The sequence below is a fragment of the Streptopelia decaocto genome, assembly GCF_964273445.1.
Source record: "Streptopelia decaocto genome assembly, chromosome: 10".
In the NCBI taxonomy this organism is placed as follows: Eukaryota; Metazoa; Chordata; class Aves; order Columbiformes; family Columbidae; genus Streptopelia; species Streptopelia decaocto.
In genome coordinates this window covers 8,468,737-9,045,452 of record NC_138665.1, presented here as the reverse complement: position 1 = coordinate 9,045,452, position 576,716 = coordinate 8,468,737, and the positions used below count along the sequence as shown (strand labels likewise).

The window sequence follows — 576,716 nt, the reverse complement described above, 5'->3', positions numbered from 1 at the left end:
TCTCTTGTTCTGTCTACAGTAAAGGAAGAACAGTTTAGCTAAGTCCGAGTCCATATGGATTTACTTGTCATATAGCCCTGGAAAGGACAGACTCCAAAGGATAATACCTTTTTCCAATGTGTTTTAGCAAATGGAGAACATGAGACAACCTTGTGCAGTAGTCCTTGTATGTTGATACTCAGGAAGGAGCTGAGAGAGGGAAAATGTAGCACCTATAATCTGCCCACAACCTGAGGGCCCAAAGAAAACCAGATCTTTGGATTACAGTGCAGCAAACACATGATGGAATATAGAAGAGGAATCTTTATTATATTAATACTAATATGGTAACTGAAAACTCTCTATTGTATTAAGACAACAGCCACACATTCACCACCACTTCCTAAAGTGATAAGAGGAATGTTGTTTGGTTAATCCCTTCACGAAACTAAAGTCAAAGAATATCACCAACATAACTCTGAAAATATATTCCAGCTACAAATATTCAAACACTGATCTTCTCCAGCTACAAAGGTATAGTTCCAAATTCAACAGTCCAAAGTGACATGCTGTCAAATATTTGTAAAGTACTTTTCTAACAAATGGATGCTGGGTCATGTAGAAGCCCCACTTTTCTGCTTCAATACCGCTAAGGTCTGAAGGTTAATTTTGCAGTATACACAACACTGAGTGTTGAGTATACTTGAGTGTACTCATAATAGCCTGTCCTTTCATTTTGCGCAACCAATTCCATGATAATTTTGTGTCTTAAAAAACAAAAACACATATAATTTCATAATGTCCTCCAAATATAAAGCCTGCAAGTTAATTAAAAAATAATCACCGTATAAATGCATAGTAAATATAAATATATAAAAAGTATATAACAAGAGTTTGATACAGATAAACCTAGACTTATTCAATTCAATGATCATTTACTATATCAGAAATGGAGTATTCCTAAAATTTTGAGTACGACCATCATAGGATGTTAATCATTCAAATGTCAAACATTTATATCAACTTTTACGTCAAAAGGTATTTGTTAACAATTCTGATAAACTTTTTCAATTTTGTCGATGGTAGCCTTAACAGCTGCATTCTAGGTATCTTACAACAGTCCTTTGATTCACATTATTGTCAGTACAAATTTTTATATGAACTTGCTTTGTTTTAGAAAAGAAAATGCACTCTGTCATCCATAAATGTCCTCTATCAATGTTAGGCATATGTTAAAATAATTCTTATCTTATGTTTGAAACTTTTGTGTTAATCACACTTCACTGCACTTCTTTCACCCTGTTTAATTTCAGTTCTATTTTCCAATGACTTTGCAGTAGATATTTTCTTTAGTATGTTTTTAAGTGTAGCTAAGACAAAAAACAAATCAACATTTTGTACTATATTTTTCACTTTCTATTTTCTATATAATTTATGTATTTACAGTGACTTAATTTTTGTGACAAAAGAGTTATTGATAAATTGGCTATGTATGATTGAAGACCAAGTCAAGATATTAATTTCTATTGTTTTAACATAAACACAGTTTAAGATCCTTCTTTTCTTGATATAAACTGCTGACAATCCTTATTAGATGGATATTAAGATCAATATAAATGTAGAAAACACAAATCTAATAACCACATTGATCTCACTGGTAACAATCTTTAGAATTGGTTCCGAGTTATTAGGGCTCAACCAAGCATCTTGCTTTCTTTCACAAAAGACATTACCTTCAATGCTGAAATTAGGAAATGGTCAGGAATAAACCTGTAGTTAGAAGAAAGTTTCACCTCATACACAAAACCCCAGGCACTTCTGCCTGTATTTTTTCCACAGTGAGTTCCTTTCCCTCTACCCACTCTGCAATGACCTTTTCTGTAAAGTCCTTTCCTAGAACAGAGAGCAGTCTCAAGCTGCACCCCCTATGGTTTCGCTACTTATCCAGCCCTTTCTTTTTTTAAAATACTATCTTTTTTGGAAGTCAATATGTCTTCCAGCCAAAAAACTAAAATTAAAAATATATATTTTCTGAGTGCCTTGACTTCTCGAGCGACCGCTGATTTTAGTTTGCTCAGAATTAAGACAATGGCAGCAATTCGGCTGTTCTCCATAGAGCTCATGGTAGGAGTGTTTCATTGACAAGTTTGTAGGTGAATGAAGCAAACCACATAAAGCAAAGCAACTTTGGTTTACACTTGTGTCTAGATCTGCTGCTCAGTCGTGACTGCCACGTGCTTTCCTACAGTGTGTTTGTGAAAGATTTCCTGATGAAAAATTTGCTAAAATCTCACTGAAAGACTAATGTGCATATAAGTTACTAGACAATATAGGCATATGGTAGTAACAGCTAATTAGCTGAAGGATGAAGACAACATGTAAATAAGAAATATATAACAAGATTAGAAAAGCAATTTTTTGGTATGTATCTTGAGTAACTTGTACATCATTAGAAACACAGAGAACTACAGTAAAACAAAGACTTACAATAGTGCTTCTCCCCTCCTCCCCTAAATTGATACTTCATTTTATTAGGGCACAGATGAAATATATAATAATTGCTTGTCATATCACTGCTAAAATGTTTTTACCTAAAATAGCTTTCTGGCCCAAAATTAACAATTTTACAATATAGAACAACATTCATTATTATTAGAGGTGGATGACAGGAAAAAAAATACAGTAATAAAATTCTATTTACTATTACTTTTACAGATTTATGTGAACAGGGCTATCAGTTTTAGATATTTATTTAACAGGCCATACAGAGAGAAAGTCAATTTTTAGCCATTTTCAAATCCCCATATTATTGTCTGGTGTAAAATTAATCAAGAGAGGCCTAAACCAGACAGTAATTGTTGGTAGTGTCGAACAGAGAGAAAAATGTAAGGAAATACTGGGATTTCAGTGCAACATTTTACTTACCTGACTATCTGTTGGTTTGAGCATCTGTTTTTACCGGCCTGTAAATAACTACCCATAAATCTTAATATATAAAATAATACCATTTAACATTAATGAATTTTAACACTGCATAGTCAACACTTACTACATTGCAATTGGCAACTAAGACAGAACTGCAGCTTCAGAGAGTTTCTTTAACCAACATTTACTATTCTTGCTCAGTAACTCACACTGATCCAGCTCCTTTGTTTCACTTTGGGGCTCTGCACTTACTTCACTGAAGTCAATACAGACTCATCCTCCAGCCAAAGGAAAAGCGAAAAAAAATTAAGAAAACCAGTATCAAAACCAGCTGGACTTACACAATACTGTATTTGCAGATAAAATAAAAGCCTTCTAAACCTATACTTCAAAGTGACGTGGCCTTAACTGTGTTGGCATCAAGCAGTGTGCATTAGTTAATAGTGAACTATGCTGCAAGAAATGGCATTAACCTTAGAATTTGAGAGGAACTTAAAAAATGTGCTAGACTTTCAAAAGACCCTTCCAGTCACTCCATAAGGCAGCAAGGCAAGCACTTTTTTCTACTTAAAGCAGAAATAAAAACCATAAGACTTGATTTTTTTTTTTAAGTCACTTGTATAGAACTCCTGCACAAAGACATTTTTCCCTCAGATTTCTTTCCCCATGGCCACATACATGTTCAGACTGCAACCAGCTGTCTGACATCCTTCTTTCTGATTGCTCCTTGTCAGGCATCCCTCTAAGTCTAACTCTCCCACTGTTACAAGTAGTCTTTAAATCCCTCTCTTCGGTTATACAGATCTTGTGTACTATAGACATTAGCCAAGGAACAAGAGCCTCCTGGAATGAAGCACAATTCCATAAGGCTTATTTATGTAAGAATGTTGAATTGGAATAACTCCAAGCCATTACAGCAAAGCTAGCACAAAAAGATCAAGATATTTTCATATTTCATCAGGAAGGGCCCACAAAAAATATTTACCTACATGAAAATCTGTAAGTCTCATGCAAAAAACAGTGTGTCCCTCATGTAAAAATCAGTGTGTCCACCTATAGGTGTTGGTTCAAATCACTCGCTGCAATACATCAGTCCTCAACTGCTGAGTGGTAAATGGCAGGCAAAGGTTATTCAGATGGATTTGAACAGGCTGGAGAAACAGGCTAGTGAGGAGCTCATGAAGTTCAGCACAGAGGAGTACAAAGCCTTGCACATGGGATGGAACAGCGCCATGCACTGATGGGAAACCTGGAGAACGACAAGTTCTTCGTTCTCTCTCTGTTGGTCTGCAGTTTCACATAACATCTGATTTTTCTCTGCTGGATTCTTTTTCTGTTCAGTTTGTTACCTCTGAAGCAGGTTATACCCTGGCTCTCCAATTTGCTTTGATTTAACAACCAGTCATTGACTATAAACCTGAGCCATTTATAGCCCTGGGGCCTCTGGTATCATCCTGTGCTTGATAATGGTCAACCCAGAGGGTACTGTATTAAATGTCAAGGTACATGCAGCACTCATGCCCTCAGATAACCATACAGCACAAATACATCTACCAACATGTAATTTCACCTAATTTCACCAACTTGAAATGAAGGGTTATTCTGGAGCTCCTCTAAACTCAGCCTTAAGCTACAAAAATATATTCAGCCACCAAAGAAAGTTTCCCAGCCCAGGAAATGAGCTTTCTCTGGCATCATATGTGATGTGACACTATAATCGTTCTCTTCCTTGCACAATGCATGCCTGATTACGAAGTCCTGATCACAAGGGCACTGCCTATCCTCATCCACCACAGCCAAAAAGATCGCTTCTGCCCAGGAGAATCTATCAGCACTAATGATGTACAGGGAATACATGAGTCTGGCTACATTAGATCATGAGAAAGACAAAATTTATCTCTATATATTTTACTGAAGCTATTTACAAGAACAAAACACTGTTTAGAAAAGTAACGGAAAGAGAATGTGGGAAAGTTGCAAAGGCAGAATTTCAAACGCTAATGCCAAGCATGAAAATTGTGAGGCTTTTTTTGTTTGTTTTACCCAGAACTGAGAATCTAAACACAGTATTTTGTTGCAGGTGATGCCATCTGTAAGATTTTCTCTCATCTACCTTGGAAGTGAAATTTCTGTCAAGAAGAGATTTGTGTAGTGATTTGGGTTCTTAATTAGATACAGTGTATTCTGGCAGCATTAATGATTGGGCTGGGTTCTCCATATGCCAGAATAAATTTCATACTAGCTTTAAAATAGCTAAAATAAAAGGTCATGTTGGAAGTATAACAAAGTTATTTTTAGTCCTCCTCTAACATAATATAGCTGGCACATTCAGTGTCATGACTAGAAAAATGCATACATGGACATATGTGTATATCCGTACATGCAAAGTACATGTAAAACTCCAAACTTTTATCACTTACAAAGGTTAACTTGCATGTGAGGAAGAACCAGCTAGTTCTGTCCTGGCACTTCTTGTCCAAAAGTCGTTCATCACAATGAAAAATCATATATAAAACAGCAAATAATTTACCTTCTAAGGCTTAAAACTATTATAAACAAGAACTTTATTTCAACAAGAAATAAAATCCATGATTTTCCCTGAAACTGTAAACCAGAATATTATGTTAAAGGATCTGTTATTCAGAAAGATTTTTTAAAAACATGAAAAATCATTACTTTTTCCTTTGTTTTACATGGCAACAGGACAGTGGGACCTACTGCATAAAGGGATAGGCAGAAAAATCTGCTCCCATTGAAACAGTTACTGTTTCTTTTTAAAGCAGGGGAGTCTTTTTTAAATAGATGGAATCCAGAGCAAAGTATACTGTAAAGCTTTTGTCAGTGCTTATTTCAAAAGACCAGAACAGCTCATAACAGAACAGCTTAGTCAGTACTAAGCAGCACACCTGTTCCAAGAGTTTGTTAAAACCCTCTATGTTGTAGAGCACTATCGTGCATTTTGTATAGACCATCTCTTCTGTAAGGCCAGTTAGTGGATAATAACTACAGCTTGGTAAAGGCAACAATACCTTCTTCCTCTCATATGTCTATGAAGATAACAATCACACTGGGCCAAATTCCACAGGAACTATGCCATAAATAGCCTATAAATCTCCCTATTTCAGCACTTCAGTCTACTGTGTTTCTTTAATAAATTCAGAAGTTACCCACCATTTGTGTCAAATGCAATATTTCAAAGAAGCCCTGCACTACAGAACAAAGCTCCAAAAGTAAAGTACTTCCTTGTGCAGAGAGGAAAGCAAGGCTGCCTCATACAGACTGAGCTGTACTTTGATGTAGGTTTATGCACTCCTCACTCTCTCATTTACCCGAAGTTAACCAACTGATAAACAGAAAAAATGTATCCAGGAAACCAAAGATTATTCACTGGGGAGAACAAATTACAAAACTTCTTCATGCCCAGTAATCACTTAAATCAAATCATTAGTAGCAATCACATTGATCACATAAAAACAACCAACTTACAGCCCCAAGAAGCAGCTATGCGTAATCCTTTAGAATATAGACTACTAGCAAGTGTATGATTAAGTATTGCTAATAGATAATGATTTTAAGTGGCTATTAAAAAATAATATCAATAGCCACTTTACTATGAAGCTTTGACCTGTGACTACTGAACAAAGCACTATTTTAACTGAACTGTTTCTGAAAGGGTCTTTTCTTAGATAATGACTGTTAAGAATTTAGTGTATACATACTGCAGGGACTTTGAAGAAAATCTATCAAGTGATGAAAACATCCAGCTACAATTTGCAAATGAAATGTTCCACCTGAATATCACAAAATACTGGTGATCAAATCACTACTTAATTAACTATCAAAATACACACATGTATACACATGAAATTGCATATTAGTTTCAGAACCTCAAAAAGCCTGCAGATACATCTATTGACATTCATTTCAATGTTATAAAGAAGTTTCATACAATTTTCGTAAGTATACAATGAGATCCTCCCCAGACATCCTTGAGAAATTCTGAGTTTCATTGCATTACTGTCTTTTTTGTGGACTTTAATTGCTAGAATAAGGAATATATGAAGTGTCCAAAAAGCTTACTAGATTTTTTTAACATGACAGCAGAGAGTGTTGTCTATTCTCTGCCTCATCCCCCTGTTCTGGGTGCTGATAGTGCCCATCTCTGCAGCAGGTATCTGTGCAAGTCCTCTAAAGTAACAGCAACACACTTCATCAGAAAGGAAAGCAAGAAAATGGGCCTCAGGATAAACCAACATAAATACATGCAACTCTAAGTGAAAAATGAGGAAAAGAGAAAAGGTCAGAAGAGAAAAATAGCAATGACTGTTAAGCAACACAGTATCTGGAATCAGCTCATACAACTACGCAAAACATAGCAACTTCCTTTGTATTTCTTTGAACACTGAAGTACTTTAAATTAAGGTCTGGCTATTCTGCAACCCAACAGATGCAACAGATATAGATGATCTGACATCATTTATCAATATGGTATTCCAATGTTACATTAAGACACATAGATATTGAAAGTAAAAGATAGGACAAATGAATTAGGAAACCATAAAATAATGTGTCATAGTAAAAAAGTGGAAACAAGATGTTAGATGTAGAAAATCCTACAAATCCATAAACATTAATCATTAGAATCAAAGTTTAATTTAGTATCTTTGAAGTTTCTGTCATATGATTCTGGTCCTAGGCTTCTCTACACACAAACAGAATTGAATATTAAAAATAAAACAAATAGCATCCTATAACTGCATTAAGTCAAATTAAATTGATGTTTCTGTACTTCCTGGTCTATAGCCATTTATTACAGTAAGCAACTATAAACGTACACGGCTGAATACATTGCATTCCATGGCCTCTGCAACACCAGGAAACATGCTGATGACAGAAACAGATACCCAGTCGCTTCACTGGAATCTCACCAGCACGTGTGGCCTGGGCTGCAGGCTGGGGAGAGAACCTGCCACACAAGTGCTCTACAGGTGAATTATGGGCATTTCTGGCTAACTCAAAGAGCAAGAGGTGCCAGAGGAGAAGTCAAATCCTTTTTAATTACTGCATTTAAGGTTGGAGAAGGTAAATAAATGCAGGCATCTGCATTTGCTGAGAGCAACTTCAGGTTTTTGCATTGGGTAAGTAAACCCTCACAACTTCACTCCCTACCTTTTTTCTCCTCTCTGTGATTTGGTTATCAAAGTTCTGATTTTGTTTTTTGCCTGTTTGTTGGGAGTTTTTTGAGAAGGACACAAGTTTATTGTTCACATCTGAGTCGTTTCAATACTTAGCACTTCAAACTTTTTCACTGTCTTCATTCAGGGAAGGAAGAGGAGCATTACAGTGATCTTTGCTCGAGGGACACGCTCACTTGTCATCAGTAGTTCATGTCGCAACCCAGCCCAAATGCAACAACTCAAAATTGAATTCAGTCCCCTTCACAGAAGGGACTCAACTCCCTGGATCCATAAGTGCCTCTACTCTCGTGATCACTGCAGATTTGGGAATATAGTCCTGTTTCCCTTGGGCTACTTGTAAACAAGCACACAGTGAATGACACAACAGGCACCCAGATAACAATAACTATTAATATATGTTCTGCCAAGAGCAGCAACAACTAATTTAAAAAAAAAAAATGGTGATCAAAGTTCAATTATAATACTAGGTGACTTTTAACTTACTTATATTAAATCTTGATGAATAAATGTAGTACAGCACACATCTCTTAAGAGAACATATGCATATCCTGCATATCTTCGTTTTTCAAATTGACAACAAAGCTTTACCTCATCACAGGAAGGTAGCAAGGAGACTTGTGCACCTGGAACAACTCTCGATGAGATACAAAGCATCAATCCTCTTTAACATTACAGCATAACACATCTTCTCAGAAGGTTATTTTTCATCTTTTGGACGCTGTAAGACTCTCCTGTGCACAGCAAAAAGCCCTAAAGCCCTCAGACTTGAGCAGTGATTCATTCATGTGGCACAGCTTTGTTGTCTGTGACTGCAGAATCAACCAGTGATCATTACTGCAGACAGGATTTCTTACTGTTATTATTTTTTACAAGGAATGAGGCTTATCTGCTGCTGAAAAAAAAGGAGCATCTCAAGCTACCTATACAAGAGATTACATTTTATGTTAGCACTCTGTGCTACTTTTTTAATAGGAGGTAATCATCTTTCATTTCAGTAATCTAGCTGGGTAACTACTAATAAAGAAAATTAAGCACAAGCATGCATACATTAAAATAAAGGTAACAGCTTTACATCAAAACAATGCAGTCACAATACTATATATATTTCTGTGGTTTAGCAGCTTTTTCTTTCCATTGATAATGGACAGCTGCTTCTAGGAAGCAGACAATAAAAGTTACATTTCTTCATACTCGATTAGTTTCATATAATGTTATATTTCTATTCTAGACTCACAATACTGTTTTATGCCGTGATGCAGTATTACTGCAGTGAACAAGCAACACCAGCAGAGCAGCTCTCAGCAGCGGGAGCAAGGACAGGAGATGGTTCCTCCCAAATTCCACTACAGAATGGTGCGCCAAGACATAACAAATCTTACCAAAGTCATTATGATTACCTCTCTACCCAAGTATTGGTCTGAAAAGCTGCCTAAATCAGCTGCCTAAACCAGTATCAGTTTTGAAGTTGTTACAGGAAATGGCCATGGATCTCACTTGCCCTGCCCACTGTGGAAATGGCAGTGTGTTTGATGTAAACTTCAGTAATGAAATAAAGTTCACTACAAAACCCTTCCCTCTGTGACCGCTGTCTTCTGGAATGCCTCTAAGTACCACTAAGTACAAATAGCTGAATTAATCATTGCTCAAACTATACTAAAACCATTGAAAAATGCAAAAACCAAAACAACGGCTTAAAAAAACCCTAAAATATTACATATCCATTGTCATCTATTATTCTCTGCAAATGATACCAGAATCATATGCAGAGGCACTAATGCTGTGCAAAATAAACCCCACAGAAGTTCAGAATCAAGACAATTCTATGATTTAAAAACTGGTCTTTACTAATTCTACCTTGAAGTGCTTTTTTGAAAATTCTATATAAAGACCTTTAATTTTTAAACAGAAGTTCTAGAAGTGCAGAAGATTGATCATTTAAATCCCACCTTACTGCAAACTAGTCTCTGAGACTCTCTACTGATGAGGAAAAAAAAAACAACCAACCAAACATGGTCTGTTGCAAAGACTTCAGTGCATGTCCACCAGAACATTTCTAACTATAGCTGGGACAAATGGCAGAGAATTACAGTCAAGATCCCTGCAGACAACCTGAAGTCAGCCTTGTATTTATAGCCATCCCTCAACTACTGCTCATGGAATGGCACCTTAAACAACCGTAGAGAGACGTCATTGCTAGAAACAATCCCCTGAAGGTTCCTCTATACCCAGCCAGCTCTCCTGCTACACTGCTGGGAAGAAGGGAGGGAGGAACCCACCTTTGCCACAGACAATTCAAATTGTTAATGCTGGTTTAACTGCAAGACTTGGATATTTGCTACATCAGATCTTTTTATAGCCTCTGCTTCCAATTTAATGTTCTATGTAGTGCTGAAGGCGTTTCTTACACCCAGATCATACGTGCTCCATGGAAGGGAGCAATGCCCTTGGAGCTTCTTTTAAAGGGCACGGCACAAGGCTTCCTGTGGTCCTGCACACTACTGCAAGCACAACTTCACATTAGAAATTGGGGCGGGGAGGGGGAAAGTAGCTATTAGTCATTATCTAATTTTGTTCTAGTGTGTATATTAGAAAAGTAACTTCTTAAACTCATTTTGGCCACCACTACAAATGGGCAGTTGCAATAATACATACACTAACGTCTCCCAGGTAACATTATGCAGCTCATAGTGCAAAAGCATTACGACTGAAGCAAGTTACAGTTCAAATCTAAGCAGGCTCCCACTGACTTCAACATGAACTGGATAAGACAGTATTTTTCAGATCACTTTTATGCGTACTTTCATCTCATTGCAGAGATGAAATGCCAGGCAAAGAATATGAAGGATACTGCTGCAGAACAAGAAGAAAAATTCCCAAACTGCTTTAGAGAAAAGACCCTTTAGGTACTGAAAAAAAAATAGAGCTTAGTGTCAAGCTTTTGTTTTGGATAGATTGCAATGGATTTTTTCATTGGGCAAACCTTAAGGCCTGATCAGCACCAAAAAAATGATGAGCAAAACAGAACTTAGAGTACTAAGCCTCCAGAACATCATTACATGTTCTTCCCCTTCCCCTTGTAGATTTTAAATTAGACATTAAACTACACCAGGATCTCTTTTGATCTTTTTCACTTTTGTTTTCCTTGAGTGTAACTTCACATTCATGACAGGAGTACATGATATAAATTAAAGAAGTTAACAATGATGAAAACAAAGCAAGAAAATATAATGTATAAAGCTATAAAGTTCCATATAAACCCTTCAGATCTTACTATGGAAGGTGAAATTTCATCTTTAAGAAGTGTTCACTGTATCAAACATTGATTGCTTCACGGATAGGATTTTATGGTCAGCTTTATTAGAAGCTTAAATGAGTTGCAGTGATGCACTGGCTGACTTTGGAGAAAAAAATATTTCCTTGAAACAAGTGCAAGTAAAATAACTCAAAGAGAGCAACTATTCATTTGGTGATCTCTAAAAATGAAAGTACATTAAAATGTTCTATTTGTATTGAAATGAATATTATATCTTCAACAGCAGATTTTAACATAGGCAGGGAACCCAACATCAAGCCTGGCAAGCCATGCAGCACAAGGCAGCGCCCAGGAGAATCAGCAGGTTCTGCGTGAGGGCCCCACAGCCACCTGCCGGGGTCTGATGGCTCCTCGCTGCCATTCAACCCTCCCAAAGGAGCTGGGCAGCACCTTGCTGCGTCCTGCACCCCAGCAGAGGGGAACTGGTTTGAATGGCAAGAATTTAAAAAGCAGAAGCAAACATTTAACTTTGGAAAATACATTCAAAGTTTGATGCACATTATGTGGGCTGGTGCATATGTGTGTTTCTCAAATTGACATTTCTTGTGAAAAATGGGTTATATCTATACTTCAGGAGTGTTTAATATTGTTTACAGGGTTTTTTTTTCATAAACATTAGTGTTGGTAGAGTATGGCTTGTGGGCCATGGATCAGGAAAGTCATACATGGAGTCCATACCCTGGGATCAAAGCTGGTCTAATAACAGCCTATCATTGTGCAGGAGTCAGAGTACCACCAGCAACACGGACGAGACAGCCATGAGATAATTAATTAGGTCTAGATAGCTATCCAGACCTAATTTAGAAGCTATTTGAAGACAGAAGAGGCATGCTTAATGTCCATCTTTGTTACCACAAATTTTGCATTCCTATTAAATCTCATTATTAAAATCAGGCAAGAGACAGAAAAAGGATGACTGCAGAAAACCCAATCAGTGGAAGAAAAAAAAAACCACATTTCCTTTGTAAAGCACATATTCATTCCAGCTGCCTTCCCTTCTGCAGTGCTATAGTGTGACAGCACAAGAGTCCACATATTTAGGGAAAAAAAAATCAAAGTGAAGGGCTTTCTTCAAAAGATTATAACTGTACTTGGGAACAAAATATGCAAGGAGGGTATGGACAAGACTTCATAATATTATTCAGAGGCTAATTTAATCCCTTCAGAGTCAATGCACAAAAGAATCTCTTGATCATGAAAACAGAAATAAGAGTGTAATAAAGTTAGTTTTGATTAATGTTTTGCCTCCTCAAGAGGAAAACAATCTTACCTGAAATTAAGAATTAGACTATTAACAACAACAACAAAAATCTAAATATTGCTAGAATTTTACCACAAAATATAGGAAGAGCTATTTTATGTGTTGCAAAGCAGAGGCTAAGAAAATTCTCTTCTAACCTTGACTTGAAAGTTAATGATATAATACTGAAGTTATTCTTCAAACGTTAAAAAAAAAAAAAAAAAAAAAAAGAAGATACAGCCCCTGCATGGATCACTCGTGTCACTCTTGCTTCCCATGCTGGGACCAAATGCTGTAAAGCATTACTTTTACAGCACTGTAATTCATAAGCCAGACAGTCCAACTGTGATCTCTCTCTTGTGCAGTGATTATTTCAAAAGTCAAAGTAACTCTGCTGTGACGTAACATCAGAAACTGATCTCTACTAAATCCATTCTAAAATTCTAAGTGAAGCAGAAACAAGCATTAGTATTGTTGTTTGGTAATTATTCTTATTTTTTAATTTGTGAGGCATAAAATAATTGGAGTTTGTACTGACTCCTGTGAGCCACTCATAATGATCAAGCAATGAAAATAAAACCGCACAGCTTCAGTGGGCTTTATAAATGTACACTCCTCGTCCCCTCCCTGGGAACTGTTTAATGTGCAACTGGATTATAATGTTTCTTGTTAGGCAGACACCTTAAAATTAGAATTGTGGGAGAAGTGATTGATGATCCGAGTCCCTACAGCCCTTTCATTTAAACATATCCCATTTCCTTTCAAAATATGTTTGCTATGAACTATTGGTTTGTCACTGGACCTGATGAAAGTAAATTTACATGAACAACTCAGGTCTCTGCAAGGGGAAACACTGTAACCAGGTAAGGTTTCCCTCATTCTCTTCCATACTTTACAGAAACACTCAATGTAGCTAGAATTCCATTCTTTGCATACAGACCCAGTTTATTTATTGAGCAAGGTTTCTTATTTTGGAAGCCACTTACTCAAAGTCAAAAAACATTGTGACCTCAACCCCTTATTCGCAGAATAAATCATTAACATCAGTGTCTCAGACAAAGCTTTATGCTATTTGTGCAAAATGATGAAAGAACATCTGAATACTGCATGAGAGAAGAAAGATCTTTTTAAGACATCCTCATAAGAAGAAAATTTTCAAGCAGAATGGTCCTTCAAGTACAAGCTGATAGCAAATTTTTGACAAAATCTGCCACAGCTTCCAGAACTTGGATATTCTAAGCAGCTACAGATTGCTGTTTACTAATCAAATCCAACACAAGAAATGAGGACATGTGAACTACATTATTCCACAACTTGCCACTGCTTAACCAACAGGTATTCCCTGGAGTACAAGGACTCTATCATTCGCAATACAGCTGTTACACTGTCTGCATTAAGGAAACTGTGACATAGTTGAACATGACTATTGCCATCACCTCTCAGTCACAAAAAGCCGCACGTTATCAATAAAAAAAATATTCTGGAAGTGTTTTTCCCTGCCTTATACAGCACTGGTTATGCACACAGTATCTTTTTTTAAAAGGAAAAATGGTTATCACTGGCCCTCTGCATAAGAAGCTGAATCCAAAAGACATTCAATGACAGGGTGGTAACATTCAATACACAAGAGCCTGCGAAGCCGTTGTCTTAACCCCCCTCAAACTTACTGGCATGGGCTGTGAAGTCAGCAGTTTTACTGACCATAGATCTCATTTAAAGCAGAAACCATTGCTTGCCAGATTGTGATGAAATGATTGCCAGGACTGTAGCAAAGGATAAATGAGATTGCAATTAACAGCATACAGGAATCAGTAAAATGCTCCCTGTGGAGAAATTAAAGGAGCTTCTAAAGTCTAAGGTCATTGCATAGTATTGGTTGAAGGTCCAAGTCAGCACAAACACTGACACATCCTCATATTCTTTATATTTTGATACAGGCTTCTGGAACCTTCCCATCCACTTTTGACCCTTACCAGAAAGAAAAATAGAATAAATAATGGAATTCCCAGGGCATTTTTGTAAAAGACAATATGCTGCCATGTTCATCATTTCACTAAACAGTTACCGTAGTACCTCGACTACAATGAAAACAACTTATATTTGGAAGATCAATGCTGGTGTTGCCACTAGTTACCACCCAAAAACAGCAGCAGAAATACCAGAATTGTGATACATTGCACAATATCTCTCACATATGGGGATAATATTTTCATCAGTATGTCAACATTCTCACTGCACATCATAGGTTAGAATTTAAACCCTACCGGCAGAGGACAAAACAGCAGGCCAGGATTAGATTTATTATGAACTTGACAAAAATCTCAGTACTACAATTAATATACCTGACTGCTATCTGCAGAGTCTCTTAGTCCATTCTACAAACATTCACCCAGTTTTATCAGCATAGTAATATCCAACAGCCCATTCAAACTGGTCTATGCCGTTTTTTCAATAAGACAGCTCTTCAGCAGCCACACTAATTTTCAAAACCAGACTCTCCCCTCACCCTACCAGTGAATTCGTTCTGACTTAAGTCACACTTCTGTTTATTTTTCTCTATTTAGCTATGCTGTACTGATGTTTTATTCAGTGATTCATGCAAACTGTGAGTTATATACATCAAATAGGGTCTTATGCTAAACTTCAGACCAGTAAAAAAGTGATGCCAACCAATTTGACTGTCCTGTTGATCAACATAAAATTGCCAATAACATGTAATAGCACTAAGAAAAAAATTAAAAACACACCATGTAAAAAACAGTTAAAATTAACATACATCAGGTATGAAACTAAGTTAAAGACCTTCAAGACCAAAACCATTCTTCTCTCTCATGGTGATTCCTATGCCCAGGGCAACTAAAAAAACTAAACCCATTGTTTTTTGAACCTGAAGAATTCCAGGTTTGAATCCAAATTCAGCCTGCAATCAGTTTTTCTTATACATAACTGAGACACCTTCCTGGTTTTGTGTCATATCCTGACAATCACAAACAAAAGCCAATTCTATTTTATTTCTTGGTAGTCTTCAAAGTCATTCTATCTACTTAATTCCTAGATGAGGGTGTCTACAGAAATTATTAAATATAACTAAATAAATATAATTCAAGTAGAAATGCACCAAATGTTCATTATCTTTGATAGGAAATATTCTAGAACACCACTGCTGGAAAGAATACACCTAGCATACAGGAAGAGCAGCAATACCTGAGCTCCTAGCAATAGAATTTTTTCCTAAAGAGTTAATGTCGACTTCTGTTGCATTAGGGCTGCATATTACCATTTCTGCTTAGAGTTGATTTGCTTGAGCATATACTAGAGGATAGCCAAGCCAAAGAGCAGTTGTGGGACAGGTACTGAACAGTTCAGTAATAGTTTGGATACTAGTAAAGTGGACATGATGCACAGTAAGCAGGCAAGCACGTATTCCACAAACACCATGACTTCAATTTTTAAAATCATTATTTCTGATATGAAAAGAGTATGTGTCTTTATTCATTGGAAAACAGCTGCTCTCAACTAGCTTAACAAGTATGTAGCATGAGTATTCCTCCCCTCCATTACAGCATAAACACATTTGCAGACTGATATTTCATGGAAAGTCTGCACCATTCCTAAAAGTACTGAACACTGCTTCCACTTCCCCGCTTTGTTTAAAGCAGAGTTCATAGTGACAAACTTTTTCCAGATGAAGCCACATTCACGTTCAGGTAGTTACAAGGGAAAAAGAAATGGAAAAAATTGGAGATGATAATCAGAAAGGTAGCCAAAATTTCCTTGTTCCTTTACTTATTCATCCAATTACATGTCAGTATATTTTTATTAAGTCTTCCCTCAATAGTACAGGCAATGTAGGGAATCTGAGATTCCATCTGGCTCCACATTTCTATGTACCACTTACATGTCTGATTTCAGCCATCTTCTCTCCTGGGTTTTTGGCCAGACAGTGCTTGTAATCTGATTTACTCTAGAGGGCGATTTGTAGACATCTAATCTTATTAATCTAAAAACTGCACAGTTTGTAATTTTATCTTCTACATTGTATGCCAGTAAATGTACAACTAACATGATATTCCATACCTGTATATAAGAGCTGAAATCTGTTAATACATTACATGTAAAGCTACCTGCTCATTAGAGAACAGAGTTCAAATGGTCTTGGTTCCAAGGTCTCTCTTCTCATCATTCATCCATTAGAGAAGCATGAAAATCAAACCTAAATTTAAATCATTAAAAAGTAATTCAGAAACATTAAGTAAAAAATAATGGTCAAGACAAACCCATCATCTGTTAGATAACTACACACATCTACAGATACGCTTATAGTTTAGCTCTATGACAATATTTTCCATTGCATAGCACTAATTTACTTTGCTAAATGCGATACAACTTAGTACACAAACCTCAACGCTCCAAATTAAATAAGCATTACCTCCTATTTTACAGTCAGTAGATGTGAAGAAGGCTGAGCTGCTCAGCTTCAGAGCCAAGCGAGAACCATGTGCATGTTACAGAATACCCACAGCGCTTAGGTGCTCAACTTGACAAGAGCCGCTCAAGTTTGATACTTTAAAATGAAAACCTATGACTTGCAGAAGGGAGATTATAAGACCTAGATTCCCCAATCTTTAAGAGAAAACTATTTTTGCTACGTTGTTGTTCTGCCTCTAATCAAGGGTAGTCCAAGGTAGAAATCAGACAGAAAGAGGTTCATGAGTTGGAAAAAGAAACACCGTATTTCACCCCTTAGCCTATGATCTTTAATTTCTCATGTCTGTGAGCATATATTCGTGGCTTCCAACATTACAAGATTCTGTGAGATCCATTAGATTTCAGTTTCAGGTGTCAGTCTCAGCAAACAGGTTATTTTCCATATACATAGAAGACTAGGTGAGCTACGGTGCTGTGTGGAACACAAGAGAGATTTCATATTCCTGAGAACACTATGAACAGAACAAAGAAAACACACTTTGCCTCCCTGTTTTGTGTTGTGCTTTTGTTTGTTTGTTTTTCCTCCCCTCTTGAGCACAGCAGAATAGCTATTAAACAGATTTATTGATGGTATGTATGATTATTTCAGCAGAACCGTGAGGGAGCAGTGGATTCACACCTCATTTCCCATCACATCCCACCAGAGCCGATGACCTCTCCTGCCACACGCTCAGCTCAGGGATAGTACCAGACAACGTGAGAGAATACATGTCCAAAACAAAGGTATTTTTCTTGCTTTTTCACAGGTAATAGCATAAATTTGTTTCTCATATGTATAGACATGTATGTCTGCTTTGAATGTGCAAAGCAGCATTGCCGCATTTTTACCATCTGTCATCTCACCAAGTGAGATACAGCTGTTGTTGTTTTTGCCTTTTGTTTTGGTTTGCAACCTTTTTTCATGGATTTCATGCAACATTAAGTAAAGTTACATAATATAAACTATTACTAGGTGGTTTTCCAAGTAACAGTGAGCAACACTTCCTTTAAAGGCAGCCTCACCCTTTCAGAGTAAAACTCAAGTCTTCACATAAACATGTCATTTCAAGTGCTCACATGTAAAAGTCACCAACAGTGGGCAGGACAGCTAAAAGACCAAGTCTAGAAATGATACTGCCTGGTGGTAGATACATTCAAAAGGCCAGGTACCCCCCAGCCCTGACAAAAAAATCACACACACAACGACTAGTGATGTGCATCATCCCTGAACAGAGGCCCTCAGTTACTATGCTGAGCAGCATTGATGTTTTCTACACCTGATAAAACACCCTTTCGTGACCAAATCAAGAGCACCTCGCAGGGGAAGTCTTGGAGCATAATGCACATAGAAGCTGGGTGACACTAGTTATGTTCTGTAACCTGTAGGGTTAATTAGAAGAGTTATGAAATTCATTGCCAGCACTGAGAGTGTATTCCAACTGTAGGGAAGAGCTTTTGGATTATAAACCAGGTATTGTTCAATGCTTGATAAGCAAGTTTTACTTCTTTTTAATTTAGACATATCTATTCAGTCATAAAGCATCATCAGCAGTTGCTATGATTTAGCTAATTAAAGCATGTTTGCAGTACGTTTTTAGTATGTCATATCTATGTATTCATACCCTATTTATACTTCTGCAGCATCATCAGTCAACAAGTATTGTTTTGTCTACTTAGTTCACTTCTTGTTCCTCTCCCCCTGGAACAGCCCTCTATGTTTTTAAGAACTGGTTAATTCTTTGCAATTATCTCCAGCCTCAGACCTGCACTCTGTTTTGTTTGGCTTTTGGGGGTTTTGTTTGGTTGTTTTTTTGTTTTGAATCAAGGGCAGGGGCACCTTTTAACATCCTCAACGCTCTTTGGGCAACAGACATTTAGAACAGCAATGTTGTGTATCAGCACAGTCTCATCAAGACAGTATTTTAATTATGCAGATATCAGCATCTCCAAAAGTCTTAAAGGTAACGTAAAAATCACACTGAATCCAATGCTCCGTCCATCTTCTGGAATTTGTCTTATTAGGGAAAACTAGAACTCAAGGTCTTTGAACAAACTGACTTTTCTAACAGGAACTCCAACAGTGCAGATAAATGATGTAAACCACGTTTGTAGAGATAGATCAAAAGTAACTTTATCATTGAAGCATCAGCCTAGGCATTGAAAACATAAGAAATCAAAGAACTAGTTATTCATGTTTCTTTCATATGTAATTGACATCAGTGAATTGAATTATTTCATTTAGATAAGCCTTCAGGAAGAGCTATCCCCAATCCAAATAGCAGCTGTCCGCAAAAGGTCCCCAAAGAAACAAATGGATGCTTTTAGATTAAAAAGTAGCATTTCTACAGAAGTTGTATCAGCTAAAGCACGAACTGTGCTCTATCTTTAAGCAATATACCTACCCACAAGTGAAAAGAATAACTGTGATATTCCAGAATACATTTTTCATCATCTCAGCCTTCTGCAGAAACAAAGCAAAAAAGTGCACCTTACCTAGACATACTATAACTTCATATTTCCACCCTCATCACGAAAAAGGTGAGAACAAAGTAATTTATTTTTTTAGTTGTTTCTACTCATAATAACTTTATTCTGACAACAAATTTCCTTAAAAATAATGCAGAATCTCTCAAGGGGAAAAAAAAAAAAAAAGACATCCACCACAGTACCAGCTTCATTTTTGCCCTCTTAATCTACATCCTTCAGATACCCCAATCCATTCATTTCCTTCCTATATCAACATTTATGTAGTGCGTCTCTCTCATAAATGAAATCCCAAAGCAATGATGAGCTTGTTAGAAGAATAACTTGACGCAGATTACTACTCAGCAAGGATACAGCCAGCAAAATAAAAACATCTTAAAACGAGCACTTGGCAGTGGCTATCAAATCCAGCTTGTTACACAGTATTGCCATCATTTATAACAGTGCACTCTAATTAAGGTAAACGAGATAGCAAGAACACAGTGACATTGTTAACTTAATGACCCATAGCCAAATTACTTAAAACATCTTTGAAGCTCAACTTAATTGTAATGGATATAATATTGAAGAATTTAAAGAAGCTCTGGATGCCTTGTAGAATAACCTTTCTCTCCTCTCCCTTGAATTTTGGTGTTTGTGTTTAGAATACTGCTTGTAATCCATCTCTTTAGTATGGAAGCTAATTCCAGTTTATAGCCAGTGCCATCCTCACAGTAAGATGTCATTCGTGGCCTCCACCATCATGTCGTATTTTAAACTAATAAGGTACAAGAACTTGGCAGCTATTAAGACAAAATTTAGTTTTGATCAGATTCTGAGTTCTGTCAAGTGAGGTTCTGTCAATGCAAAGAAAGATACCTTTGTAGATTCTAAAGGTGTTGTTTTTTAAAATAAATAAATAAATAAATACAAAGCATGCAAAAACCACTTTAAATTAATTACCAATATAACTGTATTTTGCCTTTTTGTAGAAAGCAATCTCAGAAGCACCACCGCATATTGTGGGCTTCCAACCAAAACAAAACACATTAAAAAAAATATGCAGTTTTACTGCAAATGGCAAGTTTAAGTTACTCTGGAGATTCTTAGAGAAATCCAACATAGTTATTTTTCTTACCTGAATTATGAGTGCATTGTTTTCATCTGCAGAGCGAGACTTGATGTCTAGCTTGAATTTGTTATAAAACAGAAATAGGAAGAACATTTTTTTCATTTTTTTCCAATTATTTGATTATGAGCTCCAGAAGGAGAGTTACTTCCCACATAATGCAGAACAATCAGATCTGTTTAAGACCATCGGTACAAATCATGAAAAAGATTTGGAGCATTCAGAAAAGACAAGCAAGTTATGATGCGTTTCCATACTAGTTATTAGAGAGTAAACAATCAAAAGCACATTTACAAGAAGAACAATACACACAGGGAGGAAAGAAAAATTAAAACACAAAACACAACAACACACACTTTAACCAGCTTAGATTGCAGTCTTTTGATGCTGAACTGCAATAGAACTATTACACACAGCAAGTCCATCCACTAATTAAGGGTACTGTTAGTTAGCATGTATTACTGTTAGAGACAGGGTTTGGATGCCTCTAATACCTTTAGAATGATCTCTGTTTCACCCAAGACAATAAAGAGATCTACTACTACTCACAAACTCCCTCTGTTAACATTATTCTCTGTCTTTGATTAGAAACACCAAAGAAATTAGTCTAAATGCTTTGGAAATTTACCCACCCACTACATGATGTGGGTGATGATTTCATAAGCCACATTTGCTGCATTATCTAATCACCCAGTGCTGCCAATCTCAGTGTAGCATGCCAAGCACAAGGAGTAGGGTAGTTCTGACTTTAATTCCGAGCACAGGCCTATTGCACAAAGCCGAGTTCAACAGAGCAAGATTCAGAAAGATCAATTATACTCCACACTTAACATTTCTTGAGTTACAACTTTAAGACTTATGTGATAGTGTAAGTTTTTCAAACTGGGTCTTGTTAATGCTAGGTCTTTTCCTACAAGCAACATGTGCTGTAAGGACACAGCAGTCCAAATTTCAGCATAGCCTGTACAACACATCAGGGACTCTGGATTTGGACATGGGTCACTGGAGTTCCCATTGCTCAGTTATCATGTATTTACTAACGCTAGCTGAAGTAGAATTAGTTTGGATTTGCTTACTTATGCTGTTAATCGTATTTTCTTTAGCAGCACAGACAGATTATTAAACTGAGCCTTTTAAAGTATATGGTTTATTATAAATACATACCAAATAGCTAGGGCAACTGGCATTTCGAGACAACCATTTGGAGATTTCAGTCTCTTGCCTCTGGTATGTGCTGTCGAGACAAAGAGTTAAATCACAAATGTCGTCTTAGCAGCAAAACGGGGCTCCAATCTGTGTGAAGCTCCCACCAAGCCTTCATTTCACACACACACACACACGAGGATCAACATTTCCATGGACCTGATGCAAATTTTCAGATGTAACCACATATACAAAATAAAGATAGTTAAAAAAAAAAAAATTACTTTGGCTGAAGTAACAATATGACCACATATATCTCAAACTCATATGCTGTTTTTCCTTGCAGAATACCTGGCCACAAGTAGCTATAATTCTAATATTACATTATAATTTTAGGTGTGTGCGTTGCTTTTCTCTCTTCGTAACAGCAGACTTTAGTTTTGGAATGGAGCTATATATTCCCTTACAACCATTATAATCCATCACATTGAAACTGCCTCCAGACTTTTACAGGCAATGGAAGAGAGGCAGGAACCAGCGTTGCAGTGAGCAGCTGTCAGTTGCTGCAGTTTTGCTGCCTTTATAAAGTAACAAATTTCAGGTCTTGTTGCTTTGGCAAATTTTTCCCAAAATTTAGATGAAACAAGTGGAATCTTCCTTTCGCTATGCGTTGTCTCACTTGATCAGTCTGTGACGATTTTAGCTCCAATTCTGACTATATTTCTCATGTTATTTGAAGATTAATATAAAATAGGTGTTTGTGTTGCATTTAAAAAAACAACCAACCAACCAACCAAACAACCCCACACAAACACGCACACACACCAAAACCAACCAAACAAAACCCTACCAGTTTTGTGTTTAGGTTTTTCAGTGTTTAACCACACAGTTTTCAATCTTTCTACAGTCAATTCGTCAACATAACATATTTACCAGCATTCTCACCAACATTTTTTCTGTTTATCAGACCAGGTAAATTCTCTAAAATGCCTCTGTTGGAGGAAAGATACTTTCTTGGAGCAGCTTCTGAATTTTTATAGATACTTTCTGTACAGAGAGCCTTATTGTTAGAGGTGAAAACATGACAGCTTAATATGTTGGGACTTCAGAGACAAAAATGAGCTCAAAAAACTACTGCAGATAACTTAGGGATTATTTTCCTTTTACATTTTCAACACAGATAGCAAGGTGCTGTCTTGCTAGATGGCCTCATTCTCTTTTTAGCTATTTCAGTGTTATTTAAGGAGTAAATACAGAAAGGAGGATTTGCCTTTTTAGAGAATCTCCAATGCAGTGCTGCCAGCCTCCTTCTTACTGTACTTTAATAGCATTCATAATTAAGTACTAAAAAGCCCTCTCTCATGTAACTCAAAGTTTTCTATTATCCTAATGAGTCTGAACTCTAAAGACTGGGTTTGTTTATGTAAGTAACCATATGCAAATAAATGGACTGGAAGCTCAAAGTATCTTCTCCATAGGACAGCAGCATTAGATAACACATCGATGACCAAATATTTGACAGGACTTCTCCCCAAGCGACCACCCAACTCCCTCATCCTAGAACTACATGTCTCAAAACTGCTACTCTGAAGTAGCAGTGAAAGCACATGCAGATATAACTTGCATTCTTAAAAGCCTCTCTGCCACCAAAGCCAAATCCCATGCATTCATGTCTAGGCATGGATGTGTAGGTAGTACTGCAACCAAATATGATGGCAGAAGAAAAGATGTCAGAAGGTTACAGGGCAAGAAGAGTTCCCATTCAACCTGCTCCTGGCCCTTCTCTTCTGTAAAGCAACAGCACACAGACAAGTAGAAGGGCTTCTGCACTACAACCCTCAGCCTGGAATGGAAGGACAAGCTGCAGCCTGATGGCTGAGCCAGCCATGGATCCAATAGTGTTATCCAGAAACACAGGTTAAAATTGTGTCAGTACCAGCACAGAAGTTCACTATAGGAGATTTGATCTTCTACTATCTGAGTACACTGAAGTATAAACTTATTATGCTGTTTATGCACTCTGGGGCATTCAGACAGAGAGCACTAACATTTTGTGTAACTTCTTAAGCTTACAGAATAATATCCCTCAAAACAAACCCATTTTGCCTTCCTTATCAAAAGGTCTTGACTCTTATAAGATTCTTATCCCAAATGTATTTCTATTATGCATTTACTTTATTTGCTGCTATGCATAGGAAGAAAGTTAAGACTGAAGAGCAGTTATTCATTTCCTTGGATTGTAAGAGCTGGGTCTGCTAAGCCACTCTAGTTACCTTTTTGTGTATGTTTTAATTCCAGCAGCATTGCTTCTACACAGATTTTAAAAACCTGCATATATTTTTAATAGAAAGTTGGATAGAGAGTTATATTTTAGTTTGGAGTGTACCTATGATGCACAATGCAATTAATTGCACAGATTCCCAGATCAGGCTGAAACACTTATGATATACTGTAATTTTCAATAATAACCACCAAAAAATAAAATAAAAACACACACCACACAAAAAAAAACAAGTTACTCTGCATGTATTTTCAGATCAAGCATGTACAACCTCTGAAAATTTAGCATGAAAACATTTCCATTCTTATATCAAATACTAAGTATTTCAAGTCTAAAATTCTTTCAAACCATTAGCTTGATGTTCAGTTCTAGGCATCATCAATCAATGAGTTGAGATAGTGACAAAAGCAGAAAAGGTTGTGTTTAGGAATTAATGGAAAAATAAGCTAATTGTAGAAGAATGATTGGCATTTATGGTCTATGCACCATGTACAGAATAACTCCAATTTTTCAGTAGATCCTCCTCCCAAATTGTCTTTCGATAAGTACGTCAAAATTCATCAATATTAATTTATAGCAAAAGTTGGAAAAGGATAAATTGTGGAAGATGGGAATATTATGACAAAAATGCATTGTATCGATGTATTCAGCACTGAAATTAAATTAAATTGAGGATTTGGGGCATTTAACTTCTACACATGCATTCCACAAGTCAGAACTTTCTGCAGTTACTATGCAGTAAAATTCACCACACTTCAGCTTTTGCTGTTCTATACATAGAGAATATTACAGTGCATCACATAGACACTGTGGCAGTGTTTTAGCAAATGTTAAAATGTTGACAGTTATTGTGGAATCACTTGTAGTGTACAGCACTTCTTTGAACCATTTATTTCAACTTAGGATAATTGTTACTAGGTAAGGCACATGAAAAGCGGCTACAAAAACATCTCCAAAAATTAATAGCTCAAGTTTTTGAAAGAGATATTTACACCATAGCTGCTTCTTCAATCTGTTTGTTCTGTCTTGAAATCCCACAGTGACCAAACAATAAAATCAAGGCAGAACTGCTGTGAACTTGAGTACTGACTTTACCATCTATTCCTCTTCCATTGCATCTGGCACTTCAATATCCTCACAGCAGAAGGGAGCAAAGGGCTCCTGATAACTGAATAAAATTCAGGGAGCATTAGTGGTAACACATACGCATTTGCACTCTGATTTCTAACACCACACTTCATCTATCCCTGCTTGAAAACTCTCACTTTGAAATACTCCAGACAGTTGTTCTCCTGTTTCCCTAAGCCGGTATGAATAACTAGTATTTGTTGTAAAATGCTCTCCGTTGTAAAACCTTTTTAATTAAAAATTTCAAACTGTACAACAATAATTATTTCATATTCCTTAATCTAGCCACTTATTCTGCCTGATTCATTTTGTTAAGCATGCCAGTTCACACTCTAATTGCTAGATTTTTTTATTATTTCCTTTAAAAATTGTAATATTCCTTCAAAGATGTGTCTTTGCAACCAACATGTTCCGTTCACTTAGACAGAAGATACATTTGGAGCACTGTTCCTTTTTAACTGAATGCCTAAGCTGTCTTCAGTCTCTTTCCACAGTAGGATACCAGCAAAAACATAAAAGAAATCAGAGTTCAGAGACAGAATTGCATATGGATAACTAAAATAGAAAAGGTAAAATGTAATCAATGCTTACTAACTTTCATGTAGGATCTAGAGACTTTTTACTTTAAATTTGTTTTACACTGACATAATAATTGGCTTCATTAGTCTTGAAAATTGTCGCTGCAAGTCAGACAGGCTGACTGCCTGGCTCCTGCAGAAAATAACATTAGTAAATGCTAATTGTTAAATGAAATTTCAAGCTAAAATATCCTACATGGAAACACATTGAATTTTAAACACACTGATACAGAGAATTTTAGAGCAGACAAGTAGAACAACACAAACTCAAATCATCACCAAAATGGGAAATGGGGTGCATTATAACTTTTAAGATTGCAGCTCATTTGAAGAAGCACACACAATATACGCAGGAAGCACTAAAGCTTCTAATGAAGTAATTCAAAGAAGAAACAAACTTTCCATGCTCTGCTAAACAGTTTATTTCACACTTGTCGCTTTTTCTAACATTTGCAAGGAACACCACATTGTACAAATTTCAAGGATTTTTTTTTCTTTCTTTTAAAGACAGACACTGTTAAAGAACAGAAACATGGAAAAAAGGTTTTTCTGTAAGTTTTACTTACCATGCATTTGCATTCTTAAGGTACTTATAAGTAACAAGTCCCACCAATGCTCTCATGCAAGGCAAGTCATTTATTGGCAGGAATGAGGGAGGAAGCTATTACAAGACCTAAGCTGAATAAAATGGGTTTGCTGAGGTCCTCCTTAAGCAGAAATTTGGATCTTCACAGATTTCCACTATTTTATTAAACACTTAGGTATCACAGTTCTCTAATTATCATCATCTTTCACCCAATACTTCATTAAAATATCAGCACAAATTGAAAATGTTCATTAAAAAACAGTGGTCTCTCTAAAATGGGCTCTTTCTCCTCATTACTCCATTGAGGCTTCTTCAGACTGTTGATACAAAATTCCTGTAAAGTAGCATAATAATAGTTCTCTCTCAACTTTGCAAGGCCTCTATCTCCACATGAAATCCAAAATGGATTTAAAAGAACTTTGAAAATGGTAATTTACTCAGTTCTTCAGTCACATATGACATAAGAGGGGGAGGAAAAGAGAAAAAAAAAAAAAGACTTGATGAGAGAGTCTCCTGATCTCTCACATGGGAAAAAAAGCATGTTAGCCAAGAAAAACTTCAAAGGTCTGCAAAGCAGGTTCATAAAACTTAGCAGCCTTTCCAAGCTCTGCTTCGAGTTCCAGATGCAAAGACCGTGACAATATTGGCTAGAAACTGATTTCAAAAATCTGCTCAGAGCAAGATGTTATTAAGAGTTGAAAGCAGGAAAGCAGGAGGAGAAATTAGTGAAAGAAACTATATTCCTTATTTCTTCATCAGAAAAGTCTGAGGAAACACTGATAAAGAGCATTCTAGTGAATCTACTAACTCATTGTCACCAACAATGGAATACTCAGAAAAAAAAAAAAGAGATGTAAAAAATAAAAGTTTTAAAGACAGTTTACTTGGAAAGTCAATCTAGAGACAATAAAATCAGTGCACACTAAAGAAGACACTTTCCCTGCTTTGCCCAAGTCCTCAGGTAGGTCCCAGATTCTGCTTTGTCCATCTGAACAGGATATGCAACCAGCAGAAATAAGTGCTAAGGGTTTCACTGGGGAGACAGCAATTCTCACGACACACTCACCATACACTAGAAGCAGCAAGAGCAGACAAGATGTGCTACTTACAGAATTGAGATAGAAGGGCAAAACAGATTTAGAAATCAGATTCTGGCAAATCCTGTAGCAGTTTATAATAGCTACAGTTTGCTATCCGCTCTAAGGAGTTAGCCTGTTACCTCCAATACAGGCAGGTATTACACCAAGAACCCCACTGAGAAGTGTGTCACAGCTGAAGCGCAGGAACATGTTCCCATTCCACCACCTAAAAGAGACGGGAAACTGCAGTCGCTGACAAGCAACAGCCCCCAAAGATACTGCCAGGGGAGGTGTCATCACCACCTCCAATCACTCCTCAAATTTTGTCACACTGCTACCATTCAGCTGCCACCACCTCTAAGATAACAGGGAAAGAGTGGGCTTGGGTTCAGAGATTTTTTTTTTCCCCAAATTTTCTTAGAATATGGAAAATTCGTGCACAAGTACCTGCACTGAACTATCAGTTACTGCTTAGGCTTAAATATAATCAGGATCCATTCATCTGCTGGCAAAAGCTATCAAGCCACAGCACCTTTGACACTTCTGTAATATTTTGTGTTCAAAACAAAGAAATTCATATTTATATATTATGTAACAATAACATAGCAAGAGGCATTTTTCTGTGTTTCTCCATGTGCTTTGTAAGAGATAACAAATACAAATATTTCCTCTTGTAAGGCTAATATAGTTTTAAAATAATGTTTATGTATTGCTACAAGATATGTGTTCCTGCAATTTCTCAGATAGCTAATGGAGACAAAAGGTAGCTTTTGCTCATTCCAAGATCCCAATTTAAAAAAAAACAAACAAACAAAACAAAACACAAACAAACAAACTCAGCAGCAGAGCATTATGGTGTTGCAAAGGAACCCTTCCTTTTTCTGCCTAGTCTTCAAGTAGCAACAGCTGTACTTGAACCTACATCCATTGTAGCACCACAGGGTGGGTAGCACTGTAGTCTCATTTTTTCCCCACTGTCGCATAAAGCAGATGCCTACAGAAGATTTTCAGGACAAGGCAAAGAATACAATAGTTTTTCTCCTCAGACTCTGTTTTTGTTCAGAGCCTGAGCCAAAAATGGTCTATATATTGGCTCTCACTACATTAACTTTTTCAGTCTCCTTCTGAACCCATCCAGACCTTTCACATCCACAACACTCTGCAGCAAGGAGTTCCACAGTCTGAGATTCTCAAAGTTTACAAGGATTCAAATCACGACCAAACTGAAAATCATTAAGCCATACTTCAAAAACAGAGTCTTAAAGGAAAAAAAAAAAAAAAAAAAAAGAAAAACGAAAAAAACAACCCACATGTTTCAGAGTTTCTGGAGTTTATTCTCTTAAATAGTGTTAACTGTATAAACTACAGGCCTTGAAAGAAGTGTCTCAGATTAAAAAAGACCGTTCTAAGACACAAATATGGTGGCTTAATATTTCTCCATTTGCTTGAGATAAGGACTTAGGCACTTGACATTTTTATGAGGGGAAGCTTGTTTATTTGCTTCTAGTCTTCACATATGGTTTGAATGTTAGTTACCAATGGACTTGCTGGATTGGAATAGGCATTCCTTTATATGAATATACAAAAATACAGATGAAGTTAAGCTCTGTTCTAACTGCTCATGCCAATTTAAGTCTAGGAAGTCTAAAAGACCTACCAAAAATTAAGCAGGATATGTCACCACATCACTTTCCTGTAACAAAATACATTTCTTTAATTAGTCACTGAATGACACCCAAACTTCTGTATGAATTATGATTAATGAAATTTCAAGTACCATGGTCCTTTTTTGTCATCAGTGCTTGAAGCAAGTACGCTTTTGCTCTCAACCATACAAAATATTGATCAGCTCTGAGAACAATAACAATGGTGATCCACACACCATTCTACAAATTCAAAAGTACTTTCCAATACAGAAGTAACTCTGGCATAACTACATTAAGCTGTTAACTGCACTGGTTGCAAGAGATTTGTGCTGAGGTATTGACTATGGCAAACCCCATTGTTTTTGCACAGCACACTGCTGAATTAGTTCAGGCAAGAATAAGTGATACGCATATTCTGACAAGATTTTGTAAAATTCAGTAGAAGCACCTCGGGTAGTTGAGGTATTTCGTAAAAATTGCTGTAACAAGCATTGGGGAAAAAAAAAGACTAATTCTGGCATGGAATTAACATCAGCAGGCAAGAAGATCTTGCAGGGACTGTAAAACATTAAGAGCCTGGTGAGTAAAGTGGTCTTAGTTTTAAAGAGTCTGACTAGAATAGTATAATAATTCTAAAACTAATAACTCAGACATAATAAAGATTACTAACAAGGATCACAATCTCTCCCGAATTAAGCCTAAATCTTCCTAGTTTTATTTATTGAACTCTAGCACTCAAACTCAAGGCAATTGCTCTGATGGTGCTTTCATGCTGATGTAACTCAAACAACAGTACATGTGAAGACAAAAGGTGTTGATATTAAGAGGAAAGTGTAAGAATTCAAGCAACAGATAACTATGCAGAAAAATGACTCATGCAGAAAAAAATCACAAATCCATCTTACAGGTAGTAATAAAGTTTGATGAAACCGCTACTTACTTGAAGTATAGCAACAAGTAAGCAGAGTGGACTGTGTGCTGGGCAACAGCTCACTGTTACATGGGATATTTGTGAGATTATGGCAGGCAGAGCACTGAGCAACTAGCCTGTAATAACAAAAACAGTGTTCCTTTGACACAGGGAAGGAGTGGAGTCTCCGTTGTTGGCTTATATTCCTCTCCAAATCCATCCTCAAAAGACAACATTGGGGCTACCACTTTAGTCATACACCAAACCAGCAAGTAGTTCAACTTGGTAAGATAGGAAATTCTACTATTCATATTCATGTCAAATAATACGTGCCTTCGAAGAGCTCGAAGTTGCATCATACAGAGAGCTCTGACTCTGGTTAAAAGTACTTGCTTCTGGAACCAAAATAAAGGAACAAATTTATTTTTCAATTAGTATAAAAATACCAAATATTAGACAGAAACCAATGCATTCAACTTAAAAAATTACTTCAGACTAGGTGAGCAGCTGGAATCAGTTTTGATAACATTTTTAAACTTTTCTCCACAACATAGATATTTCAATGGAACAAAACAAGTAAAGCAAGAGGGAATACATTAAGAATAAAATTGTGTTGGTAGATACAGTCAGCACAGTTCCGTCAACAGTTACAATCTCAGTATGCTTTCAGGGGCTATTATCCTCACTTCAGCATTCTGTTTATTGTTTTAGCCCATCTGCAAAGCATGAACACTTGGAAATATACTACTCTTTTCTCTCACAGATTTTGTTTGCACTTAAACGTTGTCACAATTGAATAGATATGCCCTCTCATATCTACTGTAGATCAAAAAGTTTGTCTCACAGATGGCTCTTCCCTGTGAAGGAAATGTAGTAATTATAATTCACATTTTCTGTTCTGGTTACATGGCCTTCTTCAGTTTACTAGCTGTGGGTTTTCACCACAGACACTGCCCATTTCCATGGTTATCTGCTGGATGCTTTGTACTCTGATTTCAGTTTTGAAAGACAAACGAGGGTATTTTAACACTTATCAGGACGTAGGGAAATAAATTTCCCACTGTTGCAAGCACAGTGCAATTCTCCTCTGCTTGAAAACAGCCCCTGACACTCAGCCTGTTGGGTTGCCAGCTCCTAAACCCCTCCCATGATCACCAGTGCTCAGTGTGGTACTTAAAAATAATCACTGCCCAGTGCTGTTAGTCACATCACTTAGTAGCACATCTGAGGTTTTTAGATAGAACAGCAATGAATCATGTATATGTACAGACTACGTACACACGTTATTTGATACAAAACTACGTGATCAGGAAAATTCAAAAAATTCAGAAGAGTCTGTATTTGTGCTGGGCTTGTCATTCTGTCACAGATCTTCCCAGTCAGACTGGTTATGATAAAAGGAGAATACCGAAGAGAATTCTGTTTTCTTTTAGTGTAGAACACTTAAGAATTAAGTACAGCAATTAGGAAAAACATCTTAATTTGTAACTGTCAGACCCCATCCACATCTTGAGCCAAATATTCTGAGAAGAAAGAAAGAGGTTCCAGTTTGGTTCAGACCAACCTGTACCACCACCACAGACAAATCAAGAAAGCTCAGTGACATTTTAAAGAAATTAATTTGATTTAAAATTTAGCTCTTTTGCCTAGTAAATATAAACCTGTTACTACTGCAACTTTCAGAACTGCTTCTCTGAGGTCATTGTTCTGTATTAGGGTGTATATTAAGAGTCACTAGACATCATAAACTAACTTGCCCATTTATTGTGATTATCTGCCCAGTTTTATAATTTCTTGACTGTATTAGAATTGGAGGCATAGTCTATCCATTTCCTGAAATTACATTGTGCAGAGAAAAAACAGTAAAGGAAGAAGAAAAAACAAAAGGGGGCGAATAAAAGGAAGACATCTACACACTTCTCGGTCCAACAAAAAGCCTTGGAGCAAAAATTCCTACCATTGCACTAGCCTTCCCTCAGGCCTTTCACATCTTCATGGAGATCAGTCCCACAAGTAAAGATTAAATTGAAATGGTATCCACTGGACTAAAAAGGCTGTTGTGGGTGGTTGAGGTTCTGGGGTGTGGTCAGGGTAGTGGTGGTGATGATTTAAAAAGCAAAACAAAACACACACCACACACGCTCCTCGGAGGTCTTCCACAAACTGTATCTTTTAAGTATAATTTGGAAGTAAAAATCAAAATAAATGTTAAAACTACAATCTGAACTACAGCTGAAAGTCTTCTCTGTAGTGTTCAACTACGCAGTCACCTTCCTATTTTAATTGCTTAACCTGAAGATAATCAATCCACAGTACAAGTACTATTCAGCAATCCTTCCTACTCCAGCAAGTGGAGTAGTGGTAGCACTCTTAACAGCAGAAATCATAACCTGCTACCCCAGCAACAACAGTGATGACACAAATCAAACACAAACATTAACTGACAAGGAACTGGAAATAAAGAAAAAAAAAAAAGATCTACTTTAGATACAACACAGTGAATAAGCACTAAACAGAATGCAGCACAGAGCAGAAAATAACGTATAAAAAGGCAGATCAAATCTGTTTTCCAAAGATTCTTCACACAATAATCCTGAAGCTACAAGTGTAAATTACAACCTGCTGGTTTGAATCATCTGCATATTTAATTTTATTCTTTTCTTTCTCCTCACTGAGAATGAACTGTGCTCTGCACTTTGCTCATATAAGCAAAGAATTATCTGACATGATCTGAATCCCCAGCTCCCTTGAGAAGACAGTATCTCTGCACTATATGCACAGAGTAGCAAGTATTCTGTGCTTTCTCTAACTTACCAGTGATGCAAGATAAATAATAAAGCTATGCAGGGCACTAAGGAATATCTCAGAGATTCTAATCTATGCTGGCATGTCATGACCCCCCCAGTCCCTCTGTATTTGGTGGCTGCTCTGCATGACAGACACTTCGGTGTAAAGGCATACACAGCACACTTAGTTGCAGACCCTTCAGATACTTTTTCCATCACTACAGCAAACACACAGTTAACATCCCCCTGTTCCCTGTGCAGCCTCTACCAGGGGCAAAAATTTCACCTGCACATTCACCACAAAGTTTACAGACATAATACAATAAACAGGATTTCAACCTTAAACACATAAGCAATACTTTAGTTTTATTTCAACTTCTGTTCTCCCTCAAGTATGTATCAAATTTAACTATGTTTGGGGGGGGGGGGGGTTGTTTGTTTGTTAAATCTTTGTAAGTCAGACCAAAAAAAAAAATTCACAAGAAATTCCTATTAATTATTACAGCAGGCCAAGAGTTAAAGAAATAGCTTTTTTTTCTTGATATAATAGCTTAACAGATCATATTCAAATTATAATTAGCTCTGCTGTGTGTAGTTTTAAGCATTTATATTACATATATTATATATACATATATTACATATTAATTACATATTTTGCATTGATTCTACACCTTTCATATTTGTACAAAATGGGAGCTACAGGGGTTACAGGAAGGCAAAACCGATGTTCTGAGGTTTAAGACACAGGACTAGTGCTGTAGAGCAAGACATTATCACTATAGCACATTAAGTTTAGTCCAGATCAGTTGTATCACCCAGTATAAGCAGTCTTCCAAGATAATGAGACAAAGTTACTGACGTATCTCATTTGGCAGAGGGAGACGCACTCTGGGATGATGTGCTACTCGCTGTCTGTGGTTCCAGCTCCCGTAGAAGCTATGCTTTTCAAACTTCATGTTCACCAGCAACCCTGACCCACAGTAACGCCAAAGTTACTTCTGAAAGACATGAATTGAGAAGCTGTAGATCATCTTTGCTCAGTCTTCCATTATAATCCTTTTCCCATGTGTGTTTTAACCTGAACAGATGACCAGCCCCCACTGAGTTGACTTACTACCTGACTGGTAATGTGGAAATTGGTCTAAGTGGAATACAAGAACTTCTGACACCATAAGTAACTTAATATTGCAAGAGAACAAGGTAATCTGATCAGCAATTTCAGATGCCCCTAGAAGCTGAAGCGAGTTATACAACAGAACGCAAAGCTGTAACAAAGTTGTGCCTACTACAAATGATGGACTGAAATTTAATATCTGGCACTGCTAACCAGCTTAGGAACTGCCTATTACTTTTCCATATTGCGTGCGAAACAGTGGAATACAATTCAGAAACCATCCTAGAGAAGGAAAATTAAACACCTTGCCTAGAATAATGTCTGATACTGGATTACTGGTCAGTGATGGGAGGACCTTCTAGCCACAGCTGCCTGAAGTTGGAATTCATCCTGCCAAAAAAGCCAGTGATTTCTGTGGGCAGGGAGTGCCCTGAAGCAGTGGACAACTCTTTCATATTCAAGTGAGGTCAGAACTCTGAGGCTAAGGAAATAAGCATCTAGAAAGGAACCAAAAAATAGCAAGTTCTCTACATTACTAGGACTATGATTTGAAATCATCTCTGAATTAGCAATGAAATAGAACAATATATTTTCAAAATGCAAATTTTCTAGATCCCGTTTTAGGTTCTTTAGAGTGGTTTGCAATTTCTTGCACTCACACCATTAGCGGCGGTAACAAGCAATTTAACAAGAACTTACAGTATTATATTCTATCACAGTGTTTGATGTTCATGTGAGATTTAAATTAAGTAGTACATAATCTCATTTGGAAAAGAGAAGAATCACTTCCACTTGAAAAACAAAACTGAATGAGTCAAAGAAATATTTACAGCTATATTATTCAAAAGCTAATATAAATAAAAAATGGTGCAAACATGTCTTTGACTTGAACGATATTAAAATTTGGTACTGAAAAATCACGATGTCCTGAATCAGCAGTTCAAAAACTTCGGCCAAGGCAACGTTCTGAAGGTTAAAAACAGATGGCTGTAAAAAAGTTCTCGTCAGCTATCAGAATTAATTGGGGTAGACAGAACTCTAATATATTTATTTCTTATTTTGGGACACAGTCACAGGTACACTGTTTTCTATTTTTATTCTTATAATTTGCCTCCTGAATTTAAAATATACATATTAAAACCAATTAACTTCCATATTCTAAGAGGATAACAATTGCATCAGATGTACCTGAAGTATCTATCACACCAATATATTTGCAACTGAAGAAATGTTCATAAATAGCAGACTCACAGTTTTCTTGTAGAAAGTATCAGTAGTAATAAGTGGATATTACAAACAACTTGAAAAAGGAAAAAAAAAAAGATACAGATAAACTCCCAGTCCTTCCAGTTCTGTACACTGGCTAGAAATTCCTGTGGAGAAGCAGCTGTAGCAAAACATGATTTCAGTGACTGCAGCCAAATGATTCTTCTCATTCTGCCTTTGAATTGCTACCACGTGGTTGTCCTTGGGTTCCAAGTCTGGGGGGATGTTTAAAGAGTTTACTATTATGTCTCCGGGCTTAATTAAGCAGAATGCAAAACATGGAGGATGAGAAACTCACAGGATATAGGCATCAATGACAAGCTAATTTAAGCTAAGGACCCAACTCCAAAAGCATGAATCATTGCTACTAAGCTTGAACAGAATTTCCTCCTGAGAACACCGAAAATAAACTGCAAGTTCGAGTCCTTTCACCCTCAAAGTCAATTAATTTAATTTTAAAAATACATCCTGCATGAGTAAAAATAAATAATTGCATTACATTAAACATTCCTGTTATTCCTCTGTGTTTCTAATTTAAAAAGTTTGTGCCTTACATTTGGTTTGGACCTTGAGATTTTTCTCAAGAGTGAAGGGAGGGAAGAGGCCTTTTTTCATATCTCTAAATTAAGTTTCAAGGAAATTTTTAAGAAAGGGGTGAGACTTGACACAGCACATCATGACTGTCCCACTCACTGTAACTATCTTCTTTGTTTTACAAATACTGAATTAACCACCAGGTGCTTCTTCCACCCACAATACACTTGTGGATGAAATAAGCCCCTATGTAACAACAACATAAATCTTTCTTTTTGAGAATTACTTGAAAGAATAAAAAAAAGTTTCTAAAAAAACATTATTTTTGTTTCCTTTCCAATAAAATGTAAAATTGATTCTAAATCTGAACAATAACAAAGACTTTTATTTGGCTCAAATCCCAGGTTGAGGCCCTGGACAAACCAATGTCTTGCACAAAAATCAGACCTCAGAGAAACTGGAAGCTTTGCATTCATTGTGCTTCAGAAAACCAACAACATAACTCAAAGTTTTGTGTTTTTTGTTAGTTTGAATTTTTCCCCAGAGATATTTCATGTTGATAGTTTTATGTAAATCAGTAAATGGTTTACTATTTTCATTTTATTACTAAGAGCTTCCTTAAAGCATTATGGGAGAACAGTAACAAAAATACTGCTCCTTGTAACGTGGAGTTGGCTCTTCCGTCATTTTGGAGACCACTAGACTGGCATACAAACTGAACAGAAAGTTGTCAAATCACTACACTGATAAAGATTCAGGAAATAAATTGAGAGAAAGCTAAGAAGCATGCCCTACAAATAAGATACTATGATGCATGCAAAAGGTAGTTATTTGAGACAGGTATATAGCACAGCTTGTAGAAAACACCTAAAAATGAGTGAAAACAGAGCAAGTTAGACATGAACTGACACCTAACTTTGGATACCTCTGTGTCCAAGGACACAAGAAACAGCAACTTCTCCAGTAGACTGACTTGATTTGTCCATTGTCTTCTAATGCCAGCTTCATAGTTACACTTTAGGTCCAGATACACTGTGCTCCTTATCAGATCTGAGAATGGACCTCCTGCATTACTAACAGGACAGTCACTTCTCAGTGTTGTTCTGACCCACAACACCTTATTCCGAGTCCTGATGATTTTGTCTATCCAGGTATTGCTGTAGCATTGCAGCACTGCTCTTGTCCGGCTTCTCTTGCTCATTACAGACAGTTCACAGCACAGACTGTGTGGTCTACTAAGGTCTCCCGACGCACCAAATTGTTCAACATCTACATTGTAGCATTACCTCGAGCCACCAGAATGTTGTAACAGAGCTGCACTGGAAAACTAACTGGTTTATGTCTTAAAATATACAGTAAGGCATTTAGTGGTCTTTAAATCTAAATCACATTATACATAGAACATGGCACTCTATTAATTCTTAATACAAAATGAGACTTCTTCCCTATTATGAGTCTGGGTGCTTTTTTAAAGGGAGAAGATATGATTAATAGAGCTATTGTGCTTTTCCCTTATGCCATAAATAAAATATACCCCCAAAGACTGACTTCAATGAAAACAAAACAACAGCAGCAAGCACCAGGAGTTTGGCATGTTCAGCCTGTCATGTGGGTTTCTTAGATCTCTGCCTGCAGCAACAGAAGGTCCCTTCCCTGTAGGACAGCAGGGCATGAACCCTCTGGAGCAGGAATCTCCAACAGCTGTGATGTGTCAGGCTGGAGTTGGTCCTGAGCTCCATTTAATATGTACATGGCGGTTTTGCTTCAGCTAATCAAATCTTACCATTAGACTTAAAGAGGAACTAATAGCATGGAAGTAAAATTGAAGCAGGGGAGTGTGCAGAGAAGACGCAAACATTGCCATGAGATCAAGTGTTTTATCAATGCTATGAGAAGCCAGTACTAAAGACAGACTATGAGGCAGAGACACGAGTCATAGTTTAGTTAAGTTTGTGCAAAGACATTCAGGTATGGTAGAAAAAATAATTATTTTAACATGACAGATTCTTGCGGGAGGAAAATCTATTGGCAGAGGAAGCCAGCTGAGACCAATACATACCTGCTGCTGTGCAAATGTGCATTTGAGATTCCCAATAAACAGATGGCAGGTAGATGAGAAGCGTGTCCAGAATGCTGTAGGCCAGCAACACACAAAGTAGACAAGGATTTGCAGCCATCTCCCATTGTCTTCCTGCTATTCTTATATTCAAGCCTCAAAATTAAAGGGTTTTTTTGTCTCTCTAATACAGATACAGTACTTCAGTGATAATGGTAGCAGCTTTTTTCCCTTTATGGACCTAAACTGGTAGACATCTGCATCTGACAAACAAGTCACACGAGGCTCCTCAACACCCTGCCAATGGCAAAGTGACTGCTCTGATCAGGCCTACATGGGAGGCAAAAGTTACTGCCAGATTCAATCAGACTTACCAATCAATACCAAATATGAGAAAAACACATTTATTTTACTGGTTTTGTTTCCTAGATAGCAGTATGAAAGATCTTCATTTGCATCCTGCATTAAGCAGCTAACTGTACCAACAGTGAGAGGTCTTAAACAGTAAGTTACAAGGAACCAGAATTCAAGAATGAAATCACGTTTTATGCCCTCAATATGAAGTTTCAAACACTGCCAAATATTCCTGCATTCCAAAATTAACTGAGAAGCTACAAATATAAATATTCAAGGTCAGTGTAGATTTTCTACAAGGAACATGTAGATATGATACTCCAGAACAGCAAAACATGCATTAACATGAGTTTGGAATTCACAGGTCAATGCTTCGCTATGACCCACAAAATAATCAGACAGCTCATCTGATGAATGGCATACTGGGTAGTCCTTACATAGAGATTGCTGTAGTTAATCAGTAAAAATGTCTGACAGAGTCTTACACAACAGTAGGCATTTTTATTTGTACACAGAAAAACCCACCCCAAAACTACAAGTTTCCCTTTAAACTTCAAAACAAAACTCAAATGTTATCAGTGTTTTTACCACCAACCATGATAGCATATGCAGTCCCTACCCTCTGGGCCATTCTTTCCTTATCTTCTCATTGCAGTTGATAACAAACAGTGTATAATTGGACTCTGATTTTGTGTAAACTCGTTAAGATGTAGCCAGTGGGTGAGTCGCAGTGCTTTTAACTCCTTGCACTGTTTCAAACCATGAAAAGCTTCTTCTCAACTATCAATGAAAATAATAGGCCATACTGGGGAAAATAAGCAAAACTCTTCAGGTACTGAAAAGGAAACACTAGTAACCAACTAGAATTTAAGGATGACCAAGAAAATAGTTAAAGTCTCATCACAAACAATTCCTCTTGTACATTAATCACTCCCAGTAAGATCGTAGAGAATAAATCCTTGTCTGCCCATGCAACCAGTGTGGATTAAGATGTTACAACTATTGTTTGCATATGGTATGCCAGCTAGAAAAAGTTTGTAAAAAGCCATGTCCTGGGTGACTTAAGGTCCCATTTTCTCCACATACACTCAGGTGACAAATGCAACAGAGACCTAATGAAAACTTTAATAAAAAAATCTCAGGCAGGGTGGGTTACGCATTTGGACTTACAAGCAGTAGAACGTATCTGCATGAAACCCTTCAAAATACCACAAGAACACAGGTCAAAAATAAAGAACTTCAGAATGAGTTTCAGAGCTAGGAAGGAAAAAACAGAAGGAGTTACATTTGAAAAACTGTGATCCTAACTCCCCAAATCCTTTTGGAAAATTACTGCAGGGAAGCACATGTATAGTTCATTATTCATGTACAGTGCTAGATGTATAAATATACACTGAAGAATACTGTCAATTCTGAAGAACAACGGTACGCAGAAAGCCTTGTCTTTTGCTGGTACAATGTATGTTTAGAGAAGACAAAAAATAAGCTACTTCCCTGGATACGTCATGGAAAATTCTTGAAAAAAATATCAAGAGACTTCATACTAACGTTAAGAACTATGCAACTATTCTGTGAACATTGCTTCTCAGGAGAGAACAAACAGGTTTCTACAACAAGTCTTCCCAGAAAACAAAAAGGAACAATAACTGAACTCCAGAGAGATTCCAAAGGCACTGAGTCCCTCCTCCCAAATTAATCTGGTATGTGCCATCTGAAAACATTTACTGAGGAAAAAAAAAATGCTTTTCAGCATTGTAAGGGTACAGTAGGATGACATTTCTTTTCTTCCCCCAGTCTCCTCAGTATATCTTAATTATTCTGTAACACAAAGACTTATGCCTACGGTTTGCCTGCTATAGCTGATATATTCTTGAGAGGGAAGAAATGGTCTCTCCTAGAGAAAAAAAACCACAAACAAGTACACCCACCTATGAAACTCCCCCGAAAGCAAAATACAGGGCAGGGAAAGAGCCATTACGCATTAAAGTTCTGATAGAGAGACCCAAGGATGGGGACCTTGAAGGCACAAGGAGTAAATCAGAAGTCTTAGTCATCACAGTGAGAAAATGAAGCAAAAAATGAAGAGATGAGACTATGTGTAGTTTATTTCACAAGAAGAAACCAGTGAAAGTTCCAGGTTAAAAAGTGATGATGTTTAAGACACTGGAAGACTTTGCTATCACCTGGCAAATTAGTATCAACCAAATAAAGCTTACAGTTTCCAACTTCAGTCTGGCAAGGTCCTGTTGCACTTTAAATGTGCTTTAATAAGCTTTCACACTTTGAGAATGTGAATTTGCATTGGTTTTCTAAGTATATTTAAAACTAGCTATAAAGTACATTTTTGTCAGATTGTCAGACAATGTAAAGATTCTGATGTTCCCAAAATATCAAGACAATCTTCAAATTAACAGCTACTGGAATTTGGCAAGTATAAGGTCTTGCTAATCGGCTTTACCTCCTTCCATTCAGGTCTAGCTGTAAGCCACGCAGACAAATATGCAAGAGTCAATTGGAAATTTTCCAGCTTTCACTATTATATTTACTGTAAAGTGAGTTTTTATATGGTTCTCTTCTGACTAGCAAGTATTTGTGCTACTTGTCCACTGTTAGCTGCTGCCATCTGGTAGCTATGTGAACTACATCACAGATTCTTACTCCTAAAATGACAGCTAACTTACAAGCTCTATTTTAGATTGATGCTGCAAGAATTAAGAGTTGATTCACTGTTGTTTTGCCCTTCTACAATATCTTGTCAATTTCATTGGAGAGTGCATTACATTTTTTGTGGGCTTTTTATTTTTTAATTGCTCTGTTTTGTTTCACTGGTTTTTATGGTGGTTTTGGTGTTTTTTAAAGAGAATTTGAAAATCTGTTCCTATTTTGAGATGTGATTCAGCAGCATTGCGTGAAGCTTTTCAACAAGTGAGTTCGAATTCTTACATCCCTTTTTAGCAAAAGAAAGAGGCTGTGTGGGCAGGCATGTGTAAAGTGTGGGAGTTCAGAGAACATCCATTATGTAACTCAATGGGGAACAGAAATCCAAGAAGCCAGGGAGAAGCCAGCAGAGCGAGCAGCCCAGCCAGCAGTATCTAAGAGTAAGCTACTGCATCTGCAGAGGCTTTAATTCTGTGTCCTTCTTCTCCTTCTTAACAAAGCTGTCCTTTCCTCAGATTCAAAGCCAAAATGGACTCATAAAAATCTTTAAGCCACCACTGAAAAGTTCATACTGGTCAAACACAAGAAGTACAAATTTAGCCTGCATATCTTGCACTAATCTTCACAAGTACTGTATGCTTCTCCACACTGTCTGCTCATCCTGAGCTCATTTTAGCTGCATATGCATTTGCTGTAATTCCAGGAAGTCAAAAAATCTGCAGACACTTTCAATACAGATACTAGTTTTATAATTGGAGCAAAGTACAGTAAAGCTGGAATGTGTAAGGAATCCTCATCAACTCAGAAGCTGTGCCAAGTAAAAACTGAAATGTTACTTAACTTCACATACAGTGGAAGAAACTTCATTTCTACAGGAACATTTACAGTTCCTGGATTAACAGACTGAAAAGCATTAGTGATTGATCTGGATGGATGCAATATTTTATGGCTGCCCAGCTATCAAGTATTCTACACTTGTGCACATCAAAGACTATAGTGATAAAAAGAATGAACCAAATGGAACAATTTTCTCTTGAACTATGATGTACAGTGAGAACACAATGCATTCTAGAGCTGGAGTAATATATTTTCTTAAAATTAAACACTCTTGATTGCCTACAGAAGAAATTAACTTCCAGAAAAACTGGCAGAATAGATCACAGAACAAGAAAATTTTTCAGTAATTATGGCTTTTAATCCTGGAGGTCTTTCACCCCCTAAAATACTCCAGTTATCACAGGGATGTGTGCATGTCACTTCTGTGACTTAATCCAAGGGGAAAAAAAAAATCTCCATATTGAAAATGGAAACCCACAAAGAAGCAGGCCAAAGTGTAAAAATAAAATATCAGTGCCTGCTTTTTGAAGCATCTGGTGCTAGAAATGCCCTTGACAAAGTTTTATTCCTTGCCAATGTTTCGCTCACACATAAGAAATCCCCACAGAAACATTACAAAGCTCTCCAGCCATTTTTATAATTAACTGTTTTCTATTAACTTAGGACATTCTTCCAGAAAAGCATCAGCACCTTTTGAATGCGCAGAAAATTCCTGAAGCCATGCTCATTCTGTATTTGGGTTGCTAGAATTGGACAGTTAAGATTAGATGTATCTCAAGTACTGCTAATATGTTAACAAAATTGCACGAAGGGGAAATCCGGATTGGCAGCACAAGCTCAAGTGTGACATTTCACATTCAGTGGGAACACAAGAAGTTTGGGGTTGTAAACTTCCTTCTTAGGATATCTTATTTTAGATAAAGTGGTAGAACCATCTTGTCTATGCATTTAAAACAGCAAAAATAGGCTTTCAGTAAATAACTACAATTTCTTAGGAGAGTTTATCCCAAAGTTTTTCCTTTTATTCTCTTCCATTTGTACCTCTTCACTTCTTGGATTAGTTATGACCTGCTATCTGTTCATTCACTTTCTGGCCCCCAATTATGCTCCCACATACCTTCCTCTCAGTTATTCTTTACATCTTTCTGTGGGCTCTCTTCCCTCTTAAACATTTATGCTCATTTTCTCACTTATCTTTGCCCAACACTCACACAAGGTTGCACACAACAAAAAGAGAGCTGCCTTTTCCTACATTTTTGAAGAGATGAACATGTTGCATCATTCATGTTTTTCTGACAGCTTCCAAAGAGTCACAAAACACACTACAGGAGTCATCATTTAGTATTTCAGCCACTGAGCTTCACAGTCACTACTGTTCTTACAGCTCCTAACAGCTGTACATTAGCACTAGGAGTGTTTATTTGCCCTCTGGCAAATTGTAAAGACTCAGCTGTAGCAAACCATGATTGATTTTGGTGCGATGCAGTGCTCTATGGCTGAAGATGTTGAAGTGTCAACTAAGTTCATCCCAACAGGGTTTCTGCCTTCTGTAGATCTTTATATAGAAAACATTCCATTAGCAGCGCAAATACAGTCTCAGTGGAGAAGGATTACAGCAAAGACCATAACAGTGACTGACACACAACTGCTAAGTAAATTGCACACAATTATTTTGTTAACTGTAGAAAAAGCTATAGGTGAAAATTTTTGTTCATATTTTGCTAGCTCTAAAGGTAAGTTTTACTCAACTCTGCAAACTGCATAGCAATACTATAAATCGTATAATAGTGTTTTCTAGAGAACTTGCCATTTTCAAAACAAATAAACAGAGAGGCAACCAACAAAACAACACAGCAAACCCCAAAATTTTTTATATCCAATGCTCACAGTATGCAAAAATAAAATCCTCCAATAATCTATCTGGCATTTTCCTTTCTCCCCCTCCCAGCACCACACAAAGCCAGAAATTGAAGGCAGCTCCTTTAGGCTGATAGCAAATTACATCCAACAACTGATTTCCTGCTGCAAACAGTGTATAAAAATCATAACATTTAACAGAAAACTTATTCTGACTCATTTGGCCAAAACAAACAATAGTTATGAAAATCAAATTACTCCATTCGAAATGGAATAACTCACTTTCAGGACTTAAAAGCAGAGAATGCAGATAAATGCTGGAACTGAGAATGGGTGGAATAGCTCTATTTCCTTCCAGGAGATCAAACTCCAGAGTTTGAACACTCTTAGCAACTATGAGCTAAATCTGGCTTTTCTTCTTTTGCATACATAATTGCAAAGATTTCAATCAACATTTCTCACACAAGCAATCAAGCTCTGAAATATGCTGAACTGACCTCAACATGTCAGGCTCTGAGGTGTGCTGATGGGGAACTCCCATCTGTAACAGAAAATCACTGCCCACTTTGTACTACAACAGGTACATATTGATGGAATAATAATTAAAAAAAAACACACCAAAAAACAGGTATGATTTTCTGATGATTTGGACACTTGCCTGGGAAGCAGGAGATTGTGATCGTCAGTAAGTGTTTGTTTATGCCAAGCAGAAAAGAATTAACAGGCAAGAATGAGACAGAACATCATCTAGCATGGAGGTCACAAAAGTGTGAGATTAACAGCTCAAAATGGTTCAGGAAGAAAAAGAAATGAAGCACACTGCTCTCACGTTTTAAAGGATTGCCCGAACCCATGAGCGATAAGAGAAGTAATCCCCACAGTCCAACACCAGTGATTGTAGTTATTTTCCTACAGAACGGGTGAATTTGCAAACTGCTGAGAGAAAAAAAACAACAGGAAGGCAGGGACTAAGTCCTCCACGCTGTGATTGAGCACCTCCACTAGAATGTTCCTGCTTTGGCACATCTATTGACTTCCCAGATACAGCTAAATAATTCAGAGGCACTTATCAAAAAAGTGAGAAAGAACTCAACTCTTTTGCCAATTATTCCAAAATTAGTGGAAGCCATTGTTCTTGAAGTAGAAAATACTACCTGGTTTTAATTTTTAGGTGAAGGCCACAACTTGCAAGTCTTCATTCATCATTAAGGAAGCCAAGTTTGTTTGAGTAAACATCTCTCTAGAAGAAATCAGACAGAATATGACAATGTATAGGGCATAGAGCAGGAAAATGCTCTCACTTGTATTCTAAATGTATTGAAGACTTTCCTAATAAAAATTACAAACATACAAATGTCCACATGAATCCAATAACTTAAGAATATTTTGTGGAGATAAACTCATCAGGTATGTAGTTGATGTAAACAAATTATCACTATATTTTTGTTTATAGATTTAATTTCTATCTATTCTTCAATGATGAAGTAAGTTTTTCCACATTTTATACACAACTACACAGAGGAGTTGCACAGTTTGACTATGTGCATATACAATGTACACACGACTATACATCCATGATACACTGTGCTCCTAGATGACTTTCTATATTCACGTTTTCAGAGCAGGCTCATTTTTAAAGTTCTGGAAATGAGCACAGAAGTATAACCAGAAATGGAAATGTACTCAGAAAATGAATTCCCCTCTTTTTTCCTCCAGTCTAGGATCTGACCTGCAAATCTAGTAAATGGCAAAGGAGTAACTTCTCCTAGAGCTAGAACAAATTCTGCTCCTCATAGAAGAACCATGCATTATAGTTTAGTTTGAGAATAAAGCCTGATTTTAACATCTATGTCATTATGGGAAACAGAGATGTGTAGATAAACAAAAAATATAAAGGCACGTGTGTCTAAGATGAGGGCAAAAAAGCTTGTCTTGACAGAGACTTTGTGTGTGATTCCTTTTGACAGAGTTAAATGTCTAAATGCTAGAGTACTATTAACTGTAACACTAAATCTCAAATACAGAGAAGAGTATACTGGTATTAAGCAAGTACATGCACAGAGTACATCGTAGCACACAATCTATTGGTTTAGGTTGTTTGGATAAAAATATGTTCTTAAAAAACCCAAACACTTCTGCTGCACCTTGGTATCAAACTGCTCTTCAGTGAACTGAGTCTTCACTTTCTCAAAAGAACAATACAGATAATTGCCTTCTGCTGTTAATTTCTAAGGATTTATTCTCAAGTATTTCAGTTTGTAGATACATTTTGTGGCTTGCCACTAACCTGCTGCAACCTAAGTGAAATCCCCAAAATCAGTGAATCAGCTGGTCTAGTCAAACACTGAGCAGAAATGGATTCCCAGCAAAATAATGACTGCCTCCACTCCTGCCTGCAACTGTTTATACTTCATGGTGTTTTTCTCAAAATACATTCTTATTCAATTGCATTCAGAGATATTCTGCTGCTAAGTTCAATAAAGAAATGTCTGCCCAGTGAAAGACTGTGCTCCTGAAGTGCTTGTACTGATGTACATAAAAATATTTCTACTGAAACAGAATTAGACTTAACCAGAAACAGGGTTCAGTCCATAAAGCAACTTGAGTACCGACAACTTACTTGTGGATGATCTATCAAAACAATGTATTTGGTGAAAGAAAAAAAAAATTATTTTCTTTCCTATTTCCAGACACCACCACCCCCTTCCATGCATTCTGCCTTCTAGAGTATTTTTCATTGAGAGATCTGGAAATTGTTAACCAGGACTGAATACATTTTTTTAATTTTATTTTTTTTCCTCTGTATGTTATGGGGTGCATGTGTTTGTGTTTTAAGAAAAAGCCTACACACCTGCCCAGAAAGGCATAGAAAACTGACACAAACAGCTTTGGGTCATGCAACAGACAAGTAGCTAAGGCAAGAACAGAAGCCAGGTTGTCTGACTCACCTTCGCAAGTATCAGAATAGCACTTTCCCAAAATTTGATACAGTAGTGTCCCAGGACCTGGCACAATTACTGTAATTTAGAAAAGTCACTTTATTCTTATTCTATAGGCAAAGAACTGAAGCACTTAGGAAATACTAAAACTTGGAACCACAGTGGCACACAGGCACCAGAAGCTATCATTAAGAACAGTTTCTAGGGAGTCTTGAAACCATTAATAGGGTAGCTCACAACACCTGATTTTAAGTCAACTAGGTATGGTGCCTCAAGATTACTTTCATCACTAAGTATCTGAAGTAGCTGTGTTAATCCGTTCACACACACTCAGAAGGAAGTGGTTCTTGTCAGTGTTTATAACACTGTTGACATGTGTCCCCTGCTGGGATCGATAAACAAGGTAATCCTCCTTCTTGATCTGTGACACACACACCTATCATAACAGGCTCAGCAGATAACATAGCAGCGACTGCTCCTACTGAAAATGAGCACTTATCCTTTTCCAGGTAACTTAGCCAAATTATCAAAGACTCTGATTACATCTTCAGATTAAGACAATTCATACTCTTACTTTTGATCCACATTAAGTCCTAATCACAACATGATTGTGATCAATAGCTGATCAAGTGACTGAGCAACACAATTCCTGATGATCGCCACAAGACAGTTCCTGCTTTTCGTGTTTTGCAGAAATAAGCAAAATGCTTGCAAACCTTGTTGTAAGAAAACCATCCTGCAGCCTTAAAGAAAAATGCTCATTACACAACAAACACATTGCAATTCAACAAGAATTCATCTGCTACTGTAGATTTCATCCTCTTTGTTCGGAGTTCTTCAATTATAGTTTTCCTTTACAAGTCAAAAAAATAAATATTGCAGAATAAGTATTACAGGATTTGCTCATCTATTTTTTAAAGTTAAACAGTGTACTAATTTCAGTGACACTTATTCATTGTATAAGTCATTTATCATATTAAGCATAAATTTAACAGACGTTTTGCCAGACAGGAAAGTAACTTTGCATAGACCTTCATAAAACAACGAATCATTGTACCAGAAAAGCACAACGTCCCTTCTCGAGCACTTAATATATTAGATGTTTGAACTGCTGAAAAAAGCACTTTGTATCTACTCTGTTTCCCTGAAAATAAGCCCTACTCCAAAAATAAACCCTAGTTACAGTTCATTAAAAAAGTCAATTTAAATAGTGTCCAGGCAGCTATACATGCAAAAGAGTAATAAGTTTTGGAGCAAAAATTAATATAAGACCCTGCCTTATTTTCAGGGAAACAGCATACTTGCTACTTGTTAGGTACTTATAAATGTCATTATCATCATCAGACTTGCAGTGCAAGATGAAACCTGCCAAGAATTGTTAAAACTCTCAAACCTCAGTTAATCTAAAGAATTTAGGACAAGTACAATCCTCCTTTTCTCAGGAATCAGCCACAAAAGCCTCTTTAATGAGTGATGCAACTGCTTAACAGTAAGCAACACTTTATTAGAATCATAAAACAGTTGTGCTCATAACAACAGCCTCCCACAAAAGGCACAAGAGCTTTCTTGTTACCTTCTCATTCCTCTGGTGACAAAGCTGGAAAATAGTGAATTGGGACCATTCACATATGACCCAGAAACAACAGAAACATGACTGCTTGGTGGCAGTAGAAGAAACCCATACCCATAAAGCTAAGGCTGATGTACATAACACATGAAGGATAAGAAAAGCATACAATTACACAGCAGGAAATTTAGCCTAACTCTGAGGTTCTCTTGACCAGAGGACATCTGAAAAGGCATTCACACACAGAATGCAGTAAAGTAGCAGGCAGTAAACAAGAAGAAAGTCAAAACTGTGGATAAGCTACTCACAGAAAGACATCTCAGTTTCTTTCACTAAAATAATTTTATAGAAGATTATTATATATTTGCTATTAGATAGCAAATGTTTATGCAACCAAAGATAAATCAGGAGTGTTTGATTCAAGCACAAAAGACCTTCCCACTCCAGCCGTCAGTCTGCAGGGGCACTCCTCAGTGAGCCTTTAACTATAGCTATTATTCATCTCTGAGCAGTTTCATGAGGTCACCAGCAAATAGGGGGTTTTAACATTTCTGCACAAATATTACAACACAAGCACAACATTTGTTTTGAAGATCTCAAACTGAGAAGCTTTTTCTGTGTTAAATTGTTGTCTAGCTAGTATTCCCCAACAGTTGGCACCAAACAATTAAAGTAAAATGTCAACACCTATAATTTCTTGCACTGTGTATCATGGCTTTAACTATGCTGCTGATTCTTCTCACTTTTTTTTTTTTTTTTGAGAAGATGAAGAGGAAAAAATATTCAAACAAAAAAACAAACAGCAAGTCATTTGAGACGAGGATTTCACAGTCGGCACAGATTCACAAAACTATAGCCACAATACTCGCAATTTAGTTCATTAAGCTGTTGCAGAGTTTCTTCTGTCTCTGGTCTACCTTCACAAATAACCAAGTATCTGTATTCTTTTAGGTACTAGGATATCCCATATCAATATATCTACTAATGTATCACAAAGTTAACAGGTCTTCTAAATGACAACAATTAGGAATGCAGAATAATGAGAAAAGTGAACAGAAAAAAATGATGTAATGACAATTATATGTCTCAAACAGCAATTTTTCATCAATATCTACTTTTCATGCAGCAATTATAATGTTAATCTGTTCTTCTGTGACAAAAAGGCACCTCTAAGTTATTAATGACAACTAATATGTGCAACATTAATTTCAAATAAATAATTCATGAAATAATTTATATACTAATAATGTAATTAGACCAAGGTTATGATCTCTGGATAGCAGATCAGCACTCAGTTCATGTCGGTATCTACCTTCTCTGATACTATGTTTCTGGGGGGTTAATTAAAGCCTACAGCATGTTTGAGCCTTTATTCATTATATAAATATTCTACTCCCTCTCTAGACTATTCTTCCTCCCTGCACAAAAGGACCGTATTTAACTTTACAGCTGCATGATCCATAAGTACAGTAGAAGGACTGGTGCATGTCAAACAGTTATGCAGAAAAAAAATACCTGCTGTGTCCTATGAACACTAAACGTTTTTCAAGAAGTCTTCGTCTTGTGTATTATGTCTGTTCTAGAAGACTTTTTCCCCTGACTCCATCAAGCCTACTGCAAAGTTATGCAAGGCAGACACAAGCTGTCTAAAAATCAGGTAAAAGTACCAAGAGATACTGTAGGAACAAGTAGCATGTTCACCTACAGTAACAGTGCTTTTGCAATGACCTCTCCCAGAACAGCAAGATCACCTGCACCAAGATGCCAGTTTACCATCTCTGCATTGGCAGGACAGTAAATGCAGTTTACAACACAGCAGAGCAACACTTTTCTTTAAACTCATGGTTGTTCCCAACAGTCACATATGTCTCTGTACAAACATCTATGTAGCTCCCAACTGGCCAAATGACCTCTCTTTGTAAAACAAGTTAGGGGAAAGAAAATCTTATTTTCTCCTTCTAAAATACCTCTTTCTTTCCAAAATACAGGGGTAGGAAGAAAGGACTTGAGTAAAAACTAGAACTGAGCCTCTACATTACTTTTACTTAAAAATGCAGCACTTGAGATATTTCTCTACTCAATATCATTACCTAATACTTGTCCCATGGACAAATGACATATTCGCTTAATTAATTCAGATTAAGTTTAAACATGAGCACAATTGTACTGAAATGTTTTTTCATAATGCTATTCCATTCCCAGACTAGTTTGTATATCATATAGCACTGATACTCATCAGGACTCTTCTACGCAACTCAGACTGCAATGAGTATAAACGAGAGGGGAAAACATGGCAGTGTTTTCCACCCTTATCTGCGTATCATCCATGTGCTTACTGGGTAACTCTTGGCTGATTACCCTCCTCCTGGTTCCCATCAACAGAAACCAGATAATGCATCTGCTTTTCACCCCACGGACTGATTGGGGAAAAAGGTATTCTTGATTGGCTGAGAGTATCCCTTTGCACTCTAATAATACAGTCATTTAGATTAATCTGAAAACATGCTTTCTATTACAGAGCTCCAATTTCCTAGGAGAAATGTATTAATTGTATTAGTAGTATGCTGTTCAAGACTGCTTGGCACAGATTTTGTCTTCTTTCTACAACTCTATTACAAGAATTTATCAGACATTTGGAAGATGTTTCATCTCTACAAACAGTGAAACCTAAATAGTAAAGCCAGAAAGATATTCACATTTGCTGCACTTCACCTAGTATTAAAGGACAATTTCACAGTAATAGCTCAACCGGGCCTTACAGGAAATTGTTTCAGGTGGGACCCCTGCTGTAAGCCCGCATATCTGAAAATGCCTACAAAAGAAAACCCCAGCAAGAAGTCCTAACCTTCACTTGCTTTACTACTCTATTTTATTAACCATGGTATTGTTATCCTCCTAAACAAGAATAAAGAAAGATTCTTAAGAGTCTATTAACAGGTATGTATTATTTATACAAAAACCCCTAAGCCGGGTAAGACTAAAGTTTTCCCAGTCCTACGTACAGAGAACACAATTGGTTAGTTCACATAACTGATCCGTTCTTACTATGAAATTATTCAGTGGATTCTTATCTATGAAAGCTGAATTCCAATAATTAGAGAAAACTATTACAATAATCATAGTCACAATCCGAGTCATCTTTCAGTACTAACTCTTCCTAAATACATTTCAACTTTACTTTTACTACACAGTCCAAGGATGCATTTCCTTTTTATTCCACAGGATAATTAAAATCTTTAAATGGTAATTATACTTTATTGAGTAATGTTGTATTTTACTCTTCAGATATTCTAAACTTCTGAAAGGAGATTAAAAGCAAGTAATTCTCAAACATGATAGAAACATGAGAGTTATGAGATATTTAAGACTCTATTACACAACCAGTCTCTGTATTTGTAACAGTGGGACAGCTGTTTGAAAACCAGTTTAGGACAATCCCTAGCTCATTCAATTTCTGCAGTTTTATTATTTTTTTTAGTAAAATATGTCTTACCTTAACCAAGTACATTAACGGGAAACCTATTATGGGTGATGTTAATAGAAAGAAAAATAGTTTCTCTCTTGGATTAACTGAATGGAGGGAGAGGAAAACACTCAATTTTACACACTACATCAAGAAACTATCCAGCAATTTAATTCCTAAAACTTCTTAGTTGAAACAATTGGCTTTCCTCAAAATAGTCTTATCTATTTCATGTAAGCACAAATTCCAAGGAGGTATCTAATAAAGTGCTGAGTCACTTTCAATAAATTTTTGATTTATATACTGAGGAAAAAACCCTTAATTCAAAGTCTATTATGAAGCTTCAATAGGGAAAATTGTAAATAATACTCAAAGATCACACAGGACAAAGCAAGGAAATCCTGGTTATAAAATTACTGTTAAATAATTATTAGTTTAGGAACATCTACTGTGATATTCCAACTGAAGATTACTTGCTTTTATAAAGTATAGAGTAGTTAAAGATTTAGAATAGTGGATTATGTTTTCTGATTAATTATAGATGAAACACACTTTCAAAAAGGTTGTAGAAGTCACTACTGAGTAGGCTTGCAAATATGGGTACATAGTACTTTGCCATATAAACAAAGCTTTCACTTACAAGAATAACAAGAAAAAAAAAGCCAGTTAGGCAACATGACTCCCAGCAATCTAGATGAAGTTACAGCATTACTTATTGACAGTGACAAGTGCCACATTAAGGGTAAAATATTACATATTTAAACAAAATGAGTAATTGCTGTACACATCTATTTAACACACATTCAAGAACAAGGTGAACAAGAGGTCTCTTTCTTCCAGCTAAAAAGTCTATTAGTCTAATTTACAATTACCCGCATACTAGAAACAAAGCTGTCAGGGCATAAAAATGTCACTGGTGACAGTTTACATTACACCAGTACTCAGATGGCAATAGAACTGTTAGCATAAAATTACAATCAACTCAAAGAAACACAGGCATACCATAGCCATAGCAGTGTTAATTAATCTTCCAGCAATTCAATTTTTTTCCAGATGTTTTAAAAGAGTATGAAAAGTCAAAAAAGTCACACCACACTAAACCATTTTCTTTTTAAAAAGCAGTCTGAGAAAACTTAAACATTCCCTTGGTTTTAGTGCTAGAGTAAACATATGTGGTACATTAGTAGTCTTGTACAGGAAATTACTTACAAAAGTAATTTTATAATTGAAATTTCCTAGGAGATATTTTAATAATTTTAACTTTTAAATTAGTTTTGTTGGCTTAACCTGCAAAATCTGTTCAATTCTGCCTTTACAGAACAGCCTAAACCTATCTATATTAAATAACTATTTATCTAAATGTAGCGTATTCAGACTTTCCTGTTCTTGGCCTTTCATAATTCTCTTGTTATGGTTAAAACTAATTATCACTGTTCCTTCTTGAAAGCAGTGACGCTTTCCAACTGCCTGTAGTGAGACAAGGTATTTCCTATACGACTTCACATTAGATTTTCTAGAGAATTAAAAAAAAAAAAAAAAATCCCAGCCTGCTCCCATTCCTATCAAAACTATGAAGGCGTCAGGTATAGGATCTCCTTGCAAAGCTCAAATTACATGAAAGCCAAAGCAGGCAGTCAATAAACAATATGTTCCATTACTACTTTGAGAAGATGGCTGTGTACCTGCCCTATCAAGAGATATTTAAAGAGTAAAGATTAGCTTACAAACTATGAATACTTACTAAGTTTGCTAATATATATATTAAGAGTTCCTGAAAGTACTGTGAAAGTCAACTGCCAGAGTTCACCTTCTAGTGGAAAATTGCCAATAAAACCTCCTTTTCCAAGTTATGTAAGCATCTTTTCTATGTTTTAGCTACTGAAATAGTACAGCTAACAATCACTATATATAATGTCAATCAAGACATTTTAAACCATAGGGGTCACTGTTCAAGAGATGATGCTATGTCAGTGAATACGAGTAATCAAAGAGAAGGTCTACTATGTGAAAAAAATGGGTTATGGTTTGGAGGTGGTATGGTTACTGTGTTTTATTCTCTTCAGATACGTATAATCACAGTTATAAAAGTAAAACTTTAACTATTTTGAGAATAATTAACCAAAAAAAAAAAAAAAAAAAAAAAAGAGGGAAGGGAAAAAGCAGGAAGAAAGTGACAGGTTTTATGAATTACCAGCAGTGGAAAGAAATGGTCACAGCAATGGTACCCATTTTAAACCACAAAAAAAAAAAAAAAAAAATAAAGCATGCCCCACACTATTTCTTCTTCCTCAATTTGTATTCTCTCTATGCCTTCTCTTTAATTGCTTCTTTTCCTCAACTCAGCTAAAGAAACTGTCCTTTCATCATTCTGAAATCAAACAAATGGTTAAAATAGCTGTTCTAATCTTTGCTAACTATGAATAAAGTCTCATCTCTGTGGCGATCTGCCACTCTCATAACCCTTAACAGCTTCACTGAACCTGAAAAACTTATCATTTTGGGAAGTCATTATCATAAAAAGATATTTATAAAACACCTGCTACCAACTTTGCAATTAACACTTAATTGTTGACTCAGCATTGTAGGAAGCAATACCATCTCAGCAACTATCTTAGCAGTGACCCAACCCAAACCCTTGCAAAGTCTGAGTGTCCTTTAATATGGTCTTGGCTTTAATATGGGTATTGTTTAATAAGAGGAACAATCTTTTACATACAAGGATTAACCCTATGACAAATCTAGTCAGGGGAGGTACATACAGAGTTATAAAAGCATCCAGCATTAAACCACCTCTGACCATTTTAATGTACACAAGTGACATTCAGGATTGTTTTGACACTGCCTCACTTGGATGTAGACACTAACACAGAAAATAACGTCCTTAAGTATCCCCTATTTTTCTCTTTCCCATACTCGTCAGTAACAGATGCTTTGTGAGACCTACCAAGAAGGAAAAACTACTCTTAAACCTGCCCCTATGGACAGCCTCTAATTTATACTGTGCCAGTGGCTGTAGCCAGAGAGCGTCTACGGTAAATTTGCGTCCCTGGCATGCAGCAATAGGGACAGTGGCTGAGGCTCTCAGAGTGCCACAAATTCTGGAAAAACAGCATTCACTGCGACATTCTGCAGTTCCAGGTTTATTAGGAGTGCAGTTGCAATACTTCTCTTCTAGTCCCTCTGGAAGCCTGGTCCTTTCGGACGGGACAAGAAAATGAAGTGTAAGTTTTTCCCCTCAGAAAGAGACAGCTATCCTCAAACTTATTAAGCATATTTCCTGTAATCATATTATATTCAGAAACAGCAAATCTATTTCTTTCCTGCAAAGAGGCACTCATGCTTAAAACACTTCATTTTTCTTTTTTGATCATCACCGAAATCAGTGCCTCTAAAACTCAACTTGAGAACGCACAGTATGAACGTATCTGCAGCCAAAAAGCATGTGACTTGCAGAGCACCAGAACATAACTTCAGGAATAAGTGTGACAATAAAGAGAATTAGGAAACTTGGGTTGTTTTTTTTTTTTTTTTAATAGAAAACTGCAATAAAAGCAAATGGACTGAAAGTCTAATGGTGGGATGAGAATTAAGTATTACAGCCCTGGGCATAAAAGTCAAGACAGTAACAGCCCACCAAGCTTTTTTATCTGGAAACAATCACTGCAAAAGCATATCTAAAGTGGGATATTTATAAGTCAGGCTATTCTCAAGTCCTCTATAACATTACCTTTCTCTTTCAGGCTGCTCTGACCTAACTACTGTTGACAAAGCATGCACAGCTATTTTCCCTTCAGCTACTTTCATCTATTTTCTTTATATTCCTAGTGCGCAGCTCCATTCAATAATTTGCAATTATCACCTGCTTGATGCTGTCTACAGAACATTGCTCCTCCATGCCTGCCCAGAGTTAAGCAGCACATGTTTGCCATGGCATCTGCTTTGCCTCGGCTTGCAACGGAAGGTCCCAGCTTCCAGTGAAGCACTGGCTGTGGGCATCAGGAAAGCTTCTGACCCTTCAGCACATTCAAGGAATCAAGAGCAGAACCGAGTGCCAAAATATTGGTCTGTTGCCTTCGGTCTAACTCAGAAGTATGGAAGTTGGGAAACTAATTCCTTTTGCCATTTAACTTTACATGGGAGTTAAGTGCATGCCATCCTCACCAATTTACCAGTGTTTTTAATCCAGTGTTTTGTAACTTTATATTTCCACAGTGAAATGAATTTATATAAATCAGATGTTAATAAACATAGGGTCAGGGGGTGCTTTTTAGTGTTGGTTTGGGTTTTCTTTTTTGCTTTTCAGGTTTGGTGGGTTTGTTTGGGGTTTTTTTTGGTGCGTGTATGTTTTTTTTAAGTAAGTTTTTGCTTACTGCTTTTCCAACCTTGGGAACTGAGTTCAGCACTAACTGCTGAGTCAGCTGCCCAGAGGCTTGCATGCCACTGGAATAACACTCATTTTGTTTAAGACAGATTCTTCCTCTCTGACTCACAACAATCACTTAAAGACAGGCAGGTGCTTGATAATTAAAATGGAAGTGCTTGCATTTACTGTGGTTGTGTGATTGTTTAGTCAAGGGGGAAAGATGTGCACTGTTCTTTTATTAAAGATGCAAGTGCTCTCATTTCTGCTTGTTTGGTCAACTGCTCAATAAAAGTCATCCTTGACTTGCTCCACAATTCCCCTCTGAGGAGAGGACAGTGGCATTTGGCACACTTGTGTCAAAAAACTAGTACAGGCTTTGGAACTGAACTCTGAACTACCACTAGGCAAAGGCTAGGAATGAATTCATGTTTAATTTGCCATCTTTTAACCACCTCCAGATGAACAAGATGAATTAACATGTATTTTGGCAACCTGAAAATCAGGTAACTTTCATAAAATTAAAGAACTAAGTGGCAAAACAACTCTGCCAAATAGGAGGAGTGGGGGAGTATGAGTTATTTATAACACTTCAACAGGCAACTTCTACTACATTTAGGGCTGCAGAAATATTTCCAGTCTAATTTAATTGCTTTCAGTTTATCATCACATTAAGCAGTCTTCACCTTTTGTACTGAAATCTTCCTAGCTTTGTTTCTGACTGAAGACTTGGAAAAATTAGCCTACTTGGAATTCAGAAACAAAGAAATATGTTTCATTGTGTGTGTAATTTCAAAAAAGCATTTCATTTTAAGATGATTTTAAATAACACTTTCAAAATAATACATTATTTTAAAACAAAATGCAATTGTCATCACTTTAGACAGGCAGAATTCTATATTCCCTAAATAAGCTTATTGAGAAGTGACTATTCACTGCTTTACTCTGTGGTGCTCTGCTGCAATCACACTACTTTGTTCCCCTTACGCTTTTGACAGTGGTGTCAATCAAGTAAATAAAATAATTGCACAGTTTTTCTTTTCTTCAAGAGATTTTGCATGAGATATAAAAACTTTACATATGAAAGTGTATATATATTGCTTTCCCTGTGTAATTAAAGGTTAAATTACTTCTATAGATATCAACAACTACTGCACTGAGGTTACTGGGAAAGGAAACAAATAAAAAGTATTCTTTCTCATCTCTTCAAGGGATACCAAGCTGCACTGAAAGAACTTGTTTAAAAAAAATATTATCATTGAATAAGAAAACATCCAGAAATCAGGACACAACTAGATATAAGTTGATATACAGTCAGACTATTTGCAACTATGCCTATCAGGACAGCCCAAGTAGTTCAACTTAGTGCTTTTCCATTTGATTTCTTCTAAAAACATCAATAAAACCTAGAAGGCATTCTAATACATCAAAGGCTTGTGAACATCACCAGCATGGTAAATACAGTCAAACATTTGTTCTCAAGACATTACCAATCTTGTGGTCCAGAACAACAGTGGAAGTTTGTACACATGTAATGCCTGAGGACACCCAACATAAAATTCCAGCTCTGTTAGCTTTCTCTATTTGCCTCATCCTACAAATTGCACCTGCAGGAAGCTGTGCTGTTGGCTGACAATAAAACTTCTAGCATGCAGCTGCCTAGAGAATTATTAAAATATGTGACTTAGAGAAACTGATAAAAAGCCTAAAGTCAATAGGAATATTCTGAACTATTCTGAACGCAAAAGCTGTGCAAGTACTCAACTCTCAGAAAAATATGCCACATGTTACAGAATTAGTAACATTAGCAGAGAATGATAAATAGTGGTTGATACAAGATGCAGCCATAGAAATGAGAAATTTTGTAAAACTTACAGTTCACACATACAGAAGGGCAAGAGCAAGGCCAGACCTTTACTTGGCTATTTTACTCCCCTTGTGCTGCACAATTAAGCTTTAATAGCCATGTGATATTTTTAGTAGTTTTGAATGGACTGCTGTTGCTATTTTTACAAGTACCACCAGCCTGCTAAAAGTGTTGGTACGTAAAATGCATTTTTACTTCTACTACTTAGGGTTGCGTCTTTAAATTACTTGAGGAATACAAAGCAATTAACATTAGAGACTAACTTCTACTGGTGTTTTGGGATTTCTTTCATTATATTTGATCACTTATGGATATAAAGCTAAACAAAAGCAACATAATAGCCACCAATGTTAAACTCCTCCTGGGAGGAAAAAGGCAACACAGAAGCTACTATTAAATCTGGGAAAAATTTGTTCTTTGCCTAAAGAACACATCACACCTCCAGATATCTGCAAGGAAGCCACAATTTCAACAAAAATTGATTAGTTCACAAATATTAACACAAAAACATCACCAGCTCAGAAGCAAAGATGATAAAATATCAAAGATGCAACACTTGGGAATGTTTTTTTGTTTGGTTGGGGTTTAATATTGTTTTTAGAATGTTTACCATGACATTATTTCTTTGTACTTCAGTTTGCAGTTTGGCCAGAATAAAAAAACCTGATCCTGTTTGTAGTCATGCTGCTAACAACAGTGGTATTAGTCACAGTCTTTTGCAAGCCACAATATACTATTAGACCAAAATATTTCTTATTGCCTGAGAACCTGCCTCTATGTTGGACTTCCTTCTACTTACTGTGGTTATTACAAATGAAAATTTCTATCTAATGTATATAGAATGATTCATCATGCATGGGATTATGCCCTTAATTTGTTGCTTCATGTAGCCACTCTACTTAAGGATGCTATTCACAGCCTACAATAATTATTTCCTCCTTTTCATGCATACTGACAGTGTTTGTAACTTTCTGTGACTTATTATGAATTCAAAATTACACCAGAAATCCCTGCTTGCATTTCTGCTGATGGCACTTGAAAACATGGAAGCTTTTTACTGTCAAAATTCATGAAGTTACTGGATTCCACACATTAAATAAAGCTTTGTCTTTTACTTGACATACAGTGAATATTTCCATGAAGTGAACACTGCTGGAAAAACATAACTTCCTTTTTGATTGACTCAAACTACACTTCAGGTGCTCATCTTTGTGTAGTTTAAATATGTACTTTTCAAAAGAATGATCAATAACATAACCCCAAAAGCAGAAATCTGTTCCTGCTGAGACACTACCCAGAATTTTGAGCTGATCACATCCAGTAGTGACTCTCCTTGAAACAATAATTGTTAGTCAGGGAGTCACAAGTCAGTGATAGTTTCATAACTAGTGTACAGAAATACCTAAGAACACATATACTTTTAGGAAAAATGTTTAAATGCTTTATGCTTGAGTGGCATGAGAAAACTGTTTACTATTCTGAAATACAGCCTGTGCTCTCACACATCAAAAAGATCTTTCACCGCTGTCTTCACTTCTGAAGAATATCTAATATTAGGACAAAACAATACAGAAACAGTGGACTACTGCTGAGTTTCCTAAGGTCATTTTCTACAGGCAAAGGATGTCAGGAATCCTCCAGAGCAAAGATGAGGTTTCAAACTTGAGTGAAACATCTAATAGATTTACTTTGGCAAAAATAGGTAATTTAAAAAAAAAAATATATATATATATGTATATATATACCATATTAGTCAAACTATTAGCAAAGAAAAACAAACCCTCAGGGTTTGTTGTGTTTTGTTTAAAAGCTGTTTTGTTATCAGGTTTTTCTGCTTCACAGACAGCAAATGCCTGCAGTGTTATGTAAGGGAAACTGTTCTGCAAAAAGGCACCAGGTTGTCAGCAATGCAACTGGCAGCAAAGTTTGACAGACTGAATTCCTTCCTTGAAGTTATATTAACCATACATACTCTATCACGCAATTGGGTTTTTCAGGACTTCAAGTGTGTTCACAGCATTACATACGCTTTGCTGACTTTCTAACACTTAGCTTATTGGCAAGAATGTTCAATGAAGTCTTGGATTACTAGCAAATGTTCCTGAAAAGAAAATTTATAATTCGCACCTGCACCAGCATCCTCATAGTAGGAGTCAAACTCACCCTCTGAAGGGATGTAAGCATAGCAGCCTGTGGTGGAAACTCTAATCAAAAGTTACTAACTAATGACAAGAGTAACAATCTAGGACTTTGAGAAAGGCAGAAGCAAGGACTGTTTAACATGTAACAACTGTTAATATGTTTTCACCAACAGTTTACAAATTAAGAGCCAAGCTAGCCAAAGTTAATAAAGTTTAGACCTGGTTTCAGTCATTCATTCAGCTATGACCAAGTCTAAGACTTTGTTAATTATCAGTTACACATTCAATATGTGCCACAGTTGTCATCCTCTACACGATCTTTCTGCTAAGAAAGCAACTGTTGGGTACACTAAGTCTGAATACAAATCTCATATTTTAGGCGTGCAATAATTACAGAAACAGAACTTTTAAACAACTGTTATTATTCTTTTACTGACATATATCTCAATATTCTATTAAAATCCCCTCCAATAAAAGAGCAGCAACTATAAGCATTTTTGCTTATGAAGAGAACACAGGCTAGAAGGGCACTTCTTGTGCGATGGAAGCATTATCCATTATTATAGTTTTATTACAGTTCTTGTTCAAAACTAGCTTGGATATGTCAACATGAGCTCCAGATTCTTTCTTTCCAAAGGTTTTCTATATATAAAACTCAATAGCTCTTCCTTGGACACTTCCATCTCCTAGAATAACTTTAAAACAAAATGCATTGCAGCTTAACAGAAGCTGGACATGAAAGGTTAAAGAAAAAAATAAAACACCTTAATTTAATATTCCAAAATCTACTGTAACACTCTTCCTCCAATCCCAAATAAAGCATCACAGCTGTACAAGTTAAGCAACTTATGCTGGACTGCACAAGATCCTGGAACAATCAGTGTAGACAGAGCACAGACCGTTCTTCCCACCATGCTCATGGACACGTCTTTTTGAAAAGGAAAGGTATAAATGCATGTTTTTCTGCACAGCTATAAAAGGATCAAGTTGGCTGTACCTATCATAAAAACAATTGTTTTTTCCAGAGTTTACTAGCTCTAGGAATTTTTTTTGAAAACTGCAGATGGATGATATTGTAATTAGTTATGACAGGCAGAGCATAAAGGTCAGACAGACCGCTCAGGGGAAGGTAGACTTCTGGAGAAAGAGATAAGAGATTAAAAAACAGGAGGAAGTAACAGCCCACCCAGTGAGATCTTCTAAAGCACCCAACTGATCTTGGAATGTGAATCCATTTTCTTTCCCACAAAAGTTGATGGAAACAACCCCCGTTCTTTAACTTCTACAACAATAAAACTGCCTCTTACAAAGATAAGCTCAAAGAACTTTCATTGCCTTAAAAAAAAAGGCCCATTGTAGATTATTTTCCCTCTTTAAAGTTCAATACAGAAAACTGGAAAAGGTAGTCAAAATGGAGAGAACAAGAGAAGATTTCTTTCACTGGAACACATCTGTGTTCGCTGAAGCTCATAAGATGGTGGTACAACCAAACACCCTGCTCCTGCTTTCCTTTATGCTGTTCCTTGTTACTGTTTTTTTCTGTGTTGAAGAATAGATACATTTTTAGGTGGGAAAAAAAACCACAAACCATGTATTTTTATATTCCTGCACAATAAAAAGCCACAAAAACACCACAAGAAAGGTAGAAAGTAAAAAGATGAATGTAATTAAAACACAAGATTAAAAAATTAACCGTTTTAAATTAAAATAATTAACATTTAATTTAGCAGTATTTTATTGTAAACTTTTACTACAGTTTTTCACACAAGAACCACTTAATTTAATCAATACATTTTTATGCCCTTAAAATGAATTTTTAAAGCCAGCAGTCACAATACACAGTTATGAAGTATGCATACTTTATAACTATATATATATATATATATATACTACTACTATTAAATCCCACCAAAGGATAAGCAAGATATAAAGGAAACTTGCTCATTCTCATTTTAATTCATCTCTCCACTGGTCAGGCATTTCCCAGCCATTGCAGGGACTGCTGTCTGTAGCGAGACTGGGCTGAGGAGCTCTAATCAATTCCTATAAATAAAAGGTTTCTCACGTACAAAATTATTTGCTTGTTAGCATAAGATGCACTATTTCTACTTCAGTGACCACGCATTTTCAAACTGGAACAATACTACCAGGTTGGGGAAGATAGGCTAGAGCATCTAAAACCAAGGGACTTCATATCACTACCCTGGAAGATTACAAAGCAGAGAATCCAATGGTTTCTCATATTTTTAGAAGAACACCATAAACATACAACTGTTGAACCACAGCCACTACATCAGAAGCAATTTTGTGAATCTAACTCTTCCTTTTTGATTTGTGCTCAGGATTGTTTTTTCTACTTTTCAATATTTTACTTTACTTCCAAGTTGTCTTATTTTCAAAGAAACATTTACAACACCACTGTTACCACACTAAGTTACTTTACTTGCAACATATACACAGAGTAGATAAGTGACAGACCTAGGCCTGATAGGAATCAGTGCATTTAATACCGAACTCCCACTTTTACTTTTGTATGGAAGCTGCCAAAAGATAACAAAAACCATACTGAAAGATCTTGCATCATTGTTACTGTAGAAATTAGACCTACTCTTAGTAGTACTCTTTTGCTATATAGCTATGTCATATTCAAAATAATATATATTTAATTAAATTTCACTGAATTGATACATCTTTTATCATGAATCCTACATACAGTCTCAGCTGCAAGGTACAAAACTTCTGTAGGTCTGCTGAAAATGAATTAATATCAAATTGAAAATCAATTGAAGTACTAAGGCCCTAAATTCCCCTCTTAGGCTCAAGGTATGAAGTACCTACCAAGGGGTTGAGGAAGAAAAACAAACAAAACCCCACAAAACAGACTCTTCACAGTTCCCCAGAAGTAAACATACAGAGAAAAAAAAATAACTTCAGAGCAAACATCCCTCCATGCCTTTATTATGTACTTTGTAATTACACATCCAACATAACTTTTTCATGACTTAAAGTCATAGAATGAAAGGAAAATACATATATATATATATATATATATATGAAAAAGGAAAAGTAATAGTTTAAGATTTTTAAAAAGGGGAAGAAATTCTCCTATAATATTTTATGCATCAGATCACAGAACACTTTTAGAAGTCAAAGCTTCCATTAAATTTTTCCGGAAATTCTTTGTTTTACCCCAGAAAAGTCTCGTTAAGTCTCTCCTATTGGAACTGTTGTGCTTTGTACAACAACAACAACAAAAAAGAAACAAACAAACACACCACTTTGATAATATAGAATAAATACCAGACAACCTTCTAGTTAAGGGTCTTCAAAGGCAGTCTGAGGTGCTGTTCCTATTTGATTACTTGTCTGTTACACAGTCTAAAGATTACCAGTCCATTCTACCGAATTAGTGTCAAAAATTAATTAACTGCGATCTGCTATCTTTCAAAGCAGACACCCAGCTTAAAGCTTTCTGAGGTAGGTTATCTTCAGTTCTTCTCAGAAGAACTCAGCTACTTGATACAAAATACATAAAGATTCATTGAGTCAGAGAGACTAGAAAATATATTTCAGAATGCTTGTTAAAATGCTTGTCTAGTCCCTTTCAATTCAAGTTAGGTCAACAAATGCCTAGTTTATTTCCGCTAATGAGTAACTAAACAATTATGCTCAAGTATATTAAAATGTGAAATAACAATCATAGTGAGGGCAAAATACCCCAGGCAGACAGTAGCATAAGTATACTGCATACACTACTGATAGCAGAAGACTGAAGTTTTGAGCCATTAGGGCAAAGTGACAGAAATCTTAAGGTATCTGAAACACATTTTCTGTACATCTGTTTGCCCCAAACTGTCTTTTGGGTGGTCTAATTTGTATTACCCTTATACACCTAGCTCCTACAGATGCCGCTGCAGACTGATTCTGAGGATCTTACAGAGTCATTCCCCGAGTAGCATGTCACTCTGGAAAAAAGTAGAGGTGAAATGCATCAGCTCTAAAACATACATAAGTAATATTAAATCTTCAAATATCAATTTCCCTTCTGCTCTCAAACTCTAAGATGGCTTCACTCTCAGAACTTTAGAGAAGCCAAATCACTTCCTCCCTCTCCCCCACTCCAGATCAGGAAAAAATAAGCAGTTTTACTTCAAAAAGCACTGACTAGATCTCCAAAAATGGAGGTTTCCATTTTCTTCATTACCCTAATTCCACTAGGAATAGCTTAGTATTTCTTTATGGATCCTTATAAGGGGGAGAAAAAAAAAAAAAAAAGTAGTAAAAACCCTCGAAATACTGATTCACTTGTAGAAATAGCCTCAAATGGCTCTCATGGGATCACAAGGAGACAGTATAGCTTAAATAAACAAACTCTATCAACACAGCTGAACCATTTGCTGACTGCTCTCTTTATACCACAAATATCTGCACATTTATTCAGTTTCTGTCAAGCTGACCCCAGATCTGACTATCTATACCACTATTTCCAGCCTTTTCTTCCACCATCCTTGCCTTACAGTCTTTTATCTTCCATGTGTTTATCTTCCTACATTCTTCTGTTGCTATGACAGTATGAAAATACCACCATTGCCATAAATTATTATCTGAAGATACAAACCCCAATGTTTGTTACTTCTTAATAACTGTGACCTCTCAGTTACTATTCCCAAGGGAGATGCAAACACACTACTGTTTTTTTTTTTTACTGACGCACATGCTTTAGGTGCAAATAATCTGAATCTACAGATTAGTGCGTTGTATGACAAAAGTTACCTAGGCTCTTCATCAGTACCCAAAGGAACATAAAAAACTCAGTATCAGATTGTGTCCCACAAAAAGATGTATTCCACTTCACGGGCAAGTCATCTGAGAGAAACTAACACTGACCCAGACTAGCTTTCCACTGGACCTCTAAAAAAAAAATAGTCTCTGTATTTAACATGAACCAATTAAAAAACAAACAAACAAACAAACAAACAAGCTTATTTAAAGATATCTTTGAAGTTGGCAACACAGGTGAGTAAGCAGACCAAGAATTTTAAGAACAAAATTCACCACCATAGCCATGATGAGAAGATTCACAAGGAACAAGTTTTCTCCCTGACAACTGAGAGTGTACTCTATAATTCAGCCTCTCTTGCTCCCAGGCTTGCTTTCTCTCATTTGTTTGCTTACAGATCTGCCAACTCATATTGGCTTATTTATTAATAAGCTGCACCCAGCATCAACACCCAGCATGTCTCTTCTGCTTTGTTTTTGATCACTTTTCCAACTAAATTAACTAATAAAGATACAAAACATCACCAAGTAAATAAACACCTGGAAACTGCAGTATTCTAGTCATCTGAAAATTTAACAAGGGACTGAATAGTAGTGGATAAGATTAAATTAATGAGACTATCAGTAGGGTGTATCCTGTATTGCCTCTGTATGTCTTTCTAAGGCTGAAGCCTGTGAATGCAAGTAGACACAAATCTGCAATGCCAGAAACACAGCAAATGGTATTATGTGCTTTACAGAAAACAGAGGTATTCTTGCCATTATCTCTAAAATACTGTAGTACCCACTGTTAATTATTTCATATGTGTACAAATCTGTCAGCCACTGGAAGGAAAAAAATACAGGAAATAATTGTCTGACTTCAGTTATAAGAGTTGTTTTCCAATTGGGTAGATAAAAGAAAACCAGATCAGAATTATACTGACTGGTTAGGCTGCTTTACTGTGTTGATAATATACCATAAGAGAACCTGAAATCAGGTGTTCATGAGGAGAATTACCAAAACTTTTATAAAATATTACAGAAGACAAAATCGCTCTTGAAAGTAATTAATTTCACTTTTCAGGTTTGCAGTGTTTAAGTAAAGCAAGGTTTTTTTATCATCTTAAGTTTTTACCAAAAAAAAAAAAAATACAATGTAATACAGGTAAGTAAGATTTTTTCAGAAGTTACATGATTGTTTTCTTCCTAAAATTTCTCCTTCTTTTCAGCTAGGTAAAACAGTCCAGCACTTCTAAGACTAAAAAACCAACCAACCAAAAAAAAAACAAACAAAAAACCCAACCAAACAAACAAACAAGGAACCAAAAAAACCCCACTATGGATATGCAAAGACAAAATGAAATAACAATGAGGTGTCCAAAATGGCTTAATGTAAATCTTGTTTTCAAAGGTGTTTTATACTTAAAGCAAACCAAGCGCTACTGAAAGCCATTAAGATTATGGTTCCTTATGTCTATTCTAAGAACACCTCATCAATACAACAACATCCTCTACTGCCCGAACTGTCACATACTGGTATAGGATGGTCAGCTCACTTCCTACTCAAAGATGAAGCACCTCACTGGAACTGCATTGCCAACACCAAAACTCCATTTATCAGAGCACCACAAGACCTGTTTTTTGAATACATGAGTTCTGTAATAAGCCTACAGAAAAAATATACAATAACATATGTGGCATATACTTATCTAAAAGATATTCTTCATTCTGCAGAAACAACTAGTTTATCAGTGCTGGGAAGGTAATAACAGAATCTGAAATGCTGAGGCTATGCTGGGAGAGGAGGGGCTCCTTACAACATCCTGCTGCCTGAAGCTCAATTAACTGCGGCTAAACTGCATCCCGAACTTACACTGTTTAGGTTGGAAGCTGTTGTACATTACCATATAAATTCATCAGCTTCTAAAAGGTAGTGTCACAGTCTGGATTTGAGAAGCTTGTAAATATACTTCAGAACTTACTAACATATCCTTGCCTTTACGTAGTTGTGTTCACTGACTTCCGGGTAGTCACAAGATTTTGATCAAAAACTCAAAGATCCTGCAGGTGACTTATCTTGACCCTGAGACCTCAACTCCTGCCAACAACAGTTTTGCTTTAGTTTGTCATTTAAAGATGTTCATACAAGTTTTTCACATGGAAATAAATAGGTCTGCACCCATTTCCAAAGCATGAACTATATATAAGTAAACCCCAAATGCAAATATTTTCCTATGAATTAAAACATGAGTGCCTCTTAGTATTGTACAACCAAATCTTTAAAGCGTTCTTCTGTTTAATTTCATCTTAATCCCTGCCCTACTGTCAGATAATGGTTCTATCATGTCCTTTTATTACTTGTGGAAAACAAAGATTCAGGAGGGGTTGGGGAGAAGTGTAAGTAGCTGCAGAGTCACTAATGGCTCAGCTTGTCAGTCTTCCATTGCCTCAGATACATAGTTGTAACTGTGCTGTACTATCAGAAAGTTAAATCAAAAATTAAAATTTCAGGGAGCCTGAATGTCTGGTTCTAGTGACACTACACTAGGTCAATATCTATCTTTCCAATTTGCCAGCAGAGCTTGCCTTTTACCTCAGCATTTAATAGCTACCGTGTTGAATTACCTCTCAAGTATAAAAGGCCAAAGCAGCCTTTGCACTTCTACAACCCTTGATCCATCCAGACCAATTAGACCATCAATAAATCAAATTAATTATGTGTTAATAATTCTTCATTAAAATACTTCTTAGTTGGGCAGAGCAGAAATTCAGATGGCATTAAAAAAGCCTATGGTACTATAAAACGGTCACCACAGATGTGCATATAAAAACAATACTTGATACAAAGTAAACTTTATCACAGTCACAGTTAAAAGTTACCAGCAGGTTTCAGTTACTGTTCTTCATGAAGTACTGAAAGCCAAGGCAAGGAGCTGCAGTGGCACTACCTGGGGGACACCTGCCCTGCCAGCCTCACACGTGACGCACAAGGTGACGGTGGCAGGGCAGGGAAACCCACCGCTTCCTCTGAACTTCACACACGGTGTGATAATTCTCAATACATATGCAAAGTAAACATGAATTGAAAAGACTATGTAAATAACATAAAACTGAAATTACTAAGTAAAGCTAATGTAAACAGTAATAACAGGTTATAATCAAAATTTTCCAGGAAAAGACAGACTGATTTTCTAATCCTCCTGTTTGTGTTATGTACATGGCAAAGCTACACTCAATAGTAAAGCCTTTTATATCAAAGCCAAGGGAAGTTGATTTGTTTTAAAAAGAACAAAAATATATTGTTACATTACGTGTTAAGTCACATGTTACGTGACTTAAAAATGAGGTCTGTGAAGTGCAATAAAGTGACCACATATACATTTAAATGTACATTTACAAATAGCGTGGATATTCTAAGGCTACGCTTAAGTATTACGTGAAAAAATAAAAATTCCTAATTAAGTTCATGCATGTAAGATGGGCATTTCCCATAGTTATGTGGAATTAATATCACTTGGCATTTATAGAGCAACAGACCTCAATGGACTTAGCAATCTTTGATTGTTTTATGGCTCTGACCTTTGGCAGCAGACAGGCACTTTCTGACAGGATTTCCTCATTAGCTTTCTCATTTGGGAGGGTTAGGATTTCAAGTCTATATTAAATGTGTTTTCTTCAAACCTTTTCCTCTAGTGTCCACATACACCTGTTTAACTTCAGATTACTCATGAATGTGGAAGTGATGGCTATGAATTATTTCTTTTGAAAACTACCATGCTTAGAACCACAGAGAAATTCAAAATAAATAGGAAGGTTATGTGCCCAGGGACAAACTATTAAATTGTTGAGCTTTCAGGACAGTATCAATTAGATGAAAAAAAATGAAGAGTAGAAGAGGAGAATAGGTATTAAAGGAAGATTATTTTTTGATAACAACGTTTCTTCTCTATTTCACCATTTACATATGGCCTATTGGTATTTGAAGCAGTATTTTTCAGTTTCATCTCAACTGTAAACATACACAAATTTGTCTACAATAGGATGTAATGAAAAATCACATCACTATGCACTAACACACTTTACACATACAAATGAGCATTTATTCAACACTGAAAGAGCCACATGTTTAATACATATTTCCACAGAATCTTTATCACAAGACCTTACTCAGTGTCCACCTGATTCCGCAGAAAGACTCCACATGGTTCAAAAGCACAAGATGAAACCCAGACAGCCTTTTTCATAGTGCTGTACCACTTCCATTCCTTGCATTAACCACTTAGTTGGGAAATAACAGAATTAGCATAATAAAACATAGTGTTTTCTGTAACTCTATATTGTGCAAGCACTTTGCACGTTTTAAGCACAGATTTTAGCTCTTCCATTCTGCTACTGTATCTTTGTGGAAAAACATTAAGCAACCACATTCTTTGCTGCTTACTCTTCATCACTTCGAAGAATACAGCACAATTGCTGATGCCATCTGAGAAAAGAATACAATCCTTTCACTTAGTTTCCTCAGATTAGATCATGTCTACTCTTGATAAAAACCTTATGACAAATTAAGACTACCTGGGTCACTTAACAGGTGTTTAAAAAAAAAAAAAAAAAAAAGAAGAAACAGGCTGGCTATATTCTTGGTCTCTTCTCCCAAGCACTGGAACAGGCTGCCCAGAGAAGTGGTGGAGTCACCATACCTGGAGGGGTTTTAAAGACACAGAGATGAGGTTCTTAGGGACATGGTTTACTGACAGTGTTAGGTTAACAGTTGGACTCAATCTTGAGTATCTCCTCCAACCTAACCATTTGTATGATTTCTGTGGAATGTCCTGGGCAGACCCTTGCCTTTGCATATTGTTCCTGGTGCTTCTTTCCATCAGGCCCTGGCATGCTTTGCACCTGCAGAGAGTACAGAAGGGAGAGAGGTTCCTTTGAGTCATCACTGACTTTGTCCAGAGCCCCAGTGAAGTTGCCTGCAACATCTCTGGATCCATGTCTGGATAAAGACATTACCCTTTTCAAAATGAAAGTCAGTGTCAATTACAGCCAAACATTTTCTTTTTCCATAACACATGAGCCTATAATCATCATCTGGATTACAGCAGAATCAGCCTAAAAACAAATCCAGCAATACTTTCCAGCAGTCAGCCAATTAATCTTTCAATCTGTGCAAAGTCTTTCTTGCACTTCATCTTAAATCTGCATTTCTTTATGTGACTTGGCACTATGCAACAACAGAATGCAGTTTTGCAAGATATATGCAATGGAGGTGGGAGCTGGGGGGATGAAAAAATACAGATATCCCATGTCTGATTGGAATTTGAGCTAGAAGTGGTGTGCAATATCCACCCCAAAGTTTGCAAAGAGGCTTGTGGCAATATCAACTTTAGGACCAATGAATTTCCTTAAAGTAATATTAAGACCACAGTTAGATACCTTCTCAGAATAGTTTCAACTTTTCAAGAGAGCCAGCCTGCTACTTGTATACTACTATACCTGAAATAATGATGGGATTTGTTCCGTCTTTTCTTGTTTTATTCCTACAATTCATAGATTTTAAATGTAGGTTCACAGGTAAAGTTTTTCCAAGTACAAACAAGCAGCTAACACTCCTGATCTATATCAAGGTTTCAAATGATCCAAAGACTATTCTACCTTGGATAAAATCCTTTTTTAAATGCAATAAAAATAAATAAATGCTGACTATACTGGGCAAGGTAGTCTTTTCAGTTTCCCTTTGCATAGCAAGACAAACCAGTTAAATTCCATGAAACAGGTTTGCTTGTATTTATGAAATAAAATGATTTGTACAGTATGAGTTAATCATGCCTATTTAAAAAAAAAAAAAAGATTACACAGAATGGCAAAAAAAATGTTAACCTATTAGAGATTTTATTTTCTCTTCAACTGTGAATAATAGGCAAGTTACTTATGAGTGCTTTTGCACCATACTGCAGTCTTTGGAAGGCATCAGATCAGGCAAACACTGCAATTCAATATTACTTCATTCCCTTTATGTAACACAGACAGTAGGCTGGGAAGGACAGGGGGCGGGGTCTGGGACAGGATGGGGATGAAAAAAACCACACATACCACCTAACAAAAGCTCAGTAGACAACCCCTGGAACTGAAGTTCTAGCAGCTCTTAACCAGCCCTAGGATCAGATGACTCATGAAAATGGAAACCTGCCATTTCCTCTTTTTCTTTCACTGGTCCTACGCTTAATGAACTTGATTCTTAAGAACCTGTCCTTGTGCCTAAATCAAAACAAGAGTATGATGAGAATCTACTTGAACAGTTAGAAGCAGATTCTGTTTATTTAAGTGTATATAGAGAGGATAAGTTTCAACTGGGTGGATTTGAGATGCTTTAGATAAAATATATACCATCACCACTAGGTACTGACTAACAAACAGGCCATAAACACTATTGAAGGGTGCCATTTTCAAAGACTTGGCAAATGCAGCAGAAGCTGCCTAGCATCAGCTCAGTAGCATCAGTTTGTAGCTGGAGTTTCTAAACTTACCCCTTGCTACATGGTATCATGCCAAACAGGAGACAGTAATTTATTTTGTTTTTGCTCTAATGGTAGTGCTATTTGATCATTGTATTTGGCAATACCTTACTCAGCAACAACTGTCACTGTAATCACCATGATGACATTCTCAGAGAGGCTAAGACAATGAGAGCAACAGCACCAGATTCTGGTTGCAAGTGAGGGCTGAAAAAGACTTTCAAGAAATTTGACGCTGAGGTGCAGTCTTTGTTGTCTGTCCCCCCACGGCGTCCTTAAGAGCGTGCCTGCCTCTCATTAGAGCATCTAGGAGTTATAAGGACCCACACTGAGATTAGAATATGCTTCGAAATCCACAAATTCTCTAAGTAATGAACTGTAAAGTAAAAGAGGACAACAAAAGGAAAAGGTAGAAACTATCAGCAACTGGAGAAAAGTTTGCCATAACAACCCCTGCTTAGCAAATTCTCTGCCAAGCAATTTATATCCACAAGAAGTGCATTTCATTCCCTCAGCCTCCAGTGTCTTTTCAAGTTAAAACTTCTTCCTTCCTGCAGTTTACGGCACATTTTTTACTATGTGTACTTAGGAAGAAAGTAAGGCTGACTAAACAGATTTCCTCCATGACCTTTACTACTGTCGGCTGAAAACAATTTAGTCCATTTTAAGTCATTTGAGAGCACTGTAAACATTATCCAAGGGGCTCAGGAATGACCGCCTAAACCATGACCTTTCAAGCTGACAGATGACAAAAAATACTCCACTTTAAACCATTTTAAAAGATATGATAAAGGTCTCTTATCCTACTGAAACAGAAAAGAATTTTCCTTTTGCCACTACAGCATAAAGATGCTTTTTGTTCCATTTAAGAAATGAAATCTTTTTTTGAGAAGGGCATGGAAAAATGAGAAATAACCTAAAGCACTCAGGTCCTTTCTCTCTTGATTAAAAGCTCAATCCATCCAATTAATATAAACTAAGAACTGAAAGAAAAAGGGTAAGCAACCAACTGAGAAAGTTAAGCCATGCAAAAATGAAAAACCTTATGCTGGAAATACTTCGGCTGGAAATTAAAAGAAGGAAACTTTATCCCAGCCAATTTTATTAAAACTTTGCATACGTACCTGTTTTAGGATTCCTTCATACTCAAGGGAAGCTTACCCTGTCCCACTGATGAACAAGGAACATTCTTGGCACATTTTCAGGACACTGACTACATTTTAAACCACTGTGAAAATGCAATAAATACACAAGATCTCACAATAACACTCCTTGGGCTTCACAAGTGCTTAAACATACTTTGTTCTAGAATTTCAACCACAGATACAGATGCTCTGAATCCAGTTTCTCTTTTCATTAGAAGATTAAAGGCCAGGTTAAAGGCCAAATTAAAGGCCATATACCTCAAATCTTGTCTTCAGTGCACTCCAGACACCTGGATCTTGCTCTAATCTCTCAATAGATCACTCTGCTTGGATAGAGTCACTAAAGCACCCAGCATCATTTTTCCTCACTGAGACCTTTCCTATGTTCCATGACTTCCCTGGAACTGACCTTCCCAGCTCCTGATCTCCCTAGACCTGACCTTCTTAGCTCCTGCACTGATGAAGCAGCACACAGCCGAGCTCTCTGTCTCGGATTTGGCCAACTGGTACTGCAAATTGTTTTCAGACAGACACGCAAATGACTCATCAAGGAATCCCATCTGCAATATCAGCCAGAGTTTACTTTAAATCATAATTAATTCAAAAAGGATGCAATACTGCCAAATGAAAACACCTTGTTACTTCTGTGAACTAGTACTGAAGCACATACTTCAAAGAATGTTAAAATATACTAAGAAATGCTTGAATTTACTGTTAAACATGACTGATACACTAGAATCCTTTGGACTCAGAAAGGGAATTCAAGAGGCTAAGACAGATTTAATACCTAAAAAAACCCAGAGGACATAAACCTGCAATGACCATGCATAAATCCTTCTCAAGTAAGATCTTGAGTGCAAAACAAACCAACAGGTGGCAGGAACAGACAAAAGGAGACTATGTTTTCCACAGGTGATTTTAAGCTATAGTATAATAGGTAGGCCAGTGAGACAATATTTAGAAGTAGATATGGCATTATGTGCAGTATCACAAACATAACAGATAATTTATATGGAAAATGTCCTGCACATCTGTGTAGAGCAGCAAGGTGAACAAAGCCAAGAGATCCTCTGGGGAAGTCAAACACAATATGACACTTTTCAAATGAACGTTCATTCCATGGATACACAACTTGCGCAACTAATACAGCTTCTGTCTGCTGCTTTGCTATAGGAACCCAGACATGCTCCTAATGACCAGAGTCATTTTTGTTCTGAGCTCAGTCTTGACTAAAAGTTTGTTGACAGTACAGAAGTGAGGGTAAATAAGTAGCAATGTCAAAACAAAAGCTGACCAAAGCTGGAGCATCAAACACTTCAGTCCTTCAAGTGTGTTGGAAATCAGTCTGCAAAGTTAAGTGTTTTCTTTCTTGACTTATATAATCAGAAATTTAATGTTGCTTTTTCTTTCATTCTTTACATGTTACTGATGCACAAAGTCTAACTGATGGTCTTTCACATCCAGCTAAAGCATGCTGCTCTCCAGGTAAGATCTTTGAATCAAATATATGTTGTGGAAAAATACTACATTTGGGTATTTTAGCTACTTCAGAGCACAGGAATATACTGCTCATGAACCCAACGCTATGCAGAAGATGGCCTGACTCAGGAGGAAAAAAAAACAAAAACAAAAAACAAAACAAACAAACAAACAAAAGTAAGTATCCAGAGAAAGAAAAGCAATATATTATTCTGCTTTATTACACATTCAACAGACTTGAAATGCAGGTGTCTGATGTTCTCAATACCTCATAAAAAAACCTCCAAAGGTCAGATTCAGCACCTAGTCAAGCTTGTAGTAGTTTTAACAGCAGTATCAGTAGAAATGGAAGCACAGCACTTCTCAAGCATATCCACCATACAAAAGAGAAGTTAATAAGTGACACACTTCTGCTTGAAGACATTAATAAGACAGTTAAAATACAGATGTTGAAAATCACAGAAGTTTCACTTAGAAATGATAAATGCCTCACTTTGAGAGAAAAAGGGGCAGATGATGCTGTGCTCTGAATCATCTTCTCATTGAATCAAGCAGAGTAATGACAAATAGACAAAAGGGATAAGTGCCCAAACAGCATTCAAGCACTTACAGGACAAACTGTCCCCCGAGATATATCTGAAGGATTTTTGCTTTTCCTTATGTTTTGGCAACACCAACATACTTGTGTCATTGGACTGAACTCTCTTCACCCATGCCCAGATAACACCGAAATTTCCTCATAGCATCCCTGTATAGGCATAACACTAATCTTCTGCCAAACAGAGTAGAACCACCAGTGCTGGACCAGTTTTGACACACAGATCCCTGCTCAGCATTACTTTCCCCCACACCAAAGGGCTGTTTCTCCTCCTCTGAAATTCAAAAAATGTAAAACTCTGGGTTCGGGCACCTGCAGTGCCAGAAATAATAAAAGACCTCCTGAAGTGGGCAATGAGACAGACAAATCTACATTCATCTCACCCAACAGAAAGCTGTTTAAATTACAGCAACAAGCTAAATACTACCATAGACACAAACTTCTTTCGTAGTATGGCATTAAGGAAAGTTCTGGAGAATGCTTCAACTGTTGCTGTCCCTTTACTTACTGAACTAATCCATTGTTTTCAGACAAAACTAGTTTAGTTATCTTTACCAGATGCCAAGTAGAAACAGTTCACATCAATGAAAAGGCCCTAACCAAAATATCATGCTCATCATTATACTACATATCCCAGTAACACATTGTTGAGTTAGAAAATTCAGCTACAAAAGCCATAACTTTAGATTTCTTTCAGGTTTCACTGTCATGATGGAAATATTATACAGCCACCACAGACAAAGGATGGAAACTTTTACTAATTAAGTCCAATCTGCAGCTGCCATGATATGCTATGCTGATACCTTTGGACACAAAAACTGGAGGATGTAGATTTATGCATCAGGGCAAGGTGGAAGAAAGAAGCTCAAGAAAATGATATTTAAGCTAACCAAAATATCAGACTGAGTTCTACCAGGTGTTGAAGACGTGAAGCTCTTATCTCTGATGTCACTAAATGACCCAGGCAATGGTCATTAAGCAAAAATGCACAACAGAGCATTAGGATAACTGAGTTATGAATGTATAATGTTTACAAGGACACACTCCAGCATTTCAGTGAGGTATTAGTTTCAAGCAACTTTTTCAGGTACTGATTTTAAGCAGAGTGACACTATCATTAATAAATTAATGCAACTAACTACAGCTTTTTATGTCATTATTATTAATAGTTCTTTAGTTATTTTTGCAGTTCCTGACTAGTTCCATTTGCCATTCTCTACATACAGACTTTTGGATAAAACCATGCATTCAATGTTAATTTTATTTTCTTCACAAGTGTATATATTAATTTATTTCATTTGAAAGAAAGCAGTATAAGCCAAGTAAAAGCTAAGTATGTTTACACCATCACTTCACTATATTACAAGAACAGATGGGTATAAATTTTTATCTAGAATGCAAGAGTAGTTTGTATTACTTGCCTCTGGTTCTTATCAATCTAGGATGATAGCCCAGAGAGATATGCTACTCACAATACAAATGCTACAAAACCCAAATGATCTATTGAATTACATAGTATAGCCATTTGATCTAGAAGGAATTAGTCTGCCAAAGTCTGACCTCCTTCTAGTTTGATATGTAATACCTAACACAGTTTATTTAGCACTTGAGCCACAATTTTCTGTATCCAACTCATTAAGAGTCAGAATTGTGCTGTGGATCTAATCACTGAAGAGATATTTTTGAAGTCAAAAGGTAAAAATTTCACAAGCTCTTCAGTCCAGAAGTGACAAAGTCATCTAGTCAGATTTTCAATGAGCCCTCTAAGTACACAAACTAATTTAAAGAAATCACAGTGACACATCCAATCTGCATTCCCATAAATATTTTTTTCATAATGTATCTTAAGTAATCAGCCAGTATTGAAGAAAACATTATTTTCAGCTCAACTTACTGAACTAGCTGAAAACTCTGCATAGAAAACTCCGCTCAAGTCAGACAGAAATCTACAACAAAATGACATATGCAATATAGACCTAGACATCAAAGAGTCAGATAACAAGGCACAGGATTTGTTAATGAGAAATTTGACTCTGTAAGAAAACACAGGAGGTCAGCAGGATCACTGATAAGAACACCATCGGTGTTACTACAAAGCTAGTGGTTCCAAGTATGATAAGTTTTATAATGATTCCCAAAAATCTTCAACATGACTCCAAAGGTGGTAAAGAGACCATCCTTTAATAATTTTTATGGTGTCACACAAGAAACAGGTACAGTAACAAGCCTTTGGAGGTAAGGAGGATCACTAAGCCTTGGCATGCAGAAGACTTAAAAAAAAAAAAAAAATCAGTACAACAGGTAAAGACGACAAACTCATTTCTATCTCTATCATTAGAGCTGCCTGCATACAAAGGAAATAACAGGATGGGCAGCAAGTGCTGCAGCCATATGAACTTGCAAGTTCTCAGAATAATCCAAACCAAACTCTATTCCTTTTTGCAAAAATCTGCCATTTTGTCTCACGGCAGCTTCACCCAGTACCAACTACAAAATGATATTTAAGACTACTATTCCACATGTCTTTAAGTGAAATTTCAACAGATGAATAGGAAGTAGCTGATAACTAGTACAAGTTCGGTCCAGGTGTTTTATTTGTCTGATGCTCTCTTAACAAAGAAAATGGATTGATTTTGAACCACATTGGAAGTTGTAAAGCAGAACACTTACAAAAATAAAATTCATCTGATTCAAAGCCTTAAAAACATACCAAGTCCTAAACTTAATCATTTTGGTAAACCAGTAGAAATTATCACCACAACAGTGGCCCCAAACCTATAACAGCTCCATGTTTATGTACACTAATCTAATGTTTTCTTGCCATCTTTCTTTTTAGATCCTGGGGTAAACTTGGTACTATAAATGAAATCAAATGGATTTCAGGCTACATAACACAATTAAAAGTATTTAGCACTTACTTGGTCTTCTCATCTCACAGGAATAACACAAAAAAATTCTTATGAGGACAATATTCTGTCATCAATTTTTAATAGTGTATAAACTTCATTACTGTCAGTTTATAACCAACTTGCCTGCCTTTAAAAAAAAAAAAAAAAGCAACACCACTATAAATAGGCTGGAAATGTACAATAAGATACTACTTTCTGCATAATTGCAAAAGAAGTTTGAAAAGGAAACAGCCAAAAATATCGTAAGATTCACTAGAAATTCTGCTATGCCAATTTACTTGATACTCTGAGGTACAACAGCCACACACTGTAAAAAAGCTTAGCGGAGAGCTAAAAAAAAAAAAAAAAAAAATCCCTATTCAAATAATGTCGTTCCTTTTAATGTTACTTAGTTTAATATTGTAACAATCTTTGTAGTAGCACCCTGTTGTGCGTACTGTCTAAAATATTCTACTGTAGCCTAATCAGCTAAACACCCTTTGTTTAAGTCCTAATCTTTTCCAACTTTTTCCTAACTGCTGAACACCTGCAGAGAGCTCCCATAGTTATCTTTGTGATACAGAAACATAAAAGATGAAACATGGTGTGCATCGCAGAAACTATGTATACATGACAAAAACCTCAAAGATTGCCAAGCTGCCCATTTACCATTGGATTCTTCCTGTCAAGCTCATCTGCTGTGCAAGTAAAGTCACAGTATAGCACTGAATTTTTGTTTTATTAAATGTTGAGTGAATAAGAATCATGTCTCCATTACTGACATTACGAACATCACTTTATTAGCAGCTGAAATATAGGCAAGAAAGCAAAACAATGCTAATTCACTCATTGCAAACTTAACTCCCATTGTATCACATTTTTTTCAGGTTTTAACTCTGTTATCTTTCTCATACTGGACACTGTTTCATCCTATGTAGAGACTCAACTAAAGGTATACCAGTATTCCACCATAAAAGCAGAAGGAAAACATATACTTTTATAGAAAAGCATTATCATCTTACACATCCTCCACATAACAGGAGAGTTTCACAAACCAGCTTACTGTTACAAAACATTCAGCCCCTTCAGGGCTTTCAAAAGCATGTGGTTTGTTTTCTCATGTCACACTATTTTGAGCTATTTTGTACCTCCTCAGAAACAGCACAAGAAACATCCCTTTCCCCCTGCCCCTCTTTTGACACATCAGCACTACCAGACTGATACCTCTGCTTCCCCCAGGCCCAGGGATGAGCATGTTGCACTGGACACAAATACAAGAGCACTAATACAAAAAAATGCTGCAGAATGCTTAAGATATCAAACAGTTCTGTGTGCCTCACTCTATGAAATGACTCATGTTTCTCAGACAACTTAAGACTGATTTAAATCCATGTCAAGGACTCAAAAAACAGTCAAATAATTATAGCTCCTTCACTAAAAATAAATTCAGATTTTACAGTTTAATCCTTATTTGTTTTTACTGAGTTTAAGAAGAAATATTCTCACTCATTGCACCCTTCTTACTTCAAAAAGAAATTCTGGATCCTAAATACAGTCCAAAAGGGGTATACAAAACATACTATACTGTTCCCATGATGCTACGGTCCACCAGGTCTTAGTAGTCTTGCATGCAGAAATGTCATTACGAATGTTGGGGTTTTTTTTTCTTTCCCCTTCTCTTTTTTTTTTTTTTTTTCCACCGAGGCATTTCACGTCTCTAAATATATTAAGTTATGTCAACCACAGAGATTTTTCTCTTTATACTAAATTCACAAGTCTTGAGAAATCAAATGAAATCTAGAGAAGTTCCAGACTACAGATGGCAACTGTCAATTTTGCTTATGCTTGTAATACTACCTTTAAAAGAAACATTCCTTAATCAAATCCCTATTGCTTTGACCACTAGGTCTCTGCAATACTGCTGATCTGGATGTCACCAGGGAACTCTGCTGGCAGAAGTCTCTCCTTCAAATTGAAAGTGCATTTCTTTTTACTCAAGATACCTCATGTAACCTGTACAATATGAGCTTTTTCTTGATGACAAATAATGCTATTTAACGACTTTGCAAGAGGTTGCAAACATGTTAGAAATAAATTGTCAGGAAAGAAGAAGAAGATGGGCTGCTCCTAGAGCAGAGATAAGCCAGGAACTGAGGGTGATCATAGCACAGGCAAGGGCAGCCTCACCAGACAGGGGACACAGTCGCACAGGATCAAACAGAGCCAGACTAGGAGAGGGACAGCTTTCACAAGGTCCAGGCTGTACCCAGGGAGGCTTGTCAGAAGCAGCAGAAGACAGGGCCAGAGACAGGATCGGAATGCAGGCTATGACACAAAATAAACCTTCCTCCTGGAGAAAGAGCCAGAGAGACTGGAGAGGAGTTACCCACAGTAACAGCTCCGAGGTCCATCCAGGACAAACATCTGCTAAGCCTTGACAGCCGGAGAGACCTGTAGGCTGGGCACAGGTACGTCTGTGATAATAGCACAGACAAGGGTGCTGGGCAGACTGTGCAGGGGATCTGAGTGAGAGAAGGCCACAAGTAAGCCTGCTCAGGGCAATTAGCACCCAGTAGTGCCTGACACACACCAGTCAACTATCTAGCCTCTGGGGCACTAATTTAATAAAAAGTGGACACGTAGCAAGGACTGCCGCCTGTTTCTCTGGCTCGCACGCTAACACCCATTTCAGTTTAAGTCTGTATCAGTTTCTATTATGAGGATTTTAACTTCAAGTCTTTTGATAGGGGCTCAAAAGTAGCATAAGGAAACTCTTAGCATACTTCTACGAACAGACATGATCAATCAGAAAATTAAAATAAATTACAGAACTAGACAGGAAAACAAAGAGAAAAAAAGCATGATTCACTCTCCACTGATAATATCTGGAGCTAGTGTTTAGCCCAAAGAATCACTGAGGATGCAGCATCAGTCTGAAATCTTAGACACGATATTTTAAAACAATAAAGTATAAACTGCAGTTGACTAGCCATTATATTGCTTGTGCATATCCAATCTTGGCTTTTCTACAGTATTTTCTGTTAAATAATTATATGTAACAAGGAATGAGATGAAGTAGCACAGGTGAATATCCTGTTAAAATATTCATTTGATACACAAATCAATTAATTTCTCCTCAGGCAGAAAAGGTACATGAATCTATGATAACTATTTTAAAACATAGTTATTGTACTAAGACAAGAACAGGGTGGTTGTAAAAGAAAGGGTGTCAAGAGCATATCTGGGTACAGATAACCAACACGGCTAATATAAGGCAAGCACACAGCATTCATTATGACTGTAGCTGACTTTTGTGTCTTCTCAGTAGAGGTGGCAGTGACTAACAGACCCCTGGTCACAGAACAAGTATCAAACAAGAAACAGAAGAGCACTTTAATTCAGTGATTCCCAACCAGACACTTGATGTTTAGTTAACAGGGTAATCTGTCTTCACGTGCACCAACCTCTGAGCTTGCTGAAGCAGAAGACGCTTCCTCGCTGAAGTCTAACTCCCTGACCAAAGCTCTTCCCCACACTGCCCTTGGTTTTCCTACCTTTACAGCACATTGGAAGGACATTAGAATACAAGAGCCTTTCTTCAAAAATCATTCAGTTGTTTCAGTCATTAATACTGGCTATTAACAAAGACATTCTGGAGACTTAAGGGAAAAATACACTTTCTTAAAAAAAAAAGATGCAAGAGAAGCACTATATTTTATCTACACTTTTGCAAAGCTTTAGAGGCAGCCCAATATGAAGATCAAATTTACAAAGTTACCTTAAAATATTTGAGTTACTGCAGTATGTTAATAAAAGCAGGTTTCAACTCAAAGGAGACTTGCAAGTGGGAATAGTTTTGAAGGACTGCAGCAAGTACAGGAGTGGCACAAGAATCGATATTAAGATGAATACGGTTCTTTACACTATCTCTTAAGATTTATACAATGCCACATGTACCGCAGCAACAATATTCACTTAAAGTACAAAGCAGGGCCAGTCAGTGTTAAGCAAGAAGGTTACACAATTCACATGCATAGAGGGTTCATGCTACTATGAAGGGGACAGTGATGAAAAACAAAAAGGAACATAACACTTTAATGAGTTATATCCTACAGAGATGTGCAAGGGAAAGCTCTATTGTCAGAAACAATTGTATTTTTCTTTCAACTTGGATATTTGGTACAATTATTACCAAAGGGAAAGAGCATTTTGTGATACATCTCTGAAGCTGAATTTATATAACTAGTTTCTTTGTTTAAAATAAATAGATAAGAAGTCAGAAGAGCATAATACAAGAATAACAGGAAGTAGATCAATTTTGTAAGAGAGTATGGAAGATCCCTAATGAAAAGTAGTAAATGACTATTCTTAATGAGAATGTGGCTTATTCGTTAATCATGTTGGGAAAATAGAACATATGGACAATACCACATGACCTGCCTGAATATTATACAGAGTTTAACAGGGTTTAACAGAGTTTGATATTCATCATCATCCTGGACAGAATTTTGGTTCATATCCACAGCTTCTGAAAACCATGAATTCATAGCCATGTTACCCTGTACAGTACAAAAAAAAAAAAAAAAAAAAAAAGATTTCTGAATGACTGTCTTAATTAGATATTTAACATACAATTTTTGATACATAGAGTGAATAAATGAAATCTTCACCTTTTGGAATGAGTACTGTTCTACAGTTACCCGAGCTCTCCCACCTCCTTTTCCACCATCACACATTTTCTTTCACCCTCACTAGTTATTGCTCTCAATGTTAAATAATCTCACTTGTTCAGCATAAGACAATGCTAATTACCAGCTCCATCAGAAAGACAGAGATCTGTAAAATTCACCAGTAAGCAGAAAAACCTCAACTTTTAAGCCCTATTTACTCATCAGTAAGCTCTTTTTAGCTTCTCTTTCTTCTGACTAGAACTTCAGTATCTATGATACTTGGCATTATCCTTCAGTTTCACTGAGCTGCTGGTCCTCATCTGGACAAGCCCAGCATGCACAATTACCTTCAGGGACCTGTTTTAAGTCCATTAAATTCAACAGTATTGAAACACGCAATAAATAAAACCACAAATATATAGGCATGCAAAAATAAAATTAAATTTCGCATATATTTAGAAATAGAATAGCATTTCAGTGACAACTTAAAAACTAAAGGAACCATTTAGGTGTTTGATACACAGCACAAATGGAAAAAGACATTAGTTTATACATTTTGATTGTGGGGAACATGTAAAGAAGAAAAAAAAAAAACCCAAAAACACACACACAACCACACCAAATTATTACGTAAGCAGTGTTCCAGAAAAGAATACAAATTCTAATTAAATATTACCAAATCTCATTACAACCAATCTAATCCCTCTATTTGTCAACCTTTCAAATGCTGCTATCTGCCACAAATGACACCTAAGTCTCAGAAAGCTGTAATTACAGTAGCGATTTTGTAAGGGAGCTACAAATTGCAAGTATTTCAGCTTTCAATTAGAAGTCAAGAAAAATGGCAAGAATTCCACAACACACTGGTGATCACAAAAACCACATCTTCAGTTTGTTTTTCTTGTCCCTCTTACAAAGTGTCACGTTTCCAATCAGTGTACTAGAGGTGATGAATTTCAGTGAGAGGCCCCACCCCCTCTACATCAGCTCCTGTTGGAACAAAGGTGCAATTTACCTGTAGCAGGGAAGTGATCCCACTAAATAAGAGATAAGTATCTCGTCATTCTGGACAGGGGATTATTAAAGTACGTGAGAACTACCTTACTGTCTTCTGAAATTAACATAAAAGCTTATTACCAGGACCTCCTACTCAAGACTCTTTACTGTTTCATTAAGCAAGAGGAGGCATCACCAAAAGTAAAGAGGATGCAGGTGGCCAGAAGCTGAACACAGCAACCCACACAGGTTTCACCTGTGAGCAGCTGGAGGAGCAATAGCATGTAGACATTGGCATGCTCATTAATAAGGAAAAAAAGCAGACTGGGTGGATGGTGAGGACATCCCTCACACAGACAGACACACCTAAGAGCACGGTCCTGGAAGGAGGGCAGCAAACGAGTCCCTGTAGGTGAAAAGCTGACTGAGACTTGGGTCAGACCCACAAAAAATTGCCGACTGAGCGAATACACCTCAAGTGACCTGAGGGACGAAGGCACAGACTGTACCACCGTCGCCAGGACAAAGCCAGCAGGAGCGGCCCCCCAGGAGCAGCCCCCACGACCACTCTTTGGTCTTGTCGTGCCGGGCTGATGCCACCGCGCCCCCCTTACCTTCACCCGCAGCGAGGAGCCACCGGAGATCCAGACACCACTCTGCGCGTTGAGAGTTCGCCTCGAAAGACAAGGGCAGCCGATGAGCGGGTCCCGTTTCCTTCAGCTCCCTCACCGTCCCGGGCAGCGCGCAGCAGGGAGCGCGGCCACAGCGCCTCAGCTGGAAGCGCGCCCCGGGGGCGGCCGCGAGCCGGGCGCACGCTCCACCCCCCGCTCAGGTGGTGGAAGGTTCTGGAAGGCGGCACGAGTCGGGGCGGCACCGGCCGCCTCACAGCGCTGAGGCGGCGGCTCCGCCCCACGGCAGCGTCCGCGGGCGCCACAGGGGCCTCCCCGGGCGGGAAAGACACAGCTATGGCCGCTCTGGGGCGCTGTTTTCAACAGCGCCCACACAAGAGTGGTGTGGGCTCTCTGAGGACTCTGCAACAGCATAGGTGAGGAGCGGCCTTAGACCAGTAAAACGCTTGGTCACACCTTTATATATCAATTCATTGAGCTTCCTTGTTCTCCTGACGCCCCACACAGCTGCTGTGTTCTTCCTTTTGAGCTGCTTTTAGTGATTACTCAGAAAAAACCTCTTCCCTTCATAGGATGACAGAGAATGATTAAATGTGTGTGTTAAGGATGGGTAAGTTTCCTGCCAATTATATGTGACCATTGTAAGCTTTTTCTAGTGGTATGCTTTACGTCTTTTAGTTATTTATCAAGTAGAGATGAGCTAGGTAACCCAGCTATTTAATGAGATTCAGGGCTTTTGAACTGCCAGGTTATGAATACAAACCACACTTTAATATATCCACGGAAAAGTGAAAGCGATGAACGCGTTTGGGTTTGTGCCGCGCTGACCCTGGCCTTGCCTGGCAGAACCTGTCTGGCTGCACCACGGAGCAGCCGCCTCCTCAGGGACTGACCGGGCCTGTGGGAGCTGGGGTTGCTGTCCCAGAGCCTGGCTCCTCTGGGGCTGCAGCTCCTGCTGAGGCCCGTCGGGCTGCCCCTCACCTGCGGCTGCCTCCCTGTACAGCGCAGCTCCCTGCATTGCCCAGACCTTGGTAACATGGAGGGTGTTGGTTTCTTCTCCCAAGTAGCAAGTTATAGGACAAGAGGAAATGGCCTCAGGTTGCTCCGGGGGAGGCTTAGATTGGATATTAGGAAAAAAATTTTCACAGAAAGGGTTGTCGGGCATTGGAACAGGCTGCCCAGGGAAGTGATGGAGTCACCATCCCTGGAGGTGTTTAAAAGGTGTTTAGATTAGGTTCTTAGCGACATGGTTTAGTGCTAGAGTTAGGTTATGGTTTGACGCAGTGAGCCCGAGGGTCTCTTCCAGCTGAAATGATTCTATGATTCTACCCCAGTGACAGGAAAGCTTCAGGGCAAAACTTCACCTTCCTCCATTGGCCAGCTCAAGTTCAGCCATCTACCCTGTTTCCCCAAAAACAAGACCTACCTGCTAGCACGATTTCTCAGGATTTTTGAGGATGCTCAAAACGTAAGCCCTATTCCAAAAATAAGCCCTAGTTACACTTAATAAAAGAAAGTCAATTTAGATAGTGTCCAGGCAGCTATACATGTAAAAAAGTAAGCATCTTTTGGAGCAAAAATTGTATAAGACGCTGTCTTATTTTCAGGGAAACAGGGTATCCACCATGATCCCAACAATCACATGTTTTATTTATCCAAACAAATGCTACCTTTAATTTTGGACCTAGATGTATGGGATTTATTTATCTGGCTGTACTGTAATACATGGTATTTGTCTGAATTCACCTCAGTGATCTGGATCAATGACCTGGCCTCTTCATTATCTGCCTTTATGTAATCCACAATAATTATCTTGGATGATTTGATGTTTTCTTCTAGCTCATTGATAAAATGTCAAGCAGTGAAGGACAAAGAACCAATTACATTAGGATACTATCAAAAAGACTTCAGCTGGATGACAACTTTCCTCTGACTTCTCAGTTATTAATCCCTTAAATGTATTGTTTTAATTTCTTAATACATCACCACCTAAAATATCAGGATTCCTTATTAGAATATTTTTCTCTTAATTAAAAAACCTTAACTTTTACACATGGACTGCTAGAAAAATAATTTGCTTTTAGGAATTTGGAAGGAAGTTGCAGTTTTACCTCCTGTGAAAGAGTCTACCAGTGTCTTCTATAGAAAAGGCTGTGATTAACCCAAGATGTTATAAAAAGAGCCAGAGATGCAGAAAAGAACACATAGGAAATCCCGAACAGGAAAAAGGGATGATCATGAGCCTACCAAATAGCTTTGTGTCAGAATAATGGGGAATTAAATAAGGTTTACAGCTGCTCATATAGCTTCTCGTGGATTTTGTAAAAATTGATTGTGTTTACTTACTGCTGTAGAAAGTGATATTGATATTCTACCTTGTATACAAATGTTGAGCACAGCATCTGCAAGTGCCCCACAGGCTATTTTCTCAACCATCTCCCTACAGAAATCACTTTGCAGATTTTCATTGGCATGAGTAGATTTTTTTTTTTTCAGGCCCAGAAAACCTGAAAGATCAGACCTGTTATCTGCTCAAAAATGCCATTTGGTTTTTCATTTACTGACACAAACTGTGACATGAAAATACGAGGAGACAAACACATACCTCTATGCAGTCCCTTCAGTTGTTCACTGCAGGCACAAAGGATGGAGCAAAGGTTGGGTAACTGCTGTCTTTTCCACATTTCTCAGGCAGAGAGATGTGAAGATTTTGTTTCCTACTCAAATGTGTCAGCCAACAGAGAATGAATACAAATTTAGTATGCTGCTGGTCAAAGTTCAGCACAGAATCTTGTTCTCTTCTGCTGACTAATATACACTGATCTTAGGGTATTCAGCTGTGTAAAATAGAAAAAAGAAGAAATTAATAGTAGAAAGTCTTACAGCTTTTTTTTTTCTTTGTCATGATACCTGCAATAGTTTAATTTAAATTTCAATTATTTTCAATGTCTTTCTCACAGCATCTTTTTTTTTCAGTTTGTTTCTGCACTTATCTTGAAATTAAGTGTAAACCAAGTTAAGTTTAAAGAAACAGTGAATTTTGGTGGAGTATTCCCTTTGATATCCATTGTAATTTCCAGTCTGTTCTTCACTGAAGACTGCATATTAGTATTTACTTCATTTTTTTGTAAACAAGGAGCAATGTTTTTAGTAATCATCATGTTTTTCTTTACATTTCAAAGTGCAACAATACACAATAACAGCTACAAAGTAACAATAACCTCATTCAAAGAGAGTGGTGATGATCCACCTTACATTTATTTCTTACTGTTACAAGCAATACAAATTGCAGGTGCTTGTACTGACATTTGCTTAATGTGAAAATACACTTCCAAGAAAATACGCACTATCAGGCATCTTTAGCAGTCATTCTCACCATTTTCTTTCAGATTGTAAACACGTGGTTACAGGCAAAGAAAACATGATTAAGGTCATATTAGTAATAATTTTTAAATGGTTTTAAAATATGATGGTGTTCTTTCACATTTTCTAAACCAGGTTGTTGAGTAAAAATCTCAGTGCTGCTCACAGCTGGCTTCTCTCCCTGGTTCTGTTTTCTTTGTTTTCCCGGTCCCTGCACACCTTTCACACAGCCCCACGGCAGTGCTTCTTCACACCAATGTAATGCGCCAAAATTCTCGCTTTGTTTTACAGCATACAACCTGTCATTCTGCTGCACAGCCTACTGCAGCTTTCTCATTTCCCACGTAGACTGAGATTCGGGCCTCAAATGGTACAAAAAAGTGAAGCATTCCTGTTCCAATTTCATACAAAGCACAGTATTTCAGACCTACTTTTGTGCAGAAAGCCAAAGAGGAAGTTAGCAGTTTACCACAAGATATTACTGTCATTTCAAAGTAGGAACAAGCTGTGAGTTCTTTACTGATTTTTACATTACGTATCATGCTTTAGATGCAGTAGTATTTAGTGTAGCAATGTTTTTTTTTAAAGTATTAGCACATGCAGCCTTACAGCAGAAACAAGACTGTGTGATCAGAACTGTAAGTATAATTCTTTGTTAGAATTGTACCTTGGCAGTGTGACCTTAGCTTTTTCTTTACTGGAAGATACTATGATCAAATTATTTTTTTTTTTTCTCCTGTCTGTATTTGTTTTGTCTTGCTCTTTGTATCAGCGTCTTTCCTGAAGTTCAACATCTGTCTTGTATCCTAGTTCCTACTCAATTCCATTTACTTACTTACTATCTATCTATCTATCTATCTATCTATCTATCTATCCATCCATCCATCCTACTGGTCCCATTTACCCTTACTCTGTATCTTCATTTTTGTCATGCTGTTTACACGCATTTTGCTTCAAGTCAGCACTACCTTCTCTTCTTAGCAAGAGAGTAAGACCTCAAGTGTGTTTAAATAATTCTTGAGCATCACTCTTTTTCCTCTGAAATGAGGCATGTTTATTTAGAAAAGTCCTTCTTTGCTGTCCTGCCATTTACTTTTTTTTTTTTTCATAATTATTTTTAATAAGTATCACATTGTAAGGAATCAAATAGAAATACAGCTTTGGATGTGATGGTGAGTCACCCACTGTTTTTTTTTAGTGTGTACCTACAGAGATACACACCAGTCAACCTCTCCTTCACAAAAGCAACTGGTAAAAACAAACAGCTCTCCTTAGCTCTATTTATCTTCTAAGATCCTTCCACATAGTCGAGGTGTAGCAGAATTTTTTTCACAGTGGGACAGAGACAGTAGCATTTTTGCTATAAAGAGATCTTTATTAGTTTGGGGGAAGGATAAAATTTGGCTGATACACTTGATTTGGAGATCTCAGTGCTCCTTTCACAAGAATGGAAGGTGCTAACTGATGAAGGGACCTTTGAGGGATTCCAGAACTATGCACACCTCTTATTTTATATTAGTCTAATAAAAGTGGAGCTGCTTCTACATTCAGCTGTCTAGTTCAGTTGGCAAGAACTACATTTTTCAATAAATCATTTTTAAACCCCTTGATGTCTATTCCCTTGTGTCAATGGTAGGTTTCTGAAAACACGAAAGCAAAAAACTCTCCTAGGCTGTTTTTCAGTGCTAGATACTAGACACAATGGATACCAAATGCTGTCATGCACTTATACGCACTCATAACCACGTAGTGTGCTTATAGTAACGAAACTCCCAGTGCTGTCTTAGCTAAGAAACATGATGTAGTATTTGAGGTACTTGCTAGAACATGGAGACTTGAGTTGTTTTTTGAGTTTTTGTTATTCTTCTCTCATGTGTGACCCAAGCAGGTCACTCTGTGCATCGTTCCTGTCCTGTTCTTCAGCTGCTTTTCTTGAAAGTTCTTCAGAACTTACCAAAGTAAGGCATCATTGTTATTGGAGAATTATGTGCTGCAGTGTTACTAAGTGGATAAAAATAGATAATTCCGTGCTTCATTTGCAACCTGGGTTTCTTACTTAGCAAATAGTACAAAATAAAACTTACAATTGGCCAGCCACCAACTTTTAATGTACAGTTCCCTGACTTCTTCGTTACAAAGTTTACCATCTGCCCAAAGGGTAGTAACTGTAGGGGCTTTTGTGACCTTTGTCACTAATGCAAACATTTCATCATCATATTCTATCCATGATCATAGAACTCAGGCATGATGGACATGTACCTGATGTGCTTCTGAATGTGATACAGTTTTTCTGACTACCTTTGGAGTGAGAAGGTTATAGTGACAGATTCTTTAATTTGTAATAGATTCGCTTTGTTTGTACAATTTTATCATGTCTGGTGTTGCATGTAGAAGTGTTACCCAAGAGTAAGGGTCATAGATAGAGCCCTTGATCGGGTTACTTCAACTTTCTTTATTATCTGTATGTAAAAAACCTATCATATTATGCCTCATCCAAGAGCATTGCAAGCCTTAGCATAACATAAACTTAAAATAAAAAATATCTACAGTTGTCATTATTGCTAATTACTTTACTTGGTCTCATAATGCCATTCATACAGTCCATTCTTGGAACTTCTGTTTAGCTTAAACATAATTGACCTGAACTCATGACTTAGTAAATTACATTACTTTCTTAAGAAGAGTATGTAATTAAAAGTATACAGCATTTTATATTTAGAATAACATAAATGTCCTGTCTTCTCACCAGTCAACTAGGCATAAAAACACTTTTAACACATAAGCTTTAATATGTTAGGCATTTTGCTGCCTCCCATGCTGACCAAGGAGTGCTTTTGCATGCATTACATTGCCCCATTCATTGCAAGCTAATGCATTATACAAAAATAGTTTTTAAAAATTAAATATTTACACTCCTTTGAAGGTTTAAGACTGGATATCCCTAATGGCTGCATTTTCTCAGTTCTACACTTTGCAGTAATTGCTTTCCTCACTATGTAGTCTTTGGTGATTTTCCAATTAATTGCCAACCCATCTGACCACCTTTGCTCAGTGTTTTGTTTCTGGCTTATAAAAAAAAAGATTAGCAGATGTAAAAACCATCATGGTAATGTTTTTGACTGCTTATGAATCTGAAAATGCTAAGCAGACATTAAGTCACATAGTGGTGTTTATCACATACTACTATGATTGATGCAATTACTTTGTATGTGTATAGGCAATCCAAAGCACAGTCTCATAGGGATTCCCAAGCCAGAGTTTCATTGGTAAAGACCACTTAGCAATTATTAGGAAATTTAACTCGTAACATCAACAATATGACACAGTACTGAGAAAATTGTGGCAGAAACTAAATGGCAGTCTGACAAATTTTAAATGATACCGAAAGTTCCTCATCTCGTTGAGTCTTCATACCCTTTGTATGCACATACTTCACTGTATAGAGAGTTTAAAACTACTTTTCTCTCCAGAAAACAGGAATTAGGATAAGAAAGAATGTCTTGTGCCTGCAATGCCTTGCTGAAGAAAATAATAACAAGAACCACTGAAAAGAAGATAAAATGTTACAAAACTTAGCTGTACTGGCACTAGTAGAGTTTCATTTTAGGCCGTAATCACAGGAACGAGATCTGTTCTAAATTGTTTGCATTTGCTTCTGAATATCTGGAAATTTGCTTGTTAAGTGTTCAGGTGGAGGAAAAAGCCTTCTCAGGTGCAGAAAGAAGTAATGCTGTGCAGTCAGTGGAAAGAAACATTCGAACAATTATACACCCTACTGCTTCAAGTCATATTAAAACAATCTATAAGCTAATTCAATGCTAACACAATGTCTTGTAGATGGTAAACGGGCCAGATGAACATCCTGGCTGAGCAGGCTGAATGAACAACCTTCCAAGTTAAGAAATACAGTATCATTGCATTGTTCAACAAGGTTTTAACTGCCAGATATGCTTTTATACCTGGTATATATAATCACTGTTTCCAGCACAGATTTGTTTCCAGAGTGTGTGTCAGACAGTTCAGAGAATATTGCATTTTCCAGCATTTCCTGTAATTTTTACAGTGGTCCTTTAATTTTTCCACTAAAATGTACGTTTGGACTACTTGTCCCTAGTTATAAACATAGTGTTTAGAAGAAACAGATCATGAAAGAAGGAAAACTAACATCTAGCAACTAAGATTCTGAAGTTTGACAGTCTTTTACCCAGTTTATTTGTTTCCCCTATTTTCTGGTACAAGGTAGTTAGTGGAAGATAATCAAATGGATTAAAATGGAGGTTTAGGAGAATTCTAGTACCAGCCTAACCCCCACTGTCTCCTCCCCACTTCCATCAGCTCCAACCACAATTTACAGCAAATTCCATGGTGGCAAACATACAGCTTGTGTACAAACACTGAATTTATACCAGAAATAGCTGGGTTATTTTAAAACTCCCCCGGTCCTGTTTAAAATCGCTTTCCTAGTTAGTTCTGGTTAACTAATTAATTTATACTAAAACTGCAAAACATCACCAGTATCATTAGGGGACAATTGTAAAAGTTATTGAAAAAATACTGTCACTGAGGTGATTTACCCAAAGTCCTCACTACAAATAAGCTCTTTAAACTGATCTTGAATAGTGAAAATTCTGATGAGCATGATGAGCAGTTGGCCCCAGTGGGGTCCACAACTGAGCCTCAGAAACACAATATGGTGCTGATCTCCATCACAGGGGCCTCCCTTTCTCCCTGTCTGATCCAATCACTGTGAGTGAACTTCATTTGGGAACAGAGCTGGGAGGGGATAAACTCAAATGTGATCTTTCTCTTGAGCTTCCATTTGGGGGGAAAAAAAAAAAGAAAGAGTTTAGCATGGTTCTACTTCCAATCAGTAAAATAAATAGTTGCTTGATTTTGAAAAGTCTGGTAAAATGGAAACCTTTTTTTCCTTTTTTTGGTATGCCTTGTGCTCTGTTGTCTCTAATACTAGCACAGCTGAGATGCCTTATGAAGCATAGTTAAAAATATTACTATAGTTACTATTTCCACATACCTCAAAATGAATATTCTGCTACTGCAACTCACCTAATTCTTCTGTTAACATACTGGTTAAATACAGTGTCTTCTCATGAGACTCTTGATTCTGCACAGTGAATAAGAATGAATAGGTTTTATCAACCTCATAACTTTTTTGTCATTTATTTTCTTTCTCCTGTGAGGCAAAATTGTTGGATCTAATCTTGTTCAGAACATTTTCCACTTTAGGAATAAACACAAGAATCTCACTGCAATTGTCTTAAAGAACTGATGGGAAACTCTAAAATTTGAAGGTGATGCTTGATGCCACCTTACAGGCTTAGTAATAAACACTTATGGTCTTTTCATTGTAAATTCAGCTGGCTGCCTAGTCCCTGAGATATCTTCAAATTAATAAAACTTCCAGATACTTTTTTTCATAATTTTTCATGATGTTTCTATTTAATGAAAAAGTAAAGCAAAACAAAGAAAACTGTGGAGATAAAGTTAAACCTGAGTATTGTGAATGCTGTAAAACCCAGGGAACATCAGCAAGAGATCTCCAGTTTGCAGATGAAATGACAACATCATCTTTCATATCCTGGAGTATCAGTAGGATCAGCTGTAAGATTCATTAGCTGAGATATTTGAACAGAAGTACATGGAATAATGCTCCTGGTGCTACTTGCATTAAATTTATAGCCTCAACTTTGTGAAAATGGAGTGGTATTCTAGATCTGGAAAACAACAGATCCAACAAATATTTTAAATATATTTAAATATAAATAACTGAAATTGTAAAAATGAAGCTGGAATAATGTTTAAATATCAGAAGAAACTTTCAGCTTTTTCACATTGCTGTCTGCAAGCCAAAGTAAGTTCATTTATCTCTCTCTCCTTTTTTTTTTTTTTTTTTTTCCTCCCGAAAAAATTATTTTAGTCCTGGGATATATCTGGAAAAGCCAAGACAGGAAAACGCTGCCCAAAAAGACAAGGTGGTACATACCATCTGTCAAGCATCCCCAAATGTTAATTACTTATGAGAAAGATTTAAGATCAAAATGGAAATGAAAATTATCTTCAAAGAGTAACTGAAGAGCCATGGCTGTAATTCAGCTCTCTGTATGTCTTGATCCTCTTTTTCTAACACTTCAATTGAAGCCTGATACTTCCAGTTTTACAGATTCTATATTTCAGCATACACTGCTCATCCGGTAAAAATTTCTGCAGCACTGAAGGGCAATATCTATTTGGAATGAATGTTACAGGAAGTTTTGTATTTATACAAAATTCAGATTGTAATTAGAGATCTTTAAACAGGCTTTTTTTTTCCTCTTTTTGTACAATGTGAAAAGAAACAACAGTTGATTTCTTCATATTTCATTGATATTAAAACTACAGAATTGTTAGGATAAAAGAAGGAAGACAAAGCTATTAATCTAATTTTGAACCTGTAGATCTGAATTGTTGGATCCAAAGCAGCTCAGTAATTCTAGTTCCAAGTTACATCCAAAACTGAACAAAGTGTATTATTTTACCCTTAAGATACAGAATAATTTTCTGTAATAACTTCTCTTCACTCAAGATTTTGCCCTGAGAGGAACAAAGACTGCACAAAAATATCTAATCTTCAGAGGTTTCTATACTTTACAAGGAAAAATTCCTGCACAGAGAATAATCACTTGAAAAGAACTTATTTACTTGGCCCTCAGGTAGAAGGGTTTAGGCACACACACAGAAAATCCAGATAGAGTCTTAAAGTCTTGTGTATCTCACATGAAACCTCCGTTTACTGGTCTAAAAATGAGTAACAGCTTCGAAACAGGTACATGCAAGCATCTCTGTGGAAGGAGTCGGAGCGAAGTGTATCTGTAAAATGTTTCCCAAAAAGCCTAATAACATTTTATAATATAAGAACGGAAGTCCTAATGTTCAGATTTTCTTGGCAGAACTGTTTCCTTGTATCCTTTGCTCCGAAAAGGCAAACGGGCTGCTCAGACTCCCTTATTTAGCCGGGCAGTGGCGTTGTTGCTGCCCCAGGGCGGCTCGCTGCGCTGTGCAGGCGCGGTTGGGCTCCTGCCCGAGCAGGCACTTCCAGAGGAGGGGAGGGTTGCCAGGGAATCTTTTCTTTTCGCTCCGGCTGCCTTGCTAATGATCTACAGTTACAGGCAAATACAGCTATAATCCAAGGCCACATTTTCTTTCACGTCCTTATTAAAGAGCCAATGTATTCCTCTTCTCAATGTATAGATTATATTTTCCACTTACAAATACTTCTTTAGATTGGATGAAATAGAAAGATTTAGTAGATAAATGGGAGACTGATTCAGAGAACAGGCATTTCATTGAGTCCTACTAGTGACAGTGAATCCCGCAGTATGCCATGAATGGTAAAAACCTCAATGAGTGTAACTACACATCCGTGTGTGGAAATACTCTTTTTCACACACTGTTCCTCTGTGCATACTTTTCTTTAATGTGACTTATTCTGAGAACAAAAATAAAACTACCTTACAATCTCCATAGATGTTGCTCTGCATTGTATATTTAAGACAGGCATTTAACAAACAGAAACTAATTTTTAGGTTAGTGGTTTGATTGTTTTGCTAATATTATGACTTGGCACAGCTAACACTTAGCACAATGAACCAGATTCTCCTGTACACTGTGGCTTTGGGCTGCTCTGCCAGCATCATCCGTCTCCCAAAGCAAAGAGGAGACGCCAGTCACACACATTCCCATACCAATGCCACTCTGTGCTGTGACTGTAGGCAGCAAAACAAAGGGTTAGCCTGGAATATTACAGTGCCAGTTTAACCCCCTGGCCCTCCTAGCAGTGAACATGATGCCTTAATTCCATGCAGAGACACTGGCCTTTGTGCACAGCAGCATCAGCATCGTGGTGGTATAAGAACAAGTATAAAATTACTTGTTTCAATTATTTTTCCTACCATTTCTTGCAGATTAGAGTTTAGATACACTTAGTTCTATAGCCAAGTACATGTTCAAATTGCAATCAGATTAAAATAGGGGAAAAAAGTACCCTGGAATTCACAGCGGCTTTCAGTCAGTGAAGCAGGGAGAATGTTACAAAATACTAAGTCACCCTTCATTCTGACCTTGATTTGCAATATACAATTTAGTGAATCTCACATCACATCACATGTTCATTGGGTTAAAAAGATCAGTGAGCTTACCTGCCAGTACATATGTAGCTTACCTCGTTGCTGTGAGTGCAGCTTGTCAGCGTACTAGTGACCTGTGCTCCACCTGTACATGGAAGCAGAAACGTTCCATTCTCATAATACAGAGGCTAGCACTGCACTGTAGTTCTCATTTCAGCTGAAGAATGTTCATGGGGATGAGCATACTTGTGCTGTCATCCTAATTTTTCTACATTCTTATTGTACAAGCACAAAGTTCTTGCAATGTGTTGTTTAAAATGCTGGCTGCTCAGCAAATGATCTGGTGCACACAGCATTGTAATAACACAGAAATCTGCATGTTGAATTTCAATTATGCTTTAAAGCTTTCTAAGTGGAGTGCTTACACTTTCTTTTCAACGTGCAATGAAATGTTAGTTGTTGTTTCCTTCTCTTTCTAGAAACATCAGTGTGGTAGAGCACTAGAGATTTTCCTTCTCTTTAAGTGATTGTTTACTTTAGATCCTGTGGCCTATGGAAAGCCTACCTAGTGAGTGACCATGCTATAAAAGAAGCTTACTCTGTTTTCAAATCAGTTAATGCATTATACCTCTCCCGTGAAAGAGAGGAAATTAATTATATTGAATACTTTTTACTTTTGCTGTGTTTAAATAGCCAGTGCAGTAATGCATTTTGTGATTGGTACAGAGTAAAGGGGGCCCTATGAAGAGATTTGCAGAAATGTGTCACTGTTGCATACAGTCAGTATATGATAGGGATTGACTGCTTAGGACATGAAATAAGAATCTTGCTACTTACTTGCTACTTCAAACCGAGGTTTGCAACTCACTAGCAATTATCCTTTTTAATTCTGTGAAATATTTGGATGCACTACTCCCTAGCAGGCTAGCTTTCATTGTCTTTCTCATAGTGCAAAAGAACACCTTTAGTAACTCTAATAAAACATAAAGGGGAAATACAGCAAGGCTGTATTCAGCCATGATGGCAGGGAGGGAGAACAGGAAATGATTTGTGCTGTAGCAGAGTATTCTCACTGCCCGTGTAAATTTAGCACTGCAATGTGGTAAAGGAGTTCTCCCAGCCTGGAAACATAAGACAATGCAGTGGTCACCAAGTAAGTAGGTAGGTCTACATGCCATAATGCAGCAGTGTGCAGCAGTGCAGGTATAAAGCCTAGAAGCAATATAATCATGTTAGTGTGGCTGAATATAATCGTATTAGCCTGGTATGAAAGGCAGAGCTAATCTGCCCAGCTGCAAATTGTTTTGATGAGGCCACACTGCTTCAGGGATCTCTGCACTCTACTGCACTGGTCTGTGTAGATAAGTCTATGATCTGCCAGATGAAGGTGAAGGTTAGGATAATGGCTTCTCCCTCATTAGTAGCAAAATTACAGGCTAAAACAGGAAAACAGGGCATTTTTAAAGTTGGAGATTATTAAAGGATAAACCAGAACAATTTGAGGTTTGAAAAAAGTGTAAAACAAGAAATACAAGAAGCTCATTTCCCTTCTGTGAGAGCCTAACGAATACTATATGGCTCTTTAAGATAATGGACAAAGAACAATGAGAACCAAAGTTCTCATTAGGAACATTCAAAGAGAAGAATGAAGTCGTAAACTCTGAATAACCACTTCAATACCCTCAGTTACAGAGGGATGTTGTTCAAACTCCCCTACCACTTTACAAAACAACATAGGCTCAAAATGAAGACAAAGCTTATACAAATCTTATTGCAAATAGTTTTATGGAAACAGAAAGAAATATCATGGATAGTTGGTCTCCAAGATGACAAAGCAGCAAGGGCTGGAGGAAAAAGTGAAGGGAAGAAGATTTTAACTTTCTTCTTGTGCAATATAAATTAAAAATGTGAGTACTGTACTATGAAAAAGATTGTAAGTACATTTCGGAGGCCCTGGTGACAGAACAAACCACTTTAGCTCCATTTTTTTTCTGTTTAATACAACATCACCAAAGTCCCTTGAAGTGAATAACTTTATAATCCACAAATGCATGCATTCTGCTTTTAGCAAACAAGAAAACGGAGTACAATTTGGGATTTTTCATAACTATTGAATCCAACAGTAGTCTTAAAACACTACAATAGGTTAAGATCTGCATTTGTTTTGCTTAAATAATTAATCCATTGATGATGATAAGGGGAAAGGAGCTGCTCCCCATTGGCACAAGACAGCGCCTCCAAAATTTGATGCTGAATCGTGATAAAGCATCTTCTTACAGCCAAGAAGACAAACACAAAGCAGAGATCATAACCACAATGGTTAGTATTATGATTATCTGATATTTTCAAGTAGAACTTGGCTTTCGCTACAAACATGGCTGCTAAAACAAATGTGACAGAAGGAACTCCTTTTTGGTAGCAGCCAGATTTTAAGTTACAGTGACAATGAAAGAACATCCTCTAAGCTCAGACTCCACACAAAAAGGGACTAGTCTGCCCCAGCAGCAGGCAGGGAAGAACAGAACTTGGTCTCCTGTGAATACGCTCTAACAACAGTGCTGCTTTCAGCCAAAGGGCAAGAGGACATCATCCCTTCTTTCTTGTATATGCCTTCTTGCTTCTCAAACTGTGTATTTCCAGAGAGGTTTCTGTGCTATAAGTGCCAAAACAAGGAAAAAACTCATGATGACAGTAAGCATCAAAGATGGACAGAAATTCAAGATACAGCATTATGTTCTGTGTTCTTTCACTTAGCATGTTAATTTTTGTTGATCACCTTCTGCAAGTATAACTGCCAGCAAAAGACTGTGTAAGAAGCCTAGGCTTAACTTTACCCTTTACCATTTTTTTTTCTCTTTTTCAGAGATAAAATTATTTTCAGTAGTAGTTTTTGGTGTCCTGTGCTAGTCTAACAACATAAAGCTGCTTGAAATTTGCTCACTGTTAAGCCAGACGTAGATCTGTTTGTATCAGCTGAACAACAGAAAGCAGCTAGAGCTGGCAAGGCTAATCCAAAGACTCTTCTGAGGCACAACTCTAGTTTTGCACATCTGTGTAATATGTGCCAACATCTTCAAATGTATTATGAGATTGCATTTTTATTTTGAAATAATTAAGGCTAAGGAAAATACCTGTAAGCACACGTTATTTGTATGACTAGCTCTTACATATTTCACCACTAAGAGACAGGTTAAAATGGATGGGAGCACCTGAAGAAGGCTAATTCTGGCTTATTTGTTATTGTCACTACTACATGTATGTGTGTCAGTGGTTAGTGATTTGCTATTGAGGAAATAACTGGTAAATACCAGTGCACATTACTGTAGGAAGTAGTGGATAGGCAGGAGAATGGCAATTTCTCATGTATTACAGCGTTATCGAAGGAAGTTAATGTTAGGGGGGTTTGAGTACTGGAACATACAGCATCACAAATGGGGTAAAACTTGTTTTCATCTTATTAGTAGGCAAATACTGAAAACATTTCAAAAATCTACTAAATAACTCTAGAGGAAACTTAACACTAGTCTAAAAACCACTCAGCTTTGCTTTCATTTCGTATTAGTCATTGTGAGAACTGTCTTCTGAGATATGGAAGGTATTATCATGGTTGACTACATTACACTTAAAACCCTCAGGGTAGCAGTACACTTACCTGTGCATAACCTGCAATCAAATATGAAAAATAAATATTAAGGTGCATTTTGGAATCCCTGAGGTCTTGTTTGAGTGGCTTATGCTGTCAACTTTAGTTTGTATCATGCTTTAAATTTGGCAGACAGATCAACAGCAACGGATACTTTATTTTCAGTTCAGATAAACCATTTTGTTTAACTATGGCTAGAATATGCCCTGAATTGCACAGCAGTACAGATTACAGGTTGAGGTTTTTTTCCTTCACAGTGCAATATGAGACATTTTTAGTTCGGGTCTAACACAGATCACAGCCTCTGCTCTTCATTTACAACTTGTTGCAGGTAAATTAATAGGAGCAGAAGTGGAGAAAGATGACAATACTTGGCCTTTGCCTTTTTATATGCTGAGCCATGGGAAAACAGTATTCTCTAAAGAGATCTACAGTCTCTTTCTCTGTTTCACATACCGAAACACCACAGAGGTCATTGGGAACTGTAAAACATGGTGATGTGTAGTTAAATGTATAGTTAGACAATGCCGCAATGTATATGCTCATCGGTCTGGCATTTATTGCAGCCATGCCTGTGTGGGTTTGGATTAGGACACAACTGCCCACAGTGTAGCTGGAAACTGAGATAGCTCTGGCTTGTGTTAAAGGATAACCCACAAGGACCTGAGGGAGGTTTTACTGAGATCAGCCACTGGTCTTACTCTCCTCTCACGTCTGGTAAGTCTGACATATAACTGACATTCCTGTTATCAGTGTAGGATAAGATTTAGGCTTGATCTCATTTAAATTTTATCAGCGTAGCTGTTGATCAGCTGTTGTTATTCACACATCTATCCTGATTCTAGAGTTATCTGTTTAACTGCTGTTGTACTGAAGCCAGGGTATGCCAGTAGAAACATTTTATACCTGTGTAATTGGAACTACACTAGAGCGATTGAAATAATGATAAAAGCAAAAGCCGGTCTTGTCTGTGCAGGGAATTTTATGAGCAGAAATATATTGCTATAAGCAGGGGTTCAGGCACACCAGTCACAGAAATGAATTAAAGCACAGGATCAGCTTATCTGTGGCAACTACTACCTGTGCGGTCGGGACCATTGTCGATGCAGGATGGGAGAGCGTTATAACATTTCAGGGAATGTAGTTTCCCAAGCCCTTGCCCTGGGCAGGGGGCACTGACTTGGTCAGCTGCTTAGGTCAGATGATGGATTACCTTGTTAAGCTTCAATAACTTGCGAGCCAGTCTGAGTTCCTTCTTTATATAGTTACAGCAGTTTAACTCACTCTGTGGTAATGTCATAAAGAAAGAGCAGCTTTTGTCTAGTTTGCCTTATCCTGCCTTTACATTTATTCAAGGCATACAAATAAAACTATCCAAACCATGACAGTGATTTCTTCTCTCAGTAGCTGTCTTCTCTACAAAATCAATGTAAAGAATACAAATATCAAAATGTATTCCTGCCAAGCATCCAAAATGTGTTCATGATAGCAAAAGTTAAGTAACTTAAATATGGGTACTCTGAATAACTACGGTAACACAAATCTCAGCTACCTGGAGCAGACAGAGGTTGTCCTGTTGAGTTCTACATTTGAAGTTATTGATAATGGTGATGATAATTATAACAATGAAGATGATAATAATTTGTTATGGATTATTTTAAAATTTTATTCATAAAGATAAACTTTGGAACTGAAGCAGAGGCAATTTTTCAAGGTTGTGTCCAAGATCTATTGTTGGGCTGAAAACAGCCCTGCTTATGCCTTTTCAGACAACTGAATTATTATTCTTCTCTAATTATGATCCATTATAGTATATGTATTATTGCATATATATTATCATACATTATTTGACAAAAATGATGTTCCATCATTAGTATATAGCCAATATTGTACAGAAACATAAATAAAATTGTAAATATTCTGGGGCACTTATATCAACCAAACTTCACAATATAGCACTAAGGCTTATTTTGGTTCTAGAGTTTATTTTGTAAAAGAAAAAATATATTCAGAAATGTTAATGAAATAATTTGTGATAATAACCTGAAAAATGTGGTCTTGAAAACTTATTTATTCCTAAATCCATTTCATCAACAATATTGAAAGATTTTAAAAGGTTTCCAAAGATCACAGCTAAGAATATTAGCAAAAACTTAGCAGCATGTAATGCACATTACAAGCGAAATGCTGCATAAAGATTTGATTTGTATCATATATGGGATTAATACTTTTTTGCCAGACACTTGATAGCTAAATTATTTGTCAAACAATTCTGAAGATAAGTGATGATTTATCCATATACTCTGTAGTCCTGTTATCATTGTTTAGTTAATTTTCAGAGAGAGTTCATATAATTTAGGGTGCTTCCATGCTCAAGTTTTGCATATATACTGATAACACTTCAAGTGACAAAAACTGAAATTCATTGATTAGTATCACTTTAAAAATAGTTACAAGAGTCCAGGAGGGTGAAATCTCTGCCTACATAAATCCTCTTTGCACCAGATCAACTGCTAGAGCTCTTATTGCCATAATTATACCTGTAAAAAAGAAATCACAGCCATAACTGCCATAGTGCTGCAGCTAATTACACCTATTTTTAAAGTGTATATCTAAGCCACTTAAGAAAATGTCACCTGTATATTTTTTTGTCTTACGTTCTTTTCCAATAATAGGCATAAGTAGCCATCTTTTGAAAGCAAGCTGTGCTTCATTGTTAAGTACTGTAAGTACAAAGTTGCTTTTTTCTTTAAATTGTATTTATTATGACACTCTGGAACAGAGTACACAGTACTTTCGATGGATAAATGGAAATTTAAGACCTTTAGGCTATATTGGTAAGGACTCATTATGAAAAGGAATAATCATGTGTTAAGAAAAACAATAGTTTGTTGTCAATTGTCTAACCATAAATCAAATGCATTATCTGCAAACTCTCACTGTATAATTCTGCATATTATTTCATTATATTTCACGATTGCTAGGAGTAAGGATAAGAACAATTTTCAATGTCTTGTTTCTCCTCCCTCTTCAGTTTTGAGAAATTATGTGAGCTAACAACTTGGTTTCAAGCTAGAAATGGTCTGGGACATCAAATACTCCATTTTTTTCCCCCAAAATGAGTTTTCTTCCTTGGGCAACAACAACAATGTTGTAGAAAACTTGAATAAGCCACTTTTTTTCCTACTGCACTGAAATCTGTATTTTAAACCCACAAGCATAGGAAGCCTAAGCTAAGCTGAACTAGACAAAGGTGTGTAAGATCAATATATTTTTAACTGATTTTTAGTTATATCTTATTTTTCTTTTACTGTTTGCTCTAAAATTCCTGTGAATACATTATCAGTATTGCATCTGTGCTTTTTAATAACTAATTGAGAAATACGTTAATTTAAAGCTTTATGTGGGATGTTTATCTTGCTGGTTTGTTGTGATTGTTAAGCGAGATCATGATTTGCGATAGGTGAGGTTGAACCAGTTTCATAAACAGCCAGTAACTAAGCAGTGAAATCAGCCTGTAATTTTTCCTGCTAAATATTATCAAAAAAACTTTTCTGATTTTTTTGGTTGCAAAGCTACTGGAGCTGGTGAAGGAGTAACGTTGCCTCTGACTCCCTCTAGTGATTCTGCTGTGGGAAATGCAGCCAGCTGTGGCTAGAGCCACATGAAATCACCTCCCATTCCTTGCTAGATAAATTCTTCACATGTAAAAAGAAGTTTTTCATAATGGTAATTGAATTCTCAATAAATTAATCAGGTTTTATAAGCAGTGGGATAAAGTACTGTAGAACATACATTCTGTTGGGAAACTGATGTTCTGTAGCAAATAAATATTTTCTGATGCCAGGGGCCTTTCTTCCTTCTATTTAATGGAGAACCCTGATAAGTGAATAGAAATAAAAGTTTATATGGTAAAATGCATAGTGCTTGTGCATTGTTAGCTTGATATTGATGAAGACACTTAAATTTCCAAAAATGCCAAGCACTTTTCTCGAGATAATTGGGAAAGTCCAACATGAAATGACTCTAAAGCACTTACTGCATCAGTTTGTGATGCAGTAAGACAGAACGTCACAAAATGATCAATGTACAACCACTTCATTGTGTAAAACTGTAATTTTCATTCTGACTAACATTAATACTTTAGAGTCTTCTCTTCGGTTCAGACACTCCCTAACCATTACCAGCAGTTGCTGGTGTCCTTACACTATCTCAAGACACTTTTACAAGCAGGTGTTCAATTTTCACAAGCATTTGAACAGTATGAGTTTGATTATCTGCAAATATTGGATTTGTTCCACATACAGATTACCTTTGCCACAAAGACATTTCTCCTTGCCATCATCGTATATCGTATTTGTGACCAGGTTTGAAAATGTCATCAGCCCGTTCTTTCTAAACAAGGGCCTACATCCAGTTTGCCACAAGCTCTCAAGGAGAGCTCAGAACATCTATCCATGGCATATGATACTCTGATTTGCTCTGTATTAAAAAAAAGAAATAATGCATTTGTTCATTGATCATAAAAATGCCCTAGAAATGAGAAGTGGTTACTTTTGAAAAGTGATTTGCTATAATTCAATAATCATTTGGGATTTGGATTGGTATTTTCGGCATGTGGGTATCTCATGGTTTAATGTTTGATGAAAATACCACCTAAATGCAATTCCAGATTTAGACTGGCAAAAATACTTTTTCAGCAAGTAGATGTAGAGTGCACAGCTAATCGCCAAAACTGAAAGGAGTGAATATGATGTCCTATGATGTCAGCCCCAAACCCAGGTAGGACCGCCACATTAGTCTGTCCTGAAGCCTCAGTTTGCTTCTCAATAAACCACATCATGTTCCTGTTGTGAAAGGAAAGTCTAGTGTGTTACATCATCTCATGAAAAACTTAATAATGGATATTTTGTTATATAAGTTGAAGGAAAGGAATCTGTACCCCAGTGGCATGCGTTCCTGCATAACTCTTCCAGAATAATCCCAAGCATTTTAAAATGAACAACTTCACTCACCGCTGAAATACAGCAATCTTTGGAATGGGAATTGCTGAGCACTTGGGAGTATTGCACAGCTAGAAGCATTCATACCCAGTCTCCAGTATTATTATTTTGACCCTGCAGCAGATGTTTATTCAGGAAGTCCTATCTCATTATTATGTATATTGAATGAATACAGTTTTTGATTGGGTCCAGGTTAGTGTTCTGTCTTGGCAACTCCATTTTGCAAAGCAATTTTTCTATTCTCTAGCACATCAGGGAGTAAATGCTTCAATGTTAGGTTCAAGGTATTTTGAGGATATGGACCAAACTTCCTCAGTTTCTTTCCCAGGTCCTATAATAAAAACTGATATTGATGAGTACTTTTGGTACTTAGATGACAGAGCATGAAATCCAGGGATCATAATTCCCTGCAAATTATGCATCAGAAATCAAAGCACCCTGGTTTGCATACCTCTCCTACTTGGAGAAATCGAACTTCGGGAATCTTTTTTCAATGAGGCTTCATCAAATCACTGTCTCATTAACAGACTTTTCCTAACTACTCAAACATTCTAAGCACATCTGCTTATGGGAAGTCTCATTTTCTTAGTTCCTCTGGATATTAATTTGAAAGTAGGCCAATTCTGTCATGATGATTTTACATTCCTGGTGTTACTGGACTTCTTTTATGATAAATATTGCCACATAATAACTTTGCTTAGGTATGGCCTGGACATGCCTTACTGGATCTACTGGGAACTGAGTCACCTAACATAGAATGTATCCTTTGCAACACAAGACAGCTGCTATGGTTTCCAATTCCCAAAAGAGCTGTGTACTTTGTTTCCCACTTTTACCCTTACTGGAAAATAGAACTAGTGAGTCCAGCACTAGTTGACTAGTTCACAGTCTATTGGGTAGAAAGAAATACTCTTGCAAAAACTCACCTAGAAACACACAGTAGTGTGAGGTTTACTGATATACTATTGTGTTGTAGCCATATTGCTTTCCCTTCCAGTTCACTCTCACAATACTGGGTATTCCATACATGCTGATTTCAGTCAGCAAATTAAAAAAACAAACCAACAATGACACAGGCCAATGCACTCTGAGCTTACTACAGATTCCAGTGTCATTTAGATGAGGTCCTGAGTCTCCTGAATACATACAATTCAAGGAAAATTTAGAAATCTAATTTTTTGAAAGGAACTCTCTTCAGTATTAGACGGCCACCAATACCATTAGTATTAAAGTCATACCAAAAAAGGTGCCTATAAATATCCTATTACTAAAGAGCAATGTTTTTTCCCCTTTTGCAAAATAACAATATACTTAATAGCTTAAGAAATCCTGGTCTGATAAAGATTTAAAAGCACTTTATTTTAACAAGTCTTTACTCTGTTAGCAAGACAATACAAATAAATCTAGGCATGTAAAACACTCATTAAATCAATTACAATTTTTAACATGAAGATTGTGAGCTATGTCTAACTATAGATGTATATCTGTTTCTTAATGATTGAGATTTTCAATTTATGACCATGAGTACAGAAATGAACTGTTTTATCTGGAGACCAGTGATGGAAGTGGTGACGCCAAGGTATTCTTTAACTGCACACACAGTTCAGCTGAAAGGAGAATAAAGAAAAACATGCTTATTTGTTTGAGACCAACTAATATTTTAAGCCCTATAATGAATATTAAGTAGTATTTAATAAGGAAGGAAGGAAGGAAGGAAGGAAGGAAGGAAGGAAGGAAGGAAGGAAGGAAGGAAGGAAGGAAGGAAGGAAGGAAGGAAGGAAGGAAGGAAGGAAGGAAGGAAGGAAGGAAGGAAGGAAGGAAGGACCGAAATATGTAACTTTTCACAATACTAAGTAAAATATCCTGAAGATTTGTGGAAATATAAGGGCGTAACAGAATAACCTTTTAGTATCTTTTGTTTTGAATATTTGATTAGATACGCAATCCTGTTAGTGCATATCATTCTGAAATTTATAGCTTTCCAGTACAAGCTAATTTAAAATAATGAAAAAAATATTGTTTATTCTAGCATTTTTGCATGTCTAGACTGCTTCTTAAACACAAGCTGTGCTGTAAAGTACAGCAAAAGACACAATGTATTTCAGCTTTCTTAGTTTGTTTCTATTTTGCAAGACACAAATCCCCAAACACTCTTAAAGATGCAGAGAACAGCACAGTGTAACACTTGTTAAGTTTACAAAGTTAATTTAAATGAACAGTTTCTGCAGATTTTTATTACTCAAATAATTTCCTGTTATCAAGGACAAATTACAAATATTTATTACACAAAAAGTATCTTGTAAATTCCTAGGTTAAAAACTCATCTTGATTTTTATGTTATATAAGTCGTACTAAGATCTCACCTTTACCTTCGGTTTCACAGCTCCTGACTCACACAGTCAGGTGGGGAACTGGTGCACAAACTCCTGCTTTTGCGCTAAGTCCCACTCGAGTCTTCCCAACGTCTCATCTCATGCACCTGTGCCAAAGCCAGGGCCTTTTGGTACGTGTGCATGAACAAACAAAATGTGCAGTATAAAATTTAATGTGTTTTATACATAATTCATGACATTTAAAAAGCATGGTCACTTGACAACTGAGATGATTATAAAATTAGTATGTTCTACCTCCCACTGTTAGGTATGGACTTCCAAGAGCCCATGTTGTAATCATTTTGGCAAGAGCCCTGCGAGACAATAAACACCACTGGTGCTTGGCTCGCCCTCAAAAATGTGTATTTAGACATTGTAACCCTTCCAAAGATAATACAATCTAAACTTTCCACTTGCTATCAATAGATGTTTAATGTCTCCAATCCTGGAATGAAAGGAATAGGTACCAGATAGTTATGTGACAATTGTTCATCTTGATTTGTAGCAATAGGGATTTTTTTTAATATATCCATCATTTCTTGTTAACACCATATTTGACCTAAAGTGTTTCGACCTGAAGTTATGTCAAGTTCTTGAAAAAAAAGATCAATCTACAAATGCTATAGCAAAACTGATCAGCCATTGTAAATTATGGCTCACCGCAAAAGGTGGGACTTGGAGAGATCTGCTGTGTGTTCATTGTGAAGTCCAGATACAGGATCAGTTGGCATTTATGAAACACAGTGCAACTAGATAAACATTGCTCCTAGAAAAGCTGAAACTTGGGAATTTCCATTATTGAGACATGGGACTAAAAAGAGTGCTGGAGCTCAAAGATCCCAAGTGGGATTTATTTTACGTTTCCAGCAAATGGGGATGAGGGAAAAAGAAGACAAAGAAACTGTTGTTCACATAAGTATATGGAGAATAAAAGTCTTACTTTTATGTGGTAAGTAAAAGATGTGGTACAGTGCAATTGCAATTTGTTTTTTGAGTTCTTCTGTTGCTCTGACAGGAAAAAAGAAAAGCGGAACTGTGCGAGGCCTTCAGCAGTGAAAGCCTCCAGCCTTCTGTCAGCCTGGGGAAAGGAGCTCCTTTTTGTTCCCTGCACCAGCCTCCATACATACCCCATTTCGAGCAGTGAGGGGAAGACTTGGGTCTCCTATTTTCTTGCACAGAGACATAAAAGTGAATTACAATCTTTCTCGGAGACTGTCATCTCCAGCGGCCTCTCCACGACTTCTCTGGGTGAGCACAGCAAGGCTACTCAAGCAGTATATTTTGTGTGACCTTTGCAAAAACACTGAGAACTTGTCCTACAGGCAGGGCATTTTTATTAACAGGCTGTTCCACAGCAACTGTAAAGCCAGGAGTTGTATAACATTGATGAGACTTTTCTCCTTATATTTGAGAGAAGTTTATTAAAAAATCAGCATCTGTGGGCAGAGGAACCACAATAACTGCAGTGGGGGAAAGGCAGGGAGAGCCCCGGTTCTGCAGGCAGCAGCCTGCCGGGCGGCCACAGCCCTCACAGGGACCTGCCAGGACACAAGCGGCTCTGGGTCAGCTGCAGTGCATAGAGCATCCCCAAGAATCAGCCGAAGGTGCTGTGTGGAAAGCAGAGTCCTGAGAGTTTTCCTGTTCAGTGCGAGTTTCAAGCTTGACCTTCACAGTATGCAAAACCTTGGCTCTGGTCCTGGCTCTTTTCACATGTGAATAGTTCCTGTGGGGCCTCCTCATGTGCTTGGAGTAACAAACAATTTCAGGATTTAGACCTTGATCTCGGTCAGGGGTAGCAGCAATACTGGCTGATACGCAGCAATATTTTGGTTCGTTGCAAAGTGATGCATTTGTTGCATGGACAGATTTAATCTTACCCTGTCTTTGACTCTTTGTGTTCATGATGTAACTACTTTGGTTTGTAAAGGGGTTTTTCCCTTTTCAAGTCTACCACTTCGCCTCCAATCTCAGTTAAATAAGCCATCGACTCCTTCTACCACTCTCCCCCCCCCCCTTTTTTTTTTTTAATTAAATAACAATATTCACTAAATTTGACTTCTGAGTGTGTATTTCAAACATAGTTGAGGCTGAACTGCTGGACCCATTGCAGTTTCTCCTTAGAGACCACATGGAAAAGCAGGATGGGTCACCCCCCAGACATGCTGGTGGCTTTTCTCTCTGGAATGGCTGATGCTGTCACAGTCAATCGCTCTTGCACAGGACAAACCACCATGTAGGTCATTTCATCTCCCAGTAATATTCCATCTTCTTTCAGTTTGTATTTTTTTTTCCCAAGTAATAATATTTATTTTCATTTAATCTGAAACCAGGAGGACAAGAACACATCCAGACAATACACAGAAATTCTTATATCAATTGCCTCTTCCTAGGTGTAAAATAGAGCTATTAGAGAATGCCTTTTATGAACTTGGCTATTTTAGAAATCCATTGTAATGACAGCTCAGTGAAACAGGTATTACAGGGATTGACAACCAGTCCTAATCTGTATGCCATCAATGTGATGGAAACCCAACACGCAGAGCTGCACACTGCTTTTCTTTTCTGTCCTTCTGTTGTTTTTATATGCTTTATTTCACATTTTATTATGAGATCTTCAGAACTGTTGGTAAATAAGTAGAACTGGCTGGTAGGCATTAGTCTCGGCATCATGCTGCACTGCAGTGGGGACACGAACTCTAATTTGTGGGTAATGTTCTGTTTATACATAACCAGGTACCTCTGCTGTCTGTATATGGGACAAAAATAATGAAGTCACAACTTCACTAAATTCATAGAATTTAGTACCCAGCAGAGTAAAATACAATGAGCTTTTGGTCAAAGTCAGGCAACTGAAATACGGTATGGAAATATAACCTGGAGAAAGCGGAATTACATCAGTTCTGTAGTATTTTAGCATGGTTAATGGCCATGCAATTGTTCACTCCAAGTCCATATTCAAAAAATCTCATTGAATATATGAGTTAACAGGTAAAATGGATACAATTCACTGAATGACTGGCGATTTTTAGAAGCTGTTTTTAGAACTCATGCTCTTTCTTACATACCTTTATTTCAGATAATTCCAGTGTTTAAGCTATATTTAACGATAAAAGTGAGACATCACCTACATCTTGCTACAGTGAAGAAGGTAAAACAAGGCTTTCACATACATTGTCATACTATTTTTAAAGAAGGACACGTGCAAAAATGTGTGATGTTATGGTAAGTGCAATTTCTTTTCTTGTTCATCAGAAAAGAGTTTAAAACTGTCTCCACATCCAAAAGCAAAGTACAGAAAAAAATGCTACATTATTTACTAATAAATATTGTCTTCACTGAGAAGTGCCTACTGCAGGCATCTGGAGAAATACTGCAAATAATTCAAGATACTCAGATTATTAAAATCAACACCACAAATTAACTGTATTTTCACGCAAGCATTCACCAGCAGCTGAACTCACCAGCACAAGCTCACTTTGCAGTCACTGACCCTGCACGTAAAATGAACTGACTCGGCACAGGCTGGGCTCCCTCCCCGTCACACGGCCGCCTCTCTCCCTGGGGATGCGCCTCCCGGGCGGCCCCAATCCGGCTCCCGCCGCCGTGTCCCCGGAGGGCGGTCCCCGCCGCCCGCCGGCCCTTGCTCGGTGCGCGGGGCCCGGCCGGCTCGGGCGGGACAGCCCGGCGGAGGCCGCCCGGGGGCGGTGCGCGGCCGGCGCTGCTCTCCCACTCGCGTCCCCCTCAGCAGCTGGTCCTCGCCTGAGGTTGCGGCGCGACACTGCGCCTCCGTCCCGGCGCCCCCGGCTGGGCTCTCCTGGCCTCCGTGAGACCCCGGCCACCCGGAGCGTCCGCCCGCTCGCCGCGGCTCCGCGCTGCCTCCCCTCGCCCTGGGCGTCCAACACTCGCCGCCCGCGAAGGCGCCGTTTGGCCGCCGGACCGGAGCCCTCGCCCCTTCCGCGGGCGCCCAGCCGGGGAAGCGCGTCTCTCCGCGGCGCCGCTACCCGGCGCCCCCTGCCCGGCCCCGCAGAGGCTCGGCGGGCGGCGCGGGGAGCCGGGGGCGGCGGCCGCCTCCGCGAGCGCTCTCGCAGCCGGGGCCGGCTCGAAGCGCCCGAGGAGGGTGCCTCATCTTTCCCCACCGCCGCCGCGGCGCTTGTGTAGGCGGTGAGCCCAGGCTGAGGGGCAGGGGCGACCCGCCGGAGCAGGGCTGCCCGACAGCCCCGGGCTGCGCCCCGCTCCGACCCCGTTGCCTGGGCCTGAGGCCGGTCCGCCCCGACCCCGAGCGGGGGAACGCGGGGAGCCGCCCGCCGGGCAGCACCGCGGGCCCCTCTGGGCCTGTGCCGCGGGGCGGGGGGCGCCGGCGGCGACTGGGGCCGCCCCCCGCCGAGGCGACGGAGCGACCACGCCGCCGCTTTCGGGGGATTCTCCGAGAGGAAAAGGCAGGGCGGCTCCGGGAGGGGGAACCCCCCTCGGCCCGGCCATTCGCATCCCCGCTGTCGCTCCTCCTCCTGGCGGTGATGTCAGCCGCGGGGAGGGCCGGCTGGCAGCGGCAGAGCGGGGCGCGGGCGGCCGCGGCAGAGCCGAGCCGGAGCCGCCGCCGGGACAGCGCTGGCTCCGGGGCGCCGCCGGCAGCGCAGCCCGCGCCCCCAGGGCCGCCGCAGCGGCCGCGCCGGGCCAGCAGCCGGGCCCGCAGGGAGGCGGGCGAGCGCCCAGCGGCGGCGGCTTCCCCGTGGTGGGGACCTGGCACCCGCGCCCCTCAGCCGCCCGGCGAGGGGAGGGCTGCGGGGCTGCGGAGCGGAGTTCAGAGTCCCCCCGCGCAACTTAGGTTACGCGGCAGGACTTCTGTGGACTGGTGCGGGGCTTCCAGGGCGCGATTGCCTTTCCATCCTTTTGCAGCTGCAAAGCAAATAATTAACTAAACCCAACAGAAATAAAACAAACTCAGGCTTACCTAAAAGTTAGGATACCTTTTTTTTTTTTTTTTCCCTTTCTTTTACGATTTTATTCCCTATGTGGAAGTCGCTTACGAATCGTGCTCGGCACACTGCATGGCAAGAAGCTGCTTGTGTTTTGGATCGAGGATTTGCTGTTGCAAAGCGGTCTAACTTCCATGCAGTGGGGCAGCCTTCGCTACTCTAAACGCCTTGATGATGTGCTGTGGAGCCCATGTAGATTGACATCCTGTGCAGAGAAGGCTCTGAAGGTAAGAAGGGGGGGCTTGGGGGAAAAAGGGGGCTTTATATCCTTTTATATGATATCTTTTGTCCAGCATCCCCCTTACAGCAGACCATCAGCAGTTCATCCAGAACAGTATTGATAGGTTGGAACTGATCAAGTAAAATGAAAGTCTGCTCCTGTGAAAAGTACTCAGAGCTCACAAGTGATTGCAAAAGAGGTATTTATTTTCAGTCTGATAGCAGAGCACGTTTGTGATCCGTGCTTGCAGCGCGGACGCAGAGCTAACTCACACCGCTCAGGGATGAGATCTACAGTCTCAATCTCTGATGGGCAGTTTGCATTGGCTGCTGCATTTTGTTGAATGTGTAACCCCCACTACCTCCCTAGAGCATTCTGTCAGCCCGTTGGATTTGGTGGTTTTTGCAGATATAGCGCCTGGTATTAATGAGAGAGGGAGAGGGATGGGGGGGGGGAAAAGCCCCAAACATATGGAACATTTTATTGATGTGATCATAATCCTGTAATGGAGATTGCATTAAATGAGGATTGCATCAAAATGCCTAGCTGCTGTGGAGAGACGAGACAGCAAAAATTATGCTGGATTGTAAATGAAGTTCTGTGATTGAAGGATTTTCTTCAACCATGAAGGGATGTCTGTAAGCTTGAAGTTGCTGTATATGTGGAGTACTGGAATGGGATAAAAACCAGATCAGGCTGAAATATATTTTAATTTACTCCAGCTCTGGAGGGAGTTGGAATTGGTTAGAGGCATTGCAGTGATGTCCAAGGAATTCTTGGTTTCAGCTATGGAGACCAGAGAAAGGCAAGGGGAAAATTTCATGGCTGGGAAAGAGGAGGATGGTTCAGTTGTGACTTTTGCCATAACAGCATGAAGCTTACAGCCTGCTGCTTACAAGCAGAAACCTTGTAGGCGATCTGAAAAGCAGAGCATTTCTCTCATTTTCCTTTTGCAACCTTGGTGTAGTTGCCTGTAAGAAGTAGCTGTGAGGTGTGTGCCAAGAGGCAAACAGGGACTTACGTGCCCCTCTCGGACACTGAAAGAAGCTGTGAGCTTGAAAGAGATGGAGTCGACTCATCTGATCCTGTCTTTTTAAGCTTGAGTTGCTAATACATCTTGAGTAATTGTTGCTGCTTATCTCATTTGGCAAAGGAGGGGAGAAGATGTTCAAGTTTATTGAACCAGAGCAGAGCTGAGGACAGTAGATATTATCAACTCACCCATGCATTCTTTTTGTGCTGAATTTTGTGCTGGCATAGAGAACTGAGCCACAAAGAGCATCTTCTTCAAGCCTTGCTGAAAGGAAACCTAAAGAGAACAAAAAGATTAAGCCACAGATAAATTTTAACTTTTTGCCTGTCAGCAGTGGAAGTAGCATTGATCTGTCAGATTACCCAGGTCAAAAGAGGTAAGATAGGAAAAAAGTTAGTTATTTATCTGTTTACTAACCTTATCCACCCCCGCAAAGTTGGCACACAAATAAACACCACCGAGTGGGAGAGCACCGTTGCTTAGAGCCACCCAAGTTGTAACTGATGTGAGCAGCAGAGAAATTCCTGCAAGAACGCTCAATAGGATTTACCTATAACTGCAAAAGAGCTGGTTAAATACAAAATAGTATACAGAATATAGCAAAACAAAATAGTGGATGTTCTCAGAAGTGATTTGTTTTCCCATTTGAGTTGTGTACAAAACCTGAGGCAACTGCTCCACAGTCCTGTCTGTCTCTTGCTGGATATTTGGCATGAAGTTGAGATGGAAACTCACATTTTTAAATAAAATGAAGAAAAGCAGCATAAGCATATTGAATTCCTCTTAAGCATTTTATTTTGGCAAAAGATGACTTATAGTGAATTGTAAGACATGGGTTTAGAATATTCATGGCGAAACTCCAGGGAGCTTAGTGTTAGCTCAGTAGGCAGAAGGTTCTTCCTCTGAAGAGATATCTGGAAAAGATGTGCTTAAATTTCAAGCCATATTCAGTTGAGACTGTTGGTTTCCACATTTTGAAATCATTTGTTATGCTTCTTAGGGGAATGATGCTTAATCTGGAGAATGAAGCAAGGAAAAAAGCTCACTTTTTTTTATAGAAAGAGTAAGCAGTGTGCTTTAATTGTACTTCTGTATGTACAAATGTTCCAGATTTGTCTCTGTTTTTTTTATCAAATAACAGCTGAAGAAAAATTTGTCTTTGGAAACCATGGTTATCCGTGCAGTCCTGGTCTGCATTTTTGCTCCAGAAGAACTCTGTTTCATGGCTGCATTGTTCATCCTTGCAGCATTTCTTTAAATGTGAGCCTTGCTATGGTTAAAGGATAATTTATATTCGATGTAGGACTGTCTGCTCAGTGGAATTGGCTTTATACATCACAGCTTCTGCGAAAAAGGAGATCAAAGATCTGAACCTGTGGTCCCGTATTGCATTTGTATTCTACATGGACTTGAGTAATCTTACACTGGAGCCATTCACACTCCCAGAGTTAAGAATATGTCAGTCTTCCCATTAAAACACCCATTTGCTTAGCAATTGAACAGCTAGTTTTAAAGATGGGCTCTGAGCTTAAGTATTGGTATTTGCTAATAGAGCACTGCTAAACTGAATTTCTAGAAAGCTTTGCAGAAAATCATGCCTGCCTGAAAAATTTAGAGATGAATAGGAAAAAAAAAAGTCCTCTCAGATTTGGAAAGCCTGATGTGGATCCAGGTGAGCGTTTACAGCTGGATTTGAAAGGGGCCTGTGACTGGTAAGCCGGCAGTAGGGCTTTTTTTAAAGGTGAACAGCACTGGCTCAAAACAGGAATTAGACTTCAGTTTAATGGTTCTGCTTCAGGTTGTATCAGAACTAGTGCCACCAGCATTATTCCAGTTCTTTTGAGGGTCAAGTTAAAACAACAACAAAACAAAACTCCCAAACCTCCTACTTTAACCAGTGAAGTTATTCTTTCTGTAAGCTAGAAAGAGCTATATACATTTTTGAATAACGTTGACTGTCTGTCAGAGGTGTTGAAAGGATTTTGAGGATGCTGCTACTGAAGCACACTCACCAGGTACAACACCTGAACGGCCATTGTGGTGATTGGTGCCTCTCTTCTAAAGCTTCCCAAAGTCTGTCCCAACTGCCTATCTCAGTTACATAGCCGTCTTCTAACGGTGAAGTAGGTGCTTCATCTGTGAAGACAAAGTATATGAATGATTATAAGAACTTTGTGCATATTTCAGGTTAGAAGTTAAAAGACTGGAATGAAAAATACACGTAGATTCCACGTTCCAGTTGCATGTGCCCACATAGTGCCTGTGTTCATGCAGTAGGTTCAAGGTACAGCTTGCTGTATTCCAAGCATTTTGGACTGGAAGAAATAAATCAGTATTGCTTGAATGGAAGTTTTGTCATTTAAATAAAAAAATCAGAAGGGAGATTAATAGTCTTCTGTCCCAATTACCTCCTTCTGCAACAAGATCACCAAAGGGAAATGGGGAACTGCTGTGTTTCTTCCATGTGCTGAAGTAGTGGTGAGCAGCTTGCTTGGCTCTGCTGAAAACTCCTGCTCCCTGCAAATAGCCAGGCAAGTAATATGAAGCAGGAAATTTAGGGTGGAAATGGGGATTTGATTATCCCTTAAGATCTGTGGGAAGACTCCCATTCTCATTATCCAATGGGAAAGTAAGGAAAATAGGTTTAAAACAGTCTTTTTTCAATTATGGTCTCTGAATGAGCGGAGTGAATTGCCAGGAAGCATAAAAGCTTCCATAGCTTTTGCACATTTAAGAGCTCCACTGAAAGAAGAGTTTAAATGATCCTTAAATTTGTCTTTAAGGTCTTGTATTGCGAATAAGAGTGGGATTGGTGGAAAACACATTTTAAGAGATAATATTTATTACCACCGGCATAAGTGAATGATAGGTTTTTTGTCGTTTTGTTTTGTTTTTTAGATTTCAAAAGCTTTTTAGGAAAAAAAATCCTGTTTCCAAATAAGGAAAATAAATAATGTTTACAGAATCATGCAGTAATATTTCATATTTCAGTGAAAAAACCCCCCACCAAACTCACCCCACTTGCACACGAGGTTTCATGAAGGTCCAGGGAAAGTTCATGTAAAACTTAGAATACAGATAAAAAAGACTGTGGAAGTCAGGGTGTAGATACAATCAAATCATGGTACTTTTGACAGCAAATAAGAAGCTGTAAAGGGCTTTCTGTAACAGTGTCATAATTACACATTCTTTTAATTTGAAGTCTTTTGTCATTGCTTTTCATAAATATCCTGTTGACAATTACTTTATTATAGATGTGCCTAGGAATGTTTTCTTCTAGATTCCGTAAGGCTTAGCCTTCTTGATCCAGCGTGGCCTGCGCCAAGGCTTCCTGCAGTCTGTGAAATGTTCCTGTGGGAACAGGGCCTTGGGGAGTTGCTTCTTGCATGACATAATGTACAAACTTGAAAGTCTGTCTCTCGGTGAGGAGTTGAGCGCGCTGTGGCGGTACAGAAGGTGTTGCTGCAGAGGAGTTTTGCTCACAAGGGTGACAGGACTGAGCCTGGTGAGCAGCAAGTGCTTTACTGACTTTTCAGGGAAGTTCTTTTGAAATGACTGTTGTTTTTCTTCATTTCAATTGCGATAGACTCCACAAGGATTATATAATTTCAAAGGCACAGACATCACCAGATCAGCAGAGAGCCAAATATGTTCTCAGAGAGAGAGATGAACATTGAAATTGCTGGAGACTTCCAAATTCAATAGTGAAATTATAACCAGAGGTGGCCCACTGTATTTAAAACCCATCACTGTGGGGTTTAATCCGGCAGTTCAGTGTGCGCAGAAACTTTGCCTGCTTCATTTTCCTGCCAGGGGAACATCTTGCATTGTGTACTACTTCCATTTGATATGGTTGTTTTGGGGATGATTTTCTTCCTCCAAGCTGGTCTAGAAATAAGATGTCACTGGTGATGTAGTCTGTTTGTATATCAGCGTTTATCTGCTACATCCTTAAGGACATAGTTTCGTTATTTTTTTTAGAATTTAATTAGTGATTATGTGTGCTTTATGCTATCTACTCAAGTAGCAGGAAATACATGCTAAAGGCAAAAATATCCAAGGAAAAGTTTGGGATGCTTTAGGCACAGCATATTTCATTTAACCAACTACTTACACCATCATCGTTACTGCTATCTTGATAAATAAATAAATTTATATGTATGGAAAAGATAGATCTACTGGATCTACTGGATCTGTGATCCAGTGGGCAGACTATGATGTGGGCAGACTAAAGCCACATCAGGCTTGATTCCAGCTTTAGTGCCTGGCACATACGACACATACCTGCACATCAAAAGTGAAAAAATATTTGGGGAGTGACTGAACTGCAGGTGCCTTTCAAATGTAGCATAGGGAACAGCAATAAAAAGTCATCTGCCCGCTCTTAGTCTGGAACTCAGGTTGCGTTAGGGGGTCACACTTGTTGGTAATCCTCCTGAGAAAGGACATTTCATGACTTTGGGGAGGAATTGAGTTTTCTCTCTGCTAATGGAAGCGTTAGTTTAAACCCATGTTTAGTCATTTACGCGCGTTCTATGATTGCTTTTGTAGTTATAAAAATACATATCTTCTTGTCTTTTGACAAACAGGTATGAAACGGTGTGTCCCGATAGACACCTGGTTACCAGGATCAGTGGTTGTACAGGGTAGTTTTCTTTCTGAAATGGATTCACAATTTGGAAAGAGATTTTCTTAGGACTTGAATGATGTTTACAATGAAAGACCTAGACTTGACTTGTGCACGTTAGAACAGCCGAAGAATGTGCCACAGCATTCCCTAAAGGAAGATGCAGAGGAATTCCAGAGTTTTGAAACTTCGATAAATGGTGACTTAACAGGAATAGTAACGTCCATGTCTAATTCTGAACTCAGATAATTTGGAACCTCACTGTTCGGATGATAGTTTCTGCCAGTAATTTATCAATACATGCAAGGTAGAAGGCACAAAACAAAAGCTATCATTATACAGAGTAATAACTTTACTTTGTCAGTCATTTAATTGACCCTTGGAAAATGTATGTGACAATGTGTTGTAAATTAAGATCTACAATACAAGGCAACAAAGTATTAATTTTGGGGGTGAAAATGGGAATGAAATGCAAAAAATGCATTTTCTTTTAATCTCCTGCCTTGCCTGCACGTGAGACTTTACCAGAGTGAATGGATTCCAGCTAAGAGTTTCAGAATAGTTTCCTGTAATTGGGACTCTACTGCAGGAAATCAGTTAAGTGCTTGTCAGACAAGTGTATATTCATGTCTAATTACCAGATTATTCTTTTAAAAATTAATGCTCAGGATATCTGTAATTTTATGATTTCTTAAAGAAGAGTAGGTATTAGGTAAATGAAGGAGTTTGTTGTCCTAGTAAGTTTGTGATAGTTTTCTAACATAATTGAGAATGGCCTTTTCCTCTGGCCAAATAGCAGCTGGAGTTACAGGTATCGCTACTTTATTTTCTATGATTCCACCATAAACTTGAGGAGAAAATTACGTAAGTGTACATGTGTAATTGTTTATGGCATTAGTTAAATCTGAACTATGAAAGTTATAGAAGGGTCCTTCAATACTGGAAAATAAATGTATTTCAGTTGTATATAATTGGTCTGAAATAATGATGACTACAAAATGGAACTATTGTAACATTTTTAGCGTTCACATATTCTTCTCCCACCCTCTTGTTTTTTCATAAAAAAGTTCCTTAAAAAGACCATACATCTAGAAGAGCACCATAAACCATGCTTTCTTAACAAAAAAATTCTTTAAAATACCTTTTGAAAAAGCTACAGACTTGTAAGCCATCAGCCGTATTTATTTATTTTTTGACAATACGTTCAGTCAAATATCAGTTAGTTTATCTCTTTCACAGCTTAGCTTTATCTACATACACAAAGAAAACTATCTTCAAGAACTGCTCTCCAAGCACCCTAAAGCATTAACACAAAGTGTGTTTGAGAGGAGTTCATAGAACATTCACCCAAGGTGTTTCAGGCTACAAAGAGAGGGGAAAAAGACATTTGACCACTTTAGAAAAAGTGCCTGTGAGTCTGAAAGTAAAGACGTGAACAGCCTGTGTCAAAGAAATGTACGGTATCATGATGTGGGGCCTGTTACTTATTTAACATTCTGTATTTTGTGGCTCATTGAACAAATATGGTTAAGCATCAACCGGCCTGTATGGTTAACGAACTGTTGGTGACTTGAACCACCAGCACTGGAAAAAGTCTTGTTTATATTTCAAGACAATCACACTGAGCATGAATTCCCATCAGAAATAGAGATCCTTTGAACTTTCTGTTCATCTAAACTTTATAATCCAGTCAGACAAATCGAGACAATAAACAGATGGTAAAACACTGGAGGAAGAGTGAAAAGGAAGAGAACTGAGCTCAAATTCAGTAAGAAGTTTCTAACAATATGAATGGAATTTGGCTCCAATTTTGTGTTAGGGTAGGGCTTTTTGGAATCACTGTGTAGGGTATTCTTAAATTACCAGAAAATCTTAATTAACAAAATATTATTGCTATTTGAGACTGCTTAGCTTCATATGCTGTGTTATACAATTTGTTCAGTAGCTGCTTTGTTGTTGTTTAACATCAATGGGAAAATATAAAAACCCAGATTATTTCCCTGTTAAGTTTGATGAATGTTTAATCTGGCTTCATATAAGTGCCATTTGTTATGAGTCCCCTGAATGTCAACATTTGTATTTTGGTTGTACTGCATTTTACAGAAATTAGAAATTAAAAAATACACTCTGAATCAAAAATAGTGCAACATCAGTCTGCAAAAAAATGTGTACAGTCTCAGTTCCTTATAAGTAATTTACTTTGGCAGGTACGGTACTTTTGCTTTTTATTGTATTATTAAATGCTAAAAAAGCTTGGAAGAAAATAATTGGAAAAAGGTTTAAAGTAAGTGACTTAGATGAGGCAGGCAGGTGGTGTAGTATGGCTATTGCAAGATTAACTACCTTCTGAAAATTCAGTCACTTCAGACTATTGGATCTATGTCTTGATTTAGTCATTGCTGAAGCAAAAGTCATCCCTTTGCAGATCTGCAACTGGGGGACAGTGGTTGGTAGAAATATTAATCAACCAACAGAAAATACTTTGAAAAGTTTGGGATGCTTCAGTGATGAAAGTGCAAGCTTGGTCATGGCACCTCTTTAACTGCTGCATAGGTGGTTATATGTATATATTATAAATATGCAACACTGTGACATTACAGATAGGTCTGATGGGGAAGACAAATAAAGTGTAGGGAACCTCTAAGGGACAATTAAGTTGAAATGATGAAATGTCAAAATAGTCTTGGAAACAGCTTCAGTAAGTTACTATGGTAGTAAAATACCTGTTGATGAGTCTCACAAAAGTTAGATATGCTCAGGTATTTCTTAGTCTGATCACTGAAGGAATGATCATTTTTAATAGACTGTTTTGTGATCCATAAGAACTGATTAAGGATGCCATCCGTCATTACAGTTACAGGAGATTGTCCTCCTTTCCTTTTCGTACATACAGCTTCGACTGATGTAGTTCTTGTGACCTTGACCATAACTGTTTAGGAGGGAGAGACATGTCAAACCCTTTGTGGGCTGGCAACAGCCAGCTTCTCAGATTTTGGAAATCCTACTCAGTTCTGTGAAGGAGCCTGTAAACAGGAGCCCTGGTTGTCATTACCTGTTTCTGTCAATGTGAAGAGTTGCCCAATGTCTGTGACATCAGGGTGGTTTTGGGCTGGGTTATGCATGCTAATTTGCACTAGATCCTTTGCTGTTTTCTACTTTTCCAAACCTAAACAGTTTATTCATCTGAGTTTTGCCGGTGTGAATTATTTGAAGCTGCAAGCACATAAGTAAACCAAGAGAGATACTCAAAGCGGTTTCTCCTTTTTGCATGCTACAAAAACATTCACTTAATAGTCAGAAGAACCCTTGGAAATTTTCAAAGCTTGACCTAAGGCCCAAAGCAAGCTAATGTAACTTAGAAGCTGATTAGCAGGTTTGGCTAGACCACATCTCCAGATGTGTCTTCCAGCCTGAACTTCTCCGCGATTCTATGAAAAAGACACTGACCCCTCAGTAAAGGTCATGCATTATCGTTTGGTCTCAGTTGTGACTTTTTGCCCAAATTCAGGAGCTTGCTCTGTCCTCGCTGTTCTGGTTGTTCAAGGAGTAGTGGAGAAGTGACAAATGGAAGAGGAACCTACTAGTGAACAGAAGAGATCTGGTGTTTTGTGTGTTCTTGGATTTGGATCTCAACACTGTTTGCTAATCCTGTCTCAGTGTGTGCTGTTGGGTGTAATTTTTGGAGGCCTTCTCAAACTGAGGTTATACAGACAGGCTGCCACTCCAACGCGTCATCTATTCGCTGTCTGTCTACAATGCTGCTCTGAATACAGTTTAAGGCACTGCTTTTGATCTGTGGAACACTTCTAGTTTCATTTCTGTTTCTGAGGAAGACCTGCTGTACGTTTTTGTTCTGTAAAAATCAACTGGAAAGTAGAAGCCTCAGCTTTATAACCTGAGCTGAGGGCAAGAAAACCTGAGAGTGATTCTTTTCCCTTAGACCTGTAAGATCTTAGTTGACATTCAGAGCTGTAAGACGAACCTGCTAATTCAGTTTTTCCTGGGGGTTTTCTGGAGTGGACACATTAGGTGGAGCGTAATTGTGTTTGTGTTTGTGAAAAGTGTTCTGCTGATGGCTCATGTTGATGGCTTAGTGCTCTTGACTACAAGAGTGTCTGGAGGTTGATTGATAGGTTCACTACAAAAATGTAAGAAATACACTTTCTAGAGCAGGACTTAATGTACAGATTGTACGGATAAGAGAATAAAATAAGGTTGAGAATTAACAATATTTTTTTGGACAGAAGCTTAAGTACTTTCACTAGATAGAAGACTACTGTAAATGAAACCAAGGTTATTAAAAATTCTCTAAAAAGGATTTTTACTATTACAGAAGCTCTAATTCATTCTTTGTTTTGTCATGGAATTATTTGTCAAAGCAGGCAGGCAAACAACAACTGTGCACTGGAAGGTAGTGATGGAGGTTCCTGAGTCTGAACTAGCACTTAGTGATTTGTTGTTGTTAAGCTAGATTAGACTATGTCTTCAGTTCAGGTGCTTTCACTTATTTTCCATGCTGTCTGTATAACATGATATCATTGTTTTTTAAATGTCTAAAAGGATCATAATCCCCCATATGCTAACTTTAACTGAAGTTATGTTAAAAATTACTTCCATGGATTTGTGTTGGTTTGTTTGGGCCCATTTTAACTGGAAGCTCAGCAGAATACCCAATGTATTCCCTCAATACTCAATGTAGGGAAATCACAGTATTTTCCATCCTTGACTCTTGCTGTACCACTTCATTATCCATTTTATTCTGCTGTCTGAACAAGAACACTTTCCCTTGAAAAATACTTAGGTGTTACTAAGATATTTCAATGAATCTCTGCTGTTTGCAGTTTATTTGTAGCTGCTTGGTCATTAAACATAGTGGTTCTACAATGATGGACTGTTTCCTTTAGATTACATCAAGGAAAGAAAGCTTCTTATCCTAATTATTTATCTCAATGAATGCATGTGAAAGGCTGCATGGCATTTGTACCATTAGAAGCTCTCAGTCCGATATTTTCAGAACCTTGCAGATGTGGATTTTAAATACATGAAAAGAGCAGAAGGTATACAGGAAAATCTTTGGTAGGCCAAGAAGCTAAATCAAAGTTACCCTGAGTTCCAGGAGGTTCCCTGTATAGGGACTGTTTTTCCATCACTAGGAAATGTAATAAGAAAGTGCTGATCTACAGTATGTTGTAGACCTTCCTAAATATGCAGAATAAGCTATAGAAAAAGTGTATGCCAGAGAAAGAGATTGGCAATCTTCACTCTATGCTTGTTAGCACATATTTTAGACATGGGGCTTAGACTTGCTTTGAGATGATCAACCCTGATGGTGCTGAATATAAAAATGTCAGTATAATTAGTCATCTCCAGCAGAAAATAATTTTTGCCACTTTTTTTTCAGTGTGTGGAGGAGAGGATGAACAGGTTTTCAGTTACTCTTTATCATTTAGGTTTTCTGGTTTTGCCATTGACTGATAACATTTCCCAATGACTTTTTTCTATCTTGTATTCAGGGATGGGCTATTTTATGAGACAAATAAAAGAAATGCCCTGATGAACCAGTGTGAACTGGTGATAACTCAGCAAAAGCTATTCTTTGACTGACAATCAGGAATAGGACACAGAAGCACAGATGCTCAGCTTTGGCTATAAAGTGAGCTACTGACACTATGCTAGTGCTAATCCAGCCTCTCTCCACTAAGATATCACAAGTGTTCATTGTAGAAGCTTCGCATTCAATGTTCTGAATAAGGCACATACATATGAACAGATTCTGTTTGTTTTCCATTGGTGCAACTACAAGAAAATAAGGTTATGCAAATATAAGATGGCATCTATAAACCTGGTCCTTCCTTTATTTGAATCACCATAAAAAATTCTCAAAAGATACTTCATTGCAATCATAGCTAGGCAAGATAGTGTACCTTAAATGTATAGTTACCGTCACAGGTAATATGTATGGGCTATGTAACCATAGGGAAATCACAGATTTTCAATTTCCCTCGGAATGCGTTCATTATTAGATAGTATTACCAGAGTATTGTTTATTGTAAGAGAAGAAAATCCTGTTTGAGTTTTTAATGAATCTCTTGAGAGGTTCATCAGCTTTACAGGTTAAAAAAGCTGTAAACATTCTACTGGGAGCAGTCATTAAAGAGAAGATGAATGTGAGTTTTCTGTACATTTCTTATGAAACAGAAACCCTGAAAATGGTTTACAAACCAAAAGACGGTTTCTCTTTAAGTGGTCTGTGCCGCTGCATTATGTAATGAAACACAAAGTGCAAGCAAAAGTAAGTGTGTTTGCAAGATGAGAAGCAGTTTCACTGTCTTGTTGGGAGAATTTTATAGGTGAGACGGCATTGATCTGAATTTGAAGGGAAGAAGCCTGAGACTAATATTTCCTTCAGTTCTATATTAGAAAAAGCATTAGAGTGTAAGAAAAAATATCCTCACTGCATATTTAATCAACTTGGAGGGCCCTATGTTGAAAATCTGATTTTCTAAGCGAAGTAAAACTAAATTCATAAAAGGTCTGCAGATTAAATAAATATATACCAGAAAGCCAACTCAATCCTCTGGCCAGTTACTTTTTTGGTAAATCAAAAAGTGACAGCACAGGACCGCTAAAAGGCTCGTCTTTCCACAAGGCTCTTCATACCCTGGGTTGCTCACTCAAGCTTGACTGAACCAGCAGCCTGCCAGTAAAAACGCATCATTTGTGATGAAGCAGTTTGTTTAATCCTTGTTTTGTTTGAAGCATTACAGATGCAGGGAAGGGAACAGCTTGGAATATACTGCTAAAAGATAAAATGCAGATAAACTAATTCACCAAGAATTGTTGCTTCGAACTTTTAAATTGGTCATCTAAGAAATTTTCTTGTAGTTAATATATCCTGCTTCTTCAGGAAGCTTTAGATCTGCCATGAAGAAGACGGTTTGTAGTTGGGGTGAATTTTGGCAGGAGTTTTGTTTTTGTTGGTGTAACTCTCCAATGAAGCACAAATGTACTGAAAACTTGGATAACAACAAAACATGAACTGTGTCCTAACCGCATCTGTCAAACATAACAACAGTAGTTTCGCATTCATTCAGCTTTCCAAGAGGTCACACCCTTTGCAAATAATATGCATAACAACTGCTGTATTCACAGTGTCTCATCATTACAAATAGTGTGGATTGCAGCTGACGCTGCTGTTCACATCGTGTTACCAGTTCAGTACATGACTGTGAATCTGGTCGTATTGTCATATTGTCACAGTGGAAATATTCAAGACTCCAAAATAAAATCACTGTGATACCAAGAGGATTGATACTTCAGCTGAATTTTCTTAATATTTTGTAGACATTACCTGCCACTGAGTATTTTCTTCAATACATGTGTGAGTGCACCCCCTTTTTTCTTTTCTCTTTTTGTATCAAAAGTGTGGTATTTTGTATTTCCTGTAAATATGCATGGACATGCTGTGGTCATAAAAGTCGTAACATGTCCTTGGTCTGAACTAAACATTGTGCTTACAGGTTCTGAGCAAGCTTCTTTGTGAAGCAGTGCCAGTAAAATTCATGTCTGAATTCATCTTCACTCACATACAGCATCCTCTTGAGCAGACTTCAGTCATGGCGTTCATACCAGCGTGACTGACAATGAAAGGTAAATCAGGACAAGAATAAGGACATCAAGTCTGCTCTGGATTAAGACTGAAATATCACAAAACATAAAGGAATGTACTTGATCATGTAGAATCATTTTTGTGATGCAGCCTGTTGGTGGAAGATTAATGGAAGGGTCTTGTAACATGTTTTCTAGTAGCACTGTGTTTGAGTATGTCTTAAATATCAGTGTTGCAACTTGTTAGATCTTATGTTCTTTACATTTCCTTTTCCATGAATTTACATTTGGACTATCACTTCTCTAGATGTCTGGAAAGCATTTTGTCAATTTTCTTGTATCCACTGTCCACTATTACCTTTCTGTGCTTATTTGTCTCCTACCAACTCCTACTTTTCCCCAGATAAGAGCCCTAAAAGGAACATTTCATGTTACAAAAGCAATAGGTTCCAAAAGACGATTTGAAATCCTGTGACTATTTCCTTCACGAAGGCTTGCAAGATTTTAGGAAAAATGCCAGCTAGTGCACAGACAGTTTGGCTCTCACAGCCCAGTGTTAAGGTTAACAAGTTGTAAATAGCTGCATGTTGCCATTATCTCAAAACCCTGCTGCTTTCAGGACATGATGAGGACTCTAATAAGAATGTTGTTCATCACTTGGTTGTGTTTTTTCCCTTCTCATGCACAGCACTCACTAAAGAGTAAGATTTAAAAGCTGGATGGCTTGTGAAGGGGTCTTGATGTAATTCTTTCATCTTAGTGACCAGTGTGTTACTGATACAACTCTGACAGATAGATCACTGAGATGAGGGGAAAAAAACAAACCCAGACCTGCCACTGTTTACTAAACAACTGTTTCTAGGAAGGAATCTGTAATTTTGGATGATTTTTTGTTCTACAAAAATAAATTCAGTGTTAAGAGAGCTGAATATATTTACAGTATCTAGTGTAAACATTCATATATGTATGACATTTTACAGCTATATAAATGTACACATCTTGATTGATGTCTGTTGAGCTGTGCTGACTATAAAAAACACGGATTATATCTATCATATGTCACTCAAAGTTACAGTAGCTCTGTTTTTCAGACATATATAAAAATTCAGTTTAGTGTATTTAATGAAACAAAATATTTCCCATGATTAAGAGCTGCTTGCTTTGCTTTGAGAGTATTTAATGTATAAATTTTTGCATGTATTGCTCAGTGAGGTGGCCAATTTTGGAAAAAGGTTGGTAAATGAATCATTATTAGTATATTTTAGTCATGATACAATCAGAATGAATTTGACACCGATCCAGGAGGAGTTAGTATATTGAAATTTGGAATTCTACGTGATCATTTAATTCTAAAAGAAAGCACCAACAGTGAGAAACATCAGACTCAGAAATACTGGGAAAGAACTGAAGCTTGCTGTCATTCTCCCTATTAGTGTTTTCTGACTGAAAATGCAGAATAACATTGTATGATTTGATTTGAAGAAGAGTGAAAATGTTTCAAGTAGACATAAAACAATACTAGTAGTAACAATATTACTACACCAGTATTGGTTACAGTACCACTTGAACAGATAACCCAGCCAGAAGTGACAAAATTCTCCTGAGAATTCTCCTGAGTCCAGTTTCTGATGTATCAGAATACGAAAAGAAAACAAACTGGGTAAACCTCACCGCAGTAACTTTTTATGTCAGATGCTGATTATCATTCATTAATTAATTTTTGCTCATTTTATTTGTGGCGGGGAAGAGAGATGGAGGAGAGTGCATTGTGTTATGTAGGAACACTGTTATGCCGCTGTCTAAGATATATCAAACCCTGTCTTAAGCCTGGTGAATTTACAATGGAGCTGAAAAGAACCACCTATGTAGGAAGAAATTAGAGCAGACTCCATGAGGAAAATTTCGTAGACATGAAGACATGGTTGTAGAAGTACGTGGCTGGAACCCCAAAGTACTGAGATGAATATGCTGCAATACCAAGGCAAAGTGCCAAGATGAAGGGAAAGCGTTCAAAGAAACTTAAGCACTGGAGCCTTGCAATGAAGAAAAGCTTTGAGGCAAGACACAGAAGTACTGAGAAAAATATCAAAAAGCCTGAGACAATTTGCCAAGCTAGCAGAGAACAAGAACCAAGGTGAAGCATTAAATTCTCATGGAGAAGTACTCAAGTGCTGAAGGAAAAATGCTAAAATGTTCAGATGAAATTGATGGTTCTAATGCAGAATGCTTAACAGGCAAAAGTAAAAGTGCAGTGTTGAGTAGCTTCAAACTGAATGACTGAGCAGAGGAACCATGGAAGTAGTCAAATTAGTTCTTTTCTTTGAAACTACGTCTTTGGGGAAGCTGATGTTACAATTCAGTCTGGTTTTGACTGATGGACTGCTTATGGCAACATCAAAGGATTTATTGGTGTTTTGGGACCAATGGGATACTTTTACCAAAGCACAAGATAGCAGTAGTTATTCTAGCACAGAAGACTACTTGGCTTTTTTTTACTATAGAGAAAAGTTATGTGACGGGTACACTCCTCACAGTATTTGCTGTGTATAGAATTCAAAGGGGGAATTTACTTTGGTAAAAATTCTCCTTGGGAGGCTTAAAGTCTATGAAATTCTGCCCAGTGACACCAACATGCCTTAAGATCAAAGGCTTTGTTAATAGCTATATGTGTTTGCAGTTTGATGGGATACAACCCTACCGTTAAAAATCTTTAGGAAAGGTAGCCCTAAATTACACCCGTTCAATCTCATTTAGGTAAAGGGAGCATGTGGTAATTCAATAAAGGAGACTTGGTTTTAGTACAGTACAAGTGTCCAGTTTCTTCAATATTCAGCTCACTGAATATTCCTGTATTTTTCATCAGTATGTCGTTATTATAAAGTAGCAAGGGGACTACCAGATAAATGGTGGCCCATGACTGCTGTGGAACTTTACTGAAGGCAAATGAAATGCAAGTTTAGCAGAACAGAAGACGCTGCCCTTCTAGCTTATTTTCAGGCAATATGTGATGGATCTGTAGGAAGGGAAAGATGGATATAAAATTCACAGAGATTCAACTCAACCCTAAGTAAACTTCTTTCACTCTAATAATCGCTGAAGAACCAGAGTGATGACAATTTGTGTGCAAAATTGTATCTATGTAAAATAATGCACATTTGTCATGGCTCAGTACACCTAGAAAGAGAATACTGTATACGCTATATACATGTCTTTGTCCATGGAGTTGGTAAAAAGCTATTTAATTCTGTGCATTCATTGTCATTAGAAATTGCTCTGTTTGCAGTTGTTTAAACAATTGCTTTATTGTAGGGACTGACTTGAACTGCCAGCCATACTTTTTCCATAGTTGCAGAGCTTTGCTGTAAAGATAGGATTTTTAGTAAGATGTTAAGGGACATATTATGCTTCTATTTTTCTTTAGTTTAAGGGGTTTTACGGTTCTGATTAGTCTGTCAATTATCAGAATGACATAAATACTACCTCACCTGATAAGACCAGTGTTGTTTCACTTTTTTTCATCGGTTTATTTGGATAGCAAATGACACACACTCCCAGAGCATACAGTGTTCTGTGCAGATTCCGACAGACTGATGGCAACAGAACATAGATGCATGCACTTTGCTCACAGATTCAATATGAAATATGGAAAATAAATTTTGATTGCCATCTTCCATAATGTTCTCTTGCTGTAATGAGAAAAGGGATGTCTAGCACAAGGTTTTTAAATGTTCAGAGGCTAAATCACACAGACATGTATGGAAGGATCCCTCAACTTGGAAAATAACAATCTTGGAGCAGCCAAAATTCTCCCTTTACCCTTCAAGTGTTTGCAATGTTGTTCTGTAGCAATGAACACATTGTAACTCTAAAGGCACTGGAAATTGGTGGGAGAATTACTGGAGATTCAGAACAAAATTTGTACATGATCCAAGTCTCTCTTGGGCAAATACGGCATGCTGGAAACTTGGGAAGAGTGTACATTATGTAACCAGGCTCAGCTTCACAGCTGATTTAGAAAAAATGACATTTTGCTTCCCAGAATGAGATCTGGGTAAAGAAATTTTGTCTTGATCAAACGCAGCAGCTGTTGCAGTTTATATTCAAGTGTGATGCAAATCAAGCCCCCATTTCTGCTCTGTTCCACTCCGGCCAAAGAGGCAACCATGTGTTGTTGTTGTTTTCAGAGAACTGGCCTGTGGTCTGACCCCAGTAATTACAAATAATTTTTTTAAAAGATATAGAAGTTCTGGCATATTGTAGTGACAGATATAAACAATTTAAAAATACTTAAGTGATGAATCTGTGTTATAACAGCCAGCTGCAGAGTACTTATAGCAGGAGTATTTTAAACCATTTAAATATTCCAAATATTATGTACAACAGATCTCGTACTAATTCATTATGAAAACAGCAATTTCACTTAATCATTTATTAGCTATTTATAAGGTGTCTGCATATTAAGTATGCATACAGATTGTTGTTCAACCTGGCGACCAGTCTAATGATTGCATGTCACCCATGTGTAATCACTAACAGTTTTTTTGGTGATCATTGTTCTCAACTACAGGTTACCAGCATGACTCTGTGATGCTGAAACATGTATGTATAATATAGTAAATGAGTCTTCAACCCCCTAAGAGGAGAAAGAACCCCAACAAATTGCTCAAAACAGTACTCAAATTTTAATGTTAAGTCATTCATTACTCATTTCTATTCCCTTCTGGAGCATATATTTAACACTGTTGTAACAAAGACAGTGAAGCAAGTTGCCCAGAAACACTAAAATCTCTGGCCTTAGCGGTTTTCAAGATCCAACTGGCCAAAGCCTGAAGCAGACGGGTCTGAGATCAGGACTGACACCTCTGCACAGGAGATGGGACTCCAGCCCTTTTAAGGATCCTCCAATGTGAATGATTCAGTGACTTTCTATGGAGTCACAATGGGAAAAACAAAGCATTCTGCTTAGTTATGTGTTATGTTTGCAAGGTTGTTAAACTTAATTTTGTTGTAGAATACGATGTTGGACTGTGATTAAAAAGCAAACAAATCCGGAGGAAGCAAATTGTGCAATACTCTGGCATTCTACATTGTTATTTTTACCACACTGCTGCAGTGCTTTGTTTTTTTTGTATGACTGACACATGAGTTTCAGCTTCCCTGCTATGATAATGAGCTGCTTTGCTGGCTCTTACTGTACCATAGGTGTAGGGTACCATAGGATGCAACTTTGAGTAGCAATATACTGTTTGCTACGTATCTATCTGATGATTAAAGCTTTGAGAATCTTAATAAAAGAATTTGCCACCAAAGTTAAAAATATCTCAGGATTTAGGATACCAAATCCTAGAACAAGACTCTTATCTATGTTGCATAAATATTTACTAGTTTGGAAATAGTAGCGTATATCTTTCACAAGTTGCAGAGGTCTTAGCTTGAGCTCTAAACAGCTTTACAGCATAAAGTAAAATGCTAATATTAACAATAAACATAAAAATGCGCAAAATCGAACATACAGCCATCTTGCTAAAATTCGGCTGATCAGGTTCAAATAGTTCCATTCCATGCCTGGCCAAGTGCTGCTCTGCTGGCTGCAGAAACCAGGACGTACACTAAATTATGTGTAGATTGAATATGACTGTTGAAATGCTTAGATACTGTTAACATTCTTACTAAAAGGATTATTTATCACATCTAGTCTCACTCTGAAAATGAGTATGTGAAGACTGGAAGAGACCTTGTAGGTCTTAACAATCTTGAACCTTGCTACTGCAAACACTTCACTATATAGTCCTTTTCATAGATGTGCTTACAGACTATTTAAATCTTACAAAGAGTGTGGGAAAGGGATAAGATTTTGTTCCAAATAATAATTTTCTCACACACCTCAGAACTTCCATTTTTTATTTTCCCCTTCCCAACCAGATAAACATAAAAATTCCTTTTCCCAGCAAAGACTTGATAAAGTATTGAAGATTTCAAAACTCCAGCAGATTCCCATAGTGATACATCATATGGTTCTTTTGACTTTAAACTCTTAGATGCAAATATTTAGTGCTGAGGTACTCGAGGTTACCTACACTATGCATTTCTTGTGAGGTGAAGGCTCTCATAGGCAGTGAAAATATGAATTATTCACAACAAGATTTGGTATTGGTTGTGATGCTATATGCAAGTGCACCTGCACTAGCTTCACTCGTTTCAATATCTGTATCATTGCCATTTTACTTAAAACTGAGTCTACATTGTTGCAAATGTCTATATTCATGGATTGCAATTGTCTTTTGTTTATAGATACATACCTACACATATATGAGAAAGATTTCTTTTGAAAATCAATTTTATTTTCAATTGTGAGAGTGAAATCTCCCTCTCTAGGCACTTCAAACTGAAAAAAAAAAAAAAAAAAGTTTGTTTAAAAGAAAGACAACAATAGAAATCAGCAATTGATAAATTTAAATGGGAGATAAGGAAAACTGTGAAAAGCCAGAGTGTTAAGTCACACGCCGGTACCTGTGAGCATTCAACAACATGGCACAATATGGCATTCGATCAAAATGAATGTTAAGCAATAGTGATTGAGCATTAAGTGTAATATTTTGGGGATTAATGACAGACTAAAAGAAACTGCTAGCTTGTGGGAATCAAGAGAGCTCATCTGGCTATTAATTGCCCAGCATACCTGCAATGAACTCTTCATTGCTGTTATACCTTGAAATGGATGGAGAAAATGGTATAGATTCTTTTTGCATAGCAAACACTCATTTGCTGTTCATCCATTTTTTCAGTGTTGGTTCCTATCACCTAAATATATTTCCAAAAATAGAAATGAGGAAGGAAATTATGCAAAATTATCTACAAGGGTTTGTATAAAGTACTGATTTTGCTGCTGCCAGGAAGAAACATGCTAGTTACAGGCATCAGTAACTGAACAACCAGAACAAGGATCAAGCCAACAAGAATTCAGCAATGGTAATGCCAAACAAAGGACAACAAATACAAAAATAAAGCTTCATAATAATCTTTGTATCTCAACTTGCCTGCCACCCCAAAGAGGGCTTTTCTGGAGAAGTAACATCATTTTACATACATTTTGGTTCTCTGAAAATAAGGTTTGATATAAACACACATAGTCTGCTTGTCCTTCAATTTATGCTCTTTTTATACCAGCTCACTTACACTGACTTAAGTAAAATTACACCAGATGAAATATGAAATTAAACAGTCTTTAATGTTAATTACTGTAATGTTAACTTCCACAAGCCCGTTACCTGTTTAGAGTGAACTGTTTCTTGAATGTAAAGCTGCAGTAAATTGTAATACATGATCATGAAATTTATATAAGGAAAACCATGGAATACTGAGTACTGAGATCCTAGAAGTGGAATACGTGATGGACCATTTCTGGGTAGTAGAACTGGCAACCAGTGTCCAATCCAGTTTCAGTAAGCACAAAAGCCAATAAGTTAAGTTATGATCTTGTATTCTTTACAAAGCAAATCAAAGAGAAGAGAAATCACATTTGTTAGTTTAACAGACCTTGGAAAGCTCTTACTTCCACAGTGCTGCCTGATTCTGTGTTACCATGTGAATATCCTTTTATATGCCACTAACAAAGTAATCTCTCTAAATTCCTTTTCAATTTATGCTTAACCATGCTGATTTGCATGCACATAGAAAAGGAAATGAGAAATTTTAAAACCAAAACTCTATATTCTTAGACCTTGATATTCATGCACATTTTTATGCATGGGATTCCCATTAAGATTACTGGAAGATTTACCTACACATCTTCCATCCTGGAAGAGTAATTAAATTCCCAGAGTTTTATGAGAAATAAGAAAACTGTATCTTGCTTTTCAGTTGTCACTTAATGCTAACGAGAGGCATGTGCAACTACATTCTTGTATTGTTTAAATTGACCGAAAGGTTTGTATGAAGCTGCTTTGAAAGCTGGAGTTGGGTAAGAATCCATGAGTTATTCATGTCTCAGAGGAAATACTTTTTGGTTTGACTTCTGCTTCAGTGGCTGAATAATTTTTACATTTTATTTTTCTGCTGAAAAAAACATCTTAGATAAGAATGTGAATACAGGTGAATGTGTGTGAAGTAGATCAATTGCATGAGTACCTACTAAGATTTGTATCATCTTTCCTAAATAAAATGTAACTATTTAGATAACAAGACTTTGTTTTTTAAGGCTGCTCTTCAATTTAGGGAGTTATACCTTCTGTTTCGAACTATCAGTTGATCTGAATATGGTCTCAGTTGCATAAGTGTGATGTAGCAAAATTTCCCATTCCTATTTAAACTAAAATTCATTGCAACTTCAACCCACCCAACTGCAAAATGTCCCAGAACCTTGCTTCATTTTCTGTTTCTAGGGTAGCAGCAAAGAATGATTTATTTCAAGTTTCATCACTGCTCTCTAACTTGCGGCAAACATTTGGTGCATCATTTTACCAGATACATTATACCACAGGACTTGAATTAACAGAGGTGTCAGTCTGGTGGTGATGAAAAGCCCAAAGAAAGATCTTCATGTTCAGTCTGAGCTGCTATACAGTCATATACTGTGCACTATACACGGGGCAGCTGTTTAAATGTATATGGTGAATTCAAGCAAGTGTAGAAGGAATGAAACTGGAAGAAACAGTGATTGAGACTTCAGTACTGGAGAATGAATGGCTGCATTTTTTATATGGGAGAATTAGAAGCATCTTTATTGTTCACTGGATTTTCTTATCTTTTTATTATTTCTAAGTTTTCAAACCTGTGGAGTCACTGTAAACATTTATGTGCAAACAACAGCAACAACAAAACAAACCCAAAATGATGAAGAGAGAAATATTGCTAAGATTTTTGTATTAGTTTTGACAATTTCTATGACCATTATTTTATTTTTAAACTTATTTTAATAATTTTTATTTATTTCTGATAGCAATGACTCTCAGCATAACAAATAGTCTCTCTGACATAAATAATACTAGAGTAAAACAAGACTTCTGGAAATCAAAGTTATTTGATGTTTAGAATTTATAGAGAATTGAAAAGTTCTCATCAGGGTTGATTGCTGAAGGTGACATACAAATATAAATACACAATTCTGTCCTGAAGAATCTAGGAATATAAAGTGAGTGCAATGAATAACTTTATTTACTGAATAATAGGTATGAACTGAAAATAGATATGTGCTTTCTTGCTTTTTCTGGTCCTGACATGAGAAGATTTACTATATGTTTAATAATTCTATATTATTACGTCCTTAACAATTTAAAGGGGGAAAAAAAAAAAAGAAAAACTAATGGAAAAACAATGTAGAAAATATTGAATTTTAGTGCAAAATTTGCCCTTTCTACCTATAGGTATCTCCAAGTCTGAAGAAAATATTGGGAAAATGGAATTTTTATTTTATTGGCTACTTGGACATTGGTCACGCACAGGACAGAAATTGCCTGCAACCTGCCCAATAAAATCACATAAATTCTTAGAAAATGTGTGAATTTAAGTTCTACCTTGTAGTACCAGTGTTTCAGCATAGTATGTATTTTTGTCACTAAAGGATGAGGTGCTTGCAGTGTGTTCATTTTTATGCAGAGTGATCCTATTTTTGGACATGTACTGATAATTTGAACTAATGCATTGTGAAAGGGCATTTTCTTTTATGAACTTGTTATCTACTTTCACTAATAAATGCTTTTTAGTGATGCTGCAGACCTTTTTGTCATTTACCTACAGAGTATGTTCTGAATCAGTGCACAGGCTGCTGCCGCAAACCATTGCTAAATGTTTTTCTTTATTTCAATAGCCCTGAAAAATAAGTTATTTAATCATTTCCAAGTTATGGTGGAAGCTTAGAGGAATAAGAGAAAAATAAAGATCTTAAGAGTTTTCCTTAAGAGTTTCCTATTTTCCTAAACTAAACATGCTGTTCCATACTGACAATGCTCTCAAATCTGTAGAGTTAGATTTTTCTTCATATAAATGCATTTGTTACTTTGATATCAAAAGGGTTGCTCTGATTTATTAGCGCTAAGCACACAAGCCAGTCATAAGAAATGGTGAGCGTACCTGTGTGAATAATTTATGGTAAAGAGAGCATGAGGGAATGTACCATCAACTTCAGTTGCCAGCTGACTGATAAACTACATTTTTCCTATCATTTTTATAAATTGAAGCTAGTTTTCATTAAATATCATGCTCCTGATATCACATATTGTTCATAAATTTTAAAAGCACAGAGATTCAAATACTTGGCTACTTTTGTGTTCTTGGCGCTATATTCAGTCTTGATGTATTTTTGAAATTGTTTGGCAAAATATTTTATATACCGTTGTTATTGACTGTTTTCTATTCAAACTACAGACTCTACACAGAGAATTCCTGAGATATGAAAAGCTAGATAGTGCTTTCCAGAATTTGGATTCCTAGTGTAGCTTCTTTCAGATTCTTGTTCAGATCCAACTGGATCTTGTAAATGACAGTAACATCTAGGGGCACTTTGGTGACTCTTAGGTGACACGTTCGTGTACCTGGTTACATTCTTTTTGAATTGCCCTGGAGATTGGACATTCATGAGTGTTGTCAAGAATTCTAGGTACTTGTTGGCAGAGTAACAAGAGTTTGATCATTGCAAACATCTTTATTTTTACCTTTTCAATTAATGCCCAATGGTTCTTGCTTGCACTGTCTTGACTTCCTAACTACCTTTAGTTTTATTTCACCTATAAGTGTGGGATCGAGCCATTAAATTTCCAGTGAAAAAGGCATTCCAGATTTAAAAGAAAAGAAGAGAAAAAGTAATTGGTATAAAAGTTGTATAAATGAAGTTTCTTATTATTTTTCTTTAAATAATGAATTATTCAGTATTTTGTTGTTAATAATTTAACAGAACCCAAAGTAAGATATCAGCAGGATGTATGTGGGATGGGTGGTAGTTCAAGTTTGATCTAAAAGGCTTGCCTTTGTATTGAAGTTCGGTTGAAGCTTTGATCTATTTATAATGAGTATTCTAAGGGTTTACTAATTATTTTAAACCTGAAGAGAATCTCATAGTCCATTTTTCAGTTGGAAAGGAACCAAAAATAAACCTTGCTGGAAGGTAAAGCCAGAAAGTCATAAAGTTCAGGCATGTTTTTTAAAGTTAAAGCACGACCGCCTACTGTCTATAATTTCTGATAAGTTTGGGGGAAAAGTGTGTTTTCTGTCTCCTTTTTTCATTCTGTAAAATAAGGAAACTTTCTGAGGTACTTTTAACTTCTGACTAGAGATATGGCATCATTTATATATTCCATCCATTTCAAAAGTTTGTAGCCACAAAGTTGAAATGCAGAAAAAAAAAATGTTTTATTTCCTTTGGAAGTTAGACAAAACTTGTATCTATTTCAGTTACCTGCCACATTTAATCTATTAACAAACTAAATTAACTAACATACTTGTTTATGAGAAATTGTGGGATGGTAATCCATTTATCAAGGGAAACTATATAAAATGTTCATGACTACACAATTATAACTTTTAAATTAAATATGAATGTATCACTGCTTAGACTGTTGCTCATGACTCGAGAGGGTTTTTTGGAACCCAGATACTTGTTCCTGGTCCATAGTTAATTCCATCTTTAAAGGCAATACACTTATTCCACTTTGTTCCAGGTTCTTTGTGCAATGATTTTGTCATTCCTCGGTGGAAAAACTTCAAGTTTTTCAGATACACAGAACATGAATATAATTTCCTAAGATGATCATGATGGAACAGCAGTGGCAGTAACCAGGTGGATCTAAGGGCATCCTCTAGCTGTGTGTATACAGGCACTGCAGCATGTGAGCTGCACAGCCCTAACAGCTGGACATTTTCATTGCATTTGAGGGTTCATATAAATATTTCTCAAAGCACTAGTAACAAGGCTAGGGAACTGATATATATTTGCATCACAAAAAGCAGAAATTAATATAAAACAGTTCTGTGTATTTTGGCTTTGAATCGGTCATTTTAAAATCTGGAAGACGTGGAAAGCATTTGCTTTATGCAGATGTCATTTCAACTTATTTGATCGTTAGGATGATACTTTCTCTTTCTGAAGCCACATACCACTGTATTACTGAAGCATTGTTCCTGAATATAAAATGCTGTGCTTCACTATGGTATTAAGTGCTATTTACTTCATGGGAGAAAGATTTTATTTTTTTCCCATTTGCTAGGAAATTTTCCACTTCTCCAGGAGTGCTAAATAGTTTAATGAATCTACAATACATACAAAATAGTTTCTTTTTTTCCCCCTCAAATAAGTATTTGGGATTAAAGGTGAACGTCTTTTCATGGTTCAAATAATTTTCATTAGCAAAAAGGAAAAACATGCCCAATAAGCCTAGTACTGTGGAGAATTATTTAAAATAGTTCTAAGGAGCAATTTTTGCCTTTTCAATTATGCAAAGTGCTCATCAAGTTTTTGTCTTTGCTCATCTTTGGCTGATATTAAAAAACTGACACAGACTTCTTGACCTGATACAAATGTAATAGTTGTGAAGGGTTTGGTTTTTTGGGTTTTTTTATATCTCTACTCTGGCAGAAGATTAAAGAAATGAAAGTACTGTATTCCACAAATCAAGCTCATACTTATACCTGTATCTTATCCTTGCGATTAAATTTTTATAGAATCATAGAATAATTCACACAGGAAGGAACCTTGGGAGTTTCTAGCCCAATCTCCTCCTGCTCAGAGCAATGTCAGCATTGAATTCAGATGTGGTTGCTTTAGGCTTTGTCCAGTCAGGTCTTAACCTGCACAGAGGGAGATTCCCCAGCCTCTCAGGCAACCTGTTCTAGTGCTTAATTATCCTGAGTGATTGTTTTTTGGCCATAATATCCAGTCAGAGCCTTCCCCACTTCAGTTTATGAGTTAGTCTGTTTTTCTCTCATGCTGCACCTCAGTAAAGGGCCTGGCTTTGTCCTCCTGGGATTTTTTCCATGCTGGTAATTCCTTTCCTTCTTGAAGCTTGTGTCTTTAGGCACAAACAACTTTTCCCTAAAGACAGAGGCAGAGAGGCAAAGTTTCTATTGTGTGTCTTCACTTTCATGTCCTGCGTATGTCCTTTTTGAACTGGAGCTCAGTCATGAGTTCCCTGTGATACCAAGTGGGTCTCCTGGAATGTCTGCTTATTTTCCTGTGTTATCAGAATGGAGTGTTCTGCTTGCAGAAAGTTGCCCTTAAAGGTCTGCCAGCTCTCCTGAGCTACTTTTCCTTTCTGAGCTGCCTCACACAGGATCTCACCCACCCAAAAGAAATCCCTGCCTAACCTGGAGTCTGTCCTCTTAAAGCCCAGGCTCTGTACTCTGCTTGCCCTCCTTTGTTCCCTCAGCGTTTTGATTGAATATCACTTCTAGACTGCTATAATGCATCAAATAATATACAAGAATCTCTTAATTAACACACTTGTATAACTGTAGACATATTTTACCAAATTCAGTGAGGTGTAGCTATTTTATGGTAATTAATTCCTGATTGATCATTTAAGTTTTTGTCACTTGGACCTAGATGAAATAAATAATGAGACTGCTTGTTACGAATGCAAACCAATCTAGATCTAAGGGGGAAGCATACAAAAAAAGAATATTGGAATTAAACCTAACTAATCACTTAATTAGCTGTACCAAGTAAAAAGCTCGTAACAAAAAAGATCCTTAACTGTTCACTCACAGAGTTTCACTTCCAGGGTGCTGTATTTCAAAGCCACGTAACACATATATTGAGTCCATGACTAGTCACTACAGCAAGCAGATTTACTCATTATCATTGAATTTAGTATTCAGCGCATAAAATTTTTAATGCCATGATATTAAAGACACTTTATGCCTTTTATAAGACAGAATTTTTGCAAATATTTTGGATTGATAGAAGATCAGAAATACTGTAACAGTGAATCTCTCACAATGTCAAAATTACTATTGGCTCCAGTTGAAGCAGGGCAATGGAAGTCTTGTCCAAGTCAATGAAAGGTCAATACAAATCAAAATAATACACTACATGGCTGTACTGTTCTTAAAAATTAATTTTATCTCTATGCCATTGATTCTATTTGGATTATACTGAGATAGGCTTTGGTTTGGTTTAATTGAAATATTTTTGTATAAAAACGAGGAAGAAGATTGGGAGAAGGGGGATCCTATTTGTCTCTAATGGAACAAAATGTTTATTTTCATTCAGTTTTTCCATCCTTTCTATTTTACCAGTGTCAGTGGAAGAGGAGATTTTTAAAGCTCATAGCATCCTGTCTAAATGACATGCAACTGAAAACCATATAGGATAAACCACAGTGCTGAGCACTCACAGTGTATTGTGCAAAAGCATACATAATTCCAATTCATTGTGTTTAACTCTAGAACTTACTGATGAATCCAGACATGCTGTAGTAATCTACTAGCTAAGTAATACACAATAAAACTGAGGGGTTTTTTCTCTGCTTCTTATTTTGCCAACATAGTTGACATGTAGAAAGGGACACATAGCTTGTAGCTTGTAAATCATATGTATTTTCCTTTGGGTTGTGGTAATTTGAGTCTGAACAATGATTCAATATATTTTGTATAAAAGATGCCAGTAGCTAGGACATATGCAAAAGAAGCCTTATTCAAAACATATTTAGCTGTGCTAAATGTTTGAATGTGTTTTTTTAAGCCACATCTGTATCTGTTATTATACGGTGTGTTCTAGTACAACAGAAATTTTCCATAGTAGTATCTGAAAAATATTTCAATGTTTCTTGTTTGTCTCAGTACAAGAACACATTCATTCATATTAAAAAAAAAAATACATTTCCCCACCATGGCTTAAATATATATTGGCAATACAGAATACATTCAGACAGCTTTTTCTGTTGAGGAACACAGGATTTCATGCTTTCATTTAGCGAGCACAGGAATGCTTTCTCTTTATAAGACAAAAACCTTTTAAAACTTTTTAAAGTATGAAATTCAGAAAAAAAAAAATGAAGTTTATTTCTCATTATTTAACATAAATAAAAATATGTGTGGCAACGGCATTAAGAAAAAAAAAATTAAAAAAAACCACATACCAACAAGGACCAAAAGTGTAAGCGATGTCTACAAATAACTTTCAAAAACCCAGGCTGTTTTCTTTCAGTATTTACCATGTTTAAGCTCCCCAAAGACTGCCATAATTAGTTTTCTCCCTTACAAGTAATTATGAGCACCTGTAATTTAAAAAAATATTTGTGTCTGAGGTATGATCCCTTGGGTATTTTTCTTTTAGCACCTTCTTCATTTGCTCTTAGAAGTTCTTTTCCACTAACTTTTACTCTTGGGATACTTTAAATGGAAAAAAAAAATGTTCCTCTTCAACCTCTTCAAGGTTATTTTTAAAACCAGATGAGACCTGAAACAACAATGACAATGTTTTCCTCCCCATGATCGCTTTGGAGTGAATGTCATAGGTCCGATCTACCTAATTAATACCCAATGAGACAGGGAGATAATACTGTCTGTGCAGGGTATAATCAGACCAAGAGAAGCCTTGAAAGGGTTTCACACAGTTCACATTTAAGTCCTCTGAAAACTTTATAGCAGATGGCAACAATGTATGAGGTCTGTGTCAATTGCTCTCCCTAGTTCTCTCCATGATGGTCACATATTTTAACATACATTAAAATGTAACCAGAAACATTGCAAGATGGCTGCATAGAAACTATCTTGTTGTAGACCCTTGGATCAGACCCCTAATGTACAGGATGTTTAACTGATGTTTTGATGACCTACTATGTGAACAGGATGGTGGTTCTTTCGAAACTGTCCTGGGGGCAGCTTTTAGTAGCTATTCAGTGACAGAGAGATGGATTTTATAAGCATCTGGGTCTTAAGGAAGATTTTTGTTAAGGAATGGTAAGTCAACACTTCATATTTTCTCACTGTTCTATTTCACCCTTTCTCAAAACAGACTATGTATCATTCTGTGGGAATTATGCAACAGCAGAAATCAGAAGGTAGTTTAGAGACTGAAAACTCCAGAATTACGTTCCTCTAGTCTTCCTTCTACTTGGATGTGTTGCACATCAAACTTGACAGAAATAAATCTTCCATACCTGAATGTTGGCATTAGCTTTAAGCTGAAAGATTTCATCAGAAAGAATTATTTAATAGTAATTTTGCTTAATGTGACAAACTGACAGGGTAAGCCATGAAGTCTACAAAGAATTGCCCATTAATTTGACAAACCTAAACCACTGACTATCTGAGGAAAGAATTTGATTCAGTTTTGATTCTAACACTGTATTGATCTTAGAATGATCTTAACATCATTTCAGTACAGTAGACCAGTGATTAAATTTTATGTGTTTTCTTTTTTGTAAGATATTTTGCAATTTCTCCGTGCACTGAATCACCGATATAATGTGATGGAATTTCCTTTTCATATAAGTGAATTCTCAGTGATAGATAAAAATCACTGGAAGTTATTTGGTTTAAAAAGCACTTTGGTTTAAAGGTTTTTAGGTACAGTACATACCCCTAAATTCACATGAGTGTTGATGAGTGTCCTTAGAGGACAGAGATGTGTAGCTTTCAGATTTTAAACCTGCAGGTAGCATATAAAACACAGAACCTATAGAGCCTTCCCATATTCTAGACAACATGTCCATCATGAGAATTTTCTCAGTTTGTGCTGATAAGCAATTCAGAGCTTTCCACTTTTGTAACTTTTCATAGGAAGAAATGCCAATTGCACAGGCTTAAGGGAGAGACGTGCTGGCCCGATCTTCAGTCAGGCTGACTGGGAGACCTGGAGTCAACACCTCCTGATGCAGAGCTAATAAAAAGCCTGCCTGACTCTAATTTTCATTTTCATCCCTCCTTTAATCCCTGGAGACGCTATATTCTGGGGGAGAACTAATGTAGAATTCTCAACAAAAACAAAAGAAAGCTTCTCAAAACTTGCAGTGGTCTTAGGTGGATATACTCACCTTGTAATTGTATTTTCCCAAGAGCCTATCTCCCAATGAAGAGGTTGAGGTGCTATTGTGATGTCAAAACTGACTCACTGTTACAGTTGCTATTAAAAGTTAGCAGCTGTAATTAGGGAAGAATTTTGAAGCTGCAGTGTCGTATTGTCAGTTGTAACAGCTTTTAATTATCTTATATTTTTCTTTAAAGTGATCAGCTTTGCAGAAGTTGAATGTGCTTTTATCATTTTTACCCTGGAAATGAGCTGACACATTTAATATAATTTAGATAGAAATACTGTTACCTCAGAAAACAATCGGAATCTGTGAACTTTCTAAAGGATTTTGAACACAGGAGACAGCCATAGTGCTTAGAGGGATTTTGCCATCATCCAATTAAAATAGTCCTCCATTCTCTCTAATACCATTCTATCTGGTCTTAAAATGCCTAAGACTAATTACATTAGCCCACAGAGGCTTGCACGGCTAATACTATTGGCCATTTCCTCAAATAGAAGAATTATAAATGATTAACCACTTTGCAAATAATACTGATATTTCTACTGCTGGACTAAATTTGATACACAGAGATGCTGTCATTTTTACACTCTGCTTGCAGCAGTGTATGGTACTTGTGCATAGAATAGATGTTGAAGTTGAAATTGCAACAACCGATTCCATTGTCCCTCCAGCCTCCTTTAGTCCACCAGGAAACCAAAACCTTTTGTTGCTATTTCTAATCTGGTCTTATGCTGAGGATAGAAAGAATAAAGACAGAGCCTTATAGATTAGTCTTATAATAGGACAAGCCTTGTTATGCATGACTTCATTGTCTTGAAGTCCCTTCACTTGTATTGGGGAAAAAAAAAAAAAAAGAGTTCTTAAGGACCTGAAAGAATGCTGTTGGTGTAGGTTCTACTTGTAAAACAGAGTCTGGGTTAGCAGGCTGTCCTGTGGCATGCAGCAATCTAGAAGGCAAGACACAGCTACAGAAAGACTGTACAGTATTGTCATTTTTGGCAGGCAGCATCCTTGTCAATATGCATGAGCCCTCAGATGAATGAGAGAACTTGTCACCCAAGGGCTGTGCCACATTGATGACAATGACCAGTCACAGGTCCTCTAACATGTAGTTAGATGAAGTTTACTTACCATTGTCACTCTGAAAGAAGGAAAACTGCAAGGCAGCACAGGACAAGCAGCATCAGTAGTGCAGCCATTCTTGCAGCCAGTATTGATGTTTTCACTTTTGGGATCCTGCTTCATGATTTGTTCCTCAAGACTGGAAGAAGCGAAAATTCTGTCAGCTTCAGGAGCCCCAGCAAACCTGAAAATTAATCTTTATATTATTATATTGTCCACTGTAATCCCATTAGAGACCAATTTAACCCATTAGAGACCAAATTAGCCCATTAGTTCCAGGAATGCCATCTCACCCCAGCATGTTGGTATTAGGTTGTATTATTTTGATAAATTTTTATTTCATATATTGTAACATTCATATCCAACTAAAAATCCATCATGGGAGAGATTCATGGTCATGTCATGACCTGGTTCATGCACTCAGCTTTTAATTATCCCAGACACCACTGGCTCTATCCTACAGTCACAAATCACAAAAGCAAAAGTAATTAATCAAGCAGGTATGGATGAGCATCCTTTATCCTTCTAATACGTGACTAGTATATATCAAGAGATGGGTAATAAGACCATAGTGTTGGAGAAATGATAATTCCTTCTCCCTGTGAAACTCCAAAAAGCCCACAAAATGCTACAGAGGAATGTTATTGTTATGAATTTAAATTTTAGATTTGAAATCTGGGAAATGGACCTTTCGCTTACCACAGAATGAAAGACTCTTTTCTTTCAAACATATTGAGAATGTACTTCCTGTTCTAGGCAGATCTAACACCCTGGTGTGGTTTTGTTTGTTTTTTGTTTTTGTAAATATAAATGCCCATCAAAGTAAATCTCATCAGTAGTAAATGAGGTGCAATATAAATGGTGTTGGATAGTACTGGACAGTTTTATGTACACAGTCATACAGTTATCTACAGAATGTTCAGTATCTTGGTGAAAGAAAATCTCTAACTATTCCCTTGAGGTAGATTTGTAAGTGGTGGGCATGCCCTCTTAACTTGTGCTTTAATACTCAAAAGAAGTTTATTTCACTGAATGCTTTTAATCATTTATTTTCCATATAAGGAACGTGTATATACGCACATATATATAACCACATAAGTCCTAAAAAAATTTATAAATTGATGCAGGTATTATACTTTCCAAAGTAAATAGGTTTTTGAAAAAAACTTGGACTTAAATAGCACTGCATGAGATATCCAGCACTGGGGATACATTTCCCAGTGCTGCGAGAACGTAAGTTCCACTGAAGTTTAGGAGGCCTAAAGCATTGGCTCTGAATAAACCATTTGTGATGTGATTTATTTTCATGGAGACATGTTAAATCAGAATATGTGAAAATTAGTCTATAGAATCTGAATAAGAAAATATTTTCAGTATCTTCTGATACCTTTGAATATAGCCTTTCCACAGGCTTAAACTCTCACTATCCCAAGGAAAGCAGTGAGAGTAATTTAAAATTGAGTAAAGAAAGGAAGTAGTCTTTTTTACTTTGAGGGAGTATTGGCTGCTTCTTGAGATTATTGAATTTTCATTCCAGTATACGGGAAAGCACTACAGCGCCAAGATGAAACAGAAAGCTTAATAGGCACTGTAGCTCTTGATGTTTATGGAAACTTTGCCAACAATCTTAAAAGAAGCTGAATTGGACTCTAAAATACTGACACAAATGAAATTAGGAGGAAATATCCCTCGCAACGGTAATACCAGATGTGTCATTCACACTCGTAAAATTCTACATTATTCTTCATTTCATTAGATTAAGTTAGAAATTGTGTGTGTCCAAGAATAATGGGAGATCTTACTTGTAGAAAAAGACTGGCATTTATTTTTTCAGCAACAGATTGAGATAATGGAAATCTTACAAGTAGCTTGATTACTTACAAAATTAGCTTTTAAATAAAAGAATTTGATCTTACTTAACAAGAAAAAGGTGCATATCTATTCCATAATTAATTTTTTACGGGAAACTGTCACAATCCTACTTGGGGTGGGGGGCACGACTTAATTCTCTATAATTTTTGCTGAGTTGTAACACGACAACATGATTATGATATCCAGTTGACTAAGTGTACTGTTACTTGCAGAACACTTAAGGTCATTATGGAGTACTTGTTATTGTTAGGCACTAGGTGGCCTGCTTGCTAAAACATAGTAATGAAGCCTTACACAAAGACAATTTGCAAAAGCACTGAGTGCAAAATAAGTAAATAAAAATGCATCTTTGATTTCTAATAGAGGATGATGCATTCAGACTATCTGATGCAAAGTAACATACGCATGGAAATCTGCAGATAGTACAACCTACCTGACACCAGTGTAGTACACAATTATTTTGTTCTTGTCTTGCAGACAATATTTAGTTCCTCTGTGTATGATTGCTTAAGGAAGACCTGTAACTCATTCATACTTACAGTGAAAACTTTCTTCTCTGCCCCGCAATGTCTTACCAGTGCTGGCATCACTGAAATACCTAGCTACACATGCATCTTTTTTCCTTCCCACTACAATAAAAGATCAAAGTTTCCCACTGAAAGATGGGATACTAACCTGTATATTCTGTAATTTGTAAGCTCTGAGTTCTTTTGAGGGAAGTGAAAAACTGACAAGTATAAGATACTGGTAGCATTTGTTTTAGACAACTAATGGTTTATTTTAGTATCCTCAGAAACATGACAAGGGTCAGTACTACTTATTGTTTCTACAGAGCAAATGTAACAGCTAACTTTTTAGGAGTTAGTTGTACACATACATTCAATCTGATCTCAGATAGCAATCTATAGAAAACAATAATTAAGAATAATAAGCAAAACCACACCTTGCTGGGTGGGTTGGTTGGTTGTTTGCCTTGGTTTGATTTCTAGTAATTGAAGGCTAGACGTGACCTGTGGTCTTTTGAGTATTCCAGCCTGAGTCCTGTGCTGGAATAAACCATGATAAACTATATTTTTCAGCAATTTTGATGTTTTCATTTGTTGGTCTGTGTCTCGTGTTCATGTCAGTAGAAGGAAATACGTGGTGACTTGAGGTGGTGTTCAGTTTGAACTTTTGGACATAGATTTTTAAAAATTGATTTTATTTATTTAAAATATAATGAAATAATCATTTCAATAACAAGCCTCCTTTAAAAATAGTTTTACTCTTCAATTGAATGGCTAAATAATTAAACACAGATTTATTTCAATATGATTATTCACCTTAATTTCAGGTCAGATGCAAGACTAATGAGATAGCTGAAATTCTAATGATTATTTTATCTATCATTGATAGAGTTCTAAAATATTAGCAGTCAAGGAGAGTGCAAAACTATTACTGTTCTGCAGAGACCATGGGAGAAGTGTATATCTGAACCAAGGAACAGAACATAATCTGCATTCCAGGCAACACTATTTTTGGTCATCAGCTTGGAAAGTCATCTTGCAGATATTTTTCAGCTGAATTCCCCTAATGTCTCTGTTATAAAACAAATAAATGAACAAACAACAGAAAGCCCCATTGCACTTATTTCTGATTGTATAAGAAAGGGCATTGTGTGGCTAGCGTAATTACTTGTTTCGTTTTCTCCTGAAATCACATGAATTTTAACAACAGATTCAGATGACTGATCATATTTTTCTAGGACAGAAAAGATATTTCAACCTGACTTTTGTGTGCCTTAATCTGAGTAAGAGTAGAATACACTGGCAAATATATGGCAGAATATAGTGTGTTCCATGAAAATGTCTTATTAATTTTTTTTTTTTCCTACAAGAAAACATTACGTCCCAATAGAAGAGGAACGACAAGAACTTGTATTTTTTTTTATTTGATCAAAAAGTATATGCCTCCATATTCCAGCCAAGTCTGAGCACGAATCTCTTGAATTGATTTTAAAGAAATCAGACTTGCCAGTATCCCTCAGGTTACAGAGAATGATTCTCCATTTAAAACAATGCAGCATTCATCCACACTGTGCACTGAGGAACAATATACCTCCTCAAACTCTGTCAACAAAAGAAAAAAAATCTGTGATACATGGCATACTATAAGAAAAAAATAAAATCTCATCACTAATGCTGGTAGTAGCAGTCAGGAATGGACGACTGATGATGTACACGCTCCTACTGACGCATGGAGAAACATCACTGTGAGACATTCAACTGCCTCTAGGAATTAATCATCTCTGGATAACAGAAAATTGGTGTCATAGTGGGATTCCATTGGGCAAATAGACCTGCACACTTACAGCAACATCTCACACTCAGTATACTGGCTAGTTTGAAAAAATTCATTTTATCTCATAATACTTTAAAGTGTACATTTGGACAAACATCATTAAGTTCCAGGAAAGTATTCCAGTAATCCTGTTAAACTTTCTGATATTTTGTTCCTAATGATTATGTTGTGATAGAAACTGTGGCTACTTTTCAATACCACAATATTTGAATACTTCCAGTTCCTATACCACAATAGAACATTTGCTTTGGGAATAGTGCAATTAATGTATATCGTATATAATGCAACACTGGAATTTCAATAGATTTTAGTAACAGAACACCAAGTTTTCATTACTAAACACTCAGGGGTTGAATTTTGTAAGTTCTGAACATCTGTTATACTGGAACTTGTTAGGAGATCTGACTGACAGTTACATCGTCAGAGGTTAAAGATTTGAAATATTATTTTCTCTATTAATTTAATCACAAATCAATATTTCTACTTTTTATACCAGTAATTGATGGAGCAGTTAATCTTATCACTGTTGTTCTTTTGACTTTGATAGAATACATATAGTTAGGTCCTTGTGTCACTTGCTTTGCTCTTGCTTAAGTCATTCAAAACAACTTTTGCATCAATTTTCTTGGTAGGTCTTAAATTTAGAGGCATAATTAACTGATGTAAAGGAACAGTCTGTCTGATGTGTTTTCATGACATTTCAAGTACAACCATAATACCAATGTCTGATTTCCAGAAATAACCAAAATGCCTTTGGTCATTTCTAGTTGACTGAAACAGGCAAAGTCACCAAAGGGTGAAGCATAATAAAAATTAGAAATGATACAGCATATAATACAAGCCCATGTTATTCAAAGATTCTCTGTGTTGTGGTTACTTCAGCTAACAGGCTGGTATGTGTTTTTGTGGCATTTTTGTGCTCTTTTCTGTCTTTCTTACATTCAAATAAGAAGCTGTTATCGAGTGGTGAAGTCACTCTATTTATATGCAAAATTCATGTTTTCACTTGGGTTTGTGGAGCAGGGACATGACTTTCATACAAAAGAGAGGAAGCAGAATATACATCTATTTGAAACTTTAATCTAATCATTGTTCATATTATTTTTTTAAGATTTTTCCTCATCTAATTCCTACTTTCAAGAACTAATATTCTGTTTTCTTCAAAAATGTTCTGTGCAGTGTACCAGTAATGATAGAATGCATCATGGGCCCATGATATTGTGTGAGAAGATGTACTTCAGTGTGATTTTTAATAGCTTCTTCATGCACATCAGTGACCTACAGGACCCTGATATACAGATGTACACTGTTCTTATTATTAATGTAGTTATGACTCTCCCCTTCTCCCCATGAAAAACCTGTTGAAGCTGCTCATCCTCTTGCACTATGTCAGAAGAAGGAGAATGGATGGGAAATAATATCCCAGACATTCTGTTCTACATTACAAGGTTGAGTCTGTGCCACCTCACTTGTGTCTGGGCATCCTTGACAGTAGGCTGCCCGCACTCGGTCAACGCTTATGCAGATTTCTAGCTAGAAATATTTTGTTCACATTACAAAAACCCTTTTATTTCATCCTAATTGTTGACAGGTTTCAGTGATGAGGCAGTGAAGAAATGCAAATACCATGTTTTCCATTGTTTGAGTAGAAGTCTATGAAGGAGCTACAGTATCTCTATGAAGTTTATGGATGTAGGCAAAACATTAAAAATCAAGTTTTCTGAGATTCTGATAAGCGTCAGCTCTACCATGGCACACTTGAGTCAAGATCGTACCTTGTTTGTTCTGGCCTGACATTTGTAATAACATCTCAAATTAAGTTTCTAATGCTGACACATAATGTTCTATACAAATGTTTGATGAAGTTCTGTTGCTCAGATAGGTAGGCTATCTCACTTTATGCTTAAGTTAAGGCATTCCATTTTCAGAGCTATAGTTCTAGCAAATTTTGTAAAAACTAAAGATGCCATTGATTTCAGTGGACTTTGAATCAATGTAATAGAAAATTGTTGAACATAACTTCCACTTTTTAAAACGTATTTACTATGTAGGCAAATAATAAATTAAAGTACAGAATCAGGCCCTGCACACCATGCTGTAACACATATTTAAACATCCTTATAACTCTGTTTCATCCAACTTGTGACTCTTGTTACAGAGTATTTTTTGCACAAGTACTCCAACTGAATTTTGGTAGTTGCCTTCTCCCGGGTCTAAATAGCTACGCTCCATCATTTCCACTGGTAATTTAGTTTTCAATCCCCTTTCCAGAATCACTTTATAGTGTAGTGCTCCTGGCACAGAATTTCAGTGCTTAGAGAAGCAATCCATGTGTTTGCAATCTGTACAGCACTTTGGGGATCTGTCAAGATGAGAGGTGCTATGCACTGGAAAGTATTTTACCAGAACAGCTAGATGATTCCAGTGTCGGGGGTTTTTTTGTTTGTTTGTTTTGTTTTTAAAATAACAGAGAAAAAACTGTACATTTTTGCCTATATAAGCTGTAGAATTAAAGAAGTATTTTTCTTATACATTATTAAGGCACTATACCTTTTACTAGCAAATGAAATTTCTTAAATATTTACATGATTTCACCTTTCAAAAGTTGGTATATCTTTAATAGTCATGCATATGCTAATGTTGATTTATTAAAAGCTCAGTCCAACTCCATTAATACATAAAGGATTAAGTTAATTTTTGTTGCAATTCCTGCATAATTTACTATAAATCTTTTGTTTGAAGGTAACGTCAAATAATGTGAAAAAAATGCAGAAAGCACAGTACAAAATAATTATTATCGTTATTCCCATTACTTGCACTATATCAACACGTTGAAGCAAAGGTCATTTGAAGCTACAAATGTAGTAAGGAGATAATTCCTCCTTAGGAGGAAGAAAAACAGGTAATTAAACACAGAGTTGTGTCACAAGGAAATAATTAAATGATATTACTTAATTTGATTTTCAAATATTTATTTACTATATCTATATTATAATGTCATAAGAGATAAGTTCATGCCCTTAATCATGTAAAATATGAATTAATAAGGCTTGATCTTAATCCTTTTAAACTATATCAATAGCTGGAATCAAATGGAGATGCTTTTGGCGTCCCACTTCATAAATCACAAGAAATCTTTTATCAAACTGCCTTTCATTTCCTTTTATATACGCTTATTTCCCAGCATAGGAGAGGAAAAAGGGTGGTTCACTTCTTCCTCAGAGAAAATATTTCTAAAGCCACAGCACGCCGCAGCTGCTATTGCTGATGCCTTTCATGTCCATAGCACCTTTCCCTTTGAGCGATTCCCCAAGTGCTTTACGGACCCTAAATAGAGGGATTTATTTCTTCACACCAGTCAGTCTGTACCAACAGTGTTGCACTGAAGTGGCTTTGGGAAAGTGAGCAGGGAACAGCCCTTCCACCTGTACCTAGAAAACATTGGCTTTTATACCGGCCAGCCTGCGGTAACTCCGGCCAGAATTTGCAGAGAATTCGTTAAGTGTTTATTCACGCAAAAGTTTGCAAAAAAAGTTACAGCCTCTCTTTGGATACGTAGTATATAAGGTAATGCACGCACCCGTGCCCCAGTTTCTACCAAACAGGTTTACTAATTACCGTTTATTCACGTTTCTTGGGCAACGCTACTCGATGGGTACCTGCTCAGGCGCGGGGCCAGCGGGTGAGGGCGGCCCCGCGCGCTGAGGGGAGGCTGGTGGCCCCGCCCACTCCCGGGAAGCTTCTGGAAGGAGGCGGGGCGGAGAAGGCGGCTCGTGTGGTGTGTGTTGTGGTGCTGGGCTCGGTCCCGCACGAGGCTGCGAGGGCGTGAGGAGAGAGCCGGGAAATTGTGGGACTGCCTCAGTCTTCCCGCAATTTCTGTCACGACATGTTCCACAGCTAAAGGTGGTGGCTTTGTCTTTGTTTGCAGGTAATGAAAAAGGAAGGGTTTTCCTAAAAATTGCCTGAAGACTGGAGACACATTTACTTATTGGATTATTTCTCTGTTTTGTCTCAATATGTGTGGTGTTGTTTTTTTTTTTTTTGTTTGTTTGTTTGTATGCATGTTTGTGTTTTTTTTGGTTGGTTGTTTTTTGTGTTTTGTTGTTGTTGTTGTTGTTTCATTTGGTCCTTTTTGTTCACTCTTTTGTTATATTTTGTTTTGTTTTTCTGTATAAGGACTAAGGTTTTGGTTTATGCTCTGATATAACTTACCTTCAGGTGTTTTTGTTCTGCTGTTGGAAAAGCCTTGCTCTCAAATCATGTTCTCTTAGGAGGCTCTTACATTGCATACTGCAATGTTTTATTCATATAGTGTATTTAAATAGGGTGAATTTGCTAAAAAATGTGTTGACTGCTTCCCTACTGTTTAGACACATACATAAATTTGGAGAAAATTCCTTCCAACATGTGTAATTAGTTCTCATGTTCATGGTACTCCTAGAGATTCCAGTTGAGTTTATTGTTCATAAATATATATTCTTACGTGTTGTATCCATATGTTACATGCAACAACCTTGGACAAATATGGTGATTAGGCTGTTAATTGGTATGATATGTGCTAAGGTGCAGAAAACTTCTTTTATGATTTATTTTATATTTTAAATTCTTGACCAATACCTTCTAGTTTGAGTCTCATTTCCATTTAAGCTATCTTTAAGAAGAACAAAAAACCCATCTGAAAATGAGGAGCTATGCTGCCACTGGATGAAAAACATACTCTTTCTTATCTAAAGGCTTCCATGGAGACTATGCTACTGCTGAAATTTTCTTTTTTTGCTGTACTGTATAAACTTTTGCTTGATGGAAATAGGTTGAATAAGAAACAATTTCTCTTCTGTGAAGTGATCACAAGGATGAACTATTTTCTTCCTGTTTTACCCAGTAAGACGAAAATAAATTTGATGCTTAGCTAGTTATTAATTACAATAATAAGTAATGAAATGCATTAGTTAAGGACTACATAGGGGTATATTTCCAGACAGCCTCATGGGAGGTTGGAATACACCAATACTAAAATATGTCTTATGCATGCTTTGTTGCTGTAATGTCCTGGTCCTGTTTTATGTAGGCAGGCTGATAATTCGCTGAGCAGGAATTATGGCAAAAGTTCAGCTACTCTTCCTTTCAGGCTTGGAGCACTACAAGAACTTGTGACAGAATCTGTGAGAGTAATTTCACAGGACACTCAGCCTTCTCTGAGTATATTAAGTTGAGGCAGAGAGAAACTGATGGAAATATGAAGTTTATGCAATTAAAAAAAAAGGGGGGGGGGCACGATGGAGGAAGGCAATTGATTTCAGCTGCTCTAGAATGTTGTTATATGTACGACTGGATTCAAGGCAGAATTGTACTTAGTGTAAGTAGGTAATAGACAATACGGCATTCTGTGAGCGATACTCCTACACTTATTTACAAATACTTTAATTGCACATTGTGAAGTGTATTTTTCTACTATTCAGCAATGAGAGTTATTAGATGGCAGTGAAGCAAAATGCATTATGTATGAAACAGGTGATCCTGATAATTGCTATTTCAAAGGATTTGACACAGGTGACTAAAATCAGATTTACATTCATTTTTAAATGAATAAAAATATGGTTTAAGTTGAAATACATCCAACAATCACACGTGTGGCTTCACCTAAGTTCTTATTGTGAGATAAACAAGTTGTGGCTCCCACTTGCTCACTTCTTTTGTTGATTTAAATGGGTGTGGGGTGACGTTTTCTCCTGGTGATAAGAATTTCCAGTTTGATTTTCTTCATCACTGGAAAGAAAATAAATTAAAGAAGCCTCGTTAAAGTCAGTACCATCACACTAATAAAAAATAGATCAAAGAATAAATCAATCCTTTAGTGGATTTAGAGTAAAATTGTATGAAGGAATGAATATGGAAGCTTGATAATGTAACAAATTGTCTGTTTCTCCTTGAGGTAGGTCTTTTTCTTTGAACATGATCATGAAATACACTATGTAGGGAGTGGATCCTGTGGATAGATATTGACTGCAAAATAATTTCTCTTTGAAACATTCTGGAAAGTGAGTTCAGGTTGTTTGTTATAATTTGTGCCTGGCCTTAAAAAAATTGAGGAGCATTCCTGTCAGGCAACAAGTTTGTAGCATTTCTAATTGCCATCAAAAATGGTAATAAATATCACTAAAGTCTATACCTTTTTAAAAAAGTTAACCACCATCAAAACAAACCAGTTTCTTCAGTGAAACCTGTTATGTGTGGTGGCAAAGGATAGACGTTCCTGTGTTCAGCTATGTTAGTGACCCCAATAAACCAGAAACACACAAAAGAGGTGCACAAAACCCCTACACACCCAAACAAAAATGCAAACCCAACACTAAAAATTGGCAATAGCAGAAGAAATCCTACCTAACAGTCCAGCAGCTGAGGTCTACAAGATAGAGTTGAAATCCATACCAAAATGATTCAGAAATTCAAACTCCCTGGCATATAGTATAGAACTGCTTAATTACTAGTGGGCCTTTCAGAGGGAGCCTTTGTGAACTAGAATAATTACAAATAGCTTACTCTTCAGTTAAATAACATTATGATCATGCTATTGACTGACAAACAGAACCCATGCCATGGGAATCTTTGGCTCTGAGAAACACTGTTTTAACACAGGGATTTAAATACTCCTGTTTAAGGAGTACATGGTGGATTAGCAGCAAGTGAAAGGGGTATTGTATTGAAAAAGTGTGGTATAGTAGCTAAATTTTTCCATTTAATTCAAATAGGTTCAGGAATACGAAGATAGGAATGGGAGTGATATTTTCAGTATTTCTTCTGTATTATTACTTCAATATTTGGATATTGATGTAGCTTTGGACTTCAGTGTAATATTCCTAAATTTTTAAAATAGTCTATACTTTTTTTGGTGAAAACTTGATATTGCAATTATGAGACATTACCAAAGCTTATTTATTCCTGCTCTAAGTCAAATCTGAATTCGGGTATCAAGAAAGTGATGCTTTTTCATCTGAAGTGGACATCTGGACTCTTTTCTGCATTTACTATTTTTCTGTGATCCTCTGAAGTAAGAAATAGCAGTTGAGTCCTCTAATAAGCAACCAGAATTCTGCCTCAGGTGGGACCAGGTAGATAGAGCCTTGTGTGTAAACAAAACAGGTGTAGATTCCATTCTCACATCATACTCCATTAGGTAGTTAAACTTTTCATATTCTGTCTACTTTTCAAGGTATGATTTGACAGCTGCTAAATGAAGATAATTATGAACAATAATATTTAAATTATGCCATTAATATTTAGTATATTGGACAAAAAAGCAACTATGTTTAAGTGCATAGATACTCAGATGAATGAGAGCAAATCTCAGATTTTTATTTTTTTTTCCTTTTCTCCTCCTACCCTCTATCCTGTCCATCTGGGCCGGTTGTCTGACTAGTTACAGAAGTCAATGGTACAGACATCAGTACATTCTTTTGAAAGGTGGGAAAATGGCTTGGAAAGCTTAGATGTTACTTTATGCTGAGAAATTTTATTTGTTCATAATTATTTTTTTACCACCTTGGAAATGTGAGTGCTGAAACTTATGAAGGGTCTTTTAGAGTTGGACTACTCTGTTTAGCCTCCTGTACTTTTTTTTCTTTCCTCTATACTTTACTGATCAAGAAAGCCTCTTGCCACGTGCTGTACTGGGACTGCCTTTCTGCCCACTTCCTTTCTTTTTTCTTTTTTGTATTTTTATCTTGTCTATCTGTATTAGTTCATCTCTAACTTTCCCCACCATTCCCATACGCTCTTTCGACAATTTCTCTTACTGACCAGTTTGTCTGACTCTGACATTTCTATTTGCAGTTTATTTAGACTTTCCCTTTGCTTTTAGATGTGTATTTATGTTGTTTTCCCATTTTGTGGTATGTATATCTATGATATGTAGACAAATATAAGAGATATTAAATATTTTATGTGCTTAGAAATACTCTGATTTTTGTAAATATCTTTCACAATGATGCTTGGTTGCTAGAAAGTACCTCATACTTTCTTCGCATTGCTGTTGCCATAGTATTCCTATCAGTGCTGTGGCACGAATGACAGGTGACATACAGCTATGACTATATAAATAGATTACTTTAAGAACAACAGTTTCCCCATGGCTTAAGAAGTTCCAATGTATATCTAAGCAGAAACCTTGAGTCATGTTGGTGGGGTTTTTTTAAGGTTTTAAACTGTTCTTAGAATTGTTGAGAAAGGCAGGTAAAGACCATTTGAAAATAGTGTATTCTACAGAAGTTCAAGAATTACAAGTCATTGTTGGTTGTTTTTTCTACATTGAGATTGGTTTTCTGTTAAAACTCAATGCTACCTCTTAGGTGTCTGTACCCTTTAGTGTAATACTTCAGGGAAATTTATGGCTGTAAAAGACATTATTTCCATGTTTTAATGTATTTTCTTTATTTTGACACAAATAGTTTTAATAGAATAGTTCAAAGTTTGTTTCATCGTAGAAGAATAAATAAAAATATGCATAGTAATATAATGTTAAGAAGTTCTACTCTGCCGTTTTCCTGACAAACCTCTGAGTCCTGCTGTTGTTATTCTGTAATACCTAGAAACTCCACTGTGGTTATAGGAGTTCTTATCAGTTATTTTTAATATAAGTTATCTGCTGTCATTATCACAACTCTCAGAATTGATTTGGGAAAGTTTTTCATGAACTCTTTAGACTATTTGATTTGTGTACTCATCCTCAAATTGCTTTGTAAAACTTGATAGATAAAACACCAACTTTTGAGTGTGAGTAGAATTCCCTGTATCTTCAAGACTAGAGAGAGAGAGAGGAGCAGTATAGCATTAATAATCTTGATAATAATAGAAAGACTTTTATAGCATAAGATTATTTACTTGGAAGTTTTCTATCCATGGTTTTAAAATATTTTAACATTATAGTTTATGTGAAATCTTTACATTAGTGTTTTCATGGAAGAATTTGGGATAGAGCCTGGAATTTGGTTTGTGTGTAGGCTTTTTATTATTTTTTCCCCTCAAAAATCAACTGTAAGTTTAAAATACTACTCTGTAGACATCAGGATGTGTAGTGTTGTGTTCCCCACCCCATTTTATTATTTTTCAGTTAAATTTCTAGTAGAGAAAAATGGTAGAATAGTGCTATCCAATATACACAGAACATGCTACCATTCTGAAATATTGTTTTTGTTTTGAGAGGAACACTTAAATATCAACTCTTTATTGTAACCCATGCTCTTTTATTGGTGTTTTGCATGGAAACAATATAAATACATTTATTTTAATAATAGTAGGTATGAAAATGTTCTTTTCTGGAATAAGAGCTTTCTGAAGGTTGAATGTACATGGGCAGTTATTTTAGTGGGGTGACAACTGCTGGAGATGTTTAAAAAAATACAAGACAGTTAATAAATAAACTCATAATAGTCAAGCTAATGTATTTGTACAATATCACCACATTTCTGTCATTAAACTCATGCTGCTGCCATAGTGTTATCATTAATGATAATCAGTATCTGCTGATGATTTCCTTATTTATGTATTTAGAATTTCATATTATAATGGGTGTGTGAGACGGCTGTTTATAGTACACTGTCTCTTCACTCCTGAAGGTCTGTTTAGTCTTTTATTGTGCTTTATACTGGATTACTAAGATACTGTAAGTAAGCCAGTGATTTACTAAAATACTGCAGGTAATGCAGTAACTGTACCCCATAAACTGCATATCCAGTTCTCATCTGTGTCAGCAATATCATTCAGGTTAATTGAATTACTCCAGTGAGCAATGCCTTTTATCGTAAGTGAAAACTTTCAGGACTGGATTTTTATTTCGTGTTGCTCCTTTTGTAAAATCATAAAGCCAGAAAATGTTTTACAGTTAAATCATGCTGGCATGGAAAGATGCACCTTACAGATCTAGTTCACGTGTTCCTTATCTGCTGCTTACTCCCAGTCAAAAGCAGGTTGTAGAGTTGAAGTGGAATAGCAATATTAAGTGTTCCTAATCTGTTTCACCGCAAAGTCTAATGTTTTAAATTATCCTGAAAATGGTACTGCTGAAAGACAGTAGCTAATGGGTGAAGGCAATTACTGGCTTCAATACTTTTTTCAACCACTGCAACTTGATCTGCAGGAGTGAATCAATCTGTGCTATGACAGGGAGAATAAAATTGCAAAAGTCAGGAAACAATTGCGTTTTTACCTGCACAATTAAATGAATGTAAATGAGTTCGCACAGGTATATTTGAAACAGATACTAAGCTGGTAGGAGCTAGAATTTCATTATCAGGAAAAATCTCTTAGCTTTAGTTCTATATAGAAAAGTTTTTCTCCTTCTGTGTTGAAATTTGTGCACTGCTCTTGTGGATTTAGACACATAATCTGAATTTCAGTGATTTGAGTAATAATATTTATGTTTACTTCCAAAGATCAGATTTTTGTCATCTTAAAGCGAAGGGCTGCTGTATTAGTATCACTGTGTTAAACAGATTTCCACATATTGTTGGCTGAAGTTCACCAGACTCCATCTAGTTAACATTTTCTTACCAGTTTATGTTTCTGTATTAAAAATAACCAGATTTCTTTGTGGCTAACAAATATTACCTAATTTTGTCAGTATAAAACTTGGGGGAAAATTAAGACAAATGTTCTTGGTTTCCCATCTCTGAGCAAGAGGTATAAAAAGATTTGGTTCTCAGCAGATGGTTGCTTGTAAACTTCTTACCTACTTCTTCCTTTGGAAACAAAAGAAATTGAGGACAATGTGGCAGAGAGTTCCAAAGAAGAGGTATTCTTAAGGAGCTAAGGAAAATATGCTGGAAATATTTAGTTGTTCATTCACTCTGATCCAGTTCGAAAGCTCTTACCTCAGTGTTTCGGAAACAGTTTCAAGCAAAAAATTGTGCAAAAAAAAAAAAAAATTGGCTTTTGAAGGTTTGTTAAATTAAATATTGCTTTACTGACAGGGTTTTCAAATAGTTCAGGTTATTTGCTATAGGAAAGGTTTGTCTAAATTTTTAATAATTTTTGTTTTCCTTTTTCCAGCTACTCTTGGTGTTCTACACGAATACTCATTAGTCATTCTGGAGATGGACTTGCTGTCTGGAACCTACCTCTTGGCAGTCTTATTAGCCTGTATTGTATTTCAATCTGGCGCACAGGAGAAGAATTATACAGTGCGGGAAGAACTGCCTGAAAATGTCCTCATTGGCAATTTGCTCAAGGATCTTAACCTAACGCTGGACCCAGATGCGCCCCTTTCCTCACCGCTACAGTTCAAGCTTGTGTATAAGACTGGGGATGTACCGTTAGTACGGGTGGAGGAGAACACTGGTGAGATATTCACAACTGCAAACCGCATAGACCGAGAGAAGCTGTGCGCTGGCATCTTTAGTGAGAACCGCTGCTTTTATGAAGTGGAGGTTGCTGTTTTACCTGATGAAGTTTTCAGACTGGTCAAGATCAGATTCCTAATAGAGGATATAAATGACAATGCTCCCCTCTTCCCCTCAACAGTTATTAACATCTCTATCCCTGAAAACACAGCAATTAATTCTCGTTATTCTGTCCCATCTGCCATCGATCCGGACATTGGTGTGAATGGCATTCAACACTATGAACTCCTTAAGGTGAGTTTTTTTCCATTCTTCTATGTTACTGTCTGTGTTACTGTGTTTCCACAAATGTTGCTGGTCCTCATCAACCCATTGTAAACCTGAAGCTGTGTACCACAGCAGTGGTACGCTGCAGATATCTGTATGGCATGTTACTCTATATCCCTGAGTGCATTCTAGTGCATCATGTCTTCACTTTGTGGAATGCAGTTTATGTATGCATATGTCTAGCTGTATCACAGTATGATGAAGCATGCCTGTCTTCATGAACACCCTGCCAGCATTCACAGTGTTAGTACACTTTGGCTAACGGTCATCTTTGACCACTAAAGATATGTTCTTATTGTCACCAACATGAGAATGCCAAGTGAAACAATATTTTGCATTGCGTTTATGTCTCCCTCTTGCATGACTGTAGATTTGAGCATTAGAGCTTAGCTCAGAAGCTTATGTGATGCTCATCTCTATACTGGTGGGCTATTCCAGAATGAAAAAGAGTTATTCTGTAAAAGCGGCTTTGTAGTGTTTAGGCAGGAGAAAGTCCAAAATATGAATGAAAGCAAGGATAACAGTTCCAATGGCCTTGGAGGAGCAGATATTTCATATTCTTGTGTCTTTTATCCTTTCTAGCAAGTGACAGCAGAACTGCAATTAGGGAACAAAAGAATAAAATGTAAACATGCGGTGCATAAGAGTGTGTGATTGCAAAATAAAGGATTGCTTTCATTTGAGTTTACTTAAGTTAGAGTTTAGAACAAGAAAGGAGTTTATTCTTAAACTATTGGGTTATTATGTGGGAAGCTGAAAATGTTTTCACTTCCCTTCATTTGGAATAGAGAACTGTTCGGCAATCAATCTGACACCCTTGTTGCTGGCTGGAAGAATATAGACTATATAGGCCAATATATTGCTTGGTTGACTCGATAGGTAATATTCACTGGTATTGGTACATAGTAACCATTTAATAAAAATAAAGTGCTGCCTTATTTTAGCTCTTTTACACTTTTTTTCAACCTGAAGTAATTGTGGCAGTGCAGGTACTAATTAGTGACAAAGACAAAAAAGTCTCTTTCAGAAAACTGCATCCCACTGGGTACTGCCGGTAAGCTATCTTAAACAAACAAACAAAAGAAAAAAGAGAAGAATACAAAACCAAAACAAACGCACAGATGTCTGTCTGCTCTCAGTGTAGCCTGGGAATTTAAAACTTTTCAAGAACTTATGACCAAGTTTGAAGTCTTCATAGTAAGCTCTTTAAAACTTCTGAATTCCTAAGTTATACTGAGAGCAGGCAGATATACATGCATGGGGTTTTTTTTGATAGCTAACCAGAAGCGTCCAGTAATATGCAGTCATCTTTATTTGGCATTTTAAATGAGAATCTGTGGAATAAATAACAGCATACTAGATAAATAACAGTAGGAGTAGAAAATAATAAAAAAGCCAGGGCTACAGACAAAATGTGGCAAAATAATACATGGTCCGAATAGATAAATGTTAGTTAATATATCTGAGGGAAATATGCTGCTATTCTAGGAAAAAGAAAAAAAAAATATAGAAAAAAGCGAAATCAGGAGTCCCTGGGATTGAGTGAGCAACAGTTCAGATCACCACGACAGTGGTCTTGTTTTGTGAGTTTATTTTTGGACTGTGTGTTCAGAAACAGAATGTAACAGATCAGCAGAATGACTATATTTTTGTCACAAGTGGGAGCTCGTCTGAAATACAAGCTACAGCTCTGTACCAAAAGTAGTGTGGGACATAAGGCCTTGTCTAAAGATCTAATGTGAGGTGAGGTGAGGTGGGCTGCCAGAGAGTCGGGTTTCACTGAGAGATGTGCAAGTAATTAAAAAAAAATAAAAAAAAATTAAAAAATTGGTATTTGAATTAGGAAAAAAAAAAACAAAAACCAAACCAAGAAAACAAAACATCAGTTGCATGTTTATTCAAGTGTCTCCAAAAAACTGCTTTTGCCACATAAGGGAAAGAGCTGATGTGGATGAACACACAGGGATATGGACTGAAAGCTCTGAATTCTTATGCTAGATGTGTCACAGCAAAATTAATCTGTAAAATCACAACCCTATAGACCACCTAAATGAATTAATTGCATTTTTCTCTTGCATGCTTGTTGGTCAGGTACTTCTTGAGTTATGGATCTCTACTGCCTTTAAGACAGCAGTTTCACATACCTTGGGAAGTTATCTGTAAAACCCAGAGGCACTTTATGGCAGCCAGACACTGTTTAGAATAGTAACGTCCAGATGTTATTCTGTTGGTAGTTCTTACGATATTAATACCAAAAGTGATCATATAAGAAGAGGGAGGGAAAAGTAGGAGAAATAAAGTATACTGGTGAGCAGACAGGGAATGTAGCATGTACAAAGATCCATCAGTCACTGGGGAAGAGTAGGGAGATGAAAAAGGAAGGGTAGAGTGACCGTACCTGAGAATTTTTTCCTGGGTAACACTGAACTACTGGGAGGGAGGGTGACAGGCGCACAAGGATGATATTTCTAGCCTTTTCTCCTAAAATACTCTTCTCATGTGCGTTATGCTGTGCTGGTTTTTGGGCTATGCTCTGAAGATACTGATGTCTTCTGGCTTCTGATGTGCATTGACCTTTTACTTTCATAACCAGGATGCAGGAAAGTGGGGTAGCTGCAGCAGATGAAACTGTCTTGCCTTCTGAACAGGATGAGTCTAGCAGGGCTGATTTGACAGTGTTGTGGGGAATTTTGGGAAGCACCAGAGATGAGGATGATGGGCAGGGCAGCATATTTGGAGGATGGCAGAGGAGTGGGAGATGACATGATATGCAAGTCACTTCACAGAAGCACAAAGGCTGATGCTTTAGTATGCGTGCAGCAACAGTGAAATGTGTCGCTCTATATTTCAGAGCAAGTAATAGCAGATTGACAAGCTGTTCAATGAAGAGAAAGTTCTTCAGTTACATTTTACTTTTTTGAAAAGTTTAGCTAAAAAGTGCTTATTGTCTGTGTGAAGCCAGGCCTATTTTGCCAGAAGATAAAGAGATTTTTTTTTCTTTGCGGTAACAATTTATAAAAAAGAATAAACTTCCACTGAAAACTCAGCTGACTATTTAACAGGTTTTTAACACATTTTCAGCAACTCTGTATCTCCTTGGGAAGGTAACATTCTTGTTTCAGTATTTCCTCACTTTGTTACTTTCCTGCCTCTCAAAGTATGGGGGAAAGGTTGACTGTAATTGTTGTATTCAGTTTCTTTTGCAAAGGAGATAATTCAGGATAAAGTCTTCTAACTATATGACAGATTTTCATGTTATTTTCATCTGCCTTTTTCTAAAAATACTTATAAAATAGAAGAAAACTAAACATTGTAAAATGGTATTATTGTATTTTGGGTGCAGCATTACTTGGAAGTTTCATAACACTGGATTTGACTTATTTAATACAAAAGCCTGCTACAATTACCACACAAATTAGCAGTCAGATTTTTTTTTTTTTCCTGCCTGCATTTTTTCCAAATGTATCTCAATAGAGAATAACTTCTTTGTATGGAAATGATTCATGGAACTGCAACTTCAAAACTTTCCAGATGTCTGTGCTTCAACTATATGCTGTCTTAAATGCATGAACTCTAAAGAGACAACAATTTTACATAATTTCTGCACTTCTTCTTATAAGACTGACTTAGGAGTTATGTGGAAGACAAATTCTAAGAGGTGTTCTAAGGAAAGCCGAGTATGTGGTGTGTGGGTTTATTTATTTATTTATTTTTAAGGAAGATCCAAGCATATCTCTTGGATATCTTTTGAATTGTACTTATGGTGTCCTCATTTAGAAAATGTATTACCAGAATTTGCAAATATTTCCCACCCAGACAATATAATAGCATTAGGAATTGACCAGGAGTGGCTCTGTTAGAAGTTTACAAATATTGAATTATTTAAAGGTAGTGATGCTTTAACATTACATGAAGGTGTTACCCCTCACCCCAGAGAAAGTCTTTCCAGGAAACAGTCATGTAGGGCATCTTGCTGTTACCTGTAGAAATTATGTGTAGCATCCTTAAAGATCTTGTTTCTCTGCGGAGATGCCCAAAGTCGACCATGTTAGGGTGACATTAAGGATTCAAATGGCAAGTGGTAAACAGTGTTTGTGATGAACAAGGCTTAATAAGGTAGGATTTAAAGTAAAAGAAAATGCATTTAGAATGAGAAATAGCTCCAAGTCTAGATGGGCAGAGTGATGGTATAACCCTGATAGTAGGAGGTGGCAGAAGGGGCAGGTAAGACAGACAGAGAAGTTGTTCAGGAAAGGAAATGGCCAGATGGACAAACTTGCTTTCTTGCTCAGCTGAGATAACTACTTCAAGTATAAACTGGGAATGATAGGGAAAAAGAGAGGCGGGCATTCATAAGCAAAAGCACTATGTTAAAACAACAGGATGCAAGAGCAAATTTTAAATCAAATTGTTAATGACCAGCAATTCCTGATTAAGGGTGAATCTGCAAACACTGCTGTTGTGGTTTAACCCTGGTATGCAGCTTGAACCTACGGGTCTTTGTTCACCTCTTCACAGCATTCACGTTGCTTACACACTGATTTAAAATGTTCATTGTGTCTGGTGATACAAGCTCAGTGTTAAAAATACTTACTTGCTGTTGTTGATTACGCTATTTCAGTACACTTACATTTGAGTTCAAGGCAAGCTAATATTTAGTATAAACTGATTAATACACTTAGAGTTTACTGGTGTCCCAGGCCTCTGCTTTGACTATGAAGATTTTAGTGTGAAACATTTATTTGCTGTCTCAGATATTGAAAAGGGGAGCTGTTTCAGAGCAGCTTTTGAATAAATTCCAGCTCTGATGACTCTTAACAGTCATGTACACACTTCCAAAACAATTCCTATAAATGCAAGTTTTAAATGTAAATTATTTTTTTTGCTTAGCAGTTCTTGTCAGCTAGGTATACCGTATACGCTAGATGCATAGGCACAACAATACCCAGTTAGCCATGGACTAGAGTGAAAAACATAATTCTGCTTTTACAGGAGCAGTGCATTTTCTTCTGTGAGCTAATCCTGTGTGCTAATAGGTTGTTACTTTAATCTGTCGCAGTTTGGGAGTAAATTAGATTGGTGTTACTGTTACAGTTCCATTACTCTTACCTATTACAGTAATTTTCCTGTATTTACTTATCATTAGAAGCAGCTGGTGCATTCCTTCTGGAATAATATAATAATCTTTTTGTAGCTGTCAGTTCATGCCTCTGTAATCTGACAAAATAGATTTTTACTCAGTCTCACAACACGTCAGTCTTGTCTCTGAGGAGAGTTACCTCTTGCTACTGTAGATCATCTCTTGTGATGTCTTTCAATGGAAGCTTTCCCCTTCTTTCTAACACAGTTTATCAATTCCATGACCCATGGAAGGTGGAGATCACAAGTCATTGTATTTCAAGCCTGCTCTTGCAACTAGGTTGTTTCTGAGCCTCACAGTAGTTCTGGGTCAAGTAACTAATGTCACTGTGAAAATCAAGAATGGAAGGAGATGTCTTTTGTGTAAAATGAAAGCTAGGAAGGTAGTTAAATCAAAATTACAGAGTGAGACTAAATTTGTAGTTAAATCAGAACCAGAAAGCCAGATTAATGAAGTCGTTGTTGATAATCATATTGTAAGCAATGATACAAATTTGATAGTCAAAAACACTGACAGTGCAGGACAAACAAAACTTTTCTGTGGCCTGTTTGTATTTTAGTGCTGCACCAATACCATCCGAATGGTTCAGCAGATAGAAAGGAAGGAAGCATGGTTAATGTCACTGCAGACTCCGTGCACAGTGATACAGACTTATATTTTCTAAATGCAGATGTTCACCAGGTCATCTTCACTGTTCCAAGCATCAGCTACTTGAGCCTCTCATTGCTGCCCTTCTTTGTGCTTTCATTCTTTGGAGTGGAAGCTCAAGGAGCAACCCTCACTTTTACTCTCAAACCATGTTTGAAGGAGGGAGCATCCCATAGCTAATCATACTGAAATTAATGTGGGTGATTCTTCTGTGTAGGCTCCAGCAGCATGGCAGGACAATGAAGTGGTATATTTGCCCTTTAAATAGGTCACAGAAAGCCTGGGGTGGTTGTTACCAACATCTGCCTTCTCTGAAAAAACTGTCAAGACAGAGCTTTTTCTACATGTAAACACACATTTATTAATATTGCAAGGTCTTTACTGAATATGTCAGTTAGACACTAATAAGATTAGTTAAATTCCAACTTCATTACTATCCTGTTATCAAAAATCCTTTGTAAATTTATGGTAACCCACTAGTAGCAAACTACTTTTGTACTTTCTAATTTATTTTACATTACCTAGCCTTTTTATTAATTGTGTAAGGGACATCTGGCTGAATTGTAAATATGGCTATTCAAAGTCCCAATAATTTTCTTTTTACAGTCATATATATACTCATGTAAATAAGTGATTCAGGTAGGAAATTTTTTTGCCTTCCTGATAAGGCAATGAAACTAACTTTTCAGTATTTTTTCTTGTAAATTGGAGAAAGGCTAGTTGGTCAGTGATATTTCAAGATTCACTGACACTAAACAAAAAATAAATTACACACATATTGATGTTCCAGGTACCGATAGTACTTAGATATTTGAACTTAAAACTGAGGAATAATGGTTTTGTTAAAACAAATTCTAGATTTGACAGTGCTTATATACAAGGTGAAAATAAGATGCATGTTAAAGCATTTGAGTGTTGGGTTTTTTTTGTTTGGTTTTCTTCCCTCTGACATGTAGTGTAGATGAAGATTTTCATTTTTTACTTGGATGGGAGCATGGCTTTTTTTTTCTTACTTCACAATCCCTGAATTGTATTAGCATAGGGATTTAATTCAGCATGACTTTGCAGGGCAGGTTAACTTCTGTCTTCATTCGAATGGCTCACGTGAATTATGCTTCATATATTTGCAGAACAGTACTGTGTCGTCTTTCCCATTTCATGCGCCGGCATGGATGGGGAAGATAATAGATTTAGGAAGCTCAAAAATAGATTTAGAATTTTTTTTTTGCTCTGGAGTTGCACTCCAGTCAAGCTCTAAGGTCACTGTCTATTGCCTGTAATTGAATAAATATGGAGAGCTGGACATGTTGCCTTCGTAAGGTAACTTCTAGCTGCCCTTTGGAAGAGAGAGGTTTTCTAGGACAGACATGCTGTCTTTCAAATGATGCTGACTACTTTTTTCCTAAGTCCACAGCGGTAGTGTAGAATATGCTAGAACTGAAACATCTTTCCCTTCCTCTCTTAATGCCACAAGATTGGTGAATTTGTTTGGTGTTATGGCATAGCTTCAGTTTTTTCATGTGGGTGATTCCCTCTCCTGGTCTTTAGTACAGAGCCAAGGATAATTACAGTCTGAAGTGACAGGAATTTCAGCAGTCCCCTGAAGATCTACATGTTGTTCATAAAACTTATACTATTACACATTTGTAGAAATTGAAGTGCCATTGCAGGTTTCTGTTAGATCTTGAGGTACCTTCCAAGTAATTTGGGATTTTTTTATTCTGTTTGCTTTATTCTACTTGTGAACTAGTGAGGTACTGTACAACAGGGCTAGATTTGAAAGTCAGTCTTCAGTTGTAGGGAAGTTCAGGCATTAGTAAAAAGAGCTTAATTCTTTGAAAGACTGAGCCTCACAGAGTCTAAAACTATCAAAAAAATACATAACACTTTGCACCAATGGTTTAGTTGGCTTCCTTAGTACCATTGTGTAGATTTTCAGATGTCAACTCTGTAAGGCTCTGATTGGGCAAAGAGCCTTTTTGAGGTTTCAGGTGAAGTAATAACTCTGACACAATAGTTTTAGAGGTAACTTCATAAGTAAGTGTCCTTTACTCTAGAAATTAGTTATTGAAAACTCAAAATATTGATTGTGCTTTCACTCAGACTTTTGTCTGATAGGTGCAATTAGGCCTGATAATACCGCTGTTTCTGAAATTGTTTTATACAAAAATCCCCTCTCCCTGCATTTCTATCTTGTTTTTACAGACATACCAACCTAACTTACCCTGCACAACTTTTACCCCAGTACCTTCCCATAAGGTGTGCACAGAAAATATTAGATAAATGCTTTAAGTGACTTAAGACAGGATATATTTTGGTAACCCCTTCTGTTATTCTTGAGAGAAGAGAGGGAAAAATCTGTTACTATTACAAATTGTAAACATTTCTAATGTTAATTAAATCCTAATATCAAAGATGTGCAGAACTTGCTTGTTATCAATTTCTTTATGATATAAAAGATATGTTGAAATAGTGATGAATAGTTCAAATAGAATGGAATACAGAGTTTACTCAGCTTTCAGTTTAGGTGAAAAGTAATTTGCGCCCTGCCACCATTTATCTTGTCTAGGTCAGGTAGTTTTGGAGTTGTGGGTAACGTGGCATGAGCTGCAATAACCTATAAAATGAAATACAGAAACTTGAGGAATGCTTCTGAGTACTGAGTGACGTCCTAAAATCTTTGAAAGCTTCCCTGCAAGTATATGAAAGGGACAAATAACTTTCGTTTTGATCTTATTTTCTATTAGTAGTTACAGGACAAAAAGAAAAACAAAAAACCAACCCAAACAACACACACAAAAACCCCAAAGCAACAAAACCACACCAAACAAAAAAGGAAAAAGAATAAAAACACCCAAGTAACAACCAAACAAACTATGACCAAAAAACCACCAACCATTTTTACTTAGCTCCTTACCTCAAAGACTTTTTCTGTTGTCTTTGCTTCCTAAGACTATTTTAATTATTTTATGATGTAGTTCAATATCCGCCGGCTTCCTGCTTCAATATCCTCTTCCATTTACCCATTTTTCTTACTGTCTGAAATCTGAAAGTATATAGTCCTATTGAGAAAGTTTTGTAGTAAATAAAAATATTGCTCAGTAGTAATTTGTCTAGAGAGATCTGGGCTGGTAAGTGGTCGCTTACAAATGTTTTGAACAAGTCACTGGCTATTATTTTTAAAGGGGAAAATGCTGATTTGCATCTTACAGCTGTGAATTGGGTCTCTAAGGAGAAAAAACTCTGCTACTGACTGGTGGTAGTGAGTCAAGAGTCAAGGTAATTGCTTCTTGTTGGTTGACACAAGGCTCCTTTAGGGTGGTTTATGGCATTATTACTGTAAAACTGTCAGGTTCCGTTATCCTGACATCCCTTTAGGGGATTGACTGAAGAATGGAGGAGAAAGTCTTGCTTCCAGGCATGGCAAGTTCAGTGAATTAGGGTGAGGTACAAGCTGGTGTATCTTTTTGCATTCAAGGCTCTGATTTTCACACTAGCTGTCATGAAACAATAAGATATAACTTTGCATGTCTCTGTGAGGGAAGGATGATAGACTCAAGCTGGAAGGTACAAATCTGCCAAATGGAAATCTTCACTTCATCTATCTTATATGAATATTATTTTTTGCTGGTGTCCAGACAGATCAGTATGCAAGTTAACACAGATGTGGTGATGCTTTCTGAGCATAATAGACTAAGGATTTATTTATGTAGTCTTATTGAAACCGAGTATATAGACAACACTTAGAAATTAATGTTTTCCCCAAATATGCTGAGTAAAAATGTCAGTTTCATTTATATGGAAAGAAATTTCAAATTATGCAATCTATAATGCTCTCAACAGTAAACTACAATAAAAGCAGTAACAAAAACCCTATGTATCTCACTAAAATTATCGTTTGGTTTGCATATATGCATGATGTTGAAACTGCAAATATACAATGTCAAGCAACATTACAAAAAGTCTCACATTCTTAAGCAGTTACATTGGAGTATCCTCATGTGAACAGTGATTTTTTGTTTGTTTATTTACTATAAAATGGCAATGTAAGTCATCTCTGAGGAAAATTTATAGGAAAATATTAAATGTCATGTTCAAAATCGGTGAGTTCATATTTCATGTTCAAGTGACTTTCCAAAAGTGACTTAATTTTGTTGTTGATAAATACTTTGGAAATCTCTACAAGTTGCCAAAATCTCTGTCAGCAGTATCTGCAATGACTACAGGTGTAAACTGTGTGGCAGAAAGTGTCTTCTACATGTTACTTGTGTGTTTCAAGTTTTAAAGTAAGCTCACGCATCAGGTGAACTTTCTGAAGGTCTTTGAAGGTTTTATGTTTAGGTGATGGTTACCTGGCTGACAGTTGGTGTGTTTTTTCATGTGCTTATGTGGCTTGGGATGGCTTTAGCTTATGAGCAACTTGGAGGAAAGAAACAAATCAGTATTACAAGCTTGAAAATAGTCTGGCGTAAGAGAATTTGAGGTTTGTGAGGGGTTTTAAAGCATGTGAACATAGACAGTTACAAATATTTTGAAGTGCAGATGGGTCCTTGAAGATGAGATTTCTTTCTGCCTGTTAACTGCCAAAAGTATTTACTAAACATTTTTTAGGTGCAGACAAACAATAAAATTCTCTAGTAAGATCTCTCTGCAAGTTAAAACTGATGCCACAATTGAGTTTTACTGGTCACTTGATCAAGATTTCATTTGATTTCAGTAGAAGCTGCCTTGAGTTTTTTTACCTTTTCCTTGCCATAAAATCCTCCTCAGTTTCAGAGGGTAAGAAACTACTGTTTGGTTTGTCTTTTTCTATTTTTTGCTTTCTACAAGATGCAGTATGCTCTTGCTACAGTTGCATGTAGATTTGTTGCGTCTAAGCACATCACTACTATTTGAGTTTGGATAGCAAAAATGCACACTGTGTCTCAACATGTTTAACACTCTTCTTGGGGGCTATATTTAAAATATGTGTAAGTGAATAGTTCTAAATAGAAATCTTAATTTTTATAGCTATCACTTGCTCTCCTCATGACAATCTAACATTGAAATTCAGTCTTTGAAAAATCAATACCTTCACAGTCTGAAATGAAATGAATATATGAGTGCTTTTGAGGAGCAAATACTTTAATCAATTATAAAAGCAGCTCCTCATAATTGTTTAACCCATGTCTACTGTTTTTAAAATCAGAAAAGATTAAAAACTGTATGTAGAAATTTGCCAAATTTGCCACTGAATACTTGTGTGAAGAGGACATCAGTGCATACTTTCCTATTGTATTAAGATGCTCTTGATAAAAGTTGCCATAATTTGAAAGTCAGTTCTATAAGTAGACCATAAAACATTGATAGAACTTTCCTGCTTTCCATCAGTGGTGCACACCTTGTATTGTTTCACATAAATGAAATGTTCATCCAAGATGAATATCCAGGATACTTCTTATGCTTGTAAGAAGTCAGAATGTGAATCAGTTCCTTGAAGTTTATGGATTACTTAGTTCTCAGCAAGATTTTATGTTAATTTTATGTGTTTTTTTTCTTAAAAAACTTCTAATGCAGTCCAGTAGTTGTTTTAAGTCCAGTAGGTTTTAAGGTAGTAGCTTAAGTTGTGATGATTAGGAATTTCTGATGTGGTTTGTGTTTGAAATATTCCATATCACTATAAATCGAAAGAAAGAAGCTCATGCTGTAGTGCCATGTGCTCTCTGGTTCTGAAATCACTGAACACTAAAGAGAGAGGTTAATATGCGTATGACTGTGGAATGATTGGTTAGCTTTTCCTGCTGGGCAGCTGTTGGAACTAATCAGATTGTGCCTACGAGCATAATAAGAAAAAACTTTAATAATACTTAGCCCTCTTGGAAGCTCTATCATTTTAGCTGTCATATTCACTTTAACTAATTTACTCTAGGTTTTGTTGTTTTGTTAAGTCATAATGCTGAATTTAGGAACACTTTTCACTTAATGTTACATTTTACAATGGGTTCTTCCACATGTATTTACAATAGGCCTCTTCTTACAGTAACAGTGAAGTTAATAAATGGTGGGAGTAGTGTTTTGACTCTGTAGGTAGAATGTGTAACAATTTTAGCAACTAGTTTTATAATGTCTCTTTTGGATTTTGAGACAGTTGTAAAGATAGTAATGTGCCTAACAAATTTTGAATCCAAAATCAACTGTTAACTCACTCTTTCATAAACATAAGAAATTGAGTTCTTATAGCTTAACACCTTAATATGCAAGAATCCTAACACATTAAACCCTTTAAGATAAAGAAATAGAAATTAAGTGTAATAATCAAGGTTCAGGCTAAGTCTCTGTGTCTAAGTTAAAAATTTTATGAGGTGTGGTTTTTTTACCATGCTGATGGTCAGTTTGCCAGTGGACATAAGTTAACATGTTTTCGCTGGATTTTTAGGTTGACTTATTTTAATAGCTGTGGTTTGGTAGATTCAGATTCATTTTTTAAGAATATGAAAGCTAAACTTGGCATAGAATTATTCAGAGCATGTTATCATTGCCACAGGGTGTTTTCTTACAACCATTTTCCTAATCCTAACCTGTATGTGGCTAAGAGATGCTGTCTTTGTGAGCAAGTGTCTCAAAGCAAGATTAATTCGATGGGTGTTTTGATGGTTCTTTAATGTGAGGTAATTATCATAGTGGAGTAGTTACGAAGAATCTAACGAAAGTTCTCAGTTCTTGTTTGCCACACTGACACTTTGGGTGAAATCATGTGGTTGCCCAAAAGCGGTTAACAAATTCCAGTAAGGAAGAGGCCGCAAGTCCAATTCTGTGTGTATTACAAAGTTTTATTGTGCCACAAGCACTGTGCTTACTGTTATTGGGAAACATCTGGTTTAGGACAGGAATTTAATTAACCTCAGGAAAGAGCTTTGAGTGGATCCAGACCTGGGAAAGCTTGCTTGTTCTCTGACTTCGGTTACATGAGTCCTTATGGGGCTGAAATGGTTTCAACTATCTTTGCTTAATTTGCTTTTTGTGTAATAGTACAGTTTGTATGAGGTCAGTCATATTGCTAAATAATGCTTCAGCTATTTTGTTTACTCTGGTGCTACATTTCCTGTGGAGATGCACATCATCATTCACGTTACCACTAGGATTAACCACTCCATGCAGTTTTTCTCATGAATTGTGAGAGAGGTTTTCTCAGCCTCGGAGGACAGATAGTTCACAATTTGTTGGAGGATCCACGTCACCTGGTGAGATTAATCTAGATCTTTGCAACAGGAGATGGATATAATATTTGCCTTCATACACTGGTGTTCTTCATGCTTAAATGTTGACTTACTGTGTTCTGTGGTTCTTTGTTGTTGTTTTTTTTTTTTGACATTTTTTCCTGTTGGAGGAAAAACCCCTGCCTAATAACCAAAACTTATCATGTGTATTCAAAAGTGAACTGCTACTAGGAAATATAAACAATGAACAAAAACTACGCAGAAAAGCTGGAATGGAATCATGCATGTTTGGTGTTTCCCCAGTAAACATGCCATGTTAATATTCTTTATTTTTTTTTTTTTTTATTTCTTGCAAATTAATTGCAACAAGTTCACAGATTTTAAGTTTGAGAAATAGAACAAGTGTATTCAGTTAGAGTAAAATTGGAATTTTATTTTCTGTTTTTAGAAAGGAATGTATTCTTGAGTATGTATCAAATATGCTTTTAAGATTTTTCTGATCCCAAACCACTCACAGGGAATTTGTTTTTAGGAATATAACTTGTTAACTAGAAAGCCATGACAGTTTATATACTAGAACTTTCAATACACACAGGTAGCATGAGATTGCTTTTTAAAATTGACTTTCAGAGTTGAGTTACCACCTTACAGTAAGGAAATGTTTCTTCCTTTTTATTGTGCTTTTGTTCTACTGCTTCAGATAAATAGGAGTTGCACTGGAGGAAGAAGACAAGTTGTCTTCCTGATAAATCCAGCACCAGAAAATATGTTTTTGGTTTATCCCCTACATTTCTTGATCAACATGGTGAGAAGACTTTTATTTAATGAGTTTTAGAATTCAGTCCACTGGAAGTATTTTTAGTACTTACTGTCACTCTGCACATCGCCTCAGCAACTCTCTCTGATCTATTATTCTGAAATTGCAGTATTACTTCTTATCTTCCAATGTGTACTGAAATGGCATCTTAGACTTACATACATCACGTACTTTTACAGTTAATTGTGGTAGTTCCAGTGTCATTTTTTCAGAATACTAGAAAAAAGATCAGTTTTCATTATTTAGAAAAGCATAGCCTCATTTCTTTCAAAAGCAAAAATGATCCTGTGGTAGTTAAATGTCCCACCCAAACTTCTACTTCTTTTGGGTTTTACAAAACCCTGCAAAGAGTGGAGGCCTTGAGAAACGCTGTCATAGTCACTGCAGCAGGAGTTGCACCAGGGCTGAAATCCTAAAGGCTGTGTGTGAAAGCTGGGGGTAGTCTACTCAGTGAAAGAACTGAACTCTACTAAGTTTTCTCTTATATTTTTGCCCACATGAAGTGCGAACTTTCTGCCTTCAGACTGTAGTTTTTTGATGTCAAAATTCATGAGGCAGTGATACATGCGCATTAAAGTATGGTCTCTGAATGAGAAAGAAAGTCCTTGAGATGTAAATCCAGAGAACCTGTTACCTTGAAGGGGGGAGGAGTGTGAGATGCTGATGCCATTCAGATTTAAGTTTTGTCAACATCTTTTCCCGAAAGTATAAACATAAAGGGAAGATACAGGGGTTTTGCTCACAGCTGAGCTTTAGTTTAAAAGGGCCATGTATTTAAAGAAATAATGCCCTATAGCTGAAGGTTTTTGTGTGTATCAGGTGGAGTGAAATAATAGCAATGCATTAATTTAATTGGTTTGCAAATATTTGTACTAGTTTTTTAACAAAGGTGTTCTCTCTTTTTTTTTTTTTTTTTTTCCCATTTGTCATGAGCCAGATCCCTGTGTGTCCATCAGCCCCAGTTTTCACTGAAATTCCTGGAGACTGAGGATATCGGACAGTCTCTGCTTTTGAGTAAAGGAATTTTCAGAAGTGTCTCAGTTGTTTCTATTTTCTTGTGTACAGTGGCTGTCAGTTTTTATCTCTTTCTGCCTGAAAGTGCTGAGCTGGTTATAGAGCAGGTAGTGACTAGGAGGGCATTGCAGGTTCACACTGCTCCAACACCCCGTCAGCATTCATCTGAGAGCTCTAAAATGTGCGATTAGGAGCCCAAGATACCTTGTTTGGCTGTCAAAGCAAAATGAGGTTGTGATTTAGGAGCTCTTCTGAACAGCGATACAGAATCGGTAGCTGTTACCTCCAAAAGCACGGTGATGCATTAGAGAATTACGTCACTAAAACATGAACTCATTTATTTTTTTTCATATACTTGTTTCTGTTCCTGATGTTTTTCTTAACTAGGAAATTGAGCAAATATGCAATTGTCATACATAATTCAGATATCAAAATTCACTTGTTGAATGTCTTGTTGCCTACTATAAATGCTATTTTTTTTTCTTCATTATATGTCTATAGTGGGCCTCCAAAGACAGGGAAAATACTGAAGGACAAATCAGGTATCTGAAGCTTTAGCTAGCTGTGGAAACATGGGAATTCAAAGCAAAGCTGAAACATATTAAATACCTTAATCTGAACACCCTCAGTTGTGCTGAAAATGTAGTTTGCTGTTCAATAGGATGTCTGAGTGTTTCTGAACGCCTATAATGGAGGAGATTAAGAAGGGAGGTTACTTCCCTTCTTGCCTTACCTGCAGCTGTTGACCTCTCTTCGTTCAAGAGGAGTGTCTCTAAATGAACGAGCTTTTGCTAAGTTTAAAATTCTAAAGTTTAGTTTCTAAAATTTATAGTTCTAAAGTTCAGTTTAAAATATGATTGGTAATTCAGAATTGGCTGGATTTTTCAGACAAGCTACAAACCTTGGACAACTGATAAAATGTCTCTGCACTTCAGTTTCCCATCTTTAGATAGTGATAAAACTGTTTATCAGCAGCATTATGATGATAAATTCCTTAAAGTTTTGTGGCGCAGCTGCATATTTTGCTGAAATAGATAATGTTATGTCTACAGTATATTGTGCAAGACTATTCAAATGACAACTCAGTTCCTGCTGCTGCTTTTTGTAAGCAATTATCTTGGTAATTTTATGTCATGTTAATGCAGCAATGTGGATACACAGTTACTTCTACCTAGTATGTAGAGGTATGTGAAGTTAATTTTTATCTAAATAAAAGTTCCAGGTTTTTGTTTTGTTTTAATTGTAATGCATGGTTCAAAAGATAAGTCAGATTTCATTAAAAATAAAAGCCAAACCAGCATTTCACAGACCAAAGGTGTAATATGGGAAGAGAGTTACTCTTGAAACCTGCTGCTGTCTTGAAAATGTTCTGTGTGTGTTGCTACTTTCCAGCTCTCCATGTTCTCTCCATCGTAAAGCTTGTAGATTAAAAATATCAACACAATTTAGGTATGGAGTTTCAGGCTTGCTTTGAGTGTAGATTGGAGAAATTAGGGCAGCAAAAAAAGTAAATGTATTAAAAATGTATTCAGTTGTCTTTGTTTCTCCTTAATGGATGTGGACATGATCTAATAAATATGTTCTGAGAATTGGGTGCCATGAATTGAGGAAGATGTAAAAATATTCAGTTTTGGAAAAACATCTGTTTATCTTCTATCTATCTTAGAAAACAAAGTTGGCAATGTTCAGAATATGACAAGATTGTAAGGAACTCTTTGCAGAATGGAGCAAATCCTCCTAAAGGATTAGAGGAGCTCAAATGATGTCATTGTTAGGATTGTTTCAGTCTTTTTGTAATAACATTAAATTCAGATTTCCAAGTAAGTAATTTTGTGTTTAGGTATACCTCCTAGCCTTATTTTTCTTCTTCTTCAGAAAACCAGTATTCAGTGCATTGTCTGTTGCTTCCATTCCATGTTACACTTTTTACTGTTCCTTTCCAGCATGAAATGGTTCATTATTATCCTAATGTTGTATTGATCCCATCTACAGCATTTTGCTTTCTGTCTGCCTCATAGAATGAGTAAGGTTTTGTGTGTGGTTGTATATATGGAGAGTAAATCTTTGGCAGTGCTTTACATTTATAGAAGCTTTTTTATAATTGGAGCTGGAAAAATAGTAAGTTATGGTATAGCCATTGCTAATAAATGATGTCCTTAACTTTTATGTAGGAATGAAGCTGAGTAGAATTCTCAATGAACAAAATTCAGCTTCATGCATGATTGAAAGCTTCCAGATCCTACTCTTTCTGTGGATTTGAACACAATCACAGAATGGTTGGGGTTGGGAGGGATCTCTGGAATGAAGACTGAGGACACTGTTGATCTGCTCTTTGTCAGTTAACAATGTATAGTTATTACATACAATTATATAATTTGTAATGTTTTAAGAAATAACAACTAATAGAGTATCTTAATTTCCAAGTAATTTGTATTGTGAGTAGTAATTTTTATAGGTATTTAGCACAATATTCTTTCTCTTCCCTATTTCTTTGAGAAACTACTATGTTCTATCAACTTGCCGGTCTGCAAGTGTAAGTACATAAGATGTTTTGAACACAGCAGACCGTGCCACCATTAGGAGCATTAAGCAGAAGCTGGCCTTTTTCCTCCCATTCCTCTCAACAATGAAGCTCACATTACAATTTATGGCCTAAAGGAACATTTGTTGCAACATCCAGGTAGACAATCCCCATGGATTTAACCAAACACTGGGGTGAGACACTGTGGTACTGCAGTATGTATATCTAGAGACAAGTTACGTGTAGACTTTAGGTACACCTTGTCACATGAAGTCCTGTCTATAACACTAGAAGCTCTTCCAGCTTATCACATCAAGTGTCTGTGTCATTGATTATGTATTTATTACTCTACCTAAATGTTACAATTTTAAAAGAATTCTCTAATTTTTTATTTACATGACAGCCCAAAACAGCTCCGAAAAGGACATTTGGATCCATTACAAACGATCAGGTAAATATATGGTAGGGAGTGTTCAACAAGAATACCGGTTTCAATGTTTTGGAGACTACTCTGTGCATGAATCCACTGAAAAGGTTGTTATGAAAATGGAATAAGGTAACAGCATTGCTTATTGCCCCGATAAAGAGTTTTGTGATCTGAGCTAGGGTCTCTTAAAGCTAATCCTGGCTCTGAGATAGGCATAACTTTCTTTTGCATCATAAGTTAGATTACATTGCTTAAACTGGCTTTTTAGATTAAAAAAAAAGAAATTAACCCCCCCTTTTTTTTTTTTTTTTTCTTACTCCCATCTTTCTGTAGTGCTGGAGATAATAATGTAGCAAATTGTTTTTACTAGGCAGTCTTTTTAATGGTAAAAGGCACTATATAAATGTTAATTACCTATTATGCTTTTCCTATGGACTCAAACCCTTCCTCAAGTGAACAAAACCTTCAGATAATGTGGTGACTGAGGTACAGTTCAGTCCAAATAACAATCTGACCCTAATGGAAATTTTCTCTTCACTGAGGTTTTAATGGTGATAGAGCCATTTACTTTCAACATCAGGAATTGAATCATGAAGGGTTTTCTTAGTGTTTCTCTCAGGATTTTTAACTATAAATTTTTTTTGCTTATAACAGAGAGAATTAGGTATTTATAATCTTAAAAATGTTTCCTGAATGGTTTTTGTATGTTTGTTTGTTTGTTTTGAGTGTTTAGAATGGTAGAACTCTCCATTCTTAGAAAATGTTTATTAAAATGCAGCATAATGTCACACCTAACCCTGTTCCTTAAACAGCATGCAAAGGCTTGCTTAAATTAGGGGAAAGTATGATTAACTGTAAGTCTCTTTTTGGTGGTTTAAAAAGGATATATAAACCTGTACTGAATAGCAAGAAATACTCTTGGATAATATTTTTCTATAGAAAATTACTTGAGTGGTGATAATTAACTTGGAAGAGATCTTTGCAGTCTTTTCTGTTTCTGCAGTAGTTCGCTGCTAGTGATGGGGAACTGGAGCTCTATATTTTATATCAAGCTCATGTGCTATAATGAAAAATAACTTTCTCATACTTGATAGTTAAAGAAAAGCAGAAATGGATATGCATATGTATAGTTGCATGTATTCACAGTCTGTATGGAGTGTTTGTTGTAGTTGTGGGATCTAATGACAGAATAATCAGTACCCATCTGTCAACTTGTGTACAAATAACTAAGTAAAAGATAACTGACAGGATTTTTTTTCCTCTAGCTTCTGTTACTTTTTTTTTTTTTTCTGGAAATTTATGTTAAAGTATAGAGTATATAATTCATTATTTCTCAGTAATTATGGAATTTATCACAAATAACTGTTAGCCAGACTGAAGATGAAGAGGAAACTTGCACTCTGCCTCATGAAGAGATTGTAATAGAATTACCATTCTAAAATTTAACCTAATTGCTTCAAAATGTATATCTTGATTTAGAAATGGTTTGTAAGGCTTATATTTTCACATGCCTTCTGCTAAAGAAGCCAAAGCTGCATTTGTTTTATTGTTTCAAAATGTGCAACTTCATGTTGTCACAAATACTGTGCAAATGGTGCAGTGGTTTTTGAAATGTGGATGAATAGTTTTTTTCTCCATGAAAGAAATTATTACTTTTCTAGGGTCAAATCCTGGCTTTGAGAAAACAAATCAGTGAAATACCACATTTCATAGAATTAGACCTATGAATGTGTATTCACTTAACAGTCAGTAGCAAGATACAGTAAATATAGATCTTTTACAATTAATGAGAAATAAGAAACCTTGCCCACCGGGAACATTTTGTTTCCCTTGGGCCTGAAGTGTCTCAGATCAGTTTAAAACACACATACAATAACATGAGTAAAGGTGAGACAGCCACAATAAATGGAGAAAGAATCAGGCTGGACTCAGTTGTTATTACAAGTATGACACATAAAATCCTAATTAGTCAGCATCTTTACTGGTGCTTTCTTTTTTCTGGGCATTCTATACATTCAGCTGTAATGATCTGCATTCTAGCTTTGCCCTTGTGGAAGATATGGCTGGAAAACTGCCCTTATGTCCTTTCTTCATCTGAAGGGTGAGAGATGGGAGAAAAGAAGATAATTGTGATATTCTTAATCCCCGCTTGTCTGAGGAGATGGCAGAAGAGGGAATCTAGAACTAGATTCCTATCTTTATTTTAGCAGACTACTTTGTCAAGACTAGTGTTTTAAAAGAAACTATGTTTGTACAATATATGTAGCATTTCTTGGCAATTCCAGGAGTGTTAGTGGTTCCACAAACCCCATGAAAAAAAAATTGTTTTCAATTTGATATCATAGTTCTGTTATGTTTTCTGAAATGAAAATAGATCTTTTCTCACTGGGATTGTATTTTTCACCACAAAAATAAAATCTGTAATGATGGAGAAAGGAATAGCTTTAATGAGTTCTAAAATACGTTTCTAATAAACTGTTATGACTTAGTTTTGTCTGTACCATCTAATACCTGAATTATGTAGTAAGCCCATTTTCAATGCCAGTGTTGGTTTTTTATGCTGATGATTTCAAATCACGTCTGCAGTTGCTCCAGGAACAGAGAAACAGTCCCTTTATCTTTTTTTTTTTTTTTTTTTTCCTTCTGTTTTCCTGGAAATTGAATATTGGTTTAGGTCCTCCAGTGTATGCATACTGTCTTGCCTTTGGACGTGATTGAACTTTGGCTGCGTTCCTCTTCCACACTCACTCATACAATAGAGAAACCAAATTACATCTGTCCAGGAATTTAATAACTTTTCTGTAGAAACAGAGAAATGAGTTAAAAAACAAAGCAAAACTTCACCACCTCATCCAAACCTACCCCATTTTTCTAAAGTATCTGTTTTTTCACGTCTGTTCTGAAGCTTTCTTAAGGCCCTAGAGTATAAAGCAAAATTGGATATTGCAAAGTAAAGGTAAATATGTGTATTCCTGTATACATTATGTATATAAATATGTATTCCATGACAATTTGAGAACATTGAGATTTCTCTATTGAAATATACTGTCATGCTAAAGTATGTTCTTTCTGTGTCTTGTAGGGTCAAAATGTATTTGGTCTTGATATAATTGAGACACCTGAGGGAGATAAGTGGCCTCAACTGATTGTCCAACAGATCCTGGACAGGGAGCAGAAGGATACCTATGTGATGAAAATTAAAGTTGAAGATGGTGGAAGCCCTCCAAGATCTAGCACTGCCATCCTTCAGGTCACAGTGACTGATGTGAATGATAATCGCCCAGTCTTCAAAGAGAACGACATTGAAGTTAGTGTTCCAGAAAATGCTCCAGTGGGCACCTCTGTTTCTCAGCTCCATGCCACTGATGCAGACCTGGGCTCAAATGCACAAATCCACTTCTATTTCAGCAATCAGATCTCCAGTTTGGCCAAAAGGCTGTTTGCCATTGATAACACCACTGGTCTCATCACTATAAGAGAACCACTAGACAGGGAGGAATCTCCTGTACACAAATTAACTGTTTTGGCAAGTGATGGCAGTTCAACTCCATCAAGAGCAACAGTGACTGTTAATGTCACAGATATTAATGACAATGTCCCATCAATAGACACAAGATACATTATCAATCCAGTGAACGGGACAGTGCTTTTGTCTGAGAAGGCTCCCCTTAATACAAAAATTGCATTGATAACAGTAATGGACAAGGATGCTGATCTGAATGGAAAAGTTACTTGTTTTACAGATCATGATGTCCCTTTTAGGCTGAAGCCAGTGTTTGATAATCAGTTTCTCCTGGAGACAGCCACATTTCTAGATTATGAAGCCACACGGGAATATGCCATTAAAATAGTGGCTTCAGATTCAGGGAAACCTCCCTTAAACCAGTCTGCAATGCTCCTGATCAAAATTAAAGATGAAAATGACAATGCCCCAGTTTTTACACAGCCTATCATAGGTCTTTCCATCCCTGAAAACAATGCTCCTGGTACTCAGCTAACCAAGATAAGTGCTACGGATGCTGACAGTGGGCGCAATGCTGAGATTAGCTATATCTTGGGTTCTGATGCACCCCCTATTTTCAACCTCGACCGCCGCACGGGCATTCTGACGGCAGTGAGAAAACTGGACAGAGAAAAGCAAGACAGGTACTCCTTCACTGTGTTGGCTAAGGATAATGGGATGCCACCCTTGCAGACCAATGCTACTGTGACAGTGTCTGTCCTGGACCAGAATGATAACAGCCCTGCTTTCACACATAATGAATATAATTTCTATGTGCCAGAAAATTTACCCATGTATGGCACAGTGGGGCTCATCACAGTTACAGATGCTGACTCTGGAGAGAATGCTGCGGTCACTCTCTCGATATTAAATGGTAGAGATAATTTCATTATAGATCCACTTACTGGTGTGATAAGACCTAATATTACCTTTGATAGGGAACACCAGGGGTCATATACTTTCCAGGTGAAAGCTGTGGATGGAGGAAGACTGCAGCGTTCCTCAACGGCCAAGGTGACCATCAATGTTGTTGATGTAAATGACAACAGGCCTGTTTTTGTTATTCCTTCATCTAATTATTCATATGAGTTGGTTCCAACATCTGCCAGTCCAGGGTCTGTAGTTACTAAAGTCTTTGCAGTTGATAATGACACAGGAATGAATGCAGAGCTCCGCTATAGCATCATAGGTGGGAACTCAAGGGGCTTATTTACAATTGACCAATTAACAGGAAATATTACTTTGAAAGAGAAGGTAATTACATCAGATCATGGCTTGCACAGACTGGTGATAAAAGTCAATGACCTAGGACAGCCGGAGTCTCTTTATACTATAGCCCTTGTGCATTTGTTTGTGAATGACACAGTCACCAATAGTTCCTATGTACAAGAGCTGGTGCGCAGGAATATGGAAACTCCAGTTGGCCAGAATATTGGGGATGGTGAGATAACTCCACAAACCAACGATTATGTCAAGATCATCATTGCCATTATTGCAGGCACTATGACAGTTATTCTGGTAATTTTTGTTACTGCTTTAGTACGGTGCCGTCAGACGCCTAGGCACAAGGTTGTCCAAAAAAACAAGCAGAGTGGTGAATGGGTTTCCCCAAACCAAGAGAATAGACAGATCAAGAAAAAGAAGAAGAAGAAGAAGCGCTCCCCAAAAAGCCTCCTCCTCAACTTTGTGACTATTGAAGAATCAAAGCCTGATGATCCTGGCCATGAGCACATAAATGGCACTTTAGACATTCCCGTAGAGCTAGAAGAACAGACTATGGGAAAATATAACTGGGCCACCACACCAACCACATTTAAGCCAGATAGCCCAGATTTAGCAAAGCACTACAAGTCTGCTTCTCCACAGCCTACCTTTCAAATTAAACCTGAGACCCCTGTACCCCCCAAGAAGCACCACGTCATTCAGGAACTGCCTCTAGATAACACCTTTGTGGTGGGTTGTGACTCACTCTCCAAGTGCTCATCCAGCAGCTCGGACCCTTACAGTGTTTCTGAATGCAGCTGTCAAGGAGGCTTCAAGACGCCGGGCCCCATACACACCAGACAGGTAATAGAAATTTTAAGGTGCTGTCTTTCTCTTTCACTTCTTACTTTGCCGTTCCTATAGATTTAGCTGTAGGAACTGAAAAATCACTTTTTCTGCAAGGATTAAAAGTTTGAAAGGTCATGTTTGACCGAGGCATTGAAAAGTAAACAATTTGAGATTCATCAGTGTTAAGGAAGAAAATTAAAATCAAACTGAGTGTTGGCTGTGAGACGGTAGTGAGTGATTGCCTTGGCGGGTGCTGCTGACTGCAGATGGCAGTGTGACACTCCGGCATCAGTGTGACACTCGGCATCGTGGCAGCACCCGGGTTAGGAAGGCAGAGAGAGGTTGTGGGACTGTCCTCAGGACTGTGTGCTTGCAACTTGGGGTAATCTAGACCAAGTGGGAAGCAATGAAGCTTTGCAGGGTCTGATAAGTGGTTCTTAATATTAATGGAGTCTGGAATTGCAGTCTTCATTTGGGCATAGCTTTACTTTAAGGTCTCGCAAAAGCAGGCAAGGATTTTCCTCTGGGAGTTTGTGTCATTTTCAGACTGGAAACATACTGGACTACTTAGGTCTGGTGGAATGACACAGTTGACAGGCAAAGTTAGGGAAAAATTTGAATCATTGGTATAATTGCTCTGACTTATTTGCTGCTGTGCTTGATAATACAGGTATTAGCTTATCAGAAACTGGGTACAGCAAAGGAAATGTCTAAATAATCTTTAGCTTAAAGTTAAAAATGAGAACCAAAGTACCTTTTATTCTTTAAGAGCCCACAGAAATGCTTTAGATCACTGAAAGTTCTATCTAATGTCTGGAAAATTTCATTAATAATAAAGCTTTGCCGTTCGTTTGCTTACTTTTCTTCACAAATAACACGAAGTTTCAATGAAAACAGTTTTCTAGTTAAGCTTGAAATGCTCAAGGAATTAATCATTAAAGAAACTAACATTTCAGGAGAGTTAATTATATTACTGATGATGTATTTTCATGCTATTGCTCAGGAACAAATCCTCAGCATGACTAATTCTGTTTAGGCTTTTTGCTCCAGCTGAGGTTTTGGAATTTTTGTGGGGGCTTTATTTTGTTACCATTATCATGATAACAAAATGTGCCTTAAAAAAGCTCCCCATTCAAAGTAGTCATCATAGTTTTTGAAAACTGCAGGATGGGTTGTTTATTCTATTTTATTCCTCTTACCAGCACTAATCTGTGCGGTAGTCCATATCACTATTCTTCATAAAATTTTCATCTTCTTTTGAGGTGCATTAACAGAAAAATTGAATAAACAAAAAATAATTTCCTATTTTTAAGATGATAGAAATGAAAAAAAGCATTACTTTTTGAGATTTGAGTATTTTGTATTAAAGATAATTGGATGTGTTAATTTAAATTACATATTAGAAAAGCTGCTTGCTAGTTCATGTGCTGGAGCTCTCATAATTCTGAGGAAGGTGGTGCTGTTCTCAGCATTTCTGTAGGTCTGATCCAAGTGATTTTTCAATTGAATTCTGATATAGTTCCTCTGAGCCAGAAAGGTTCTTCCATTGTCTGCTCAATAAACTTTGTCATGCAGTAATGCTGCTAACAAAAAAGGCCAGCTTGTGACTCTCTGGGTTTTTACTAACATAGTTTTTCCATCAGAAGGGACTTTTAAAGTAGAATGGAAAGCAGTTCTCTTCTGCAGAAGTTGGCTGGGGGAAAGAGCATTTTTTAATCTCTACCTTAAATGTCAATGACAGGTGCTTCCTATCTGGAAGAACAGAATAGAACTTCCTTGCTTTTTTTTTTTTTTAAGTACTCATTGCCTGATACTAGCTTATCTTCACATAGCTGTACCTGAAATTATATTATTATGATGTGCTGAATATATCAAAAAGAGATTAATATTAGTATTGATTTTGTTAGATCTACAGCTATCCGTCTTAGGTATATTTTTCTGTATGAAAGTGATTGCATTGTTGGGGAAAGCATAACTACTCCCTATCCATGGCCCTTTATACTAATTCGAAAACAACATTTACCTTTAAACACATGAATTCACAGTATTATTACTTATTTAAATAAAATATAAGTAATTTCATTAATGTGTTTAATTATATAGATTGGGCAGGAAAGGCCATTAGAGTTAAATCCTTTGTGTTGGACCATGATCACAAAGGCACAATTTTATTTCATTATAAGTAAAAACAAGAAGTGTATTTCTTAAACCTTAATGGATCTTTAAAAAGTCAGTCTTATTCCTAACCTGATTGTGTATATTGCAATCTATATAGTTTTATCACCTGTGGGGCTATAGAAGGTTATTCAGGACCAACTAAGAGTTGTCACTGGTAGCCAGTAAAGAAACAAAACCAACCAAAGTAAGCTTGTGCCACAGATCAGATGTCCCACTGTCCTGCCAGCCTCCAGCCCCTGGGACCAGCAGGGCGTTTGTGGTTCATTATGCATTTGTGTCGCGCAGTCTCTCAATTTTCAGAAAACTGTAGAACAGCCTGGAGAATTGGGGGATAATAGGTTCAGTTAAAAAGGGAGATGAGCTAATTTGAAAAATGAAAATAAGTTGTCTAATGTGAGGGGAAAAAAAAAAAATTATCACTAATGGTTACTGTAATACATTCCTTGGTCAAGCTAAAAGCTCTGTGAAGGAGGTTAAGATGATCAAATCCACTGTGAAGACCTCTTCAGTTTCCAATGGGTGCTCATACTAACAGGCCTCACATCTCAACTGTTCTTGGTTTTGTCCATGCAAGGCTTTCTACTCACATACCTGAAATACTATTGAGTTACAGCTAAAAATATGTTTTCTTTTGAAGCTCTAAATTTTGTGTATGTCTGAATGCTATTGATTCAAGTTGTTAAAGAAAGGAAATTATGTCTTTGCTTTACTGCTAAATTTATCTAAGTGATCTATAAAATGACAAAGTCATCATAACAGCTGTACTCAAAAAGCATGCAAGAGAAGATGGAAAGATCTTTCTACTAAAAAAAAAGCCAAAACATCTCTTTAGTGGTCATGTCGGTAAATAAATACAGCAATGCAACAGCTGAAATTTTTATGGAAAAGGAATCGGAGACTCCTGAAGGAGCTGAGGATGGATCGAATCATGAACTATGTGGAGGTGAAGAGGGAAAAGTATGGTCCTGATGTAATCTCTTCAAAGAGGGAGAGTTAAAGCTTCTGTTGCATGTAAGAAAGGGAAAAGGAGAGAGATGTTAATATTATTTTGAAGTTAAACAGTAGGAAGTAATAAATACTAGTGGCAGTAGACCTCCAAAGTTGCATGCTTTCTTTGGAGATGTTGTAGAGAGAATTGTTTTATACAAGTTTTACGAAGTGATAAATATGAAGGTGCAGCTTAGTCATAATAAGATTTTCAAACCAGGATATTTGGAGGCTCAGAAAAATCAAACTGACTTTTACTGTCACAGAATTTTCATTGTTTTGGTAATTATAGGCCTCATAGAAAGATGCATTTCTTTGGAAGAAAAACATACAGCACCTTTAAAGTTTGTCTGCAAGCTTTGTAAAAGCTCAATTGCTTCTGATATTTATCTTAGTGAGAGCAGACTATGTGAAGTATTCCATACTGACATTTTTTTTTTTTTGCATTGGAAGAGGTTTTTCCAGTCTAACTTTCATGCAGTATGTAACACAATTTTAATATCTGAAATCTTTGCTCAAGTATGTTAAACAACATTTAGACAATTCAAGTGCCTGTCTGTGTATCATCCTGTCTGTTCAAAATATGCATAATTACAGAGGACAATGTTGTCTCTGGCAGCTTGGTTCAAAGAAGCCACTGCCACAAAAGTTCCTTAGAACTTCCTGTGCATCCTCCTTCTTCTTGTCTCTTAATTAGACCTATTTCAGACATTCTTTTCATTTGAAAATAGTATAATGTGTACTATAGAACAGTAGAAATCTTCAAAAATAAACACCTGCTCACTCAGGAAGGGTCCCGTGACCTTTTGTATTGTCATTTTTAACTTAAGAACAAGTTTTATCTGATGTTGTGCTAGTGAAGAAGTGTGAGAGTTCATGAGAGCAGCACTGGAGGACTTGATGCTGTTCCAGTCTAGCTCTTCCCCTGATAGAGCTGGAAGGTGCAATCATTGGATATTAGGAAAAAATTCTTCATGGAAAGGATTGTCAAGCACTGAACAGGCTGCTCAGGGAAGTGGTGGAGTCACCATCCCTGGAGGCATTTAAAAGGTGTTTAGACGAGGTTCTTAGGGACATGGTTTAGTGGACTCAATGGTCTTGATGGATATTTCCAACCGAAATGATTCTATGATTCTGTAGCTTTGGGTGGTTCTCCCTGCTTCCAGGCAGACTCTCGTCTGTCTGTTAGCTTAGTGCTATTGCTATTACACTATACTATCTTTGGGAAATCACTCAGGGAGTGAACAGTTGTGCAGGTTGATTTTTCTCATGTTTACTAATGCAGATCTTCATTAGTTTATTTCATTTGCCAGGATTCTATCATCTGTGAACATATCCATAGTTAGGAACAGAAATTTCAGATGTCATAGTAATCTGTGTTCAGCTTGTTTGTTAAAAACTGACTGGAGATAGACACTGAATTCCTTATAGCAACCTGACTGGGAAGTAGATCTCATTTAAAATACACTGTCTTTTTGAGGCTCTACTGTCCCACTAGCGACTGCTCAGACCTGCTTCCAGCTATGTTATATTTGCTCTTCTGATTCTGATTTGAAATGTCATGAAATGTCATTATAGCTTCTCACTCACCATGAGAACAGTGTGCTTAGGATGTGAATGGAAGGAATATTGCACTGTTCCTGAAAATAATAGCTCTGAAAAACTCAGCTGTTACGTAAATCTGTAGCTGTGGGATTTATTGTTTTGTTTAATAACAGTGAGACTACCGAGTTTTATCTTGTATACTGTAATCATCAGTAGGCAGTGCTGATGTTTCTGGTATGTGAAAAAGTATAGAGATAACACTGGTACTTTGCATTGACAGATACAGAGTAAATTACGCTCAAAGAATAGTATCAGCTAAATAGCTGTTCGTATAAGCTCTTCCTAAAAGCCATTTCAAAATAGACTTCTCTGATTCTAAATATTCCTGTTACTTTCTCTTCATTTTCTAGCTGATAGTTCTAATACGGTGCCATGTGTATACATTTCAGAAAAAAAAAAAAAAGAAATACGCATCTGGAGAAAAGATTTCTAACAGAAGGATAAGTGCAAGTCTGCAGCTTGGAACTTAGTGAGCACACTCAAATGAGCAGTAGTGCTGAAGTAAAGCTGGTCAAGAAAATGCTTTACCTCAGTGGAACACTTTGAAGAATATGGGAATTGTTCTTTTAATATCTATTTTTTTCACTGGAAGAGCATGGGTGAAGATACCTGAGAAGTCCCCGCCTTGATTCATAGTAGAGGACAAAACCAGAGCACAAATGGGAAGAAAATAAATTAATGTTTTGTGTGAGGGGAAAAAATGAATGATTTTGAATATGACACTTAAGTAAACATTAATTCAGAGAAAACAAAGGTGCTTTTTTCCCCACTAAGAACTCATTGGCTGAGTTCTTGCTAGATGAAGCTCCAGCTGTAATAATTGGGTGAATTTTATACAAGATGGAACAATATGCAACTGTCTCTCTAACAGCATCACAAATTTTCTTAAATGTTAAGTGCATTTCACCTTTATTTTTTAAGTGAGAACTGAAAAGTTTAATCTTATCTCCCTGTGACCCAACTTGACTTTTTCAAATGACCTACAGCTATAAATCATTGTAAACAATGAAGTCTGATTTAACTGCTGTTTAATTTTCAAACTTCTTTCCTTTCGTATTTTCTCCCAGAAGGTATTGCAGTTGGTAGCAATTTCCTGACCAGTGAGTGGGTGGTGTCTTGGTGACTGTGGTATTGAAAGTTCTTTCTTTCCTGGGAAATAACTGATCTGAATGGTTTAATTTCTGGGAATTTTTAGGACTCTAACTCTTGATTATATAAATTAAAGATGCAGAAGAACTCTTCAAATAAAAATAGTTTGTGCTCTTTTGAATGAAGTCAGCTAAAATCCTGTAAAACATGTTCTAGGTAGCATGGTAGTCGTCTGATAGCTATAATGTTGCAACAGGACTTGGGGTTTCAAGCTGATAAAGCAATAAAAAAAAAGTATTTCTTTGGCTCTTGTTTCAGCATTTTTATGATGAGTATATAGATGTGTGCAGATCTTTGTGTACAGAAACCTGAAAACACACACACAGCAAAGCTGGTTGGTTACTTAAAACCCCAATAGTTCAGTACTTCGCAGACCATATGGTGATTGACATTGTAGGAGTTTGGAAACAAACTTTACAATATATGGGGAAAATGATGCAGGAAAGGGCTTTTCTCATGCTGTTTCTCTGTTTGCCAGCTCTGAACGTCATCGCATCTGATGTTATATACTGAAGTCGTACGTGTACACAATGATGTTAAGCCAGCAAACATGAAAACATGGAAATAGCACGAGAAAGCCCTTTGTCCTGTCTCTGATTGCCGAAGAAATTTATCGTCTGATCTCCAGAGGGGTTTGGAAGTGACGATGAACTGTTCAAGCTGCCCTACTGAAAGGTATCAAGGGCAAGAATTTTTTAAAAAGAAAAGACAAAGAAATTTTAGTACGTTGTGCTATAGTGTTCTATAACATAGTTTTGCTAAGAAAAAAGTAATGTGACCCATCCTTCTTCACAGTTGGCAATTATGGTAAATTTATTTTGCTTGTGTTCTTCTTGTCCCAGATTTTTTTCCTTATTTATTTTAGTTGAAACAATTAGGAATTTTGTTTCTATAAATATATTAAAAGGGAGCAATAAATTTTATTCATACATTAAAAGGAGAATGTAAAGTTCTTTATACTCCCTGCATTTAAAAGAAAAACAAATTGTTGACACTTATAGCACCATTACACATGTTAAGAATTGTTATTTATATCTATTCCGTAATATTTTTAATGATGATATTGCTGCTATGGATCATAAATAGAATTGATCAAATCACTGCTTTCTTATTTTATAGGCACAATAGTAGAGTGAAAAATGAGTACTTTCTGCTTTCTTATCCACATTTTGTAATAAATTATCACCTTTTAAATAACCAGAAAGTATTCACTTTTAAAAATAAAATTTAGTTTGCGTTTTGCTTGCTGAAATCTAGATAACGTCTGTGTAACAGGTGCCATACATTTAACCTTTTGAAATACTTTAATAAAAAGAAAATCATAAATCCAGTGGCTTACTTTTCAATGTGATAAAATAGGAAAGAGCATGCATACTTTTTTCACTGTTAGCCAGCACATGGGGGGCAAAAAATGGAAAATGGCCTACTGTTCCTTTTTTTTCCCAAATTATTTCTCTGTATAGTTAACTTTTTTAACGATTTTTTTTTTTTTTACATTGTAATTTTTTATTTAGCAGAGGTCATTTAAAAATAAAATTTGAATATCATAGCTTCGTTTGCAGGTTGGTTGCAAAGTCTTGTATATTGCCTCACATTTTAGGGAGTAATGCTTAATATGTATCATCTATAATATTAGAATTTCATATGCAATGCGAAAATCTCGTAGGAAGCAAAGGAGTATAAAGAACCCTGTTTTCTGCACTTATCTAAAGACATGTAATATTAGTTTGCTAGAATAAAATGAAATACACTACTTTTAACTGGGATGTATACAGTATATATGACTTTCTTTTAAAGAAAAAGTTATTAATGCTTCATGAATTAGACAAGAACATGGAATTCTTACACATGACTGTATGTTTGATGTAAAGATATTTATAGGCTTGTACTTAATAATCACGTTGCCTCAGTTCTTGGACTGCAGAATGTCTACCATGACAGTTGCCTATAGTTTTCTGCACATTTGCTATCTGGCTCTTTGGAAAATGTGTATTTGGCTATTTGATCTGTAAAATAAATTCTATTAATAATGAAGTACGTATTGTAATTTAGCATATTGTATTGCATAATTATAGCTATGACTGTTACAGAAAATCTTTCATTTCTGATAATGAAGTAATTTTCTTGGGAAGAAGTTTGTGTATCTGTAAGACAGTTTTGCTATTCCTATTTATCATATCCTTGCAGCATTTGTGCTTTAAATTAAAAAGCCCAACATTTGCTGTGGTTAGACATACAGTAATGATATTTATTGACTAAATGCCATAATTCAACCAGTTGCTTTGGGTGGAAATCTCATTCCTGACATAGTTAGGAATTTCTTCAAGAAATATTGTTTAGTGTAACAAAGCTTGGTCCTGCCTATTGCTGTTACAATTGTTTGTGTAGGTGCTTTGTCGGTGGGTGATGGGAAATGTTCAGAGATAATTGTTAAGAGTTAGAACTATTGGGCCTAGCAGAGATGTTTGCCAGGAAGACAGCAGGATTTCACAGGCTTGCAGTTTCTGGTTTTAATTATTATTTTTTTTTTAATTATTATTGGATTTCTGATCTTATGATAATTAAGTTTGATTTCATTGATGAGAACTCATATACATAAAATTAATGTTTGATTAAGGAAAGTTCCAAATAATCTGAATGCTTACATTGAGACTTTTTTTTTTCTTAAACGAGGGATAGTGAGTTGAGATACTGGCCTAAGTTAACCTAACTTCAAGCATAATGTAACTTAGTCATCTCAAGTGGACATATAATTGCATGGAGTATGAAGAGAATCTTTCCTAAGTACATTTCTAAGTTAAAAGCACCAGTTATGTACTTGCAGAGAAAAAATATTTTTCATGAGATTTCTATTGCTTTTAAGCTATTTGAAGGTCTACCTTTTCCTAGTGTTTCACTGGTCGTATCATTCCAGTCTATCAATAAAGAATTCTAAAAGAATCTAGGATGATTTTAAACTTCAAATAAGTTAAGAGGTATGAAATAAAAAGTACATCAAGTGGTTGGATTATTGGTCCAAATGAGTAATCTCCCTCTTCTAGTTCTCTCATGAGTCGGCACAGCCAAATATAATAACCCTCCAAATGCACTAAGGGAAAAACCGTCAACCTCATAAGTGGTTCAGTTTCCTGTGTTTCCTCTGTTTTGATTTGTTTTCTTCCATCTAAGTATCACTTTTAAAAAAGTAATTCTTTCATAGACTGGCATGAGACTTGTTCAGCGAGCTCGTTTCCTTCTGATGGTTAAATGGGTTCATGGAAGTCTCAGGAAAGCCTGTATGTGTACTGACCAAATATGTATGTGTGCCGAATACCAATTTCTACACTTCTCAATGATGTGAAGGCTGAATGGAGGCCAGTCAAAAAATACTTTCCAAGTTATTTTATTTTACTTTAGACTGCAATTATTATTACTCAGCATCATCTCAGATTCATCCTTTACCTGGTGCACGTTGCCACCCATGTCACGAGTGCTTGCAGGTGTGTCAATAGATAGTCCTAGAGTTTGGTTTTAGTTAGTCACAGTGCTACGTGTGGCTCAGCAAGAATAATAGTTCTTTATTTGTTGCCAGATTTACAGTGTAAATTAATCTCATTGCTGCTTTTTGCCCTACAATGCCAGGAGCCAGAGATGGCTCTTGGATTTGCTGGTCTGCATCCTATGTCATGTTGTCAATGCCTGGATGTTATACGGGTGTGTGTCGACCAAAGCTCAATGCCACTTGTTGTCAGACGTGCCCTGGTATCAAGTGAGTCACTCCAAGGTAAAGCTCTGGCACACAATCTGCGCTTTGTGTGAAAGCTGCCTGTCAGATCAGAAAATATATTGGACTTTGGAGGATATCTTTAAATCCTTCTGAAGTTAATTGAGTGGAGGACTGCTGAAGGGCAGTACGGTGCTGTCAGGAACAAATCTGGTTTGTGATGTAAATACAATTATTTTTCTAACATAAACTGTAAGCTGCAGGGTATTTTTGGTTACACGTTTTCAGTGATTTCCTGTTTCACCATAAACCATATATTTATAGTATATCTTGGTCTTCGGTATTATTTATAAAATCTTTTAAACAATTTTAATTTTTTTTGCTTTCATATTGATTTACTGTGTGTTTTATGTCTTATTTCTAAAATAAATTTTGTTTGAAGATAATAGTTGTATGACTTCTGGAGAAGCAGTTTTTAAATACACTTGTGGTCTGTTTGCTTAATGCATGCAAACCATCAGATCTGGACATATGCTGATATTTTTTACAGTGATTAGGAGCTGTAACTATTAAGATAACTTCACCACACATGAAGTACAGTAAAGTTCCTAGTAATTTATCTAAAGAAATATGCTTCTCTCAAGACCTCACACTCCTTAGCAAGACATGTCTTTTTTTCTACTTTTTCTTCAAAGAAATCTGGTCTAAGCAGGAATTCTGGTCTTTTAATAATGTTTACATGTGTGTTTATACAGTGTTTAGAGCTAGAGAGAGATATATATAGTGCTTATATTTATCTACATGTATTTTGTGTGCAGGTGTATGTGAAGAAAGAGCATGAGGGTGTATGTACTGTAGACTTGTGCGTATCTCAGTATCCGGTACCTCTTGCTGTGAAAGGCAGCCAAGCGCTGAGGTTTTCACTTTACCACGTTGTTTTGAGACCTGGGATGTTTGGTCTTCCCTTCTGAGAATGTACGGGGTTCTCGCTCTACTAGAAGGTGGCTCTGGATAACTTGAAGGTTAGGATATGATATCACAAGTGCAGTTTTGAATTCCAGTTATTTTTCTTTCATTATTTCACTTTTCCTCATTCCAATACTGTCTCCCACTATTCCAAAACACTATTATTTTTCTATTACACTCATTCTCTTAAATCTTGCCACTGAAAAGGTAATGAAAATGATGTTTCTGTATTTCTCCCAAGTTGTGAGCTTCTGCTTATTTTATAAATACACACATGTCAATAAAATTCAGTTATTTATATTAATACAGATGGATGCTAAGTGTGTTATCAGGAACATTTCAGGGGTGCTAATTTTCTGCAATCTTTATATAGGTTTTGTTCTTTTGTGTTTAGTATATTTTTCATTTTTAGCAAAGTTGTTCATTAAAGCTCAACTAACTTATTTCCAATAAAAACTGAATTATGATATCAAAGATATGAGCTTTAATTTCCCGTAACTGAATTGCAGCTAAGAATTATAAGCTGAATTCCAGTCTCTTTTCTCAGCGTAGTTTTCATCCTTTCTCTGCTTTCTGTGGCTGTCAGAGGGATGAATCGCCCTCTGCTTGTGTTCTCTGTTTCCTTCTGGGCTGTGATGTTGTAATTGTTCTTGGTATGATCACCAGAGTCTAACATGAAATTTTAATTTAAGATCTTTCCTCAAAAGAATGCTTTAGTGAGGCCCTGGTGTGTCCAGGTGGTCTTTCTTCATTCCTTCCTTTTTGTCTTGAAAATGGCTTCATTTTGAATGAGAAAAAGGAACCACGTCAGGAGAGGAAGCTATAGGAGCAATTCTTGGCTTCTGCACAGTCTCACTCTTGTCTCTGTCTCCATCTTCCTCTTCACTTGCAGATATTGAACAGTCTTCAGCTGTCCTGTCAGGCTTCACCAGGCATGTCTTCATCTGTTTCAGTCTTCATGTCTTCTGCACTCTATTTTAATGCGTACAGTAGTACATTCTGTTGTGTCACTATTTCTTTTGTGTTGCTCCATATTATTATTAATGCAGAATCCATGGATATTCACACAAGTAACCTTAAGCTAATGCTGTAAAGCAAACATATTTGGGAGAATTTGTTTCTTTGCCAGTCAGTACTTTCAGGAAAGTACTTGTTCCTTTTCAGCCCATTTCTGGGATCCTCTCAGAATTCTCTGAGACTAATACATTCCTATGTCAGTACAAGTATTTAATATTTCTGGATCCTCAAGTATATATAGATGTCTCAGTGGAAATCAGATCCTTGTTTTTATCAATCCACTACTTATATGCATATATATCTGAATGAATTAGTCTTACTTACAGATATAAATATTTTATATCTCTTCATGTGCATTTTTAGAGTAAAAACCAAACCAACACTATTTTCTACTCACTTGTATGGCTCATCAGCCTTTGTGTTTGTCTTTATTTTGTAAATATTTTGTTAGTTTTCATTTGGTTTCCGTCTAGTTCTACTAGTGAAAACACCAATAAGTTGACACAGTCACGATTGTTTTACAAAACAATGAGGGAATCAAAGTTTTTCAGAAACATACCATGAAGGCTGGATATTAAAAGCAGATAGAAATGACAGAATAATGCTGTCGATAGCAATTAAGAAAGATGAGATTGGAGGGAAGAAATGTTCATTTGATGTTTTCTGTGTACGAGTTACACAATGATGCAGGTATCTGTTCACTTTCAGCTACCAAGCATGATTTATTCATTCAAGTATTTTGGCTTTGAAACACTAAGCATGGATAAGACAGCACGTGCTCACTTGTGTAAGGGTTCCAACATCTGTCCTGACAATCCTCTTACAGAAAGTCTTTTTAGAATTAGGAAATGGCAACATGAGTTCTGAAATGGATATGAAAGAAGCAGAGTAAATGGGGGGATGGGGGGTTTGGAAGAGAATATTACATTGTTTCATTGCCCCTTTTTAACACATTAACTGCTTGAACTATTTGTTTTTATGATTCCAGATGGTAGTGAGATGCATATAAATGAATAAAATGAAATAGAACAAATCAAATGCTTGGCTGCTGTTCAAGAGCAGCTAAGGCTAAGCTTTATTAAATTCACTTGAGGATATGATAACTGTGGAATTTCATAGAATGAACTGCAGTAATCTTAATCATGAAGAACATAATTCTTCTTGAGATAGATGGGAGAATCTAAAATTTTATCAGGGGAAAACCAAAGCCCATTCAGAGCTTTATTTTCAGAGAGCATTCTCTACCTGAGTGAAATCTATACATGTGCCACAAACAGAATCAACATGCACAATCCATTTTTACACACTGAAAGTTTTAAGGGCTTGTTCCTTCTCAGCAGTGAAGTAGAGAATACTTTAAAGAAAGTATGTTCTATGTTAAAACTCTTCCTTGTGTCATATAAAGAGGTGAAATGAAATTCCCTTGATGGAAAACTTCACAAACATGGGAAAGGATGCAGATCTTGCTTGCAAATCTGTTGTGATAAAAAACTTCTGTTTGAAAGATTTTTGAAGCATTGAGTTAGGCTAAAAGGTAACTCTAACAACTTGAATATTTGCAGATGTAATCATTTTTTGTTTTTAGTGATGCTGTACATATACCATTTTACAGCTCTTTGGCCATTTGGTGGAAGGTATGAAATAAGCTAGACCCTCAAATTCAGTGAATGACTGAACGAATGATTGAAACAATTCAATGCTGGGTACAGGACCAGTGCAAATATTTGTTGGAATTTTTAGTAATAAGAATATTTTATATGACAGGCACTTGTATCCTATTCTTTGACTCGTAAGTCAATTGGAAAAGATCGGACTAGTGGCATCCTTTGATCTTGTCTTTAAACTTCCGTGGCTTTTAATGCTGCATTAGAATGATTCAAAATAAACATTTTAGAGCAAAGAAAGGGAAAACTGTATTGAGAGAGCAGTGAACTATTTTGAATATCATATTAACATAGAGTCCAAAGTACAAACATGAGCTGTAACAGAAACTCCATCTGATTATTGTTTATTACGTACGAGTGATCCTTGTCTTTACTGTACATTATATGTGCTTATACTCAAGTTATTGAGCAATACCCAAGCTCAGAGCATAGTTTAGTAGAGTAATTACTATTTTTTTTAGACCAAACAAAAAGCAACATTGAAAGAGCATGGGAAATTTTAATAGGAACTGATGAAACATTACATTCCAGAAGTTGGGTGTTTGTATTTCCATATGATGTCCACTCTACTATTAAAAAGAGTTGAAGGCAACTGCTTTTTTAGTGTTTTGATGCTATCGCATGTGGTTGGTTTAGGTAATGTCAGACATGTCCATTTTGGTTTGGGAGGCTGAACAACATGTTCACTGTTGTCCCATTTGAAATGGAAGTGCAAGACAGAATCTGCCTGCTTGATAAACTGAAGGTATTAATCAAAGCCACAATGCACAACTTAATTGAAGGATACCTACACTTATTCCTGAAAATAATAGTTCAATGGTCTACATAAAAAAAAATGGCCAGGAAAAATCTGACATATGTCATAACAGATCGATAACCTTTTCTCCTTGTGAAATCAGCCCAAATAAAAGCTCTCAGATTTAATCAGAAGTGTTTTTCCTTTCCCTGTGTCAATCAAAACTTCCCTATTGATAATCTGAACAAAGTAAAGTTGAGAACACAAAGTCTACTTTTGTATTATTAAGATGAAAAGATTCTGCCACGGTTTGATAACATTTGAGATGCAGAGGCTGTTACAGGAACATAATGAATATCAAATATATCTGCAAAAAGGATTTTTATCAAGATAAAATCCTGATGAAAAATGCCAGTTATTCTTTATTTTCCATCAGGCAGATTTAAAGACTGCAAGTCAAGAATGTAGATCTGTATTTAATGGAGGTATTTAGTTTAGTACTCTGTGTGCTGAAATGTGAACCTTGAATTCAGTCGCTTCTCATCTGATCCACAAAATAATTTAAAAATTGGATCAGTTCTTTCATATTCAAATACAGAATATTCTATTAATTAATCAGAATTTACCAATGGATGCCACAACCTTATGGGTAAATCTGTATAACCTGTTATTTCAAAGAAGTTCTGTAGTACTTGGACTTGTTTCAATGTAACTATTTCATATATTATTTCCAGAGGAAAAAATATCTGACTAGTCACTTTGAATTTATACACCTTGAAAGTACTAATACTATGTGCCATGAGTGAAGAAATCAGATTGGGTACAATGAACCAAAAGTTGCCATGACAATTTCATGTAACAGTCCATGACTGTAATAATTTTTTTTTTTTTTTTTTAAGATAGAAGAGGGTTATTAGTCTGGTAATTGTTTAATTGGTTTCTGGGTTTTTTTGGTTTTATCTGACAGTATAACATCTGAATTCATTAAGAGTGTTATTCAGGACAGGGAGTGAGGAGCTGGAACAGGATGTTCCACTGCTGGTCAGAGAGGGAAAAAAAGTGATGTGATGTGAATTCCCAGCTGAAGGTACTGTAGGGATTGGGGCAGATTGTCTTACACTGTTTCTGTCCCATGACTTGTATGTGGTTGTAGGCTTTGTATGGATTTCTTTTCTGTAATTGTTTTTACCTTAGCCGTAGTGTGGCTGGAGATTGGAAGAAAAAGAAAAATGGTCAGAAAAGCTTAATAGCGATTTTGTTTTTGAAAGGGAGATACTGGTTGATCCAGCTTAGATGGTGACAGCTGGATCAACCAAGAACTGTTGAAGTACAGAGACAAATGCAAACTGCAAAACCTTACAGGCAAGCACCACACCAGCTGTAACCAGAAGAGCACAGTGAGAGGGAAAAGGGAATGAATAGGATATATTGTCATAAAATTTTGAGAGGATATCCAAGACCAGATGTGTGGAAATGGAACACCCTTTCTTAGTCAGGAAATTATAGAGAAAATCCGAGAAAACTGTTGTTTGAAGTGTTGTTGAGGATGAATTGAGCTCTCTTAGTGAAGGACAGTTCTAATTCATGACTGCGTTGGTTGTACATGACGGTGTTTGTGTGAGGTACATGGACAATATTCAGGTGCAGGCGTGAGCTCACTGAGGCGATGATCGTGCTGAATCCCGTAGACTGGTACAAGTGAACATTTTGTGCATATTTTAGGAGGAGAAATGCTGAAAAGCGATGAGGTAATGTTTTAGGTTTTTGTGGGGCTTTTTTAGTATCTTTGGGTTATTTGATTCTCTTCTGCAAATTTAGAAGAGATTGGTTGACATGCTGAGTCAGAAAATACACTGTATCAGGCCTAGATACTGTTGTGTTTGGGTAGAAGAAGCAGAGCATACACAGCCTTATTACTCACTTTGTATTGTGTAATGCTTGATGTTGAAAACAGATGTCAACATCTCATAGTGGTTTCTTCAAAGTGATAATAGTTTCTGTTTTGAACGGCTATAAAGGCAGCATACAGATTATTAATTAATTAATTAATTAATTAATTTATTTATTTATTTATTTATTTATTTTAATGAAGGATTTAGATTGGAATTCGTTTTTTCTGTAGGAGGTAAAGGAAGAGAGAATCAGCTGCTATGTCTCCAGTACCCGGCACAAGGTGGAATGAATCACGCTCTGTAACTATCCTTGCTCTAGGTACTGTAGGAGGAAACTGGATGGACACTTAGCTCTCAGGTAGCTAAAGCAGAGTAAGATGATTTCTGAAATCTAATACAAAAGTAAGTTTAAAAACCAGGGCTCACAAAGCTGAGAACATTTTGAAGCTGTGACCTTCATTACCAGAGGCAGATGATGTACTCTGAGTTAGAAGGAGCTGAGGGAATTAAATGATAGATAATGCAGAAAGCACTTTTCAAAGTGAGTTGTAGTATTGTACTCATATTTTCACCTCCGTTGACATTAAGGGTGCTAATTCCATGTATGTTGTTAGAAGTGTGAAATATTAGTGAATTTTACCGTGCAAAGAGATACTAAAATCTCTGATATTTGACCTTCCTTTTGTAGACTAAACATTTTATACACTATGTTATAGTGATTTTTCTTACCTTTGAAGTAATTTTTCTTCATTATATCACTGTTGTTTGTGTATTTCTGTCAGTCTGATTTCACCTCCTTTACTCTGATATAAGCTGATAAAGATTCAAATGCGTTAGTTCTGCTTTTTTATTTAAGCATTTGGGCATTATACTAGTAATAAATTCCTAGTATGTTTACAAAGAAAAAAGTACAAGGATTTTGGAGAATATGTATTTAATATATCAGCACATGTCTCCATATTGCCAGCAGGCAACCTGCAGTGGATCCTGGTACATTCCAGCAAACCAAAAACTATGCCCAAGGAGAAAGTGAGAAATGTTGTCTTCTGGCGGTGTGGATAGTGAAATCACTTTCGTGTTTGCGAAGTTCACAGGTGCCAGCATGCATGTTTTTGTCTCCTTTGATAGCATCTAACCTTTGGAGAAAATGCTGGTCACTTTGCATTCTGAGGGTAGTCGCTATTGAGCTCAGTCAGTGAAGCATTGGGCAGCGCAGTAAATCCTTCTGGCAACACATCCTTACAAGATGAAGTTTGTGTCACGGAAGAGAAGTGGGAGTCTCTCTCCTTGAGCTGTGTTCCTATGCTGCTACTTGGTAACTTGCAGCAAAACATTTTGGGAGAAGCAGTCCAATAGAGAACTTGTTTCCAGAAAACACTAGATATTTTGCCATATAAATACTGCTATCAAATTTTAAATTGAGTTAATGGTTTTAAAGAGTTCATGTTCCTCCTGGATTATGCCACCAGGGCTGCTTTTGGAAAAACTGGACTAAGAATGATAATTTGTCAGCATAATAACTCTGAGATGGGATGTGAATGGCGAATGTCATATTCAGTTGCCTATGTCCTCTTCCCAGAAACCTTTGGAAGACTGAGCAGCACAGTTACATCTTTATGCAAAAGTGTAGGAGCTCAGTTTGCAAGTATGGGTGATAGGAAGATTGGAAGTGGACTCTTTGAGGGGGAGAATTTCATCCGAATTAAATCTAGAAACACCTGAAATGTCACAGAAATTTTTGAAGCAGAAAAAACTTGTTGCTTTGCACAGCTTTTACTCAAGTCCAGGAATTCTGATATCTGTTAAGCATTTTTTACATTATCCTTCCTTTGGAAGGAGTACTATGTGGGATGGAGACGACCTAGTGATGTGGGAAAACTGAAATTAAACTCCACTGTGATACAATTCTGCCTTTTATCAAAGTAGTCTATCGCTCTTTTACTGTTGCCAGAGACAGACATCCCAAATCTGATAAACTGCCATCCCATGTGATATTAACACATTTATTGTGGTGTTCAGAAGGATTGCAAAGTCTAATTAGCATCTGAGAGCTGAACTATATTTTCAGTGTAAATGGAGCTCCCATCACGTCAGTGTTTACATGTGTTAGAGTGGTATCATGAAGCTGCTCTTACATTGTGATGTGTTTTCAGATTGGAGTGGTTTCAAACCTGAACCTTCCTGAGTAGTCCTCATACTGACACACAACATTTAAAGAGTAGGGGGAAAAATCAAAACAAAACAAAAACCAAACAACAACCCCAGACTATATTTTCATCTTTTTCTTTTCAGATAATTTGACAAAGAAATGAGTTCTGATGGCTGCATTTTAGTATATTTTAAAAAAGAATTGCTGTTAGTACTGTTTATTATTTGGTTAATTTTTATTTCTTCAAGGCCACATCTTAAACTTATTTTAATGGAAAATCAAAGGTACAGTTATTATTTGATGCTTCATCTCATTTGCTTTCTTCTAGCTTAGAGAAATAGCATGCTTTTATTGTATGAATAAAAGGCCAAGAAAAAAGTGCAATAATGAAGTAGAATGATATTCTGTAAAGACATCTTTGCGATACTGTACATCGTATTGCATTATATTTGTACACAGCTTTGCACTGTGAGAAAACTACAAGGGGATGAAACCTCAAGAGAAGAAGCCCTATGAAATGAGAACAAACAATATCAGCATGAGGTGTCTTGCTAACCTTTAAAAATGCAATGCAGTCCCCCACAATTTTCTTTTTTCAGAAGCAATCTGCAGCTCTTCAGCAGCAAACCAATCAGCTGAGTTCTCACTCACTTTGATGTGTGAGTTGAAATTTCATACAAAAAAAGATCTTCTGGAATATCATATTAATGGAGGTTCATTTTCATTATGTTCAGTTTTCTTTCACTATTGGATAGTTATAGGGATATCTTCCCCCCCCCCCCATGCCCTTCTCTAGATTATTTGTGTTTCTTCACATCCCTGGAAATCAGTGTAGTGGTCTCTGCTACTGGTGTCTTTCATCCTACCTTGCTGTGTTAATTTTAGCCACAAAACTTTATAGGTTAAAATTTTAGAATCATCTATCCTTCACTGAACTTAGACATCTGTTTCATTTCTTTCCCCAGTGGCAAAAGGTTGCTATTGCTTTATAGGAAATGATTTGGGGTTTTTTTGAGAAACAAAGCATCTTGGCATAATCTCAAGTACTGAACAACAAACAAAGTGAAGACACGGTAATGGAAGTATTTTAGTGAATTGTTGAAGTTCTGGAACAAAGGTCGTTATGTGCTTTTAACTCTATTACCTACTTTTAGTGAATCAAAGCATTGGAACTTTCTTGTCATAGTGAATGACAACTCATATTTTAGAATGAATTCAGAGGTGACCACATTTGTTTCAGAGTTGAAGCTGCTCAGCGTCACTGGTGGAGCATGAGGTCATTTCTGTTCTTCACAAATTCTTACTTCTGTACACGCTTAAGATGGGCTTTTGAAAACTATGCAGGCTAACTCTGCTTTCAGTACAGAAGAGTAACCATTGTCTTCTAGGGTTACAGATGACTCCATTACTGTCACCCTTTTATCTAATATCATATTGATTTATTTTAAAGTACTTAATTTTTCAGTGTTATGTACAATTTAGCGATCTGTCTTTTTAGCCACATGCCAAACTGGTATGGAGTACACTGAGAATTACACCATTTATGATATTATATCAAATCAGTTAGTTTCTAGTGTGTCTGTATGAAGAAGTATTACATGAAGCGAAACTTAGCGTTATGTTAAATTAAACTGTAGTTTCATTCTCAAAATTTGAAGCGGAAATTACTTTGGTACAGATGTGTGTGTACATATAGATTTATTTCACTGGTTGTTTATAGATGTCTACAGGAAAAGTTTAAATAATTAGAAGAACTTAAACATTCAAGAGTAAAGAAGGCCTGTGCTTAGAGACATTGAAATCAGGCCATCTCTTTGTTAATCCACTGCTACTTATATGTATTTACTGTTTTTTTTTTTCTTACCAAAGGGTTAAATTAGAATTGGATGAATCTAAGTTTAAACAAGACCTTTCTGTTTTGATGGGACTAGGACAGTGGATGGATCCAAGTGAGGTGGAATGGATCTATTACCTTGCTACTTGAAGATGGAAGGAATTGTCAGCTCAGTAATGATGATCTGAACACTCTTTTCATGAAAAGGAGATTACTAGGAAGCAGAGAAAGTGAATGAAAAAGTTGTCTTCTATTTTAGCAGAGGAAGTTACATTGTATGTGCATTTTAACCATAAAGATAGATGATTAATGCGATGCTAAATTCTGCATCCTCACCAGTCATCCCAAACATGCAAAACAAAAAGAGCAAGGTTTTACTGAAAATGTTGCTCATTATTATATATACTAGAAAAGTGTGAGAGCAAGATTTAGATACTGTGGATTATGAGAAACTTTTAAATGTGAGATTTATTGATCTGTTTTTGAAGAGAACTTCTGTGTTGCATTCCTGAAAGATTTTGGTGTTGTACAGTGTCCTGTTTCCCTTTTCATTTTGGAGGTCTAGATGTAAGAACATACTTGAATCTGACAGTGGGATGCAAGAAGAAACTTGTCCTGGCCTGCTCATCTGTCTGCAATCTCATAGAGAAACATAGAGCAACAATCACTAGGAGCACTATCTGTTTAGTCTCATCCCAAAATTTGTTGAAGAAAAAAGAACTTTTTATTACGAATCTTAACCAACCTATTCACAGTAGAACCAAGTGGCAGTTTGTTTGGAACAGTCTGAATCCCTACAGTCTGAGAAATACATGTATAGACTGTCTTAGTTGGGATGGATAGGAACTCGCCATTTGGAAAGCATTGCTATTAGTGTGACTACATTCAGAACAGGTGTTGTGGCCTAATAGTCTTCAGTGTTCATTACCTATATTTCCATATGAAGGACACTGTAAGCTTTTTGAAAAAAAAATTCAGAGTAATCACTATTGCAAATTGTCAACCAATTGTTATGCATAGTAGGGACTAATCTTACTTGTTATTCATTATTTAAAGGAATTGTATCATTTCAGAAACCTGAGTATTCTTAGGTGGCCAGCAGAAAGATTTTAAGTTGAAACAATTTTCTAACCCTAATTATCCTTCAGCAATTCACAGTTTAAGAAAAATTGCCCTTTTAGCAAAATGAATATAATGAACCACTCTAAAGAGCTCAGGGTATATACTGTATAGGAGTATCACTTAAAAAAATATCTCCCCAAATAAAACGTCTTTAAAACTTTATCTTTTAAGGATTTTTTTTTTTGCTTTGTACAACAGTTAATAAAACCATGTAAATGCAGCCTAGCAGCATGTGATGGAACCTCTTAAAGAGAGCAACATTGATTGACGGATGTTGGTATTAAGTAGTAGGAGAATTTTCCCAGCAGATGGGACACATTAATTAGAGGGAAACCAAGAGCAAAACCTAGAAAGCATCCGAGACTGGGTTAGATATGTACCAACTTACTATGCTTAAAGAGAATCTTCTCAATTAACTGTATAGTGTAAATGATGCTCCATGAGATGATGGATCTCTACTCTGGTTTGACTTGGAAAAAGTGACGGTAACTGGAGAATGGGCAAGATATCTTTGTGCAGGATGTTTTCTCATACAGACATTCAAAACAGACTTTATCTCCCTGGAAAGGAAAGGTTATAAGTTTTGGAAATATGACTGATTTTACTACTTGTTCATACAGCTGTACTAATAATTCATTATATTTGGCTTTACCCCTGTCAGGAGTAAATGTCTCTTTGGAGATTTGGACTAGGAGTTAACATGTAAAACTAACAACCTTACTGCTCTTACCTGTTGTGGTTACATACATCCTGAATCTCCACATGGCTAAAGAAATGAAGTTTATGAAGTTTGAAGGTTTCATGGTAGAAACTGCTTCACTTACATTCTGCTACTGATTGATCTGTAATCCCTCATTTCGATATTATAGCACTCTGCATCTAAATGTCTACAAAGGAAGAACATTGGGAATCCTGCAGTTCTGTATTTTTTGAAGTTTAGTCTGAATAATGACTAGGCAAACCTGACTTGGACTGTTTAAAATTGTATTGTCCTTAAATGCCATACAAAAGCATCCTGCTAAAGGATAGGCTAGAGAATCTGAAATTGTTTCTGAGTACAAGCCCTTTGACACAACCATCTAGAAGCCAAATCCAAGGCCTTGTCTTTGTTGCTGAATGTTTCTTGCTTGAATTAACCTATAGACAGAAGCATTCCTAAGGTAAAAGCACAGAAAAAGGGCATTTTAGTTGGAAAGTGAGGTGAGGTCAGGCATATGCTGCAGCACGTTGCTGACTAGGCCTGACTTCCGTCACAATAACACAAAAGAGTATTGTCATCTCACCTGTGGTGTTTTGTTGTAGTTGTTACGTCATGGTTGTTTTAGTTTTGTTTTTTTTCTTTTTCCACAGAGCTGGAATTTCTCATGCAAATTAACTGCTCAACAGTAATAACTTTTTTAGCAACAAAATTACTTTAGAAATGTACATTCATTTTGTGATTACTCCACTCTATTCAGGAAGAGGCTTTGGCTGAACAATTTGCTTGGCTTCACTGGTCGGTATGAGATTCCAATCAGATAATTTCTGAAGTCTTTAAGCTTTAAAATATTATAACAATAATGAGTTCAGTAATGATTAATTTTATGTGTCTCTCACCTTTGTAACAGGATCAAATGTACCAAACTTTTGCAATCTGGCAAGAAGCTTCTTAATTCTTCTAATTCTCTCAACTCTTCTACTCGTAATAAGGATAATGTGTAATCGTTATATTTTTACATCAGTTAAAATAGTCATAAGAAATAAATCCAATTCAATATTTTATAGATTATCTAGGCAATTGAGTAACCTAGGTTCGGTAAAATACAAAAGCAGTTTCCACAAATATTTCTGATAATCTTCTAAAACACTCTGAACTTAGATACTGATTTGTGTGTTTGTATGCCAGGTTTCTTCACTCCTTCTGCTGTAATGAAAGTAATTAAAAAGAGAACAAAATGCTGATTTGACAGTTTATGGACATTAAAGACCATTTTCCATCTGTGGAACTGCAGATAATGGTGTAAAAATATAAATGCAGCAAGTTATTTAGTATGTAAGATATAGCTGAAGTATAAAAAAAATGAATATAATACTTATAATTTGAGAATCAAAATCAAGACAAAGGCAGTTGGAGCTTCTTTGGTGAACAGAGTGGGGAAAAAAAATCTTACGGCAACGAAAATAAGGATGAGGTTTAATTTTATCACTAGAAGAACTTATGATAAACTCCATTCCAAAAAAAGGGCGGGGGCAGAATTTTGAGATATGGTAATCAAAAATCACATTCAAATCCTGCTGAATATATTAAAAAAATTTACATTTCCCTTCACAAAAGTTTGGACTTGGTATTTATTATAGTCTGCCATTATTTAGAATGAAATAGCAACCAAAAATAATAGAACATGAATCAGTTTGCCTTCCAATTTTCTAAATATTTCATTTTCATACAGATAATAGAAAGACACATCAAGTGGTAACGCAAAATTTGGCCATTTGACTCTGAAATGTGCCAGATTAAAGTCTGCGTCTTCATCCAGAGAAGTCCATCACTTGCATTTCCAGTCTTATTATCAGATAGTATCTGTCAAATTTTTGTAATTAAGATAGATCTAAAGGGTTCAATCTCAGCTGAGTGATGTTCTTGAAGTTCTGATTTTCTTTATTGTATAGGCAGGTAGGCATGATGAATAGATAGCATCCACCTATTTATAAGGTGTACAATGTGGCAGCTTGATAGATTTATCTGCATCTTTATTTTTATTTCGTAAAGTTCATCCACTCCTGTTCTGATAGCATGAATAGTACCTGTGCAGTTCGCTTTGAGGTTTTATAATCCAGGAAAGCTGCAGCTATAGACAGGATTAAAAACCGTAATTAAAAGCAGGTAAAAAGGCCTTTGTGCATTTGTGTACAAATAGTCACACAAAATCATGAATGTCAGACAGATCTTTCAAGGTTGTGTCTCGGTGATGCCAGAATAATGAAAGCACAGTGTGTGAATGTTAAAGCATGACAGAAAACTCGATGTGACTCTGAAGTCATGAACTCCAGAAATATAGTATATTCCAGAAAACACTGAGTTTTAGCAAAAGACATGCTCTGCTTCCACTGCCTCTGGGGATCCCAGCCTCTCACTCTGTTTGATACCTGGAGCTGAGGCCTATGGTTATGCTTTGGGTAATGTGAGGGATGATTTGCCATGCTAGCACATTTGTTAAGGTGCTTGAGGGTCCTAGCTTATATATTCTCTACACTCAGAGATGAGTTTTGTTGTTATTCCATATCTTAAAAATATACATAAAATAGAAAAAAAGGTAATGTAAAAATACAACATCTTTTTCATGGCATTCAGACCAGGCACCACACTTGCAGCCGTTCCTAAAGACAGATGAGAAAATCAAATCTCTGATCTACTTGTATAATGGTTAGGGCAAGTTTCTTTCTGTGCTCTCAGCAGAACACAGGGAATGCATGACTGGAATGATGGACTGAAATGATCCACCAGCATAAATTAACACAGCTGAACAGTTATTTTAATTCCAAGTGAGTAGCAGTGTAGTGACATTACATGGTAATTGCAAAAACGGGAACATCTCTTAAACTGGCCTTGTATTCTGCCAACCCAGGAAAATATGTTTTAACCACTGAAGTGAGAAATCTATATATCATTTTTTATTTCAGCCACAAAGAAAAGAGCAGTTCAGCCATACACAATGAGCAAATTCCCCTCTCCCACTTCCGTGGTTCCCATTGAGATCAGGCAGATACCCTGGAGCAGTTCAGGGGAACTGGTCCCTCTCAGTGGTCTGTGGAGCTGAGGCATCTCTTGGTATTGGCAGGAGTGTTGCTGGGTTAGGAGACCTGATAAATTCTTACCACTGTATGTTCTTCATAACAGGAGCTATAATCAATATATATGGTGCAAAGTCCATGTCTGTGACCTGACCAACGGGTCCTTGCCCAAAATCCAATGAAGTTCTGAGGTTTTGTTTATTTTCATACATTTTAAATTTGAAACCTGATAGCTAACATTATGTAGAACTGTCATTTATATGCAGAAATATGTTCTGCTTTATATATTTAATTCCACAGAAATAATATGACAAGTTTCAAAATGCTAATCAGCAGATAACTTATATAAACGTAGACACAACTTGGCATGATGTCAGAAAACAAAGCATTACCAGTAAAAGAGTGTGATTTAGCTACATTCAGAAATTAGTAACATACTTGGTCATGGTATCTATAGTCTAGAAAACATGCTTGGGAATTTGGCCCCTGATTGCAGGAAAATAATAAATGAAGTGATTGTATTCTTTACCAAGGTTAAAAATAACCTAATGGAGTTTTAATTATATTACTAAAACTAGAAAGCAACTGCTAGTTTTTCTGTCAAACTGGGTCATTTGACCAAAACTTGATTGGGTAAAGGGATTAACCATGTATTTTCTGTTTTATACACTGGTTTGCACATCAGTTTTATCTTGCATTTTGTTTAGCTATCTGAATATTGTGTTTTCCCTTATGATTTTTTGAGGCATCCTTAATTAAACATGTAGCTGTGGTGTGTATCTCATACAGCAGTCAAGGAAGAAAGGAAGGGAGGAAAATTTTTTGGCACCATAAATCCATATACTCAAAGATGCTGACACTATATTCTGTTGTAAATTCTCCCTCTGCTTTCCTGTTACGGCTGGCTGTTGCCACTGCTTAGACAATGAATGGAGCTCAATTCACAAGATGAAGATTTAAAATGCTTATCTGGCACTGATTGTTCCAAAAACAGGAGTCACAAGCTCCCCTGCAGGTTGTCTTCATGGAAATGAAGCTTGTGTGCAGCGTGGTTTCATATTTTAGATGTGGCAAACAGACATTGCAATGATCTAATTCAAATTAAATGCATAAAAAAATGGAAATGGCGTGACCAACCTCGAATGACAGAGGTGAATTACTAAGTGAGGCTTTTGTTTATAGAAATAAAGCACATTTTCATTCAAGCATGTAGCACATTATGTTGCTTATAAAGAATAAGTTTTCTTATCTGTAAGCATTGACTGTAACAGGACTAAGTTATAAACTGTAGTATGGCATAATATGTATTTCTACCACTCTTTAAAACAGTGGGCTACACTCTAAATTTACTTTAGCTGAAATTTTTCTCTCTCAGTACAACTATACTGTTGTGCTTCAGTTAAACCTCTTGCTCAGAGTACTTTTTTAATATTTGTTCCAAACTATCAGAAGAACATAGTGCTTCAGCACAACCTACATTTAAAAGTTTCTTTAAATGTGAGGACAAAAAAAGTTTGGTTTTCTTGTATTTCCCCAGTAATGGATTGCAGTAATCACCTCGGCTTACCCTGCATTCCTTCCTCAGGCTAAGTTTCCCCAGAAGTGTGACTTTGATGGAAGTCATGAATAACGAGTGCAGAACGGGAGCCATTGTGATTAGACATGTGTTTTAAAAAAGCTTTAGGAATGATAAACTGCACAGTTGCAGTATTGCTATCTTATTATGTATTTAAGAAAGACCAATGAGATTTGAGGTCTTCTAAAAGAGCAAAATGGATAATAAGAAGTATGTTCTCTTGGAGTTTTCCTGAAGGCACTTTGTCTGCTTCTGTCATGCTCAAGAAAGTGTAAAATATATTGTTAGAAGCTAAATGAATACTTCTAAAAGGAGAAGTTTTTTTGTCAGTGTAACGTACAATGAAGTCTCCTGAGAATTCATAGGAAATTGAGTGGATTAAGGATTAAAAAGCTGCCAACATTACAAACAAAATGTCAAATGGGGTCATCACGCACACAGACATTGAATAATTCAGAGTTTTACTGTGTGTGTCACCTGCAGAGCTCACATAGTGGAAAAAGTGCAGAATCATGGCTTGCTGAACCATGGTAATAGCGCAGATTATGAAAGACCAATATTACTGCTATGTTAATTAACCAGCACCAAATTAGTGAACTTACGACTTTTGTAAAGACTTAGAAGGAAGAAGTTTGGTGCATCGCTCGGCAGGCCGGCCTTAGCTGTACATCCTGTGTTGGAGAACATGGGTTTATAAACCCAAATCAGACGCTTAACACTTTTATTTTACTTTGTTTATATGATAACTGGTTTTCTCTGTGGAGCATGAGATGGAGGACATCAAAAAGCAGCTGGGAGTGAAGCCTGACACCAGGCAGCTCCTGGATAAGTAGTTGGGAGTGACAATGATTCTCTCTAGGGATCATGTCAAGGGTGTCACCTGCTGGCTGCAGCACAAAGGAGCGCCATGAAGAGACTGATAGGAAATAAAAAGCATACAATTAGGAAATACAAAAGCCAAAATTACTTTGAAACTCAGTAGGGGTGCATAGCAACCCACTGCTCAGCAGCAGATGAAAACTCCCCAGGTCAGAATCCAGTCGGCCAAGTTCCACATAGCACTGCAGATAATGAGTCCATTGCTAGTGAGTCAGCTGGTGCAAAACCAACTATTTAAAGTGTCAGAACTGTCAAGGACAGTTTGACTCATCTGAGCACAGTGTTGAACCCATGTCACTTAGAGGCAATCAACAAGTTAAGTTTGAAGTCTCAAAAAGATTATCTCAATTTAAGAGATGACATTTGAATCAATACACTTTTGGATCTTCTAGTAAAAGAGGGATGTACGTTGATTCAAGTTTACAAGCTGTAGACAATGGTCTGTTAAAGCCATTACAGTCACGAATCAGGCTGGTTGGAAATCAATATTGGCAAATGTGCGATACCTTCTTTTTTTTTTTCTGCGTAGACCTATTTAAAATAAACTAATCATCTGCCCTTTCCACGCTTTGAGTTATTGCTGTTTAAAATGCACTCTAGTCTGCATTCAGGTTTCTTAGAATCAGGTAATATTATTAAAAATAGTCTAGGAAAAAATAAATACCAGACCTTGCTTAAAATTAATGTCACGTATACCAGGGGAAACAACTTGAATATTCTGTGAAATGAACTTGATTCACTGTCACTTGTCTTTACTTTGCTTTCAGGTAGATTTAAAGCACCTCAGTACAGTGATGCCAGGTTATTGTAGATTTACTTGGCCACACTTTCAACAATTTTGATGGACTGTTTTGATTTTCTTGGTCCTGTCTCAGAGTAATTTAAAAAAACCCCACTAATTAAAGCTTTCCTGTTGAATAATACATGTGCTTCACCCTCAAAAGTTTAGCTTAAGGGACTCAAAGTGACAAAAATACGTTATATTCCTTTCACTTAATTTCATTAGTGGGACTTCTCTGACTTTGTGGGAACATAGAGATTTTCCTCCAGAGCACGTTAGAGCACAGAACGATTAGCAGAGCATTAGAAGTAACCACAGCCCAGGAATGATGTCAGTTAGCCCTATGGCAGTATGTGAGTTCCAGGGCAATTTGTAGATGTTCTGTTCAATGGTGTATAAAATAGGGACACACTGCATTGTACTTGAGGCACTTTCTCTAGAATATCAGCCAAGTCTGGTACACTAAATAATTCAGGCTTGTATTTTCCCATTTACCAAGTGGTATACTTTATGTACTGTATTGACAACAGAAGAACTTCAACATAAAAAGTGATTTTTTTGGTTTTTATGCAATCCTAGAAAAGATGATTTGATTCTTGTGTTTATGCTACTGAAAATCAAACGGAGTTCTACTAAAATCAAGAGGATTTTACTGGTGTAAAATTAGGTTAAGGAAGAGGAGAATCATGCTCTCGCGGAACAGCAAGAGGCAAAGGGTGACAGTAGGAAAGTATTAGTATTCTACTGTGAAGCGAAGCTTCCTGCAGTAATGAGTGCATAGCAGAGGCCAAACAGAAAGCAATACATTTGGGTTCAACATCACATTCACCTTCTGTGGTCTGAGAGCACATGGGAACAAAAGAAAGTATGAGCAGTGATTTCAAATATTTCTGGTTATCCTTTTATTTCTTTACTGCTTTCTATTCCTTCCTGTCAGTTATCAGTGATCATCATTTTAAAAACACTTGTAGTTCTGGGAACAGTTCGTACTCCTTTGTTGAAGCATTTATGATTGTCAGTAAAACTTTTCAGGCTACCATTTAATGTAAGCCAGTCTTATGCTCTTTCAGGCTACTAGAAGCGTTTTCCTTTTTCATCAGCCAGTCAAGTTGCATGGATGGTGCTATATGTATGGAGTTTTGAATTAATGTTCCGAATTACATTGTGTTCATTCTCATTTTAGGGCAGGTTTTGAACAAACTTGGCATTGTATATCTGCTCACTATACACAGGCAATTTGCTGATGTTGTAGGACTTTATAGATATGTGAACAAATACGAAAAAAACCCATTCAGGACTACCTGTTTTAATGTTTGTTCTATCTAGTGCAATTCACAAAATTCACATTACACAGATAAGAACTAAAAGTAATGTAGATTCTTTTCAAACACCAAGAAACTATCCTGCAGAATAAATTTTCAGTTTAACATGTTGACAAAAATTAGTTGATAAGATGCAAACTGGACTGAAATTCTGCCACTACTGAGTTACTTCTCTTCATTGAATATTTGCAGTTACAACTGCTATGTTACAGATTTGAAAATACAGCTTTGAAACCTTTGCAGTTAGTGTCGTGACTTTCCTCGTTAGGTCACCCACTCATCCTCCTCCTGGTTCTCTGGTCATTTCTTTATTGTGTTACCGAACAGAGTATCATCTGCTTTTCTATCCTCTGCTACTCCTTCAGTCTGTTTTCATCACTGTCCCATCCTTATTTCCTTTTCTGTCTCCCTCTAGATCATGTATCTGAATATGATGAGTTTAAAGGCCATCCCAGTACTGATTATTCACAATTTGACATCCTTACTCTACATCAGATATCTCCCATGGACATTGAACTGAAATGTAATGGTCAGGATTATGTTTCTGGTGTGGTTCTGTTTGTTTGTTTGTTTGAAACCTTGACTGCTTCTAGATTTCGCTGTGTTGCATAAAAAATTTACAAGTTTTGAAGTTGGGGGACCAGACCAAGCACCAACAATGCAGTACTAACCCTAATGCAAGCTAATGCTTTCCCTTTAAAGGAAACAACTTCCATGGGTAGCAATACAGGGTACTAGAGGGGTTCTTCTGTCTTCATGTGAAATAAGGCAGCAGCAGAACTAGTGGGTTTTTTGCTTGCATACAAGATTCAGAGACAAGGCTGTGTATGTTCTCTGGTTGGTCCATGGGGCACCGAGTGTGTGACCCCTCCACAACAGCTGTCACTGGTTCACAAAGGTTCCTTTTTTCCTGCCATCCTTCAAGGTGAGAAACTTCTCCAACCAGAAAATTTTGGTTTTTAGCAATACTCTTAAGGGTACAGCTTTCTGATAGCATAACTAATGGCTTCATTAACACAATTAAGCTATGCACACAACCTTGTTTTTGTCATTGCTGTTGTTATGCCCTGAAGCAAGTTTCTTTCCAGGTTGTGTTCCGTGTTTACCCACAAGTGGTCGTGTATATTTCTATTTCTGTGACTTCTGGTTTCATCCTGTGGCTGCATCTTTAAGGTTTCTACTCGCAGTTTGGGATTTGCTCAATATGCAAAATGATTAAAGAGCCATTGACAACTCACTCTTCAAAATAACTTTTCTTAGAACTGTATCTATTTGTATGTATGTAACACTATCTCAAGAGTTTTATTGTTGCTATGTAATGATTAGCACAGTTAGCCTGCCTACCCTCAGTGATCTTTCCTTGTGACTTGTCACAGTTCTTGTCCCAAATCCTGTCTGTGTGATCTGGCAGAGTAACATTCCTCACAACAGAAAGAGCAATTCAGGTCGATTCAGAGACAATTTAGTAAGAAGATTTTTGATTTTCAGTAGCTCTGCTGGTTGATGTAATATTGAGGGGAGTTATGCAGAACCACTTGATTCATTATTGTAGCCAAAATTAGCAAGTAGAACAATTGAAATAAGCGGTTTACTGAGCAAAATTTGAGAACCAACAATGCTGATGAAAGTTTCGGTAGGAAGTGCATGTGAATTGTAAGATGATAATGTACCCAAACTTGCAACTGCTCTGTTATTGGAGTCGTAACAGAATTTCGATTACTCTGTGATCATTTTTTGATGGTTATAAGCTGGTCAGAAGACTTATTCTGAGCTTCTTTGCCTGGAAAAACAACTAAAAAGGTTTTTTTTTTTTCCCATCTAGCCTTGTCTATTAGGTCTCTCCACCTCCTTCCCTCTGAAATGTACCCATTTAAAACTGTGAAATCTCTTTAATCACTATCTTAATAGTAGTAAATGTGGCAGAAATTTGTTTACTTGTCCCAAAAGAAACTGTTAGACATAAATGTACTGGCCATTGTAAATGTATAATCTAAAAAGGGCTATTTTTATTGGATTCCTGTCCTTCCTTTTCATCTTCACCCAAATCCATTCTCTGCTTGAATTAAAAATAAAAAAATCCCACCACAACCTCAAAACAGATGTCTCAAGATTAGAATGCTGAAGTTTGGGGGGCTTTTTTGCTTTATTTTTTGATTTAAAAAAAAAAAACAAAACCAAAAAAACAGTAGATTATAATCAACGTTGTTTATTTCACTGCTTGACTTCCTAAATACGAGTGACTGGATTACGAGCTTGTCTGTGGATAATCAGAAAAGGCCAAGAATTGCCTATTTTGAAAATCCTGTCTAACCAGGGGTAGGAATCTGTATCTAGCAAAGCTGATGGCAGCTTTTCATTCCTGATTAGTGCCAGCTGAAAAGATGTAGAAATTAACGGACCAGACAGTAATCAGAAAACAGACAGAGGCTGGGAATGCTCAGTGGATAAACTTTATGATTATTAGCCTGACAGTGGAGGCCTTGTTGCAATACTCAAAAGACAACAAGAATTTTAACTTTAAAGAGGAGTAATACTAACAACTAAAAAATAATTGAAGCAACTTATATATACTGACAAAAAAAGCTTTTTCCTGATAGTTGTGTAGATATAGTAGAATGAACAAGAGCTGTTTTTTTCTACCTCTCTTGAAGGACTCAGCCCTGCCCATAAAATACAGGAGATACTAAAGTCTTTAGATTATTTTTCCATTTACATTTCCTGCGTTTATGCTTCCATGTGCTAAGCAGGTTCCCACCAAGCTGAATTTCATAGCCACACATGTTATAGACCAGCTCTTAATACTAGGGTCCTTGATATAACAGTCATGTTGGGAAAAATGGTTTTGTTACATCCTCAAAGATGTTCCAAAATACCATTTTTTAATCTCTGGACTGGAAAAATATTTGACAACATAGCTAAGAATGCATAGAGTTTTAAGAGGAAGCTTCGTTCACATCTGATAAGTGCTATGTGTGGTTTGGGTGGGTTTGTTTGTTCATTTGTTTTGCTAAGTCCAATTATACCTGCTCACTGTGTAGGAATGAAAGAAACCCTAGTTTGGAAGCCTAGAAGTTTTACAAGAATTAGTTTGCAATATATAACACAGTTCATGGTTGTCTGTATTAAGTATGATTCAGTAATGCCAGTTAATCTGTAATGCTGTGATCGCCACCCACCATTGCTCCTTCAGTGCATAGCAATACTTTGACTGACTTAATGCATAATCTTTATATTTTAATGTTCTCTGACTCCGTGACACAGAAACCCATTGGGTATGATGAATCCAGATACACAGTCAGAAAATCAAATTGTCATTCTAAATTATTAAGCAACTTAGATAACTTTAAATGTCCCAAGCAGAGGTTTTCCAGCTTATAGAATTTCAAATGTTTTGATGATTTGCACCTGCACTTTTTCCATTATTTAATTTCTTGATCTAGTTTTGAGAAGGCTCTATTTTATTCTCTTTTTTTTGAGTCATAGTAACCCAGTGGCCTACTGCTAGTCACACATTTATCTTTTTCTTATGATGTGGAAAGAATTGTCATCAGCGTGACCTTTCTCTTTTGAATAATCTTAAGCATTATTAGAAAATAATGCAGAAGGAGCTCTCTGAAATTCTTCATTGTGTCGTGTCCTCAACACTGCAGCTCCACAGTGTGTTTTCACAGCCTAACGAACTCTTTGTTGTGGCACTGTGGATATATTTAGCTGGCAGTAATGTGACACTTTTTCTTCTCCTTACAAGGTGCATCATTTTCTTGGAACTAAATATGATACAGTGTAGATATTCCCTATAATGCTAATATGACTCACTCCTCTTATCACATTTATTATTATTATTACATCTTCAATATAATATTGTTGGAAGTAGTTGGAATTTTTAGTGCATTACTTGACCAGCTACGTTGTCTCTCCAGAAAGTGTGAATTCATGTCCTCTGTGGCATTTTGGGATGCCAAGAGCAACAAGTAGTGACCACAGTACCAGTCAGCCTGATTTATCTCCTCTTGCAGCTCACTTTTCATGACTATTGAAGTCTCATTCTGCCTCTTATTCTGTAGATCATAAAAGTATTGCATAACTGTATTTCTTAGCAAAAATGGTTCAACAACCGAAGGTGTGATAGAGACTTGGTAAATGAATGTGTCTGTTGGATTAGTAAAATGCATTAAGTTGTTATAACTGAGATAAAGTACATTGTTCCTGTATTTGTCAGTGATTTTGAAAAGAATCCCAGTATTTGAAACATTGCGAACAGATGCAGCTCAGCAAGGATCATAAATTACTGGAATGCAAGAGACCCAAGAAAGGGAAATGCTATTTTGAAGCATGTATCAATGGCAGGAGAAAGTATTTTTGTGTGATGAATAATTAAAAATTCATATAATGTCCAATACTCCAAATGTGAAGAAAACAGTTGAATAAAAGTATTTAAAATTCTTGGATCTTGACTATTTCATTTCACCTCTGGGACAGAGATGAAAAACCTTCCAAGAGCTAAAACCAGATAGGAATTTGTGTGTACCATCCAAAATGAATGTGTGATTCTTAGTATCAGGAGCACTCAGAACTGATGGCATTGAAGTGTCTTGTGGAAATAGACGGTATATGGTGCATGGAGGGGAGAAGTATTGAAAGTAAGACAGGCTTGCCTCTTAATAAGAGGGAGAGTAAAAGAAAAAAGCAGAAGACTGAAACGTTGTGTAAAATAGAGTCTAGAGAGGAGGAGGAGATGTGAGAAGTCATGGTTACTGTTGCGTTAGGAGCCAGGTTACAGGTACAGAAGTGGTGGGCAGATGAGATGGTGCAGCTGCAAGCAGAATAAGAATTCATTACAGTGAATTATTTGGGCACTGCTTGTTCTGAATTAATTTAAGCAAATGAGCATTTTACTTCATGCAAAGAATTAGTGCCAATTTGAAAAATGATGAAAACAGAAATAGTGAAAATCTAAGAAGTTGCCAGAAACTTCATCAGAAATATCTCCATGAAACCCGAGATTTGTGTGCTGTGTTCTGTGATACAAATCAAATTCTGTATCTTGCTTTGCAAAACTCCTTGGCTAATAGTTGGAATCTAGTCAGAATTTGTCAGTCTGAGAAATACCCAGATAACAAGAGATGCAAAGCAGGCCGTCTTCTCTAGTTTTTGACATGCATAGATAGAAGCTTCTGGGAATGCAGGAAAGGAGGAATAGTCAACATGCTGTATTTGTGATTTTTTGCTGGTATCCAGCACTTGTGTTCCTAAGAAGAATTACTGGATGATGAATAACACAGTATCTTTCACTACTATGTTAACTAGTAATGAAATTGCAACAAATCAATTAATGAAGAAATACATTGAAGAAATGGAGAACCCATTTTGATAAAATCAAGGCATTTTGTAAGGCTGCGGTGGGAAACAACGCATGAGGTGATCGGAGCACCTCTGAGGTATATTAACTGTTTTCTTGTTAAGAAGTTGGTCATTCTTCATGGCTTTAATATGAGTGGGATCATTGTTTTTTATTAAATGCTCCATCCATCTGCAGGCTAAGAGATAAGAGGATCACAGAAATAACTCTGATGTCTGTCAAACTCTATGAGGTTTACTTTTATTTTTTATTTCTTTTGAATGGGACAGGTATATTCCTGTTTTAGAATTTTTTCTCATTAGCTTGAGAGGATTTTCTAATTGTTAACAAGTAAATTAAATAAAGAATTGGCAGGACTTGATCACTTACAGACTAATTTTCTTGTGCAATTTGGGACGTGAATGTGTCCAGGGTAAAGCGTAATTTGTCCACTGGATCAGTGCGTAAGTACTAATGTTAATATGGTCATGGAGGGATTTGTTAAATGTGCAAAGTGAATTCGTTATAGGCTAGATGTGAAATAATTTGGTTAATGTAGTTCAGTTTGAGAGGCTGGCAAACAGGCTGCTTACGGAGTTTGTGCTTATTTTGTTTTGCATCTGTATTCCAAGGACTTCTAAAAGGAAAACAGAAAAATAAAATAAGCCTTCTTTAGAAACGATAGTGGTATGTATAGGAAAATATGATGTTGTTTCTAATGTGAATTTTGACAGACATTTAACACAGTTACTCCATAAGGGTACACTTTGAAAAAGTAATTGTATTTGAAGTATCTGTAGCTGCTGTGTGTGGTAATTTTTTGAAAAGAGAAAACTCCATTTCCTGCCCTACCTGTAGGCTTTGAGTGCAAATGTAGTAGTTTATTTCTTCTGATGGCTAATCTCACCTAACTATTTTCTCATGCAAATATGACCTTTTTCTCTTTTCATGGAATTAAATTCAGTATAGTCTTGTCTGGCTTTGCAAATACTTAAGGAAAGGCAAAAAGGTCATCTGAGGAGAAGTGGACCTATGGACTCTTCCACTACTTGTAGCTTGACTTTTTGAAGAAAATAAGTAATAATTTTAATTCTTAAGTTCTCATCTCTTCATTTTGAGGATGGTATACCTCTGATGTCCAGAAGTAGATTGTAAAGGTAGCTTTAGCCATTCAAAGGCTTGCAGTCAATTTGCAGCTTCTCATGTTTCTGAATAAACTTGAAGCCCAGCCTTGCTTCCTGGATTTTTTTGTCATGTTTCAATAAATTTTCAAGAAAGACTAATAGAGGCTCTGGGAGTAACATAATGTGGACTATTTATAAAAGAATGACAACTGTCTAGCTTTTGCCTCCTCCAGCATTCTCTCACTTTTTCCTCATTTCACACAGTCCATTTCATTCTCAAAAAAGACCAACTTTAACATCCTGGCAACATGTTTTGTCATGTAGCATGACCACTCTTGATAGTATACCAAATAAATTGAACTAAAGGTGAACTTCCAGGCAAAGCATACAGTTGAGACAGACAGGAGCAGAAATAAGAAAAAGGGAGCAAGCAGAAGTCTAGTATGTTTTACACAGGCAATGATATTTTAAATTATATTTTATTCTTCAATTACCATAGAAGACAAAGAGAAAACGTCACTAATAATAAAATTTATGCTATGAGTGCTATTATTAAAGGAAGAGCTGTTGAATAAGTCCTTGTAGTTGCAGTGCCCATATATGTGTTTTTTTTCTTTTTTTTTAATGCAAAGTTACATTTTTTCCTATGTGATGATGCCTGATATAATGAAGCAGTAGAGTAGATATGATTTCTGTTTTATTTGGTGCCATCATTTTGGATTATATTGTTATGATTTTTTTAAGCTCCTTACTTGTAGAATAAAGATCAAAGCTGTAGACTTTATCCATCACTTTTTTTCTCTCCGAAGCCAGATAAATCACAGAAGTTCAAGTCACTCAAGACAATTTAATACAAGTCTATTCATGGCTAGATTGAAAACTAAGAATAGACTTTGTAATTTTTGAAAAGAATTGCAAAGTTTCAGTATTGGATTATTTAATAGATTGTAGAGGATTTGAAGGTAGAGGGGTTTTTTTTAGGCCTGTGTTCATAGTTACTAGATACGAATGATCTCAGAAACTCTGGTGTACTGTGAAGCCCCATATTGTAGAGTCACAGATGTAGATTTAGAGACTAATTTCTTCTTTTAACCTTGAAGTTGTTCTGTACCGGTATGGAGCTCTAAGTCACTGTTGTTCAGTATTTATCATATCAACCTGAAATGCTGGCTGTGCCACATGTTACAGGATGGCTTAGCCCTGATGAGGGGCAGTGGGGAAAAAGAAGACTGTTTCTACTAGGCAGTATTTTCCATGTTTGCTTCATATTAGTGAACAGCTGTTTGTGTTGATATACACTTTAGAAAGATTTAAAAATTACCTCTAATAATGTGTTGCCGTTTCGTCATTTATCTTCATTTAATATTGATGTTTTACTCGTCCAATTTCACGTGTGGGGGCACAAACCTTTGGCTGATGTTTTCTAGAGTGGATGTTCCTTTGGATTTTTTGTTTTCCTTACTTTAAAAGAAGACAGTTTAGATTAGTGCATGCATAATTCTCAAAATTCTGTAAGAGTTTGTGTACGATTCTGCAAGCATCCTGATTGCTTATGCATTTTGCCTGTGCAGTTGGGAATTTGGCACCGATCCTTCTAGTGGATCTTTCTGCCTCTTGCAGTGACTGTGATTGTCCAGTTCTGTATCACCTGCACAGCACGTGCTTAAAGCACTTGTGCAGTCTCCTTTGCAGATTAACAGGCAGTGATTTGATTTTTTGTGTATGTTTGTTTGTTTCTTTTTAATTGTAGGTGTGGTGCTCATTTACTTTGTAAACCTGTTGCTATCCGCTGTCTAGAAATAACCTAAAAGGGAAAGCTTACATCATGGCTTTTGCATAGGAAGACAAAAATAGGCGAGAAGTATCTCTGTGTCTTAACTTCCAATATATAATGTGTGGAATCTAATTTAAGGATCACTATTTAGAAATTGTAAAAAATTCAGTTAAGAAATTACTGTAGCAACGGTGTTGACCCTAAAATATCATCATTTTAATGTACCAAAAACTACACCTGTCTTTGACCAAGCTTTTGTAGCACTCTTGCTATTAAACCTATTGAAATGCTATTTCTTAGAGAAGTGGTTTTCACTTTCCATTCTTCACATTGCAAGCGCACTATATATCACTGTTCTGACATGACTGTAGTGTGCACATTGTGTATTTCTACAGCGTACTGCTCTGCTGTTGAAATAATCATTTTCAAGTTATACTGCCCTGAAGAAAATTAATCTTTGGCAAGTTGGTTGAAGAAAAAATAACCCAGGCAGATGGTAAAGGAAAATAATGTACAATATTTTATTTTACAAATTGTGATTAATTTCAATTTCATTTTGTAATCCTTGAGGACTAAAGCTTTTAAAGTCCCAAACCTGATTTGAATAAATATTGTGACACTTGAAATTCTAAACTGAAGTATAACATCAGCTGATGTACTCTGCCATGTACATGCATTTTGAATTAATTTGGAAGTCTGTAATTAGCACAGAGGACATAAAATAATATGAAATAAGAGCTTTATTGTTTAGTGAAAATTAGACTATTGTTTTCAAGCTTTCAGTCTGAATTTAGACCTTGAGGATTCAGCTGAAAGTCGGCATTAGTTAATAGTTTTGAAGGACTAGTTCCATTTCTCCTGCAAATGATAATTCTAGAAAATGTTGGATAGGTCCCAGGTTCATTCTTCTGGTTTGTTGCTCTTACACCACTACAAAAATTCATCACAGCAGGAGACTAGAGATACTGCAAAAACTGGAGACTTAACAGTTTCGAACCTCTGCCTAGACTAGATCATTTGATTTTAAAATATATAGACAAAGACTCTGTTACATGGTTTTGTCTAGGAGGGGTAACTCTAATAGATACACATGCTTCAAAAATCACACTTGTATTTGTTCTACAAACTGGGAAGTAACAGGGGCTTTATTTGTCTTTTAAAATGAGGGACACTGTTATTATGTATTCCTAGATATAACCATTACTGGTTAAGGCTTGACAGAAAATTTACATTTTTTTTCCCCTTATAAATGAGAAGTAAAATGTAGAAGATTGATAGAGTGTGATAATAAAATAAGGAATTACATGTGAAATCTGCCATTTGGCCATCCAATAACCTATACATGATGGAAAGAATGAATGCTGAATTCTCTGCTAGAAAAGAATCGAAAGAACAGAGCTCTAAGTTAAATAAATACATTTATCTCTGAGACGGTCTGGCAGGTGACTGCTTCACAGTTGCTTGAAAGGCCCTATTGGGGGCTGTGCTGAATGCTGGATTTAAAAAAATAATTCTTTTTAGTTCTTTCTACAATTTGCCTCCTTGTCTTTAAAATTGTCACGATAACTCTGCTAGCTTGTTCTTAGCCCTTCTGAATTTTTTACCTTCCATGAAATTCCCACTACTTAGAAAAAACAAATTTCCTTGGATCACGAAACTCAAGAACTTCAATAAATTATTTCTTTCAGTGCCCTTTCCTGTAAGTCTTGTTTTTCCTTTTATGTAGAACATTGATGTGTCTTTCATAAATAGCTCAGCTGGATTATTACTTGCTAAGAAGGCTTTTATTTTGACCTTGAAAATTTCATTTCATTTGGGAACTGCTAGCAGATATCTCTGCTCATCCAGCATCCTTCAGGAATGAAACCTGGAAGCACACACGTGTGGAGAAATACTATTTTATAGAAAAGATACTGAAAAGGCTTAAAATATTTATGACTATTTCAGTGAAAAGCTGAGAAAATATTAAATCACATGATGAACTTATGTACTTAAAGTGTAAACAGAAACTGCTGATTTTCCTAAATATTTATGAAATGTTCTGTTTATGTTTGTGGAAGTCAAAGCGCTACCTACCCACAGTTAGGCAGCACTCAGACAAGAGGTCACATATCTTCTCTGTGCTGTTACAGTTTTCCATAAAGCTTCCTGTGATTCAGTAGTTCTTTCCCAAAGCTGTGATGCACAAACCCAAGGCTTTTTAAAAACAAAAGTATCTGTTTTCCTTAAGCCTGAGTTGCAGTTCTGTAGAAGAAACATTCTCTTAACTTCCATGATGAGGAAAGGTTGAACAAAGGATGTACATCAGTTGTCATGTCTGTCACATGAGTATAGGAAATGGAACCTTTTTCAAGTGCATAATTTCTTTTGTAGTGTTCACATGTGTTCCCTGAGAGTGTCTATATAGCTTGCATTTTTTTCCCCTGAAGTGGTAACAGAAATACTAGAAATACTGGATGATGTTTTAATATCAGTACAGAGTTGTCAGTTGCATAAGAATTTGAAAATATTTTCGTACTTACTTTGTGTGTCAACACCTACTGGGTCTCTGTAATGTTAGAAATTCTGCATCTTTCTTAAATGACATTTTGTGTGGAATCCTGGTAAAGTACATTAAATATATTGAATAGAAGTCATTTAAATTAAACAGGTAATGCTGAATAATTGACTGTCATGAGGGTACTTGGTTTTATTAGGAGATGTCCTCAAAGTTAACTTTACCATGTTAATCACATAAATCTCTTAAATAATTATCAGTTTTATACACTGCTGCTAAGCATTTAGCAGGCTTTAACATCAATTAAGCACTTTGCAAAGTTAGCAGAGCTTTTAAATAATATTTATTGAGAGAATCTCGTAGAATATTCATATCACATCTGAAAACAGATTTAAAGTATCTTTGAAAGAATAGTGTGCGGGTACACGTCTAGCTCATCTATTTGAATTACACTGACACAATGTGGGTTACTCTCAACACTTGCTATTTTGACAAGCTTAACTGCACAAATTTAAGAAGCATGTTATTTGCTAGTATTTGTGCTATGTAGAAGCTTACATGTATGCAAATGTTTGTATTTTTTAGTATGATTAAGTAGAAGCTCAGTATCTACAGTAATTGAGATAGAAACATAGAAGCCCAGTTGTAAAACCTGTTTCTCACAGTGAGAATCCAGAAAGAGAGCTGATGTGCTCTGTGTTGGCATATTGTGGTTCAGTCTCTAGATTAACAGATATACGGATAGTTGTTTGCTCCTGAGAATGCAGGGTGAGGACTGCCACTGAAGGAAACTAAGCTTGTTTCAAGAGTGGTGGGAGTTTCCAGTTTCCCTAAATCTTTGCTGCCACTTATAATGTAACCTGACTTAATGAATGCGTGTGACCATACAGCTGTGAGATTTGCCTTTTCTAGGAGAACCACTCTAAATCAGACTATCAATATCTAGGGCTGGATTATTGATGTTTAAAATGATCAACTGTAAATTGAATTCATTATTTGTTTAGATATTATCAATTCAGAATCAAAAGGCACAATTAAGGGAGCAGGTAATATTCAAAACGTATCGTGAAAGTTCTCTCAAGATGTAATAGCATTGCTATCTCATGGTGCACCACTGTGCAGGGGTGGCTTTCTGTGCCTTTGTTTTGTGAGGATTCATGTGCATATGTTCCTGTGTGTGAATAATTCTGTCGGAGATGTGACCTATTTTGAATTTTGAGGAAAAAGAGTAAATGCCTGATTAAATTTATGCTTTGAGTTGCTTCCTCCTAAGTCAAACACATTAGAGGTTAACTATTTTCCTGAGAATTAGTATCAATACGTTAGAGGGGCTTTTTGACTCATCATAAAATCAAAATGAAAATGAAGATGCTTCAATTTGAAGATGCCATCCTCTACTCTCATTTGTTTTATTCTTCCCTTGAGAGATCGAAGTTGCTAGAGAGCTAAATGCCAAATGTCTCACACTACAGTCCTGTGCGACTGGTGCCTCTCCCACTCTGTGATACACAGCAAATTGCTTACTTAGTCTCAGTGTATGTTGGTTCCTTTTGTCACCTAATTAGATTGTGTTTGAAATGGCATTTGGTAGTAACAATCCAGTCTGCTTTGCCATTTGGTTCTTCATTAATTTACTTCCAAGGGTTTCTTTTCACCGGGTAAAAAATAAAGAAAAACAAAAGGGGTTTTTTTGCGACAAGGTGTGTGACACATGTGCAATCTAGTATTAAAAACCACACTGAAGAAAGCACTCAACTTGTTAGTAGATCAGCTTCAAACTCCACTTGGGTTTCAACTTCACTGCATGTTTAGCTTGAAAGGACTGACACGTACATATTAAAAGCTGCAGGGGAAGATGGGCAGGTAGCGAAGACAACACCCAAATGCATTTTCATTGTATGATAGAATTCGGTACTATTATATGCTTTACCCATCCAAACCTCCCTGTCCCTTTCAGCTCTGTGTGCGAGTGCACTGCTGGCCTCCAAGGAGCCGCTTTGTTCCTTTACCTGTCTACAAAGACATGTCATTCCAAGCTTTCAGAACAGTAGATGTTTTCAATATGTGATCGTCCCTGAAATGATGTTGGATAACTGAAGATGCTCTTTGATGAAAGGAACTGCCTCCTTCAACCATTTGTTTTCCAAAGCTGATTGCCTGTGGCATGATTGTTTTCCTGTATCTGAACAAGAGAATGTACAATTTACTCAGTACTTTAAATCAGGGAAACATCCTTGAATGAAGAACAAAAGGTTGTCCTCACTCACAAAACAGCAGTTTGGACTATAAAATAATGTAAATTGAACACTTAGAGACTTATTTTCTTGAAGCTAGAAAATATGTAATGAGACTTGGTTTTGTCCGGAATGGAGGAATCGCTTTGGGCAGAGGACAAAGAACCCCCAATGCTCTTGTAAAGCAACAGGCAGCAGATAAGGAGAAAGGAGTTCTTAGAATCCTTGTACTGTACCTTTTTTAAAAGAAACAATAAAAAATTATTTTATGACAGCATGAAGTGCAATTAGGCCAGAAAAACAGAACTTTGGTAATGAACTTTCTGTTCATTGAAGTGATTTTGTTAGTCACTATTACAAATGCTGTGTAAGAAGTAATGGTTCTCTGAATAACTCTATGTTTCTTAGCCCCTCCTCCTCCCAAACCCAACACATATTTGTCATCAACTGTTTGGGTCTGAAAGCTGATGTATACTAGTGAAAGGAAAATGAAAAAGAAAGCTATGGCTGATGCATTTCAGGTGTCGTGAACTAGAAGCTAAGAACTTCTAGTCTGAACTGGTGTGGCTTTTCTCATGTTTATCCAAAACCAGCATCTTCTTTTTACAAAATGTGAAGAAGTGGGAAAGGTAGAAGTAATTATTCTCAACTTATGATAGTATGTGTTTTAGTTATGCCTTTAATTCTTACAGCATTTACTTTCACAAATTAGTCAAATTTTTTTTGAACCCACAACATCTAAAACATTCTGCATCAATAAATTCCCCAGTTCACCTACAGAGTGTCTGAACAAGCAACTTGTTTTGGATTTTTACTCATTACTTGATAGTTTCCCTTCCTGACCCCTGTAAGATGATCTTCTCTTATTCCAGTACAAAGAAAACACAGAAAACGGGCGATCTTTACCTTCTCAGTGCCACTCGGTTTAAAGGTTTGATGTCACACACCCCAAAGTCAACTCTTCTGGCAGAAGAGGAGTTGTTTGATAGCTGTTCCTGGTACAGAGAGCATCTTGTATCTTTGATTATGCTGTCTCTGCGTTTTTTGAAGTACATTAAATGTTTCTTGATGAGTGGAACAAGCTTACAGAGTATTGAAGTATGTTAGTACTTCAGATGGCGTTTCATGCTTAACTGCCAGAAAATTATAGCTACAGACAGTGGTCGAGGAGCAAAGGTATATTTAATATTTAGATTGACGTTACCTGACAACTAGATGAATCTGAGGGGAATGTTTGGTTGTCATTTGACATGTTTTCAAATATCTGACTTGAAGTGAGAAATAGCTGGATTTGTTCTTGCTCTAAAGTGTTGGCATCTCAGATTTGAAATCAGAATGTCAATAGGACAATTAAGGATCATAAGAACTCTTACATACATTAAATCAAAGTCTTTAGTGTGACATACACCAGTGAGTATTGTAAAGAGCTCCATAATATAAGAAGCAGACTTAATGTTGGCTTAAGGGGATTTAATGAGTGAATTACGTATGTCCTGTTTTTATGGAGTCATAGAATGACTTGTAGAGGCATAACAGCAGATAAACAATGACACTCTTTAAGAGGGCTTCTCTAATTTTGCAGGTGTTTGTTTGAGTGTTTCTGCAGTCAGAATATGTCTTCCTCACTGGCCAGGCAGGAACAGGGACTAGTCATCTGTAGTTTATGTTGTTTTCACATGTCTGCTGAATTTGCTGTAACTGACCCTCCAGCTTTAAAACAGGGGAACATAAACCTAATAGCAAAAACACCTCGAACAAAAAGCATTTGAAAGTCAGCAAACTGCAGCAGCTGTTTTCCATGGACTCCTGTGCAACAATCCTGTTTCAAACAGATTAAAACAGCAGGACAGCAATTCTACTGGTAGTACCAATATCTGTTGATATTGTTTTCCCCCAGGCATGGAGAAGTCGTCTTTGTGCAGTTTCATCTTTAGTGTTTGCTCATCTTCAAGATGAACATTTTTGACAAGGTGAATATTAAGAAAATGTACAAAGTCGAATATCTGATTGCCAGTACTCTTATTTTTCTTAATGTTTTTAGAAGCTTTCTACTGATATTGTGCCTGCTAATCTGAAATTTTCCTGCATGGAATTGACACAACTCGGACTTAGCAAGGTTTACAGATAGTGGTCCTAGTTTCACCACTGAATACAATTGGAGTTGATCAATAAAGGTTAATGAAAAACATTAATTGTTTTGATAAAGTGATCTCAAATTTATTAAGACCTTTTTTTAATCCTTGGTTAGATACCCGTAGCTTACTTATCTTGAGCAGACCAGTATTAACCTCTCCCTTCACGGATGGATGGTCAAATGGATTTTCTGTTTTTTCCAGCTCTTCATTCTTTTGAGACCAGAAAGGTGACAACTGATGACAACCTGTTAGTTTAAACAACTTCTGTATTTCAGAGAAAAAGGTGGAGATTCAGCTGTGTGGGCTGTCCATATGTGGAAATGTACATATGTCCATCTTCATTCAGAGATCAGCAAGACTAAGCAAGAAACAGATTAAGGCTACTTAAGCAGGGTATGTAGAACACTTCAGAAGAGGGAGGCTTGAGTTTTGCAATCTCTAATCCAGCTCTTACAGTTCCTTAGCTGACAGTGACTAAGGCGCTGAGGGAGTTTTTATACTATTTGCAAGTCAACATCTGATAAAGGAAAGTTTGTTTTTAGTTTGCTTGATGTGTTTTGCTTCTCCCGTTTGGAACCTCTTTCTTCATAATGATGCTTTCACGCAAATACGTCTTTCATTATTTATGCTGGAGGGGAGAATCCTAGATACCTAGGATCGAATTTTCACATACACTATAAATACATACTATATAGAGATCTGAATTTACAGGGAGTGATCAATCAAAAGCACATCATGTTGGTCATCTGCAGTCTTTCACAATAATTGGGGGGTATGGGGGGTGTGTGAATCTTTCTGCTCTTTTTTTTTTTTGTATTTTCAATCATGCTTCCTTCCCACAAACTGTTCAAACACGCAGGCATGACTTCCTTTCTTCAGTTTGACGGCTGTTGATTTTGCCAGAAGGCATGTTAGCATTCATCTACCTTGAAGTGTTTTTACATCAACATAAAGATAAGTACAAGTTGTGTTTGTCTTCTGAAGAACTATACTTTTGGGATATTCTATCACAATCCTGATATAGACCTGAAAAATTGAATGAATATTAAATCCAAATAAATTATTTTCTCATAATCAACATATATAGAATCAAATCACAGAATGCGGTAATGAGACGGGATGCAAACTGACAGTACAGAAATCTTTGTCCTGTGATTTTGTGTGTGTGTGTGGTGATGCTCAACATGGACTAATGTAAACCACTGAAAAATAAATAATTGCTTTTTATCCCGGAGTTTATGAAACATGCAAGAATGTTGCTTTGCGTCAACACTAGACTCCTTCCCAAATAAATCTACATATGGAGAATGGGGAAAAAAAAAAAAGCTTTCTGCAAACATAACAGCTGAAATGCATGCTTGTCAGAAAGAGCAAGAAATCTGGGAACAGGCCACTGAAGATGGATGTTCAGCATCTAGTTTGTACACTGCAAGTTGCTTTTATCTGAACATTTCAACTCCTAGGAATACTTGGGTGCTGCTTCCTATAAAAAGCACATCTGTCTTCTCTCTTCTTTCCCAGAACAACTAATTCTCCTGTTTTGCTCCGCAAAGGATGGGAGCAGGTAACTGCTGCTCTGGGCTCCAGAGCAACTTGGTGCTAAAGATGAGGGTGTTGGTTGAGCAACCTGAACTGAGGGAAAGAGAAATTCTGTTTGGGAAGAAACGTGAACAGGGAATTGCTGCATGTGAGACTGAAGAGCTACTTTAAACTTCGCTTTATCTCCAGTAAGGGACCTCTCCAAATAGCTGTCTCTCTACCAAACTCACTACTTTGCAAAGAAGTGAAAAGATATTAAATTTTCTGTTTGTTTAGCACATGAGAGGCTAATTTAGGATTTTATGCTAGTTAATATATTTATATAAAGGTATCTTAGAAACATACTTCCTATTGATTCAGATTTTTTTAAGACAATAGGGAAATTGTCTTAGAGTACTGAAAGCCAGAAAGTTGTCTCGGGGGAAACCAGCAGGAGACTGAAAGCCTCAGGGTTGACTCTTTCACATTTTGAAGAGAGTGTTGTAATGTGAGTTTCCCATCAACTTGACTGCTGGTAGAAGTGAGATGTTGCTGTTTGTAGATAGAGAGGGGAAGAGTTTTGACTGAGAATTGTTAATTATAAAAACCCAACCAACTGTGAATTGTAATTTTACTGCTGATTTAAACATGAATATATTTATTGTCATGCAGGCTAGTATGAGCTCTAAAACATGACAGTACTCGTAATGCACTGGTCTAAAGCAATAAACTTAATACATATTTATTAATTATTGACACTTTCTGTCACTGTACAAGGTAGATGTTCTTCCTAAGTGAACATTTACATTCTTCGATGTCCAAACACATAATACTGAATAGCTGCAATCACAAGAAGTAGCTGACAGATTGGCTCCGTTATTTGTGGATTGACGTAAATTCATCAAAATTCCTGCAAACAGTCTGTTTATTTATAGAAGTGTCCGGATCTTACTAAAAGCTTTAGTGGAGCAAAATTAGTATTGCAAATTATATTAATTAAAGTATTTCAGGCTTTATTAACCAGCATAATTCATTTTTGTATTAGAAAGCTTTAAATGGTTGCACCAACACTAATTAAAAGAAGTGTACAGAAATCCTTTTTTTATTACCAGTCTGCCTTTCTTGTTTTACAGGTGTCAAACCATGCAAATAGCTAAAAACTGGAATCTAGAAAAACTACTAAAATTAAGTTTAAATAGTGCTGAGTGCAGCTATATTTTATGGCTCATTAAATAGACTCTTACAGTAAACATCATTGTTTCCTGCAGGTTTTTGAGTATAATGTCGGATACTGAGCTCAAAATAGAAAGGGAATTTTCTGAGCTTTGCTTTAAAATACGCAAAAAAGAGCATTTAATTGAAATCATTTCTAGGTATAGCAGCTTAAAACTCTCACATCCAATTTAAAAACAATATGGCAAGATTTTGAATATTGGAAAACCTGTAAATCAAAATGTATTCCTTGTGATAGATAAAAATGTGGGGGTTTTAGGACTTCTGGTGTGTAATGAGATAAGAAGCAAAAGTAATGTTCACAATTTTTACTGATTTCTGGAGTTTCAAATGCAACCACCTGTCTGTCAAAGTCTGAATGGCAGATCTCTGGGGTGGGCACCTTCACCCCCTTTCCCATGAGAAGATCAGGAGATACCTCGGCGTCCTCCCTCTCTTTTTCGGGAGGTGTTCCCTGGTGTCTGCATCTGATGCTGGAGGATCTGGCTGAGATACTGTAAACCTTCAGTGTGACCCTGCCTGAGCTTTAGTCACCTTTTTAAGGTTCCACTTGGACATAGATAGGTGAAATTTTGATTTTTCCCCTAATTCACGGTCACTGCATTTGTTTATGCCTTCTGATTGTGTTCATTAGCACATCACCTTTGTGTCATTCTTCTGCGAGTGGAAAACCTGGTGTTTTAAAGAGTTAAAAATGTACTGGGTAGTTGCTTATTATCCACTTAGACTCTCAGTTGTTTTAAAATAGTTCAGTTCTATCTCACAACAGCCCACAGCTCTTTCTCTGAATATCATACAGTTTTAAAGGCCTTTGCTAAGGCTTTAAATATTGCACATTTCCCATACTCCACCCCCCGACCCCCAAACAATTGAAACTTGAAAATATTTGGTACATAAATCAGCATTAATGTTCAAGTTTAAACATTTGCCATTGTCTTCATAGTGCAGAAAGCAGTGCTTGCCTTGCCTGCTTTTCTCAGGCTAAACTCTGGCAAGTTTACTGGGCAGTATAGAAGATCAATATAATATTCTGTAATTTTCTAGCCTTTTCTAAGGAAGAAGTATTTTTGTCCCCAGTGTTTCCTTCAAGATGCTTTCAGCCGAGAACTTCTGTCCTCATTGCGACATAGAAATACACTCACAGTTTCAATGAGCAATGGAGAGGGACTGAGGAGAGAGGAAGGGAGGCTTGGCAGTGGGGAGGAGGTTGTGTGTATCTGTAGAATTATTATTTTGCTTAAATTTCTGATAAATTCTACATTGTGCTATTTTTGCTGCCTGAGGATATCCAAAACACATGCACGAGGATAACAGGTCTTACATGGGGTCTACAGAAGATATGTACCCATCTTGGTATTTGGTGTCCAGCCAAGACAACTTAGACCATCTATTATATAATGATGTTACAGATTGATGTTTAGGCAACCATTTCCCACTTTCTGTAATGGTGAATTTTTTAACGAGGACGTTGGATTTAGGGGCCCTACGGTGTAGTTAACATTGCTGCCAACTTCAGATGCATTGTATTCTCACACGGACATTTTCAAGTGTAAAATCTAACATTTGTTTTCTGAACAGAAGCACAAATGATTCTTCTTATTAAAAAAGAAAAAAATTAAATTCTATCCTGAGTTTTCAAGTATGTATTTTTTAATTAGTGAGCTTCACCTCTTAGCTTGTAAATTATCAGATCTCTCATTACAACCTAAAGGAATATGTATTCTTATTTTTTCCAGATGACTTCGGGGAATGGGGGTGTTTAGAGTTGATTAGAAAGTGACTACTATGAAAAAGAGCTGTTTCATTGCCTGAGATTGAGTTTGATCTGGGGAGGAACTCTTTGGAAGCCTGTGGGTATTTGCAAATGTTTCCACATGTCAAGGCAGTTTAAGTGGTGGAACAGTTTTGAGCCGTGAAATGAGTGACTAAGTGCAGAGACCTGGTTTGTTTTTAAGTGTTCGTTGTAGAAAATGATGCATTGGTAATTTAAAAATCATTCTTCATTAGTTTCAACTGAATGCCAGCCAGACTGCATAGCTTAAGGAAAAAAAAAAAAGAATCCAGTATCAACAAACTAACCACAGGAGGCTCTTGCTTCATAGCGATGCTCAAAAATGTGTTAAAATGTTAGGAGAGTGTGGGAAGCCAAAGAAAAATAGTGACTCTTGTCTAATCTGACACATAAATAAGTGGATTGATCTGATGTAAACAAGTGGATTAATTGGAGTTACAATGGTTTGCAATCATCAATATGCCTTTGTAATAAACTGGTGCTTGTAGGAGGGGGAGAAAAAACCCTCTACCTGCCCTTCACTGATTCTTATCATAAAAGAAAACATTAAAGAAACAGCAGGACAAGATGTATGTTTCAAGCAAACCAAAAGAGGCTTTCTTTACTGTTTGATTTTGCACTTGGGGAATTTTACTTCATCTCTCCCTTCAAAGGTAGCAGAGAATTCATTTACTGTTGCCTGAGGTTATGATAGCAAAACAAAGGCTTGCAACTTAACATACTTCAGAAAAAAACAAAATAATTCAATTAGACTAACTCACTTGGTTGTTCTTGGACACTTGTGAAGTTGGGAAGGACGTGGAACTTCTGTTTTTAAAGGAGGCAGTCTGTAAAATGGAAAGAAGTGTTGGGGAAAAAGGAAGGAGGGACACTGAAAGGCAGCACTTGGACTAAAAAAAAGTCACTCAGCTTTTACTTCTTCCCCAGGTGAAGAGGGTTTTGAAGTGGGAGACCAGGGAGACCAAGAGGTCAGACCAAAAGAACCTGTCACTTCTGAGGATAATGAATTTAGTCTAGAAGATAAAATATTCATTAAAGTTGAGGAAGCTGAATATTTTATATAGGTGACCAGATAATCATGAGAACTTTTTCTGAACGATAACACAGCTGATTCTTCTCTAAAGCAAGTTACCAAACCTAAAGTGGGTAATTTGTCTTCAAGACTTGATGCATTTACATTTTAAGTGACTTTTTCTGCTGTTCTCTTGTTTCATTTGCTGAATTTTGAAAGTGAACAGATGCCAGATAGTCCTTATTGTTTCTAGGATATTTTGATTCGTTGGAGTGGAGTTACTTAAGTCCCCAATATGGCCGACTGTGTTAATTTAAGTCCATTATATTCCTGATCTTAGTGGCTCAAGCTTTTTGATGTACACAATGTCATGCATGAGCTTGTCAATTATTTTGGGAGATTATTTTTTTTTAATATGTAGAAATCTGGTAGTTTTTTGTGAAAACCAGAAACTACTAGTGGATTTTTCAGTAAACTAGGTTTGCACTGAATCCCGTTGATGTACTTTTAACTTGTAAAGCAATTTACTGTTATTAGGGAGTGTGTCTTGACCAATTGTCATAGGTAATCTAAGTTGAGCTGCATAAAGAATGTGATTTTAGTATCACAAGTCAAGGTGCTTCATGGCTACATAATCTGTGAAGGGCTAATGGTGAGTCTTTTCATAGACTGGATGAATTTATGCCATGCTAGTCAGTCGATGCAGTTTGTGCAACAGCTCGTCCTTTCAGAATTAGTTTGCATCAGAGAAAGCTTGGCTTCCGCTCTCTCCCATGTTTCTGTGACCTGCACTACACTTTGCTTCCAAGGCCTCTCTGGCCAGGATAACTGCAGCCATTTCTGCCATCTGTTTCTAGTCAGCATCCCATTAGAAGATGTTTTAAAACATAAATCACAAACTTTGTTTCTTGGCAGCCCAGTCTAATCAACCTGACTTAGGTTTCTTGATCTGCCATTGTAATTTTTTTTTACTCTCATACAGGGGAAAAAAAGGTCAATAAATGGAAACCTGAACCCTAGATAAGATATATACATCGTAAGTATATGCAAATATAATGCATGTTACTTACATTCTTCCTCATAGGTTTTGTAGTCACAGAGAGAGTGCATTTGCAACCCTGAGCACTGTGTGCTACCCACTCCTCTTGGGGGTTGCTTTCCTGGAAAGAAAGTTTGTGTAGTCCTGGACCTAAGTGTGAGCACCCAAACTAGGATTTCAGTGCAGATAATGTACTCCTTAGGATGCTTGTACAAGTGGACAATTCTTTCTGCCGCCTTTGCTCAGCTCTTCTGATGCCACTGGAGATCTCCACTCCTACCCTTCTTGCAGATGTCACCTTTATAAGACTGAGCTTATGGATTCTTTGAAAGGTGAAGTTTTAAACTCTGTTCCCCTCAAATACCATATGCTGCTACTTTGACTTCAGAGGAGGAGGAGGAATTTCAGCTGATCTTTGGCTCATCTGCCTGTCTTCCCTATTTTGCAAGATAGCAATTTGAGTAGGTGTGAGGCAGGTTGTCCCTTAACTTTTACATAGTAATAAATGTCAACAGAATAAATATATCCCCCTTCTTTCCATAGTACTTTATTTGGTCTTTCATACTTAGTCACCCTGGTTGTAAGTCATCCTTTTCAAAGCAAAAACAGAGAGGTGCTCCTGATTTTCCCTTCTTTTTGTATCCAGCAGTTCCCATGGTGCTGAAAATCAGTTTTTAAAGTTTTTAATTTTGCCAGTTAAAAATAGATTTGAGTTCAATAAACAAGAAGTTGATGTTTTGTTTTGTTTTGTTTTGTTTTTTTCCCTGGGACAGGTGAGTACATTTCTCTCTAATTTTCTATGTATTCAATTCCTTTCCAAATCCTCATAAGTAATCCTGCTTTTACAAACATATTTAGCTTCCTTTTTGGAGATGAGATTTGCAGATGGTGAGATTTTTATAAAAATATTTAATCTGGAAATAAACCAAAGAGGATTTAAAACTATGATGGGAAAAAAACAGATGAAGAAAGGAGTCTTGAAGTGATCCAGGAAATTCAAAAGGCAGCTCAAGCCCATTCTATTTTGTGTGCTAATGCCTGTTTGCATTGTACTTTTCTTCTGTGCAGAGTTACAAGCATAAATTTCAGAACTTCTTGTATTGACTTCATATTCCATGCTATTAAGGACCTGATAATTGACTAATGATGAAATAAACCATTTCTTATTTCAAAGAAGTTTGAAGATTTTTGACCCTCTTTACTTTAGAATGTTTTTCTTGAAGTCCAAAACTTGTATTTTCATTTTTAGTAGTGGGTTCATATTTTCAATATGCTAAATTTCAATAGAGGAAAAAGATTATAAAGAGTGAGTTGAAGCATTTCAAATAGGTAGAGGAAAGAAGAACATAGTGGAAAATGCCTCTGTGAGACTTCCATCAGTTGAAGTTGTAACAAATAGCACTTATCCCTCTGTTGGCAAATGTAAGAACCAGAGACATGACTGGGCAGCTGCAAGTGCTAAAATAGACAGTAGGTATAGTGCTGGTTTTATGACAATAAAAAAGGAATTGAGTTTTTTCCCACCTGTGGAAGAAATTTTGGCATTTTGGAGAGAGAGAAATATATGCTTGTCTGTGAAATGTTAACAGTCACTGAATCAGCACAGCTTAGTGAATATTATTTCAGGAAAGAAACTTTGAGGAGATCTCCTTTAAAAAGGCTGTGAGATGTGAATGTGTTATGTAAATAAATGGATGGCCTTAAGGAGATCATTCATTACTTCTGCAAAACCGACTTTGTAGGTATGTGGAAGCTGGGAAAAATGCATCATCTTACTTCGAAAAGTGATTCCACATATTATTTCAATACCCAACCAGAGGGAGGGATATGGACTGCAGTTAAAGGATTACCATGTTCTGCATATCACTTATTACTTGATTCTCCAAGGAAGTATTCTGCTCAAGGGATAAACTGAGAGAAAAATAGACTTATGTTTGGTCTTGATTTTTGTGTTAATTTATAGGCTTCTTTTAAAAGCTACTAAGAAGAAAAATAAGACTTATGAAGGGATCTTTTCATGGCCGCTATCAGTCATATTGTTCTTCTGTCCTCACAGCAATCAAGTCATTCCAGAATGACCTTTGTCTTGGAATCTGGATTCCTACAGTGCGAGTCTGCAGCTCTCCTCAGTCTAGATTTAGCTATAACGCTTCAACCTAAAATATAATGTGAACAACTAGAAAATACTCAAGGTGATTTTTTTGGTTTTTGCTAAACAGTTGTACCATCTAGAAAATTCGAATACATGTATCTTCCCATGCTGTACTTCTCCTGAAAGGCAGCGAGTCCCGAGCAAAGGTGGAGAGCCAGCTCTGCCCTCCAGCACATCAGCTGGTGCCTCCAATTTGGTGTCATTTGCAGACTTGCTGGCGGTGCACTGTATCTCTTTGGTCAGCTTGTTGATGAAGATGTCAGATGGTATTAACTCCAGTATTAACCGCTGAGTAACACCTCATGTAACTGGCTGCCAGTTATAGTTTGAATCACTGGCCAAGCTTTTGAACCCAGTAGTACAGGCCTTTCTTTGTCCACTTTGTACCCTGCTTGGCCAATCCATGTCACCTCAGTTTACCAGTATGATATGCTAGACTCTCAAAAGCCTTCCTAAAGCTGAGATAAATGACATCTACTACTCTTCTTTATCCACAGAGCCATCCATTTCATCATGAACAGGTTAGTCAAGTATGGTTCGCCTAGTGTTAGTTCCGCTATGGCTCTTTCTTCTTGTGCTTTTTGTGTTTAGACATGACTTTTATGTAGACTTGCTCCATAATCACCACTGAGACTGAGGTGAGGCTGACTGTCCTGAATTCCCTCTCACCTTTTTGAAGATGGGCACAGTATTTGTCTTTTCCTCGTCATAGGGCCTCCTTCAGTCCTCGCAGTCTTTGAAATGACAGAAGGTGTCTTCATGATGACATTTTTCAGCTCCTTGCACAGCCGTGGATGCTGCCCATCTGATCTCATGCCTGGATTTGTATGTGGGCTTATCCAAGCAGTTCCTAACTTGATCCTTCTCTATCATGAGTAAATTTTCTTGCCTATGTAAACTTTGCTACTAGGCACAGGTCTGTCCGATGACTGAAAGAAGACTTTGCTTGTGATGACGAAGGCAAAGGAATCACCAAACACCTCAGGTGTGGCTACTAGAAAGAGTACCTCAACCCACTCCAACAATTAAAATAATACTAGGGATTTTAAGAAAATGGAACTGAGATTGGTAGAGAGGGTTACTGGAAGATATGATGAAACAGGAATGCTTTCTTCAGGTTTTCAACAGAAGTTCTGGAGTTATCCTTTCTATCCTTTTGTCTTTATTAGATAAGTTTTGGAGTTGAACTAGAGTCAGGTACATGCTTTGTATGCCTCTGCAAATAGAATATTATAAAATTGAGCTAAGCTTAGAAATAGGGTTTTTTTAAATTATCTGGACATATATTTGAAATTGCAATAGCTGTTGCTTCTACATTATCAAGCTGATGAATGTAGATGTACATTGCCACTGGAAAGGGAAAGATATCTTGCTGTATAGGATATGTAATTCAGGATTTGAAACCTGTGCATTCATTAAAGGTAATGAGTATCCCAAACATGCAGCCCTGCCAATTGCAATGATAATGAATCAGGAGAGCTGAGTTTTCCATAGATCTGAATGTATCATTGTGAAAACAGCTTTAATGACTTCCTGACAAAATTTACAATGAAAACATAGTTCAGCTAATTAGTTTTGTTTATATTCCTTTGACAAGAGGGCCGTGGCATGCATTTGTAATTCCCCTTGGAGTGCAGTGTTAGGTTTTAGTATGTACACTTTATTTTACAGCATTTAGTTTATAAAATAACAATGAGCTTTCAGCTTTAGTTCCTTCTTTCCCTGCTGTCTGTATCAACTGTATTAAAAAGATACAGAGCAAATAGAGTTTCTTAAAAAAACTACATCTTTTCCCCAGGAATCTTGCATTTAGCATCTAGACATTTTTCTACTTTATTGTCTGCATGTTTCCCTTCCTCCTTTAGGTGAATCACCTTTACATCTAAATAAAAAAGGTTTTCCTCGAAGATCATGTCTCTTGCCTTTTTTACAGAGGAATAGCTAAAAAAAGAATAAGAGGAGGAAATACTTTTCCTTTATCGTATATTGATTTAGAAATTAAACACTATAATGGAAATGATAATATAACTTTATCCAAAGCAGTAGTGAAACCTCAATGCTATGAGGGCGCAGATTAGCAATCACTCGTCTTTAACAATTACCTTTATATTCTTTACAGAATTTGCAATGGAAATGAAGTTCCCATGCTGAGGGTGAAAAACAGCACCTAAACTTGGGTGAAATTCTTCACACTTTTTAGGAGCTTTTTCTCTTAGATACATTTTTATCCTTGTTCTGATTCTAATAAACATACAGTAAGAGTAAAGAAAGTAGAAAATGAAAGTTTTCTTGGGGAAAAAAAAATATATATATATCTTTGGCTGAAGTTTTCCATCCTCTAAATGTAGAACTTGCTAGGCTGTGAAGTCAAACAAAAAGTCTAAACTCCTAGGAGATTTATGTCCTTGCTATGTTATTCAGTCAATATCTTTATTTATTTGGAAACATTTAGTGATTCTCTAATAATATTAGAAGTATGTTAATATTTCATTGTTTTTTCCTAAGCTTTCCTGCTAATCACTTATAGAAATGACCATTAAATATTCAGGGACTGAATGACCTTCAGTTGTTTTGGAAGCATACATTGTATCATTTAGTTCTTTTTGCTGTACATGAAAACACTGTTTGTGGCACTGTTGGAAAAAAATCCCATGAACTAGTTTTCAGTTCCTATTTTGATGTCATTTTTTGTATTCATTATTATTTATTTATGATGGCATATTATCAGTATTATGGAAACATTGAGAAGCTCTGAATAAGTGTTTAATTATATCAGACACTATAGACATGTGAAGCAAGCAAAAGAAAGACTATTCTCCAGCTAACTTAGAAGATATAGATATGGTGGGAGAAAGGCAGCTGCCTTGTCAGTTTTTGACAGATCAGGCTCTACCATAGACTGAATCTTTTTTTCTGTTCCTCCCTCCCTCAGTGTCTCTTTCATTTAAAATATCTTGAACATGTACACAGCCAGCTTCATATAACAGTCGAATTTCTTCCTGGGTGCCAAAAGTGGATTGGTTACTATAAACCTAAGGCATGTTACAGAATACATACAAGTAATGAGTGAATTTTTCAGCCCAATGGACATATCCATCATCTTGTTAAGTCAAGTCATTAGTGATTGAGGGCAGTTCTCAACACCCTGCTTGTGGGAAGGTTCCTGCCTGTAGAATGAGCAATGCATCACGTAATAAAATCTCTATTGCCATTTTTCACAATTATCTGCTCAGCTTGTTGTTTGATAAATTGCATGGAATTAGAAAATACTGTATATAAAATGCTTATGGGACACTGGTTTATCTTCTGGGCATATGTGGGAGTCTGTTCCAAGGAAATCTGTTTTATGTTCAGTTCCCTTCCTAGTGAAATATGGTGTGTAAAGCTTCACAAGTCAGATTCTTGGTCCTGATTCTTCAGTAAAAACATCTAAAAATATCAAATGGTTCTCTAAAAAAGCAATGTGTAGCACAATTGAAGATGTTTGAGGTTTATCCGAGACATTAAAACAGAGTATTCATGAGGAGTGGTTTCAGGAGTGGAATCTATTGGAATAGGAAAAGATATTTATGTCAGTATTTTAGAAAGATATCTTATCCAGTATGATTTATAAGAATGCTATGTAGAGAGAATTTTCATCTATGTATTTGATATTTTATTCCTAACAATATGTTACTGAATATTATTTCTTTAGAAAAGAATATTTTAACTCTGTGCAGATAATAGATTTCTTGACATAGTTTAGTACAGGACTGTAGAATTGCAGCTACAGAATTTTTTTAATTGTTGTTTTTGTTTTTCCTTAAAACCTGCAAGGCAATTTACTTTTCCTTTTAATACAAACAAACACTTCCTAATTATAGTAATCAGTTCACATGCAGTAATCACATTAGCTGTGGCAATTATTATATGCATCACCTGGACCCCTGTTTGGGTTGATAGACAAAATCAATAATTCTGAAGTAGGCAGAAGTGTGAGGCTGATTACGTGTTCAAGTGATCAGAGATCAGATTAATTGGTTAGAGATTTTAGTAATTAATGTTCTTTGTGAAAATACAAAGAACTAAAGAAACGCGTACACTCTACCCTTGCTGGTAAATGGTCATGCACACTGAATGCCATGATTTGAAATGGAAAACCAGAATGGCAGCATCATACCTGGCATTGCAACTTGAGGCAGTGAGTTTAAAAAGCAATTGTTTAAGTCTTTCTGTTGCTCACCTATTCTTTTCTGAATATATCAATTCACAAAAAGTTGTTAAATCTTGCTTTTGGTACTGTCTTCTTTATCAGATATAAGCAGACTCATATGATTTCCACGACTCTCCATCCCCCTCCAAATATTAGAACAGGAATGTGTTTGCAGCACTGCCAATTGCTCTTGTAGCCAGCAGAGAGTAATACACAGCTGAGGTAAAAAAAATAGTCTTGCAGTCTCCTTTGTGTTTAATGCTTCCACATAAAATATTTCATTGCTGATGACTAATCATACTAGTGAACAAAAGACTGAGCATTATTCTAAATACAGTACATAGCAAGATAATCGTTAGCACTTATATGTAAAGAAAACTTAAATTTTACTCAGAAAAAAATGACAGAGCTGATTACATAGGGTAGTGCAGTGGTTTGCAGGCTTATTTTACCCAACCACGCAAGTTTTTCAGCAGCAACAACAAAAAATCCACAGACCGTATCATGCAGTTTTCCCACAGCAGATGTTTTGTATGATTTGTGTGATACATAAAACATTAGAGTGTCTGAAGCCCAAAGAGTTAAAGCACCCTGAAAACATTTAGTTATATCAGTTTGTCTCAAAATGAGTCCAGAAAACATTTACTATAATTGTAAAATTAATTATTAAAGGCTTTATCTTCATATCCAAATTATGAAAACAATGACATCCTGTGTCAGTGACTTTCTTCTGCTTGTCTTTGGCCACATTGTGTAGGAAAATAACTGGCTGTGCCACCTGCCCGCTCTGTCTTGGACACAGTAAGGAAGTGAAGGAAAATATACTTTTCCTCCTGACACAAGAGCACAAGGTGGGAAAAAAAGTGAACACCAGCATTAATTATGCCACACATTAAATAATATGTGTGTGAGATGTCAGCTGCATGTGCTACACAGTTCAGAGAAGTGTGAGCAAAAAACCCAACCAGGCAACAAGCTCTCTGATCCCTGTAGTAAAAGCAGGAGTGGTTATTGCAGAGCGTTGCTGAAGGTCTGGCTCTGCGTCCACACAAGAAATTCATGTGGCCAAAGGAGACCCCTTGGACTGGTGAGGAAACACTCAATTATGTACATGACCAAAGAGAATCAGATCAAGCTGTAGAGTGAAGAAGCATGCCAAAATGCAGGGTTGCAATGAAAGACTGATACAATGACAGGCAGAGTGTTCTGCACATCAAGATATGATACTTCTGCAGAAGTAACTTTGCAGAAATTTGCACGTACTCCCCTCAGCAAGGCTGGGCTACATCAAAGCGCTGCTCTACACCTTACAAATCATCCTACAACAGCACTCACTTCAAACTGGTTCTGCCTCAGGCACTTATTACTGCTTTTACTGTAGACTCAAAAAGGGTAGTAGAATGAGAAGTTGTGGGCAAGTAGAAAGAATGACCAGAGGCGTGGAGCTGCTTCTGTCTGAGGGCCGACTCCATGAGACACAACTCTTCAAACTGAAGAGAGGGCACCGGAATTGAGATGTGATGTTACAGAACTCTGTAAAACCATGTGTGCAACAGAGAAAGAGGCCAGGGAGCAACTAATCACTGTTTCCCAAAACAAGAACTGGAATGCGTCAAGTTAAGCTAGCATCTGGAATGTTCAGAATAATAAAACTTCCCAGTTATAATTAAGCTCTGGAATTTCTTTGCCACACAACATTGTTGATAATATGTTTTACATGAGTTGAAGTGATAAAAAGATCCACTGGGAGCTTTAATACAAAATACCATCTCTTGTTGAGGTGACAGTTGAGTCAGAAGCTGAGGGAAGAATCCAGGGCCATATGTTGCAGGGTCCATTCCCTGCTGGTCACAATTAGGGAAATGATACAGAGATTGATCAATCTGTGGCTCTTCTTTAACATGTAGTTTTTACAAGATACAATTAAATGTATTTTGAAATAGTAAAGAAGGCTGGATTTTAAATTGCAAAGTTTAGAGATTGCTAGTTGAATGAGGAGCCTTTTCACAAGTCTAACACACAGCCACGAGATCACTGAACCCCAGCAGCTCTTGGGAATGGAACTCAGCTGGGTGCTGGGAAAATTCAAGAGCTGGAAGCACAAGCATAGGGCAAGAACTTCTAAAACAGATTGGACAGTGAACAAAATGTTATGTAAATACATGAGTTTTGTTTTGGTTTGGTTTGTTTTGTTTTTTGTCTGTGTTGTATCTTGCAAATAATGTTTCATAATGACTTTTGAAGGACATACCACATTACCTGTCATACTTAAGTAAGTTGAAGTAAGCTGTATTATAAAAATTACATTGCAGTATACTGTTAAGAACATTAATGGAAGTCTTTGTATGGCCTCAACTTTGATACAAACAGATGTGTCAGCAGGTGAGAAGCAATGCTAAAGAAGTTACTCGTCTTTCACATAAGGTTTTATTTTTTAAAAAAAAATTTCTAGAAAACAATATATTTTTGAGGTCACCAAGCATCTTTGAGAAAGGATAGGGCAGGGAATCTAATAAACCGCCCTATAAGTTGAAGTGTGCACCAAATGAGCATGGGGAGATTTCACATAGACATGATGAAGCTCAGCTGGTTTTCCAGGAAAGAAATACGGTAGCCTGGGTTGCACCAGCCTGCCCGGACTGCTGCTGTATGCAACCAAAGATGTAATTGCTTTCAAGTTGGATGCCACTGTCCTTGCTTTTCTATTTCCAATTCTACTTCAATGTTTTTTCTTCTGATTTTTACCATCCTACCTACCCCCAAAGTTGGAGAAGGTTACAAAGGCGAGAAAAGTTTAATTTGTGCATTCCTTAGCTTAAAAATGATCACAACTTTCCAATTTAATTATTTTCCTTGGAAGGTTATCTGCACAATTTGTGAATTGTATGCGTGTTTGCAGGAGAAATTATCATTTGCTATAAACACTTTCTTCTCCCTGGCATGTGTGTAACTAATACCAGTTTTAACGTTGTGCTACTTTCAGAGCTCCCAACAATATGCAAGTTTAATCTATGTCAATATAAAACAGATGAGTGATTACCTTACTTCAAGACTACAATTTTTCAACATTGTTTTCATTCTGTTTACTGTCTCCTAAATTATCATAAGCGATTACTGTAACAGCAATTCAGTACAGATCTTTTGTTTATCCAATTCTGTTTCTCATTTTGTGTTTCTTCTTGTTTAAAAGATAATGAGTTCTTCTGTTTACCAGCAGCAGAGGAGTTCTTTGGATTCACTTAACAAGTATTCTCTTTTGTCATTCCCTATTGGAAAAGCTTTTGAGGACACCATTTTAGCCTATTAAACCTGAGATAGAAAGTGTTCTCAAAAAGCTACTTCTTTTCCTGAATTTTAAAGGACAAATTGTTAAGAGTGGTCTTGTTTTTCCACATTTTTATCTGTAAGAAGCAATTTTGAAGAAGACATTTAGGAATCTCAAAAATATTCTAAATATTAGTGCTGCATCTGGAAACTTTGTTAGCTCCAGCCATATTGTTCACAGGCAGCTGAACCCCGGGGCCGTGCGTTACATCTCCAGGATAACTGAAGTGCAACAGGTTCAGGAAATACATATCCTGGATAGATCAGCCTGGATTCATGATAGTCACTTGAATGAGTATTTCCTTTGGCTTTACAGAATAGACATAGAATTGGCATAATCCTAATAGAGGTATTATTTATAGAGTTTGAGGAATACTTAAAGTTTGAAATTCAAAATTATCTTTGCAACAGACAGATCTTTAATACACTGAATAAGTCTTCTTGCATCAAACAGCATTAAAGCTTAGTAAGAGATTTCTTGTTGAAAAGTTTCTGAGAGACTATTTTTCTGGGAGCTATGTTACAGTAATATGGTATACATCGAAAGCTTAGGTATGTCACATCAAGTACCAAACATCCTGCATGTGCATAATTCTCAGTGGATGTACTTAAATAAAATTTCACATGAACTCAAATATTAGATCCTATAAGATATTTGGAGATATTTCAATGATTTCAATGGCTAATGAAAAAAAAAAAACAACCACAACTCCATTCTTGTCTCATTCTCCTTAATCAGGAAAATGTTATGTATTGAATATTTGGGGATAAAATTTTTGCCTTTTTAACTTCCTGTGCATTGTGCAAAGTTGTCAGAGTTCATTTTAAAAGTTGCTGGAAGATTTTTAAGGGTCTAAATTTTTTTCATTCTTATTCAGTGAATCCCTGCTCCTAGGAGTGGTAACCACTATGATTTATCCCGTATTATGTTAAACAGGCATTAAATTTTGGTTTTCATTAATACATTTCCTTGTAGTTTGCAATGATTCAGTGAAGGTTACATGAGTGTTAGAGCCTACATTATGGACCTTTTATGGAAGTTAGAGGTTTAGCTATCTCCATGTGTAAATTGGGGCCCAAAGAATGCTCCCAGCTGGGTATGTTTTTCATACAGTGGTACCCAAAACTCTTCCAGAAACATTTCCTGGCTAGCCCTGGGTGATAAATGAATATACAGTCCTTGATCAGAACAAAATGATGGCCTAATAAGGTTCACATGGACAATGACAAGAGAGAAATGCATTCAAATATATACAGTTTTTCCATCCAAGTATTTTCTTGCTTCTATTATTATAAATAGAGTAAACCTTAGGGCTAAAGCGTTAGATCCTCATTTTTGCTTTGGAATTATACTTAGTGTTCTCCACTTATCTGAAAGGGAAGTGATGGTTCTTTGTTTCCATTTGATCTATTTTGCTCCCTCCAGCATAATGAAGAGCAATGATACTTTTAGGTGTTGATATTTTAGAAAGCTGAGATGGTATGTAGTAGACTACAAATGATGAAAGCTTAATGAAAGTTATTTTCTCATAATAGCTCTAAATTGGCTATTTACACGGAGTGGAATGGGTCCAGTGGATTGAGCTTGAACTTTTTATCCCTCTGTAATCCTGTAGTTACCAAAAGTAATGTGGAATGACTTTAACTGTTTAGCTTTTTGAAATCCAGAGTTAAGCGAACTGATTCAACTTGAATTTTCACATTACTCCTATATGTAGGAATTTGTCAATGTAAAGACCTGATGGATTGTTATTTCCTAATGTACTCCCTTGCAAGCCTGGCAGTCAAAATCAGAAACTGTTTTACAATAGTAAAGACCATAATGTAAAACAATAGGAAATGGGGATTTTAAACTTCTCTACCAGGATAAAATGATCATATTATCCAAATTGTGAGCCAAAATATGAAAACTTTCAGTAGATCAGCCTGTAATGATTTAATACATGTAGGGCTGCAAGGCCCCTAAATCTCATTTCTCCATATAGAGTTAGGAAGATTGTTCTCAAATACATAAGAAAATGAAAACATAATGAAAACTTTCCCAAATTTTCTCTTAAAAAGAATAATCTGAAAACCTTATTTAAGCAGAACTTTTCTTTTTTTTTTTCCTCCCAATACTTAAAATTGTTGGAAATTGTATCATCCTGATTTGTGCAGAAATGTTCAGGGTGCAATGACTTCTCACATTCATGCTACAGTGGGTCAAAGATCCAAGATAATAAACCTGAGATATGCTAATATATTTCTAAAAGGAAGTTGTGGTGCTTTTTTTGTCCTCAAATGTAGCTTTTTAGATACAAGCCTCTATCATAGTAACAGCTTTTCAGCATGTATGCATTTGTAAGAAAGGTTGACTAATTCTTGTAGTTGTCTCAGGCTAAGGATAGGGTTGTAATATTTCAGTAGTCTTAAAATGGCATCAGTGTCCTTGGCAAACACATTATCAGAAGTACCAATGTTTTCAAAGCTAATATGATTCTATCAATTTATTAAGTATACGCTTCTATTTATAGGTGATTTATATAATTAATGAGGAAGACTCTGCTGTTGTAAATCTTCATTTTGTAAGTCTGAAGTAAACTGTTTGTTCACCCTACCAATTTAATAGAAGTATGTTGTTGAACTTACTAAGGATATATTCTAGTTGCTTGGCAATGGATTGTGGAACAATTCATTTAAAGTTCAGTGAACACAGAACTAGAGTAATTTATTCAAATCCACCACTTATTAAATCAGGATTTGACTTTTTTTTTTTTTTTTTTCCTGACTAATAAAATGGACTTGAAAAGAATTAGCTAAACCTCTGTGGAATTGTGACAAAGTCATTCTGATGGCTATGTTGTCTATTAGTTTTTACTGCCAGTAAGTAAGGCAAATGGAGATGAATACATTCCCCATTGTTTTGTGGATTGTCAGAAAGGGATTCATTTTTAAACAGTTTATTGTCTCAACATCATCCTCCTTTCAAGATAAGTAACATGGAGATAATATACCTGCATTTTTATTAGGCATCTGAAGTATCTGAATATTTCACAAGAAGGGATATTTTCTTTCTTTGTCACTAGTAAACTGAATGTTAAAAAACAGAGACTGCAGGTGTTGAATTGAGATAGTTTTGTGATGGGCACAAATACTTTAATTGCCTGAATTTAAAACATTACAATAATAAATGTATTTTAAGTACCAATTTTGGCCCAATTTTACTAATGCATGTATTTCTGGTTGGAGAGTTGCTGCTGCTTAATCTAAAAAAAGACAGACAAATATAACATGACATATTCTTGAAATGTCAAGCTCACCTGCAATCACTGGATTTTACCGTGAGCTTTTAATCAGAGCCATAAAGCATGTTTTATTATGCATTAGGACCTGAAAGAAGGAAACATGAGATTCTGAGGATTATATTGTTGTTCTAGCATTATCCTCACTACCTGTAAAACATCTTCAGATCAGGGCACCCTGTGTCCTCCAGGGGAAACAAAGCAAGACAGACCCAGGAGCCTACAGAGTCTGTATAAAACGAGTTATAACTGATGCTTCTGACCTGTTGGCTTTGCCGCAGGACCAAGTACACAAGGAAGAGGACACGTGCTTATGGGCTTGTGGCTCTTTCAGGATATTACCAGGACAAGGGTTATAGTGGAGATTTTGGGCACATAAGCTCTTCTTCCTAAGCATTTTGACGTGTTTGGTCAGGATTTTGAAAATACTTTTGCGATAGGAGTCACCAGAGCAGGGCTGCATTTATGAAGAAGGGAGGATATACTCCTGAGATGTTTTCAGAAGATGAAATGTGAAAATAAATAGTTACAGATATTTACAAAATAAAATGGCAGGTTGATGAAACTAAGGCATTACCTCTTTACAAGCAGATTTTGGCTGACATACTTGACAAATGCTCGTGTTGTGTGTTATAGATTGCCGTGAAAAACAGTGATGAGAATGAATTAAATGAATAAAATCACAAAGGAAAGGACTTCAGAGATTGAACAGGAGGAAGCCACTGATTCTGGTGACTTCACAAGCAGCATCTTTCTAAGGGAATTTTGGGTTTCTTCTGAAGGAGCAAAAAATATTTGCTTATATTTGAAGGTTTTGATAGAATTACATCTATCAATGTTAACTCCTATTTTCTTAAGGATATCTGAGCATGTGTGTGTCTCTGTGTATATATGTATTCACTTAGATGATGCAAGCTATCTGTAATTATGCACAGCAATGCTATTTAAAGCATATGTGATTATATTTATAGCATAGTAGGAATAACTACTTCTAAAGCTTAATGGCAGAGGTGTGCCAATTAAAAAGCGGATTTAACTTTCCATAGTAATGAGAATATGGAGAGGTTTCCTTTAAAAGCATGTATAGCATGTGTAAAGAATAGTGTAGGGTATTTAAATAACGGTGTAGACTATTTAAAGAGATTTAACTTTCTGTATCAATGAAAGTATGGACAGGTTTCCTTTGAGTGCTATAGAGTATTTAAAGACCTTTAAAAGAAAGAACTGTGTTTTGGGTTGTATTTCTGCAAACAGTTCTATTAGATCATTAAAAAGGTATATACAAAGGGCAGCATTTCTTACCAAGAAAATGAGATTTTAAAATAACTCACGTTAGTGGTCAATCCTTGTTATGTATGTTTGAGTTCTAACAGCTGTAATGATTTGTTTTAAAGGACCCATATCAACCTGTTCTGATTTTTAAGCCTTTGCTGATTGATTTGATTTGTTTGATGTATTATAAATCACACAGCTATAAAGTCACAGTAAAAATTCCATTACGCTTGTGAGGTTAAAAAAAAAAAATCCATAAATAAAACAGTACGAATTGCAAGGCAGCAGCAAATGTGCTATTTCTTTTCCTTTTTTAGAATTTAAGTTTAAGTTTACAGCCGAGGCCATTTTTATGTGAAGAAAAGCAATGGCAACAAATAAGAATGTACCTGGAGTCTCGCTCTGTAGGTGTACTTTATTTCCTATATTTGAACTTGCAATGCAACAGTATTTCAGTTTCCTTCATTGTGCCTCTATAAGACTGATTTTTGTTATTTCATTGGTCAGAACTGGTATTATTTGTTTTCAAATTAAGAGTCCTGACTAGGAAAAGTATTGGTAAAAGTACCTAAAAATAGCTAGAAGAGGTAAGGACTTCCCAATATGATCCCTCTTGCTTCTGTTACTTTAGTTCTTGCATTTCCACAGTCTAGTACCATAAAGCTGCCTAACCAATAACTATGCAGAACCTCACAACAGAATATTTTCTGTTTGATTTCTTGTTGCTGTATATTTTATCTTGGGAATTGTTCCTTTTTACTTCCACATTTAGGGCTGAGTTGATAAATACTGAAGTAATTCTTTAGAGGTAAAAAAAAAATAATTGTGATTGAGATTTCAGAAAGGAAAAAGAACTAATGTTTTTGAATAAGTGTCTAAAAAAGTAAAATGAATTGTTCTAATGTAGAATCTTAGAATCATTTAGGTTGGAAGAGACCTTAAGAACTGGTACAATTTTATCAGAATTCTTGCCATTTCCTTCACAAAAAATAAAATTTAGCCTAAATGTAAATGAAAATGGATTTTTCATTGAAGTAGGTAAATACTGTTAGAATTTACTGTGTTGTGATTTTTTTTTTCCTTTTATTCAGGATGCACATATTATTTCATTGTACCTTAGCATCTGCATGGACACAAGGTATTCAAGACACAAGATTCTCATTCTGGGCTCTATCACAACAGCCAAATCTAACAGGGCATATTCCGCTAGTTAGTTAAGCTAGGCTTTGGTTTTAATGTGGGGCTAAATGTGAAACAGTGATGTCTGTACAAGATACATGTTAACTGGCTACTATAACATCTCCTGAAGCTAAAACATCTCTTCATGCTACTCTTTGATCTGAGGCTGCACCTTTCTAAGTAGTGATACTGATGATGATGATCCATGTGCCTGTTTCTCAACAGTAGCTGATTTTCTGAGGTGCTGAAGAACATGTAATACATTGCATTATGCTTATCTACCTATCAGTACATCACACAGACAGTAATCCTTGATGGTTCCATGCTGCTGTCCTCAGCCTGGCTCCGGTGACTTGCGTTACTGATGCTCCACTGTCCATACTGTAGGTTGTGTTCACCTGAGTCTCTGCCATGGTCCAGTTTGTCACTCTCAGAGGAATGGGATGATCTCTGAAAAATGGCAACTCAGTTTTTGTTAAGCATTAAGGGCTGGAAAATCAGCATTTGCACTGTCATCAGTGTGGTTCGTGAGGCCCTTAATGCCATGTTGTCTCCTGAGCTGTCAACAATGAAAATATTGCTATAGTTGTTCTAGGAATGGAATAGATGACATTTCTAAGGTGTCAGGCAGTTATGTACTTACCATTTCAAGCAAATAAGTTTAGGAAAGAATACTTTTCCTATTACATAGACCTTTAGAGGTTAAGCCTGTAGAATCCTGAAACGTATTCATTGGTGTGTGTAGTAGGAACATTAAGATGAGACAAGATACAAAGATGTCACATGGACCTGTTCATTGCCGTTAACCATGACAGAGTTGTAACAGAGTGTTCATTATTCCAAATACTGGAAATACCAAAAGAAGAACATAGTCCCAGAGTTATTACTGTTATTCTGAGTCAGAATGGGCTTGTAGAAAATAAAACAATCTCACTCACAGTTGTGTTATCTACCAGGTGCGGATTCCTCTTCAGCTGGTTCGCAGGTCTATCAAAATGAGCAGTTGATTGCATTCTTAGACTGTTGCTTTCTGTAGGAGTGCGTGTGCTGATAGTTTTTTAAATGGTGGATATATAGCTGCTTTTAATTAGTGCCAGTCCAAACAAATATAGTAAGTGCCTCAAATATCGCATAGCAAATGAGTATGTGAAGGAAAATACACATATTCAAACTATATTCCAGTTCACTGTCTTGCCTCTTGAGGCACAGTTTCTTAAATTTCCCTATAAAATTCTTTGTCACTCATTTTTAATGGGATCACAGCAGAAGGCTCAGAAAGGAGCTCTTTTTGCTCTACTGTTGTTTCTTTCTCTTTTTTTCCCCCCATTTCCTTGTTTCTTATTTCAAGTATTTTTATGACTACATGGAGCACATCTCATTAATCTGTTATCAGATTCCCTCTGTTGGTCTGTCATTTTGTCTACAATTTCAGAATCCTGACATCAAGTGCTATGCTTGACAGGTCAAATATTTGTTCCAGAAATAAAACTTGTTTTTTTGTGTTTTTCTTGCATATGCAGACACTTTTACAATTAAATAGTAAAGAATTTTTTGTTGTTGTTTTACTCAAAAGAATGACATTTCTTTTTTTTAGCATATATTATGTGTACACACTGAGAGTATTACAGAAGAAGGTATAGTTGAATAATTCTGCCTTTTAACCATTCAGATCTTCTTCGCAGCCACAGTGACTTTACAAGATGTAATATTTTAGATACTACAATGGAAGAAAGACCTTTTATTTCATGCATTTGGGCTGAACCCATCTGTTTTTGCTAAAAAAAAAAAAAAAATTGTATGTCTTTTGACAGTTAAACTGATAAATAACCAAATGAGAATTGCATGTAGCAGTGGTAGCAGTGTGAAGTTTGTCATGCCAAGAAATCTCAGAGACCACCTGGAATAACTACTGAATGAAAAAAATAAATCTGTTTTATTACTCCTGAGTACCCTTCCTCTAACCACTTTATCTTTCTTGTACACTGATGTCTACCCTCCTTATCTCATGTTCTTCCTGGAGTTTCTTAGAAACACTTTGGTTTGTTCAATGTTCTTTGTTAAAGTCATGGGTTTTGCTCATGTCAGGCACAACCTGCTGCAGTATTATTGCTCCAAGATTACAATGAGCCTGTACAAACTTCTTGACAGGATTAGTAGAGGCCATTGCTGCTTCAGATAATGAAGATAGTCTAGACTAGTGAAACTGCAAGTAGTATGGAGGTGTGAGTGCTAATCAGAGAGATGTCAACGTAACCCATTTATTGTCTGAAAGTAGAGCACAGGAACGGTCAAAGAGCAGACATGGAAATGTGTTTGGTATGTTTGTTGAAAGATGGGAGGGAACTGTGATAACCGAATTTATTTCAGCTACCTTGGCTGCAGGTGTTCACTTCAACAAACATTTGCAATGTGAAGACAAATTTAAAAGTCCTTGGTCCCCCCAGCAGTGCTTACTTCTCTGTTGTTGGATGATAACATGTGTGTAGATGTTCACATGTGTGCCAAAGTAATGCAGAAGAGGAAGTTCTGCAGGCAGGATCTTTGTAGTGAAATCATGGCCATTGCTGAAACAGCTGCTGCATGTCAGGTCCAGTTTGTTCTTTCCATCCGAGCTCCCTAGTAGCCCAGGGGCTGTTGGCTTTCTGAAGAGGAATGCAGAATGCAGGAAAACCTTCTGCATTTGCTTTTCGTATAGATTGCTGATGCTAGAATAGCCAGAGCTGCAGAAAAGCGAAGCCTGGGTGGGTGAACACTTGTTGCTGAGCTGAGCAGAGGATGTAAGGCAGCGTTTTCTCTTTGATGTTGGCTGCATTTGAGTTTCCTGGGTGGCTAGGCTTCTCTCAGGATGATGTTTCTGTTAGAAATAGCTAATTTGGGAGACATCAAATAGTTCCCAATTTAGCTTAGTTTAAAGAAATTCAATATTGAAAGTGAAGCCAGATACCAATGAGATGCTAGTGAGAGCAGTGGGTCAGTAAATGTATGTGGGGTAAGTAAGCAAAGGATCCACTTCAGAGTACTAAAAAAATCCGTTTGCCTTATACTGATTTGGCTTTAGAAACATCTTCTGAAAGTGTCACTGGAAGAAGATTTCCCCACTGTTCTTACACACAAATAGGGATGTATTCACTTGTCAATCGCATGTAAGGAATACCGCTGGGGTGGCTGAGATCCTTCATTCAGACACAGTAGATATGGGTATGAGAATGTCAATCACAGGACATGACTCATGGAGATGTGATGAAACATAAGTCCAGTTTTGAGCTAGTGCATGGATGTGTGTGCCTCTCCTGGTTAAAAGAACACCCTGAAAACAGGTCCAACCTCTCAGGATGTTTTCCCACCTTGCAATGAACAGCCTGCATCAGGGCCATAGGGATCTTACCCTCAGCCTTCTCTTTTCCTAAGATCCTTGAATATTTTTCCAGCATCTAATTTTAAAATGCCAGGTGGTTACTTTCTGCTTTTTAGCCCCTCTCTTGTAATGTGATGAGTTGCCTGTAGTCACAAGACCAGTGGCGATCTTGGCAAACCTGCTGTGTTTATCCCATTCCCAGTTGGCTGCTGGGCAGGCAGGAGTGCTCGGAGCTGCCATGGCCAGGCAGTGTCCCACAGCTGTCCTCTCTGCCTGCCTCCCACCCAGTGCTCCCAGAGAGCAGGTGCCCATTGCACATGCAGAGTGCAGGTGCTTTATTCATGCATCAAGCTGAAGATCTCTTCAGAAGCCTAATTAGCTGCAGATCTACCTATTACCTGTATTCTGCATGGAGGTGAGTGGTTTGCTGCAGCTAGAAGGTGCTCTATACATCCAGCAGTTCCAAGAACTTGGAACGTTTACTCCATTATACTCTCTCTCCTGTATATCTCCTTCAGCAGATACTTTCAGCTTTCCAAATAGTTAAATATTCAGGGTCTTTAACACATTTTAGTATTGCAAAATCTGCTTGCTGGGCAGGTAGCATTTAATTCAAATTTACTGCGACAGTTGGAAGATGATCCTCTTACCTTAATTATTTTGCAGATGCTTCAGGATATCTTTTGGTGTAACACCAGGGATTTGACTTTACTATTGAATTGAAGTTGAACAGAAAGGAAACACAAAGAGGCTGAACATCACGGTTTGCACTTAGCAAAGTGGCAGCATGCTGCCGTTTATGCAACACAAAATATTCTTTTCATTCTGAATGTTTTTCATGATTTTTCATATTTTCAGCATTACAACTTCCACAAGTAGCTGGGAAAGGTTTGTTTTCATAGCACTCAAAGATCCTGTAGGATATTATAATTTCATATAATTCTGACTACTATTTTGCTTTTTTTCCCTTCACTAGAGGATTGTCAAATGGATGTAGTTGATGATACTTCACAAGCTGACTGAATAAAAAGGAAGCTAATTCTTTCAGCACTGACAATATTTGCATTATATGTATTATATGGAAATAAACTTGCTTGCAATCTTGCTTAGAACTCTGATTTATAATCTGGGACACTGCAATTAAAGAAGAAAATTAATCCAAATACAGATTAGAAGAATCCAGTATAGATACACATTTGTGCAATCAAAAGGAGGGATTTTTCTTCTTCGGCATTTGGTTCACATGTTTGAGGAAGGAAATCGTATCTTTACAATGTTCCCTAATGGCAGTAATATTGAGATTTTTACTATGACTCTTTCTGCTGAAATGCTCAGACCAAGAAATTCATTGAGTGCTTTAGTCCTTGCTCACATTGACATTTCTGTGACATAAGCACATCAACTGAATGCATTATCCACAGACAAAAAACACTTCTCAGTGCTCAAGAATCAATTATTTTTTATAGTTTCAGTACCTGCTGCCACACTCAAGAAATGAAAGAGAAAAAATTAAACACATGGTAGGTATGCCCAAGAATACCTTCAGGTATGTTCTGTCTTTAAATTAAATTTTGAAGAGGTGCTAGAAACACTATCCTTCTCCTGTATGATGTTACAAGAGATTTTTCTGGAAAAATATCTGATCACGTTCAAGGTAAGAAGTTAGAGGTTGTTTGCTGAACATTCTGTTATCAAAATCTCTGTTGAATAAACTCCTGTACTGCGTTCAGCAGAGTAGAATTTCTAGGTATAGTAGCGATTTGTGAATAATCACAGCGCTCTTCAATTATATTCTGCCTTCTTTCTCAGTAGGTGAATGGCACATTCATAGGCTATTTCTGCATGTTGTCAGTTTCGTAAGGTTGAGACTTGCAGAAAATTAAATACTAGTAACAGATTATCGCAGACTTCAGTCTACACCTTCAGAACAAAGTGAGATGCAGCACACAATTCAGATACACTTTTGTATATTAGATGTTTATTAATACTCTCTGGATTATTCTACTGGTTTGGGGATTTTTTTTAAATAACATCAGAGTTTTAAGCCTAGATGTGTAAACACAGCTGCTAATGAGTGTGTGTTTAAAAATATTTTTCTTTTGCACTTGTGGTGTTGGGATCCAGCTGTATTGCTTTTGGACCTTTGTCTTCATTTGGAAGAATCGCTTTATTGCAATGAGATTGGACCAGGTTTTTTACCTTGTGCAAACTACTGTCCCCTTGATTTTTTTTTTTTTTTTTTAATATATATACGTAGCATTTTATGTGGTTTGCATAATTTCATAGCCCTTGTTCTATGAAAACCTCTGCCATAAGTGTAGCAGGATTATACTAAAAATTTATACTGCCTCCAATTTGTAATGAGAGTGTTGAACTTCACACTGTCACGACAACAATAACAAAATGAGCATTGACAAAATCACTTTGGTGGATAATTCCCTTTCCTGATGTGCCATTCTTTCCATAGTCCATGGAGCAGCAGGCTTGCAGCTCGGAGAGCACCTGGCTGCCAGCTTTTGGTTCTCTCTGTCTCTGTGTTAAACCTCTGCAGTTGATTTGCAGAGGAGCTGGACCACAGAATGAATAGACAAATATATAATTGCATTTTAATAGCTTGTTTCCTAAAGGTTCATTCATACTTGATTAAATATAGGGTCATAAAAATATAAAGGTAAATTTTTGCAGTCCAGTCAGCGTGTAAATGAAGACTTTCTGGTTGGAGCTCTTTAATGTCAGTCTAGGCAATTTGTCCTTTTTCTGACATAATTGGCTTGGCTTTGGATAATTACAGATGTAATAAACTGATCAGGAAACCTTCATATTTTTTAGCAGTATAATATCTTCACCAGTAAAGTGACCTATAGATTCTGCTTTGCAAATGTGGCTTTAAGCTAGCAGCTGTATTGAGTGGTGCTATTGAAGTCAAACCTGTAAAATAGAGAAGCACAGGAAGACTTTATCAAAGTAATCTGTAATATTTAAGCAGAATGAAATTAGCTGGGTAAGAAAGAGATCAAAGCTTTAAGTGAGGTTCTGAGGGTAAAGAAAAGGCTGCAGTGGTGAATAGCGATTACTTGTAGTTAATTTAAACTTACTGAATGATTTTAAGGATCAAAGTTGGGTCTTTTGAGGAGTAAGATTGATCCGATTTCTTCTACTTATATTTTTCCAACACAAATTAATCTCCATATAATTTACTAGCTTCTTACTTTTGTAGGAGCAGGAGCACTGTGACCACCATCTGCTGAAACTCTTGAGCTGTTGCTTGCTGCAAACACCAGGAGTTTCAGGGTCCCTGTCTCAGGTTGTGGAGCCCTGTGGGCTGCCCAGGCCCTGCCCGCAGCAGGACACAGCGCTGCGGGTCGCTGCTCTGCTGGGGACCACAAATGCAATTGTGGGGACTCACGGTTTGTACGTGCCCTTGTGGGCATCCCTTCGGTACCCAGATGAAGTCAGCAAAAAGATTTCCTTTATGTAGTTTATTCTTCTACAAATAACATTACATTGAATAATTGTATTTTGAGGTACATTTGCACCATGCACAGTTTCTCAGAATGCAAGCTAAAGAAATAAAGTCAGCCACTGCAGCACTGTTTGTACTTTAGGGTAGCAGAGAGACTCTGCCTGAGTTTCAACTCAGAATATGTAATGAAAAACATTTTTCAGTGTATTTCTTATTTATAGAAGCATAAAGGTACTTGATCTTTTGAGTATGCAGCGTGGCCAAAAATTATAATATTGTGTTCTTAGGTAATTCCATTAAAGTGCTATTTAGCAAACACATGTTGTCAAGTTTTTGTTTATTTTCTGTTTGGCTTTTAATGCTTCAAAAAGTGATTGTGGCCATTGTATTTAGTAGTGATAACAACAGGTTGTAAACATTTTGTCTACTACTAATTGCATAATCTATGTGAAGAAAGCAATTTTAGGGACTGAATGATGAATACAGTTTCTTGATTGAAACTTAGTAGCTAATAATACACCTGCAACACTAGTATGTTATTTTACATTAAGTTATGGCTGCCTGTACTCCATTCAGTTACTACATTTCAGTGGTAAATCTGTAATGAATGCAATATTTCACAAATAAAGCATTTTAACGTGATGGCAATATTCCCTTAGGGTAACCTTTCAGATTCTACTTTCCTACATAACATTGTCATGAAGGTATCCCATCTGATGATGTTGTCCAGTGACTTCATTATGTTTTCTGCTAGTGTCAAAAGCCACCCAAAATGTTTCTTTTTTTTTTAATTTTATGTTAGTGTTTGACAACTGTGGTAATACTAATATATAATAGTAGTCTATAGCTGAATGTGATTTTGAATCAACTGTATTACAAATTGTCCTGTTCTAAGTAATAAAATTAATAACTGTGCAGCAAAACAATAAAGAAAAGATTGAATATTGCATAGGAATAAAAAGTCTCTCAAAAATTATGTTTCAAGGGGTATTTAGCAGTAATTTTGCTTGCCTTAAAAATTTATTCTGATAATTAGACATATATGTTACAATTCTATAACAAAACTAAACGATCATTTAGAATAATGTTCACCCCAGGCAGTTGTAGGTTTCCTTGCTGGCAGTCAGGTATCCCTCCACTTAGCAGGTATGTTACATTCCTTTATATCCTTGTATGAATATGAAATCTAGAAAGAGGCCTTAAAGTAAGAATATATTTGGTTTAAGATTATCATCATTTTGTATACCTGGTGGATTGTTTTTAGGCTCAGACTCTCCTGATGAGATGCCACGTGGCTGATGACACTGTGAAGCACTGGTGAGAGGAGGGACTCCCCTCTCTGAACCTGACTGCACACTGCAGCTGGGTGCAGTGATCTCTAGGGATCGGGGTGGTTCCATTTGTGATCAAAAAGGGAATACGAAATACGCCAAATCATAGAATCGTAGAGTGTCCTGAGTTGGAAGGGACCCATGGGGATCATCGAGTCCAACTCCTGTCCCTGCAGAGGACAATCCCAAGATTCACACCATGTGTCTGAGGGCATTGTCTAGTCTTTTCTTGAACACTGTCAGGCTTGGGGTCGTGACACCTCCCTAGGGAGCCTGCTCCAGTGCTTCCGCACCCTCTAGGGGAAGAACATTTTCCTAATGTCCAACTTAAATCTTCCTGGCACATCTTCCTGCCATTCCCCTGGGTTCTGTCATTGGTCGCCAGAGAGAAGACAAAGCCTCCTTCAGCTCAGGTCACTGAAGCAACTCTGCAATTTAACCAGCGTGGTTCCGATGCATGGGAAAGATGGAAGATCACTCCTTTGACAGCAATTTGCTTCAGACAGCGATGAGCCCGCGTGGTCACCCCATACCTGCTTTGCCCTGGGGACTCTCCTGATGGAGAGAGGACCAGGCCTGGATGTGCCCCACCAGCCTGCACCCTTGGCACGTTTGTATTCCATACTCTGACAAAGTTGTCTGCACCACAGGGCAATTGCTTCCACTCTTGTGGCCAAACCTTGAGGTAGCATGGAGTGTTAACCTTGTTGATCTCACTAAAATTATCTCCAGTTTGAACCAGGTAAGAATTTGACACTGAGTTTGGAATTTTCATACCTGATAGCCTTCCCACAGCCTTGCTAGTACCTGCTGCTGTCACCAACATTTACAGACACATTTCATCTTGCTGTTCTGTGACAAGCTGAGGAAAAGCAGAGTTACAGTTTGGCTGATCTTCTGAGAACAAAGATGGGCATATTTGGGATTTTCTTTCCTTCAGTTCATATTATAAGCATGATTTATATCCCTCAGTTTTCAAATGACAGTGTATTTAAACAATCTTCCAAATCACGGCACTTCTTTCGATTGCCTCCTGTATACAAAAACATATTTGCCTGACTGACTAGAAAGGTGTGAGAAAATATCTTTCCAGCTTGCCTTTTATTACTGCTTTGATTTCTGAGTATTATAGCTCTTAAACTGTGTTTTTTTATCTTCTAAAGTAATGGCAAAGCTTCAATACAACATTGGTATAAGGATTATGAAAGTTTTAGCTCTGAAATCTTTTTAGTCAAACCTTAATTTTCTTCCTCCTCTAAATCCGAACTGTATTTAAAATTTTATCCTTAATTATGAAAATCACAATTGTTCTGTCTTCAATTCATGAGCTTCTTCCACTTACTAGTAATTATGGCCTGGGGGAATAAAAACTTGCTAGTTTCTTTAAGATTGAAATAGAAAGCTGGGAGTTTGTAAAATACTCGGTTCTGTCTCAATTAATACTTGTCTGCTAGCAGTGGTGTACCACCTGCCATTTGGTCCATGAGGCAGCTAGTCATTGTCATGAAACAAGTCATAATTGTTAAGCTTACGCAACTGAAATTAATCACACATAGTCACTCCTACTGTTTAATAAAAAGAATCCACACTACATATTCCTATGAAAGACTGAGACAATGTGGGTATATAGTTAGCCCAAACCCACTGATACCTACTCACATTGTGTTGTGGGACGTTTAGATTCCGGAAGGGATATATAGAGTTACATCTCTGAGTTGATGATATCTGATGTCTTTAAAGACATGACAGTATGCATCTCCACAGAAGACTTTTTGATTAGATTACAATATTCCTTGAAGAGATTTAAATTCCAGGACTGCTGTCACTTGAAAGTGATTTATCTCTGTATCTAGTTTCAATGAAAAGACACATGGCATAACATACACTGAACCTTATTTGGAGGTTACCTGAAGGACAATATAAGCAGGTTGATGAAAAATAAAAGTTCAGTGGATAGAAACACTTTTCACTATCAGTTTGTTGCAGACTGTGTCTACCTGCAGCTCTTTGATTACCAGATGAGTAAGGGAGAAGAGCTTAAAAGCAAAACTTCTGAGAGGGCCAGCAGATCACTAACTCACTGGCCAGTCAGATAAAGAGAACATGCCTGATGGAAGAAAACAACATTTGCATCTCAAAGAAGAAATAAAATAATCATAATCTTTTATTTATGTGGATACTATTTCTTACATCAATTAAAAATAAACATGTTTGGGATGTGAGAACAAGTTGGGGAGGGAGAGGAACGTGTTAAATCTGCTCAGCTCCTTGAAAAACTCAAACCGAAGATTAAGTCTAAAAGCTGATGGGCTGCACTTTCAAATGGGCTTCTCTGACTAAAGAAACCTGAGGAAAACAGAGTCCCTGAGGAGGTTTTGTCAGGAAAGCACCTAAAGCAAGTCAGCTGGGTACAGGAATACAGGGGCCTTGAAGATGTAATCTTGGTTTGAGAGGTTAAGTGTGGTTTCTCTGTCTTTTCTTCTTCTTTTAGCTATGTGAAAGAATAGTGTCTGTTTTGGATGGTTCATAAAGTACTTCTGTTTGCCTTTACTTTTATGCAAGTTTGTGTTGAAGTATAAGTTTTTTCTGATCAGCATCAAGGTATCCACTGAAGGATGCCATCTGTAAATCAGGAGACTGAAGTCTGAATAAATATTCAACTCTCATTAATGCTTTACTCTGCGATATTTAAAGAGTAATGGTGTGTAGCGCCCTAGAAATTTCATAGCCCATTTAGTGCTGTGGTTTTGAGGTGTGGAAGAAATGTCGTCTAGTGAGCAGTTATAACTAGGATGGGTCTCTGGAAAGTAAAAAGGTACTAACAGCTGCAGTCAGCAAGGTATCATGATGTTCTTCCAAATTTAAGGGTATGGTTGAGTAGGAAATCTAATATCCACGCACACTGAAATATGATATAAAAATCTAGAGACCCAGGGCAAGATTTCCCAAGAGGTTTTTGGCTTGAGAACAGAGTACATGGTAAAGAGTGTTCTTTGCACATGCTGCTGTTTGGGAAGATGTGTTCCATGAAAACAAATAAGATTCCTTCAGTTTGAAAATGCCAGAGTGTTTACTTGCTAAATAAAATATAAAGAAAGCTGTAAATATGCTTCATTACAACACAGCCTGGTCTTTAGAGGATTTTGAATAGCTGTTGTGCACAGTGGAAGACAAATTAATCTCTCTGAATCTCTCTCAGCTGAAACATTCTAATGTTAACTAACAGTTTCTAGTGATCAAAGTGATTTAGTTAAATTATTTATTTGCATATGCATTTAAAAGTTTTTATTGTTGTAGCTCAAGGGAAGTGACTGGAACGGGGAAGAAAAAGGTCTTAAGATAATTACCTGAGATTTAAAAGCAGCTGACCCTGCCTTGTTCTACTTTCCATGGTAGATCAGGGAGCTTTGGCCACCTAAGGTCTCCCCATTGCCACGTGGTCCTTGCTGTGGCTTCTCACAACTAGAATTACTGTCATGACTAGTAATCAGGATGATCAATAATAGATATTTTAATCCATTAAAATGTGTTGTATTCCCCTCTAGTCAAATTGTTTGCTTACAGGGTAAGTTACTCAGTTTTCCAGCAGACTATATCACAGTTGTATGTATTTTATTGTCTCTTTTCTGTTGTTCTACATATTGATATCTTTAAGAGGAAAATTGTCAACGTAAAAGTCAGAACCAGAATCTGTTGGGCACACGAGAGAAATCAGTGGAAGATTATAAAACTGTAGTGTGGTTAGTGTGGTTTTATTGTTATTTTTTTATCCCCGCCCCCCCCCCAAGTTAATTGGTTCCAATTGCATGTTGCTGCTTTCAGTGAGTAGTCTAGTTGGTGTCTGCTGTGTGGTATAGTGTATAGCCCCAGGAAACAAACTGATTAATGAAAGCTAATCAGGGTGCAACTTTGTTTGTATTGGTGTTTGAAGCCTGAAATCAATATTATATAACAAATAAAGCAGCTAAACTATCAAATCTTGTATAGCTCAGCTTCAAAATGAAAAAGGCAGCAATTTTTGGTTTTTAAAAATATCTAACAAAACCTCCAGAAAAGCATTTAGAAAGGTCAATGCAAATCACTTTTTGTCTTATCACCTTTTCATCTGTGGAGACACTAATTCTCAGAACTCATAGGAGAAATATTCTGTTGTGGCTTTCAAAGATGCAATAAATGTAAACAGAATACCATTCTGCATGTTCTCGGAAGGAGGAAGCATCAATGTGTATGCTTTGGCAGCCTTTCCTTTTGTTGTCTTCAGGGCTGCATTTTAAACGGTTGTATTGTCATAACTGTATAATAAAAAAAAATATTAAAAAGGGTCTGATATGGTAATTAAGCTATTTGTGATTTTTTTGAAATCTTGTAGAATAAAAGTTCTTCATTAAAAGGTTTGTGCAACTTCATATATTGATTTTTTTCAGACATTCTTTATAAAGAGTAGTCCCACAAAGAATTAGCCACATGTGTAATATGTATTTGTGTCCAGACTTCAGCATGTATGTTCATATGTAGCTATATATATATATATATATATATGTAGGATTCTATAGCACAAAGCTTGAGAAAAGGGTGCCTTTATATGGTTATTTATTTGTTTTGATATTTTTCTAACCAAAAAGCACAATAAAGTCAGCATTCAATAATACAGCAATGTGGTGAAAACAGATAAACTGTTCTTTCAGATGGCAAGTTATAAATATCAGTTATGACTGAACAGACAACTTTAGGAAGAAGTATAACTGGTTAATTACATTGCTTCAGATCTGCTTTATGCTCTTATCAAAGATGAACAAGGCCTTCCTTCATTGCTCATGAATGAAAATGCATTAAATTGCTAATTGTTGCAGTTACTTTTAATGGGAGAGTCAGTAAGTGAAGTATTCTAAGATTAGTTTCAGGTCTATCCTGTATTATCGTATTCTGCAGGCAGGACATCATTATATTAAAAATAGACCATTTTATTTGAGTCATTTGCACATTGCTGTGATTTTTAAAACAGATGAGCTTTGACCTAAATCTGCTCCCATTGGATCTGGCCATTTAAAATGATTCTATGATTTTGTACTTTAATTGCTTTTCATTCTGTTTTGCTGTTTGCCTGCAGCCTAAAGAAAAAGATAATGCATTAAAGTAAATGACACTGATAAAATTTAGAGATTAAATACCTTTGGAAGAATTGCAAAAGTCCCTCTTTGCATATCTGTAAATTATTCTCATTTCTGACCTGCTTGACACCTTTTTTCCAATTCTGATTACCGACTGCTTTTGTGATGCTGTCAGTGATTTTTATGGGCTAGCTGAAGCCTTTTAAACATCTTTCAGTGCTACTTACCTCCCAAAGAAGGACTACGGCCAAGGTCCCCTGAGCACACAAGTTAGTGCATCAGTTCACAAAGTTATTTCCCACAATAAAATTCAATAGGAGAGAAATTGGATTTTTGTCTTCATCAGCTATTTCAGTGGCATTTTCTTCCAGTTCATGTGATGACTTGAGGTTGCATCCATAAACACTAGGTATGGTTTGATGTGTGTATCAGATTGTACATATGGATCCATCTTTGGCACAGTGTAAAAAACTGCAGATAAAAAGACAAAGGACCTAAACCCCACTTTTTAACACCTCTAGATCTTTAGTTTTACATAGCATTACTTCTTCCCTGTGTGTCATTCAGACTTCAGGTTCTTTTTTCTGTGTAAATAATCCTACTGCTATGGTTTTCTTCTTTACGTTGGATATATTAATTTCATATCTTAACGTCAGACATACTTACCATTTTCAATTTTTCAAGCATTCTTCTGGTTGATTATTTTTAGTATTTTAAATTTTCTCATTTTCCTCCTGCCTTCGTTGAGTTTGGACAGCATATATGAGACAGATCTTTTTTCTACTTTTTTTGCCAAGTTCTAAAAATGTTGTGTTTGAATAGCTGCATAGTGATAACTAGAGCAGTTCTCTAATTCAAGCCATCTACAAAAGTGACACCTCCTTGGCAATATGTTAACCTGATCTAGCGGAAGTAAAGGAATGTTTATTTTTTTCAAAAAGCCACACTTGAAAGAAGAGAAAATCTAGTGCCTGCATATTTAAACTTTGGTTTAAATAGCAATTCTGTACCTTGAAGCTTTAAGGGTGGGTTTTTAGAATGTAAATTGTTAAAATAGAAAGGTTGGGGGTTCTGATTCCTTTAACAACAACTTCAAGGAGTATGCAAGCAAGTCCTGAAGGGAGATCCAACTCATCTGATTACCCACTAGTCTAAGAAGATTTAATTACTATGAAGATTTCTGAGACTGCCATCCTATAAATCTCTAATTTTTTTCCCTGGGTCTTGTCTTTTTACGAACATTCATAATTACACTGTTTGTGAGATAAACAAAATCAAGAACAGAGTTACAGTAAATAGACACTAATGTTTATTAGTAAAAGTGTGTAATTACATATGTAAAAGACCTAAAGGCTATGTTAAATTGTAGTCTTTGTAATGTTAAAGTGCGTAGCAGATGATACTGGTTTTCCTAAGGGTTCAGAGTTTTATCTTCAAAATTGCCTATTACAAGGGCTCTCCCATCACTGTGTCAGATCAAACTTACCTTGAAAAATTACTCTGGGATACCAATGTCATAATGTGTTCTAATACTGCTTTTAATTAATGATCTCTAATAAAGATAATGAGTCAGCTTACGTTCTCCCAGATTAGTTGAAAAATGAACTTCAAACTACAATTTAAGGGCCTAAGTCAGGCGGAGACCAGCAGCAAGGGTCTGAACGCATTAAAACGTTTGGAGACAGGGATCTCTTACCTGCCCTGCAGCATGCTGGTGATCTCTGGCATGATAGGACCATTCTCCTGCCTTTGGACTTCCCATCAGAATAGAAGGATGATGTATTCTGTGATAACTTTGTTATTCTTTGTTTGCTACCCATGTCTTGCAGTGCTTTCTCCTTACCTCACAAAAAAGGTGGCTGTGTTCAGTGGAACATGCACCCACTTTTCCTTTTTGTCTGGGTCCCTTCCTTGCCTTTCTTTCTGTATGCAATTAATTCCATATCTATATATTATATATTTGATGCAGATGTACATATTCATTCCACTGAATTGAAACTCTGAAGTACCTTAGGATGTGATATCTATAAATTATTCAAAATTCCAGTCATAAATTTTAATTTGATTCTGAACAACATACTAATCTAAGGAGATGTTAAGTAACCTTTGCAACATATGTTGATATATAAATTGTGGCATTAATGCATCTGAACATTTTGGTAAGTGTTTCATGGTATCATACATTCTCCATCTCTCTCAGTTCTAAAAGCCATTGTTAGCATATATAATTTTCTTAGTGAATTCTCAGAGCTTGATCCCATATAGAGCTGCTCTACAACTTAAACTGTTTTCCATTTGGTTTGCTCACATGAAATGTAGGATTGTGTGTGGAGATTTAAGGAACCTAGTCTTGCCAATTATCATCAAAGTATCATGGAATTATCTAGGCCATGCAGGATCTCTATCTTCATATCCAAACCCCAATAAAAGCTGGGCAAACTTTGGTGTTGCATTAGATTACTCAAGGCCTTTTCCAGTTATTTTTAAATATTTACATGAATGGTGATTCTACAAACTCTGGGCAACTTATTCCAGACTGTATTTGTGAATGTTACAGGCTCATAAACAAACAAAAATGCATTTAAAGTATTATGAGTAACACCTCATAGTTTTCCTGTAACTTCAAGAAGACCTGTTAATTAGCATAAGAATGACATCCTCCATGTAACATGATAACATTAAATAGTTATCTTCTCTCAGTTTTTATCAGTTGAATTTTAATATTATTATTACTTTGTAATAATATTTGAGTTATCACTGAAGAGCAGCAGCCCTCGCAGGTACCCGCAGCAGAATGCTGCAAAGGAATGCAAAAGTTTTTTGTCTTTTAGTGATGAGTATGAAACGGTCACATTTGCTTTAAATATCAAACAAAACTTTCTGGGAAATTGCTGTGAATTAAAAAAGAGTGTTTGGTATCTGTAGTACAATTTAGTGTAAAAGGATTAAATAAACCACAGAAAGCAGTCAGTGGCAGGAAGAAGAAATAAGTTGATAGTTTTATATTTTGGATATTTCCTAAAGTAATTGTTAACTATGATAAGTAGAGGCAGATTTTACAGCACTGCAGTATACCTGCCAGGAAATATGTAACAAACGGTTTCAATTGCTAATGCACTGATATTAACAGTGCAAGCCATGACAATTGTTCTATCAATAATTACTGAGACATGGTAAAAAATAGTGTACATTGCTTGATGTAGCCAGCCAAATGGAGGCCAAATAATTGTCTGCTGCATCAAACTGTAAAATATAATGACTTTTGAAGGTTGAAGTTTATGAGAGCAGTTCATTATGTGTTCCAAACAATGCTTTATTTTGCTATTGTTTCTTCATTACGTGGATAGAAGCACTGTAGCAGAAATTGGGCTCAAGGGAAACAGTGTCTACCAGTAGTTTAACCTTGTGACATTCCACTAAAAAGCACAGGTTCTTCTGAAATACATAATACATGAACTTCTCTGATTGTTTAGCATTGATCAGTACTCAAGTAAATTGAGTTACTATCTTATTAGCATAAACAGCAAGGCTTTAGTGATCCTCTTCACCCTCCCATGCTATATATCAAGTGGCTTAGGGATTTCTGCTTCTTTAAAACTGCAAGTCAATTTAAAAAACCCCACACAACTAGAAAGCTCTTTAACAAAGGCAGAACAGTATTTTGAGGCGGCATCCTTCTGATTGCAGATGCATCCTTTTTAACTTCAATATTCAGCTTCCAGTATAGATTAGTTCTCAGACTTCTTGTCTTCTGTTGTCAGGTCTATCCATCATTAAATTTTCCTCTCTCTCCATAAGTGTATATATGAATTATATATAATTGTATATAAACAGTATACATTGTAGATTTCTGTCATAACATAATTAGGCTGTGTTTCAATGGCAAAGTTAATAAAACTTCTCCCCTCTAGGACCTGGCAAAGCAGAATATTAAATACATATGCCTTCCCCAGAGAAGAAACAATGAAAGCATGTTTTATAAGGATGTCCTTTTCTTCATGAAAACATTTGCATGCACAGGTGATGTATTTAAACAGCTAACAGTTTGGCATTGAAGATGTTTTCCATTTGCCATCTTAACTTTTCATCTTTCCTTCTTTTCACCTTTCCAGATGCAGAAGGCAAACTGGCCAAAATGGGTGGAATGTTTCTAGTATAAAGTAGACTGATTGAATCTACTTTTATCTTCAGTGGTACATAATTATAATTGTCAGCGTTTATTTTTAACTCTCAGCAAAAGGTCAGGATGAAATATTGTGTCGAATCAAGGGAACATGCAAGATTAAGGCTAACCATGTATTAAGAGCATTTCAACTCTGAGGGAGGCATTTCTGTTGAAATTAAAGTTTGATGTTGTGGGAACTAACTTTGATTTTATAATGTTCTGAGCCAGTCGTCCAGATTATCAAAGATAGTTTCCATATAAGATGGGCAGAAAACATCAAAAAGAACCCTTTCCAAGACTAACTCCTAGAGCCTTAATTGTTCAGCCTGTCTGACAGTTTTGAATCCTTCCTTACTTGTCAGAGGGCCTCAGCTGTTTTGGGTGATGCTTGGGTACCAAGAATCGCAGGAGCACAGGAGTCACAGGGGTGTGCCAGGCAGCAAACCCCCCAGTTTTTGTGTCTGCTCCTTTGTCTGCACACTGATGATGCTGAAGCTAGTTTTTTATAAAATTAACAAGATGAGTATGTCATGGAGAAGTGGAAGTGTGGTATAGATATATGTTAACATTCACACATAATTTAAAATTAAACTTTTGCATAAAAAAATATTGCCAGAATTTAAAAGACGTTACACATATGTACAGATTTGGTGCAACATGTTATGTGGTATCAGCTCAGGGAGTTTGGTGTCTTAATCAGTGTTTGCTTATAATTTTGGTCCTTTTCTCATCCAGTTCCTAAATATCTTTCAGTTGTTCAATATCCTTTATTCTTTTGTTCGTGCACAGACATTTCAGAAATGGGATAACCAGCAGTGAGATACTGATTTCTGGATGCACAAAGCATCCTTCATAGTTCTGTGAGATGAGCTCATATCTGTAATTCTTTTTTGGGCCCTCTGAAGTTAGTGTTCCTTTGCAGTACATGTAAATTCAAGCTGTCATCTTGGCCAACAGCAAAGCACACAGACTTGAGAAAAAATGTAAATCTGGAACCTACTTGTTTTAGTCTGTACTTCAGTGGGAATAGAGAAACAAATCATACCTGTTTGGGACCTAAGGTTTCTCCAAAGAAGCCATGTAAACAAGCCATTAGTCTTCACGATACTTTGTCTAGAGCTTCAGCAGCTTCAGCCTGCCTGTTTATCTGGGTACTGAAAAAAGGATCTTAAGGTCCCTGAACTTCTTGTGGATCTTTGCTGCTCTTCCTTTCAAAACTTGATCTTACTGTTCTGCTAGTTGTGGATCACCCGGAGGAATCTACAACCATCTGAGAAGTTGCTGTAGGTGGTTGACCCCCAGCAGGTACAATTGACACTTAGGTTTCCCTGGGCACAAACACCTGAGACAGTGGTCAGGATCTGATTGCTTGAAGAGCTCAGCTGGGCAGGAGCTCACTGATGCTAAATGGCTCAGGAAGTGGTTCCCTGGGTGGAGGTGCAGCTGGGGCAGAGGGGTTTCTGCTCTGCAGGGAGCTGGCAGGCACTGCTGAACTTGGGGAGATGATGAGGTAAAGATGTTTTTAACTATGGGTTACTGTACTGTAATTGTGATATGCTATAACTATACCATGGTTGAACTTTGGGAGCTCCTTAACAACTGGACATACATACTGAAGGTTTTCACACCCTTGGTATACCAAGGATAGATGTTGGTGCAAACAGTGTGTGTGGCAGTGAGTTCAATCTCCAAGTGGCAGTATCATTCCTACAGACAGAAATTGTACGAATGGGAATTCCTACTCAGGAGGAATTTTGCTAGAATGCGTGAACTGGCTCACTTGGGTCAGGAATTTGAACATACATACATGCATGCATGCTTCTGTAATTAGTGTTTGCACTGATAATGGTCCTTGTTGGGTCAGATTTTCAGGAGTTAAAATTCCATTCTAACATACAGAACCTTTTATTTTCCTTTCCAGGTGATGAAATAGCAGTTATATGTCTCTAAAATATTATTTTTCTCTAGGATACAATCTTTTGCTTATCTCTCTGGCATCAAAATAGTCTGTCCGTAAGTTCCATTTGTTTTTGTTTCAGCCTAGAACATCTATTTTTCACTATCCTGCATCATGTGTTATAATATCATGTAGTTCAAACTTCTGCCTTATATTCATTGCTCTGAATATACTAGAATATATCATGACACAGGATAATAGTATCAATTTCTGTAATTCAGTCACTTTGACTTGGGGTGAAAGGTTGAATTACTGCTTCTATAGTCTTCAGACCTGCTGAAATATTTCAATTCTGCAAATTTAGTTTGTTTAGATATTTTTCTTACTTGATTTGTAAAGAAGTGAAGTCAGAGCAATTTAGTTGTAGCAAATGTTGTTTAGCTTAAGTTGTTGGTCACCTATCTTTCTGCACTGCATTCTTGACACACAACTGAATTGAGCGTGCATGCATTTGTTGATAACACACATGAGAGATCTAGATATAATTAAAAAATAATGGCAAAAACCTTTTACATGCAGATTTTTTTTGACAAACCAAACCTGTGGGTTATGTGCAAATTTCAGCTTTCCTGTAGATATATGATTTTATAACCATATTATTAGATTCTGGTCTAATAACTGGCATGTAATTAGATGGCCATAACAGAAATACATTGCATTCTTTTTTGAATAGATTAATTGCAGAACTTTTGTTTTCTGTTTGGAAGTGCAAATATATAGGCAGAATGAAGAAGGATCAGGTGCTCATGGTATTTTTACTCTGTGGCATAAGCAGCTTCTTCACAACAGGCTAATTTCAACAGGCTTGGTATGAATACACTTCGGAGTAGCAGACACTTAGCAAGGGGAAGTTACTGATTTCATTGTGTCTGTTTAAATCCTCTGAGATTTCTAGATGAGTTCTGTCAGAGCAGTCAGAAAATAAAAAACAGTTATTGGGAATGTGCTAATAACAGATTACTGCCTTTATGCCAATATTCTCCTCATCTGTACAGAGGAAATAATCAAGCTCATTAACATAGTAAGATTTATCAGACCAACTGACACTTTTGCAATCTGTACACGGCTTTTCGAAGGAAAAGCTGAGAAATGCTGCCAAATGTTGATTGATTAGGAGACACAAAAGAACTTGCTGATGAATCATATTTTTGTTATTTGTTTACTTGAGATCTCAGCCTATTCTGTAAACCATTTTTAGGAAGGTGAATATCTCATCAAATAATTTTACTTTACCTTAGTACTTTGAAAGAGTAAATGATGTGAATTGCCTGTCAAAGTGTATTAGAACGGAATTATTCTTAGTACTTGCATTTGAAAAGAATTCTAAAACTGAAAGTGATTTAAAATATTATTTTAAACAACTGATCATTAAACTAATTGCAGGTCCAATTGCATTTTGTGGAGCTGGATTGAAATTCTTCACTTCTGATTTTTCTTTTTTTTTATCCATCAGTTTAGAGTGTAGTTTTTAAAAACATTAAACTAGCTCAAGAACATATGCTTTTAACACACTAAAATCAAAATGGGTATAATTTACATTGTGCACAAGCTCCTTCCAGTTGGAATTGCTACTGACAGCGTTCCTGTCCTCTCTTGAGTAAGTTACAAGGCTTGATGTTGCAGTGTCTTGAAAAGTGGCCATAGGACGTATTTTCTACCTTCACTTTAAAACAATTTCATCCGTTTTCTCCAAGTCACATAATGTGTTTGAACCTTTTTAAATGCTGCAGGCAAGATATAAAACAAAAAAACAAGATTACTAACTTCTTGGGGGGTTTGGCTGTTGGTTTTTTTTTTTTTTTGACTCTGCAAGTGAAAGTAGTGTGACAGGGCCTTGTGCTTGGTAACCATCAAAATCTTATCACCTTGAAAACTTTTCTTCTAACCACCAACCTGGTTGTACTGCCATTATGCTTTAGAAAGAATCTGTGGGGCGTTTTTCCAAAACTGTTGTCTGTGCAGAGCCCTGTAGGTAGATCTATTGTAGCTTCTCAAACAGCTTCTACGACATTGAGATTAATTCTGCAGCAGTGCAGTGATAAGAGACTAAAACCCAAACCAATGAGTTCCCGTTTATGCTTGACGTGTAGTTGTTCCTTAACCTGTGCTGAGGGGTCACGTAATCCAAGTCCCCACATCATATAGAACTGCGCAGAGGCAGCCCCTTGCACTTTAGCATGTGTAGAGTCTAAGAGGCAAACTGCCCAAATTGCAGCATAGCTACTGCCGTAATATTTAGAAAAAGATAATGTATACTGGTATACCATGAACCCAAAGTTCAGGAGAGCTGAGGTGCAAGACCTGTCACTGGCCACATTATGTCTCTTTATAAAAGAGATGGAAAGAATTAAGAGATGACTGGATTCATCCGTGCAACACAGTCTACAAAAATCTAATAAGCTCAGCCATTCAGCTAATTTGAGTTAAGATTTTAAATAATCCAACTAAATAAAAATCGTGCATTTTAGAAAGGAATCCAATCAACATATTCTCATTATGGCCATACAGATATACATCTGCATGCATCTCTGTACATCAACTGTATATGTCTAGATATACAGTCACAACTGATAGGAACACTGGCTCCAATAACCCTCAAAGAGAAATATAGACATTTGAGGCCTGATTAGCAGTAATGTGAGCAGAAAATTGATTGGAAGATAGATGCTAAGCCGAAGTCGCTCATACAAAAGACGAAGATACATGCGAGGGAAATGCTTGCCTTCCTAGCCTTTGGTATAGGGATTGTGAGTGGTTCTGCCAGCAAAAGTGCAATAGCTTAGTTCTTTTAAAATGAGAATAACTGAATTTTCAGGACAGTTAATTCGTCTTGCTAGATTGAAAGTTGGATCTACAGCATGTAAAAGTTTATGAAAACACAGTCAAAATCTGATTCTGAGATTTTTATGTTTTTATGGCAACTTTTGTGACACACAACATAGCTCAATTTCCCTCCATGGTTATTAGCTAAAGGACAGTGCTAAGTCTCTGAAATACCCCGTCTCAAGAAGCTGGTGCTGATATTGTCAAGAAGATATTTGCTCATTGTATATCACCAGATAACAGTGACTCTGTAGAGGTCATATTTAAATGACTAATGATTTGTCATTTCTTACATCCTAACATTGAAGTAAGGGTTATCCTTAGCTATTTATTATTAATCCCAAAAAAAGAACTATTAATATGCTGTAGACATTTCAAGATGGATCTATATTTTCCTCTTAGATATTTGCCCTGTTCATCTACCAAATTTTATCTTGCTGTCTTTCAGATACAAAAAAATTAGTCCTTTATAGTCTAAATAGTTCTTTAATGTGGCATTTTATTCAATGTCTACCAATCTTCAGTATTACAGCATTTAGCTTTCTTCAACTGAACTGAGTTTTCAGACTTTTATTTGTTTAATCTACATCTGCAATATTATAGATGAGTCTCCATGGATTTAGGCTGTGTGATACTTCAGTTCACAGTACAAACGTGCAAACAATCTGAGCTGGTTTTGAAACACTTAGTAGATTATTTTTTCCCCTTTAATTATCTTTTTCTTTCTTGAACTGCTGAAGTCAGCAGTCTTGCCCCGGAACATAAGGATATTTTTCAGAGAGAAATACCAATAAAAAATAAACCATCAAAATCATATTCCTATCTGAAGTCCACCTTTATCTGTCACTTTGCTAACAAATATCTTTAGAGTGGAATAGATTTATTACCTGCTCTGATGATAAATTTCTCATCAAAGCCATACAAATTAAATTCAGGTGTCTCTTCCAAAGCTCTGACTCCTCCTAACTGTGACCATATTTATTTATAGTTCTTGTCTAACTTCTGCAAAAGACCATTTTCAGTATTTTGATGTTCTTAGGCCTGATTAGTGCTGCATTTTCAATGGATGAGTTTTCATCCAAGTGTTTCCCATCTTTGTCTCCTTTCTCCCCTCTTAAGAAGATGCTTTTTTTTTTTTTTTGTGAAATATGCCCATCACATAGTTATGTCTGTTTAAACAGAGAAACTCATAGATTGGTTCAGCATTCACATCATTTAAGTATTTCAAGCAGAATGAGAATTTACTATGGCCCTAGTGAAAAAAAGAAATGTTTCTTTTCCTGCACTTTTGACAAGAACAATTAGTTCTGGACTGGAACTTGCAAGAGCTGGCCTAAATTCCTGGCTCTGCCACAAACAGTTTTTGGGAGCATAAACAAATATGAATTTTCTCTTTGCATCAAGTCTCTGTTAATGGGGATATTAATACTTTCAATTTTCTGAACAGTTTAAATAAATGGAGTACTCAGGACACATTTCATAGTGTCATAGTTTCATAGGCAATAATTTGGTGTTTATTGCAAGGGAAGACTGAAAAAGAATTTTAAGGATGTGGAAGATGGAATGTGCTTCCAAACAGGATTTTGTTATTTTGTACTCTGTAACTTTGCACTTGGTAATATTCTGAATTTCAGGGGGTTTAAACTTTAATTGGATTATTTTATTGATTAATTCAATATGTTAAGTAGGATGTGGGTTAAATTTCTGTTAAAATTCTCCACATTTTCTAGATTAAAACCAAAGATTTTAAAACCTACAAAAATTTTACTTAATTGTAATGACCAGAAAGTGTTGGCAAAGTAAATCTGTGGCCAAAAGTGTTGAAATTCTGCTCTCCACTCAGTCATTAAAATCTTTGTAAAGAGCATTATTAACAGATCTCCTCGTTCTCCTGATTAATTTTCCATAAGTTACTTGCATATCAGTGAAAATATTTTGTAAGATTTTTGTAATATTTATTGGAGATGGATTAATTCAGTATGGAATGTATTTACTAATTTAACAACAAACCAATTAAACTGAGAAGGTTCTGAATTTCACCAGTGAATAAGAAGAGTCCTTTTAACTGAGTCATTTGTATTCCAGCAGAAAAAAAAAAAAATCAAACCTGGGTGCTGTAACATGGGTAATTATTTAAGTTTCCAATATAAATTCAGAGTTGTCCTAATGGTAACTTCACGGGTAATACCCCTGGTAGAGAAGCAGAATTTAGTTATTGGCTGAAATAGTATGTTCCTTCAGCTACCAAGTAATTACCAGAGGTCGTTCTTCGTCTGCAGGGAAACATATGTTCAAATGTGAACCACCAGACATCTGTTTAGTTTACTAAACTCTGCTCGGTGTATGCAAGTGTCTCTGTGCAAATGTGCGGGTATAAATGAGCCCATGTTGTGTGCATTCAGGCCAGTGTGATGATCGGGAATAATTCCTGCTGGTTTTGTGTTCCTTAATAAATAAGATTAAATATGACTCATATGGTAACCCATAGCTCACCGATGAAGACTTTTCAGGCTTGCATTGCAAATATGAAAAGTGTCTTACTGAAAAATAACATTGATTTCTGATAAGAAAATAAGGGAAAATTTTCCTTGTGCAATTTGTTCCCACTAGGCTGGTTTTTTTGTTGTTTCTTTTTTTCTCTTTCAACTTCTCACATTAAGCTTGCTGATAATTTTCATTATCAGAATTTCTGTACACCTGTTTTGTATGTCCCTTTCCAGTTAGTGAGTTTGACCCAGGTGTACATCTGACATTTATATTCTGTAATGAGCAGCACTACTATCCCCAGACTCCTGCTGAAAAACCCCTGCCAGGTTAGAAAGACTGCCTTTCAGCCACAGCTCTCCTCTGGCTGCTGAACCGAGAGCTTTCTAAGGCAGATCTGCTAGATCACAGATCTGCTTCTCTTTTCTTCCCCAAGAACAGAACTGGCCAAATAATAGTGTTAATGAAGAAAATCCACTTAGTGTTTTACTTCTGAAAAAGTAAACAGACTATGACATGCCTGATCAGTGTTACATTCAGTAAATCAAACATTGTAACTTTTTGGACACCACACTTATGACTTTAAAAACAACTATTTTCTCAGACTTATTGCTTGTAGGGGATGGAGGTGCCTATAGTAAAGGCTGCAAGTCAGAATAATTGTCAAGTTGGAATGCTTAATTGCTGATTCCTGTAACATATGTGCAAGCCACTCTATTCATGCAGAGCATTTGATTGCCAGGGAAAAGACTTGCACAACACTTTAAATTAGAAATTAATCAGAACAATGTGATTTCTGTACATTTAATACATTTACTTTAAAGGAAATGAAATACAGCATAGAATCTTATTGTTTGGTAGTGTGACAAGACAAAGCTTGTAGTAAAGGTAGCTCTGATTCTTTTGTTGGTGGCACATATTTAAATAATTATCTCAGAAACATAGTCTTGACATGCTGGAATTGATAGCAAAAACCGTACTGAAATGTTGGGATGCTTTTAAGAACTCAGCCTACCTGAAAGATTGCTCCTTGTGAAAGAGGCAATCAGCAGAGGCATGAGTAATAATGGAAAGAAAAGACTAATGAAGAAAATGAAAATACATTAACAAATACTTCACGAACAGAGAAAATGTCATCATCAGTACCTGTTAGTCAAAACAGTCTTATTTCTGTCTGCCTCAGCCTAGAGGCTTAATGAAATACTCGAAAAGATGTATTCACCTACTGTTGAAAGAATAAAATTCAGGTAACTGATGCAACTAAATTGTCTGCATCAGTCAGTTCCTTATTCCTGTGCTCCTACAGTGTGAATGTCTCTCATAAGTCTTGGAACTATTAGAGTGAGATTGTTGACCCGTGATTTTTGTTTCACTTTAAACCCTAAGACAAACAAAGAGCAAGACTTGTATTGAAGAACTAAATTGGCAGTTTTTCCTGACCTGGAGACTGACCCTGCCTCATTTGTCTCATCATGAAGTAGAGATACTTAACTCCATTGGGATTTTACAGCACAGTAGGTGACTTAATCACATAGAGAGAAGCACACCTTTTTATTTCTTCCCCCCCCCCCCCCGTAGTAAGATAGCTGCCTCTACAGAGAGAACCTCTACATGGGTAGGAACCGGTTTGTGACACAACCAAGGGCAGTTTGGCCGCAGTGAGCACTGCAGTGTGGCAGTGCTGAGGAGAGAGGCTCAGGCAGGGAAAAGAATGTTTTGTTCTTTTTTTAAAATTCAAGCTTAAGCTGTTTTGAAAAGAAATGTGTGTATCAAAGAAGCTGGAGAAAAGTGTCAGCAAATGGCTTCTTGTAGGTTTTTTCAGTCCCTGTATCAGTTTATTCATGTATACATCTGCTGGTAGACTTGTCTCAGGCAATAAAGTTCTTACAAGTCTCGTTATTTTAACAGTTCAAGGAGTTACTTTTTGCTGTAACTGTCATGATTTCTAAATTTTGTCAGTGACATCTTTTAAGGATTTTCTCTAAGCAAAATGCTACATTGTAGGTAGGCCAATGGCCTACATTTCAAGGTTCTGATCTGTTGTACTGCCATTAGGAGTATATTAATTAAATAGCTAATTTGAGTCATGTTAGCAAAACATCCAGTTTGTCTAACAGCACAGAGAATTAGTCACACTAAGCATTCATATTCAGTGGGATTTGTTGTAATGCCTTCTGAAACTTAAATTTATTTGAACTTGAAATGACTCAAAAGGCTAATACCCTGACTGCAACCTCATCTTATTAGTTGCTGGTGACTTTATAAACAGCATTAGCAGAGGTAGATTCTTTTTTGCGCTTTTGCAAACCTTGAGAGGAAAAATAAAATGAAATCTGCAGTAGCACAGGATATGCCAGTGTCAGGCTTACCTGAACGATTTAAGAGGAGTTTATGTTGAATCCCAAGGAGTCTTTTCTGTGACACAGTAAAGTTCTTCAGTATTCAAGACTATTGTGGTTACTTGCTTTGTTTCTATATCCTCCTTAGAGTATTCTGGCTCTGGCCTGAGTCACTGAAGTTCTGTAAGTAATTTCATAGTTCATACAAACCATGAAAGTTTTATAATTAGTTTCAGAGAAGAGCAAGACTGGAAACCAACAGATAATTAGCTAGAAAGAATGAGTCCCCGTTAGCAGCTGAAAAATTTGGTAGAGTTGCGCTTGGAAACTATGTTGGCAGCTGTATGCCAGTTCTGATACACGTTATGCTTCTGAAAAGGGAAACTCTGGCAAGTGATTTCCATAAAACAGCCAGCTTCAGAGCCAGCTTGGTCCAGCTGGGCCATATGGAACCAGCAGCAGTGGCAGCCCTACCCCTCTCTTCTCGTCCTTCTCAATCCATATGGAATAGGCAGAAGCCAAGCTCCAGCAGAACCGGCGTGCTAATTTTGATATCTAGCAAAGCTGTGCCTAGGCAAAAGAATGCTACCTGGGGCATTGCTGCATCTTGTTGTAATGGTTCTCCGGAGATCAGTGCTTTTGAAGGGGCTGGAGTTACATTCTCAGCTTGACAAGTTCCAAAATAGGGTAACAGCCGAAGAACACAATCATTCCTCTATCTCTTAAAACGAATTTATCTTTCTGTGCCTGCCAGGGGATCAATGGGTTGTCACACCAGCTGCAGTTATCGTTCTTATGTCAGTTATGTGGTGGGTGCCAGGAGAAATTTTATCCAAAAAGTTGGAAGATACTGCTCTGCAACATCTAGCTCATTGAACTGTTATGTGTGCCGGGAAGGAAATGTGAGAGAGAGATTCTTTTACATTATTTAAAGATCAAAATTACGTGTTGATAAGGCATAAAATTACTACTCTGAAGTCTGAAGTTACATGATAACAGTATGAGATTTTATAAAACGGGAAGGCATTCTCATCTCAGATGGAACATAATTGTAAAATGTACATCAGATAAAGGCAATACTGCAAGACTGCTGTTAATGAACAAATACGCTATTTTGTATTTTGCTTTGTAGGAAACAATATTGTATCTCTCTTCTTAAAAAATAATGCTACCTAATCCAAGAAACACATTACTGTAAAGGACAAAAGATCACATACAGTTTTTCCAAATTTCCTAGCCACCTCTTTTGCAGAAAGTAGCCTAATGGAAGAGGCCTTTTTAAAGAGTTTTCCTTCTCAGTTGCTGCATCTATACTGTTCTGTACCAAGGTCTTCTGAGAAAACAGGAATCTAAATTTATCTATACATACTTGCTGTCTGAAGGCAGCTTTTGGAATTGGATCTAGAATGATCATGTGAGTGTTTCTAAAAAGAAACCTCATTTCTACCCCCTGCTACAGAGCCCACTCAAGGACAGGATACCTGTGAGTCCATCTGTCCTTACAGCAATAATGCTGGGAAAGATGAAGGAGAACACGTGGGAGTGTTTCCTTGGTGGGCCCTGGCATTGGCAACACGTGCAATTTCCAAGTAGGAATTTGCACACTTGTGAAAACTTGTAGAAGAGAGGAGGGAATTTTGTTTTCTTCAGCTGAAGGAGAATCTGAAAGGTAGAGGTCTTGATAGACAGCAAAGGCAAGGATGGGTTCCTGGAAGCTGAGGGAGCTGATTGGGGTTAAAAGGCTCACACACTGGATTGGCTTCCAAAGGTGGTTTCTAAATAAAGCTTGCTGGTTTATGTTAATCTGCTCTGCAGTGTTGCTATTGGCCATTTTATCAGTATAAGCTTTTCTTTATTGTTCAGGAACCAGAATTTATTTCTTAAGAAATGCATGGGCTGAAAATTTCCGTCAATTCTAGAAAAACCATAAAGATCAGGGAAATTTTAGTCTCCCAAAATCAGTCTAATTAGAGTATCTGTAGCTGCTTTTCCCGTGTAACTGCAAGAAGCATCATGGGAAATGAGCAAGATAATTATGGGAATTGTTGCTCAATGAACTTGACTGATTATTTGGCAAATAGTTCATTTGTAATGAAATGCTTTGTGCTGTGTTTTACTGTTCTCTTCAGAAATACTCTCTTAGATTCTGTGTTTTTTATACCCTGTTCCCCAAATACTTTAGCTCATTTAAATTCTTATGTAAAGGGTGGGGGGGTTGGAAGTGTGAAGTTCAGTTTTAAGCAAGTAATTGTGCTTGGTGAGGTACTGCCGAAGAAAATTAAGGATTTGGTTTTTCTATTTTTTATTTTTGTGGTCAGTGTAAGATCTTTTTTTCACATATTTTTAACAGAGAAGACTAATAAAAAATGGTGCTGCATGCACATATTGCATGAAGACTCTTTTTAGTTATCATAGCTTTTTATTTATTTGGTGATGAAAGATGGATTTGTAGGGAAGCAGACATTGCAATACAAAACCTACAATTTCAAAAAAGTCTTTGGTGGAAACAACTCAATACATAAGCTTTCTGTAAGAAAAAGTGAAAACAAAGGGTGAGATTTGGCCAGAATTTGTCCTCTTATGCATATTTTTTGTTACTCCTTTCTTTTTTCTTTTCTGTAGGACAGACATGAGATTGTGTGCAACATTGTAAGCTCTGATTTTGTGATAACCAAGTAAAGAAATTGTGTCTCTTTTTCCTCTGTGTGCTTTTAGCAAACTTTTGATTTTACACTTACTGTCAACATAGTTTTGACTGCATTCTCTCTCATATTAAGAGAAGATTAATAGTCTATGTAAGAAAAGAAGAGAGGTACTGTATGAAATTGGGCTCTCAAAAGAAGTCTTATAAACTGTGGGCTCTGACAGCAGCACATACTCACTGTTATTGTTTTGTATTTATTTAAAAGCTGCCAGTCTGCCAGTGAGGTTGGTACCATCCCCAGAGAAGAAAAGCTTTATGCCATTGCCAAGTAGCATCTCTTTGATTATATACATCAATTAATTCTGCTGTAATCTAACAAAATGGGGTCCTTTTGACTTTAACCTTTCTTAATGTGCAATGCCTGTTGCAGAAAGGAATGTTTTTAATTGAGGAAATAATGCTGTGCACACAAAGAAAACTGCAGAGGTAGAGCAAACTAACCCCTTAAATATCCCTCAGTGTCTTCTGGAGTGGATTTAGATAGCTCTGTTAGCCAATAACTTTTATTTCTCATGGATAGCTGCTATTTTTGGGAGAGTTGTAGGACACAAGTCCGGCTGCTTTGGGGGCATTTAAAGACCCACAGTAAATCTGCAAGAACAGTGAGTGTTCCAGGCCACTTTAGTTAATATTTTCTTGCACCTTAGTCCTTGGAGTTTCAGTTTATGTCATCTGTCCTTGCATCACTTTACACTGGATCCCAAAGCTGTGTTGTACGGTGTTGCATGCGTACGATGGACTGAATTGCTAAAGAATTACTGCCCTGGTCCAGTGTGTGATACCTGAAGCAATTTTAATAAAATTACATAATTTCGCAAAGTTCTGGGATCTTTCACAATGCAAGATGTGGGTTGTATGTGCACAGGTAACCATTGGAAATCCATAATTATGGGATAGGAAAATACTGTGCCATTTCCCTTTTTCATCTGTTTCTAATAGAACCCAATAATTACTTGAAAGCAGAGAGAATTAATGACTGAAACAAGTCAGCGTGGAATTTATAAACCTACATTAAAATTACCTGATTTGTTGAGGCATTAATCAGAATTTACAAGGAGGAACAATTTTCATGTTTCTGTCCTGATGTAGGTCAAAGTTGGTTTTATTTGTTTGTTTTTAACTAGGCTTCCCTGCAGGCTAACATTGGCTCACAAAAACATTAAATAATGTTTTAAATAAATAAACAAGGTAATTTGTTAAATTAAAATAAATGAAAATAATTAAATGCCACCTCAAGTTCTCCAGTATTTTTGTTCAGGTAGTGCTACAGTGATAAATTAGGTGAAATCTAGAGTGACAGAGAGGAATGTAACTTAAAATTGCCTTTTTCATTGTAATCTAAAGAAAGAATCAGTGAAGAAGAAAAAATGTAAAGATACAGCAATGCTTTTAGTTTTAATTAGTAGTGAATATCAGCAATATTTAATCATTCTTTAAGTACTGCAATACTCTGTGGTATGCTAATATGTGCTGACCATAAAAACATTTGTGGAGGCCCAGAAATTCCCAATGCTGTGACCCGTCTCTTTTAGATGATCATGGATAGTTCAGTGGTTCCATCTGATTTTGTACAAATCTCTGTGATGAACTAACACAGAAAAATGCTCCTGACTTCTGGTTTTGCTGAAGTGATGCTCAGGAAAAAACATTTATCTGGCTTTGTTTTCTTAAGCTCCTCAGACATGAGGCTTATAGAGGTTTTTGCCCTTCTAAATAAACCCTACAGTGCATTAAGTTTTATTACAAATTATTTTTTAATAAGCATGAAAAGCTATATGAAGGCTTTTTCTGTAGATGCTGGGATGTACTTTTCATGGTGCATACAAGGAAGATGTGCCAGCAAGAGACACAGAGTGGGCTGTTCCTTTTTTATGTGATATTTGTAGTAAAAGGCCATACTCACATTTGGAGTGAAATGTCCAAGTCTTTAAATTGGTATAGAATGAGATCTGGTTTAGACAGAGTAAGAAAGGCTCTTTACTTTTCCTGGAACTGACAAAATAATGAGTTAAATGCTGAAGGTGCACTCACTTGGCAGGCAGATGGTACAAATATAATATGCTGCAGAATAATTCACTTACAGCCTTGAACATTAACTATAGACTATTCTGTTAAGAAAAGAGATGGTTGGCTGGTGGGATTCTTCTTTGTATCTCAGCCCAGAGGCCAAAATGTGATTTTCGTGTATGTTAGGAAATTAGTATATGGCTTGAAAAGATCTGACCCTGTATATTCAGATTAGAAGACAGATACAAAACAGAAAAACATAAAAATGTGTTGGTTGATGTCTGTGTTTGTGTTTTTTTTTTTTTCTCTCATTATTTATCTTTGCACTTTCTATTTTCTTTCAAATTGATTAATCCTGTAATGTCGAAGGTTCTCAACTGCTCTGTAGTAACAGGACCATAGGGTTCAATCCAGCAAAAAGCGGAGCCCCCTGAACCCAGTGCAGTAAAGCACCTAAGTGCTTAAGTGCATCCTTACCATTATGAATGTGATTGATTGCAATGGGGGTTTCTGTTTAACTGTGTGCTTGATTTTAATTTTTTTCTCAGTTTGAGGAAAAAACAATGTAGCAGCTTCTAGGGATAAACTCCTATTAAGAACACATTTATTTAATTGTTATTGTTGATATAGTTTTGGAGTTCTACCTACAGAAGTCATTGCTATTTGACGTCGAGTGATCGGGGCTCATCTAATGAATACTTGAAAAAACTTTTGTGGCAGGTTAATCCATTTCTCATTAGCTTTTTTTTGTTTTTGTTTAAATTTCTCTAAGTTGGCACAGGTTTTTCAGTAGTCTCTTACAATGCATAGTGCTCTTGTAATCCTTTGGTACATGAAATAGAGCAAATTTGGGCAAATGAGCCTAAGAATTGGAACATTTGATGGTGTAAAGGTTCAATTAAGTAAGGCTGCTGTTTCTCCTACTCTGCTCTTCATGTGATCACTGCATGAGCAGTATCCAAACGTGTAGTGACTGCTTTTGAAAATTCACGACCAATTCTGGGAGATCAACCCTTCATCTTCTTTTAGATTTAGGATTCCCGGTGTGTTAGCAGAAGGAACATTTCCTTGTTTCCCCTTTGAGGGAATTCAGATAGACTTAGGCTCCAGTGTCTGGTACATGATCTTAACAAGACAAGATCACAAACCAGCACAAATAAGAGGTCGTAACTCAAGTGCTTTCCGCACTGAGAAAGCAGGCTTGTGTATTGTGTTGTAAATGGAGTACCCGGACTTGGTGACTGTGATATCTGTAGTAACCATAACGCATCTGTGAGATATTTTGTCCAAGGAAAAGCAAAAATTTATGAAACGTAGCAGAGGCAATAGTGTTGAGATTAGCAGTAGGGATAACTTTATGCATTCCTCTTAAGAATTGTTTCAATGCTAATTCCAGATTAGATTAAATGCATCCAAGGTTTTATGTTTAACTGCTGTCGGAAATAGCAAGGGATTTCTGATTGTATTGAAAGTCCTCTGTAGCACAAGTAGCCTCAGGACCCAAAAAGAGAGTAAGTTCTAATGAAATGTAAAGCAATTAAAAGTCCCCTCTATCTTACTGTGAGGTTCAAATGGTGAAATGCTGGGAAGGACAGTCCAGGTCTAACTTTGTTGCAGGAAGAGTTAACCCATAAGCCTGGACTTTTCCATTATGCCATCTTCATTTTCTGATAGTTTGCAGAGCATCACATGCAACTTTCACAAGCTTCCAATTGAATTCTCCTAACCTATTGCAAAATGGCTGAAATTTATCTGAATTGCTGCCTGATTTATAATTCAAAGTGTATTAGGGAGAAGTACTACTCTTTTCAGAACTTTGAGGAAAAACTGCACATTTGACCTTGTATTTACTGAAGACAATAGCCAAGCTTGCTGCTTTTACCTTTCAGGCAAAGTTGACATCTTGGGCCTTTATTATACATTTTCCTTGGGGCACTGGCGCTTTCGTTTTGCTTGATTTAGAATAACAGTAATGTTTTGATTAAAAGGACCAGCCCAAGCTAACTTCAGTGTTTACCCTGAAGCACGATCCCTGTGAACACATGGGGTTTATTCAACCAACCATTACAGAAAATGGTTTTAAAAAAATCACTCTTACATTCACTGATTTTGCTGTAAATGAAGGCCCACAGCCTTCCCTGTGGGCCTGCCATTGCAAAGAAAGGTATAGATTTAAGATGAGGGGAAGACTTGTATGTCTAACTCAAACATGTAAAGCATTCACTTCTTTGCTGAAGAAGAATAATGCATTTAATTAGACTATCATTGTGACAAATTGGTTGTGATGAGGCCGTCTATCTCAGGAGAGTGATGCTAATCTTTCTTGTAGTTTAAAGGCTCTCCTGTGTTGGAGTAAGATAGATAACTAATCTTTTTGGGGCTACAGGAAAACAAGAAATTGTAGCTATTAGAAATGATTGGATACTTCAATTGCCTTCTATATGTATTTTTTTTTTTTTTAAATAAGAGATGGTTTTGAGGACGTAGCAATTTTAAAGGATAAGGACCCATTAATGCCTTAAGCACTCAGAAATCAACTTGTGAGTGCCTAACTCATTAAAACCTCTGCCCCTAGAGTGGAATCCTAAACATACAGTTTAACTCTTCTGTACAATAAAGAGAGTTACTCACCTGAGGAAGCAGGTCCTGAAAATTACTGACTAAAGTTCTACCTTGAAGGAGGGGAAAGGAAGCACAGAGCAGTGTGGCATACGCTTCGTAACTGAGACACCTCCTGAGCCATGGAGTGCAGGTGTTGATACTTTTGCTCCGCAAAACCAAGATTCCTTCCTTATGAAAAGCTATTGACACATTTCTTACTCAGTATTCAGCATGCTCTTTTCAATTCCGAGTGTGGCTTGCACTGCGTCATCTCCAAAAATTGAGCCCTGTAACAATTAGCAAAATCTTCACTAATCTCTGTAATTATGTCTTCTACTACAGGACTTGGTATAAAGAGAAATAATGTATTATTCTGCTGTTCTTGAAGAAAATGTTCAGTGCTTGCTTTAACCTGACAGGAGTGGTCCTTTAGGATCTTGTGAAATTCAGAAGAAATAAACACTGCTGTCAAGACTATTGTAGATAATGCTGAATTGATACAGTTCAACGTAAAAGGCAGAAGATCAAATAGGTCATCATCCTTCAGTGGAACAACATACACACTCCTGACACATCACTGTTCCCCAAAGACAAATATTTTGCCATTTCTAGTGCTCCATCTCAGCCTTTTCTAAAGGATAGCTGCACTCCTAACTCCCCCACCCAATATCTTGTTTCCTAAGCCTTTGACCACATTGTTAGTCTCTGGTCTGTTTCTGTCTTCTGCTCTATGACATCCAGCCATAGTTAACTTCTGTTTATTAGTACAAGCATAAGATGCAAACACCTGTATTGTACAGCTGGGGTGCAGGAAGATGAGTATACTTTGCTGGAATGCTAATTAGCTCTTGTAAGCAGCTAAATTCTATTAAACTGACAACCACAGTGCAAAAAGCTTTAAAGGTCATGAGGGATTGTTGGACGTGTGATCATTATGACACACTGAAGTGTCAGCTGTAGCTAGAAATCAGTGAGATTATACCTCTAGAAAGAGCTGCTTTACCCCTTCTTGAAAGTTTAGTCTCAATAGCATTCTAAGAAAGAATCTGCAAGGACTTTGACCTGTTTACAAGGTGAATATATATTGAAGTAACATTCTTATTCCAACCAGTTAAAAATTAGTCTTTTAAAACTGAAGTTAATATTGATGAATGATTAATCAGTTGAGTAGTCCTGTTGAATAAAGGCTTAAAGCAGTAGACTTATTGGGAAAATCATTACATATCTAGACAGTTGATATCGCAGAAGGAATCTATTTATTTATTTTTATTGTAACTGAAATAGACCCCAGGACATGGTGAAGATAAGAATGCTTGTGTGAGCTGATCATTGTATGGCCAATGAAATATCATGTGGTTTGTTCCTATATTAAGTTACAAATGTAGAGGCTGAAGCACAAGATTTCAGTGCTGTTTGCCCTTCCATTGAGCTGCCGGGACAGATAAGCAATTGGAGCTGCTCTGTGCTTGCAGGATCACTGATTAACCTTGCCTGGGTTGTACGCAACAAAAACGGTGTCGTTTTGCTTCAACCTCTGTTTGTTAAATACAGCATCTGGTAAAATAAAAAGAGTGAGTGTGTACGTGGAAATAATCAGTTTGAAACACCTTGTTATTCAGACTGAGGGATATCTGCTTTCTCGCAGAGATCAGATTTGGGGGCTTGAATAGCCATGCTGGCTGCCTCACACAATGCTATCGTTACTTCTAGCAGCAAATGAAGCATGTGTCCCTATGAGATAACTTCGAACTAAGAAAATTCTATTTTCCAATGGTAGTTTCAGAAATCATGATGTGTTTATATGTAATATGTTAAAAGGAATTCTGCTGTATCATTTCGCAGGATGTTTGTTTCCCCCAATAGATGTTGGGATTTTGTACACTCACAATCTGAGCTCATTTGCTGGAGTCGGAGTTTAGTTGATATTCCAGAATATGTAAACATCTGCTTAATGAGATCTGATTACTACGATCCTATTTAAATGAGTAAACTTTGGCAACAATTTTTATACTGTGGTATATCTTGATATTAATCTAGCTATGCCTGAAGGCACACTTCAGTTTTTCTAGGAGATAGACTCATTATCTAAAAAAATCTGTCTCTTTTCCCTCTGTCCTTCCCCTTTCCCAGATCTCTTGTCATGTCCAACCAGGAGAACCAAATGTTAACAGAAACCTATGAGGCATATTTTAGAGGAAAAATGTTTACTCAGAGACTGATCTGTAAATTAAGATGTATTGTATTAAAAACATGATAATTGAGAGGATACCTCTCAAAAAATTTTCCTTGCAGAAGGAATTTATCATCAAAGAGCAAAGAAATGAGGACCATACTAGCAGTAGTGTAAAGTAGGTAGCAAGTGAAGAAATGTGATTTAGTTTTGCCAAAACTGAAAAACCAAGAGCAACAAAAAAATTCACACCCCCAGAAGACCCCCCACAAACAAACAAAGAAAAAACCACAAACAAAAACAAACCAAAAAAAAGGAGGGAAAAAAAAAAAGCTTTTGGGACTTGCTCTGAGAGATGAACCTAAATAGACTTTGGCAGTTGCAAACAAAAGCTCTTATCCTTTTCTTCTACATACTGCATACATCACATTTGTATATTGTATTCACTGGTACCCACCCTTATTCTTCTCTTATTCTCGTATCCCCTGCTAACAGTATTGGGGCCATTTCTAGGTATGCTGGTTTATACCTGAGCTCATGGTATAGTCTAATTGACACCATTCAGGTGAGATGACTACTTATCCATTCTGCCACAAAAGCCCAGTAGATGACAGGTTTCAGTCTGCAGGATGTATGAAATGAATTGTTAATGCTTCCCTGGGAATTACCTGTATGGGCAGGTGAACCCTGTGAACATCCCCAAATCCCGGCTGCAATGTCCTGCTGCAGCAGAGCCCTGCTGTCCCTTGGCTTTCTGCACAGTTCTTTCTGTCACACAGTTTGAAATTCCTCTTAATATTTTTTTTTTCCAGTAAACTGCAGTACTTGCCTTAAGAGAAGGCAATAAAGATGTGCAGGACTGTCCTAAATATTTAAAGCAGTTTCATGCTGTCTTGTCTGTTTTTTTCAGTTTAAGCTGAATAATTGAAATCACATAAGAAACTAATCTTTGTCTTTTTGAGAGGAGTTTTTGAGGACTCTCTTCAGCGTGATGCTGGAAATAACCACACTGTGTGTCACAACAGCAAGCAAATTATGGTATAGATTGCTATGTTAAAGCGTAAGCCGCTAAGCCTTTTCTCTTTGTTGTTCCACAGATTCAGAAACCCGCTCTTTCCAGCTGATTGCTGGGTGCACAGGAAATTTCAGTCAATTATTTCTGCTAGGGCTGGTTTTTGCACACTTACTACTAAATACTGCAGGAAGTTCTCTTTGTATATAAAATTATATGCATGGGTTTTTACACCAAGGGAGAAGTATCATCCCTTACTTCATAAAAGAAAAGATGAGAACCATATATATGTTCCTATGCACAAAGAATGAATTATTTTAATACATGGATAGAAGTAGATAATGCATGGACTAAGTGCAGCCTAGTTTTTGCCTGAGTTAGAACTGAGTATTTTTGGGATCACTGTTTAAAAAACAAATCAAAAGATAAATTATTGTCTTTAAAATGATGAACACTTCATAAAAGAATTCCTCCAGCTGTAGCCTGCAGCTCATTACTGACAAGTCCTTTGATTTTACAGTTTTTCTTACCCCTGACCCTTTCTGCCAAAGGTCATGTAGTACTTTACCACTGTGTGGCAAGAGTACGGAAACTGGGCATGTTTTCTCTGCAGTCCTGAATGATTTATATCAGGAATAGCACAGCAGCTCTAGTGAAGAATATTCTGTGTTGCTGACTTGAGTGTTTTGCTTTAACTTCCATGGGTTTTTTCAAGTGCTGCTGGTCTTACCTTTAGCATACAATTCAAGTGGTGGAACTTTTTAAGTGGTGGTGTTCCCTAGCATGAGTCTTAACTAATGCAAATTCTCACACGTGGTTGAAGTCCATACTGTAGATATTCTTCTACCAGGAGGAACCACTGCAAATCAAGTTGTTGATGACCCAGAAGCTTCCTGGTTAGCTCAGCTGTGTTTGGCTCTAGTAAAAATGTCAATCATTCAGTCTTGGTTTGCTTCTCTTAAAATCAGTCTTGGGAGCCCATTGAAATTCAGCAGTAAGTCACTTCCCTGCAGCCAGGAGAGACACTTCTGAAGAGCTTTTCTGATAGTTCATAAGCATTGCCATGATACAACACCTGCACAGTTATTTTTTAAAAGCTCCTTGTATAAACCTAATGTAGAAACAAGTATTGTATATGACATTGGTTTGTTGGAATTGCTACCTGTACAGTGCCTAAGAGCTGTTGTAAGGTTGAAGTTTAAAGTACTTTGTTTTGTGTGTGGTTGATGGATTCTGCAGAAAAATGGGGCTGTTATTTGCAGCACTAGCTGTGTTCAGCTGGTAGAGCTACCGTGTGACAAAGCGCTGCTGCCAAAATTATACATTGGGAATTTTGAAACAAAATGTCAAATGTTGCCCTCTAACAAGTACCTATAGGAATTCCAAGTAAGGTGTGGGGTTATTTTCTTGGTTTTGTTTATTCCCTTGACTAGGCATCTATTATATTGGAGCCAGATGTATCCTTTAGGAATGCCATAGATGAATATTTTTTTTTTTTTTTTGGTGATCTTTGCTGGGATTTTGCTATTGATCATGAGAAAGAGTCGTGTTTTATTTTAAATATTGATTGTTTTCAAAATCTCTTTTTGTCAATATTTTATTTGAGGGAGATTTCCTGACTAATTCTGCTTACGTGTTCAGTTATCACAGTATCACAGTGTGTTTGGGATTGGAAGGGACCTCAAAAGATCATCTAGTCCAATCCCCCTGCTGGAGCAGGAACACCTAGGTGAGGTCACACAGGAACATGTCCAGGCGGGTTTTGAATGTCTCCAGAGAAGGAGACTCCACAACTTCCCTGGGCAGCCTGTCCCAGTGCTCTGTCACCCTTACTGAGAAGAAGTTTCTTCTCAAATTTAAGTGGAACCTCTTGTGTTCCAGCTTGATCCCATTAGGTTAACACTGAAATGCAAGCGTAGGTGCTAGGTACCTTTACTGAACATTTCCTAAATAAGTATCAAATATTGGGCAAGCCTTGTCAGATCTGTTTATTTGGCATTTTTCTTCTACATCCTATTTAGCTTTCTGTAAGCCTATATATGCATATTTTCTCTCCAGGGGCAGGGGAGGTGAGGCATTTGCATTGTTTACAAAGTATAAACCACAGTCCTGGATACATCCTGAATATGTGCTGAAAGTAGAGAGAAGTGTCAGAACAAAGCTTTTATTTCTACTTTGCTGGCTGTGTAGATGAGTAAGACACTTGGTCTTACTCAGCTCAGTTGTGATCCTATGTATTTCTTACTCCTGTAAGGATGAATGAAACCCTCAACAGGTGAGAGAACTGTAATTGCTTTTTCAGAGTGAGTTCTGCTTTTCATTTTTATATAAATATATATATATATATTTTTTTTTTACCTGCTTAGTACTGGGCAGTCTTTTTCCTGGGCCTTTCCTGCGCTGACCTTTCTCACTGGTAAAGTGGACTTTTTCTCTTCCCTAACAAGTCTAGGAGGTTGGTCTAAGGTGGGGAGATGGTGAACAGAGTTATTCCTTCTCAAGTCTCCAGCCAATTAAAGGTTAATTGGAAAGAAATGTGCCGAAGCTGCACACAGCATTGCTGCCCTCCAAGAGGTGATGAAGAGGTGACTCAGAAAGACTAGCGGTATTGCTGGTTTATACAAAAGCATTTCAGAATCCATGGCATGGTAATTTTTGGCAAAGGGTGGACTTTGAAAAGACAGCTGTTCATTAAAAACGGGATCATCTAGAGGAGAAAAATACTGGAATTTCCTTGACCTGCAGCAGGTCAGGATAGGGCAGAGAAGTTGCCAAAAATTTAGTTGGTTTGTTAGGAGGCTCATTAGAGTTTATTACAAGATTGTTTGGTTTGTTGCAGAAGGAAATGCAAAGGAAACATTTAAATAAAAGCTGGTTAAAACTGTCATTGTGCTTCTGTGCTAGAGGATAACACAACTTCTACTTTTTTTCTTGTTCTTTTTAATGAGTGCTGATCACCTGACTCACAAATAAGTGACCTCATCAAACAATGTGCTTTGTACCAGTTGCTTTCATCTGGTCTGGAACACTTAATTTAAATAAATAGAAGTTATTTTCCCATTGATTTGAAATTTTTAGAATAATTTCCTTCTTCTCAATTAACTTTAGTGTGATGCCTTCTCCTTTACAGTGTTTGACATAATCGCAATAGAAACAATCTCCCTTCTTTCTTTTCTTTAACTTTGTTCTTTTGCTAAATGGATTATCAGAAACTAAGTCAGACTTGCTTTCAGATTTCTATAGTGCTATTGTATAGTTCATTACACACTTGTATGTTGTGTTCTGATTACATGTTAGCAGACTTAGCTTCTAAACTCCTACCTGACCTTAAAGGGTTCAAGGACTGAACTGTCATTTTCTAGAACACAGGGCCAGTGATAAAATTGGGTCTTGCCAGCATGCTGAAAATACCATCACCAGGATACAAATTGTGAGGAAGACTGTTGGATAAGTGTGTTAAATGTATTCATTTCAAAAGCTAATTAGTCTCTCACCAGTATTTGTCCTCTTTACTTTCTTTGTTTATATTTTAAAGTAGCCCAAATTCCCAGTTTCTACTCCAGAGTGTTTCCAAAGCTGCTGTTGTTCTTTTTCTACTTTTTGTTTTCTTTTTAACCAAATGTTTGCCGTTTTCAACCTATCAGAAGTAGACCTTAAAAATGCAAATGTTATCCACAGAAAAGAACTTCTCTTCTTGGATGAAAGAGGAGGAGGACAAAACAGGTCATCGTTCATTCTTGTTTTGCCGACAGGTCACCAGTGGCAACTGAAAAAGCTAGAGATTACTAAAGTCTGATATTTTCCAGATTATCTATTGGAATAAGCATGTACATCATCAATAAAATAATCAGAGAATATATTTTTAAACAGTCAGCATAAGTAATCAGAAAAAAGAGAATTTTCTTTTACTAGAAAGTTATCTTAATTATTCAAGTAAGCTACCAGAACACAGTAGCAGTGCGGGCTTCTCTTGTCTTTCACAATAGATAATATGGACTGTTCAATCGGGAAATGGCACCAAGAGAGTTTTTTGGTTGTTCTTGATGCAAGGAAAGCTGCCTTGTGTGATTGCATGGCTGAAATGGGAAGCAAACTTAAAGCATTTGGCATGTTTGTGGAGCCCAGAGCTTAATTTATATTTAATTTCTGATCTACCAGTGAACTTACTGGAAGGTGGGTGATCAAAATACTAAGGTTGATTTTACAATGGTAATTAATGTTCTTCATTAGCCAGTACGTTGCCAAGATACAATTATGTGTATTTTTACATCTGTATTTTCTTTTTATTGGTGATCTTACTACTGTATTGGTGGAATTAGCCAATGTGAAAATGACTATTGCTATGAGGGGCTTTGTCATTTTTCTGCTCTATCTATGTGTACTGTAAACCTAGGATTAATTTTATCCCTAATAAGCAGAGAAAACCTGCACAAAATTTAAAAGCCGCCATTAGATTCCAAGGGACAAACCACCGCTATTAATGTGGAGGGAGTGGTTTGCTGAATTGGGGCTGTTGGCTGAAGGCCAGATGGGTGGCTATATAAGCGTGAAACAACCAGGCGGATTGAAATTGCTGTCACTCTATATCGACTGGTAGGAAACGTGGCTTTTGCTCATGCATTAGGTCGTGCGCTTGTTTGCGATCACGTGAATGGAAGCCCTAGTGCATTATCTGTTGTTATACCACTAGATGCAACAGCAACATTTCCAAATAATTTTTTTACTAAATGTTTTGCGTTTAAAAAGACTGATGCTGAACAAACCAAAGAATGCTTCCCACCCCCAAGGGTGGTGGCTTGACAGAATGTTGGATAATCATGTGTACAGAAAAATTAGACAAGGTACTTTAGTTTTCCCTCCCTGAACCCTTCTTCCCCCTTTATATGAGGTAAGATACCATCAAGGCCTCATTTGAGGATGGTGTTTAATTGAGTAAAAATGAACCTGTCAGTCATATTCAAAGACAAATCTTTACTCTGAACAAATTAAATTGTCTGGGTTTATTATTATTTTTGCTCTTAACTTTAGAAATGAAGTTAATCTTTATAGTCAAATGTTCTAGGACAATTTATACAGCTGCTGTGACCAACTGTCACCAGGCTTGGTTACAGAATTTTGAGATTATTTATCTGCTGTACTTAAACATTGAAAATGGGAAAATGCAAATGTTTCAGTGAAATCTTGTATTTTCATTCTAGCCTCTTTATCCTCTAGATATTAATTATATCTACTTTATCCTCTCACATTTTGTAAACTATAGTTTCTGGTTGTAATCTTCTTGCTTCTAATGTATGCAGACTAATGCTGGGCAGCCTTTTTTTCTACTTGCTGGCTAATCAGCTCTTGTCATCAAATTGTGACTATTCAATGGGGATTCTCTGAGCTGTGATGCATCTATGGAAAGTCCACATCTTGCAATGAAGCTCACCCAGTGACTGTGGGACAGATCATGTACATTCAAAAATAAGTGCTTGCAGGCATTTGCTTTTAAGGTCTCAGTGCAGAAGTGAGGACCAAATAGTGTGAAACAAACATTTAGCGCTACATCTGCACTCGTCATATACACTTAGTGGTTTACCCTCCATTTTTATTCTCCTTTGTGTTTTAACTTTCTTCGAAATTAATATTATCAATTCTGTGGATAAAATGTTTTCCTAGATAGAAAAGTGGAGTTAAGGTATTAATATATTTTCCTCATCCTAAAGGACACATCCCAGCGTAGGCAAGTCTGTAGCCTTTCCCTTCAGCTATGTACAGGGTTCGCCACAGTCTCTACATACCAAGAAAGAAGCTTCAGTGAAGTTGTAGGTTCAACCAGATCACCCCTTAGTTACAGATTTGTTTACAAAGACACCTTGAGAAATGTGAATACCACATATTTTGTCCTGGTGGAGATATCACAATTTCTTATGCCTCTTCCTGGTTTATTTCTTTGTCATAATAAAGTTCTGTTCATACTGAGCTGGAGGTATATGGGAGAGATATTATAGATTAACTATAGGTAATGTCTGTTGATATTTACTTCTCCCCTTCCCCTCTCCAGTCTTTGTGACTCCAAGTCTGGGTGATAGAAAGTTTGAATAAATCTTCATTCCCTCTTAGATTTTTCACTTCATCCTTTTGTCATATTGCAGGAGATGTATGTATTAATAAATCCTACTCAAACAGAAATTAAACATTGAAAAAGTTATGCCATAGCTTAATAAGTGTAAGTCCCGATATTACAGGTAAATGGTAAGTAAAGGAACACACAACTTCACACAAAGAAGGATTTCTCTGAGAAAATGTGTTTAAACTTGGTGGGGATTTTTCTGTGCTCATATTAGGCTGCTAGAATCATTTAGCAGATGCTCTTGAGCCTGATTTATCTGCAGCTCTCTGTTTTGTTGTTGTTGGGGATTTCTAGATCTTATTATATTTGTCTGGATTTCCGTTTTGTTTGAGGAAGGAGCTAAAATTCAGAAAGTGGCACGGCACAGGTGGGTCTGAGGCTGCAGGAGCAGCTCTGTGCTCAGGAGCCCCAGCAAAAGTCCTGCCAGGTCTCCCATGTCAAAAACAGAAGCTGCCAATGTGCAAGAGGAAAACAGGCCCAGAACCAACCACATGCTACCTGAGAAAGGAAAACCGGGATCTTGTTAAACATCTTGTTGTGTTTGTGGAGTTACTATGGTTTATACAAGAGAATTTCTTCACCTAAACTTGATTAAATTACATGCAATTATGTCTAGGTAATGTGAAAAAAAACCAAACCCATATTTTACAGTTCTATAGTACAGAATAACATAACCCAGAATATAATTTTTAATGTTGAGTTTCTATCAATTTAATCACATGCACACTTTCTCAAGGCCATGAAGTAAAGTTTTATAAGATGTTATAAGCAAAGTTTTTATTGATGTTTTGTGATATTTCTTAGTTTAGCATTTTGTAACTGCATTTTATTTTGCCATACCTGGAAAAGCCCCACACACATACATTTCATGCATTCACTTGATAAAGTTTGGAGTTTAGATGGAGTTTTCTAATTTGAAAGTAAAACATCTGAGAGTTTTGTAGTATGAATTTTGACAGGGTAGGGTTTTTTGTGTTTACAGGTGTAGTATCATTGGAAGTGTTTCTAGCTTCACCTGTGTGTTCCTGAAGGTAAATGGCTAGATACTTTGCTTACGCTGCTCTCATTACTGGGTACATTTGCATCGAAACAAGATAATTACAATACCTTCTGCTTACAGTAGGTTCCCCATGTACTTTTAATTAGATACAGCCTCCTTGATTTCATTTTGTGAACAATTATGTAGCTTGCTATGCAATGTTAAACAGTTTGTGTTTCACCCCAGAAGTGTGTGAAGTGATTCATAAATATGATAGGATCATAAAATCACTTTGTTGGTATGAAAGTGCAGATGGGGAGAAGCAAACCGGGAACACCGTGCCCAGGGACGTCTGGCAGAGGAGCTGGGTGCTCCTGGGAGACGGGGAGACTTGGAGCTGCACAGGGCAGAAGGAAGCAGAGAGGATCCGTCTACTGCAAAGCTTTTCTCTGCCTCCTTCCCTGCCTTTGTCCCCTACCTGTCATGGTGGTGAGAGGAGCTTCCCTGTTAACTTCAGAATATCATTTGCAGCTCTCAAAGGAATGCTGTTTGGAGCTAGTGGTTACAAGTGGGATGAGGAAGAAATGCCTTTTTTATGCTGCGTGTCTGTAGATTTGTGGTATCTTCAATGTCTGAAGGTTCTGTTGATGTCTTGCAGGATGACATAGTGCACCATGCCACTCTTCTATTGCTTTGTCTGGCTATAGCTATGGTGGCTTTGCTGTCATTCAGTTCCTCACTGCAGGGAGCTCAGAATTAGCTTGTTAAATGCTCTCAGTACATCAAACAGGGCACTCTGCAGTTGCTTTTGAAATGCTCACTGGGTTAGCAAAGCCTTTGGGGTTTTTTGGCCCCATTCTTTCTGAGCATTTCTGTGCATCTTGCCTATCTCAAAGTGTCACTCTGCATTTTCCCCACTGGATTTGTGGCTACTTTATTGTGTATTTCACTTTCTTAACCACCGTGGGTTTGGCTTTTATTTTTTCTTCTCTGCTTTCTTTCAGCGGTCAGTTACCAGTAATACGCAGTAGGAAAGAAGCTTGTCCAAAACCAATTATTTTAACACATTAGGCAATTTTTGTGCATGTCTAAAGAATTATCTTGATGCCAAGACTAGTCAGGTGATGGCTCAAGTCTCTCTAGTCTCTTTTGCCCATTCCTATTTCTTTGGTGCAGCTTCTATCTCTCTTGAGAGTAAAACTGTTTTAAATATACCAGCCGTGTTGTGATCACAGCCATGTTATGATCAAATATTTTGTCAAAGAAAAAGCAGGTGAATAAAGGATTTGTTTCCCACACATGTACACTGTACTTAACAGCATTCAGAACAGTCGAACACAGGTGTCGCCTGTAGGCCCAAGGGGAGCTGAAAAAATAATTGTGAGCATCACTCAACCTACTTAATGCAAATTCTTTTCCAGGATAGACACACAAGTTCAAAATGAGTTTCTGATAATATTCCATTTCAGGGCAAGCTTTATGGCACCATATTCATCTTGTCAGCAGGAGGCAGAGCCCTTGCCGTGTCACCAGCTGGTCCCCAACAGCCCTTCTCCTCTTGCTGCACACTGGGCAGAACACCCTTTGGGTGTTGGGTGTTGAAAATAGCTGGGTAACTATCAGCAACAGGGAGTTTTCCCATTTTAGTATAGGATAGTCTTCTGAAGGAAGTCTTAATTAGAGCTGAAGGAGCTAAGCCTGCATCTGAATCTGGATATTTGTTTCCTTTGATAGTAGCCAGTCTTAGCCATCTCAGCAGAAAGTTCACAAAGATTATTCTGCTTTCATTCCCAAACAAGTTTGTGGGTTTTTTTATCAGATCCTAAAGAGCAGAAGCAGCCTTTGAATCCAGTGGCTTTGTACTGTTACCTCACTGCATAGTTCTAACAGCTTTTCATGCATTTTGATGTTTGGGTTTTTAATTTTTAAACCAAGTTCTCTATTACTGATGAAAAGTCAACATCAAAGATGTTAATTTGGAGGCAGGTCTTCTCCTTGTCTAAAAAGGAAACGGAGACATTCTAGCTATCTGATTTCCAAGGGAATGCTTAATTTTATTATGCCAAATGCAGGTGCTACATATTAAATGATGAAACTTAGCTAGCAACAGTCACTCAGAGTTAGAAGGCCACAGTATAATGTAATTTTAAAACAAGAATATGTGGTTTATGCATATGAAAAAGGATAATAAAAATTTTGGTTTTTTGAATTACCATTTGCATGGTTCAGAAACAGAATGTCTCCAGTCTGTAGTTGGCTGGAAGGTCAGAAGGTTTCTGGTTTTAATGAATTTGAAATCGCCTTGTTATGACAAATCCTACTTTCTTGAGCAAATGTATTTTTCTTTTGCCCTTGCTACAGTCATTCACGTTTAATACGAAATGATGCATACGCCTTCAATAGATATAATGCCGCAACATGGGAGAGCTTTATGTCCTTGTGCTCTATTCCCAGGTGTGGTATCCCTGCCCAGGAAGGACACCAATGTAAGTCTGAGTTTAGCTTTATTTGCTAGCTGGCTACATCTGAACATTGTGCCTGTTCTCCTGTGACAATAGTGTCTCCCAGGCCTTCACACCTGGGCTCATTTTGGGAAAACTCACAAGTGATGCTGCAGTCCGTGTCTGGCAGTGTCCCCTGGTGGGTGTAAAGAGTGGTGTCCCCTTCACAAAGCAGAAGTAACACATTGAGTATTGCAGAGGGTTCAGGTGGCCTGAGATGTTTCACCACGCAGCTTTTGCAAGAGAATGTCAAAGCATTATTTCTTGGGGCCTATCTTGTGATGGGCTTTTTCTGTGATTTCTGTGGTATCTGTGCTTTTGCAGCCAGCAGAAATAAGCAAATCATTAGTTTCATTGCACTTATTATTACTGCATGGTGGATGTAAGCATTTATTTTACCTCAGGCTCCAAGGACCAAATATGTCATCATACATGTTATTTTGAAAATTTCATTTCTGTGTCAAAAATACAAGTGCTTCAAAGCAGAATGGAAATGCCCCTTCAGATCCCCCTTTTCAAGAGCCATTGTCATCTTTCACTTCATCTATAGGACTCACAGTTGACATTGAAGCTTGAGTGCTAAAGACACCTACTAAATTGCCAACTTAATCATCTCAGAAGACAGGCCAAACTCTAGAGCTTTTCTCAGTGCTTCATTTATCAGTTACCAGACAGGGTACCCTGTCTTACCCAGTTTGACAGACTGCCAGAAGGTGGGCAATTGAGGGAAAGAGGCTGGCAAGAGAAGGGAAAGGCAAGTGTCATAAGTTACCTGCATTATTAAGGTGGAGTAAGTGTTCTTAGTGAAGAAAAAATAGTGGTAGAGATTGTAGTTTAGTATCTGTCGGTACCGTGAATGCTTCTCATGACTTTGTGAGCAGGAGGGAGCCTAGAAAGGCTATCTAGACACGCTTTATTTCACTTTGTTCTTCTTTATTGGTTTATAATTTTTATAATTTTAAAATCACTAATGTATGTGGTAAGAACCAATTCAGGTTTGGGAGGGTATTTTTGGTTCAAAATTGGTTGTCAGTAACATTAATTTCTGAAAACTCTGGCAAGCCCAGCGCCTGTTCCTTTTCAAGATAAAGTAGTTCAGTGGGTGTACTTGCAGGGTGTTTGCAAGCAGGAAAAGTCAGGAATCTCCAAAATTACAAGCAGCCAGCAGTGAGGTTGCTGGGCAGGATTCGGGGGAGGGTGTTCATTGACCATGAGCCCTGTGGTGAGGGAGGAGGGATAAATGGGCACCCACAGCCACAACTGGTAAATGTTGTCCCCCAAAAACATAGTTTAACAAACTGAATAAAGAGTCTTTTTCTTTTCTTAATTTTTTCTTTAATACTTTAGTAGGAGTACAATGATAAGAACTAATATTATTTAGTTTCATGTGGATTGTTCTTTGGCTCTTCCAAATGTTGTACCCAAAGAGTTTCAAGCAGAAGAACTGATTTTTTTCCCTAAGGTTGTTAAACGATACAGCAGATTTATGTTTGCTTATGTAGCTTCCGTTACGCTTTGTGAACACTTCATGAATGCTTTGAATGCTGAAAATGTCTCGTTCGACTTAGAGAGAGCTAAAGACACAATCTCTAGTGTTTTGGCTTTTGTGGTGAGTGTGGTGTGGGTTTTTGTTTTGGTTTGGTTTGTTTGCTTGTTTTTTTTCCTCTTATTTTTCTTTTTCCCTGTTATCTTTTGTCTTAGATTATTTACTTACCTAAAATAAAACTGTCACAGTTCTCCTCAATCTTGCAATTGTTATTTTATCAATCTAAACATGCACTGCCTAAATAGAGGACCAAAGTACTTTAGACATGTGTTGATAATTTTGTTGTTGTTGCTAAAATTTATTCTAATTCAAGCCTACAAAGTACATTCTTAAGTCATAGTTGTCTTTTGAGGAGCAGCTGTTTTTTTCAGCAGCAGTTTGCATTTGTTTGGATACATTGAAAATATACGTGCACTGAGAACTAACTATACATGTGATAACACTAGGAGATGACATTTCAGGGTTGCCTGTAGGACTCATCTGTCTGGAGAACAGGCCTGGGACCTCTTGGGCCACCCAGGGAATCCATGAGCTGGGTATTCTGGATGTTCAGGGATGCAGCCCTGGTACTTCAGTTTGCATCTCTCTTGTAGCTCAGTGACGAACGGGGCTTTGGTACACACAACTTACACCTTATATCCCATAGCTCCTGCTGCAAGAACTCAAGACTTCCCTAGCAGAAGTGAGTGGTTTTCAGAGCTGATGAAGTATGCCTTTAGTGGTTTCGTACGAGTCAGATTTTATCTGCTTCTTTGGAGAATTGCATCGATGTGATATTTATTACAGTCTCCATATTATGTAAATAAGTGCAGATTTTTCTCTTGTTACGGCTGTACAATGCAAATGTAATTATTTTTGAGGAGGTGCAGAGTATGGAGTCTGTTAAAGTGTGGTGTATCTTACACCTTGAAGAACAGTAGCAAAATTTAAGTGCTTGCTCAAAAAAAGGCTATTAATTAAGTTGTGATTAAGATACAGATAAAAATAGGTCTGTTAAGTGCATGCACTTTAATTAGGTCTTCCTTTTAAAGTCATGCAAAACTAAAACTTCATATAATAATTTGTGTTACATTCCTGTACTATAGAGGAGTTTATATTTGACATTCCTTAATGTTAGTAAGTCAAGTAAGCTGTTTAACAACACTAAACCCAAAGAATGTTGTCATACTTGCAAACCACCTCAGTGCAACAACAAAACAATTGACTGATGCCTCGTTCTGTGCAACAAAATGTATTTTCTGTATTCTGAGCTATCCAATTCACAGCTATTTGTAAACTGTATCATTTTTGTTAAGGTCTTTCACAATGTTGTTTTTTTTTTAAATTTTATCCTACTGATTTACTATTTGCAATTAAATCATCCTTGTATTACAGTATCATCTACGTCAAAATATTGCCACATCCATTTTGTTTTGAAAAATGTGCTAAGTCTAAAACTTTAATTCTAAAATGAATAAAACATGTTATTTATTGTTTGTTAAGGTGATACAAGGGAAATTGCTTTTGTTATTTTACCGTTATATTCATTTGTAGACTTACATTCAGTTGTATGCTTATATATGAGATTTATGCTATACCAATATTCTTTCTTATATTAGACACAATAGTTTCTTGTTGGGCTTTCAAACTCCTTTCTGGCTTCTAGTTGTGTATCCTCTCAACTATAATTTCTGGGAGCTTTAATATTGGTAACACCTAGCATATCTGCTGAGAAACTGTTTTTAGCACTTCCTTTGCTAATATTCAGTATCCGTTCAGGAGTTTAATCAGTGTCCCTCTTGTAAACCACTTCAGTCATAGTAGTTCTGTATTTTCATCACAACCAATTTTCCCCTGTCTTAAAATACCAATTTTTTAAAGAGAAAAATGTGTCTATGTCCTGGTGGGATACTGATAATGATGATTAATTGTGGTTAAGGAAGGAAAAGACTCTTTGTACTTTGGTGACTGGAATGTCATCAAGACATTTATACATATTTTATACATATTATCAGAATGTTAAAGTAGTCCCCTGTTGAAATATAACGTACTAAGAAGAATATAGTGAAGTGCCACATGTGTCTCCCTCATGTAGTCTATTCCTTGATTTCTAGGGTACAAAAGATATGTGAAGCTTTATGCACATGCAGCATAACTAGACATCAGTAAAACAGTTCACTTATACTGCATTCAGTGGCTTTGCACTAGGCCACTAGGTCACTAGGCTGTGATTCTAACATCAAATATACAAATAATCCCTCTGATATCACAGAGATGATTGCTCAGTACTTTAAGGTATGTGAGCAGAAAGACAAAAACCTGTTTATATATTGCAACCATAAGTAATTCTTTATGCTTTAGTAGGAAGGTATATATATGTATATATATGTGTTGGGTTTTTTTTTTCCCCTGAATTGAAGTTTTTCCTTATCTTGCTGGTGAACAACTGACAAAATGCCTGGCTTTCTTTCAAACTGCACATCTCATAGTGCAGAGTCAGCAGCACGGCCTGCAAATGGATATTCCAGCGAGGGGTGAATCCTGTAACGGGCACTGGAGAAAAGCTCGAGCAACAATACTGAAACCAGAAAAAGATTTGTCTTCATAACATCAGCATGAAGTCATGTAGTCATGAGCATGTGAAAATGGAGAGGAATTGTTTCTTCTGAATGCATGAAAAATACCCCTCTCCAGGGAAAATGGATCCCTAATACCTTTCTATTGAAAACACTTCGCAGATTCATCACAGCCATCATGCCATCTAAATTTAGGAACAAGAAAGAAAGTGAAAAGAAGCCTTTTCCATCTTAAATTAACTGCGTATCTAAATTAGAGCACGTTGTGTCCATCAACAAATCCAGTTTTCTTCTCAATTTGAAGCCATCTGATGAAATTGTGTTTGGAGATGGTTTAAAACGTGGAGTTCAGTAAAGAAGTGCAATGAAGTGTAAAGTAAAAGTAGAGAGATTAAAAAAACCCTGCTGTATATATGGAAAACAAAAGTTCTTGTTCCTAGTGATGTAGTTCAGCCATTGTTTTAGGAGACTTTGAACTAAGTTAACCATTTTCATCCTGGGTTCTGGTACATGCTGTGGAGAAACACAGCTCAACTAAAGCACCTTGTGCTTGTAGCTACTGCTGATGTTTGAGCGTGAATATATTCTGGGAAAGTCCTGGTAACCTGTGTAGTGTTCTGATGGTATTAGTGGGTGATTTATTAATAATCGAGGGTGTTTTTACCAGCGAGCCCATGAGAAGTGTCTTTTTGGCCTTGTTTGGGATATATCTTATCAGCATCAAGCCATGAAAAGTTTATTTTGAAAGAACAGACAAGTGGCAGCTACAGGAAGTTCTTAGGATAAAATTTTGTAGGGGACGTTTTGTTAAAAAGAAATTGAATACAACCTTCTGAAATAACTCAGCCTAAGTTTAACTCTCCTAAATACCCATAAATATGTGCTAATCAAGACGAGACTCTAAAACTTGTACTTTTAAAATAAATTCCTTTTCATGGGGAAACAAAAGCGTGAAAGATACTGGGTTTTATTCAGTTCCCTCTGATATATTTTCATAGCTTCAAAAATGCAAATGAAGTGTTTAGATTACCAGTTCTTACAGAAGGAAAGTTATATGCAATGGCAGTGAGTTAGTAAGACTGAATCTGTGTTTATTTGATTAATAGCCACTTGAATCTGAAGAGTTTGCCATCTTCTGTGTAGAGCTCAGTCAGTGTTTACTCTTTCTGTAGTTTATGTTCAAGACCATGAAGTTTTAAAGGTCAGCATTTGGTTTGTGAAAATTACTGGATGATTTTTTTTCTATCTTTAAGGCTGAATTGAGTGCTGACATCCCCAACTCTGTACCAGTTTAGAAACATTTTCTCAATGCATCTGATGTTAGACATCTAACTGTTATTTCAAACTGTTGTTACTAAATCATACCTTATGGTCATCCTAGCACCAGAGGTTTTTTGAAGGAGCTAAGGATAGTTTTTAACTAAAATTAAGTGTAAGCCAATTGGTGGTAACTGAAGATAAACTGCAATGTTATTGTTGTTCACACTTCATGTTGTTCACTCATTTTCACTGTTCAATTTTGCACTTGGACTATGGGAGAGACATTTTAAGACACTTGTGCTTTTTAGCACGTTGACGGGCAGTGTATTCTCTCTACAATTGTGTTTGTGTGTGCCACTGTAGCGTTACAGCGTCACAGAATATTAGTTTTTAGGACAGATCTCTCTAGGTAGCTTCATGGCTTTTAGGAGACTTGCATAGTGATTCAGATCACTGCTCTGATCTTCCAGTTAACTGTCATTACTGGTAACGGCACAGAAGCCTCCGGAATAGAAGGGCTAACCGCTAATGTGCTCAGCCACTTCGCCTGCTGGCCTCTCGTCTTCTGAAAAGATAGATGACATGAAAATTGTGTTTAAAACTTTCTCTTGGGGTTTGAATCTTTGTGTGTTGTTACACATGTTCAAACTAATAGAAAGAAATTTTGTGCATTAGACAGTTTTTCTTCGTAGGTTTTTTTCTAGCGAATGTATATGCTATAGCTAAATAGACCTGCTGCTATTTTGTAAGGATGATAGATATTGATTTTTTAAGTGAATGAGAAAAGCAAATTGTCTGCCTGTTTGGTAAAAATGCAGAACGTAAGTGCTTTATTGAGGTAAATGTTAAATTCTTGAGAAAAAAGTTTTTTGGCAAATGGAAACTGCAGGGTAATGTTTGGAGCTCTTTTGATATGCACCAGCTGTTGTAACTGAAAACTCTTCAGTCTGATGTGAGTCTTGTTTACAGGCTGGTAATTTGATGCATAGCTTGATAATACAAAAGAAGTGAATCCTGATCAATATGAATGATTTTATTGAGTTTGATAACTCAGGATTGACACCAGAAGGCACTTCAGTGTGTGCCTACAAAGACGAGAGCAGAAATTCAGGAAGACAGAAACACTCCTCCCCAGAACTGTATCTATATTGTAGAAGTAGGCTGCTAGAGATAGGAAGGCAAGATGTTAATTATTAATCACCTTTTTAAACTAATATTGCTCAGCAAAAATTTTATTCATAAAGTAGGCATTGTGAAGTTAGAGGAGTTTGTAGAATTTAGCATAGTGATGGGATGTGTTTGTTTGCTAATGTTTCCACTCATTGCAAGAGGAGCTTCATTTCTGGAAACATAAAGTACTTTTTCTTTGTGATTTATAGCAAGATGCTTAAAGTAATTCAGTTTGATAAGTAGGTCTTTCAGGAGTGATTAAATGCTTCCTGTTCTCTAAAGAAGAAATAGATACATGCTTTATGTTATTATATACAGGCTGGCAAATTGCTTCATAATGCTTTCTGTCTTACTTCTATCTGGAAGGCAGGAGCCCATAGCTCCTCAGACATCAGCATAAATGATAGACAAACTTGAAAAGGAACTTCAGTAAATGGGAGAACCTTTAAGAATTGGAGTATCTTCTTGGCCAGGCACTGTTGCCTTTAACATCTATGTTAAAAAGGAATTCATACATGACAAAAGAGGCAATTAGTTTCTGAATGACAACAAGAAACGTCACCACTGGTAGTAAACTGATGACTCTATTCTTTATTCTGTTGGCAGGTCTTATTATTACAAACATTAAAGTAATCAGTTCCCTGTCACTTAAAATCCGTACCTGCCTCTTCCTTTCCTCAAATACCCTGATTTCAGTTGTATGCTGTGTTATTTATGTACTGTTTTTACTAATCCTTGCCAGCCTGAAACATCGCAATAGTCTTGCAGTCTAGGTAGAAATATGACCCATAATAAGCACATGGAAGAAATGACAATTCTAGCATATAATCATTGCTGAAGTGCTCTTTAGAGCTTTGTAATGACGTAGGGGTCCTCCACTGATCTGAAGAAGAAAGTAAAGAGGATATAATTCAGAAACATAACTTCAGTCAAAATTTACTTAATACTGAAAAAATAATCTGCCTCATTTCCACTTTTTTTTTTCTTCTTCTTTCTTCCCTCAACTGTCCACAACAGTTCAGACCTTCCTTGGTGTTCTGGCTACATGTGATTTACCCAGCCTGAGACTGGTTTTATTACTTGTTCTACTTTCTTCTCTCTGGGATTGCTTAACTGAAAATAGTAATTACAAAATAGCAATCAGATATTTTTAACTGATCTTAAATTAAAAAAAACAAACAACAAACTGTCGACTATAAATTAGGAGATATTAGATAGGATAAAATAAGCTGTATCTCAAAATTTTGTGTAGCATTATCAAACACTTGGATAATGACCCCAAATCTGCCAGTTGGGTGCAAAAGGATGTGGAAGGTGCATCTGCATTTTAGCTCAGATAAGTGATCTCTGCTTCATGTGCCTCACTTCATTTTGTGAAAGGGTTTGGGTGCATGCAAACTGGATTTTTTTTTTTTTTTTTTTTAAGGTAAAAATACAGCAAAGGATACGTTTCAGGAGAACACCTTTTGTACTTCAGTGAAGAGTGGTTGTTAACAATAGGGCTGGACTGAATCTACATTGAAATTTCTGAAACACATACAGGACAACCTCTCATGTTGGTCACCATTTCAGTGTACAGGCACAGGCCAGTTCCCAGCCTCCAGTCTCTTCTGGGATTTGAGCTTTCTTCTCAGTGTTGTTACTGTGGTTTAAACTTTATCATTTCCAATCATTAATTTGAAATACAGTGCTCAGTTCAAACTTTGCAATGTAAATTATAAGAATGAGCTGGTTGGCCTTTTCTTGATCTTATGCTGTGGATATTGCAGTGTCTGCCCTTGGCCATTGAGGTGGGTCAGACCAATGGTTGCCTCCACTAATGCTTATTGAACTCCAGGCAATTACTCCCACTGTAAAAGGTTAAGGCTGTGCCATAGTTGTTGGGGTTTTTTTAAGTAGCTTTAGGGAAGAGTGTCAAAGTAAGCCAACAAATAACCTAGGAAAATCCTATAAAGAAAAAGAAACAAAGATTGCTGGTCACAAACCTGTTTATCTAAACTGTGCATTTAAAGAAAGAGAAGTCTTGGTTTCACCTCTTGGGTTCTGTGGGAAGCTCTTCTCTGAAATACACTGCTGTTGTTCTGCTCCTCTGCTGCAAGACATGTTCATATGGAGAGAGAATCCTAAATTAATGACGTGATTCATGGCAGTTTCAATTCTGAAATCCATCACTGGTATAGCCCACTAATGACTTACCATAACATTGCTTACCCAGCGAGCGTACAGTTCTGTTGTTCGGTCTTATATCTGTGAATGGCTGCTGGCCATGCAGGCTTGGGAGACAAACAGGGTCTGAAATGTGATTAGCTAAATACTTTGGTTATAACATTCAAAAAACAGTCATAAGGTAAATGGTATAACGCGTTTCGGCAGTTGGTGATTTAAAGGAACATTAGCTTTCAGGCTCAATTGACAGCCTCAGAACTATGTTTCATGGGAAGTACGTGCAGTTTGGAAAGAAAGTCACAGAGACAAAGAAGTTATCTTTTCCATTAGAGGAAGTACGCTTTCAAAAATAACTTTAGCATTGTGAAAGGAGATGTTAATGAAGTATTATTACTCTAACACTTCTGAATTCTAAACAAAAGAAACAGGTGTCTTGCTATAGACACCTGCAAAATGGTTTTTGTGCTGCCATGACAAGTTATTATATGAGAGTGACAATTTGGAACTACAGGCCAGTCAGTCTCCCCTCTGTGCCCAGCAAGGTCATGGAGCAGATCGTCCTGGAAATCATGCTAAAGCACATGGAAAATAAGGTGGCAACTGGTGACAACCAACATGGCTTCACTAAGGGCAGATTGTGCCTGACAGATTTGGTGGCCTTCTACACGGGGGTTACAGCGTTCGTGGGTGAAGAAAGAGAAACTGATGTCATCTGTCTGGACTTGTGCAAAGCATTTGACATTGTCCCACACGACATCCTTGTCTCTACATTGGAGAGACATGGCTTTGATTGATGGACCACTTGGTGAATGACAAATTGGCTGGATGTTCACAGTCAGTGGCTCAGTGTCCAAGCAGAGACCAGTGATGAGTGGTGTTCTTCAGAGGTCGCCAGCTGGTATTGGGACCGGCGCTGTTAAACATCTTTGTCGGTGACATGGGCAGTGGGACTGAGCACACCCTCAGCAAGTTTGCTGATGACACCAAGCTGTGTGGTGCGGTCGACACACCAGAGGGGAAGGGATGTCATCCAGAGGGACCTTGACAGGCTTGAGAGGTGGGCCTGTGTGAACATCATGAAGTTCCACAAGGCCAAGAACAAGGTTCTGTACATGGGCCAGGGCAATCCCCAGCACAAATACAGGCTGGGCAGAGAATGGATTGAGGGCAACGTGAGGAGAAAGATTTGGGGGTGTTGTTGGTGAGAAGTTCAGCCTGACCTGGCAGTGTGCGCTTGTAGCCCAGAAAGCCAAATGTATCCTGGGCTGCATCAAGAGAAGCATGACCAGCAGGTCAAGGGAGGTGATTCTCTCCCTCTACTCCTCTCTGTGGCAACGTGTGTAACATAACGTACATACATTATGTGTAAGGTAGCACTTGGCTTTTACCACTTGCATAAGAACATTAACAGAAATATTAATATCACTACTTCACCTTTAGAATACCTGTTGACCTTTCTAATTTAAAATACTCATATCTTTCTCTTATTAGCATCTGTTGGGAGAAATGAAGTGAAAAGATTGCCTTATTCTACTTAACAGCCTATTTAAATTAAAATGGTAACATGCACACACATATATTGTCCTTGTTTGATCTGTCTGCATTTTTTCCAAAGCATTTTGTGTGTAAAAGAAAAACAGGCATTATTTGTCTATAACGATGAATTAGGTTAAAGTGTGTAAAGAGAAAGCAAATACAAAAAAAAGAGATTTCACAGAAAAGCGGATGTGTAAGGAAACCAATCTAAGTCTGTGACTTCCACAGCTCTGTGGAGTCTTTATTTTGGAGGCATCAGTGGGGGGAGGGAGAAGAGAATATAAGACAAAGCTTTCCAGACAAAAGAGAAAATTATATCTTTATCTTCCAGCTTCCAAAATGTATTTACTCAAGCCATTCAACCTGGCAGTCACTGAAAGTGCTTTCTGAATGTTTCCAGTTGCCTTGAAAGACTTCAGGGTAGAAGTGTTGCACTGGCTTAGTAATTGTGTTGTGTTCCTACCGATTGTGTTGTGTTTTTTCTCACCAGTAGTTACAGAAGTTTCTCACTGGTTACTTTATCTGAAAATCCAGAATACTGTGGCTTTATAGTTCAATCGTGTTGTGAATTATGGTGCACTTAATTAATTAATGTCACGGCATTAATTGCGAGTGGATCCTCTGCTGCTTCTCTCAAAGGAACAGAGTGCATAACAGTAGTCCCTGTTGTGATTATTTCAGTAGAGGCTATAAGTTACAGCTTCAGCATGTGGATGTTAAGTGTTTTACATTGTTGTAATTGTAAATCTATATAACTAGAGGGAGAGTCTTTTCAAGATGCTGACCCCTGTCTAACAGCACAAAACAGTTTTTATTGATGGTGGTAATCCAGATGGCTCGTAATAGATAACGAAAAGGATAGAAGAGTAAGTGAAATTAAATAAACATTTGAAGTTGAACTCTTAGTGCAAGAAGGATTAGTTTAGTAATTTAAATATTGGCAGTTCAGTAGAAGACCTGCTTGCTTCATTGTATCTGAAATGGTGAAGTTTTTCAGCTTAGAAAAGAGGAGGAAAAACTGTGAGGAAAGTACTTAATATCTTTGTAAAAAGAAAAAAAAAACCCACAACAATGCAATTTCTGACAAAAAGCCAGAAAACAAAAAGGTTTATCCTTTCTTAAATATAAAGGTACACCCACAAGGACTGGTAACGCCATGTCAGCCACAATGAATCTCTGTAGTTCTGCAATTTGTTGTACCTAGGATGTGTACAAATATTTTTGAGAGACTGGAGGAGGTTACTTGATTGAAAAAGAAAAAAAAAAAGCTATCAAAACTCGACACTTTGAGATGTTAAAATTAACAATAGTTGCATACTTGAAACAAAGGAAATTATTATTGTGCTCTTAGGTACTTCAGTAAATTCTTTTAATTGACTTATTTACCTTTAAAAGATACTGCACTCTTTATTACTTATCTAAGTTAGTATGTTATGTATATATCGAAAGGGTACAGACAAGGAATAGATGTTAATTATAAGTACCATTTTTATTCATATACTAAACCTAACTATAAAAATTGATCAAATATTTGTAAATTGGTATGTAGGCTTTATTATGCCCCATAGGAAAATAAACATACTCTTTTAATCATTAATATTTTATGGTATGCCGAAACCCAGTATCAGCTAACATAATGTAAATAAACAGTAGCATAGACATCTCTGGCTGTTTTGTTCTTCATAAAGACACTGGGCACAAAAGACAAGCTTTGAGAGTTCCTTGGGAAAGTAGATCTGAGCTGAGAGTTCTGGTTTTATTCCAACATAAACAAAACAGTGAACTAGGGAATTTCAAAGAATTTCAGTTATGTTGAAAGTATTCTTACTTTCTGACTGCAATTGTTACGGAGTATGGACAAAGCATGCCATTTCATCCTGCTGGGACATTCCTGCCCATTGGAGTTTGCGGTAGGTAAATTTATCCTGGCCAGAATAAGGTGACAACTTCTATAAAATGTGGTTGTCGTGCTGCCAGATACCACAGTGCGAGTTCCATACAAACGGGCATGTATTCCTGGTTTTCTGTAAAATCAGGCTATTTACAGGCACGTGGTTTCATAGTATTGTTTTCTATTGGTAGGAATCTTAAACAAACAGGAAAGCCTTTATACAGCCTTAATTAAAAAAAAAAAATACGTATATATATATACAAACCATATTCCAGAAGATTCTTTTCCTGACATGATTTTTTGTCATGGGCTGATAAGTTTAAATGAGTAGTCATCTTTACATGAAAGAAATCTAAACACAAAGTCTCAGTACATATGTACATATCTAAGCTACAACTCCAACAAACCTCTGGGCTGGGAAACCAGCACCAAAGAAGCAAAGGAAGGATGGATGCAGCCATAGAATTATTACACTAGAGAAACCTCTTCTGGAATTGAGAATGACCATGAACTGGAGCTGAATCTGTTCTCTCACAAAGTCACAGTAGGAAAGAGAGAAGTGTTCAGTTTTGGAAGAATCTTTGGAAACATGTAAGCAATTTGGTTTTACCCTCAGTAGCAGGGATTGTGGGGATTGTTAGTAGGAGTATAAATACATTAACTGGACTTTTCCCCTGGCTCTCTGGAGGCAGCTGTGAAGGTTTCTTTGTTTTTTTTTTTTTTCTGTACTAGGTTCATGATTTGGATGAAGAACTTGGCTGTAACTTTTAACGTGGGATTGACAAGCCCAAAGCATTTGCATTTCCCACCCCCCCCCCCCCCATTGCTACACTCATAACATTTCTGTTTGTTACACCTCCCACAGAGGTGATCTCCTCTGCACATTTGGCACAGAGGGCAATCTCAGAAATGTAAGTTTCAAATTCAGCACAGTGTGCTGTGCCAGGGATGTTGTGTTTGGTAGTTAACTTCTCTAGATTTACTTGCACAGCTGATCGGATGATTTACGAATGCTAAGGGCATGCTTAGGATGAACCTGTTGACATCTAAAAGCAGAAAAGAGCACATCGAGCCTCAGGAAACCGTAAAAGCTTTTTATGCTAAGGAATGCTTATTGTGCATTAGGGAGCTGACCTTAATGCCCCAGCACATTTAATTTTTTTTTTTCTTGTAAATTCCCTGAAATATATTTTTAAAATTTTCTTCTTTTTTACTTCTCGATGTAAAAATTACTACAATCTACAACTTTCTCTCATAAGACTTGTAGTTCATTGATTTCTCTGAGACATGGGAAGTCATTTTCCTACATTAACACATTAGACTGGAGGCCGACTCTCACACTCTTCTCTAGCAAATGTAGGACAACATACCTTTTGTTAGAATACTACCTAATGGTTTCTTCCATGAACTATTTTTCTGGTTGCTGAAGCACAGTTTACCACACTTTGTGACTTACTGAAGTGGTAACTGTTGAACGATTCAAGGATTCTGCAGGTTTTGCTGGCGCTGTGGTCATGCTGTCTATAGCGGTTTGGACGTGGGTTGTGATGAGAACCATGAAACGCTGTGTTGTGCCCTCCCTGCGCTGGGAGAGTCGTGTCCTCAGAGCTCTGGCTTGCAGTGACTGAAATCAAGTCACTGGAGCACACACGTTGTGACATCTTGGCAGAGCCTGGTTGTCAGCAGGAGATCTTGTGTTGTTCGGGGGGTTGTTTCACTCTGGAGACAAGCGATGGTTTGCCAGCTTACATCAAACGTCTGCGGACAAGTGCAAATCTGCAGAAACAAGAAACACCGTGTTGCTAAAACTGCAAAGTACACCAGAACTAACATGGGCAAATGTGAGTTGTTTATGAAAAATGTGTTAGAAATGCCATAGGGTGGAATTATCACTTAAAAAGATCTCACTGCCACAGTTTAGAATAGCTTAAAGGTGATGGAAAATAAGGTTCTGCACTGCTCTCTGGAGATCGTGTCTATTTTGTCTTAATTATTATAGTTCTGAATATTGTTAGTCTTTAATGTCATGTTGTGAAATCCATCATGTGCTCAGCACTCCAGCCATACAGCACACTTTTTTTTTTTTTTCCTCAAAACCCAACATCTTAATTTAGTTGGTTCGTTGGTTCACCATACAATTTACTTGACTTACAGATATGCCTGTGTGTCGGTATATATTTCCTCTTATGTCATAATTTTCTTTCTCTTCTAAGAGGAAAAATGCTGTTCCTTTGTAAAATTTCTGTACAACCTCGACGCTTCTCTTATTTGTATCCATTTTCTTCCTACCTCTCTGATCTATCTAATTACATGGTATTCTTTCCAAGATACAAAACCATCTCATGTGAAGTTGAGTTATTGACTTGCTCCAGAATTTCTGAACAGCTTGGTCTTTATGCTCTGGATTGTTGTGGTACAGCAGTCTCTATAGCTTCTTAACGATATTTCTTTGCATGGTTGGTTCAGGTCATTAATCAGTGGAGATCAAGTTCTAGATCCTGATTTTTCCCCTGCCCCTCCAATGATACTTTTTTTCTGGTAGGCTCTGTATCAGTGAAGCAAACAGAAAGAAGTGAAAAAAGTGTTCCAAAACACTAAGATGGAAGGGCATATTCTAAGAGAAGTTCTAACTGTGGTGAATGTTGGTGTGTGAGCAGGTGGAGAACCATCACTGGTTTAAGTAACTCCTTTGTGTGGGGCAGATATCTTCCAGCTCAGAGGGCCAGTGATGACAGTGGGACTGAGAGCGCTGACTGGTCCATTGGCTCTGTCTGAACCCAGTTGTGATGGCAAATGCTTAATATCAAATGGATTTTTCTCCACTACCATAGAGAAATAAAAAAGGGGAGGGTGACTACAACTTACCTCTTGCAGGCAGGAGGGCAGCCCTCAGAAAAGTTGGAGGAGTCAAAGGATTGATCTGTTGTGAAGGATAGTTAGAGGAGACAGCAAATCAATTTACTGAAGTGAGAAGTTAGTGGGAGGGTCTGCTGGGGCTTGTGGCTAGGGAGGACTAAGTTAAATGATGGCCCAAAGGAAAAGGATGGAGATAAAGGTGTACATTTCTGAAATGAAAGGAAGGAATGTAGAATTAAATGCAGATCTCAAAGCAGCAAATAACCTACTCTTGTACTTGGGAATTTATGATAGAGGTAAATTAAAGAAGCCATATGTGGGCAGGAAATTGCTTGAAGAAATTTTATAAACTAGAGATAGCTTCATAAGGACTGTGAAAGAAAGGGAAGGGGAAAAAAACCCCACAAAACCCTCAAAACTATTCCCAGTATATTTCTGGGAGAGAAATGTAACATTTTTTAAAAAGTGAATTGGATTTCTGTTTGAGATACAATATTAAACTTTTGTAAGGAGATGACTATTTAAGACTTGACTTGAGCTGTGTAATTTTCTTTATAGTCATTTTAGCCTTTTATGAGAAGATTCTTCCGCGTTACGTTTTTGCTGAAACAAACTGAGTTGCCTAAAATAATTGGTGATATCTTATGCTACAGTAGAATATTTCTCTAAAGTAAGAGGTAAATGCAGGAAAAACCTGTAAATAGAGAAGTATAAAAATTATTGCCCCAGTGGATGTTTTTCTACATATCTTATGATTTTTGTAATAGTTCATGAATTTATGGGTATAATCTGAAGGGACATTTAAATATGAATTCTACATTATTGGTATTTCACCTAGTGAAGAGTGATTCCAGATTCTCTGTGTGATGAGTTGGGTAATAAGGGAGGGACATGTAACTTGAGTAGTATTGTGATTCATTGATGTGTTAAGAATAGAAGTATAATATGTCATGATGCTTTGCTATTTTCTATTTACTGCTCTTGGCCTTTCTGAGACTGTTTAAAAAGAGTCTAAAAATTTGCTGATGTAACATAGTTCTTTAAAAATTTCCATGAAATAAGAGATGCAAGGTTATGTAAAATTCCTCACTCACAGGATACAGGACAGTGCAGGATTAGGTCTGTTGTCTTAAAGTTTATATTTATCATACATTTAACACAGAAAATAGTTTTACAGGTTTTATTTGATCGTCAGCTTTCCAGAATCCTTCTTCCATCCCTGTTGATGTATCTTTTGTCTAACATCAACCATGCGACACATGCTCATTTAGCTACCTGTCAAAAGCAGCTGGTTTTGAGGAAACTCTTTTATGTCGTTTTCTTTGTATGTCATTTACCATTTTTTTTAATTATTTCAGCTGTGATTTTTATATTTGCAGTGGTTTTCTTAGAATAATCCGTGTATGTCTACAAAGGAGAACAAATGTCTTTTTTTATTTCCTGTTTCAAAAGGTTTATCTTTCTGGGCTTCTAAATTAATATCTTAATCAGCCATGTCTCTTAGTACCTGGTGACTGAGCAACAGTGACATTTTTGTTCTTCTCATTTTAGTTTTTATTCCAACTCTCTGTTTGCTAAAGAAGCAGGATGGAATGATTGTTTTAGGATGTTGTCAGAATAGGGGCTGGCTGACACAAATCTTGCTGTGTGTATTTGTGTCAGGTACACTGCTGCCTCAGAATGGAACCTGGACATTTTAAAGGACTTAAAGTTTCTGGTGTTTGCTTTTTGAGTTGCACTTCACTAATACTGAACAGCTGTGGATGTGCTCGACTAGGTAGAGGAGGAAGGAATGAGGAGCTGCTATGTTTGTATAACCAGCCTACCTGTCCTGCCTCTGATTGCCTAGAAAATTCCATTTGCTTCAGTCAATAAGTTTTGGGTGGCCTCTTGCTTCTTTCCAGCTGCTCCCTTTGAGATAAGTCTGGAACAGTAAAGAAAGGAAAATATTATTTTTACCTTTGAATGCTGGGGCTTTATACATGTATAGGTAGATCATAACAACTTTACATTCTTGTAATAATGATGTTTTATCTTTGTGTTACAACAGGACTGAGAAGAATATTTAAGTCATTGTGGGACAAAGTGTTTTCCATTACCCTCATTCAGAAATAGATAATTTGAAAAAATCTTTAATTTCACTTGTTGATAAAATTTCAATTCATACAAAATATTAACCCATACTGGCATTCTGAAAAACAAATAAACTGTAAAAATAAAGAAAACTGACCCCGGATCTTCTCTGTTAATTTGTGGGGATTTTGTTTGTAGTGAGCCTTGGACCAATATTTCCCCTATAAAAGTTGTTTGTGGTCAGTTCAGATCTTTCATTTCAATACTAGTTCATGGGTTGTAGGTATTGGAATAATAAAGAACATCTGAAAATATCAAAGGGCCGCTGTCATGTAACTTGTAGGGGTATTTCATGTTCCTCAAGATTTTGAATTTGCACCAGGAGGTTTTGTGCAATAGTCCTGAGATAACAGAATGGTGGGTTTTTATGCAATCCAGAAATCATAGATGTTAGAGAAGAGGATTACAAGACTTGCATAACCCTTTAGAAAATTATTGAAATCTTTATAAGTAAAGTTGTTCCCTGTCTATTGCATATGGACAAAATAACACACTTTATAATAAATTAATGAAAGTGGCTACTGTGTATGATTTCACTGCTATATATTATTTCACGGAAAGTGTGGTTAATCTACGACAAGTAGCAATTCAGTGTAAATAGTTTAGAAATCCAGTGATGGCCATTTTCTGTGGTTTTGTCATTGCTTTTCACATGCTCCAAACATTTATTTGCAAATCTCTTATGTTAAGTGAGTTATGCAAACCCCCAACTTCCATCAGAATGACGCTTCAATGATTTTTATCTCATTAACTATTTCTAATAGCTCCAATTATTCCTGGAATACATCAGCTGGAAGAATTAAAGCAATTTCTCCTAATAAGCAAACTGCCATTTTCTTTAGCACATATAAGAGCTCTGTGTGCAAAATAGTATGTCCTTTGGTATTGTTTTCCTTCAGCCGCTAGGATTTTTTTCTTTTCTGCAAAATAAACAAAAGAGAGTGTGTTAAAGTGATTTTTGTTTCTGCAAGTTCATATCTATGACCTTACCTATCTGAAAGTAGAATATCTACCTTTTACACTTTTTTATAACAATATGTAGAGTTTTGCTGGGAAAACTGAATTCTAAATCTTGCAAAGCTTCCTGTATTTCTCTGTAAGCTGTCTCAAAGTCTCTGCTATTATGTCTTCACTATTTTTGGTGTTTGAACTAGGTAGAATTTAACTGAATCGGGTATGTGTACATCTTATTATGTTTGGGATTCAGCATTCAAAATAATTTGCTGACATTTTTTGGGGAAATTCAAAGAGTTTCATGTTCATCTGCTTAGGGCCGGAGCTTGTAACTGAGGCATCAGATCACCTCGCTGCTTCCCTCAGGTTTCATGTGCCCTGTATCAGTAACGTCCTGCTCGATGTGGAAAAAGAATTATTTGCAGTCATTTAGAAAAAAAGCTTGACTTTAACAGTGCCTTGCTTAATAAGAGTGTCCTCTGCAATGTAACAGAGTCTGTTCTGTAAAAATGCATAACAAAAACCAAATACATTTTCATGTAGCACATCTGAAATATTTGAATTCTGGAGTCGCTCTGGAAATGGCAGAGTGAGAAAGGGTGTGTGTGAATATACATCTGTTTGAAAGGTGTCTTCCAAATTCTAATCTTCTGTATGATGAAATTTACTTCCAGTGTTCTGATGTGTTACTTTATGACAGTGGTTTTCTTCCCAGTCTTATCAAAGAGAGGGCATTTTGTCTCTCATCTTAGCTTTAGGAATAAAAAATATCTGTTGCTTTAAAAATTGCTTTTTGTGTGACTGCTTTTTAGTTTGCCATTTTTAAATAAGGAAAATGATGCTTCTGGAGGAATGATACTAATACTAGTTCGTTATTGTTTTTAGAAAATAAGAAGATTCTGCTTGAAAGGTTTTCCATTGCAGGCATTATTAGCAGAAGCTGACCAGCATAAACTAATTTGTGTATTTATGGAAGATTTGATTTCAGATACTGTGTTCTGGGTGTTCTTTTTCTCTTTGCCCTGCCCTGCCCCAAGGGGGAGAAACAGCGTCTCATTTAGTAATTCATGAATAACAGAAAATAAAATAGAAAACAGCGGAAGTGTTAGGAAATATATTTGAGAAACAGTGTGTATCAGGATTAAAATAAGCATTAAGATAGAAGATGAGAATGCACTTGGACTTAGGTACAACGCAGTTCATAGAAGACAGTCAGAAACTGATTTATCTTAAGTGAAGACACCTCACAGGATTAAGTTGAGACATCCTTAACACCACTGTAACACTCGCTTGTCAATGTTCTTCAGTACTTCAGAAATACTCCTGCCTTGCCCATTATTTAAAAGACGTGGATCTGCTCTGATCCCCTTGCATTCTTAATTCTCACCTCGTTTATCAAACCTATGGAGAGCATGGGGTTTATTTCTTCTTGTGATCATTATTTTACTTAATCTAACTGTCTTTGGTTACAATAGCAATAATATTTTGCAGTAATGTGGGCTTCAGCACAGGCTGTGGGTTCCCTGTGGGTCGCTAATCTGTGCCCATCCACATGCTGCTGCCACCCTGTTGTTGGACCCAACACCAAGTGTGGCAACAGGAGTAAATGGACTCGGCCTCTGCTGCACACCTGTGCTCCAAGCATATTTCTGATCACAGGATGCACATAAAATAACAGATGCACCAGGGGTAATACCTGTATTAAGTACTTAAGTTTTAAAGCCATTCCAGTATCTGGGCCAAGGAATCTTGTCATGATGCCTATCTGCATATCTGTCTTATGACAGATATGTCCATCACTTGTATATATATAATAAAACATGCACCCCCTCCAAACAAACAAAAGACCCTCTGACCAAGCCTCCCAACTTGAGCAAAAAAAGCAACCACCTCAAAAAAACCTAACTCAAAAGCCACTAACAATCCTTCTGAGCCTGCCTGATTTGCACTTCTGCCGCCAGGCCCCAAGCACCCAAATAGTCTTGATATAACATAGTACTAGGGGAAATGTGGTGGGACTTTTTGGACATCTGTGGATAGCAGCTTTCTCATGGGAACAAGTAAGTAAGTATTTTCATATTGTTTTCTTGATAGAAAGCTGACATACGTAGTTATCCAAGGAAAGGGAAGAGGCTGCAGGGAGGCAGATAAGCATCAGTTTCTTTTGGTTAGCAAGAATGCAATACAACTTTAAATGGATTTTACAGTAATACTGAGATTTCAGACTCTCTCCACAGGTAAAGTAACAAATGGCAGGAAAATGTGGTCACTTATCTCTATGCTTATAAAAGCACTGTGTATTTATTTTTCACAAGTTGTGCTGGTGTAGCCCGCAGACGTTCTTGGCCTAAGTGTGGCGATGGATCTCCTGTGCACAGACCTGCCGGAGGGTAGATGGAGCTGCTCTTACCTGTCACCCTGGGTGACTCCTACATGTGTTTCCCTGTTCCTCCCTGTTTTACCACTTACACTGTTTCTCATTCAATCTGAATTCTGTGCCATGGGTTCGGATACATGCTGAATAATTTACCTGGAAACTTGATAAGAAGAAAAAAAAAAAAGTTATTTCCAAACATGCGTCTTTATCTCTTGAGGGATTATTTATGGTACAAGTGCCTGTTCTGGACATACTTTTGCTGTCTGAAGAACAATCTGACATTTTATTTTACTTTATAAACTAAAAACTACAATATGTATGAGAAAAATCAAACATATTCTATAAGACAAATAGTCACAGCTGGGGATAAGGAATATAAATAGGATGACATCAAATGAAAAGAGCTGATGATCCAACAAGGCTTCTATAGATCATGTTGTCTCTAATGTCAAGAGAATTGCAGATTAGTCTTGCTGCTCTTTATGAGTAAGCCTATTTATCAACTTTCTGGAAAAATCTAATTTAAGGTGGCACATTTTCCTTAGTTCTGCCACACTTCAAAGCTTAAAGTTTAGGGGTTTGTCAGCCATTCTCTCCTGGTGATAATTGGCGTGTGAGATTCCTGTTCAGGCCTTTCTCCACCAGCCAGGTCCAGGCTGCTCCTGGCCGACTCCGATAATGGAATTTTAGTTTGCTTGATTAGTATAGTAAAAAAACTAGGAAGCTTTAGCTTTTAGCACCTTTATCCAATTCAGACTTAATGTTCACAGAGAAAGAGCAATTTAAATTGCAAATGCTCATTATAAGAAGCTGGATTTCTATCAAGTAGAACTTAGTCACACCATAGAGAATGAAGATGACAAGCCCTAGAAAAAACCCCATTTGGACAAGGTAGGTACTGGCAGAGGCTATGCTGTTTTTCCTGAATAATCTACAAAAAGTGAAACTATTTTTATGAAGGGATATAACAAGAAATGTGAATTTTAACAGCTTCAGAGAAAATATGCAGGTATATAAAAATCGTAGTTTTGCTACCGTGTATTACATTTTTAACATCATGCTTTATATCTGAGTCACAAAACGGATTGGTGTACATTTATATTCATTCTGTAAAAGCTAAGTAGATCTCAGGCAACTAAAACAAGTTGTTTGATATTATGTTCTTTTTTTTTTTACCCCTTTCAATTGATGTAAGAATACCTTAGCATATAATGTCACATTAGTTTTATATATGTAAATACTTTCAAGTCAGAACATGTACTGTGAGCATATTTTATCAGCTATTACCACCAAGATTTTTACATATACGAACTAAAAAAAAGTTCTGTGTTTGTAAAAATTTGAAGTAATTTTGCTCCTTTAGCATGATCTGAATTTGTGGGAACACTTTTGTTCTTAGAAGGAATTTAACTATGCATTGATTAAGAAATTTTTGTTATTTCCGAAATTTGGGAAACTTGTTGAAGTATGATAGCAAAGATGCATAACGTAAAACAGAAGTGAAACACATTATCTGATTGTTACTTAAATGTAATAAAATCAGCTGAACAAAGAAGTCTGGAATAGCATATTCCTATAGATCAGCATTCTGGAACGCCTGAGAAAATGCCTATGTTCTTACAGAGAGCTTTAGGATAAATCCGTATAATTCCTGTGCAAGACATTTTGAAAAGACCAGAGCTGTGAATATCACACCTGATTGCTTTTAAGTCAAAAGCTTTCATGTGCAGGAAATAATGTTTCAATTAAAAAGAGAGAGAAGGGGGAGGTCATTTGACATTACTATATTGCATTCAAAATCTGGCACAGAAAAAGAAAATTAGAGCAAATTCAGTAGACTGCTCACTTAAAGCTGAACAGACTTAAATGTTTGTATCACCTATTCAGGAAGTTGTTAGGTCACAAGTTTAGTGTCAAATTACTGTATCAAGTCTCAGAACTGGGTGATATCATTCTCTTTTATTTTTGAAAATTTGCTGTTGCTGGTTACCACCCACTTGGTTTTATTCTCCATTGTTCCCCCTTCAACTTTGTCATCATTTAGTGTCTGAAACCTCTAAATTCCCTCTATAATTTCAACTGTGAAGGTACTGTGTAAAATTACAAATACTGACAGCAGGTGGAAAGAATTTCTACTCCTTCCTATACTGACTTTGTGCTTTTCCCTGTGAACTGTATTTAATTTACAATTAAAAGAAAATATATATATGTGTGTATGTATATATATATATATATATATATGTACTTGGAAGATTAGTGAGTATTTTAATTTTTAATGCCACATACAGTATCTGTCACTTCACTGGGGCTTCAGAGGAAATCCATTCTTCTTGCATAAAACCAACAGGATGCATTTACCCTAAAACTGCCCTTGAAATAGATACTTTTTCTAGTAGTGTTTGGAATAATTTCTCTCAAAGGACATCTCCTTTCCCATACAATGTTTGATCATTGAATCCTGAAATACAGATTTGGGTTTTGCTTACTCTTGGGTTTCTTTACAGAACCATTACGAGAAAAAAAAATGCCATGTGAAGATGCACCATGTATGTATGGATTTGCTGGCTGTATAAAAAGCATTGTTCTTCTGTGGATGACCTCCTTGCACAGAATGATAGTTTTATCCTTCTCTACATCATTATGTTTGCTGTACAAAAATCCTGCTGTGCTACATCATAATAACATGTAATCTTCTTGCTCAGTTTAGCTGAGATTTAAGGAGCCGCTGTTCATGGAAGCAGTTTTCTAAAGTCTGATCTATAATTTACCAGAATCAACCAGGCAAAAGAGCAAGAGGCTTTATAAGAGGGATACAGCCCTTAAAACTCTTAAATGAAGATTAGTTTAAAGTTTTACAATCCGGTACAGAACCATCTGGCAAATCTCATGTCAGGCTTTGTTAAACCTCTGAGCTTTCCTAGTATGCGGTCGTCATTCAACCCCCACCCCACCTTTATCTTCCATTCCTCTGTCTCCTGCCAGGCACCCGCTTTACTCATAGATACATTGGAACAAAAGAAGGAAATAAGTAAGTGAAAGGCTGATTTTTCCACAGGAATAGTATAACAGCTGTAAATGATGGAGGCTGCGGGTGTGCTGCACCTCTGGAAATCATGCCCTTATAATTGCTGTCTGGCTGTATATGCACTAGGTGATTTATTGCATCTTTGAAGAGGTAATTGCAAGATAAAAGCTGCCTGTTGGCAGAACCATTAGAGACTTGCTGGGTTAAATTGTGGCTTTTGAGGCCAAGGAATCACTGGGAGAATATATAGTAACATCACAAGGCATTTTGATACTTTCAGAAATGGAACCGCAGTTGTTACAGCCAAAACAGTGTCAGCTGGTGCGGTCATGTCAGCGGTGATGCCAGGTTGTTGGTTGGTGTGGAGAGCCAATTGTTCCCATCGTTCCTAAATCACATTTCAGGGCTCTAGACCATGGGTTCCTCGATGATAACTCCACAAAGAGGTTTTTATCTGTGAGTTCTAAATTGTGTTGTTGTGCTTTGGCAAAAGGCTGATCTAACGTGTTTCTCAAACACAAAACAAAAACCCTCCCATATGAATCCTCGCATCTTGACTTCAGCTGTCCTGTGGCTTTCCCATATACTTCTGTGTCATACAGATTTATTTTCATATTTATATAAAGCCTGGAAATGTAGAAGAAAATAATTTGTTCTACCAATCTGTTACATAAAATTATACTTTCTTCACTTAAATTAACCCTTCTGTTCACCTTTCACATGAAGAGTCTTAGGAGGCTGAAGGAGAGGACTGCAGGAATCCAATTAGCTGGAATCAACTTCCAGGCAAGGAGACATTGTTAATGGAGATAATCTCCTTCTCAGGCTTACAGCGTTTCTCTGTCTCAGTGTGATAATGAAGATGTTCTGCCTGGACAGTGAAATTAGTATACACGATGTCCTGATTATAATGTGGGACAGAAAAATACTAAAGTCTGCAACTCCTGTTTCAAAATGTAGCTTTTGGCTATGTAATTTAAACATAACTAAAAAAGACAAATGTTGCCCCAAATAAACATACGCAATCCCAACCAAACTTCGATAATGTAACATAGCTAATACACTACTTAAAAGATATCTTTTGCTGTTTGTTTCCTAAATCTCACTTCAAGCAATACAGGATTTCAGCTTGAAAGACAGTTTCATAACACACTTTTTTGTTTTCCTTTCCTGTAAAGTGCAGGAGTGGAACACTTTGAGTCAAACAATCTTAATGCTGCCATAGCAATTTTGTAAGGCACCAGAGAAAAATGCTTTGTATTATCTTTGAATTTCAGTCTGCTTTTGCCTCTCACAGCAATCAATAACCATTAGAATTATTGGTGGTAGTATCTGTCTAGCTAATTTTAGGGCTTTTCCAGCAATCAAAATGCATGAACCAAAATTGTCATATTGTAACTTTTTCTTTCCTTTTTAACTATAATAAAATCCAGATTTGCTTTGAAGAAAAGTAAAAAACAACCCTGTCAATAGGGCAGTGGAATGCAGATGAGGTGACACCTAGCTAAGAGATCCAGTGTCCACCTCCCTGAGCTGTGCAGGGGACTGCTGTGACAGGATCCCAGACAGAACGAGCCGGGCTGGGACCTCAGGGCAGAGAGAGAAAGGGGCTGAGTCTGCTGGAGAAAATAAGTTGGGCAAATTAGCAGCATCTCGTTATGGATCAGCTTGACCTGTCCAGACCCCGAGAGCCGAGCAGTGCAGGGGAGGATGCTGGCAGAAGGGAGATCTCCTGGCACAAGCAGTTGTTGTAAGATTAGTTTGAACTATCCCAGGGGCACAAGAAATTTCCTCCTTATATTTCAGAGTAGAGACCACCAGTGTGGCATCTTAAAGATAAAAATGAAGTCTGACTTGAAATAATGACTTCTGTAGCCTTTAAAATATATTTTATAATTTATTTTCTCTGTTAGATTTTGGAAGACTGGATTTTACCTGTCAAGCTGCCATAAGTAATTATATGTTTGTTGACTTACTGTTCCTAATAAACATGAGGAAACACTAATGATGAAGTTCATCTTTTCTTAAAATAAAGATTTAATAACTACTTTGATTAAATATTAAAGCTTTCTTTTGCTATTACAACTAGACAGAAAATTCCAAATATCTGCGAATTATTTCATGCACAGTCTTTTTACTACCTGGCCATTGTGCTCGACTTCATTGATTGCTAACATAATTGATCAGGGTAATTTCTAGGTAGTCAGGTGGAAGACTGATGTGACTGGCTGTATGATGATTCAGCAAATGAAACTTCTTTCATGCTGTCTCACTGAAACTACCTGAAAATTGAACTTTCTGTGGATAAATGGGATTGCCTGGCCTTGGGGAACAGTTGACAGGAGTAGTGCATTTCCCACTGGGCAAAAGGGATTACTGAGATAACAGGAACTTTCACAGCCAGCAGGAACTTCTGTGGTTTCCTGACAGGGTGTCAGGTAATGATATAGAGCAAAATGAGTATCACTGAACTCAGGTGGAGGGGGTGATCTCAAGAAGGTGTTGGATGAATTGTAGGACGTGAATCAGTTGTCCGGATGGGCCCCACGCTCGTGGAACGGTAGTTTACTGTAACAGGTGGTTCATCAAACATGAGAAGAACCTGTTTTATTCCACAAGTCAAACCTGCCTGCTAGACAAACTGTAATCTGTGCATGTACAAGAGCTAAGGGAGCTTTAATGGCAGTGCTGAAACCATAATGTAATATCCAGGTTGAAATAATTCCATCTTTATCTCATTATGAGTACAATTTTCTTCCATGTGTGAAACTCAAATGTCAAATTGAGGAAGTAGAGGGAACATAAACAAAAGACTGTGGGCATATTCTATTGTTTCTTTAGAGGAATTACAGAAGGCTGTAGGAAGATGCTCCAAGCAAAACTGGGGGATAAAGGCTTCCAAAAACTTCCCACTTTTAGTAAGAGCTTCTTTATTTGTGTTGGAAGAAAGAAGCTCTCAGGAGGTTTGTCTATCATTACCACATTCTTCTTGTTTAAAAAAGAGAAAAAAAGAACTTGTGAATAAGTGCTGCTTATGCAACCATTAAGAATGTGTGTGTATCCCAGCGAGGGGTAAGTGGGGAGCTTGTGCCCTGGAAGCACAATTGCTGCAGTAGCAGGTAGCTCAGAACAGGCATTCGCACACTTTCAGTTTTGCAGCCTGCTGAGTTGGAAGCTGCAGCAGAAGGGCTGTTGATTAGTGGTACAAATACTGGTTTGTGTTAAGACATCTCACGTGCAGTCACAGCTCACGTACATGATGCTTTGTGTATTTTATTTATTTATTACACTGTAAAGCAGCAATGGAAATACATTTCTAGGTCCTCCGTGGCGTCTCCTAGGTCTGTGGTGTGTGTTAGGGCCTTTAATTTCTAGAGCTCCATCCTTTTAGCTCTGAAACAGCTTTGTAAAAACAGAATGAAAGCTAGAAATATGTGCCCTGGGGCTGAAAGTAGTGCCTGCTCTTTTTTCTGTTTTGTTGTTCCTTCCTTCCATGTATTTCAGGACGCAGGCTCCTGGCTGACTAGTAGTTGCCCCAGAATCTGCTCCATTTTCACTACTCTTCTTGTGTTTCGTCACTATTTTCCAACACTTGCCTTAGGAAGGGTAAAAGGGTCTTTTTGGGTGCTGGGTAATGGAGACAGTAAGAAGTAAATGAAGAACACAAGGTGCTAGTCTATAAGCAATTCAGTGTTAAGAGCTGTTTGAGTCTTCATTCAATCGTATCTAAAATCTAGAGCTTGGGTTTCAAGTGTTGCTCAAAGATTTTGAGCATTGTTTCACCTAAATGTACTTTTGCATCCCTTTTCTTCCTATGCTCATACACTTGCTTTTCCCTTTTTCTCTCTGCTTTAAAATATAACTGACTGGACAAATGTTGTATAAAAAACCTGATGTGGAATTCCAAGGAAAACCAGTTCTCAAGAAATAGTGTGACTTCTATTGTTAGTTCCTGGTAGGTTATCGCATATGGAATTATTATGGTATCTTGGCACCACAATTGATATGTTTGACAGTTTTCATTATGTGTTTGGGTCTCTTTGATGCTTTATTATTACATTTAAAGAAAGATTATAAGGTAGAATACGTTTGCTTTTGAACATGTGAAAAACACAACCTTCCTTTTCCAGATGCATTCATTTTAACTCTGATTAGCATTCACTAAAGCTGCGGTTATTTCTTTCTTCTTTTGAAACGCACTCATTGTTCTTTTTCAAGAATGAATCATGTTCCGTTGCTAGCCCGCAATACAACACAACAAAAATGGTAAAAATGATTGTCTGTAATCCGTTATTACAGGCAATCCAACCTGCCAAAACAAAATTGCTGTTTAATAAGGTGCTGGTTTGTTGTGTTGCTCCACGCTAACTGGAGCTGCCCACAAATTCCCAATTAAAAAAACAAAGTTTCCTTTTAACTGACCAGACTTTACTACATGTGACACAAAATCCAATGGCTTCTCTTTCCCTCTCTTTGACAATCCTTGCAATCTCCATGGGTGCTTAGATCGCTCTGATGTGAGACCTGGATAAGATGCTATTTATATTACATATTGTCAAAAGCCGTATCCAAAGGGTGGTATGTTAGATGTATTTCAGGAAAAGGAAAATCCTGGCACTACTTCACTACTTAAATAGTGTATTTCAGCAGAGGAACCTTTTTTTGTGTGTGTGTGCAGGTCATTGTTCCCATTCTATGACAGAAAGAATTTAGAGGACAAGAAAGTATGAGAGAGAGACTTGTCGGTATTTCAGCAGCGATGTGAAAAGTTCCTTCCCTGGGAAATTCACATGGAGAAAATGACAAGGAGCCAACATCCTATTCAGTGCTCAGTCCCAGAGCTCGTATTCATTAGTAGAGCGGAGCCATTACAGATATTAACAAGTATTTGGAGGATGTTTTAGTAATATTAAAAAACAAACTAACTAAAACAAAAACCCCCAATAAAACCCAAACAAACAACAACAAAACCACAAACAAACAAAACACACAAAAAACCAAAGCAAACCCCAAAACGTGAAGGGTCAGCAAGCCTAATTCTGTGAAGACTACTTTAATAGTAGTGGTCGATTTTGAAGTATTCAAGGTAGTGAAAAGTTGGAAAGACAAGAAGCCATTAACTGCTCAGTGTTGTGGCTCCAGCTCCAAAGAGCACTGAGGAAATGCAAGAGCTGCCATCTAAAAACATGGCCCCCCTGCTCAAATAATGAAGAATTTAAAAATGCTTCCCATAATATTTCTTTTAATTCACCTCTTCAAATTAGTTCCACTGCAGTCTATGTCCTTTTTCAAGGTGTCCATTGAACATAGCACAGCCTGGGGAGGAAACAGGAGACAAACCAGAGTCAAGTTCTCTCTGAAATTCTGCCACTGAACCTTACTCTGTTGGCAAATACTTTCATCTTTTGTCTGAGGTTTTCATCTGTGCACACAGATGAAGATGTGTGCTCTCATACCTTGCAAGTTAACTTAATTTTCATAGAGTTGCTTTATTTAGCTTCAAAAATGTCAGAATTACAGTCTACTCCAGATGTATGCAGTTGTGATATGTTAATATGATTTTAGATTAATTTTGTACATGTTTATTATCGCTTAAGGGAAATTAATGTTGAATGCTGATAAGAGTGCTCAAACATACAACTGATGCATACTTTTCTCTCTTAAAAGCACACAAAAGAAGTGGGAAGGCCACAAACTCCTTTGAAAGAGACAACCTTGGAGCCTTGGACTCAACCACAGGTAGGCTGGAACAACTTTTCTGATAATGTGTTTTCTGTTAAGGTGGTTTCTCTAAGTCTTCATAAAATTATTCTGGGGATCTAAGAAAAGCTTCAACAGGTAGCTCTGTGGTTCTTGGCATCATATCTCAAAATGATTTGTTTTGGTGTTTGGGTGCCCAGATTATTGGTAGTGGCCTTTTAGTTGAAGTCTCAGCTTTTTTCTAGGGGAGGAGTGCCAGCGTTATCTTGCCTTCTGTTTGTGCTCCTTATGTGCTTGCAAAACTTTGCAGAACTTTACAAAACAAAACTGCTTTCTGAATGGTGTGTCATTAAGTGGTGAGCATCTCCTGGCTAGAAATGAAGTTTGTGGAAGTTAGTTATTTTGAAAGATGGACCTTTTATGTCATATGGATTTATAAAAAAAAAATGAAGCAGTACTTAATCAGGTAAAAATAAAAAAAGAAGCATTTAACTTCTTTAACACAAAATGGTTTGCATATTTTGGCATTGCAGTTGTGTAGTTAATTATAAATTTCTTACATGCAGGAATTCAGAGCCGCTTTTGCTATTTATTCCCTGTGTAACAGCATGCTGTACCACACATTGCAACATGTGGCTTCAGAGGTAATGGGAGGGAAAGCAAGCCCAAAGCCTGTTCATAGTGTAGGTGAAAATGGATGTTGCTGTTCCTAGGATCAGGATTGGGGCTGCAGGAGACAAGGTGCTGGACCTGAGTAGAGCTGAAGTAGGGAGCTGGAAAGACCAGCCTGGAGAATCAGGCTGTTTCTTCACATTCCCAGGGGAAGATACCTGCTGCTTCCTATGGATGTGGGGATGTTTTTCCTTCAGCAGCTTCCATATCTGTAATTCATATGGCATAGTACCTTGTTCTGACAGCAACAGCACCCTCTGCTTTGCAGGGTTCACCTGTTGCTAAAGGCAGCAGTGAATCTATAGCCTAATGCCCAAGTTGAGAGTTTCCTGGCAAAGACGGAGAACACCAGGCAGAGGTGGCAACCCCTGATCCATAACTACAGTCTGTCTCTAGTCTAAGTAGGCTCTGCCTCGTATTTTCAGGCTGCAATCACTCTGCCCAAACAAATAGTCTCCTATTTAGTCTCTAGTTTTTACAAAACACATATATGAAATCCTTTAACTTAGGCTCATTCTAGAGGCACATTTACTCCAAAAGCATGTGGCAAACACGGCATAGGAATTTAGAAGTAGAAATGAAAAAAAACCCTGCATCTCTGTTGCTACTGCTTCCCTTCTTCATGCTTGAGTGCATATTTTTTATTAGTTGCAATGCTAACTGTGCAAGCCTTTGTGGTACAAGCTATACAGCTGACTAGAATATAGGAGCTCTTAAATGGTAAATTCTTTACTGTAGTCACAGATATATGATATTTATATTTGTGAACCTCTGCACACAGAAAGATGATGGTTATCCGCAAACATGCAAGCCTTGTCTTGTAGGGAAATCCCTTAGCTGTTACTTTCTAAACCACAGGATCTTCCTTCTTTACTAAAGAAAGGCTCTGAGGTGCAGCTTGTGCCCGGGCTGTTCCCAGTTACTGCATGGCCAAACCTCCAAATGCCTCTATCCAGGCAACTGCTAATCACAACGGTTCAGCGTGCATTGATCTGTGTCTGCAATCCGTAATATTTGTGTGCAGGACCACAGAGGCTTGCTATGGTCTGTAGTTACTAATAGTAACTCCTTATGTGCAGGAACAAAACTGTGGAGGAAAGTGCTTTGTCCCAGCAGTTCCTGCTAATCAGGTAATGAATCATTGAGGGAGGGCTGAGTAATGTGGTAACATTGAGGAGGGCTCCTCCTGCCTTGCCTACAGCTCGTGCTGAAGAACAGGCAGGTAGAGAGCTTGGAGTTAGGGCTAGGTTTCCGTTTGTTGGCACAGGAGAGAGAATTTAGTCTCTGGAGTTGTGAGAGGAGGAGTCAAAGCAGCTTGATGCCGTGATCATCATTTAGGGGAGCCCTGGTGCCTGGGCGTGGGTGACAGCGCTGAGCTTCTGCAAGGGGTGGCTGCTGTGGCTGCTGCCAGCAGTGTTGCCAAAGCCACGTTCTGTTGCACTGGGGCTGTGCTGCTGGGAACCGCTGTTCTTCCCGAGTAGGCAGACTGTCACCGTGTTATCTGATCACTTCTGAAAGCTGCGTTTGCCACTGCTTTATTTGGTAACTACATGGATTAAAGCATGTGAAATGTTTTTGTCATTCCTTTTAATTTTTGAAAAAAGAAATATCTGCTTTTTTAAAAAAACACATACAAAGAAGCTAACACCAATATGCTTTCTTTACTTCATGGTAAGAAGAAATGTAATCAACAAAATAAAAAACTGCTGGAACCATTATTGTAGAAGAAAATTAAATTAGTTGTTAATTCTTTCATGGATGCAATTCTGGCCCCTGCAAATCCCTCCTTAGATATTTTGAATAAAGTGAGTAAAAATTCATGGCATGGATAAAAGCTTTGTCTATTTTATGAGCAACAGGCAAATGATCCAAATGATGCTCATAAAGCAAATGGTTCCCAACTCTAAAAGGAGGAGGAATATATTTAAAAGCCACTAGAATGAACCATGAGTAAAACCAACTCCTGTTTAGAAAAACATGTTGTTTACGTGAAAAATTTTTTAATCCCCCCCTCCCCACTAAAGGGAGGGAGTCACTACTTTTGTCTTTTTAATAATAACAGTAAAAAATTATTACATTTTCCTGGGCTCCTTACTGCCATTCAGTGTTGAGAACTGCTGTGGGATGCGTTTTACCAACAGAGAGAGTGAAATAGCCGAGAGCCCAGTTTCAGTGTGCGGGGCCAAGCAGTTAGTGAAGCAGAAAGTACCACATCTGGCCCCTCACACTGGGAGGTGAAAAGCTGGTACCTATTAGCGGTCGGGCAGTTTCACAGAGAGAATATAGTTTGGGGGAAAGAAACAAGAAACGCTGCTTTTAGTGCAGAGGGAGGGAAGGCTTTATGGCTCCTCTTCTGTCGTGGCTCTCGGTTGCCTTATTTGTTCCAGGTTTCATCTTAGAAACAGGCAGGTAGCTGAAAATTTTGAAACTGAGCTGGACAATTACACTCACAAAAAATAAAAAACTCTAGTGCTGTGGCAGGCTTATTTCTTATTCTGTAGTTTGGTTGTCCTTGAGGTTGGTTTGTTGGTTGGTTGTGGGTTTTTAGTGTTGTTGGTGTTTTGTTGGTGTTTCGGTTTGTGGATTTGTTTTTTGTTTGGCTCTGATTTAATAAGTTCCTAGAGCAATATGACATTGCCAATGTGGGAATTATTTTTCATGGCCATGCCTTTTAACTTGAAATTTACTGTATCTTTTTCTGCAAACTCAGTGAATGGAAACTGATGTTCCTGCCTGGAAAATAAAGTATGAGAGACTCATTCTGATAAATTCAGGACAAGACCTTTGCAGATAAGGAACTAGTGTGGTAGTAGTTGCCCAAATAGACATGTCATTGGTTTACAAGCTTTATTTAAATGCTAAATACCATGTATTTCTGTGGTTATGTTTTTTTGCTGCTTTGCCTGGTTAAATGTTTAGCTGATAAACCCTGTCAAGGCTGTTTAGAGCTACTGCAGTTTAGATTACATGTTTATAGCCTCTACTTTTATAGTCAGTTAGAAATACGATAATTTAAAATCAAACTAATCTGTAATTGTTTAAATTTTTGAAGTTGCTGACAGTACTTGAAAATCTGATTTTTTTTTTTTTGTGGTAACAGCATAAAGTAATATTGATTACAATGATTCCAATGTGGAAAAAAAATTGCTTTAGTCTTTCAAATTACTAGGAGGATAAATCAAGAAAGAGAGAATAAGGATTTACCAAAATAAGGAAAAGAACAATGGTTGAAGTTATGTAGCTTAAAACTACAGTAGTGGCAAATAACAAGGCCAAATAGCGTGGCAGATACAGCAGAACTCCACTCTTCCGTTGCATTGTATTTTCAAATTAAAACTGTTTATATTTCTTGTGACTCTTCCATCACTATCTGTTCTGTGTCTCTGTGAAATGCTGCTTATAAGCGATTCCTGGAGGTGTTTGACACAGTAAAATGTGAGAAGCTGGTGTTATTAGTGCTGTAGCTTTTTATTTGTTTATTAATTGTAATAGCCCCAGGTGCTCTTACTTAAGATAATGGCTATAAAGCCAGGGTACAGTTGCATGAATTTTCCTGGCCCAAATGTAGCCTAATTACTTTAATGAACACATTATTTTCTCCCTTTTTGTCATGCTTTTCGTCCTTCACTCTTTACCGTGCCACTGGAAACCCAGACAGTGATGACCCTGAAGGCTTATATCTCCTAAAAGTACTCTGTAAGGTTTAAATATCCCAAGATTGAGATTTGGCAGGCTCAGGTAGTGCACACTTGTGTGTCTTACAAAGCAGCAACATCCAGCACCAACATGACTTTATTACCACCTGGTGTAACAGGGCTGCGCTGCCCCAGCAGTGAGCATGACAAGCAGGAGCAATAAGATACAGAGCAAGTGCAACCATTTCTTTCTCAAAAGCAGGAGAGGAAAATAACTTGTTTCCTCTTTTGCGTCTCTAGTTTTGTTTTCTCTTTGTGTGTGAAGCACAATTCCTTTTTTTTTTTTTTTTTTTTTTTTTAAGCAGAATTACTTTTTGTGGAAAGGCAAAAACACCAAGACTGAAATCTAATTACAAATGATAGAGTGTAGTATTTTTCTGCTCAGTTTTAAAAAATCACTTTATAATGTTGGAACAGTGGATAACAACATCACTAATCCAATATTTTAACAGTAAATACGTTTGATGATGGGAATTGCTACACTAATCTTATATCCCTCCACAGTATAGTTAAGAAATCCACAGGGGGTTTTACTAATCAGTTTTTGTAAAGTAAATCAAGTCATGTAATTCTCTTTGCTTCTAAATGCCCAGCAACTGCAGGCAGATCATGTGCAGTACTTTTTGTTCTTTTCATCAGTTTTTTACCCTAATCTGCAGCCGTGCTTTCTCCTTCAATATACAAGAACGAGACTTCTGGAGAGAAAAGCCTGCAAGCCCCCTCGGACTGAGGTTTGTCCTTAGGTGAGCTGGCAATTCACCTGCCCTGCTGGGAAAGGATGGAGCAAGTCCACCCCTGCATGTAGGTGAAGAGCAGCCAATAATAAATATGATTCAGCCAAATTCATTACTATGCTTCTGATACATATGATTTAAGCTACTTAGTTTTGACCTCGGTTTTAGTGACCAGCAAGATATATTGCAATATGGCTTTGTGCTTTTCTCTTGCTCTAAAACTGTCAAACATAAAGTAGTTTCATTTTTTAAATTATAAAGAGAATGTTTTAGATTAGGAAGAAATATTAACAACTGTGGTTAAATATTTGAAGAGAAGCAACTAATAATAATTCTGTGCATATTTTGTTCCACAGTTCATGGGAGCTGAATTATTTTTCATGAAGTCCTGGTGTGCTCTGTTTACTTAGCTCACAGCTTCAGCCTTTAGGATTCAAAATCAGTGGAAGTCGGAATGAAAGTGAAGCTTTATTTCTGATTCAGTGTCTTTAGCTTAGACACAAACCAGTCACCTCAGTCTAGTTACATCCTGTTTATCTTTTGTATTTAGAATATGTATGCTCAAAACATTCCCATTTTATTTGATGTCTTAATAACTTTACATATTCCTCAATTATATTCTTATTTAATGGAACTCCAGTTGTAATCCTGAGTTCTAGCGCAAAAGCCTTGGTAAATTTTAAGAAATAAAAATAAAAATCCAGATCTGAGTAGAGGGTGTGGGGATTCTAAATGCAATCAGAATTGCCTGCAGAAATATCTGAACTGGTTTTGAACATTCCAATCTTAGAAACTGCACTTTTGTCTCTTAAAATGGAGATCTCACAAACTAAAAGCTGACTGGAAGCAGGAAGTTGTTTTGGTCTGATTTGAGTGCAAGCCTGAATAAAACAGTACTTTATTATGAAACTTAAGAGAAAAATACAGTAATTTTTGCATTTTGAAAATAATTATAGTGGATACCTTCATAAACATTTAATCTTGCCAGGAGCAGCTAGTGCAGTACCTGGCTGCCAAAAGGTACAAACCTGTCTTCTCACAGATAGCAATACTATTTCATTTTAGCTCTCTATGTTATAACCTTTAAGGTATTCCTGACATTCCAGAAAAATAAGGTTTCCAGAAATCAGGGTACAGTTCTGGAAGGTAACTTAGTGGAAAGACAATTTATTAAGTGGAAATGGGCATTAACCGTTTCCTGCCTAACGATCGTGTTCCTGGATTGTTCCAGTCAATACGGAATAGAAGAAAACCAAGATGCCATATATAAACAGTATATCAGCCTGTATTAGGCCACTGGGAGTATTCAACTGGAAATTAGAAAAGTGAAGTTTAATTGCAAGATGTTTGCAAATAAAAACTTAATTAAATAAAGACTTATTCTGCAGTAGAGCAGGATTGCTGAGATAACCTAGCCAACTGGAAGAACTCTATTTTTATTAATCTCATAAGTTTTTGTTACATTTGACAGGCTGTATATACATATAAAATTACATATTTTTTCAAGATCAAGTTTTGCCATATCATATGAGCATTGCAGGTTAGTAGATGATCTAGCTGAAAAGTCACTGAGAGAAAATAAGGAAAAAAAATCAGGATACCCGAGTTGTGAGCACTGAATTTACTATTGATTTCAGCAGGGGACATCATTACAAAGGCAGAGAAAAATTCCGTTTCATTTAATTTTATCTGTCTCTTTTCCAGCCGCGTCATGGTTCTGTGATTAAAAACTCTCGATCTGAGCTAACCTACTGTTCTCTTATGAGTTAATTAAAATAAATGAGAACTCTAAAGACAGTTTCCATACAGTTTATTCAGTATGTTTTCAGGCGTTTGGCTGTTCGGAAGCAGAAAGCCGTCCACTTTGGGGCCTGTATCTCTGAGGACAGACATGCACTTGCGTGTTAATTTTTGTCACATTGTTCCATGTATTTTCAGAACCCAAATGTCAAAGCTGCTGAGTGAAAAATTGGATGATAGTAAAGGTTTCAAGTCCTTACTACCTTGAAATAGTTAAATCTTTTCTAAGTCATTTACCGAGACTTTGAAGAACATCTCCCTTTTGTCCACTACGACAGCAATGTTTTCTGCCTAATTTCTTTGGCTCACACTGTTAAATCTTTCCCTTCCTCTTGCTTCTGACATGTCGGAGTTGTTATTAGAGACTCAAACAGCGGTGTAAATGAGGGAAGAATGGGTAGCAGGAGTGGTGAGCTCAGCTGTAGAGCATCACCTGAAAGTTCAGCCCGGTGTGCATGAACACAGATAACCCCAGAAAGCTCCTGGCAGCGTGTGTCCTACCAGAGCTGCCAGAGGGAGTTGATCTGCCCAGCACAGGCGGGTGATTGATTCACCATTACCATCTGCTGAGCTGGAGGAGATGGGGTACTCAGTAGTGAAATACCAATGACATTGTTTAAAAGTAGATAGCTGCTCCTTCATCCTGTGAGATACAGAAAGAGCTGTCCGTGTCTAAGTAAATCACCATGAACCTGCTTTCACAAAATGTAAATAAGATCTTTGAGGTGCTCAGAATGGCTTTCGTCCCTACTTTTTTTCTTCTGCCCTCACCCCTGTTTGGTGAGAAAGTGGAGATGTCCTCATTATTTGGGAGAAAGCACAGAATAACAAAATCATTTAGTTGCACTGGACTGTAACTTGTTCTGAGCTGTGCTCAACATGTATAAATCTTAAACCAGAAAACATAAACAGGGTGTGATTCATGGAGGTGCCTGTTTTCTCCAGTGCCTGGTTCGCTGTCAGTCGCGGTTTGCAGTAGTGTCAAGTGGGCGCTCTGCACAGGCACAGAGCATCTTCTTCATTGCTGCAGCTGGTGGATGCGTTCATGTAGCTCAGAATAAGAGGAGTGGTCTGAAAAGCTTTTGGAAAGCCTGAACAGAACAAAACCTTTCTGGTGTTTTGTTTTAAACCTTAAAAATGGTACCAGCTTCAGCGGGGACCTTTGTGAAAACAGTGGGTGTATGAGGAAGAGCTTTTGGAAGCGTTGGGCTTTCAACTGACTCTTAAACCTCTGAGATTTTTCTTTAACACACTGCTTTTTGGAAACTTTTAACCACTACTTCTGGTGGCTTTGTTTGGCATGGGTGATTATTTTTTTTTGTTTGTTTAGTTGCTATAAAGTTATACAGTCTTTAATAAGAACGTTATACCTTCCCTCCTGATGGAGACACAAATTTTATTTTCCTGGATGGCAAAGATAGGCACTGCCATAAAGTCTTGTCACTGGGAATAACAAAAGGAAGCACTAGGTGCATCGTGTGAGCTCTTCACCTGGGGATTGTCCGCACTGGCCATGATTCTGTAATGCTGAGTGTTTTACTGTTGATCATGATGGAAGAAGACTGAAGCCCAGTATTAGCTTTCAGGTAAGAGGGATTTATTCACAAATGCTGTTAGGGTCCCCAGTGTACACTGATCAAACCATAGGTCATATCTCTTTGGTGTTGAAAATAGTTTTTCGACTGAATTTAGTTAACTGAAATGAGGTATTTCACCAGTCCATTAAGTTATATGATTGTTGTCATGTATCTGTGTTGGAGGTGGTGGTTCTGGGTTGATGTTGCAACCCTCTCAGTCAGTTGGTTTTCTTCAAAGATATTTTATGGACTGAATATTTCTTTTTCTGCAAATTATTACATATAAAGCAGATACACTCCAACTCGGTGCCCAATGGCTGTACAGTAATGGGTATTATGTCTCCATTCAAAGCCCAGCTGATACTAACACCACCGTTCTCTCCATCTGCCTTTGTGAAAGAATCCAATAAACAAGAAGGCATATAGGAGAAGGTTATCACATTATATTCAGCATTTTCAGTGTGTCTGTTAATTATTGCGAGCAGTCAGGCACCCACTTGGTGTGGGTAGGAGCTGCTGTGTGCCGGCCAGGAGTGCCTGTGTTGGACCCTTTTGACCCAGAGCAGTTTGAAGACGGTCACTTCTCACTCCTCAGGCTGTGCCTTGTGGGCTTGCTGGCAAGCAAAGCTGCAAGGTGCTTTTTGTGGGATTTTTATCAGTTATCTTCATCTAAAAGGTACTGCAAAATGGGAAAGGGCTAAAACAAAGGCGTTGTGGAGGTTTTATCTATTCTGATAGCTTTTGATTGCAGATTCTGATGCTGAGCTGGAAGTGTCAGAATCCAGCCAGGCCACATGGCTCCTTCCATGCACCCCCTGATCTGCATCCAAGTGTCTGTGTGTGTAGGGAAGCAAGTGTGTCCTCCCATGATTAGTTCAACAAATAAGACCTTCTTCCAGATCTCTTCTTTTTGTGTCACATCTTCTCCCATCTCATATTCCTGCAAAGCAGGAGCAGTTGCTGATTTTCAAGCCATATGATTCCAAGCCATTTTTGTCCATCTGACTGAGCTTGCTTCTGTCATCTTCCAGCAGCACAAGTTTTTGTAACAGTTGGAGACAAGTTACAGAGGGTCTCAAAAAAGACTGTGGCCTGGAATCAAATGCCACTGAAATGGTGCATCCAGCCCGCAGTCTGCCTGCTTGTGACTGAAGGACACAGATGAACAACACAGCGCACGTGCTAACTATGAAGATGCTTAAAATAGATTTGTATAATAGAGTATTTGCCTTCTCTTAGAAATGAAAATATTTTTGTTTAGCAACTAATTCTGCTTTGATGATGGAAGGTATTTTTGGGGTATATATAATTCTTGGTATATATGAACTTCATTTGGAAGGCTCCTACAACATTCTTCTATGCTGCTATGAATACACATTTTACAAACTGGTTAGAATTGATTTATTTATGAAGTTAAATTAGGGGAAATGCCATTAGAAAAGAATACCAGGTTCTGGACACTAAATGTTGGCGTTGCAGACCAAGACGCCGTTTTGGAAAATGATGACCAAAACTTTACATTTTGCCTTTGTTTTGAAATGCCTCTATGCTTTCCCAAATACCATATGAAGACAGCAAAAATATTTGCTGCACATTATGTTGTTTTTCTAACTCTAGCAGATATTAGAAGTAGCTCAGACTGAGAAAGGAATTAATGTTGCCGATACTGTGACAGTGGTTGTTGTTTGTAGTACAATTCATCATCCATGAAAAGATGCATATTCTACAGCTTTGTTTTTAAATCCATAAATTTTTTACTGGTAGTACCGTGGTTTTTAATGTAATGAATTTCAATATATGGCTGCAATATGGATGGTGCCAACTATGAACCGAGAGAGAAATGACACTCTATGTTTTGTTTGACTTGCCCTCTCTTTGTGCTACTGTTCTCCCTCAGGATTTTATTCTAAATTCCTCTTCACTGTTGGGCAGAAGTTCACATTAAATAGTGAGGTTGCAACAAGTTTCCACTTGTGGAACCTTCTCTTCAAAGGTGCCCACAGTTAGCTATTGCAATGGCCAAAATAAGTTCTAGGTGCTCATTTTTACAGTTCAGGGTGTTCAGGGCAGTATCATACTAATCTGAAGTACTAACAATTCCCTAAGTGTTATATTTACAATATGGGGGCATTTTTAGTACTGTCTTGTTTAGCTGGTAATACTCTATACTTACATTTTTACCCTCCAAATTGCTGTAGTTCTTGGGTCTGTGGTTCAAATAATATTATAAAATGCCATCTTCTCTATTTGCTATGTTCAATACAGAATGCATGTTTGCTAGAGCAGCTTTCCAGGTATTTCTGTGCAATCTGAGCATCCAGTCCCTGGTTTTACTGGGAAAGAAATCCGGGTTAAACCTGTACCAGCAGTGATGCGTAAGGGCCACGTTGTCACCCTGAAGCTAAGATGTATATCTTAGGTTGGTTTGTCATGGCATTTCATCAGGATAAAAGCCAGTACTGCTGGATCAACACGCGGTACAGATGCTTTTAATATGTATTCAGCCTTTTTATATGTTTAGTTATCTGTAGTTTTAGCAGGTATGTCAGTGGTGGGCTATGTCCATAATCGCTGTGAGCTACTGACAGAAATGCATAGAATAAATGTGGTTCTGTTTATTAACTTTATACAAATCAAAATGTGGAAGCATTGCTTATGATTTTGTCTCTCATTGTTTCGTGGAAAAAACTGTGGTCTAACACAGGTGGTTTGTTTAGTCTTGAGAATGCTGTTGCTTAAGGCCTTTAGAAAACCGTGGTATTTTTTGCTTTTCTGAAAAGTGCTCTCTTTATAATCAAAGATGGATGATGAAGTTGTTTGTCCGTTCTCACTTATTTCACTGGCTTTTTCTTGCTCTTCCACTTTTTCCTGGTGTATGCAGTGATTCTCTGTCATGTCCATCTTAAAATTTTCTCCTTCCAGATTTTGTTTTTGAACATGAGGATCATTTATTGAGATCCATAAAACCTTTTCTGTACACACTGGATTCTTATAATTTGTGTTCACTGATTTTATTTTCCTGCTCAGCAGCTTACCTATAAGGTGATGGGATGAGACAGGCAGGTCTCAGCAAGAAGGCGGCTCTTGGCGCTTTTGAATTCTGATTGTTTTTAATTTAACTGCTTCCGTGTATATGTCTAACATATAGATTTTGTCTGTTTAAGTGAAAGTAATGAAAAAGTAATGATGGTTTATGATCTGTTTCATTCTCTCTATTTCAGGATTTACAAGTGTTGTGACTCAGAAACATCTTGAATTTTTATTGTTATTCTTATTATTTTTTTTAAAGAGGAGCAGTGAGAGGGACTAGCTTGCTTTATTTCTTTTTCAGAACACAGCCAAAATGGTAGGCTTCTGGGTTTGGCAGTTTTACAGCAACTTGATAAAATAAAAATAATCGTGCCATCACTATTTTATCTTCTTTCAGATGTGCTTCCTTCAGAATTGCTGCTTTCATATTTGTGGAACAGAGCTCGGCAGAGTGGCAGTCTGTTCACAAGCTCTGCCAAGTTGAGGATTTGAGAGAAAGTAAACAACTCAGTTGGAAACATGGATAGCAAGTGTTCTGTAGGCTCTAAGAAGCAGAGATATGCTGCTGTATTATACAAGAGTTCTCTTAATGGAAAAATGCTGTTTTCTCCGTAGAAGGAATGAATCTCTCTGGCTGGCCATTGTCAAGTAAGCCAGTTGTGCCTGACAGCTGCACTCTGTTTGGGCAACTTCTCTGTCAAGTTTTTTATAGCACTTCTCCTGAATGAGAAAAACTGATTTTTGGCCCTCAGAACATAAGCCAATATTTGTAAGGAATAAATCTGAAGGCTAGAAATACCTGGAGAGAACTGTTAGAAGGAGCTGGGAAACACCAGTGAGAGCTGCGGGCAGTTATTGAAGGAGTCTTTTCCAACATATGAAATAGTTGCTTCTCACATGTTCCTCCAATATTAGTTTACTTGCTAGTGATATTAATTCCGTGAGCTACAAATCCACTTATGATGCTTTATAAAACAACACTTAATCCCTGACAGATTGGAGTTTTTGCAAACAGGCATGATTTAGATGAGCTGTTTGTTTATTACTCTTACCTTAACCCAAACAACGAGATGAAAGACTGTTGCTAATTATCTTCCTGAAGAGGAGGTGGGGCTTCACTTTTAAGAAACATCTTAAAAATATTGCCTAGTGCAGTTTTCCCAAAGCAGAAAGATTGTGGTTCCCTTTCCCCCCACCTCTCTTCTGTACTGTTCCTATGTGGGCTTTCACTCTATCTCCACACTCAGAGAGAATTATTACTTTTTAAAATCAGTCCCATAGCTTTGTGAAGCCCTGTGACATCTATTAGTTTAAGGGACTGCAGGTAACTCATGCTGTATATTTTGCTGAATTACTTTACCCCTCATGGCAGCACACTTTGGGTCTTCAGGGATAAGGTTTACCTAGAGCTCCGCTTCACTGAAAGAACTTAGCAAAAGCTGCTTGCATTAACGTCATTTCATTGGTATCGCTTTGCTTTAGAAACCTAGGAATGTGAGTAACACCATACATTTGAAAGTGTATATCAATAACACTCAGATACCAGAACTATTGAAGGTCATAATTTAAATTGTTCAAAAGTATGAAAGCTACCTTTTTGGATAGGAAAATTCCCATTCTACTGAAGTAACGTCTTGAAAGATCATATTTTAAAATGAGGTGAGCAAAGGAATATTTTAAATGTCTTTTAGTAACTACAAAACCACTTTTACTGGTCCTTATTCAGTGATCTTCATTCTTTATATAAACCAAGCTCCCTCAGAAGGCAAGGATGGTAGTCATGATGGTAAAGGAGAGACATACAAAATGAACAGGAGGTGCCAAAGATCTTATGTGATATTATAAGCAGACACAATGTAAACCTATGTTGGTATGTGGGAACATACACACCAATGTCTATAGCAGAAGACCAAACAAACATAGGTGCAGCAAGTAAATGCTTCTGAATAAGATTGTTTAGCTATGATAGATGTGTTGTCAACCTGCGGCAGCTAAAAGCTAAATACATGAGTTGGAGAGAAAAAAAAAATCCAGTTGAACAAAATCAATCATTGGGGTGTAGGCTATTAAATGTTGACAAGTGGTAAAGGCTGGTTATACTGCTCCAAAACTTTGGGGGATAGCAAAGCACCTTTGAGTAAACTCACACTCTTTAAATCAAAAATGAAAGTTTGTTGTTTTCTTTCATGGCATTTTATGTCAGGGGCCAGTATTCTCAGAGACTCTTACACAGTGTGAAATTATTGTTTTACTCGCTTCTTTATATTTCTGACCTTGAGATCTTGATCATTATATTCTATACACCTGACAGAGTTCAGAAAGAGTTTAGATTCTGCAATAATAAACCTTTTTTTTTCTTTTATTTAAATAATGAACAATGCTATTTATGCAAAGTGGAAGTCAGGTTACTGTGATTCAGTTCATTCTGTAGGGAGCATTGGACAGAAAGTCCACACAGGTCCTTCATTTGTTTTTCTTTTACAGCCAAGGAATTTGCCACACCATTGCATGAAAATGCAAAATGAAGTCTTAAGGAGACAATATTTCAGACTCTTTGAAATTGCTTTCTTAAAATAACAAAGCTTCTATTGATTTCTACTTCCCCAATATGTTTTAGACTATAAGGTTTAAATTGTTCAAATTTATATAGAAAATAGGGAGAACAGACAGAGCGTGTTAACGGTGTGGAGACACTCACAGGGCTTCAATCGCATGTTTCTTATGCATTGATCTGACTGTTATTTGGTGGTTCTGCCACATTCTGGGGGCTGAGCACTAATGATCAGCACTTGCTGGAAGAATGAAAGGGAGCTGGTACCCATCTTTGGCTGTGTCAGCCTGCTGGCCCCAGCTCTTACCAGCGCCTTGGATATGCGCTGCTTTTTATGCCAGGCAGTGCTAGAATAAACTGAGGGCTACTAAGCGATGAACACGAGTCATAACTTGAAGGTTTCACTTTAAGATCTCCAAGGAAGAAACAGTACAACAAAGAAGAAAAAAAGGATGTGTCTACTCCTACTCTTGGTGAATTTTTCAAAAAGATGATTGAATCTCCCTTGTAATTTGTGTCCTCTTGCTGTTTTTCCTCAGAGATACGGTGGTGGGTTATCATGATGCATACAGTAGATAAGCTTTTCACACACACACACACTTGTGGCTGGGTTGCACTGAACAAAATAGCAGGTCCAAGACCCTGAAGGGAAACTGTCTTGGGTCACCTCTAAGCCCAGTTTGATCTTTTGGTCAGCTTTTATGGGCTGATGGCAGGTGGGTGTAAAAAGTAGGTGCTTAAATCATTATTTTAGTATTCTCCTGAATGTTCTTATGTTGGGGTGCTTGCCTTAGAGTAGCGACAGTTTCCTAACAAAGAGAAGAAATTACCTCCAAATTAAAGCATACTGGAAATGATCAATCTTCCACAGCTGCAGTAAGCTGTTGGAATAGAAGGCAAAAAGTAATATTGTATGTTATATGGCCTATTACTGACTTCTAGGCATTACTACAGAGCAGTCAAGGCTTCTCTATGCGCTGGAAGAAACTAAATGTATAACTGCTAATTAAGCCTAGACAAAATAAATTTTATTATGTGTTTCCAATAGGTAACATGTATGGCTGTGGCAGACTTCACAGGGAAATGAAGGCAAAGTGAAGAAATGGCACTGCTGCTGTGCATGTGGTAGTTTTTATGAGAAATAAATAACAAGAAGTATTATGTGGTGACCTGCTGCAGTGGGGTGTGAGGTTGAAGGAATTTTTCAAATGCTAATGGTGGTTTTAGGGATTTTCCAGTTTAATTGAAGATGCTGGTGCAGTTAGCAAGGAGGTGCAGAAATGCAGATATCATTTGTCTCTGTTACCTACAAGAGTGATAACAGCCCATTTTATGTCATGTTATCCCTACAGAAGTCAGGAGAATGGAATAATGTGTATAGATCAAAAATGTTTTTGTCTGAAGAGAGCTTTAAATGCTCTCACAGGAAATATATGGATCCCTACCTCTTTCAGAGGTAGGTGACACTTCTCAGTGGCCGAAGAAAGATGAAGTCGGGATAATGGCAAGTTGGTTTTGAAATGAAAAGATAACAAGATTTTAACAGTAAGTTTCTCAATTTTGTTATGTTCAGCATGTTAGTAAAGCTGTAGTTAAAAAGGCAACTTGAAAGCAGTGGGGGGGAAGAGCTGCCAGCTGGGAGGGGGCCCAGGAGAAACACCTCGTGGGAGGAGAAGTATCTGGTGGGCCTCCAGGTGCCCTTTCCTGAAGGTCTTAGTGGGTGTTACCCAGAAATGTTTGCTGTCCCTGGGTGTTGAATGGAATGTAAGACTATTTACAAGACTATTTAGAAGTTCTAAGTTTGCAACTTTTTATTTGATTTCATATTTGTTTGAATTCTTCTTTTAGTTGCCTTGTTGATGAGATTCTGTTTTCTCATGCTAATCTTTGTTCAAGAGTCCCACATTTGCTTTTTCTCTTGTGACGAGTTGGGATATGCAGAAGGATAAGGAGGTTCGAACATTCCTGGAAGGCAAAGACAACTGGAAGTCTCTCCCACAATTTTTAGCCTATGTTCTTTAAGTTAAGGAAGTGTGAACATTTAAGGGCTTGTTTTACTGTTAAAATCTTTACTTTAAAATAGATCTTTGATGTCATGCATGAGATAAATCATAGCAGCGGTTGTTTTGACACTCTGGAGTGTAGTTATATTATGCACTGGTTTCCCAAGAGATCTTAAAATTTAACAAGCAGAGGCCAGTGTGAGTGATGAAATGAGGCAGCAGTAGAGCCATTTCAATTATACTTTTATTACATAGCCATTCTTCCTAGAGCACTTCATACTTTTTGTAATGCTTACTAGAGTATGAAGTGCTTGGTGTGGAGGAAAGGTAGCTCTGATTTTATGACTAAGTGGCCAGTGTGATTTGAACATGCTCTGGCAGGAGTGCTGGGGTGGAGCAGTGTGAGTAACGCAGGAGAGCACAGGGAAGGAGAATCCTCTGCTTGACTATAATGACTGGGGCCCTCCTTGGAGAATGATAAGATTGGTAATTCAGTAATACTGGTAGAACAGAGGTACTTGCAAACTGTGTAGGTTTTTCTATTTTGTTTTGAAGATGATTTACTGTTTCAAGTCTGTGGTTAATAGTGGTCCTTTTTTTTCTTTCCTTCTCCGCAGTAGACTGGTACAACAGCTTTAATATTAATCATGTTCCTTATTATCTTTTTACACTGCTTATCTCATAGTTATCTGCTTGTACTATGAATTATTCCTGAGTGTTTATTTCTAATGTAGGCTATCATCTAGAAGGATTATTAAATATTTTTAAGTGTTAATAATGTAACTTGTGCTTTAGATTATGAATATAAGTAACGTCCCTTGTTGTATGAAGACAGTAACAAGTGTTATACAGATTGCATGTATAAATATGTAGTTAAAGATCTGAAAGTTTAAACTATGGTCCTAATTTATGACATTTTAGGGTGCAATTTGAAGTTGTCATAAGGGATTATAGTGAAATAACTTTTCATTTAAGACTGCAATAACAACACCAGGTGCTGGAACTCTTCTTGGGTTACACAGGACATTAAAGAGCTTTTGTTTCTATAGTATGTTTATCATGTGGCCTCTAGTTGCTTTGGAGTATGTGCCTTTCTGTGTTATTTCGTGTGCCCCTTGAACCCTCAGCACAGCTGAGTGGCCTCCACTAAATGTGTGATGGGTGCAGGTGGCACCTGGAGGGGGTTCACTGGGCATGGTTGGGATGGTGCTTTGTGAGGACAGGAATCACAGCTCGCGCTTTGGTTATCGAACTGCTACATATATTCTGTCAGGCTATGGCTCACCATGGTTATTAAATTCCCATTTGAATACACTAACCTTCATTCTAATACAGCATTATTAGAAACCTCCCTCAATGTCTGAGGTAATTGTTAATTTAGACCACTTGTGTCTTTCTGAGATTAGCAAGAAGGGAATCTATTTTTTTCTCCCTTTACAAGCAGACCTGTTAAATCCTTTAACTGAATGGATAACGATTACAAGTCTCAACTGACAAGCTACAATTTTTTTCAGTTCCTGAAAGGTCATTTATAATAACAGAAATGACTAGCACAGCACACCTACAATATCTGTGTTGGGAGGGAACTCTGATTAGAATTTCAGCTGGTATCAAGGGGTGTGCTTTTTGTATGCAGAGGGAGGCTCTTAGACTGCTATTCATGTCCACAGCTACTCTGGCCAGCAAAAAATATCCACACTCCTTTCTTATAAAAAAAAAAATAAATGTGATGATATAAATGCAAACTGCCTCCATTGAAGGAATATTATGAAATTCTTCTGATTAGAAACAGATGTGCAACATTTCCTGATAAAGAGAGTATTGTCAGAGTGTGATGCTGCAGTGCAAGTGAGTGTATGAGGGAAAATTCAGTTTTAGTAAATGCAAGGAAAAGGATGTTTTTTTCTTCTATTTGTTATTTATGCTTTGAAATAAAACATTAAAAAGGATTATAATATCTAGTGTTTGAGAACAGAGCTGTATCTCCTTGCCAGTGTTGAAGCAGGTTTTTTCTTTTGTTCTTTTAAATTAGCAATTGCTAACAAAACTCTTACACATGTTGGACTGAGTATGGAGTTCCTGGTGCAGGTTGAATAGTTGCGGTACAGTTGTAGCACTCCCTAAAATTCAGGGAGTTTGTGCACACTGCCACTAGATACAGGGCTGGAAAGTTTCTACAGGTGTGCTCAGATCTTAGTGAAACTCAGAAGATGTTTGTGTTGTCATGTTCCTTCTGCTGAACCTTTGGACCCCAAACCCAAGAGTCTACTGGAAGAGCCCGAGTGTTGATTGAGGAATGATGCCTCATGTGCTATTCTTTGCTGTACCTGGGTAGACTTCAATATCTGTTGGGAAATCCTATTTTCCCTTGTAATATCTGTGATCTGAAGTTAGCTACTTATTATGCACCCTTTTTTTTTATGTTGCTTCTGAGATTAAAAAGCATTTTGTTGGACAAAAAGAAGTGAATATCTCGATGCAAAGAGGTTCAATCAAAATTACATCTCGGCAGTATAGCCAGCCATTCTGTTTAGTTTTGGACAAATGACATACTTCTCTGTTTCTTTGTAGTTTTGTTTTTTTTTTTGTTTTTTTTTTTAATCCTTCCCGTATAATAGACCGCAGCAGTGTAATGTTCCATCTGACAATATGCATACATATTTTCCAGGAATAAATTAGGACATTTCCCAGTGCTCCAGCACATCACTCTTTAATATAGGCCAATAGATCAAAGACAACTACTATAGTTTCCCTCCTGGGTCTGTTAAAGCCAATATAAATGTGGCCCTTTATAATCTGTGCTGTATTATTTAGAAAGCCACTGTTTCCCTAGAGTTAATATATTCAAAAAGTTATTGAATTTGGGGTTCTTTTAAAGTACATCTTTCTGTGGTATGTCCACTTATGTATCTAGTTAGCTACCTGGCTTATTTTGTGTAACCAACTGGTTACCTACTTGCATGTACCTGGTAATCACCTGCACCTACTACGTTGTTACATTTGGATTATGAACCAGCAGCCACAAATAATTTATCCAACTAGTAACTTCTCATTTTGTGCATAGAGCCCTCAAATGGTTAATTATTTGGACAGTTACTAATTTGCTGAGGAGTATATTGAGGGTCGTATTTTTATATATGTGATTATCCTATGCAATGTAATTTCTACTTCTGAAGAGTAAATTATGTTTTATGATGATATCTGTAGAATAACTCTGCTATCCTCTGAACTAAATGGGTGTGATTTCCTTCACAATACAAGTAAAATTTCTATGTGTATCCAAGAGAAATAAGGAGTGCTGTGTCTGTGAGTAGCTTATTTTGTTGGAGTACATACACCAGTCTGAGAGATTCTGGTGTAATTATTCACTAGTGCATTAAACACTAACAGCAAGTTTTCCAGAGTAAGAAAACTTGTGAACTTTGCTAGAAAAGAAACTCTTTAAAATGCTGCACCTGTAGACTAATTATTAGCACAATAAATGTCATCTCACCACTATAAATGAATTATCAGAACCTTAACATAACTTCAAAATCTTTCCTAACATTTAGGTGATGCTGTATTAATTTATTTTGAAATTATTATTAAACCACAAATGGGGGAGAAAAGAGCAGAATATTTTGTTCTCCTATGAAAATCAGAATGAATAAAAAAAACCCTAACAAAACCCTCCTGATTTTAACAGTACACCAGGTTTAGGAAGTCACAAGCTTTCTGGCATCTATTCAGTATGTAGTTTTCAGATTAAGCAAATGAAGGGAAGGCAGTTTTGTTGTAATTTGCAGTACAAGAAATCTGGAATAGTCACAGTCACTGCCGAATTTGTAACCCACTTTGCAGATATATCTGTTTGCTTCCAGATAGAAACTAGAGATATGAGCATCCAACTTCAGGATGAGATCTCATAATGTTTACTGGTTAACAGGAAATAGACAGGGTAAAGTGATTGATAATATTGCTTATTTCTTCAAATTTCTGTGAGTTTCTTGTTTACATGCCCACCCAGCAGCAAAGTGGGAGCCACTCAGTGTCCACATTGCTGGATGTTGCACCAGCTGCCAGGATTGATGTTCAGCCTCCAGCTCAGGCATTATCTGACCCAACCGGCTGATTGAACAGTGCAGTATAGCTACACGGTGCTTTATTCCTACTCTGTCACACCCTGTAGTTATTTATTATCCTCTCTTACACAATTTAGTACACTTTGGCATATGCTCGGATGAATTACATTGAAGATTAGTGAGGTCTTTTATTTTCCCTGGGAGACTGAAATTCAGTATTATGAAAACTGACCAGCACTGCTGTCCCCACCTGCCTCCTGTTGTAAAACTTGCAGGATGTAAGTTGAGCAATGTTTGCTTAAAGTAATACTAAAAGAAAAAGGACCTGCAATCAGATTTTCAGATGTATTCAGAAGTGGCTGAATCACAGAAATAACACTTCTTTCTGCTGGTAAACCCAATAAAGCGGTTGTGCAGTTTGGATAGTAATACAGAGAGGGAACATGTGGCGGACTTACTTTTTCTGACTTACCTAGACATGGTCTTACAAGTGATTTGTTAGCTAATGAAATTTTGAGTAGCTGAGGTAAAGCATCAAGTTCTGTATAAACACATCATTTATTATGTAAACAAATGAGATTTAAATTAGAGTGATTTTTCACCTGATACAGATCAGTGCAAAGTAAATAGTCATTTACATTACACCGTGTGGCTGTGAGTGCATGAAAATGTATGGCAGGGTTGAAGAGCAGAGGCTGCACGATGGGAAGGGATGAAGCCCTGTCCCTCTCTCTGCCTGTTTGCTGCTTGAGGGTGCAGACAGGTCTGTGGCAGCCGAGGAAACCTTCCTTCATTCCTCCTGCACTCTCTTGGGAGGTGATGCCTGTTGGGCCCTTAAATCTTAAAAGAGCCGTTCATGCCGAAGGAGATAAAGGAGCCTCAGCCCTTCTCTTCAGTCACATTTCATGCCCTTCTCTTGCATAGTTTTTTGATCTGTGAAAAACTAATTATTCTTTCTGTAAAAAAGTTGAGAAGGGAAAAAAAAAATATCTTGAATCTGACCTTTCCTGACACTAATGCTACAGGGCTGAAACAGTTCAATATTTTTCTAACTATATATTTTATAGACAAAATTATTCATTAAATTCCTAATTGTTGGAACAGTGGTGGCCACTTTGAGTTGGCTTTGGGAAATAGCTTGGAAAACATGACCCGTAAGATTTCAGAGGGGCAGCAGTGGGTAAAATGCTGCGGAGTAGGAGCAGAGGGAAGCATCAGCAGCGATTGACAATATGGTGTAGGTACCTGATGGCCAGAGCATCGGGCCAATGGTGCAAGACTGTCTGTATACACAGATGGGTACACACAATGTATATATATGATCTGTACATTGCATGGTTTTAAAAGAAAAATTCTTAAAACTCAAAAGGGAATCCTATTATTGGGGTTTATCCTTCCATTAACTGACAGGGATGCTGAGAACTGTTTCTTCTACCCTGCTGGCTGGCTGGTCTGTATCTGTCTCTCAAGTGCTGGATAAGGTGGTAGCTGTTGCTGTTATCAGGCGGAAAATTATTCCTACCAGCAAGTTTGACCTTCACTTGAACTATCAGCACTGTTAAGTTGTTGGTAATGATACACATTTGCTCCAGCCTGGTGCATTGAAGAATATTTTTCTGACCCATTTATGCTTCTCCCGTGTATCCATAGCATAGTGCTTGTAAAATATTTTCTTTTTCTTGTGCTTTGCCTCTAATGATTAATAGTAAACCTAGTGATGAATGTGAATGAAAGGGTGGCAATTATAATTTCATTAATCACCTAATAATTGGGGTCCAGAGCTCAACTGTGACTTTAAACTTCTACATCCTAAGGAATTAAAGAGAAATTTCTATTAATCACCCTGTCCCAGCTGCTGACAAGGCCTGGTCTAACAATAGATCTAATCATTTCAAGATGTGCTACAATTAGTGTGAGGATGATAAAGGAGTTCATCATCTGAGCCAGCCTTCTGGTCCTGGGAGGCTGCACGAAGGATCCTCTCTATTAGGCCAGTGATTTACCTCTAAATGCTATGCGTTAAAGTCATGCCTCCCTGGAGATTTATGGATGTTTAAAGCTTTTAATAAACTTAACCTGACTTACAGAGTCTATTCCAAGCTGGATGCTTTGTTACGGTTGGATGTCCCTGTGATGATTTGGCTTTCCAGTTGCTGGGTGTTTTGTACACCCAGCCAAAAAAAAAAGAAGTTGACATTAAGGATATAGTATGTTTATTAATTTGTGTATGGAAAAACATCTGGTTGCAATTCCCTCATTACACCTCAGTTTATTGATTTGAGCAGATGTGTGGTTAAATGGTAGATTAGAAAAGAGTGCTGTGCCTGATTTTGTGTAACCAAAGAACAACTTTAACACCATTAAGAGCCAGTATGTCCGGCTATGCTGAACATAGGGGAATGTATATTGTGCTATTTCAGATTTTCAGCTGGTAAGAGCAGTTTTTTTTTAAATCTTTGAGAGAAATTCTTCGAGTTCACTGGCTCTCTTATCTGCCCTAAGTATAGAAATAAATGAAGCCACCAATGTATGAGCAATATTCTGAAAATAAAGACTCCATGCATAGAGAAATAATGAATTTTCTAAAATCTATATGTGGAGATAAGCCCCAGGTATCCATGTTTGAGATACTGAAATGATGTAACTAAGGCAACTGGAATAATAATTTGACATCAGAAGGAAGGTAGTGTAAATGGGATTTCAGGGAGTTGTATACATTTTCAAGAGATTTATTTATACTCTTTTCAGCAAAAGTGAAACTTGTCAGAAACGTGGAAGTCTGTTGAAGTTATCAAAACTTAATGTTTATCAATCGTTCATGTTTATGGTAAATCTCTGCAAAGGTTTTTGGGTTTGAATAGAAGATTATAAGTAATCTTCTAAAAACAAACAGAGCATTTTAAGGGTTTCCATATAAAAATTTCTAAGCCACAAATTGTGCATGATTTTATAAGTGATTCCGCATTGCAGAATTTGTAGGATATCGCTTGGACCTTGTAGGTGCCAGCATGTAAAACAACCTTCCCCATGCGCAGACAAACTCAGTAAAGACCTGTTCTGAAACAAGATTATTGAACGGAATGTTCTAAAACTGGGGAGACAAAAGCAAACAAATTTTATTTGGCGATATGATGTTTGAAGCAGGCTAATCATACATGACATAATTAAACTTGTAGAATAATATAATGATTCTATATATACACGTAGAGTACCACCTGGATCATTGTTACAAAATGGTTAATTTGCAGGAATAGGACTGGAGCTGTGCTCTTTCTGTATTGCACCTTTAGTGTGATGTCAGGTAGTTCTTAATGAATAGTACAACTGAAGCCAGTGGAAAAACTGCTTTGCAAGGTGTTCATGAACTGAATACATGCGTTTGAAAAGGTGATTTAGAATCTCAATGCAGTGATGACTTGAATCGCATCTGATTGAGGCAAGTCTGAGTAGTTTAAAGTAACGATCTGAGGTGAAGCCAGCACAATCAAATACTTTACTACTGAAATGGAGATTCACAGATAATTTAATTGTAAATAATTCAGTTGGTGAATTTAGCCTCCTTTTCAATTCAGAGGCTGCTTGAAAGGAAGTTTTGATTTCCTCTGTGGTATTTGCTATTCTTATTGGTTTTTTGTTTAATTCTATGAGGCACTGAACTGTTTGCTTTGGTCATTTGCTTCAGCGCAATCAAATTGGAGCCGTTGAGCTCGGTTGGGGTTGCTGCAGATACCTCCTGGTGAAGCGTGTGTCTTAACAGGGGACTTGATACGCTTCTGAAGCTTTAGGTTCTTAGGATAGAGAAAAGAAACTATATCTTTAGTAATGGGCTTCAGTGGAGCTACAAGAAGCTGTAGATATTTGGGAGGCTCAGTTAAAATCCACCCAAAAGAACCAGGATTTAAGACTTGCTCTTTTTCTCTGTGTAAGCATGTGCTTTTTCCCTGAATGATGCTTGTGCTGATGGGAGAATTTGGGTGCTGTTGCCTATCAGAATTTGTTTGCAAAAAAGTTGCTGCCTGGCAGCGTGACGAGGGGAACTGGTGTGAAAATGGGAGGAAGGGTCTTTTGAATGCAAGTGAATTAGATTTTATCAGACATTGACTCAACTTTTATTGTATTTTTCTGAGCAATGCTCGTTTTTCCATACAAAGGTTTGAAAACAGGGAAACGGGAGTGCTGGGGTGTTTTAAGAGCAAATGGACTGAACTTCCAGGGGGTGCTTGGTTTACCATTCATGGGTTAAGTTATATGAGTTTATTACTACAGGTAGAAAAAATTACTACCATAATTTTTAATACAGGTATGTTATGGTATGTAAGAATAGGCATAATTTAAAGATCATAAATTTAGGATTCAGTTGCTGTTATTACATCCTCCTTCCTTCTCTCTTTAAGAAGAGATATTTCAGAACTTTCTGCTATCTTACATTGTGTTCCACAGCCAGTAATATAAGGAAAATTTATAATCCGTGAAGAAATGTTAGCTGATTTTTTTTTTTTTTTTTGGCTTCAGTAACTGAAAAAACATCTTTTGCATTCTTGTTGCATTCATTTGTGTTCACCACAAAATGATTATCTACGAAACTTGGAGAATTTTAAGTGGAATTCAAAATTACTCATCCAAAAAGAGATCCCTCTGACGATCCCTTATTTTTAAACGATATTATAAACAACAGAAGTCTCAGCATAGACCAAATGAATGAAGAAAGCTGAATTTGTATAACAGCGTGGAAACGGAACACGAAGAATAGAAGTACTAAGAAGAATTGTTTCCAGAAAACAAATAACTTTTTAAACTGTTTGCTTACTATTACTGTTAGATTGCTGGCAAGTGCTGCAAGTTCTTACAAGGCTCATCCAAATTTTTTTACAAATAGGTTTATTTTCTGTAGTTTTGATAGTCTTGATAGCACTTTGTCACATGGGAAGAACTAACCCCAGCAACCAGTTATGAGACTGAAAATAATCACCATCTTCATACTTACTGCTGAATTACCACCTTTTGTCTTCACTTAGGCAAACTTTCTCATTTTTCATCTTCCATCTATAGTTTGTCATTACTGAGGATGGCGTAAAAACAGTTTTTGTCGGTATGTGTGTTGATGCAGTACAGGCTTGTTAAAAATGAATACGCATATACTATTTTCTGTTACTAAGGGCTTATATTTAGTAGTAGCTGAATGTTTGTGCTTTACATACCGTAGTTATTTAATACTCATAACTGTTTGTGTTTTGTTTTTTTTTTGTTTTTTTTTTTTTAAATGTATGTGTATACTCTGTTTTAATGTATCTGGGTATATAAAGGATGTTTAATGTTATAGAAAACTTCCACAAATCTCAAAACAGTTGTCTTGCTTAGCTGATCATACTGAAGACCAGAGCACAAAAAGCAAAGAAATGAAAAAAGCTGTTCATTTGTTCTTACAACACTTGCTTCCTTCCCTCTCCCTATACCATTTGCTTCATATTTTCTTTATATTCACACAGATTTTTGTATATGCTATATAAAAAACAAAGCAGTATGATAATACACCTTCAAATAAGGGTGCTGCATATCAACACATTTCAAATTACTCTGGAATGAAGTTTCTCTATGAGCAATGCTGTATATTGTAGTGAATGTGCGCAGAAGTGTTTTTATTGGCATGCATTCGAGATTGGCCTTCTCAGGGCAGCCAATTTCTAGTACTCATCAGGTCATAAAAAGACTTCCTGTGTGTTCTTCCGTGAGTGCTACAAATAATGAAATTTCCTTATTTTTTTCCTGTGTCATTGCAAGTATTACCATTTGGGATCCTGCTGGCAAATAAATACAGTGTAGCAAAAAGTGGTCATTATAGTGACTCATTTCACCCAGGTTGCGAAATGCTGTGATTCGTTAGTACCAAATATATGGTAACTACTGCAGCCTGAAGTTTTACAGTAATGGAAAGTCAAGAATAAAGTGGATTTTAAGACGAGGAAGAGGGAAAGGGAGTCCCTCTGCTATAAGTTGAACATAGTCGTTTTCACTTGACATTGATAAAATGAGTATGCAATAAAGAGAAGTTGTGTAAAATCACTATACAGACGAATATTAGGAACAGCCAATATTCATAAACCTTTGCATAGGATCCTTTTATGTCCTTTATTATTGTTCTTTCCCTGTATCTTCCAGTCATAGAAACCTCAGCTTAGAAAAAAACCGTGACATAAAATTTATGTGATGGATTTTTGGTAATGAAGAGATTTATATGGTGGTGGTTTGTTGTTTCTTTCTTCCTTTCTTTGAGAAAACTTTCCTTTAAAACCTGTGCTCTGGAAAGTGTTTTGGATGCTTTAACTTCATTCAGTAAAGTCAGTCCTGAAAGTCTTGTGACACAATTAGGATATGAAATTTTTGCTATAAATTATGTGAGGAGCCCTTTTTCTCATTTACATCAACCCTTCAGAAGCCTAAAACTTCCCTTAACAAAGGGCAGAAGAATAATAATTACCAGTTAAGTTGGGATTTTGTTTAGACAAGCAGGAGCATCTATTTTTGTATCTTGCATCTTACACTCAGGTTAACTTTAGAGTCTAGTGCTTTCTCTTCATTTTCGCATATTTAATTTGCTCTCAGTAGATTTTGTTGACACTTTTTGCTTCCTGTAATTTAGGAGTTCAAGTTCACCTTGAACTAGAGCTGCATACCAACTGAGGACATCTTCCCTTTTCTTTGTTTTAATTTTTGGCAGAAGGTGTACGTGCTATCAGCTCTACAGCATTCTGTATGCAATGGTTTGATATAACAATTTTTAGCAAGAAAAATTTGCCTTTTTTTTTTTTTCTTTCTTTTCCTGCTGGTGCTTTGCTCTAACGTTGAAGTTGTCTGATGTTTGCTACAGTTTGTTTTCATTAGAGATGCCATCTGTGGAATAACGTGGCTTCAAACTATGTTGAATAATATACAACATTTTCAATAAAAGTAATTCTTTTGTCAGGACATGGTCATGTTATGGATTGTACATTCCAGTTTTACTGCCAACCTCTGTCAGAGTTTACTTGCTGCTCTGTACAGGCCTTTCTTGAAAAAAATATTGTCATAGCTATTCTTTGAACAGTTGAGGACATCATTGCAGTATTAGAAGGGGAAAATATTGTAAGTGTCCTTTCCTTCTTATGGTATTTTTTCTGTTCCGCTCTGCGAGGTTTTTTACTCACTGTGTAACAAATGCGGCATTGCCTTGTAAATGTAGGATCTTATTAATAACCTCATTAGCATTCTTTTTAATGTGTACTGCAGTTCAAGTATCAGAGGGGAGCTCCCTTGCCCAATTACTGTCATTGCTTACCCAACTACTGTTATGATATAGAATGTTTATCGATGCTGTGGCAGCCGGGAGCCCCAGCCCTGCACTAGGTGTTAGAATCTTCCCGTTACTGAAGCTTTCATAACAATTCTTGTTGACCTTAGCTGTCCCCATCCCCATCGCAGAAGTTCCCATGAGATAAAGCTGCTGGAGCTGTAACACCGGGTAACACCTTTACTGTTGAGGCTCCTTTTGCTGTTGGAGTCTAGCAGAGCCATGACTTGTGGCACAGAGGAGGCTGGGTGACATGGCTCTGATCCTGCCACGGGGCTCATCCTATGAAAGAGTCTGGTATCGTCTGCATGAAACTCAACAGGTCTGTCACTTGGGACATCTAATTACTTTTGTGAAATGGAAGGTCTGTACAGATCAGCACAGTCACACATCTGAACCTGAGAGCCTCAGGCCAAAGGGTTTCCATGGGCAAAAGTGTATGTCCTGGACCTGTGAAGCTGAGGGTGAAGAGGGTTAATGAATTTAGGGAGAGGAGTTGGGACTACCTCTATTCCCACCAAGGTGGACTTAGGCTGGATTTGCATCTCTGTCCAGCAGCCACCCACCAAGGGCAGGCTCTTGTCACTCACATTTTTCTGCATTTCTATGCAGATCTGGATTACAGCAGCTCAATTCAAGCATGGGAGCCACGCTTGAAGCACCTGAGGTACAAGGGTATATGGGCCATCTTTGGTATGCTGTTTCCTTAGATGCTCTTCCATCCTTCTCTGTGTTCTAGAGGAAATGGAGAAGATGTAGCCAGATGGTTTAGCGGTTGTGTGGCACTTGGTTTGCCACGGGCTGTGAAATGGTGGTGAAGTGACCTCCACAGCACAGGAAATGCTTCAGCTGCCTGAAGTCTGCTCAGACTCACCCAAGTGACAGAAATCTCTTTGCTGACTTTCATCACTAATTTCAAGTAGCTTTATATAGAGAGCAGTGCAAAGATGGTTCTGCTATTTTTTGCCCCATTTAATCTTTTGCTGAGTGATAGCAAATGTGAATGACAAACGTGATGCCTTGAGTTCCTTGCATCCGTGTGGCACTGTCACTGGCAGCGCTTCTCCACTGACAGTGGAGTAGTTTCATCTCCTGGTTGTTGATCAACATTGCAAATCTTATAAAAGCAAAGGTTTTAGAAATGTACTTTCAGAATGTCCTGATGATATTCCATATATGCTGTGTGTATCCGTTTTACTGACTATGGTATAATAAGTAGAAATATTTAATCTCTGAAATAGTAACACATTGCCTGTGAGATTTTGGAGAATTACTTGTGCCTTGATTTCTTAAATCTGCTCAGTGGGCAGATTTGCAGACTTTGTATACTAAGATTATATATTCAACATGAAGTCTACTAAACTGTTACTGTGACCTAACTTTTGTAATGCTTCTGCTTCAAATGACCTCATACTCTAGATTTGCCTAAGAAAGTGCTATTTTGGATCGAGAGGCAGGACTTCCAGATTGTTCTGCTGGTCACCCTTCCTGTTGTAATGGAGCTCAAATTGCTGAATGAGCAAACCTTTCCAACAATGTCTGTGCAAGAAACTCTCAAATTCTGTTGTTTATTTTTGCTGTTGTTTTAATATATTTGTTATCAGATTAACCATAGCCACACAGTTTTTCTCTACAGTTTGTTTCTTAAACCACTATCACGGCTAAGCTCTCTGTGTCTATGGTGCGCAAAGAAACAATGTGCCATACAGTGACACAGTTTAGGTTCCTCTGTTCCATCAGAAAATGATAATTTGTTTACTTTAAAAGTATTGTCCGTGCTTCAACCTGCATTTTCCTTACCTTTGGGAATGGCTGCAGTTCAGTGAAGGCGAAAGTGATTTCATATGTGACATATATAATAAAATACATAAAATATATAGTAAAAATCCGTTGATGTATGAGTGTTTTCTTGTGAGGCTTAACCAGCTGGTATTTTGAAGTCCTATGACATTGTTAGCTGAAAAGTTAAATGCAACCTGTTACGATGAGAACCGTATAAATAGCGTGGGTTGGGAACAGAAGCACACAATATATAGTGCAAACGATCCCGAAGTATGGCCCAAAGCAATCTGTAATCCTATATACAATACACAGAGGACTGTGTGACTCAACCACATACAAACCCAGGCAAATGGTTGACAAACGTTTTTGGCTTGAATGGGTAGGACTTTGGCAAGGTCCTAAGGATTGTGTGTTTTCTCCTGCAGCATAAAACATAAACCCCATCTCCTTCAGGTTTCAGTTCTGTCCTCTTACAAAATATATTAAAACCTGTACTACTGTGGCTTAAAACTAACTTACCATTGATGTGATAGTTTAATTCTTTTACTGTAGAAACTGCACAAAGAATATCAAACTATTAACTCAATTTTATGAAATTATCAGCTTAATTGAATCAGTTGCAAATGAAGGTGCACTTACCTTTTCAATTCACTGGAGACTCTGTTAGGCCAAGTGCAAAGGATTATGGGAGGATGAGGACTGAACTTTCCAGTTTTCCCACAAGCCCTGTGAACAATATTGTAAATATGTATTATGAGTGAAGTAGTTACTGAAGCCAAGAAGGTGAACTAATTCTGATGAGATATTCAAACCAGAATGTCGATCAGCATGATCACTGCAACTCATTATGCTTCACTCCCAGCAGATGGTCTGATAGCACACTTGTAATTTATTAGTAATGTGAGACACCATATTGATTTAAAACTCTGTTACACCGCCTTACTGCTATGTGGTGCAATTTTGTTTTGGAGCATGACCTCAGTGAAATCAGCTTCAGGTCTGTAATGGCACAAATATAAATCATGTGTCTCACCAAAACACTCCTAAGTGTTGACTAGGAATTAAAATTTGCATGGAGATGGTTACATCTAGCCAACCACGTGAACCCTGGTTTATAGTTTTGTGTTTAGTACACTTGCATTAGTTAAACGTTAAGCTCTTTGTCTAGGTTTGTAAGGGTGTGTGCAGTCCTCATGTAATTTGTAAGAATTCATATATTCAGATACATTTTCAGAATTGTGTGACTCCTTATTTTAAAAGAATTGAGAAGAGAGGTAAACATCTAAATACATTTGAGAGTTTGAGAGTCTGAGAGAAACTTTTTTTTTTTTTTTTTTGCTGAAAGTGTTTTATTGCTTACATGAAAATTCAAACCTTGCTGGAATTTCTGTCTTGAGCTAAGAAAGTCTCAAGTTTTTTAAAACTGAAGGAAAAGGTAGGAAGGCACTTTCCTGTTACCTTAGAATTAATATTTTATTTCTCTTACTTGCATGACGTGTATCTCCATCAATCTGAAGATCTATTGCCAAGTGTGTTCTTTCCATTTAACTGCAAGGTTTCAAGATTCTCTGGGGATGCAGTATCCAATATTTCTATTAAAAGAGTGTGCATGGAATAGAGTTTGACTTCCCTAAGGAAAACAGAATGAAGTTTGCACAGATTGCTCTATAGGTTTGTATGCAAAAGGGGTAGGAGGAGGGAGGTGTGAGATTGATGTTCAGCTGGCAGCAAGACTTTGATCACATTGGTGACCTTCAGCTTGGGGTCTCTGGTCTTCAGAAGGTCATCTGTGGAGGTGAATGGTTTCACAGCTTGTAACAATAAAGAGTCACATAGTTCCCTTGGATTTCCAACCTGGAGAGATGGGAAATTGTATGACTCTCCTTTGGCTAGAGCTCTTCTCTGTGCTCCTGCAAAGCATCTGGTTTCTCTTAACTGCACCTGAATTTCTGTGCATGTACTTAGAACATTGTGTTTTGTCTCTGAGCAGGTGGTTTGATAGAGAGATGCCTCTGAGTTATGCTCCATATTGGTACAACTGTTAAATTTAAAGCTATGTAAAATATGACAGACATAAAGACAAACATTATGACTGAAGTCAAATAATCAGTACAAAATAGTAGGCTACCCTGCACCCCCCATTTTAAACTAATACATATATTTGTATTTTGTTGGAATTTATCACAGATGTGGTACGGTAAAAATTTGTATTTGAAAGTTCTAGATAATACCTCCATTAATGAAGTTTCCAGCTTTTAGATGGGAATAAACAACGTACATTTATGTGAAATTTGCACACCAAATTCTTTCTTGACTAAAAGAAAATTATTTTTAGTGATGTTCACTGGCTTTACGATTGCTAATTAGTTTCTAGTAGTTAATGGAGTAGATGAGATTATGGAATTAAACCAATGCAGCTAGCAGTATTTTGCCAGACAGAATTTAGCAATATGCTGAAAACGTCAGTAAACAGTAATGGATAAATGACAGCTTGGAATAATTTCAGAGTGGAATGCTCTTTCTTGCAGGTATGGTAGTTTCTGCATGTTAAGTGGACATTTCCAAGGCTCTGAATTTTGAAGAGGTAGTTAAATTAGTTGTAAGAATATTTAAATGGCAAGATTGCAGATTTTTTTTTTAACAAGAATTTACCTCCCTCACATATTATCATTATCATCTTAGTGTTTTGAATCTGTGATGAATAATGAAACCCAAGTGGCACTGGAAAGTGTACCATGCTTAACACTTCGCAAAAACTGCAAAAATAAAGAACAGGAAAGCAATGCAAATGTGGCTTGTGCTAAGGACATGTAATAGGTCAAGTACAGAACAATGTCTTCTGTGCTAATGAGGTCACCCTCTCTGTAAGCAGACAAGTGTAAACTTGGGGACACATCTACCTATGAGCAGTTTCAGTGGTAACTAAGGGTGGTACAGAGAAAATTTACCATTTTAAGAAAATTCATCCCTGGTACTTCCCACATGTTGTGTGGAAGCTTTGAGGCATGTACAAGACTTTTTAATCAGACCTGAATTATGTAATGGCTAGCAATGATAATAATCAAAAAGCCTGGGTGGCTGTTTTTGGAATATTTGGGTTGTTTTTTGTTTTTTGTTTTTTTTTTCCATGCCATGGGGACCATTGGGTCTTTGTGTCCCCCAGGATGAAAAAGTCAAACACAGACATTCACCTCTGACTTAGTCTAGTCCTGATAGAGTAAATAAGACCTGATGGTGCCAATTCACAGATATTTATTAACTACCAGTAAAAAGAATAAAGAAAACATCATAGCATAAAAGTATCAATTACTTATATGTCTACCTATGAATAGTTAAAAAATTAATTCAGTTAACACTCAGTTATTACTTGTGCTGATCAGGCGGTTATGATCATGTCTTTGAAAATGAGTTAATTTTTTTTCTGAAATTGGGATCTTGCTGAAGCGATAGAAGCTCTTCAGAACAAAACTCATTTGAAACAAAAAATTAAATGTTAGTTACATGTGATTGAAGATGAGAATTTTTTCCCAAGATCCTTTTGTTTGATGTAAATGTGCTGATTTCTGTGAAACAAGTATTCTAAAGTACTAACTCTTTGATATTCATCTGTGAGCAGTTTTCAATCTGACTTTATTTTCCCACCAATAATATATTTCCTGCTGTTTGGAAACTGCATGCAGCTGGCAACATCACTTTGAAATACTCTTATATTAAAATGTAACACACAGTGATAAAGGGAACTACGCTGATGTTTATTCGCGGTTCAACTGTGCCAAAAATTAGTGACTAGGAACGGTAAAGTAATGAGAGGGGTTCTGAAACAAATGTGGTGATAAAACGATGATGTGTTTGGCCTTTGCTGCAAGGGCACCTGGCAGATCTGTGTCAGTGTTGCCACTGAAAGGACTTGATCGATCCTCAATTAGGCTTGTCTTGCCTGGGTCCACAGGCTGCTGCCCTTATTTTTTATGAAGAACAAAGGTTTTACAGTATAGTCAGCTTTTTGCATGCATGACTGGCAGCAGATCACTGGCACAAGCTCCATGTCATTAACTGTGGAACTAAGAGAAAATATCAAATAAAATGTCACTATAAGATTTTAATACAGTCAAAGTAATCTACTTTTCACTTCCCCCCACCTCCTCCCCCCAGTAATGGACTAAATTGAAATGGCCATTAAAAAAAGATCAATCAGAACTATTAACATCTGGTGGAGTATTTCTGAACAAATATAAATAAGATACCCAAGGGTCTGTTAGGCCAGCTCAGTAATCGCCACCTCGACATGCCCTAGCTTGGTTGGAGCCATCAATCTACAGCCCAAAAGAACAGGATCAAAATGTGCCCAACATCATCACAGCCTCAGGTGTGCCCTTCTGAGTAAAATGAAGTTGTTTGGTGAAGACTTGATAGATAAAAACTGAGCTTAAAATAAATGAACTAATTTGGCTGAAAGTGATTAAGAAACACAGGGATCTAGAGGGGGTTTATCAGTGGGGATTGGGCTAATTTGGTGGAAAGACAGCTCTTCAGCAGGCACTGCTGGAGTCAGAGGAGGGCACAGCCTAATACTTCCAAATTAATAATGTCTGGAAAGAGATTTGAAATCCCAGGTGGTTTCTTAAATTAGACTTTTGTTTAAATAAGGTAAAAAAAAAAAAAAAAAAAAAGTTTATATAAGACCTGACCATTAGGGAGTTATAGTAGGAACTAAGTACTCCCAAAATGAGGTATGCTGGTTTTATGCACATCTGTATTGAAAAATATTTGAAAAAACTAATACACTGTGAGATAAATTGTGACTTGATTTCAGAATGCTGATTAATTTGGTGCTCAGTGTACATTTCCCAAAAAAGGTTAATGAATCTGTTGAACTAATGAACTTTTCTTAATTGATACAAGTTTCAATTTTCTCAGAGCAAGGACATTAGAGAAGAGAGCAATGAATATCACACAAATAAGCACATATTCACCACATTTTTGTCAAGTAAGAATACACAGAAGATTGAATTATTTTGCTGCTTTTATATAAGACACTGATGGAGTCAATCTGTATGTGTGTATGTAAATATTCGTAGATATTTCAGAACTCTCTCCAGAGTATTTTTATAGGTAGAGCTGAGCTTTTTTCCCCCTGAGACTCTTACTTTGTGTAGCTGTTTCACAGAGGTGAAATTCCTATGAGGAAAAAAAAAATCATCATTCTTTTAGTTAAATTGGCCTAGAGATCCTAAGGTAGAAAGGTTCCCACCCAGCGCGGAGGCTTTTTTCCCTCACTACTGTCTAAAAGTAAATCGCCCTCAGGCCTTGCGCAAATGGCTGACCTTGTAAAAACGCTTGTTCACCAAAGTGCTAAACGAGAGGTGGCAGGAGCTGAGCGGAGGGGGATTCTCAGAGGAGCCGGTACCTACCACTCCGTATTTGCCTGCGGTGAAGTGACAAAGTGGTGTCTGTCTGTCAAGGCGAGGAGGTACCTGAAACAGGAGCTGGGGATGTAAAAGTCGCTGCCCGCCCCTGGCCGCTCATCTGTGGAGCAGCTGTTGGCAGTGTGGCCGGCGTGCTCGTGCTGGAGCGTGCTGTGACGTGGAGGTGAGCAGAACCCTCCCAGGGCTCCAGAAAACAGATGTTCGAACATGAACTTACCCATTCGACTGCCAGTGTTGTTCTGCACCTTTCTGTCCCTAAGTATCCCTCTAACCATTTCATGGCTTTACAACAGACTAAGAAATTACTTTCTTCACCGGTTCTCTTCCAATTTTGATTTGGTTCTACCTTACAGTATGTGCTTTGGACAGTGCTTCATGCATTTGCTTTTTAGAGTCCAAAATTCCTTGTGAAATTATAAGGCTCAGTTCAGCTTGTGGAGTATCACTCGTGGTTATCAAATGGCAGATCCTTCAGGTCTCTTTGGTATTTCGTAGTCTAAGTGAAGCAAACTTTTCAAGAGTGCAAGGTCTATGTACGGCTTCAAACTAGGGAAATTTTATTTCCTCTATAATTACATTAAATGCCTTAATAAAGAAAAAGGTATTAAATAGATCATTCCTATTTATAAAAGTAATATTTATACAGTTATTCTGCTAAGTAGCTATTAAGGATTGTCAAAGATGATTTGTAAAATAGGAAGCTAGAGCTTAATTATGTAGACTTCTGTGGTTAGCAAGGCTCCCTGTTACATCCTCTTTCTGAAGCAGGAAATTTATTGAGCTCGTACACTGAGGAAAGTAACTGGGTGTGAGAGAGGGCAGGAGGAAATACAGCCCTTGTGAAGGGTCATTCAGATGCACGTTCTGCTCTCTAGTTTCTTTTGAAATACAGTCCAAACTGTCTTGTGTTGGGGGTAGTACTGGCTGCCTGGCAAGAACTTTATATACAGTTTCAAGAGTCCTTTTTTATTTTAGCTCATGGATGCAGCAACTCAAAGATTCCTCTCATTTTTTTCTTCCCTTAAATGGTCTTCCGTTTCTCGGAATGAGCACTGAAGCCAGTCTGATGCTTTATGGCACTCCTGGATCAGTGTGCAGCCCTATACCCACGTTACCCTTACCGATGTGTAAGATTATGATGAATACGGAAAGAAACCACTGTCTGTATTGCTTGTCCGGTCAGAGCTGATGGTCTGTAGAAGAGGAAGCCAACTGGTGTCAACATAGGGCTCAGAAATGGCTTGCAAAGAGTATTGGGGAGCCATGAAACTCCACCTGTCTCTACTCTCAGGGTGGGAAGGTTCTCGTAACTTGGTTGATATTGAAATAATTTCACATAATCTTTTAATTTTTTCTATTTCCTTTGACAGAGAAGGTCCCCTCTTGCTTCTAATAAAATGCATATGTTTTATAAATGCTTTTATAGGTTTTAAATTTGTGGTACTTAATGGAACAAATTTAATACATTATTTCATAATAAAAATACGTTACCTGTTGTTTTTCAAACACAATGTTAAGCGCTTATTTAACTTAGTTGAAAGCAATTAGGCAAACTTACTTGAATTCTGTGTCTGTGTTCTCTTTCATGTTATCTTTTAAACTAGTTTTGTGATTTACTTTCTAAAGTACTGATGGACCTACTCTGGGAATGAAACTTTTATTAAGTTACAATTTAAAATAATGCTTCTATATTCTTCTACCCCTTTCGCTATTGTATATGGCTTTCAGAGTCACTTTTGAAGAGTCTGTATAAAGCTAAAATAACTCAGTAGAAAAATGCAAATTGTAGGTATGGTCTAAGTTGCAATGAATAAGATTACCCTCAAAATTTATATGTGTATTTAAAATCACAAACATTATTTTAACATGATAATATTGTATTAGTTAACAGTGTGCTAGCAGCAAAGTATAGAAAATAGAATTGACTTCTTTGCTTTACATTTACTGGCATTGTTGTGCTTCTCTTTCCAGTTCCAGGGATGGTATTATTGATGAGGTTACATGCCTCAGATTAACCTTACAAAGGTACATGGAATGGAGGGGATAACCATTATATTAGTGTATTTTTAATAATTCACGCTTTAGACTGATAAAGATCTTAATGTGTGTCGCTTTAATGTACAGTCATTTGTGTAATCACAGTTCCTTCTGAAGCACTAACAGCACAGATCCATCTGCGTTGCTGTTCAGTTCGCAGTATGGATTGTGCAGCTGCTGCAGGAGCAGTATAGATGTGCTCACAGTAATCAAACGCTTCCTTTGAGCGGGAAGCAGTAAAATAAAGCATCTTTAGAATAAGAGTGCTTTGAAAAGGGGAATGTGTGTTTATAACATGCACAGTGAACATAAGTGAAATCAATGCCAGGAAGCAGGTTAATGCCCAGCTCCTTTCCTATTGCTTTCGGGATACTTCGGTGGATGCCAACCACTAAAAAGATGAAATATTTTCTACACCTTTCAAGGCCCCAAGTATCTTAAGAGGCTGAAAAACACACAGCTCCTGTGAGGGCTGAAAGGGGTCTTATTGCAAGCGCCTGTTTTTTCTCCTCAGCATTTATAGGAAATCAGTCATATGATGTTTAAACCCTGTGTTACATTGATTGAGCTGTTTGTACAAAACCAGCTCTGTTAGTATACAGCTCCATCTGTGGAGAATACAGAATATTCAGGTACTATAATGGAACAATCAAGGCAAGCAGCTCATGTTCTCCCTTGGAGAGTAATATGAGAATACAGTACAAAAGTAAGGAAATGAAAATGTTACCCAAGTATCAAGTGACAATATTCCTGTAGTGCTTTTGTAAGACTTTGTTGGAAACTCTGTTCTTGCTAATATTCAGCAAGCTTATGTCTTTACTTATGTTTTGAAAATAAAATTTGGTTTGCTATGCTCATTTTTAACTTGTGTAAATATTTGCCTGTATTTTCATATTTAGCTACATTGTATTTCTTTTTTCCACTATCACAGATGTAGGCAATTTTCTGTCCCTTCCCCCCAGCATTTTTTTGGCAGCTAATGAATGCAGTCCTTTGGATTTCATCTGATCTTTGGCAGGATATCTGGAATTGATGTCCTAGGATGTGTGTGGCTAGCTCAGTAATGATGTTACAGGAAAACTAAACACTCGAAGCTACAAAGCTCTATTCAGAAATTTTATCTCTTATCCAGAGGCAAACTAAAAACTGCTGTAGTCCCATGAATCACAAAATGAGTATTCAGTAAAGCACACAGATAGCCAAGGGAATGAGTGGGTGATCCTCCAAGGAAAGCATAATACCAGTAAGTCGGAGTGCTTGGACCCCTTGTGAGGGAATTGTTATATATTCTTGAATAAGTTACTCAATGGTTTCTCAGTTGTCCTCAGAAAGAAGTATAACGATGTAATACAAAGTGTTGTTAGTAAATGGCTTTATATCCATATTCAATATCAAGATCCCACTCTGAGGGACTGTAAAGTCAGTTTGCATTTCACCTGCTTAAAACTAACGCCTGGTTGTATGGGAGTAATCCAGCAATCCCATCTCGGATTTCTGCAGGATGTTACCAGGTGCCAAGAGCTATCAAACAGTGCCTGAGCTGATGTGAGACAGGTGGAAGACTCTGTCATTCTCCTCGTCTCTTTGGAATAATTCATTAAATACTTCTACCTGTGTCAGTTGCAGGTAAAACCTACAGTGGAATTACTTGTCTCTATTTGTGTTAATCCCTTGCCTGTCAGCTCTCATCAGGCATTACATTCTGTCTGCCTTAGCAGTTTCAAACATGCAAATTCTTTGGCTGATGAAGTGCTGGCAGACTGCTTCATACAGGTGTGTATTATGGATTTGGGTCATGATTTAGCCCCAGTCCTCACTGTCCTTGGCAACAGCCAAAACATCAGTGGGTCCTCACTTTCTTTTCATACCAACTCCAAAACACAGCCTGGCTACTGGAAAGGAAAAATTAACTCTGTCCCAAGCCAAGGCATGAGAAATTCAACGTGTTATCACATTATTCTCATAGTAAATCCAAACCAAAAGACTATGCTAGCTATTAAAAATAAAGAATTCTAACTCAATATCAGCAAAACCAGCACAGTGTCATATATTAATCTTATAGTAATACTTATCTTTGTAGTTTGGACACTTTCTGGCACAGTTTTCAACAGCAAATAATTGAAATGCTTTAATTTTTTTGATGGAACTAGGCATTTATATGTATATTTTTTTTTTCCTGAAACATCGAAGAGGAAGAGTTCCAGTTTCGATGGATGAATGTGTGCTCCAGCACAACTTATTAGGTGTGTAATGCTGTAACACATTTTATATGATGGTGACCGCATTGACAGTAGCAGCCATGATGCTCTACTGAAAGCTAGCTACCGGGAGCTTGGAGACCAGCAGTCCTTTAAGTGTTAAATCTTTGTGTAAAATAGCAAGTCAAAAAGATTAAGTATTGTCTGTCTCCATCTACCTGTATGAAGAAGAGCTTATTCCTGTATATGTGAGGTTATTCAAGTTGAGTTGCCATATAGATGCAAGGTTGCTACACATGGAAGTACACATAAACACACATCTGTGTAGTAAAGGAACAATTCACTGTGAAGTAGTGTTTACAACAGAGCTTCTGAGGACTAGGGGTGGGTTTTGGTTTAGTAGCACATTTGCTAGAAAGGTGGTGGTGGCGAGGAGCCGATAATCAGTGTCCTCACACCTTACCTGTACTCGGTCATAGATTTAATAGTAGAAAAATTGCAAATGTGATATTGCATCTACAAGTTTAGCTTGGAGAGGGGAACAGAGAAAAATGGAATATGAAGTGTGGTGGACAGAACAGGCAATGAACAGAATTTTTCGAGAAATAATACAGAAAAATCCTTTCCATCTCCCCCCAAAAGACGCATAAGCCCAAGACCTACTCCACGCTCAACAACTAAAAGCAAATTATTTTTTCACTGAAGGAGGATGTAATGTATTTCTGAGTGGAATAATGAATTCTGGAGTTGTCAATTTGTTCTAGTACTTTAAGTGCTGGAAGCCCAGAGTACTTGCCAAAAGTAGTTTTGTCCACGTAATTAGGATTTTAATGTAAAATCAGATCGTTGTGTATTTCTTTCTTGCGTAGGACTGCAACCACATAAGGATAGTGTTTTGATGAGCATGAGTGAGCAGCAGCATATGTTTTCAGTACTCTGAATAGGCTGGAACCAGTGTCAGAGAGAACATATGTATCTCTTCTTCCAGCCACCTCTTTTGGCTGATCTTTGGGCGTTGGTGCCAAATAAATGAATAAATTTTGTCAGTCCTTCCAGGCCATTCATTAACTTCATTTCTTTTTGTTAAATAATTTCTTATTACTCTGGGGCTACCAATGTTTTTTTGCATGGGATTGTATTTCAGATTCATACACTTATTTCCTGTGTGTTAAACAAAGCTGTTTTCCTTTTTAATTGGATTCTGTGTATGTATGCTTGCTTAAAAGGAGAATGCTCCATTTTTGCTGGTTTTTGGAGTATAGGATTCCCTACAATTCTGGGAGCTTCCAGTAACCCAAACCTAGTTTCAACCCTGCTTATGCTTGCTTCTTGAAGAGTAAAACCTCTTTATTTTCACTTTTCTAGTTCTAATACTTAAAGATTGGTTTAAGAGGTTGTTGCTGCTTTTATCTTTTTTTTTTCCAGTGAGAGTAGAACATCGGTAATGGCTTTGTTACAGTGCTGTTCTATGTACTGACATAATGACTGATTTAAAGCTAGTGAAAAAATACTCAGGGCCACGCAAAGCTTTGTACCAGCTCAGTGTGTTGAAAAGGCTTAGGAAAGGGTGGGATGCTCAGAACTAGCAGAAAAGATGGGCAGTGGTGTATAGCTTGAGATAGAGGAGGTAAAGGTGGACCTGTAAGCAGTAAGGGGGACAAGGCTTCTCTCTAGCTGTGCAGCCTCAACTTGCTGTTTGACCCCGTGTTTCTGTGCTGAACAGTAGAGCTCTTAGATACAATATTGGAGTATCTGTTGAGTAATTGGAAACCAGCTGGAAAACATCCCTCCTGCTTGTATCCTGTCGTAGCTTATCCATCTCATAACAGTAAGGTGGGATTAAAATAGAGATGTGTTTTGGAAACATTAAAATTACAAGTTATGTAGGTTTATTACTTTTATTCATGCTTTTAATAATAGCTGTTTGAAATTATAAGGCTCTATCTTTTCATGCAATTGTGTGCCTGTCAGTATTCCAGAGGGAAGGCTGTCTCTGGGAGAAGGTATCAGAGTATGAATACTGCTGAATGATTCATTTAGAAGTTGCTTTATTTTGTTAGGAGTTTTTCTGTTGCACTTTCTTCTCAAATACCTAATTTGTCAATACAGTAATAGGATCATATTCTTAAAACCTTTGAGAAGGTGTGATATTACTTTGATCTCAGAGGGCGGACAGCATGGCAAATGAAGCATAGCAGACTTCCTTAAGTAGCTTTAAGGTTCATCTGGAATGGGGCATGTGTATCCCTCTTTATTCTGTGTTGTTACCAAAAAGTAGCCTTTTCCCGGGAGCATACACATGAACATAGCATAGAGAAAGAAAACACCTGGTTTAAGGCAATTGAGTTATGGGGAATCTACATTTTTTTTCTGGTGTGCTTGTAGGTATCTGACATGCATGAGTGTCTGTTGAACACTGAGATGACCACTTAAATTCTTTAGAGAGGTTGAGAAGCAGTGAGCAATAAGTGGGATTATTGACCCACTTTAATAAATGGCCTGTTGAAAGAAATCATTTATGTACATATAGTATTTATTCTACGCTACACAAAAAATCTCTGATATGTGCTTGACAGATTTGTTCAAAGAAAATATTTATTGTACCCTGAACTATGTAACATGTCTTGATTATTGATGTTTCTTGGTTTTGCTGGCAGAGAATGATCGTATTGCCTTTATTTATTTTTTTTTTTTTTTTGTAAATAAGAATCTCTGGCATGATTCTTAACAGTAAAGAGCTAGGAGTTCTGCACCTTCATTGCAGTATTTCACTATGTTTGTTACGTGTGTCTGTGTTATGAGCTACTGAATATTGATATTCTTCTCTTTACTCCCAAGATTGTGTATGATTTTCTTCCATTTCTTTTTTCAGACCAAAGGAAAATATACTTAAACTTGTGTCTTAAATGCAATTCAGCTTAGTCTTTTATTGTTATAATTTACACGGAGCTTAGATGGCTTAAGAAACAACTATTTTGGGGTCAGCTAGATGATGCTGAGGCAGCATAACACACTTTTCTGCAGCAGATGCCTTAATTAATAGGGCTTTGCATGCTCTCTGTGAGGTCCTCAATACCAGCTTTAAAAAAGCCTCTTGATTCTTTAACCTTTCTGATCAGGAGGGTGTTACTGGAAGAAGACAACTGCTTAAAATGAAAGAGAGTCAAAATGGTTTTAAAAAAACCTTTAAGAATATGAACATATATGTTATTATAGAGCGGGAAAAATGGGGAGAGAAGGGTGCGCAGTATGCGGTGTGTTCTAGGGATCTAAGCTTGAAGACAAGTCATTTCATTGAGATTTTCCTGTATTTTCCAAAGAAACAAATGTATCTCTTGTCCGTGTCATTTTCTGTTAAGAAAATGCTAGTGTGAGTAATATTTGATGCAATATATTCCTATTTGTTTGTATCTATGTGACATTTTGGTAAACATAAAAGCAAATTGGAAAATAAGGTGCATCAGGGGGATGTTATGGCTGAGAGGGAAGTTTATCACTGAGCTGTCATTGACAACGGAAAGAATTCATAGACTCAAGTGTCACACGGTAACACATTGCTAACAGCAATTTATTTAAGTATATAATTCTGAATTTAATCTCTGTGCTACCTTCAACGTTAGTAGCTAGAGGATACTTGGGATCAAAGAAGGCAGAGCATGAAAGAATCCATTAGAATCTAAACCAAGTGCTTAACTTAGATGTTGAAATGGGTTTATCACCTAAATCCAGATCAATGAATCTGTGTTGAGCACTGAGTCTTTTGTCCTCTTTTGGTTGTCCAGAAAATGGTCCTATTCTTAAGGACATGGCAACATGTGTACCCTCATCATCAAGAAAATGATGCATGGGGTCAGGGTCACCTGAGTTTTGTCTTCAAAGACAGTTGAATCCCAAGAAACCTCGTCTGTGGTAACTTGCTCTGTAAGGTTAGATCAGGCATTGTAAGGAGAAATTAATTTCTAACAAGCTGAAGCAGAGCTTTGGTATTGAAAATTTAAGGAAAAGAACAATGGGGTAGGAACCTGTTCCATTGCAAAGGATGTTTAGTTTAGTATTTTACTTTAAACATAGAGCCACTTTTTACTATCTTTATATTTTTCTTCTCTCTAGAGGAGCTGGATAGTCCACGGAAATAATATTGGTTCCATTTCCATCTCTTTAGCTGGTTGCTGATTGTAAGGTTAACTTAGCAACAAACGTCTTGTGAAGCTTCTGGAAAGGAACAAGTGAGGACATGGAGGAAACTTCTATATTGAGTTATAAAACAGAGTAAGAGTCAAAATTTCTATAATTTCATTAGTGGCTTAACATGATTGTGGTAATTGAACTTGTTAGTTGATTCTGGATTGAATGTCAGTGGTGGTGTGTGAAGGGAGTTCTCTGAAGGAGAGAGGAGCAGGTGCTAATGGCAGATCACAGCAAGCAGGTGGCGTTGTCCGTGACTTCCAATGACCATTGCTTTCTTCAGTCATCATTTTGAGGTGATTTTTATCTGCCTCTCCTGAAATAAAGACATCTTAAGTTAGAAGACTGGCGTCAAATCATGGAGTCACTCAGTTAACACACTTCTCTCTCACCTAAAAGATCATATTTTTAATATGGGACTTGTTTCACGTTACTGTTAAGCAAGATGGAATCCATGCTTCCAAATATATTTTTCACCATTTACAGCTTTTGATGCAGTACCTAAAGCTTGATTTGTCACTTTGGGATGATTCCATATCAAGTGTCATGAATCAAATTATTTTCTAATAAAATGGAGTTAGCACCTCTCCTACTGTGACAAATGGTTTTGCAGAGGTACCAAAATAAATACTTCACGGCAGCAAGGTTTATCTCGTATTTTGAATAAACTCTGCCCACTTGTCCACTCTTCAGTTAGCTAGAGAGCAGTACGGGAAATTGTTTTCCTTTGAGATAAATCCCCATCAGGCTGCACCACGGGCTCTTTGAAATTAATTGTTCCTGTGAGACAAATTTCACTGACCATTTAGGGCAGCTCACCATGGGAGAGACCTGTGAGCTGGTGCTCCAGTCCCTTGTCCTTGCCAGTGTGAAGGAAAACTAAGCTACAAAACCTGAAAAGTCTGCTAATCTTGATAATTGTCCTTTAGTCTATATGTATATCACTCCATATGTGTTTTTGTAGTTCTCTTCAAGGGAAACAATATATATCGGATTTTTAGGCCTTGCCAACTGATTCCATGTTTTGAGCAAGAATGCAAGTTAACGTCTGGCATTTTTGCTGATGTGAATATTCTGGATCTCCAGTGAAAGAAGAATTAACCTGTCTATATTTTTTTCTTTACCTATTTAAAGATTAAAGAAATAAGATTTTGCCTTTCTCTGATGCCTTTCAGTTGAATATCTTCAAGCATATAATCAAATATGAATTACTTTCTGTCTATTACAATGCTAACAGAACATTATCGTCTCATTTGTTGATGGAGTTATTGAGTCACATTGCAGGATTGTGGAGAATTTAGATCATAATGGAGAGAATAAAGTGAGATGCAAGTGGGACATTTTAGGGGCCAAGAGACCTTCTACATTGTGAATAAGGTGACACAAACACACTGATCTTTTTTAAAAAATAATTGTACATGTACTAGCTCTCAGAGTTTTTGATAGTCTTTCCCCAAATCAAAAGCTTGCACATTCAAATGGTGTTTTCATCCTCATAAAATGATAGAAAACACCCAGTGCTATGTTGGCACTAAACTAGGGTTGCTTTCTACGTGCTTGTGTGACTGCAGCAAACACAAGCATATTATTGACAGAACAGTTTTTCTTCAGGTGAAGGTTCACCTTCATCTACAAGTTTGTAAGACAGAAATTTGTATGGGAACTTTTCTTTTTTACAAATATAGTTTTATATTTTACGTTAGATACTTTCTAGAGTATCAATTTTATACTTTTCTTTTGGATTGCGTGTTAGTAATCCATTGTAATTTGTCCAAAATGCTGTGCAGGAAGAGACCTATTGTGCGGTGATTTTGTGTATAAAATACACAAAATACACTTCTACACCAGGTACTGTATTTTACATTTAATTTGAAATCTTTGTGAGATACACTGAACTGTTGAAAACAGTTTGGGTAGCTGGTGAAGCACAATACGAAGGCCCATAGATAGCATAAAATATTTGGTTTTACACTTTTTTTGCTTGGGTCTTTCAAAAATACAGGGTCAGAGCTAAGGCACTTTCAATTTAACTGGATCAGAAATGTTTTAATTCTCTAAGCAGCAAACTGATTTAGCTGTTGTGTTGACTGGGTAAATCTGCAATTGAAATAATAGCAAGTGTTACAGCAAAACCAAAATTTTGTTTAATCAAAATAGAAATTAAAATATCATTTTGTGGTACAACAAATCTTGCAAGGCAAATCCTATGCCTATTCTTACTTCAATGTTGCTATTGTCTGTAGGAGAGAATGGCATGCACACACACACTTGCTGGAAGAAATACTACAATAGAAATGAATAAATGTCTCTGAGAAAAATCCTATTCATTTCATCATGTAGCGTTTGTATTAGTGCTGCTGCTTTACTGGAGGTGAATTAAGGGGATGACTTATTAGAAAAAAATTACTTGCACACACTGTAATTGCAATAGGTTAAGAACCCATAAGTGCTATCCTAAGTAATGGAAAGAAAATGTAATCATTTAACCTCATGAACTGTTGTCCATATTTGCTATGTGGGTATCTGCTGGAATTATAAATTCCAGTCTTATTTTTTATGTTAGTTTGTGTCAGGCTTTTTGGTTGACTCTTCTCAAGTTTGGAGCAAAGTTTGTCTAAAACATATGCATTCTGTATGGAAACATGTAAGAACAGTGAAACAGGAATCTCAATATAAGTTGTTATAGTATCAAATTTGGTATATAGCAATTCACTCTTGTCCAAAGTCATGCATACCATTTGCAAGCCATTTTAAGAGATACGTTAGGAAAAAACCACAGTTTGAGGTGCTCAACAACTTGCATGGCTTCCCTGTACAGAGCTGAATTTCACATTGAAGTATTGTAACTATTCTGTAATTGTGAAATATAAATACATGTGAAATCTCCACCTTTCCTGGTTTTAAATGTGATTGGCTATATCTGCACATTTCTATTTAGTGAGAAAATTGGAATTCAAATCTAGAAATCCTTATTCTTTTGTGCCTCAATCACAAAAGCACACCTAGGCTTTGGGGGTTTGATTTTATTCATAGTAAAATCATGCTAATCTTAATTTAACAAAGGAGGTTCCAGATCTCACCGTTCAGTGCAAAGACTAGTAGCATTATGTTTTGCTGTTCATGTTCCAGTAAGGTTTTTTCTGGAGTATTTTTTGACAGTGGTACCACTTTTAAAATATTAATTATACCTGTTGCAGCAACATTAACAACAGCTGCTGGACTGTGAACTCCTATAAAAACAGTAGAATGTAATAATATTAAAGAAGTCCTTAAAATGATGGCAATGATTAAAGTGATAATGAGCAAACCTCTTCTGTGTTCATTAGTTGCAGAAGAGTATATTTTTATTACGGAACTGATTTCTGTAGAAGCAGCTCATAATGTGATTGAAGTGTGAAGGATCATTTGTATTAAATATGACAAAATTATGTATAAAGCAGGTATATGAATCATCATTCAAGGTTTTATAGCTTTTTGACTTCCAATCAAACTGTATTGTTACTGGTAAATGATTGTAAATTCTTCTGTTGTAGCACCCTTAGCACTGTGGCACTGGTTTTGTGCTTGTTGGTGAGTGAGAATTTGAGTATATTTCTAATCAGGAAATAAAACCAATATTGATGCTCTTGCAGTAAAGGAAACAGGAGCATATTAATGATTAAAAGAAAATCAAAGCTACTGCTTATGTGAGCTGAGTTCTGTGAGACTGAAAGCATAAATAGTTTAAAAAATTGGCATGTAAAAATCCATACTCTGAATTGGAGGTCAAAGTCAGACTCAGTGGGTGAAAAATGTCAGTTTTACTCCCTGTTTGACAAGTAAAACTTACTACTTTTGCAAAAGACTTTTCTGTGTTTGTGACCACTATTTTCATTTCCATTTCATTTTTCTTCTTCTAACAATACACGAGGCACCTCCGTATTCATATTCTCATTCATTGAATCTGTGAGTGGATGGAGAGTACTTACCTTACCAGAAAATATTTTAAAAAAACAAACCCAACTCTCCCTCAACTTTAATTGCTTTGATCTCATCATTGTCACTCGGGGAAGACTGCGCTAAGAGCCTCACACAGACCATTTATTTTGCAGCTCCCTTTCGAAATCAAGTCAGTACAATACTTATAACACAGAAGGGCTGCTTTTCTTTTGCAATGCTCATGCGTTGCTGCTGGGAAGGGGATGCTCCCAACTGGGAACATGTGCCTGTGTTACCCCCCACGCAAGCGAGGACCCAAAACCAGAAAGTACAGAATGAGAAGGGGGTCAGGAGCTTTCACACCCTGGTGGTGCAGGTGGAGACCCTGCCAAGCCGCCTGCCTGAGCTGAGGCTTCCTAGACCTGCTGGAATCCTCTGGAAAGAGCTCAAGTGGCAAAGCAGCCAATTTCCCTCATTTCTGGCCAAGATAAATTTGACTGGATGACTTGTAACTCTCTCTGCTTATGCATGAGAGCTTTTGAGTTAAATGTATCATTCCTGATAAGAAAAGGAAGATTAGGAGACAATGACATCTGCTGGCTTTGGAAAGAGAAGACATCAAAACAGCATATCCTGACTAGGCAAGGACTTTGCTTTTTAACAGTCCTTTGTTTCGACATTTCCACGAAGCTGTGGACCTATAAAACAGTGTGAAAGAGGGAACACGGACAGAACCTTGCTCTCGGGAAGCAGGGTGGCTGCTGCTTGTGCTGGCTCCAGCCCTGCTCTGTGCAGGAGGGTGTTGCAGAGAGGAGGACGGTCCTGACCAGCAGCTCAATGGCAGGAGCTGCCTCTCTGCAGGCACCCGTGTAAAACACCCTGAGAGAAACTTCTGGCGCAATAACTTCTTGATTCAGATGAGAAGAATCACAGCTAACGACCCTTCAAGAACATATTGTCCTAGAAAACCAGCATAAAAGAAAAAAATGACAGAATTTTTTGTATTACTCCTTCTTTGGGGTGACGAGAGAGCTCCCCTTTCAGATGTTCCCGTTGGAACTCTTAATTAGCACTGTGCTATATGAAGTAAATAGCATCTCCCATCTGATGATGTCAGAAATCTTTAAGGAAAAAATAAAAAGAAAAAATTATACCTGTCCTTTTTTTTGCCTAAAGTTAGGAACTTTTTATCCAACATTTCCAGTCTCATTTGTTTGGGGATCATAAAACTGGATTGAAAATCATAACATTTGCATTGAATATTTTAGGAAGATTTTTCTGCATTTGCTTTACAGCTTTGATTAAGATTCATGCACTAAATCCTTCTGCAATCTCTTAAATCTCTGAGTGTCATGTAACCACATCTCTCTAGAAGCAGAGATCTAAGAAAAATATTAAATAGGAGGCATTTTGAATTAAAAAATGATTTTTTTAACATTTGGAAGCCTTAGTAGCACAGTAGGCACCTGGAGAAAAAAGAGCCACTGTTTGTTTCAAAGATATCTTTGCGGGCCCAAAAGCCAAATGAAATACTAAAAATAAAGCCTGGGCTTCCAGCTGGTCTGTGACTGCAGTGGGTCTTAATACTTCTCTTGAGTAGGGAGTTTGAGAGAGAGGGAACAGTTTGGCTGCAGTAAAATAATGTTCAAATGCCTGTGTGGCTTTTGATTTGATCATTCAGACTCAGTATAAAGGGAAAAGTTTATTACAATACAGGCAGGAAACCCAAAATACTTATTATTTAGTCTGTGTTGTCCATTTTCTGTTCCTCTTTATTATAGCCTGTTTCTTGCCTTCTACCACTTACCCTCAAGCTCCAGATTTTACTTACTAGCAGATAACTACTAAAAGTCAGCCTACTGGTTTGTTGTTTGCTTTTTTATTCTTTTTTTCTAACCATACTTCAAATATTTTTGTCAACTTGCTTTTCTTGTACTAAGCTGTGTACTAAAAGGAAAATTGCATCTGTTTTCAACAGGATATAATAGCATAGATTTGAAGTCAAATGGATATATTAGGATTACGGTTTCACTTCACAAGCAATTGCACTGTGTCATCGCGGTGCTTTTGTATGTGAAATAGAATTTACTTATTTCAGAGTGGGGAACTGTAAAAGTATTTCTGTGATTCTCTATCAGCTGTCATCCACCTTCCTCTGCAGTAGATTTTGCTGTTGGTTTTGTTCTTTCTGGGGTTTATGTTGTTGTTCTTGTTTAGGTTTTTTTTGGTTTAAATCAAGCCTGGTCATCTAGTTGGCATGCTGTACCTGGATTTGGACAAGAAATGTGTTGAAGGAAATTGAAGAAATGAAAGTTCTTTGGGCCCAAATAGTTTAATATCTTCTCCATATACAAGAAAAGAATTCTTAGCATTCATAGCACACCTCATAGAAATGCATTATATGTATTTACCACGTCGGCTTGTAATATTGGTACATGGCTTCAGTGCCTGGCTTGTGTTTGTAATTACATTTAAATAATTTAACTCCATTATAGTACAATGTCTAGTGGAAAAGCATGATTCTTTAGGAAGACATTTCCTTTCAGGTTGATCTAATGACTTCAGAAAATGCTGCTATTATTAAAGCTTGTTAACTATTGATATGCAAAAAATAAACTGTTATGAGTGCAATGGAAGACATTGATAAATATACTCACTTTTGAGAGTATTTTTGCAATGAGGTATTTGATAACTCCTTATTTGATTTGGCTTCTGTGTCAGATAGCGTTCGTGGCTGGACTAGTTGTATTTTGCAGGTCATAGGTAGCTTTTATCAAACTCAGGCTGAAAGGGTTCCAACAGGTGAGTGATTGAAGTCATCCAGTAAAATATAGTAATTATTCTAGAATAATGCAATATCCAGTTAAATTCTTGGATGGCAGCAACATTCTTGGACTGCAACAGGACTGTGTTTACCTGAAGCTGGAAAAGACTGTAGAGTACGCACTGTAGGCTTTTTTGGTGCATGTTTACCGATGAATTTATCTTGAGTGTGTAAAGGGTAGTGCAGTTTTGTAACTGCTGAAATTCATCTCATATTTTGCTTTGAATTAGTACAAACACTTCAAAGTTGGTTTTCAGTCTTCTCTTGGGTTTGTTTTTGATTTTGGGGTCTGGAGGGGGGTTGTGTTGGTTTTTTATTGTTGTTGTTATTGGTGGTTGGTTCTTTTTTTTTCTTCATTGTGGAAAACAGTCTACCGCAAGTTTTGAGTATAAAACGCTACATGTCTGTTGCATAATGTGACACCAGAGAAGCTTTTAACATCATAAAAAACGTACCTTGGTGTAAAGTGTGCTTCCTTTTTTTTTTTTTCATTCACACTAAACAAGCCTGTTTGCAGGCCCTCAGTTGGAACTAAATAGTAAATTCTAGGATGAGCACATTGTTTTCCCTCTGTAACACCGGTGAGTCCCTCAGCAGCACTGTGGAGCAATATATGGAGAGCTACAGTAATTTATCAAAGATGCTCAGTAAATCTGTTGCACCTTCTCATCCTCAGGTTGCTGGTTCACTTCTTTGCTGTCACTCCACAAAACAGGCCCAGGATTCTGGCTGTCTCTCTTCCCAGGTGTATCTCTGAGGTTGAAAAGCTGGGTTTCCTTAGACTTTCTGCTTTCCCTTTTTCCAACCTGTTTATTCATCCCCATCAAATTGACTTGCCTTCCTCCAATCCTTCATCTTCCTTTAGTCCTTCAGTCACTTTTCCTGATCTTTAAGGGCTCTTTTGAACATCTTACACTTTTTTTTGTTCATTTTGCATCACGGGATTCTTGTGGTGGATCCAAAGGTTTGTCTCCGGTTTGCAGTCCTTGCTGGATGTGATGTGCTCTGGCACCCTGGCAGCAGCTTTCTGAACCCCCCAGCCCTCCCACCAGCAGTGACAGGCTCGGATTTGTGTAACTGTGCAAAAAACCTTGAAAGCGTCTGGATCATGTTTTCTGGTCCATTTATCATAAAATAGATTTCCTTCTTCTTAAGAGGCTTCTATGGAGCAGAAGGAAAAATCAGACATATATGAAGCTAAGTGGAAAAGATCTGAGTGAATTGGCAGGACTTTGTTTTATTTTCCAAATGTATTTTTTCTAGTTTTTTTTTCTAATTTTGGCACTAGTGGTGAAATTAAGAGATTAAGTTTTTCCACGTGCTCTATTGGGCATGACTGACAACACCTGAAGTTTTGTTTAAACATATGCCTTTAAATATTTCTATGTAAACTACTTTGAGGTGTAGTTGTTTTTTAAGCTAAATGGCAACCATCTAAATTACTAACTTCGTATTTTCCTACTGAACTAAATACTTTGATCAGCTTTAATATAATAAATATCAGAAATACACTCTGATTTGGAAAAAACAGGTGATTAAGTGCTTTTGCAAATGAAGACAAATAGCCATTTCTCCCTGTTGTCAAATGTAGTTCTCTTTGTTTGATTGAAAATACAGATATTTTCATTGTGCATTAGCTGTGTTACTTAATGAAATGGACCTATCACTACAGCTCAAAACTATACATAAATTACATATTGTTATAGTTGCTATGGCAATTAATTTCCATTATTTAATGGTAACTTATGAAACCATTAAGTAGCAAGGCAAATGTAGTTGCTAAAATGCAAAATGCTATTTCTTTGGGGATTAGATTTAATACCAGATCTAGATTATTTCTTCTTAATTGTCTGGCTTCATAGCTATTTTGAACTGTGTACCTCTGAAACACTAACAGGTATACAAGAAGGAAGCTTGATTTTGGACAGAGAGTAGAGTTCCATGTTCTCTGTGGTCCTGGTTCTTGTACTTCTAGTTTTAAGGAGGTTCCTCATTCATACTCCAGCTCTTTCCCAGCTGTTGGTGTTAAGAAACTGTGCCATTACCTTCTCATAAATTAGTCCTAGACTGCTTCAGACTTGTCTAACTGTGGCTCACCTCAGATGGTATTACCTTTTAATATCAAAGGGATTTGGATATTTGTCAGAGATGACTTTCTGAATTACAGCTAGGAAGATATTACTGATATAAGTGCTCAATGCTGGTCTCTTATAACAGGTGTATTTTCAATCACTCATGAATCTTTTGGGATTGTTCATGGGAATCAACAAACATGCCTCTTTGCAGAAATTTTGTAGCTAAAAGGGAATCATTGCAGTTTACTCAGGAGAGAAGCAGATGCAACCACATGGGTAAGTATAAGCAGAAACAGTGCAAGCTCAATATATTCCAGATGAAAAGATGGAAATATATCTTATGTGTATACTATACTGTCAAACCCAGTAGTAATTTTAAGATTGATTTGCCTCCCCATTATTGATATGTGCCACATTTCCCCCGAGTTGAGTCAGATCCTATTCATTTCTTGCCTTTTCTCTCCCTCCATCAAAATTTGAAAGGTGTCTACTATATAGAGGAGTCTGGAGCTGAGTGTTATTTAAATAACAGATTGATCCAGGGCTTCTGTACAAATACATGGTCCGGGAATAATTGCAGGTATTGCACAGATTTAACAAATGTACAGCAACTGAATTAAAAAATCAGCATTTATTTGTGAGCATGTCATGCATTGTTCTTCCTCCTTGACAACAGACTTATTTACAGGATCTTGCTGTGGTAAAGCTTGGGCACTGTTGGTTTGACCAGATACTGTTTGGTACATGACCTAACATGATCCAACTTTGCAACAGAAACTGTACCAAGTAGCTTGAAATCCACACTCTCACTGGCGATGTTCTGGCTTTCCAGGTTGACTTCTGTTTTCAAGGAGCTGAGCAGCAGTGGCGTACATAGGTTTTCTCTTACAACAGTGGTTCTGGCTCATTTCTCTTTAGAGCACTTTCTCTATATCTTAAATATCAGAAGGGAAGAAGAATGAAAACTATATTAAGAAATGTGGCATTTAATACAACATAACCTCATCAATTAAATAGCTTAGATTTGGCAAGGATTAGATATTTACAGCATGCAAATAAAATTATTAATTACACAAGACATTGTTTACTAAGATTCTTAATCCTCCTGCTTCAGGGTATAAACTAATCAATAGACAGTGCTGAAAAATTGCATCATTTTCTGATATGAGTTCATGGAAAAACTGTGGATGAACAAAATGAAAACTGCCATGTGATATTAATAGACCAGCACAGGCATCAGCGGCTCTTGATGGGAGGTTGTACTTGCAGAATGCTGGGAGAAATAGTCCTAATCAACCAGAGAACTGAAGTGGGGATAGCAGCAGCCCTTCAAGGGGAAACAAAACTTGAAACATCTAATTCAACTTTCTTTAAAATTGGTATCTGTAAGAATGGGTGATAATTAAATGTATAACTTAAATAGACCTTTCTCAGCAGAGAGCACACCATGAATGTTTTAAGCACAAGTGGTGCATTCATCTTTCTGAAATGTGAAACTCTTTCTTAGTTTTTTAGTAGCAGAATAATGGCTCACAAGAACCTGGCCAATGCTGTGGTTAAATCAGGGCTGGCTCTGTGACAGAGCTGTTATCCCAGGGTCCGGGAGGCTTTGTGCTCCAGTGGGTAATGAGGGTTAGGAATGGGCAGCTAGCAAGCAGAGGTCAGGCCCTTATAACAATTCACCTTCTTTCTACAAGCCTATAAAAGGAAAAATAAACTCAGCAGCACGGTGCTACCACTTTGAGCAGCCTGTATTTCTCACCAGCTGACTCCACGCAGGAGTCTGCGCTGCTTTCAGCTGCTCTGGATCCCTCCCCTTGCTCATCCAGAGCCTGAAGGATTCACTGGTGGTTTCAGAAGAAGTCCAGGCTCATGACCACAGTACACTTATCTTCAGTGTCCTGTGCATAGAAACTTGTAACAGAGAGAAGCTCTGTTCTTTCACTGGGCTGCACTGGGAGTCCACTGGAGAGCCTCTAGTTCTCAGTGTTCCCAAGGCTTCATTAGGAGCTCAGGAATGCAATGGGAGCATAGAGAAAGATATGTATTGTTAAACTAATTAAAAATCTTATCTTCATAATTTCATTTTTGTGGTTGAATTTGCAATGCTGGCAGGCTTCTGTGTATTGGTGTGTACATTTGTGGAGGTGTATGTTTGTGTATTCAAAGTGAGTGTGTATATCTGTTAATCCTGAAGAGGAAAACAGACGTTGCAGAAACAGAAAACTACAAAGTTATTTGTTTCTGTAGACAGAAAAATATTGTGCTTAAAGGTAATAAAAACATGGTGGGAATTTGCTTCTCCTTTCTTTACAGTCAAGGTCAGTACAAAGAAGCAACTGTAAAGTTACAGGTAGTTCACAGAAAGTATTTTCTTAAAATGGGACAAAATGTGAAACGTTTGGAGAACCAAAACGTTTTTTCTGTCCACATACAAATAAAGTGACCTAAATGCTACTTCTCTGCATCCATTTTTCTGTTCCCACAATATTGGGGAAACTCAGTAGGCAGAGTTCATGAAGGTTAACGTCTGCTGCTACCTTCTGGCTACAGAACTGGTGGGGTTCAATGCTCGAAATAGAAGCAGATGTCAGGAATTTGCACCAGCTCTGGACTCTGGATGTGGCAGCCAGAGGAATATCTCATTCCTGCCTTTGTCAGGCATTCCGAGACATCCGACAGCATGGCAGTGGAGCTGCAGTTTGTGGCTGACTCCATACCTTACTAAGTAGTTATGATGACTATAAAAGTTAAAAGTACGCTGTGAAGTATCATAACATTAGAGTAGCTGCCTCTGATATAGTATGGAAAACCAGAGTTGTTAAGCTTCATCGCAGGAGTGAAATTGAAACAAGTAGAAAGACAGCAGGTTGCATCTCCATTCCACACTATTCTTCTAGCTCTTTTTCTTTCTAGACTGTCTTGCTAATCCTTTTTCTGAAGTATAAGATAATTTAAAAATATACTAAGTTAATCATTTTTCTAATTCTTTGCATTGAAGTCATAGATTGATGATATTCTCACTGATGGTCTGAAACTGTTCACCATTATTTTAATTAATTTTTCTAATGGTTTTGTTGTTTTGTTAAATAATTGGTACAATAAGGCTCTGCAAGGTTTTCCAAATAAATAAGCACACAACAGCATATTTGATATATGATTTTTGAAAATTCCTGACCCAGGCTTTCAATAAATCTTAATTTTGTAGGTAGGCAGTGCATGAACACAGGCTTGAATTCAGAACTGCACATTCATCTGTATATGTAATCTGCTGTTAATTGGGATTGCCAGCTATTGTCAATAGGCTGTTAGACCTTCAGCCTGTGAAATGTTGCCTTGGATTCTGTTGTTCTCTTTCTGCCCCTCGTTCTGACTGAGTCTTTCCTTTGGCAAGTTGCTTCTTGCCAGTCAGTGATTTTTATTTTGGTAAGGGTTTTTTGGCTGGATGATTTTTTTTTTAATGGGGGCGTGGTTGAGACCAATGCAAGACGTAGTGAAAAGAAAGTGGAAGAAAACTTGTAATTGCAATTCACTCTGATTCATGAACCCTCAAGCACAGGCTGCAGTTAAACCCCATCACATCTGCAGTCAGCAAATAAAATCCTAATGAGAAATTAAAAGTGTTGCAGTAATTCCAAACTTGTTATTCCCATGGAACTATAAACTGATGCTTCTCCAGTATCTGGAAGAAGATACCAAGATGAGAAAGCAGTGAAATTATGTTAATCTAAGTTAGCACTTAAATGCCCACTTAATTTTGGTTAACTAGATACTCCAATTTCAGCTACTTATGTGCTTAAGTCATTTGTAAGTGCTTTATTTAGATGAAGGTGATGTTTTTTCCATTTATCATTACATAATGGTCAAGTGGAATACAGGACATAACTCTTAAAATTGCAGCAGATTTGAGAGTCTCCATTTCTTACTGAAGGGGAGGGAAATAGAGCCATTTCCTTCATGTGTTTCTAGTATGAATTAGCTTATGTTTGCTAATTAGTGCAATAATCTTCTAGTAATTCATTCTTTTTCTGCTTGGCTTTTCATTCTTCAAGTGTTTTTTCTTATTGGTACGGCATCTTTGTATTTTTGTGTGCTTTTCCAAGTGAAATGAAGACTTCAAACTCAGAGGGGGAAGCATGAGTAACATCTAAAAGAGGAATTAAAAACAGCGTTGCAGTCATGCTAAATACATTCTTCCCAGGAGGACGGGAGAGAGATCTCACTCCATTCTGCATAGAGGAATCAAGATAAAAAGCATTTTAATATACTGTGGGAATTGTGTAGTGCTTTATATTTGTAGAAGGCTGGGTTAATGCTACCGAGCGGTTGCCTGTGAACGCTGCCTGCCCGTGTCCCCTTTGATTCCTCCCATACACTGAAGTTTAGGGAAGGTAACACAGCAGTCGGAAAGAAGTGTTATAAGGTGTGACAAACCCAGTTTTCTCTGAAGAGTTCAGCTGCCATGATGCATATTTTACATCTTTCTCTGATGTAACGAGAGGTGTGAGTTCCTTTCTGATGTTACGTTTTGGAGCTGGCTATACAGATTTAGACTTGTCTGGAGCCAGAAAATGTATGTCAATAGAAAATGTTTTATTTTGGGTAAAGGAGCAAGAAATCTTTTGCAACTGGAAAGAAAGGGTGGGTTTTCTGATACACTTCTCCCCAATTCAGGAATTTAGAAAGGGCTTAATGAATATCCTGCTAATTTCACAACACACTGTGTAGGTTGGTAAATATTCTGGCTTAAGTAAATGTTGTAATGCAGTCAATCAAAAGTTTCAGGATATGTTTCAAGAATTTGGAATAAAATAGAAAATTATTTGAAAGTGTTTGCTGAGCTAAAATCAAATGCAAGAAAAACAAGCCTCCGCAGGAACTTTAGCTAAACTGAGACATATTTAGGAAAGGAAATGATGATATAAAATGAAAAACTTTTGAAGGATGGAACATAAATGCTTCAGGGGGGAAAAAAAAGGAAGAAAAACGAAGCTTCCCATTCTTTCCATTTAGATAGGCAATTTAGTGTAAAGAGAGACAAAATTGTTTGATTTTTTTAAATTTTCACTTAATCCTGATGTATATTAAAGCAAGAGTCAAAACTTCAAGACTTTTATTCCAAATCTCTTCTGATTCAAGTGTCAGCAATTCTTCTTTGCCCACCTTAGGCCTGTTATTTCATTCAGCAAAGTCACTGGTTAATTAAACAAAAAAGAAAGAAAAACCTCTCCATGGGCCTCTGCCCCTGAAGAGAATGTTTAGATTTCAGAGTTAAGCAGCCACAAGCTATGAAATGCCCCATTTCAGTAAATGAGCCAAGAAAGTGATATTGTTGATCTTTCTTGGGCATATCTAACCTAGTCTGTGCGTTGAAGCGTATTACATGCTCTTTATTTCTGTAAAGCTGTTATAGGCTGAGGGACAAATGTACATAAGCTATAGAATGTAAACGTAAAAACAGAAATACAAAATTGCCTTTTTAGGATTTTTTTTTTTTCTTTTCAGGAGCTAAATAAATACAGTTTTTCTAATGATCCCACAAGGACATCATCTGGGGAGAAGGAACTAAGAAAATATTATTCCTTCTTGCCATGGGACATAACTAGCTGAAATTTCTTCAGTAGTGAAATTTGATTGTAGTAATAGAGAAAGACTGTTTTGAAAAGCTCCTATGATATAAGGTCAAGGGGATTTGGCAATGCTAAACTGCGTACCTGGAAGACATGTACGTACATAAAGCCTGAGGAGAAATTATTATAATCAATTGTATTGTTTTTCCTCACATTTCAGGATGGGATGCAACATCCATCATACAGCAATAATCAAGTGAGGAGAAAGGGATGTCATGTTAATTCATCTAACTAAATTCTAATTTTCAGGGCCTTTGTTTGGCTGCGGAATAGCCCTGGCAGGGTAGAGGCTGCTGGCAGAGAAGTTCATTTCTTTCCCAGAAGAAAAGAAATCAAACCAGCTTTACAGTGATCAGCTGGCACAGACTGCCGGATCAATGGTTGGCAATTTGCAGGGCTGTGCTGTAGATAAGGCTGTCACATTTTGGCAGTCTCATCACTACCAGTCAGCCACATAATAGCTGATAGGTCCCTTTCAGATAAAGACGAATAGAAGATAGAAAACTGAAGAGAACAGGGAGTGAAAGGGGGATAGAGGAGGAAGGGAAGATGACAAATCAGTATTTTCAGCCTCACTTTATAGTTGTGCTCCTTTGGTCCCTGGTTCCTTTAGATGTATGTTAATATTGCTGTTAATTCTTGGAGCATTCAACTGATAGTGGTGCTCATTAGTGAAATTCTTGGGTTTTGTGCTTCACCCTTCTCAAAATGAACAGAAGTTTTCTGAAAAATAGAGTGCCTCCCTGTCTCCCAGCCCCCAAAACCAAAAGCATATGTTCAAAATAGTCATTATCTGCTTGAGATGTCAAAAGTGACTCTGTTCTACATCTCAAGATTATTGCCTCTCACTTCTTTCGTGTAAATATGATATGTGGTTATCTCAAAAAAAAAAAAAAAAAAAAAAAAAAGTGGGCTTTTGCCCAGATCCTCTCCTGGTCCATTATTTATTGTATATTAGCTCTAGAGGGACTTGGGGTTTCCTTCTGCAAAGCTTGTGTCCTGAGGAAGGCAAACTAGTAAGAAATTAAGAGGAAAAAGGTCATTTAAGCAGCAGTGAGTTATTTTCAGATGTTTCTGGTTTTAGGAAAACTGAAAAATAGTTGCTTCCTCTGAATTCTGCTGCTTTCTATTTTTCTAGTGGTTCACCGCAGGTCGTAAGGAAATATGCTAGTGACTGGCTGACAGTGCAATGAGGAGAGGTGTGGGAATCATTATATTAATACTGATAAAGCTGCTAAATATACTTAGGGAGATTTAGACATTTCCAAAAGCCCAAGAACACACAGAGTAAAGGATTTATTAGGAAAAAGTGCCCTGACTATTCTTAATCATCTTGAATCTTGAGCTTGTATTAGGTATTCATGACTATAGGGATTGTGCTCTAATTCCATTTTCTATTATGGTACTCAGTGTAGGGAATAAGTAAAATTTTTACATTTGCCTTTTTAGATTTCCAGGTTTTTCCCATCAGGAGGAAAAATGCTTATTTTATATATAAATAAAATTTGCAAGTACTTATTTTTTCCTGCAAAACCAATTTTCAAATATTTTATCAAAACAATTTAGTATTAGTCATTTTGCAAATCTCCCTACAAATTATCTTTGCTGTTTAGTCCTTCACTCTCTTCCTCGTGAACAGGGGAAAACAACTCCCTTTGATCTGTTGCAGAGAAGCTGATGAAACCGCCTGTATCTGCAGCGAGGTAGAAGAACTCTCCCTAAAGTCCAAAAGGATTTGAGATGTAGTCAGCCAAGTCTTTCAGACTATTTTCCAACTTGATTTAGTCAATTCTTATGGTGCATTGCACCACTTTGTCTTGATGTCAGAAATACTTAAAAAAAAAAAAAGGGGAGGGGAAAAACACTCCCTTCCTTATTGTCATTCTGGGGAATTAAAGCCCAGGAATGAGAACACCACAGTGGCAGCTGACAGGGATTGTTTATTTAATTCTTCCAATTTGTTCACCTTAATGAAACACCAAAAGATTTGAGTGAGCGGTAATTAACAAGAGAGAGCCTGTCTAATGAAACCGGTTCAGGATGGTATTTGTTTCCAGGATCAATACAAGGCTGTGAGTGAGGATCATACCAGCATCATTCAGGAAAACAAATCACCTTGTGCCAATCAATTGTCATGCTGCACATGCAGGAGTCTGTGGGAAGCATTTTAAATATTGCATCAGTAGAAAGACAGGAAAGGAAACGCTTGGTAAATTTGGAGGTATATAGTACTTAATTTGTTGGTCTGTCAGGTACTATAATTATAGTTGTAGCATTCTTCTTCTGTGCCTTCAATAGTCATTACTAAGCAATTCTAGTGACATAATCTAATTAAAGTACGCTTCTCTTACAGCGTACTGAGTCCATTGCAGAGGGTTTCTTTGTATTCTAACTATCACTGCTTGCATGTTTTCAGGAAAACAACATAGACTGCATTCCCAGAAAGGAAGAAAACAGAGCGGCTGATAAAAAAGCTACTTCTCTGACAATCCTTTTGGCTCTCCGGAGACAGCAGCTGAATTCCCCATTGCTACTAGTTGACTTAGCAATTAATAATGCAGCAATTAGCAGTGAGCTTCCAGATCTCAATGCACAAGGCATGATTTTATTTATACAGTGAAGTTACTGGCAATAATAGAGTAAAAAGGAAAACAGTGGTGGATAACTTGTATCTTGAAATACATAATCAATTTGATTATGGGAAGAATGGGGTTAGTGCTACACAAGATTATTAAAAGCTATATGGAAGCTAGTGTGGAATTGTTTTGATTCTAAAGAACAGATTTGAAATTACGTTCCTGAAAGAAGAGATTCAGAGTGTTTTTAACTGCCTGGAATGACACAGATTATAGATAAGTGTTTAGGAACTACATTATACTGCTGACTTTAATTTAGAATGGGATTGATGAATAGAAAATAAAGAAGTCCTCCTTTGAACAACAGCTGACAGTAATTCAGAGAGCCCTAATTCAGAGGTGATTTTTTTTTCCTTTCTTTTTTAAGGTATGGAGACATAGTTATTTGAAAAACAAAATATTATACTTTAGCTCAATCTTTGGGTGGAGCAAAAGAGTAATTGCAGAGCCCAGGCACTGCTGAAACTGAAATAATCAACTTAATACAGACACGTAGACTGGAGGTGCACACAATAGTGTGGAGGATGCAGGGAAATTATCAATGAGATTCGTTTGGGTGGCTGGAGGAGTTTCAGAAGCTTGATGGTTTTGCTCCTTGTAGATGTGAAGATGAATGAAAATTTCATTGGAGCTGTTGGTACATTTCCAGGAATTTAGTTCCAGAGTACTTTTTCTTTTTATTTTCGCCTACAAAATAATTAGAAGGGTATTGCCACAACTTTGTATAATGTATATTTTGTTAGATATTCAGACAAACTAATTTGGATAATGGGAACAAATTTTTAGCACAAACTCTGAAATCTAATCTCTAATGTAAATCTTATGGGCCTCATTGAGTTCAGCTACAAGAATCATATTCAGCAATTGCATTTGTAACTGACTGGCAGCCAGAGCTGAGCTGTAGTTCTGAAACTTCTCAAACCTTATGAAGTGGGAAATGGCTCTGACTGGCTTTATTCCTGGGATGGCAGGGACTCTCAATTGAGAAAGTACCTTTAGAAAGTGCAATTTGCATGGAATATTCAACTACCAGCAGCCACACAGAGGAGGGAATGCACTGGGGAGGCAGAAATTGTACTTTTTCTGAGCTCTAAGTGTCACAAGGTGGCAAGATCTATAAACAGGAAACTGCAGCAGGTTAAGGAGAGGAAATTGTCTTTAGCCAGTATAAATAATTGTTTTATGTATCAGGATACTGCCCCATCAAATTATTGGAAGATACATGGGATAGAATGAGCAGCTGAAGACTTCAGTGACTACATAGAAACATTTCTTACTATTTCATCTATGGGTTTACTTATTGATGGTGTACGTTTAAAAATATATGCGTGTTTGTATATATGATAACACAGATAATTTGTGTCCTTGAAGAAGGTGAATGGCTTGTGGGTATGAGACAGGAATATGTTCAGTTTGCAGCCTTTCCTTTGTGTGGCAGGGGAGGTAAAGCAGTATGAGGGAAAGGCCTTACACAGTGAAACTCATTTTATCCTTGAACAGATTTCACCTGTAAAGATAAAACAGCAACCACCCATTTGGAAACAACAAAATAATGCCAAGAATAAGGACTCTTTGAGAATACATCAAAAGTCTGGATTTCTTTAATCAAAATGATGCAAGACCTCACAGTCAACAGACGGTAGAGACAGTCGGTTAATACAGTTACTTAGAATCCAACCCAAGCACTTCTACACTATTTACTACTTCGTGCTGCTTGTCAGTTAAATGCATCAGTTGTTGGGAGTTCTTGAAATTCCCAAGTAAAACAATTGGGAAACTTGAATTGTGCAAGGCATGGTGTGGTAGCCAGAATGTGAATCACGAGAAAAAAGTGTTGCTGACAGGAAGAAAATTGAAATCCTTGAGGTGCAGTACTGGCAAAATTTCAGAAAACCAGACAAAGGCTTATGTTAGAAAAATTAACTGCAGGTACTTTTGTCCAGAGTAGGTTACAGCAAATTTATGTGTTTGATCATGACAGCCAATGGGATGATCATAATCTTAAAGCTACATCTTTATGAAAGCAATGCTGGAAGGTCGTGGTAATAGAGGGCAGCCATGGTCATGTGGATAGAGGATGTGCTGGGGGGCTGGATCCTGGTGCTCAAACCTATCAGCTGCTTGAGACAACTTCTAACAATTCTGTTCTATATAGGCTATACATGAATTAAATTCTTTTAGCTGTTTTGCTTTCATCATGTTTATTTTAATGCTAAGAATCTGATAATGTCGTTATGCGACTTGTGGAAGAGGGACTGATCCTCCTCCACATTTTATAAACGATATGGTTGTAAGGTTAATGGATGCTAAATTGCACAGATCTTACCCATGTGCTGCTCTGCTTTTAAAACTGTGGTTTGATTTAGAAAAAAACCCACAACTTCTGACAAGTACATCTTATGATAAAACTTTGCAGAGAAAATTAAATTTCTACAAACATGATGCTTCATGACAGATAGTGACCATTTTGTTATGGTCAAGGCCATCTTTTACCTCAACGAGTTCTTCCTACTGATCTAACCACAACATGCCTCCCATTTGGGTTCAGACACACTCTGTGTAAGGGAACTCCAAACTGAAGAGAATCATACAATGTTTGAGAAAAAAAATCACATGTTGCTTTTCTGTTTCCATTATGAGACTGCTCTGATTTTTGTGTGTTGGTCCGTTATTTAAGTGGGTTTTTTTTGTTCGATACTGTTGTATTTAACTTGATAAGTGCATGCCTCCTTCATCTGATACTTTTCCTCATTCTTGTTTTGATATGTTTTCTGATGACTTAAATAATTTGTCTGTTTGTTTGACTCTTGTGGGCATGTCTGGATTATTTCCTAAAGAAATCAGGTACATCGGTAGCTATGTAGTAGTTTGTTTCAGATACGGGAAAAAGAATTTTTTCTTTTCCATTCCCTGTAATATCTCTTTCTCTTTCAGGTATGTCTGCCTTTTTTATGCTAAGAGTCTGTCCTTATTGTTGTGGACTTGTTCTGCTTGACATTTCAGCCACCTCTTGTCCAGAGTCTTATCATTTATGTTGGTGAAATGTGTTATTCACAACGCTAGTAGTGTCTAAATACCTACTACATATTTAAAAGCAGTGTGAAGAAAAAATTACGTGGTTTTAAGTCATATAAATATTCAATGCACTTATAATTGCTGTCACAGTTGTAAAGAGAAAAGAAATGGGCAACCTACTAAACAGATAAAATATCAAGTATCTGAATTGTGATAATGATTTAGCATGTAATCTAGTTCAGTTTGTGCAGATGCTGCTTGAAAGGCTTAGGGCCATTTCATTCTAAAATTTTTACAAGTAGTTACTGTTACTTGTATTTTTTTTAGTACAGGTGGAGTTCCTTCCATTTGAAGGATACAGACAATTAAAAATGTGTAATTTCTTTCCTTCTTGGTAAATACAAGAGAATAAATGTCAGCACAAACCATTGTATATCACACATATGGGAGGATATGCCTGTGTGACTGTTTCCTTTTCCTCCCTAATACTTTGAAACTGTTACTCACTCTTGTATGGATTGGGTACATGACGGGTAGAGCGACATCTACTCATTTAGGGTAGGAAAATACGACTGGAAAGTCTCCAAGTGTTTGGTTTGATTTAAGCCCATTTGCTGTTGTGTAAGACAGAGAATAAACCCTAAGGAAAGCCATAGAGCTGTGATGTATTGCACTACAAGGACTGCATTAGAGCCACTGTCTGGTAGTGTAAATAAAGACTTTTATATTTTAATTTATTGACTGCAATGCTTAGAAAGCTTTAAATTTTCCAGTAGAAGTGGCTGAAAAAAATATATATGGAAAATCTATAGGACACATAGAGGCATTTTAGAAAGTAGAGAACAATTAGCTTTATCACTAAACACAAAAGCATTGTTATATACAGGCTGCTTTGATCCTACCTATTGATATTTCTGCTTGTGCTGAGCTGCTAAGAATACGTACCATAGAAAAGGCAAAATTTGTTCTTGCTGGGGGGACGTGGTGCTTCATAGTCCACTTGTATTTTCTTGAACGCCGATATTCCCTGGAAAGAGTGTCCACTAGGACTGTCGGACCTTTTGCTTTAGCTGAGCTCTGGCTTGTGTGGAAATACAGGAGTACTGACCCACATGTTTGTGGGTGCAAGGACACACGCAGGACTGGACAACAAACTCAACCCATAATCCACAACTCAGTCCCATTTTTAACAAACATATAAGACAACGGTATAGTGAAGACTCTGAAAAAATTACACATTCTATTAAGTCTATATTCATGTTTCTTTTTATAGGCTTTTGTATTGCTGAATGTGTAGGAGTTATGATATAGTATGTAATATCTTCAATATTTTAATAGAGATGTGTGATTAATGCTTCACAAAGCATTAAAATTCACTAGTCACTTCATCAGCTTGTGAAAATTAGCTCTTTTCAGCAGAGCATACACACGTCCTGCTTTCCTGCTTTCTCTCTAAGTATATGTAATATATACAGTGGTGAATATACCCTTGAAGGCTTTTAACCATCAAAGTACAAGTGCTTGAGTAAACTGGAAGCACTGGCCTCAGTTCTGCCACTGTCATAATTCCTGAAGTCATGAATCATTGTGGTTTGGATATTAGTGTTAAAATGAAAATGGATGTGAACAGAAAAAAGCTATGGAAGAGATCACAGCTCACATTAGTCAATCTAAAGCCATCTTTGTGAAGTGTTGCCTTGCAATCAAAATCTGGTTTTACTCACATAAATAACAAAGAAAAACAACAATGATCTTGATCTAAAAATTCTGTGAAGTTGTTTGTAGTCATCTCTTATTTATAGTCATTTGATGAAAGAAGGAAGTAGGATCAGGTTATAGAGTTTGTCAGTCTTTGATCAGTACCTGTATAGGAAATGTTACTTAGAGAAGAGAAAGGTGCTCCATGATCATCAAGTCACAGTGTGTGTGTGTCCTGAGCACCGTCAAGCAGTGAGAAATGATGGTATGAAGGGGAGGGAGCATAAGAATTTAATTGGAAACTTCAGTACATGCAAAAACCACAAATTATGCAAATCAAGTATTTGTAATATTGCACTTTCCACTAAGGTGTGAGAGAACCAGTGTCTTGAATTCAGAGGAAAAAAATTGAAGAGGTTGAATATAGAGCTGAACAAGCACCACAGAGTTAGGGCCAGTGGTTCTGCAGAAGCACTGTACTTTTATTTTTCTATAAATGCAAAATAACTATTGATTTCAGTCCTATTGCTCTGGATTCACACAACTGGAACAGAGGAATCTCCTGTTTACTAGCTTTTCAGTGCCTATCCATGCTATTTTCACTACTAGTGCTGGTAATTATATGTCTGTTAAACTCCACAACTTTATCTTGCATCTTCCTAATGATCACACTGCAAATTCAAATGGTTTGGAGAAAAGATATATACCTCTTTTCTTTTTAAATTAGAAGTTCCTACCAAATTCCCATACATGGTGTTTAATTACATGTTTTTTACTTCCTAAATTTACTTTTCTCTGTTTATGGTTTGCACGCACACATATCCAGTTGCGCAGCTACGAGATACCTCTGCTGCTGACAAATGAGCCTCTCCTGCAAAGTTAGATTTTACTGTAGTTGAAGGTACATATGTCACTAGAAATTATTTAGACTGTTTGAGTTTCTGCACTCTAGGAATGGTACAGCCAGTTGTCGTTCTTGCCTGGCCCAGGAACTGGGCAGCTGAGGTTTTTCAAAAGCTGAAGAAGTTCTGTATGCAGACCTGCAAGTTGTTTTTGAATAATTTAATAAATTTATAAGTGAGTTCATATAAGACAAACATTGCTTTTTAAATCCTAAGGTTTAACATTTTGTTGTCACAGAAGCACAACAATAATATTAAAAGGAGAGCAATGGGCTTTCGCTGAAGTGATTACAAAGTGTTAGTTTATCCCAGTGCACTGGTTATAGGCAAGACACTTGCTTAAGCCAGCAAATAACATGGGCAGGGTTATGCCACTACCCTGCAAGTAAACAGAGTGACAGTAACTGCACTGCCAATTTTAGGCTAATAGTTTTTTTTTGTGTGTGGCACTGGTGAGTAGGTGATCAGGAACCTGGGAGACAAAGGGCACCCAGTGAGACAGACCTGCAGGCCAGAGCTTCACCAGAACATCGCTGAGGCACTCTCAGGCTACAGCTGTTAAAAACAGCATGATTTTCATAATTTCAGTGTTCCAGCTGCTTCTCTGCTTTAGTCCGTTTTTCTATATTCTATTTTAGCTGGAGTCTCCCTAATTTCACAACTCCCCTGTGGTGTATAGGATTTTTTATAGCTGTAAGGATTGTGAGTTGTTGCCTTGGAAACACAGTTGTGCATGCAGCTGTTGTTACTATACTTGTTACTTTTGCTTTATCACAAAAGATTTCAAAGCTTTTCTGTATTTGTCTGACATTTCTTGATTCTGTAACTCTTTACAACCATCTGTTTGACAAATTACCAGAGGAGGAAATAAAACCTCCACCTCACAATGTACAACATGCCCCTGAGTCCTGACTGCATCACCTGCTTTTTTGCCCTTGGAGGCCTCCAAACCCCATTTGGTCCCCTACAGCATGTTGAAAAATAAGAAAATGTAAGAATTTTTGAAAAACAAACTTTTGATATTCTCCATCAGGGCTTCTCTCTGCAGATGCTGGGGACAGCCTGAAGCCACAGCTCCTCCAGGTTCCCACGTTTGTACCAGCCCGGCCACTGGCAGAACTGCTGCTCCTCGCGCCAGAGCCAGCAGGACCAGGGGGCAGTAGCTGATGGTTTGGAAATGCTTCACCCATGTAGAGCACCTTTCCCATGAGAGCTGCTTTGGTACCAGAGAAGGACTAATGTTCATACTTACTGCTTTTCCTATAAGAGTGCTTAATCCTTTCCTTTGGGCCTCCTGCTCAAAATTGGGTCCTTGAAGTAAAAAGTATTTGATTGGTGTCAGTACTGAGAAGGGGATTTGTTGATCAGAGAGAAACCACACCGGATCCCTGCCAGGGCAGGTCCCCCTTACTTGCCAGCTGCAAAGTGGTGCCAAAGCTTAGAAATGGCTGAAATGCGTAGGCAGTAGTGGCATGGTTTTGCAAGTTGTATATGTTCACTTTTTTTTTTTTAGCCAAGGCTTCTAATTGCCAGCATATTTTCAATCCATATACCTGTCAACTACACCAGTTAGCTGGCATTGCACTGCCTTTATGTTGTCTTCTGTTTTTATAGCAATATAAAAAACGCTTTGTGTTTTGTGTGTTGCTCCCTCACTGGCACTCAGACTGCTGAGCTTTGCCATTTCCCTGTCTGCAACATAAGCCGTAATAGCTGAAGCGAAGGACAGGTGGGCACTATTTCTGCTATGGTCTTCGAAAGAGGAAAGAAGTGCTGCATAAATAAACAGGAAAGCTGCTAACTGCAATTAGATATTATAGCAGTTTTGTCTCCTTGCATCTCCTTGCTTTCCGTGGACCTCAGTCCATTGTAACACATTGTGGTGTGTGTTGCTTGTAGCTAAAGTTTTTGTAGATAGCCTCTAACATGAAGATTTGAGTTGAATCAGCAGCGGAAATCACAATCTCAGCTGTTTTAGCTGACCAACATGAAGCTGGATGTGATTTGCTGTGGGGAGAGGTAATCTTACTATGCTAAGAGAGGCTTATTATAGTATAATATAGAATGACTTTCTTTTTCAATTTCATTTCCTCAGGTGATTTAACCTTAGTCAGTTATAGTCTGCATTTTTTTAAAGGAGTTTATTATGAAAGCCACTAAAAAACAGATCAAACCAGAAATATCTGAACAAGTAATGTGTAGGTGTAATAGACAGTGCTGAAGCAGACAAGGAAGGGATGGTTGTGCTTGCTTGTAAACAATTTTTACAAACTCAGTGAAAATTACAACAATTCTCTTCAAATTGTCATCCATGTGATGAAAACACATGTTAACTGTCAAATTGTAATCCAATTGCAAAAATTACTCACCAACTTCAGAGGAACAGGGAAAGGAAAAAAAAAAGTGGGCAGTTCTGGAGTTTCTTGAGCTCTGGTTGGGGAGTGCAGAGAATAAATATCCTGAGGCTGATCACATTCGAAGGCGCTTTTTTGCCTCATTCTCTTTGATGGGTCATTCTTTGGAATAAGAGATGTTTCTGCAGGGAAAAACAAGCTGTGTCGTCAAGTTCCTTCATTGTATTCATTAAACTGATAGGTAATTTAGGATCTGCTATTTTACCCCAGTTTCTCACTGTATGGGCAGAGGATTTACAGGACTTACCATCTTTTTGTCTGGGCAGCTTGCAACAAAGTGAATTCAAGGAAGTTAAGAATTAGAGCATTAATTTGAAGTGGATGATATTATGATTATCAGAGCATGATCTCTGTAGTAGTTTCAGAATATAATTAAACATTAAAATAAGTGCAGTCTAGATTGTTAGAATGTTGACAGCTACGCTAACCTGTATTTTTAGTGGTTTTATGACAGTATCTGAAATACTTGCTTCTACTGTTTGTGTTGAGTATAGAAATGAAATTGTATTGGACTCTGTAAAGTTCATATACTACCAGATGCAATATTCTGGAACCTAGATATTAATGGTCTGTGAACATCTGTAGTTTAAGCATTTATAAACTTATTAAGAATTCATTGAGGTTGTGTCCTTGGTTGCTGATTGGAGTGAGCTATGAAAAGCATTGCACAGTATGTTCGCTCATCTTCTGAGATTTTCTTCCTCTGTCAGCCCTTCCTGGGAGGACACTTTGACATTATAACCTTTACAACAGAAGTTTGCAAAGCCTGAATTCTGGGAACTTAATATATTTCGGATCTGCGTGTGTTTTATTCTGACTTGGAGGATCCTTTGGATGGGAAAAAGATTTATAATTGCAAAACACTGGATGTGTAATAATGCAAACATGTATTGTGCTGCATTAGCAAGATTGCAGGCAATAGGTCCAAGGAAAGAATTGTTGCCCTCCATTCAGCTGCCATGAGACCATGTCTGGAGGGTTGTTTCTGGGCTTGGGCTCCCTGCTCCAAGAGAGACATTGACTTACTGAATCAAGTTGAGCAGAGGCTACAGTCACTGAGCTGCTGTATGAGTCTTGTGAGTTGAGGCTGACACAACTGGGTTTGTTCGGCTTGGAGAAGAGGAGGTGAAGGGAAGGTCGCATTGAAATTTGCAGCTGTCTTAGAAAAGCACAGAGAAAAGATGGAAGCATTGTGAGTGTGGTCAATACCAGAAGCAATTTCCCAGAGATGCTCAGGAATCTGTCCTTGGAGACATTCAGAACCCAACTGGACATGGCTCAGGTTAGTCTTTTCTAGGTGGATGTACAGGGTGAGCTCCAGAGATTGCTTTCAACTATAATTATTCCCTTCCCCTGTTTTTTTTTTTTTTTTTTTCATCCCATCAACCTTGTCAAAAATGTATTTATCATCTACAAAAGCACTTAAGGGAAAAAAAAACCCACATTCTTATTTGAGGATTCATTCTACTGTTTGTTCAAGCACAGAAACTAGTACAAATCAACAGATATTTGCCATTGTGGAAAAAAGCAATGGATAAGATGAGGAAAAAAAGCCAGAACAGAATACCCCTGATGAAGGTTGTTCAGATCTCAGAACTCTCTCAGAGAATCTCAAGAAATAAACTGTCTAAAATTATCCTCCCAGGAATAGGATGGCAGTGAAAATGAGTGCAGCATTTGCTACAAATGCTAGCATCTTAATCTATGCACTTTGTATTTCCTCAACTGTCTTCTGTTTCGTATTTCAGCTGTCGAACTCCAAAGTCAAAAAGCTAACAGCTTTGCAGATAAGTTCTGCTTCCCATTCCTGACTGCAATTGTTTCTGACAGCCTGTGTTTGCCTATCACAGAGATTCACACAGATTCATTTCCATCTTGGCGCTGAGGATTTGCATCGGGGTATTAAATGTACAAGGACACAGTGAGTGAATATCTGTCTATAACCTGAAGACACTCAGGGTCTTGAGAGCCTTTAGAGACTTTATAAAGTGGCTTGTGCAGGTAAGGAGACATCTGAGTGCACCACCTTTGGCAGCTGATGCAAGAGCCTTATGGAATGAAACAAGATTTAGGAGGGTTACTGGCCACTTTACTCTTGGTTCTACTAAGTAAAAGAAAACCTCTATAACAGGAAAGATACCACCACTCATGAAAATAACTGGAGCTAATTAGTGGTCATGAAGTATTATTTTCTGTCACTGTTTGTATTATTGAGAACACAAAACTTTTTCAAAAGATGTCAAACAACAAACAGGTTTTTTTTTTTTTTTTGTTAATAGCTTAAAGATTGCATTGTAAACCTAGAGATGTACATCATAAAGTGAGGACTGGCATTGGAAGCTTGTAGCTATCCAGCTAAATATCCCTTTTCTAGCTCCCTAATTAGGTAGAGTGTCTTTTCCTCTTCATAGGTGTTATCTTTCAGTGTCACACATTCCTACCATTACTAATTGACACAGCAGCAGCCTTCTGATGGCTGGAGAAGTCAAAAGGCAAAGCACGTTAGGGTAATGAGGATTCACCTGCTTTTAAAATAATCACCATATAATCGTTTATGACCTAATAGTTTACTAATAATGTATAGATCTATTCTGTCTTCTCAGAACAGCTTTATTGACACTGCAATGTGTTTTTCAATGCTTTGCTTGTGAAAAGAAAATCCCATGGTTGGTGTGCAGCCCCTGTGTAAGAAAGAATTCCTCCAAATGGTAGAAGAGAAATGTGCCAAAATTCTATAATGTCTAAGTGGTGGCTTGCAGTCTCCCAGTTCTTCTGTACCTAACCCTTCTGATAAGTTGTGCTGAGGGCACAGAGTACTGACAATGGGCTGTTACACAGGCAAAAGGTTAACTTGACTGGTCTTGAGAGTACTAACATAGAGGTATGTGGCAAATCCATTCTGCAGCCAAAGCAAGGGGAAATAATTGGTTATTATTGAAGGATGCATTGTTATTTCAGAAATAACAAGCATTGGTCACAGCAGTAGTGACAAGATGGTTTCTGTAAGATAAATTAATCTCTGAAAAGGGAAGCATGGAGACAGGGCAGAATAAAATGGGAACAGTGTTGCTTGGTGTTAGCTGCCATGCCTACAGATAAGGTAAGTAGCTGTTGGCCAAAGCAAGGCTTTGATGCAAAGATAGGCTTGGTTTAAAGCCCTGACAAAGTAGTTACTGGGTCAGCTGAAGCAGCTGAATGCTAAAAGGTACAGATCTGATGTTTGTTAGTTAATACCCCAGATTAAGCATAAAATCCAAAAGAAAAAGGAGGCTCTATTAGTGATTATGTGTGTCATTGTATAAACCGGGATCGAAAACCTGTAGGAAGCTGAAGGGTTATTTAGCAACTCCCTTTCGCCAGAGCTGGGCTTCTTGTAACAAGCGTGCACAGTGGCTGATGGTGTATATGCTCTTCAATTTATCATTTTACATGCAAGAGAAGAATTGGAGACGACAACTGTGTCCCGTTCTTCCTCTTTAAGACAATCAGATTTCTGGAGCTCACTAGTTTTTTCTGTTGGTGGTGGTGTGGGTTTTTTTTTTTTTTTTTTTTTTTTTTTTATCTATATTCTTAAAGTGAAGTTTGCCATTACAATGCAGTTTACTTTGCAGCTGGAAAGAGTCAAAAATCATCAGGGTTTTTAAAGCTTGGTGAAGCTTTTCTTTTTCAATAGGTATTTTCTTTCATAATGTGCCAACAAACTGATAGGTACATCGAAGGTAAGTATGTGTGTGTACCTAGATGTGTATCTATGCACACTGCATATAAATCTACATTAAAAAACCATCTAAGGATTCATTCACAGCAGTAGCTTTGCCACAGGTGAAAGGGTGAATTTTTAGGGCCATTGAACACTGTAAATGTGTTCATTGTATCAGTGCTTCAGAAATACCCATTCTAAATGACTTTGTGTTGATCCACTGTGAAAATTCATTGTGCTCAATTGCCCTCAAAATTTCTCATTTCTCATCGGAGATGTTGCAGGCTGCTGACTGCACACTGGGCTGCTGTACAGAGCCTGGAGGCGCCCGGCTTCAGTGTCTTCAAATACTGGATATTGCCTGCAAGGCTTCTGTGTGTTACTTAAGAACTGAATAGATCTGTGTCTAGGGCTTGTATCTGTGGGACTTTGAAAGGTGGGAGTAGATTTCATGGAGCTAGTTTCTAAGCTGAGGCATACACACACAACGAAACAGTCTCACGTATGTCATGTATCATAGATATCTAACAGAGAATTGTGGGAAATGGCACTTTGGCTTTAATTTTTAATCATACCTTTGATTCAGAGAAATCAAAACCACTCTCACATCATTTCAATTCTATTTAATTTAGAAGGAAAAAGAAAATAAATCACCAGTGGCATAAATAACTTTCTTTTGGCATGTATGGTAAGAAGTTGAGTCATAAAATGATTGGGAGTTTTTTGACATGTCATTGGAAACAAGGTTTACTGGTTTTATTTGTTTGTTTGTTGTTGTTTTTTTCTATTTTAAAAGGGGCATTTAAACCAGAGTTTTAATAACATTATTACCTTTGATTTATTGTATTGTCTGATTTCTTATAAAAGTCTGTGCATATTGGCCTTTAAAGCCTGGGAGAAACAAATGCCTGTTTTGGTACAAAGGATAGGTGACATTTAAACACCTCTCCAGAATATGTCTAGAGCTGTCTCCCTTGGTCTTTATTGTGTTAGAGTCATTGGTTACTGCCTGTGGATGCTCAGAAGCATTAGAATAATGATACCATTGTAAAAGCCTGATGGGATTGCCAGAAGTACTGGCCACGGAGGGTGCGTCTAGGAAAATGAGAACTTTGCATTTACATTAGAAGTGACAGAGAGTGTTTTGAGGAGTGCAAAGCTGCAAATTTAAAAGAAGTACGGGCTTTGTTCACCTAGCAATTTTATGCTTGTAAATTTACAAAACAAAATCTTGCCTGTAATTTAGACAAGTTGGACATTTTGTCTTAAAATCAGGGCAGGAGATACTTGATTATGTAAGAAGACTTAGATTTTTCTTCCAGTTAGTAGCAACTTGAATTATGTCCTTGTACCAGCATCTTGCTGGAGCTGAGTTCGTTGCTGAGTTGCTGTACAGGGGAAATTCCTCCTTAAGCGCCACACAAGCTGATTCAGTCTGACTCTACTAAACCTGAGCTTCCACTGGATCCTGCCAAGGTCAGACTCTGCTTCACTCGAGTCTGTTTAATAAGTGAACTCCCTAGTAACTACTTAATTAATGTTTTGCTACAAATTCACAACTGTGTATTATTTACAATTTGTAGATTTTTAATCTTTAACGCTGGAAATGGGAAAAAAAATACGTATTTTTTAATGTTTTTATTAACAGTCCATTTGCCTTCCGTCCCCACTCTGCTCTGGTTTTTGTTTTTCAAACAGTGTTTGTAAGCAGATGAAAGCTGTCTCCTAGGAATATGAGTATCAGTCATATTTTTTAAAAGAAAACCAGTATTTGCAAGCACATTGCATTGCTAGTCTTGAATGTTAAGTATACAACAATTTATAATCTTGGCAAACACATAAAGCACTTTCATGTCTCTGTATGCATCTACATTCATCTCTGGCTCTTAGTAATAATACTCTGGGTGGCAAAGAAGGACTAACTCATATAAACGATGGTGTGAACAGTCATAATTAATCTGTTCTTCAAGTTTAAGAAAAGACCTAGTATTCTAAACCAGAAAATATTGTCTGATTTGATTTTATATAATAGTTCTATTCTTTTGAAGTTGTTGGGAACACATGGGAAGATCTCCCTTGTTTTGGTGCCACTTTTTTTTTTTTTTGTATTTAAATGAGTAAAATGAATAGAGCCATTCTTATATAGAAAATAAAACACCAGAGGAATATTCTTCTGAGTAGGCTTGTGAAACCTGCATTTTGTCTAAATTATTTGCTGACTTCAGTCATCCATTTCTCAGAAATAATTAAAAGGTACCGTATCACAGAATCTCCGAAGGTCTCTCAAGAGAAGATAAAGGCCAGCTTGAGTCTATTGTCTAGACTCAACCGTTCAATACTCATCATCTTTATTCTTTTTATTCTTATGCCTCAAAGTAATTTTAAAAGGAGGAAAGATAATAAGAAGAGTTGGATGAGGGTGGTATCTCTGGCAAATATGACCAATTCTGTAGAAAAAGAGGTCTTCTTGTTATAAAGCTTTAATTTTCTTTTACTTAGTTTTACTGCAGGTCTCCAGCACTTCACTGCTGGTCTTATGGTATTTCAAAAAACATATGCTTTCACAGCAAAAGATTATATTTATGTAGTCTGTGAATTTTCACTTTTACGTAGTTACAATTGCATCTTTTGTTTCAATAAATTGCATTTACATTGCAGTTACATTCTGTTTCATAATTAAATTGCTTTCAATCTAAGTAAGTACAGGAAATCTATGCTTTGATGTACGAGTTTGCTGATAAAGTGAAGGGTAACCCAATTCTCATCCACGCAACTTTTTAATTAGTTGCAACACTTCTGAGAATTAGGCTTGTTGGGATGTCTTGCAGAAAATAACATTAATATTCAATTTGGTGAAGGAATTTCAATAAACAAACAGAATTAATAAAGCTATTAAACAAATGTCTCTGATGACCAGTTTCCATATGTATTGCAACTGATCTAACCATTTCCAAAAGCAGAGAGTTAAGAAGGGCTCACCTTTTAGTGTTTTTGCTGAATCTTGAAGAGTACATGGGTGTTTTCCATTATGAGCTGATAATATGCATTTGAATTTACTGAACAAATTTTCTGGGGCCTGCAAAAGCCAGGTGGAAAATAATGCTTTGTTACAAGCTTTGTTATCAACCCTCACAAAGTACATTATTTCATTTTCTATTTGCCTAGGCTTCAGAATATACTGTATCTGAACAAGATAGCTTTCTTTTTACCAAGTTGGAAATTATTATTTTAGAGGTGAAAGATTTGTTAAATTATGCCCTTATCTGGAATATTTTTGAATGAGTTTATATGTGAGGAATACTTTTGTGAAATGTTCTTGATGAGGCTCTACAGCTCCAAGTTAAATTACTGGTATTAAAAACTGGCTCATCTAAAGTAAACCTGGGAATTAATATTTTAAGCTTACATTATCATTTGAAAAATTGTGAATTTCAGTGAAAGAGAACTGGTATAGAAATGAACTCTTATTTCCCATGTCCCTTGGAAAATAAGCTCTGCTATTTAAGTCCTGGCAGGACGGTGTTGATTTTGTGTTGAGACTTTTGGCTGGTTTTATGGTGGCATAAATTCACTTTATGTTATAGCTTGCTAATACATACAGTGTTATAAAGCAAGAACACTCTTTCATAAGTTTTGAGAGCTATTGAGCTGACAGTGATGATGTAACTTATCCCAAAATACTGTTTACATTGATTTAGGATTCCTGTAGGGACAGGTTGCATTTACATGAAAGAGCGAGCTATTAAATTTGTAGCCAGTATATACTAATTTTGTTTGTATATTCCATGTATTTGCATGTGCGTGCATGAAATTTATTTCACCTTCTGGTTTTGCCAAGCCATTTCAAGAACATTTTAGATGGCACTAGAAGAAAGGCTATTAAGAAACCCACCAGAAGTGACAAACTCTTTGGGTGTAGGTTTACCCAGAGCTCCGCACTGAACTGCAACAACTGTAGTTTTATGTGCCTGGGGAAGGGTGACACCGCTGTGGTGGCATGTGGGCTCTCATGAAACATCTCTCCAAAACAAAACCAGCAACTGTTTCCTTCAGCCCTCTGGCCCGTGAGCTGCATTAGCAGAGGCCACGGGGCAATCTTGCAGCAGGTTTGCAGAGCAGCATCCTCCAGGAGAGGCTTTGGGTGAGCTGCTAAGGAGAGTCGTTTCCCTAGTTGTCCCAGTTCAATTTGCTGCCAATTTAAGCCTCTAATAGCGAATTAAATGCATTGAAGAGCTGCAGCTGGTGTTTGTCTCGAAATTTCATCTTCTACTGTATTGCAGAGGGTGATCAGCTGCTCAGAAAGCGAGTGGGACTCGAAGCATCAAAATGACTCCACTGCTCTTCCCTTTGCTCTTTGCTCTGTGATAAAGCTCAAGGCTTAACTCTTGTGAGTAAATGAGGAATATTCCATATTGTGACTGCCAGAAGGAATAGGCGGTGGAAGACTATTTCAAAGAGAGTTTTCTTATGGCTTATTATAGCTTTGAATGTGCAGTTTGCTTTGTAATTTGCCTGACTTTGGTAGAAATCTGGGTTCTTTCTTCAGTGTGGTCTACCATCTGTCTTTGGGGTTTTGTTTGTTTGTTTGCACTTTCCCGTAAAACAAATTCTGGAATCTGATTCAGTTATAAAACAGTATTTAGGCTGTATTCCTGGTTGTTTTGCAGATTGAGTTTTATGCAGTAAGGTAAATGTGTGGGGGCTAACCTTTTTGATAGACTTACAAAATATCCTAATGTTTTTACTCAATTTATGCTTTCTCTAAGTTATTGTACTTTACGGATACGGTGTTTATGGAAACAACTAGCAATGTGTTTTTAAACGTAAGTGTTGTGGATTAACCCTTGGTAGGCTGCTAAGCGAGACCAGGCACAGCAAGGGTGATTTCGAAGGGTTTTATAGACGTTGTAACCAATGTGAAACAAACCTGAGAGGAGTAACATTAACCCATACATGCAAAATGGTTTGTGCTCCTTTTTAATGCCATAAATTGTCATTATTCTTTGTCACCATCATTTCACTGCCCAGTTCTTGATGAAAAACAGAGTAGTGGTTTTGTTCTGTGGTTTCTTCCCCAATTCAGGGTCAGTAGTAGACACCATGCTCCCTTCACTGTATAGGCCAGGGAAAAAGTCATATAAAGGATATAGATTTTATTGTAACAAAGATGTAGTTATTTATAGTAAAGTGTTTTCTCACTATGTCTTGCTGTCCTACATGGTTAAACACTTGGGATACTGATATAAACAGTTAATCTGCTGAAATACCAGTGGTTTCTCCCGGCTGAGGCTTTGCTGGTTGTCAGCATGTGGGATCCCCACCGTCCACAGGGAGCTCGTTAAGCGCCATGATGTTTGTTGCTGTTAATTTACTATGGCATTGCATGCAGGACTGGCCCAAAGTCCAGCCTGCAGTTTAAGGAGAAGCACTGAAATGATAAAATTCTTTCCTTGTTTAGCAGAGGTTTTCTTCCAGCCCTGAATTTCAAGTTATTTGAGGATTACATGCAAAGTAGCTCTACAGGAACAGATTTGTAGTTAGCTTTCATTCCTTAAATTAGAATGCCATAAATTGCAGTTATACGTGACGCTATTGCCTCGTTTTCTAAATGCCTTGTGAATTGGATGGCCTTTTCCCAGGAGCAAGGGGACTGATGCCTCGGTTTTCCGTAAGGGCTGGGAGCCGGGCACACGTCCCTTCCCACCCCTTGGTCTGTAAGGCAGGTGGTTACTGCCACAGATACAAGGCTGGTGCAGGTCAAATTCCCATCTCCTTTCATGTTGAGGGAAAGGTGATTCCTGCACTTTGACTACTTAGGCACAAACATGGCGAAGGTGAAAAAATCTTTCTCAAAAAGCATTCTTGTGCTATGAAGGTTGTTGTTGCTTTGTCATAACAATATGACAACTTCTGAACCCCTTTAATGGGCCGTTTTCTATTGGAGATAGTTATTATATATTAAAGTGCCCAGGAGGAACCTATTCACACATTGATCTATTGACTTCTCAGGAGAAAATAAATAAATAATAAATTGTACCAACATGATAAATTTGGAGGAAGCCTTTAATCAATTATTAATTGATTATTCACATGAGCACAACGCTTGTAAAGATCAAAACCTAATTTTGACAACATATGCAAACTTTTCCTTTTGAATTTAATAATATATTCTCAATCTGTTGTTCATTAAGGTGAACATCTGTGAATTCATTAATTTTTCTCCAAGCTTGCTGCACCACATACTTCATTTCTTTAACAAATTTTCCAAAGAATAATCCCATTATGAGCTTAGTTTATAATACATATGATGACAGCTTTGTTAGCATGCTTATCTTTTTTTTTTTTTTGTCTAATAAGTTTTTGCAGCAAAATCTATTCCAGGATAGTTTAGGGCAGCCAGACCAGTAAAAGTGTGCAAATCTGGCTGAGGAAACTGGCTTCAGAGTTAGAGAACTTGTTATCTGAGCTCATAAAAATATGACGCCATCGATTTCCCAAACTATGGTGATTCTTTGCTGTACATTGTAACGTGCAAGTTAGAGAAAATGTGATTTTTGTCCTGCTTGTTTTCCTTATTGTCTTTTTCCAACTGGAGTAATAATATAACACAATTGTAAAATCCCTTTTTTGCTAAATTTACATTACTATTTACGTGAAATTATAACAGTCCTCTAGTCCTAAAGATTTTTAAAGCATACTGGGAAGGAGAAGGAAGGAATAGATTAATGATTCCACTTGCAAACCTTGATTTTGAACTTAAATTGAAATATGTGAGTAAAACTGTACTCCGAGATGAAACCTGTGGGTGTTTCTCTAGACACTTTCTAAGCACAGATACTCTTCCCTCTTACATAGTACAATGGTAAATGAAATTTTCTCTTACATAGTACAAAGGCAAATGAAACCTGCCTGTCTAACCCTTTCAGGCAAATATATGTATATGGATAGCTTCCTTTTCTTTCTCTGACATTTTTTCATAAAGTTAATGGTAAATGAAATACTGGTGTTTCAGAGAAGATGAGTTACATGGTATATTAATCTGACCAGTCCACATTAGGAGAGCACCGAGCAGAATTTGCAGCTGCAGAGATTGTCACTGTGTTCCTGTGTTTAATGAAATAATTTAGGCATAGAGACAGAAAGAAGTCTATGCTAAAATGAGTACAAGCACTTCTAAGTAGAAAACCTGTAGCTAATTTTCAGTCCTGTAATTGAATTTGCAGGATAGCACATAAATAAAGCTAGGCTTTTTTAAAAGTTGGAGGCTTTCCACTGCATAATAATGTTTTACTACCTTGTAACGCTTTCCCATGTATTTTCCCACATACTGTGAAACTACATCACAGTGCTGCATGCCTGGAAACTTCACCCGGGATGCAGCCTACGCAGCGTTGCATGGGGGAAGCTTCAGAAATACATACAGGTTGACTCTTGGCAAATAATTGACAGCTTGCTAGATACGAGTTGTTAATTTGTGATTTGCTAGTGCATGTTCAGCTGTCGGTGCATGGTCTCCACTGTGTTGTGTCCTAAAATAAGGTGCAAAACTCTTAAAGGCTTTTTGATGATCTTTGTGTTTTGCTCCCACTAAAAGCCAGAGCAATTCTTAAGAGGTTCAGTTCCAAGCCCGAGCTTTGAAGAGTTTCACTGAAAAGAAATTCCAAGAGAACAGTATCGAATTATGTTAAAAATATATAACATTCTTTTTATCTTTTTTCTGACTGTATTGAATTACTTTCATTTAGTAAATAAGCAGAAGATTTTTGAAGTTATGGATAAAAATGGATTAAAATTGCCATAGTATCAATTTAAACAGTAATGTCGGTGAACTCAATACTACTTCACAAATGTGTGTTAGATTATGTGCATTTGAGATGCAATCTCACAAAGTACTGAGTTCTCTTAACCTTTGTAAAGTCAGTGGAAACCATGGACACCTGGGTTGAAGCAGAGGACATCGAGCTCATTGTAAGATTGAGTGTTCACTGTAACTTATCCTCTTAACATTTTGGATAATCCATTGATCTCTTTTAAACAGGTAGTATCTGTAATACTACTACATTTTCTACATCATCTGAAGTCAATTAAAAAGCATGCATTATAGCTGTATTTTAATCAAGACTTACTGGGAAATGGAAGTAAAGAGTTCTGCTTTTCTTAATAGTGCCATTTGCAAAAAGGAAAGCTGACTGAAATATCGAATGAATTATCTGTTCTTTATACATCCTTTCTATGTCCACTTTCTTCATGAAATGAATTTAAATTATCTCTGTCCTAAAGTAGAAGGTATTTCAAAATCATGAGAAAAGATAGCTGGATCTTTCCAGAGCATTCACATGGAGAATTCAAGTATAATTCATTAAACTTCACTCTATAAATAGGAACTCAGCAAAATACAGATTGTCACTGAGCCATGGTAAGTGAACTACTAAGTTTAGTGTCTTCCAGCCCCATTTACTCAGAGAACTTACATTAAAGCGAGTGCATTTCACTCTAAAGACATAGAAGAAACAAACTCTCATATACAGAACTTTAGAATGGACTTGAACACACCATTATCTTTTCCCTCACTCCTCCAGTCTGAAAGCTGTGCTCAGATGGGTAACCGCTCCGTACGCCACTAGTAGAGTCAGGAGCAAATACCTGCCTTCAGAAAACTGGCTCTTGTATGATTTCGGAGCTGATCAGTATGGCGGTGGTGTTAAATTTTGAAGGCTTTCAGGACCACTGTTGAGAAGCATTTCCTAGTTTTTGGTAAAACAGGAGTATGTTTTAAAGTAAAATAATCAGTATCTTACCAATTAAATCTTCGAAAACATGATCTCACGTACGTGTTCAAAGAAAATAGTTTATTGCATGTGTATGAGGGATTGTCATAGATACTTACATTTATTTTGAAATCTTGAATAAATAATTTAAAAAGGGAATCTTCAGTTTGTCTAATGTATTGTCATTTACATTCTGTACTTCTGTGGAGGGTAAGCTCAAGAGCGACTGTAATTAGGAAAGCAAAGGCTCATTTGCTATTTACCACACGTTAAGAATGAAAAAAAAAAAAAAAAGATACTGCATTGGCAATGAATCTGTTGGTCCTGTGACAGCTTTGAGATTAAGTTCTTATACTTCCATGACATTTTGAAGTAGACCATTTTTGTTGAGGAAAAGAGAGAGGAAAAGGAAAGGTCATGTCTCTCTTATCAGGCAGTCATAGTCTCCTGTAAGATAGAAATGTCTGTTTAATGTCAGTGAACAACCCAGATGGAGATTCATGTTGGAGGAAAACATCTATACTTTATCTTATACCTCAAACTTTATACTACTTAAACCTTGTGATAACAGAATCCTGAGTCATTTACAGATGGGATTCCTCTACCATTACACCATGGTTCTCCTTTCAGGCGCTGTCCACCTTTTTCCTCGTCTCCTCCAAAATCAACGTCTCTCTTAATGCCTGACAAAATACTCTTCTGTGTCAGGCATCTAACACCACAAAAGACTCAGCAAGCTCAGACTCATGTTACTACATTAAAATATTTCATGGTTTTTGCTCAGAGTGGATTTTCCAAGTCTTTTTTTCCTTCCTGGCTGAATGTACAGCCAGAGAAGCTGAGCAAGTCATTGACCAAAGTGATTAAGAGGAGTGGGGCTACCGTGGTGTTAAAAGGCACAAAGGCAGGGATAATAAATAAAATGGGATTACCTACAGAAAGTTTGACTTCATAATTCCTTTGAGCTCTGTATAAGGAACAACTTCATTTCTGTACTGCCTTTTGTTTCATTCCATCTCTTCTGTCTTTACGAATCTATTTCTAGATACATATTTACCTAAATGATTTATTTCAAAAACTCATTGCTTTAAAGCTTTCAGTTGCTGATAAAACAAGAATCTGTTCTTCTTCTTTTTAACCTTTACAGGCTATGTAAAAATGGGGAAAAATATTGTTTGCAGTCATGATAGTTTAATTGTAGTAATAAGAGCAATAGATTTTACTTTATTACTCTGTGGAGTTATGTTTCCGAACAATTACTTTTCCCCACCTTAAAATTAAAAGGACTTCAGTGCAGTCTACCTTGAAGTTAAATGTGTGGATGTGCATTTGAATGGTTTGTACACGTGGGGGACTGGCACAAAACTGGGTAAATTAGACCACCTGTAAATTAATATGCTTGAAGGAAGTTTTGATATTACCAGAAACTAAAATCATTTTAGCAGATGAGCGTATTGTTTTGTGTGTGGCTGTGTGTGCGCACGTGTAGTGGTTTGTAATTAGCTGCACAGCTCTTTTTCTCCCTATGCCCTTCTACACAAGGAATATCCTTCAAAGAAAGATACGCTTTTCACTAGCTAACAATTTCACTTTATTTCTGGCAATAATTGGTGAATATTATTTAATAAGTAATGATTGAAATAACTCTTTCACAGAAATTACTTATTAAGGAATTTCAGACGTGACGGCAAATTCTATTGCATTGCATATTCATACAGTTTGATTTAATACAATATTTAATGTAAAAGATAACATTAATTGCTTGTAAGTAGTTTCTTATACTCTAGATGCAATTTTTAAAGTTCCTATACTATCAGAAATAATCACCTGGCATTAAACTTTAATCAGTCAATGTCTGTGTTAATATTAAGTATGTTGGCAAAACAGTAACCATTGGAAAATAAAGAAGTTTTCATTATTTAGTCAAACAGGGGACTTAATTATAGGCTTTCTGGAGTCTGATACCGTAAAGCGAATGCGGTCAATGTTTTGGCAGCTAAGATTCTAGGAAAAATAAATGTAATTAGTTTATGTGCTATTCTCTTCTATATTCCTGCTTCTGCCCATTTCTCCTACATTCTCCTTCCTCTTTTTAATTTTCTCCTATTTCTTTTGCTTTTATCCAGGACCTTCATGTCACTGCTTACTCTACCTTCTCCCTATGTGTTCTGGATTTTTTGGGCCGTGATATATATTTTTTTTTAATGCTATTTCAGGATCAATCCTCTTAGTCCCATCCCTCTACCTTCTGCATTTGGGTTTCATTTTTCATCCATAAAACATTACTTTTCCTGATTTTTTTCATACCTTCTTATGACCCCTTGGAGACTTTTTTGATAGAAACAGAGGACATTCATCAACTCACAGTCCTTGTAAACTACAAAGCGAAATGGTCATGTCTGTTGAGCACAGGTTACAGCAGCAATGTCAATTATGTACAGACACACACCTTTACAGTGTTTTGTCCTAGATTTCAGGAGCTACCTTTGATGGGCAGGACTTTGTCTACTTTCTTCTCTCTATTATTCTGGTATTTTGCTTTCTTTCAATGCCTTCCTGTTAGGAGCCATGAGTTGTTCATATATGGCGTGATTTGCTGTCATTAGTCTTATTTTACATTCCTTTCCAGATCAAAACATGTAAATGTCTCTGGGTCCCTTGGGAAGCTTTAATCTTATAAAGTAGGTTTTATTGAAGAGTTGTTGTTTTTTGACATTCATGATAAGTTTGATAATTACATTAATAATTATTCTTTCATGTATGCTATTTACAACCAAGGAAGCATCTGATTCTGAAGCTCAAGGAGAAATCAAAACATTGGTAGGGTCGAAGATATAACTGCAAATAAAGCGAATACAGTTTCTGTTGGAGAGAAACAGTTGAGTTTTAAGAAGGCTGGTTCTGGACAGTTTTTTCACTACTGCACTGTAACAGTTGCACCAGGTGTGGTTCAGCTACGACAGGAGAGAAACCCATGAGTAGAGTGCAGTCAGATTCCTCATTATCCTCCGTAACCATGTCATCTAACTTTCTCTCATAAACTAATCAAGTTCTTCTGTAAATCCCATGGGCAACCATTTAAATAACTGGGAGCTCAGTGTGTCTATGTTTTCAATTTACAAAAATTATCACTTCACCTCTGGGTTTATTGTGTGGATGTGCTGAATCCAAACACTTCAAAGGAGGATTAACAGTTGGAATTCCTGATAAATCCTTAGCTCACCCATCTGTATAATTTATATTAGCGTGTCCATTAGAGGTTTCCTTACAGCATGTAGATTTCTTTCAGAAATGCTTCAGAAAATTGAAATAAGGGTAAAGCAGACAATAATAACATTCTGTAAATGTATATGTATGAAAAGCTCAGATAACTCTTACACAACAAAAAACTCCATTTCTCTCTCTGTCAACTTGCTCTGTGCTGGAAAGCAGAAGGTAGCGGGAGAACCGCAGTTCCTCAGCACTTTGGCAAAAACTTTGGAATACTGAGACGTAGAAATGGGGAGTGTGTGCTGTGTTTTGTCTGACAAAAATACTGACTTAGCTTCAACAATCATCTGTCACTGAGACACAGGTCACATTTCTCACCACCCTGAGACGGTGCCTGTTTATCCCATCAGCTTCACTGTTGCTCTGTACAAAGAAACCAAATGTGACCGTCTCTTGCTTAATGCAGTTACAGGAACATAATGTTGTAGAGACTTCCATTGGGAAACTCAAAATGTATGTAGGCGTGTGAATTTTCTGATATGCTTTATATTCCATCCTTTTACCATGTTATTCAACATGTTTCCTTGTTCCCCACAACCGCCTTGATTATTTTCTGTTTTGTCATAAAATATTTGCTTAGTAACAGGCATAGGAAATTGGCAGTCATCTCCGCATTTCTGCCTTTGATTGTTAGGAGCTTTGAACCCGTGCAGAACGTTTCACAATTCAGAGGGGAAAAGCAAGCCTGGCAGTTGATTTCCAGTTTTTAACCAATACACAAAGCAAAATATTTATTTACAGTGATCACAGTTCTATTGTTCTCCAGGCTATAGGAAACAATAATGCCTAATCAGATACTTCTGCAATTCAGAACCTAAAATTATCTTGACTTCTACAAGATTGGCTTAACCTTTCTCTTGCAGATCTTCTTTCTCTTGTTTTCATCAGGTTTTTAATGGCAGGAGGAGTTAAGACACTTTTGCATTTTTCTGACTTCAGTGTGGAAGGTTTTATTGCCAATCTGTCAGGCTTAAATTAGTGAGGATATATATTTCAGCCCTTTGCTAGATATTGACAATATTTATCAAAAAGTTCAATTTTTCACATGAATCTGATGTTATTCTTGAGCCATCTGCTATTATTTCCTGAATTCAGCAACCTAATGGAATTTACTAGAAAAAGTTGCCCCTGTAGCAGTGTCTGTTGTGGGACAGCATGTGGGACAGTGTATGATGGAGCTGGAGTGCATCTTTGTGTCTCATAGGTGTGTAGCACCCTCAGCGGTTTGAAGTAAAGACAATTTCTTCCTGAAGCAACCGTACATGCACATTGTAGTGTATTTAAATGATCTTTTCATCTAAAAGGCAATTGGCTTGAAGGGACAGGAATTGAATCTAGGGAAGAAGTAAAATCTGTGATTTACTCAGAGGGTGTTGAAATATAAGTGACATGCATGTTGTATTTCAGCACATTTCTGGTTCTTACAGGGGACAGGAACCTAGTTCTGCTGTCATTCATTTCATCAGGTCAATGAGCATAGATGTAATGTGGCAAATAGAAAGGTTTTGAATTTTTAATTGTTTTAGTGGAATGAATGAGGTGAAAGTTGCTTTGAAAACTAGGAAATTACATGGAAAATTGAAATAATACAATTACAAAAGCATCCACTGAAAAATCAGAAAGTACTAGAAATGCAGTTTCAGCAAAACTATCAGTATGTATATTAATTATGAAATAATCACATATTTTTCTGCCTAGGAAAGCATTGATATGAATCAGGTTCACGGTGGGAAGTTCCAGGTGCAACAGCACTGAGGCTGGGGGGGGTTATGGGGAGCTCTACAGAGCCAGTGTCTGTCCTGGGAGAATGAGGGATGGCAGGGGAGCCGGTGGTCGTTTTCGCTCTGTAAGAACTGAGTACAGGCTTTGGGAAATCTGACCTTTCTCTAATTAAATCTACTACTACAAAAGAGTATATTGTAAATCCTTTACCGTTACTATTGTAATAGTGTCTATGAATTGCTGTGAAGCAACACTCCTGGATAGTGTGGGAAGATTAACAATGAAGTCTTCAGCTGAAGTATGAGAAAAATCTATGAAAAGTATAAAGAAGTACAATATTCTTCTTCACAATAACCAAGAAGAACAAAATACAGAAAATCTCCTTGTTACTGAGCACTATCTGCCTTAAGTTTTGCAGAACTGGGATATTTATCTTTACAGGTACAGAGAGTCGCACGCAATGAGAGTCTTGTAAAATGAACATTCTAGGTTTGGCAGCCATGTATTCCCATGAAACTCTTTACGATTATGAGTCTAATTCAGCATATGCTTATATCCATTAAGTAGCAGATAGTGTCTTCAATGGGATCTGGATCAATATTTTTATGAGCCCAACACTTTCATGTTTTGAAATGTAGTGTCTCGACTCAAGGTGATTTGTCAAAGGTGAATAAGAGTAAGATCAGGGTTGGCAGTTACTGGTAAATCCCCAGATTCTTCCTTTTAGTGAAATCTTAATGCTGTTATTTATTTATTTATTTATTTATTTTAAAGCAATAATATAAATTTTGGTCTTTTAAAATTCATGTGATAATTACAAATTATTAGACCATTTCCCCTCTCTAGATAATACCGATCATGTTCAATGATATAGCCAAATATATGGAAGGATTTGTCTCTGTTTAAATTTTTGCATATCTAAAAGAAAGCATCAGGAATGGACCCCTTTGTATGAGAAGAAAATTAGGTGGCCAGGCATGTAATCATCAGCTAATACTAACAACTGTTTTTTGGTGTTTTCGGATCATGTCATGTAATCACATTTTTACAAACAGCCTTCAATTATTCTGTGCTCCCGTTTTTTCCATGGGTGTGCCAGATTTATTTCTCTCTGAATACTTATCTCATGGGGCTGCCTGACATGTGGCAGCCCCTGATAGTGGTTCAGACCTGCTCAGAAAAAATAGTTCTTTTAGCAATGACCAATATAAACGATTGGAGCTTCTCTGTTTGTGCTGCGTGGTAATCTGGGCTTTCCCCATAAATCCACCAGGCCTTGAGAGTATCCAAATTTCCAAACTACTGTGCATCTCCTGGCTGTGCCTTGGAGCTTTGATGGTTTGGGAACTGCAGACCCACAGTGCATATATTGTATATGATAAAGTCCTATGATGCGGAAATCTCAGGGAATACATGTGATACCTTTGCATCATTTTTTCCCAAAGGAATGCATCAAGATTGAATAAATGTTTTTAAAATATATACATATATTTTGAACTTTTGAGAACTTTGAAATAGAAGAGGTAGAAGTTTCCTCTTTTTGTTGTAGAAATAAGTTTAAAATTTACTGGATAAATTAACTTTTTTTATTTATTTATTTTCTGTTAGAAAGCTGAACAAATGTTTTAGTTTAATCGATCTCTACCTTCATTTTATCTTTATTTCATTTATGCAAAGTACTTTTAAAACCTTGATATACAGAAATTTTCACTTGGTTTGGAAAAATAAAAATGTTTTGAAATATACTTTTCTGATTCTTCAGTAACTCTGCTGACCGCCAAAACCTTTTTCTGTGGTTTGTACAGGGTAACTACAGACAAAGTGCCATTTCTTGACATGTTTGTCTAGGTCAGGTCATAAATGCCTCTATTAGTTTGGGTCCCTCCATCATTTTGGGCTTTGAAATCTGTTTATGTTATATGAACTTTTCTGGCTTCCTGAGGTCAGGTAGAATAAGAATGTGGGTTTGGCTTCTCTGAGTGTCTGTTTCCTTGAGGATTTGATTTTTTGTTTTCAGGGAGAGCAATGAGGAGAAATGTCTGACTAACACTGGGGCTAATAATATAAAGATGAGTATCACAAACCTGGTTACTAAAAGTTGAAAGCATGATGTAGTAGTTTCTCCTATCTTATTTACTTGTTACCTTGTACCAGGATAGTTTCCTTATTTAGCATGTAAATAGTTTTCTTCAAATGCAGATAATCCAAAATTTTCTGCAAGATTATCCCTGAAAATATATATCCAAGAAGAAGAAAGTTAGTATGTTAAAAGGTAGGAATGGTGGTGAATTTTGCATGATCACTGTCAGGAAAACAAGCCTGTCCCACAGCCAATATAGCCTTGTAAATAAAGCAAAGACATCACAAATCATTTGATTCTCATTTTACTATCTCTCCCCCTTTGTATTGATGTTTTTCAGCAGCTGTATGTGCATTTAGATATGCAACTGAATGTCTGCTGTGTACCTGTTACCAGACGCAGTGTTCAATTTGCTAGTTGGGATTGAGGCCTTTTAAAATGTCACCCTGTGTTTTAGCATTGAATGCCACGTTTCTTCAATTTGGATTGAAAAGCCTACTTTAGCATGAGCCACTCTGTTAGTTATTTTTTTCCTTATTAGCACTCCTAAGCATATTCCACATTTGCCAGTGGAGAAGCAGTTAGCATACAGTGAGACACTCTCTGATTGCCTGCTAATCTGTAAGGATCTTTCTGGCCGCCTTCATTACTGCATCAACAGATTACAGGCTGCTTGTTTGCTCTGTGCTCGACGAGGTTGGGGACGCTGCCAGTACATTCCATCAAAAGAAATTGCATTGTTCTGCATTCAAGCCTCTGTCAGATGGAGTTTTGCAGGGTACAGATTTTGTCACGCTTATAATCAACGCTAGTTCTAACATAAACAGTTAGTGATACTGCTCAGTGGTGTACACCACATGATGGTGGATCTGAAGTCCTATTTATTACTTTCAGCAAGAAATTAAACCAGATTGTGACTGTACAATATGGTGATGAGAGTCTTTGCCTTGAGGAGTACCTGGGGGTTTCTGCCCAAGATCTCCAGTGCAGGGATCTCGGATATCCAACACCTTTGCAAACCCAGCCTGGCACTATTATTCTCTGCTCAGTTCTCAGGACAGCCTAAATCATGGACTCTTACATTCAGCTTGTCTCAAAAGAAACCCAAGCACTGCTGGTTCTGCTGCCCTTCCTTTCGAGTATTTGGGCATAGCATTAGGAAAGTTCTGCCATCTAATACGGCTGCTGGTACAGGTGGTTCACCTGCACAGAGTGCTGAGAGCAAGAGCAGAGATGCTCTGAGTCAGTGGCACAGATTCAGAAGAGCACAGAGCCTATATGCGGGTGCTCTGTGCTGGAAATATATCTGGAGATATTTTTCCGTGTCACTGCTCCTAGCAAACAGTCACACTTTGATCCGTGGGGGAAATAGTCCCTGAGAGATAATCTGAATAGCAGAGCAAAGCAAAAATCAAACTGCTCTTTCTGTGCATCTGTGATGCATTAGAACTTAATTTACGTTACGCATAAAACAGCTTTAACTTTACCTGGAGGCAAGGTGCAATTTAGATTGCCTTTTTTAAAAAAAATAAAGAAATCCCACTCTCAATATTTAAGTGTTTCATGCATATAAATACAGGCTGTAGACTAACCATTTTTTAATGTTTGTTTGTTTTTTATCAATCTGTTTGAAGCATAAGCTGCTACAACTTTAGGTTGGATTTACCAAAACGAACAGTTAATTTATTGCACACACTTTAGCAAGTTATTCTTTCAAATACTTTGCTAATATAAATATGGCTTATCCTATTCTGCAGGTAGATGTTACTGTTCTCATGTCTTTACATGGCAGAGACACCATAGACCTGTCCAAAGAAGAGCACAGCTTAGTATAAAATCCTATCTTGATACGCAGTTTATTTATCCCAAGTTAAGTAGCAGTGATATTTCTCTGATTTATCAGTGGGAGCTCTGACTTCCATGTAAATGGAAGCAGGTACATCAAATTAGATGTACAAATTAAATTGCAAGCTTAGTTTTGACCTAATTTTTCCAAATGTCAGTCACTTGCTCTTCCCTTCTGCCTCACTAGGACAGGTTTTAGTTTTCTAAAAATATAAGTGGGAATGTAGCTTTAAACACCTCATTGTGAAAAAGAAACAAGATAAACAGTTTAAGTCCTGGAATTAAACTTGAATCTCTGATCTTCTGATTTACAATGTGTTGAATGCACTTATTAAAACTTGTTTAAAAGTCTGGCATAGTGATATTAATAGGGAGGGTTTAATTCTGAAGCAAAGCTTATTTTCACATAGGATAAGTTATATTCAAATCAAACCTTTTAAGTCAACTCCTTTAGGTTTATAGAAGTTTTGGATTCTGTGGTACCTGACAGAATTAGAGGATGCCCAATAGCAGCTGCCCATTAAGTTTTCACTCTGCTGAATGCTGGCTCATGTCTGTGCTGGGATTTTTTTCTTTTCCCAAAATACTGTTGTCTAATAAGCAGAAGCTGCATTCTACCAGTCCAGATTTTAATTAGAGCATTTGCTTAATGCAGAATGCTATTCTTTCTTAACTGCAAATCCACATAGATTTTGTTAAAATCTGTTGTCTATGGAGCAGAGCTGAGTAAAGTAGCTTTTGGTGTCAAAAGGAGTTTATACTTTAGACAGTTGGGCCTCGGTAAAGCAAGTGCGTTAATATTTTCATCAATTCCAGTTAACTTAGAGTATTTCACTGGTCAGATCTAATTTGTTTGATGAGGTACCACTGAAACATGCTATCTATAGTGTAAGCTTAGAAATTGATTGTAACACAATTCAAGGGCACTGTTTCATGCCTAGGGGAAGAAATACTGTTTTTTTCGTCATTTCATTTGCTCTTTTGTAATAGCTTAAACGTTATCTACCAGATTTGTTTGTGGATTTGAAGAAGCAAAAAACACACTAACAAGAAACCCTAAACTATGTATTTTTCACTCAGACCATGCTGTAAAGTCACATTTGTTTATTTTTCGCACTGTCTGTCAGAAGGCGAGAATATGTCAGGCAAATCAGATTTCAGTTTATTTTTGCATTCAAAGCCACACTGGTTAATTTGTTTATCTCATTATTCAATCATTAAAAGAAAATACCTTGAAGTTTTAACAATATTGTGAAATTCACATATTCAACAGCCTCCACTGATACTTTATATATGTAAACCTGTACACACAAACACAGCCGTCACCTCTTTAGCTAATATCCATTTAGTATGTATCTTAAAGCTGAATCCTCAGCTCTCAGACCAAAATTCTTACATTAATTGGCTTAAAAATTTCCCCTTTCTGTCTTGTGTAAGCCTAGAGCCATCCTTCTGCTGTGAGAGTGCTGTAGGTTTTATTAAGCATGTCCCAAGATGATGTATTTCAACTATTCTGTTCGCTTCATAGTGTTTTTTTTTTTAATCCTGTAATAAGAGAAAATAGACTGTGATGAGTCAGCTGAATACTTAAGGTACAAGTGAAATTTCCTGCTGCATGTCTTTACCCCCAGCACTGTAGCTCCCCTGGGACTGCAGACATAAATACATCGCCGTCTGTACAGCTGTACAGCTGTCATTCTGACAGTCTAGGAAATGCTGACATTCAAAGTATTAAAACAAACCACCAGTGGCTTTCCATAGTGCCTGTGAAAAATTCAGTTTCCAGACAATTCAAGTGTTGTTGATCTTGTGTAACTTATTAAGATTTATTTTTTTAAAGAGGGATTGACTGTTTACTTTTTCCAGAATTGCTGCTAACTCAGTTTTCTGTGCTTTCAGATAGGTTGCAAGCAATGTTAGAGTACACACTTCATCTGATAGTGATAGGTAGGAATAATTGGAATGCATTGGACATAGTCTTTTCTGAATTTGTAAGATTCAGGTAATTGGTAAAGTCAAAATTTATCAGGGCATGAGAACAGCCAGTTGTTTCAGAAAATCTGGTCTATATGCATGATGATAACCCATTTATCTTATTGCTTTACTAAGGATTTGTCTCCCCGTCTTGTTGCTTTGTTTTACTAGAAACAAGTTTCCCTTTATGCAGATGTTGAATGTTGTTTGTCCTTCTGCCTTGGTTTCCCAATATACCGGAGCCTATTATATGTGCAAATTTATTGTTACAATCATTTTGCTAGTGATTGGTCTGTCACATTGCCAAACTCTTCGATGTGATTTAATGTCTAATAAATCATTAATTAATGAAGACATAGAAATGAGTTTAGCACAATGAACTCTTTTCCTGGTCAGATACCAGCCTGACTTGTCAAAGTGTGGGGTCAGTACTGTGGGAAGACAAGTTCACCCATCTGTACTCATACCAGTAGCACTCCCCGAGTTGGAGCTTGTGGTTGCCCAAGTGTTAGCTACAAGTATCACTTCTGCATGACGTGAAGCAGGGATCACTTGTTATCTTGATGTCTGTGATCTCTTCTGCATTTTCCTCCAACACACCATAGTTTGATGGTTTTGGACATTATTTTATTTTATTTTATTATTTTATTTTATTTTATTTTATTTTATTTTATTTTTTTATTTATTTATTTTTATTTTATTTTTTTATTTTATTTTTAATTGCAGCAATCAAGTTGGTTGTAGGACATTAGGATGTATTCAGTGGTCTCTTCGTGAGGTGGCTTCTGGAATAGTTGTTCAGATCTGTGTATGCTATCCATGTATCCATCTGATTGCCTGTAACCATGAGGGACTTGGATCGCTGAAGAAATGAATTGTTCCAGTGCTTTGATTGTGCTTTTAATTCAATCACTGTAGATCCAGTATTGTTTTTCAGTGTTTATTTCTCATTCAAGCAAAAATTATTTGTCTATTCATGTGAGGTTATGTACTGAATGTATTTGATGCCTCTCATCCTGAGCATTGTTCTGCTCAGAATTCAACACTTTAACTGAGATTACCATTATAGGTGCTGTTGCCATAGTTCAAAATAATTTCCTGTTTAATAGGGATACTAATGACCTGTGATGACAAGTATAAGTGCAGTTGGGGTCTTCTCAGCTGTAAACTGAAAAGTAAATTGGTGGTCTTTTGAGTTCTCAGTGTTACATTTGCCTTTCTTACAGAGGAGACTCGAGGATTCTCCCTTTATTTTTGTGATTTACCTTGTATGTCATAGCACAGGTGTATTTCCTTGGCACTTGGTATTGAAGTGCACTTGGTATGGATTGCATTCTGTCTTCTGCTGCTCAGTTGTACCCATGTGTATTTCTGTGCTGAGCATCTGCATCCTTCAAGAAAAAGGCTTTATTTATAGCAACATTTAACCTGTCCATATTTCAAATATTTCAGTGGAAGAGGTAGTTGACTTACCTTAATTTTTTTTTAAAAAAAGCCTCTCGAATCCAGTCCAAAATTTTAGGACTTACCTGGCAGCTATAGTGCTCTGTGCTGTGTGTGAGAATCAGCAGCTCTGGAAGAACTGAAGGACCTTTTGATCAGACTTACGTGACCACCATTCTGAGCCCTTGGTCTAACTAGAACAATCACAAGTTCATTTTCTTTCTTAGATGAACACCCACCCCAATATTGATCAGAAGAGGAAAGATATTTCTCTTCATTATCACATTAGAGTTCTGAAACTGTAAACAGTATTATTCTTCAGGAAGATTTTAATATATGGTTATTGCTATGTTAAGGAACTGGATTTGTGGAAGTCTCTCGAAGCTTTCTGTCTTGGTTCAGGCTCTTGCATTTTAGACATATGCTCTTGCTATGCTTAGGTTGCATGAGAATAATACTAATTTCTCTTCACGGAGGAACATTCTGAGAATTTCTTCTTAAAAGCTGATGGTTTTGGAAATTAAACCTGAAAGCAAATTGCTTTGAAAAAGTATTAAATTTAGGCATTTTAAAGAAAAAAAAAATTACTATTACCTAGACCTTTTTCAAAATAGCATTCTGTAAATTCTGGCAATAATTTGGATCCTGAATTGAATAGTCCAGCTTGGTTTTGTTCCTTTCTTATGTTGTATACCAAGTCTCTGCAGCAAAGTAAACTTTTCCTATTCCAGAGTAGTTTAACAGGGTATCATTTAAGAAAAGGATTTAAAACACAGTTCTAGAAAGGAATGATGATCCCACACTTGTAACGAGCAGTCCTTAGGACTGTGTGTTGTGTTCTATCCCTATGCTCAGAACCTGCTGAGGGCATCAAACCTTTGGTTCTACAGCAACAGAGTGTATCTATGGTTTAATTTTTGCCTAAGTCATTTGATAACAGTTTGTTTTCCCAAAATGTGTCTCCTTTGAGATCACTGTGTTTCAGTAGCACTAAATGCAAGTGAGCATTGCTGCAGGACGGAACCTGCTGGGTCACGGAGGCATCTTTCAGCACGTGTCAGACCATTCCCCAAAAGGCAGTTTATTACATTGCCACCACCCTCACACAAACAATAAATAATGTGAAATAAGTCGGACAACAAACAGCTGAAAAGAAAAGCAAACCATGCTGAGTACATGCAAAGGCGGATGGTTGTGCTTCAGCATACATTGAGGAAAAGAACATTCCAGAGCACACCTAGCAGTACTGGGCTTAATGAGTAAATCGACTTGACAAATTTCACCTTCTTTTCTGCCCATCTGCAAGCTTTCATCATTTTGAATTTCCTATTCCAAATTACCTGTTAAGTATTTCCTGCAGACAAATGTCAGCTTGTGAATTGCTCAGATACTCAGTTTTTGTCATTCCTAGCACTGTCTGGTTGCCCACTTAGTTAAATGCTGCAAGTTTCTTACCCCCCAGGAAAAATACAGCTGCAAAGAGGCAAAGACCCCATACAGAATTAAGTTTATATCCAGAATTTTTACTTCTGTTTGCCCAAAATGCCTGCATTCAGGTTTACCACTCAGTAAAGGAATTAAGGAAGTGATAGCACAGTGATTCCCTTATCAGGTTGATCCTAGCTTGATGTAGCACACTCATGCTCCTGTAACGTTACAGGAGTTATGCAGACATTTCATTCACATTACTGAATTTCCCCCCAAGCGAGTGAATAGTATTAGGATGCTGGTCCTGGCATGATAGGATGTTATCCCTTTTAGTTGTATTTCTGTCCTGGTATTTACAGGTAAAATTTACAGGGATTCAACTCATATTGACCTCCTCTTATGAAGGTCATTAGTTAAAAGTATAAAAAAAAAAATGGACACGTGCAGACAATTGTCCTGGTGAGTCCTGATAAGGCGGCTACACTGCCAAAGTAGCAGTGTCTCTCACGATGCTCCATTGTTTGTGTTGCTATTAAAAGATATAGTACATCAGGAAAGGATATCTAATTGTATTTCTGGTTTCCAGCTTTCTATCAACACTTTCATTATAGTTTATAACAGGTCCAGTAACATGTATTTCCTTTTTATTTTAGCTCAAAAATAATCTCCCACACTGGTTCTAAATAGTTATTGTTCAAAAGTTTGCAGGTTTGGAAAGGAAATTGTCCTGTATTAGGTATCAATACATGCTGAAAGTTTGGAATTGTGTCATCCACAAATGTGGATCAGATTCCAATCCATTTTTCCATAGCACAAGGAAGGTGTGACCCAGTGAGGGTGTGCTGAGCTGGACTGGCATACAGTGGTGCGAGGGTATTGATTGGGAAAGAAACAGGTTTTTATTCTTTCTATATCCTATACCTGTCATTATCTCTGCACCCTCCTGCTGTTTTCCTACAAACATTCCCATTGTTCACAAAGCACATTAAGTTCTCAAGTATATTTTTAACTTTTTTGTTATTCGTTTTAAGCAGTATAGAAAGTGAAGTAATTAAAACCCTAGACACCAATGCCTATTTACTTATTGCAGAAAGAAAAGAAATGAACTCCAGATGGTTTGGATGTGGTCTTACCTATAGCTCAAAAGGTTGAATTGATTCCCCCTTGATTGCTGTGCAACGCTTTGGTGATGGAACTCCTTCACTGCTGGAGTTCCATCTCATTAGTTATACCACCTCTTTTGCTGTATTCTGTCGGGACAGCTTGAAAGGATATTGATTAAGGGCTTAACTCACTTTTTTTCACAGCTAATTATATTTTTTTGGTCAGATGCTAGATTTCAAGACATTGCTTTTGGAGCAGCCTCTAACACATGGAAGAATGATTAAATCTTCAGTGAACTGTTCGCTACAAGTTCTGACTATCAATCAGCTATTCAAACTAGAATTCATAAAGAGTTTGAAAATGGAAATTTCCCAGGTTTTTGAGATATCTCTTAAGAAATCAGACCTTATCATTGTAGTGAGTACATGCTGCTTTTCATCTTCCCTTACTTGCAGTCTTGCTTGTCAAAACTGGGGGTGAGGGGGTGGTGTCATTCTGAACAGTAAACCACAAACATTTTGCTGCAGAATTCACTCCGAGGGAGCCACTGCATTTCTGAGAGATGTTAAGAGCACACCTTTGAAAATGAGAGTTGCAGAATTAACCAGGGTCAAAGGTCCTGATGTACTAATTAAATATAATTACGTTTATACAAGCATCAGCACAATGACTTCTGCTTTTGCTAATAGTATTTACATGCTTGTAGAGTATGCAGTGTGGTGAAATACTAGTGTATAAAGTTTTTTTGTTATAGCATGCTCATTTTTTCTTTCTGAAGCTAAACAGATATATATAATTGCATTTTATGATCTCAAATTACATAATATTTTAGTTAATCTGGGAAGCATATAAAAGCCAGACTTTTTAGGAAGAAAGAACAACGCTAATTAACTTTGGAAGGAATAAGATCAATATTGTTCTTTTCCAGCTTCTCAGTTCAATTTCTCCTTTCTATTTTCTGAAAACAGAATTGATGTAGGTTATGGTCAGAGGTTTAATGGGACAGTTTTCATAGTCACTCAAGTGAGTAAGCATCTCTCCCAATTGCTTCCACAAACATAGTGTTGTACACTGCCACTGTGATCAGTTTGTTGCATCCGAATTACAGAGGATGGTGCTTGAATTCTCCATCATTTTACAGTCAAAATCCTATTGTGGGCCAAAGAAAACACAGTTTTTGTGCAAAACTAAGAATTTTTGTTAGTCTAATTGAAGTCTTAGTGGTCTAAAGAATTATTAGTAGTTACTTTTCCACTCTTTCACTGCTCAATAGCTCCATTCTGGAGGCAGGTGAGAACACCTCAGTTGTGAGCATTTGATTGTTTTGCCAGAACTGTGTTGATGATGTTGATGGTTTCTTCTTCCTTGCCCTTCGGTCTGGTTGGAGTCCTCTTTACAGGCTTGCTAAATGTCCCACACCTTGTTCTTTCTTTACAGGACTGCTTAGGTCCAAAGTTACAATGTCTTTTACATGTGTTGGATACTTGCATTTTATTCTCTTTGTTAACCCTAAAGCTAGTTTTACTCAGCTCTTAGGTGGGGGTTTATAGCTCTTGGGCCTCCATCCTGTGCCGGTACTTTCAAGGTCCCTACTGTCTGTACTCCTCTGTGCTGCATTTTATCTAGAGTATCATTTAACCTAGAATACCTGTATGTATTGCTATTTATTAGTTTCATGTAAAAGATGTGTATATATAAAACAACAGCTACTTCCCCATACCAGAAGCACAGAAACAGTAGCACCTGTATTTCTGAGAATTACTGTTACAATCACAGCAAACAAATGAGCAAAGCACAGCTCAGCCCAGACAAGACAAGATGGGCCAAAGCCTGAGAACACCGAGCTCTGTGCTGCAGCTTAGTGCAAAGTCAATGGCCTGTCCCAGCAATGGCAACCCCATATTTATTGGGCTACTAGGCTACACAGCAAAGAAAAAGTCTGAATTATTTGCAGTTTTATTCTCTACTAGTTTACTACACCTTTCTCTTGTCTCTTTCACCCCAGTAAGCCAAAACCTTTAGCTGCCTTTTTCACACTTACCTTTTGCAAACTTAACCTTGATATACCAACAGTCCTTCTTCACCAGGCTGGTACCTCCATCTGCGACCCGCGATGGATTCAGGTCCTTTGGGCTTATTTTCACCTGTAGGCGACTCCTGAAAGGTATCAAACAGTGAGAGAGCTGAATTCTGGAAAATGTTAGTTGATCCCTCTTAATAATGAATAATGAGGATGAAATTTATGTCCGTGTACCTTCCCTGCATTCTTAAATGTTGAGTTTTGGGCAGAGCTAACAGGGCTCTGTCTGGTATAGATGTTGAGCACTGAGCACATGAAGAGGAAAAGTCTGGACTCCAAGTCATTTGCAATAAGCATTTCTAAGTAATTCCAAGTGTAACAGTGCACACTCCCCCTGTGATTTTCGGCACCCATTTTTTCCTCCTCTTCCTTGATTGCTAATCAAATTGCATGTAGAAATGATTTCCTGATTAATCTCACTCAATCTATGGGCAGTATTTCATCTGTACTTCACTACCAAAACATGTAATTTGATCACTGTATGCCTATATAATAAAATTAATCTTTTCAGAAGCTTAAAAGAGTCTCCCTCTGTGTCAAAAGGCTAAATGTCCCAGAAGGCTGTTAAGTGGACTTGTTCTTCAAGTCTTAAGAAATAAATGGAATGCTGATTTGGTACAGATTTGAGAACAATTTAAATAACCATGGTATCCTCTTTCATAAACTGCGTGGTGTCCAAGGCTTCTCTCTATTGATTTTCGTGTTTGGGAATGTTATGTTGGGTTTTTGCAATTTTCCTTCTTTGTTTTTACTGGGAAAAAAAGATAGGAAGAGAGAAGGGAGGAGAAAATAATTCTTGCTATGCTTCTGAAACAATTTCCTTTTTTCATATGTTGTAGGCTTTCATGTATTTGTTCAAGGTCTCAAGGAATATGTATGATAGATTAGACTGGGTCAGTGATTCTGAAAAAGTAAGGTTTGAGGGAATAATGAGAATATACATGTGAACAGGATAGGGGACAGAAGCAGGCTGTTATTGCATTGCCGTACCCATACACTGACAGTAATGCCTGTGATTGTAGTAATGAACCCAAATGAATAATAAGCTTTTTTTTTGAGCAAGTTAAGCTGTCAGCCTGTCCCTTAAATTTTCCTCTGTCTGTCCTATTGAGTTAGCTGTAGCTCTAGAGAATCACCAGGTGCTATTTTTGTGCTCTCACTGTGCAAGCAGAGATGTCACACCAGTCAGCTTTTCCCCCATTTGTAGCTCCTGTGCTTTGCCAGATGTCAGGATGTGATGCTTAACTTTGGAGTCTAATTTTTGGTGCAGTACTAAGGTAAATTATCCACTTAAATACTCTCTGAAATAAGTTGTCTTTTGTTCACAGTGGTCTGATTTGAGTTATAGTATATAATAAATAATGAATGCAAAAGAGAGGTTCCAGTTCAGTCACAAATTATTATTTGCAGAATTACTGCTGACCTCTCATTAGCACTTACATGTGGCAGACCAGCTCTTGAAGTATCTAGGAGATTGCTTAATGAAGATTCATTTATTAAGATGTATGGCTGGCCAATAATCTGGTCATTACATTGATCTTAGGATTGGATCAGAGTGTGAACAACCTTTGTGTAACTGAGGAATGAAAAAGAGAAGCAGCTAACTATATTGAGCAAGTTTGGAGTATTTTTTTTATCTGTCTACTTTTTGATTAAGTGATAACTCATTCTTTCTTTTAGTCTTCTTTAAAAGTTTTCTTTTCTTCTTTAAGTAAAAGATATTTTGTTACATGATATTTTGAAAAGCAGGATTTTGTATAATAGGGCAGTAAGCTATTCCACAATTCAGTATAACATTTTCGTTACCTATTTTAAAGTCTAGCATAATTTCATCCAGACAGGCATATATAGCCTGCTCAAAGATTTGTGGTTTTGACAGACAAATTATATAGGTGTATCAAAAGTGTAAACAGAGTAGAGAAACAGAATGTCTAAAGTATTTTTTATTCATAGACATGGGGCATTGTGTCACCTAAACAGGAAAGATCTCTTTGAATTTAAGCAATTTATAGGTAAATTAAGGTTGTGCCCTGCCTCAATCCCATTTCTGAATCTCATTTGTTTTCTTACCAAAAATCATCTAACTGGTAAAAGATAAATATGTACACACTGTTTAGGAATGACATCTTTTTTCTTTCTGGTACAGTCCTTCTTGGTGTGCAGTCACCTTCCACACCTGTCTTGGTTTTGTCTGGGATAGGGTTAATTTTCTTCCTAATAATCAGTATAGTGCTTTGGTTTGGATTTGGTACAAGAAGGATGTTGATAATATTCTGATGTTTTGGTTGTTGCTAAGCAACGTTTGTACCAAGTCAAGGACTTTTCAGCCAGGAGGCTGGTGATGCACAAGATGCTGGGAGGGGGCACAACCGGGACAGCTGACCCCAACTGGCCAAAGAGATATTCCATATGATGTCATGCTCAGTACATAAACTAGGGAAAAGTTAGCCAGGGGGCCGCTGCTTGGGCACTGGTTTGGTATCGGTTGATGAGTGGTGAGCAACTTCATTGTGCATCACTTGTTTTATATTATTATTATTATTATTATTATTATTATTATTATTATTATTATTATTATTATTATTATTATTATTTTCCCTTTCTGTCCCATTAAACTGTTTTTATCTTAACCCACAAGCATTACCTCTTTTTCCAGTTCTCTCCCCACAATTCAAACGTCTGTATGGATTTATTTGGTTTATATGTGACTAAAATGCTACTGGCAAAGTAGTGACTAAAAGCAGTGGGTATGTGTTCTGCTGTCAATGACTAGAATCCCACTTCAGAGGGATGGGCATGAGTATTGACCTGAAGAGTAGCATACATTGTATTTATTCTCATGGCAGAATAATACCATACAGATACGATAATGTGGATTAAATGTAGGAAAATAGTAGTTTGGGTTTTTTTTTTTTTTTGTTTTGTTTTAATTTTTGTAATCATTTAAATGGAATGATGTAAAGCCAAGGTAAAGTAAGTTTTGAATTTTAGATTCTCAGGCTTTCTTCTGTTCCTGAGTTTTGCTTCAGTTTCATGCAGAAACTTGGTGGTGTTGTTTAGTGCCCTCAGATGTATCTTCCTAGGGTTAGAAAATTGGATTTTGCCTGCATTTCCATTCTGATGAATTTAAATTAAAAACCAAACAAACCCACAAATAAAACAAAGAAACCTACAACCACCCCAAAAATCCCAGATGTCCAATGCTTTATTTTCATGGATGGGAAAACAGCCATTGATTGTTTTATTCAAGTTTTAAGCCAGCTGGGATAACGCAAATCATTACACTTAAAATATAAGTTGCAATAATTGAACCTTCTGCCTTTATTAGGGGTATCTCAGTGGGAACCTTTGTCAGACATTAACGGGCACTGAGGAGACATTGACTGTCTTAACTTTCTGTTTCTGAAGTTAATTGTCTGGTCCTCTCTCACCTCTGTAAATCAATCAGGTTTTAGCTTTTTCTGCAAACACGCACACTTAACAGCATTGGTGGAAGGTAAGGCAGCACATTGCAGAATCCATGCTGGATTTCTGAGCTGGAAAACAGACTCATCAGAGAGAAAATCTGCCTTACGCTTTCTCGTCAAGCAACAAGTATCACAAGTATTTTAGTTGGATTCTGCTAATTCAGTGGCATCCCTTTGTTTGAAGAAAGCCAGAGCAGGGAGGTGAACGCACGTTGTCCTTGGCTAGGTGGTGCGGAATTCTGACCATGGTAGAAGAACGATCTGGAGGTGATGATCAGCCATCGTTAGCAGCAGAATTTGACCTTTTTGTTTTTTATTTTGTTATTTTTAATGAGCTGAGCATTTTGTAATTTAAACCAAACTAACTTTCACAAATGACCTTTCACCTCATAAGAGATGCTTTTAAAAGAGGAAAAGAAAAATCTATTTGCATGTTTGCATTAAGGTACAAGATCTCTGCCAACGCTGATTGAAAATATGCCTAAAATAAATTTGATTTTCACTATTTTTTGATCACTTAAACTATCACTAAACCAAATTAATTAGTTTTTCTCACAGAAATTATCAAGAGTCTCCTCAAAACATTTTAGAAGTCAAAATACATACAATAATATAATTATTTTGAACTTTAAAAAGCACAAACAAACAACATAAAAAATCTGAGGGCATGTTGTCTTCAGCTGTTTGGAAATTAGCTGGATCCATTTTGCTTCCTGTTTTGGACTTAACCACAGTATCACTAAATATTTCCGGAAATTATCACATAACAAGCAAATCGTAAGCATATTTTAAAAGACAGAGGTGGGTTTTTTTTTGTGTTTGTTTTGTTTTGGTTTTTTTTTCTTGTGTGTGTGTTTGGTTTGGGGTTGGTTTGTTTGTTTGTTGTGGATTTTAGTTTTGTTTTTGCTCTCTTGGGAGTTTATTATTGTTTTTAAAGGCTTTGAAATGGCTGGAGAACTGGTTAATCCATGTGCTGTTTGTGGCGAGATGACAAAGAACACTGTGTAAATGAAGAAACACTGGTGTGAGAGCTGATGCAGTTTTCAAGAGCCTATTGAGTACCTGGCGCCCAGCACTGTGACTCCACAGCAGTTTCACACCAACACCAGGAGTGAATTAGCTCTTTGCCACCGACCTCTTGTCCGGGAGGCAGCCAGGACTCGGGGTCGGCCTGTTGCTAAGGGAAGATGAAGTACAAAGTTTTAGTAGAAGTTTTTGCACAGGTTGGTGTTTAAAATGTAGCAGAATGTTTGGGTACTTATGCAATAATTCAACCTAAACTTATAGTTAAATTTCCTGTTGCCACTTTCAGTGTTGCTGTGTTTTAGTACTTCCGTTTCTGATTTGCAAAAATGGGCAGCTGGAATTCTGTGCTTGTAAGAGAGGTAAGCTCGAACAAAATCAAACTCTTGCAGATGGGTGTGTTAGTTTGTGATATAATGCCTTTTGGCTGATTTTGATTGGCATCGATTTGCCTGTGTTTTTGTTTGATTACCTCTAGGCTGGTATTAGAAATGCGAGCTTTGCTGCTTGATCCCCCATTAGGCTTTTACCTAGGTGTCCTATTGACATGTGCCACTCGCTTCTCCTCTGGCCTCCCGCTGAATGCAGCTCCCTGCATGCCTGCTTTGGAACTTGAAAAATTAAATGAAAAAAAATTTGAAGTGGGCCTGAAGCTGAATAGAGCTCTGGCATTCCATTTGAGCTTCTAAAATGAATAACAATAAAACATTTCAGCATTAATCTAATATGCTAAAGCTTCCTGGAACTTCTGTGCTAGCATTCCTGAAGAAGCTCTCTAATGCTGCTCTATAGCAGGGCTTTGGTTAAAGAGAGTCTTTGGGAAAAATACTGTGGTCATTTTCTGTAGAATGTTATTTCTTCTGGCGTTTTGATAGAAGTTGTGTCAATATTGAATTGCAGGATTGATGTAGGAAAATCACTGAATATTTATCTACTAAAGTTTCCTTTGTGAAGGGGAACTTAAAATTTTAAATAATGTCTACTTTTTGTCTGAGGATGTCTAGTTTTAGCAGTGATAGCTTGTTGGGACTCAAGATGTAGCCCTATATCTTTGAACTGGTCAGTATTACAATGTCTTAGATTATGAATCTGGATTTTATTGGGGCTTTTTCATTCACTTCACCCAACACTTATTTGGAAGGAAGTACTTCAGTGAGCTTTGGGTCAAGTCTGCCCTAAGTAGGTAGTGCATCTGTCGAGGGTACCTTGAAGAATTTTAAAAGTCTGAGCAGATTGTAAGATTGACTTAAATGCTAAAAGGAACACCCATGCTTCTAATTTAAATTCTGTATTATGTTGCTGGTAAGTAGTCGGACGTGACAGATTTCAGGCTCTGCGTTGGGAGCTCCTCCCAAAGCTCAGACTGTTCGTGTGGAACGAGTGGTAAATGCTGGCAGGAGCGCTGCTGTCAGTGCAACTTCAGAATGAGAAAAAACATATTTAAAAGTGATAGCAGATTATTGTAATGATTCAGTCTTAAGCCTCATGAACCTGTAGAGCTTTTAAGCAGGAACTTTGCTTATCGAGGCAGTCCTTTCTTAGCTGTGGGTTTCTCAGCTCTAATTTGAAGATTTCCATTAATTAACTGCTCTGTTATTCATAGATGGAATATCTGGCAGAATACGTCTTCTGCAGTCACCAGTTTTTCAGTCTTGTTATAGCAGATAAGATCATTATTGTTCTCTCTCTTGCTCACAGAGGTTTAGTGTTAGATGATGCTGCTAATGGCATTTTTTTAATCCATACTGCTCCATTGAAACAGAATGCATTAGTCCTCACTTCAGTGAATACCTGCTAGTATTGGCCAAACTGGTCAGAAAACAGTTGCTATTGGGTCACCTTCATTTGGGTTTGTGGTGTATTGTCTGGCTTTGATATGGTTTTAAGTGATACTGTGTGTGCATATATTTATGTGCATTATTCTTATAAAACGAACATATATAATTCCCTATTTTGGGCAGTCTGTGATATTTATTGGAATGCATGTACCTTTTTTGGTATATTTTGAGAGACAACAGCTTTTTACCTGGGGAGGCATGGTAGATGGAAAATATAAAACATAATTAAGTTGCGTAACAGTCTACCTTCTATCCTGGACTCCTGATTCATTTTTGGATTCTGCTATTGACTTAGCCTAACCTTCCATCATGAAAATCAAGAGGGCATAGCCATTTGTGCTTTGGTTTGTTGATTTGTAAACTGTTTCAATAACTGTCTTTTCTATTCTGTTATTCTGAAACTGAATTAATCTTTCCAAAGCTCATTCAAGGAAAGAATGATGTATATGTGCAAAGTACTATTACACTATAGGCTGTTTTTCAAATTTCTAACATCTGTTGTCATTCTGTGGCAGTTATTGTACATTTGTATTGCTGGGAGAAGGAGATTTACTGAAATGCAAAACCCACGGGATGCAAAAATGCTTAATGTCTACCTAGCAAGAGTAAGAGTACATCACCAATACGGAACTTCGCAGAGTTATGCTGATAGGGCGATGCGCTTGCTGAGCGACAGGCAAATTATTGATTGGAGCTGGAGACTCAGCTTCTTGTAGTTGTTGTTTGTCTTCTCTTTCTTCTATGAGTCCCCAGGGAGTCAGTGGGGAATTAAACTGTAGTCTGTACCAAGAGTGGATTTATAGTTTTTAACTATGGGAAAAATTGGGGTACATCTTTTGAGACAGGGATGTAAACAATTGCAGAATGTGGGTTTGTTGGTTGGAGTTACGGGGAGCCAGTGCAAGGGCATATAACACAAGAGGAAATTATTTTCTCCCAAATAGGGAAATGACTTCCAGAGCTGCCTGATCTCTTTCATCAGAGACTCTCGGCATTAATCATTATTTCTCTTATGAAATAAATGAACGTACCATGGTCCTGAATCTCAAAGGCAGTTCTAGAGACATAGGTAAAAGGGACAAACTATTGCTCTGGATCCCTTTTGTTTCACTGCTTTAGCATCTTGCCACCTTGCTACATGAGCATCGACTGAAGTCTGCGCTGATTTTGATTGTGTTCATATGAGATGTGACAGTACATTCCTCTAGTAAATATATCCCTGTCTGTGCTTCAGCTACCTACGGCAACACAGCCCAAGTCTTTTGAACTCCTGGGAAGAGTTGGCTGCTGTGCTTCAGTCTGCTGCTTCGCTTCAGATTTCCCAGTAAACTACTTTGAAACCAAAGCAATGCTGCCAGCCTTCTTTCAAACAATGAGCCTGCCTCCACAGTTTAATATTATTGCACTGAATCGCAGACAGACGCTGTTTTTTCAGAGAGTGGGTGGTTGTTTTTTGTAAGAAATTATTTTTTCATTTTTGACACACTAGGATGAGATCAAAGTTACTTCAGTTTGTGTTCTGCACAAAGGTCTGAATCCCGTTTTCTGGAAGTAAAGCTTCATCTCCTTGTGGCTTTGATTTCCCCCTTGCAAATACCTTGTTTATCTATTTTCTTTGTTATGTATCTTGAAATGTTTAAATGTCTTAAACATTACAGATAGTATTTCAACTGCTGGATCAACTACAACCAGTTCTGCAGCCATTCCTCCCCTTCCCACCACCCCAACTGCAGTCACCCAGGTTCTGCATGAAGGGTTTTATAAACAGTGTGGGAATATCTGTAGCTACAACTATTTTTGATTCCTCAACACAATATAAAACTGCCAGAAGACAGTAGAATTCACTCCATTAAAGGTGGTTGCTGAAGTTCATGATGTGCCTTGATTTCTGGCTACTAATGAAAATACATTTCAAAGTCTGTTGAAATGGAAGCTGTTTAACAATAAGCATTTACCTTTCTCTTATTCTTCAGCAAGAACCAATACGATTTTAAATAAAGTAGAATTCTTTTTAAAATTATGATTAGTCCCTGACATAAAGGAGGGTCTTGAAAGTGTTTAATTAGACAACAAGGAAAAGCACCAAATGGGCAAAGCTGAATCTGTAGATATCTGATGATCATACTGAGATATAATTGAAGTAGAGAAGCCTGTTGCTTCTAATAGTTTAAGTGCTTTGTACACCCACTACATGCATTGAGTACAATAAAATGTTCTATCACACATTCTCTTCATCATACCCAATATATGATCCATACTCCTGCAATAATAGCAGGGATAATTAATTCTGGCTTAAGTATTCAGAGAATTATTCAGTGCTGCAATTACAGACTTTCCAAATGGCAGTATTTAGAAGCAAGAAGCTATTCTCTATGCTCCCCCCTCCCATATCTGAGTGCACTGAAAAACTACAATTCAACAACATAAGGAAAAAGCCCCTGCAGGAGTGCATCTTAATGTAGTATTAATTGGGTAAAAGAAGAACATAGCTCAGGAACACAGAGGGTGCATTTGGAACAGGACAAATAATCTGAAATACAAGTTTGATGAATTCCCTCCATCTCTGTGCTGTGGTTGCTGCAGCACTTTTGTTTATATTGATCTGAATGGCTTGGAAATTTTCTTTCATCTGTCATTTACATTCATTTTACCTCTTGCAATTGCCTCTGCCAGCTTACATGCTTGTTTTCTGGTGAATCTATTAATAAGATTTCCAGTACATCAAAAGATTTTTTTTTGTGCAAAGGTAGAATATGATATGCCTAGAGTGTAGGAGGTTTCCTAGCTTCAATTTTACCTACTAAAAGTTATTAATGATTTCTGTGAACTAAAAAAAAATAATGAAAGGGATAATGCTAATTACATGCTATAGATTTTCCTCCATTGCTTACTCATTTAGTTGGTGACTTGCAGAATAGAATATTTACACCGTAGCTTTCTTCTGACTGTAATATGCCTCCTGAATTGACAAAAATAGGACCAAAGGTCAAATTAATTAAAAACAGTAGGAGAAAGAACATAATTAACGCTGCAAGTTTGTATTTACACATTTTGCCTGGAAAATGTGTGAAGTGCATTTTGTTTTGTGCAAAGCACAAAGCTCTGTATGCCAGTAAAAATAAGAAAACACTAAGTAATATCTTAAAGAGTAGATTGAAATTGAATTCTTTAGTCAGGAAAATTTATGTATAATGATGGTTTCAGGGTGAGCAGCCAGGGCAGTTACCATGGGTAATTTGATACAAGAATGTAAGTCTGTGAGCACGTGCGTGTAGCTGTGTGTGGAAGATACGCGTGCCCGTAAGTGTCTCCCCGTTGCCCTCCTGCCAGCTCTGCTGACATTAATATTATTACCCTTCCACATACACATGTTTCCTGCTGTTTTATTTCAACGATCCTCCCTGGTTCTTGGAGATCTACAGCAATTTGCCTTCTCCTGAGCAGCAAGAATACAGTGTAGACCCAAAGCCTTGCATTTGTTCTTGTGTGACTGCATGTTACAAGGGATTTCTGCACCACCACACTTTTCTCGATCAACTAGAGCAAGCAGTCAACTTTCCCGATTGTCTCCTTGGTGTCAGATTTGTGAAAGTATTGCACATTTATAGGATTCCAGTCCTGTGTGGCTTGTATGGAGAATAATATTTACCTCTGATTTAACTGAGCTTTAAATGAAATTTGAATAATCCTGAAGTAAAGATGGTAGCAGTGTTAATCTTCTGCATGGCAGGTGTGGAAATGGAGGCACCCACTGAGTGCACTCAGGGAGTTGTGCCCTTGGCCTTCCCTCCTCAGCCCCTCTTCTTTCTCAGCTCTTTGGGGCACTTTTACTTGGGCATCTTTCCAAAGATGCAGAAGCTTGGACGCAGGGTGATGCTATTTATGAGCATGCAATAATGTTATTTTTAGCTTTATAGAATAAATGGCTGGGATGAATTTGCTCTTAAGGACAGCCTTGGTATGCTCAGTGCTGCTGACAGAGCCCGCAGTCCCATGAGGGAGAGCTGTGGCCCTTGTGGCTCTCTGGAAGTGCCCAGTCCCTACTTTTTCTGACTTTTCTATTATTTTCCTTTGGTGCTTTATATATTTTTGCATTAGAACCTTTCACTTGACTCTTTAAGTTACTAAGTAAACAACTTCCCTTCTGTCTCAGTTTCTACTTACTGTACGTGGCTTGAGTTCACCTGTTTTCTCACTTGCCTCACTAACTGTCAGGAAAGCAACCCAAGGTCACAGGTCTGTGCTTTATAAAGCCAGGTCCCTGGTGGTAGTTGCCTGAACCTCACCAAACTGGACCTTGACTTAATAGCTACATTCTCATTGTGATTTCTGAGCACAATCCCCACGGTTGTAGGTCGGGGCTGGGTTGGAACCGGGGCAGCCGCACAGGGCTGGCTGCTGGCGGCAGCCGCTCTCAGCTTGCTTTGGCGGGAAGAGACTTGCCTCAGCCTTCAGCTGCAGTCCCTCGATTCTCCTTGCCTAGAACTGCATTATTTCTTTATGCTAACATACCCTGCGTTTCTTCAGCAATTTTTATTTTGCTCCGTGAAGATGAGTAAGTAATCTTAATAGTCCCAAAGAATAGCTGCACTGAATATGAAAATAAGCTGGAAAGATTTAAGGAACAAGGGAAGTCTAATGGCTTTATATTTTGCTTTACTGAAATTACACAATTGGTAGATTCTGAAAGACAGTTATATATTCTGATTATCTGAAAGGACAATTGCAGAGACATGGCTCTCTGGGAGCAAAGGACGGTATCAATGATACAATACAGCACTTCAATTTGTAAAATTTTTCCCATTTACAAATAGGTATTCCAGACTTGCATTTAAGAATGCGTTAGTAGCATGTAGCTCAATTCACTTCAGCAAATTTGAATATTTCATGTATTCTGCTGTAAATAACAGCTAAAAACTTATTCATTATCGCCCTGATAGCATAAGCTATGAAAATAGTGAATGCAAATAGGAGATTTCTGACTTTATTTGAACAAAAGGTAATACTTTTTCTTAAAACAAATTGGATAGAAAAATGAATATTTCAAATATTTGAAATAAAACCAAAATATCCCAACAGTGTTCACCGTGACGTTTATCACATAACATCTTTCCTATTTACAGTAACAGAAGATTAAAACAAAGCAGAGCATACTAGTCAAAAATTCCTTTATTTCATTATATGGAATAACTCCTCATATTTGAGAGTGAAATTTTATCTGGCCATCGGAAAGGCAGTTTCAGGATACATGTTTTGAGCCTGGAAGCTTTCTTGGATTCTTGTCAGTGGTACCTCTTCTGGTGACAGTTTTCTTGGTCCAGGGAAGCTTGTCCTGGACCATGGGAGTCCATAAAAGAGTGTAATGCTGATAAACACTGCCATACTTAAACATGAATTTTTTACTTTGTACAAAGCAAATACAGCAGGAACTGCATCCCTGCTTGTAAATTTTGGCCTACAGCTTTATTTTACACAGGCCAGCAGGTTTTCTTTGTATTCTTTTGCCTCTTCCTCAACCATTTCACCTGAGGGTGGGCTAATTATAATTGCCTTGAGAATCTACTTTAGACAGGTGACCTCAGGTGGCAAACGCACTGTACATTTAAAATTAAGAGTGGGTAATCTAGGTGGTTGAAGGATATTTGTTGAAGGCCAAAAGATAAGTGTTGCAAGCAAATATTGATACAGAGAGCAGAAAAGAAAATGCTTTTACTGCACTGAAAGCCAGTCTTGAGTTTCCAGAGAGCCCATTTTGGGTAAAAGCGTACATGTTTGTCTATTCTCTCTCTCATCCAGAAAGAACAACCTAAAAAATCAAAATTAAATAAAAGTTCCTTTTTTTCTGGGCAACATTTATTGGTCAGAAATGATGAAAGCACATTTCCAAACCACTTTAAGTGAACACTTGTGATTGCTTGTGTAGTTATACGCATATGTCTTGCTTCAGAAAGATTTGACCTTTAAATGAAAAACTGAATAGAAAAAAATTACGAATGGAAATTGAATCAGGTTCTTGAGATTTCTTCCAGGTCTCTATAGCTCTAATAACCTCATCATGCTTGAACTTAATGGCTTTGCCTTGACTCCTGTGATGCAAAAGTAGGGGCTGGAGGTCAGTGAGTAATTCACTGGAACAACATTTATTATTCCATAAATATAAACCTAATTCATGAAGAAAGAGGAAATCTATTTATCCGAGCTGCAACAGAGATGTATAAATTAACAGAGTGAAATTAGAGCTAGAGTGCTATGTATATTTATGAAAGTATAAATTCTGCTCTATTTCAGTATTAACACAAAGAAAATATTAGGTAAGCAATAGTGTTGCTTTTGAAAGAAGTATTCAGAACTGCAGCAACACTTAATCAATATTTCTGCTAAAAAAGATCCATGTTGGGCCAGCAGTCAAAATATTTCTGTATTATTGTTTATTATTATGTTCTTTGAACTAAAATGGCCTTGCCTATCAGAAATTCAAGCATTCAAGATAATGACATCACAGATTATATCTTGGAAAAGGAGAACATATTAAAAAAAACCAGAATTGAGACTTCTTTTATTTCTCAACCTTGGCAACAGCACAGCCATAGTGCAACTTTCATGTATAATTTTTATTTAATCACATGTCAAATTGAAGACCTACATGAATTAAACTTTAAAAAGCACGCTTTCAGCTATCATTTTGACATCTAGTTAGCATACAATAACTGCCTTTCAAAAGCTAAATAAAATGTTTGACATGCTTTAAATGTTATTTTCAGTTTTATTTGCTTTTTTTATTCCAGTTCTTTGTTGTCATTTCAAGAAGCTCAGAAAATACAATTTAATTGTTAAATGTGACTGGGAAATGTCATATGAGAGTAACTCGTTGGTACGATGAGGATTAGAGTCTGAAATAAATACTCAGTGAGGTTATTAATCAGAAATTTGTAAAGTTCCAGGTTCATAACATTTTTGTTCAGCGATGATTTGGTTAATGAGTTTGTTCCATGACCTCTGTGCCACAAGAGGAAGCCAGGAGTATCAGCTTAGCTACTTGTTACTTCAGTGGAAAATGGCATCCGTGAAAATTTGCTTCTTAAAGCAGGTGGTGTTAAAAAAACTGTTCTTTACCCACATGAAAAAGGGTTTCACAAATTTTTCTTTTGCAATAGCTAATAGCTGGAATATATGACATTTTTGCTTATCAGTCAGGTGCTGTTTTAATGCCTGAAAGAAATGCCTGTAGGGGCATGTAAGTATGATTTTAATAAGGCACCCTGAGTAAGTGCGAGTGGTAGAACTGCAAGATAAGCTTGCAAGATTACATCTGGTCGCTTGAGCCAACTCTTTGTGTGAGTGAATCCAACTACAAGATCTGACAATTTGAAGTAATTTCCATTTGAGCGGGTAAAGAGGCACCGCCTGTTGCCCAGTTTTGCTGGGGAGGTAGCAATTCTTTCATTGAAAAACTACAGATCTGTCTACGATAATAACTCATATTGAATTGTCATTTGTCTGGGCAGTCAACCAACCTTTTACTTACCTTTTGAAGTTAATAGATTATGCTTCCTGCATCTAAATAGATTAATAAAATGGGAGGAGTTATTTAAATCAATAATCAGTGGAAGCCTAAAACTATTTACATATCTCACACTGCTATGGAAAAGCTAGATCATTAATCACAGTAAGGGAAGGTAAAAGTGTTTATCAAAGCTTTCTCTTCTTTAGAAGAAAACCATATGCTGTATTTTCCATTAGTAATTAGTGAGGATATAAGAAACCAGTTATTAACGTTAGTGATATTAAATCAGGAAGACTAGATAAATTTATACCAAGAATGTCAAAAGATTTTATTGGATTTCTGAAGTTTTATATCTCTGAAAATGTAATGTGTTTCCAATATTTTAAATGGTAAATTTGGTAAACTGGGCAAAAAGTAGTTCTGTTTGACAAACATACAGAAAATCAGAAGCTGAAAGAGATGCAATCAATAGATATAGGACAATAACTGATACAGCCGAATTTATTCAATAAAAAGAAGGACTTGTTCAACAAACTCAATCTGTATGAGATGACAATTAAGACTAATAATATTGGCAATAGAAAGGCCCTTCATTTTGCAGTTTTGAAGAAGTAAATAAAAAAAAAAAAGTGAAATCATAGAAGATTATTACAATAACATTTTGTTATTAGTGACGTGTTTCTAGTTGTGTGTAATAATAGTGACCAAGAGTTTTCAGCATCTTTATAGATGCTCCAAAAGAAGAACAGTTCATTGTTGGCATATCTAGAAGTTATTGCAATTTGGGTGAAAAATGAACTATATTATTTATTTTGTCTATTGCAAAGTATTCCAGATACCATAGTAAGAACTTAGATTTAATGCTCTGAGCTGCAATAAGTATGTGAAATACAGACTTCTAAAATCATTGAGAGAACTCTTTGGGCTGTAACAGCTCTGATGTACACTATTAAGTTTAGAGAAAGAAAAAATAAAAGTACTTGCTTTTCTTTCTTGAATTTCCACACAAATACATGTTTTCAGTTGGGTTTGTGGTTGGATTCTTTAAACTGTTTCTTTTTATGTTATTCTGACAATTTTATCTTGATAGTTGCTGGTTCTGTGTGTCTTTATCAAAGCACATAGAACAAAAGGTGATAGTTGAATATAAAAAGATTTGGTCTGGAAATTAGAGTTTGATTAGGGGTTTTCTTTAACAACTGAGAAGTACTGATCATGACTGAAGATAGTTGTCTGGTTATTTAAGGCATGCCTTTCCTACCTGCTTAGCATTTGAAAGGCATAAACAACTGAGAAAATGAATATTAGTAGCAAAACTACAGTTTAAAGTTAAACAATATTTTTTACTACTTTATTCAGTGGCTGCTAATACTGAAGAAAAATGTTGAAGTAGTCCCATTCTTTTACTTTCATGCTGTCTTGCAGCATCTCCTAAATAATGTCTGTTTTAAATTAGAATTATCATCTAAATAATATAATTAATTCAACAAAAATTAAACAGTAATATTTTTTCTTTATGATATCCTTTTAATTTGCTTCAATGAATGAAGATAATAAGGTTAATAGTTTAATGTTCCTCAGTTGATATCTGCTGCTTTTTCTATTACCTTTTTTTTCAGTTTTTGATTATAAATTGGCTAACCCCTGGTGTATAATTCCTGAAATCATCCCTTCAATGTATCCAAAGCTATTTACTTAGACTCATCTTTATTATTCCCACTGCCACAGTCTAATTATTGTAGTGAAAGATTGAACACAGAATAGTTTGGGGCTTTGATCAGTCTTCATATAAATTTAAATAATGAGAGTAAAAGGTTTGTGGTTTTCTGAGATAATTTGATCCCTCCAGACACACGCTGCTATTACAAAATGCAGTTCTTTTTTGGATGCCATATGGGACCTCTGATAGAATTTGTGTCTAGGTTCATGACATCTCCGGAAGAAAAATTCTTGTTTCATACCAACAAAGAGTGATTTAATATTGTTAAATATGTCAGAAAAACTATAAGTTACTGTACATTTTTCCTGAAATTTTCACTTCATTTTCCCCTATCAGTCTAGTTGTCTGTATTACAAGTTCCTACATCAGCATTTTCAGAATACACTAAGAATACATACTAGGTTTGCTTGGATTTCTCTTTTTTTGAAAAAAAAAAATATACTGTCAGTCAAATAAATAAAACAAACCATAATCCTTGTTATTCCATTACTATTGGTGTGAACTCTCTTTGGAGATAACTAGAAAAGCATCTGGAGTCTGAGGATATTTTATAATCTTATAAATTGAAATTTAAATGCCTCAAGGAGGAAATCTCCAAAATAATTCTGACAGAAGATAAGTCCCAACTTTTGGCAAAATTTTATTAGAATTACTTGTTCCAGATCATTGTCTGATGCCTGTATGAATTAAGAAAATGGTAGCACTGCCTTGCAGAGAAATAGCTGGGGTTTTATTTCATCTGAATAAATTCTTCTAGAAGTGCTGTCATCATCGTTATCAGGTGTGACATACTGAGGGACACTATCAAAGTAAAAATCATCAGCCTTTAGCTGATGCCAGTTTACTTTAAATCATATGGTTTTAAGCTTTCCTACTAGCCAGATCTCAAATTTTTTAAATAAATATTTGCAATTTTTTACTGAATGTGAGGGTTAGTTAGTGAGATTTTAGATATTGTTTAGGGTATGGCTTTTGGTGTTTTTTTTTCTCACTGGGCTAAGGCAGTTAAAAATGAAAAAAAGACTGGGTGACTTTCTGGTCGTCTTTACTGTCGTCTGCTGACAAAGCTGCATTTTGATAATTTTCAGATAAGAGTCAGCTGAGACTGCTGGTATGAATAGGGCTCTGAGAGGCAATTGATGGTTAAGAACTGGAATAGGATAAGTCATATCAGTAAATTCTGTGGATCCATCTGTTTTTTGGACTGTGCAGAGACACTTCATGTGTCATATGTCCACCCATGTGTGGTGGGAAGAGGATTAGAGAGCAGTGGGGTGAGCGGGACCACTGTCCCAGCAGGCAGGTCGCTAGAGTCAAATAAGATTCTTCTGGTGACACCAAAAATGCATGAGGAAGAGTGTGGAGGTCTTAGCTTTGTAGCTTTCACCAGCTGACTTTTTTTTCAGTGGGCTATAAGGCTTCTCCTCCAGTCACAGGAGGGGTGGTTTCTCCCTTTTCCATCCTGTGTGATGGGAAGTTGTTCTGTGCTCAGGTTTTAAAGATATGCCTGCTGAAGGAAAATCTAAAATCTGCAAATTTTATAAACAGGAAAGCAGGACTGGAAGGCAGAGTGCACTTGATGCTAAACAGATGAAGTCATCTGGAATAAAAACAGAATGGCAGGAAGAAAAAATGCAAAAAGCTGCAGTTGGGCTCCAGCAACCAATGGCACCAGCCAGAAAGGGGACAACTAGTGAAAGATCATTAGAAAAGGAGCTGGGCATTATGGTGGTTGGCAAGGAAAATGTGTTACACTGCCATGAAAAAGGCAAAGCAGTAGTGGAGCCTGCAGGAGATGTGAAATGATCCTTCTGCTCTGTTCCATGCTTTGAAGATCTCAGTTGAAGCTGCGTGACGAGTTTTGAGCAGCGCACAGAGACACGTTTGTGGGGGGGACTGTAAGAGGTATCACAAGGCACATGACAGATTGAAATAATAAGGTCCGTTTATTCTGAACTAGACTAAAATGCCAAATGCCAGAAAGATGAGTGGGAATAACCAGACCAAAATGGATGGGGCTGAACAAGTGATTTATTTTGTGACAAGAAAGAGGCAGGTTAGACATCAGAAGAAAAGCTCTTCATTAGTAATGGTGAAACACTAGAACAGATTTTCTGGGAGGGACGTGAATTTCTTACTGGTAGCTTTTAAGAAGAGTTTTCACTCACATCTGCCAGGAACTGCACAGGTAAACTTGATCTTGCCATTTTCTTGGCTGTACCACACTGCACAGCAGCTGTCTGTGGGCATATGTAATAATGTCATAGTGATAAAAAGAGATTTTGAAAAATTGAGGAACTTAACTTTTTAGCGAAAACTTAATTTAACCAATGGTGTTCAACACCATCACCTATAGGAACCAAATATCTAGGGATCTCTGACAACATCTGTTGTATTGTAAGAACAGTACATACTTTTTTTTGTTTGTTTGCATAATTGCATCAAAAATCTGATTTCCAGCATTACTAATCCCAACAACTGGACTATAAAGTTTTGCATTGCCTTTCAAATGGAATTTTGAAAAAAATCAAACTAATAACACTTTAAATTGTTATCTTGGGGATTTTTGAATCTTCATGTTTCATGTTTCCAAGACACACGGAAATAAGACACATGGAAATAAGCAGGTGAGCTGCCTATTTCTTTGTTTCGTATTTTCTTTTCATACTGGGGCAGATTTAAATTTTGGTTATTCAAGTCCTAAGTCAGGCAGAGTCAGGTAATTAAAGTGTTGTCCTGTACCTGATGTGTCAGGTGCATCACTCACCACCCGTCCTTCAGCAGCCGTGCTGTGAACCTTTCCTTCCTCACCCCTCTCCCAGCTTCCAGCCTTTTACAGTGAAGATGCCAGTCTGTGGTACAACAGAAATCAAAGGGGTTCTAATGAAATGTCTGAGGGAGAGTAGTGAAATCTACTTTTAATTCATTAGTTTCATGGATGTGCAGAATCAATTAAAATTGTTTTCAATACAGAAGGCTTGTTATTGTTTGCTCTCTCTCTGCCTTAGAAGAATGCAACATTAGAAGTGTGTCACATTTTTTAGACCCAAAAGTGTGGAACAGCTTTTAATGGGAAAGAAAATGTTTTGTTTTGTTTTGTTTTGTTTTTTAAAACTAGAAAACTCAGCATTGAAATAAATTGAGCCTCAAAAAGTGACTGAAATCTCCAAGTCAATATACAAAAAGCATCCAAAGACTTGTGAAGTCTGACAGAATCTCTTTAGTTTGAGGTGTCTTTCATTTTGCATCAGGGCTTACATTTTTAAAAAATAGAAGAAAGCAGTGCTGTCAGGTGAAGCGGGTTTGAAAGCAGGCTGTCCATGAAAGCCTGAAATTGTGCACAGCTCTAGATAATGCGTCTTCAGCAGATAACTGAAATAATACATTTCCTAAATTGGTTGCATTAAGCAATTACTGATACTGTAGTGGAAACCATATAATTTTCTCCCTTCCTTGTAGCCTCAGCGCCGCGTCACATTTCACCTACCAGATGGCTCCCAGGAAAGCTGCAGTGACAGTGGGCTTGGGGACCATGAACCCGCCAGCGGTGCCAGCACATCGCACCCCCTGCCCCTCGGCTTCCCCCGGGACGAGTACTATGAGCAGGCGTCACCCAACAGCCGGACAGAAGGAGACGGCAACTCAGACCCCGAGTCCAGTAAGTGATGAACTCTGGTTATCTTGCTTGTTGAATCAGTTGAATACCAAAAGCGGGCTTCTTTTTCAGGCAATTATTAAAGCTGATCATTGATTTTAATGTGGTCAAAGAAGCCCTATGTTTCTAAAAGTGTGAAGTCTGACCATGGGAAATAAAACACTCTTGAGCTGTAAAGAGTTTATGGATTACCTGGTATTTTTATAGATCTGCTGTGCTGTATGAAGAGGAGCTTTCTGATGAGGTTAACATTGTTGCCCTTACAGTTGTAAATACCGCTCTGAGGGAGTTTATGCTTTTTAATGTGTTTCCCTACCCAACGCTACTGCCCGTTGTAGGTCGTTTGAACAGGAAGAACTTCTGGATGATGAGTCGGTCTGTGGAGACACCGCAGTCTCCAGAAATAAGCGTTTCTTGATTTGTCTTTTGAGAGCAACTATGCTATGTAGTAATCATCTCAAAAGTTTATCATCTTACTTCTGCTGTTATCATTGACTTCTTACAGTATTGCAAACAGTCAGGGAAAATCAAGGTGAGCTCAGGACCATGCTGGAGCTGTGGATACCGGTATTGCTTTCTCTGCTGTGATGTGAAAGCCAGTTAGAGACTGCACTGTACTTCAGTCAACTGTTCATTGTCCAGGGGCTCTTCATCTGGATTAAATTGAACCATGCCATTGATAAAGAGACACCTGAATGTGTGTAAGCCTCTAAGGCCTTGTTAGCGGCCTAATAAGTGATTTGAAAATATATCTGTTCTGGGCAAAACTTGGCCCGAAAGGTGTATTTCTGCTGCTTTAGCGTATCATGAAGAATGAATTAGTAAGTCCTATGCACTTGAAGTAGCTCAGTGAGAAGGTAGTTACATCTCTGCACTGGCAAATACAGCATCCAGCAGAGAGCATTATCTGCGACTCTGGGCTGGCTCTGACAAATTCAGCCTGGTTTTTGGAAATCCCACCGCTGCCTTTGCCTTGTGCTGCCCCAGGCTGGAGTCTGAGGGGCTTCTCTGCATGGATGAGGTCCATTCTCTCTTTTTCTTTTAGATCATAAACTATTAACTGGACATCCTCAATTTCAGACTTTTTAAACTTTGTAAAGTTCCTGAAATAATGCTAGAATATTATTTTTTTTCTGAGCTGACAGCTGACAAGAACCATCAGAGCTTTTGGATGTTGTGTTGAAAACATCATACTTTGTTTGCTTTTGTTTGTGTTCATATATTTGAGGCTGTAATATACTCTTGGGAATATTCTAGGCAGTCAAACTGAATTCTTCACAGAATGGGGCTATAAAGGGCTACAAATATACCCCAGAAGAAAGAAAATTTAAAGTTATATATCGTTATTTGCTGCTTTTGCTATGCATACTCATGATCTGAACGTGCTTTCCAGCTCCCTTCTCCTTTTGTTGTTTGTAATTGATGTTTATGCTCTACTGAAGTGAGCAAGATGTACAAGAAATCAGTATTTGAGTCCTTTTATGCAGAAAGTGTGGGAGAGGAGGTGCATGGGCAGTTGTTAGAACAGGCATGTGGACCTGTCTTGCTGTTTACAAAGAGGCTCAGGTTTTGGACTTAACAGTACTTTTGGAACCCAGATTTTGCAATTTCAGAAGAAATATGGATTGTGACTCTTCTAGAATGTTGCCCTAGAAGTAATAGAGTTTTGACATCTGAATATCATTGACACATATCACTGTGTGGAGACTAAGCAAGCATCTGATGTCTTTTCAAGTGTGAAGTTGAAGAAAGTTTAACCACCTGTTTAATTACCTGACAGTTCAGTTTTCAACTTGAAATCACAGTTTAATTAGCATTTAAGATTTCTTTGCCCTTCTAACTTGTGACTTATTTAAACAGTTTAATTGACACAATATAGCGTGATGCCTACAGTGTGGAAAGCACAGATTGCAGTCCTTTTTAGAGTTTTTTACTTATATTAATGGCAGCATCTAGTGGCAGGAAAAAAAACCCAGATATAAATATCTGTTGAGTGCTCTCATACATCTAAGTGAAAAAGAAGGGGAAGACCCACAGCATGTTTTTTTTCAGTCTGCTGCTGCAAAGTGACTTACTGAGGGTGAGAGCAACTAAAATACCTGGTCTGCTGATTTAGGAAAGTTTTCAGCCTGAGGTTCATTTTGTTCCCTTGTGCATGTGTGACACATTTAGTCAATGGTTAAATAGTGGAAACCATTCTCAGTTGATAGTTTCCTCTACAAACATGCTGCTAGACTTCTGATTGTTTCTTTTTTCATCTAACGTGGAGTGGCATGATATAGTCAAGTGTTTATATTCTTATTTCATAGACCAAAATGTTGTTAATGTGAAAAGAGAAGGGAATATACAACCAGATAATCCGAGTAGATACCGGAATTCATACAGCAGAATAAGCATGACCTTCATTCTGTCTCAAGATCTTAAATATCTGACCTATCTTAATCTGAAACATTGTCTGAAACATTAAGCCTGATTAATCATCTGATGATGATTTAGATCAACTTTGCCTACCAAGAAGACATAGAGTTGGGATGAAACAACTTCAGTAATGTCTATAGCCTACTGAGACATAAGTGGCTTATGAAAGCTGATGCCAGATGCCCCATCACACAGGGGTATTCAAAAGTCTTTTCTCCCTCTTGTTTTTCCTGAATACAGTTCTTAGGTTTTAGTTGTTTCTCTAATATTGGGAATTATTGTATTTTGGAAACTTTTCGTTTATTAGCAATAGTAAAGCATGTATTACAAAACACTGAAAAGATGGGCATAACTTAAAATAACACGAGCTGAGAAATATTGATGAGAGGAAGCCTGGCAAATTCACATCAATATAGGACTGAAGCAAGGGGGAAAGAGTAACTGTAAGAATACAGAAAAATATGAGCAATTTATATATACACCTTTAAAATTAATTGACTGTACTAATTAAAATTAGCAATAGGCTATTTTAAATGATTTGTCCTTTCTTACTTTAGTTGCCTCTGCAAAAAAGCATAATGTGCAGTGTGGTAGATGTGTCATAAGGAAGAGATGCCAATAAACTGTCACACTAAGTAAATAGTAATATAAGAATGCATGTGGGTTTGTAGAGAATATTGTCCTTAAGTAACAGCACTAATGTATGTGGTGTTAATATATTTTCTGCTGATAAATTGCTCAAACCAATAAGGATGTTTCAATAACTCCTTGTGCAAAGGATTTTAACCATACCACCTTTTATTGTCTTGTCTTTTCCCCTGCCCTTTATGACGTTTAAATACAAGACACACTACAAGCAAACATAGATGAAAAGTAACAAATTCTGGTTTTGTCAGCCTAGCAAACTGTGTCTCAGTGGTGCCCCCTTAGTTTCTGTAAGCAGTGATGTTGACCGAAGCGGTTGAAAGGTGCATGTTGACCCCAGTTATGCCTGGTTATTTAATACATGTGTAACATATGAATGACAAATTTTCTTTTTTTTTTTTTTTTTCCCATTAGAGTAAAATTATTTTTCTTACTATTATTTGGAGAAAGTAGAATGTACCCAGTTCACCTAAGAAATTGAGCAGAGTAAGTGGAATATCATTGCAGCTTTAGGGGGAAAAAAGCCAGAGAACCTGAAAGTAATCTGCAATTAAATAATTGTAATTTTTTTGGTATAAACAAAATGGAATTATACACAAAGCTAGCTGAAAATTAAAGAACTAGTTAATGAGGCAAATCACACTGAGGTTTCTGGGGTTTGAAAAAGAAAACTGGCATCTTAAGGAGAGTCTCCATAATGATATTTAACATGAAGTAGTGACTAATAAGCCAAGAAAGTTGCCTTAAAAATCAGAAGTTGTAACACTAAGGAAAGGATAGCCAGAAAGGGAGCTAGTAGTATGTACTGTAACTTCATGGTCACTTGGAGCTGGTATTATCAGCTGTGTCTGGGGCTGCTTGTTTGTATCTCCCAATTGCACCTTCTCTTGTGGAAGCACAAGCACTTCTTCACCTGGGTGAACAGGATAGAATTCACCTGGGTTCAACCTGATCTAAGGACAGGGGGAAAAGTTCTTTTTAAATGGATCAGTTCCCCAATTCCATTTCTTAGTTGTGGACAGCAAACGAGTGAATGAGTAGCTGGGGCAAAGCTTATGCTGGCTTTAAGTGATCATCAGACTTGAAGAGAATTAGTCTCAAGAAGAATTAAGGCTGTAATCTATGGTATTTAGCCACATAAGAAGATGGTTTGCAGCAAGGATGACATCTGCTCATATTTCTTCCCCAAAATTAAAAGAACACTTTCACCTTGCCTTAATGTTTGATAAGGATGATGTTGAGGAGGGCAAAGACAGGCTGATGAGGAATGATGATAATGGCCCTAAAAGTCAGAGCAGGTTCAGTGCATTCATGTGGAGGAGAGGAGATGATCTTCCTCCCCAGGATATCAAAACTGATCATGTTTTCCTTATTTTTCTGTAATTCCAAGAGACAAGGCATCAAGAAAAAAAATACGTGCTCCATCAGACTTCACTACTGGAAAATATTTACCAAGAAGAATCTATGATATATGTAAACAGAAAACAATAAATGATATAATAAATTTCTCAAAAATAGTATTAGATTAGCTCTATTATCTCACTTCAATAACATGTATTTTTAACATTGTGGAATAAATGTATAGTTAGTCTATATAGAATTAAGAACTAATAAATATTATTATGACATCAAGGTGGAGCATTAGTAATTAAGAAGGAAAAGACAGTGATTAATAGAAGAATGGAAAAATCTCCATTATTATCTTCATTAATAAGTTAGGCATTTAAAAGCAGGAAGATATCAATGAAATATTCTGCTATCTCAAAGCCAAACATCACAGAAAATATAGAGGAGGAGGAGTGTATGCCACAAGAATTGGATTTTGCTAAGGATTTGGAATAATAGCAGTGGATTGAAATTGAATAGTTGACAGTCTTTCTCATAGGAATGGGTGTGTGTACCTAGTACATAAATCACCAGCTGAAAATGACATAAAGAAAAAACAACTGAGTATTACAAAGATAAACTATAAATCACCAGTTCCTGAGGTGATTGTGAAAAAATCCTGAGTTACTCCTAGTACAGGAAAAAAGAAAAAAGAAAGAAAAAAAAAGAAAAATAACCCCAAGGCATTGATGATACCACAACTGACATATTATGAATAGTGTTGGTTTCCCACATTAAAGAAAGGTGAACTCACTTGAGAAACAGGTGTAAAGAAATATTATTAATAACAAGGGAATGGAATGCCTATATACAGAGAAAGGAATTAATATTGGCCTGTTTAAACTGCAAAGTAAGGGCTGGCTGGGGATTAGGATTGCTCTCAAGTAACAGCAGAGAGTGGCGGTAGAGAGATTTTGGTGGCCAAAATGAAGCACCGAGTTGCTGCATGGCAAATGAACAGGTGCTATCTGTAAACCAGCCAGGGCCAGAAGTTTGGGGATTTCAAACAAAATCAGTGGGGAAGTATAGAAGCAGGGAATGAGAATGCCTAACTAGTTTTAAAGAGAAGATCGATAAATTTCTAACAGGGCAAATAAGTCTTCCTCTATAATAACAGCAAATCTGTTCTGTGATCCAAGAGGTCCCTTTTCTACACTGGTGCGTTTGCTGAATCTCAGCTTTGCATTAGCCCTTGCTTTCGAATTCCAGCAGCAGGCTGGTCTGGAGCTTCGTCCTGTGGCCATTGAGGTCCCACACCGGTGTAGCAGAGCTGCCTGCCCAGCCTCGAGCAAGCACTGGGGAACCCCTCCATGGTGATGGCTCACGGGGTCCTGCAAATCTCATTGGTGTCATTGTGAAGAAGGAAGGGTCAGTGCTTCAGCCGACAGCTGCAGGGAGGAAGCTTGCTCTCCCTGGGGGAAACGACTGCGGTTTTTGTCATGCTGACTTGTCTGATAATCAGAAGCTCTGCAGCTGCTGAAATATACTCTTTAAACATCATCAGTAAGACTGCTCTGGCAGCTGGACTTCAGACCTCATGCTGGGGCACCAAAAAAAATACAACTACAAAGTTTTAAGTATCTTGTTCCCTGTCCAAAAACTGAGGCTTAAGAATACTTGCCAACAGATATGATTTCTTTTTTTTTAATGGTGTTTTCATTTTTTTTATTCTCTTCTTGGGTTCTTTTAGTTCCACAACAAGGCTGAAATGTAGCAGTAATACTTTAGCTCTGCGTTGTTGCTGAGTTATAAATACGCTATAGCATTTGGGTCTAATTTGAGGGGAAAAAAAAAAGAAGGAAGACATCGTCATTAGTTAAAGGTAATAAATCTTGGGATAAAATACATCCCAGTCTACCACATCTGCCCATTGGGTCCCTTTACTTCTACTGTATTGGGTTTTTCTATCCCCATGGCTAAACACTAATAATTAATTCGGAAAGTGCTGAGGTAATTAATCTTTCTGAGGCAATAGAGTTTGATTGATCTTCTACCTTTAATCAAATTAGCTTGTACGTAGGTGGGAGAATGTACTGGCTGACTGCAGCACTGTACCGCTTTGTGAAATGCCAGCCTTTCCGATGACCTCTTGCGAGTGTGCCCATGAATCACATATATATAAACCACCGCAGCAATCATTAAGTGGCTGTTTGATTTAAAAAATGGGGAACTGGCGGAGATCAAAATCAGGATGTGCTCAACATTCACATTTTAAAGTACGTCTCCTTTAGAAGTGCAACTTTATATCTGCATGGCATGTGTCGGAGGGCATTGAATGTCACAGGGCTGACAACTGTGTGGATTTTCCAAATGTCTTAGCTATCTTTCTAAACTAAAATAACTAAACTAAAATAACTGTCTGGTCATAAGCACATACAGTGAAGCAAGCCAACAGAAACTCCTAGAAAACAAAACATTATGATATTCGTGATTTGTTGGTGACTGGACATTGGAGAGGAGGGAAGAGGTCAGATTGGAGAGGTGAATTTACAATGACACAGATGAGGGCTTTCGCAAGTGGATTTTTGCTTGTACCTAAGGGGATACATATTGCATATTCAGAAATAATTCCACGATTTGGTGATTTGATCTCTGAGTACCTGACTTTAAAGTTATTAAGGCTGTTGATGCGAAGGGGAAAAATGGACAAAGCAAATTCCATGAAAAAATGCAAAAGGAGAAATATTCTACTTAGACCCTATCAATGAAACACCACACTATAAACACAGACCCTGATTTTTAAAATCTTATAGTTTCTGTGAATAAGGAGCACTCTCTATAAATTCTTCTAAAAGTAAATTTTAGATATTATATTGTTTAGATATTATATTGTTGAGATATTATATTGTCTCAGTGTACATTTTCTTCTGTTCAAAAAAAAGTAAGATACAAGAAAGTTTTCTGAGATGCGCCATCTTTCATGTAAAATCAATGGGGGTTGATGGGGAAAATCAATGGGGAAAGTCTGTTGGATTTTCTAGGCTACATACTGAGATGAAGTAACTCAGGCAATAGTAATGTGTTTATGAATATCATCTAATGTTACTCTTGACTGAGGTTTATAATATAAGTTGCTCTGAATAAAAAAATAATAGAAAGAATAGCTCCACCTTGCAGTTCAGAAATCAGTCATTTTTTGTGAAATAATAAGGAAGGCTTTAAAGTGTTTGTTTGGGGCTTTTTTAATAATAAATGAGATCTGACATCTATAAACAGTGATTTAGTGGCAGAAGTTCTGTGATATATATTTATGTTATCACTTAAGCTGACATGGTAATGGATAATCCTATTTTTTTTCTGTTTGAGGTTTGTGAAAGTTTTAAAATCTATTGCTGTAGCAAGCAGCCTGGTGGGGCAGAGGTGGATAGAGAAGAAGTTTCTTCTCTCTACGTTTTCAAACTCCTTCTAGATCTGACTAGCTGTCATATTTGCATTAAGTAGAGGCCCTGAAGTTTGGCTGGGAAAATGGAATCTGATTTGGAGCATCCTGTATCTGGGAGTGTATTAGGGCTTTGATGGTTACAATAGCTTGAAAAGTCACAAAGGGCACAGATTAAACTGGGAAGTTTATCTGGAGCGTACGAAAGCTGAAGTCATTGACAGAGTTTCCTTCTGGTGACAGCTTTGAAGACGAGTGTATCCTACATATCTTAAATCTAGTTGTGGATGAGATAGAGGTTTATCAGGGGAAAGCAGACTTCTGCCAGCAAAGCAATCCCTTATCATGTCCAGCGGGTTGGCTGATGACAAGTGTGAAGCCCGGGCACAAGTGTCGGGGGCCGCAGAGTCCCCCCGCTCCGGCACAGCGTCCCTTGGATGGAACCGGTGGCCATCTCTGTTCAAGAAGCCTTCCTTTGCTTCTAATTTTTATTAGGCCACCCACACAGGAAGATAAAGTTCATACAATGTTTGTTTTTCTATTGTTTATGAGCCAGGAAGCAAGTCATTTTATGTCCTTCTGTCTTATTTTGTTTCAAGCTTTCACTTCTGCCTTAGGTAAACACTGATGCAATTTGTTTTCCTTTCTGTTTTTTTCAAGTCAAGCTAATCAGTGGCACCAGGAGGAGCTTTTAGCAGTACTAAAGATTAAGATGTTTGTTAGCATCTAGTTCCTGTTTTAAAAACAGAAAGGTAGAAAAAATATATTTTTTGTATTTTATTTTATTTAAGCCATGTGAAAAATTGCATGATTATAATTTCATTTGAAGCATTATAATTTATGACTTGATTTCACTGTGATTAATGAAAAATGTATCAGGAAATATATTTAACGACTGTCTACAGTTACCAATCACTCTTAGAAGTTAAACAGAAGAATTGTGTTTATTGAACAAAGAAGATTCCCAGCTGACAGTGCACTTAGAGTCACAACATTTGCTGAGTCAAATCCGATCAACTCAATAAATCTAGTGATTGTTGTCCTTGTTTGTGTAGAGATGTCGGCATCCCTTAATCTGATATTTTCCCTTTAACTGGACTCTTGCTGGGAAATAGGATCCAGTCTTGAAATAAGCATTAGGAACAACTAGAATTTTTGTTTCAAAATGTATGCCCACATATTCCTGAACACAGGAGATAATTTTGCATTTATTCTTCAAATATCTTTTAGTCTTCCAAAAAACAAGATGTTTTTAATAAACTTCTGTTTCTTTAGTTTTTGATGTTGTATAATCTGTGTTGTGAACCTTTTATTTTCTGGCTACTTGTCAAACCTGAGCTTTGCTGTGGTAAGGTCGAGGGAAGGTCAGAAACCCTTGCCCAGGCTCTACACTGGGGGAATGTAGGGCTGGTGTCACTGGCACCTGCTGGTGATCCAGCTACTGGAACACCAGGTTTTCTTGAAACTGACTGGTCAGTAATATTATAGTCACATTCCAAAAAAGAAAATACATTTGTCTGGGTTGAGCTGGAGAGACCTAAGCAAAATATTTATGATGATTTATATTACATCAGAGGTTGAGACTCTCATCTTTGTGTTTAATGCCAATAAATAATGTAGCTGCTTTATAGTTAGTGGCAGGATTTGGTTGCGTTTTGTTCAGAATGCTGTGTGATTCAGTACTTTTGTTAGGAGACCATTCTGATTGCTTGTAAATGTTTTCAGAGTTAACTCTGACTCTACTGCTGATTTCAGCAATGCCAGAAGCTCCTATCTCATAAATGCCTTTCATAATTCTCATCGTGATCTCACACTGTCTTGGTTATTTGTACATATCCATTCCCATGTTTCAGTTTGAATTAGATTGTAAAGTCCCTGGATTACAGACAGAAATTTTGCTACGTATTTGTGGGGCTCTGAGCACAATGTGGCTATTACACTCATTTTATGCTCCCAGTAGAATTGCAGTAAAAGTGTTCACTAATACTTGCATAATAGAAGTGGAGCTGATCTATACAAATAACATATGCTGTACTAGCTGTGCTTCTAAGTGCGTATCAGGTCTTTTTGTTTTCATTTCATTCTGTAAAAATAGGGAGTTAGCTTGTCGTGCTGCTGGGCAGTACTGTGGTGGGCCAGCATCATCCCGTTCAAATTTGCAGTCACCTCACAGCCAGATCAACTGTTTGATAGAGCTTCTAACCTTACTGTATAAGGTGTATGGCAATTATTCACCTACATCTGTGCATGTTAATAACACTAATTTGCTGTATGTATTTAGCAAATGCTTTTGTGTTCCTCAGATTTGTGTTACTTCTATCAGGGTGAGCAACACTTGCATCCTGAATCGTTTGACTTAGATGGGATAATAGGGTGGGATAGTAAGATGGAACAGTAATTAACAGCATCTTCCCTTTTTCCTTTGTGCTTTGAAAAAAGACATTGCTTTCTGACATGCCTCGCCACTGAGCAGCACTGTTGCAATGCTTGTCCTTGCTGCAGTGCTTACAGCTCTACTTAAAGCCTTAGCATGTCAAATTAAAATTCTCTCTAAATAATAATAGCAAGCAATAACTGATGGAGCCAAAATGCCATTCCCAGGATAAGGACATGTCTAGCTGATTCTGTATTGTCTACTGTACTTAAATTCCTCTCATCCAAAATAACTCTGTTTCTTTCAAATATCAGAAAGAACAATGACACTGTTTCAATAGCTGTTCTTTTATCTGTTTATCTTGACTGATGTTCCAAAACCAGTGTCCCAGAAGATGTGTCCTCTATAGGATCAGATGTTATAAAATCTAGCCCTCACCTAATGCTTTAAAAGAAAGCAAGCATTTCTCTCCCAAGAAAGGCTTTACTAATGTCACATACTAATCATACACCAAAGAACTGTTTAGAAAGAGAAAGACAACCTCTGCCACTCCTCCTCAAAAGTAGTACTTGTAAAGAAAAACAGTGGCAATAAAGAGAGAGAGGAATGGGGAGAGAAAGCACTTTGAAAACTATAGAAGCAAACCTTGGTTTTATCTTCTTACAACTGATATTAAAGCTTTTCTTTATACTCATGCTGATTTTTTCACTGAGGGTCAAATATCACTGATTACAGATTCTGCTGGGGTGGAGCTCTCACATCTATCTCTAAAATTATCTCCTTGTTTCTCTTCTTTGTGAAGATCACAAGATTCTCTTTCCGTTGACCCATTATCCGTCAGCATTACTGTGACCTACTCCAATACTGTAACATATTCACAGCATTGTGAAAAAGATGTATGCTTGAGAAGATCTAGAAATAAAATGGGTCCTTTGCCTTTCATTGTTATGTACGCTCAATGGGATAGCACTTGGTCATGTCTGTATGTGGGGTCTGAGTTGTCATATGATAATTAGGAGTTTAGACAGTTATAGTAAGGTTTGTATGTTTTGTAAAGAATATTAGCAGATAAATAATCAGCTTGGATATTGAACTATCCAGTTTTCCATTTAAGAATTCATAATTACAAGATGTTTAGCTTTTGGGAAAAATTTTTTCCTCAGTTTTATTTTCTGTATTTGTTTACATCTGCCAAGCTACAGAAGGATTTCAAAGCACAGTGCTGTGAATTGTTCTGGAGTTGGAGAAGGACAGTTCTCCTTTTTTTTTTCCCCTGATGTCTTCTGATTTTTTGATCCAGCAGGGCTATTTCTGTGGTGGGAGTTTGTGTCTGGATCATTGTATGACTCCTGGTCCTTAATTTGTGTCAGAATGCAGCAGATTGCCAAATACATGTCACAGCTTCAGAAATTATACTCTCTCTGTCATTCTGTAACTGGCACAACAGCAGAAATCACCAATGAAAGAGCTGTGATGTTAGTAAGACTTCCCTTGCTACTGATATCAGCTAATATAATAGTTAGCAGGGCTCTAATGTTAACACTTAACTGCTCAATAAACCTAATGAGTACAGTTAGTTTATTCAAAGCTGCCTGCCTCTGTAACAGGAAAGCTGACTCCCTAAATCTTCATGCAGTAGGAGTTTTTCTGTCTTTGAGCTAAGATGTGTATATAGAGGCCTTCAAGGAGCATCTCCTCAGAGTGTTTGTTTGTAGCAGAGATCGTGCTGTGACGGGCATCCTGCAATCACAGTTCTTCACTCAGAACCCCGACAGCTTGAAAGCAAAGAAAGAAAAAGAGGAATTCACATCACATGATCAAAATTGCCAAGGAGACCACTGTCCACATGGTGATAATTCAGTGCACTGACATAAAAATTAAGCACTGTGATAGACAATACTACCACAAGTCCCAAGAGAGGAAAGGTATTTGGAAGCAGGGAAAATAAGAAGGTGCCCTGACCTTATTCTAGCTTCTGGGTTAGGGGTGAATCATTATAAGGATTACAAAATTTAAGAAATTAGTGTAGTTATTAGAGATGTCTTAATGAAAACCTCCCTCATAATTCTTTTTTTAATGCTTTTTTATAAATACCGTATTTTAGGATTTGTTTATCCTTTGAAACATACTTACAAAGAAATGTGGTTCTGCTTTGTACATTCATCATTAACCTCTGCTATCAGCTTTGTATTTCTAATCTAATGAGTTCAAGAGAAATTATAATACAAGTAAGCAGATGTTTTCTATTTTGTGTAACACCTATTCTTGCTGAATAAGGAGAAAAGATGATATATGTAGAAAACCATTAATATTTCTTGCTAAAACATGCTTTGCAGGCTGAAGAAACTCATATACATAATGATAGTCAAAAGTCAGGGAGTAAAAATAGGAATTTATTAAAAACAGCTGTTCTGCACAACTCTGTGACAGGAATAGAGGAAAGCTGTATCCAGTAAAAATTTCAGACTTTATTTAAAAGGAACTGTAGCTGCTAGTTTTCACCAAGGCATAAGGTTAACAAGTGTACAAAGTGGGGGGGGGGGTGGTTTGGTCTTGTTTCGTGACCATGAAAAAAGAAACGTTCAGCTCTCTGACAGAGCTGCCATTTTTCTCATAGCAGGATTCTCTGTTGCATCAGACTGTGGCTGCAACATGTTTTTAAAGCTGCCAACAGCACCACTGTCAACTTAATATTCCCTGAGAGTCTTTCAAAAAGATGCTGACATGAAATAATAATACTGTTTTAATGCTTTTGCTATCAGTATTTTGTTTTGTTTTGTTTTGTTTTGTTTTGTTTTTTCCCCAAGGTGGTGTTACAGTCATTACTCCATTTCCCCATGGGAGCCCAGGGGTGCAGCTGGGGTGTTGGTGTGTCCCGCTCCGGTGCTTTGCAGACGGGGAGCGCTGCAGACAGCGCCCATTATTACCCCTGACGGGAGGACATGGGACACTCACCCTATTATTCAGCTGGAACTGGCACTACCTAAGTAGTTTTCGAGGTTATTTGGTTAGTATAGACTGTATGTCAGAAAAGCTTTTTACCCAAATGATTAGCAAGCTGAATTACAGATGGTTGAATCTATGAATTTAGAAATCAGATCCAAACAGCTGCCTGCACTGGAAGGCAAGAAGATAGTTTCTTCCCTGCAACACTGATGAAGCCGTGTTGCATATATGCTTTAAAAATTGATTACACTTTAAGCATGTACTACAACTGTATCTTATTATTTACAGTGACTGAGAGGAACAGGATCTAACATCCTGTGCTAACCAGCCTTTGATTAGTACTGCACAATTTTGAAATAAGCACCTAAACAGAGTAGACAGGGGGGTCACAGAAAGATTTTTCTGGTCCAGAAGCTGGAAGTGAAATGATGACCCAGCCAGGCAACCAGCATGTCTAATTCACAGTCACTCTATCCTTTCCCCCCTAGAAATGTACTTTAATCCACAACCATTTTGTGTGCTGAGGTGAGATGTTAAACACAAAGAAATGCTTTTAAATAATAAGCTTATGACACAAACCAGCAAGAACAGGGATCTCAAGGTTAAAGATAGCATTCCTTCTTCAACCTAAGCTGCTGTAAAGGAAGAAAGAGATTAAAAAAAAAAAAAAAAAGACCTGTGAATACATCAAAATACATCATAAAAAGATTTTTTAAATCTGATGCCAGTGTGTATATATCTGAGACATATTTGTCTTCCATTGTTAAAATATTTGTATGGAGGCAAGAACTTTCTCAGATGCTTGCTCCATATGTACTCAATTCAAATTATCATCGCCTTTGTTGCATGTATAACTACATGCAGAGGGACATATTTTAATGCAGATGGTGACATTTTTTTTTCCCACAGCAGTAGGAGAAGGTTCCAGTAAAAGTATACTATCTTTATTCAGATGTCCATGGTAACAAAAAAGAGGAAAATAAACAAGCTTTTTTCTCAACAAAAATCCCTTTGAAGACAAGTGGATTTTTCACTCAGGTATCAGTGGTGTTTCTGGAACATGTCTGAACGTTACGATTCTGCTCTGAAACAACATTTTCTCATAAACACACCTCTCTCCTGCTTTGGGTGTGAGTCACTTCTTCCTGGAGGGAAATTAAAAAAATTGTTAGTAGATGATGTGAGATATGCTGCAAAAAAGCGGTCATATATATTTGTGTATATATTAAAAAAAAAAAAATTCTTAAGAATTCAATAGGATTCTGTAAATAATTTGGTAGATTACTGATACAATGGGAAAAATCCAGTAAAATCTTAACTCCTCAACCATCTCTTTAACTCTCACTGAGGACTATGCAAGCATTCTATCTGCTCAGAGCTAACCTTTGGGTTGTTCACGGTCTCTCTGACTCTTGGTAATGGACAAGGAATAATTTCAGGTACTAAAGAGAGAGAAATATACAAATAATCCCAGTCTGAGAGGATAGGTATGTGAAGCTATCAGTAAGAAAGAACAACATTGTGTTTAGCAGACTTCATTGTAATATCAGTAAAATAGAAATGTATCTTTGTAGTTTTATTTCAACAGATTCCTTTTTCAAGAGGTGAACTTCAGCTGAAAAGTGTCATTGCACTTTTCTTTCAAGGTCTGCAAGAATAAGAGAGCTTTCTCTGGAGTCCTTGATGGAACATGCATTTTTATTCTCATTGTGTCAGGAATTTATCTAAATTCTGCTCATGTCAAAAGAAGTCTCAGTTGTAAAATGTATTTGTAAATTACTGTTAGAGAATCTTGAACTATAAGATCTGGTTTGTTTGATGTGAAAATAATTCTAATTTCATGCATAAGACATTATATGTAACAATAATGTTGCATTTATTGTACTAGGTTTCTTTGGAAAAAAATAAGCAACCCTAACTGAACTAGGCAATTTGCAGCCTTGATTAAGTGAAGCAGACAGATGAATGACTGAGAAAAAAGAAAGAGCTCTGGAACTATGGACAGAGCTGTTTGTGCAGGCAGTGCAGCTTCTCACGTCTTTTTTTCTTTTTGTGTGCTTCAGCTTGGTCACCTGTTCAGCATCAAAACTATAGTGTTGTCATACGCTTTTCCACAAACATACTGCACTTAGCACTACCTTTCAGCAAGGCCTTGGTTTGGCACCTAAGAACTTATCTAAAAATATGTCTGCCACTGAGTGAGTCTGTGATGTTGAAGTGATTTTGGTTAGTCTAGTCTAACTTCGGGGTCCATGGCGTTGCATCAGGATAGAAGTTATGCAAGATGCAGGCTTGTGGGACAGCTGCCTTCCACCTCCAAATATTGCAAAACTGTGGAGTGGTTAATAACAAGAACTATCAATCCATAAATCATTACAATTACTTCAGTGAGACCTTATAGCAGCCTTCCAGTACCTAAAGGGGACCTATAAGAAATCTGGAGAGGGACTTTTCACAAGGGCTGGTAGTGATAGGACAGGGGCTAATGGTTTTAAACTGAAAGAGGGGAGATTTAGATCAGATATTAGGAAGAAACTCTTCCCCATGAAGGTGGTGAGGCACTGGAACAGGCTGCCCAGAGAAGCTGTGGATGCCACGTCCCTGGAACATTCAAGGCCAGGTTGGGCTTTGAACAACCTGGTCTACTGGAAGGTGTCCCTACCCATGGCAGGAGGTTTGGAACTGGATGATCTTTAAGGTCCCTTCCAACCCAAAGCAATCAATGAGCCTATGATCCAGAAGATGTCACAATGCTGGTAATGTAGTAAATGTCACTTACTGGCATGATATCAACCTAAAATCTGGTTAATATGTCCTATAGGACAGTTCCTCCAAAGGTCTATGTTCTGGAACTCAGAGAGGAAAAAAATTATCAATCCGAGTTTCAAATAACCTTTTACATTGAGATTCTGCAAGTCACTGAGTACTACAGAGAGAGATTATTTTCAGTCATCAGAAAAACAAACTACTTCTAGATGTAAATCCAACACATTTGATCAGTAAAAATTGTTTTGAAGTATATTATATTTTCGTTTTAACATTGGGTCTTGTATGTGCTCAGAAAGCTGAACATTATGTCTGGTTTTAGCCTGTGCTCATTTATAATGAGTAATTATCTAATGACGATAGTGTTCAGCATGCATGAAAGCTCCTCTAGCAAGATTTGGTATTTTAAGGAAACACTGTAGATCAAATGATAATGTCTCATTTGTATTCTCTCAGTTCCCTAGTCACTATGGCACTTCATAAAGCAACTACAGAAACGGATTGCAAACATGCATCATTTTTGTGCGAGATGAGAAAAGGCTCAATGATCCTTAAATAGTACCAATAATCCCTTTTACGCACCTTATAGTATCAGATGATACTGTTCCAAGCAAATCACACCTTGCATGAAATATGTTTTCTAACCTGCCTAGAAGTGTGCAACTACTACGGTCTTTGGGCGTAAACATAAGACTGAAGACAGCATTAACTCTGCATGACTATGTGGGCATGTAGTCTAATTTTTGGCATCCCTTTAGCTGAAGAACCTGGTGATACATTTTTTGTAGCAGTAGCGTGCTGTAAAACTCATTTTGGAGTTTCTCCTTTCTAGTCTGGGGTTTAGGACCATGGAATATAGGGGGTGTATGTATGAACTGTGACTTGAACAGAAGTGTCTGCTTCCAGTCTAGGTGGTGAAGGATGTTGTTCATCCCATGTAACTGCTGTTACATGGTTTTCAGGGTCTCCCATCAGTGAGAACCTTTTATGATTAAAGCCAAGGTTGAGGCAAAAGTGTTCCTTATTGTGGGAACTGTTCAAATTCATGTATAATGTACTACACTGTGGTGTCTTCTGCTAGATAAATCTATGACCATATACAAAATTTCCATGGAAGAACTTGATGTTTTGCATTAATGCAGTAGGCATAAGTGATATGACACAGGAGAAAGAAAATGTACCAGTCTGAACTGATGATGCCTTTGCACTGGATGCTGTTATTTAGTTAATGGCATAGTTCCATAAATGACACAGTGTGTTGAGTGAATTGTAGATAAATTCTCTGCTGAGTCAGATGCCCTTCTTCCAGTGTGCTTTTAAATGTGAAAAAATGTTACTTTTTGACATAATAAAGTTGTTTGTTTGGGATTTTCGTTATGTAGTTGTTCATTTCACAAAGATGGAAGGGTTTACAGGGGTTCTATATTAAGCCTGAGCTACACAATTATTTGCCTGTGATTTACATTTAGAGCATGTTAAGGTTTCAAAGCCAAACATTCCAAAGAGAGTAAAGCTAAAGTGGAGGGGAGAGAGTAAAGTGAGAGTCAAGACTTCTTACATAGACTTAATTCAATGTCTTTTGCATATGCTGCACAATATTCAGCTGAGTTTTGGGTCAAATCTCATTTTTCTACAAAGTGTTTTGTTTATTTAATGGACAGTGTGGTTTGAATGAGCAGCCTCTCCATTTTTTAAATTTTTAATCTTTAACAGATAACTGCAATTATTGAACCTTATTTAACGACTAGTCTGAGTAAAGACTGTGTTCCTCCCACTCCTGAGCTTCCTTGGTTCTAACACAGAGAGCTGTGCAGCCCAGGGGAGATATTTCAAGAGATAAACACTCCAGTTGGCACTGGCACAGCTGGCAGGCAGTGAGCTCTGGGATAACGCACAGACAATCTAGTTTTTCTGGGCAGAGGAATAGGACTGGGATATGATGATGGAATTTAGCAACATATTTCTAACAAGTCTACAAAGGGGACCTGCATGTCTGCTTGGCCAAGAGTTGGCTCCAAAGCCACTGTTGGACCTGTCAACAGCTGAGCCAAGAAAATATGTTTGATCTTTACTAACTGACTGACCAACCAGCACATGTGCACTAGAGGTTGTACAACCAAAAATTAGGAAGGATTGATGAGAATATGAGGAGACTGGAACATTACTGAAATATAACTGAGGCATGTAGTGTCCCACCAATGACAGAACCCAGGGGAATGGCAGGAAGATGTGCCAGGGAAGGTTTAGGTTGGACATTAGGAAAAGGTTCTTCCCCCAGAGGGTGCTGGACACTGGAACAGGCTCCCCAGGGAGGTGTCACAGCCCCAAGCCTGATGGTGTTCAAGAAGAGACTGGACAATGCCCTCAGACACACAGTGTGAACTGTGGGGTTGTCACATGCAGGGACGGGAGTTGGACTTGATGAACCTTGTGGGTTTGTTCCAAATCAGGACATTCTATGATTCTTTCTTGATTCAGGGTTTCTTCTTTTAAGTAAGGTGTGGTAATATAGGAAAAATCTATTATAAAAAGAACAGCAATGTTAGTGAGATGTCTTTAACAGCTGTTAGTCCCAGTTTCAAACCGTGTATGTGTTAGAACTTTCCAATGACATTGTAATGTTTATAGCTAAAGTGGAGGGGGGAAATACAACAACTTGAATGACTGCTTATAAATGAGAAGGTTGGTAATCCTTTTAAAACATTTCTCTATTTGCAACTGCTAATTAAACAAATAGAAGCCTGTTTAGCAAAATACAAATGGTTTATATAGTTAAAACAAATGAACTAGAAACGTGAGTACTCTATTTTTAAAGAGATTTAGCAGTTTTCCATTGACAGTAGACAATAATTTGGCTTCTATTCTAATGTCAATATTTTTCATTGTGTAGGAGATATGCTTGTATATATGCACAAATATGAATATTTATCTGCCTTCACAATGTGGACAAATTATGTTTATGTATATACAGATGTACACATCTTATATCCCACTTACTCATGGCTCAGTTTTGCTTAATGCAACACTTTATCAAAGTGACTGCCAGGGATCAGTTCCATGCTTTGTTGGGGAAAGACAAATATACCCATGGACGACAGTCTTGTAATTGGAAATAACAAAGAGCAAAATGCTTTGAAGTCCACCATGGATATAAATGTGCAAAGCTGTGTTCACTGTTTAGCTTTTAACCTGCAACAGCCTATGTGCATTCTTTAGTTAAATTACATCCTCTGAGCAGTTCCAGTGAATTCAGTGGGTCTACCCTGAATGAGCAAAGTTAAGTAGGTGCATAAGTGTTTTCAGGCTTTAGGCTTTACAAGCTTTCATAATTACGGCTCTAGAAAACATTAATTAAAGAGTACTTTAGAAAGAATATAGCTGTTTAAACCTCTCTAGTGGTTTGCATCTCATTCAAGGATCCCAATCAATGCAACACATGGATAATCCACTCAGAAAGCGATGCTGTGTTCGTATGATTATAGTTTTATGTCATCTGTATACATCTTTGCAATTGTATATAACAAACATAAGTCACTTCAGGAATAATTAAACAAAAGATAGTAATAATGAAAGACAATATATGTTTTCTATTTTAATATAGACTTTCTTGCAAGTATGGTGATCCGTAGTAATCAAACATGATAAAGAGGCAAGATTTCCTAACGTTAGTAATATTTCTCTTATTTCCTTCTTTAGCCTTGGGCCAGAGTTAGAATTTGTATCTTGCTCATCCTCCTGTTATTGTTTAATTGAGGGACAATTAAAAATAAGAACACTGATTAATAGCTGTAAAATACTTTAATGAACAAAATTTTATTTATATGTTGAGCATTATGAGATATCTAATTTATTGTAAAAACAGTGGTTTGAATTTTTGTTCCACTGTACATGCAAAATAATAGTCTTCTGTCTTCATGAAACCATCTTAGTATCATGTGGCAAATCTTTTGATGTAAGATTGAAAATTGTGTTTGACAGTATAGTAGCTCTACTTAAAGCTTAAATGCAGTTTTAATTTTTGACACTACTTGCCTTTTATGCTGTCTTTTCCTCCCATATTGAGATAATTTCCAAGCGCTGATGAAGAAAATCACTGCATCTTGTACTGATATAGTTGTAAAGGCACAATAAAATTTGACATCTTCCATTTAGTATGTCTTGATCAGAAATAGGACTATCACTCAGAACAATTTATTTTGAAGCCTAAAGCAGGAAGGATATAATGGTTAAGCACAAAATTACCTGATGGGTCTTTAATCACCCGACAATTATGAAAGAAAAGATCTCTGTCCATTATTGAAAGAGGAACAAAAGACCAAGAATAGAAGTAGAGACTATGACAAACTAAATTATTGAGGGGGTGGGGGTCTCCTGTACTATCTAAATACTCCTATCAGTGCCTAAAGATGCTCAACGGTTATGGGGAAACTCAGACATTTTCTTGAGTAGGTTGAGCTTCTTTTCATGTGGCTTTGTATTTTAATTGTTCTAACAGAAGGAAATTCTGAAAAGCCCCTAGAAGATTCGTGTCTGCTTGTTTGTCTGTGATGTTTCCCTGAAAAAAAAAAAAGCAGTGGTGGACCCAGAGTGCCTGTGGGCTTTGAGGTGTGGAAACAGAACCACATCCCGTCTCCAGCCTGGACACGGGCCTGGAGTGCCCAGGGGAGCAGGACTTCAGAACTCTTTGGGTTGGGAGATGGAGTTACCCAAGACACCCATCTTCAAAACAGGGAGAGGCTTCCTCCTTGAAGGGGGACAAAAGATGTAAAATTCTGTAGTTCTGCAAATACTATTACTCTGTTTTCTTTGAAAGACCAACTTTTCCTAGCATTTACTTTCCATTCCCATTCAGCATTGCTACCACAAATTCCACTTGGTTAAATTAAGCTCTACTATAAAATCCGGATTTGGCATGATAATAGAATAATTATTAAACAGGTAAGATTGAATCATCATTTTTTCCTCTGGCCTCAACTCTGTGCCAGTGACTGCTGATTATAAATACTGTTAATGAAACAGAAATCAGCACAGTGTACTCAAGTTTCTTTTCAAATAAAGAGTTTTTTTCAGCATTCAGGTTCCCCATAGGCTTTTAATCAAGGTTATGGGAAAGTCCATAAACTTTCTGCTGAATATTTAACAAGCTGGAGGTCATAGCAGACATGAGATCCCAAGGACAAGTGAAATGAGATTGCAATCAGAAGAGCAGAGGAGACCTGGAGAGAAGCAAAGCTTTGTCCACAGATAGTATCTAATAGAACAAACACCCAGAGTTACATTTTTGGGCTTCTTTTGTGAGACTTAATTTTCCAAGTATAAACAGCCATAAAAAGGGGTAAATACATTTGGATGGTTGCACTGGTTTTAGTCATTGAATTTTGTTGAAATGGTGATTGAAATCCAGTCTGAAAAACCTTAAAAAAAAGGCAGACATTTCATTATAGTTACACACATTTTGTTTTTACTGACTTGAAATCCCAATTCCCTAACACCTTTTAAAAATAAATTCTGTAAACAACCTCTGTTATCCTGAATTGTAATGCCTGTTTATACGTCTTTAGCCAAGAACTTTTTTTTTGCTAGATCGTTATAATTGAACTGTTTTTAATAGTATAGTTGTGACAATATTTTTCTGTATGCAAATGGGAAAGCAGTCCTGCAGAAACCTTTATCCATGCCCATCCAGAAGCTATAAAAATATAATTATAATACTCTTGCATGATGTATAGAGTGAATATTCAGAAAAGTTATCTGTCATGTCAGCATGATGTGTGTAGAAGCTACCTGGAGTTTGCACCGTGATTTGGCTTTGCAGGAACAGAACAGAGACAGGAGTGAGACGGCGCTGTGGAGCTGCCGTGGCTGCAGCGGCTGCAGCAGCGCAGGCTGATGTCTCTGAGACGATACCAACTCATAGCATCTGCTTTTTTTGGTGATCCTTGAAATTAACAGCCCAACAAAGTTTTCTCCATGTTAATGAGTGGAATTTTAACTGTGTATTTTCAGAAAGTGATATATTGTTTATTCTTCATTTGTAGCAAGAAGTCACTGAAAATTTTAATACTTGGCAATACAATTTCACAGCCTGCTCTGAATAGTATAGATGGAAATTCCTGTTATAAAACCAAGTTGTGTTATGGCTTTTTATCTGATTTTTCCCCTTGTGTAAGAACTGTTAAAATATTTACCCTCAAATGACCTGCTGAACTTCAAGCTGGCTTTGTAGCTCAAAAGCTGAGCACATCCCATTTCTATGAATAGAGTAGCACACTGTTTTGTGGTAAATCTGGTTAGACTAGGTAGAATGTACTCATAATATTGTCTCCGGGTTAATTATCATAGAAGAAACCCTGATACCACGCTAATTGTTTTCCGTCCTGAAATTCTTATACTAGATACTGTTAAGGACCCCAAATGTTAGCAACTCTGTGACAACCATTCTATGCTGCAATGATTTCCAAGTCTTTCACAAATCAAATCATTATTTTGGGGATTCTTTTCTAAAAAAATGGTGCATTTTTCTTCAGATTACTCCTTTCGTAATTTCTCATTATTTTCCTTGAGGGAACAAGAGAGCCCAAAAGAGAATTGTAAGCAAGCTGTTAATTTTTGTAACAAAACATTTGAGGCTTTTCTGTTGCAAAGGTTCTAGTTCAAATATCTTCACAGCACTACCAACAAGGAAGGCTAAAAGTGACCCAGCAGTTTCTTCATTAAATGCCAAGAGCTGGAATCCCTTTTCTCTCCCAGATGCCTGAGGGCTGCACATCCAGAGGGGCTGGGCACGCTGTCCCAGATGCAGAATTGATCCTTACATCCCTGTACATGTGCTGGAATGATGAAACATTTATGCACCTCCAGATGAGATATTTTTGCGTGACTTCTTTCAAAACAGTGAAGAAAACACCTGTTTTGGTTATTCTCCCTTGCCAGATTTAAAGACATGCAGGATGAAGATAACTTTTCCTGTGTGGGGTTGACGGGGCATGATCCGTTGCCCCTTGGGTTTTGATCTTGCTGTGAAATCACATCTTTGCCATGACATAAATGAGTCCACATGAAATAAAATCATTCTTTCCAATCTATTTAAAAATACAAGAAAAAAATTGGAATTGTGCAATTTTTAAGTCTAGTCATAAAACAACAATCAAGCATTGCAACAATGCAACAATGCAACAATTGCAAAAATGCTGAAAACCCGAAAGAAAGGTCAGTTAATAATAAATGTAATCTCAGTGCTTCACTTGTAAGGTATTCATGTTTCACTTGAGGCTGTACTGCTTTCAAGAGAGAAGAGCTGAAAAGAAATATATTGTAAACATCCATTAGGTATAGTTTGTGCATATATATTTTTCTTTTGCCATGTAATGATGCAGTGTTATACCTTTAGCATCAGACAAACAGAAACAAGTTCAGCAACTGATGAAAAAAGTAGAAAATTTGTGTTGAAACTGTATCTTTTGACCCCGTTACATTAATTCTGGCCAGTGAACACATTGTTTATGTTTTAAGTGCACTTCTCAAGGGAAATATCACAAAGTAACAAGCGTAAAAACACAACAAGGAAGCTTGTTTGTTTTAAATAGAGAAGTTTGTTAAAAATGTAACAACTCTCTAAAAGTAATAATACCAGGAACAAAATTAAGAGGAAAAATATCAGGTTAAAATTTAAATATTGTTTTTAAATATATATTGTTTGTTTTCTGATACCAGTGATTTATAAACTTAGTAGTTATCTTACCAGTCCAATACAGGACATTTCAGTGCAGAGCTACTGAGTTTAGTTTCTCCTTGTAACAAACGTTAATAGTCTTGTTATCTTTGATTAAATGTGTTTGTCTGCCAGAGAACAGCAGATGGATTAAAGATAGGAAAAAAAAGCCCACCTTTTCATCTCTTCTAACTGACCTTTACTCAATATTTTTTTTTAAATTAGTAATGCATAACGGTTTCTCTATCTCTGTAGAATATGTTTCATAAATTTAAATTTAAACTTAATGGATTAAACTTTAAATATTTTTTTTTCCTAGCTGAATTGTCTTGAAAAAGAAGAATTGTATATCAAGATTTTCAAAATGGCTTGTATAATAGTAGAATAACAGCACTTAACAGAAGTCAAACTTGATCCAGATGATAGATAGTAGCAGCTGTTTCTCTGAGACTGGCTCCCTCCTGTAGCAGCACAGTCACAGTCACAGTCTCAGGTCTCTGCTGCTTTTGGTGAATACAGGCTTGGAGTTGTCTGACTTTGAAAAAACAAGAAAATGTTCATGGAGAAATGTGATTTCCCAAGCTGCCTCTTCTGGGTCTGTAAGATCCATGAAATTAAAAGAAAAGAAAAGAGAGACTGTGATTAGAGACCCTCCATGTGAAAATCTTTCACGGTATCTCTGCAGAATATTGTAAATGATGTGCTTATGAATAACACATAATCATTGCAGAGATTTCATTTATTCATATGGAGGTATTATCATGCAGTAAGTGCAATAGATGCCATACATATGTCTCATAGGTGGAGGTGAAAGTGATCTTTTCCTATTCTTTGTGCTGCTTTGCATTTTCAGTTTCTTTTTTTCTGAAAATATAGAATGTTTTTAGGAAATTAAAATTATTGCAGGTTGGGGGATGTTGATGGTGGTAGTGGTTTTGTTTTTCTTTAAAGATTAGGAAACACTAATGAGCCAAACAAGGCAAAGTATTAAAAAAGAGATAGGTGAAACTATTTCAGTATGAATCTAACTGAATAACTATTGATCTTGTGAGAAGTGGAAGTTTAAAACCTGTCGCCGCACAAACTATAGGATAGGTACGGATAGTAATCTATAATAAAGGAAATATTAATATGTTGGTAGAAATGATACATGTTGATAGAAGTGAGATACTTCCATTCCACACTCAAAATAGCAAAAGCATATATATATTATCTGATAGTTGTTTCACCTAGTAGAGAAATAGCGACATGGTGGCTAACACATATGATAAACAGGCTACACATGCTAAATGAAGATCAGTATCTGTAAACCTGGCAAGACTGTGACAAACCTTCCAGATAGCTAAAAAACAGTAATGAAAGAATGTGTAGTCTTGTCATATTAGAAATATTCATAAATCCTGCATAATGTGACAATGAAATGGTTTTCAGCAGGATTGGGTAAGGAATTGCAAAATTATTTATTCTTCCAGAAAATCAAGTAGACTGCAGAATGGGCAGGATGACATCCTGTCAGCACCTCTGAGAACTTCATTTAGCCCATGTCTTTTATATCTGATCCGTATTTACCAAGAAGGATATTATAGAAGGATATCCAGAAGTTTGCCTCATTACAGGATGTCTGATATTGTGTTTTTACTGTGTCGCAAATGCCCGTTTAGCCATATGTCTTGATGTAATACAGAGAGATATGTTTGATTTTGTACTAGAAAAATAGAATAGACACTTCCCTGCCTTCTCTGTCTCTAGGCAGGATACATGTCCTCCCATGAGAGATTAATCAATATGAATGCTAACTTAAAACAAGGTCCGTTTTTCAAGATGGGGCAGATAAGAAAAAATAGTGTTGCTGATTTGACCTTGATCTTCTTTCAGTTTTTTTTCCATACTGTTTCAAACCAGAAAAACAACAACAACAAAAAAACCCAAACAAAACCAAAAAACCACAACAAAAATAACAACAACAACAAACCCCCACAAAACAAACAAACAAACAAAAAGAAACCAAACAACAACAACAACAAAACCCCAAACAAAACAACCCACACTGGTTTTGCTCAGGAAGTTAAAGAGAGTTTAATATATTTTCATTTGTTGTTATGAAACACTAGTAAGCTATCATAAAATATAATAAAACCCGATAATGCTAAGTTGAAATCTGATAAATGGGTATGAAAGTCCAAAAATGGTGTTACACCATGGGAAATTGTCAGGTAGTTATTTACAGGGGGATTGTCAAGCAGTGAAAATGTCAGGGATTTTCAGATATGAATTTGAGAGGTCAAAATGTATCTTTTTCTCAGATGTTCAAGATCGTATTTTTAAAAATTCATCATAAATGTTTATTGTAATTAATTAATTTCCTTGACAGCCAACTTCAAATGATGTTTGTATCAAAGTAATGTAAGAAAAGGCTTTTAAATGTTAAGGAACTTTATTCTATTTCTGTTGTTGACATATTTAGGAGTTGGAGTTTTCCTAACAGTTATGAAAATATATTCTTTTTTAATGGATATTTTGTTTTAGAAGCAAATATTAAGTAATTAATTAATGAAAAACACACCTTTCTGCCAGTCTGTACTCGATAACTAAATTTTCAAATTAAATTATGGAAGGGATGGAGATTTGAAGTAAGATTAAACCTGTAATTCCAACAGTAGAACATAAGAAAAAGCTAAGAATAGTCCTACAAATAGAAATGAATAAAGAAATAATGCTTCACGTGTATTTTTCAAAGCTGTGCTGACATTTTTCATTTGCCAATCTGTTGTTTGATGTCAGTCATTCTGATTATTCTGAAACATTAATCCAGCAATGGCATCTCTGCCTTCATAAACTTCCTGGAGTGATTGCTATATGCTATCGCTGATGTCTGAGACCAAAGTAATTTTAAGAAGAAGTTATATACATAAGATTTATAGGTGGAAAAATTGCATTTCATAAAAAATTAAGTAAAAAAAAATCACCAAACTTACTCATCTGAGGTGATTTGGAAAGTTTCCAGAATAACAGCCATGGAGAGCGTTTTCCTGGGTTTTGGCAAAAGACAATAGTGATCGACTGAACTCAGTGTCCAGCTGCAAATGTAAGCTAGACACAACATTACTGCCAGCATTGTAAAACTATGTACCATGCAATCTGAGTAGTAAAGATGGCAATGGAAATTGGAGTTGAGATCTATATGGCTTGCCAGGGACCCATACCCACTTTTCTCCTATAAATCTTAATTTGCTCAGTTTGATTTTGGCTTAGTTTGATTACAGCATGCAAGCATCTTCTTGTGAAATTACAGTGGAACTTTCTTCAGTGTGCTCACAGAAACAAGCACATGATGCTGTACTCTTATCTCCTTATACTTGCAATTATAATGGACCTGAAATAATGTGGAAATCATAGATATATGTATTCATGTTATTTCAGTGTGAGAAAATGCTGTTATTCATTCAGCATGGGTAATTAGTTTTAGTTATAAGAAATTATAGGTAAGGTCCCTGAATGGAAGTCAAGAGATGCAAACCTGTTGTCTCTTTTAATGGGTTTTGTGTCCAGGCAACGGTTGATGTGTTAGGTACATACATAAGGATTTAAATTCATCTGTGGTTATTACTTTATATTTGTAATTCAGGATGAAATAAATGTAATCTATTACTTTTAAGTCTACCTGCTGGAATTCTGAAAGTGGTATCTGTAATTTCAAGTTAGATTGTTCCAAACTTTCTATAGTATTCAGACCATATGCATGTTTTGTGGGGAAAAAAAAGAATCTGTACATACATATATTGAAGAGTTTCCAACTTTGTTGATTAGCGGTTTTTAGAGAGGTCTTTATCTATCTCCCGTAGTAACAAATTTTTACACCATTTTTCACCTGAGTGCTATGAAATCCCCACTTTGAAACACACCCTGTGCCTTTGCTAGCGTTAGAAAATAATACTCTCTTACCACAATTCCCCACAAGGAATTTACTCTTTGTTAATGTGAATAAAGGATAATCAGTGATTTGGTTATGTTTTCAGCTCCTTAGACTTGTTAAATGAAGCTTTCTTTGAAGTTCAGTATCGCTGCATGAGTACAGTTTTCATAGCATGGACTATTATTTCATCAGCAGAACAGAAATCTCGCTAATTTATTTTACTGATGACAGCACCTGGTAGCTGGCACTTAGGCTTGTTGAAGCTATTGTATTACCATTTTCTTTAGTGTAGCCTTCTGCTTTGTGCTGTGAGTAAATGTCATCTGCAGACAAATTAATAATTTGTTTTCATTTGTTGAAGCAAGAAACGAGAGAGCTGGGAGTCAGCTAAATAGGCAGGACCACAGCAATGGTAGAAACCCTGTAAATATCACTTAGAGTCAACCCTCAAAACATACTGGTTGAATGCAATGAAACTGAAGTAGTTTCTCACAATTGTTTACCACCTTCAGTGCATTAATAATAGATAAACATTCAGCGATGCCATCAAGTTATGTTTGTTCTGTTGGTGTGAGTGGGGAGAGCGTCCATACTCTGCAATGGAGCGTGTTGTAGGGTAGGCATGGGTACAAAGCCTTATCTTGCAGACGAAGAAGCAGGAGTTTCATCATCCACTTAACTGTGTGTCTGAACAAGCTTTTATAGCCAGTCAAGTAATTAAACACAGACGTAAATGATCTTCTAATATGTGCCCCAGACTGGGAGTTTCTGAAGAATCTGTGAGTCTGTGGTAATTAGAGTCCACTGAATACTTAAATGAGTTTCTTACAGTGTCCTGTGGAAATGTCGTCTTCCAAATAATCTGGGCTATATGATCACTTGGTGAGGCCAAGGTATCTCTCTTTAAGATGCTGAGTCCCTTCAGAGCAGTTCAACCTAGTCCTTGTTTCCTACTGGGTTCAATCGGAGTTTGATCAGCAAGTTATTATGTAGAGGTGAAGGCTGCACTTGTCAGAAAGTATTAATACTTTTTGTTCCGCAGGATTTGATCTTGCTGTGCAGAAGGACTTGCTTGGAGAGGACGCAGTGAAACCATTTATTTAGCTGCAGCTGAACATCGCTAGCTCTCTGGCTGCTGCTTTTAATTAAATCGACCACCAGCCAAACAACCTGGCTCGTTTCCATGGCCTTGTTTCTCAGAGGGTTCAACACCCGCCCCCCCGCCCCAGTTTGTCCAAGGGTAATCTGAATACTACAGCTTATTTGTGATTTTGATGAAACAACACATTGCTTTGCTCTTGGTAGCTTTACTGATCTTTATTAAGATCATGACCAATCTGGGCACAGTCCCTTCATTTTGCTTTTAATTATGGCCCTTAATAAATAAAATCACCTTTATTATTGACAGAAGTACTGTAAGGATTAAAAAATTTCTCGGAACAAAGATATTTTTTACTAAATGGGTGTGTTTGTTATAAAGAGTTGTAAGATATCTGAAAAAAATGTAAGCTTATTCGAGATATTCGATATATCATTATTTACTGGTACTTTGATGGATTAGCTTACAAATTATGGTGGTCAGACGTATCCTACTATTTATACAATGGCTTTTTTAAAGAAAGTTCATTTTTAAGGTAAGCAATCAAGTAATGCCTTATATGGAGGGGGGAATACTTAACCTTGAGTACAACAACATTAACTCCAGTGAGCTTAATGAATTATTCATGCTATTATCCACCTTGAGAGACATCAAATCACTCTGCACTGTCTGCAAAGTGCAGTTTACCAAAAAGTGATAGCTCAGTGAATTATATTTGTATATCTGAACATTCAACTAAAGACAGTACTATGAAAAGGCATTGGTGAATATACGTGTATAATAAATGCAGAAGCAAGGTCCTGCATGTCATTTCCTAATCCATTTGCAGTCATAACTCATTAATAATTTTTTGCAAGGAATGGCCTGATAGACAAAAATAATTTAATATTCAAATATTCATCAGTGTAATCACTGCAAGCACTAACCTTTTCACAAAGAAGCTGTTCATTATGGTTTCTGAAGTTTGATACAACATCCTGAAGTATGAAGTTGCCTTTTTCTCTATTATATTTTTTTTTTTTTTACAGATGGAAACCAAAATGCTTCTTACCTTTCAGTGTGCAATTCTGGAAGGAAAGTGACTATTTTTAAAGCTTGGTTGAAAGTGGCGCTAACATTTTCATTGACCGTAACAAAATTTAACCTCTTTGGACTATTTTTCTGAGGTCTTCAAACATATGCTGTTCACAAATATTTCCCACTTTTCTCCCCTATTCTAAAGTTCTAGTTCAGCCCATTACTTAGGTACATAGAAATAATTCAGAAGCATAGGGAGAGTATCAGTTTCCAAGTTCGGTGTGTGTTTTTGCACTGAGAACCTTATACCAGATTTCCCTTATTTAAAACCACGTATATATGTTATGTTCACCTACAATATTATTATAGTTTGTTGTGGAGAAACATCACTCAAGGAGGTCTTGCAAGAGATTAGGCCTTGTGGATTCCTTTTCTGAATTTCTTAATAATAAGATGTGGAAGATTCTTGAAATCCTAACTAAAACATCATTTGCAGAGCAGTTTGTGTGACAGGCAGACACACAAACACATGTATGTACTTTGTACTACAGCGACACATGGATGGAGTTTCTGCTTTTTCTGGCGACTCGTATTTATTAATTTTAGTCCCCTCATGTTGTAGTTTAATGAGTAAATTATCTCCATATTTTAATATTACGTTGCCATCTTGCTGATACTACGGTTTCCAACAGGTTGTCTCTAATGAGCACAACTCCTTAGATAGCTCCCAAATTAGAAAAATGGCTTTAAACCACTTTTGACTGCAAAGGTTTCTACTTTGTAAGTTCTGGAGCCATGTCCCTCCAGGCCTGTTGGCCAGGAGCCATCACACAGCACACGGCCTGTGCTGAGGACAGGGTGGGAAATGCCTGAAAACTCAGCAACCTTCCTCCCTCCCAACTCTCTTATGCTGGCAAGAGTGTTTTCAAGTAACTCAATTTTATACCAACTTAATGCACATTCTGCAAAGGTGTGCAGACTATTTTTCCTGATAGCTTAATGTTTTTAACACATTTTGTGTATAAAAATATGTATGTATTGTATGCATACATATATACCTTTCTATTTTTAAAATCCCGCTAAGAACGTCATGAATTTTCAGGGAATACAGGAAAGAACAAACACAAATATTACATTCTTTATCTTCTGTTCAATAGACTGCTTTTTTAAATCTAGAAAGTCTACCTGGATAGGCTAAACATGATGAGACAAAATGTGAATAAAAAATTGCATGCTTCATTCCAGAATGTTCCCTCAATAGCTTAAAGATATGTCTGTGTACAAATATTTGCACTTTTCACTTTGTCTATGGGCTGATCATTCTCTGGACCTTAGCACAGAATTAATACACTTTTCTGTCATATTAATCATTAACATTTTTAAAATTATGTTTCCTAACCATAGTAACTATCCATAAAGCTTACAGAAAAGTGGTGGGAGGGTGTTTGAAGAGGACACAGACATCACTTTGCTGTCTGAAAATAGATGGATAGCTGCAGAACTCCCACAGAAAGGGATTTATCATTAACTAAAATTCAGAACATCAAAAAGATTCAAATTGAACCCTCTGGCATCTTCAGCTCCATATCAAGATGGTATTACCAATTTCTGAACATAGTCACTAATTGCTTTTGTCTGTGAAATGTCTTTTAACCCATTAAAAATGCTCAGGGCAAAACCCATGTATTTTATGGATTTAGTTCCTAATACTTTGTAACTCACAAGATCTGATAACTATGATAAATCTCTAAAGACTCCCAGGATCAGAGTCTCATCTTTTCCTTGTGTACTATGCTTGGAGCATTAATGATGATTTTTACATATATGAGAATGCATTCACTTATTCTGAAATAGCCAAATAATTTAAAATCAAAATGCTTGTGAAAAGCTGTTTACTATCTGCACACCCAGGCACAGATAAACTTTCCTGGCTGCAGAAATATCCAAATGAATAGGACAAACAGCAATTTGCATCAGTTCCAACTTTTGCCAAGAGGCTTTTGGTCCAAAGATTTACAGTCGAAGTCTGGACTGGCAGGAAAACATTGAGACCATTGGAAATCCTGGTCTCTTGAATTATTACATGTGATACGGGATTACAAAAAGAAATTGTAAATATCAAACTTGAATCTGTGCCACAGTGTGGACTCAAGGGGCGAATGCAGCATCGTATGCTTGTGCAGCCTCCTGGAGTGTCCTATGGGTTATTTTGCAGGTTCCTCATAAAGCATTTATCAAATCTGCCATTACAAAGTATTTTTTACTTGACATTTCTTTGTAGAGCTAATTTCAGTCTTGTGTTTTGACTACATAGTGTTTTTGGAACATCTGACTGATTTCAGAGCTTGTAATTTTAAAATTATATTGTTTGGAAGACAGAAGGCTCAGTATGATATCTGACAGTTGTTTATCACTACAAAGAAAACTGGTTTTTATAATGATTTAAGTAAAATTGTGTTTACCTGATTTGACCTTTTTACCAGTAGAGATTTTGCTCATCTTAAAAACACATTTGAGAGTGGGAGAAAGTACCTTTTCTTTTTCTCTGAATACTAAAGGACATAATAGGTGGAAATGATTTTTTTAAAGGCTGTAGTTGTTTCGTTGGGGTTTTCGGTATCTCAGTGGAGTGAGGTACCCCAGGTACCCTTTAGGTATTTCAGGTGGAGAATTAGTGCCTTGGGGCTTACAGAGGTTGTCGGGCATAGAAAGGAACAGGTCTATACAGCACAAGAGTCTTTTTGTTTGTTTAATGGTTTTCATTATAGTAGCTTTGCATTAATCCATTTAATACTAGAATACAACTTTGCTGACTGCATGAATTGGAAGAAATGATGAGGCTTCCTCCCACCAAACGCACTTTTAAAGAGTAAATCATCATCTTGGTGCTTTTGTCTTTGTTTCCAGATGGGGTAGGAATTTCTTTCAGATAGAACTTATTAGAATATATTGCATGTGTATTATATTGCATATGATAGTGTATTTGTGTATTGATATACATATATTTAACATTTGTCATATCAATCCCTTTTGTTAACTATGCTGTTCATAGTTTGTCAAAGACTTTTTAAAAAAAGCAGGGGAAAATATTAGCTGAAATGGGAATGAGAAATATATATTGACACATTAATTAAAGAGATCTGAAGTATTTTCCATGATTCATAACATATAAAAAAAACTTCCTCTAAGGTTTGGAAGATATTTTGGAATAAATGTTTACTTTTGATGTTTAAAATACCTTCAGTATATCTTCTGCATTTTTAAACATAAATCAAGTAGCACAGTATGAAAACTTCAGTGCCACCTGAGGTGAATTCAAATATATCAATTTTAAAAATAACTATTTGAAAATTTCAAGTACAGATATTTAAAAATTTCAATCACAATAGTACTGATTAAAAAAAAAAAAAACAAAACCACACACATAAAAAAGAAAGAAGGAGTTTCAGATACGTATCTCAAACTGACAGAATGAAAACAATCAGAATTTGCTAATTGCAAATCACACTACTATTGTACAAAATACTCTGGAAAATAGCTCTTATAATTTGTAAGCATCTACTTTTTTTGCTTTTACAAATTTCAATCATTTAATGCCAAATTTTCTTCTTGTTAGTGTCTCCTATCTTATTTTCTTAGACCCTGTGCGTACCTACTGAGGTTACAAATGATCAGTTGTAAAGCAGAAGTCACAGGAAATGTATATGTGCACCAGCCTTTTCCTTGGGGTTTTTCTATTGGTGTTTGCTTAGTCCTTTTCCCAATCCAAAATAAACCAGTATTTACTTAATTTTCTTTTGCAAATGCTCCTGAGGTAAAAATTTATTGCAGATACTCACAGATACCACATCATATTGAGAAATACATAACTACTGCATTTATCCCATTACTTCGGGGTAAGGTCATCTATTATAGTAGAAGTTATTGTAGGTCGTACATGTTAGCTGCTGCTGGAATTGATTCTTCAATTCACAGACTTCATTACATGTGTTTTAACCCATTTTGAAATTTAGTTGACAATTGTTCGATGAGTAACAGGCATGATTAACATAAAATAACAAAGACTAAATAAATTCCATCAATTCTGGGACTTGGGGAGGGGGGAAAAAATATTCTTCACATTCAAGCTGACAGATTCATGGATTGTGGTTTAAAGGCGGCTCAACAGATGAAAATATTCAGTCACGTACAGATACCTGATATTTGGTTGTCAAAGACCTTGGAGCGTGCTGGAAGCAGACGTATTTACCTCTCACGTTTACAGATGGGTCAGGACTAAGGTCACGAACAACAGAGTGAAAGAAATCTCAGATTTTGCCTGCTAGCACTGTATCTTGGGATGCAGCTCTGTTCTGCCTGAGCTCAATTTCTGGTGCTCCCTGACCCTTACTCTGTTATAAATAATCAGAAATATTCATTACAGAATGGCAATAGCTTTGGAGAAGTGATGGAGTGTATATTATCAAAGGAAAAATACATCCAATTCTCATAACTCCTTGCAAATTGTATTGGAAAGCCTTCAGCTGAATATATTCACATCCTGCTTTAAGAAATGCTACAAATAATGTGATGAGTTGAATTATCCTCAAATAATTCAGCTTATGAAGATGTGTGTGTTCCTATTTCACTGTGCAGAGCGTTATCATTTTCTGGTTTCTGACTGATACAGCATATTGAAATATTGGGAAAAAATCCTTTCATGTAAAGTATCACTATTGAAGTCATAAAGTTTTGAGTACTGCTAACATGGCACTGCTTTGTTTTTTATTTTTTTCTGGGCCTTTTTGCTTTTCTGTACAAGTTTAGTATTAACAGACTGTAAAATTCTACTTTTCTAGACATTAATGAAAAAAAAATAAATCTGATTCCTGGCTCAGATTCCACAACTTGGTCACTTGCAATGGATACAAAAGAAGAACATGCTCTCAGTACTGTCATTCCCATGAATTCAAATTTAATGAAGGGCACTCTAGAAAGAATCATGAGGCTCTTTTCTTGTATTAATATCGAATTTTGAGCATGGCTTTCTTTGGATAATTTTTTTTTTCTCTGCAGCAAAAATGATAGAAGCGCTGTTGGGTTTGGAACTCTTACTGCTGCTTTGGTTTTGTTTTTCTCAACACAGAAAATGGAGTTCCATAATGTGTTTGCAAGCTGATGCTTCAATAAAAGAAGTGAACTGTACAAGAGCAAGAAATGCAGGATGCAAAGGCTTAGTTAGGCTATGTTATGGTCTAAGAAATATCATACCATCTGAAGTTCTGATAGGAATGGTGGGTAAAATTTTCTGTTCTGTGCAAAACAAGAAAAGCAATTATTAATTTTTGTTAATTAATTTTTAAATGCATTTAATTTCATCAAGTTTATTTATTGAATATCTGTCTTCAATTTCTAGCTTGAGCATTTGCTTTTGGATAAGGCCGCAAAAGTAACATTTGCAAATGTTCAACTTGCTACTGGAAAAGAAAATCTTCCATTGTAGACTTCACGCACCAGTGGAACTTAGAAATTTTAATGATGACAGTACTCACAACTCATGCCCCATTCCATGCTTTAGCTCTTAAAACACCTGTGCATTTATCATTATTACTATTAATATTCAGTAGGAAGCCTACAAAAGGTTACTGGGAGTGGCACTGCAGTTTGTACAGAGTGTTTTCTGAAGCACAATGTAATATAGCTTGGGGGTCAAGAATTTCTATTTTGCAATTGTTCCTATTACTTACTCTTCCATTCACTTCTATATTTATTAATTTTTGGTTTGGTTCTTTAATAAGACGGGACAATTGTGACATGTATAGCAGAGTGAAAGCTCATCACGTTCCATATGGCAGGGGTTAGTGGAGGCTCCCAGGTTTTGGACACTTGAGCAGAGGTGGGGAGTATCTGCAGCAGATCGAAGTCTGCTGGTCTTTCTAAAGCCACAAGTTTGTATTTGCAAGGAAATAAATGTAGATGGGAAATTATATTGCATTCAGTGATCCATGCTGATTCCTCATGTAGATTCTCTATGCTCAGCGTTGCTCTATTTTGAAAAGGGGGAGTGAATCTGTACAGAGGGTTCTTACGGCACATTAACCGTGTCCACAAGTGAAGTGAGCGCACAGTCCCCTATAAATTTACAGCCTTATTTACTGCATAATAAGTTCCCAAGGGAGATAAACTCTCAGGTGCAATGATCCGTAGAGGCTGTGAAGAAATTGGAGACAAGCAAATTCACCAACATTCTTCAACTGATTACTCATAACCCTTGGAAAAATACCATTTTAAACTCTGAGACATCCTAATTTTATCCAGACAGTGCACTGTTTTAACTTCATGTTACCCTAGAAATCTTCATGTGTCACCCTGGTAATTTATGTGATGTTCCTTTACAGGAACAAAAATCTATCTTACACTTAACTCTTTTTGATAATTAATTCTCTCCCATCTGCTTGCAGCTGCTATGGTAGAAATGTGCTGGCATTTCCTTATTTGCTCATGCCTTGGAGTCATCTTTTAATATAAGTAGCTGTGAATCTCCCAATAATTTTGAAATGAGCCTTTTTTCAGTTTCTGGCCAACATGTCTAAGTCACATTCCTTGTTGCAACTTCTAGTATGTTGGTAGGGGAATATAACCTGACCTTTCTATACTATTTAATAGGAAGGTACAAACTTTTCTCCATATATGACCCATCCTGCACTTGAAATATATTTTTAAGAGTAGTGTGATCATATTCACATAAACAACGTACCTCCAGTTTACTGAGAAACTGCACAAGATTTGAAGTACATTCTTTTTGCAACCAGGCAATAATTTCCACCTAATAAATAATTTCAGAGTGTTGCTGCTCTAACCAGCTTAGCTTATTTAACACACGATAAGGCACTCCATATTTCTCCTTGCCCTGGGTAATGTATTTTACATTTGTGTAGGGTGGGATTTTTTAAACATTTCTTAAAAGAGTTATCTTTTGACCCAGTTTTTAGGGTAAACTTCTGCCTCGCATATCTTATTTATACTAAAAGACTGCAACAAGCCAGGAGAGAGTTCCTCTGAAACAAAATAATACAGGAACAAAGTAGCTGGCAACGAACTAGACTATTCTTAAGACCTTGGCAAATGAATTATGTTGACTTAGGATTCATTGGAGCTTTCCTGCCGTGTCACAGTCTGCAGTGTTGGTTTGCTTCTCATGCAGAGAAATAAGGAAGAGTCTTATGGAGGAAAGCAAGCTCTGAAAGTGTATTTAATGAATAAAATGTGTGCATGCAAGATGTAGAAGCACATGGTTGTCTGGAACGGTTTATTTGGCCTTTGTAATTACAGCTTTCAGTCACAAAGGTTTTACTTGGATTTTGCAGAAGGTAACTAAGGTGATTCTTTGTGCCTCACCTGCATTTAAGGAGGTCTAATTTTATTTCTAAAGTATTTTATTGCTTTTCATTACACTTAACTGGTGACAGACAGGTACTGATATGTATTTATATTTTTTAAATGTTTGTTATTTTTCATATATTAAACATTCCTTTAAAATTACCCTCACCAAAGCCAGTATTGAAAACTCCTCGAAGTCCTATTTTTCAATTAATACTACAGACTGAAACATGTATCAGTCCTTATTCATGTGCTGTCAACTGCTCTGATGAGCTGTTCATTTGTCACAGTAACTCATATTTTTCTAATCCAGTTAAGACCTGCCAGAGCATTTGAGGCGTTCAAATAGCTTCTATTTAGTTGAAAAAAAAAAAAAAAGAAAATTAAATAATTTTTGAAAAAACACTAGAAAATTCATTCTGTAAAATTAAATTAAAATACTACTTTTGGATGAAATAATGTATTTTGGTGTTGTATTTCCAAATTAAATATTTTAATCTAAAAAACACAATGAAGATACATTTTGAAATTATTTAAAGTAAATGTTTTGTTACTTAAATGTCAAAGTCTTTGATCTTTTCAGGGTGTTTTGTTTTTCACAAACAACTGCATACAATCAATGAAATGGCTGTTATTTTTTATCATTTGAGTAAATATAATTCCAGCTGCAAAATATCAAAGCTCTTCTAAAATCAGTGGAAAAGAACAAGGATGATTTTTTCTTTATATCAAATAGTCTCAGAAGCAGACATGGCAGGGATCCTGGCCAACACATGGCAGTATAGCAGGGGTGTCAAACTCATTTTCACCAGGGGCTGCATCAACCTCGCACTTGCCTTTAAAGGGCCAAATGTAATTTTAGGACTGTATAAATGTAACTACTCCTCATGAAAATGAGTTTGACACCCCTGCAGCATAGAGACTGTTCAGTGTGACTGCAGGGAAAGATATAAATCAAACCATGTTTCCAGTTGCTTTAACTTGTTCTGCCCACTTGTGAGGGAGGCAGCTGGTTAATTCATGCTGTGGCATATATAAATGTGGATTAAAGTCACCTTTGGTTACTCTTAAAGTACAAAACTGAATTAAAGATTTCACATTTCATTGTCCTCCATATACAAGCCTCTTTACAAGCACTCCTTCTATTAATATGCTAGGGAAATCAGTGCTTTTGTTTATGTACGCTAAAGTTCATTTATGCTGTAGAATATAAACCTTAGAATGAATGAAATAATAATTGTGAATTTTGGCATATTTTGCTGAAAATACATACTATTTTCAGCACTTGACTGCATACAACATACATTATAAAACCTTCTCATTTGCAGGGATCTGGCTGAGCAGAATTGACAGCCTGATACTAGCTAATGAGATTTGGATATCTGACTTCAAGTAGTTATGGTTCAGTAACTACTATTCGCTCTGGAATGTGTGGGGAAAAATACTAAACTTCTGCCAGGAGTTTGTGTGGTTACTGTTTTAAGTCTGGTAACATCAAATAGTGACATCCTCATCATTTCCTGAATTTCCTGCTCCATGTCATGTCCACTGGTAACACTGACTAGGAAATTTACTCTGGTCTTTGCTTATACAGTCTCAATTCAAAGAGTATTTTTCCACACTTTCTAGATGGATATGTTTAATTTCTATATTTAGGAAGACAAATGTGCAGATTTTAACACCACTGAGCTACTGGATTTTAAGAAGGCAGAAAAGCTTTGTAATGTCATATTGGTGTTTTTTCTTATTGTAATCATAGTGCAGCGAATTTGTCTATTCGAAGAAATACTTATTCCAAAAAAGGCTTGATCAAGTTTCTTTTTGACCTTTTTCCATACATTATCGAAGTATTTCATCAGCACTATTCAGTTTATCTCCATAAGCTTCTTGTGTGGGTTGTGATTGGATTCCATTTTAAAGTTGGAAACACAGGCAGATGAAGACTTAATGAGAAACTTTTATCATCTAAAAACTCTATGATGTACAGAAAATTATCCTTACTATAGTCCAGTTTGGTAATCGCCAGACTGTTCTGACTGCTTTTGAATGAAACAACGTGTAATGAATATGGTAACTCCATAATTAAACAAACAATTTAAATAATCTGTTAATAGGTAATTTCACTTCATTTAATATTCTGTCTTTTGCTTCGATACATATTTCTTCTTTAAACAAAAGCTGTTTTAATTACTTATATCTACTTCTTTCTGTTTATTTTCTTAACAGTTCATCTTTATTACTGGTGTTCTAGCCATAAACCTAACTGTCAGCTTTTCAATCAGTGCTACCAAAAATTATGACTTTCAGTAATAAATTCAGATTAATTGCAGACATTATTGTCTAGTTACAGGCTCAGATTTAATTGCCCTGTTTTCATATGAATAACTTATATGGCTTTAGAAATGAGTACATTTTGCTTTGCGTATTTGAAGGTAGACTGGACAATTTAGCAAACCAAAGATTTTGGGGAATACCTTTTTCTTCTTTCTAGGAAAGAAATCAACATCAGAGTGATCATGTTTTAGGAACACTTCACAGTATATGGGAAATATTCTAAAGCAAAGTGTGTGGACAAAAGCTGAAAACACTTTCTCTAATAGTTTATACCTTTTGTGATCCGTCATTGAATAATAGTTTATAAACTACGTAAATTTCAATATTCTATTTGAGAGATTAAAACTGTAACAGGACCTAAACAATTGCTTTCTTGTTATTTTTTTTCTTTATGAAATGTAGATTACAATGTAGTTGTAAAAAATACAAATATTAAAAAAAAAAAAAGCGAAGTAGAAACAAAATCTATGATAAACTACCAAAAATTACAGTGTTATTAAGTAAGGTTTATAATCAGAGTTTTAGGTGTCTTGGGAAATCCCACCTGCTAAGATTTCGTACTTCATTAACTTATTTATCAAGTTCCAGATTAATTTCAAGTCATTGCAGAGGCAGGTGAAAGATAACTCTGATATGGCTGCTTACTCAGTCATAGAATGGGAAAATGATATATTGAGGCTCTTGTTCACACAACTGTCTGCTACCTGTGCTGATTTTTCTGAGCAGTCCATAGATAATTTCTGATTCCTCCTCTCTAACTATATAGAGACTGGTTCAGTTGTTCCCATGTAATGAAATCTCCAAAAGTACAAGTACAACATTACTGCTGGTGGTGGTTGTGTCCACTACATTAAGTCAACACTTATAAATATCCCTGTTTCAAGTGCAGTTCTAATTAAAATCTAGAATTTGGATGGTCAAATGCCAATTGGTTCATAATTCCCAAAGAGCACAGGGAAAATCTAATCTTCCTCCCATTTTTCTTCAGCTTTAGATGGCAGCATAGCAGATCCAAGCTGCCATGCCAGCTGGGGCACTGAGAACACTGTTCTCCTTCCCTGCTTATGTGGGTAGCCTGGTCCGTTACCCAAATTTATCCAGATATCTCTTTGCCCAGGTCAGACACTTCTAAACTGCCCCAGATTTTGTATATGCTACCATTAAATAATAAGTCGTTGGGGTTTTTTAATGAACTTTCTTCCCTAAGTAGTAGAAAGATAATATTCTGTCTTTATTTGTGCAATATTGTAGGCAGACAACAGAATTTTTGTATATGGAATGTTAGCTTCAAATGTTATCCTAGAAACAATTCTTTCTGGAATTAGCAAAGCGAAAGTTGTTGATAATTATGAGCCTATTAAGCCTAGTCATGAGTTTGGTTCCGTCAGGAAAAGTTTTAGATTATTTTCTCATCTCTCCTGTTCTGTTGAGAATAATTAGTGGCATGATAATCTGCTTACCTAGAAGAGGAATAATAGTTATTTTCTAATCCCAATACAGTGTGTTATTTAAAACACGGTTTTTCTTCTATTTGAATTTTGGTTTTGGTTTTGGTTTAGAATAAGTGTAAAACAGGTGTTATGGTCAGTTAAGTTGTTTCTGGCTGCTTTTCATGAGCACAATGCCACTGAGCTTGCTTGGCTCTTTCATGTCTAATAAGGCTACAAAAAGTTCCAGGGGCTTCCAGGTATGACAGGCTTGAAACTGCAATTACAAGAACAAGGCCCTAGCGAGATGTGACTATTTAAGTATGTGCTTAGCATGGCACTACGTCGTAACAAGAAGTAGTAGCCTTGCCCTCGTGATTGTCATTGCAGCTCAAGGATGTAGGAGCAGACACCAAGGTCACTTCCAGGACTCCAATCCCAAAGTGAATAATCTGCTACATTAACAACAGCCTTATGTATTTGCTGAAGATACAAAGATACCTTGTAATGTTTATGACTGGGAATGTAGCCTGTCCAATGCTTCAGCTGCTTTATACATGGTAAAATCGATAATGGTCTTAGACTGTTTTATAGTTTTAAATATTTTGAATACCCATGCTGGTGCAGAAGCTTCTTGTTTCTGAGGAAAAAAAGTTGCATTTGGTGTCTTCAATGCTATGTATGCTACAAGCTATTATTCCTCTTACAAGCACAAAAAGACACACATGCAGAAAAATTTATGTCACTATGTTCCCCTGATGAAAAGGAGAAACAAAATGGCTAATTCCTGAATTAGTTCTTACTAGTTTTTAGGTCACTCATAACAATAGGTGCTTTGTTTCACTAGAGCTCATTGTGACTAGGAGCATGGTGATTTTGGTGTTGTTCCATAGGTGTTTGGAGTTGGTTTGAAGATGTCCTTGTGACGCAGCTCTTCTGGTGCTTGCTTGAAAAAGGTGCTAATCTGAATCACAGACAGGAAAAGACCATGATCACTTTAAAATATGAAAGTTTTTACAGTAATTTCTACTATCGCTTCAAAAAGGTTTTGAGGTGATGCTGACCTACGGAGTTGGTGTGCGCACTGAAGGTGTCTAAAACAAGACATCTTAGTCTCTGAGTCATGCCTGACATCTCTGTGGCATTTAAGTCCTACTTAATTTTGATGGAATGACAAGAAATTACTATTTCTTTTCTGGAGCACTAACCAGTTGCATTTGTAGTTTCTTACATTCTCTGGCAGGAGGCCGCTATTTACTCTGGCATTGATAATTACAAGTTACAGTTTGAAGGACACCGTGGGGGGAATTCTGTTTGTACTAAAAACAAACTCCGTATTACAATAATGACCATGTTTTCATGTAGATCATAAAAAAGAAGTGGTACCACCCTGCTGCTATCTGAAAGAAATGTCAATTTCTTGCTCTAAATACACCAAAAATAAAAGATAATTTGGAATTAAAAGAGCTGTGACTGGGTGATATCGATTATTACAATAATGCAGCAATTTAACCTAGGTTCTATGTGTAGCAATCAGTGTTAATTGTGGAAAAAGGTACTGACAAAATTCCATGTGCTTTTTAACACCTTATTTCTCTAAAAGAACTAAACACCAATACTGATTCTCCTCCTGTGAACAGTAAATATAATATATGTTTTTTGTGATAATATTAGAATAACATTTCTTGTCATGGTTTAATGCCTCGTTTCTGCATCACTAGGGAAGCTGCTTAATCTGTGCAGAACAGCAGCAAAATTGTTAATAGAAGTAGCTTGCAGTGTAATGCTTAAACAAGTGCTATTGATAGAACAAACAGTGATCTAGCCTTGTAAAGCACCACCTTCTAGCTGAAGCAGTTTCTGGTTTTATGTAAATTTTCACAGAGAAAGAGACCATGAAATATGTTCTCTATAGAACACTCGTGCAGAGGATAGAGTATGTGCTTGCTGAGAAATGGATGTCTGAGACTGCAGTGGAGATGTCTGCTGTGTTTCTTGGTAGAATAGTTGTGAGAAAACTCTAAAAAGCATTTCATGTTACCCAGCTGTTACCTTAGGCTGCTTTACCTGCTTTTAAGTGCTCTGTGTGTGCAAATATGTAGCAGTTTTAGGTTTTAGTGTGTCAACAAGTCAGACAATAGAGCCATTTCTTTAACATATTATAGGTACAGTCTTGTTTTGTATTCACTTACCTGTGTATCATATTTATGTCCTTGTTATTTTAACATCTGTACACAACTCGGAGAGATCAGATGTTATATTAAGGCAGTTTGTCTCTTGCAGAAGTTACAAAGCAAAAATGATTACATACTGAAAACCAGCTGTATCTAATTGCAAGCACAGTGTACGCTCGAAATCAATAGCCTTAAAAGAAAAAAGAATTAAAAGCAAGAATAAAATCTATTAGAAGTTAAATTGCTTTGATATATTAGAGTATGTTACTAAAATGGCTTCCCATCTTTTCAATGGTGCATTGAAAAGTAAGGCAGGATGGATGGGTGAGTTGTAATATCCACTATTAAGAAATGGTCAGGACTCACCAATATCCTAGGGTCATTAGGCAGCCTAATGGAAAATAATTCTAGGTCTGGAAAAGGACTCTCTTGCCCCATACCTTCTCATAACTGGGTGCAGTGTCTAGAGCAGTGCCTCCTTGTAGTCCAATGCGAACACAGTATAACTTAGGTTACGTATCATCCACCTTAACAGATAATATACAATGCTTTCCTGAATTAAGTAACGTAGAAATAAGACTTTCAAGAAATGAGTAGAATGGCTGTCATGCATGTAGAAATGCAAAAGTGAAGTACATAACGAGAAAGTAGAACTTGATAGAATGACTAGAAACTGTTCTGTCAAACTTCTTAAAGCCTCCCTGAGTGTAACCATGTTCTTCTATAGCTTTTAAGAGTTTAAGTGGGAAATACATTTTGCAAAGCAGATGACATGAATACACATTAATCACCATTGTCTTTTTCCTTTCCTTATTCTGATATTTTCTTCTTACCAATCCCGCTCTTTTCTTTCTGTTTAGCAAACTGTTGGACTTATTTAGACATATCTTGATTGCTGAGTTTCTACTTTAACAACATGGAGACTAGGGTTACCTAATTCTTGCAGTGCAGAGACTTAAAATGCAATGTTATGCTAGCACTATGGATCGTCAGTGGAACAAAGGTGCGGACTGGAATACTTCTCAGGTAGGATTAATAGCATTTGGGTATAAAGATGATTTACATCTTCATTTATAAGGGCGGATAGATAGTAGGTTGCTATTTAATCTTCTATTATTTCTTTAATTTAATGTGAAGCCCAGAACAGGTCTAATTATGTCAGTGAAACAGTATATTTCTCAGTATATGTTACTATTTTGTTAAATCAATGAATTTCAAATTAGAACTTTCTTGTAGAATTTTTCTGACAGGCTTTAGTGTGAAGTGCCCTAAGTACTCCAGACTACTGGGTCCTAACTACCTCAGACTGCTTATCAAAAATTTGTGAGAACCTTTAATCATAATTTCTCTGCACCTTAATTCTTTTAGTTCTTGTCCATCACCTATTTCATCTCACAAAGACTCCGTGAAAGTAGATTCATTATTATTAGTGAAGAGTCAGATATCCCAATGATGAGTATTACAAAGTGGTAGTATCAGGATGAATAATTCTCCCATCAAGAGGTGAAGAGATCTGTCCTGAGAGCTGCTTGAAGTGTGCAGTAAAAATTAAACAAGTCACACACTAATGAAGACACACCAACAAAATGAACTATGTATGAAATTAAGAAAATGTGTCCAAGACCACATAATCAAAAACTGTATCAAATTGTGTATATACAGAGACCTCAGAGGTTGCAAACACAAGCTTAATTCAGGCATATAATCTCTCGACTTTTCCAGTCTTAACAGAGTTCTGTCTGAAATCAGGGTGTGAGAAGGTATATGTATGCACACATGATTCCTACTGATTCTCAAAGCTTACATATTTATACAGCATGTGGGAAACTGTACATACCATAATTAATAGTTTAAGTATGATTTTAAAATAATAAGGGCAAGAAGTGACAACAATGGCCATTAAAATCCATTCTGCCAACACGAGATACTGTTTTAGTGTGCTTATAACTCTAGTTCTTCATTTCCTAGATTTTTTGGGCTACGGACATCTGTATAATTAAAGAAAAGTTGAGAACTATCTTAGAAACAAAGACTTTGAAAAAAACCCCAACAGCCTCCCACTCTGCCAGCTTTAGGCATAAGCATGTAGAAAATGACTCTATGTCAGCCGTAATGACAAAAGCTACTTATCGCTTACTTTGTCTTAGCAATCACCTTGGATCGAGGCTGTTTTCTTTTTACACCACAATAAATAATACTGCATTTAAATAAGAAAGCAAAAATGAGATGAGAATGCATAAAAGAGTAAATTGTGTATGACCCAACCAATGAACGGTGCAGACAGTACATGTTCTGAATAAAAGTTGAGGTAGTTAACTCCTCTGAAAACTAATGCAGTGCTTATGAATAATGCTTGGAAATGAACAATGGCAGATAAATGGTTGTTTCTGCCATTGCGGTTTAGATTCTTAACCCTCAGAAAAGAAAGACAAATTGCATACAGGATTTTTAAAAGCCTTGATGGAATTATCCTCATGTTTCTCTTAATATTCCTTGAGGTAATCATCACATAACTCATTTTTAAATGAGCAAAAATCTCTGCTCTTTTTAGAAATAGTTTCAGTGTGAGATAGAGAAAAGACAGACTTACAAGAAACATTTATTCCTTTCCTTTCTTTACTGAATTAGAACTGAGTGTATTTAAAGTGCTTCTCTGGTTCTACATATCATGGTATCAAAAAGTTTGAGTCTGCTGAGGTGTGAGGAGCATTAGAGTGATATAAATTACAGGATCACTGTGGATCTGTAATTTGCATTCCTGGCTGAGCAGTTCAGAGCTAGGAAGTTCAAATAAGTTCAATACATGCCAGTCTGTTCTCCACCTCAATGGAAAGGACTGCAAGAAAGGAAGAACTGAGATTTACTCATTCTATAAAATGTAAACATTACCAATAGGAAATGAAAAGGACATAAATCAAAAAGTAAATTATAAAGAACATGGAAGACCTACAGAGAATCTGGATAGGCCCTAATACTCTGCTTCAAGTGGCAGTGTCACCTTGTATTGTTATTGACGTATGAGATACTTCAGATAATGTACAAATGTCTTACACACATCTTGGAGTGTAGCAGGTAAACCACAATTTTATTTTACATAGAATTGTAAAGGAAATAATTTTCACTTACCATATTGCTCCTAACTCAACTTCTCATGGAATTCTTGACCTGCAGGTTAGGGATTATTTATTGGTGGATACATAGTAGAATCTCAGTTTATTGCATTGTTCTGTGTATAGGCAAGATAAAATCAAAAATATGTACGTACTGATGAGTAATGTAATTATCAGTTAATGCTGGATAGATCTTACTGTGAAGTGTTAAAATATATATCAAAGGTAGGTTCCATTCAGAATTATCAACCAAACTGAAATTTACTTATGGACCTGTTAACAGAGATGTCTGACTGCATCACTTGAGTATACAGGTTACATGTTGTCTTTTGTAGAGGTCCTACTGATTCACAGACAGGGTATAGCATGTCCAGAAGCTAATTTAGTTTTTAATTAAACCATCATAAATAAAGGAAATACATCACTTTCAAAAATACTTTTTATATTTCTAATAAAGCCGAAGACGTAAAATGATATAACTTCTAGTAAATGTAATGTAGAATGCTTCCCGTTTTTTGCAATGTTTCCATATATCTAGTACATATAGAAAATACCCTTCTGAGAAAGTCAGGATCAGTCACTTCAGAAAGTGCTAAACTCAAAGAGGTTGTTTGTTGTCTATTGAAATTTTCTGAGCGACTGTTGTTACTGCCTTCAGTGGAAGATAAAAGGTTCTTAGTACAAATACGTTATTTAATGAGTTGACTTGTCCAATTTTTAAATAAGTTCTCTTTAAAATATTTTAAGAAGTGTCAAAAAATTCACATTGGATAGTGTGAAAGCAGGGAGGGTAAGTACATGAAAGAGAATGTGTTTGCACACAAAGAATGAATGTCAGTTCAAAGATACTTGTGACCTTCCTATTTAATGAACACAAATCAGGCATAGTTCCAGTGTATAATTGCAGTCAGACCAGTAGCAATCTGAACTGATGTTATTCTTTATTCTCTAAGAGTTCTGATTGTGTTGAAAAAGCACACTGCCAAGGCAGTGTGCCTAAGGTGAGGCAGAATAATGGTGGTTGGAAACTGCAGTACAAATTGTGTGTGGTTATAAGATGCAAAACATAACAGAAAGAACATCTAGTCTGACAGAGATCTAAAGGAAAGCATTATATTCTGATTCTTTTAATAACGGCTTTTAAATCCAGGCTAATCTACCTCTACTGTTTTTTACAAATTCATTCTTCAGTATGGATTACAGATGTTTTCAGCCATTCTTCCATTTCTTGAGAGAGCAACTGAGTGCTATGGTGAGCGCACCAGCTTTGAAAGTATGTCTTTTAATTAGCCTAACCATAATAAAAGCTTATTCAGCCAAATGATATTTTTTTATATCTCTTTTTATGCATCATAAAGATATACAAACCAATACTGTTTTCATTTGACAAAAGGAGAAGTTGAGACAGAGTTTAGATACCTGTGGTAGGTCTAGAAGTAGCAAATCCCTCTCCTGATTCCCGTTCCTTACCCATTTATTTTCTGGTAAGGGAATTTCTGTTTCTAAAGGATTTTAAAACTGTACAAAGCTAGTAGATTTGTGGTCTCCATTATTCTCGATATTGTGATCATCCTAAATGATGTCATCATGAAGAGCTTATGTCTGAAAACCAGTCTCAGAGTTCTGATGCATTATCGATGTGCTTAATGAAACTGAATGTGGTTTCAGGATCTCAGTGCTTGTTTACACATGTGTACACAGGAAAATTAATGCAAATGAGTTCTGAAATTATCTTAATTCATTTTATCTTTAGTGTAGGAGTGAAATAAGATAAACTAAGTTAAGATCATTTTACTTTTAAATAAGAATAACTACACAAGGACTTAGGATAATGTAATTAATCCACTTCAAAGTTCATACATTTTAGTTAATTCCAATTAACCTTCTTGAGTATCCTCATGTTGGTAAATTCCAATGAACAGCCCACCTCTAATGTAGTAATGGAGATGAATGGGAGTGCTCTGGTGTCTCTCTCCAGAACGAGAGCAGAGAACAACTTTCTCAAAGATAATTCTTCTGACATGTGTTCTTCTGCTTTGTACAACTAGGCTCACTTTCTGAGGAATATTAGAGGAATTTTTTAGGTTTACTTTTCTAAGGAAGAAGAAAATGCCCCAAATGCTGCTGTGTTTACATCACTGAATGTGTAGTACAAAAGACTGTAACTTCAGCATTATGCCAAATATCAAGAATTCAACTTTTCCTAGACTCCTAAGCATTTGTATGAATACAAATGTATACTTCTCTTATTGCTTCACAGCATCATCATTGGAGTCACACTCCTTTATCATGTGTACAGATATATCCCATTTTAGGGTTGTGTTTGGTTTTTTTTGTTTCTATATGTGTATGTTTGGCGTTTTTTTAATAGAGAGAGGCCATCTCATCTTTTTCTAGTCAACTCTAGTCAATTGAGTGAGACCATTACCATTGTAAGACTCTTACCCTTCGTGACTTGCCCTGAATCCTCACTGCAAAGAGCGTGGGTTCTAATTTAAATGAACACAGGGCCTGCATTATAAGCTGCACATCTACTGCTAGTCAGGATTTAAATCACTTCCAGTGCAGGTAGGAGGTTTTGAGATAGATCGGTTGTGATGTGAAACCCACATAAATCTGCAACGCTGACTTAATCTAAACAGTTGAATGTTTTGCAAAGCACATAAAAAAACCCTTTGAAATTTCTGGTTTCATGCTCAGATTTTGGATCCGAATTGCGTTCACTTAGTCCCATTCAGCCCTACTGGCTGGTTACATCATCTGATCTTGCCAGGTCCAGAATTTTATTCTTCTCTTTTATCCTTTATCCCATATACAGATTGCAAGTTACCTCTTCCCTGTCACAGTGTGCACACTTGTATGTTCATGCACAGGGAACAGATCTTGGAGATCACATAGTTATCGTCTAACAAGAACGTATATTTAGATGAAATAGAAAGTCATTTTGTCATACACTCCTTTCAAATGGAATCAGTGTTTAATTGAACAGTGTTTTCATTACACTGCACTTAATATTTAATTGCTTAGTACTATATCAACTTTGATAAGGCAGAAGTATATGCAAAAAAATGGCATTAATCCTCAGGTCTTTTTGTCTAAACATTTTTAAAGACCACTTTAACAAAAAGCAGTAAATTGCAAGTTTGTAAGGAATTAAAGACATTTAACTTCCAGGCTCCAGAATATTTTTCTGGTTTATGATCAGACCAAACATATTAAATGTAAGAGTAGTCTCTAAAAAGAAAATAACCAGTGATCTATTTTTTCAAAGTTTAAATGTCATCCCATGACATTAGACAGGTTATGTTCACACACATAAATTTTACTTTCTTTTCCAACAGTTTGCTCTCTTCATATGGTTTCTCTTCCCCAGCAAACAGCTTCTCTGTCCCTTTCTTGCTCTTACTGACATTTACTCTTCAATCCGCTCTTCCCATTAGTAGCAACAGATTTCCACCTGGTTCCCTGTTTTCCTTCTCGCAATATCCTACACTCATTCTGAATGTTGCAGCTTACAGGCTAATGACCAATTTCTTTTAAGCTGTGTATTTCTGTTCACATTTTCATTTAATCTATGGCCCTGCTACAACAGTTCTCTGCACTAAAATAGCTTTCTTTTACTATTTTATTGAACCCCTTCTTTCTTCGAGGCATGCTGTTGTTTCTCCTTTTCAGCAGATGTCTTATTCAATACTGCCATCAGCTTTTTCCTGCATGAAGGACCCTACATTTTTTGGACTTGTTTTAAAATTCTCTCAAATCTGTGCTCCCTTCTTATTCTTCCTCTGCTTTCATTTATTTTTATATCACTGCATAATAGCTTGTCACTTTCTTCTGGAAAAAAAACTGACAAAATGAGGAGTTTATCTATGCCTTCCCATTGGTTTGACATTATTTTCTCCATCACAAACATCTTCCGTTACAAAGAAGCTCAAGTTTCACATCTGCTTCTTATTCTAACTCTTCTGCTTGTCCCATCACATTTCTGTACATTCCTTGCACTGTTTAAATCTTTCCCTTGACATTTCCCTTGACAATAAAAACATGGTTAAGCCTTAAGCCTCTCAGGCTTTAAAAACACCAAACACCTGAAATACCGCTTCTACTCTTCTCTCCATTGTCTTTTAGTTTGATGCATTATTCTAATTAAGTTTGTCTCTTTTCCTCTCAGTCTTGCCCCACTCCAGCTTCAGCATTCAGCTAAAACTTTTGTTATCAAACTTTTTAATCACACATTTTTAGTTGAAGGTCATTCTCATCTTACCTGAGCTATTGTATACTTTTATCAGTCAGTGATGCCCTTTTATTTGATATCTTGTCATTCCTTGTGTTTCTTTATTCCATCCAATTAGGTAATTTGTCTGCATCTGTCTTCCATCTCTATTTTGTTATTTAAGAGCACACACCTCTTTATTTCATAATTAGGGCTTCTATTTTTCTCATAATACAAGTCATAAAACTTTAAGTGAGCTTAGCTTTTTCTTAACTCACATTGTTTATTTCAAAGAAGCTAGTAAAGTTTCAGTAAGAAATTTGAGAACATGTGCAGAAATGCCTTATAGAACTAAAACGTTTAAAATGAAACATGGCACTAGGGTTAACAATTTTAGCTTCTTACAATCCACAAAGAAAATACTTAAAATTCCTCTGAGCCACAAATGATCCTGGACATTATCTAAAAGTGTGAAGCTAAGTAACGTTTCCAGGTAGTAAGTAGCATACAGACTCCTGCAAATGAGAGGTGGCTATAAGGTAATAATCATACCTGTGTGGAGGCAGTGGAAATATTTTAGCCAGCAATTACAATGCTACATTATCTTCTTATTATACTCTTGATGTTTCATCACATAAGCAAAAATGAGAGAGGAAAAATAAAACAAAACAGTGCTTCTTCCTACACTGTGTTCTATAGCAAGTCATTCCAAGTAATCATGTTGCATTTTTCAGTGAATTTGTTTAAAAAATTTCTAACATTCATGTGTCGAAGTCCATAGGCGGAAATCCAGGATTTTCAAACTGTGTGGTCTGTGGATATTTTTTGCCAATATCTTTAAGAATTGTTCACCGAAATCCAGCATACATCTTTGAAAAACTACCATGGGATATCAGGCAATCTGTAAACACCAGAATCTCATGGTGTAAATAAAATGTTTCTAAACCACTCCATGACACGAAAGGAATGAAATGGCTTGTAAAACATCAACTTCTGCTGTTGGGTAGATAAAAATGTTTTAATCAGAACAACATGCTGAAATTCTGTGGTTTTCAGTGAAATAGCATTAGAGTAGCCAGAGTTGCGATTTGTAGCTCATCAGAGAGATTTAACAGGACATAGAATTAGCTTAAAATCTGCTGGCATTGCAGTGAGAGTAGGTAGGTATCTCATCTTTCACATGTGCACAGAAAACTTTTAGGTGAGCTCAGTCTTCAAAACATTCTTGTTTACAATAAGATTTTGAAACTAATTTTTCCTGAACTTACATCTGGAAATTGGATCAAGTCTTTAAATTCTTGGTTGAAACCACCAATATGAGTACAAGATACCTGTTGCATATAAATTTTGCAAGCAGAATGACCCAAAATATGTATCAGAAAAGGCTATTTTTGCATCTGCTGTTAGTGTTAGAATATTATGAAAATGAATATTGTTTTCAGGGAACACCAGATACTGGATCATTATGGCATTGCATATTCCAAGTATGCTAGTTTTATTTGGTCTTTTCCACATGATTTGACCTTTAGTACAATAAATTTTGTTCTTGAACACTGAGAAAAAGTGATCTAAGGTTAGTCCATAATAAATGAGAGTGTAATTTAGAAGTAAATTCAGGGCTCATCAGAGATTCTCTGCAGTGGGAATTAGCATATGAGACTTTTTATGTGAAGTTAGAAAAGAAAAACAGCTATGCAATACATATTCATAAAGCTAGATCCATAAAGCTCACTCTAAAGTGTAGGATTACTGCATTAAAGTAATTCAACTTTTCAATGAGAATGCCCTTAAGCATCAAATAATAATTTCTACAGTCTTGATTATTATTGTCCGTATATGATTCAATAATATTTTACTTTGAGTCTAAGATTAAACTCATGAATCTGTAATCTCAAATATTGAGTTTTTCATGTGACCTCAGGTAGAACATGGTCAATAATTTAATTTTTGTTTAACATTAGGTAGAAACTAGCCAATTATCTTCTTTCACAACCTATACTGATTTAGAAATGAAAACAGAAAGAATAGCCCTTCCTCCTGAAAAAAAAATTCACTGTGATCTAGAGGACTAACAAGAACAATGAAGAAAAAACTGTTTTATTACAAGTGCAATCAGCCTAAGCAGATTTTTGTACATTTTGTTTCCTCCAAAATGTATTAAAGAATATTGTTTCACTGCTTCTTTTCAAGAAAATCTCTGCTCTGGCAGGAATATGCAGTAGGGAATTAAATGCAGGAGCTCATGGGCTAGAAAGGGAGCAGATTGCTACCGCAGGGTCAGTAATCATTTGTAAAGTACTACCTGCTACTTTATGATTGGCTTAAGTAACTTAGAACTATTAAGAGCTGTGTGTGTCCATATGTATGTACGTGTTTTCTCCTCCAGCCCTTCCACTCAACAAGATGATGAATGTCCCAGCACCAAGTCAGGGTAAGCTTGGAGGTAGAAGCCCTTACCCTGATTTTTCTGATTTTTCTTATTTTAACACTACATACTAGTGTTACAAAATGCCAGTCCTCATTCAAAATTGCAGAATGGGGACACACCTGTAAGAATATCAACAGGTGTCTGTCTCTTCAGACTGGCACCAAATAATGCACGCACTTCTTTGGGTTTGTCCATTTTTTCTCAGGATTTTCTGAAGGCATGTTTTCATTGCAGGAAATTAAGTTGCTGTAACATGAAAATAAGAAAGGGCTTTTATGCTAAAGACCTGATTTTTAAAATCAATAAAATAGGAAAAACGTAATTTTCATTTCAGTATGATGCAATTTCTTTTGAACTTCAAACACTTTAAAATCAGTTTACAAGAATGTGAAGCGCACTTCTCTAATCAGCTGTGGTGAGCCATGGTATAGGTCGTATTTTCTGTGGGCTGGCAACAGGGTACTACAATTTCCATTAAAACAAAATGACTTTTTTCAAGCATGAACTGCAGCGTGTGTTTTAAAACCTAAAAATAAAACCATGAAGAACTTTTTAGGTTCTGTAGGTGAGAGAATAGTATAAATGGGAGATGTAGTCAGGAAAAGGTCTCCAAAGAATGGGGATACCAAGCTTTCTGTAGCTCTTATGAAGCACTGCACCTACCAGAAATGCTCTATAATATCAAACAATCACAAAACAGTGAGCAGAATTTGAATGAAGCAAACCACGTTCATTTCAAAAGTACAAAAATATTTGTGGAAAATATCTTTACATTTATTACAATTTAAAAAATCCTAAAATGTATGTAGTAACAATATTAGTAAGTGCCCGCATTTTGTTTGTAATTGAGGTGGAATTAAATTTCTAACAAGGCAGGACTTCTGGATTTTCTTCTGGTTTTGTTTTGAATAGGTATTTTAGTATTTCGGACTCCATAAATGTTCTCCTGCACCACAGCTTTGTTTGGGAGGAGAAATGGCTTGTTCTGAGGTTGTCATCCTTAGTAGAGATCATAATGTGGTGATGTTGTTGTTCTTTTGCAAATATGGCATCTGCAGTGATTTACATTTTACAGAGAAATAAGGATTCCTCTTATTGCCGTAGGTCTTTTTGTGTTTGTGAAAATTTGCATTGTGGGCCAAAACATATTGCTCAGTAATTTCAGATTGTGCAGTGATCTTCCTGTGGTCAGTGAGCTATGTGGGAAATGGGTTTCATAAGCTGGTGGTTCGAAATGTGGTTCCAGATCTTTCTATCCCACTGCAGCATAAAAAGCCAAGCAGGGCGAGATCATCTGCTGATGTAAATGATTGTGTCTGAAGTCTGTGTCAGCTCAGGATCTGCCACTAGAATTTATGCAGAAATTTACACATAGCCAGAAGGTTTGCTTTGCAGAAGCAGTTCAGGCTTTATTTTATATCGCTACTTGGAAGAATATGTAAATTGTAGAGGCACCAGACTTTTTTCTTCTTGCCTCCAGATGTACTATTTCAATTCTGATATTGCCAGTTTGTCTCAGCAAGGTTGGGTTAGGTCAATACTTCATGCTATTCCTGAAGCGCCCTGGTTTTCCTTAGAGTCTTTTCATTGAATAAATTGCACTTTAAGTCAATACTGAGCAAATCACTGTATTCAGAGGCACTGTTGCAGACAATGTGTCAAACAAATGCCTCTTTAATTTGAACTTTTTATGGGTAAGAGTCAGCCAAAAAATAAGCACTGGAAAAATGTGACCAAAAGAAATTTGTTCTTGAGCTGTGTAAATATACAAAAACCTTCTGTACTTTTGTGCATATTCTAAATTTAGTACTTTTCTACCAAAAAACCCTATGAAACTTAAAGTGTCAGTTTTGGAGTGTTTAACAGTTGTCACTGAAAAAAATAGTAAGTTTAAAGAAAATCAGTTCCACTTTTTGCTCATATTCTGTGTTTTCAAACAATTTATATATTTTTATTCTTGTATGTTGAACCTATTATTCTGATAATGACAGGTGGAAATTACTCCGCCAATTCCTGTATTAAAAATTATTTTTAAATGGAAATTAGTTTTGTATCTATTGTGTAAGTGAATATGATTGTGCTGACTCTTCATTAACATTGACCAATACTCTGCTTATTATAAGACTTTTTTACACATCATTATAATTCTGGGAGACTTGCTCAAATCTAACACGCTACGTAGCTGCTGGAAGCTTCTCATGGAAGTCATCCACCAATCCTTGTGTGATACTGCAACAAAGACTGTGCTTGGTTGTTGATACTGCAATTATGCACAAGAGGTCAGGAAACAGTTTTAGTGTTTCGTATTCAGATGAACTCTTGATTATTGAAATACATTTCAATTTCTTCAGTGCAATTAAATTTACCATAAAGCAAAAATTCAGTACACAAGTGAGTCAGATACACCTGCTGTCAGCTGAGGCAGAAAATGGGGAAAAAAATAAATTAAGAAATTATTTCTGATTCCTACAGGTATCTTATTACTCAAACATACCATATATGAAAATATGCATATGAGTAGGAGTAAAGCTTGGTTTATTTTTATTTTTTTCTCATACCTGCTCTTTTGTGTACTGCTATCTGTGTGTCATTAAATGTATCAGCATTATATTTTTGTTTATGGTTTTTATATAGTGGTATTTAAAAGGTTGTATTTGATGAGTATGTGGAATACCTTAAAATGTACTTTTATGCAGTAATATTCCCGTGTAGCCCAGGAAGTTGTGAATACTCTCACAGTTAACATAACACCTGGAAAAGCAGGTGAATACAGAGCTAGGACAATTATAGTGGATAATGCTCTCCGAGATACTGCTGCAGAGTAACAGATTTTGTTGGGAAAGTGGCAAATGCTGCCTAAACCCCTGCACACAATAATGAACTTATCACTGTCAGTGGCGTGGAAACCCAAGACACTTGGTGTTCATTTTGTTGCGTATCAGGTTCACAGCACTATAACCACTATCTGAGAGGCACCAACCCTTAAATGAGCCAAAAAAAAAAAAATCATTCTAAGCTCATGTTATTGAAGTTTTATTGTGTTACATGAAATAATACTACGCAAGTACAGCTTGCTTTAAATTACAAGAGAAAAAAATCTGGAAGTTGTATAGACGGAAATAAAATCTAATAGCTTTGTTCAATGTAAATGCATACCACGATGTATGGCTGTTAATTAATGACGCTATGATGTATTGTCTCCAGATGGAGTGGGAGACCAGAGGTAAAAAAGGCAAAATGCTACAAAAAATTTCAGACAGAAGAAGTTAAATTAGTTTGTGAGGAGGATAAAGGAAATTACTGAGGTATCAAAGAGTTACACAAAATAATATATGTTGTGTACAGACACACATATGTATGGAATACTGATGACTTCTCTGAAATAGAAACCTTGATAGTATTTCAAATAAGCTTAGTTATGTAACAAATCCTAAAATGCATATTCAAAGTCTTGAGCAGAATCTGTAAATACTTGTGCTTTGTAGCTGAACAGTGAACTTGACTCACGTAGCCATTAAGCAGGTTCAGCCATTTGCACAACAATAATGGTGACTGTTGGGCGGGATTTTGCAATCAAGGATGTCATGCAGGTCCTACTGTCCTCAACAAAAGTATTAGTAATTCTAGCCAAGGGATGAAAAGAGAACAGTTCTTGGAAGAATCTATAAACCAGTTTCCAAACTGAGATATCTCACAATTGTTATGATTAGGAGGAATCTTGATTTTTGATCAAAGCTATGTGTTACTCTCAAATCTGCCATGGACAAGGTGTCACTAGAGATTTAAAGATCAGATGCTTTTCTGTTGAAAGGTCTCAAGGTTGAGAAAACTCACGAACGAGCTCATTGCAGAAATATGAGCCAGACAGCTGCAATAGTATTTAAGCTTTCTGACTTAAAGTCAGTGCTGGAGGGGGCTAAGAAATGGCAGAAGGATTCATCCGTTGGCAATACTACAAGACATATGTCAGGGCACACTTATGAAATGACTAAGTAGCTATTTTAACATACTTTGGTTGGTTCCACTGGTGATGTTGTCACCCATGTCATATTTTAGTACATCAAACACTATGTTATATAAAATATATTTCTAATTCAATAGCAGGCCTTCAAGTCAACTACTGTGCAAAGGTTCATGTTTGTGTCAAACCTGGCCTGTCCTGACAGATGTCATAGTAACATAATTCTGTCAATCTGTAATACCCAGAATATACAGAAAAGTTTTCTCTCAGCTTGTATAGTACAGTAAATTCAGTATGCAAGCAAAGAATTGATACGATTACACTGTATATTGTGGCAGCATTGTGAAGTTATGAAGTAAATGCTTTTAAGAAATTATTTTTCTCTGAGAAGACAAGAGAGCCAAGGGGAAAGATTTTTTAAAAAGCTCAGTATTTATTAAATATTTCCTCAGGTCTCAATGATTCAGTCAGAACCGGTTTCTTAAGTAGTTCATAAAAGTTGTCTCAAGGAAACTCATCTGTTGGATGTCGACTCACTTTACACAGCTAAATACGGAAAGCTTTCCAAACCGTAGCAATTCTTTTAAATATTATAGTTGCACTAGGCTGCTTTATCAAAAACCCCTTCAGGATGCAAGGGATTCTGTGAAATGATCAAAGCACAGTGCCAGTGCCTTTACTACCTAATGATTTTTGTTTCTATTTTTAACAAAACCTTTGTACCTTCTTCTAAAATAGCAATAGGACTCTTCATAAATGCAGTATTAAATCTCAGTAATGGCATAAGTATCTTTTTCTTACTGTACTTGGATGCCCATTGTTATGCAAAAGAGGCTCAATAGTACCAAACCAAAAGACACCCTGTAGAGTACACAGCTCTTTGTTCCCTGGAGTGAGAGAGGCAAGTTAAAGTAATATACAGCACAGGTGAAGGAGTCTCATTAAAAGCATTTACCCCCTAATGCCCTGCCAGGTAAAACTGCCTAAGTGTCAAGGAGAAATGCCTATTCAGACTGTAAAAAATAGAATATTGCTAAAATTACGTTAAATTCAGGAAACGGAAGCAAGAGACAAACAGTGAAAGAGGATGAACAAGGCAATCTATAGAAAATGTGTTGACAACTTTAAGTGCTTACTTTCAGTCTTTACCAATTTCTTATGATGTTCTGTACAACCTTTCTCATCTGTGGTCTTATGGCTTAACACGGAGAAACAGGGAAAACTGCATGGCTGAAAAGCTCTGAGACACAGAGCTTAGAGGAAGATGGGTCAAGTGCAAACTCTGCATTTCATCATTCAATAGGCCCATAGAAACTGCCAGTTGTTTTGACACATTAAAAAAAAAATTAGACTACACAGTGATGTAATAATGCAAGTAACTGTTTTCTTCTGTGCCTCAATCGGTAAAAGCTAGTTTCTGCTGTAGATCATAAAATTTATGGTGGTATTATGGTTCAAATGCATCAACAGACAAATAAATGAGCTATTTTTCATCCTTTCTTGCTGTTTTTGCTGGCTTTAAACAGTTCAGGACTACAGTATGTTCTGTGAAAAATAAGTTATGCATTTTTTGACAACTGTATCAAACAAGTTCACAATTGCACCTTTATGAAAAACAAGGGACAGGGTAATGGATTAGGATAGTGCTATGAAGAGGAGGAGGGGAGGACTTACCACTTGGGGGAGAAAACCTAAAAATAAAAGAAACCAAACCCCATTCCAGAGAATAAATTTATTGGAATTTCTGTAGGGAACATCTTCAAATCTGGTCAGAAAGACGGTTTTGTGATTTAGAAATTCTTGCAGCTTTCACAAGCAGTAATCAGTTGTTTTGTGGTTTCTGATTATGAATTTGAAGCATTACCAGAATGAAACAGAAGTCTGTTTTTACTACTTCCATTTTTTTCAAAAGAAAGGAAACAGAATTTAAAGGAGTCAAGTGGAGAAAGAATAAGCACTTAGATTCTAAGAAACAACAAAAGAGAAGCAAAATATAGTATGTCTCAAAAATATCTCTCACTGTCATAAGTCTATTGAAGACAATGAAATTATCCTGTTCCTCCTATTCTATTTGAACTAGAATAAAAACAAAGCAGAAGAGGTAGAAAAACAAACTGAAAAAAAGAACAGCTAGGCTTAACAGGGAATATCAAATTTGAATACAAGTATTTACATTCCAAAAACCAATGCCCAGAAATGATAAAAAATATATGGAAGTTGATTTGTCCCCATTTTGTTTTTTGTAAGATAAATGCAGTCAGTGATAATATGGATAGTTCCTGTACCAGTGCTGGCTCTGGTATCCAAACACTTCTTGATCACAGGCTGTATACAAGTAGCATTTCTTTGCACTCTCTGAGTTGTTAGAATTCACTGGATACCAGATGATCTGCTAAGCTGTGTATAAAAGGAAAACATCTATAGATACATACCACAGGAGCTTTGGCAATAAATTGGTAAAAATGTGTTCTTAATGGTAGGTTATTTTGTGGGATGGAAACTTGCTATATCGTGACCTTGCTGCCAGTAGATACACTGTTCATGCCTGGATGGCATTTCTGACAAAATCAGGATGTAATCATGAGCATTTTATCAAAAGTTCAGAGAGAGAAGATACAGTCACTGTGAGTTTGACAGGGTCACTTTGAAAATGCATTCAGCGTGCACTCTTGCATACCTGCTGTAGCAATGCAGTTCCATCAAAAGCATTTCGAAAAATGACTCCGTCACTAGATGCTTCATCTATGGTAATATCTTTGGATCCCATTTCCTTGGAAAGTTAACAAGGCATATTCTAAAGATAGATGCCTTTGGCTAACGTATATCCAATATTGTATATACAATTTTTCATGGAAATGAATAAGTCACTTCAAAATTAATATGTGAGTATGCACTTCTTCACTACTGAGGGCCACTGTTAAATATGTTTCTTAATGTAGAATATGCTGAAAAGCAGTGTGAGAAAAAAAAAAATCTAAGGCTGGATTTAGTGAAAAATGTTCTAGGTATTTTGGTCATTTTTTGTAACTTGTCATCTTCTGATCAGATATAAGGCAAATAGATACTAATGAATGAATGGATGACTAAAATCTAAACCAAAATTGGGTCCTAATCCTGTCAAATTGCCAGTCTGTCTCACACAGAATCACAGAATCACAGAATGTCAGGGATTGGAAGGGACCTGGAAAGCTCATCCAGTCCAATCCCCCTGCTGGAGCAGGAACACCCAGATGAGGTTACACAGGAAGGTGTCCAGGCAGGTTTTGAATGTCTCCAGAGTAGGAGACTCCACAACCTCCCTGGGCAGCCTGGTCCAGTGTCTGTCACCCTCACTGAGAAGAAGTTTCTTCTCAAATTTAAGTGGAACCTTTTGTGTTCCAGTTTGTACCCATTACCCCTTGTCCTATCATTGGTTGTCACCTCATGGACTAAGTGAAGGAAGAAGCAGTACCTTGCCAAAAGCATGCAGCCTGGGATCCCCCTTTTCTGGTGTCCCCATAAGGCACTCAGCAATGACTGGAGTTTAGCTTAGCAGTTAGTATTTACTGCTGAAGGCTCTTCCTCTTCCAAAAATAAGTGAATCGATAATTATATTCCTCTTCCTGGAAATGCACACTGTTAAATACATTGGTAGCTAAACAGTGAGCCAAAAGTTAAAATGCCTCAGAGCAATCTCTGTCTTCTCCCACTTAATTAATGGTTAAAATTAAGGAATCCAAGACTAATCATAAAAACCCAGGGAAAATTAGAACTGCAACTACTTATATTTTGGGTTCACGTGGTCTCTGCTCAGGGCCTGAAGCCTCTGGAGTGAAGGAATCACCAAGACTCACCAGCCCAGCATCAGATTTCAGAGCAAGTGCATGTGTTCCATGCAGACAAGTTGTGCGTGCAAAGTAAACCTGATGTTGGACACATCAGATTTGTTGTGTTTGCACAGAATGTTTGCATGTCACATGCACCACAAATCTAACTGGGACACACAGACACCCAAACAGCGCTATGCCAGAACTGCGATGACAGCTACAAATTTGTATGCAGAAAATGTGTTCGAGTTGTGCTATGCTGACAGAACTAGAGACCAATACATATTTTAAAAGCTTTTTCTCACAGAGTCAGAGAAAACAATGTCGGAAACTTCTCACCCAGCAAATGTGATGTCTCAGGTATGAGCCAAGGAGAAGTAACTGGGTGTAGTCCCAAAGCGTAGCTACTGTTGAGAGTGACTTACTGATGTGCTTTACCACGTTATTACTCTGTGATCCTAACAGGCATGGGTATTGCAGGGTAAGAAAACCTTATTTTTATGTAGCTTGATTTGGTTAAATAATAACTTTCTTGACAGCAATGTGTGATTATTTAGTTATTTCAGTTATATTGTAATATAAATAAACCCTAAGGCAGGATTTGTTCTTCAGTCTCAGAATGTGCCAGTCAAAGCAAGCAGTACAAATTAATCATTTCCTTGCACACCACTCACCCCATAGATGAACATTCATCTGCATATCTGTCATTGGATACAAATCTAACATTAAATTTCCTTCTCCCTCTTCTCCAAGATGATGTAGTTCTGGATACAAACTAGTCAGAGTTGTAGAACATTCTTTTCATGATTTCATTTGTGCTTATGCACTACCAAGCTAGCACCACGTTCAATAGCTCTACTCTCACATCATTGTGTTATAGTTTATGACCAACATTTTAAGATTCTCCGATACTGGAGAAAATATTGAAAATATAATACCATAACCACAGAAACATGTAGGCTGTAAAGAACCTTTGAAGGTCATCTAGAGTGAAAATTGAAATGCCACTGGAAAAGCAGCACAACACTGTTCATAAGTAAAGATTTTATTCTTGATCTTTATTTATATAGGAAATCCAAGACAAATCTTCTTCTTCTTCCCAGCAGAATCAGAAAAGTAATAAGTACGTTAGTATGCCACAAGAAAGGCTGTCTTTACTACAACCTGGAAAGGGCACGCTATGTGAAGCGTGTTGTGGAGAAGCCAAAGTAGTGGATGTCCAGCAATATCGCTGTTGAAGCCAGTGCCTATGGGAGTGGTGTAGGTCACTCCTTGCTCTTAGCTGTAAGAAGGAACCTTAGAATGTAATTTTTAGATTAGAAATTATGTTTTCCTGGAGAAAGACTTTGAGAGCAGTGAAACTTCAATAAAATGCCATACCCGGTGATGTCCTTTATGAAAGGGTGCTCTTTGCGAACCGAGAGCAATCCTGCAGATGTCAATGAACGCTGGGATTGCGTTCATTGCAGGATTAATGTGTTTATATTTCTACTATTTCTCTATATGTGTACAAAATAATTTTAAAAGTGCCTTCATTTCTGCACCAGAAATTGAATAAATATTTCATTCTAGTCATTGGTCATGTTCTTCATGTTACTGATTTTGGGTGGTCACTTCTAAAGCAAAGGCAATTTTTTAAGTGCTTCTATACTGAACAGACACCATGTGTTTTCTAATCTTATTATTGAGTTTAATTAATTTAGGTTAAAGGTCATAACATGCCAAAATTAAAATAAATATAATGTATAATTGCTTTTAGAGTAGATTCTTTATAAGAATTTTACATTGTGGTTTCTACCTACAGTCTTATTTGCAAATTATTAATTCAATAGTAGCATTGCAGCATATACCATTACTATTGCTTGATCTTAATTAAGAATGCATCCCTTCTAATTGATTATGGTAGTGCTTTAATAGAGATGACTCCGTAATGGCTATGTCAGGATATTTCCTGCTAATTAATTAGCACATTTTTTTCTTTCCTACATTGTCATTAAAAGAAAAACAATCTGAACTTCACCTTTGTACTATAACACCTATGAGCATTGTAAAAGCTTCAGAGAAATTGCATACCTGATGTTTTTTACTATTTCTTTTTCAAAAGCGGGTCAGCCATATTTTTTTCTTTTCTTCTTTTAAGAAATTAACAGAATTACCAAAATCTAGTTCACAAAGTGTATTTGTAAGAATGCTTTCTTGCTCCATGGAAAAAAAAGGGCCAGACTGGCTCAAGGCTAACTACATTTGATTCACAGCTACCATCAGGAAATAAAAATGACTGCATTCAGTAGAGCAGTAATTTTCTCTCAAGTGAGAAGAATTCTCAGGACAAAAAGGAGGTGGCTTAGGTCTGTGCACAGGGGCAAATCAATAAGGTACAAAATGGTTGCATTTGTGTCAAATACTAGAACGTTTTGCAGATTAAAGGATTATTTCCTGAAAGTTCAAATCTGACACATAATGTCTGAATCACTCATTAATAAGCACCTAATTTCTAAATAAGGGAATGTTCAGGCTAGTAGTTGTTTTGTATCTCCTGATGTTTGTGTGTGATAAAATTCAATGACACATTCACCTTGACTATACTTGCAGATTTGGGAAGGTTATGAAAGTTATTGCAGCACTGTTAGCAGCACTATTCATTCTGAAAAAGCTAGTGTAAAATTAAATAAGAGCTACAGGAATAAACCAGTGGTTTAGGGCATATTCATGGTTTCATAACTATATATTTCTATTTATTTTGGTTTCATACGTATCTGCTTCTGATATAAAAAATTACAAAAGTGGAGTCATCCCCCTGCATCCAGAAACATATGAGATTAAGATCCCAAACCTGAAATTGATGTGAATTTTTCAAGATTTCACAGCTTCACATTTGAGACAAATGAGAAGTAGCCTAACAATTGATAAACTCCATCAAAATAAAGACATATGTCTGTGCACGCTGTTCAACAAAATATGTTTGAGAGAGCTGATTTTAGCCCTGTTTCTCCAGCAAACTGTTGCTTTCCTCATAGCTGCTCAGTGAGAAAGGTGATCTCACGTTACCAAAATACCAGCAGGTGACAGAGGGTATTAGTAAGTCAGCTCTGATGAATGTCACTGCTAGGTTGATTTAAGTTCAGTTTCCCAACTTTGCACTGCAGCACTGAAGATGCACGCAGCCGCTTCCTTTCGTCAAGTGCTGTGGGTGTGAGAATCTGTGGAGCCACCAGCTGTTCTCACTGTTCCGCCACCGATTCCTTTGTCTGTGATAAGTTCCAGAAGAATCATTGCGGGAGCAGCTGGTAACTCCTTAGATTAGCATGGGAAGACCTGCCAGAACTTTTCTTTCAACAGCCTCCTTAAGGCTCAGGTTTTGTGCAACCGCCCATGTGCTGGCTCCGGTGATTTCTTCCCGCGGAAGTTTAAATATCATCACATATATAATTACGAAGATTGTCAATAGTTGTGATGTGAATTTAAAAAGTCTGTTTGAAGGAAGCCATTACACTAAGTTCTGCAGTGAACCCTTACTTTTCCTTGAAGTTTAGTGGAAATGGAGCTTTAGTTCTACTTACCCTTTTCTTTGGATCGATTTATATATGGCCATGCTAGCGTTTCACATATAAACCTGGTAATTTGCTGTGTGCCATAAAGGCACATAGAAGTTTTCCCTTTTATGATGTGGCCCTTTTGATCATTCATCAAATGGTAATCACTTACAACATGCGGAGGGGAGAAATTCACTCAAGAAACAGAAAGGAGAGAAAATATCTGTGTCCAGATACGATTAAGATTTTTTCCTTACGTGTCAATAAATTGCAATCTGTACCCTAAACTAAAGACACATAAGTATACTTTTTATTGAACTGAATTCCTCTGAAAGGTGGCACAGTTTTTTTTAATGAGAGTTTCCAAAAGAGTTTTAAAAGATACTTAGGTGGTCATACTATGAAAAGAAATCAAAGCAAGTATTTGGCATTCAGCAAATATCTCATTTCTTTGGTAATTTTGTTCAGAACAGACTGTGTCTTCTTGTAAGCACACTGACTTTCTGATTTGATTTTTTTCCCCTCTCTTGCATTTATCTTTGACATTTAATTTCCAGATGGGTGCTTATTATGACTGATGCCTTTTTTTTTTTTTTTTTTTTGGTTTGTGTGTGTAATCCTGAATTCATTTTCCAGGCTGCAGAAAGTTGACGGCTGCCAGTTAGGTACCAGAATTTTTGTATATCTATATATGAGATCCTAATTTGATTGATTAATTATTAAATACAAATTAACATACCCAGAATCACATAATCTCCGTAAATCTCTGGGTCTCATCATTTCTATATTATCTGATATATTTTGATCTGTTCTTCATTGACATCACTGTCACCATGGTTACCACCAAGACAAGTTAAAAAACCATCTCAGTAGAAACAAAGGAGAAAATATCGTCACTCTAGGATCTAAGACAGCAAAAGATTGTCTAATAGTTAGAAATTGTAGGCAGCTTTCAGATTTTTTGCGTTGTGAGGTTGTTACAGACATGTCTTACTTAAAGTTGATAGACAGGAAATTTGCATAAATGCTTGCAATTTCAGCATGAGCGTAGCCATTACCACAGGCTAGCAATTACTTTTATTTGGCTTGGAAAAGCCTGAAGGTGAATATTTGAGACAAACAAAAGCAGAAGAAAATCTTTCAAAGTATTTATAACAAGTGAAGGGCTTTTTTTTTGTTGTGGTTTGTTTTTTTTTTTTTTGGCTTTTTTTAAGGACAGTCTCTTGAACAACTGAAGATGCGGAAACCTATTTGGCAATTGAGCAGGCAGAATAAAGTTCAGAGGAAGATCTGTTTGCAGAAGTTCACTTCTCTAAGTTGATTAAGTTTAACATTGTTGAAAACAATGGTTTAATTTGCAATGGGCCAAACCTACTCTGAGCATAGAAATATTTTGTGTGCCTTGTGGGAGCAGTACATATTATACATGGCATGACAGAGAGAGAGAGAGAATATATATACATACATCCTTTGCTTCCACCATTTACATTTTCTTCTCTGTTGCCCAAAATTAACGTTGTACTGTATTATGGTAATTTGGAAGGTTCGCTGATTCTGTGTGTATATGTATATATATTAATTAGTAGATACTGCATGGAAGATAGTAAATAATGCAGTGGCAGCACTCTTTTGGATAATGCTATGCAGCACTGATGTCAAATTATCTAAGTTAGTCCACTTTCATAGATAATTCAGTGGTCCCTCTCCAGTCTAGATGAATGAAAAATTAACTATGACACTTTATATCTCTTAAAGTATCTGACCTGAACTACTTATAAATCCTTGCTGTATATTCTATATTGATTGGTCCCACTTAACCCTGTATTTTGATGGATAAGTGCATCCTTTGAAGTTGCTCTGAATGTGTTGATATATATTGAATACAGCAGTCAAAATGCAAAAGGGAATATTATTTTTAAAACAATAAGGTCTTTTTTTTAGAAATGAATTTGAGGAGAAACACGTTTTCTAGATAAATTAAAGAAGATCAATGTAAACTCTAATTAAAAATTTTAGGTTTTAGCAACTCAGATGTGTGATTGTGTAGCTAGATAACCTTCAAGTGCTCGATATATCAAGAACATTATCTCAGTGAATTATATTTGGATGGTAATTACATTAGATTTTCCTGCTATACATGGTATGTCTAATGCTTTTGACCATCTGCAAACTGTTGTTGGAGTCAGAACAAAAAAAAATCTTTCAAGTAGAAATTTAAAAATATGCCTTCAGTGGTCATGTATAATTTTAGGAGATCCTGAAGGATTATATTAAAATGGCTAAAAAGTCTGGTTATTTTAAACCATAAATTTTAAACCATAAATAAACTTTTAATGTAAAAAGCCTGCAATAAGTTTGTCTGTAACTCTGGTGGGGTTTTTGTGGGGGTTTTTGTTTGTTTGTTTTGTGAGGTTTTCTTCTGTTTGTGGTTTGTGGGGTTTTTTTGTTTGTTTTTGTTGTTCTGTATTTTTTAATCTATTGACATTAGCCTCTTTAAAACAGACAATGCTGGGATAGCTTCAACTTGTACTCTTAAGTTAACGCTAATTTATTCAGTTTTAATAAGATAATACGCTGTTCTTACAATACAGAGATCTAAAATATCTTAATAATTTATGTAATAATAATTGCAGCACCTCTCCTGTTTATTAAGCCACTAGTTAGACTGGTATAAAGCAAAATTAGGCCTTCTTTTCAGTCAGCTTCTTCTGGACATCCAATGATTAAGAAACAAAGATCAAAGCATAGCATTTGTTTTAAAGTAGTCTATTTTTTGTTTTATTTAATGATTGTATGCAACGTAAGGAAAATCAAAGCTTCATTGTGCTTGGAGGTGTATGTGCATAACAAGCCAACAACACTGCATTAAATAACCAGCAGTCATCACTGTTGCCTCACCTTGTCGAATACCTTCTTTGGAAACAGATCTGACAACAAAAGGATGTAATAATAATAGCTTCCACACTGATTTGTTCTTTGTTATACACTTACTATGTGAAAAACGTTTTGTTGTCGTCTTTTTAAATTGCAGAACCCAATATTAACAGCTCTACAAGTTAGAGTTCGTATGTCAGGTTTCAGCATGGCATGATTATTTTTATGACGGAGTCACAAGCCCCATAGTGACTGGAGCTAAAAATGCTAATAATTGTCTAAATCTACTGTCATTACAGGGCTTCAGAGATCAGTGAGGTTTTTCAAGACTGCAAAACTGTCACCATCTCTGACCTGCAGTTGTGGTGAGAGTGCAGGAGTCTGTAACTCGCTGAATTACGAGGCTTAGAAATGGCAATGCATACAGTGCTTCCAGGGCAAGGAAAAATATAGACACATTTAGTGAAAATATCATTATTCCTTTACTTTGAAAACTCTGTGATAGTTTTACAAATTGTTACTGGGCAAAAAAAATTCAGCAACAGCCAATTTGCTGTTAACACAATTACAACTCAAATGGCTGACTAGAATTTTGTTGTGTGACAGGAATCTGATATCCTGCCATGGTATATTATGCATGGGAATTTCTAACCGCAACCCATTAGCAAAAGCCACAGTACTGCTCTTTTGAGTTCCTAGCTGCAATTAGGAGGCAGTGGGACACCGATGTGAAACCTTTATGAATAGAAACCAGTATGCCCCTGGGCAAAAGAAGCATGTCAAGTAAAGGGATGGCTCAGCAGCAGCAGGGGAGAAACTCACATTTTAAGCAACTCTGTATATTGCATGAGGAATGTTTTTTAATGTGAACAGGCATCTATATTCACCTGGGTATTATAGGAGACTAACTCCCTGACAACATCAGCACTACCATTCATGACTTGAGCAAGTAACAAGGATGGCTCTTAAAAAGCAAGGTGTCAAATTCATCTGTTTATGGAAGCTTTTCCACAAGTTAACCTCATAAATAGAGCTGGTAACACAACTGAATCTTATTACATAGTAAATCCATTCAGGGCGCTCTTCAGATTGGTTCCAAACCAGAGGAATAAGGAAGAAAAACCTGCTTTAGAAAAGTAGCAGCTGATTCAGTTTGCAAAGTTTGCCCACTGAGTTTTCTGATTTGTTACCTAAGGGTTTCGGTTTGTATTTCTTTCCTTGAAGACTGAGAGAGTCGTACAGCCATGATTGGGCAGATAAGCATAAGCTATCACGAGCTGTCAACATATGAATTTACTTAACTAAGATAAATCAATAAAGGACCTTAGTAAATGTCAAAAGTTGCAGAGCTTGAAAAAACTAAATTATCTAGTTACAGAGACAAAGTCTCTGCAAGCAGGGTGAGGAAAAACATCAAGAATGAGAGAGGAGGCTGTATATTCATACACTGTCAATTGCCATTGTAAATTAAGAGTTCCTAACTCATCAAAAAATTACATAGAACAGTATTTACTAGGGATTGAGTGTCAAAGTACAGTCTCACAGGGGGCCACCTCACCATCTTTGTGAGCAAAACAGTGGAAATATGCATGGTTTATAGGAGCTGGAACTGAGCTTATGTTGAGGATACTAGACAGACATGAAGCTGAACTGATGTTCATACAGCATGTTAAAAACACCTATAGCTGGAGAAGTACTAATATGTGAAATGGTGGCATTGATGATATGTAATATCACCTGTTTAGATTAATAATTCTGATTAAGTCAGAACAGCTAAGCAAGCAAATCCCAGTAACATGGCTTATCTGTCCCTTATCTGGATATATGCCACAGTTATTTGTCATCTAACATTAGTAGAAATGTACAGCAGCATTCAGGACAACATGCATATACTGGTAGATCTGTGCTTCTATAGGGACAGATTCCCCAAAGTCAGCAGTTTTACCACAGTCCCTAACTGCTAATTGAAGTTAGGGTTGAAAGACTCTTGATTTTAAATATTAAATGTTAATGAGTTTTAAATCAGAGCTATTTTGATCACTACAGGTATTTTTAAAACTGAGACACTTCAGAGGTCAAAATTCCCAGTCAAGATCCAAACATAATTAAGTATATAAAAAGGCCTCAGAGTAGAGCCTCCAGAGTGGGGAAAAAAGCTTACTTAAAGAACTCTATTTGGAAAATTATCTTCCCCAATTATAAACAAATTTTTGGCATTGTCAAATCTGTGCAAATTTTGTCCTTAACACTTTGAGTCTGGATTTTATCTGCAAAAATCCACATTCCAAATTCATTTGAGCCAAAAGACTAAAGAAGTAATTTGACCAGTTTTACTTACTTGGACAAATTGTATTCTATCAATTCAAGACAGGATAAGGTAGTCAAGTCACAATTTGTGAATTTGTCTGTACCTGCCACAATGCATTGTTGCTGCCAACATTTAGCTTTCTGTGTGTCAGCCTCTAAATCTACTTTAGAATTGCTCAGAGCATAACAGAGTCCTTTCACTCTCATAATGTGTCTTCAAAAGATCAGTAAATTAACATTTATACAGTGCTCCCCTTCCAATGAGCCAGAGCAGGCCCACATACAGATGAGCTGCTCTGCCGCACCGCGAGGTTTAACAAAGACCTGTATGCAGGCAGATTTGAGACAAAATTCTTTTGGGCAATGGTGTGTTTAACCAGATCGACACTAAGCCATCTTTAAATTTCCGCTCTGACGCACAAACCTTCAGCTAAACATGCATGTTTGTGCTTTTACAGTATTAAAAGGTAATTGAAGCTACCCAAAAAGGTAGCAATATTACTCTAGAGAAGTAGAAGTTATATAAAATGCAAGAAAAAATACACAAGAAGCATGTTCTCCTATTTGGAAGTCTGAGATATATATTCACTCTAAACCCATGGTGATTTAAGGCTCCTCCTATGTCAAAAGTGGCCAGTGGAGTTACAAAAAGGAGACATATCCCAAATTCCAGGTTCCTGAAGATGTACTAAACATTCTGAAAGAAAGTTCAAATGGTTAGCCCTATCAGAAGCATTCAATATGCAGGAAGCATTTATTATGAAAATATTTTTTAAATCCACCATTCTCAAAAATGCTTCTTTTCTGTCAACATAGCAAAAGTTGAAACTATGTAAAAAGCCTCATTATCCCATAAACGCAGATCTGAAAGCCTTGTCAGGCTGCCTATTGAATTAGCAAATACAAAAGTTGAGCGCTCTGATTGATGCTGCCCTGCCAAAGCAGCAGCCAAGAGGATTTAGGTGGCTTTATTAAAGCTGGGTTGTACGGTAAGACTAAGTATTAATTCTTAAGATGGTCGAAAGCAAGGTTGGAGCATGTCTGCTGAAACTGCTTTTTCCTTCTGTTAGATTACCAGATTCAAGCTTACTGTCAAAATGCAGAACAGAGGTTTAGATGTGAAGTGCTAACTATACTACACGCACACACACACACAAAAAAAGCTTTCCATTTTTGCCATATGATAGTTTTAAGAAAAGGACCTGAAACCCACCCCCAAATTAAAAGAAATAGAATGCATGAAGCAAAATGTAAAAGACATAAGAAAATGTCTTGGATACTATCTGCAGCTTTTTGTGGGGGGACACTTGAGTCTTCAAGAAAGGAGAGTGAGTAGAGCGGGGTCCGTTCTAATTACTAACAAAACGAGGGCAGGAGCAGATACAGCTGCACTGTCTCGTTTGTGCCAGAGCTTCAGAGAGCTGTGCCTGCTCCAGCTGCTCCATCAGCAAGGCGTGGGGTGAAGGCAGCCTCTGCAGGCAGGGAGGTCCCCATTCCCACACACCACTGCTTACAGGAAAAATAAAACACCTGGGACTGTTCACAGGTTTTTTCCTCGGATAGCAAGATTGAGTTTCTCTGACTTTTAGAAGGCTTGTTGTAGTGTTTGTATTATTATGTAGGCTTTATTTGTCTATAGTGCATTCTGACTAAAGGGGACTTAACTTATTTCTACAAGAAAAAGTCTGTAACGAAAAGAGCATCACAGTTAACTTGCTTGTTGTTAACTGTTCCAGATAAAAACAAAATGAGTAGGACAGAAACAGAGTTATCAGTTTTGAAAACATTTGTCAGGCTGCGCTTGCCATGTCTTTAACATAGTTACATAGGAGATGCTTACAGCTAGAGGACTCATACTTTTTTATCCAATCCTAGTTTTATTGTCTATATATTTTTGTGGATTCAAAAAGTGGTAGAAAACGAGAAAGTGTACTGCTCATCAACACCAACACTGTGAACTATGAAAAGTGTCTGGAAAGATACATTTCCATCAAATATATCTGATTGTCTGGACTGTCATGTCCCTGTTCAGCTATCCAGAGTTTATGATACTTTGTTTTTGTCCTTGGACATGGGATGCCAAGTGCACAGTGTAGGAGTGCCACAGACAGGGGATCTGAATGGGGCTATAGTCCATGTGGACAAAGGTTAATTTGACTGGTTTTAAGCCACATTTAAATTTTCAGAATAAGCTTTCAACTGGTTCAGAGTTTTTCATCAACATTTTACAGTCTTAGTTGTCTGGGGTTTTACCCCTGCTTTCTTCTCATTGTTTTGAGTCTGCTAGTTTGAACAAAATAGACTGAGTTTCACACCTGTTAGTTTTTCTGCCAGGGATTTAGTGATCATTTTCCCATTTTGCAATAGCCTGACTTATTTTGCAAAGTGTTTTATTTGTTTGCATTTTACTTTGCAATGTTCTTTTTAAAATGTGTGGGTATAGGCTGCTGTTTGTCTTGGCCTGCTGGCTGCAAACTGGGTTGCCTAGTGAGAAGGGGAGAGAGCAGTAATTCTTCCGTATCTCCTCTTGGCAACTAAGCCAACTCTCAGGTTGCTTTGGCATGAAGTAAGAAAGGGAGAAAGGATTGAGAATGAGAGACAATCAGCAGGGAGCCGACATGCAGACAGATGTGGAGGCCTGAGAGGCAGCAGACAGAAACATCTTAGTGACTTGGAGCAGAACGAAAAGAGGTTATAACAATATCAGTCGCTAAACTGAGAGCAAGGCTGAAAGAAAGGCCCTTTCAATATCCTGTAAAGACACAGCGACAAAGAGGATGAATTTTGTGGTTTTATTGTCTCATCCTGATTTTGAACTACTGAAGAAGTTGATGGCTCCAGGTATGTTCTAACCCAACTTGGCTTTCGCATTTGAAAGATCTTGTGTCTGTTGTCCTCATCATAAATAGAAAATAGATCTGGGCTTGCAAAGCCTGGCTGAAATAGAGTCTTGCATTGTCTCAGGTTTAAATCATTGAAATAAATGCTGCATTGTTGAGAAATTATTGCAGCACACTGGCAGCACCCCTGGCACTAGTGAAAGAGCAATTTCTTACCACTTTTAGCATTCTTAATAAGTTTCCCTGCTCTAGTTTGCAGCCTGAAAAACAGACAAAAAAAATTCTCATGTATGCTGAGGAAACTTTGCTGGAGATTTTGGGAGTTTGTTTTAAACTAATTGAATGCTATCTCAGTATCTGGGATTTGCATGCACTTTTGGGTAAGTTTATATCTGATTATTAAAAAAGTCATAAAATGCAGGAGCAATCAAGATTTAGAATATTAGTAACTTTATACATTTTTTTTTTAAATCACTCTATTAGTGCAAAATTAAGTTAGTTTTGTACAGTTTCTCTTTCACAACCATAACACACCAGTTAGAATCCATGTCCTACTATACAGTGTGGGAGTTTCTTCAAATAACTTCAGTGAGAAAGAGACCTACATTAAGAAGTGATTGGTGTCCAAGTTCAAATGAACTAACCAAAACTGAGAGCATTTGCTTAAGCCCTAATGCGTACCAGTAATCTATGAGCTGATCTTTGAACACAAGCATATTGTAAAATCAGGAAACACGTACATAACATAACTCAAGCTCAGCTCATGTAGTTCATAGCTAATTTTTGTCTGACGAACAAGGATACAAATTTGATGAGCTTTAACATACAGGATAATAAGAGTAGTCCCATGATAGGCAACACTACACAAAAAGAAACAGAGAGAAACATGAAAAGCTAATTGCTTTAAATTCTCAGCAGCTGTAATGAAATACAGTAAGAAACATCCCCAAGCCATACTGCATTAGATTCACTTGCATAGAAATCAAGAACTGGTTAAACAAGCAAAACTGAGATTGAACACTCCCTAGCTCAATGGCTCCAATTGCAACACAATTTTTACAAGAAAATGCATGCTGTTTACCCAGCATGCACAAATTAAAATTAAGCTAAAATTCTTTTTCTTTGTTCTTTTCTACTCTACTTTCCAATGAGCAATTTTTCTTGCACAAACACTGAGCAGAGCAAATAACAAGCTCATTGAAAATACGAGTCAAGAACAAGTAGATGATTTCTTATCTTTGCACTGCAGATTAGGCATACAAATCAAGTACAGTGTTGTCCTTCTTAAAATGCATCTTTAAGTGTCTGTAAGATCATTTTTATTTCAAAAAAGGGGGTTTACTCTCCCAGCTGAAAGATATATTATTATAGTCAGTTTTCTACTTCTGGTTTTAGGTCTGAAATGGAAGCACAATGCTCATGCCATGAATTCTCACCTGAGGAGTAATACATTGTTTCACTTGTCGTTGAAATGGAGTCAGTGCTGGTGCCAGTCTGTCCAATTTTCTTATACCTGTAAATGCGATGTTAAAAGTCAAGGATACAACACTTCTCAGAGACAACAAAAATTAAACATCCCCAAATGTTTTGTTGCTAGATTAATCAAAGTAGAAGAATTAATAAATCATGTAGACTGAAATAATTCATTATTAGATTTTTCCGTGATAATTTATGTTGCTATATACACTATTACTGCTATCATTTCTGTATGACATAAAGGCTAATGCCCATGGAAGTTAAAGTCTGTCATGATGATATGATATGAATTTTTGCTTATTCCAGTCATTCTATATAATAAAAGTCTCTTTCTACTCTGGAGTTTTAACCATAACCATCAAGCGATATTTGTTTTTTGCTCATCTGACATGATTGCATAGCAAGTTTCTGGAAAAATCTGTAAGAGGATCTATAACTCACCCCAATACTCGCTATCAGCAGCTGCTACTAAAACTAAATTATCCAATTCTGACTACTTTTTACTCCAGATAATAGCTAGCAAATGAGAATCTCAAAAAGTATTTTGTAATAGATGGCATGTGTGAAAATCAGGTGTACTTGATATCAGGTATAGTTTAACTCTCTCTAGTTGACTGATCACTCCAAGAGAGTGAAAATGGTGTTTTAATGACCTGCCTCTGTTAAGTATCTGTCAGTTTTATCACTTTACTTATAGAAATCCTAACTAGCGTACTAAAAGTCATGCTTCAAAGTCCATTGCCGTCTGATTTAAGTCATCTTCCCATAGTAACTCAATTTGGTGAAAATTTCTGTTAATTTTTTGTAGTTAAGTCATTTCCTCTTTTTCATTTGGCAATTGAAATAGTAGAGATTTATTAAATAAAAAGCTTGGAGGTGTTAATTCTTGTACTCCACATCCTTACCGCAGTTGACTAGCATATTGAACCAAAAAATACGCCCCTTTCTTTTCCAAAAACCACATAATTACTCATTTTCCACTTGAATATCAGGTGTCAATCAAATGTGGGCCTCATAATTACTGTTGTGAAGTAATTTCCATTAATTAAAATTATGTGCATAACAACATATTGTTTCTAAATTCCTCCTCAAAAAACAGGATTCAACTTCTTAATTCTGCAGTTTATTTGAAAGGTTAATCTTTGACTTTAAAGCAAAAATTACGTTGCACAAAACATAAAGCTCTGTTTGTTGACTTACACTGATGAAAAAATCTTACTAATTTTATTCTGACACTTCTCATTCTGTATGTGATTTTTGATACATTTAATATATTTAGTGCAGAAGTACTTTGAATGTTTCTAGCTTGACAGAACAACAAATAAACCAGTAAGTAGAAAAAGTATTTAATGCTACCAGCAAATGCTTCCGTTGCAAGGAGAAAACCAAAAAATTCTAGTTTGTTTTCCCAGTATCTAAAAAAGGTTTGTTTGCTGCTTTATAGTAAATTGGCATAAAACTTGTATCTCATAATATTTACACCATGTATATCGTATATTGAAAAGAACATTTTAATCTTTAATAACCAGAAGAGTTCAATTATTACATAATTAACCTGAAATGCCAAGAGGTTTTGAGCTGGTTCTGGCTTTTGTTATGTTTTCTTTAACAATTCTGGTATCTATATTAACAAAGAGCCAATTTTTAGATTGAGATATTTCAATATAGTTTTTTTTTTCAGCAGCTGAAGTTCTGCATTTTATATCTGAACTTCCACTTGCACTGTCCTCATTGCAGAAGTAAATTAGATCTTTCATCTAAGTAGGACTGATCCAAGGAACCATCCAGTTCTTCCTATACTGCAGAGTAGACCTCTTGTCCTGGTCCTGAGAGTGATTGCAAGCTCCAGTTGTTTTCTCTTCTGTGCAGTGACACAACCAAAAGGATCAGTAGTTTGTCAAAGCCAGCTCCTTTATACAAACTGAAGATGTCTTCTTAAGTGGCTCACAGGCAATGAACTGATGATGTGTTTGATTTACAATTCTCCACCTGTTCAGTATAAGGTGAACTTTACAGTGTATAGACTGTAGTCTTATTAAACCATCACTTGGGAAAATAGTAAGGAATTCTAAGCAGTAGAGCCAAGTCCTAGTCTTACTGCATGAAGGTCCTCTAGCTATTGCATGTCTGACATTGAGAAGCTTTCAGAAAAAAGAAGAGACATGTTAAAAATCGCAAAATGGTGTTTGCCCATTAATATGTGAAATAAGAGTAATAATTTCTCTTGTGTTCCTTGAACTTAGTGGACAGGTTGATTTAATTTATGGTAATTATATGCTTAACAAGCCTGACAGTGTCAGCAGTTCAGTAGTTGCAGGGGAATATTGTGTGTATCCAGCTGTGCAATGGGACTTCCAAATAAAGCACAAAGCTAAATCTTTGTATTTGGCTGATTTGCAATAATGAGCCTTTCAAGACAGGAATGGCACAATGCTTTAATTGCCACACATTAGGAAAGCCATTTTATCAAAGAATCAATAGGGTAATCACTTAGATAATGTACAGTATTTCTGCAGTTTTCACACACTTGAACAAGATTTCGCCTTAAGTTGAGTTAAGGACTGGTCTTCCCTAAGTTAAATGGTTCACAAAAGGTTCCTAAGAAAACCTAGGGGCTGTTTTTATGGTCCCAGCACACAACTAAGTAACAAAAAGAAGTGAAAACACATCATGGAAATACTAGTTTATGAAAAAGAGTTGTTGTGGATTTTCAGTTAAGAGCCTTACTACACAAGATCTGTGTAAGACAGGTTTGTGCACAGAAAGTGGGCTAGGAGGTTGTTTATGTATGGATTGCAATCAAAGCACAGCACATAGACTTAATAGTTTCATTAAAATTGAGAAAAAAGTTTCTAAAATTTTAAGTACATTCATGCTGTTTTCTAATCTTCTCTCAGCTGTGATTTCACAGGGCATGGCCTAACTCATGGTTTGCTTTCATCCAGCCTCAGACAATTTGTTTCCTTTTGAACAGTAAGCTAGAAATGTAAAAAAGACAACCTGCAATGGCACGCTTAAAGTTAAACCGATTAAAAAAAAAAGTTTTAACAACCTTTCCTAAATTATTCTTAGGATCCCTGAAACACTTCCAGTTGCCAGTCCTGAAGGTGATGTTTCCAAGTTATATAGGGGTATGGCCTGGATGGAGTGGGGTAGAGGCTTGGTTTTGGTTTTGGAGGAGTTTTGTTGTTTGGTTGGATTTTTGTTTGTGTTTTTTTGTTGTTGTTGTTGTTGTTTTTTGGTTTTTTTTTTTTTTTTAAACCCCACTGCTGCCAGAATGTGCTTCAGGCCTGTTCTCATGTTCTGCTGAGGGATTTCTGACAGGCGGGAAGGGGAGTTCATTCTCCATGGCCCATTCAGTCACCGGCTGCTTTCTTTTCCTGAGGCTGCCAGCAAAAGTGCCAATTAGTAGCAATTGTGATGGTGATTTCTGAAGTGCAGTTTAAAGGATTTCTAACTGGGTTGGAGCTGTTGTCAGTTGACTGACTGGAATAATAATAATAAAAAAGCTTACTGCTTCAACAGAAGCTTGTTAGACTTTCCTGTGTGATCTGCTATGGATGGCGTGAACTGCAACAGCTTTTGCATTCAAAAGAGGGATTTTCCTAAAAGCATCAGTGAGCTCTTGCCTGTTTTATCTGCCCTAAAAAATCTTAATTTTAAATTCTGTTTAAAACAAAAATAAATTAGGATCTGGAAATAGGAGGAAGAAAAAAAAAAAAGTAACCTGCAGGGCATGCATAACTGTTTCAATACACCAGGATCCCTTAAGTGTAGTCTTATCAAGTGGAAAAAATATTCTGCATTTTTTCATGTGCAGAGTTACTGAGATAGAACTGTAAGCACTAAATGGGGTAAAACACATGGGGCCTGATATACTAAGGCTTTGCATTGATATTTTATCATAAACATCACAAACTGACACATACTGACAAGCCGTCCAAAGAAATAAACATTTATTATTTGCATATAATAAGGGAATGCTCAAACTATATACAATCAGTATGAAGCCATCTTTCTAAGAATTAATCTTTGTTTAAAACATTTTAAATGGGATGTGCATATTTAGCTTCCTAATTTTTTTTCCAATACTAGTTCGATCTTAAAACACTGTGAGAGCTGTGCCTAGAGTTAATGAACTCACATGAGCAGCCACTTAGCAAAACAAATAACATTCTGAATATTCAGAGCCATATAGATGGTGTATATATATTTTAAAGTGTGACAGCTTCCAGCTGTCCCCTAAGCACTGACTGGCTTTCCCTCACTCCCGAAGGCTCATCTTGAACTGGTCACTTCTTATAGAAGGGGGACATGACTGAAGGAGCACAAAAGAAAATAAATCCCACATCAGATACCACAGTGTGGCCTTGCTTAGGCTGTAGAGCTTAGGCTGGAGGTCCTGAACTTCATCTGTCAGGCCCCAAACTTTCTGTCCTGCTGGTAAAACATGATGGGAGGGTGCAGGGTTAAAATGACTGTATTTTGAGCAGGTGGTATGAATTAATGAATGTTTGTACCTGTGAGGCAGTGTACCTGCGTTGCACACACCTGGGGGTGATGGGGGCGAGAGTTGTGAATCCTGTGTGGGCCAAACCTGCAAAAGTCAGCCCGTGAGTGAAAACATGGGGGGCAGGTTGTTAATATGTGCACTGGTTCACTTCTTTGTTACGTGGAAGAATTTAAACTGATGGTTCAACAGAACCAATGCATTTTCTAATGTTTTGGGTGTTTTCAAAGCAGCAAGTCAGAAGAATCTAATGTGTGATCTAATCTAATGTTGCACACTCATTATGTGTGGTGATTTAAGGAATTTGTCCAAAAAGATTTGGGGACAACCACTGAGTGACAGTTAATGCTTCCAGGAATTAGTTTTGTAACTTAGAGTAGCTGTTACCAAGCATTACCTTTACTCAGAGGATAAAACTTTTCTTTTTCTATGCATTTCTGTGTCACAGTGGGGTATAAGCAGATGTAAATCGTAAAGAGTTTTACAGAGATGTATGTTATACCACTCCTGTTTCCATAAATATGAGCTAAAACTAAGAATGTCATTCAGTTTTTGTACATCCAGAATTATATTCTGGTTATGGAAGTGACAAGCGCCCTAGAGGCTGAGGGTATTCAGAAATATTCCTTTGCAGAGAAAAAAGAAAAAAAACCTCAATACTATTAAGAACTAGAGAGACCATGGGTGTAAAATGAGGAAAAACAAGACCTCTAAAAAGAACCACTGACCAAAAATAACAGGGCTTCCCCCTAAATCCTTTTCTTGTCATTGTTATAGAAGAAAAATCAAAATCACTTGTTTTACTTTTTAATCTGAAAAATGGGGCTTAGTTTTTAAAAATAGAATGTTGTCTGTTAAAAAATCTTGGGGCTGAGGTGTGTTTTGTAGAGGGAATTTTCAAAGTTTAAGAAATATTACAGGATTGCAGAGGGCACGTTCACGCACCCTCTGCTCCCGGAAGAAGTCGTGTCAGTGTGATTAATAGATTAATTACTAGTTTGCTGAAGTTTTACGGTTTGTGTTCATAGTTATAATAACAAATACTTCTGTTGACTGCAAAAGTAGATCCAGAATAAGACCAAAAAATATCTAGGGTTATTTTCCAACTATATACATTTTTCAAATACAGTTTTGTGCACAAACATGCACTCATATATGTATGCATATATGTATAATTGAAATAGATATGCTTCTTTTTCATAAAACAATAGCAACTGACACATGTTTTATGTAAAATTATTCATGCAAGGATTTAATGTGTTTCTTTCTGGCTAGACCGTTTCTGAATATATACATATTTTAATGTGAACGTCTTATGTGAATATTCCTATAAATATAAAGAAAGATTCCTGTGATTAAAGTATGTCACTTATTTTAGGCACAAGCAATTTGCCAAATTCAGAGTTATGATCACAGAACACTTCTGGGTAAACAAATTCAGCTTCTGTTTCTGGCAACCATATCACATAATGTCTTTTATGTCAGGCTCTGTCTTAAAAATGATTCTTACGACTGCTTGGAGCTATCAAATTCCTTTAATGGTTCTTAAGTTTTCTAATTTCAATGCCAGTTTATGCGTGGCATTTGTTTTGTACCAACATTATTCTTTTAATCCGATAATTTTTATTCTTCTGATCCATTTTTTAAAAAGTAAATTATGATTGTATTTTGGAATTCATTTTACTAGGCAACGGAGCAAGTGTCCTTTAGTCTGCTTTGTTCCAGAGTTCGCCATTCACCACTCGGCCTTAGTAGTTCTTCTCTACACCCATGCCACTTTAACTTCATTTTTTTCATTACTGTTTGCAACTGTTACATAAAACCTTCTAGATAAACCCCTCATGCATTGAACTAGAGCATGAACGCCTCCCAATATCTACGGAAAAACACAAAAAATGCTTATATAGAAAAGGAAAGTACATTTCTTTTTTTTCATAATCATGTTAACTAGGAATGCTTAGAGACAGGAACATCTGGGGCAGTTCTGTAGAGACCCGTTCTCTCCCAGTCAGAAACACCTCTGTAATTCTTTAAATATATGTAATGTAGGGAAGAATGAGATACTTCAAAACAGAGGTGGGAAAATTGAGACATTAAAAAGAAGTATGGGGGAGAAAATGGGAGTTGCTAGGGTGCAAGAATTTTGGGACAGAGTCATTCTGTTAATGAATATTTAAAAGATATTTTCAACTTGCAACTTTTCCAATGAACTACTCCCTGGGCTACTGTTTCCTGTTATTATTACACTTAAATTTTAATAGTGCTAAATTTCATTCCACCGTCATTCTCAAGGTCATCTAGTTCTTCGTGTTTGATATTCTAGTGTCCTTCAAGGTGATGGCTTCCAGCTTCCTGCCACCAGAAAAACCCGCCAGCACCTCCTACGTTTTATGGAAGCCATTAACATTAGATAAGAAGCCTCCAGCCCACTTGTTCCTTTTTCATTTGCAGTGTCTTTGCTACATACCCTTTAAGCAATTTCTTATCTGTCTTTACAGTTCTTTTACTATCACTTTCTACAGATTAACTGATAGTTTTCTATATCTGTCAAATACTTAATATTAAGGTTCAGATAGGTTAGTTCTACCACATTTTCTTGATCTATAAAATCAGTTATCATTCTGACATCCAAAGTCGTGGGTAAACTTATGCTCTATGTCATCCCATTTATCATATACCTCTATGTCTTTACAAGGAAAGTAATATAGGTTTCTTCCCTCCGTGCGGAAGAGAAACTCATTACAGCGGAGTTGAACAATAAAAGATAGTTTATTTCTGTATGTACCAAGCCTATTTTAGACAGAAAGTAATTCAAGTGCTTTCTTTTTTTGTTTGTGGAATTATAACATCCATATTTTTATGCACTGTGCTGCCTTTCTTACTTGTTTCTCTGAATAATTCAAGCTATCTAAATTTCTTTCATTGGGAAAGAAACAAACCTTTGACATGAACGTGCAAATAGAAATATTGCAGCGTACCTAGAGTATGGTATGAGAACATTTTGATTACCTGATTTATGAGAGCAGTCCAAGTATCTACAGTGGCGTTTCCTGGCTAGAACAGGAAAATAGTATCTACTTTGTTATTTGTATTTTTATAAAGATGGCGGTTATTTTAGGAATAATTTAAAGTCTGGTATGTGTATATATATATATATACATAATCTTAAAGAATTTTGTATTTTCTGGTTGACCTGGTTAGCAGGTTATAGGTGTCAAAAATAGCTACTCAGAGGCAGAATCCTTCTGGTCAGCTCCTTGGCAGTGTCCTGCCCCTCCTAAACTTCGCCACTACCAGATTGGTTTATCCCACCATGCTTTCAGTGGAACCAAACACTTGGTTCTGTGTACCTGCAGCTGATTGGAATCCAGACGTTTCACACACAGGAAAAAAAAAAAAAAAAAAAAAAGGTATGCTAAAAATACCCCGTATGTGCTGATACATCTCTTCGTGAACCCTGGAAATGGTCTAGATGAAACCTACACACATGCACATGAAAACAACAACAACAACAAAAGAATCATTGAGGTTTTTTCAGCTTTTGTGTTTAATTTGACTTACAACAAAGGCCTGCAAATAGCTGTACTAGTCTGACGTGGAGGGCCAGCAAAATGAGTGACAAGAATTATGGGCTGGGGAGGGTGTGTTAAACCACTTTGAGAAGATAATGTATTGTGTAATTACATCCTGTGTCAGCTTTTCAGGGACAAGCTATGTATCACAAAACTGAAATCTATACTGTTTCCATACCTGCCTTTCGTAGTTATTTTGAAAACTGTAGTTAGCCAGACTTTAACATAGTTATGTTTTCAGTGATGTTGTATCCTGAATTAGCAGTATTATATAATACAGGAATAGCTGATTTTTGTTTTGAACAAACTCTCCGTACACCTATTAACATTTAATCTGTGAAAATTGCATTTGGATGTTAACATTCTATCCAGATAAATGGGAGCTGTTCACGCCTTGGTAAGTGCCTTACTGTTTCACTTTGGTTGTGAACAAACAAGACAGCCATGAATTCTTGTGCAGGAGAGAATCTGTCTTCAGAAACAGAAAAGCTAGACATTTTTGGTTAAAATGTTAAAATTTTTGCTGAGTAAAGCATAATAGATAAGAAGTTTTGAAATTCCTAGGCTTCTCTTACTGTTTCACTTCCAAATTCCATTTCCCTGAAAAGCTGATTTTGTTTTATACTACCAAAATGATGTTGTGCCATAGGGAAACAGTACTATTTGGATTTAGGATTCCAGTGTAATCTTGAGGAGTCTTGCACCTGAACTTCCAAGACATTCAACACCCCTTTTAAAGCAGAGTAGCTAGTTGTGATGAATGTGAATTAGTGATTGGTTTGAGAAAATATAGTGATCATACCCTTTGCTGTAGAGTAATTGAATGAGACTAGAGTAATTGAATGAATGTATAAGTTATTAAATCCTGTCTATTTTCTATGAAAAAGTTAGATTTTATTCTACCCTGACATGTCTATGGTATCCAAGCCTGTTTTTGTATCTAAGCTGTCAAAGATTTCCATAGATTTGAAAATCTGTCCCCTGTTCCCCATATTAAATGTCACTGTCAGTTTACTCCATGAAAAATGAAGTTTATTTGATGTGGTTGTCATGATACTTGTATAAGCAGTGCACCTATCACTTTTTTTTCTGTAAAGAAAAATCTGACATGATATGTAGTCAGACTTGTTTTCTGCAGTGACTTTTGCAGAGCAAAACTGTAGTAATGTATACTTTCTTTACTCACATAATTTACAGAATACATAAACATGTAATAGTCTAAAGAAAAAGAGGGTAGATAGAACACTCACATGCTATGCAATAGGATTTACTCTGTCTGGAAGCAGTTGTATAAAATGCATGTTTGTTCCTACCTATAGCAAAATTAATTGTCAAATAGTTGTGAGGACTGATCTGTAAATACTCACCCCTAAGTGAGTACATAGATTTCTCAGGCTGTTTCTTTCATTGGGACAAAAGAGTAACGGTGACCACTTAGTGAACAACTACTAATAAGAACCCTCTTAGTATCCCAGTCATCATTCGAGTCAGGCTAAAGATTACAGGGGAGAGGTGAAGCACCTAAAAGCTCTTCCCTTTTTCCAGATAATTCTCCTTTTGGGTGAGAAAACTCCCTTGGGAACAGTTTCCATCGTGACAGTCTCAGTCTCTATTAGGCTTTCCTACCAGTATGCTTGGATGCCATAAGATCTGTGTGCTTAACTCCTGCATCAGTGAGGCTGCCTGTTGCTCCCACATCCATGTGGACATGGGAAAAAAAAGCCTTAGTTTGTTCACTTTCAAATTGTATTGTTTACCAGTTTTTCCATATTTTCCCCTAAAATAACAGTACTGGTTGTTTCTAACCAGTTGACACTACACTATGAGCACTGTGAATGGAATGATGCTCCTAGCAAATGACTTGGCATGCCAGGACAATGTGCACAAACATGACCAATCTGACATTGTCTTGATGTGATGCATTCACACTTGGAGAGCAGTGTTTCTTCAGGTGATTCAGCCTGGAGTAGAGAGGGCTCCAGGGAGACCTTCCAGTACCCAAAGGGGACCTACAAGAAAGCTGGAGAGGGACTTTTCACAAGGGCATGTAGTGACAGAACAAGGGGTAAAGGCTTTAAACTGTAGATTTAGGTTAGATATTAGGAAGAAATTCTTCATAATGAGGGTGGTGAGGCACTGGAACAAGCTGCCCAGAGAAGCTGTGGATGCTCCATCCCTGGGAGTGTTCAAGGCCAGGTTGGATGGGGCTCTGAGCAACCTGGTCTGCTGGAAGGTGTCCCAGCCTGTGGCAGGAGGGTTGGAACTGGATGATCTTTAAGGTCTCTTCCAGCCCAAATCATTCAATGATTATATCGACTTTTATATGTCCCCTATTTTTTTTTCTTAGTAATTCTTCTGCACATAACAGGTGTATTCATATTGCAATTGATCTCTTTTTATTCCCACTTCTTTTTCTCCTTTTTTTGGCCCTTTCTAATGTATTTTAGGATTGTCTCCATCTCTGTATTTCTCTATTGGGTAGCCCCTCCTAGGTTAATCAATGTACATATATGTCCTCATGTTCATACAGAAAGCGTCATGTATGTGAGTCACTTCATTATGCATGTTTGATAAGTACATTTAAAATTAATACAGTTCTTTATCATCTATAGGACTGCATTTAGTGGTACAAATCTGCACTAGTCCAAGCCACTATGTTGGGACTATGTGTATATGCTAAAGAATTTTCCCACAAAAATACTCAATCTAAAACGGTCAGTATCTAGTTGACTAAATGGCTAACATCTAGCAAGGCCAATCTTTGCTTGTACTGCAGTAATATTGCTGTCTATGAGTGTTAATTTTGTTTTATTTATTAAAGAATAGTATCTACTAAGTTCACAGAATTCAGGTTGTGTAGCATGATTGGGCTTCACTGGAATTTGTCTCCTGTACAGCTATTAACACTGACCTTAATTACAACATGGCTTAAATCACCTGCCATCAGTGAGAAGAAAAACAGGTATTTAATGAGCCATATAGTAGCCAAGAAGCAAATCCCACACCTAGCATTAGTTTAGGTATGAACTTCCCAATGAGTGTTTACAAGTTATCATGAATGAAGTGAGATTTGGTGTGTTAATTAAATACCTTTTCTAATTTAGGAAGCCTAACTTAAAGTATTACTGTAAGTTATGGCATACTCTGGCCTGCAATATATTCTGGTAAAGTGAGGCATCATTTAAATGAATATTTTAGTCTGTCACACTTGCCTGAACAGTTATAATAAATGTAAAAAAAAATTTGCAAGTCTAGCTGGATTATATATTATTAATAATAGCCTCCAAGACATATCAGGCACTCCACAAAACTGTAACATCAGCTGTGATGCCACAGGGCTTACACAAAAAAAACCAGGCAGATAAGAAGCAAGGATGTGACTAGAAACCAGTAGTTTTTCCTTTAAATCACTACAATTTCCCCCCATTAAAAATAAATAAATAGATAAAAAATAAATAAATAGATAAATAAATAATAAGAAAAACAACATTGGTTCCCTGTACTTCCTCCACCTCACCTAAGTTTCATTTATTTTTATAGTATGGCTTTCACTCACTATGACACTGCAGGCCTAATTTGTTTATCCTTATATTCATACTTACATGTTCCCCATTAATGTTGTATTTGAGTACTTCAGATTCCTTCTGAACCTCATAAAGCAGTTTTGAGGTCAAAATTTTTTCTGAGGCAAAACTGATAGAAACATATAGTAAGGTCATGCAGAGGGTACAAATAACTAGAAGGATGTAGGACAGCTCTCCAGCTATTTGGTGATCTGTTCTTCCACCTACTTTCATGTTCTTTTTCATTATCTTCCTCCTATCACTTAAAACTACAAAGTACTGATTCTCACTTAACATTTAGCCTAGTACTCATCGGAAGAAAAAATCTCCAGTTTATTTTTCAGCAGCCTAGTCAAGTCTTCATTTTTGTTCATTAAACTCTCTTAATAGAAGGGAGAGAATTAATTTTGGAGAGGCAATGTACTAAAGCTGCCATATGAGATCATGGAAGATGTGGAGAGGATAGATTCATGTTTTCTAAACTCTTTGTGTTCTAAGGAGGGAAGGCACAGAAATGGAAAACTGCAATGTTCAAAACCAGCACAGGGAGATTGTTCTTCTCTTGGGACTAATTATTAATCTGCATCTCTCATTGCCATATGGTATCCTGAACTGAACATCAGTAAGAATAAAATAACACTCTACTTGAAATGATTAGTATTTAAAAATATGCCAGAGTATTGAAAGGATTACAAATCTTTGTGCTTTCTTGCATAAATGGTCTTGTCTTACATGTGGTAAAAAGGACACTTTTCACAGCATAGATTCATTCTCTAAATGAAGAGTTTTGGTTTTTTTCCTGTAAAATGTCACTGTTCAAGACAGGATTTGGGATTAGATGGATGACTGCTTTGATCCATGCTGGCCATTCCTCTTGACACTCCAGTCAAGGAGTTCTAGGAGTAAAACCTGTCGCCTTGAAGATTTTTGATCATCTGGGTGCCTTGGGAGATGGAGGGTCGCCCCATGATCTGCCAAAATGCGGTGATGGGTTGAGATTTTGAGTCAAGCTTTAGGCAGCAGACAACATTTACTGACAAACTGGCACCTACTCAGAAGTTGATAGTAATGAAAATGCTAAGGAACCATTAACTCTGTTTGAGTAACCTCTGCTACTGTGATTGAGAGAGGGTATCAGAATGTCTGTGAAAGATTATCTTATAAACTACTAAAGATTTCAGCTTTTCTTTGTTTCACTTCTTTAATAGTGACAGTAAAAAAAAATTGCCTTTGTTTAGATTGAGAAAGGTTTGAGAGGAACAAGCAGATGTCTGAAGTTCAGTATGCCTTTGACAATTAGATAATGTCATAAGAAGGGCTGTTAGTTTCAGTGAAAATACTATATTTAATTGGTACATACTTGAAGAATTGCAGAATAATGCTTATGTAAGGAATAAAACAATAGGTTCGTGTTTTCTTGTCTGGAAGTGACATGATTCTATTTTGATTAACTGGAGCAAATACTAACAGTGCATGCTTTACATACTCTCTCTCCTGCCCTACATCTCTTCTTCACAAAAGACTGATCAAACTATTTATTTTTTTGTAAACTCAAGACACTACATAATCCCCTCTTTCAGGACACCTTCACAGCACATATGGTATGCAAAGTCTCCTGTCTTTGGAGAGCCCTGTGATACAGAGTGGTAGTTAACAGTTCCTAACTCTGACCAACCTGGCTCAGGATTTTTAAGTTAAAGTTTAAGCAGCTCCTACTGTACAAATGTAGTTTACATAATGCTCACTTGAAAAGTGTAACCTAAAATGTCAGCTAATATATAGAAGTATGGGGTTGTATGAATTCAATAAAAATACTTCATATTTTTGGGAAGTGCTAAATTTGAATCATGGTTATTATGGATCAGTGACACTGCATGGAACAGCTTACCAGTAGGCTGGAAGGAGATCTACAAATATTTGGAGACACCATCTATCACAACAGATGCTGATTCCAGAAACTCCAGTTTTTGAATCTCCTATTAATGCTAAAAAAACTCCAGGTGTATAAGCATCTGTGACTCTGCTAAAAGTATCTTTTCCAATTATTGATGATGGGTGAGGATTTTTACTGGGAGGAAGGGAATGAAGAAGTCAGTGTCTTCACATTTTAAAAACTGAGTAGAAAAAGTAGATTTTTTCTTTACATATTTACATATAAGAAATTCTGCTGAGCTCTGTTCTTGCGTATCCATCAGGGGCTATGCCTACGCTGTTGGGTTTTTTTTTATTATTTTGAAGTCATTTATTTGTTTTAATCCAACTTTGAAAGTGATATTCTGCCTGTTTAACTTTGGATATATTTGCATCCATCTGACCCCGATTTTGTAGGCCAGGCTGATGCCTTCAGTCCCCAAGACTCTCACAGCTGTCCCTTGCTTGGGACATTTGCCCCATAAATGCTGACATCCCCGCAGTCTCTAACCCAGTGGACACAGCATGCCTAATCCTTTTGGCTCTGTATTCTGCAGCACTTCTTCAGCTCTCGTTACAGAACACTGATGAAGGCTTGGGAGCTTTTTTACTGTGATCAGGGTTTTTCAGAAGCACAAAACTGTTACATTCCTGATAGTGGCCAAGGAGTTTTTCACAGGGATATGTGTAGTCCTGGAAAGGCTGGGATATGATGAGGGACACTGTCACAAGGGCATACACCGGCTTCAATGTTGTCATTCTGAAACATCCAGTAGTCCCAGGTTTGTCTGATGGGAGATCTATTGTTTCAGGTCCAAAAGAGATTTTGGGAATGAGTTAGCACATGCATAGTGAGGGCAGGAACCTCAGGGCAAGATACAAGGGAGATCCATGCTGACAGCATTAGCTACTCTTCTCTCGTTCAACTGTATACAAATTGCAATGTGACTTAATTGATCAGTAAGCTCAATACTTTTCCCTTTGTTCATTTAATTCATCAAAAGCCCTTCCACTGACTTTCAGTAGGTTCTGCATTGAACTCTCAAGCAAACTCAGTGAAATAATTGTGACTACTACAGGAGCTGGAGCTGAAGAGCCTTTCCAAATGCTTACTGGCTCAGATTCAATAAAAATACCATTGCTTTTGAATTTTATTATCATTCTCTATACTGTATTAAATTATGTATTAATTTAATAAATACTCTATTGAAAGATGGTCCACAGTTATGTATGTTCAACAGTGAGGCTTTATTACCATGTTATTAAGTGGTGTATAAATAGGTAATTAAAAAAAACCCCTTTGATTGAAGATGCTTATGATATAAACACAGAATGAGAATGCACATCATTCACCTTTTATTTTCCAGTGTCTGAATAGGCACTGAATATTGATGTGCTTTGTCTAGCCTAGCAGCTATCCCAAACTGTTCTTTGTGAGTGGCAGAGAAGAGATAGGAGCAGGAGATGACATGCAAGTGTTATCTCTGAAGTACAATCAGATTGTCATTTTATGTTGTGTTACTATTAGCAAATCACAGTTTGATTGATTAAATGCATCAGTGTGTGAGAAACTTACAACCATGGAGCCTTATAAGAAAATATATAATTCTAAAAGAAAAATCCTTTCTGTTGTTCAAAAAAAAAAAGGGGGGAAAAAGCAGCTTTGAGTATTGCAAAGAAGTGCTCTTGTTGCTTCTTTCAAATATGCAGGGAACGTGGCATGGTTCATGGATCTCTTCAAAAGCGGTTAGTCATGAAAGGCAATAATGTAATAATAGATTTCAGTATGATTCGGTAACATGAGATTCAAATATACAGGCTGTTCTGATACTTCTAGGAAGAAGCAAGCATCAGCAAAGGATTCTAACTCGATCTCTTTAAAAAAAAAGACTTGATTAAAAAAAAAAAAAGCAGCTGTAAAACATTTTCTGTAGAACCTTTGAAGGAAACAGCTAATAGTTAAAAATCTTCATTTCAGTTTTTAGTAGGGACTCCTATAACCTTGGGAGAAGTTAATTAACTTTTATTCACATCTAAGATACTCTAATATCTGATGTGTGAGTACCACTATGTATTGCTTCTTGGGCCCTTGTGAAGGTAAATAACTTCAGCATGTTAAAAACCTAAGTAGATGCATTAACTCATAACTCAGATTTAATTTCATCCTATGTCTGTAGAGTCTGCAGTTAAGTATAGTCTTGATATGAAAAGGATTGAGCTGCTTTGTGTTTTACAATTAATTGTATTATTACCATTAATTATTTTACAAATGGATAAATTAAAAATACTACATTACTTATAAAGTATAATTACATCTGTTGTGTTGTTCTCACTGATTTCTTTTACAGTTGAGGCAGGCATCCCTGAAGGAGAATTTTCAGTAGAGGGAAAAACCTGTAGGTATTGGTGATTATGCATTTAAAACACTGCATGTGGCGGTATATGTGTAGAGTCCTATAAGAACAGTAAATGAACATAAGCACTCATTTGCAGTGCATTTCCAATTCTCCCTCCATGGGTTCAGACAGTTCCCGAGCTGCAGATCCCAGCAGGTTGGGACTCCGGCTTGTCATTGCCAGGGTGGTGATGCTGGGGGAAATGGGCTTTGGGCATGACCCAGGACAAATATTCTTATACACTGAGGTTAGGGTGATTCTGTGAGGGAGAATTCTTTAACATGGAGATGTATGTATGTTATAAATTATAAATACATGTGATAATTTGCAAAATTTGTAATATATCTTAAACTGATAGGGCAGAATGTACAGAAATAGAGTGCTTACCTTGTACTAAACTGGCCCAAAACTTTCAAAACTTCTTAGTCTTGTGTTTATCATTTCCACCTTAATTACAGCACTACATTTCTTTACTGTAAATGCTTAGTTGTGAGTACAGAGCAACTCAGCCAAACTAGTTTTGGATGGGCAAAGTTAGGTACAGTAGCAGGCTGGCCCTGGCAATATGGACCTTGGTCTAACCTAATTAACAGGGTTTCTCAGTGTAGATATGTAGACATATTGCCAGTTTTCCAAGTGAACATTTATAACTTTTGTTTGTGTGCACCAGACCTATGGCAAATATCTGCACACTGTTCTTCTCAGTGGATACATTAGATGGAAAATGATGCACCTTAAACAGAGTATTTTGTATCAACCTATTTTTTATTCACTTTCTTGACAACCTCCTGAGGAAACAAGACATATCAAAATTAAAACAGTGCCCCCCAAAAATAAAAAAATCAGTTACTGAGGTGAAGCTGAGAAAAGCAAAAGTGACAGCAGTTATATGAAGAAGCGCTGGCTCTTGAAGTTAAGCTGCTCTGTCACATACCATCAATTGGACTATTATCTGGCACAGGAGGACTGTAATAAATTGTCAGATTTTCTTCTTAGCTGAAATGATGGGATGGAAATTGTGCTGCGTATTTTTGGACAGGAATGGGGGAAAAATCCAGCATGTAGCTGATTTCCTCACATGCCAGACCTGCCATGATGCACAAACCCAGTTTCCTAAATGTAGCTCTTAGAAATCTTGTATGATAAATACTGAGATGGTTAAGAAAGGAATCCTATCTCTTCTCTGGGAAAACAAGGTCAAGGAGGAGAAAAATCATTAATGAGAGACAAAGTCGTTTTTTTTTCTCTGTGTGTTTTTTATATTGTTTGTTTTTCATTTAAACCCAATAAATATGTGGTTTCATACGTTTTTTTCTCCTTGTTAGAGAAAATCATGAGGTATGCAGGCTTTCATATATTGCTGTCTCTGGTTCTGTAGTATTTTCATTTAAACTTTTACAGAATTATAGTATCAGAATATTTGGTTCTTTAGTAGGTGGATCTGATGATTTGATACGGAAAAGATGTTATTACATATGGAAATGCTTTGTGAGGCTTATATGATCTTATTTAGATGATCTGTGATGTCTCTGGAAAGTGGTTGATAATATCTAGTGATGGTATGAGCAGTAGATGAAAATAACTCTTTCAAACTGTTGTATGTTCTCAGAAGTGGGATGTTTTTGGTAGAATTATTGTATGACTAATATATACATATAATAATAGGGTGTTGATACCCACTTTTAAAGCCTTAGCTGAATCATAATTTAACAGCTGTAGTCAACAAACTAATTACTTTGCATGGCCAACATCCTTAAATCATGGCTAAGATTTCAAGGATCTTCTATGCTATTACAGTTTTCTGAAATATTTACAGTACTGCAAACAACAGGTTCTTAATTAACAACTACTCTGAATAGAAATAGATAGAAATACCATAATAAGGGGTTGAAATTATAAGCGAGTAAATTTGGAAGCCATTGAGGCTGCCTGCTTTGTTTCTCTACTTCATTCCTACCATGAGCTGGTCATTCACCTTTTCCTCTGTTTTTCAGTTAGTTTCAGCAGTAGTTCAGATGTGTAAAAACCCATTTATGAGTCTTCTCAGCAAACTTGAGGAAGTTGAAACAGTGAATCAAATGTGTATGGCAGATGAAAATGTTAAAAACTATCTACTACCTTCAACTTTCTGTTTGTGAGGCTTTGCGAGGAATTTAATGTGGAATGTTCAAGCTATGAACTAGAACAAGGACTTATACTTTAGCGTATCTTATGAAGTATTATTTGTGTATAATATTTCCATTATTAGATAGGCCTCTAAAATGTGCAGGTTGTATTTAGATCTTTCTCGGGGAAAAAAAGCAGTTGTCATATATCAGAATGTGTATTTTTATATCAGTTCAAAGGTCTTGGTGGTAGAGTCTGAAATAAGTTTCTTTTCCATCAGAAAATTGGAAGTTTCATCTAATGAAGTCAATAAAGAATTGTACAAGCCAAATAAGAAAGTGTGGAACAGCTAGACAGAGTACTAGAAACCAGTGGAAAGCACTTCATGTACTGAATCAGTCAGAAACATGAAGACTGAAAACAAAAACCAGCAAGTCTGTCAGAATAGGAAACAGAAAGCAGAGCTGAGAATCATGAGATTGTGAAAAATCAAGATTATTTACTTGCATTATTCCAATGCCATTAGAAATGGAGCCAAAAGTGGAGGTGCCAGAGCACGTCAAACAAGTGTAAAAATCATCAAGTATAGAATATATCGATCTGTGAATTTTGAAGGAACGTACAGACTTGAGCAAGCTGTTAACAAAAGTGTGTAATTTGTATCTAAATAAACTGTGGTGGAAAGAAGGTAGCAGCTGCTCTATCTAGATTTACAAAATGCTAGAAATGGGTTCATTTCAAAATGACAAAAATTGTTTAGAAAATGTTTCAAAAGATCTAAAATCTCCCATCGATGTGAAAGGAATTATAAAAAACTAAATTTTACCAGCATACCGGTATGTTTTTCCATCCTGCTTCTTTAGGATTACCTTAGTTTGTTGATTGAATAACAGATACACTAGAACCTGTTGGAATAATTCCTTGGAATACTAAAATATTAAAGTCTCTGACAGATAATAGAAAAGAAGTTGTCATGGAATGTCAGGTAAATTATTGCTTTGGATTAGAAACTTGATAAGACACTAAAAATAGAGTAAGAACAAGTAAACAATTCAGAACAGTGTTGCCTCAGGGTTTTCTTCTGCTACACTAAAACCAAAAAAGACTGAAAAAGAAGTTGCAAGCTGATAGATGGCACGTGAGAGCATAGATTAGTGAATGTTAGAGAGGTTCAAGGGTGTTAAAGTCTTGATCTCGGTTGAGAAACTTTAGATTTATCAATGTACGATAACTGGTATATTCATTGTTTATACACGTACATCCTACAAAGTGTTGTGGCAATGCATATCCTACTGCGTATTGTAAATACATGTTTCTAGTTTCTAATGTTTTCTTTTTGATTGGAAAGTATGGTTTCAGAGGATTATTAATATAGTTTAATTTGGGGGGTAAAAAAATTGTTATTGTCATGTCAAAGCCTGTGATTTAATGGAAACTGAGTATTTCTTTAATTCAACAAAAACCTGGATTATTCTGTGAGATGGTGCTATTATAATTGATTTTTTGGTGCTTTTGGCGTGGGTATATATCTTCATTTTGTGGCTAAAGCAGTGGGCAGCAAATCTTTACAAGCCTTTGCAAAGCTTACCAACCATGAAACAGATTTCACGTACCATCTGCTGTGTGAAGGACACATTAAAGTAGTTCCCAATTTCTCCAAAGCATCAGCACATTCATGCAAATCCCTATTCTCCTACCTGTACTTTGGGAAGTGATGGAGTGTGCTGTCTACACAGTTCACTGAATCATATTGGAACTGCGCGGTCTTGTTTGCAAGAAGAGGAGATAGCTCGATAACAGCTAAAATGCAGCAGAGGTAGTCAACTACTTCATATGGATAATTACTCTGAGAATTAATTTTATCCAAAGTCCCATAAAGGCTATAACAAAATTTTATAAAAGCAGTTGAAACTTCTGGAGAAGGGTAAACTTATGAGATTCAATGCTGAATTAATAGCAGTTCCTCAAAGAATTAATCCACTATTTGTCACAGTTGAAGTTACTGAAAGTCTATTTGAACAGTGAAACAAAAAAAAAAAAAAAAAGTGAAAGATGAAAATGTATTAATAATGAGTTCAGTGGCTTTTGTTCATATTACTGACTGAATGAAATTGTTTACCCTACTGAAATCAGGTGTAAAGACTTTTCATCCACATCGATTCCAATGACTTTTGTACCCCAGAAGAAATGCTCCTTATGACACAACCTAGTGATACTTAAACTTCTGCAGATTGTGACCTTGCTGTAGGCTTTTACTTGTCTTATACTAGCAAGACGTTCTCGGCTTAAAAGAGCTAATGCACTGGGAGATTTCTTGACAATCAATGTTTATTACTTTTAGTGTAGTGCTCAAAAACCCCACAGTATTATTAATTGTCAATAGAAAAATGGTAGTCAGCAAAATCCAAACATATTAAACTGTTCATCATAAGCTGTAGAACACAGAAGCTACCTGGAGAGACTTAAAACCTTTAGGAACAGGATAGCAGGCAGTCTGCAGTATATAATTTCTAAAACCCTGCGTATGGTCCAAAAGCACTTGAGTAGATTTTAGTGTTGATTTACATGTGTTTCTTATATTCTACCTTGATATTCATGTGAGTATTCTATACAGTTATAGCATTTAAAGCAAACCATTACAAAAGTATGCATTCCTTCATGTGGCCCTAAGGATCCAGATATTTCCACCTCCATATGACAGGATATCCAGTCCTGAGCTTTGTGTCACGGATTCTGTGCTATTAAAATATGTGCTTGGAATGGGACTTTGATTCAGGGAGATTTTTTTGCAGATATATCAGTTTGATTGCTTTACTCAGAACTTTTATTTTGGAGGAAAATAGCTCCTGTTTAAAAGAAATAAGGAAGGTGCCTCCTGTGTAATACTTTCTCTTTACTCGCTTGTAGGGCTTTTATCTTTTTTGTTGAGTAGTGAAGTAACTTTAAAAGAAATTTAATTCCGTATCTGGAATGCCTGGGTTTACTACAGATTGAAGTGAGAAGTTTCACTCTTTGAAGAAGTTTTCTCTTTTATTCACGTCTTGCAGCTCAGAGCTACCTCCGTCATATAATGAAAGAAAACAACTAAGTAACAGAATGAAGCAAAAGAAGTAGATTTTTGTGTTAGCTGTGGGGCTTTCTTTTCCTTTAACATTGATTTTTACTAAATGCCATAAGCATAATTCTATTCATTCCTGGGCAGTGATTCCCTAAACTGCTGTATAAAACTTGGCTTATCACCTTAAAGACAATCTTAGTCATTCTGGAAATCTCTTAAGGTAGTCTCATAGGAAACATTCCTTTCATCTGCTTACTCTGGTTGAGTTTCTCATATCATGCTATCCAAAGACAACCTGCTTAGTGTTATTCATTCTTGCCCCTGTTCTATTCATGAATAAGCCTTAAAGAGGCTTTGAGATGCCTCAAATCTGACACTGTAAGCTATACAGGGTGTTTCAAAAAGATGAACCCAGTTTCAAAGGCATAGTGATTTCAAATTGGGTCCATCTTTGTGAAAAACCCTGTATTTTAAAATAACACCAAATAGGGGCTAAAAGAGTGTATAATCTTGTTTAAATTTTAAAGGAGAAGCTATCTGTGCCAAAACAATGTTTTGTTGCCTGTTAACTGCAGATTAAAAGAAAAAGTCATGTTCAGTCTAAGAATAAGTAATCCAGGAATTGTTTCAAGATTCATGAATCACCTGTATCAGTTAAACTTTACGACAAACTGTTAATTTTTTAATATATAGCGTGGATTTTTAAAGGAAGAAGAATTATATATATTACTGGAATGTTTAGGCAGTGAATTCAGCATGATGACTGTTAACAGTACGAGTAGTTAGTGACAATGTCCTGTGCTTCTGTCATTTGTCCTGCTTGAATATGGCTTCAGTGTTAGTTTATAGAGATTTCAAGTCTAAAGCCAGGAAAACACCAGAAAAATTAGAGAAAGAGCAGATTAATCTCTCCTTGGCTGTGTAAACATACTTCTGTATATTGAATTGAGGGGTTGCTAATCCCTTACAATCATGTTTCTTCCAATTAAGTTGCAGGGCTTTAAATACTTTCAATCACAAGAGGCTGAAGAAGCAAGTGCAATGTCAGGAAAGGGAGGAGTGTGATAATCCTAAATGAAAGTAATTTTATTAGGAGAGAAAGTAAGCAGAAAACAGAAGTTCTGAAGTGGAGAGGTTCAGAAAATAAAGGATTCTACAAAATGCTCTGACCCCCTAGGGAAGTGAAGAAATAAAATTGGGGTTTTCAGCTTGATTAAAGTTTGATTTATGAGCTGCTTTTCGTTAACAGCAGTGGAACAAGAGGAGGAGAAAAAGGATTTAACTTGTAAGGGAGAAAATTCTTTTGGAAATTGCCTTCAAGTTCATGGAGTTTAAAAAAAGTGACAAATGGAACTGTTTTGTAAATATTCCCCTTCCAGCCTCTGCTTTGTTCTCCACTCCCTCCCCCAATCCATAGTTAGTAATAAATTATAAATACTAGTGAAGTAATCTAAAAACACAACAGATGACTAATTTGATGTTCTATTATTGTTCAAGAGTAAATAGCTTAATATTGGGGCATATCTCCTGCATTTATATTGTTGGCAGTCTTACTTAGGTAGCACAAAAAGATCAAAAGATCTAGAAGGAGATCACAAGCTTAATTACCATACATGGTATTATATGTAGGAGATAAGGAAGTGGAAAAAAAAATCAAGAAGTGCTGAACCTCTGTGCAAAAAGGTGCAGTCTTTCACAAATGGAAATAAGATAAGGAAAATATAAAACAATGAAGAGCCTCTTATGTTTTTCTCTTAGTAGGAAGGAGCTAAAGTTAGGGTTGGCAGGGAGCGGTAGGTGGTACAGCTTTCTTCTTGCTCTATGTATGGAAAGGTTTCTCCATCTTTGTTTCATCAAGCTCTTACCCCACTTTCACAGCTGATGATGTGAGCTGTCAGTCCACAGCAAATAGTAAAACAAATCCTCGTCTGGTACTGCTGTCCCTTTCTCTGCAAAACATCAGGTAAGTGACCCCTGGAACCAGCAACTTAAGGCAGGATGATGTTTCCACAGGTCTGCCTCTCCAAAATGGAGTTATGGTGACAGGTACTAAAAGTTACCAATTCTTTAGTGCACTGAAGGGTTAAAAAAAATGCTGTCATGCTTTGTAAATGATAATGGGCTCACATTGGCTTACAAATTGAAAGTTACTATTGTATAATACGTCTTGAAGGTAAATGTAGGAGTAAAATTGCTTTCCAGTTTGAATTGACTCAGACACTGAAAATTCTGAATTGTCATCATAAAAATTCAGGCTGTCAGTGCTTTAACAACCCTTTACCTTCAATTTTTACATAAATCACCAAACTTGTATAAAGTAATAAAACACAGGAGGGGTTTTTTCACTGAAAGGATATTATAACTTGTTGTTTGAAGCCAAAGTTTTGAATGCTGCGATCCATGATAAGATAGTTTTGGCCACTTTGCAATTACATTAAATCTTTTATTAATTTCAGTTTCACTTGAATTCTAAATAGACTCTCAAAATTTCATGCTAAGAAAAATGAAGTTGTCACTGTGCTAGTTGATACAGTGATTTCCTATATAAACATTCAGCAAAACTTACTAAATAATAAACAGTAGCTGTTGAAACCATCTGCCACCCATCATCAGGGCTTCTTTATTTCTAAAAATTTACCTATTCACTGTAAGCCCAACTCTACCCAGTTTGCTAATACATAACTATGTCTCAGTGAAAAACAGAAAAAGTATAAAAAAATAGATTTATAAATTATTTTTCTTCACTAAAAAGTATACCAGTATATACTACAGATAAATGCATAAAATTCTTGGATTTGATATTATGTTGGCTGTATATCAGCAGATATTAACATCTAACTGCCTAAAAATAAGGGTACAGACATGCATGGGATTATGCATCTGTTCAACCAGCAAACTCTCTCTTTCACTGTTTCAGCAGAAGTCAGTATGAGATATAAGTTTCCCATCTACTAGCCAAATCAAACTTTTCAATCTGGAAGTCAGTAGGTTGAAGTTTGTTTCTAGTATCTGATGGTGATATGCAATAATATATCAATATCATCAGTATATCACAATTTTAAACATCGTTTGTTCTTATGTATGTTATACTTTCAGAACTCTCGATCAAACGTATGTGATACCAAGCCATACCAGAGGTGATAGGCACAGGTATAACAGCAGTATCTTCATAACTCCTTTACACCAGAGTGCAGAATCTGCCCCTCATCATAAGACGGACATTGAGGTACTAGAGAAAGTGCAGAGGAGGTGACAAAGCTGGTGAGGGACCTGGAGCACAAGTCTTACGAGGAGTAGCTGAGGGAACTGGGGCTGTTTAGCCTGGAGAAAAGGAGGCTGAGGGACCTTAACACTGTCTACAACTACATGAAAGGAGGTTGTAGCATGGAGGGGTTGGTCTCTTCTCCCAACTAGCAAGAGATTGGACAAGAGAAAATGGCCTCATGTTGTGCCAGGTGGGGTTTAGATTGGATATTAGGAAAAAAATCTTCATGGAAAGGGTTGTCAGGCATTGGAACAGGCTGCCCAGGGAAGGGGTGGAGTCACCATCTTTGGAGGTGTTTAAAAGTCATTTAGACAAGGTTCTTAAGGACATGGTTTAGTGCTAGAGTTATGGTTTGACTCAATGACCCTGATGGTCTCTTCCAACCAAAATGATTCTATGATTCTAACTCCCAACTCACTTGACAGTCGAAATGGAGGAGACCTGGGGGTGGTCATGTCCTCTTTCCTTTCCCCAGCGTCAAGCACCTTCCTCTTCCCATCAGTGTGGCTCAGAGCAGAGGAACTCCATGGACAAGGTGGACACAGGGATGAGGAAGGGAGGAGGATACTTGTGGTACTACAGACCACTGAAATGGGAGCAGAAGAGGTGGCTCCCCTCACGCAAAGTTGCCCTTACTGGTAACTTTGCTACAGGTGCATCCTTGAAGAGGTTATAGCTCTGTAATGAGAAAGCAAGTTAGTTGAAAGGGTGAGAAGAGATGTGAAACATGCAAGTGGTTCACAGATACATTATTGGCAAATATATTGGCCTGAAGTTAATATGGTAAATGTCTATTGAAGTCATGGTATGTTGACTGAAAAATCTCAGCAAGTACTCCCATCACAAGTATAAAACTAAACTCCATTTCTGGGTTTTTTTGCTTCATAAATGTGTGGGCATCAGGATGAAATCGGACACTATGAAACAGATACGGATTGCATGCCAAAGATATTTACTCTAATAAAGGCAGGGTACCTTCTCTTCCATCAGTGTACACGTGTATTATTGGGTTGGATGCAGCAACAGTAAGCACTGGTGTATGTAAATTTACAAATACCAATCTGTAAAGTCAGTGTCAGAGATTAGAAAGTACAATTTAGTGTCTTGTCATATTGAAGGGTTGTCTTTATTACAGTATGTGCAGTAGGTGGCTTCTGCATGTAGAGATTGTCCTTGCAATCATTGTATCTTCCTGTCACTTGGATGTTTCTAGTCTATTTACCACTTAAAGAAGCTGGACTGTCACCACATTCCTGGCTGCCACTGTCGAGCTCTTGGAAGAGAAGTGGGCTTAAGTACTGCTGATGAGTGTTATTCATAATTTACCACAAAAAGCAGAAACATTCAGGGTAAAAATTCTGCCCTCTCATATATTTTCTGGGTGCTATTTTATTTTTAATGTACTCTTACAAGGTAGCTTTGAACTCAATTCACATAAAAGAGCCTCCAGCCTTATATCTTACAAAAAGCACGTAGACCTTATTTAATAATTCTTTTTATTCCTCTGACTTGAGTGTGATCTCTGTTCCACTCTCACTGATGGAGCTGGCACTTGAACTTCATCAGCATTTAGTCTAGATCTAATTCAGTAGAACACAAAGCACAACAGATTTCCGAAGTGGAATAATAGCCACTTAAATATTGTTTAAGACCACCACATAGAGAGGCAACACTTTCGGTTTCTTCAAAATTACTTAAATCTTCAACAAACATCATTATTCTTCCTCCTGTTTATTAAGGTACCATCTAAGTGGCAGCATGTCCACCGTAGGCCAGATGTAATTTTATGTGATCATTGTTGCACCTTTTATGTTGGAATGATTTTCTTTTTTAAGTGCTTGCCACTATGTTGAAGAATGGTTTATGTTTTCCTCAGGCAGAAACGGGGATGGTTCTTCTTGCAAGATAAGCTACTGAATGGGGAACTTCACTTATTAACAATGAAATTTAGCATTTTGGATCATGTAACTATGTCTCTCCGGCCACAAAATTATGTGGTAGTATGAATTCCTGTAGCTATTTCCATCAGATTGGGACTGGATAGATCAGCAGAAATAGATTTATTGTTCACTTTTTCAGAAATACTCTGATTACTGAGCCTACAGAAGAATGATGCTTTGAAGTTTATTACTTTGGGTCAGGTGGGAATTGTTACCTTTTCCCATCTACTCTGTATGAGTAGAACTGTAGGTCAGCTGAAGTGGAATTGGATTTCGAAGTTGGGACATCTTTTCTTGTTAGCCAGTACATGAAGTAGCAAATAGACCTCCAGTGCATGGATTCATGTGTGTAAATAACCGTTCCTGTCCCTTCAGTAAGCACGTTCCTAGACAGCAAATGTAAAATAACTACATTATTAAGGGAGCATGTATCTTGAATATATAAAAAACTGTTCTTGTCCTCTAGATGGTATTTCTTGGTGTGTTTTTCTGTAGGAAGGGCAATTTTTATTATTTTTTTAAATCACTCAAAACAAATCATGTGCACTTATCCTGATATGTTGCATTCCAAGCTTTCAAAATACTAAGTGTAATAGGTATCTTTGTCATATAAGGATATTCTGCACAAGCTGGCCATCAAAGCAAACTCTAATACAAACCTGGAGTACTCTGAGCATCAGCCTTTGAGTTGGTGCGTGCAAAAGAGAATCACAAATGGTCACAGATTTCATAAATTAGCAGCAGCACTGCTGTCACCATTGTGCCATGACTATGACATGTCATTTCCTCACTGTGATTAACTGTGCTTTACCAGAAACCCGTTTTTCAGTAGAAAAAAATGGGAGAATTAAATTTCCTTTATATTTCACTTACTTCATTGTGACCATAGACTTCAGTCTGTCTGATCCAAATCGGTTAAATGTTAAAGCAATTTGGCCTCTTTTCAGCTCCGCTTTCTACTTGCAGAACCTGAAGACCATGAACTCTGTCTTACCAAAGGGTAAACTCAATTTCATTTTCTGTTATGTAAGCTAATTTGCGAGGGGTTCTCATAATGTCATGTCTTCAAGGAGATTGCAATGAGTGTCTTTAAGTTCAGGCCAAGCATGTCAATTTGCTGTTCATGTCCTAGTATTAATTAGAACTAACTTAGATCTTTTCAAAATGTCCAGACTCTACAATTCAGAAAGCAGAAAGTCTCATCTACAAGTGATCTGAGACCTTAGACAAATTCCATCAGAAGTATATTTAGAGTAGAAATCGGGATTCTTCTGTTGAATGTCTAGCTGTTCCATTGATTAATTATTTTTTACTTAGCCTTCAGTTCTTTCTTCATTAGTGGTTGTCGTATTGCTTACTCTTTCATAGGGGCATGGCACCTAATTACTACATTTGGATGACTATGACACAGGGGAATGTATTTTAATCGATATTAAGGTATATGATTTGAATGAAAACAGCTCATATTCTCACCAATTGTTTCCATTATGTAGTGTTGCATCCAGTCCTAGCAGTGAGTCCTCAAAGATAACCAGACCAATCAAATACAATGCAAGTAACCTTAAACTAGATCCTAAGATACCGTTCCTTTTAGTGATAATAAGACAATAATTTATATATAAAGAAGCAGTGCAGTACAAGCTACCAGAATGATTAATTCTCCTTAACCCAGCTCTGAAGAAAAGGGAACGTGTGCAGCTCAATAAGGCTTGTTGCAGTATTACTTAAGCAATTTAGATGTGGTTTCACTTGTGCTAATAGTTAAGGTCAGCAGTTGTGTCGTTCCTGTTCTGGTTTAATTCCCACAGAGGACTTCTGGTTTGCTCTTTTGTTGTTGTTTGTTTGACTGGGTTTTGTTTGGTTTGGGGGGGTTTTGTTTGTGCGGGTTTGTGGTTTGGTTTGGTTTGTGTATTTTTTAAATTTGCTAGTGTAACCATTCTCTGGACATCCATCAAATTATACTTTCTCAGAAATTCTGTTCATCTTTTGAACCATGTATTTTCTCCTAACTTGGTTATCTGTGAACCATCCATCAGGATATGCTTTTCCTCAGTAACAGATTAGTGTTATTTTGAACCATATCTTAGTCATGTTTTGCCATGCATGGTTCAACATTGCCTTAATATATTCTTGGTCATCCAAACATTGTTACTCTAGGGTTTCTGAATTCCTCTGAAAATTCAAGTTACGTAATAGCAAAATAATATATACATGTGTGTCTGTGTGTGATACTTTTTGAACAACTCATTACTAACATCTCAGGATCTCATGTTAATAGTAGTTCTCGAAGATGTTTTCTTAAAAATAACTATTCTCGCTACAACAGTACATGCAGGCTTGATTTTCATTTATCTATCTATGTACCTGTTTATTTATTTGAGGTTCCCAGAAATACGGAGCAAGTAATATGCTGCAAATACGTGTTCTGTTTTAGCCAAATGGAGGGATTGAACGAGTTTTCAAGAGAGTGAACACCGATGGGTTTGCTATTATCTCTCACATAAGGAAAAAAAAAAGACATTTTTTGCTTTTGTATGGCTAGTTCATGCAAGAAACTTCTGAGTCAGCATTTCCAATACCGGTTTCAATTTAGTCCATGGCTGCGAGTGCTACACTAGCAGGAGAACACAGCTGTAGTTCCCTGCAGCGCAGTGATGATCAGGATTCGCTGCAGTTGCTGGTTAATGCACTCGCCATCCCTCTGAAATGCCAGGCGAATCCCCTGTAACTCTGCCGGATGGATACAATCTGGTTGGTTTGCTCACAGTTCACTGTACTGGTACTTGACGCTATTTTTTGTGTGACTGGGCAGCACACAGGACGGCTGCCAGGTTTGTGGTGGCTGGTGTGTTTGCCAACAGCTCAGGTCCAGATGGGTTCAGCTGAAACCTCTCATCACTTGAGATCCACCATGTACCTTCATATTACCATTGATATATTTTGATGAACGGCAGTTGTCATGCACATGGTAACAAAAGCATTAATTAAATTCTTGATCATTTTCATTACCCTGGCCCTGCAATAATAAAATAATGTTGCCTTAGTTATTGCTTCTGTAATTGCCACTGGCTTATAGGTGAATGTACAGTAGATTTACTGCTGAAGTATCATACATTTGCAAGGAGCCGCTGGTGTTTATATGAGCTGAGTTGAACAAGTAAACCTGTAATACAAGAAAAAAAAAAATTAAACAGGAGAAGATGAGTTTAATGGGCTCTTCTGGAAGTGGTATTTATATAAATAGAGGTTCTGTTCTTGCAGATATTTCAGATGCAATTTTACCAGCTCTTTGAAAATTAATACTGTACCTTTCCATCTATTTATGTATGTAATCTATATATTCCTACCATGAAGATATTATTTAATTTTTTGAGTTCCTTTCTAGCTAAATATTGTATGACAGTAGCTTGCACTGAAAACAAAAAACTGCAAAACTCGAGGAGAAAGAGAAGAGAAAGCTACTCCTACTCTTTCTGTCCAAATTTGGAGAATAAAGAGTAAGCCTTAATCAAACATATTTGCATAGCATTGGTTGTCAGTTCTCTTCTCTGCTTTGTAAATGAAAGTCAGCATTTCAGTGGAGTGTTGTAAATTGTGTCATCGGGGAATTTAGGAAGGGAATATGCGGCCAAGGGATTCTTCTACAGGGCTTCAGCTGTTCAGGAATTGTGGAGTCCTATGGAATACAGATCTAAGCATATAGATGCTTAGAAACTCTTAACTTTTGTTAAAATTAACTAAAATGTTGTTCACAGGTAAGCTGAACTTTTTTTGCCTGATATTTCTGGAAGCACAGAATATAATAATAAAATAAGCTCTGTAATAGTGACCATTAGGAATCCATAGATCAAATGGTTAGGCTGTCTTTCCATTGTTTACAAATCTCTAGCCTTCTTTTTGATTATCTGAATAATACGACTGCAGTTCTGCAACGCAGAAACAAATCCCTGCCCATGGTAAGAAATCTGAGGAAATCTTATTCTTCCAAACATTTTTTAATTAGTTTGGATGGAGAAAAAAAAAAAAAAAAAAGCAATTCAGGCAAAACAAGAGTAGTTCTGAATATAACTTGTGGCTGTATACTTTCTCTCACCTGACTTAAGCCAGAAGTACATGGGGTTCTTAGAAACGAGCTTGTATTAATTACAAAATCTTCTGCAGTGTACTCTTTTTGTGACTAAGACTGTTTCAAAAGGATGTGAGATCTGTCTGAAAGGTTCGTACAGACAGATATTTTAGCACCTTAGCCCCTGATCTGTCCCAGCTAACTTGGGCCTATGGATGTGGACTACCAGGGATCAGAGCAGTCCTACTCTCCTCTGCACCTTGGCTTTGTGCTCCCCCTCCCATTCTTGTATTTAATTGACAGGTTGGTTGGTCTGTTTTCAAGCAAATATTTTATTTTTAAATATCAGTTCTACCTAAATCTTCCTCTCTTTTACAGCTGCTTTTCTTTTAGCATTCACAGTCCACAAATAAATTAAAACAGAATCCAAGTTCTAAGTCTGCTTCGTGACAGCTATTCGCTAACATTGAAGGTAATGTAATTAATTACTCACTTTCTTAAGAGACTTGTAATGCTGGGTATCTTGGTACAGCTAAAATGGAAAAGCAATATTTGATTTTGTGTTATCGTTATTGCTGGATTACTAAATATATATATGTATATATATATGTAAAAAAAAAAAAAAAAGGCATACTACAATTACTTTTAAGCCATGGCTAAGGGAGGATTGCAGATCTGTGGATTTTCAGACAGCTATCCTTTCATCATGCAGTTGTATGTTTTATAAGCATAGGATTTGTACGTTGTGAGAGTTGCTATGCTATCCACATGTACCAGGAAGACTGTAAGAGAAGTGTGATTTATGATAACAACAAACTGAATTTAAAAAAATAGTGTTCAGAGGTGACTGGTACATTTTAGTCGTGTTCCTCAAAAATAGAAACCTTTCTCTTTTGGTGTAAGGCTAAAATTCTGATTCCCCCCAGGATAATGCTAATGTGGAGATATGGTAATAATTTGGGCATAGGTCATGGACTGATACTGATTAATACAACATGCTCTTTTTCCTGTTACTTGACTCCAAAATGGTCTCTCCTGATCTTCAAATCTATAGCAAATGCCACAGTCACAGAAGGTAAAACTTAACTGCATGAAGGGCAGATGCACGTTTGCTAATACCTATTCTAAGAAATACAACAAAATATTTGTTTTATTGGAGTGGCCACTGGCCTAGTAGCTACAGATTACACCTTTTTATTGTCATCTCGCACCTCTGGCTGAACTGGCAGCAATTTGGTAAAAAACAGTGTGGTCAGTTCCTAGAGGTGAGGCTGGGGAGAGCCAGCAGTGATGACCCTTTCCTGTGGCTGAGGGAGGTGCCGTGGTCGGAGCTGGGAGAGATAAACCCAGGTGCATGGGACTGAGGGGAGAGCTATGTCCCTGTATTAAACGTGAGCATCTCCTCTTGAAGTCTGGATTCCGTCTTCCTTCCAATTAAGAGAGGTGACCACTTAATTCCACCTAATTAGAGCATTTTTTAGCTCTATTCTCCATTAGGGGCACTGTACATGCAAGATCAGCATCTTACCTTTGCCATGAACTCTAGTGGATTAATCATTTATATTGCAGAGTCTAATTACTTAATTTCAACACTTATTTACTTTTGACTTCGAACTCACTTTATGAATGCCATTATTTGTATTGTAAGGCTCCTTAAGGAGAACCTGATAATATTGTATTTTTTTTTTCAGTAAAAATAACAAAAAGCTACAGAAAACATTGTTCAGATAGAGTATTATAAAGGTAAATTTGTTTTCTGAGAGGTTATAATTTGAAGAACTTAAAGGTTTTTACATGTAGCCCAAAAGCTTTTGTAGTCACAATTTTGTAATTTCTCTCAATTGCTGATTCTCAGTTATATTTAGTAGTTTCCTCCTTTTGTTTTAATGCTCAGATTTCTAAGAATCTGGGAAGACTTTCTTTATGAAAGTAAGTTTCTGCCTGTGTGGATTGAGATAAAAAAATTCAAAGCCTGAATCCTGAACCTGCAAAAGTCATGAAGGTACAGGTAAATGCAGCTCTATAAAATATTCTCCAAATGCGACATTTTGCTTGATCTTTGAGATTGATTTTCTGAAAGTCATGTGGCTGCTTATGTTTAAGAGACACGATAATTCTTGTGTGTGATTGGATGTCTTTTGTGCCAAAACATAACAGCGGTAGTCCATAAATGCACTTCCCACAAAAAAGAGGGGCAGATGTCAGCCTCTTCTGCTAACCCTACGTATTCTTCTGTAAGGACTTTGAGATGCTGATTCTCTGTCTAGTATAACCCCGACCAGATGAGAAATGAGGGAATACCTGAAGTTTTTCTTCTTTAATTTCCTTGTGCCTTGTTGCCCATCAGGGGAGCCAAGGTTTGTCCTGTACCAGGCTTTTAAACTGATTGCACAAAAGGGTTTGAGCAAATTCTGTATAGTGTCCCCTTCTCTGCCTTCTAGGCGAGGAAACCTGACATTTTCTAATACCACTTAAAATAATAATCGCCATAGGTGACTGTACGTATAACATAAAATAGTGTTTTAATTATCCTTGCTGTGATTTGATTGTCTTTCACATGGGATTTTGTTGTCCGTCTGGATGCCCGCATGTTTTTCAGTGGAATGGTGAAACATTAAGCTTCTGGCCATAGCTAAAATATTCCCTATATATTTTGTAAAACAGTATTCTAGTGATGCAAAGATTATTATTTTGTCTCTAATAAATACTTTATTAATCTATCAATACTGAAGGAATGATGTATATCCTTTTCCTTCTTTAACTTGCTATCATTAGGTGTGAAGTGGAAAGGCTGGGTTTTTTTAATTCTATTTCTTTCCTGCATACAACCATTTTCTCATTCCCTTTAACATTTAGCCAATTTATGCTGTAACCATCTCCTACTTTGAAGAGCAAGAGTCTTCCACTTAAAATATAAGAAATATTTATTGGCTTTATTTCATCTAAAGAATGTTTCCTTGAGAGAGTGATTGTTATTTTTTTTCCCTGCCTGCCAAAGGAGCTTATCAAGTTGTTTTACAGAATCCTTAGTATTGTAGTTTTTCTTCCCTGAATGTGAATAAATGCAGAAGAGAACTGATTCCTAAATTATCTCTCTTTCTTGAAATAATAATCAAAAAATAATTTAAAAAAGTATTTAGTGAATTGTGAGTTATAACTCTGTTTTCAGAAAGAAATATTCTACATTGTTGAGTCCTGTAAACAAGACAACCACCATGCCTGCAAACTACATTGGTTAAAGGGCAGACAAGTCTCCTTGGCCCTTTACTTTAAAAAACAAGCCAGCTTAGAATAACATCTAATAATGTAATAGACTTATATGTAAAATTTTTTGGGCTGTAGAATGAGAAAATATTTTAAAGGACGATGTGCTGATGGTCTGTCAATATTAGGACTGAAGTGGAATCAGGTAGATAAAATCTAGTGGGCATTTGTCTAATTAGAAGTGACCTTTATTAAAGCAGAGCTGTTTGAATTAAATTAGTTATGGCTCATCTGGTACTAGCTTTCTTTATATATGAGAATTTGGTAAATCTCATCTAGGATGCTAATTCTATCCTTCCATCTTTTCCTCTGAGACACTTTTCATTTAATAATGACTTCCTTAATTGTTTTTTAATTTAGGACAGAGGCCTCTTTTTTCCTTTTCAGGTTATCTTTTAATTTCTGCACTGAAATATGTAAATACTACATAGGTAGGTACTTGAAGTAGAATCAGATCTGTTGCCTTCAAACAGAAGAATAAAGTACACTGAGCAGCAAGGTAGCAGCTGAAGATTAAACTTCTCTCTATTTCAAAATGTTTTTAAATGTAATCTCTATCATTTAGCATCCTCCTATTCTAAATGTAAAGCTCTCATCTGTGGAGTTCTACAAAATATTCAATACTTGTCTAATTTATTCCTTGTTTCTTCTTCTTTCCCGTCCCTCCCCAAAAACCCAATGCTGTTGTCATTAGTGTTTCATATGCAAAACACATTCCTTCAATCTGTTCTTCTCACTCTTTGGGTTAATAATTTCTTCCTTGTTTTAATCAAGTGGTTTTGTCTGAGTTTGCCTTGAGTTGCCAACCACCCAAAGTTTTAACCGGCTGAGGCTGAACTTTGGAGAAATGCAAAGTTACTGTTATTTCTGTGAGCTCAAACTGCCGAGATGCCTTGATAAACTGGTGAGGAAATGAACATACAAGGGTAGAAGGGATTACAGATAGAGATAGACGGATTAGGCTGTGAACTAGCAGGAAGGCTTGCTGCAAAAATGTTGCTTCAGGCTTTTGTTTATTATTTGCAGAAATTCTATTTAAATGCAGATTAGATTTTCTACCTTGAAGTACAACTTATTCTTTGTTTAAGAACTCTACAAAGAAGAATGAATACACAGTGTTTTTGTTTTCATTTCTTCACAAACTTTGACAATCATGTTGCTTATCCTGTTATCTGGATTAGATATGCAAGCCGTGGATATAGAAGTTTTAACAGTTTGTTTAGAGACTCTAGTTTAATTAATCAGTGTAAGATTACCAAATTGCCTTGGGATGAAAAACTGTCTGAGAAGTTGTAATTGGCTACTGACTAAACAGAAAGGCCCAGCTCCGCATCGGGTTTTTGGGGAGGGACAGGAAAGAAGAAGAAACAAGGAATAAATTAGACAAGTATTGAATCTTTTGTGAACTTAAATATTTTCATTCTGTATACAACTTTTTTGTGTTGCTGTATGTTCTATAATCAATCACCTCTTGAAATGGCATTTCATCTTTCTTCAAAACAAAAAAGAAATTAAAACAAATCTTTATCAATTCTGCTGGGTTTATTAAAGTAGTCTGAAAAGTCTTCACTTCAAATAGACTCCCAAATACTCAAAAATGTTTCCCTTGTGTATTGCAGGATTACTATAACTGTATGAAGAAAATGTAGCTTAGGGAAATATCCAAATCACTTCCTCTGGGTTTATTTTTATTCCTTTATCTGTTCTTCTTTTATCTTGTCACCAGCATCTTCTTACTTACTGATCTTCTCACAATTGTGCTAACGTGTTGTACAGAAAAAAATGGATCTGTAACAAACAATGTGTGACTGGTGAGTGATAGAAAATGGTATATATTTCGAAGAAGAAAGTACCGAATCATGATTTGCAGATATGAACTTGTCAAATTCTGATATCATACAGGGTCAGTCGACAGACTGAAAGACAGTTATTGCAACAGCTTATTTTTCCTTTAATATATCATTTCACTATTACTTGTACTCCTAGGCTACGTCAGACATTTATATTCTGTCTCAAAAGTTTGTATTATTTGAATGGAATACAACAACTATTAGCTTTAGTTTGAACACATACTTGAAACTGTGTGCTCTGGGAAATTTTTATTCTTGTGTTTAATACTTATTTTCTGTTTTTGGGTTGTCTACATGTGTGCATTACCATTTCAGGCTAGTTGGTAGAACTAGCAGAAGTTAGAGCTCTAACTTTAGCTGTGTTTATTTTGTGAAGATTTTGTAATAGTGTGGGTTTTTTGTTGTGCTGTTGGTTGGTTTTGGTTTGGGATTTTTTTTGTCTGGAGGAAGAGAGCAGCTTACATTTAGGATGCTCTACTGTGAGCCTGTGGAATTTTCAAAGCTCAATGGTAACTAAAAAATCTTTGGACAAATGGCCTTTCTAGTGGGTACTTAAGGCTCAAATTAGAAAATACAGTTTTCTGAATAGACCTCTGGGGTGGCCAGCAAATAGTTGCTTGTTAAGATGAAACCTTGTAATGAAAAATCCGGTATTAAAACCTGATAGACCAGAACTCTTTGAGTATGTCTTGTTTTCCCCACTTCTTTCTTTCGTGAAAGGAAAGATAGTAATATCTCTTACTTTTCTTCTTTTCTTCTGGCTTACAAGAATACGACTGTTCAGTTCAGAGCATTGATTCTTCAGGTAGACATAAGTATAGGGGCCACGTGTGAAGCTGTTTTGTTACGTGGTAAGAGTTAGACACTCCTTCTTCTTCATCCTCCTTGTACCTGTCTTCAAGCCCATTTACACACTCTGTTACAGAATTATATTGATACAATCTATACGAACATGAAATGGCAAGCTCTAGCCCATTTTTATATGCTTCTTAGTTCTTCTATATCTGCAACATAGTCTTTCTAGAGAAAAGGGGTGCAAGCCTACCCAAGGAAATGTGATTGTTGCATTGCAGTAACACGGATGTAGCTTCAATGCTTCTGTGCAGTCACAGAAAAGCCACACGGTTGCTCCCCTGAGCTCCTTGTTGCTGTCGCCGTTATGGTAGTTATGCCTGAGCTGTCTTGGATAGAACTAATTGAGCTGAGCATATTGTGCTGACTGCAGAATAGACCTCTGTGTTACTGTACATAGCTGTACATAGCCCTTCTGAATTAATTCTTAACTTTCTGCCATCTGTATGATAACAATTTGTAAGATGTACTTTTCTACAGATGATCATTGTATGGGAACTGGAAAGGGACAGCAGACTTCTGCTATCACAAGTATTTTATACTTTCTTCTGCATATGTTCCTGTCTCTTCATTATCTGTCTTTGATTTGTTCCCTAAGGAAATAAGTATTTAACTTCATTGCATAGAAACTGTAGCCTGTCTGTATTGGTTAGGAAGGAAAGATTACAAGCCATGTCAGAAACATCCAAGCAAAAAAAAATCTTCAAAATAAAATACTCATTAGTTAGAGATACTAACAAAGTAGTTCTCAGAAATTCTGATGTATGTGTCTATTTTTAATTACATATGGTCAAATCTACTTTAAATTTAGATACAAAACCGTAAAGATTTTACAAGTAGAATAAGTGTAACTGTAGTCCAATCTATTTTACAAAAGAATTAAAGTTTCATTCCGAGAAGCACCTTGAGGACTTTCGAGAAATTGGCTTGCCACATAAAATTTTATGAAATCATAAAATTTTATTAAATTAAAGTTGGTAAATTTTAAGTTGTGTCTTTGGAAAGACTTGATACCTTATCAAATCATCAGAGCACATATAATCCTGAGGTTTTTAGTGGTTTATTAAAATAATGAGCTCTTCATCACAGGAGGACCATTTACAGTGTATGTATGGCTTTTTGATGTTGCATTTGGTTAGATTTACTAACGACAATGAAAGATAAATCATGAATTTGTCTATTTGTGTTGTATATTTCAAAATGTACCAATAGCTTTTCCATGGAGAGAGAAAACTGAATTTTTCCTAGTATTTTTTGCCCTTCAGGCTTTGTGGGGTGCCAAGGGCATCATCACTTCCAACAGATATGCTTTGCAAGCTTAGTATAATATCAAATTGTGCAAAAACCTGGTTTAAGCTATCTCAAGTTGAACACCTAGAAATAATGGAGACTGCATAATTTTACTTAATTTCTTTATGCCTCAGTTTCCCAGATGCAAATGACCTAAATAAAGCAAATAATGCAAGTGGGATATTATTCATGCTCATGAAGCTTTTGATTGTGCTGTGAAAACAATAAAAAAGCACACAAGGAAATGAATAAATCTGCATTCAACACAAGGCTTTGAAAGTATTAATTAAAAAGGTGTATGGCCACATGCTGATTAGAGTAGATAAAGAGAAATATTGAATAACTACTTACTCTGAATTGGGCCCAAGGGTCCTATGAGAAAAATAGTGTATGATAATTTAATTAAAGTTTGCATCAAAATACATTTACACAGGGAGCTGAATTAATATTGCAGAATTTGCACTTCCTAACTTTTCAGAGCTTCACTGGGAAATGTTAACTCTTTTAATATAGTGGTTCTTCAGTGTGACATAATGCACTGATCAGATACTTGGCCTATTCACCTCACTGAATCGCTTAAATTCAAAGTATTAATAGAATAAAGTGAGTGTATATCTGGAATTGGAAGTGCCGAATGACAATAGCGGTGCACTTGGAAGTGCAAGTTTTCTGCGTCCTGGAATATGATAGAAGGAAGAGGGGGAAAGACAGCTAGGATGTATGCTCTGATTGAGTCAGCTAGAAAAGCCTAATATTTACACATATTTAAATGCTGATATTTATTATTATTTGTGATTATATTAATATTTAAAATCCTCTGTGAAGTATCTAGGCAGAAGCTGATGAGTTTTGTATTTTGGGGGCAGGTCTGGAGTACTCACTGTTGGATTTTTTCCCCACTTCCCTGGGGAAATTTAGTTACTCAGGTCTTGAAGCTGCATAATTATTCAGTGTAACAAGACAAAGGAGCAGGGAAATGGCACTGGTATGTACAGAATTAGAATATGAGAATATGAAGTGATCGATAAATGGAGTAACCAGTCCCTTAGGGAAGTGGCCATGTCCAGTATACAGCAGCTTTTAGTATATGGGAGAGGAAATTCTCCCTGTGCTGCAGTTGGGGATAAAACAACAACAGTGAAACAATAACACCTAGAAAATTTACTATAATGTAGTGGTTAATCAAGTGTTTCCAGGCTTTAAAATAAATCTCCGCAACCCATATTACAATTACAGTGGTACCATATTCATGACAGTATCATAGTGTTTCCAATTCTACTGTATAATGGACTTATAATGGCAAAAAAAATCCATTGTAATAGCATCTGAAACATGTTATAGATGTTCTTATATCCAGTTTTTCCTGTAATTCAGAAAATTTGTAGATACAGAGAGCATGTTAAAATACTTAGAGTAGTAGACTACCGAAAATCTATTAATTGCTGTTCTAGAAGGGATAAATACAACAAATTATAAATAAAATAAATTAGTATTACATTGTGCAGCAACATGGATCTGTTGATTAATGGTGTGTGACTCTCCGAGTATCAGTACCATTATTGTACAGCTTTGAACGTCACTGGCACTCCTGTACCTGTGTGCTGGTCGCCCTCTGGGTCCCCGTGCTGTGCGAGTGACGGCGAGCGGAGCCTTCGTGATTCCTTCGGCCTCGAGGCAGCACACAGGGAACGGACAGACCTGGGAGGGTGAAAATAAAAAGAGTCAGTGGCCGGAACCTACATATTTTGGGAGTTAGACTCTGCGGTTTGTTTGGTTGTTTGTTTTCCCCTTGAGACTTGAATGTCCTTTTCTGCAGAAGTTGTGCACTCATTACGATTTCATCTCCCAACGTTCCAGCAGCCCAGTTGGTGGGAGGCTTTTTCCCAGCCATGATAAATTATTCTCTGTCAGAATCCAAATCTGCCTTTTCAAGTCTGATCATTTCTGATGAATTTATTCTCTTAACTTGAGCTTGAATAGAAGCAATAGACGATAATAAATTAACTTTGAGCATATTAATGACATCTCTAGGAGACTATGGATGAATTAAGGAATAAATAGATGAAATAGGTTCAATAACAGGCTGGTGAAAACTTAACCAGCAATTGACTGGTAGCTTTTCATTTAGGTCCTTTTATATCCTATGGTTAATTAAAACCATAGAAAGATTTTAAAGCAACCTTTTGGAATACAGACAAAGTATGAATTCCTCCTGCCATCCATACTTGCAGTAGAAAAGATGGTTGTCAAATGTATGCCACCAAAGCTTAAGGAACATCAGCTTCAGAAACTCAGGTTTGTACCCTCTCAAAAAGAAACCTGTGTGCCAAACATGGCGAGAGCTTTCTATGTGCACCTGCCAGAGCAGCACTTAGCCCAGACTTAAAATCTCCTTTCTGTAGAGCTTATGAAAAAATACATAAATTATGGACTTTTGTGGATTTGCTTTTATAGACTGGAGATGAGGGTGGCATATGAACTTCCACTCCTAACAAGAACTGTTGTAATCTAAGCTTCTTTTGGTTCACTTTACCTGCTGTGTCCAGGATTTCCAAAGTAGTCTGAAACTTAGACTTTCAACAGAGCTGGATGCTGAGCTTCAGGGACTTGAAATGAATGTTTCTTAAACCTGATTGTAAAGGATCCTCTGTCTTAAGCAAGAGAGAAATGGCTGATTGAGGCTTACATACTAAAGAAAGTTATAAGATCCCTGACAAACCTGAATCCTGCTATTTAACCTCATTTAATAACATATTTTGGGCTTTCATTAGCCTAGGTACACTCATGCTAAAGCCTATCAAACAGGAGTGAACCTTACTTTTTTGCAAAGACAATTATGGTCTATTTAAATGTTTAAAAATGCAAATTATTGGTTTATGCTTGGACATCTTGCTATACAAATAGGGCTGACTCAAAATTAAACACCTACTCTCTGAAATCTGAAGCCTAACAAATATATGTCTCCCTTCAGAATCCTAAATATAGACACACATAGACAGTGTGTGGTTATAAGAGAAGATGTTTATATAATTAAGTTTATAAAAGCATACTTTAAACATCAACCATTTTTTTTAATTCCTGTTCTAAAGCATTTCTATCTTTGAAGTAATGGAATTTAATTTCCTGAATAATTGAATGCCTTGTGAAGTTTAGCTTTATACCCCCACAGTTTTATATTTGTTGTGCTCAAAATAATTTCTTAAAATAGATTAATAATAATAAATACGCTACCCTGTTTTCAAGCATCATCATAATCCTCATAGTTGCAGTCACAGAACCTGTCCTGACGGCTTTTGAAATGGGCTGAAAAACTTGCTGTCGGCAGCTGCTCACTCCCATTCTCTTGGCTGCGATTACTGACCCAAAATCTTCAGAATAATCACAGCTATGACTGTTCCCTAACACTGTCTTTTTAAAATTGCATATGCCATGAGAAATCTGTCAAATGTGGATCTGAATTACTCCCATCTTGTATCAGTTGTCCAGGTGCTGAGAGAATTATCTGGTTTAGAAAAGGAAGCTACAAGTCTTTAATGCTACTAGCTAAAAGTAGAATATTTATATATTTTAATTGAAAAATACTTAGGAGAACAGGAAAGAATATTGAAGGAAATCGGAAAGTCACTGTTGGTGTTTGTCCAAGGGAAACTCAGGATTTAAATGAAATAGCATATTTTCTAAGAGGTTTGGTTTTGTTTGTTTGTTTGTTTGTTTGTTGGTTTTGTTTTGTTTTTAATTTCAGCAAAGGAAAAGGAGAAGTTTGTAAAATATATGTGTGTGTATATATATATATTTTTTTTTTTTTTTTCTATCCTGCTGGCAGCAAAACTCCTTGATGCCAAAAACCGCTTAATAGCGGGAAAAAGCCCAGGTGAAGTGATGCGAGAAACTTCCAAGCAACAGCAAAACTTCGGTGGAGAAACAGGTCACAACTGAATGTTTAAAGGGTGATAACTGTGAAAGTATCGCCTCATCAGAACGGTGCCAGAATTTCTGAAGGCACTAGAAATGCTTATAAAGGCCCAATTAGGAAGCCGTAGCCATCACAGTAAGTGGTAAATGATGGAACCTCTAGTCAGGCATCTTTTTTCTTCTTTCAAATGTCTATTTGGAATGAGGCTCTGAGCTACTGTGCAAAGATTGCTCCAAATCACTCAGAGCCACACTTGTATGCCTGACTGGAGCACAATGAAGTTTGGATTATGCTGTTTTAAATTATCACCCATTTGAAGTAATTTTCTTCATAAAACAAGATTAAAATGACTGTAATTCAAAACATTTTACCTCAAATTGATGTGAAAATTGTAGTGTTCATATTACTTCCATTTTTCAATTTGACAAAACATTTCACTCCATGTATAAGCTTTTCTGTGTTGTCACTATCTTAAGAGTGAAAATATGCATTTTACTCTGTACATTTTACTCTTTCCTGATGTGTCTTATTTCTTAACACTACTTATTTAAGTTTTTTAAAGCATGTCTTTAGTTAGTCTACTGTGGTACCTGGGGAAAATAGAAACATATAGGAGGTTTGCTTACTTCTTTTGTAGCCAACACAATAACGGTTTAGAGCTTCATATCATTAAATTTGTACTCTGGTCTTTCTACATGCCTGATGGTTTGGTAAAGTGCTGATGATAAAGCAAAGCAAAGAAGAATTTGAAGTTCTAGCATGATAGAGTTGAAACGCAGAATGTGGTGAATTTTATTTACGTGAAACCTCCTTTCATTCGTTTTCATACTAATATGACAGTAGAAATTTCTCACCATATTTTTTCCTCAAGGTTTCATGTCTCCTGAATAAGTAATTAAGGGAAATGATAGTCTTTTCTCTTCCTCATAAGTTTATTTCATAGACAGGCAGTTATATCAATAATTATTTTTTAAAAATCCAGTAAATTCCAATATAGTTACTTGAGTTCCCTATGAATAAGGTTATTTATTTCATTTAACACGGAGTGCTTCTTACAGACTTTTTGTGAAGTACAGAACAATACGGAAAAGCACTGGAAAAAGAAGCAACTTGCAGAAATCCACGGCTAAATTAGTGCCAGTGAGAATTACAGCTGTAAAGTTTCTGGCCTAAAAATACCAATATACAAACGCACTCATATTTAAGTTATACTGTATTCAACCAGAAATGTAACAGAATGCCAAACCCTATCCCGTAATGTAATAGCAATACGTACATCAGCTATCAGACCTTCAAACTCTGGGAAAGAGCTGCTTTGTGTGCTAAGTCTGCAAAGGATAATTCATTCCTTACTAGGGCGTATGATTTCAGGAGCTGAAAGCTTTAACTACTATATATGTATAGGATAGATTTAAAGTGATTATGGAAATGTCACCACAGGACAATACATTATTAGTAGTCCCTCATATGTTGTATGCTGTTCCCTTATGTTTGCTGGTAATTAAAAAGCAGATTGGGATGTCGTGATAAGAATGAGTGCAAAATGTCCCTTTTATCATTTGCAATAAGTATGAAATAATGGTCTTTCTGTATCCTTCAGTGATTGTTCTGTTTGCGTTGGTGACAAATGACATCTTTCTCCTTGTAATGTGCCTGTAGGGTTAAATGACTTTATTATTATTAATGAGTCATTGCTCCAGCTGCACAGAAATAGAGGGAGTAGGAAACATAAGAGATTTACACCTAAGTAATTACAAATGTAATTATTACCTTTCAAATTTCATTTTTCCAGCAATCACCAAGTTGTTAATCAAACATGGCCCTTTCCATGTGTTCACACTTTTTTGGGGTCCTTGTCAAAGGGATGAGTAACTACGTGGTTCCACTGAGGGCAGTCTGTGACAGATTGACAAAGTGGTAACGACGGAAAACTGCTGTGAAAAATTGGTTAGAAAATGTTGTCTAGTCATCAAGGAGTCTGTGGTTCAGAGGATTTTCCAAGAGAAAAACCCTCCTGGGCTGCAGCCATATGGAGGACAGTGTCCTCTTGGGGAGGACAGAAGCTGCGGGAGGGGAATCCTTTTGTCCTGTGGAGATATGAAATGTCAAAGCTTTACTCCTCCGGTCTGTCCTCCCACAAGGTTGTAGAATGTCGTTAAGGAATCTAATAAGCACAACAGGAATTAAAATGTGTGCCCTCTTGACCCTGCAAAAGATATCCTAATTACTCATAATTCTGGATTTTCAAGCTTTTAGGCAGAGCACCAGGCGTGTTCTTCTGTAGTAATGGTAAGGGAGCCACAGGGGATTTATGGAGGGGGAATGGTTGTGGATTGGGTTAGACCATGTTGCAGATGCCATGAAATGTAAGCAGGGTTGTTTTTCAGATCATAATCTGAACTTGAAATGTATTGTGAAATGCAAAATCTGAGGAAAAGCTTTGGACAAACAAGAACATTGCCTGTCAATAATGTAATTTCTGCACAATTTTGAAATATTAAGGATTCTCATATTTTAAAAATCTAAATTAGAAGAAAATTAATAGAAAAATGGAAACTCTTAGCTTCTGTACTTTATACCTCAAAATGTCATTTGAATCAACACTGTCACAAAACAATTGAACTTTGACACTACGTTGCTGATGGAAAACTGTTTTGTCAAAAAACTTCAGCAAGCTTTACTTATATATATATATATACACACTTATATATTAAACTGGAATAAATAGTCCAGTCAAATGTAATACCTATCAGCACTCAAATAAGTGTAGTGTGTTACTTAGATAGCAGTGTAGGTGAATATCATAAAAATGCTTAGAAGTATTGCAAAATAAATAAAGTCAGGGTATTAATAATAAAAACAATTCATTATTTTTGTTTACATTATAATAAAGATTTTTTTTTATCTTGAAATGCATTTGGAGTCACAGCATAAAAGCCATAGAATATTTATAGAATGTTGTAGGTTTATTTTGTTTGCTGCTCTAGTGGCCTTTGACTTGCAATGTCTTTTTTGGTATACCTGATGAAAACACAATTTCAAAACATCTTTTATTTCAACTTCTTGAGTTATCACAGGAAATACCTGTTTACCAGCTTATTTAGCATTTGTTTTTTTTTTTTTTTTCTGTTTGCCTTTGAAAATTAACTTTTCATTAAAGTGTCTGAAAAATGAACAATTGCGCACAGTTGTTCAATGACTTAGTTTAAAAGAATTTTTTAGTATTCTCCTTTCTGTTTATTTTTACTATAAACTGAATAAAAAGAAAACAGACCCTTTTGGCCTGTAGATAAATCAAGAAACCCTTGCTAATGTGAAAAAGGGTGTAAATACAGATATTTGAAGCAGAACTGTAGGTCTTTTATCCCACCCCTGTCCCTTGAAGGAGCCGCTGGATGTGAGGTATCTCAAATATAACTGAAAATGAACTTCTTCATCACCCTGCCTGTATTCTGCATTCTGCTGAGGGTGACTCATTCACCTCATCTGATTATTGTCACAAGTGTTAGAATTCATTATTACAGTAGAGTGAGAGTATACTAATATTTTCATGTAGGTCTTTTATCAAGAATAAAAGCTACTGACCTTATTCCACCTAGAAGTACTGTTCCCTTCTTATCTCTCTGAAATTCATCCCTTTTCCTGTCTCCAAGCCCAGGTCTTTGTTCTCTAGCCAGAGAACCACAAAAGATAATTGATTTTTTTTTTTTTATTCTGATGTCCACAGCCTAAGCTTAAGAAATGTATTTTCTTCTGTTTCCACACCAAATGAGTTTATGTAGTTTCAGTGATTCATAGCTTTCTCTATGAAACTTTACCCTTTCAAGGTATTTAGTGATTTATCATAAAATTAGTAAACTACGTCTGCTTCACACACACACACACAATTTTATTTAAAACGTAGACCTTAAAAAAGGAGTATAATATTATATTCTATATACTTACACTGTAGATATTGTAAGCAAGAATTTTCTTTTTAAAGCTTAATGTATGTGTATTTGAATGCAAGTGGGAATGAAACAGAACACTTCTTTAGTTAGTTTTGAAGAAGAGAGAACAGATGTGAAGAATTCTATGTAGAAATTACTGTGAATATATTTTTCTGAGGATTAGCTATATGAAGCTGCATTTTGAAGGCAGCTCATTTCATCGTTTCAGACAAACAGCCTTTCTGTACAGGCAAAACCTCAAGTTCTTTGTATTGTTTTAATGTATCTTTTTCTGCTTTAAGGCGGAAGGTATACTAATGGTCAAATTTCTATTATATAATACATATTTTCTCACTTTGTTTTATCCTTTTAAAGTGTTTAGGGCCTCTTAAAATAGTATACTGATATGCCCCTACATTCTCCAGCAAACGTACGCACAAAAGATTCTCCTTGGTGTTGAATTAAATGAACGAACATACTATGTTGAACTGACTCTGGATTAAATAAATAAATAAATTGATTGACACAAATACACATCTGTTGAATTGGTGGTAATGGATTATCATATATATTCCTAATGAGGCATTTGAATAACTATTTGATCCCTAAAAAGGAGATTTAAATGGTCTTTCAGAGTGTACAGTTACCTTGTTAACAGTTACCTTGTTAAGGGATTTTTCTGTCAGCCCCTATTCTGTTTTAACATGTTTGACTAGATCACTTTTTTAAGCTAAACATTTTAAGGGATGACTTCTGCTTGCACCTTTAAAAGCAACTTTTACTGAGCATTTGAAATTTAATCTCTAGAAGTGGATACGAGACACACTACTCTTTATAGATTTCCTCCATCTCATATTTCCAGTAATGCTTAAGGATATTTAAGAACATGTAGAACTAGGTTTAATATATACATGGGTGAGCAATAAGGCTTTAGAAACATCGTGATGGTGTAGTATTTAGTGAAATTAGTGTTGTACATCTTGCTGGAGACTAATAATGCTTGCAGATACACTACCATTACTACACTTATTGTCTTCCTGCTCGCTGTAACAAACAGCATTGACAGGAAAAGCTCATCTTTCAGAGAATGGTAAAAGGTTTCCAGTGCTCTGAGCACCACTGAGGGGTTGGGGGTGAGCGAGCGGCTGCGTGGTGCTGAGCTGCTGGCTCTGCTCAGTCCAGCACGGCAAGATAAAGGTGTTACTTGAAAAGGCAAGAGGTGATAATTGTTGGGTATCTACAACTTTCTATGGACATTTCATTCTGTTACTGTAGATAAGAGTTGTATCTTGTAAAGCTTAAAATTAAGTTTTAGACATTGAGAGACAAAGTTTACTGTGTCATAAATGCCCTAAAAAACCTCATATTGAAAATGTTTCCTGTTCCAGGCACCAGCTGAAAAATGGCAGCTGAAACCCTTTTTCATCCGGCACATTTTTGTAGGATGTTTGGTTTGTTACAGAAACTTTATAGCAGTAGTAGAGCTTAATATATACCACCTGAAATGCATAGTCATCTTAGGTGTGGGGGAAGAAATGCAAATTTCACTCTTAACTATGTTTCCAGGTCAAAGGTTATTGCTGGAGGATAAACCATTTTTCACTTTGTAGTCACCTTGTTTAATTGATTTGAATTCAAATTTATAGTCTGTGTTAAATAATGAAGAATGTATTAATAATTAAGAAGCTTCAGTACAAATGTGAAGCAGTTAATTAAATATTAAATAAAGCACATTGTATTACTCAGTGTTGTAATCAATATACTAGATTTTAGGCTATTCATTTCAATCATTATACTTCCCAAGTTATGGTTAAAATTCTCATTGATAACTTAATATGCACTTCATAGGCTAAGAATCGTGTCCTTTGGAAATCACCGTGTTTATTTTGACATAATTAGCAACGAAACATGGATATTGAAGCAAAAAGGGTCAGTGCTGTATATTCTACAACACTCATTATGCGTGAAGAGGTTGCAGGGGGTTTGGGGACTTGGGGTTTTTTTGATGAAATCCCTTCCTATGGAAAACAGCAATTATTGAAACCAAACTTACAGGAGCATTGCTTTTATACTGTTTCTTGGGTTTGATTAGTACAAGTTTGAAATTCTAGTCAGAATAACAATAGGAGATGACTTAATGAAAGATTAATGTGTTTTAATTATATGGCTATTATTTGGGAAGGAAAGATTCACTTAAATTCAGAAGCATAGTTAATTTATACAGGAATTAACAGATGCTGTCTCTTTTCCCTAATACTTCCTCCATTCCCTGTCTTCTTCCTCACCAGCTTCCCCCAGCCGTCTTTGATAATGTTTTCTGGACTCATTGAAGCCAGGTACAAAATACTCACGCCTCACACCACAAGGGTTTTATGATAAGAAGCCTAACTCATGGCAGGTTTTAGGATTGAATACAAATTAAGTCTATGGATGTTAGTCGGATATAAACTGTATTTGCTGGAATGGAAGCAGATCTTATTCTTGCAAGATATCCAGTACAATCTGGCAAGCCTAGGTAGCACAGGAAAATGTGTGATTTCCTGCATGCCTGTTGACTCCTCAGTTAGAACATCTGGAGGATCAATCTTCCTCTGAGTAGGATTTCTCACACCCTTTGGTCATGACAAGTTCTGTACACACAGCTGAAAACGAAAGGAAGTGGTGTGTCCCACTTGTTCTTCCAATGAAATGGTTCAAAGGCTAGAACTTCAATAACTTGGGTTTTAGGTTATTGAGACATATACAGGAAATAAAATATTCATAGCAAACTTGTCCCAAAGGCATTTTATTATTAAAGCAAAAAAAAGAGTATATTATAACTGCAGTTACTTAGGGTTTCTGTGTTCAAGCTTCTTCCTCCTGACCTTATTAAAGTAACCCAGTTTACACTAACAACTACTTTCCCCTCCTTTTTTTATTGTTAATGTCATTTCTGTTCCCTTCACATAGTAGAGGCTGTTAAATGATGTTACCCAAGTGGCCACTTTTGGTCACCAGGGTAATTCTGGACTATAATTTCCCTATATTATGCTTGAATTCCTGCTTAGATTTAGTACCACATTTAGTAAATACACATGGGCAAAAAATGGGGGGGAAACGACCCATTCCTTAGGAGCTATTGGCTGGGATGAGTGGTAGAAGGTTGTCATCTTCATCACTCTGGTGGGTTCCTGCTGAGCAGAGAGCACTGAAAGTGCGACGGGAGCTGTTTAATATGAAACGCTTCAGTAAATGAGAGGCACTTCTGGATGCTGACAGAATAGCATTGGCACTGCAAGCCATGTATTCATATATGTGCTGTGTTGTGAAAATATGAAAAATAGCTCAGCAATGGCATAATTATGGGCAATTTGCTTAATTGCTTGCTAATTGTTGCTTGCTTTATTATGAAACAAGAGTGCTCTAAATGTAACACTGGATGGTTTGCATCCAAAATGTGTCAAATTCAATACTGGCTTTTCATTAAGACTTCAGCTACATGGCTTTAAAATTCAAGCACTCTGTATTCTGGGTTTTAAGTTGTTTTCATATTTTTGTAATTGTTTTTGAAATTTTGTTTGCACAAATTGTAAAACCCCTGAGCCTGCATCAATACAGGGCAGTCTGATAAGTTTTGAACTTTTAACAAATCTGAGTACTTTGCTGATCAATACATTTAGAAATGTCTTTTGATCATTATTATCCATGTGGATAAAGGTGGACATATTTTAAGGCTTCTCCAGGAGCTCATGTGCTTGGTTGTCCAGCTCCTAGAAATGCACACCTCCCTTTTAATACATGCATTCCTTTTTCTTTTTTTTTAAAGGGACTTGTGCAATTCTGAAAGTTTAGCCTTATTTTTGGAAAAACTATTCTCTTCTGTTTTGACCAAGCTATCGTGCTTTGACCAGAATATTAGACCAGACATCTTCAAATGTTCCTAAGTCTTTTTGTAATTCCATAATCCAAGTAGTGACTTTTATGGCAGATTGAGAAAGGAACCAGCCCTCTTGATGTTGCCTCTGTCATAGGTTTCCCTTTTGGGGTGGAGGGGAGGGCATGGGAGTTGAAAAGAAAGTGTATCATGCATACACCAAGTATACGCTTCAACAGTCTTAAAGGTCTTTACCAACCTAAATGACTCTATGATTCTAACATTTCAAGATTCTGAGACTGATGATAACACAGTTGTACTAACAGCTTGTTTTTTGAGAATTCTCTATGAGAACTATTCTTAAAACTGGAACATAATATTAAGCTGGAAATGCCAAAGTAGGGAGTGCTGTGCAATGTATTTTGTAAACTGAGAGGGAGAGTAGCATTGCAGACCTTCAGCTTGCATCCCCCAAAACAAAGATAATAACCAACACTTTCATTTACCATCTGTAAAACCCTACACAGACTTTATAACCACAGAAGTCTCTAACCAAAATGAACAGGAAAAAAAACATCAAATGGGGTTTTTTAATAATAGTTTTGACTGAAGGGTTGCTATCTGGCAAGGTTTGGATTCCACTTCTTCTTAAGTGAAAGCAAATATTCTTACTGAAAACTGGTTTGACCTATAAATGATAGAGACTGTGGAGCAATGAAGAAAGTCTTTTAACTATTGTTCTTTTGGTTGTATTTGACAGTTCTGATCTAAACATTTCATAAGAGCTGACAGACACATTCTTTAAAAATGTTCTTAGTTCTAAGGCAGACATTTTAAAAAATAGTTTCATTCCTAAAACAATCTGGAGTTCAAATCAAAGTGGTAAACTCACACATGCACGAGTGTGATGTGTTCTATGAATTAAAAATTCTCTTTCGTATTACTTGTGTGTCATTCTTGAAGAGTCTCCATGTAGTATGAAAAAAATATATATAAAATTAAAGTTTTGTTACTGAGTGAAGTAAGAAATGAGGTAGACTGGTAAGAGTTAGATAGAATGTATTGTTTATTCATAGTACATGAGGGATATGTACATTTCTATTTCCATTTATAAACCTGTCAGATCTTATGTGAGATGTTACCAGACACTGAATTTCAGTAGCAAAAACCCATCTTTTCTTCTGAAAATATTCAGACAGCAGGAACCTTCTTTTACTTGATTGGTAGAGGCAGACACCACTGAATAATCGCCTACATTACTACTTTTGAATGAGAGAAAATGTTATTTTCACCCACATTTAGCAATGACTTGCAAAGATGCACAGTAGAAGGACGCTTAAAGAGTAGCAGCTAGAAAACGCCATGGTCCATTTACACGGCCTCTGGGAAATGGCCACTTGAGCACTGAACGTCACGCTCACACAGCTGCGTGGCTTGAATTCCTGCTCAGCTGGTCTTCTGGGACGCTGGGCTGAGCCGGGCAGAGAATCCTCTGGTTAAAGCGGGTGCCAAGTGGTGGAGGAACAGCCAGACAAGGTGCTGGGGCCAACATCACGGTGCGAGTTACAGTGACCTCTTTGCATGTTCAGTCTGTAACAGAATATTCAGAAATCAGTTGCATTCTATTGTAAGTTGGCACCATTAGTATAATATATTGCTGACATAAAGCTCTCTGATAAAAATGGGAATTCTTAAAAATGTGATTTTAAGTAAAGAATAGTTTAGATGACAGTGCAATGCCGAGTAGTTATTTAGAAGGATTTCAGGTGCTAAATAAGCAGGAGAATGATGATATATTAGGACAATGAAGAATGAATTAGACTGACAGAAAGAAGCTACATTTCATGGCCTGGAAGAGCAGGAAAATAAAGATAATGCCTGGTGAATATTCATGCAGAAAATTTCCTGCATTTTGTTCTAGTTTCATTCAGAAACAGAAGAATTATTATTATTATTATTATTATTTTTACTACATTGTGCTAAAACCATAGTATTTCACACTGCTGGGTTTATTTATTTTTACTTCATACCAAACAAACTATTATGCATCCCAGTTGTCCTTGCTGGCGTTATTTACCCTGGTAGCTCAGTTGGTGATATTTTCTAAGTTTCCTTCAAATGCAGATACTGGGGACCCTGTCTGACTCACACTATAGTCATTGTAACGCCTTTAGTTAATTTGGTTTCCTACAGCATGCCCAGTCTCCTAAAGATTCTCCCAGGGTTGCACGAATGCTATGGTCTATAGGCAGGTGGTTTGGATTCAAAGAAAAACAACACAGAAAACCATGTTAATTTAAAAAACAAACAAACAAACAACCAGCAAAACAAAACACCCCCCAAAAACTCCTATTAAAGTTAGTCTAGAGGTTAAGGATATAATTGATTTTAAAAAATTATTTATTTTCATTTTTTTAATGAGTGCAGCATATTATAAAACAAAACTTGACTGTTATTACATACAGAAAAGTATTTGTATTTGCTAAATACCTTTTTTAATTTGCTGTTCTGCAGCACTGCACAGGTGCTCAGTAGAAAAGGCTTTTAACTCTTTAAAGTTAATGAGAATTGTATATTTTATATGTTATTAATCATAAGCAGTGATGAAACACATCCTCTGACAATCAAGATTACATGTACCACATAGCAATGTTGAAAGAAAGGTGATGACTGCTATAAAAGGTGTATCTTCAATACTGTCCTGCATTGGCAGACTGTTGTGTAATGAAACCTCAACTAAAGCCAAAATAATTTGAATGCATAACTTATGATTATGCCCAGGACTGTTCTAAAGTTGGGGGGGTTGTGGTTTTTTTGTGTGTGTGGTTTTTTTTTGTTTTTTTGTTGGTTTTAATCTCATTATTAACAGAATAAACAAGACTGTCATTCTGACGTTCATAGCATGGTAAGGTGTTCCAAGTCTACAGGTAGTCTGGCAACATATGGCACAAAATTACCATCCTACTGATCTGTTGAGATAGCGTACAGAATGTTTCATAAGTGACCCTTTATTTCTGTAGTTGCCTTATCTAAAGCTTAAATGTTAAGTTTTTATTGCCAAATGCTTCTTTTGATGGCTTAGCTTTCTTTACTCTCTTACTGAAGTTTGACACAGATAGTACAATGTAAGTATTGTAACCACTTGCTGTGAAGAGCTACAAATGCATAAGTATTATTTCCAAATGAATAATTGTGTGGTTTTCAGTTTAACTAAATTAATAGCATTTTAAGAGTAATTAAAAAGCCTTCAGATAAAAATATATACTGAGGTAATGGGTATCAAAAAGGGTTTCTTTTTTTAAATACATTAAAAAATATCAGTTTCTGTATAAAACAGGTATAATTCAACACTCTGTCAAGGTTCTACCTGATTTCAGTGAATTGCCTTGACCAATAGAGAAGCAAACCTGGATAATTAAAGAGCTTAACAAGACTTGTATATGCTCAAATGTATATCTCTAATAGCAGATAGTAGGACACAGAAAGATTAGACTAATCTGCCAGTAGTAACTTTTTTTTTGCAGGAACTGTTGCCTCTACTGAATTATTTCCATATTTGTCTCCTACTGCCCATCAAAACTGGATTAGTATTTCAACAGCAAGGTGCCAAAGCTTTGTCAGGATTACATTGAAAAACACTGAGACAAAATGACTGAAGACATGTTGAAATGCCAGTAATAGGGTAAAATAGCATTTATAAACAATCATTTCTCTAACTAGCATGTACTCATACAATGTACTTAAGGAGAAATAACCAAGAATATAGCATTCATGATACAACAAGCCACCAGCTGTCTGCTTATACGTAGCAGATTTAAAAAAGATGTAACCTGTATTTTGGACAGCAGCATTATATATTTCAATGCCTGAAGATAAAACTTAATTCATTTGTATTGAGATGTAACATGGAAATATGTATTTGTGGTTTGTAGCTTTACATAGATTTCAACATGCAAAGTATTTATTAAAACAGAAATGTAGCATGTGTTTAACATAAAGCTCAGATGGTGAGAGGCTTCTACTCAGAATTTACATTGCTATAAGTAATTCCTAGTGGAATAACTTCTCCCGTGGTTTTTAGCCAGAAACCAATTTTAAATGTTATTTTCATGAAAACAGATATTAAAAATATGTATGTATCTTTTATTGGAAGGTTTTGTGAAGACAACACAGCAAAATATCTAATCAGATACTCTTCTTTGCTCTTGGTATATTTAAACCATGCACACAGCAAGAGAATATAAAATTAACACATATAATATGAAAACTATTTCAAAGAATGATTTGTAGAAGTTTCATTCTATTAGTTTGAATTTACACAACATAGTAAAGACACAGCTTAAATGAAACTGATCAAGATTGTTTATGTATTGCAAATTATGTCTTTCAGATTTAGTGGTTTACTTTGCCTTCGAACAAATTATAATTTCTAGAATCCTTTTTCAAGAGCACAAACCTTGTGTCTACTAAAGAAATCTGGTTCAATTACTAGTAAACTACAGAGGTTACACCTTCTTTTGCTATTACCCTTTGATTTTTCTAGGTTTCCACTATCGAATGAGTGGAAAAATCAATTCTCTTTAAAATAGGTGTTACACTGTCTTTTATTTTTGTATCTCTTGTATGTGAATTTTTGAAGCCAATGTACCATCTTTGGCTATGTATCCAAATTAATTTTGTTTTGCCTTAAGCAAAGCAAGAGAACCCAAAAATCCAGTTTTAAGAGAGTACTAAAAAAAAAAAATGAAAATCATAGTAATTATCTTTTTTTTTCACATAGTTGTATACAAATATATATAATTATGGTATTAGATTATTATAAGGCTTCTAGCTTTGTTACACAAATGACAATTTCAAAAAATGAAAAGGTCATTGTAGGTAGAATGTTTAAGGGCTTTAGTTACAAGGCTGTAATGACGGTGTCATCTGTTCATTAACCATTAACTTTTTTTCAGATGATAACCAATGACAATACTGTGGGCCCCAAACTTGCCAATATCTAGACCTTCATTAAGCAGTACACCTGGAGATATTTTCTTTCCAAATTGTGGTCTTCATTGTAGAACTGAGATTGCTTCGTTAACCTTGATTCTCTGTGCGCATCAGTCTTCAGACCTCTAATAACGTCTTGTCTTTTTCCACCCTCCCAGCTATCGAAATAAATCTCCAGAAAGCCCTGGCTGAAGCCTCTGAAACCTGCACACAGGAGTGTCTCATCCTGGGCCATTCCGACAACTGCTGGATGCCACCGTCTTTGACGCAGTACCAGCAGTCCAACACCCCTTTGCCATCATTTGGCTTCCAGCAAGGCTGGGGCCGAGGAGCCAGGCCTGAGGGACGACACACTCTTGGGAGGCCCCTTCCAAAGGACGACACTGACAAAGGCCAGGGTGGGCCCAGGCCCCAGTTCTACAACACCTGCGAAAGACATTGCGCCAGCGAAGACCCTGTCAAAGTCATTCCTCTGGCAAACTTCGCCGCGGCCCACCAGGCACCGGTGTCTGGGAGCAGCGCTACGTTTGTACATGAGCACCAGCTATAAACACATATCTGACAAATCCACTATTTCAGGCTTTAAGTGTGACTGTATATAGTCACAGCCTAACACTGTTCTAGTGCGTATACAAACCTGTTAGGCTTGTGAATATTTATGTATATAGAATCCTAAATTTGAAATTGAAAAGCTAAATCCTTAGGACTTACTTAAAAGAAATTTACCATAGTTCTTGGTAAAACCCACAAATGGGGAAGAAAACCTGCAATCCAGAAACAATCAAAACCCCAAAATCCTTTTGATTTTCTTCTATGGGCCATATAGTGCAAATTTCTGCCAGCAGTTCTTCCTCCCTGTTGAAAGCAATTTCTTAGTACAGTTTGGGGAATATTACCGTTTAAAGATACCTTATTCATTTTTGTCTTCGTTATTATAATTTATAGCATATACATAGAATTCATCTTCCGTTTGCTTAGCAATAGAGATCAAGTGGGCAATTTCTCTTTTGATTACCTTACATATCTAATTCTTAAGAAGGATGGTATCTCTTTCCTTGAAAATTCATCTTTCATGTAATTAAGAAGGAAAATGTACTTAAAAACACAACAGCTCCTTTTGCTTTTAATTTTTATTGGCTCAATCTACAGGTATTTATTCTTTGAAAGGATGCAGTATATGAAAAAAAAAAGCTTTCATCTAGGCTTTTCTGTGTGAAATAATCAACAGGATAGGATATGCGAGATCTAAATTGGAAAAAAAAAAATCTCAATAACTTATTTTTAAGGTCCAAGATTTTCCTTTCTACAATAGTGCTACATATTATGCTTTTCAAACAATAAGTCAATTTGTAATTTTTATTTTTATTTTTTCATCTTGCAGAGCTTGGTTTGGCTACTGTTCCTGTTAGTTGAAAATTACGTGGGCACCACTGAAAACAGTAGGAAATTGGGGTAGTTTTTTTCACCGATGTGATGTTGTGGCTGCAAGCTGCGGGTGTTTAAAATAATATTATAGTGATGTACGTGGCTTTTTTTACAGCTATTGTTAAGTATTCAGTAAAAGGTTAGTTATTAGTTATTAATACTTCATCACAAATCTATTAGATTAAGGAGTACTCGTCATTGTGGCTTACTTTATTACAGAATGACTGACAGTTCTCAGCAAAGAAGAATCTAGGTAATGAAAGCTGGATAAATGTAATTATAAATACACCCTAATCATTTTTGATCCTTGTCCCTTCCAACCTGATAGTCTATGACTCTATGATATTGTTTGATAAGGTCTCAAGATGATTCTCTTTAAAGATGAGGGAATTTTTTCAGGGTTCTGTGTACTGGAGGATGTATTATTAATAGTGGCAGAAAAAAGTTGGTAAATTCTACAGTGCATGAAAAGGATATTCCTTACTTAGATGAAAAAAAAACCCAAACCCCACAACATTTTCCTTCTAGTATTTTGTTACTGTTTAGCTATTTCATCATTTACAGTATGTACATACCAATAGTTTTTTTCTTTGAAACACTGCATAACTTTGTTTAGTTTTATTGCTACATTAAGTGAGACAATCGAAGTTGTATGAAGGGGAAAAAACACAGTGTGTGAATATTTCCTATGGATAGAATTCTATGTAGGCTTCATATTGTAACTTAAATATGTAATTTATGAACTGTGTGTAAAAATGCTGTAATATTAGCTGCTTGTAAAATTTACAGAAGTTGTTGAGGGTTTCCAATGAATGCTAAAAGAGCTTTTCTTATGTGCCCAGCAGGTTTAAGTAGCTTTATATATCGCTGTCCCCACTGTAAATCTATTCCAATGGCATTTAGATTTTATGTGCAAAATAAAAGAAACTTCACTTTTAACCTACTGATAGGGTTTAAATAATGATCATCAGATTATCTAATAATGTACTTCTTATTTTCTTTCTTTCCTTGTTTTTTAAATGTAGTTTTCAATAACATTTGAAAAGATGTGGCACACTGGCTTCCAGTTGCATGTAAATCCTGGAAAAATATAATAATCCTTTGGGTACTGACACACAATAGCTGACAAAACTCATTTCCAATTCCAGGACAATTAACAAGTTGACAAATTAATTCATACCTAATATATACAAAGCACTTTGTTGTTTGCTTTGGAGCCATCACGATGAGAAAATTCAGCAGTGCTTTTCAGGGATATGCAAAAAGAGCTTATCTGTAGTTTACACAGATTTACCAAACATATTAGTCGTGCAAATTTAGAATAATGCTGACAGCTAATGTTTCCTATTGTAAGCAGAGGACTTCAGTTTTTACTACAGAGGGCTGCCATACCAATGTTTACAGAATTGGCAGCTGCGTTGGAACACTCTCATTTTTTTCTTTTTGCCTGTAACATTTCCTTTCTGCCTGAAAATTATAACTGAAATTTCCTGGCAAATAATTCAGTTCTACAATTTGATGATTTTCATAGCATAAGGTGAAGGAACCAAAATCAGTGGTTTTTCACAGGTAGGGAAAAAAATCCAACAAAGTTCCCATTTGAATGTTTAGAGTTTTGTGGGTTTTTTTTCCCCCTAAGGTATAGGAGCTATTAACCATCCCCCTTTCTGTTGAAAAGAAGTAAGCAAATAGCAACAGTAATTAAAAGAAAACAAACACCAAAATCAAACAACAATAAAAAAATGTTTAAACAAAAAGCATTGTAAAGATGAATCAGATTATAGGAAGTATTCAATGTGACATCCATGAAATTGTGTTGTGATATTCTAAAATTCTCTCAACAGGATACAAAACAATTAATTGTAAATACACGTATCTGGAGTTAAATGGTTCCCTCATTTTTATATATTACATATCTAATATATAAAACTATGCATTTGAGGTAACATTTTTCTGAATGGCATGTCAGTATCCAGAGGAATAACTTTACTAGAGACGCTTTACACATCTTGCCATATATATAAATAATTTATCTAGTACATAGACTGTATATTTTTGTGTAATTTTTTTTAGTCATTTAACTTATTTTATCTTGTGTGAATTTGTGGAGAAAACAATCCTATATACAATATACAGTAAAATGGTAGTTAAATGATTAGATTTGTTTCATACAGTGTAACAATAAAGGAAAACCTTTGCCTTCAAAGTAACGTGTCACACAGTCTAGCCTAGATCATCCTGCCCAGCCCAAACTCAATTCATGCTCGTTGCACTTCTAAGTATTGCATCAAAGTCATGGTTGGTGGTGGCAGAAAGGAAGACATTTCTTGCTGTATTGTAAAGCAGTCAATTGTTTTTGTTTTTTTTTTTTTTTTTTAAATTTAAAAAAAAAAGATCTGAAGTCAAACTGTTTGAAGTAAAATATGCTGTCTCTTTGTTTTCCTAAACTGTGCTGTATTCTGAAGTGTAACTTAATTCTAAAGAAAGGATAATTAGGCATGTCTGCTTGGCCAGACAGAGACGACTGAGCACCTGCTCTCTCTGGGCTGTGAGCTGGCTGGATGCAGGTCATTTAGCTAATTATCACGGCAATGAGCCCATGCTAATCGGACCTGAGGGCTTATGAATGTTAGCATGACAGCAAGCTTGACACAACATTAGTTACGTGGTTCTGAATCCAGCCAGGTCTTTTTCCTTGGCGTAGGGCTGGAGGAGAGCGGCCGCTTTGAGTCAGCCATCGAGGAGCCCAGTGAGTGCAGATCTGTCTGGGTGTTTTGTAAAAGAAGAGTTTGCTCTGCTGTGTTCTAAGCAAGCTGTAATCCATCCTGGAACTGCATCAGCTCTGAGCTACTGTTATTACACTGCATCCAGCATGGGCAAGCCAAAGACCATAGACTTAAATAATTTCTAGTCATTAATGGTTGATTTAGCTCAAGTTTGTTTGATTCAAGCTTACAAAGTTTGAGTTTTTAAAGTTTGAAAATTCACACTTAATTTGTTTGGTCAAGTTTTGCTTTGCAATACCAATCCTTAAGGAATGATTATCAATTAAATGATTGCACTGTAGTTTACTACCTTTATTTCACTGGATAAAGAAAAAGGAAAGGATTGGTTTGTGTAGACACAAAGTAAAGTTGAAGGCAAAGATTTTATTTGGTATACGTAGGAAAATTGTGTATAACTTATGTTATCCCTAGTGAAAAAGGAGATTGACAATTTCTTGTAAATATTTGAGTTTGTATTTTTGGGAAATCTCCCTGCTCTATGGCATACTACAGGATCTGAGAGTGAGCAGTGTATGTCTGTGTATTGAAACAGCCCTAATCACACTTCACAAATAATGCCGTTGGACATCATATACTACAGTCCGGCAGCATTTAAACTCCAGTAAATTTGCAGTAGTTCTATTTCAGGTTTCTGTACAGCATGTTGTCTTGTTAATTACAATGCTTATTAATAAACTAGATCCACAAAAGCAGTTTTCTCCTTTGTGCTGTTTTCCTCATGTTTCTGATATATAAGGGTTTAAAAAGTATTCCTCCAGCCACACTTTTCTCCCATTTCCACCTTTCCAAAACTCCTTTCTTCATGAAGCCCCAAACTGTCAGAAAGTCAAGAAAATTTAACTTCATTTGCAGTTGCTTCATGTAACTGAGTAGCAGGCTTTTGATAAACAGTAGAAATATTCACAGACAATGTGGACAGCAATCTAGCTTTATCTTATCAGAACTATCTTCCATTTCTTTGTCACTTCTTTTCATACCGAGGTCCTTCCTTCTACTATGCCTCTGATACACTGAGCTGAAGGCAGGAGTGTTTATGTGTTTTGTTTTGTTACAAAATAAGCTATTTCTAATTGAGAGAACATGGTTAATAAGTTGCTGTTGAGCTAAAGGGATTATCCCCTCAGAATGAATGTGATATAATGAAATAACCGTGAAATGAGGAACTAATGAAACAACATTTTATGCATTTTTTTCTATATTATTTAAGTCCACATTTAAAGAGCAACTCTTTTGATAGTTGTCCTGATACTAAGGCAGTAATATACTATTCTTTGTCACTTATGGCTTTGCAAGCATAGCTTCCTTGTCTGCAGGACCTTTTTAAATAGGAAAATAATATTTATTTGGGTATCAAACCTGTGCACAAGTATATTCCTTTACTGCCAACAACTGTTGAAACATTATTATTCCAAAGAATGTATTCGGCCTACAAATATTAGAAGTTCTTGAGGTGGAGGGTTTTCCTGGTTTGGATAGTAAATTCTCAAGCTGGGCTCAGTAATATTTTGAAGGGCAACCTCAGGAGGCAATGAAACACTGGAATTTCACAGAGATGTGATAAAGCAGAATAATAGAGCACAGAAGAAATATGCAGTATCTGAAGATGTGCATCATTTTAGCATTGGTGTCACTGTGCAAAACTGCAGGGGTACGGCAGAAGTAGTGTTCCCTGGGACTCATCTTTTTGTTTTCCTCCCTGCGGGCATAAGGAATACCTGGAGCGCTTCTCTGCCCATGTTTGAAATACTTGAACCCCAGGTATTTGCTGTGTAGCTCTACAGAGTGTGGCTGCAGCACTGAGGGAGGGCTGGTCCAGTGTTCAAAAACCATCTCTTAACTGCAGGATGCACTCCAAGACCTCCTCTAGGTAATTTGTGGGGAGGTGGTGGTTTGCTAGAATGTACATGTGGATTTATTTGAAGAAGAACATTTGTGTATACCAATAGAAGGCAATTTTGGAGATATGCTGCCCATAAGATCATTTAGCATTCTTGCCTTTTCTTCAGGTTTCTTCCAGGTGTGGGCCTAGGACTGAGCTGTAGTTTGACTGAACAGCTGCTGGTCTGCTCCTCATCAGAAGTACAGCATATCAAGCAGAAGAAGGAAATGAGCAAAAAGGTATTTTATATTTTTTATTATTTTAGTGATTTAGAGATCTTTTGATGGTGCATATTTTGTGCTTAAAACTAAAGCTAAATGCATTTATGATCTGAAAGCTATGTCTTCATATTTAATTCAAAGCAATTCAGATCAGGAGCTTAAATCTGTAGGTCCGTGCTTTCCAGAGAGCTTTGAACTATGGAATTGATGCTACCTCCTCTTACACTTTTTCTTCACTAGGATTAAGAAGTCTGTATTTATAAAAAAGAAAGTTAGTATGTACACTCATCAAAGAGACAGATAAATGAAGTGCCTGGAAGCACTGTACTAGACTTCAACCTATAGCTTTAAGCTACCAGCTGTGATGTGTTCTAGAGCAGATGAGTAGGATGTGCAAAGAAAAAGACATTCACTGAAATGAAGTTATTCATTGCTACTGCAGATGTTATGCATGTAGTAAAAGAGTTGATTAACATAATGAGATTAAACTAAGCGAAATTGCTTTTAACCTGTGCTTAGCTTGAGTTGTTTAGTTATCAGAGATGATAAAAGATTGTACCCAAAAGCTTGTCTAAACTTTCCAAATGTTAGCAATTCGAGAAAAGATGTATTTTTTGCTTCTCCGCTGTGTAGATCAAGCTTCAATTTACAGGTGTATGGAACTACAATAAGTCAGTGTGTAGTTCTCTGGAGACTAACTGAACAGAGGAAAGTTAAAATCACTCTGCAAAACGAAGCGATTATAAGTGAGGTGGGTGGGCAGGGGGAAAGGTGAATACTTTGAATGCTTTAGAAAAAATACTATAAAGACACAGGCAAGTAGGTAAAATGAGCAACTTTTCCAGCTAACATATACGCTAAGATACACTGGATTATCTGCAGACTTGCAGTGCAATGCTAATTTTACTAGTTAACATTTTGTAGAGAGGTAAAACTTTAGTTTTGCATAAAAATATACGTTGAAATCTACATAATCAAAATCTGTAATGGTAAAGAAGACATACCTGGAATATTTTTAGGCCTGTTTAAAAAGGCCCTTGTACCAAGTAGGCCTACAGGCTAAATTCTAAAAAATACAGAGAGACTCTTGCTGTTGCTTTGCAAGAGCTAATGCTTTCAAGTGATTCTAACTAGAGAGAACAAAAAGGACCATAATGGTTTAAAAACTCCAGTTCAATGAGATGTCTAATCAATCTACATATAAGCATACACACTCTCAATTTCATTTTATGTTTTCTCAAGGTTCATTTATGTACAAGAGACAAATGTCATCACTGAG

The 576,716-nt window shown here is 36.9% G+C and overlaps 1 protein-coding gene across 2 annotated transcripts; it reads left to right on the top strand.

The window, feature by feature from the left end:
• Nucleotides 1-110,672: 110,672 nt before the first annotated feature.
• Nucleotides 110,673-569,676, top strand: PCDH11X (protocadherin 11 X-linked; the record flags this gene model as incomplete). Of its 2 annotated transcripts, XM_082061889.1 has the most annotated exons (7): nt 110,673-111,246; nt 157,852-158,435; nt 176,208-176,255; nt 179,314-181,800; nt 324,460-324,531; nt 441,105-441,303; nt 569,285-569,676. In XM_082061889.1, the coding sequence occupies exons 2-7, from the start codon at nt 157,896-157,898 to the stop codon at nt 569,674-569,676; spliced, it is 3,738 nt and encodes a 1,245-aa protein (XP_081918015.1). In that variant the 5' UTR covers nt 110,673-111,246; nt 157,852-157,895. The 2 variants fall into 2 exon arrangements, with proteins under 2 accessions (XP_081918015.1, XP_081918016.1); XM_082061890.1 differs by lacking the exons at nt 324,460-324,531; nt 441,105-441,303; nt 569,285-569,676 and adding an exon at nt 188,183-190,275.
• Nucleotides 569,677-576,716: the final 7,040 nt, after the last annotated feature.